Source organism: Dermacentor andersoni, chromosome 4 (genome assembly GCF_023375885.2).
Source record: "Dermacentor andersoni chromosome 4, qqDerAnde1_hic_scaffold, whole genome shotgun sequence".
Taxonomy (NCBI): Eukaryota; Metazoa; Arthropoda; class Arachnida; order Ixodida; family Ixodidae; genus Dermacentor; species Dermacentor andersoni.
The window spans coordinates 205,170,834-205,747,549 of NC_092817.1; the positions used below are offsets into that span (position 1 = coordinate 205,170,834).

At 46.3% G+C, this 576,716-nt stretch overlaps 2 protein-coding genes and 2 long non-coding RNA genes across 5 annotated transcripts; 3 read left to right on the plus strand and 1 right to left on the minus strand.

Annotated features, from left to right (window-relative positions):
* The first annotated feature begins 631 nt into the window (after positions 1 to 631).
* LOC126538380 (pseudouridine-5'-phosphate glycosidase-like) lies at positions 632 to 351,568 on the plus strand. 2 transcript variants are annotated; one of them, XM_072288013.1, is made up of 13 exons: positions 632 to 782; positions 3,665 to 3,761; positions 33,153 to 33,264; positions 34,578 to 34,663; positions 124,265 to 124,356; positions 130,348 to 130,459; positions 130,964 to 131,070; positions 159,570 to 159,696; positions 161,205 to 161,325; positions 170,346 to 170,431; positions 171,243 to 171,370; positions 212,204 to 212,263; positions 215,918 to 216,100. In XM_072288013.1, exons 2-13 carry the CDS (start codon positions 3,671 to 3,673, stop codon positions 216,083 to 216,085), a joined length of 1,290 nt encoding a protein of 429 aa, XP_072144114.1. In that variant the 5' UTR covers positions 632 to 782; positions 3,665 to 3,670; the 3' UTR covers positions 216,086 to 216,100. The 2 variants fall into 2 exon arrangements, with proteins under 2 accessions (XP_072144114.1, XP_072144115.1); XM_072288014.1 differs by lacking the exon at positions 215,918 to 216,100 and adding an exon at positions 351,497 to 351,568 and having other exon boundaries at positions 633 to 782.
* Positions 126,124 to 127,650, plus strand: LOC140217197 (uncharacterized). The gene is made up of 2 exons (XR_011893727.1): positions 126,124 to 126,328; positions 127,523 to 127,650. It is a non-coding gene; the product is annotated as an uncharacterized lncRNA (long non-coding RNA).
* On the minus strand, positions 216,553 to 312,983 carry LOC126538433 (CD151 antigen-like). The gene is made up of 5 exons (XM_055074738.2): positions 312,894 to 312,983; positions 254,141 to 254,259; positions 251,770 to 251,944; positions 233,954 to 234,121; positions 216,553 to 225,846 (listed from the first exon to the last, which is right to left on the minus strand). The coding sequence occupies exons 2-5, from the start codon at positions 254,170 to 254,172 to the stop codon at positions 225,280 to 225,282; spliced, it is 942 nt and encodes a 313-aa protein (XP_054930713.1). The 5' UTR covers positions 254,173 to 254,259; positions 312,894 to 312,983; the 3' UTR covers positions 216,553 to 225,279.
* A 203,261-nt stretch (positions 351,569 to 554,829) lies between the features above and the next one.
* LOC129386684 (uncharacterized) lies at positions 554,830 to 558,620 on the plus strand. Its single transcript, XR_008613983.2, has 2 exons — positions 554,830 to 555,444; positions 558,449 to 558,620. It is a non-coding gene; the product is annotated as an uncharacterized lncRNA (long non-coding RNA).
* The last annotated feature ends 18,096 nt before the right edge of the window (positions 558,621 to 576,716 follow it).

The following is a 576,716-nucleotide window of genomic DNA, read 5'->3' on the forward strand; positions in this document are numbered from 1 at the left end:
CTCAACCGGAGAAGTGCACGGCAAGCCCATTTCCTATTGCATAATGGTTTCTGGCAATTGAAGGTGTACGTGGAGCAGTGTTTGGAGGGCTCAGTTTGAGGGCACCGAAACGCTGGCTCGATTCGCCACACCACCGTATGATTTCTTTTAACAAAATTGGTGAAAATTTTCTGAATAGATAAATGCGTTCAACCCATTCTTCAATTCATAACTGCTGTTCGCTATAAACCAGTTAAACAGTCTATTCCCGTACATTTTCGGTACAAAAGACTGATCACTCCAAGTATGCGCAGAAAGGCCGGTAACGTTGGGGGCCTAAAGTACACTTGTATGCGAATACCGTATCCATGTCTTTTGTGTCTTTGACTTTGCATCTTCGGCGATGTCAGCCGAACAACGACAAGGAGCGTCGAAAAGGACGGTAAACAGCGGGCGACGCGGCCGCAGAGCGTAAATAGTTTTTGTTGCGGATCCCACGCGTGCCCCGTGACACGTTGCCAACTTTGCTGTGGCGCGGTGCTGGCTTTCGAGCGTTTCGCTTTTGCTGAAGGCTGTTATCACAGCCCCTCGCCGCCCGCGCTTCCTATCTGTGCTTCCCTTTCTTCGCACTCGCGGCGGAAGATAGCCGAGCAATCGCTTGTGACCGCGGTCGCGTTCACTGCTTTGTCGCGCTCCACGCTTTCCACCCCGCAGCCCTTGACAGCTCTCTCGAACAACGCTGTACCCGCACTGCGCCCACTTAGGCACCGTAGCAGTTGACAGTGTGCCGGAGACGAACATTTGTAAGTACAACGTTTCCTTCAATATTTGACGCGCGGAAAAGCTGTTGCTAAGCGCATTTACAGAAGGAAACGAAGTGCAACTGCGAAATGGGTTTAGCAAGCCCGGACAAGTAGTACAGCGTGCCAACAGAAGGAAACTTTTGTGCCATTGCACTTCGTGCAAAAGATTCATTTGTTGCGTTTCCAAGGTATTAAAAAAAAAAAGCGCAGTAACAAAGCAGAAGTCGGCGCACCCGCCGTGGTTGCTCAGTGGCTATGGTGTTAGGCTGCTGAGCACGAGGTCGCGGGATCGAATCCTGGCCACGGCGGCCGCATTTCGATGGGGGCGAAATGCGAAATTACCCGTGTGCTTAGATTTAGGTGCACGTAAAAGAACCCCAGGTGGTCAAAATTTCCGGAGTCCCCCACTACGGCGTGCCTCATAATCAGAAAGTGGTTTTGGCACGTAAAACCCCATATAAAGTCGAGGTTTTGACGGAAGCCCGTCTGGTCGGGAGGCATCATGAAGAAGGGTAAAAAGAAGGACACCGACCACTGAATGAATACAAGAAAAGACGTTTCGGCTCCCCTGACGGGAGCCTTGTTCACAATGAAATCAATGGCGTGCTTGTCGAGGTTTTGACGGAAGCCCGTCTGGTCGGGCTTCTGTCGGGCTTCTATCTGTCATCCAAATGACAGATAACACCCTCAACCGGAATGACGGAACCCTCCCCCCCATCTACACGCGCTGCTTACATCATATTTTAAAACCATATAAACATTGTATCGCACGCCATTGATTTCATTGTGAACAAGGCTCCCGTCAGGGGAGCCGAAACGTCTTTTCTTGTATTCATTCAGTGGTCGGTGTCCTTCTTTTTACCCTTCTTCAAAACCCCATATATTATTATTACAAGTCGGCGCAATAAAGCAGTTTTTCCGAATTCTGATGGGCGCATTTACGCGAATTAGTGAAGGGACGTCGCATAGCACAAATTTAATACCGCATATATAGCGCACGAATTTCAAGAAGTTCTTTGATGACATGGGTTCACCGGTCATGCTGCCGTTTGAGTTCACAAATTGCCGAGTTATCGTATTGACACTAGGAGCTAAGCTTTTATGCATGTTAAGCGTCTAAATGTTTTTGCGGGAACTGTAGCTGGAGCTACAGCAGGACCAGCTGAAGCTCTGAATGCGTGATTCACTTGCCGTGTCTTGTTGCGTAATTTCTGTGCTTAATATCGCAGGTGTACTTATGGAATGTTTGACGATCTGAGTTTGTGTTTCGTGCGTTTAAATGAACTGCAGGAAATGTCGCAAACTTGCCTAGTAATCTGCCTTGCTTTCATGCTGGGCAAATAAAAGAAATGAGTGGTTGTGTCAGAAGCCATGCCTTGGCTAAGGAACAGTCACTTTGTCACCCGCGTAGACACTACGATGAAGTCTCGAAGCGTAACAGTTTTTTAAACCTTTATTTCTTGGTAAGACAGTGCAGCGCACGAAATATTAGAGAAAACTGTACAGTCACTGCAAAGAGTGATTTCTCAGTTGTGTATTATCTAGCAAAACGCAACCTTACACACGAAAAATCTACGTCAGGCCCAAATAAGTTATACAGTTCAACATTTTCTTTGAGAACGAGATATCAGATTTTGCAGCTGCAGATACAACGTTTTCTTATAAATTGTCACAAGACTAGCCTAGAGGTTGTAGCGGCGGCGGCGCTGCAAACTGGCTAGCAATTTACTTGCTACTTGTTATGGAACATTCGATTTGAACGCCACATTCATTTGTAAACAATGGAGAGGTGTCTCAGCATTTTTTCAGGAAAATTTGGTTTGAGAGAACAGTCGAGCAGCGTCGGAAAAGTCGCCTGTGGCCACTCCCACAGAAGTATAATGAACAGCAAAAAGTAACGTATTGGAAGCTGATGTACGCCACGTAACAGGTCGCAATAAGTGGCAACATAGAAATAAGACAATGGAACAGTCACGCTTGTATACTTTCTCGAGCCACGCAAGAATATCACTCAAGTAGTTTAATGGTTTAATAAGAAAACTTTGTTTCTGGAAATGCGTATTTTGTTTGTTAGTACGGCCATGCTTATTTAAATCATGCATAGCTACAAGTTGTGCCCGTAGTCAGCCACGATGGGAAATCACACACCCGCTGACTTGATGAGAGATGAAGTTTATTTCTTTAGTAGCGAAGAAGGGTTGTGACCTGCAGCATACTTTCTCGGGAATAAGGGAGATGTGATTTATTCCGAGAAGTATATATCAAACAAAATTATTTATAAGAAAATAAAATGTAAATAATTGAAAAGCGAAATGCGACAACTTTGATGCTTTTGTGCGATGCCACGGATGTGTGCGCCCTTCGACTGCAAGTAAAAAAAACAACGAATCTCTGGTGTATCTAACAATGGACAGTTTTGCAAATTCGATCAGTCATAAGCAATGGCCTTGGCTTTCTTCGTTCCAGATGGTATATGCTAGCTGAGAATGTCAGACGCCATTGAAGCCGTGTACATTATATGCTAGCACTGACAGATACCTCTGTGCATTTTGGCGGAGGTAGATCATACCCATTACAAGGTTATATAGCTCATAGTGTGCATTTGACTCTTCCTGTTTATCTGGACCAGTGAAATATTTCAGCTTATCATACCAATTAGTTCCGGGCCACCGACAACAGGGTTTTTTCACACTTCAACTGTCTTCAGTTCGTCGTTAAATAACATGCTTTTCGTTCACGCAGGAGACATTTACCGGGTTTCTGAAAAAAAAAAAACGTGGCCATATGCAGAAATATGTCACCGGTAATACTTAAATGCAAATCGACCTGAAAGAGCAAGGTTGCTATAACTTCATCTATGCTTGCATGCTCGATATTTTCAGACGAACATGCCTCTGCGAACGGGATTGAGCATCATTATTCGGCGCTGGGCTTGCAGTTCGCCTAAACCCACCATACAGCGACGATTCGTTTCTAATGGTAAGCTACTGACTGTGTGCAGCGGACTAAAACTGCTTGCCCTAATGTATTTAGACATTTTTTCAGACATTTAGACGTTATTTGTTTCATCATAAATTTGTACATCAACATAAGCAAACTGCTGGGCCCACAGCCAAGGCTAGGGTGGGCCCATGTGGCATACCTGCGTATGCGCTACGGCGATCTGGACGGTGATGAACAAATGCATATTGATTATACATAATTGTACAGGATGAGAAACAAGAGGGAAAAAAGAAAACATACGTCAGTGCAACAATAGAATAGTATTACTGAAAAAATATCACCAAAGACAGAGCAACATTCTTAACTAATTTTTGAGAGATATAATCTTTTTATGGAAAACAAAAAGTTACTGGCACTCTTCACTTCCATTGGTAAGGCGTTCCATATTTTTGTACCATGATACATAATTAGTCTTTGACCGTATGTGTTTCGGGCAACTGGTAAATTAAAATTTATGTTTGTAGCGTATCTAGCATTTCGTATAGGAATCCCAAATATACTAAACGACAATGAGTGATTTCGACATATTATGTTATTCAATAAAATAGCAATTTTCATTTCGGAGGATAGGGTAAAGGGAAGTATTTTCAACCTGCAAAATAAATGACAGCTGGATTTGAATGGATTAGAAAACGTCATTATCCGCACCGCTCTTTTTTTGTAAGCGCGAAATTGGATTTAAATATGTTTTAAATGTGGACGACCATGATACGCAACAGTATGTGATATGACAATGAAAGAGAGAAAAGTTGATTATTTTCAGTACCGAAATATCGAAGCATGCCCTCGCCTTTAGGAGCCGATAACACGCTGACGCTAGCTTCGAACATACATTATCAATGTGTGGCTTCCAGTTTAAACTACTGTCTAGTGTCACGCCTAGATATTTAATTGTATACACCTGCTCCAGAGTGCTATTCAAGACATATTTGCGGAGGTGCACTGTTAACATGACTATGCCTAGAATGAAAAATCATGTAGAGTGTTAGCTTTGTTGAGTGTAAGTTTATTTGCTCCAAACCATGATGAAACACAGATTAGTTCTTAAAGAAGGGAATTGCGCTAAAAAAGACACGGACGAGTAAGGACATGGACATGGACATGGCGCCTTTTGGGGATTTCTGGTTCCTCGACGTTCATAAAGCCATCTGCACCATATCCTGTTGGCACAAGAAGATGCCTCTTCTTCATTTCGGATTTTCTGCACCATATCCTGTTGGCACAAGAAGATGCCTCTTCTTCATTTCGGATTTTCTGCACCTGATAAAATGTGTTCGATATGGCCTTCTTAAAGCAAGGTACAAAAGACGTGAAGGTTCTGTTTCTACTGAGCACATCAGAGCATCACGCAAGGAGGACAAGTGTCCACTTACCCGAAGATCACCGTTGCTCACGTGCGCCTTAATAACTTTGAAAAGATAAAGGTAATCCTGGCAACGCACCTTTTCAGTCCGCAGGTGCTTCGGGGCCTGTTTTTCTACAAGCAGCAAATAAAGAAGTACGGGGGTGAACCCATCCCAACTCAAGCCTTTGTTCTGCGGATGTGGAAGCTAGTAAAAGCAATGACAGCACGGATTCCATCTGAAGGGTTTAAAACTGACTCTGTACATGAAAGGCACATTAAGGATGTATTAGACTGCCTAAACCGATGGGAGGGTCACGCGGGAACTTCACCAGCTGGATTTCTTTCAGCAAGCACTGCAAGGGGTTCACCCTTGAGGCCATGCTTGATTTAATGAAGTACCTTTGTGAGAAGCTGCTGACGTGCCGGCTGAGCCAAGACTGCCGCGAGAAATTGTTTGGTGTCACTAAGCAATTTTCTGATTGCAACGACCATCCCACTTCTGGCTAATTCTTGCTCATCGTGAACTGCCTCAGTTTGTAGGACTTGGTCAAAGCTCTCAGCAGCGGCAACTCTAAAGGGGGTGATCTGTCCTTTCTCCTCGGTGGTGAGGATGCAAGCCATAGTGGGAAGGTAGAAGAAGCTTCTCACATGATAAAGAAGTCTACAATGCTTCCCGACCATGAGTACCCTGAAAAATTAAGTGATTCCCGGTTTCGTCTTAAACATGACAGAGTATGTTGCACGCAAAACAGTCTTGAAGGCTGCGTGCAAGGAATGCTTCGACGAGTTCCTTGTTTCCGCCGACGGAGCCAACGAACAGCTGGCGATGTTCAAGTTCTGCGGGGCCTCATATACCCTTCTGAGAAGCTCTTCTCATATGTAGACGTCCGTGAAACAACTTTTCCGAGGTGGTTCAGTTACAACGAGCTGCACAGTGACAGCTTGGAAAAGCTTGTCTTCTGCCTGAAAAAAATTACGCCATGCTAGGATGTGCACAGCATGTCCCCAACGTCACCAACCAGCTTATAAATTTTTTTGGTCACGCGTTTGCGCTTCTACGCGTAGGCACTCAAGAAAGAGAGCGCGTCTTCCTTGAAAAGCAGTTCAAGCTCAGGCGGGTCACTTAGCAGAGGCTGACAACGTTCTGTTTGAACTGCTTGTAAACAATTTAAATAAACTGTCTTTTGTTCTCTTGAAAAAAAGAACTCCAGCTCAGGTGTGTCGCGTAGCAAAACATCATCGATTACTGAGTATGGTTTCGGATTCTTAGCCGATCTTCAAAAAATTAGTTGCTTGCGTAAGCAGTGTCTTGAAAATAAAACGCTTACTTCCGAGTTGCCACTGGGGATTATGAGTTACCATGAGTTACTACGGCAAGCTACATACTGCCATCCACGCGCACTCAATCGGATTGTTACATCAGCGCCTTTTAATTCTTAAGGGGCTATTCTATTCTACAGCAATTTGCAGCCATGCACGAGCGAGCATATATATATCTATCGAAGCTCCGATTTGCTATTGCATTCCTGAATTCGCGCGCGGATCGCACTCCACGCAGGGCCCCTGCGCTGCGGCCGCTAGCCACCGTCGCGGCCGACGTGATGGATGGATGGATGTTATGAGCGTCCCCTGGTACGGCGCGGTAGGTTGCGCCACCAAGCTCTTGCTATTATACTGCCTAATGTCCTACCTACGTTAACAAAGAAGAAAAGAAAAGACCCTGTAAACTCCCACAACCACATTTTCTGATCTCCTGTTGCGCACTTTGCTTTTGTACGTCTGTTTTTTGTCGGTTCCCTTCTTTTCTTCCACCAATCATCTAATTGCCTCTTACTAATCCCTATTGCGGACATGTTTACTTTTCCACTACTCTCGCTGAACCGAAGGGCTTCAAGGAGGCCAGTTGTGTCTAAATCGACCGCTGGGCAGGCGTCTTCACATTCACTTGTATGTGTGTTGCAGCGCCCCCTGGTAGTTACCTTCCAAAGTGCCACGCGCGAGCCGGAGCGTGCATAACACTTCCGGATTCTAGCCACTCTAGCGGTACTGACAATTGATGTTGACTGTTGATGGTGATGTTGATGTGGATGCCTTTCGATTCATCTCATTCAAAGCTTATAAAGCGGGCTATGGCCTCGTCATGTTTTAGTTCATCGCTTTTAAAATCATATCACCACAACAGCTTTCTAGTTTTCATCAAGTGGGACTACTGGAAAGGGCGTTTTGCGAGCATTCTTTCGCTTTCATTTGCCGAGTCAGCTTGTCAAGCTTCGAAAAAGGACAAAGATACATCAATGAACAGGCTAGTAGGAAGAATTTTACAGTACGTCCCTACATACATGAAGTTCCCCATAATCTTAAAAAGATTACTAGTAAATATAGGGTTGATGTTGTCCTTGCAGTACCTTGTAAAATTCCGAGTTGTGTAACATGCTAGAAAGAGGAAGCACGGGCTCGGCCACCTGTGAAATCAAGCATACAAATTCGCATGTGCCTTGCTCGAGACTTGTAATATATAGCATTCCACTAGAGTGCGGCAGATACTACGTTGGGAAAACCGGTAGGAGCGTTAACATTCACTTGCGTAATCATGAACGCTCCCTTAGGGGCTACTGGAGGGTCGAACTTGACTATTGATTGCCGTAGTTGCTTGGGCTGCTCCCCTTTGTTTTCAAAGACTGAGATTATTGGCAGAACAAATTGTCTGCTTTGAGCGTGGATTGTGATTGCGTTAGCTAGCTGTCAGTTGCCGTTTCTCAGAAAGAATTGTTTCTTTCCATGTGATACACACATTTTCAGGGCCTCAGTCTGTCATGTTTTCTTATTTGTATCGCACCCCTGTTCAAGGTCACTCTGTGCTTTTTGGTTTTTACGTTGGTTTTCGGGGGCACAATTGTGTCTCATCTCGATAAGCTTGGCGTTCATTTCATTAAATCACCAGTTTTCAGTACCACTTCAGGTTGTCCCTTTTTTCAAGTCTCGTCCTTTGCTTGCGGTAACTTCCCAAAATCATGAATAATCAACTGGCTTACACCCACACTCTGCTGTGTAGGGGCCTTCACGTTTCATCACGTGGTGTGACTAAGCAGCGGAGTAAACGAGATGCGGCGGCGGTCATTTGCGTATTGCAGGTGGCCGCCTAGGTTGACCGCATGGTTATTAGCGATATTTGGCCGCTTCCTGGCAACTGCATTGAAGCTTAGTCTCAACTTTCATAAGGAAGCAAAAACAAGGCCTTCAAACACGCAATTTTGCCTCTGGCCTATCGCTGGTGCTGTCTCGAAGTATAAAAATCGATTGGCTCCCGACTTCTATGGCTTTCATTGCGCGGCCCGGCGCATCCTTCCAGGTGTGACAGAAGAGATCTTGCATTCTACCACATTCATTTACGCTGCGCATGCACATAAATGGGGCACATAAGGCACGCGAGACGCCTAGCGCCCCTTCTCGGTGGGTGTCCCTGCTGGAGAAAGGAGGGCTTTGCTTCTATGCATTCTATGGTAATGCTATTCAACATGCACCCAATCAAAAGTCGTGACAGCACTCAACCCAATTCCAGCACTCGCAGGTCTTTATTTTCGGTTTGTGCCACAATACCAGGATATTGTGGAATCTCTCCGCAGGCTCCTCCATCCAGGTCAACCATTTCACGAGGATAATGCAGAAAGGAGAGTCAAATGTGATCTGTTAACATGGGAAGGGATTCAATTGATCAACCCCTGCTGCCTGACGTGGTGGCAAGATGCTTCTGAAAAAGTCTTGGCTGCTTTCTTAAATCTTCAAGCTGAAAAGTAGTTTGTGATTATTGCTATCGCATCCAGGTCTCTTATAACTGAGGAACGAAAGTACTGGGCGGGCAGAAATAGACATTAACGATGTGCTTGTTTTCCTGTGAACGCCGGTATGCTTACCTCCAGGGAAAGCGCTTTATTTTGGGGATCGACCACCAAGCACTAGTGACCGTGCTTTTGTCTAGAACCAATGGGAGGAGGTCACTACTCACCGCCAAATGGACAACTTTCGATATTGTATACCAAAGAGGGAGCGAGAATGCGGTAGATGCGTTGTCCAGGTTATCTACAGCCTCAGCACCAGAGGTAGGAGACGTCACTTCATTCGTTTCATCTTACGTTAGCAAGGTGCAAATCTTATCAGCAACATACACAGACGGCACGCAACAGTTGGTGGCCAACTACGTTGAAACAGGTTGGCCAGCCGAAAAGGTGATGCCACAGAAGTTGAAACTGTATCATCAGCTTCAGCAATTGCGTTGTCGTTGGCATAATTTTCAGGGAGGACAGAGTTGTGCCGATATACCGATTGCCAACCTAGTTTCTTTGGCCCATAAAAGTCAATCTGGCATCACAAGAACAAAACAAGATTTGTGAAATAGAGGTGGACGCATATGGACACACATGTTGAAGGCAGTACAATGCTGGTATGTGTATCATTCTGTGGGTAATTCAGCAGAGTCTCTTGTGTAAATTCGGCGCATTGATAACAAACCTTCAGTTAGAAGTCCGCGCTTTTCCTTGTCACTTGTCCATTCCACGTTTATCTTTCACGCTGTACAATAACGATAAATGAAACAATTGCTCCAATGAATCGAGTCATCCAGGAGAGCCCAGCAAAAGTTTTCAGTGGTCATTGTTTGAAATAATCAAACAACCTGAAACAAGCAGTGCCATTATCACGTTGTTGGGCTATAAGGAAATAGCCGGCTGTTTGCTTTGCGAATACAGTTACATGAGAAGTCGAGTGATACTTTTTAATCACTGTTTTTAGGCGAAAGCGCTACTCGAAAGACCTCGTCATGGGCAGCAGGCCGCAGTTCCAGTTTGAAAACCTTTACTGCGCTAGCACTCTTGAGTTATATCACGCATTTTCCGGTGGCTATCTATCAGTCTTCCCGCCTACTTGGGTCCCTGAGTACACATGTGCCCCTCTTCAACGAACCTCTTTCACGCCGACATAGGTCACAGTAGACGCGAGACTGCGCAGGTACCAATGCTCGAAGAAGCTCTTTCAGGCCGACTTGGGCCACTGGCTATGTGCGCGCTGCTCTTGAATGAACGTCATTGACACCAGCTTGAGTGCCTATTTAAGCGCCACTGGGAATATGACACTTAACAGTGATGAAAAATGTCTCTTAAATTTATTCGACGCTTAGCGGAATCGAGCCCATATCACAGTTGTTCCTGAAGAACAACAACCCGACGCATTAGTAGGCTTCGCCACAAGTTCCCTGGGTGCGTGCCGCTTTTCAATGAGCACCTTTCACGTCAACGCTTTTGAGAGCTGTGATATGAATGTGCTGGGTATGTGACACTCTTCAATGAACCTCTCACTAACTTGTGTCACTGAGTATGTGCCACTGGTTGTGCTGCAAGCTAGGGCAGAATTGTCGGCGTTTGCAGGCACCGGCACGCCACGCTTCTCGTGTCGAAGGCTACGCGCATGCTTCACGGTGGTGCCGCTAGGTGGCGCAGCGTGTTTAGAAAGCAGCGCGAGAGAGCAGCCCGGTTGTCGCATAACGCATTTCACAGCATTCACACTTGCCGGCGCGCGATGGGCTTCGGAGGCAATGCATAGGCTTGACGGTGGCGGTGCTAGATGGCGCCGAGTGTTCTTAGGGAAGCGCGAGAGAGGAGTCGCGTTGCAATACACCCATATATTACTCGTTTCAACGCTGGCATTACGTTGTCTCTGCATAAATTGAATGCTCACGCATTCGCGTCGGCAGTCATCGTGAGATGGGTCCTGCCGCACTTTTTTAAGAAGAAAGATATCAAGCACTGCGTGTCTTTAGTGTATTACCCACATAAAAATATCTTAGTTCCACGTTTTAACACAAAATCAAGGATTTTATTCAACTTTCTGTGTTAGTGGGACAACCATCAGGTTGGCTTTCTTCGATTACTTGGAAGCTTATTAGGTTACTGCGCACTCAACCACAGGTGTTTCCGCTGCGCTGCTCTTACATTGGAGCCATTACAGGATCGATGTTGATTTCGTTAGCATATCGAGAAATATCGCAGTCTAGCCTTCTGCAGCATTGTACCAGCTACGCGAACGTATGCTAGCGAAGCAGCGTTACATAAAGGAGGCAAAGAGAACTGAGAGTGCCCAGCTTTAAGGAGGGAAATTTCATGCATGTTCAAGAACCAGGTAATGGTGCCAAAGAATATTTGTCATAATGTCGTCCCCTGAAATTGTCAAGCAGCTGCTCAGGGGAGCACACACTTCTATATGGCCGGTGTTGGAACCTATCTAATCTTTATCTGGTAAGAAAAGAATGCCTCGTTGGGAAAGTGAAGCTAGGCCAGTAACGAACCCAACTTAAGTGCCTTCAGCATGGGCCGCCACGCAAGTTGCGACAACGCTTCTATAGCGCTTCGGCACACTCCAGGACGTATTGCGCTAGAATCCTCAGCAGAGGCCAGCTAAGGTGAACGTGTCGCTACCCTAAATCCTCCAGCATATAAGCCCACCCTTTGTGAAGTTCGCAGTACAGATGTCGCAACAGGGCGAGAACCATCAAGGGCCTGACAAAGGTCAAAATGTTTATTTACCCTCAGGGCCTTTGGGGCGTTACAAAGGGGGCGGGTACATGGTTGAACAAGAACAGAATCTAAAGTTACGAATGAAATCAAGAAAAAACAAAGAAAGCACATAGTGCAGGGCTTTAAAAAACTATTCTAAGTATAAAGATAAGCTAACGTGTTTCATCTACAAATGCAGTAAATTTTTCATCGCGCCTTTGAAGGTCACAGGATCTTCTATACAGGCCCTGCATGGGGGCAGGTGGTTCGAATCTGTTGTAGTTTTCGGCAAGAAAGAGTGAAGAAACGGGTTTGTGCGGCAGAATGGGGCATGAACTTTATGTGTGTGGTCGACACGTGTTAAGTAAGCTGGTTTGGAGAAGAGTTCACTTTTTAGAAGTTGGTTAGCGAAATAAATTTTGTGAAGTAAACATTGACGGGAAAGCTTCCTTCGAACATGCAAGTTAGGTAGACCTATTTGCGATTTCATTGAGGAAACACTTGCAGCACGCGTTGCACGATTTTGAACTGCTTCAATATCGCCAATCGGATCCACACAGTTGGATCCCATATTGCGGAGGCATATTCGAGCTTACGTCGCAATAAGGTTAGGTACAAAGTGAGCTTAGGATGTTTTGGCGCTTGGGAAAAGTTTCTCCGCAGGTAACCAAAAGTGCGATTAGCATTGTTCGTGATATGCTTTACATGAACATGCAATGAAAAGTTATTTGTTAGGTAAACACCAACATATTTATGGAAAGTGACATTTTCAGCGGGTATCGAGCTAATTCTGTAGCAAAAGGGTAAAGGCTTGTTAGTACGGTGAGAAATTGTCATGAATTTGCATTTAGGAGCATTTAAAGTCATTAGCCAACTGTTGTACCAATTAGAGATAGCGTGAAGGTCAGATTGCAAGGGAAGGTTATCATGAGGGTTAGTTTGATGATAAAGAACGCAGTCATCGGCGGAAAGCTTTATGGATGAGGAAATATATTCGGGAAGGTCATTCATCTAAATTAAGAATAATAAAGGGGCGAAACGGAATCTTGTGGAACACCGGATATTAAAGGGGATGTGGATGAGTTATTAGCTGGTACAATCTGAGAGTGGTTAGAAAGAAAACATTCAATCCATTGCACGAGGGAAGCGTCAATGTTTAGAGTATGTAATTTTAAAAGGAATAAGCGATGAGAGACTTCATCGAAAGCTTTTGCAAAGTCGAGAAATATGCAGTCTATTATCGATGCGTGGTCGAGGGGGGAAGCTATGCTGTTAGTAAGAGAGTAGTTGCGTTTCGCATGAATACTGGTTCCGAAAACTTTGCCGAGCTGGACTAAAAAATGAGTTTGATTCAAGGAAGCCTATGAGGTTAGAATATTTTGTGTGCTCTAATAGCTTACACGGGATACTTGTTAATGCGATTGGTCTATAGTTAAGAACAGAGTGAGCGTTACCAGTTTTGAAAAACGGGACCATCTTACCCACCTTCCAGTCCTGCGGCACTGTACTGTTCTGTAGGGACTGCGTAAAAATGTGGGCTAAAATGACTGATGAACACTTTAGTGTTTTTCAAAAATTTCAAGTTAATCTCAACACCAGAACAGCACGAAATCTTCAAGCCTCGGATCAGTTGCTTTACTCTGAGTCTATCACGATAGGATCCATCGGAAAGAAGGTGCGAGTGCGTAATTCAGGTTTTAAGGGGATAGTGGTATCTGAAAACTACTTTGCAAATACGTCATTTAGCATATCGCAGCATTGGTTATTATGAATGACTTGACCAGTGTCGTCTGCGTGTGAGATGGCGTTTTTCTGGGGGACCCGCCGTGGTTGCTCAGTGGCTATGGTGTTGGGCTGCTGAGCACGAGGTCGGGAGATCAAGTCCCGGCCACGGCGGCCGCATTTTGATGGGGGCGAAATGCGAAAACACCCTTGTACTTAGATTTAGGTGCACGTTAAAGATCCCCAGGTGGTCGAAATTTCCGGAGTCCTCCACTACGGCGTGCCTCATAATCAGAAAGTGGTTTTGGCACGTAAAGCCCCATAATTTAGATCGATGAAAATGGCATTACGACAGCGGCATGGCAATACTGACGTGATCGCTACAGTGAAACAACAACGTGACGACGATGGCATGAAGACAATAGTATTAGGGCCGTATGATGACGACGGCATGACGGCAGTTGGAGGTTCAAGTTACATGACCATGCAACTACCACGCCGGTATCCCGACAACGGTATGATAAAGAAGGCAGGATGAATGTATGACGACGACAGGACGATGGTATGGGGACAATGGGGTGATATTTTAAGGTCACAATGGCGGGACAATGACTGTATCACGATGCGTGTATGATGACGACGTTACGACGATGGCATGACAATGGTATGACGAAGACGGCATGGCGAGCCAGATGTAGAAGTTACAATGATGACAGTGCAACGACCGCGATGGGCTCTCGACGATGATATGACAAATACATGACGAGGCCTGTATTAGGTCAATGAATTGATCTCGATAGCATGGCAACGGGATGATGACAAATCTATGAAAATGGCGTGAAGATGACTATATTACAGCCTGTATGACGACAAAGACATGGCGAGTGTTGCATGGCGAAGCTGCAGTGACCATGATGGCACGACGAGGACAGTCGGACAATGGAGGCATGATAGCAACTGTTCGACGATGACATGAAAATGGCTAATAATTATGATTGAATGATGACAGTGTGATTGCAATGCAATGACAGAGTGGCGTCGATGGAACAACGAAGGCGGCATAATGACAGCGTGAAAACTGAATGATATTAATGAAGTCATCAGGCTGATAAAAAGATAGTGTGACGGCGACAGTACGACGGCCACTGTATGGAAACGATGGCATGACGAGGGTCCGATGACAAAGCTGGAAGGGCAATTTTCTACCGACGACGAGGATGGCGTCACGACGGCGAATACATGCCTCCCAATTTATTACCAAACTTGGGGCTACAGGGACGGATAGAAAGGCTTACGACGACAGCATGACAGCAGTCAGATCCCGAAGCTGGAATGACGTCCATTCAAAGGCAATGACGGCATCACTATGGCGGTTTCACAACGAACGCATGACCACATTATGACGATGATGGCGTGACGACGACGTAATGACGAGGGTCGGAGGACAGCGGTGGAGTGACGGTAATGCAGCGACCACGATAATATCTTAACTACGAGTCCGTAGCTCGTGGCCCAAGCTATTGAACTAGGGTCACTGGGTCGGGGAAAATGGCGTGACTACGACGGCATCGCGAAAATGAGATATCACGAAACTGCAAGGATGACAATCGAACTACCGCAATGGCATCACGACCAGGAGCACATAGCTGGTGGTTCAAGCAGCTAGACAAATTGCACCATTGGGCTGGCGTAAGAGGCAAGTTAGATAGGTAGACTCAAAACGGCTTAAGTAGGCAAATAATGCTATTCGCATTAAAAAAAGTTTTAGTTTATATTTGACCCATCCACCTATACATAAATTAGAGATGTGTCCCACTTGTATGGAAGCCCTGACGAAGGTGGATGTTTAGGCGAAGAGCAGCCTTTGAAAAGTTGTACGCGCACACGAGAGTTCTTTCATACAGTTTGTAAGAGAATTGCATCGGGTGGAGTTGCCAATGGTAAAGTTATGGGGACTAGGTGTTATTGTGGAGACATCAAGTTACCATAACTTGAACATAGGCTCGAACTAGAAAAAAATTACCGGCAAACAACGCTCGGTTTTCTGCATCCCATCCACCCAATCCTGCCGGGTCATTCTCCCCGTCAGCGTAGTTCCCTATGTCCTAATGTCTTTCTTTCGCTTTAATTTGTTAACATTCTTAGGGTACCTCACCCACTTTCTGGTGATTAGTACCTAGCTATCTGTGTATGCTTCTTCTAACCGTCTTTCCGCCTACCTGGGTCACTGGGTAGTTCGTGCTCGAATGGATAGCCCATCGGGCTGCTGTGCTGAGGGAGCGGGGTGCCACTGAGCATGTGGCACTGAGTACGTGGCAACTGAGGGAACAACTCCCGGCGTTCTCGCAGCGGCAGTGACAAATGGCGCCGAGTGTTGTAGGGGAAGCGCGAAAGAGCAGTCCCGCTGAAGTATACGTCTCATACGTAACTGATTTTGAGGGTAGCAGTACGTTGTGTCGCTCCAGTTTTAAATGATAAACGCATTACCATCTAACCTAACCGTTTTTTTTTTTTGCCAGCATGGGTTACTGGGTTGTAGATCGTCTGAGGGGCAGGGCATCGAGCTGCTGTTTTGTTGGAACTTATTTCAAGACACACCGCCCAATTAGGTTGGTCCGCTTGGGTGTGTTAGACCGAGTATGTTATGCTCTTCAATTAACTTCTTTTAGGCAAACTCAGTTCACATTGTAGCTGCTGAGCGCGAGGTCGCGGGATCGAATCCCGGCCACAGCGACCGCATTTCAATGGAGGCGAAATGCGAAAGCACCCGTGTGCTTAGATTTAGATGCACGTTAAAGAACCCCAGGTGGTCGAAATTTCCGGAGTCCCCCACTACGGCGTACCTCATAATCAGGAAGTGGTTTTGGCACGTAAAACCCCATAATTTCATTTCATTTTCAGTTCACATGGTATGTGCCACTGTGTTTCTGCCACTCTACAATGAACATATTTGACGCCAACTTGGGTCACTGGGTCTGTGCCACTTGGTATGTGCCATTGATCAATAACCGAAGAAAGACAATAAAGATTACGTCACTTACAATACAATACAGATCCAGAAGAGTCCAGCTGCAAACATGCCTCAGAGATGATTGGTTTCGGCGTTTACAATACGGTATGCCGCTAGATTGTTTCAATGCTAATCTCGTTAACTAAGACGCCCATCTTGATAAGGATTTTGCCAGAATTGTCCTTGTGCTGCATTTGCACTTTCCCTATTCCCTGGATGGTGCTAGGCTCCAACACAGAAGATATAGCGGCGAAGCGCTGCTCATTAGCTGATTCATTAACTTTTTTTCCATGTAGCATGTCTTCCAGCGAGTATAATATAAGCTCGTGGGTACGATAACTATAACATATCGTTCTTTTTCTGCAAGATTTTAATGCGAAAGCATTACATCGCTTATGCCCGAGGGGCGTCTGGTCAGCAGGCGTTTGGTGTGTTGCGACACCACGTACCCGAGCACACGATTGTTCAACCCTACCACGTCTAACCTTGCGCGGCTTAGCCGTGTCCGGGGAAAAGGGGATCCTAGGAGTTGAGCCAATGCCGGCTGCTTGGACCTTTACCGCCCCTCAGCGGCAGCAACACACTCCTTTGGCTTCCGCATCATGTAGACGGCAGCTCCGGCCTGACCCGACTGGGGGAAATCGGCAGTCGCCCTTTCCCTGCCCCCCTCCATCTTTCACTTTCCTATCTCCTTTCTCACATCTCTCTCGTCTCCTCCTCTCTTCTTGGTTTTTTCCTTTTTTCCGGGTGGCTAGGGTGAACCTTGTCTGGCGAGCTGTCCTGAGTTGAGCCATATTCGGTCATGGTTGAGCTGTACAGCTAGCATGGGCAGGACTTGCTTGCAAGTTCATCTCCCGTCCCCTTATAGGGGTCTATGGTGGGTGGCAGGCACCGCAGCCGAACTATAGAAATTTCTAATGGCACCTCTGCTCTCCAAACCAGATCGCCCTCACAAAAGAGGGTGGAAGGATGTCACAGGTGATTTCTTTCCAAAAAAACAAGTCTTCCCTAAGTATCCCGTGATACATAGTAAAAAGCCAGAAAAACCGGCTAGAAAAATATCTCCGTTCTCAGTAGCAAGATGTCTCAAAGAAGTCATAGGGACCAGCTATAAGGTAACAAAGCTTGCTAGCGGTGGCGTACTCTTAGAAATCCAAAGCAGAGCTTAAGTGTGTAAACTGACTAATATCGTGTCGTTTGAAGACATCCCCGTCTCAATTTCAGCCCAAAGGTCGCTGAACACAGTGCGTGCGACGATTTCTGACACGAATTTTTGGACCTTTTCGAAGAAATGTTCAATGGCCTTTCCGAATAAAACGTGACCAATGTTCAAATAATTAAGATAAGAAAAGACAAGAGTTACCCACCAAGCACCTCATTTTGACTTTCACCTGCTGCACACTTCCAGAGACAATTGAAGTTAGTTACAAGAAAGTTACAGTTCGCCCATATATCCCGAACACTCGACGTTTATTGAACTATCAGAGATTTGTCCACTACTCCCAGAGTTGCCGGGGTCACAAAACCTGCTCGAAATACGCATCGAATGACCATACTTCTGAAATCTGCGAAGCTGCACCTTGGTGTGCAAACTATGAAGGTGAGCATGTGCGTACTCCAGATCTTGTCCCTCATGGAAAACAAAAAAAAAGAAACCATTACATTGAAAACAACTGAACATTTCATCCAAAGAGGCCAGAAATCACATCCCTATCCAGCATACGTTTTCAGTCAAACCGAACATCAGCTTCGCCGATGTCGTGCGACAGGGCGATCCAGCACACCAGCCTCGGGCACCTGCCCAGACCGCACACAGTGAGGCACAGTGACACCCCCGGTTGTAGCAGCCCGCGCTCCTCCAACAGCCGCAAAGCAGGCTGTGCCGCCCTCTGGTTGGCAAGCCTCAAGGCCTCTGCAGACGAGACGAGGTCTGGAAAAAGTGCCCACGTGTAGTCTGCACGACCCTCCAGCGCCTGTGATGAGGCACTTGACACGAGCCAGGATGGTTCCGTGCCACCAACGTCACAGGGACGGTGGGACTCCTTGGATTGTGCTAAAAAAGCAAAGCCAGGAATAACATGGCCAAAACCAACTAAACGTTTTCCTAACCCACACGCAAAAATCAACATGGCATTCCTATACACTGGAATTGCAGAAGACTCCTAAATAATTTCGGTGATATAAAAGAGATCATAAATTCTTTCTCTCTTGTAGCAATGTGCCTACAGGAAACCAAATTAGGTCCTCTGTATACAAGTGTACTAAAAAAGTCATCCGCCGTGACCGAGAGCAGGCGAATAGGCTCTCAGGAGGGGTAGGCATCATTGTAAAAAGTGGCATCGCCGTTCTTGAAGTCAAACTAAAAACAAAATTTGAAGCTGTGGCAGCCACTTTGCTTTGTTATAAAACGGTTACAGTGTGCTCTCTGTATTTTGAACCACACCTAAAGATTACGCTCCATGAGTTAGAGGACCTGATACAACAATTACCAGAGCCCTATCTTGTAGTTGGGGATTTTAATACGCACCCCTGTTTTGCGAAAGCGAGAAAACAGACATAAGACAAACTATTTAAGATTTTATTTTGAGTAATGATGTTTCCTGAACTGGAAAGTCAACATACTGCTCCGCAAGCTCAGGAAAAACGAGGAGTGTTGATTTATCTTTTAGTTCGCCTTCTATTTTTAACGATTTTAAATGGGACGCCATGGACAACCTACATGGAAGTGATCATCTAACAGTTATATTCACTGTGCCGTCCTCACCTGCAATCATCCCAAACAAACCACGATGATGGAAGCTCCACGCAGCTGACTGGAGATTGTTCAGAGAAGAAGCCAGTCTGTACGAAGTCTTTTCTGAAGACCTCAGCATCGATGATGTTAATGAACTCACAAATTCACAACAACTGGGATAGTTGCTGCCCCTTTCAGCTATCCCCCAGACTTCAGGAGTGGTGCGACAAAAGCACAAGGTGTAGAGGACTCGGGCATGCAAAGAACAAAGCAAAAACAAAATAAGACCTGGGGTGTCTTTCGCATATACCCAACTCAGGAAAACCTCCTAAATTTTAAAAAGGCACGAGCTCAAGCTCGGTATGTACGGCGGAATGCTGAATAAGCGTCATGGCAAATACATGTCATCCATAAATAGCAGTCGCACCTTAAAAAATGCGGGAGAAGGTCCGTAAGCTCCAAGGTAGCTACTCCCGATTTACAGTTCATCTCCTGACGACCCCTGGCATCCAAGCAAGTATACAGGAATAGGTTAACATATTAGAACATTTCGCTGCAGTCTATAGTTGTTCACATTACACTGCGTCATTTTTAAAGTATAGAATGATGGCCGAAAAGCAAAGGCTTCCAATTAGTGGCAGCTTAAATCTGCCGTATAATAGTTTAATCACTCATTAAGAAATCCCTAGAGTACTATCTGCCGGGCAAGAAACTGCACCAGGGCCTGACGAAATACACTATGAAATGATGGCACATCTTTCCGAGCCTGCAGTAAATGCACTTCTGAAATTTCTTCACAAGATACTGTTACAAGGGAAAATTACGGTGGCCTGGAAAAAAAGCTATTGTTGAAACTTTTCTGAAAACCGGAAAGCCACCGACATCTCCCGGTAGTTATGGGCAAATAGCTTTTACCAGCTGTCTGGCGAAACCTTTCGAAAGCATTCTGAATATTAGACTGATGTTTGTTCTTGACTCCCGTGAACTACTTGACGTCCACACGCGTGGTTTAAAAAAAGACGTGCTGTACAACTGATCACCTCATTCGACTTGAAAACACGACCCGAGAGGACAACACGGCCTTGCCGTTTTTTTTTTTTTTCGATCTGAACAAGGCTTATGATACTATCGGGAGATATTAGATTCTCCGCGACCAAGCAGATCTAGGTATTCGCGGCAGGATGTTAAGCTGCCTGCGTGACATTTTGGCCAACCGTTGCTTCTATGTACGCCTCGGTTCAACTCTCTCAAAAAACTTCAGTGAGGAAAATGTGGTACCACAAGGGTGTATCTTAAGTATACCCTTTTTATTGTAAAAAAAATATGAGTGCCCTAGCACAAATAATTCCGAATTCAATTATGTATTCATTCTGAACTGACAAGCTCCAGATAGCTTGCACATCCTCAAACGTATCAACATGTGAGAGGCAAGTACAGTTAACAATAAATACAGTACCAACATGGGCAGATAAAAGTGAACTACAGTTTTCTCCACAGGAAACAGTGGCTATTATGTTCTCGCTGAAACGAGGTTTACAAACTGATCCCAACCTACACCTTAATGAATCCGAACTCCCAGTAAAAAACGAGCACAGATTCCTAGGCATTACTTTTGACAAGACTTCCTTTCCTACCTCACACAAACACTGTGAAAAAGGCCTCTCGAGCACTCAACATACTTAAATTCCCTTCACGGAAACGCCGGGGCTCTGATAGGTCATGCGTTCTACGAATTTACGGCTCCGTCATACAACCCTCTTTGCACTATGTGTGTATAGTGTATGGCTCTGCCAGATTCTCATATTTGAAACGACTGTACCCGGTACACAGTTTAAGTTTACGCTTGTCAAAAGGTGCCTACAAGACGTCGCCCATAACCAGTTTGTATGTAGAAACTAACAAACCCATATTTGCAGACAGAAGACGCATGCTCACATGCTCATACGCTCTAAATATCCGTTGTCTGTCAAAACATGTTACCCAGAAGTTACCAAGTGCCCATCTAGAATACTATTCACAAGCAAACCCCAGGCTGTCAGACTACTCCTTCTCCGTATTCAACAGAAATTGCAAGAGTTAGATGTAACGGACACACTGCCCAATATTGCCTAGAAACCCGGTACATGGCCACCCTAGTAGTGCTTGCCTTCTGTTTGTGACTTCTCATTAACACGATTTCAGAAAAAGACTAACGCCGCAAGAACATATTCTTACGGGGATGTTGGGAGTATGTAAAGACTATATACATTATACACACAGGATGAGTCAGAGTAGTTCAGATGGCTCACCATCAACAACACACAGCAGCCAGCGTCTCGTGATCTTCTTACGTTGTCTTCTTTCATCCTTCTGTAACAGGACCCACGGCTGGTTGAGGCGCCTTCTCGGCGCATGGTAGGCGAAGAATTGCGAGCAAAGTATGGCTTCAGCCGCGAAACGTGCACGGCGTCAACAGGCGTCGGTCTTGAGGATGCATCAAACTGTAGCGGCCAGATCTCGTAATTTACGTCTTTAACTTCACGTAGAACTTCATAAGGCTCTGCGTAGCGAGAGAAGCTTCTGGGAGAGGCCAACCCGACGACATGGTAACCAAAGAAGCACCCAAACACCTGGAGCGAACTTACCATCGTGATGGCTCCGGTCATAACGCTTTGTATATGCTCCGAGGCTAATAAACGAGATCGGGTGACTTGACGTGCATGTAAGCGCGATCGATGACTTGACGAGCGTACTCAGTTGCAACATGTGGCACAGAAGGGAGGATGGTGTTGCTACATGTTGCTTTCTGTTACTACATGCCCTGAATGTGTGTATTCGAGTCCAGTGGTCCCGTCAGGCAGCGCAAATCTGCCTTTCCCATTGTATCCGAGACCTTGTTGTCTCACATAAAGATTATTATTATTATTATTATTATTATTATTATTAAAAAGGGCAATGTGGAGTCATCATCATCATCAGCCTGGTTAAGCCCACTGCAGGGAAAAAGCCTCGCCCATACTTCTCCAACAACCCCGGTCATGCACTAATTGTGGCCATGTCGTCCCTGCAAATTTCTTAATCTCATCCGCCCACCTAACTTTCTGCCGCCCCTGCTACGCTTCCCTTCCCTTGGAATCCAGTCCGTAACCATTAGTTACCATCGGTTATCTTCCCTCCTCATTACATGTCCTGCCCATGCCCATTTCTTTTTCTTGATTTCAGCTAAGATTTCATTAACTCGCGTCTGTTCCCTCACCTAATCTGCTCTTTTCCTATCCCTTAACGTTACACCCATAATTCTTCGTTCCATAGCCCGTTGCGTCGTCCTCAATTGAAGTAGAACCCTTTTCGTAAGCCTCCAGGTGTCTACCCCGTACGTGAGTACTGGTAAGACACAGCTGTTATACGCTTTTCTCTCGAGGGATAATGGCAACCTGCTCTTCATGATCTGGGAATGCCTGCCAAACGCACCCCAGCCCATTCTTATTCTTGTGATTATTTGTCTCATGATCCGGATCCGCGGTCACTACCTGCCCTAAGTAGATGCCCTTACCACCTCCAGTGCCTCGCTGCCCGTTGTAAACTGCGGCTCTCTTCCGAGACTTAAACATTACTTCAGTATTCTGCAGATAAATTTTTAGACATACCCTTCTGCTTTGCCTCTCCAGGTCAGTGAGCCAGTTTTTCTCGAACTATCTGCCCACCATCATTCAACAAATCTGCTGTTTTCTGATCCTCCCCTGCAGCCTTCCCCCTTTGCATAGCTCCCAAGGCTTTCTTTACTTCTTCCGGCGTTACTTCTGGGATTTCAAATTCCTCTAGACTATTCTCTCTTCCATTATCGTCGTGGGTTCCACTGGTACTGTATAAATCTCATAGAACTCCTCAGCCACTTGAACTATCTCATCCATATTAGTAATGCTATTACCGGCTTTGTCTCGTAACGCATGCATCTGATTCTTGCCTATTCGTAGTTTCTTCACTGCTTTCACCCGCCGTGGTTGCTCAGCCACTATGGTATTGGTCTGCTGAACACGAGGTGGCGGGATCAAATCCTGGCCACGGCGGCCGCATTTTGATGGGGGCGAAATGCGAAAACACCAGTGTACTTAGATATAGGTTCAGATTAAAGAACCCCAGGTGGTCCAAATTTCCGGTATCCCTCACTACGGCGTGCCTCATAATCAGAAGGTGGTTTTGGCGCCTAAAACCCCATAATTTTTTCCACTGCTTTTAGGCTTCCTCCGTTCCTGAGAGCACGATCACTTATATCCATATTATACTTCCTTATGTCAGCTGTCTTACGCTTGTTGATTAACTTGGAAAGTTCTGCCAGTTCCATTTTAGCTGTAGGTCTACAGGCTTTCATACATTGGCGTTTCTTGAACAGATCTTTCGTCTCCTGCGATAGCATACTGTTATCCTGTCTAACGAAGTTGCCACCGGCTTCTCTTGCACACTCCTTCATGATGCCTATAAGACTGTCTTTCATTGTTTCAACACTAAGGCCCTCTTCCTGAGTTAAAGCCGAATACCTGTTGTGCAGCTTGATCCGGAATTCCTCTATTTTCCCGCTTACCGCTAACTCGTTGATCGGCTTCTTATGTACCAGTTTCTTCCGTTCCCTCCTCAAGTCTAGGCTAATTCGAGTTCTTACCATCCTATGGTCACTGCAGCGCACTTTGGCGAGCACGTCCACATCTTGTATGATACCAGCGTTAGCACAGAGTACAAATGCTATTTCATTTCTAGACTCGCCATTCGGGCTCCTCCACGCCCACTTTCGGCTATCCCGCTTGCGGAAGAAGGTATTCATTATACGCAGATTCTGTTCTGCAAACTCTACTAATAAATCTCCCCTGGTATTCCTAGAACCTACGCCATATTCCCCTACTGACTTGTCTCCAGCCTTGCCTCCAGAGTTGCGACATAGCGACGCACAGAGAGGTAGACTCCTCCAGAAGAACCGGCGCCGTGCGCGGTCGTATTATGGTAATCACCACGATGCCCCGACAGCGGGACACCTTGAAGTTGTTCGAGCGTGGCGGATCGCAGATGACGAGGAAGGACAAGGAGCAACTCTCGGCCGTCAGCGTTCATACTGCGGTGGTAGAGGATGCCTTCGTGCAGCTAAAAACATGTAGCACGTGCCCTCAGTGCTGCGAGATTGCACTCTGGCGATGGTGGACTGTAAAAGAATACGTCGCGTTGTTGTTCAGCGCGCATGTCGGTCATGTCAGTGAAAGCCGCCACGCAGATTTTCAGATCATACGCAGCAGGATCAGAGGGATCCACGGGGTGACGAGAGAGGCAGTCAGTGTCCTTGTGGAGTTGTCCAGTCTTGTAACTGACAATAAATGAAAATTTCTGGAGCGTCCAACCCCAGTAACCAAACATCCCTGTCGTTTTCCAGAGCAAAGACAGTCAGCTGAGTGCGTGGTGGTCTGTAACGACAGAAAACGTGCGGCCGTACAAGTATGGCCGGAACTTGGCGACAGCCAACACTAAAGCCAAGCACTCCAGCTCGGTGATGGAGTAATTTCTTTCCGCAGGTGACAGCAGGCGGCTGGCGTAAGCTATCACACACTGTTGTTGGACGACAAGAGCCCCAATGCCATGGCCACTTGCTTCAATGTGTGCTTCAGTCGGTGCAGATGGATCAAAGTGGGCAAGTATGGAAGGGGTGGTCAGAAACCCCATGAGAGCGGCGAACGCGTGAGCCTGCTCCGGGCCCCATTAGAATTTTGTTAGATCTGTCAAAGGCCGAGCGACGCCGGCAAAGTTTTTGATGAAATGGCCAAAGTAAGAACAGAGGCCGACGAAGCAGCGCACGTCAGAAGCAGAACGTGGCACAGGGAAACAGTGTACGGCGCGAACTTTTCCGGATCTGGTTGAACACCGGTTGCGTCAACGAAGAGTCCCACCACGGTAATCTGACGGCGCACGAATTGGCACTTTGTGGAGTTCAGTTGGAGGCCGGCTTTTTGGAAGACCGCAAGAATGGCAGCGAGCCTGTTAAGGTGGCGGCCAAACGTGGGAGAAGAAACAATAACGTCGTCAAGGTAACAAAGGCAGGTGGTCCACTCGTAGCCTCGCAGAAGACAGTGCGTCATACGTTCAAATGTCGCAAGAGGAATGCATATGCCAAAGGGCAAAACTTTGAACTGATATAAGCCATCCGCCGTAATGAAGGCCGTCTTCTCGCGGTCCATTTCATCAACTTAAATCTGCCATTAGCCGGATCGAAGATCGGTGGACGAGAAGTATTTAGCTGCGTGCAAGCAGTCTAAGGCGTCATCAATGCGTGGTAGTAGGTAGACGTCTTTCAGCGTGATCTTTTCTACGTGCCGATAGTCGGCGCAAGAACGCCAGGTACCATCTTTCTTTTTCACGAGGACTACAAGCGAAGCCCAAGGGCGGGCTGGCTGATGGCTCGATGACCCCTTTGTGGAGCATTTTGTCCAATTCTGATTGAATAACTCGACGTTCAGCGTGCAGTACACGATAGGAACGCCCACGAATAGGATTCGTGTCTTCAGTGTTTAGACGATGGTGATTACCAGATGTTTGGGCTAAAGCCCTGTCGCCCAAATCAGACCTCACTGTACGTTTCAAGCAGAAGACGTATGTCCATGGGCTCTGCCGAGGTGAGGTCAGGGGAAATCAATTTCGCGAGGTCAACCGTTAATGGTTGATCCTCATGACGGACTAAATCCGTCTTTTCCGCGACGGATGGCGTATCAGATAACTACGCGTCACGGGTTCATGACGTCCGCACGTCGTCCGCGACACCCACGGACGGAAAATGCCGAGTTATTTTTCGCATCCGGATTCTGGGGGTCGAATACTGCGGCAACACACGCGGCTTTGGGATCTTTCTGAAACAGCTTTGTCGATGTTCACACTATTCGTGCCTGTTTGCTGCGCGACTCGGACAAGAGCGACTGCAATGAACTTGAGCGACGAGGCAACTTTCTCCTTGCATGTCGTGGAGCAGTTGCCCGCGTTGTGGGACGTGACTCTCGCCGGTTACGCGGACACGAGAGCGAAAGAGACGATTTGGCAGCAACTGAAGAAACTGCTCTCTTGTCACTCGAAGCAGCTTCCGGTATTCCTCAATGTCACTGACCAACAGCTCTCGGTACAAGCGGTTTTGCATACCGAGATGCTTGTTGGCGATGTAGTCCTTTTGCCAACAAGACCTCTTTCGATGAAACAAGTACTCATCATCCAATTAGGACAAAAGAACAGCGATTGCGGCCAACCGTCGTTTTCTTTCGATCTCCATCTTCATTCAGAGTTATAAACACGTATGACAAAACCTTTGTTACACCGATGGCGCCATCTAGAGTGAGTAGAAACAAGCAGACATTTGTAACTTACGGCCACTGAGATCCACCCGGGCCGCCGCAACATCTTTGAGGCCATGTTCAACCAATACAGCCACTCTAAGCCTACACGCCGAGAATGTGAGTATGGCTTTCAGAAACCGTGCCCAGTCATCACGAATCCTTTGCTGTCGAAGCTTCTGGACACAAATTTGAACCAAATACAAGCCTTAATTTGAAATTTATGGGCCACACAGTGAATGACGACAAGTCTATAGGTTCGAGGCGGATGGCAGCCGCTTCGGGCAGTGCCGCCGTGTTTTTTTTTTTTCCGGCGTGATAGTCTGCTCACCCTGTCCGTCATCTGGATGCGCTTTGAAGCCGGACGAGCTAAGGACGAGCGGCGGATCAACCGTCCGTGGAACTGATTATTGTGGAGCCGTCCGTCGTGTGGATACACCGTAAGGAACCAAAGGTGTGAGCTGCAATTGGCGCTGATAAACCACTCTCGGCATTCAGACCCTCAATGTCAAATTCAGAACCACTAGAAACGCTGGCCAAAAACACGCCGGCCCGAATCACTTGAGGGCACAGGCTGAAATTTAGAAGCAGTAGAACGACTTTGTTGTTAGTACCCGTGACCAGCGTATGCGTAACAGCAACGTTCCTGTTCAAAAGCACGTCGATGATGGGGCGAAGCACACATTCACTGTCAGGAACCTGTGGCTGAGCGGTCAAAGGGACGTAACTGCCTCCGGTGACAGATCCGCATAGTGGAGCGAGCACAAGTGCGATGGGGCGGTACTCGAAGCATCGGCGAGTTGAGGTAGTTCTAACTGACGAATGCTGGTCTCGCATTCGATGAGAGCAGAATTAGTGGATTAAGTCCAATCCAAAAATAACGTCGTGAGGGCAGTGATCGAGAACTGCCAGGACAACAGAAGTAGGGCGACCGGCTATACTTAAACGCGCAGTACACTTTCCAAGAACAACCAGCACGCCACCTTCGGCCACACGAGGCACTCGGGCAGCTGCTGGGGTGAGGACCTTCTTTAAACGTCTACGTAGGCTAGCACTCATCAAAGAAACGTGGGCTCCAGTGTGGACGAGTGCTTGGGCAGATACGCCGTCTATTTTAACGTGAATTACGCTTCTTCTTGTGGGCACAAGCACAGCATTTGCTCCAGTAGTAGGCAATGCAGCACCACCTCTGAGGGCTGCATTTTAGTTTTCCGAAAGGCTGCGACCAAAACGGGACAAAAGGCGACGTTGCTGCTGCGAACGTGAAGATGGGCGACGTGTTTGCGGTGAACGAGACTGGTGTCCGCACGGCGATGGTGAGCGTCTGTACCACGTATTCCTAACAGAGTTGTCAGCGCTGTTAGACACGGTGGTGGGCGAAAGATTGAGGGTATTTCCAGGAAAATGTCTCACGTTTGTCGGCGTGCGAGGTGTTGAGGGCCATGAGTTGCGAGAGTATCGGGCGACATGACCAATGCAGCGGCAGGTGGAAAACAACGGCTGGTCGTCCGCAGTTCTCCACACAGTCGGGTTGCGATAACGTGGAGAAAAGGGTCGGGGTTGAGCGAAAATAGTAGAAGGGCGTTCGTTAGCTCTGGGATTGGCGACAGCACAGACAGAATGTAATGGAATGTTTTCAAATTCCTCGCGAACGATGGCTTGTACGAGGGGAACCGAAAAAGTGGTAGCATCAGGGCTACGCGAATAGGAAGCTGCGGGCGCCATTACATCCAGTTCACGTCGAACGATTCGCACCATGTCAGTTAATGGCTACGCATGCTGCTGTGCAGGTTGATCTTCACGAGTCGACGTTGCGGCAGGATTGGGAAGTCTGGCGAATGGTTGCAAGACGCGTCGGCTTTTGGCCTGTTGGAATTGTCGGCACTCTTTATTGATGGTAGGAACTGTAGAACAACTTTTGCACGTGAACAGAATGAAGGCGTCGTCAGCAATGCCCTTAAGCACGTACCCGACCTTCTCAGCTTGTGTCATGTCGCGATCTGCTTTACGGCAAGGTGCCAGCACGTCCTGGATGTACGAGTCAAATGACTCCGTGGGAAATTGGGCACGGGAGGCCATCCTGCTTTGCGGCAATATTACGGCCGGCTGCTTTGCCAAACAACTGTCAACTTCTCTTTCTATTCGTCCCAGCTGCTTAGCTCCTGTTTGTTGTTTTCGTACCACAGCTTTGTCATGCCTCATAGATAGAACATGTTATCTAGCACAAGCGTAGGGTCCCATCTGTTGATTCCACTTACGCGTTCGTACGTAGCCACCCACTCTTCAACGTCAGCGCCATCGGTTCCGGAGAAAGTTCCAGGATCCTTGGGTTGTACAAACACAACCGAAGGTGACAGCGACGTAGGTGGCGACGGTGACGTTGGAGGCGGCAACGACGTTGATCCCGCGTGCTCACCGTCATTCATGTTGTGGACGGTGATGCGACGTCCACTGCGGAGCTCCATTTCCAGCCATGGCACCCCGCGCCTCCCACCAATATGTTACGGGGATGATGGTGTGTGTGTGTGTGTGTGTGTGTGTGGGTGTGGGGGTGTGTGTGTGGGGGTGTGTGTGTGTGGGGGTGTGTGTGTGGGGGGGTGTGTGTGGGGGGGTGTGTGTGTGGGGGGTGTGTGTGGGGGGGTGTGTGTGGGTGTGTGTGTGTGGGGGGGGGGGGTGTGTGCGTGTGTGGGTGTGGGGGGGATAAGTCAGAGTAGTTAAGATGGCTGACCACCAAAAACATGCAGCAGCCAGCGTCTCGCGATCTTCTCCTTCCTCTGTCTTCTTTTATCCTTCCGTAACAATATAGTGCAAGAATGTTTAGCACTAAATTAAAAAATATGTGGAATACAGAGCATTTCATACCGATGGTTCCAAAGCTACACATTACGTGGGAAGTGTCAAGATACAGAATAGCTGGGGTAAAATAGTATGGGTGCCCCAATGTGCATCAATTTTTACTGCGGAGAGTTATGCAATTTCTATGGCTGTGGAAAGAATAATAAATGAAAATATTGAAACAGCATCATTTACACTCACTAAGCATACATACAGCTTTTTAGCCTAGGAATGCAGTTCTACCAACTATCGGTGACATCCTACACAACGTAAGAGCCAGGAGGCGGCGACAAAACGAATTTTGCTGGGTGCTGAGCCACGTCGGAATCTTTGGCAATGAGAAAGCAGATGAGTTTGCAGCGAAAGCTCGATATAAGGAAAACAAAAACATAAGAACTCCTTACAGAGGCTGCATGAAATTAGTGTACCGTAAACTGATAGAAAAATGGCCGTCCGCACGAAACACTAAAATGAACAATAAGCTACGCCTTCTAAAACCCATCATACAAGTGTGGAAGCCATGTTCACACCAAGGACCGTTTATCGAAGTTGTCTTATGTCGCCTCTGCATTGGACACACACACCTTACCCACAAGTTCTTGCTAACAAAGCACACAAGCCTTTTTGTGACATATGCGAAGATTAAATTACAGTAACCCACAGCTTACTCTCATGCAAAGAAATTGAGACACTGAGAAAGAAATATTTTACGCCATTTTACAGCGAACACATTACATTTCATCCTTCATTATTTTAAATGAGGATGCACTGGTACAGACAATTCATGTTTTTAGCTTTTTAAAAGGCCTTTTTCTTAAAACATTCTGAAGACCGACCTTGTTCTACTTTACATCCAGTGGCACAGCTCATCCACTTTCTCATGTCTGAGAATAAGGCTGAGGTGTTCATTTAACTTGTTGGGATCCTCGGGGCCCTCTACCAGAAAAATACTTTTTGAGGGCATCCAGCTTTTTTTGAGACATTATACCTTGTGGTTGGCGCATGATGGCCTTAGTTGCTTATGCGCCAGTAAACTCAACTGCATTGCATCGCTTATGGAGCGGAAAATCCATGGTACGGCCGGAGATGGCGCAAAAAGTCACGTGGTCAGAGGCGCACTTATGCCACTTGTCGCGCTTTCTTCGTCGTTGTCGTCTTCCGCAGCTGGCACCAATGCCGCTCTTCATGCCAGCGTTCCCATGCTGCCCTGCCCTCTGCGAAGGCGTTGACGACATTGACCCACTGTCGGTCGGTGCGGTGATTTCGGTGAGTTCTGTCGTGTGCCCCGATGGACGATGCTTTGACGCAGATTGTAGAGAAAGTCACGCAGTCACAGAGCCTAGTCCCACAGAGCATAGTGCCAAGAAACGGGGTCCAAGGCCCAAGGGATGGACATCGTTAGAAGACAGAGACATTAACTTATCTACAAGAAACGGTTGCCGTATACCCAGAGTCGATTCAATGAAGGTCTTGGGCATGATCGTTGAGTCAGGGGGTACAAATGGCTAGAACGCAAGCTAATTGCTAAAACTGAAAGTACTGTTCGTTTAGTTCGGAGGGTATCAAATCGGCATCATGGACTCAATGAGGATAACCTCATTCGACTAATGCATGCCTTCGTTCTGTGCCACTTTAGCTACGTGGCAGCCATGCATCGATGGAAACGGGCAGAGCGGGATAAATTGAATGCACAGCTTAGGAAGATTACCAAGCGGGTTTTCGGTTTACCCGTATACACTCGTACAGAGCGCTTAATGCAGCTTGGCATTCATAACACTCTTGAAGAGATTGCAGAGGCCCAGGAGCGCGCACAGATAACTCGCCTCACAACAACGAAGGTAGGGAGATCCATCTTGCAGGAACTCGGATATCACCCCGATAGAGTAGCGGAGGATTTCTCTGACGTTCCTCCGTCGATTCGTGAGAATATTACGGTCGCGCCAATACCTAGGAACATGCACCCTGATCATAATCGCGGTAGGAGGGCAAGGGCGGCCAACCTTCTTAGGCAAATACAGTGATCAGCGGCAGATCAGCTTTGTGGATGCCGCTTCTTGTAAGGGACGTCGGGCGTTCACCATCATCACTGTTGATGGGCGGCAAGGAATCGCCAATGCTGCCTCGGCTCGGACGAGGGACTCCTAAATAGCTGAACAAATGGCTATTGCACTAGCCCTGCTGGATAGCTCCCGGGATGTCATCTATAGTGATTCAAGATCTGCAGTCAGAGCATTTGAAAAAGGCACCGTTTCCAAACAGGCCCTCAGACTTATTGGGGGCAAGGCAATCATGCCCCACTTCATTTATTGGTTTCCGGCACATCAGGGTCAGATAAAAGGTGCTCGTCCGAACCTCTACGAGTCGGCTCACGGGGCTGCGCGTGAACCTGCCCACCACGCTACCTTCCATCAAGCGAAAGCCGCCTCCCCAGAGAACAGGGACACGCCCTCCACCTACAACGAGATTACTAAGCACTACTACCTCAGCCGTAGAACCTACTTTGTTCCTCATCCGCGCCTCAGTAGAGCTCAAGCATTAACGCTCCGTCTACTACAAACGAATACCTATCCGAATCCATCGCTCTTACATAAAATCTATCCGGATACTTACACCAACGCTACCTGCCACGATTGTGGAGATATAGCCACGTTAGACCATATGCTCTGGCGGTGTGCCCGGTCACGCTCTATCACCGCTAACAGCTCGGCCAGATGGGAGGCGGTTCTCCGCAGCCCTCTTCTGGCTGACCAACTCTGGGCTGTCCAGCAGGCCCACAATGCGGCCGAGAGGCTCGGCCTTTCGGTTCCCCGTGGGAGCGGCCCACTTCGTGAAGACTCACGATCTGCAGGACTTCTCTAAAGTTTCACCATACCATACAGAGAAAAGCCGCGCCGGTAGCCGGTCTATAATAACACCACGCGTCGCCGCACTGCCGGTCGGTGCGCTGATTTCGGCGAGTTCTGTCGTACGCTCCGATGGACGAACCTTCAACTTCAACATCTGTCAGCAGCTCCGCCCGGCTCCTATGGACGTCCATGCAAGTACGCGAATGACGCCGAGGCACGGGATGCGAGAAATAATGAAACGCAACATGAAAAGAATACCATTGCGTTCGGTAAAATGAGTCGTCACTGGGAAGACCTCGCAATACTGTCGCATTTATCCACGTCGAGATACTTAAGTGGCCTTGAATTTTATTTAGGATTTATGGACTCCGCTATCTGGGCGTATCACATAAATAATTTTTCAGTTTTCTGAGAACTGAAGTCGCGTAAAATGGCCTTGAAATGCCGTACACATGTACAATCATTTTAATGCATGCGGATGGGTTGGCGTGAATACAGCAAGATTACCAAACCATGACTGCGAGCTCACAACTGTTTTTCTGAAAGGAAGTGTGCAATCACTTTTATCTACCGGCGCTGGCGCGCATTTTCATGTTGGCGATTGAAAATAGCAACCTTAACAGCCTAAGAGGGCAGCAGTGAAACTTAGCCGTAAGATAGGCTATATAATATAACCACTTCGTGCCAAGAGCACGAGATTACTGCGAATGACGGGAATAATGTTGCGTATACAAGCATCCAGTTCACTATCTTGAGCCGAGTTACGACTATCTTGCGTTGTGTGGACCGAATGCGGTGGAAAGACTGGTTACAAAATTGAGAGTTGAAGCCGGAAGTAATGAAGCAGCCATATCAGCGGTACTACATGATGGGGTCAAAAATTGCCAATAATCTGTCAAATTGCGTTCATTGAACGGCGGATGTTCAATTTACTTCGTATGTCCAATGAGTATGCGCGTTTTCGACAGGAATCTAGGGCCAACAATTTCATCTTTTTCATTTCAGGACCGTTCATAGTGTCCGACGAAGTGTCGGCTGCGCTGCACGATGGCCGCCCCATTGTGGCACTGGAGACAAGCATCATGACCCATGGAATGCCCTACCCGGAGAATATCAGGTTGTTCGAGGTTATGCTTTTCGGTTTAAGTTTCTGTGCGCGTGCAACAGGAGTTAAAGACGGAAGAACATCACTATTTCAAAAGTACCTGCAAGCATTATTTGGGCACCGTTGCCTTAGGCCCTGAGCCAGCCCGAAAGCGTTAGGTGTCGCGTGACTAGCACCATGGACACAGTACCATGCACAGCTTTCAGAATTCTTAATTTCCGGAAATAAAGCAGGCTATATACAAAAGCATACCAAGCCTTTATAGTAGAAGGATAAACTTCTTATTATCGTAGAGTACAATCATCGCACTCGTAAGAAAGCATTATTCGTTCGTCAATATTGACACATATAACGTAGGCAAGTGTGCCCCTATGTCTCAATGTGAGCATCTTCAATTACTAGTCTATATATTCAAGTAGTTTTGCGAGCACAACTATCTTAAAATTGCGGAGTACAAGCACACTAGAGGCAAGGAAGGGGAAGGTAATATCTTTTGTTAACATCCTTCGTACTATCGCAAAAAGAAATTTACGGGCTATACAGAAAGCTGATGCGAGATTGCCGAGCTCTAAATTCAAATCTCCATTGAGAAAAATAGCGTATACATGCTGGTTTCATGTGAGTGACAATAAGCAGGCTTGAAAAACTGCAACGAAAACCAATCAAACACGAAAGGTACTCTACAGCTTCAAAGTCACGACAATTTTCTTCACAGGAATACAGGGCTGCAACCCAGCATTGACGATAGCCTGAGAATGAGTCGCAGTGCGCTATGCACCGTTATGAGTGTTAAACAAAGCGCACAGCATAAGGTAAAATATGTTCCGGTCATCAAAGTGATGATACATATAATATACACAAACAAAAACCAAACAGTAGGACGAACTAGCTTCTAAAGCACGATCGCTGAAAAACATTCTCCTTTCATGCAAAGTGATAGATGGTGCTCTCGCACTGTCCTTCACTTTCTTGTCACAGCTAATGGCTTCACAGGTTTATCTTCCGAGTTGACTACAGTAATAAATCTTGTCACCGTCACACAGAAAGGGTGAAACACTTTCGTGCTGCATTGCTTGCTGCACTTGCTAATGCAGCGTCCGAGCTGCCGCACGTAATTCCCGGCACAAAGCAGTAGTGGCACTTCATAAACGACGCATGTGTTATGATTCTTAATTTAGTTCGATTGAATCTTCTTGCACAGTGATTGCTACCGACAGCCCTTGTTCACTGTGCTACGCAGCATACTAGGCTGCGCGGCTTCTCTTTTCGTCATCTTACTTCTGGACTGTTCAAGGAAAAACAAGCTAACTGTTCTTTTCTTGCAGTACGCAGAAAGAGCTAGAAGCGATCGTTCGAGGTCGTGGTGCTGTCCCGGCCACGGTGGGCGTTCATGGTGGGATTCTTCATGTGGGTGAGTGCGCGTACACAATTATATTCAATTTCGTGCTATTAATTTATTGCACAATATTTCAGTGCCTCTAAAAAGCAAGCGCACATTGCTTAATGCTCCAGAGGTCGTTCTAAATTCATTAGAAGCTGTACTAGAATGGACCATGGAGGATCACTCTCAACGCATTACTGGCAGTGGATGAGTCAGAAAATTGCTGGCAGTGGCAAATGCAATTAGGCAAATTCACGGATTAATTTCTCAAATAGCGACATTACAGAGTACTCTACATAGTTCGAAAGTGGTCAGACGATACGCATTGTATACCCGTTGGCGAGAAACATACCTTGCGCCGTCTTCGAGCATTACATTCCAGTGTATGTTTTCTGGCAGTGTGCTGTGCAGAAAAATGTTTCGCCCAGAAGACGAAGCATTGATTGTGATAGCAAATTGCACGTATTAGACAGCTATACGTAGTATGAATAGTTTTATCAGCTGTATAAATGGATGTAAACATTCGCTTACTAACTAAATTAGCAAGCACGGGTTGACATGTGCGCACAGGAAAACATGAACACATCTCACTCCATGACCGCAGACGCTCTGTCAAGAGGTTTGCTTGATGAAGAGCGGCCGCTGTGGTGAGCGAATTCTTCTTCGTGTTGCGTCTCGCTTCAACGCGAACTAAGTATGCGGGAACACAGCGCACACGAAGCCAACAACTTCTCGAATCGGCTTGCCTTCGAACCTACCCTAGCTTACCTCCCAGATAGGACGCGCTAAGCCGCGGCCGTAGTAGCAGCGGTGGTGCGCGCTGCTCTGCCTTCCTTCCAGTGCACCCTCCTCCTCGCACACGCACATCTCCCTGCGCCCTCCTTAGGCGCGCGAGAAGACGCCGCCAGACCAAACCATAATCTTTCTGGGCTCAGCTTCGCATGCTTTTGTTCGTAGCTACAGCATACGCGGCGCGGCCGCGGTCTCATCGCAGTTGGACTTCGCACGGAAACTCAAGGTGAAGACGGCGAGAATGAAGGCGGAAATTTGCCTAGTGTTAATATAAGTGATATCGCATAAATATGACGAAAGGCCGTTGAAGCATTATTTGAATAAGTTAAGAATGTAGCGTTGGAAAGCAGTGGACAGTGCTGCTTTAAAACTGTAGCGAAAGATTCCCCTGCAAGTTACGGGGAGCTTGTGGAATCTCATAAGTTATCACTCGCTTTTTCTTGACGCTTTCGAAACCACCTCTCTTCATATTGATCTATGATGTCAGACCCCACGCGAAAGCCCACAGACGCCAGCAAGTAGGCCATTGTTCATGTTCATGTGTTATGCTCGGGTGAAAGCGGGCTTGCGCACGATAACCCCTAAAGTTGCACCTATGGTAAGCTTCAGGATTACCCTTTGCGCACCGCAGAAAAGAAATGAACGGAGCAATAAGCAGGCATTGATATAGGCGCCACCATGGCAAATAGGGACGATGTCCTGAGAAAAGAATAAACAGTAAACATTGTACCTTTCCGGGCTCCGTATTATTGGGTTTTTCCAAATATCTCTCTGGAAACGTATTCATTGAAAGGCTTTGCACTGCAGTATATTCCCAATTTTGAAGAAAGGCTGTTGCAAGGCCTTATTCACTGCATGTTGCAATATCGAGTGCACTATGATCTTGAATAGAAAACGCACAGTCACGAGCGGCCAGTGTGGCGACAAACAAGATTGTTCAAAGCAGAGCTTCACAGTAAACACACGTTGCAGTCTTTTCTTTAACCTTTTCCATTAAAGATTACGGATTCGAATAGAATGTGCAACAATTTTTATAGTGATACCAATTATATGGACACCCCAGGCGAATATCTGTCGTCGGCGTCGCCGTGAGCTTTCGTATCAATTCTAAGGGCGATAAAATCGTCGCCGTGCGCCCTATAGTATGCTGCATGTGCGAGTAAAAGCGTGCGAGGGTTAGCCCGCGATCGCGGCCTAATCTTGCGCACACAGGGAACGAAAGCGGGGGGAAGCCTGCCGTTTTCCGTCGCGCGCATGGCTTCAGGGGGGGGGGGGGGGGGGGGGGGGGAAGGGGTGCGCTCTACTCCGCACGGCCTGGGTGGCCGCGCGCGTCCGCCCGGATCGCAGTCACTTGAAAGCCACCTGCGACGAGGGCAGACTCCGCCGTGCGCTGCGTTTTTGCGTCTTAGTTCGCGCTGACGCGAGAGGCCGCACAAAGGCCAATCGCTCGCTGCTGCTGGCGCGCTTCATTACTCCAGGGTGTTTACAGCGGGTTTCCACGGTCATCGATTAAGATGTGTTCAGGTTTGCTTCTGCGCGCATTGCACCATGCTTGTTAATTTAATTATTATCCCTATGTTTGGAAATTTATATAGCCAATAAAACTGCTGTCTTTCTATAGCTGGCCACTAATTTGCTATCGCAATCGATGTTTCGCTTTTCGGACGAATCTGTGACTTTCTTTAGGCGTAAGTTAAGTCCCTCTAAAGCTATTGGGTGATGACGAAGATCGGCTGTGGGAATGTCGCCACGAGCCGCGACACGATGGTTGTAGGAAACGAGGCTGCATCTTAGGACAACCCTCGCGTTACTATGGCGCGAGAGCGCACGCGGTTGTCAACGTTCTCTATAAAAATATTAGGCTGCCGTGTTCGTGGCGTTTGAGGCAGCGTTTTGTTTCCTCCCCCGACTGAACTAAGGCAAGTGGTGACACGCGCAAGTTTTATTACGGGCGTCGGACAACTCACCGCGAGCCCTGCTCGTCAAAACGAGAATAAATTAGCGTGGAAGGCCGCCACACGAGTACCATGAGACACTTTTACGGCAGAAGGTACTGTGACGCCCCTAAAGTCCGGAAACACAAGACTACTGAATACCCTTCTCACACAGGCACTTCGTGTTGCGATTGAGTGCGATCCGGATAGGGTGCTTTTACATGGGCAATTTCGACCACGATTTTGCATTAAACGGATCCAGTCGTATCTAGATAGTTGGCTGTCGTCTGCACCATCATGCTACGTGAGCTCAACCAAATAGATCCGTATTTCTGGACCATGCAGGAGTGACCATTCTTAATTGCAATCGAAAAATTTCATCTGAATCGGGCTTGATCGCGATCGAAAACGCCCATGTTGTACAGCTCCTAAAGAACAACGCTGGTCAGAGTGACGCTGGCGTAAGATGTGTCTCCATTGTGCGGCCGGGTCATGCTTGGCTCTGGTAATTGCAGCGCAGGGACCTTGATGCTGCAAGATTTTTTCGGCATATTGCGCTATCAGCTCGTTCATTCAGTAACGCAGCTTAAGGGGGAATTACAATTATTGGGCCGTGGGCTGTGGTTGGAGACACACTATAGAGGTGATTTCTCCCAAGCTCTCCAACAAAAAAACAAATGTAAGCATGCGCCTAGCGCCTGTTAAGTCATAGGTCGCAATCGAAGCATAAAACCGGAAAATTCCGGTAGTGACTCATGCGTGCCACTCTGCTTAAATCATACTGGATCTGAACTAAACGTAACCGCGCAAACAACTAAGACGAGCCACAAAAAGAAAGACAGGAGACACACTGGCGCTGTTGGCGGACTTACGCAGAGCTTTGGCGGACTTACAACCAGGCACTCGCCAGTGCACACGATAGCTGCCATTCACGGCAAGCGTGTGTAAAGCAACACCATGGCGGTAATTCGTACATTTGTATAATAAAAAAGAAACTCGATGCCCTTCCATTCTGTGAATTATGACCAGCGAAGCTGTGTATGTGGACCCAATAATGGCGAACTGGATCTCCGCCGCGGGTCGGCCTGGCATTGCGCTATCTTCGGGATCGGCCCACGTATGAAATGATTAACGCCTCTTTCACCTCCGCCGTGGGTCCGCTCCGTATTGCAATACCTTCGGGATCGGCCCACGTATGGTTAGTCCTTAACGCCTGCTTCACCCTCGCCGTGGGTCGGCGCGGCATTGCACCAGCAGCATAATGCATGGCGCCGAGCACAGTCCGAATGGCATGACCTTGAACTCGTAGAGGCCGTCTGGCGTGATGAAGTTGGTCATTTCGCGATCTCTCTCGTCGACTTCTATTTGCCAGTAGCCAGACTTGAGATCGATCCACGAGAAGTATTTTGCGTTCCAGAGCCGATCTAATGCGTCGTCTATCCGTGGTAGGGGGTATACAACCTTCTTTGTGATCTTGTTCAGTCGACGATAACCGACGCAGAAACGTACTGTTCCGTCCTTTTTCTTTACCAAGACAACAGGGGATTCCCACGTGCTTTTGGACGGCTGGATGATGTCGTCGCGCAGCATTTAGTCGGCTTGTTTTCTTATAGTTTCACGTTCCCGCGGCGAAACTCGGTAAGGGCTCTGGCGGAGTGATCGAACGCACTCCTTGGTGATTATGCAATGCTTTGCGACTGGTGTTTGTCGAATCCTTGATGACGTCGAGAAGCAGCCTTTGTATCGTCGGAGCAGACTTCTGAGCTGTTCTTGCTTAATCATGGGGAGACTTGGATTAATGTTGTGGTCTGGTTCGCGAACAATGGTCTTCGGGGTAGATGCGGAAGAATCCGTGAGGATAAACACATCACTGGTTTCCAGAATTTCCTCGATGTACGCGATCGTCGTGCCCTTGTTGATGTGCTTGAACTCCTGGCTGAACTTTGTCAGCAACACTTCACTTTTCCCTCGGTGCAGTCGAGCAATCCCTCTTGCGACGCAAATTTCACGGTCGAGCAGTAGACATTGGTCACCCTCGATGACGCCTTCTACGTCGGCAGGTGTTTTGGTGCCGACGGAAATAACAATGCTGGAGCGAGGTGGGATGCTCACTTGACTTTCGAGTACGTTTAAGGCATGGTGACTACGAGAGCTCTCCGGCGGTATCGCTCCATCTCCCGACAGCGTTATCGACTTGGACTTCAGGTCGATGATTGCGCCGTATTGGTTCAGGAAGTCCATGTCGAGAAAGACGTCTCGTGAGCACTGTTGGAGGTTAACGAAGGTGGCAGGGTAAGTCCGGTCATGAACGGAAATTCTTGCCGTGCAGATTCCAGTCGGCGTGATGAGCTGTCTTCTAGTGGTCCGTATTCGAGGGCCTTCCCATGCAGTTTTTACTTTCTTCAACTGGGCGGCAATGTGTCCTATGACGGAGTAATCAGCCCCTGTGTCGACTAAGGCGGTGACTGCGTGGCCGTCGAGAAGCACGTCGAGGTCGGTGGTTCTTTGTCTTGCATTACAGTTCGGTCTTCGCGTGGGATCACGGCTGCGTCACGTTGACCTGTGGTCGGTATGTGACGTCGTGAGGTCGTCTTTCATCGTCGTATTCTTTGCTTCCACACTTCGTCGGGACGCCGGCGTGTTGTTATGTCGTCGAGGTAGTTTGTTCGCCGTCTTCGTCGGTAGCGGAGGATCTTCGTCAGTTCGACGAACAGCAACAGCACCTCCATCGGTTGCCGCTTTTAGTTTTCCGGATATGCGCTCACTGCCCGGCCCCGGGATGGGCCAGTGTATGGTCGGCGCTGCGGTAACCAGTTTTCCGGCGGCCTGGTGATGGCGAACGAGACGGTCGTCGAGGGCTCCACTGAGTGGCGGCGAGGTAGTCGGCGATATCGCTAGGTCGTTCGCCAATCTGTGGTCGCGGTGCGTTAACGGCGAACCCTCGCAGTCCCATCTCCCGGTATGGGCATCGGCGGTAGACGCGACCCGCTTCTCCGCAGTGGTAGCAGAGCGGGCGTTTTTCAGGAGCGTGCCAAATGTCAGTCTTCCTCGCGTAGTGGCGCTGCGCGACGGGCGGGTGTTCTGGCGGTGGTGGCGGTGGACGACGTAATTGTGGTGTTAAATGGCCCTGGCGCGGGCGTGCAGGGGGGCCTTGACGGCGGGCGACGGTGGCGTAGGTCATCGCTTCCGGCTGGGGCTGCGGTGATTCTGGTTGCACCTCAGGAACTCCAAGCGATCGGCGCACCTCTTCTTTTAAGATGTCGGCGATCGAGGCCACTTGAGGCTGCGACGAACGCAAGACCTTGCGCAGTTCTTCGCGCACAATGGCCCTGATGGTCTCGCGCAGATCGTCCGTGGCCAGTGATTGAATTCCTGCGTAGTGGGTAGAGTTTGTGCGGCGGTTGAATTGCCGGTTCCGCATTTCAAGTGTCTTCTCGATGCTGGTGTCCTCGCGAAAGAACTTTTCTACGGTCTTCGATGACCTTCGTATCATTGCGCCGAAAAGTTCTTCCTTCACTCCACGCATGAGAAGGCGGACTTTCTTCTCCTCGGGCATATCTGGGTCGGCGTGGCGGAACAGACGGTTTATTTCTTCCGTGAAGATGGCAACGTTTTCGTTAGGTAGCTGCACTCGGGCGTCCAGCATGGCTTAGGCCCTTTCCTTGCGCACGACGCTCGTAAAGGTGCGCAGGAAGCCGCTACGGAATAGGTCCCATGTTGTCAAGGTCGACTTCCGGTTCTGAAACCACGTTCTGGCGGCATCTTCAAAGGCAAAGTATACATGCCGCAGCTTGTCATCGGAGTCCCAGTTAAAAGTCGCGATTCCTTCGTAGGTCTCCAGCCAGGATTCTGGGTCTTCAGTCGTTGCTCCATGGAAGGTCGGTGGGTCCCGAGGTAGTTGTAGGATAACGGGGGACACTGGGGCAGCCATTGGGGTCGTTGTGACCACGATCTTTGTCGACTCAGGTAGAAGTCCGTGCTCTGGGGGCAGTTCTTGCAGTCTGCGGCTAGCACGCTGGTCTTGGGCGATGTTGGTTTTGTACTCGGGCTTCGGACTTGGATCGCGGCTTCGCGGGGGCGTTCGGTACATGAACGCACTAGCACCTCCACCAGATGTCACGTGGTAGTGACGGTTAAGAAGGCAGCAAAACTGTGATTAACGAAACGAGCGCTTTATTGAGCGCACTTGTGCCCTCAAAACAGGCTACACTCAAAGAACAACGGTAGCGGCGAACACACTCAGCGATCGTCGAAAATCTGATCAACGAGTCAAGCGCGTCGGCTTTTATACACCAATCGTCGAATGTTCCAGACTAATCACTGGGTCCCGCGTGCTTTCCACAAAGTTCTACACTATTCACGTCGCGCATACATGCATTCAGATTACACAAGGTTCGGCGACAAAAGACTGCGGATGGAACCATTGACACCATTCCAGAAACTCCCGACCCATGCAGGCGCGTCCTGCGCTGTGTGATAACATTTGTTAGGCGGTGAAACGTGTCGCCCGAGAAAGACAAGTAGACGTGTCAATATTGTAAACATATATCGATCAATAACATACATTATCTATGCAGATCACACGAGCTTATTTTTACATTTCACTGTGGGCCTTATCTTATTTTTCACCTCAATATGTGGGCCACATCTCTCGCTGCTGCTGAACTTCCTGGCCAGCCCACTGTCAACCAAGCTTTCACGCCTACCACCGCTCCCCACTGAATCTTCGCTTACCTGCACTCTACCGATTTTGAAGGTGCGCCTGACAACGTTCGAGCCTCTGCGACTAGCCGCTTGACATCACGACACAGTCGCCGCTCCCGACGCACAGCTGCGTCGCTCCCCGTCCTCAGCTTACCGTCGCCGCTCTCCGCCGGGAAACTAACTAGGGCAGCTCCTGCAGGTGACTCTGCTCTAGCACCCAGGCCTGAAATTCCTCAGCTGACCCTGCCTTCTGATCGAAGCCTTCTGGACGTAGGCGTGGATGGTTTGTCCATCGCAGCCTTCATCGACACTCCAGCGCAAATTTCCATCAAGAGTGCAGGGCTTTCAACATGCATGAAGAGAATACTTTCCGATACAGCTGCTCCAGGGAGCGGATGGTGGAACTTCGGCTGTGTCTGCACGTGCCAGTGTTGCCGGCCACCACGCGTCCGTTTTGTATAGTTTGCTGAAACGCTGCCCTCATGATGCGATCATCGAACGTTTTCTGACCACCCAGTCTACTGATGTACTGTTCAACCAGTGCTCTACAACTCTACCTACCCTCCCCGCTGACCATGCTGCTCAAGCCCTAACTCAGCTTTGTTCTGCGGATTTTATTCGTCTCCCACCTCTAGCGACAACCTGTATCCCTGTTTCACCTTGCCCAGCTGCCCCTGACGGACTCTCCTTATTCCGGCGTCTTGTATCCTGTTTTATCGCAATGTGTCCTGCCCACACACCATCGTATCTGTAGCGGGCAATCTCACATGTCTTCCCATCCAAAATTTTTGAGTGTCATCAAGTACTTGCTCGAGGCATGCCTTTCTCCACGTTATCACCGTCCCGCGAGTGCCATATTTCCGGTCTCTGCTGCGCAGTCTTCGACCAGTGCTCATACTGCGCCGTCTGCAGGTGCCCCGCTCGACCCCTTTCTAAGCATGATTGCACCGGACCTGTCACCCAACAAGCCTCAGAGCTCTATGACCTCCTCGAGTCCTACATTTTTGACGTGAACGATCGTCCTCTGGGTCAAAATACAGTCGCAAAGCACCGTATAAATACCGACGACGCGACACCTGTTCACCGATGCCCATACCGGCTGTCGCCCTCTGAGCGACAAGTTATTCCGAGCGAAGTTGACAAAATGTTTGCCAAAGGGATTATTGAACAATTTTCCTGCCTGTGGGCTTCCCCTGTTCTCGTCAAAAAGGATAACAGCTGGCGATTCTGCGTGGACAGTAATCATGCTAACACGATCCGCAAGAAGGATAAATATCCACTTCCACGCATTTACGATGCTCTGGATGGTCTCCACGATGGCACTTATTTTTCATCAATACAACTTTGCTCTGTATATTGGCAAATTGCCGTGGATGAAATAGGCCGCGAGAAGAGGTCATTCGTCACACGTGACGGCCCATATTCGTTCAGGGTAAAGCCCTTTGAGTTGTGAAATGCCCCAGCCACCATCGAACGGATGAGGGACATCCTCTCGCATGGCAAAAAAATGGTCAATCTGTTTGTGCTACTTAGGTGACGTCATTGTATTCTCTCTACCTTTTGTGATCCATCTTGTTTTTCATATGTTCTTTCTTTTATTCGCACTGCTGGCCTGCAGCTCAACCCGCCCAAGTGCCACTTCGGTCACCACCAAGTAACCATGCTCGGGCATCTCGTCGATTCCTCAGTCATTCGCCCCGACCCGGATAAAGTTCTTGCTGAGCATAACTTCCCTTTACCGACCTGTGCCAAAGGTGTTCGAAGCTTTAATGTCCTTTGCTCTTACTTCCGTGGGTTTGTGAAAAATCTGGCACATGTCCTGTGATGAAGGTTCTTTAAAGGAAATTGTATTACCCACGTTAGGGAACAAAATTTCTTGGTGTGTGGTTTCAGGAGGAATTAAACTGAAACACACATGTAAATCACCTGATTACCGCATTAGCGCGGATAGTTGGTTGTTTTCACAAAACAGTACACTTTAACCCAATTAGGGTAAAACTAAATATGTACTATGCACTCTTTCATTCTAAGGTAACTTATGGGATATTAGTCTGAGGAACATCGCAACGAAATTACCATAGACTTATTACTATGCCGAAGAAAATATTGCGCTGTTTCGAAAAGTGCAGTGGGAAATCACTACACCTGCCAACTGCTCCACTGTTAATAAAACATTCCATGCTCAGGGTTGATCAGTTGCACTATTTTAAATTGTTCCAAGTAATTCAACAAAATAAATTATATGAACAAAGCCGCATCGAAAACCATACTGCTGTTTACGAGAGCAAGGGATACGAGCACCTAAAGTAAGAACTAATTACGGAAAACAAAGTGCTGCGTACCGGACACGTCATGTGTTTTTTTTTTATATCCTTGCAGATATATTGAACATTAAAGGTAGCAGTCCTGCATTTAAAAAACAAACAAAGAACTTACTAATTACCACATGTATACACTATCAACACTTTCTTGTAGATTTTCATGCCTCGACCAATGCTTAAATCATTCATGAATTAGTATTCTGAGTGCTTCCATGTATAATGTACTTTCATTGCATCGTCATGCATTCTAACTTTCCAATTTTTTGGAATTTATATTGTGCACCTTTATATATTGGCGCACGCGACCTCTTCTGTACGATTATTTAAAGATGGTATGTAATTTCTTTCTCGTTTATGGGATTTGTTGTGCACTGTTGCAAGTTGCTAGTTGTCTATTTTCTTGAAACCGATGCACTGCAATCCTTTTTTTGGCTCTGTGGAACTCGAAGCGTGTGAGCTGCCACAAACTGTGGAGGGACAGGGACCTTTGTCAGGCTTGATTGCCTTTAGCGCCTGCCCCTGCAGTGAGCTTTGTATATTGCTTACTGTAAATAAAACACTTACTAAAAAAATTGTCGCAGATGGTTCCCTGAGGTGAGGCCTCGGAGAATCCAATTGAGGACAAAGCCGTTTCTTCCCAAACGCACAGAAAACTTGTAATGTAACTAGTGTAGACAGAAACACTGCAACACTCAGCGACACATTCACATCAAGAAATTGCATAGACACAGAGCTATGAAATTACTCAGAAAACTTTTAGGGCCTGACTATCAGTTGGAGCGCGAGAGTTCGACGTGGAGTGGCGGAGATGACGCGGCGAAAGAAGTGGCGTTGGTCTCACCACAATGTCGGTGTAGTTGACCTATAAGCCAACAACCAGAGTGTGGCAGCTCCGGCTTGGAGAGGGGGCGCAGGCTGCTTGTCGACGTGGGCAGTTGGAGGTGGCGTCTCAGCCAGGTAGCTGGGAGCAAATTCGGGTCCGTTGCCCGATAGTTCGTACTCTGCATGCGGGCGCAGAAGTTTGCCGGCCTGGGTAGGAGTCCGTGCTCGGGCAGAGTAGCGATGCCTAGGAACAGGTTGGCAGCAGACCCCGGTCGGGTGAAGCCCTGGAGCCTCGGATCCGAACCCGAAGGCCCGTCTTCAACTCCCGGTCCGGTGGCCTATCTTCACCCTTGTGTCGCTTACTCGAACACTTTCCCTTTTCCGCCAGCGCGCATCGTTTTTCTGTCGCTGTGATAGATTTCTTTCCCTGAAAAGTCCTCGAAACTTCGTGCTATTTCACGATTGGGTCATTTTCGTTTTGTTTTATCTTTTTGCGGGGCACTTTCGCGTGCTTGACGCTCCTCGGCGTCATCTTCATTCAGTACTGCATTCGCCTCCTCACGTGCACTGCTTGTCGTTCCCTTCTTTTCTTCTCCTTCCACGACACTATATTCGCGCACTTCAAATGTCACTTCCCGTCCCCTGACTGACCTCCTCAAGAAAGACGTTCCTCTCTGCTGAAGCTCTGAACAAGGGACTTCTTTCCCACGTCTCACCACGCTACTCACCACGCCTCCTGTTCTCTCCGATTTTGATGCATCCGCTCTGACAGAAATCCACACTGACGCCAGAGCCTACTGCGCTGGTGCAATTTTAGCCCAATGTCAATCTGGGCAAAAGCGCGTTATCGCCTACGCTAGCAACCTCCTCTTTCCGTCCTCGTACCGAACGCGAGTTTCTTGCCACAGCATTTGATGGAGGCGCATAATGTTGGGCCAGTTGCGCATCCCAGTGGTGTAGAAAATTTTGCAAAATGGTGATAACAGCATCGAGAACACTGAAGGAAAATTTTATGAGTAGGCGGGTTTCTTCCTAAAGCACTATGGATGGGGCATTCTGATGTAAAAGTAGCTTTGAGGCGAGTTCTATATTACAGACATTCTTTCTGCCACATGTATGGTGATTTACTTGGTTCATCTGGTGTAGTATTGCTTGTGGTACATCCCTCTGTGTTTGGCTTTTAAAGCGAAAGCCTTAGGCGGCTCATACCCCCGTTGACCCTGAAAAAAAAAACGCGTCGTCTGATGCTATGCTACAAAAACTGTCATCAGCAATGATTCATACCCCCCTAAGCAAGCAAAAAATATAATGGCTCATCCCTCTCATAATGCAGAGACTACAAGCACTCGGCAAAGTGAATCGTACAGTGCATACATTCATTGCCCTCACGCATACAACGTACGTTGTACAAAAAACACGTTATCTTCTCAGTGGCTCATACCTTCATAAGCGAGCGAAAATGGAATGGCTCATACCCCCGTAAGGCTCAGGCTACAAGCGCCCACCGAAGTGAAGCGAACAGTGCATACATCCTTTAATATCGCCCATACAGCACACAGAGCAGCACACGTTTCAATCCCCCGCTGAGAGGATTCAACGTAAAGTCGAAGAGCAACGTCGTTGGCGCGAGTCCGACGCCGCAATACAGCGCTCGAAGCCCAGCTTAGCGTGTAAAACGACCCGAAAAGCTGAACTGCGAAAGCAACAACGCGACAATGCGAGACGGCGCATTGCCAAGTTTGCAGCAGGCTTTCACCTTCACGGGTTATAGGAGTGTAACATGCTTCCGATTCTTTCCTTGCCTGTGCGCTCATGTGCACAGAAGGAATTATATTTGGCGTCTCTTCTTATAATAAATTAGTCGCGAGTGTGCCATTTGTCCATGCGTGTCTTCACAATGTAAAAGCTCTTATAGTGTAGTCTCTAAACAGTACATTCGCGCAATTTCAGTACGAGCGTGAACGTGCAGGGAGTGTGAACACCCCCTGCACGTTGCCTGTATCCATGAGAAAATAAATTATTCGTAACCCACTCATGTTTGCGTGGCAGCCCAGTTCAAAGCAAATTAAAGAGCTGAAATGAACGCCGTGTGGACTAGCTAGCGTTGATCACCCGCAATAGCGCGCGTGTACTTGCCATTAATTTTTTGAGGGCTTACATTTATTGTATATAAGTGACTGGCACACACATCGAAGTAAGCTAGAAAAAATGCTCCTCTACAAGCCGCCATTTCAATTTTCAGTAAGATCGGCAACGGATCCCAACAATCACGAATAGTGCGATCGAGGGGCTGTATCTTCGTACATAATTGTTCACAGCGGAAAGCAGAACCTATGGTGTTGCATTTCTGACGTAATAACAGTTGACGACGTGCGAGGTCATGGAGTTCCAGCAGAATAACCAGAATACTGAGGACAACCCCATTTTTATGCAATGTACAAGTTGTCGCAGCAAAGATGCTGATGAGCAGGCCAGAAGAATTTATAAAATCCTGCATTAGCGCATGCTTTCATATGAGCAATAATAAAGGTGCCTTGCTTCGCAAACAAAACTGTTCTTTGTCGGAACAAAGTTCTTTCTGCCAATGTTGTACAGCCGCTATTTCTTGCACAAGCAGTCACGCTTTCCTTCTGGTATCATGTAAACTGCATATCCATCTTCAGTCTTCATGCTGCAGTTATATACGCTGCAGCATGGGATAGCACCAGCAGAACACCGCAGGAAAGACAGCGTGCAATGTTCAATGCCCCGAGCCAGCCGAGCCAAGGAGAAAAAAATGGGGCCAACGAAAAAGAAAAGCACAAGCAAAACCTACAGATCTACGCATTTGCAAGGACAATGGTAGGGAGACCAATCGTCGTGCAGAAAAGCGGGAGCAAGACCCGTTTCCTTGGAGAGGACGCGGAACAGGCGAGATGGAGGCGAGGACGTCGCGTGGCGGCGGCAAGCGGTACTTTCAAATTATCAAGGGACTTTAGCTTACACGCCCTCTTAAGATGTCACCAAAGCTTCGTGATGTGCAACCAGTCACCGTCTACGATATCCACCGAAACAGAGGTTTGCTGAGCCGGACCGAGATGTCGTGCCCATTAATTGTAAACCAGAAAGTAATGGAGGCTGCGGGGTGAAGCAAAGGACGCGTCACCACATGATCAAAAATGGCGGCGCCCACGGGTCGCCGGGAAGTCTGTAACGTCGTCATTTTCCTCATAATCATAATAGGCCTGCTCTTACTCAATGAAAAAAGCAGCGAACTCGCCCGAACGGCCAAACATCGGTTGCGACAGCAAATTAGTCGGACAGCTGTATAGTAGTTTATAGGCCGTTTGAAGTCTTAAACATTTTCTTGCTAAGTTAACAAGCGTGGTGTCATGCGCGCATCGGCAAACATTAGCACATCTCAGTCGGTGAGCGCGCATACTCACTGTGAAAACTCTGACGTGAGGAAGAGCGGCCGCAGCAGCGAGCGAATTCACCTTTATGCTGCCTCTTCAACGCGAACTAAGTGGTGAGAACTTAGCGCACATGGACCTATGCGCCCCCGGCGCGCTTACTCTTCACTAATCGCAGACCGCATTGAAGACCGGGCATTAGCGCCGTGTACGCAGCCACCGCCGGTGTACTGGAACTGGAAGATTGTTCCGTGAAAAAGTTTTAAACCCAAAAGCTGTCTTTTTCCATACACATTCATTAACAGTGGTTTAAGGAAGTCGCAACACCCATACTATCCTGTTTTGGAGCAGTGAAGAGGAACATCGTCACTTAAAAAGTTATACACCGTTGTTGTAATTTGACATTTGCGACATTTATGATATGACTAATAAAATTCGGGCCCCTCGGTAAACCCCCTTTGTTTTCATTTATTACATAGCCACGGTCTCGAATTCGGCAATAATGAAGACGTTCAGGTAGCATGGGGGGGTTTATTGGCTGGTTGCCTTCACACAAAAAGATTGCGATCTCGTGACGCCTGCGGCAGAACAGATGTTCCACATCCGCCGCCAAGGTTTGTGAGTAATGGCGCTGGTATACACTTCCAGCGTTCTAGTAGGAAACATAAATACTCAAGAAATTGGATGGGGAAACGGCGCCGCGGTAGCTAAATTGGTAGAGGATCTCATGCGTAATACCAAGATTGTGGGATGGTTCCCTGCTTGCGTGAAGTACTTTTTTCATCCACTTTCATTTCCCTTACCATATGGCTTCATTATTTCATTTATTAAGCAAAACTAATTTCCCCTGTGTTGTCCTTGGTGTCAGTGTTTGTTGGCTTCTTATGAGTTGTTGTTTCGGAATTTATTAGCAGGTGTAGAAGCATGATTTGGTAGTGGGAAAGGAAAAGTTTCGTAGAAATTGCATGACTTGAATTTCACAAGAAGCGGAGTGCGCGTTTTAGCAGGACTACAAGTGATTTTATGTAACAGTCATGTGTGGCCCGCAGATTCACACAATATGATAGTCGACTATGGACTAGTGCAAAATAAACCCTTCTTAAAGTGGCTACATCAAAAAAGGCGACATTTAAGAATCGTAAAGCAGACAGTGCGTAGCTTGTTGAGCTAAAGTCAATGTTCATTTTCCAGTTCAAGTGGTGGTCTGGTACAACGCGTAGATATGTTAAGTTACTGACTCTTTCTATGGTTTCTCTCTCAGCCAGGAGCACGGTCAAGTCTAGTGCAATAGCCTTGTATGGAGAGTGTATCACCATATATTTGGTCTTTTTCGCGTTGGGGCAGCTTAGTGGAATGACACCAATTACAGATTAACTTCATTTCTTCGTTAGGGGCGTCTGCGTCAGCACGCGTTTGGGGCGTTGCGACTCTACGTACCCGAGAACATGAGCGTTGGACCCTCCCGCGTGTAGCTGTGCGCGGCTTAGCCGTTTCTGGGGAAAGGGGAGATCCGCGGGGTTGAGCCGATGCCGGGTGTTCAGACCTTTGAGGCCCCCCGGCGGACGCAACACACCTCTTTGGCCGCTGCTTCGCATAGACGGTATTTCCTGACTGACCCGCCTGCAGGAAACCGGGAATCACCTTTTCCGTTTCTCTCTCCTGAAATCTTCGTCTCTCTCGCCCACTTTTTGGCCTTTCCTGTCTTCTCTCTTCCATTTACTTCTTTTCTTGGCGGCAAGGGTTAATCTTGTACAACCTTAGGTACACCATATTTGGTTATAGTGACGGCGTACGACTGGCGTCGTGCGGACTTCTATGAAAGCTCTGCCGTGTCCTCCCGTCGGGCTCCATGCTGGGCGGTCGGCGCGGTTCTCGAATCTTTTTTTTTATTCATGAAAACTTTTTTCCCCACTTCCAACAACTTTCTCTGCTTTCACGTCGTCCACTCCGATCAAGCTGGAAAGACGGTGACAATGGTCTCGCCGTTTGTGGTCTCGAAATTTCTGACTGAAGTCTTTGGACCAGTACAAAGCACCGGAAATGGCAAGCGGTGATCTGCTACTGGAGCTCCGCGATCAGAAACGCCATGGAAAAGTAGCTAATCCTGTTTCCTTTAGGGATGTTCCAGTGAGAGTTACCCCACGCCGTACCATGAATACCATCCGCGGCGTCGTGTGTAATGCCGATTTGTTGGAGCTATCTGAAGCTGCACTCCTGGAGGGCTGAAGTGATCAGAACGTTATCAGTGTTGAACGAATTAAGATGAGGTGATTTCGAAAAGAAATTCAGACCCAACACCTAGTACTTACTTTCGGTTGTAGTGTTTTGCCCGAGAACATCGGGGCCGTGTACCTCAAGATTCGTGTTAGGCCGCACGTGTCGAATCCCCTCAATCGCTTCGTGTCAAAGGTTCGGCCACAGTTCACAGAACTGTCGAGGCTAGCTGACTTGTACCAAGTGTAGTGATACTGAGCACTCCTCTGAAACCTGCCAGAACACTCCACACTGTGTCAACTGTGATGGCGAGTACGCTGCTTACTCGTGGACCTGTCCGTCCTGGAAAAAAGAAAAATATATCGTCACAATCCAAGTAAAGGAAAATACTACGTTTAAGGAGACTCGCAGGCGGGTTTCATACCTGCCAGAAAACTGCTTTGCCGGAGTGGTATGTCAGGGGGCGGTGCCGCGACAGCTCCTGGCGGCTGTCTAGCCAACGTGCAGTGAGCCCGTGGTCACGCCATCTGCCGCCTCGGCGGTTGCAGCTAGCGCTGCCCCCCCCCCCCTAGTCGAAGTAACCATGGACCTCCGGGCCGGTGACTTCAAAGGCCTCTTCAAAAGTGTGGATGCCTTCAGGTGAAGCACAGAGCTCTTCTCTGTCTAGCGCCTCGCAAGAGGTGATGAACACAAGAACCAGCCAGACGGCGCAACCAGCGCCTAAGGAATGGCGAGGCTTTTGCGATCGCCCTAAAAAGATAAAATCTCGCTTCACTGCAGCTGGAAAGGGGTCCGTCAGCTAATCTTCGTCTTTTAACACAGCACACAATACATTTGTCATATTAGAGGACACATTCACAACCTTGACAATATTGGAGAACTCCTACACAAACATAATCCGAAGTTTCTGTGTTCAAGAGACGCATCTAAACCGCACACAAACATTCTTCGTCAGTACGCCATCTTCCGAAAGGACCGTGACGAGGCTAACGCCTCGGGCGGCGGTGTAGCAATCCTTGCAGACAAGTCTGAAGATTTTCGCTGCGTAGCCTTAGAAGCCCCTTGAGGCAGTGTGAGTTAGAGGGGTTCTTTTCAATAAATTAGAAACTGTTTGTTCCATATCTATATACCCCCAAACTATCATCTCCAAAAGCAGATATCCATAACCTCATAAATCAACTTGCGGAACCCTACATACTTGTAGGTGATTTTAACGCCGTCAACACGTTATGGGAGCAGGCGCGATGCGAGGCAAGAGGCCGACTCATTGAATATGTTGTACTAACATCTGGTGCCTGCCTGTTCAATAAGAATGAACCAACCTAATATAACATCGAACACAACTCATATTCATCGATAGATCTAGCAATGAACTCTGTTTCCCTTCTGCCTCATCTGGAATGAAATGTGATCAATAATCCTTTTGGAAGTCACCACTTCACTGTAACTTTACACTTCATAACGCAATACAACCCTCCCCTTGTGCCTATTTCGAGTATAGACTGCGAGTATTTTAAAGAATAATCTTATCTACCACAAGATTTTATAAATGATTTTACTATACATGATGATGTTCCATATTTTACCGCTTTTATTATCGATGTAGCTGAAAAGTTTATCTCGCTAACGAATGGCGGTTCACTTACAAGACTTGTTCCCTAGTTGAACGAAGACTGTAGAGAGGCGCGAAATAGGCACAACTAGGCCTGGGGCGTATTGCGCAGATCGCCAAATGGCGAAAATCTAATTCAATTTAAACAAACTAAATCGTGAGGAAGGCGGACGCGACGTAAGGCAAACAGAGAAAGCTGGGTGAGGTTCTTCTCGGGTACTAATTCATACACGCAGGAGGTGAAAGTGTGGAATGAGTTAAGAAAGCTAAAAGGGCAACAAATCCATCTGTAGACTCTGGTAAGCGACCAAGGGAGGCTGCCTTGCAAGACCAGGCAGACTCTCTTGGGGAGCAAGCACTTTGAGCGTATGTCGAGCTAAATCCATTCTCAATCCTTCCTTAAATACAAAGATATTCCGTAAATGCACACAGAATGAACCGTACAACCGCCCTTTCAGTATTGCCGAGTTTAGAGATGCATTGATCGCATGCAGGACCTCTGCACCGGGACCTGACAGTCATGCATGACATGATCAAAAACTTGCACACTGACACACAAGTTATACTGCTCGCCCTTTTAAACACTATTTGGGCTGCCTGATACCTTCCATCCATATGGAAAGACGCGATTGTGGTCCTTGTTTTGAAGCATGGTGGCAGTTGTCCTTGGTGGCAAGTTGTCGCCCGATAACTCTTACAAGTTTCCTGTGTAAGTTTTTTGAAAAAATAATTCATAGACTCGTATATTTCCTTCAACTAAACAACATACTTGATCCCTATCAGTGTGGCTTCAGAGAAGGGCGGGCCACAACGGATCATCTTCTGCGCATTGAAGGATATATTCGCGATGCATTTGCACATAAACAGTTTTTCTTATCGATATTCCTCCATATGCAGAAGCGCATGGCACAACGTAGTCGTACGGTATATTGTGATACTTGTCGGGAATGGGCATCAGTAGAAATATGCTAGACATAATTGACATCTATTTGTTTAATTGTATCGTCCGGGTGACAATCTAAACGTATTGTCACGACCTTTTATACAAAATCTGGTGTACTCCAGGGAGGCGTGCTTAGCTGCGCGCTCTTTATCGTGAAGATGAACACGCTTTGTGCTTCATTACCATCGCCCATTTTTCTTCTTCCCTCTACGAGGACAACATTCAAATAGGCTTAAAATCCTATAACCTCGCAGTATGCGAGAGACGGGTACAACAGGGCTTGAACAAGATGCCCTAGTGGGCAGAATAAATGGATTTAAAATCAACTCCCCTGAAGTTCTTGTGTTCGTTTCACAAGAAATAGAGGCCTCGTTCCCAATCCTTTGAGTGTGGACTGTGGGGACACCAAATTTATTTATTTATTCATACATACATACATACAAACTGCAGCCTCAATGAGGCTATAGGAGTGAGATGAACAACATACAACACTTATAAACAAGCTCGCGTAAATTGTTTCAGCGGTAGTGAACGGATGTTGCGCGGTAATAAATTAGGCTTCGGTTGTCAATGCAGAAAACTGTGTTTAAAGGTATCAGTGCGGGCAAAAAAGGTTGAGATATAAAGAGCATGGTAGCTCCTCGTACATGAGGGTTTGAAAAAAAGTCAAGTAGTTATCTAGATAGGAGATGCGAGGAGAATAGAATAACGTGTGAAGGAGTTTTGGGAATTCAAGCTTGCGACGCTCTGAAAGAGGAGTGAGATCAAGTAGAGGAAGAGAGTCAGACGGCGAAATTGCCTTGTCAGAGCTCCTACAAACACGCACTGCGTTTTTTGCCTAGTTTTGCACGTTTTTTGCACTGATTCTAGAAAAAAAGAAGCCGGATTTCATATTTGCATTTATTAAAGAAAAAATGTAAATGAAACGAACAAGTACATCAAGAGAAGCAACTAAATGTTTCAACTAAGCCACATAACAAAGAAAGGAGAGTCAGTTTATCAGTGAAATCTGCATGCAAACTCGCAGCTGATCACCTCTCTTCGAAATCCAGATTTTGAGCATGTGTCAAAACTTTCGCTTGCCTTGGTTTCACTTCTGCATCGACTTCAGGGCATCCTGGTGGCATTCACGTTCACATGTTTTTGTGCTTGTTTCTTAGGCACATATACCATGAGAACTGGAATGAAATGAAAGCAATTGACTTTACGTACCTAATCAACAGTTCAATGACTTCCAGTTTTCAGGTTTTGAAAGAAATTGCAAACACAGTACACAGTTAAGCGTGGAGTTGGCCTAACCTTAGCTTGCTTTTCGCACTGCTTCCTTCATGTTCCAAAATGTACCAACTGAGCTATTTTAGCACACCTTTCAACACAATATCTGAGAATTACTTTCAGTATTGCTGTTGGTCCAAACTTTAATGCATGAAAACGGCTACAGGTACAAAAATATATTTAAACAAATATATATTTAGCTGAGCATGCAATTAATTTTACAAGCGGTGGCCGTATTGCTTACCAGATGCAGAGGTGCTGTTGACATCTTCATATTTAGTTAAGCTACAAAGCTTTAAAACCACCACATCTTTACTCAATCACGAGCGCACAGACCTGAGCAGCTCCAAGCAAGGATGGTTATAAACTTTACAAAGTACTAAGAAAGGCTTTGGCAGCATGCTTAACGTAAAAAAAAATTATGGGGTGTTATGCGCCAAAACCCCGATCTGATTGAGAGGCATGACGCAGTGGGGCATTCCGGAAATTCGGATCACCTGGGGTTCTTTAACGTACACCTAAATCTAAGTACACGGGTGTTTTTGCATTATGCCCCCATCGAAATGCGAGTGCCTTGGTGAGGATATTCTTAACGTCTAAAAGTGCAAAAGAAATCAAAATAAAAGAAAGTTATGAGAAAATGCTCTTACATGGCCAGGGTCCAATGTGTCCCTCAGTGCTGGGTACTGGTTTACGAGGCTCCTTGCAGCAACATTGCGCAATTTGGGTACCTAATGTTTAGAAAAGCATGCATCAACCTTCCACATAAAACAAAACACAAAAAAACAATATGCAACAGCGCTGTAGCGCAACCATTTCCCTGAAATAATATCAAACAGTTGAACTGTGATTCATCAGATGGGAGAACTTAAGTAAACTGCACCATGAAAGCACTAGGAGCGTGACGAGACCAAGGTTAGAGAATTGATCGGATGGATTTGACACAGGACAGGGGTAAAACTTAATCCGTTTTGTCCTGCAATAGCCAAGATAAACTGATAATCATGACCAGAGTTCACAAACTCTTAAAATACTTTCACCAAACAAGATGTTATAAAAAGCTTTAATTAATATTTCAAATTAGCTTATTACTAAAACATGCACACAACGGAAAATTAGCCATGTATACAAACTTGAAGGAGCATCTCCTATAAGAATTTAGCAGGGCAGCTTATTAAGCTAGTTGTTGATCCATTATCGTGAGTGTGCAGCGCAAAGGTTAAACGAGGACGTAGACACAAGCACTGACTACCAATTGAGGTTTCATTGCTGAATTCACACAATAGTGATATAGCTATCTGAAAAATAACTACTAAAAAGGAGCACAAAGCAGACCGTCAAGAGGCACACGAAGAACTGCAGAATTGCGTAAAAAATGCTGGCCATAGGTTTGACTTCCCAGGAACTTGAGCTCTCTTTCTGATAAGGCATTGGATGGCTTGCTGATGCCTGCAGTCTGTTCCCATGCCAATTGTGCTACTTCAAGTATGATATGGGTATGACCATCCCTGTGCTTGTGAATAACTGACATTCTTTCAAACCAGGGAGTGCAGCCACGCATGCTAGTATGACGTGCGAAAAAAGCTTTCTCTGCCATTGCGCACATTATATGCATGTTCGCACAACCTCTCATGACGGCATCTGGCAGTCTGCCCCATATGGCAAGAGCCACAAGAAAGAAATTTCGTACACAACCTTTTATGTGGAGTCAACATGCCAAATCTCGCGCTTGACCTTGCAGATGCCTTTCTGAATGCCCTATCAGAAGAAGAGCTAAAGTTTTTTATGGAAGTCACGTGAACCTGTATTTGCGATGCAATCTTACATTTTTTTTGTAACTCGATTTCCAGCGTAGTTCATTTTTTTCCCCACTCGTCTGCTTTTTTTGTTTATATCTACAGAAGTTAATGTTTTTCAGATAGCTCTTTCACTTTCTTGTGTAAATTTGGCACATTGAATAATATCTCATTTGACAGTCGGCACTTCTGTCTATGTACTCGTTTACCTTCGTGGTGTACGCTACCTTTAAGAACTGTAACCAGCAGCTAAAGAAGCTTTCTTCATCGTGTCATTCTAGCGCCCTCGCCCACTCATTAACCCAAGACTCATGGCAAGGAAACCACGGCGGATATTGCTCTATTTATTCATACATACATACATACTGCAGCCTCAATGAGGCTATAGGAGTGAGATGAACAACATACAACACTTAAAAACAAGCTCGCGTAAATTGTTTCAGTGGTAGTGAACGGACGTTGCCCGGTAATAAATTAGGCTTCGGTTGCCAATGCAGAAAACTGTGTTTAAAGGTATCAGTGTGGGCAAAAAGCTTGAGATATAAAGAGAATGCTAGCTCCTCGTACATGAGGGTTTGAAAAAAGTCAAGTAGTTATCTAGATAGGAGATGCGAGGAGAATCGAATAACCTGTGAAGGAATTTTGGGAATTCAAGTTTGCGACGCTCTGCAAGTGGAGTGAGATCATGTAGGGGAAGAGTCAGACGGCGAAATTGCCTTGTCAGAGCTCCTACAAACACGCAGGGCGTTTTTTGCACTGATTCTAGTTTTCTGACGTCACAATGCTTGTATGGGTTTCATACAACGCAGCCATATTCGAGGATGGGACCAATGACGGTTTTCTATGTAACAAGTTTAGTTTCTTGAAGAGCAAGAGAATGTAAGTAACCTAGTTTTTAAGGGCCTTGTTAGAGGTGACATCAATGTGTTTCGACCATGACAAATCGTGTTAGTAGGATACCTGAATATTTCAATTCAAAGACCCTATTTAAAATAATTTTAAAGGCATAGGCAAAGAACGAATGGGATAACCGTCGTGTAATGGACATGGAGAAGTTTTCGGAAAGTTCATATTCATTTCCCATGCCCCACAGTGGCGTCTGCGTTAGCAGGCGTTTGGTGTGTTGCGACACCACGTACCCGAGCACATGAGGGTTGGACCCTCCCGCGTGTAGCCGTGCACGGCTTAGCCATGTCGGGGGAAAAGGGGATCCTGGGGGTTGAGCTGAAGCCGGGTGTTTGGACCTTTAAGGCCCCCCGGCGAAGGCAACACACCTCTTTGGCCTCTGCTTCACGTAGACGGCACCCCCGGACCGACCCACCCGGGGGAAATCGGCAGTCGCCTCTTCCTGTCTCTTTCTCCTCGAATCTTCGTCTTTATCTCTCACTTTTTGATCTTTCCTGTCTTCTTCTCTTTTACATTTACTTCCTTTCTCGACGGCGGCAGGAGTTCACCTTGTGTGGCTATCCTACCTTGGGTACACCATATTTGGTTATAGTGACGGCGTACGGCTGGCGTCGTGCAGGCTTGAACACAAGCTTTGCCGCGTCTTCCCATTGGGCTCCGTAGTGGACGGTCGGCGCTGTTGCCGAACATACACATTTTCCTATGGCAGCGCAAGCCTCTGTTGTCTATGATCGGCTTCTGAAAAGGTGCCGCACCGAAGTACCATTTCAATTCTCCTCTCGAAGCAATGCTCAATCTTTCCCCAAGTACTATGTAGTCCACAGCGAAACCAGCATACCAGTAAGGAAGCTATCTCCATTCCTTGTAGCCAAATGCCTGAAAGATAAAATCGGACCGACATGCAAAGCCTCCGAAATGTCTAGCGGGGACCTCCTCGTAGAACTGAATGATAAAGATCAGGCAGAGAAGCTCTCTAAACTTACCAGCATTGGCGACGCGACAGTGACAGTTTCAGCCCACAGAACACTTAATACAAGCAGGGTAGTAATATCTGAAGAAGACTATTGGTTTAAGCGATGAGGAACTGCTGGAATGTTTCCAGGAACAAAATTTTACCGAAGTACAAAGAACAGTAATCCGAAGAAACGATCAAGAAATCCCCACCAAACATGTTATACTCACCTTCGGAACAAGCGTAATGCCTACTTCACTCGATGCAGGTTATGTCAAAGTCAATGTGAGACCATATATCCCGAATCCCAGACGATGTTTCAAGTGCCAAAGATTTGGACATGGTTCACATGCATGCCGAGGAAAAATAACTTGTGCTAAATGCAGCTGCAATGATCACCAACCTGAGAATTGCACCTCATCACCAGATTGTTTTAACTGCAAAGATCATCCCGCTTACTCGCGGTCTTGCGCTTGCTGGAAAAAAGAAAAAGAAGTAATTGCACTAACTGTTAAAGAAAAATCTCGTTCTTCGAAGCCAGAAAGCGACTGTCGTACCTTTCGTGACGCAGTTATGCCGATGTGACGAAGGTGGGGGCATCGTCACAGAGGCCTGAATAGTCCTGCGAGACCACGCACAGTGGTCCCGTAGTGACGCCTCCCGCCCCCGTGGTGGAAGCAGCCAGTGCTGCTCCATCATATTCGCAGGCCCTGCAGACACCAGTCCCGCAGGGCCCGAAGATCAAACGAACTCCAAGGCCCAAGACACGTGTCTCGGCGCCAAACTCTTGGTCCTCCAGCGCCTCAGAGAGAGCGATGGAGGCCGACACAAAAACCCTGGTGTCATTGACATCGAAGCACAAGCGCTCTCTCGAGCGCCGTAATAGGGACAAAATCCCAATAACCACTTAAAATAAGAAAGCGATAACCTAAAGGTTATCGCTCATTTGTATTAGCCTTTTAAATCCATGTCACCTGACACCTCACCTCTTAATTGTTCCGTAGTGCCTTTTCTTATCTCTCAATTTTAAGATGGCTTTCATTATCCATTGGAATTGTAGAGGGCTTTTACACAACTTAGGTGACATTAAAGAGATGTTAATAAACTTCTCTCCTATGGCCCTGTGCTTACAGGAAACAAATCTAGGCGAAAAACACAAAAGCATCTAAAAGGTTTCACTGTTGTACGGCGCGACCGTACTCAGGCGAACCGACTGTCAGGTGGTGTAGCCATTGTTCTGCCAGGTGGTATAGCAGCCAGAGAAGTTCCCATTACCACTCACATAGAAGCCGTTGCTCTCACCGTTTTAGCTCACAAAACCATCACCATTTTTTCAGTATACATTCCGCCGCATTCACATTTTACCGTAAGAGATCTACAGTTAATTTTAAACCAGCTACCTGAATCATTTTTAATAGGCGGTGATTTTAATTTACATAACACGTTATGGGGTAGTAAAACTACTGACAACAGGGGTGAAACGCTTGAATATTTTATCCTAAGAAATGAAATATGCCTTTTAAACGCCAGTGCGGCAACTTACTACTCCCCAAGCAGAGGAGCTATGAGTTGCTTAGATCTGGCACTGTGCCCTCCATCTCTTTTTGGCGATTTTCAGTGGAATGTTACTGGGAACCCCTATCATAGTGACCATATGCCTGCTATCATTAAAAGAACATCTCCTTTTCCTACCATCCCACTGAGGCCACCTAGTTGGAAACTCCATCCAGCAGACTGGGCTCTCTTTACTGAAAAGGCCACTCTGGATAACATATCAGATGAGCTAACCATCATAGATGAAATGAATAATAAGATCACCGCCTGTATACTTGCTGCAGTAGCGGAAACAATCCCACAATCGTCTGGCTTCCTAAGAAAAAACCTAAAACCCTGGTGGACGAAAGAATGTACGCAAACATAAAAACTGCAAAACAAAGCGTGGGGTATCTTTCGGCGATACCCAACACAAGATAATCTGCTCTATTTCAAACAAGCGAAAGCCAGGTACACACGCAGACAAGCCGAAAGACAGTCCTGGAAAAATTATGTCTCGTCTATAAATAGCTCAATAACATCGAAATGAATGTGGGATCAGCTTCGCAAGTTTCGAGGCGATTACACTTCTTACACTATCCCCATACTGTCACCTCCAGGCGCACAAACATAGAACAAGCAGACATATTAGGGCAATATTTCCATGATGTACCACGCTCTAGAAAACTACTCTGCTGCATTTCTAAAACATACGCAATTAGCAGAAAAACTAAAGCTTCCGACCACGGGAAGTTCAGAAACACTCTATAATGCCGCTTTAACACTTCCAGAAATGAACAGAGTACATACTAGTAGCAAAAAAACAGCACCCGTTCCGGACAGGGTACACTATGCAATGCTAGCTCACCTATCCCCTAAAGCAGTTGAGACCTTGCTTCATTTCTTCAACATAATCTGGAAAACGGGAAAAATGCCAAAAGAGTGGAAGAAAGCCATCATAATCCCTTTCTTGAAAGCCGGAAATCCGCCCACAAGAGCAACCAGTTATAGACCCCTAGCACTCACAAGTTGTCTTGCAAAGTCCTATGAAGCCATCATCAACATAAGATTGACATACGTCCTTGAAACGGAGAGCCTGCTAGATAACCATCAGTGTGGATACAAGAACGGTTGCTCCACAATAGACCACCTAGTCCGGCTAGAAGACAAGATACGTGCGGCCTTTCTACACAAGCAATATTGTCTGTTTTCTTTGATCTTGAGAAGGCGTACGACACAACATGGAGGTTTGGTATATTAAGGGACTTAGCAGATTTAGCAATCCGAGGTAGAATGCTGAAATGTCTAGCCGATTTCATGTCGGACCGAACATTCCAGGTGCGTTTAGGAACGGCGCTGTCAAGTGTATTCATTCAGGAAAATTGTGTGCCACAAGGATGCGTACTCAGCACAATACCTTTTATAGTAAAAATGAACTCTCTTAACAAAGTCATTCCCCCCTCTGTTATGCACTCCATATACGTCGATGATCTGCAAATAGCGTGCCGCGCCTCAAACTTAAACATGTGAAAGGCAGCTCCAGATAACAATTAATAAACTAATGGAGTGGGCTGAGAAAAATGGCTTCCGCTTCTCTACTAAACAAACTGTTACAGTGCTATTCTCGCAAAAACGAGGATTGTACTGAGACCCGGTTCTAAAACTGAATGATGTCGCACTGCCGGTAAAACAAGAATATAAATTCTTGGGATTAATCATTGATAAAAAACTAAACTTCCTAGCCCACACTAAAACACTAAAGATTAAGGCAAATAAAGCATTCAATATCCTAAATGTTTTATCTCGTAAGCACTGGGGTTCCGACCGAACCTGTCTTACGTATTTACCGGTGTCTTGTGCGTAGCCTTTTCGACTGCGGCTCCGTGGTTTACGCCTCAGCCAAGCAGTCCTACATCCAACTACTTGATCCAGTACAAAACCTTGGATTGCGACTGGCAAGTTGTGCCTACAGAACGTCACCTATTCAAAGTTTATATGTTGAGTATAATGAACCCTCATTACAGCAGCGCGGAGCATTACTCATATTCTCTTACCTACTCAGAATTGAGTCATCACTGCAACACATATGCTACAACGTCGTCACACAGTGCAACTCACGCTTACACTACACAAATAAACCGAACATGATTAGGCCACTTGTCCTGCGGTATGGCCAATACTGTCTGGATTATGACATTCCCCACGAAGTCCTCCAGTTTGCCAAGGAACCACAATGGTAGGCCCCGTGGTACGATTTCACACAGTTGTGCGACTGGACATTAACACATTTAAAGAAGAGAGGCACTCCACACGAACACATCACACAAGAATTCCGTGCTCTTCAGGACAAATATCAAAATCACATGGAATTCTTCACGGATGGCTCCAAAACAAGAGAACACGTGGGTGTAGGGGCCGTAACAGAAAATTGGTAAATCAGTATTCGTCTACCAAAACATGCCTCTGTTTTCACTGCTGAAGTATATGCTGTATGGGTTCTAGTTAAGATTATCAGTGGCAAGCACAAAAACAGTCATACACACTGATTCCTTAATTACACTGAAGGCTCTAAATCTGAAATGTGTGTGTGAACACCTGTAAGGAGACATACTAAACATGGTCGCGCTTAACAAATACGGGAGATCAATCCGCTTCTGCTGGGTACCAAGTCATGTTGGGATACCGGGTAACGAAGCAGCCGATAGATGTGCATCGATGGCAGCATACAAAGACATAATAAACACAACACTTCCATATAAAGATAGCATCCGTGCCATTAGTAAGGCCTTAATGTCAAAGTGGCAACACGAATGGGACCATTGTAGAGAAAACAAGCTACATCTCACTAAACCCGTACTTGGTGAGTGGAAGTCGCGCAACCACCAGGAGCGCTTCTTTGAAGTAGTTCTATGCCGACTACGCATTGGGCACACACACCTAGCACACAATTGTCTACTTACAAAAGAAGACGTGCCAACATGTGAAAAATGCCAAGAGCAACTAACAGTCATGCATATATTACTCGCATGCACACACATTGAAGTACAAGGACGAAACTTTTTGCACAACCTATATCAAATGCGCATACCTTTACATCCTGCTTTAATCTTAGGAGATGATTCGATAATTCCATTCCTGACCTGGGTAAATTCCTAGACGACATTGGCTTCTTACACAAAATATAAAGTAACACAGCCTTTCTCCTCTTAAACAGTATTATAAAACACCTCGTTTGGCACAGCATAGCCTTAGCCGCTTTTGCACCATTAAACCACATTTAACTAACTCATTTGCCATGCTTTGCACCAGTTACAGAAGTCAGCAAATAATTGTTAATGACAACATGATCAGTAGGAGATTTAATTGTTATATAAAACGCCATAATCTGTCAAAAGGCGTACTTTAACTCAACTGTGTAGGGGGAGATCATTAATATAAAGCAGGGATAAAAGAGGACTCAGTACTGAATCTTGGGGAACCCCTGATGAAACAGCTATCAAGGGTGAGTTAGAAGAGTTGAAACATATACATTGCGAATGCTGAGAAAGTGCGATATTCATTATACCAAAGATGCGGTTTTCAATATAGGGAACAGCTTGTGCATGAGTTTAGGGTGTCAGAGTGTCGAAGGCCTTTGCAAAGTAAATAAAAACAGCATCAATCTAGTCACCTATGTCTACAGAGCTGCGGGTATCATGAACGAATTCTGTCAGTTGTTTTCAAATGCTAGGGCCACGCCTAAAACCATGCTGGAATGTGCATAAAATTTTGTTAGTTACAAGAACTTCCATAATATTGTTACGCGAAGGACGAGTCAGTAAGACGAGCAACTATTTACAGGTTATATTGCCACATCCTACATGGTCGCCACGGGTATGTGCCAGGCGATGAAAACGACGCTGAAGTAGCGCGCGAATAGAAAAACGGACAACGTCGCGTTGACTGCTCTGATAAAGTGCTTTCATACGTCCTCTACACCGGCTTTCCCATCTCCTACTAGGCGGTGACACTGGTGGAGGTGCGGGGTGGGATTGCCTCATGCTCGGCACCCCTTCGCGGAGCCACACGTCGAACGTGGAATCACCATCGCCTTCATTCGTCCAAACTCCTGTTCACCGGTACAGTCACCACCAGCTAGGCCTGACGCCTGAGATCAACCCCTTGCAGGACCCTGAAGGAACGCGTCTACCTACTTCTGCTATGGCTACTGCAACTCCATCGCAGGTGACGCGGCAGAATCCTAAGATCCCAGAAAGTTTCTATGGTGACCTTTTTGAAGATGTCCAAGATTGGCTGGACCAATTTGAGCGTGGCGCCAGTTATGACTCGTGCTAATGTCTATTTGGCGCTTCAAGACAGTGCGCCGACGTGGTTTGTGAACCGGGAGGGAAGTTTGACCACATGGGATGCCTTCCGCACCCAGCTGCTAGACATATTCACTAGTAGTGACAGAAGAGACAACGCGCAGCGCCTGCTTGAATGCCGTATTCAAAAACCAAACGAGAGCGTTGCTATGCTTGCAAAAGATACGACCCGCCTGTTCCGCAGAGCAGACCCTGAGATGGCCGACGAAAAGATGTTACGCTGTATCTCGCGCAGAGTGAAGGAGGAACTGTTTCCCGGACTCGTGAGTAACCCACCGACGAAAGTGGCCGAATTCACCAAGGAGGCTAACCCATAGAACGGGCACTACAGCAACGGTACCGCCAATATCATCGCAAGAACTCGCCGGTGGATGCTTCAATTCTACCTCGGAGCTGCGGCACGTCTCTGCGTGAAGTCATCCGAGAGATTGTGCGAGAGGAGATCCGGCAGCTCGGAATTTCTCCTATATATGGCACCAGCGGTGGCTTCTGTCGCTGATATCGTTCGGGAGGAAGTTCGACAGGCCTTTTTGTCGCCTGACAGGCAGGCGGTGCCACGACGATTAAACTACGCGGAAGCTGTCTGTCGTCCACCTCCCATCCCTTCGATGCTGTTGACACTGTCAACTACTACGACGCAGCCATCACCGCCACCCCCGATGCCTTATTTTCGGCAGTCACAGCCGCCGCCATCAATGCCGTATAGACGCCTGCCGATCGCTGCGCCTCGGTCTTACGGAGAATCCCCTGCCGGCTACCCCTTCGAAAGACCGATTTGTGACGCACCGCTGAGCGCCGGCCGCTGTGCTTTCATTCCGGCGAAGTAGGATATTTACCGCGCGTGCCACTACCGCGCAGCTGGGTATCCAAGGTTTCCCAACTGCAATTACCGTGTGTTTGATGTTGCACGTACCTGCGACGAAAACTCTAGAAATTTTCGGCCGGAAGGTTCAGCGACGCATAGATCGCGTTCTCCTTCGCCGGCTCGTTACACCCCACCGACTCGTCGCGATTTTTATGACGCCTCTAGGGGCAGGTCCCCTAGACCGCGCCGGGGAAACTAGAGGTAGCGGCGACCTCCGGGGGTGAGGTTGCAAACCGTCTAGCTTTCCAAGAGCCCCCATCAGCGACGACCGACGACTCTGAAACACTGACGACTCTAACCACACCCCCTGTAACCGACGCCATCAGCGCCGATCTTGTCGTTTGCATTGACGGCCACCAAGTGGCCGCTCTTGTCGATACTGGTTCCCATTTTTCGATAATAAGTCAAAAGCTGGCCGACAGGCTGAGAAAAGTGAAGACGCCGTGGACGGGGCCCAACATCAGAACTGGCGGCGGCCAGTTGACTCCTATTGAAAAATGCACAGCCAGAATAGTAATCGCCGGTGCAACCTTCATCGCCTCCCTGGTCATTCTCTTTGAGTGCGGCAAGGAACTTATATTGGGGATGGATTTCTTGAGAGTACGGTGCAGTGATTAATGTCCGTGACCTCGTCGTCATATTTTCTACGAGCTCAGACGACGTCGACCCCGCGGAACTCCAGCGACTCCGCTTACGTATCGCCTACGACGACGCCACGCTTCCGTCGCGAAGCTGCTCCCTCGTACCTGTAATCTGCGACAACTTGAACACCGGGACTGGCGTCGCTGAACAAATCAACGCAATGGTACTGAGTCAAGGGGTTTCCATCGCCAGGGCCGTAACTAACGTACACGACGAACGTGCTGAACTCCTGCTGACGAATTTTACCAGGGAACGTCGACACATTGTTAAAGGCACGGCTGTTGCTTACTTCGACGAATTTACCTCAGTACGAGACTGCCTGTCAGTGGACCACGCGACGTCCACCGTGGCTATGCCTGCCCCTGTGGTTGATATCAGTCCCACTTTGTCGCCCGTCGAACGCAACAGCCTTCTTGAGCTCATCGATGAGTTTAAGAGCTGCTTCTCATCCACGTCACGAGTCAGCCAGAGGCCGCTCACTAAGCACCGTATTGTCACCGAAGCCGACGCCAGACCAACTCCGCAGAATCCTTATCGTGTAGCACCGAAAGAGCGCGAGGCAATACAAACACAAGTGAAGACAGTGGTTGAGGACGGAGTTATTCGGCCATCTAAGAATCGTTGGGCATCGCCTGTCGTATTGGTGAAAAAGAAGGATGGTAGCCTGTGCTACTGCGTCGACTATCCAAAACTCAACCAGATCACAAAGAAAGACGTTTATCAGCTACCGCGTATCGACTATTCACTGCACAGGCTGCGAAAGGCACGGCGGCCGCATTTCGATGGGGGCGAAATGCGAAAAACACCCGTTACGGCATGCCTCATAATGAGAAAGTGGTTTTGGCACGTGAAACCCCATAATTATTTTTTTACGAAACGCACGTTATTTTTGTCGATGGACTTGAAAAGCGGCTATTGACAAATAGAAGTTGATGAGAGAGGCCGTGAGAAGACCGCTTTTGTGACGCCCGACGGACTTCATGAATTTCAGGTGCTACCCTTTGGTTTGTGTTCTGCGCCAGCAACCTTTCAACGACTAATGGACACGGTACTCTCAGGCATCAAACGATAAACCTGCCTGGTGCACCTCGACGACGTGATTGTTTTCTGCGTCACGTTAGAGGAGCAGTTACGGAGACTAAAGACGGTCTTTGAAGCAATACGCTCAGCTGGTCTAACTGTACTACCTGAACAGTGCCATTTCGGCTTCGAAGAACTTCAATTTCTCGGTCACGCTGTTAGTCGTGAAGGTGTCCCACCTGACCCTGATAAAATCTCTGCCGTTTCTAATTTCCCAACGCCATCAGGCAAAAAGGCCGTGCGATGTTTTCTGGGTCTTTGCGCCTACTACCGACGCTTTATTGCCGAATTTTCGCGCATCGCATGGCCATTAGCACAACTCACCAGAGAAGATGTCCCCTTCGTGTGGGGTGAAGACCAGCAACGGGCATTTCACGACCTACGGCAATGGCTGCAGACGCCTCCTATGCTCGCAAACTTTGATGACGACGCTCCTACGATTCTTCATACCGACGCTAGTAATGTCGGCCTCGGCGCAGTGCTTGTACAGCGGCAGGACGGCTCCGAAAGAGTGAATGCTTACGCCAGCAGAAGGCTATCATGGACGGAGGCTAGCTACTTCACTACTGAAAAAGAATGTCTCGCACTGGTGTGGGCCGTCCTGAAATTTCGGCTATACACTCTTAAAAAAAAGGTAGTTTTAACTGACTCTTTTCGGGGTGTCTCTGCTCGTCGCTCATATGATGACCTTTTGGGTGGTAACACGGACTCTCTTGGAAATACAGGGCCGTCCAGCAGGTCCTCGAGACGCTCGAAAGGCACCGACCCAGCGAGCCGGCAACAGCGAGCGGAGACCCGCGCCGAGTAACGGCGACTTCGAGGATGACGTAGGCCCTCGTCGGGGCGCGCGAGCGCCCAACTGCAGGCATAAAGTTGGCTCCAATCCAATCCAATTGGAAATACAGTACCGGCGACTCTCTCATAGTACCGGTGACTCTCTCCTACAAGACCTACTGAGGTGTATGTGTTATTCCTAAAGCAGGAGTTGATGCGATGCGACTACCTCAGTGGTCCATGCAAGTACCCCTTGGTAGTCAGAGGAACCCCTTTGGAATGGCAACGATGACCCTTCCTAGGGTAGTCATCTGAAGACTGACAATGGTGGCGTACATGGCTACCGTCGCAAGAGTTGGTGAAACTCCCTTGGTAGTCAGCGGAACCCCTTTGGAATGGCAACAATGACCCTTCCTAGGGTAGTCATCTGAAGACTGACAATGGTGGTGTACATGATTACCATCACAAGAGTTGGTGAAACTACCTCCTGGTACTTAACCAGGCCCTTTGCAGGAACTGCTGTGACCTCTGCCTGGGCAGTCAATAGACTATCTACAGTAAGATGGAAGCTCACAACAGAATAGATTTTAGTTTGCATGTGCAACAAATGCCTAGTTATTGAGCCACCATAACATGTTATGGTAAACTGCAAAACTATAAACAACTAAAAAAAGACACTGAGCACATAGCATGACAGTGAGTGAAACACCAAGAGCAAACATTTCACTACTATCACTGTATTAACCTCAAAAGCATCAACGTACTATACCTGGCAAAAACAGAAGACAGCAGTCTGATTTGCTAAATTGCAATCAATGGCCAACCTTGAGAAACACTCTACTTGTTTACAAGGCATAAAAATAGCTGCAATATGTCCAACCTTATGAGGTAATGCAGCATTTCAGGAATTCGAACAAGGATTTAATCCTTTGCCACGACAAAGGGCTCATTTATTTCAATATGCCATGGAGGCATACGGGGACAGAGGAATTAAATTTCAATATTGATATTGTTGCGTGTGGAAAGACACAGACAGACGAGGCTATTTACAGGCTATTTTCACTGGAGCCAGGCAGCCAGGCTGACACTCGCTCGCGCCAAGCGCACCGACCAACTTCGTCGTCGTTCTTCCGGCGGCTCATTTCTTGAGCATCGCTTGAGCATATCGTAATACTACCCCCCGGCGGCAAAAGCACCGTCACGGTGCTGTTAAATATTCAAGGCGCGTGGAGAGTTGTAGGGCTTGAGTCGGGTGACGTGGACGATGTCCCTGGTTGTCACAGCGGAGGACGTAGAGGGCGTGGCTAAAACGATTTCATAGGTGACATCGGTCACTTTGCGGAGCACGCGATATGGGCCTGTGTAACAAGAAAGGAGTTTTTCACATAGGCCAACTTTACGCGAAGGTGACCAAAGCAACACGAGGCTGCCGGCCACAAAATGGACATCACGGTGACGGAGGTCGTAGCGTTGCTTCTGCTTGTCTTGAGACACTTGTAGACGACTGCGCGCAAGTTGGCGAGCGTGGTCAGCATGGGCGATTGCATCACGGGCATAAGCGCTAGTTGAAGCTGTGGCGGACGGAAGCATAGTGTCCAGTGGTAGCGTTGGTTCGCGGCCATACAAGAGGTAAAACGGGGAAAAGCCAGCAGGTTCGAGACGGGAAGAGTTACATGCAAAGGTAATGTAAGGTAGAGCCAGGTTCCAATCACGGTGGTCGTCGGAAACGTATTTGGATAGCATGTCTGTAAGGGTGCGGTTCAAGCGCTCAGTGAGGCCGTTCGTTTGGGGATGGTAGGAGGTGGTAAATTTGTGACGTATTGAGCAGGCACGCATGATGTCGTCGATGACTTTGACCAAAAACGTACGGCCACGGTCTGTTAGCAATTGACGCGGAGCACCATGCATCAAAATAATATCACGTAGGAGGAAGTCCGCAACATCAGTTGCGCAACTGGTCGGAAGAGCACGGGTTACGGCGTAGCGGGTCGCGTAGTCCACCGCGACTGCAACCCACTTGTTTCCTGATGTAGATTCCGGAAATGGGCCGAGAAGGTCTAAGCCGACACGATGAAAGGGCTCGGCAGGAATGTCGAGCGGCTGCAGGTAACCAGCGGGGAGCTGGGAAGGCTTCTTGCGTCGTTGGCAAACTTCACAAGCGGCGACGTAACGTCGTACGGAATGGGCAAGACCAGGCCAGAAAAAACAGCGACGTACACGGTCATAGGTTCGAGATACGCCGAGATGTCCTGCCGTTGGTGCGTCGTGAAGCTCTTCTATAACGATGGAGCGGAGGTGTTTAGGTATTACAAGTAGGAACTCAGAGCCGTCCGGATGAAGGTTACGACGGTACAGAGTACCATCGCGGAGGACGAAGAGGCGTAGAGTAGCATCGGCCGGAGAGTGCTCAAAACGGTCGATGAATGCTCTGATGTAGGCGTCACGGCGTTGCTCGTCGGCGAAATGAAGCAGCTGTGATACAGAGAATACGCAAGAAGCACTGGCAATATTAGAGGAGTCAGAGTCGTCAACAGGGTAACGCGACAAGCTGCCAGCGTCTTGGTGTAGGCGGCCACTCTTGTACACCACATGAATATGAAAATTCTTGTAGCCTCAAAGCCCAGCGACCAAGCCGACCTGTAGGATCTTTTAGCGAAGAGAGCCAGCAGAGAGCATGATGGTCAGTTACTACGGAAAAAGGGCGACCGTAAAGGTAAGGACGGAACTTCGCAACCACCCAGACTACAGCAAGGCATTCTCGTTCCGTAATGGAATAGTTGCGCTCCGATGGTGTGAGGAGGCGGCTCGCATAAGCAATTACGCGATCCTGGCCACGCTGACGCTGGGCTAAGACGGCACCTATGCCATGACCGCTGGCATCTGTACGCAATTCTGTAGGGGCATCAAGGTCGAAGTGGGCGAGAATGGGTGGTGAGGAGAGAAGAGTAACGAGACGAGAGAAGGCGGCGGCTTCTGCAGTACCCCAGGAGAATTGTACGCCTTTCTTCAAAAGATTAGTGAGGGGTCTAGCAATTGCCGCAAAATCTTGAATAAAACGACGAAAGTACGAGCATAGCCCTACAAAACTTCGAACGCCTGCGGCTGCCTTCGGAACCGGAAACTCTCTGACAGCGCGAGTTTTGTCGGGATCAGGCTGTACTCCGGAAGCATCGACGAGATGGCCCAGAAGAGTAATTTGCCGGTGGCCAAAACGACATTTGGACGAGTTAAGTTGCAGCTTCGCCTTTCGAAATACATCAAGTATAATTGTGAGACGTTCAAGGTGAGTGTCGAACGTTGGCGAGAAGACGATGACGTCATCGAGGTAGCAGAGGCATGTGGACCATTTGAAACCTTGGAGCAAGGAGTCCATCATACGCTCGAAGGTGGCAGGGGCGTTGCACAATCCAAACGGCATTACTTTAAATTGGTATAGGCCGTCAGGTGTGATGAACGCGGTTTTTTCGCGGTCCAAGTCGTCAACAGCAATCTGCCAGTATCCCGAACGAAGATCAATAGACGAGAAATAGCTGGAACCGTGCAGGCAGTCAAGGGCGTCGTCTATACGTGGGAGCGGGTAGACGTCCTTTTTTGTAATGCTGTTCAGGTGACGGTAATCTACACAGAAGCGCCACGTGCCGTCCTTCTTCTTAACCAACACCACAGGTGACGCCCAGGGACTCGAAGAAGGCTCAATGATGTTTTATCGAGCATTTTGTTGACTTCATCTTGAATTACTCGGCGTTCCGACGCAGAAACTCGATACGGTCGTCGGTGAATAGGCGTAGCATCGCCAGTAAGAATACGATGCTTGACCGCGAGCGTCTGGCCTAAAGGGCGATCGGCGATGTCGAAAATATCTCGGTAGGACGATAATACTTGGCAAAGCCTTCAGCCTGCGCCGACGACAGGTCCGTTGCAACCATTTTCTTTATATTGGGATCGGCACCCGAGGCTGGCGCGAGGGGCCTCCTAAGCTCGCGAGAATCATCGGCCGATAACGCTGCCACGTATTGGTCGTCGAGACAATCAACGGTGGCAAGGCAAATACCTTGCGGTAGAATTTGCTTTGCCAATCCAAAGTTACAGACAGGCATTCGAGTGCGGTTCCTAGTAATATTAAGTATACTGTGAGGCACTGTAACGTCATACCTTATTGGAATGTCGGGCAGAGCAGTGACGAGGTACTCGCCATCAGGAACTGGTGGGAAAGACAACAGTTCAATGTAGGCTATTGACTTTGGCTGCAGGCGAAGAAAACCGGTGGGACGTAAGCGGCGGTGGGGTGCGTCAGAAGGTTCTGCGAGCATCGGCAACTCAAGGCGAAGGGTACCGGAAGAGCAGTCAATAAGAGCAGAATGTGCGGAGAGAAAATCGAGGCCGAGAATGAGGTCGTGGGGGCAATGAGCAATTACGGTGAAGAGGACAGGAGTGTGGTGGCCGGCGATGCTGACGCGTGCTGTACACATGCCGATGATAGGCACAGTACCGCCATCCGCAACGCGTACGACGCGGGCCGACGCTGGGGTGAGGAGCTTTTTGAGTCGTCGTCGGAAGGCAGCACTCATAATTGAAAGATGTGCTCCTGTATCGATGAGTGCCGTGACAGGATAGCCGTCAACGTCAAGAAGGTTTCGCTTCGTGGGTAACGTGAGCAGAGGATTTGAGGGCAGGGTCGATAATGCAGCTTCACCTCCAGAATCTGCAGTGCCTAGTTTGCCGGCTGGATCGGGGAGGCGATAGGCGGCGAAGAGAAGCGACGGGGTTGGGGCGAACGAGACTGATGGCGTCGAGGTGAGGGCGAGCGGCTGTACCGAAGGTTCGGAGCAGGAGCATCAGCGGCAGTGGATTCATGGCGGCTGGTATAGGGAACGGAAGGTCCAACGGTGCGGGAATAAGCGGCGGTGTATGTCCGAGAAGTTGGTGGCCATCGGTTGCGGCAGTGACGAGCGACGTGGCCGATGCGACAGCACTGGAAGCAGATCGGCCGGTCATCAGGGGTACGCCAATCGGACGGGTTGCGGCGAGATGTGGCGGAAAAAGACTGCCAAGGACGGAGAGGGCCGCTAGAGAACCGGGAAACGTTGGGTTGAGACGTGGGACACACAGAGTTCAGACCCATGTTCTGAAATTCCTATCGGACGACGGCCTGGATCATCGCAATGGTGGTTGCTGGCGGATTGGGAGGCGTCGTGGAGAAAGCTGGGGAACAGGTGGCCTCGAGTTCGCGGCGAACAATACTGGTGACGTCGTCAGAGGTGGTGGTCCGACGTGGTCGACCCTCACATGTCGACGTAGCAGCAGTGTTGGGTAGCCGTGTGATGTGGTGTGTAATACGGCGGCTCTTAGCTTGCTCAAGGCGACGGCATTCTTTGATGATGGCGTCGATAGTCGAGACGTTGCCGAAAACAAGCAAATTGAAAGCGTCGTCGGCGATGCATTTTAGAATATGTGACACTTTATCGGCTTCGGACATACCATCGTCAGCTTTGCGGCTTAGAGCTAAGACGTCGAGGATGTAGGAAACGTACGGCTCCGTAGATGACTGTACACAAGACGCAAGAGCCTTTCTCGCGGCAGCCTTGCGCCCAATGGGGTCGCCGAACAGTTCCCGTAGCTTCTCTTTGAAATTGTCCCAACTGGTTATCTCGTCGTCATGCGTTTGGTGCCACACGCGTGGGGTGCCGCCGAGATAAAAGATGACATTGGCGAGCATAATCGTTGGGTCCCACCTGTTATTAGCACTGGCGTGTTCATAGAGTTTGATCCAGTCGTCAACATCCTGGCCCTCCAGGCCAGAAAACACACCTGGGTCGCGATGTGGGGCGACCGTGACGATTGGAGCAGTGGGACATGCCGAAGCCGTTGCAGAGGTGGGCGCGTCACCGGGAGGCATGGTGACGAGCTCGGTGTGCCGACCACTTCTGAGTTCCGTGGTGAGGACGGGGATCGCTGACCTCCACCAGAATGTTGCGTGTGGAAAGACACAGACAGAAGAGGCTATTTACAGGCTATTTACACTGGAGCCAGGCAGCCAGGCTGACACTCGCTCGCGCCAAGCGCACCGACCAACTTCGTCGTCGTTCTCGCGGCGGCTCATTTCTTGAGCATCGCTTGAGCATATCGTAATAATATTAAACGAAAAATTTACAATCTCACCAAATCAAAGCAATCATACAGCATTGATGCTAATGGAAGAAAATAAATACGCTTAAAGACCAGATAAATGCAAAACCGGGAATTTAAATAGCCCCAGTTCAATATCCCCGTGGTGCCTGAATAGTAAGTACATCCCATAATGTTTCAAAAGTGCAACTTCTTGGCCATCATTTCATCCAATTTGTCAAAAAAGACTGTTGTCTCACCTCCTAAATGTTTCCGTTAGCACTGCCTCCGTGTTTGCGTCAAATGCTGCCTGCTCCGGTTAAGATCTGAAAGAACAGCACAACTGTTAAAACTTTGTAAACATTTTTTTCAATAAGAATATGCACACATCACAGTAACCTTTAGCAAGAGCAATTATAGTGATCAGAAGGAACACCTAATTCTTATAAGCAGAGAATCCACTTTACAGCAGGAAGAGAAGAGCCTGAGAATAGCTATAATGCATCCGTTGATGTTCTCTTTGAACGAACCACAAATGGCCTTGCTATCAGGGTGTATCACACGACCACACATGTGGATACACAATAGGCAGAACATATTTAAATAAGTATAAGGATATAAGTATAAGTTTATTTACCAGATTCAACTGGAGGGTAGGTTTTTGGCAAAAAGCTGCCTGCGCAGCTTTACTGTGTCCAGAAAACCCCTGCAAGCAGTAGCACACAAGTGCTACAGGAAAACTTCAAGAGACACACATAGAATAGTCATATTCAATAAACAGAAACGTTCACTATTTATGCATACAGTCTAATAATCTTCGCACAAAATTTGAACAATAAAATCGAAAATCGAAACGCTGAAATGGCCGTACATATGTTCAGAAATAATAAAAGTAATAACCAAGCAAACATGCGGCATCTACTAGCAAAGACATAAAATCACATTTCAACAAAATATTTCCGCAGCTCAGCTTTGGTATATCTTTTTGTATGTTTATACGTGTTTAGAACATGGGCCAGGTTATAAGACATTTGCAATCGATCGCCGGTGAACGATGCTTTAGATCGCGAATTTCCACTTATTGGAGCCGTTACTTATCCATATAAGGTCACGTAGTGTTATCACAGACGCTGCACTTGGAGAATCAGTTTGAATTTTGGCACTCCAGCCATGTCGTGATTTTGGCGGACCTTTTCGGGAAATAATGCGCCTATGTTGTAGCGGAAAGAGGCGTGGCTGTCACCCTCTGCCGCGCTCGAGAAAAAAGCATGCCATTCCGATTACGCCACACTGGCATCAAAATTTTGTAGTTAAGAGACTCCCAGCATGGCACGAATTAAATTATATTGCTGGCTTTCCCGTCCAACAGTGCTGAGTGGTGGTAATTAACCGAAAATGACGGCACATGTTCACTAGTGAGCTTTGGTTTGGTGTCTGAGTCGTTTTATTCTGCGAAAGTATTTCTGAAGGTCCGCCGCATGTAAAACATGTAGACCTGGCTTTCGCATCTTGTTGCCAGCAGTTTCGGTAACGCTTCTCTCGTAAAATCCCTGCAAGGAGTGCTGCCGGTGTCACGGTGTAGTTATGGAAAGTCACTTCCACGGTGTCGTCACGCGCGGCTGAGCGGCGAGAAAAGCATCCTGCTCGAAACTATGCTGCAGCCGCTCTCGAATTCAGGGATGAAGACTGGAAAATAACAGTAAAGCAGATCCAAGCTCTGATGGCGACGATGTTTTGAGTCAGCATTGGACGTCTACAGCTGTTCATCGGCGAGTTTCCTTTACGGCCCTTTTGCTTGTTTCCTTGTGCGCGCTTATCAGATGATTTTTTTCACGACCTGAGAGCTCTACTGATGATCTTCAGGATGCATACTTCGCTTGGTTATGATGTGTTGCCATCGGTAGCAAAGACACTGCCGTTCACGCCAAGAAAGTCGCCCGTAGCATATCTCGGCGTAGCACTACGGATCCGCGCAAGACAGTTTACAACGGCGGGTGATTTATTTCTACTCTTCTTCTCTGCAGACGTGATAAAGACAAAGTGCAAACATGCAAGCAGATACGCTTGGATGCATAATCTTGTATTTGCCCAGCCACGCTGAAAGCAATAGATCCTGGAAGAGGTGCATGAATCTATAGACGAACTGAAGTGCCCTCCTTGGACTTCTCATCGGACCATCCTCAGAAGATGCCGAAAAGGCGGAACTATAAAATGTGTTACAAGGACCGCAGTCGGACAAAAGCCATACATTTTGTGGGAAAATGTTCGAGTGCACCTAATCTTCACAAAATCCAGGAATTGCTCCAGCGCATGTCATGAGCGATAAACTGGACTTAGATTTTTTTTTTGTATCCGAAGAACGGCAGTGTACTGAGCATTGATTTTTCACACTATTCCTGGTTTATTTATCTTCCAAACTTATATTCTGAATTTTAGTTTATATTAATATTTTTGTAGATGTTGACACGTGTACTTGTCTTTATCGGGCGACACGTTTCACCGCCTAACAAATGTTATCGCACAGCGCTGGACGCGCTTGCATGTGTCGGAAGTTTCTGAAATGTTATCGATGGTTCTATCCGCTGCCTGTTGTCGGCGGATTATGTAATCGGATTGCATGTATGCGCGACGGCAATGGCGTAGAACGTTTTTGAAGGCATGCGGGTCACAGCGATTACTCTGGAACATTCGACGACTGATGTATAAAAGCCGACGTGCATAACCAGCTGATCAGATTTCGAAGACCGCCGATCGTGTTGGCCGCTAGCGTTGTTCTTTCAGTGCAGCCTATTTTTGAGGGTACAAGTTCGCACAATAAAACGCTCGTTTCGTTAACCAGTTTTGCTGCCTTCTTATCCGTTACTACCACGTGACATCTGGTGGAGGTGTTGGCTAGTATAACGGGGGAAGCTGGGGAAGCCATTGGAGTTGTTTTCACCACGATCGTCTTTGTCGCCTCAGGTAGAAGTCCGTGCTCTGGGGGCAGTCCTTGCAGTCTGCGGCTAGTACGTTGGTCTTGGGCGATGTTGGTTTTGTCCTCAGGCTTCGGGCTTGGATCGAGGCTTTGCGGGGTGTTCGGTACATGAACGCACGGTACATGAACGCTCGTAGTCACCATGCCTTAAGCGTGCTCGAAAGTCAAGTCAGCATCCCGCCTCGCTCGAGCATTCTCATTTCCGTCGGCACCAAAACACCTGCCGACGTAGAAGGCGTCATCGAGGGTGACCAACGTCTTCTGCTAGACCGTGAAATTTGCGTCGCAAGAGGGATCGCTCGACTGCACGCAGGGAAAACTGAAGTGTTGCTGACAAAATTCAGCCAGGAGTTCAAGCACATCAACGAGGGCACGATGATCGCCTACACCGAGGAAATTCTGGAAACCAGTAATGCGTTTGTCCTCTCGGATTCCGCCGCATCTACCCCAACGACCATGGTTCCCGAACCAGACTACGACATTAATCCAAGTCTCTCCATGATTAAGCAACAACAGCTCAGAAGTCTGCTCCGACGATACAAAGGCTGCTTTTAGACGTCATCAAGGATTCGACAGACACCAGTCGCAAAGCATCGCATAATCACCGAGGAGTGCGCTAGACCACTCCGCCAGAGCCCTTACCGAGTTTCGCCGCGAGAACGTGAAGCTATAAGAGAACAAGTCGACGAAATGCTGTGCGACGACGTCATCCAGCCGTCGAAAAGCCCGTGGGCATCCGCTGTTGTTTTGAAGAAAAAGGACGGAACCTTACGTTTCTGCTTCAATTACCGTCGACTGAAAAAGATAACAAAAAAGGATGTGTACCCCCTACCACGGATAGACGACTCATTAGATCGCCTCTGCAACGCAAAATACTTTTCGTCGATGGATCTCAAGTCTGGCTACTGGCAAAAAGAAGTCGACGAGAGAGATCGCGAAAAAACCGCCTTCATCACACCAGACGGCCTCTACGAGTTAGAGGTCATGCCATTCGGACTGTGCTCGGCGCCTGCAGTGTTCCAGCGCGCCATGGACACGGTGTTAGCAGGATCGAAGTGGCAGACCTGTTTTGTTTGTTTGGATGACGTCGTCGTCCTCGCCGGAAATTTCGACGATCACCTTAGGCGGCTGGCTACAGTACTAGAGGCCATCAAGTTATCAGGGCTCACTCCGAAGCCAGAAAAGTGCCACTTCGCCTACGACGAGCTTCTGTTCCTACGCCACGTCATCACCAAGTCTGGAGTCTGCCCCGAGCCGCCGAAGACAGCTGCTATCGCAAAATTCCCGCAGCCCATCGACAAGAAGGCAGTGCGTAGATTCCTTGGCATGTGTGCCTACTACAGGCGCTTTGTCAAGGACTTTTCACGCATCGCTGAGCCGCTGACGCAGCTAACTATATGTGACGTCGAGTTCAAGTGGGAAACGCCACAGCCCGCCGCATTTCAAGAAATCAAACGAGGCATGCAGTCACCGCCCGTACTTGCGCACTTCGACGAGGACGCCAATACCGAAATCCACACTAACGCCAGTAGCCTAGGCCTCGGTGCCGTCCTAGTCCAGAGAAAAAACTGACTTCAGCGCGTGAAAGCTTACGTTAGCCGGTCGTTGTCAAAAGCGGAAGCCAATTCTACAACCTACAAGGAATGTCTCGCCATCGTTTGGGCTACAGCGAAATTTCGCTCTTACCTATATGGCAGGCCATTCAAAGTCGTCCGCGACCATCACGCCTTGTATTGGCTAGCGAATTTAAAGGACCCTTAAGGACGGCTGGCGCGGTGGAGCCTAAGACCGCAAGAGTATGATATCCCCGTAACCTACAAGTCCGCACGAAAACACTCTGATGCCGATTGCCTATTACGCGCCCCCGTTGGATCGCCGCCGCATGATGACGTGGATGACGACGCCTTCCTTGGCATATTAAGCGCGGAAGACTTCGTTGAACAGCAACGACCAGACAGGGAGTTGAAAAGCCTCGTCGAGTATTTTGAAGGGCCCACCGATGTAGTCCCTAGGGCATTTAAGCGAGGATTTTCTTCGTTCTCGCTTCAAAACAACCTACTCGTAAAGAGGAACTTCGCACCAGTCCGCGCCAACTACCTTCTTGTTGTTCCTTCGGGGCTGCGTCCAGAAGTATTGCACGCCCTACATGACGATCGGACCGCTGGTCACCGCAGATTCTCCCGGACACTATCGAGGATACAGGAAAGGTATAATTGGCCACGCCTGACCGCCGACGTCGCCCGTTATGTCAGAACATGCCGGTACTGTCAGCGACACAAGAGACCACCGACAAGGCCAGCGGGATTACTACAGCCAGTCGAGCCTCCTTGCCGACCATTTCAGCAGATCCGGATGGACTTGTTGGGATCCTTTCTGACGTCAACAATCGGAAATAAGTGGATCGTCGTGGCGAGAGACTATCTCACCCGCTGGTGAAATTCTTTGTCGAGAACATCCTGCTGCGCCATGGCGCACCAGAAGTCCTCTTCACCGACAGAGGAACGGCCTTTACAGCGGAGCTCACCCAAGCCATTCTGAAATAGTCAGCCAAGGCACAGGAGGACAACGGCCTATCACCCACAGACGAATGGTGTTAGGGAGCGCCTGAATAAGACCCTCGCCGACATGCTAGCAATGTACGTCGACGTCAAACACAAGACCTGGGATGCCGCCCTGCCGTACGTAACATTCGCTTACAACACGGCGGTGCAAGAAACTACACAGATCACGCCGTTTAAGCTGGTTTACGGCCGGAACCCGACGACGACGCTCGACGCCATGCTGCCGCACGTCACTGACGAGGAGAATCCTGACGTCGCTACCTATCTCCAGCGCGCCGAAGAAGCTCGACAGCTCACCCGCCTACGGATCAAGAAGCAGCAGCGTACAGACCGCCGACACTACAACCTGCAACGACGCTTCGTCGAGCTCCAGCCCGGCGACCGTGTTTCGGTACGGACGCCGATACGCCGACGAGGACTGAGTGAGAAACTATTGCGACGGTATTTCGGACCCTGCAAGGTCATATGACGTATTGGCGCGCTGGACTATGAGGTCGTGCCAGACGGCATTTCGCATTCACAGCGGCGCGGCGCGCGATCTGAAGTGGTCCACGTGGTGCATCCTAAACCCTTTTACGGACGCTTACGAACTTCCTTATTTTGTTGTTTTCTTTGCTACGAGTGCTTTTTTTTGTACTTTCGTTTGTTGTCAGCATCGGGTCGATGCCTTTTAAGAGATGTGTGTTGACACTTGTACTTGTCTCTATCACGCGACCGCGTTTCACCGCCTAACAAATGTTATCGCACAAGCACAGGACGCGCCTGCATGTGTCGGAATTTTCTGGAATGTTATCGATGGTTCCATCCGCTGTCTGTTGTCGCCAAATTGCGTAATCTGATTGCGTGTATGCGCGACGCTAATGGCGTAGAACTTTGTGGAAGGCATGCGGGTCCCAGCGATTACTCTGGAACATTCGACCACTGATCTATAAAAGCCGACGCGCTTGACCCGCTGATCAGATTTCGGCGGCCGCCGATCGTGTTCTTCGCTACCGTTGTTCTATGAGTGCAGCCTGTTTTTGAGGGCACAAGTTCGCCCAATAAAACGCTCGTTTCGTTAATCAGTTTTGCTGCCTTCTCAACCTTTACTACCAGGTGACAATATCATGTTTTTTTTTTGTTGTTTTTTTCAACTGGCAGCAAAAATGGCGCTTTCGAGAACTGTTTTACCTAATCTTTTTTGGCGACGTATGTTTTTTGGAAAGGCCATTTCGATATGCAGAATATTCTATGTTGCAATGTGTTCTGGAATATTTGTAGTGTAAATAATTTTTTCCCCGAGGCCTATAAAAAACGATCATTTTCGTTTAAGCTTTTCTAGTGAAACTCGGTGAATTTGCGGAAAGTCTCCACGAATAAATCACGCGTCGTTTTCCACAGTGTGGCAAAGAGCGTCGTGAAAAATATAAGCATGAGGGCGAATCAAAAAGCCTTGGCCCCTATTTTCTTTAGCCATGTTTCGTCGTAATGCGAAGTCAGCATATCCATTGCCAGCGGTGGACCTTTCTTGGACCAGCCTGGTTTATCCGGCCGGCTTTTCCGCAGCACGGCACTGCTGCCAGTTGCCGAAGATAGCTGTTCTACTTCACACGTTCACGGTGTACGAGCAGCAAAGTGTGATTCGTTTTCTATTGAGGAAGGGACGAACACCCAGAGAAATCCAAAGAAAGGTAGCCGAAGTATGGGGAAAGGTGTGTCGCTTTGAGCAGTGTGAGGTGGTGGTGCTGTGAATTCGCAAAAAGCCGCAAATTCGCAAAAAGTCGCAAGAAGCCATGTCAACGCGCATGACATTGCTCGTTCGGGGAGGTCGCTTGCGCCGCCGACTGGCTTTTCTCAAAAGTGCTACGATGGGACTGAACTTGTCTGCGGACTATGTGTAAAAATTGTGTAAGGAGTGAACTGGTCTGCGGATTATGTGGAAAAATAGTGTAAGGTACGTAAGGTACGCATATTTGTAATGACATTCCATTGTCTCTGACCGCGTCGACAGGCGCGAGAGGAGAAAAAAATAAAGGCAGAAAAGGGTAGAAAAGGTTTACAGATGGTTCTAACATATTAGTTCTGAACGGCACGTTAGCAGGCGGCCGTGAAGTCTGTTAGGTACACTATACATTTGCAACAAGCTTTAAGAACACTTAAGCGAGAAGGGGAGTAAAAAATAGCGTCTCCACGCTCACCTCAAAGTCGCGAGCCCCGTGTGCACGGGGCTGCATCCAGCTGCTCACCGGCGTCTGCAGCTGCCACGGGCACCGGTGAATCCTTTTTCAGACCCAGTCGCTAACGAATCATAAATGCTATGCCGTATAGTAGCTGCAGGAAACGCGCAGTGTGTACTTTATTTTGGCTAATAAAAAATAGGGGCAAGTACTTTCTGATTCGCCCTCGTAATATATATGGAACTCAACCCAGGCGGGGCATATTCGTGTGAGTGAAGAGGCGCGATGCCAGTGTACGATGCCGATGATGTTCAATGTACTTTTGCTACACGCACCAAGAGCGGCTGCACCTACGCGTTATTACGATGTTTTAGGGCGCAGCTCTTAGGTGCTCGTCCTCGCGTTGAGCGCCGACCTCCGTAGGCGCACCTCGTCGTTCCTCGGCGTAACCGAGCAAGCTAGTACAGCGATGGATGAGAGCGAGCGCGGAGCGAAGATGAAAGACGGCGACGGCGAAGAGAGCGCGAGGAGCAAAGCGGAAGAGGGTGCAGCGGAAAGGAGACGAGGATGCCATGGCGAAAGCGTGAGAAAAGCCTGATACTGCATGAGACCTGTTTTGGGAGGATCACTACGAGATGGCACAAGACTAGCGCGCATCTTCTATTCGCCGATGGCGTCGTCGATAAGGCATGCTGCCAGTGCGTCCACCGATACCATGCAGGGTGTTTCACTTAACATGAGCCATACTTTAAAAATGGGCAAATAGCTGGACAGAACCAAGGTACTGTTGTTTGCCGTCGCTTATTGATACTCTGGTTATTTTTGCATTCCGCCTAATTACATAGCTGGTCCTAATTAATCAACTTTCCGATCCTTATAATTAGATGAAGAGTGTCAATGACAAAATTGTATATCAACATGAGTAATTCCCGATACAGCTTTCTGTTGCTCAATACGTTCTACATAAAAGTGCTTTTCAGAGCAGGAAAGAAGCCCGGGAATACGCGGAATGTCTTGAGCGGCCAGTCGCGCGGCAGTTTCGCGTTTATTCGTAGGCTTTCCCGCTCGGATCATAGAAGGCTTTGAAGCGCTTGTATAAGAATTTTTTTTGCCCGAAAGCTGTATTTATTCAAGAAGCGTTTAACTTCGCATACAAATTTGGCATATCGTTCTCTGCGAGTTCGTAAATTTGATCTTGGTGACTTTTGTGATTGAGCCAGGGCAGCGGGCTAGATTTTGCGGCCCTCATAGAACGCACTCATAACGCCCCGGAGCACTTGCATACGTATTGATTGCAAAGGCCGCCATTAAGGCACACGCTTAAAAATTTACCTAGAAATTCCTATAACGTTCCCTGCGTATCTCTCATTTATTGTTTAATATAAACAAGGTGCCTTGCTAAGTTCACTTCACCAAGGACATCGCAGGAACCAAGTACGAACCCCTTATGACGCATGAAAATAGAGAAGAAACGAGGGTTCAGTAACTATTTGCAACGCTTGCATCTAAAGCAGGAAAGTGAAATGTTCGCCACGGAATCGACCTAACATTTCTTTTATTTTCACCGAGCGTAAGGTTGGTTACCTGTACAGTTACTTCGGGGGACTCTGGGAATCGTTGCGGCTAATCGCTGTATGACGCTCTGGAACGCTTGATTAAGTAGCTTTCAAAAAAGGCTGTAACTAAGCCACACGGACTTAAAATGTTGTCACTCGACACTCACAACAAGCTTGCCACTTTAATTAAATACAAACACCGTATCTTGCACATTGTATAGTGGAGACCGTAGAAAAATTAAATTTCTGGTGTGAAGTATAAAAATTTGCAGAAGGCGAGAATGCACTATTTCAAAAGTGCCCAATCAATGTTCCCATTTCGAACTTTAGTTACACGTCACCAATAAAATTGCCCCCATTGATCAACATAAATCCTGTGGCATTTTTAGTGTTCTCAGAGAAACAGTTCAGCTTTTCAAGCGTTTCATACAGCACCTCATAACGGGAGCGAAAACTAGGGCTTGGCTATTTTTACTTCACCCATGATTGACACACAGAAACTTCAAATACTGCCTGCACATAGCCTTAATAAACTTCACATTTCCCTAGAATATAAAGATCGCGAGTGGTACAGTTCTTCTAGAACACTGGGAAAACTGGAAGATAACGTTTTCGAGTGCTTCAATAGTCGCAGTACCTTCTTCGCTGTAAAACTACTTTACATTCAGTCGAATCGTGCTGGGTGATTCCATTCAGTGATCCAGACTGCGTCGAAATGCGCTCTTGCCGTTTGTGAGTTTACAAATACATTCAAAGAATCAATCGATCGGTCGATAAGTAAACAAAATGGGCTTATTTCTAACAATTCAGTTGGACGAATAACGGCTCAAGCTGGCCTGGAGGGGGTTGGGAGTGCGTAATTACATTAGCAATAATGTTTTAAAAAGCAGAAGCACTAGCAGGATTAATCACGGTGTAGGATCTGTTAACAACCAAGTAGTACACTGTAAACGGAAATAACTCCGAGGTGGGAGTATAATGCTTGTCCTCTAGCGACCCCCCGGTTCGGAGTTTACTATGCTCCGTATGATCGGAGTAGAATGTTTACTCCGTGCGAGCGGAATTTTTGCGTGGAATTATGGGAGTTTATTTTTCTGTCTTGTCTTTATTTTTTGCTTTGCAATGGACGGAGTTTTTTCGAGGTGCAACGGGAGTATAAAAAGAGGCATCCCGTGAGTTTGCGCGAACATCTTTACATGCAGAGGCTGCTGGTCAAATTTCGAAATACGCACACGAGACCGCGTCAAATTCGACGAAACAAGTCAATGAAAGCACGTATACCATGACATACATAAACATTTCAGAAATACCCAATGCAGAAATTTGAAAGACATCCTACGTACACGCGATACTCAAGAAGCAACGGTGCCAGTATATATAGCCACGATACTGTGTGCCTCGAAACCGCCTAGGGTGTAGCTGTGCTGTTTTCAGAATTACGACTCACATGCTCGTTCATAAGAGATCTGCCTCGCTGAAATTAACAGAATACCTTAATCAACCCAAAACTGTTAATTCAGAATAGTGAGAGAAAATAAGTTAATGGCGTAATTTTTCAAAATTATCATGCCATTCTGTGAGCGCTGTAGCGACTTCGCACACTGCCGGCGTTCGCGGCCAAAAAGTAGTGCGTTAGTTACAGTAAGCAAGTAAAATGTAAGTGCGTGTGCTTCATAGCAAAATTAAGTTTTTGCGATATAGTGGTAGCGTAGCAAGAAATTATTACGTGCGAGCATGACCCGCAGCAGCCGACGTAACACCAAAAAATGCGCAGTCATACATTTTATACACCGCACTACTTGCTCTGCGTCCAAGCAATCTCTCTCGGTTGTGAAAAGGAGCAACATTGCTGATCTGTCGAGTGAATCCTTAACTCGGAGCCAGCAGCCATGCGTCTAAATCAGTGTCTCGGATAGAGCGTAATGTTAATGCAATATCGGGAAGCAACGACGTGACCAAAACCTATATGCGCGTTAACAATTCGATTCACATCGCTCAATAAGAAGCTTTATTTACAGTACGCATACTTATGTCCTACCGTTTTTCTTCGGGCGAGGATATCCGTTCACATGATACATAAAAACAGTTGCTTGCACTCCGGTCTCTGTCACTGGCAACACAGCACCGCAACGAACTTGGGGTACGGCATTCATGCGCGACTAGCATGGATGTCGTCGCTCGAACAGTGGCTGCTGTTGCCACTGCTACGCGGTCCTTTCAAACATTACACCGGACGTTGTCAGCATGTATTCACAAGGACATACAAGTTGTATTTCACGTACTGAAGAACACAAGCCAGGGTCACGCAACACGAAAACACAGTCAGAACCTGAGCCGACATCACGAGCCAGTGAGCAGCTTCGAGGTATGCCTAAGCCTTTTTCCGCACTTGAAAACCTTGCTCTTGCATTCATCGTTGTCAGCAAAGTGATCAGAGCTAACGTTCTTGAAGCTGAGATACAGTGTGCTTCAGGCATGCCTATAACACTTTCTGGTAGGAAATACTGGAAACAAGATGACGAAACGCTGTCACGGAACGACACTTCACAGATGTAAACAAACCGTCAGCCATGAGCACTGCCGGCTCCGCCGAACGCGCCCGGTCGCTGGCAAGGCGCACAGCCTCATGGGAAGCGCCACGTGACCAACCAGTTTCGGTGGAGGGGAGTTTTTTAAAACTCCCTGTCGGAGTTTCACGGGAGAACAAGATTTTGAAGCGGAGTAAAATCGCGTCATGTCGCCTTAATACTCCCGCAGCTAGCCAGCGGAGTGAAACGAGGGAATGGCGCTGTTTTGCTCCCATACATCGGAGTAAATATTTCAGGAGGGGAGGTTTTAGGGCACATCACCTGTTAAAAACTCCCAGGTGGGTTTATTTTCGTTTACAGTGTATGCAATATGAAGTAATAGACAAATGTATATTTTGCTAAACTGACTATCTCGTGCGCCTTTCTTATCTGCTCCCGGCAAGTGATTGAACGCTACCATTTTTTTAGGCAGCCTTACTCCACCAGTGGTTCATGTATATATTTTTGACAACAAAATGGTTTCGTTTATCATACGGCATATTCAAATGCATCATCTGCACACCATAGAAGGTAAAACTCGGCCGAATGCCACTGCAAATACGCTCGCGTGCCGTATCTTGTGCAGTGCACTTCTAGGTGGCTTAGAGCAAAGGTAACCAATTGCACAGGCGCGCTATCAGTGAGCCTGTACCAAATGATTCATCGTTGGCGAATACTCATAGTATGTTGCACATGCAAGACATGAAAATGGGTAAACCATCATCGTTCTTTCGAAAGTGAATGCACCTACTATAGGGCGCCGGGATAAACCACAATATTGTAGAAGGGCAGCGGATTGGGCGAGTTGGTGTTCCATGGTAACAATAAAATTCAAACAGCGCAGACGACAGTGATCGTAAAGAAGATAGTAGCAGTACTGTGAAAGACAAAACTAACTTTTATTAGGCGAAACTGTGCCGTCAATAACAGGCTACGCTCAATGAACGGCGACAGCTGCGAACACAGTAGGCGATCGTCAAAATCTGATCAGCGGGTCAAGCGCGTCGGCTTTTATACATCAGTCGTCGAATCTTCCAGAATAATTGCTGGGACCTGCGTGTCCTCCAAAAGGTTCTACACTATTCGCCTCGCGTATACATGCAGTCAGATTATAAAGGTTCGGTGACAGACAGCGGATGGAGCCATCGATAACATTCCAGAAACTTCCGATACATGCACGCGCGTCCTGCGCTGTGCGAAAACACTTGTTAGGCGGTGACAAGCGGTCGCCCGATAAACATAAACAAATACACGTGTCAATATAGGACGAATTAGCAGAGCTATATGTTCTTTTAATTTCTTATGCTTGTGACGCCTGGCAATGCCAGGGATTCAATGTCACTCTTATCATAACATACAGCGTCGACGGCCTGCTTAACGCGGGCGAAGGACAGCTCTTACCTCTGCCTAAAAGCGAAAGAAACCGCACGAAAAAAAGGCATCAGTTTACAATATCGCGTCCAAGATTAGTGCGACCTTGTAGAATGACAGCCAAATTTGCTGCGAGGCACTTTGTTTTGAATATTTGGATTAGAAAATTTAGTGGTCTGTAGCAAAATGACACAATTTAAAGTTTCCCTCGTAATTGTCGCCAGTTTGAAACGTTAATTGTACGCTTATAACAATTTCTAGCGCTTGATCAACCATATACATTCTAACGTACCATTTAGAAAACGGTAAATTTTCCTGTTTTACAGGTCCCGACTGCAATCATATTGTTACGCCCACAAAGGCGTTACTTTGAAGCCGGGTAGAGTTATAAGCGATGGCCTTGGTCAACTGAGCGCCTCTCGAGACTCAGCCAGCCAGCCACACGTCGTCGTCCTCGTTCACTACCCTTCGGTGCCCCCACATACTGTTTGTTGAGGCGTGAACCCACTATGCACCTAAGCGCGTCACATTCGTGAACCCACTATGCACCTAAGAGCGTCACAATATTATGAGGCTCGCTGTAGTGGGGAATTCTGGGTTAATTTCAAGAACCTGGGGTACTTTGGCAGGATCCCAAGGTGCGGCACACGAGTTCTTGCGTTGCGCCCCAAACGAAATGTGGCCGCTGCAGCCGGGATCGAACTCGCGACCTCGCTGTCAGAAGCGCATCGCGATAGCCACTGAGCTAGCTGTTACCTCAAAATTTATATTTTACAATGTAGCGGGGGAAACGCTACGCTATGCGTGATATTAGTGATGTTAATATTCTGGAGCGACGTCTCAGTTGTGATAAATTCAGAAAACGGATTACTAAATAATTATTTGTAAGCCTAATTTTAAACTTCTGTAGCATTTGATTCTTCATACGAATGCACTATTCGTGGCCAAAAATAAAGGTGAACAAGTTATTCTAGCTCTTCTTGATTCGGAATGGTGGTTTAAATTTGGTAGTTATGGCAGCTGTAGCAATGCCCCTACTTCCCCACTCACTTTTACCTTCGTGCCCTTGTGAGCCCCAATGTTGCCAACATTTTTGCTTAGTTTATTCTAGGTGAATATTATAATTTCTGAAAAAAGCAGGCTAAATAATGCGACCTTCTTCACCCACCATTGACACAAAGGGTAAACATCACGAACCAACCACGTATAACGCTTCAAAATAACAAGAAAAGTAGCCTCGACTACTTATTTGCTAAGCTTGTAATAAAGCTGGGAATGAAACCGCTTCGCCACACATTACACTTTAAATGGCAGCACTTCTACCCCACCCGCCATGGTTACTCAGTGGCTATCGTGTTAGGCTACTGAGCACGAGGTCGCGGGATCGAATCTCGGCCGGGCGGCCACATTTCGATAGGGGCAAAATGCGGCAACACCCGTGTACTTAGATTTAGGTGCACGTTAAAGAACCCAAGGTGCTCGAAATTTCCGGAGTCCTCCACTACGGCATGGCTCATAATCAGAAAGTGGTTTTGGCTCGTTAAACCCCATAATGAAAAAATGTACTTCTACCTCCTTTTTTACCAAATGTAAACTCAGTGTGACGTATTGTTCTTTAGGGACACTAGATAATGGATAATAAAGGTTGCGTAACACTTCAGAGCAGCTGCTGAATTATTTTGTGACCAACGATAAAATTTATCGCCACACGAACTTTCGCAGGCACAGCGGCCAGACAGCAATCTCCCTTTGCATGTTCACTGAGATGAATTCGGTGACTATCTCCCAGGACAGGGGCCTAATCACAGCGACGCTTATAAACACACTTGTAGCTCTCCGGAGCCTGCGAATACGTAGTGTCACTGTGCCACACACATAAACCTTTGCTACACTTCACCCATGGTTTTTCATTTATTTGCCTACTTAACCGAGGACATCGACCAAATATGCATCTACTGCGGAGCACGAGATAATGAGCACACGGCAAGTACTCGGCAAACATTTTCAATCATCATCACGATCACCATCCTTTTATTTTTATGTGTACTGTAGGACGAATGGCTCTCCCAGCGATCTTCAATTACTTCTGTCTTCTGATAGATGTTTCTAAGTTGTGCCTGGAATATAATTTTCTTAATATGAGCCTAGTAATATGCCGTTTTTGTAGTACTCCCCTTCCCTGGGCACCTATTTTGAAACTAATAGACCCTCGGGGACATGCCCTACGCGTTACATGGCTGTTTCCTCTTGAGGTGAATGCAATGCATCCAATGATCATATATAACCAGGAAAAGTTAAAATTTCCCCTCGCATCATCACTAACACGACCCCCAGCTACACCGAATGGGACCAAAGGGCCAGATAAGATTCTTCTACGAAACTGGGAAAAAGAGCAGACAAGGGTTATACAAAGCGTTCGCTGACTTGCTGAATTAATGGTATCAAGTGTAAATTATCCACATAGACTGCGCATGTGCATTGGCCACAAAGTTCCCACGTAAATAAATTTGTTCTTCATGGCTGCATGTTGTAATTCTGCCAGGACACAGAACAATTTGTGCGTGGAAAAACACAGGTGTAGCACTTTGGATATATTGCATACGTTATTTATTGCGAAAGCCATATTAGGGTTGGTGATATCCGTGAACGAATAATAGATTAGTTGATTAAAAGTATCCCGCAAAACGATTATTCGTCATCATCTCCACCTCTCATTTATTCGACTTAATCGATTAGACTTGTTTGTTAATCGTCTTGTAATGTTTGTCAGCAGTGGCTCGAAAAATTTTCGAATCGTACTGAAATGGCGGAACACGAGCAGTGACTGTGCGGCTGAGGAAGAGCGATTGTCGATTGTTTTTAGCGAGTCCCGAGTAGTGCCGAGCCGAGCGCTTCCCCTCTCTTGCTGCACACGCAGCGGCGACACGCTGCCCGATGGCGGAGGCTTGATATGCCGTCGCAATTCAAGGTATACTCTAGCGATTCAGTCGTTGATCGTCGTGCCACTCCCAGTCCACTAAAGACAGTATGCGTGCCGGCTTGGAGCATCTATCTGGCATAGTGATGGAGCTCATGTCGATTCCAGCAAATCTACAGGTTCCGAGGCTCTATTTCTGCATGCTTGTTGTGTACATGCCATTCAAAGGAGCAAACGGTTTCACCCAAATATCCCAGCTAATTGACATTCCTTCGCTCTGTAGAAAGAAGCATCTGGCTTAAAAGTCTAAACCAGAAATTTTCTTTTCCTGGAGCTCTGCCATCCAGAGTTCAGAACATTCACCACAAACATTGGCGTTCCAGAGAGCCCACGATGGCTTCGTTAGGCTCGGCCTACCAGTCTCCCCGTTGGAGCGGCCCGCAGTTATGCCCTAAGGCACACAGGGCCTTGTCAATAAAGTTCTGTCTGTATGTCTGTACTGTGCATATTGCAATTTTTCGCATATTTTAAGACTTCGCCTTTCACTTTTGCCATTTTTCTTATTGTTTACCTGTACAGTACCGGAACTCACTAGTGCCGTGTGACATGTTTAATTGTTCTCTAACTGCCATTTTATAACATATATTGTTTGTCTTTTCAAAGGCCACTAGTGCCAACCTTAAGAAATTGAAGATTACTTTGCAACAAACTTTATTAGCCTCGTGCTTGACCGATGGCGGCGCTGCGAACTGCGCTACGGTGACGTCAGACGGGGCCTTTGTCGTCTGCTAAGCTCCGGCTATAGAACAGCTTCATTTTCCATGCGTTTTCTCGCGCTCTCACTACGTCGCGCCTAGCACGGTTCTTTCCAATGACTGCATTTCTTTTTTCTAATTCTTATAAATGACAGCATTAGGAAGCATACTGAATACTAAAATACTGATGTTTTACGTGCCAAAACCACCATTTGATAATCAGATACGCCTTAGTACGGGACCCCGGGCTAATTTTGAACACCAGGGGATCTTTAGCGTGCCCCCCAATGCGCAGGGCATTGGCATATTTGCATTTTGCCCCCATCAAAATGCGGCATATAGCAAGACAACAAACGTTGTGTATTTAATGTATCCACTATAGTATCCCCACCCGATGTGGTAGCCCAGTGGCTACGGCATTGCGCTGCTATAGTCGAGGTAGTTGATTCGACCCTGGTGTCTGCGGCCGCCTTTCGATGTGGACGAAATGTGAAAACGCTCGCGTAGATTGAAATTTCCGTGCAAGTTAATGAACCACATGGGGTCAAAATGAAATAGGAGGCCTCCAATACGGGATGCCTCATTATCATATGGTGGTTTTGGTATGTAAAATCTCCGAATTTCATTTTTTTAATAAAGAAAACTCATACAATACCAGCACTCATGGGCAGGGGTAAAGTCTCGTGACACAGTCAGGAAACATCGCGCCGGTAGAGTAAATGAGTCTGCTCAGGTTTTGAAGTGGAACACAATGGCGAGACTGATTCACAAAATTTGGTGTCGGCTAAGTGGCATTGTACTTGAGTACAAATTTTAAATTTCGCTCACAATCCGAGTTACTTGGTGTTGCATACACAACATTTTCCGCCCAGAAAAAATTTTTTTTTCAGTGACAAGCGGTTTATCTCGGACATTAGTTGCACCACGCTCTATCACGTTTCGCGATCGACAAGCACGCTTTACACATTTTTTCTTGCAAGTAAATCTAATTACCACTCTCTAATGCAGAAATATCGTTCGGTAAGGTTGGCATAGGACTATTCCTCTTCAACGCACATTTAGACTACCGGAGACCACTGGGAACACATCACTGAGTCAGTATGAAAATGAAAATATTGTTATAAAGAACAGAAAACGCAGGAACGCCTTGAACATCGCAATGCGCCTTTGTACGTCTAGTCTCCCTTTCCCCGCCTCTTGCCCCCTTCTTGTTACTAGTGTGTTTAGTGTTACTTACAGCTACTTATTCGGTCACCTACCAGCCAGCCTGAGCTTCTCTTTTTTCTTGTTCACTAAACTTACTTAGTTTTAAACACGTATGACGCGCCTGCGGAACAAAGTATACTGAAAACGGTGATCTACGCAAAGGTTGTCACCTGTTTTTATGCGCTAATTCTGATCACCTGCGAACTTAAGCACAGCAACACAAGACTACGCAACTTTATTTTGCCCAGTAATTTTATCCGCCCTCCTATCAGACGTGCTGACCACACTTTCGGTTCAATGCTGGTGAAGCAGTGCATCCATTAACACACCGCAGCGAGCACCTCGTTTCCTCAGAATTGCGTCAAACGTCTTTCGCGATAGCCTTAACGCGCTGGGCAGCAACAAAACTGGAATGTCCGCAACCAATGTAGAGGCCGACCGTACACGCTCAGGCGCTGGACAGAGTATTGGAGCACAGACACTGTAGCTGAAGACTAAATGCCGCAGTTCATCGTCGAAAGAAGGGCCGACAAATCATTATCAGTGCGCCGCGACAACGGAACAGCAATGACGAGATACCAATGCCGTACACGCACATGCCCACGCTAATGACTATAGCAGGCGACACCCGGAGCAATCGACAGTAAGTGTGGTGACGACGGCTACTCCGCTCGATTTTGCAGGAAATTGTGTCCTGTCACATTCCGTATATACTGTTCTACGAACGTGCAGACTTGCATTTCAAAAACTTCAGATGAGCAGGTCGGCCAACAGCGCCAAGTGGCCTTCACGTAGCGAGTACGCGTGCGGTGTGGCAGCGGAGTGCCCCATCTGACGTCACACGCGAGAGGGTGCCACTCAGATATCGGGTCTAATACACATGTACTTCTAACTTGGTTTCATCTCTCGAACATTAAAATACGTTCCTATAAAAGTAGATAACCGTGTTTCAACTTATTTAAAGCACCGAGCAAACATTTTGAATCATCAATTTATTGATGAAGAACACCATATCGAAAGCGGCTAATCGACTAAAGGCTAAAACGTAAATGATTATTCGTCAATCGAATAAGATATGATGTACCATTCGTCGGCCGTAATAAAACCATTAACTTCGAACTTCGCCATATGCACTTAACCTGGTTCTTACTTCTACCAAATATAAACGAAGTGTCTTGTTTAGTTCAGCGAGGGCACTGGGAAGGATATTTTCTTCGCACAACATAGGCAAAAGGGGAGAAAGTGAGTGTTGTAAAAGAGCAATAATTTCACGGGCCGAGGTGTTCGTGGATTGCCCTAGGCATATTCGCATCCACTAAACTTCGATATTTCAGACTTGCGAATTGCAAAAAACAAAAAAAACTTTGTCGTGAATTTGCATTGCGGGCAAGTTAACCATCCCCCGGTGACAAAAAAAATAACCCGCAGTTGCCCACTACAGCGTGCCTCACAATAATGCCGCGCTCTTCGTACGTAATACAAGTCTGGCAAGAAACTGTTCACACACTTGGAAATTCGCATGAACATAACCTGTTAACATTCACTCTATTGCCTTTAAATATTGATTCCGTGAATTATGTATTTCTTTGCGGATACCGTAAAAACACGTGATAATGATTTCTAGTGCTTCTAGTCGCATTACCGAAGAAAGAATCAGGAATCGCCAGACGACAGCAATTCCTTCAGCTATGGCATTGTTTTCTGCTACATCAAATGCTTTAACACCGGATAGCGCCATCTTCTCAAGACAGTTTTTGTTACGCGCCCAGCATAGTCTTCGTCAGCTAAAGTACTGGCAGTTTTGAACTCCGAAATACATGCGCAGACGCCGACAAATTAATCCGTGGGGAATGCGGAGCCCCATGCAAATTGTCGAGCGTCGTAGATATATGTGCTGTAGTGGTTAACGTGTCCGGTTCATTTCATTTCATTTCATTTTCATTTATTGATACTGTGAATCCCATCAGGGATTGTAACAGGAAGGGCTGTATGTTATACATAGGAACATGGTATAAGGTGTTACTTACTAAATCTTATACAATAAAAAACTTGGGCATATAACAATTTGATTACGTGATTATACAAGAGAATAAATAGAACGGAGAGGTTATGACAAAGATAATTGCAGTTACAGAAACCAGTTACAAGGTCAGTATTGAGGTAATAACAGTCACGCAACTATCAAGGTTACAATAATGCCAACAAGAAAAGAAATGTAATGCATCATTGCCGTAATTATAGTCAAGCACAAACACCGTTAAAATAACAAGGCAACAAGGAACTACGTAAATAATGTGAAGAATTATTGCTGCAATGCGTATAGTTGATCCGCAATCAGGGTACCAAACGTATCTAAGGATGAGCTGTCAGTGATACTTGTGCTAAGATTATTCCATTCGCGTGTCGCCCTTGGAAAAAAAGAGTATTTGAAAATATCAGTGCGGAATGGAAATTCGCTTAATTTGTGTGTGTGTTTACGTAGAGTTATTCTATTCGATGACGTTGATATGTATTTCATAATAGGCAGTTTAAGTTGATTGTGTATTAACTGATACATGATTTTTAGTCTAGCAAGCTTGGCTCTGTTATGCATGGTTAGAAGTTCTGCCCGTTTCAGTAATGCTGTTGGTGAGTCTGTGATGGAGTGTTTATTATATATGTACCTCAGCGCTTTTCGCTGTACCCCTTCAAGTTTTTTAATCAGTTTGTTAGTAAACGGGAACCAAACGGTGCTGGCGTACTCTAGAACTGGTCTTATGAGTGTTTTATGATCTGACGCAGGAACAATGCTTTGATCCGCAGTGGCAGCGTTCGGCCAAGTGTTTCTCAAGCTTACAACGAGGGTCAAGCTGATAATAGGCTAAACTAAAGGAGGATGGCTTTATGGAAAAGGCATAGACACACTGGCTTTCAACGTGAAAGCAATATATGTGCGTCATTACACGAAAGTCCGGCGTCAGCGGCGCCGCCACCGAGCGATCCTGTGCCAAAAATGGCCCACGGCGCAAAAAGTAAACATGTGTCAAAATCGCTCGGATTGTCGTCAAATTTCTCAGAGAGGTTTCTGTAAACAAAGGAAATCAAAGGCTTTGAAAAGAAAATTTGGGTCGGGCAGCCAGACGAGCGCGCTTCCCCGATGCTACGGCGGATCCACGGTTCTGGCTGACTAAAGGTGCGCCTAGTGTGCCCGTTATTGCACACATGATCTCTAAGCCATCTGCCTGACTTCACGTGAGGCCTAGCGCGTGCGTCATTGGGCATGTGACGGCTCAGCCGATGTGGAGGAGGTGGCGCCACTTGATGAGTGTGTAAAATAAAAAGTGTCAATGCCGCTGAGAACCCGCAGGGGCGTCTGCGTCAGCAGGCGTTTGGTGTGTTGCGACACCACGTATCCGAGCACATGAGGGTTGGACCATTCCGCGTGTAGCCGTGCGCGGCTTAGCAGTGGCTGGGGAAAGGGTCATCCTGGAGGTTGAGCCAATGCTGGGTGTTTGGAGCTTTAAGGCCCCCCGGCGGAGGCAACACACCTCTTCGGCCTCTGCTTCACATAGACGGCACCTCCGGACTGACCCACCCGGGGGAAATCGGTAGTCGCCTCTTCCTGTCTCTCTCTCTTCAAACCTTCGTCTTTATCTCTCACTTTTTGATCTTTCCTGTCTTCTTCTCTCTTCCAATTACTTCCTTTCTCCACGGCGGCAAGGGTTCACCTTGTGTGGCTATCCTGCCTTGGGTACACCATATTTGGTTATAGTGACGGCGTACGGCTGGCGTCGTGCAGGCTTGGACACAAGCTCTGCCGCGTCCCCTCCTTGGGCTCCGTGGTGGGCGGTCGGCGCTGTTGCCGAACACACACACTTTCCTATGGCAGCTCAAATCTCTGTTGTCCATGATCGGCGTCTGAAAAGATGCCGCACCGATGTACCATTTCAATTCTCCTTTCGAAGCAACGCTCCATCTTTCCCCAAATGCTATGTAGTCCACAGTGAAAGCAACACGCCTGTTAGAAAGCTCTCTCCATTCTTGGTAGCCAGATGCCTGAAAGATAAAATCGGACAGACATACAAAGCCTCCAAAATGTCTAGCGGGGACCTCCTCCTAGAACTGAATAATAAAATTGAAGCAGATAAGCTGTCTGAACTTACCAGTATTGGCGAGGCGACAGTGACTGTTTCAGCCCACAGAACACTTAATACAAGCAGGGGAGTAATATCTGAAGAAGACTTGATTGGTTTAAGCGACGAGGAACTGCTGGAAGGTTTCCAGGAACAAAATGTCACCAAAGTACAAAGAATAGTAATCCGCAGAAACGATCAAGAAATTCCCACTAAACATGTTATACTCACCTTCGGAACAAGCGTAATGCTTACCTCTCTCGATGCCGGTTATGTCAAAGTCAATGTTAGACCATATATCCCAAACCCCAGACGATGTTTCAAATGCCAAAGGTTTGGACACTCTTCACATGCATGCCGGGGACAAATAACTTGTGCTAAATGCAGCTCCAATGAACACCAATCTGAGAATTGCACCTCTTCCCCACATTGCGTTAACTGCAAGGGAGATCACCCAGCTTATTCGCGGTCCTGCCCTTGCTGGAAAAAACAAAAGGAAGTCATTGCACTAACTGTTAAAGAAAAAATCTCGTTCTTCGAAGCTCGAAAACGACTGTCGTACCTTTCGCGACGCAGTTATGCCGATCTGACGAACGTGGGGGCATCGTCACAGAGGCCCGAGGAGTCCTGCGAGCCCACGCACAGTGGTCCCGTAGCGATGCCTCCCGCCCCCGTGGTGGAAGCAGCCAGTCCTGCTCCATCATCTTCGCAGGCCCTGCAGACACCAGTCCCGCAGGGCCCTGAGATCAAGTGAACACCAAGGCCCGAGACGCGTGTCTCGGCGCCAAACTCTCGGTCCTCCAGCGCCTCAGAGAGAGCGATGGAGGTCGACGCAAAAACCCCGGTGTCATCGACACCCAAGGACAAGCGCTCTCTTGAGCGCTAAAAGAGGGACGAACTCCCAATAACTACCCTAAATAAGAAGGCGATAACCTAATGGGCTATCGCTCCATTGTATCTGCCTTCTTCAGATCCATGTCACCTAACATCTTTCTTATCTCCTATTCACTCGTTAATATCATTTTTTACCTTTCAATTTTATAATGGCTTTTATGATACATTGGAATTGTAGAGGTCTCTTACGTAACTTGGGGGTATTCAAAGACATGTTAATAAACTTCTCTCCTGTGGCCTTGTGCATATAGGAAACAAACCTAGGCGAAAAACACAAACACATTTTAAAAGGTTTCACTGTTGTACGACGAGACCGTACGCAGACGAGCCGGCTGTCAGGTGGTGTAGCCATTGTTCTGCAGGGCGGTATTACAGCCGGAGAAGTTCCTATTAACAGTCCCATAGAAGCTCTTGCTGTCACCGTTTTAGCTCATAAAACCATCACCATTTGTTCAGTATACATTCCGCCGCGTTCAAATTTTACCGTGAAAGATCTAGAGTTAATTTTAGACCAGCTACCTGAACCATTTTTTAATAGGCGGTGATATTAACGCACATAACACGTTGTGGGGTAGCAAAACAACTGACACCTGGGGTCCAACACTTGAAGATTTTATCCTAACAAACGACATATGCCTTTTAAACACCGATGCGGCAACTTACTACTGCCCAAGCACAGGAGCTATGAGTTGCCTAGATCTGGCACTGTTCTCTCCCTCTCGTTTTGGAGATATTCAGTGGAGTGTTATTGATAACCCCTATGGTAGTGACCATATGCCTGCTGTCATTAAAAGAACATCTCCTTTTCCTACCATCCCACTGGAACAACCCCGCTGGAAACTACATCTAACAGGCTGGCCTCTCTTTACTGAAAAGGCCACTCTGGATAACATACCAGATGAGCTAACCATAGATGAAATGAATGATACGATCACCGCCTGTATACTTGCTGCCGCAGCAGAAACAATCCCACAATCGTCTGGCTTCCTAAGAAAAAAACCTAAAACCCTGGTGGACGAAGGAATGCACGCAAACCAAAAAACTACAAAACAAAGCGTGGGGTATCTTTCGGCGATATCCAACACCAGATAATCTGCTCTCCTTCAAAAAAGCAAACGCGAAAGCCAGGTACACACGCAGATAGGCCGAAAGACTGTCCTGGAAAAGTTATCTCCTCAATAAATAGCTCGATAACTTCCAAAAGAATGTGGGATGAGGTTCGTAAGTTTAGAGGCGACTACGCTCCTTACACGATACCCATACTTTCACCCCCCGACACGCAAACAAATTTAGTAGAACAAGCAGACATATTAGGGCAGCACTTTCATGATATATCAAGCTCAGTAAACTACTCTGCAGAATTTCTAAAACATAAACAGTTAGCAGAAAAAGTAAAGCTTCCGACCACAGGAAGTTCAGAAACACTCTATAATGCCGCATTAGCACTTCCAGAAATCAATAGAGTACTTACTACTGGCAAAAAAACAGCACCTGGTCCGGACAGAGTACATTACGCGATGCTCGCTCATTTATCTCCTAATGCAGTTGAAACCTTGCTTCGTTTTTTTTAATAAAATCTGGGAAACGGGAAAATTGCCAAAAGAGTGGAAGAAACCCATCATTATCCCTTTTTGGAAAGCTGGAAAACCTCCCACAACAGCAACCAGCTATAGACGGATAGCACTCACAAGTTGACTTGCAAAGTCCTATGAAGCCATCATCAATATAAAATTGACATACGTCCTTGACACAGAGAACATGCTAGATAACCATCAGTGTGGATACAAGAAAGGTTGCTCCACAACAGATCACCTAGTCCGGCTAGAAGACGAGGTACGTGCGGCCTTTCTACACAAACAATATTGTCTCACTGTTTTCTTTGACTTAGAAAAGGCGTATGACACAACATGGAGGTTTCGTATATTAAGGGACTTGGCAGATTTAGGAATCCGAGGTAGAATGCTCAAATGTCTAGCCGATTTCATGTCGGACCGAACATTCCAGGTGCGTTTAGGAACGGCGCTGTCACGTGTATTCACCCAGAAAAATGGTGTGCCACAAGGATGCGTAATAAGCACAACATTGTTTATGGTGAAAATGAACTCGGTCAATAAGGTAATTCCATCCTCTGTAATGCATTCATTATATGTGGATGATCTACAAATTGCGTGTCTTGCTTCCAACCTGACATCCTGCGAGCGGCAAATTCAAATTACATTAAACAAACTAACCTAATGGGCGCCTGAAAACGGTTTTCGTTTCTGAAATGAAAAAAACTATTAGTGTTGTCTTTACACAAGAAAGAGGCCTACAACCAGAGCCCACCCTTAAGCTACAACAGGCCACACTACCAGTAAAACAAGTACACAAGTTTCTGGGTGTTCTGTTTGATAAAAAGTTAAACTTCCTGACACACATAAAGAGCCTTAAAATAAAAGCAAACAATGCACTCATTGTCCTCAAAGTCCTGTCCCGGAAGCGTTGGGGCTCTGACCGTGAGTGCCTGCTACGCATCTACCGTACTTTGGTGCGCAGCATATTAGATTATGGCAGCATCGTATACGATTCAGCTAGACAGTCCTACGTCCGTCGACTTGATCCAGTTCACAACCTTGGACTGCGACTGGCAAGTGGCGCTTACAGAACATCGCCTGTCCAGAGTTTGTATGTTGACTGTAATGAACATCCTCTACACCAGCGTAGTGTGCTACTAACTTGTTCTTACGTATTCAGAATCCAGTCCTCACCACAATACATATGCTTCAACATTGTCACACAGTGTAACTCACGTTTACACAATACAAACAAACTAAACATGATTAAGGAACTTGTCCTACGATATGAGGAATATATTCGGGTCTATAACATTCCTCGCGCCCCGCAGGGGCGTCTGCGTCAGCAGGCGTTTGGTGTGTTGCGACACCACGTACCCGAGCACACGAGGGTTGGAACCTCCCGCGTGTAACCGTGCGCGGCTTAGCCGTGTCTGGGGAAAGGGGGAGCCTGGGGGTTGAGCTGATGCTGGGTGTTTGGACCTTTAAGGCCCCCCGGCGGAGGCAACACACCCCTTTGGCCTCTGCTTCACATAGACGGCACGCCCGGACTGACCCACCCGGGGGAAATCGGCAGTCGCCTTTTCCTGTCACTTCCTCTCGAATCTTCGTCTTTTTCTCCCACTTTTCCATCTTTCCTGTCTTCTGCTCATTTCTTTTAACTTCCTATTTCCTGGCGGCAAGGGTTAACCTCGTGTAATATATCCAGTCTTGGGTATATATATATTAGGTTATAGTGGGAATGTACCGCTGGCGTACGCAGAATAGAATTTTCTAATCCTGTGACGTCCCCAGGTTGGGCTCCGAGGTGGGCGGCGGGCATTCCTGCCGAACACAGTAATCCTATATATGGCTTCAAATTTCCCCACACTCCCTGATCGCTCCCTGAAGAGGGAGCGCACCGATGAAACCTTCAACTTTCTGATGAAACTAAAAGAAATATTTCCCAAATACCACGTAATACATAGCAAACATGAAACCAAGAGAGTCCGTACAATATCCACATTTGTGGTTGCAAAATGTCTGACAGAAGCAATCGGCTCTGGTTACAAAGTAACTAAGATGGGAAGCGGCGACCTTCTTCTGGAAGTGCGTGACAAGCTGCAATACAGTAAACTAACTAAACTTGTTGCGTTTGGTGACATTCCTGTCTCTGTTGGCCCCCACCGGTCAATGAACACTGTGCGTGGTGTCATTTCTGATGACGACCTCCTTGAACTCAGTGAAAGCGAGCTGTTGGATGGATGGCAAGACCAAAACGTTGTAAAGGTGCAGCGAATTAAGTTAAGACGCGAAGACAAGGAAATCCCAACAAAGCATGTAATAATAACGTTCGGAACAAGTGAACTGCCTGATTCGATAGAGACCGGATATTGTAAACTTCGCGTACGACCATACATCCCCAATCCGCGCCGATGCTTCAAGTGTCAGCGTTTTGGTCATGGATCTCAGAGCTGCCGAGGGCGTGCTACTTGTGCAAAATGTGCATCTAAAGACCACACATCAGATAACTGTTCTTCCGCAACCCACTGCACTAAATGTGACGGAGACCACCCCGCCTATTCGCGATCGTGCCCGTCATGGAAGAAAGAAAAAGAAATAATCCAACTGAAGGTCAAACTAAACATTTCTTTTCCAGAAGCGCGCAAGCGTTTTTCTCTCCACCACCAATCGAATCCGTCGTACAGTGATGTGACGCGCCGGGGGGCAGCGGCACATCTTGCGGCGGCTGCGCAAGTCACACGGAGTGTGACGGCGGTTACGCCATCAGCCCCCCTGGCGGGAGCAGCCACTGCTCTTCCGCCCCCTCCCACGAAGGGCCAGCAGACCTCCGAGCCTGTCGGTCCCAGGGCCACTGCTCGTGCAGACAGGCCCGAAAAACTCCCGAGAGTGCCCGCTGAGCGGGCGTCATCCAGCGCCTCTGAAGAGGCGATGGATGTAACAAAAACTTCTCCGGCGTCTCAGACGCCGAAGGAACGGCGTCGCTCCCTGGAGCGCGCCAGCAAAAAGGAAATACCCCGCATCAAGGGGCCTCCAAAGGTCTCTTGAGCCAACCTAAATGATCTCTTGACACACGCCATAAAACACTTCCAATATGGACACACAGATAATGCATTGAAATGTGAGAGGTTTATTACACAATCTTGATGATATTAAGGAACTCCTGCGCAGGTTTAATCCAAGGGTGCTGTGTGTGCAAGAGACACACCTCAATCCTTCACATACTAACTTTCTCAAACAATATGCCATTTACCGCAAAGATCGCAGTGACGCTCTCGCCTCGTCAGGCGGTGTTGCTATTATAGTTGATAAGGGTATCGCCTGCCAACATTTACATCTGCAAACGCCCCTTGAGGCAGTGGCAATCAGAGCCGTGCTATTTCATAAGTTAGTAACAGTTAGCTCTCTGTACATCGCTCCATGCCATAAACTTTCCACAATAGAATTCCAGAGCTTTATCGCAGAACTCCCCGAACCTTACATTGTAGTAGGTGATTTAAACGCACATAACACCCTCTGGGGAGAATCTCGTTGTGATACGAGAGGGCGCTTATTAGAAAAGTTCCTTTTATCCTCCAATGCATGCTTACTAAACAAGAAAGAACCCACATTCTACAGCGTGGCCAACAAAACGTTCTCATCCATTGACTTAAGTATAACATCAAGTACACTAGTTCCATACCTGGAGTGGGACGTGATTAAAAATCCATATGGGAGTGACCATTTCCCAATTATCTTAAGATTAACAAAAGGCGATAAGTGTTCCCCACATCTGCCACGTTGGAAGGTCGACTGTGCTGACTGGAAACGATACAGAGAGCTCACACATTTGACCTGGGATGACATCTGTACTCTCTCAATCGATGATATAGTATCTTATTTGACGGCATTCATAACTGATGCTGCATCAATATGTATCCCTCAAACGAATGGATCACCCTCTAAGCGGCGTATTCCTTGGTGGAATGAGCAGTGTAAGGAAGCCCGCCAAAATCAAAATAGGGCTTGGAGTCGCCTTCGCGACTGCCCAACTACCGAGAACTTGATCAGCTTCAAGAAAATAAAATCAGAAGGTAGAAGAACACGCCGCCTTGCCAAAAGGGAAAGCTGGCAAAAATACATCTCTAGTATTAATTCTTATACAGGCGAAAGAAAAGCCTGGAACAGGGTAAACAAAATAAAAGGCCGCGAAACTCATCCTCTACCATTGGTAAATACACAAGGAGACACACTCATTGACCAAGCCGACTCTCTAGGGGTACATTTTGAAAGGATTTCTAGCTCATCCCACTATTCAGATACATTTCTGAGATACCGGCAACAAGCGGAACGACTGCCTCTGGGTCGGAAAGGAAATAGCAACCAACCTTACAACCGCCCATTTAGCATGGCGGAATTTCAGGCTGCGCTCACTGGCTGTAACAAATCCGCTCCAGGAAGTGACAGGATATTGTATATAATGATCAAACACCTACACCCTGAAACCCACAAAACACTACTGTCACTCTTCAACTCTGTGTTCTCTGCCGGCTATATTCCATCCGCCTAGAAGGAAGCAATAATTATTCCAATACTAAAAGACGGCAAGGACCCAACCTCAGTCAACAGCTATAGGCCTATAGCGTTGACAAGTTGCCTATGTAAACTCTTTGAAAAAATGGTTAACCGGCGTCTCCTTCATTTTCTTGAAAGTAACAAACTATTAGATCCCCTACAGTGTGGTTTCAGGGAAGGTAGATTCACAACTGATCACCTTGTCCGCATCGAGACGAATATTCGCGATGCTTTTGTACATAAGCAGTTCTTTTTGTCAGTGTTTATTGACATGGAGAAGGCTTACGACACCACGTGGCGGTTCGGAATTCTCCGTGATCTGGCCAAAATGGGAGTCCGAGGTAATTTGCTCAACGTCATCCAAAGTTACCTGTCTAACCGCACGTTCCGCGTCAGAGTTGGTAATGTGCTATCTCGTCTATTTACACAGGAAACACGTGTACCACAAGGTGGCGTGCTTAGCTGCACTCTATTTGTTATAAAAATTAACTCACGTTATACTATCATACCACGTACAATGTTTTATTCTGTGTATGTATACGACGTACAAATAGGTTTTAAATCATGTAGTCTTTCCATCTGTGAGCGACATGTACAGATTGGGCTAAACAAATTGTGAATGTGGGCTGACGAGAATGGATTTAAATTAAACCCGCAAAAAAGCACGTGTGTTCTCTTCTCGAACAAGAGAGGTATAATACCTGAACCCGCTATTTATCTTAATCGACAACAGCTCCCAGTGAGCCATGAACATAAATTTTTGGGCCTCATATTAGACACTAAATTAACATTTATCCCCCACTTGAAATATCTGAAGGCGAAGTGCATGAAGACAATAAATCTTCTGAAGCTCTTGTCCCGTACATCCTGGGGAAGTGACAGAAGATGCCTTTTGAGCCTGTATAAAAGTCTGATAAGGTCACGCCTTGACTATGGTGCTATAGTGTATAGTTCTGCTACGCCTAGTGCCTTGAAGATGTTAGATTCGATTCACCACTTAGGTATCCGTCTTGCTACAGGTGCCTTCAGGACTAGTCCTGTAGAGAGCCTGTACGTTGAATCCAACGAATGGTCTCTTCATCTACAAAGAGCGTATTTATCTTTCTCTTACGCCTTGAAAGTTAAATCAGACATTCAGCATCCATGTCATTTTGCAATTAGCGACTTGTCCACTGCCAGGCTATTCCGTAACCGCCCAGCCCTCAGGCCTCCTCTGTCCCTCCGAGTGGAAGCACTGTCAGAGGAAACAGGCGTCCCTTTTCTAGAAAATATCCCAATGGCTCCTATTCGGATCCCACCGCCTTGGGAGTGGCAAACTATCGAATGTGACATATCTTTCCTAGAAATATCAAAACGAGCGCCTGAGGCTCAAATTCAATCACATTTTCTTGAACTAAAAGAGAAGTATTCTTGTGCTGAATTTTACACGGATGCTTCGAAGTCTGCTGATGGTGTTGCTTACGCAGCTCTTGGACCATCATTTTCAATATCTGGGACACTAAACCCACACACAAGCATCTTTACAGCGGAAGCATACGCTATACTCTCGGCTATTAAACACATCAGGCTCACAAACGTCGCTAAGGCTGTTCTCTTCACAGACTCATTAAGTGTCGTGAGAGCACTAATTAATTTACAAAAACATAAGAATTCCGTTTTGAATGAGCTGTATAACTTATTATGCGCCCTATATATCTGCAATCGAGTGATTGTCATATGCTGGGTACCCGGTCACAAAGGTATAAAAGGGAACGAAGCAGCTGACGAAAGCGCTACATCCGTAACTTTTAGCGACAGAGATGGAAATATTCCCATCCCTGCCACAGACCTAAAGCCTTTTCTACGCCGTAAATTAAGGAATCATTGGCAAGGCAAGTGGGATGCACAAGTAATGAATAAGCTTCACATAATAAAACCAAAACTGGGGAACTGGATCAGTGGGAAAACAGCACGTTAGAAGGAAGTAATCCTTTGCCGATTAAGGATAGGCCACACATACGGTACTCACTCTTATCTCTTGACTCGAGGCGATCCCCCGACTTGTGATAAGTGCGGCAATAGTCTCACAGTACTCCATGTTCTTATTCAGTGTCCTGCAATAGAAACAGAGAGGAAAAAGTATTTTCCTTCTGCATATCGTGAAAATACACCTCTTCACCCTGCATTTTTTCTTAGTGATGAACCGCTTTTTAACATGAAATTAGTCTTACCGTTTTTATTGGAAACAGATACTCTCAAAATCATTTGGACAGGAAATTTTTAGCACACGACTAACAGCCCTTCTAATAAAAGGGCTCTCTTGAGCTTCTACTATCACTGTTATGCATTGTCTTGTTCCATCATGTTTTTTAACGAAACCCAGTTGCCATCGTCCATGCCCTAATCAGTGTCATCATTTTAGTACCTATTTATTTTACGCCATTTACAGCGACAGTTTTTAGGCATTTTTACAGCCATGTCACATTTACCATGATAAATCCACTGTCCACTGCATTCACAATACATTGTTCAAATTACCTTTTGGCATGGCGCTCTTTGGCCATACTTGGCCCTTGCGCCATTAAAGACCACATATCATCATAACATTCCTCGCGAAGTCCTTCAGGTTGCGAGAAAACCACAGCGTTTGGCGCCGTGGCACGTTTTCGCACCGGCATGTGATTGGACATTGACACATTTCAAGAAAAAAGACACCCCACATGAACACATTATACAAGAATTCCGCTTTCTACAGGACAAATATGAAAATTACACAGAATTTTACACTGATGGATCTAAAACAAAAGCACACGTGGGTGTGGGGGCCGTAACAGAACATCGGGAAGTAAGTATTCGTTTACCACAGCACGCCTCTGTCTACACAGCTCAAGTCTATGCATTATGGACTGTGGTGAAAAAGATCATCGCTGAAAAACACGAAAACACAATCATATACACTGACTCGTTAAGCACGCTGAAGGCTCTTCACCTGAAATCCGAATGTGAACCCCTGATAGGGGATATCTTAAACATGATAACAATAAACAAATACGGCAGGTCAATTAGGTTTTTCTGGGTACCAAGTCATGTTGGTATACCGGGCAACGAAGCGGCGGATAGATACGCATCAATGGCAGTGCACAAAGACATAATAAACACACTTCCATATAAAGATAGTATCCGTGCCATTAGGAAGGCCTTAACATCAAAGTGGCAACACGAATGGGACCATTGTACAGAAAACAAGCTACATCTTATTAAACCTGTAATCAGCGAGTGGAAATCATGCAGTCACCAGCAACGGTTCTACGAGGTGACCTTGTGTCGACTTCGAATTGGACACACACATTTGACGCACAATTTCCTCCTCCAAAAAGGAAACCCGCCAACCTGCGAAAAATGCCTTGAACCTCTCACAGTCGTACACATCCTAATAACATGTCCACACATTGACACACTGAGACGGAGGTTTTTACACAGCCTATATAATTTGCACACTCCATTACACCTTGCCCTATACTAGCAGATGACCCCCTAGTGCCATTTGCTAACCTGTTCGACTTTTTAGAAAAAAGTGCTTATTTACACCAGCTATAACGTAATACAGGTTTGCCTACTCTAACGTTGCATTTCAGTTTGTCTTGTGTCTGGCGCAGCATGGCCTTAGTTGCCTTTGTGCCATGAAACCTAAACTAACCAACCAACCAATGCCGCTGAGAGGCCTTCGAGACCCCTCGCAGGCAAGCTAGAACGTTGAGACGATTGGTGCATTTTGATTTTGCGTTACAGAGGCGCATTTAAAACGTAGGCGAGAGATTCCGCGGATGGAAAACGAATGAAAAAAAAAAAACATCACGAAACGGACTATAAGGCTTTCGCATTCCCACACACAAGCAGTCTTAACCCTTTAGGAAGAGACATAGAAATACCCAGAAAAAAAGTTTCTTCTCTAAATCAGCAAAACACATCTAGAATAATCATAATGAACAAACTATTTTGCAAAAATTTGTCAGCAATAGGGAAAAAAAAACCAGGCAAGAAACGAAGTGAGCTTCCCCCCAAGCCACGAAAGGCTTCACTTGGATTTGTATAGGCAGTTCTTATCCTATGTGAACAATAGGTCTACATTTCATTTTCGTTCGTGACACTACAGCCATCGATCGGAGACTGGTCTGTCTCCACTGACAGTGCTTTCAAAAGAAGGCGAGTTGCGTGCCAAGGTTCTTCATTCAGTCTTTCTGCTCCAAATTAACAAACGACGCCTGGTGCCGGTCATTTGGTGCTGGCTGAAGACATTTATCCAGAAACTTTGTACTAAATCCTGAAACACGGCAAATAATCTTTTGTGGTATGTTGCTTGTAGGGGACACTTGTCAATAAAGGTGTGAGTGTTTATTCTGCATTTTAATGATTTAATTGCACTTGCATTTTGTTCGCGTTTTTTTTCTTACAGTGTCAAATCATTAAAGATGATCCAGAAATCCACTGGGCAAGACAATTAACATTATTTGCAAATGTAACGGTGGTGGGCACGTAGGCTGTTCCCTCATGGTCCCAGACATTGTATGAACATTAACGGCATACTTCGAAGTGTCTCCTTTGAGTGTTAAAAAAAACACACCAGTTTGCTCTGAATTTATTGTAACACACCTTCTCTTCAATTGATTGTGAAATTTAGTTCCCAGATACCTGAGACTATCAAGGCTATCAGATACCAAGGCTATCTTATAGTACGCAACAATGGGTTCGTCGCCGAGTTCGCAGACACCACATAACGGCCCCTAATTTTGACTGTCATTGCGCGCTGTTCACTGCAGCAGCTCCGCTTTCAAAGAATTTTCTTAGGTCAAAGTGGTATAGCATTGGTAAATTGAGCATGTATTGCAAAGCCGCATTTAAAATCATGTTTTCCGTTCAGTCGCAGGAGCTTATGCTGCTGTCAGCTACAATTGCGAAACACCGCTGTAAAGCTGCCGAACATCAGCGAGAGCTTTTCATCACTGTGACGTAATGAACGCAAAAAGAGGTCCAGATGGCATACCAAACACTTTCTTAAAACGTTATGCCCAGTGGTGTGCGAAATGCTTGGAAATTTTATTTAGTAAATCGCCACAGGATGGCGTCCTTCCGGATGACTGGAAGACTGCAATAATCAAACCCTTACACAAATCGGGAAACAAGAATAGCATAAAAAACTATCGACCAATTTCCCTGACTTCAACAACATGCAAAATTTTTGAACACATAGTCTATAAGCATGTAATCGGTTTCCTTGATGAGCATTGCGTATTGACAAATGATCAGCATGGATTTCGGCAGGGCTTTTCCACAACCACTCAGTTAGCAGAAATAATTCACGATTTAGCCAACACAATAAATAATAGAAAAGAAACCGACGCTATATTCATGGATTTCAGTAAAGCATTCGACAAAGTAGCCCACAGCAAATTACTTCACAAATTAAGTTTTATACTTAGAAATGATAAGCTATTCAAATGGATACAGGCGTACCTAACCAACCGTTTCCAATACGTTAAAATAAACGAGACTTCCTCCAACACATTACCTGTTGCCTCTGGCGTTCCGCAGGGATCCGTGCTGGGTCTTCGTTTATTCTTGCTTTATATAAATGATATTGGCAATAATCTATCTGTAAAAATTAAACATTACGCGGATGACTATATGATGAAATTGACTCACCCCAAGATCAAAGTGACTTTGGCAAAATAGTTGCATGGTGCCATCAATGGCAAATGGCTATTAACTATGAAAAAACCGTCTTTATGACAATAACACTAAGAAAAAAGCCTGTTCAACTATTTTGCCCAGAACACTTATATCTCCGAAGTATCTCAGTATAAATATCTCGGCGTACACATATCCCACAATCTTTCCTGGTCAAACATACTGACACTGTAATGGCTAATTGTCGTCGCTAATTGTTCACCCTCAGACGGTCGCTGAAATTCTCCACACCAACTGTCTGCCTCCTGGCATATAATACAATAGTTCGTTCTACTTTAGACCCAAAATCAAATATTGAAAAATTAGAAAGAATTCAAAAGAAAGCTGTCCGATTCACCTACAATTCTTACGGTCGAACATCTATAACAGATCTCCTTAAACGTAGTGGCTTCTCTTCGATTACAGAACAAAATCGTGTCTCCCTATTAAAATATTTTTTTTCAACTAATGAATGGCCACTACCATATTGATACCTCACACATCTTAACACCTTTAACTGGTTATGCTACTCGTCATAAACATTCCCTAGCAGTAACCCCGTTAACACCGCACAACAACTGCTTCAAGTACTCTTATTTTACAAGAACAATAATTGATTGGAATAAACTTCCTGATAAAGTCGTTACAGAAAATTCTTTATCCCGTTTTCAGGCGCACCTGCATTCATGAATCAACCGCACATACTTTATTTGCTCCTTTCTTCATGCATTTTCTCCTTTTGCCATTTTGAATTCAAGCGTCGGCATGATTGCTTGAACTGTATCTTTTTATGAATGTACTTGTATGTTCCCACCCTGCTAAGATCTTGTAAAATATCGCAGTATATATAAATAAAATAAAATAAGCAAGAAAAAACGTGGGCAAAACATGAATGAATGAATGAATTTTTATTTTGACAGATATAAAATACAAAGAATCTGTCAAAAAGGCTGACAAAAAGGCACGAATGCCTAAGTGTCAGTCCCCTTCCCCGACCCGTTCCCAGTGCACAAAACACTCAAGCACACAGGGCAAGCATGGTACACAATGTGGATACATACACAAAAAAATGAAAAGTACATGAAATACGTAACAGAAATACTGAATTTGATTTGTGTACAAAAGAATGAACAATCATACCTGAAGCGCCAGCAAATACACGTTCACTTTTTTTAAAGTGCTTAGGGACGGTGATTCATTTATTATACTGAGTAAGCCAGGGTGATGATTCAGAAAAGCTGCAACTATGACTCCCTGCTTTTGCATGCCGTAATTGGTACGGATCTTGCTCTTGTAAGTTAATTGCCTTGTGTTGTATTTATGTTCATTCGGGAGGCATGCTTTAAAAAAGGCGCTTTCATTGAGTCTTACCTCTTTAAATGTTGCAATGGCTGTTTTTTTTTTGTTAATAAGGTTTTCTAATGTTAAAATACAATTCGTGAAAAGCGGAGCGGAGTGGCTTCTATAGGGCGCATTCTCAATTACCCGAATCATGCGTTTCTGCAAGGTTAGTAAACTATGGATGTTGGTTTTCGTTGTGGTACACCACACATATAAACAGCATTGGAGGCGCGAATGCACTAGGCTATAGTTTAATTGTTCTTTTAATCTAGAAGGTCTTTAATTTATTAACACCGATGGATCTTGCAATTCTGGTTCTAATGTTGCCGACATGACTGAACCAGTTTAAGTTTTCTTCAAACGTAACTCCAGGGACCCTCTGGGACGTAGAACGTATAATGACTTCATCACGGAATTGTAATACTAAGCTATCATCAATACCTTTGTTACGAGGCCGAAAAATAATGTATTTTGTCTTTTTAGTGTTTAATTCCAACTTATTTGCTCTAAGCCACTCTGAAAGATCCCCGCAGGTGCGTCTGCGTCAGCAGGCGTTTGGTTTGTTGCGACACCACGTACCCGAGCACACGAATGTTGGACCCTCCCGCGTGTAGCCGTGCGCGGCTTAGCCGTGTCTGGCGAAAGGGGGATCCTGGGGGTTGAGCTGATGCTGGGTGTTTGGACCTTTAAGGCCCCCCGGCTGAGCGAACACACCCCTTTGGCCTCTGCTTCACATAGACGGCACCCCCAGACTGACCCACCCGGGGGAAATCAGTAGTTGCCTCTTCCTGTCCCCCTCTCCACTCTTCGTCTTTCTCTCTCACTTTGAATCTTTCCTGTCTTCTTCTCATTTCAGTTTACTTCTCACTTTCCAGGCAGCAAGGGTTAACCGTGTGTATCTACCCAGCCTTGGGTACATATATTAGGTTATAGCGGCGTTGTATAGCTGACGTCTACAGGTATGTTCCTAACGTCGTAGCGTCCCCTTGTTGGGCTCGGTGGTGGGTGGCTACCATCGCTGCTGAATATTCTAAGAATGACATGGTGGCAAATGCATTCCCCTCCATGCAGATCGTCCTAACAAAAGAGGGCGCACCAAAGCAATTTTTGATTTCACTTTAAAAACAAACGTAGAAACATTCACACGCTACCATGTGATCCACAGTGAAGGATCTCTGCCAATGAGAAAACTATCCCCATTCCTAATAGCAAAATGCCTAGTAGAAAAAATCGGAAAACACAAAGCTTCAAAGATGTCAAGTGGGGACCTCCTCCTTGAACTCGAAACCAAAGACCAAGTCGAAAAGCTCACTGATATCGCCAGGGTCGGTAACATCAGTCACAATCTCAGCACACCGTTCTCTCAACACAAGCAGGGGTGTAATATCAGAAGATTTCTTAAACCTAAGCGATGAACAACTCCTGGAAGGTTCCCAAGAACAAAATGTAATCAAAGTTCAAAGAATATCTCTCCGAACAAATGACGAATAAATCCCAACCAAACACGTTATACTTGCCTTTGGTACCAGTATTGTACCTACTACACTTGATGCAGGCTATTTTAAGATCAACGTAAGACCGTATACCCCAACCTCGAGGCGGTGTTTCAAGTGCGAGAGATTCGGACATGCATCGCAATCATGCAGAGGTAAATCGACACGTGCAAAGTGTAGTGCCAATGACCATCAGTCGGATAACTGCAATGCTGCTCCACACTGTTCAAACAGTAAAGGAGATCATCCAGCATATTCACGATCTTGCCCTGGCTGGAAGAAAGAGAGATATAATTGCACTTACGGTGAAAGAGAAGATTTTCTTCTATGAAGCAAGGAAGAAATTAACGCACTTACCTCAAACAACCTACGCCAGTGCGGTGCGGCAGGGGACAGCACCGCAGTGGTCTCAGGAGTGTACAGGGACCGCAGTCAGTGGCCCAGTAGTAACTCCATCTGGCCCCTTGGTGGCAGCAGCCAGTGCTGCTCCATCATCATCATCATCACAGACGGGCCTGCAGACCCCGGTTCCACAGGGCCCCAGGCTAAATCGAACTCCCAGGCCTGAGACGCGCGTCTCAGCGCCTGGTTCTCGATCATCCAGCGCCTCGGAGAATGCTATGGAAGTCGACACGAAAACTCCGGCGTCATCGACGCCAAAACATCAGCGCTCTCTGGAGCGCACTAAGAAAGACAAGCTCACAATAACTACACGAACAAAGGGACCGGTAACCTGAACGGTTACTGTTCTTCCCATAGTACATTCCCGCTAACAAATGTCACCTACAGTTACTTGGTACATATATGTAAATTAACATTCTCAATTCTGCCACTATGGCTTTTATCGGGCATTGGAATTGTATAGGACTGATTCGCAATTTAGGTGACAATAAAGACATAACAAATAACTTTTCGCCAATCGCATTTTACCTACAGGAAACAAACTTAGGCCCTAAACAGTCAATTCCGTAGAGGCTTCACCGTTGTGCGAAGGGACCACGAATGTTCCAGCCGTTTGTCAGTTGGAGTGGCTATAGTCGTGCAGGGCGGCACTCCTACCCGAAATGTCCAATTAAATACATCCTTAGAGGTCGTAGCTGTAGCTACAAGACCATCACCATTTGCTCACTATATGTTCCACCACACACACATTTTACAATTAAAGACTTAGAAAATTTAACAGATCAGTTACCGGAGCCATTTGTCTTGGTAGATTTTAACGCTCATTGTACTCTTTGGGGCAGTGTCAAAACTGACCAAAGAGGGCAACTCGTTGAAGATTTTATTCTGTCCAAATTATGGCTTTTAAACTCAGGTGCGCCAACTCATTTCTCACCGACTTCCCGCACATTTAGTTGTTTAGATTTAGCTTTTTGTTCGCCCTCTCTTTTTACTGATTGTAAATGGGAAGCTCTCGACACGTCATATGGTAGCGACCACTTACCCGCACTCATCAAACTCCTACCATCACCACAAACTTTAGTAACAAGACCACGCCGATGGAAATTACAGCTCTTTGACTGGCAGGTTTTTATGGAGAACGCAAAACTGGAAAATGTCTTTTCACCAGAGCTTAGTGTTGATCAACTTAATAAAAAGATCACTGAAGTTATATCAGCGGCAGAAAAGACAATACCCCAGTCGTCCGGTATTGTGCGCAAAAAGCTAAATCCCTGGTGGACAAACGATTGTACTGAAGCCATAAAAGAACAAAATAAGACCTGGGGAATCCTACGGAGGTACCCCACTTATAACAATCTTCTACATTTCAAACAGGCCAAGGCCAAAGCACGATTTATTCAAAGAAATGCGGAGAAATTATCATGGCAAAAATACATAGCTCTAATCAATAGTACAGTCCCATCAAAACGAATGTGGGACCAGGTGAGGAAATTTAGGGGAGAGTACTCATCATACACAATACCACTACTTACATGTCCAGGCACACAGACAACACTACAGGATCAGGCCAACTTATTAGGTGACCACTTTTATAACATATCCAGCTCAGCAAACTATTCAAATTCATTTTTAAAATATGAAGAATCGGCTGAGAAAGAGAGACTGCCTACCACTGGGGCTTCAGCTGAAATGTGCAATAACCCCCTCACAATACATGAATTGAACAGAGTTCTTTCTGCCGGTAAAAAAACGGCAACAGGTCTTGACCATGTGCACTACACAGTGCTGGCACACCTATCCCAAGCATCGGTAGGGGCAGTTCTTAAATTTTCAATAAGATATGGGAGTCTGGGGTAATGCCCACAGATTGGAAAAAAGCGGTAGTAGTGCCTTTCCCAAAGCCTGGTAAACCCGCAACATCCCCTAGCAGCAATAGACCCATTGCAGTAACAAGTTTTCTAGCAAAACCCTATGAGAGCATTATAAACATAAGACTCAAATTCATCCTTGCAACAAGAAGCCTAATGGACAAACACCAGTGCGGATACAAAAAGGGCTGCCCCACCACTGACCATCTCGTGCCTCTAGAGCATGAAATACGTGACGCGTTTCTTCCCAAGCAATACTGCCTCGCGATTTTCTTTGATAATGAAAAGGCGTATGATACCACATGGCGATATTGAATTTTCAGAGACCTGGCCGACATGGGAATTCGCGGAACAATGCTCAATTATCTATGCGATTTCATGTCAAATCGAACATTTCAAGTACGTCTCGGCACAATACTCTCGCGCACATTCACACAAGAAAATGACGTTCCACAAGGTTGCAATCTGAGCACGACGCTCTTCATAGTCAAAATGAACTCTGTAAATAAGATCATCCCACCATCTGTTATGCACTCAATATATGTCGGCGATTTGCAAATGGCTTGCCGCGCCTCAAACTTACCCACCTGCGAACGACAACTACAAATAACGATAAATAATCTTACACAATGGGCTGACAAAAATGGTTTCCGGTTCTCAACACACAAAACTGTTACAGTTCTCTTTTCGCAGAAGCGAGTGTTACATTGCACTCCAGGTCTCACATTACATGGTAGAACGCTGCCGGTCAAACACTATAAATTTCTAGGCGTAACGTTTGACACTAAACTGAACTTCCTGGCCCATCTTAACGCAACTAAAATTAAAGCAAATAAAGCGCTAAATATCCTCAAGGTTTTATCACATAAGCACTGGGGATCTGACCGAACATGTCTACTACGTATATACTGGTCCCTTGTACGTAGCATCCTCGACTACGGCAGTGTAGTATATGGGGCAGCTAGGCAGTCCTACATTGAGCAACTTGATCTAGTTCACAATCTCGGCCTACGACTGGCAAGTGGTGCTTACAGGACATCGCCTGTACTAAGTTTATACGTTGACTCCATTGAGCCTTCATTACAGCACCGCAGAGCACAACTTACTTTGCTATGTATGAAGAATTCGGTCGTCACCACAACATATATGCTACAACATCGTAACACAGTGCAAATCACGAGTACACTACACAAATAAACCAAACATGATTCGGCCACTCATCTTACAACACGAACAATACTGTCAGACTTATGATATATTCCTGAAGCCCTGCAGCTTGCCGAAAGGCCACCAAGATTGCCCCCGTGGTGCAATATTACACAACTATGTGACTGGACGTTATCACATGTAAAGAAAAAAGACATTCAACACATAATACAAGAGTTCCGAGCTATCAAGAAAAATACAAAAATTACACTGAATTTTACACTGGCGGCTCTAAAACACCTAGGTGTTCGGATCGTGACGAAAAATTGGGAAAATAGCATTCGGATAAATAATTTTTCTTCAGTGTTTACCGCCGAAGTTTATGCAATATGGATGGCAGTTAAGAAAATTACTTCCGACAAGCAGAAGAATGCTATTATTCATACCGACTCGTTAAGTGCTCTAAGAGCCCTAAACTTAATCTGCGCGTCTGAACCCCTGCTTGGCGATATCTTAAACATAGCACTCAACAAGACATACGAAGGAACCATACGATTCTGCTAGGTTCCAAGCCATGTTGGGATACCAGGGAATGAAGCAGCAGATAGAAGCGCGTCCATGGCAGCGCACAAAAGCATAACACACATAACACTTCCATACAAAGACAGTATCCGAACGGTTCGTAAGGCCCTAGCATCAAAATGGCAACACGAATGGAACTCGTACGTAAATAACAAGTTACATATGACTAAACCCCTGCTTCGCGAGTGGAAATCATGCATTCACCAAGAACAGTTCTATGAGGTAATGTTATGTCACTTCGAATTGGACACACGCATCTAACACACAATTTTTTTACTTCGAAACGAAAACGCAGCAACATGCGAGAAATGTCATGAACCGCTTACTGTAACCCACATCATTATATCATGTCCACACACTGAAACGTAGAGGCGGAAACATTTCAAAAATTTATGTCACTTACATATACTTTTGCACCCTGCCTTAATATTGGGGGATGATCCACTAGTGCCATTCACAAACTTGTTCGAGTTTTTAGATGAAACGGGTTATCTACATCGACTTTAAGATATCACAGCTAATGCTGCAGTAACAATGGATCTTATACAGTCCTGTGTCTGGCGCCGCATGGCCTTAGTCGCTTTTGCGCCATTAAACCCGAATTAAGTAACTCTGAAAGATTACTGAGCCAAATATTTGCTTCTTGCGAGAGAGTAAGCAAGTTTTCACCAGAAAAGAAGATATTAGTGTCATCAGCATACATGAATATCTCAGGTGTTAGAGGCACGTTTGTGATGTCATTATTGTATAATCAAAAAAGAAGTGGCCCTAGGATGGACCCCTGCCGAACACCGTATTTGATTTCACCCATTGCTGATTTGGAATGGCAAATGTATGTGTACTGTAGTCGGTTGGTTAAATAATTTTCAATTAGGTTAAGAGCAGTTCCCCTAATGCCGTACTCACTTAGCTTTTGTAACAAGATATCGTGTTTAATGGAATCGAATGCCTTTTTAAAGTCAAGAAATATTCCTATTGTGTACAGCTTGTCCTCAAAGTTACTTATTATTTTTTCTTTGATCTTTAGCAGCGCCATTTCAGTACATTGGTGTTTTCGGAAACCGTATTGCTTTTCTGTTATGTTATTATGAGTACAGAAATTTAAAATTCTTTCGTTAATGACCTGCTCTACTAATTTGGAAAAGATTGAAAGAACTGAAATCGGCCTGTAGTTGTTCATGTCATTCCTGTCACCCCCTTTAAATACTACCGATACTCGTGCAATCTTTAATTCATCGGGGAATGCGCCAGTGCACAAAATTAAATTGCATATGTGTGACATTACTTTACAAACATGCAGTACCGCAGCTTTTATTGCTTCCGCCTTTATGCCATCCACACCACATGCTGTGGAACTAACTTTGGAAATAAGCTACTTATTTCAGCCTCAACTGTTGGTGCTAGAAATAGCGATCTGCTCATGCTACATGGAATATAAGGCCTGTAACTTGGGCTATCAGCATCAAACGCATCAGATGCGCCACATTGTAAGAAATGCTGATTAAACTTATCGGCCAGTGCAGTCCCTGTGAAAGATGCGCCTTTATCCATAACTTCAAAAACAGGATTACGGTCACTGTTCAGAAGCAAATCATTCAATGTTTTCCTAACTTTTTTTGAGAGAACTTATTCTCATAAAATATTAGAGAACTTATTCTCATAAAGTCGGCAGTTACGCCATCTGCCCCCGCGGCGGTTGCAGCTAGCGTTGCTCTGTCAACACAGCAGAGGGGACCACCGACCCCTAAGGTGGGCCCAGCCGAGGCTGCCCCAACCTCCCCGGCCCCTTCCAGCGCTGGCAACAGCCGGTGCAGCCCAATCCCGCAGGGTGCCCCATCGGCCTCTGGGCTGGTGGGCGCAGGGGTCTTGCCCTCCATGGCAGGACTCTCTCTTGTAACTTCTCGCTCGCAAGAGTACGTGTCCGGCGCCTCACAAGAGACAATGGACACTACACCTGTCCTCAAGGCGCACCAAACGCCTAAGGAGCAGCGAGGCTCCTTCGAACGCTCCAGAAAGGGCAGAACCCCGGTTACAGGGCCTCGAAAGAGCTCTGTAATCTAAGGCATCGCTTCCGTTTTCGTACATGCAGCACCAATTTGCTTTTAAAATGGATACACAAATTATTCAATGGAATGTCAGAGGTCTTCTTAGGAACCTCGATGATGTGCAAGAATTCATCCACAAACACAATCCAAAAGTGCTGTGTCTACAGGAAACGCACCTAAAACCACAACACACAAACTTTCTCCGACAGCATGTTACTTTTCGCAAAGATCGCGATGATGCAATCGCATCATTGGGCGGTGTTGCAATTGTAATTCAAAAGAACATAGCGTGTCAACATTTACAGCTACGAACGGCCCTTGAAGCAGTGGGGGTTCGAGTTGTGTTGATGAACAAACTAACCACTATTTGCTCGCTTTATATACCGCCCCATTACAAACTTAGCAAACAAGAATTTCAGACCTTTATAGATGAATTGCCAGAACCTTATATTGTTCTTGGCGATTTCAATGCACACAACTACCTGTGGGGCGACCCTCCTATAGATGCGCGAGGACGACTTATTGAACAATTACTTTTCTCTTCTGGTGCGTGCATTCTGAATAAGAAAGAACCAGCATATTACTGTCTTGCCAACAAAACCTTTTCTTCAATTGATCTCAGCATAGTTTCTCCTTCTATTCTGCCTGAACACGAATGGGAAGTTACAATCTTTACGGAAGCGACCACTTCCCCATACTGCTATGAACACCCAAAGAAAACGAATATGCACCACAGGCTCCTAAGTGGAAGATTGATACAGCTGACTGGGAGAAATTCCGAACTCCCAGTAGTATTTCATGGGATGACATGTCCTCTTTAGGAATAGATGCTGCTGTGGAATATTTTACAGCCTTCATAATAGATGCCGCAACTAAATGTATATCACAAGTAAATGGCTTGGCATGCAAACGGCGTGTCCCGTGGTGGAACGACGACTGTAGGATCGCTCGTAAGAAACAGAACAAAGCATGGAGGTTGCTAAGCGCCTCTCCCACTGCGGAGAATCTGTTTAACTTTAAGAAAGTGAAATCGCAAGGCAGGCGAACACGCCGACAGGCTAGAAGAGAGAGTTGGCAGAAGTTTTTATGCGGTATCAACTCGTATACAGATGAGGCCAAAGTCTGGAATAAGGTTAATAGGATAAAAGGGCGACAAGCATATTCACTTCCTTTGGTAAACACACAAGGTGAAACACTGAAAGATCAGGCAGACTCACTTGGGGAACACTTTGAGAGCGTGTCGAGTTCAAACCATTATTCGCAGTCCTTTTTGAAATACAAATAGAAGAATGTAAGCCAATAATACGAAAATCCAGGCAGAATGAACCTTATAACCGGCCTTTCAGTATTGCTGAGTTGAGAGCTGCCTTGAACACATGCAAAAGCACTGCACCGGGACCTGACAGTCATGTATGACATGATCAGAAACTTACATACTGACACCAAACTTACACTACTCAAACTTTTCAACGCTATTTGGGCTACCGGATACCTCCCATCCACATGGAAAGAAGCGATTGTGGTCCCTGTTCTTAAGCAGGGTAAAGACCCTTCCTGGGCGGCAAGTTACCGTCCGATAGCTCTTACAAATTGTTTGTAAGCTGTTTGAAAAAATGGTTAACCGCAGACTTGTACATTTCCTTGAACTCAGCAATATGCTCGATCCCTTTCAGTGTGGCTTTAGAGAAGGGCGGTCCACAGCCGATCACCTTGTGCGCATTGAGGGAAACATTCGCGACGCCTTTCTACATAAACAATATTTCCTATCCGTATTCCTCGATATGGAGAAGGCGTACGACAGTACGTGGCGCTATGGAATCTTGAGAGACTTGTCGAGAATTGGCATCCGTGGCTATATGCTCGACCTAATAGAAAGCTATTTGTGCAACCGTACATTCCGCGTGAAAGTCGGCAATGTACTGTCGCCACCTTTTATATAGGACACTGGTGTACCTCAAGGAGGTGTACTTAGCTGCACGCTCTTCATCGTGAAAATGAACACCCTTCGTGCTTCATTACCACCAGCCATTTTTTATTCTGTTTACGTAGACGACATACAGGTAGGTTTCAAATCCTGTAACCTTACAGTATGTGAGAGGCAAGTACAACAGGGCTTCAACAAAGTAGCCAAATGGGCAGAAGAAAACGGATTTAAAGTGAATCCCAACAAAAGTTCTTGTGTGCTTTTCACAAGAAAGAGAGGGCTCATTGCAGAACCCAGTATCGAAATGTATGGTCAGCGAATTCCTGTGAACAAAGAACACAAGTTCTTAGGCATCATACTTAATTCTAAATTAACTTTTATTTCACACATAAAGTACCTCGAGGTCAAATGCTTAAAAACAATGAACTTACTTAAAGTATCCCACGCAACATGGAGCAGCGACAGGAAATCATCCGATCACGCTTGGACTACGGTGCCGTGATTTGTCATTCTGCAGCCCCGAGCGCGCTAAAGATGCTATATGCGGTCCACCATCTAGGAATCCGACTGGCCACTGGAGCTTTCAGAACAAGTCCCATTGAAAGTTTATATGCAGAATCAAATGAATGGTCACTTAATCTGCAGAGAACATACATCAGCCAAACATATTTTCTGAAAGTCCACTCAAATCCTCAACAGCCCTGTTTTAATACCGTTAATGACATGACATATGCTACACTCTTTCGCAATCGTCCTTCCGTAAGACAGCCTTTCTCGCTGCGTGTGAGGGAGCTTAGTGAAGAAATGCATGTTCCACTCCTCGAGCTTCGCCTAATGCATCCAGCTAAGCTGTTACCTCCTAGGTAGTGGCAGCTCATACAATGCGATATATCTTTCGTGCAAGTCACAAAGCATGCTCCAGAGATTGAAATCCAAATGCATTCCCGGGAACCCCACTACAAATACTCCTGCACGGAGTTCTACACAGATGCATCGAAGTCACGCGACGGGGCGTCCTATGCAGCCGTCGGTCCATCCTTCTCGGAATCCGGTTTACTGCATCCGGAAACTAGTATCTTCACGGCTGAGGCCTACGCAATATTGTCGACCGTGAAGCATATAAGGACATCAAAACTCGAAAAATCAGTTATATATACGGACTCCCTAAGTGTTGTGAAGTCTTTGATATCTTTCTGTAAGCACAAAAATCTTATAATAATTGAACTCTATTCCGTCTTATGTAAAGCATATGTATCTAACCAGCATGTGTATATATGCTGGGTGCCTGGCCATAGGGGCATCCAGGGTAACGTTCTAGCGGACCAAATGGCCACATTAATTGCATCACACACTGTTAATTCTAGCGCTGCAGTCCCTGTCACAGACCTGAAGCCTTTCTGAAGAAGGAAACTGCGAAACTACTGGCAACGCTTGTGGAACCTGGAAAGAAATAATAAGCTGCATGTAATAAAGCCACAATTAGTTTTCTGGCCTCCTGTAACAAAACCACGCCGGACAGATGTCCTATTCTGTCGTCTAAGGATAGGACACACATTTGGCACCCACAATTTTTTACTCACTGGAAATGAGCCCCCAACCTCTGGGAGATGCGGGGAGAGGCTGACCGTCCTCCACGTCCTCCTGGAGTGTCCGGAAGCCGAATACGAAAGAAAGAAACATTTTCCCTTAGCATACCGGCAGCATATCCTCCTTCATCCTGCTATGTTACTCGGTGATGAAGCGCTCTTTGATACCAGCGCAGTCCTAGGTTTCCTGAAAGATGTTGTATTGCATGTAATTAGCCCATACGTTCGTAGCGCCTCCTCTCTATAGAGGATAGCGCTGTGATAGTTTTTTCGTAAGCACATGCCTCTCGTCCCTTGGGTTCAAGGGCTCTGGCGAGGGAGTAGTGCTCATAGAAAATTTTAGCATCTTACATATTTTGTACATTGCATCATTTTTCCCAATGCATTCTAGTGTTCATAGTAATCGTCATTAGTCATCGCCATAATTTTATAGCACGTAGATTTTACGCACTTTACAGCATATATTTTTAGGCCCCTTTACAGCCAAGTCACATCTTCACAGAACTCACCATTCCACCGCTAAATCACTAACATTGTCTTGGCGCTCTTTGGCCATATCTGGCCCTTGCGCCACTAAACCACACACATTCATTCATTCATTCGCGAAGTAACAAAAAAACACGCGACAAAAATGAAAAATACACGCGACAATAAACGCGGCAAACACTACACTAACGGAACATACAAGAATTAACACGCGAAGAATATATAAATGAAAGATTAAACGCGATTACAAAAATACAGTCCGGCGGAATGTTCTGTGAGTGGGCCGGAACACGAGGCTAATGTGTGGCGTGCTTGCCGAGATCCCGATCTGAATAGCATCGGGCTGCTGGTACCTCGCTGCCGAAGATCTTGACGGGCTTGCATCGCCTGTCGATCTAACGGCGAAGACTTCGGCCTGGAGGTTTCAGCCTGCCGACCACATCTGCAGCTGTCTCTCGGTGCACGACCACGCTGCTCCGTCTTCCAAACCACTCTCCCCGCTCGCCGAGCCGCCTCGTCCCTCGTCACGCTCCGGCGACCCACGTGACCAACCGGTCGGGCGAGCTCGGGAACAATTGGGAGCCCTCTTCCCCATCGCCTTGCAAGCGGCGTTGCGGCTGCGGCGGCAATGGTGGCCATCTCGAGAGGGGCGCGGGCACGCACTTTGTGATAAGAATCGCTAAACGCAGCTAACCAAGCTATTACCTCTTTGGGACTGGCAGGTGATAGAATGCGGCGTATCCTTTCTAAAAGTTACAAAGCACGCTCCAGAGCTCGAAATCCGAATGCATTTCCTAGAACTTCAATACAAGCACTTGTGCACAGAGTTCTACACAGAAGCTTCCAAGTCACATGCCGTAGTGTCCTATGCAGCCGCCGGTCCGTCCTTCTCGGAATCCCATGTACTTACTACATCCAGAAACAAGTATCTTTACGGCAGAGGCCTACGCACTATTGTCGGTTGTAAAGCATTTAAGGAAATCAATATTGCAAAAAGCCGTTATATATACAGACTCCCTAAGTGTTGTGAAGGCCCTAATGTAACTCTGCAAACATAAAAATCCCGTACTTATTGAGGTCTATTCCGACCTGTGCAAAGCTTTTCTATCTAACCAGCATATCATTATATGCTGGGTACCTGACCATAGGGGAATCGAAGGTAACGCTATGGCAGACCAGATGGTCACGTCAATCGCATCCCATGCTGTTAATGCTACTGCTTCGGTCCCTCTCACAGATCTGAAACCTTTCATACGAAGAAACCGTGAAACTACTGGCAACACATGTGGGACGCAGAAATAAATAATAAACTGCATTTGATAAAGCCACAATTAGGTTCTTGGTTCTCCGCAACAAAATCATGGCGAACAGTTGTCCTATTCTGTTGTTTGAGAATAGGCACACATTTGGGACCTACCATTTTCAACTTACTGAAAGTGAACCTCTAACCTGTGGTGGATGTTGTGAAAGGCTCACCGTCCTCCACGTGCTGCTGGAGTGTCGGGAAGCCGAAGCGGAGAGAAACATTTTCCTCTTGCATGCGGTTACTACATCCCTCTTCACCCGGCTATGTTTCTTGGTAAAAAACCGCTTTTTAACACCAAGGCAGTCCTCAGTTTCGTAAATGATGTAATCCTACAAGTCCATTCAATTTGTAGAGCATCCTCGTTCTGGAGGATGCTGCTGCGATAATTGTTTTGCATAGCACATGCCTCCAGGCCTATGTGTTTCAAGGGCCCTATGGAAGCAGTAGTGCTCTAGCCAATTTAAGCATCTAACATATTTTGTACATTGTATTATTCTTTCGCAATAGATTTTAATGCTCATAGAACATGTCATTGTCATCGAAATAATCTTATTACAGATAGATTTTACGCACTTTTGAGCGACTATTTTTAAGGCCCCTTTACAGCCACGTCACATCACCTTCATAGAACTCATAATTACGCTGCGATTTCATCACCACGGACCTGGCGCTCTTTGGCCATACCTGGCCCTTGCGCCAACAAAATACATTCCATTCCATTACAAGTCACAGCGGTGGATCCGTCTCTTCAATGATGGCGTGTGGTGAGCGCGTCAGCTGATACCATGTATGGAAACAAAGCACTACATTTTTAACGGATATTTCTCTGCGGGGGCATCTGTAAATCGCGCCCACGTAACGGGCTGCCTCTCGCGCTCTACCAATTAGCGAGGCAGTCGAGCTTCACTTCGGTCCAATAGCTATGTACCGCACGAGGCAAATTGTCCACGCTAGCCGATATAATGTGAAATGAAAACACGTATATAGCTGTGATCAAATTTCGCATTGAGTATCGCAATCGCCGATAAATTTTTCCCTAAGCGCAGCTTACACAATCGCACGACATTCGAAAAGACATAGGTTGCGCGGCACGTGGTGACACCGACACGAACTACACGCCAATGTCCGGAAAAGTGGGATCCGCACGATTAGAGTTCTAGTTAATTTCGATGAGATATTGCGAAGCTGTCTTTTAGATCGCGTAGTTTTTAACGATATGGCGGAAAGATGCTAGAATAATTCCGCAGTGAAATCGAAACATTTGCGTCCTAATTCAACGGCAAAAGTGCTGAGGGAGTGTTGCTGCTGTAGAAAGGCACAAAGCAAAACAAATTAACACTAAGAAATGTATGAAGTTTGAGAACCATTCTACGACCGGAAGAGCGGTTTTCACAAGTGCCACGAATTGTATGAAAGGCGTTTAGAAGAGAATAAACAAACAAATTTGTTGGAGATGCGTAAAAATTGTTAGAAGGTCGCTTTAGGGTACGTTACAACCATTGAAGTCATCACAATGCGCCTAATTGTTTGTGTTTTTTTCTTTCAAGGTTTGGACATGAACAGCCTAGAAAGTTTGGCACAAGTGGGTAATCGGGCAGCAAAAATATCGCGACGGGACCTACCTGCTGCGCTGTCGAAGGTATGTAACGGCTTGGAAGGCGCGGAATCTGAAATAATAGCCTTATATCCAAGTGCAGCCTGAACATCATTAGGAAACTGTAGGCGTTTTCAGTTTGAGCCTTTTTCGGATATCGTGCCATAGACGCTCTGACGTTATTTCCTTTGATCCCTGCCCCCCCCCCCCCCCCCCCCTAACCCGCTGCGTGCGAGCAAGGAAAATGCTGTGTAGTTACGTCAACATGGGCGTGCACTCTTTCAAGAATGCACCTGCAAGTATTTTTGTTTCCACTCATTTACGTAGCTACGTAACTACGTAGCTAAAAGACGGAAAACGCCTGCCTGATCGGCAGTATTTCAGAACAGGAAACATAGACTATGCACGAGTATCGGTGCATACAATTTTATAAGCTACAGAAATAAACACAACTGATGCATGGGGAAAATCCAATCGAACAGCGCTACAGACAGAACGAACTGAAGATAACGGACACAGAGCTCGGTCGGTCGTCTTCACGCCATCCGGCTTGTAGCGGTGTTCAATTTCTTTCTGAACAAGCACTTCGATATTTTGTTGTTCATTGCCCTATACGACTCTTTCTCTGTGCCACTTTCTGTCTCCGCAAACCATAAACGATGGGTTCTGCCCCCATTTTTTTGTGCACTGTAATATCAGAATTGCATAGAAGAGCTCTTTAATTCTGGGATAATGTGCCAGTGCCACGCATACGTTGGACAGCAGATTTCTCTATCATTCATTTCCTCGTGAGGAGATAAATTTCAAAAAGTGTCTTCCTGTAGGAGACGTAACCCACTGGTATGACACTTCGTTGCCTGAAATAATTTTGCAAAGAAATTAATGCACAGCACCTAAAATATCATATCTAATCTTGTTCTGCATACAAAGGGTCGTAGATGTCTAAGGTACTTGCATGAAAACTCTGACGCTTCCTTGCTTTAGGAGGTTCGCCTCGACTCAACACTTTTATGCAGGCGCTATTTGCAATTTTAATCTGAGCGCTGAACTGGTGTAGGTCATAGCAGCACGTCATAGGCATCGGGACAGACAACTGCGCTTGCCGAAAAAGCTTCGTGAAAACTAGGACTGCTTTAGTTTATTTTCTGTTACTGTCTTTAAGGTAACCTAATAGTTACCCTAACAGTTACCTTGATAGTTTAAGGTAACCTAATAATAATAGCATAATCGACGGGTATGTTCAGTGTGTACACGATACTTATATCCATATATGAAGACAGACTTCAGGCGCCATGATGCATACCATTTCTGTGATGGTGTGCCTAACATCGTTTTCGTGAACATGTAATTTAGGTAACAGGTTCGACGAATGCAAATCAAAACGCCGATTATTTGCGTAGAACAGTTGTGTTAACTGTTTTATTTTGTGCCTTAAAGGTGTGACACTCGTACAGTCCCTCGATATTGTCACGTAGTAGTGACGGGGAAGAAAACACCAAACGGAGAGTACGTTAACTGACTTTTTATTGGGGGAACCTGTGCTCACAAACGCAAGTTAAACTCAAAGCGATACGATAGCGGCGAACATAGTCGGCCATGGTTATAGCATAAAGAAATTGAACAAGAGGGGGACACTCGGCAAAAACTGGCAACAGGAAACATGTCACGCCTAACGGATTGGATGTCCGTCAGTTGGCACGAGCATGTTAAAGAAAGAATGCGAAATGAACTTACATACGTTTTATTTTATTTCTTTTCTTTCCCGCTAAAAATAAAAAGTTCTGCCACCCTTTTTTTGCGTTACCTAGCAACAAGCTAGCGGCACGCCAGTGGCGCCATATGATGCCTCATGCGCCAGACATGCCACCGAAGCGAGCGAGGTAGGCTGTGCATGGGAACTTCGTCTGTTCGGTGACCCGTCTCTTTTGGATGTAGCCCGTTTGTTGGGCTCCTGGCGTCTTCTTGCGTCCTGTCTGCATTTGTACACGGCATAACTGCACTATTGGACTACGGCAAGGTAAGAAATTTTGTTTGACAGTCTGCGACGCAATTTATGCAAATTTAGGCTTATACGGCACAAAACCGAGACTAGTGACGCAATTAGCGAAAAAGAGCTCGGGCGTTCTGGCGCAGTTGAGTTAAAAACTCGCACTTGGAAATGTTTGCGACCCTTTCTTGAGCCCCAGCATTACTGTAACTTATTTTGGTTGTTTCTGGGCATGCTTGCCACAGCCGGCTATGTGACGCAGTTAGCGAAGTGCAGCTCGCCGCAGTGACGGTTTCACGTGTACCAAATCTTAATGGGCAAGTTCGTGACGCTTTCCCTGACCGCCAACGTTGTTGTATGTCGCTACTTTTTGAGATATTTCCGAGGTATGCGCGCAGCGATTAGCAGCACGGCTGTCTGCCGCAGTTTCGCGTGTGCTGAATCTTACTGGAAGAATTTCGTGACGCATTCTGTGACACCCAAAATTATTGCAAATAAATTCGTAACATACTTGGGATACCTTTGAGGCATGCTCGCCACGCCTGGGGATGTAAAGCAGTTAGCAAAAAAGCAAGCCAGCCGTGGTGACACTTTGGCGTGTACTGAATTTTAGTGGGACAAGCTTGTAACGCTTTTTATGGCCTTGCAACAACATATACCTTCTTTCGGCACTCACGATTGTCGAAAAAGCGATAGGCGATTGCCAAGAGTGATAACACGGGAGTGTGTTGCATGCACCGGCAGGACGCGTAAAAGAGAACGCCGAGGAGCTCAAAAACCAAGCAGTTGAGAATGCTCTTTCGAGCGATTGAAAACGGGCTTTGCACCCATGAATTTGTCTTGAGTGCAACTAGAAGGCATTCTGCGAGCGTGTAACATGGTCTGGCTGAGAGCCTGTGTTGTGGCCACTTCTGTGTACTTAGCGCACTATCGCGTCCACTGAGGCCAAGTTGTTTTGGAAACGCGCAGTCACCCGTGTATTTGTGCTCTTAAAGTGCAGGAAATAATGCCCGGGAAGGGAGAGATGCTTGGAATTCAGATATTTTCTTCATATTTTATGGCATTGTTTGGCAGGAGTTCATTTGCTACGAAAAGTATGTAAAGTAATGCTGTAATCTGTAATGCCGCCCATTCACCACTTATGCACGTTTCGCATCTACACGCAATATTCCTGTTGAGTCAATATACCAAAATGATACAAGCTTGTAATTTACTTTTTTTCAGCTGATCCCATCCGGTGGAGCTGCGTATGGCGACTGCTGCTTGCCTGGTGCCACAACCTTGGATGAATGCACAAAAAGCCCGGAACGAGCATTCATATAGAGGAAAATAAACATTTGAACATTTCAGAAGACGTCTTACGTTTACTTTATGAAATTGCACGTGGCACAGATTCGGTGGAGGCTTGTGGAGATCGTTCGCCATCACTTTTGCTAAACAAAACGATTCCGCGCCCAGGCCGCGCGTCGTTCAGCAGTAGAAGCGGGAAAAAAATGCCGCGCCGATCAGCGGAGCCGGCGTGGAGTGTACCAGCTGGTGTTCAAAACGCGTGCGCCCATAACCGAAAGCGGAACAAGTTAATCCCGTCCGCTTGGTGCGCTACAGTCAGTTCGGCCGCTGGGCTCTATGGGAGTGTCCGCTCTCGTTGAATCTTTCGCTATGGTTATAATCTGATCAGCGGGTCAAGCGCGTTGGCTAATATACATAAGACGTCGAAGATTCCAGAGTAATCGCTGGGGCCCACGTGTCTTTCAGAAAGTACTACACGATTCGCGTCGCGCAAGCAATCAGAAGATGACAAGACAACGGATAGAACTCTCGATAACATTCGAGAAACTTCCGTTACATGAAAGCGCGTCCTGCGCTGAGTGGTAACTTAACATTTGTTAGCCGGTGAAAAGCGGTCACCCGATAAAAATAAACAAGTACAAGTGTGAATATTGATACTTTGCTGTCCTGGTTGTCGCTGTCACGACGTACGGTGTCCTATATTGCTACACCGTGTGTAGTCTTTCGTACGTTCGGCATATTTTTACGTTATGTAGAATTCCGAGCTACAGGAGCGCCTAACATAGACTACGAGTGTTGGTGAAGTTGGTCCTCGTTTCCCAACTTATAGCTAGTTTAACTAAACATTGCGTTTGGTTCATCTGGCCCGTCAGGTTCGAGATCGCAAGTAAAATTTCTTTAGAATTTAACATGTCTTGTAAAACAACAAAATACCTTGCATCATGATCTTGATATATTCAGTTCTACTACTTGTTAACTATCCGACTTCAGTCTCTGAATATTTCAATTTTTTTTGCACTTTGTACCAGTGTTGTTTGAGATATTCTGTTTTGTTTTTTGGTTTTATGCTCTTTATGTAGCACGTGTGCAACAATAATAAGGTGTAAAGCTTTTCTTGGGCACTTGAAGAAAATAAATAAAATAACAACATTGCTTCCAGCTAAATAACTCGAGTGATGTTCTATTCTAAACCAAATAGTATGTGAAACAGTATTTGACATATTTATGCTGAATACTTTAAAATATATGTGAGACAGTGTTTCCAAAAATAAAAATTACGTGAAACTTCCACGCAACCCACGTCGAACCATTTAACTCTGGGCCGTACGCCAGAAACGAATTCAGCAATAACGTAGTATCAAAGTCCAGCACAGCTGCAAGCTTGGACATTTCTCCATTCAGCTGCAAGTTCTTCGCCGGCTTGTAGCTATGGGAAGCTGGAAATTGTGTAGCTCGATGAAAGCACAGCCAAGGTATACAGCTAAATTCACCGCTTTTATTATGCAATTAAACTTAAATAATGCAGGCGAATCTGTGACTGTTCTTATGATTTTACACTTTGCGATATTACTATAAACGTATAAAATAAATATCGCGCATTAATAATGCTCATCCGAGGCAGAGGCATTTAGTACTCACTTCTCGAAATGTTTAGAAAAAAAATGATGTATATATTGAAATGTTTAAATTTCTAAATAGGCTGCTTCTACTGGGAGAGTTTCATGAGGAGCACGTGAAGAAAAATGGGGTGATCGTGTGCTTCTGGAAAAGTTACGTACATTTGGTACTATGAAGAACACAGGACACCTGATAGAACTTGTTACAACTTCAATCTAAGTAGCTTTGACATTTGTGGACTAATTCATTCGTCTAAGCTATAAGGAAAATTACCCCCACAAACATTCAGGCCTTTCCTTACTTGCCTATTAAATAAAATGGCCAATTCGGCAAATCGCACCGGTGCACATGTGTAATCTGCCAAGGTACATGTGTACATGTGTAATCATGTACACATGTACATGATTACACATGTACAATCTGCCAAGGTATACCACGCAAACAATCCATAACCACTTTTTCTTTCAGTTGTAATGCTTCATTAAACTGCTGAAATTTCGCAATAAAGCACGAAAAACATATGGTTCTGAGTGCTGTTTCTCGCTGCGGTGCCTTAGTGGCTGTGGAATTTCGTTTGTCATTTTGTCTATGGTGCTCTTTTACCCTTGTGATGTCAGCTCGCAACTCTGTTCCGTCGTCAGGCCTCTGATGACCAAACATCGTAGGTCTTATAATTGTATATTGCACCAAATTTATTAATTTTTTTTTTGAACAACTACACTAACATTAGCTGGCAAACACAGTAACGGGATGCTGAGGAGACGCTCAGATGACGATGCAGTGTCGATATAGAAACCTTATGCCATGACGTCCATAGTGCTGAAACTACTGAGATAGAGCATAACTGTTTCAAATGATCGCCGCTTGCTGTTGATGATGTTATGCAGACTATGCCACATGCCAACAAAGGGGGATTGGCAAGGAAGTGGGCGGTAAAGTTAAGGCAATTACAAGAAGTTTTCACATAACGTAGCCATGCCGAGTGAGAGCGCACGCGCGCGTACGCCCCAGTTAGCCCCAGAGACCCCGAAATGAAATTGGCAGATTTGTAGCATTTCAATAACTGCTTTATGAAGGCTTCGCTTCGCAAAGATTTGCGTTGGATGTGCATGACCTTGGCATTTCCTACTTTTCGCGCCCAGGGACTCTCCGGGGGAACAACCGTGTCGGCAACCATGGTGGCGTGCAACCGGGCCGGCATTCAGGTGTTCGCCACGGGAGGCATCGGAGGAGTGCACAGGGGCGGAGAATCTAGTAAGCACGCTCACCGTCAGAGGGACGCCTTTTGGTGCTTAGATTGAGTAACACGGTCCAGCTTTAAACGCAACAAGCACCTCTTGTTCGGCAAGCAAGCTATAGTATATACCAATGCCTACCGACATTCTTTGTGTCTACCTGACGGCATAATACTTATTATAAAGCAATCTTTCGCGATAAGGTTGCAGATATGTGAAAGGCAGACTGCACTTCTGATTATCCTCTATTAGTGCATTTCCTGAACCTTATACAGACGGCGCTCATATCGTTTTCAGTGTTTCACATTCACGGTAAGTCATGCGCAAAATAACAATTTCTATGGCGCACTGCCGCTCTCTTTACGACAGAACTTGCCATTTTAAGTGTGTAGCGTTCTACGCGCGCTTTTTTCACCATGTTGGTAGGCACGTTTATGATTCTAAATATATTGTTTGCCATAACCTTCGTGATCCGTGACTTCCTTTTTCGTGCTGGATGATGTCTCTTTTTTGCATCCTGCAGCTTTGGACATAAGCCCGGATGTCATGGAACTTGGTCGCAGTCCTATCACTGTCGTGTCGTCCGGCATCAAGTCAATCCTGGACATTGGCCGCACTCTTGAAGTTCTGGTGCGTAGATGTCGGTATTTCACATATAGCAGTGATACTGCGAAAGAAATCGCGCATGTCTTTATGATCAAGACAATCAAATACATTGTTAATCTCTCGCCATACCTGGCCCTTGCGCCAGTAAACACCACACATTCATTCATTCATACAGTGTTTGTTACATTAAATACTTGGTTCAATATACAAAAGTCACTTTGAGAGCAGTAAAATTATACTCTGTTCGTTTAGAGCTTAACTAAAGGGAAACAGTTATATTCTCCGCTACACGTTTGCACGTTTCAAGGAAAACGGATGCGAAAGTAATACGTGAAAATTCAAAGTTCAATTTTCGATGTACGCTTAGGTCCCAGTCAAACACACGCAGAATCCACGAAAAACATGTCCAGCTACAGCACTGTTTGTTTGTCACGGCTTATCACGCGTTTGGCCGTCGGCGCGAAGTCTTCGATTGGGTATACAAGCCGGTAGGTCGTTCTGTACTCAAGCAAACACAGCGAAGGAGTCAGAGTCGGGACAGACAGAAAAAAAAATTATCGACTGACAGTGACACAAACAATAAAAGAAACACAAAAAAAACACAAGAACACTAACACACATGCACTTAATATGACAGAAAGCTGAGCTAGTTGGTAAGGCTTCATTATGCAAAAGAGAAGTGAGGCGTGCAGACAAGACGCAAGAGTAGAGAAGTGCAGAACGGCGTTCGTGTTGTCCACTTCTCTACTCTTGTGTCCTGTCTGCACGCCTCACTTCTTTTTTCCATAGTGCACTTAATCTAGATGAATGATGAAGACAATAGAAATACAACGAACAGCTCACAGTAAATGTAGAAATTAACACTGCAGAAAACACGCTTAACGGTCGTTAACTAAACAGAGTTCAAAAGAGAACAAATGACACATGCATGGTGGGGCAGCAGCAGCAAGTCCATAAAGCGTGGAGTCGACGGCAGAGCTTTCCCGAAGAATGCTGGCAAGAACTCGTTGTAGTGGATGCAATTGCTGGGCTGGGTTTCCCGGGAGCAGGTCTGACGTCTTCCCTCGAGCAGGTTGAGTTAACTTGAGGGCACTACCGTGAGCTTCGTTGAAGACCTTATTTTGTCGTTTCTTACGTCAACTAGTAACTCGCAGTTTATACGGGGCTAGGCGGCCCAGGCGATACTGGACGGCACTAGCTCCTTGACGCTTCTCAGCAGATTGTAGGCTCAGCTTCTGGACTGCTTAGCTCGGCCTAAACCTGCGTTTGAATACCTTCTCCTTTCCCTAGTCCCCTGTGTTGAGAAACGGCAGATATTGGTGACGATTCATTTAAGTTCGCCCACTTGCGTCCCGGCACCTCCTAAGGTCTGGGCCGCGCCTGTTTTAATGGGGGGGGGGAGGGAACGGGTGGTTCCCCCCTGCGTTTAGAGGTCTCGCACTCGTATGCACCACACACGCGCACCCTTGAGTCCGTGGCGGGCCTCTATTGTTCGTTCCCAAACACAGGAGAAAAATACGGCGCTATACAGCGCTGTCGTCACACATACACTGTCAGAAATTCGTTGACACGGGATTGCACAGACACACCACATATTTCGCAGTATTCGTACCCCCGCCTTAGTAAGCATTTCAATGCACGCGCTTACCATTGAATACACAGGGTTTCCTACAAAAAGCTGGCGGGGCGTCACTGTCGCGCCGACGACAAAAAGCCTATTATCTCTAAACTTACCTTCGACTCCTTTCGGCCGCTTGCCCGAGTGGCTGGCAATACCAGTCTTGCTCACCGGTTCCTACTTCCACGATTTTTTTGGCGCCCGTTGGTCCGTCTTTCGCCGAATCGAATAATGCCGCACCGTGACAATGTTTCATGGGCGCAAGTCAGTGCTTGGGAAAAGACAATTTTCTACATGTATCCTTGGTTTTAGTTTTGCCTATAGCTACGATCACCAGAAAGCGCACTGTAAGGTCGCCAATATGAGCCTGAGGCAATTTTTCTATGCAGTGGCACCTGGAGTCACTCGCCACAAGCGTGAACAAAGATGTACACACAGACACAAAGAAAAAAAATACGCTCCACATCTTAAAACTGCAGCAAAAAAAATCGCCAGTAAAAGGCATGGCGGATAGACTTGTATTTAATTCACTTTCACAAGAAATTATTATTGCCACTCTTGCAACTCGGCTACCACAAAAAAAGGAGACATCATTTTCAGACTCCCCAAACATTTCACACTTTGGCAATTGCCAAGAAATACGTTGTACATTTTATTGCAATAGCAATTATACGGATTGTGCAATGTTAAGACGCAACCGAGGGCGGAAGAACGTTGAGAAGGGGAAATAGCGTTGTTTCCAAAGAGCAGGAAAGGACGTTCTCTCCTGTCCTGAACTTTTCCGCCCTTTGTTGCGAGTTGACATTGTGTATGAAGATGAACCAACAAGCCCTGCAACAAGTGTGGATACGTTACAATTATACGCACACTCAAGGCGCGTTCACGTTGTCGGCGCCGGGGCCGTCGTGCTGACTCGGTCAATAGTGCATGCGTGGCTCGCGCGTGGAGGGTTAGGTCTATAGAGACGAGCAGTGCGTCTAAATCTGAAAACGAGGCCAAAGTTCTGCGTTCTGCTCCTGGCACGAGTGCTGTGCGCATAAACACTGTTTTACATGTTTTGCAGCTCTGTTCGCACCACACCCTGGTGCATACAGTGGTCTGAGCGGATAGCGAAATTCGAAGCTACGAGCGCCATCTGTTTTCCGTCAATTGCATCACCGATGCGCGTCGCCTCCAATGCCGCTGTCGGCGCATCTCATGACGCCGCGGTGGGGTTACTCGAAGTCCTCCTAGCGCGCAAAATCAAGACACCCTACGCCTCATTTGGGAGACAGTTGGCGCTGTTACTGGGGCATCGCAGCAGTTACCACCTCATGAGCTGCGCCGCGCCAACATGTCACCCAGCGTATCCTTATTACACCGGTAAATAAGCTCGATCGCAGCGCTGAACATTCTAATGCCCACGATTGACTAGGCTTTTAGGCGAAACTCGCCATTTTTGCCCGAAACTCTGATTCTGAAAGCGGGAGACACACGGTCTGATTCGGTGTCCAATCCGGTGTCCGACGCACCGGAACGGCAGCCGGAATCGAGGTGTTTTGCCGTGCCGAAGCGCCGGATCGGACGTCCCGCGTGCGACAAACCGGGCAGATTTTCATCGTCAGACGCGTCCGACAACCGCACCGTCGTCTGGCCGCCGCCAATGGCAGCGCGGCTGGCGTGTGACGTTCTCTGACCTTCCCTCCACGGATGTGGCGCTGGCTGGCCGGTTTCTCAGTCTTTTTTTTTTTTTCTTGCCTGCTGTAGCTTGTTTTCGACACGAAATAGTTACCAGTTCAGTAAAATTATCTCGAACGTGTGCACGTTATGCAAAGCAGCGCCTAGTACACTAGCACCAAGCTGCTGGCGACATCGGGAGCCGCGACACGAGGGCATTTCCGGGCAGACAGCACACAGACCGTCTGAGCGAGGCTGCTCGCTTCACCTGCCCGTTTGCCCTTCGCAACAACTGCGTCGAGTAAACCGATTGTATTTCATTACGGGCGACCTAAGTGTACAGTGTTAGTTCTTTGACAAAAATAAGCGCTCTTTGACGAGCTCGCGTTGGATCGCAAGCGCCGTCGGCCGCAGCGTCCGCCTAGCTAGGCCTACCGGCCCTATCACTGGCTGTTGGCGTAACGGTAAATGGACAACGCGCCGTCGTGAAGTGTTCCGTCACTCGTAGAGGCATAATTTTATTGACAGTGTTCGCGTAAAGCGAAGCAGTGTTGTGCAGAGTTGTTTATATTGCGTTTCTCGTCGTGGATATGAAGTCAAGTTGGGGGGCTGTATCAGGGCGGAGCTTACGCGCCGCTAGATCTTTCGGATGCACGCACCGTGTGTCCCGAATCGTCGTATGCCGCATGCCGGAGCATGCGGCGCCGCACGTCGGATCGGACGCCGAATCGTACCGTGTGTCTCCTGCTTAAAGCGAAGCTTCCTTGCCGAGTTCGAGTCACTTTCTCGTACGTATGCGGCCTCGAACGTCGCACGCGTTTAACAGAATGGTAGCGCCATCTAGGAAAGGTGGAGCGAAGCACTAGTTCCCCGTTTCCAGCATAGTTTCATTCAATAATTACTAGATGGAGCGGTGGCGCTAGTGTCTACGGGAGCTGCAAGCACGGTGATTCAGGCTGGACGGGAATCGCGGTTAGTACATGAATTTGCCTCAACATCGTCCTTTACACGGCGTCGCAATCTTATCATGTTGAACAAAGCACGGCGTTATAAATAAGTAAATAAACATTAATGAATTCGTGGAATCAGTATTAGAACACCGGACCTCTAGCGCCTGATATTGAAACTTGCGCCACGGACTCATGCCTCGACCAGCGGCATGAGCTCCCTTTCTCGCGGGAAAGCCCGCGCGTTAACACGCTTGGCGCGTATTGATCGGCAGTTGAACTGAAACAAGCCGACGCATCGCAAACACCACGACTGCAGCACGACACTACGGATCACCATTGAAAATCTAAACAAATTATGTGCAGCGTGTCCCAAATATCATGTGCCAAGGTTTAAAAATATGCGAATGCTACGTAACTGGACGGAACCAAAGTTATGTTTGCCGTCGCTTCGAGATACTTTATTCCTTTTTGCATTCCGGCTAATTTAATTTATAGTCCTAAATAATCAACTTCTAAAATATAATAATCCGATGAAAAGTGTCAATGAGAAAATTGTAGAGCACTCCCGATACAGCTTTCTGTTGCTCATAACGTGCTACGTAAGTGTTTTTCTGGGCATGAAAAAAGGCCACGAATACACGCAAAGTGCCTCGAGTGGTCAGTCGCCTACCGATCCATAGTCTATGTGAGATCAAAGACACAATAAATAAGTACTCACCTGTGGCATTCTGCGTTCATGTAACGAACGAAAGGCCAAAGAATAGTGAATTCGTTTTACCGTTGCCCGAACGTACCGCGAACACTCGAGCCGTTTGTCAGGAGGAGTTGCCATAGTTGTGCAGGATGGTACACGTACACGAAATGTTCAACTGAATACATCTTTCGAGGCTGTAGTCGTCAGGCTACATGGATGGATGGATGGATGGATGGATGGACGGATGGACGGACGGACGGACGGACGGACGGACGGACGGACGGACGGACGGATGGATGGATGGACGGATGGATGGACGGATGGATGGATGGATGGATGGATGGATGGATGGAAAACTTTATTAGGGTCCTTTAGGGCGCAGCGGACCGCTCCCACGTCGGGACAGAGAGGCCGAGCCTCTCCGCCGCGTCGCGGGCCCATTGGACAGCCCATAACTGTTCTGTTATGGACCGCATCCCTGCGTGAAGAAGTGTTGCTTTCATCGCCGCGTAATGCGGGACATTGCCAGAGCATGTGAGGTAAGTTCGCTAAGTCATTGCATAGTGCACATGCATTTGTTGTCTGAATTTCGGGGTACATCTTGTGAAGAAGTAGGGGGTTTGGGTATGGCCCCCGTCTGTAGAAGCCCTAGTGTCAAAGCCTGAGGTCTATTGAGTTTGCAATGTGGGAGGGGGTAGATCCTCCGAGCCAAGTGAAAGTGCTTAGTAATTTCGGTGTACGATGAAGGAGAGTCCCGACTGTCAGTACCCCCAGCTTCACGCTGCCCGGTAGCTGCGCGGTTGATGATCCCTCGCGCAGCTCCGTGTGCCGACTCATTGAGGTTGGGCGGGGCACCCTTGATCTGTCCCTTGTGGGCTGGAAACCAGATCAATGTGTGTGGCTTGATCTCCTTGCTTCCTAGTATCCCTATGGCAAGCTCGGATATGGTTCCTTTGGCAAATGCCCTAACAGCTGATATCTAGTCACTGTAGATTGACGTCCCCTTGTCGTCCAATAAGGCCATCGCTATTGCAGCCTGCTCTGCGATCTCAGAGGACGTCGTGCAAATCGAGATTGCGTTTGTTATTTGCCCTTCATGATCTACACTAACTACAGCGAAGGCCTGTCCTTAGGCGTAGCGCGCTGCGTCTACGAAACTATTCTCCGAAGCCCGTTCACGAGCCTTTTCCAGGAGAGGCTTCGCGCGCGCCCGACGTCTTCCCACGTTGTGTTCTGGATGGACGTTTCGTGGGATCGGGGCGACAGTGATGCGCTCCCGCTGCTCTCGAGGGATGCTGCAGAACTTTATTTTGATAACTGTGGGGGGAACGCCCAGCTCCTGTAAGATGTGTGTTCTAGTTTGTGTGGTATAGCCTGACGAACTGGGCCTTCTCCTGTGCTTCCGCTATTTCCTCTAGCGCGTTATCCATGCCAAGTATAAGTACGCGTTCCGTGTGAGTGTATAGGGGGAGGCCGAGAGCTCTCTTGATTGCCTTCCTGATTAACGCGTAGAGCTTATCCCGCTGCGATCTTTGCCAGTTTGCATGGTCGCGACGTAAGTGAAACGACACATTACGAATGCATGTACCAATCTCACGAGGTTATCTTCTCTGAGGCCTTGCTGCCGGTTGGCCACTCTTCTGATTAGTCTGATGGCATTGTCCGTCGTAGTGAGTCGCAGCACTGTCTGGCTGTTTGAACCACTCGACTCTACCATCATGCCGAGAATCCGGATAGCATCCACCCTCGGAATATAGCCTCCGTTGTTTGTGCGCAGTTTTATGTCGCATTCTGCGAGTGGCTTCCATTTCTTTGGTTTTGGGCCTCTGCGCTTGGTCGATAAAGTAGCAGTTCCGACTTGTGCTGTGAGCACCGAAGACCCGTGGACTCAACGTATCTCTCGGTAGCATCAGTCGCCTTTTGCAGAGCCGTCTCTACCTGTCTGTCACTACCTCCCGTACACCAGAGGGCAACGTCGTCTGCGTATATGGTATGACTGATACCGTTGATAGCAGAGAGTGTACTGGATAGACCAATCCTGACGAGGTTAAGGAGGGTTGGGGATATGACTGCCCCTTGTGGCGTCCCCTTAGACTCCAGCTTGATCATGTCGGAAGTCAGGTCCCCGATCTTAAGGGTGGCTTCTGTCTGACAGGAAAGATCTCGTGTAGGAATGAAAGTGCTTCCCCAGGTTAAGGCTCAAGATTGTGTTTAAAACGAACGAGTGAAGAACGTTATCGAAGGCCTTTTCCAGATCTAGACCTAGTATGGCTCTCGTGTCCCGCGCATTACAGTCAAGAATGTGATGCTTGATTAGCTTCATTGCGTCCTGCGTCGAAAGTCCGACCCTGAAGCCGATCACGTTGTGTGGGTAAATGTCGTGCTCCTCCAGGTAGCGTGAAAGCCTGTTTAGGATCGCGTGCTCAGCAACCTTCCCCACGCACGACGTGAGCGAAATTGGGCGGAGGTTATCGAGACTGGGCGGCTTGCCTGGCTTGGGGATGAGAATGGTGTTGGCCGATTTCCACATTTCTGGGGCTTTACCACTTCTCCATGCTTGGTTAATGATGTCCGTTAGGTATTCGATGGACTTCTCGTCCAGGTTCCTTAGAGCTTTGTGATCTTGTCCGGCCGGGCCCGGAGCCGATCTGCCGTTGAGGGCGTGGAGCGCCTGCCTGATTTCCTCAATCCCGATCTCTGCGTCGAGCTCAGGGTTCTCGGAACACTCATAGTCAGGGGAAGGTGGTGTAGGGCCCGATGCGACTGATAGGTATTTCATCACGAGTTCGGATAAAATTTCCTTGCTCGAATATTCTCTCTTGGCTGTGAGTAGACAGCGCACCAGTGTATTGCGTTGGTTGGTTTTAGTGTTCGTCTCGTCGAGGAGATGCTTTAGGAGGTTCCAGGTGCCCCCGTTGTGCATCTGCCCATCAATGGAATTACACACCTGATCCCATTGCTGGTTAGAGAGGGCTCTGCAGTGTTCCTCTATGGTTCTGTTAATTTCCGATGTCCTTTTTCTGAGCCTGCTGTTGTTCCGTTGTCCTTTCCACTTGGCCAGGAGGGACTGCTTGGCCTCCAACAGGTGAGCCAGACGGCTGTCCATATTTTCCACTGGGAGGTCGGTAAAAACCTCTTTGGTGGTAGCTTTGATGTCGTGTCTAACCTGTAAAACCCATTGTTCGATTCTAGGCTTGTTCGCTCTTCCCTAATTTTGCGAAATTTGTCCCAGTCTGGGTACTGGAACAGGCAATGTCTCTTCTGCTCGACTTGGAGGTGCGTGGCCAAGATATAATGGTTGCTACCAAAATCTACCCCAAGGTTCGTCAACTTGACCGCTGCAGTGCGCCTGACAAAGGTGAGATCCGGTGTCGTGTCACGGCTCGACGATGTTCCGCATCTGGTGGGGAACGCTGGGTCCATGACTAGCATCAAGTTTAGGTTATAGCCTCACGCCAAAGGTCCTCCCCCTTGTTAGTGTTATATGAGTAGCGCCTAGTGTGGTACGGCGCGTTGAAGTCACCAGCTATGATCAAAGGGGAGCCGCGCGCTAGTTGCGTGGCCTTTGTGACTAGGGCTTTGAAGCGTTGTCTTGGAGATTTGGGGCTACTATAGACATTTAGGATGAATATACTTTCGCGGTTCGTTGGGCTAGGGATGATCTGGATCATCATGTATTCGACTTGTGGTCATATTAAGGTCGTGAGTCATGTGGGTCAGCTTGTTGCTAACCAGTACGGCGATCCCCTGTCCTTCTTCGTGCTTTGCTACAGGCCTGTAGCCAGACAGCGTGACGTTAGATGTTAATGTGTCTTGTAAAATGATAACATTTGGCTTCTCTGCGTGTGAGCGAATATATTGTTGCAGGGGAGCCCTCTTGGGCAGGAAACCTCTGCAATACCATTGCCACATCTTGAATGAGCTAGTTTGAGTGGTTATCGTATTGCTCTTGAGTTGCTGTGCTAACCTTCGGAGGGCCGATCACCCCCGAGCTTTTAATAGTCGATGCTGTTGCTGGGGGTGTAGGAGCTTTAGGTACCAGCACAGGTGCTACAACGTTTTCTAAGGATTCGATTTTGCTGATCCGCTGATTAGTGCGCTCATCCATGGAAGCCATGTTGCTTTGGAAGAGCGAGAGCTTTTCATTTATCTGCTTAATGCTGTCACTGAGAGCGGAGAGCAACTCGCGAATCTCCGATTTGGCCTTGCCTAGTGCTCGTTCTTGCTCGTTAGCAATTATCCTCTTTTTAGCGGGCCTCTTTGTATCGATGTTCTCAACCATGGGGACTTCCATTGGCTGGGGAGTGGCTGGCTGCTTGTCAGCCATGACGGGTTGACTGTCCTTCCTAATCTCGGCAATTTCTGTCATCAGTCGAGCTATTGTGTTCTTCATTATCTCGTTTTCGCGCTCATGCTGTGCTAGTCTGCAGTTACCTCTATCACGCTCTGGCGGTGAGCCCCGCGTTACCTTTTCCGGTCTTCCTCAAACTCGGACGGCCCAGGTTGGGTAGCACTCGGGTCGGCGATCCCTGAAGCAGGACCTCGAGCAGGACTTGAACCGAACTTGACTGCCTCGGCGCCGGGATTCGGAGCGATCCCTGGAGCGCGATCTGGTCCAGGTTCTGGAACAAGAGCGCCCTCTGGATCGACAACGACTCCGGAGGCTCCCTCTGGAGCGAGAGCGTCCCCTGGATCGGGAGCACCCCCTAGGCTCTTGCGGTGGAGGTTGCTCGAAGTGATTCTTGCTGTCGCTGCTATGTGGTGTTGACGAAGCCCCATTTGTCGAAGCTTCCACTGTCGCACTCTCCCATCGTCTCCTTCTGACGACATGCGAGATCTGGAATCTCTCCTTGCACGTTTTGTCCGCCGAAGGGTGTGGGCGTGCACTGGTGTTGATCGTCCGGGTTGACTGCCCCACTTCCTCTGCAGATGGACTCTTCGGGAGTCGGCCAAACGTCGGCACGATGGCCGAGTTTGCCGCACGAGCAGCAAATATGGACTTCTTTGCGATAAAGAAAACATTTCACAAGAACTACGCCATAGCGTACGATGTTCGGAACCTTGTGTCCGTCGAAAGTAATGATGATTGTGCCTGTGTTCTTAATTCTCTTGACCACCAAGGCCAGCGTGTTTCTCTCGTTGACGATGTTACGTTCCAGGTCAGATGGACTGTCATTGAGGTCGATGTCTCTGATTACGCATTTACACGTGGTGTGGGGGGCGGCCTCGTATGCACAAACTTCAAACATTCTTCCAGCCACATGAATTGCCCTGATTCTTGTGTATTTTGAAGCGTTGTCTCGGTTGGGCGTGCTGGCCACCAAAATTTTTTGTTGTATGTTAGGACAAATGATGTCCGAGCATATCTGCGTAGGGGTAAGACCCGCCGCTTGCACGATCGCCTTACCGATCATGGTCGGTTTTGTCTTGGCAATATTTAGCCCTCCGCGGGGTCGTATAATTTTGGCATGTTCCTTGGGCATGGGAGGCATCCGTGACGGCCTGATGATTTTGCTCTTGAGCTTATTTCCATTTTCCTGAGTTCTGAATGAGGCGCCGGCGTTAGGCCTATTGCCCCATATGCCGCCGCTAGGGAGGTTGGCAGAGTCCACCTTGGCAGACATACGCTTCGAAACAGCCGACTGCCATCCAAATTCTGCTGAAAATTCTTCAGGAGGAAGAATCCTCCCCTTCAACAGTCATCTGCATAGTCACAGAGATCTCAGAATTGTTGCTCCAGCTACACTTGGTGGCGCCGATCGGCGCTACGCCGGGCTAGGCTTGTCGTTAGGGCCAGAAAGGCGGCGGCGTGGTCCGAGCACAAAAACGTTCATGAAATGGAAAAGATGCCACCCACCGGAGAAAGTCCGATGTCGATGTGATCCTCTTCTCCTTAGACGTGCGTTCGTAACATCATGGAGATTAGAGGCGAAAATCTTGCCGAAATCATTCAAGAGAGCAGGAGCCGAGATGGAACCCTAGCGCTTGCGTCCGTCTTCTTTTTCTTCTTCTTTTACACTCAGAGGCGCCAATTTATTTCTCGCCTACTTCACGCAATTTTACTTGCTTGGATCTAGCTTTTTCCTCATCATGTGTCATTCATTTTAAATGCCATGTCCTGAGCACCTCATACGGCAGCGATCATTTACCTGCTATCATCATACTCGCATCATCACTACCCATGATTGATATTAAACCGCGTCACTGGAAAATTCATCTTCCTGGCTGGCCACTTTATATAAAACAAGCAAAACTAAAATATATTCTTCTCAAGTGTGCTAAGCATTCACGAAATTACCGAAAAGCTCACTGGAGTTCATTTCAGCAGCAGAAAAGGCAATACCTCAATAATCCAGCCTTGTGCGCAGAAACGTCACCCCTGGTGGAGACTTCCGTGCACAGAAGCTAAAAAACGACAAATAAGACCTAGATAATCTTACGAATATACCGTACCTATGCCAACCTCTTTGGCTTCAAATAGGACAAAGCCAAAGCACGATTTAAGCTAAGTGAGGCGCAAAAATCATCGTAGAAGAAATACATATTGCTACGGAATAGTATTACCGATGACGAAGAGGCGAGCAGTAAGAAGACGACGACGACGATTGGAGGCTAGCGCAGGCTGTTGCCTCTTGGCCAAGTGCGGCGTATGACGTTGTAAATATACTTCTATATAGCTTTTCATCTGCGTCCTCTTACGTAACATATCTGGTGGAGGTGGACGTTCCCTGTACCTCGTCACGGAGCTTCGCAGTGGACGGTACGTCGAGCCTAGCTTCATGGCTCCCGGCGATAACAACTCGACTCAGCCGCCTCCGACACGTGCTGCCACTTCGACGACCTACATCACTCTCCCTGCTCCTCGTGATCCTGGCGTATTCTCGGGCAAAGATGGGGAAGACGTCGACGACTGGATCAGCCTGTACGAACACGTCAGCCGCAATAACCGGTGGGACCCTACTATCATGCTCGCCAACGTAGTCTTTTACCGCGGTGGCACACCTCGAGTTTGGTTTCGGACGCACGAAGAGGAGCTCACCAGTTGGGATTCGCTCAAGCAAAAGCTCCGAGACTTGTTCGGCAACCCCTACGGTCACAAACTTGCCGCGCAGAAGGCGCTTTCCGGCCGTGTGCAGACGTCAACAGAGCCCTATGTCACGTACATTCAGGACGTCTTGGCTCTGTGCCGCAAAGTTGATGCACACATGATTGAGTCAGACAAGGTATCCCACATCCTCAAAGGCATTGCCGATGACGCCTTCAACTTGCTCGTATTCAACAACGTCGCGACGGTGGATGCTGTTATAAAAGAGTGCCGCCGCCTGGAACTCGCTAAAAGCCGACGTATCGATCAGCAGTTTGCCCGTTTGCCCAACACCCCAGCGACATCTTCCTGTGCCGATGCTCCTCGTCCCAACAACACTGGCATATTACCAAGATCGTCCAGCGTGAGGTTGAGGCCGCCTATCCGGCTGCCTTCGACTCCAGCCCCACCAACGCACCTGCAGTCACGGTTTCCCTGATCCAGGTAGTTGTCCGCCAGGAGTTCGAAAACATGGGCCTTCACACCATCTGCTCGGCCCATCACCCTGATACCCATCCGGCTTCTTCGATTCCGCCCCGTCCCGCATCTTCTTACCCACCACGTTTCCGCAACCCAGCTGAATGGCGCACTGCTGACAAGCCCATTTGTTTTCACTGCCGTCGCATCGGGCACATTTCTCGGCACTGTCGAAGTCGCTGGACTTCCCCGACCCGGTCTGCTTATACTGCCTACTCTCGCACCTCAGGTGGCTCTTCTCGTCCCTATGCCGCACGCTCCGATAATGCCACCACTGACTCTCCTGCGCCGAACCGCCCCTATTCTCGTTCACCTTCGCCCCAACGACGACAATCTCGCTCTCCCCAGCCCCGTCGCTCCTTTTCGCCGACTCCCTTCGGACGCCGCTCCCAGCCGGAAAACTAGATGATTCAGCGCCTCGAGGTGACGCTGCCATTGCTCCCTACGCCGCCAAATCCTCCACTGACGTTGCCCACTCATCTGAACCTTCTTGACGTGCAAGTTGACCGTGTTCCTGTATCTGCTCTTATAGACACTGGGGAGCATTTGTCGGTAATGAGCGCGGACTTTCATACCCGCCTGAAAAAAATAATCACGCCCGCCACGACGCATGTTGTCCGTGTCGCCGATGGCGGAATAGCCCCCGTAATTGGTATGTGTGCCGCCCGTGTCTCCTTCGTCGACCGCTCAACAATCGTGCTATTCACAGTCATCGCCCACTATCCCCATGACATCATCCTCGGCTTAGACTTCCTCTCCGCACATTCTGCTCTCATTGATTGTTCCGCCAATACTCTCCGCCTTGACCTGCCTGTTCTGGATCCCGCTGAACCACACCCCAGTCGCCTTAGTTCCGTCGACTTCGTTCGCTTGCCACCTACGGCACTGACTTACGTTGACCTACTGTCATTCCCACCAGTGCCCGACGGTCACTATATCGCGGCTCCTATACAAGACGTCCTCCTTACACACGGTATCACGGTACCTCATACCGTTTTATCTATTACGGCTAATTGCGTCTGCCTGCCAGTGGTGAATTTTGGCTTGACAACACAAGTGCTGCCACGCGGGATGTCTCTGGCCCAGCTTTGCTCATTCGAGGATCACTCAATAGCATCTATTGAGGTAGACGGCAATTCAGCCGATCCTCCTCTACCATCTCAGTCGACAACTTGTACCATCGCCGACTTACAGAAAATGATTGCGCGCGACATGCCGTCCGAGCACGCTCGTGAGCTCTACCGCGTTCTGTTTTCGTACAACGATATTTTTGAGTTTAACGATCGTTCTTTGGCCCAAACTACAACTGTTAAACATCGCATTAATACCGGCGATGCCCCTCCTATTCATCGCCGCCCGTATTGAGCGTCACCGGCTGAGCGTCAAGTTATTCACGCAGAAGTTCGCAAAATGCTTGCCAAGAACATCATAGAACCGTCATGTAGTCCATGGGCGTCACTTGTTGTACTGGTAAAAAAGAAGGATGGCGCATGGCGCTTTTGCGTGGATTATCGGCACCTTAACAGCGTTACCAAAAAGGACGTGTATCCCCTACCTCGGATCGATGACGCCCTTGACTGCCTCCATGGCGCTCGCTATTTCTCTGCTATTGACCTCCGCTCCGGCTACTGGCAGATTGCCGTGGACGATCTCGACCGCGAGAAGACTGCTTTTGTAACTCCGGACGGTCTTTATCAATTCAAAGTGATGCCGTTCGGTCTATGTAACGCTCCTGCCACTTTTGAACGCATGATGGACTCCCTTCTTCACGGTTTCAAATGGTCCACATGCCTGTGCTACTTGGACGACGTCATAGTATTCTCCCCAATGTTCGATACGCACCTCGAGCGCCTCTCGGCAGTCCTGGACGTTTTTCGTCGCGCCGGTCTGCAACTGAACGCATCGAAGTGCTAATTCGGCCGTCGCCAGATTACCTTCCTTGGGCATCTCGTTGACGCGAACGGTGTGCAACCGGACCCAGGCAAGATCCATGCTGTTACGCACTTCCCTGTTCCGAAGTCTGTCAAGGATGTGCGCAGCTTCACCGGCCTTTGTTCCTACTTCCGCCGTTTCGTGAAAAATGTCGCGGCCATAGCACGACCACTAACCGAGCTTTTGGAAAAAGACGCCCCTTTCCAGTGGGGCGATAACGAGGCCTCTGCATTCTCGCATCTAATCGACGTTCTCACAACTCCTCCCGTTCTGGCCCATTTCGATCCTTCTGCGCCTACCGAAGTCCGTACTGATGCCAGCGGTCACGGAATTGGCGCAGTACTGGCACAACGCCAGCGCGGCACCGACCGTGTTATCGCTTACGCCAGCAGGCTCCTCTCACCCGCGGAGCGCAACTATTCCATCACTGAGCGTGAGTGCCTGGCCCTAGTTTGGGTGGTTGCGAAGTTCCGCCCATACTTATATGGCCGACCCTTTTCCGTTGTCACAGACCATCACGCGCTTTGCTGGTTATGCTCACTGAAAGATCCTACAGGAAGACTTGGTCGCTGGGCATTACGCCTCCAAGAATATTCATATACTGTCACCTACAAATCTGGCCGACTACACAAAGACGCTGACTGCCTGTCTCGTTACCCGGTAGACGAGCCTGACGACGCCGACAGTAGTACCGCCAATGGAATTTTCTCTGTGTCTGCCTTCACTAACATCGCCGATGAGCAGAACCGAGACCTATCGCTGCGAGTACTCATCGAGCGTCTGCGCTCTACACCTACCGACGCGTCCGTTCGCCGATATGTCCTCCACGGCGGCATTCTGTACCGAAGGAACTTCCTCCCTGACGGATCTGATCTTCTTCTTGTCGTGCCAAAACATCTACGACAAACTGTGCTCTTTGAGATGCATGACGCACCTACCGCAGGACATCTTGGCGTAACCCGCACGTACGACCGCGTCCGCCGCCGCTTCTATTGGCCTGGTCTCGCTCGCTCCGTCCGACGCTATGTTGCTGCCTGTGATACCTGCCAGCGTCGGAAAACACCTCAGGTGCTACCTGCCGGTCATCTCCAGCCGATCACTGTTCCTGTGTAACCGTTCTTTCGTGTTGTATTAGACCTCCTCGGTCCCTTTCCCACGTGATCCTCTGGGAACAAATGGGTAGCCGTCGCAACTGATTACGCCACCCGATACGCTATCACGCGGGGGCTCTCCCTACCAGTTGCGCCACTGACGTCGCGGACTTTCTCTTGCGTGACATTATCTTACTTCTTGGCGCCCCGCGACAGCTGCTCACTGACCGTGGTCGTAACTTTCTCTCGAAAGTTATCGCCGACATTGCACGTTCCTGCTCCACTCAACACAAGCTGACTACTTCATACAATCCTCAAACCAATGGCCTGACAGAGCGGTTAAACCGTACTCATACCGATATGCTGTCCAAGTACGTTTCCAAGGACCATCACGACTGGGACATTGCCCTTCCTTACGTCACATTTGCTTATAATTCTTCCCGGCACGACGCCGCCGGATTTTCTCCCTTTTATCTACTCTACGGTCTCGAACCGACCTTGCCCCTTGACACGGCACTTCCTCCTGCTTCGATCTCAACAAGCTAGTATGCGCGCGACGCCATCGCCCTCGCCGACCATGCACGCCAGCTTGCCCGTGCTCGATTGACGGACTCGCAAACCACTCAGCAGCGCCAGTACAACGCCCGCCACCGTGACGTACAGTTTTCGCCTGGTGCGCTCGTGCTCTTGTGGTCGCCCTCTCGTCACGTCGGAATTTCACAAAAGCTCCTTTCGCGATATACAGGGCCCTACCGCGTGCTGCGCCAGGTGACGCCTGTGACATACGAAATTGCCCCTGTGAGCTCAACCTCGTCATCTACTGTGGCATCTAGTGATGTCGTGCACGTCAGTAGGCTCAAGGCCTACTACACTGCTTCCGAGTCCGGCCTTTAGTCGGTCCGGGACGGCGCTTTTGCCGCCGGGGGTAGTGCTACGGAATAGTATTACCGATGACGAAGAGGCGAGCAGTAAGAAGACGACGACGACGATTGGAGGCCAGCGCGGGCTATTGCCTGTTGGTCAAGTGCGGCGTATTACGTTGTAAATATACTTGTATATAGCTTTTCATCTGCGTCTTCTTACGTAACAATATCATCAATAAACAGCTCCATCAAGGATCGTGGAAGACATGCATATCATGAATAAACAGTCCTCACATCTTAACGAATGTTGAACGAATGGGAACGGATGAGGAACACTAGGGGAGATTACACATCTTACACGATACTGTTATTTAAAGTCGAGGCACACAAACAACACTACACCAACCGATTGAATCGTCGCCGCATGCCGTATTCTGTATGTGACACCGTGCGAGGGTGATCCGGCGGCTCAATCTCGCGTGTGCTAGCCAGGAGGCCCTCTTGTGGCGCGCTCGAGGCGAGCGGCGTTCTTTTCCGGCGGCTGCTGTTTACGGCGCGGCCGTGCGGCCCTCATCTTCAAGGCGATCTGCGATGTTTGCAAAGTCTGGGTAGTGCCGGTAGCGTCGTATGCGCTTTGCTTTCGAGGTTTCGTTAGCGCTGAAGGAAGAGGTGCACGAAGGTCAGTTCGGTCGCTGCTGCTGCCGCAATTCCTCACTCCAGCATTCTGACAGAGTTTCCGTGCGTGCGAGATGTATTCATGTTTAGCTGTGCGCGCGTGACACCGTGCTTGTTAATTATGTTAAAGGACGCTGGCCTGCCAGTTGGTTTGAGTCCATAGTAGAAAGTGCAAAGGCGACTAAACGAGGGCGTAGAAAAAAGCACACACAGAGACAGCACAGTCTCTGTGTGTCTCTTTTTACGTCCTCGCTCAGTCGCACTTACACATTGTCTCATTGTTAACTTAGTGAGCGAATGTTTAAAGTTGATACGGCCGATAAGGCTACTACCTTTTCTTCGTATAGCTATCTACTGATTTGCAATCGCAATTGGTGCTTCGCCTTTCGGGCGAAACTGGCTTTTTTAATGTATCTAGCTGAGTAACCTATTCAAACGAATTTCTAAAGTATAAGCAGTCTGCTGAAAAACGGAAGCTGCTGACTACTGGCGCCTAAATGAATTGTATATGAAAAAAACTCTCGCACTGCAGAAATTGAACTGTCCTTTCTGCAGATAAAGAAACAGCGGTAGCTCGCGACCCGTTTCTCTGCTCCATTCTAGTACACATATCCCAAGCATCTGCGAAGGCTTCCTTAAATTTTTGACCCACGGCAGCCGCATTTCGATGGGGGCGAAATGCGAAAACACCCGTGTACTTAGATTTACGTGCACGTTAAAGATCCCTAGGTGGTCCAAATTTCCGGAGTCCCCCACTACGGCGTGCCTCATAATCAGAAATTGGTTTTGGCACGTAAAACCCCATAATTTTTTTTTAAATTTTTGACTTAATCTGGGAATCTGGTTTAATGCCGGAAAAGTGGAAAAGGGCGATAGTAATTCCATTTCTAAAAGCTGGTAAATGTCCAACATCCGTCAGCAGCTACAGACCCATTGCCCTGACAGGCTGCCTGGAAAAATCACATGAAAGCATCATTAACGTAAGGCACATTTATTTTAGTATCAAGAAACCTAATAGACCCTCGCCTGTGTGGATGTAAAAATGGTTCCTAAACCACTGACCACCTTGACCGACTAGAACACGAAATTGATGTGAATTTCTACACAAGCAATACCATCTTGCTGCTTTATTTGATTAGGAAAACCTATGATACCATGTGTGCATATGGAATTTTAAGAGATCTGGCTAGCCTGGAGACACATGGTAAAATTCTGAAGTGTCTAGCTGCTTTCATGTCCAATAGAGCATTTCAGGTGATTCTCGGCACGATACTTTCACATACATTTACGCAAGAAAATTCCATTCCACATGGCATTGTTCTCAGCGCAACACATTTAATAGTCAAAATGAACTTAGTTAAAGTTATAATGTCGTTTTATGGGCTCTGTATACTATGACGATTTGCAAGTGACCTCCCACAGGTCAAATTTCTTTACCTGTAAGAGGCAGCTTAAATAAACTTCGAGAACGATAGATAAGCTTACGCAATGGGCTAACAAAAACTGCTTTCGCTTCTCCAGACAGAAAAGCTTTGTTTTCTCAAAAACGAGGGCTACACTGCGACCAAGTTCCGACAATGGATGGCGCCACACTGCTGGTCAAACAAGATTATATATTTTTAGGAGTAACATTTGACACAACACATAACTTTCCGACCCACATAAACACAACAAGAAATAAGCCAAATAAAGCACTGCATGTTCTCAAAGGTTCCGACCAAACGTGTCTCGTAGGTATTTACCGGTCTGTTGTCCGTAGCTCTTTTGACTATGGTTCTATAGTTTATGGCTCAGCAAGACTGTCATACGTTTGACGACTTGATTCGAGTGCATAATATCAGACTGCGACTTAGAAGTAGTGCCTACCGTACATAACCTGTCGAAAGTTTCTTAATATCATCATCGTCATCATTATCATCATCATCATCAGCCTGTCTTATGTCCACTGCAGGACGAAGGCCGTTCCCTACGATTTCCAATTACCCCTGTCCTGCACCAACGGATTCCAACTAGTGCCCGCGAATTTACTAATTTCTGAAATGAGCCTCCCTTACAGCAGGACATAGCGTTACTTCTTTCTACACATTATGAATTCAGTCATCACGGCAGCACATATGCTACAAGATTGCCACACAATGCAACTCACACTTACACTAATTAAATAAACCGAAATTAGGTTGGTTGTCTTACAATATGACGAATACTGTCAGGATTAGGACATTCCTTATGAGGTCCTCATGGCAGCTAAAAAGCCACGATTGCCGCCGTGGTTCAACTTTCCGCAGTTAGGTGTGTGGACATTCACAAACCTAATGAATAGACACCCCACATCAAAACATAATATAGGATTTCCAGGCTCTTCAGAACAAATAAATAATGCACATAATTTTACACATGTGCTTCTAAAACAAAAACACAGGGGTGTGGGGGTTCTAACGAAAAATTGCGAAACAATTATTCGAATACCACAGCATGCCTCTTTTTTTCACTGCTGAAATTTGTGCTATGTGGACTCGTTAAAAATATTATCACCAACAGCTCGAAAATAGACATATATTCTCGTTCACCCTTTCAGGGTCGATTTTCTTTCGCCATATGCGACGGACCAGGGTCGTTTTTTTTATTGCAGATTCCAAATCTGAGGGACCTATTTCGAAAAAAAATTACCGTAATTTTTTTAGGGTGACCGTAAAGTAAGAAAAAAATATTTCGTGCTGGTATATATGTACTCTTTATTTATGAATAACAACAATAAAAAAGGGAATAAACTTATAAGAATTCAGAATTTGGTGCATTGTTATAATTCAAGGCTTAGAATATGCGCACACGAGAATATTTCGCAAGTCTCAAATGCTCCGGCTCTTACACTAATATGTACATCCATAGCGAAATCGAACTGCGTAGGTGACCGGACTCAAGAAAACTGTGTGGTTGTGTGCCCGTCAAAAAAGAAAAAACGTGTGACAAACTTCCGCTAATCTTCATCTTACCGCCAACCAGAGGCAATCAGATATCGTGAGTCTCCAAAGAAAAAAAAAAAAAAAAAGGAAACGCATGCACTGCGGCCTCCTTCATATGCTCACCCTTGTGAGCACTAAACGAGCGATAAACAGGCGGCCGCCCTTTGTGCAATTAGTAACGAGATAGCCGTCAATTTTGCCAGCGCAAGAAGCTGAAACCGCCCGGGGAACAAAACCCAAACCGCCGCCAGCCCGCGCGCGCGCCAATGCGCGAGCTTAGTATAAAGGCGCGCCGGAGAAAACTAGCTCTAGAACAAACCAAGCAACGAAAACAGAGAGGGAGGCGCGAGAAAAAAGATTCCCTGTTTTCGACATAGTGGTAGCTCATGTCAGGAAAGAAAAAATTTGGAAATTGGCGCGCTTTTTGAACATGCAGACGATGCCGTAAATATAGGGCATCGATCATTTTGCACTTGTTCGCGGAGCCGTATATTTAGGGCATTGACCCTGAAAGTGTTAAATACACTAAAGGCTCTACATCTGTAATCTGAGCGTGAACGCCTGCTAGGGGACATTTTAAGCATGGTGGCTTCTAACAAAAATGGGAGATCAGTTCTCTTCTGCTGGGTCCCAAGCCATGTTGCGATACCTGGACATGAAGCAGCAGATAGATGAGCGTCCATGCCAACCGTACAAAGGCATAACGAACACACTTCCATACAAAGATAATGTCCAAGCCATTCAGAAGTCCTTGATGTCAAAAGGGCAACACGAATGGACTCTTGTGAAAACTACATGCTACATCTTACGAAACCCGTGCTTGGCGAGTGGAATGCACTCAATCACCAGGAAGTTATGGGGTTTTACGTGCCAAAACCACTTTCTGATTATGAGGCACACCGTAGTGGGAATACTGGAAATTTCGACCACCTGGGGTTCTTTAACGTGCACCTAAATCTAAGTGCACGGGTGTTTTTGCATTTCGCCCCCATCGAAATGCGATCGCCGTGGCCTGGATTCGATCCCGCGACCTCGTGCTCAGCAGCCCAACACCATAGCCACTGAGCAACCACGGCGTCACCAGGAACGGTTTATTGAAGTTGTCCTGTGCCGACTAAGGATTGGGCACACACGCATCATGCAATCTTATACTTGGAGAATAATACCCACCAATTGGCGAGAAGTGCCAGAAACCGCTAACTGTTATGCACGTTTTAAGGCCAGAATACATGGAGCGAATATGCGACGAATAGTCGGCGTTCGACGCCCGGCGGCGTACGCGCGACGCGGGGCGGCGGAGAAAACGTCGTTCGCCGCCGATCCAACTGGCGCAGAAAAGTTCGTCGGGCGGCGACGATACCGGAAGCGGCAAACGAGCGGCGCCCCAAAGCGAGCCAATCAGGTCTCACTATCCGCCCCGACTTCCGGCTAGGCTTCCCCACTTGTCCGTGTATCCCGATCCCGCTCCATCGTTCACGCCGGTCTCCCGCTTTTCGTACTCATGGCATCCAAAGCGGCGCGGCTGGAATTTAACAAGTTAATAACAGCCATGGTTAGACAAGCTCACGTGCGCTACTTCCGGGTCTGCTTGCTTCGGCCGCGCGCGCGTTGAGCCACAGAACACAGCCGCGGAGTTGCAGAAGCCGAAAGTTTAGCCGCCCAGTGTTGCCACAACGCATAGCATCGCCGCTTTCTTTAAACGACATGGCACATGAATGTCTCAAACAAATAAAAAAGACTAGAAATCATTTCTAAACAAAATTTTACGCGTTTTTACAGTGTTCTGTAATTCAGAAGCGATAATAATTGTCGTTAAAGTTTTTTTTTTTTTCATGTGTTTCACGACAGCGCATTTGCCTCGTCTAGCCACACTGATAACAACGCAGCCAGACGCAGCGACTCGCCGGCGGCGGCCGGCCTGTCTTCGCTCCATGTAGCGCAGCCCGACGAACATACGGCGCCGCGCCGCGCCAGATTTTCTGCCGCCCGAACTTCGTCGTGAAAGTTCGCTCCATGTATTCTGGCCTTTACTAAAATGTACACATATTGAAAGACAGACAATAGCTTTAGCACAGTTTATGTAAATTGCACATGCCTTTACACCCAGCTTTTTTTAGTTTCAGGAGGTGATCCGCTAATGCCATTACCTCCAGTGCCTAAAGGCATACTGAACACATCTTTTAGCCCAAATGAAAGATTGGTTGCTAAAAGTGGTTGAAACAACCATGTTTTCACACTGAAACTAGCGGAAAATAATACATTTATTGCATTCTTCGCTAGATACCGCGTCTAGCGGCCGCACCATGAAATAGATGACGTGGTGTGTCCGTAAGGTTGTCTGCGCCGGATACCGGCGTGCCGGCCCTCGCCCGCGTCTGTCCACCCGCATGAATTGCGCCGGACGGCAGCGAACGACGTCTCCATTGCGCAGTTCCCCGCGGCCGCATGCTTGTTTCCGCAAGCGGAGCTCGTGCCCAAGTCTTCAATATCGCCGTTTGTGTTGCGTACTGCTTTGTAACGTGATCAATGAAGCACCTGACACAACGCAGGAGAATGCCTCTACGCTCCTACACGCAAGGGTACGACAAAAATTATCGTAGGGCGAGACAAGCCATGCCCTACCTTTCTGGCAGAGCTGAAGCTTCGAAGGATATGGGTTAGCGCTGCGCTCCCATCGAAGCCAGCATAGGTACCGTCAAAACGCGACTCTCTGTGCTCCGAACACTTCTAGGGCAGTGACTATCAGACGAGCCGTGCTTTGCGGGAGAGCTGCGGTATGTCAACGCTGTGGCATCATAGTCGCACGGTCCTTCTGTACTTTTCACCTGGTCGGATAGATAGTGATCTAAAAAAGGTGCTTGATTATGCAGCCCCTGATGAGAGCACAGCCTTTTATTTGTTCATAAAACTTCACCTTAACGTAATGGGAGAGCTTCATGTAGCGCCCGCAGTGGTCGCGCCACTCTCTCAAAACATAGTTTAACTCTTTTGAGGGAGTATCTGCTTGTCCCATATTTATCTCCCTTTTCCAGAATAGATCGACCCCCTTTGAGAGCGAGCAGAATAACTCCCTCCAACAGAATTTTATTACTCCACCACTAGTGCTAGTACTCTACCGCAGAGTGCTAATTTTCTCACCACAAGGGTAATAATACTCCCCCAAAGTGTTTGTACTCCCCCATACCGAGGGCTTCTACTCTTGCGAACCTCGTGTTTCTACTCCTCCAAACACCGTGCTTCTACTCCTCCAAACGTCGGGCTTCTACTCCTCCAAACCGCCTGCTTCTAAAAGAAGCAAATCGTAAAATTGGAAAGGAACCACCCTGTTCTTCATATCCCTTCTATGCCCATGGATTTTGCGTGAGGCCATGCACATACTTGTGCAATGAACCAGCTACGTGAAACCAATGATTTTGTTCCTATTGTAGTGAATAAAATACACTAAAGTAATACAAAAAAAGAGATGTGTGTCTGGTAATACTAATACATTGTCGCACTGGGCACTCTATCTGAAGTCCAGAAATTTCTTTTGGCAAAGATCTGTTGATTTTATTTTGCCTTATACAAGTTTTCCCTGCAGAAGCAATCAATCTAAGGGGCTTTTGTTTGACTAACACTATATGTTCACGTCCGCGAATTGATGAACAAGTGTTTCACACAGACGCTCTCATATTTGCATTGAACACATCCCTGCCTCTACTAGCGTACTTGGCTGGCAAGTAGATTCAGCCACTCCAATCAAAATCTCAAATACCTGCCAGAGGCACACATATGAGTATTTCACAGGAGAAACCACAATTTACATGTGCCAAAATAATATTTCAATTGCAAGCAACTCTGGCATCTCATTAAGAAGTAGGGTGGGCGCCACAGTGTAGACAGTTGTTAAAGGCCTTGCTCCCACTTTGGAAGCCCCGAGCGGTTCTAATGAACTTGTTCCTTGAGCATGTACGCAAACGATGACTTCTTAAACTTGGGGTACTCTGCCCCAGTGCTTCCTCTTTCTGGAACCAAGGAGGCAGCCATACCTCTAAAATTAGGCGTAAAAATAGATAAAATTGAAGACATAAAGATCTATCTGCTTCATGTCAGCGTTTAATGTACGGAATGACAGTGGTTTGTATTTGAAACCTTGCATTTACGTGCTCTTAAATTATGTCGGCAGCTAACCAACCATGCCCTGTTGCTTCTTATAGTCAGCACAGGAACCGTGCTCATTACAAGTATGTCTTATGTCACTAATGAAATCTTCAATTTTATTGTACCACTATTCTTTGGTGACATGGATATATCTGCTGAGAGGCAAGAGAAGAATTGGTTACTACTCACGAAACTAATGTTTTTAACACATATTTCTAACTTTTCAATGACACTTGGTCCTATGTGTTTGCCTCCACAGAGCATACTTAGCCTTGACTTTCCCATCACAGACATTAAAAAAAATGCTATGCCATGACTGCCAAGAGCACGAGGGAATTTTGATCTTGGTGTGACATAGTGTCTTTTGAAAGCTTTCGTGGCATTTAGTCAAATGGTACTCCCAATATACCGACATTCTAGTTTTATCGTTTAAATTGCATGGTAAGGCGTTTTGATAGTTAGGAGTGCACTCCTATGCATCATGTGGAATCGTGCTGGGCTGGCTCTTTGACATCCTTGTGTCCGTGCGGGTGCCTGAAAAATGTCCAGTGGAGAAGTCAACAAGAGGACATGGCGTAAAACCACACCAAATAATCGAGAAATAATATCATTGCACTAAAAGAATGTCTTATTTTAATCTTCCTACTGAAATGCATGCGAAACATCTGAATGGCTGCAACCATCAACTGCTAAATTTACTTAAATTTTAGATTTGAAGGAAAAAGAAATAACCCACAGTTCACCCTTGTTCAGCACCAATGTTACAATACTTCTACTAATAAATAGAATATTCGTCACTGTGAGTTGCCAAAAGTCTGTCATTTTTCTCGTGTGTCATAAACACCACTTATGACACATCCTACGCACGTACCCAGTGTGCCGCCCACACCATCTCTGTTTGTACCACTGCGGAGGCCGTAATTTGAGGATAATATCTGAAAACATGATGCCCAGTATGGTAAAATATGGTCCTCCAGTTCTGTGGATATTACGGCGTCTGCCGATAAGAATGGGCAACAAGGTTTGATATGGAAAGCTCACCCATTTTTCAAGACTAACAAACAGTTTACTGCGGCCCGCATCTAAGCTTACTTAAAGACACGAACTTATTTTCATTTATGAGGTAGGCAGTGGACTTCATTTTTGACAGACTCGACTATTACTGCAGTTCGAAGGATAGCATTTTACATTCTTGAAGGCACGTAAATGTTCCAGTTAGACCACAGTTATGAGTTTAGTAGACCAACTGTTTATTTTTTGTATGACAGACGACTGGTGACACGGAATTAAGGTAACTTTTTATTTTGCTACTTTATTTCTTGACTAAAAACATTAAAGCGATAAGCACATTTTGATCTACCATGCAGTAGCAAAATGCACACATTACGTTTGTAACTCCCAGATGAAGGGTGATGTAACGGCTCACAGGACGTACCTCTGAAGCGCCAATTAATATTAGCAAATGCACATGCATGTGCAACATAGTAAGCGTACGCAAAGCGCCTCTGCAACTAATTCCGCACGGTAGCCGTTATATTCGATTCTGGTGCATAACTAGTCGTTTGACAATTCATTGAGTTTGTACACATAAGCACGCCTTCACATTCGCACCATGCCGAATGACCGCAACATGGGACATAAAATCAGACATATAATCACACCATTTTAATACATGAGAAAGGTAGCTTAGTCTTATTCATCCTATAATATGAATTCCTCATGCACGTTCAGTAACTTCAAGATTACGCGTCCAACTGACCCCACGCAGCATGCAGCTGTATGCCTGCGGCAATGTTTCCAACTAGCACTGGCGCTGCACGTAACTTTAAGGGTCGCAGATTACCCACGGTCGAAAGACACCATCAACGTCTTGTTATAACGAAAGCACGCCACCAGCAAATGACTCGTCCTATTATGTGACTCCTTCTGTCAACAGCGTTCCGTACACAGTAAACTGCTAAACTAAATAGATTCAAACACACAAAACACACGCTAAGCACGCTAAGCATAGGCTCGTAATCATGGGCTGGTAAACAAACCATCTTATGCGTCCCCTCACCTCGAGTCTTATTGAACATACCATGGTTGAGGCAGCGTTTGCTATTTTCAAAGCTCTTAGGGATAGCGGCAAGTGATTAAATCACATGCAGTTATTGCGACAACTGGCGTTTTTTGATTGACAACGAAAGACGCAGCGCGCTTGCCTAGTCCATTGTCAACCGCGTCGGCTAAACGTCGCCTCGACTGCGTGGCGATAGCATGTTATATAAGCAGAATGTACACGTAAGTTAGAATTCACTTACCGTGTAGGATTTGTTGCTATATCCAACCAATGACAAACGAATGTCCTGCTTTCGCGGCGTCGCAAGATAGCTGACACACGATCTCCCTTGGATAGCCTTGGTTCCTGCACGCTGGACGGATTGTCTTTCTCCGGTGCTGTGCTGTTCCGCGATGTTGTGCGCACGCGCGTTGGGGCAACTCCGGTGAGAAAGTAGAGCGCCGACTCCGCTTCCCTTTGCACTGTGGCTGCCTGTTAGAAAAAAAGCGGTGTGTTCCTTGCTCAGCATGGGTGAGTGATGCATCGCTATGTTCAGGGCCAGACTCCTACCATTGAAGGAGGAAGTTACGCTACGTTTTACTCTCTATTGCCGCAAGAGTTTAACGGGCATTCTACCCCCTCTCAGAAAGACAGTGAAAAGAACGTTTCACTCTCTCCTTGCTCACAGTGAGCGATGCATTTCACTCCACTTGACAGCTTGCGAGATAAACAATGGTTTAAGAAGTAAAAGCAGTGCTCGGCTGCCTGTATAGGCGTGTGAATATTGTAGACAAAACATTTAAATCGCCACCCTGTTTCTGTACACTGTTCAGTTTAGAAACAATTTAGGAACAATTTCAACGCCTTGGTACAACAACTACAGCTGCCGCTGCCACCGCCGCTGCCGCCGCCGCCGCCGCGTCCGTGCAACCGGCAAAATCACTGACTCAATCAATCAATCCCCCAAAAATACACCCATCCGTTGAAAAATGTCAAATAAGCACTGCGCATGAGAATAGTCGCGTCTTCCGGGTCGAACTTGGATGCTTCTCTCATATTTTTTTCATATTTCTGTTCGGTATCCCTATAAATTTCTTGACGACACCGGCTTTTTACACGAGCTATTTGGAGCAACGGAGCTTTTGCAGTTTTTTAATTTCATTTTATAACACTTTGTGTGCGTACGGACGTGTGACACCGGTATTCGTTTTGGATGTTCACCTAATGCCAGAATTTCCGGTGTGGTGACTACGACGCGGTAAACTCAGAAGTTCGCCGTCAACTTACGGTTTAGTTTATATATAGACTTTATACGCTGCAACGGCCAGCGCTATCACTCCAGCTCTGGCGTTGAACGTCTTCAACTTAGTTCAAAGAAGCTGACGTAGTTCTCCGTGGCTGACGCGTGATGCGCCGTGCCAAGCGGCCTATTCTCGCAGCTTCTTTACGTGCGCGAACCCGACAGCTTGTTCCACATCCAGATTTCTTACGCAGTGAACGGTGGAGAAGGGACAGTTCCAACATAAGTGCATCTTCGCTGCTTAGCACCTGGTTGTCCAGTGCACTCTAACCAGGCTTGGAGAAGCTGTGCGTCTTGCGTAACCGTTGCATTGCATTTTCCTCAACCTGACCACATTTGTGGTCAACATCAACATAGCAGTTTCCGGTTCATTTTCATTAAACGGCTTAACAGGTGCGTTTTACGTAAACAAGTATACTGCGAGCGCGACAAGCGTCACGTTCACACTGCGCGTTTACTAACGTTCAACGGAGTCTATGGCTGCACAAATTCTACGCGAAAATACAAACTCACTAGAACAGACCCGCACACTGAGAGAATAGTTTGGTTAGTCGCTAGTTTGTTCCACTTACTTGCGCTCTTATGCGCTGTACCAGCAAAACTTTAGCGGCTCCACGATCTTTCACGGCACAGGAGGTGGCATAAGTCGAGCAGACGACCCGTGCTTAATACTGGAAGTACAAACCTGTTCTCTGTGTTGACACGCTGAACGCAAAGGGATTTTTGTAACTTTTTATTTCGCAAAGTATCATGTGCACTCTTACCGTAGCATACACGTTTACAATAGCAGATATTTGATCGAGCCGTACGAATGTATGACCGACTTTTACAGCAGCAATTTACGCTCCCCGCCACACGGAAGTGAGTTATGCTTGGCTCCGATGTTAATGGAAGCATTGTCTCGCGTCTAGTACGATTTTTTAATGCTCTCCCTCTGTCCTCTCCTGCCTTAAACCTGTTACTGTTCCGATCGCCACTTCCGCAGCGATCATTGGACGAAGTTTGTGTTCCGTGGGCAACCGCGGCAATTTTCTTCGTGCAGGAGACCGAAGGCGTTTGCGTGGCAGCCTTCGGAGAGAGCCAGGAGTTCCCGGCGTTCTTCGCCGTCCGCAGCGGGCACCAGGCTCCGTGGCGCGTTGCTGACGCCGCCGAGGCTGCTTCCCTTATCGGTGGGTGTCGCGTGCCCAAGTTAAACCTAAGGGCACAGCTGTGTGCACACCATTCCAGGCTCAAGCGGATGCTCTGACGACTTTTTTTAATGCGAAAGCATTGTGTTCCCATGAAGGTAAAAGGCCAATGTTGTACGCCACGAGTGACAAGAAAAGCGTAGAATAAGGTCGATTAGGGTGGAATGAAGCGGATCAAAAGAACTTTAATTGGATAACTTAGAGAAGTCATTAGGCTTTCGCATTGAAAGCACGTAAAGATACTTAAGTGACTCTCAATTTCCTTATTTTTACTTTTTCATTTTTAATGACTCCGTTAGGCAATTTTTGTGGTGCAGAAATAAGTAACAGTAAAAACATAAATAATCAAATCAAATGAAAATGAAGAAACTAAACACTGTCGCGAATGAGCGCTGCTGAAATGAAACATTGGCAACTTTAAAAAAGAAAACTATCGTGCGACGGCTAGGACGTCCTTGCGTTATTCTTCTTACTTGAAATAAGTGCCACATTACCTTATCGCGCCTGATGTACACTCCCTTTAACGATGTTGAACACGCACATGTTAACCGAGCTACTTGTAATGCCTATGCGGGTTAAAAAGCCAGCAAATCCTGAGATTTGCACTTTCACTACTCTTCTCATAGTAGAAGGGTTACAAATGTGCCCGGGTATTTTAAGTCATAACTACATGAAGCCGAGAAACAATGACAACAAGTGAAGGATGAGGGGAATTATTAGTTTAATTGGAATGTAGAAAATATAGAAATTTTAAATAAAGGGAAATTAGTGTATGACTAAACAAACGACCTAAAGTTGGATACGAGCCCATGCCTTCGCATTACGCGTGCGATGCTCTTACTAATGGGACCATCCCGTCCAGTTTTTTTATATTTATGCTGTATACTCTGCTTAACCATGATAGTGTTGGCTCCAGCGTTACCACTCACGGCCTTGGCGGAGATCGAAAAGTTATTTCTTATCGACTACCCTGTCTATTAAATTCATGCAGTGATTTTGTACTATAGGAGAGTGATTTCTCTTGGATTTTGTATGTACAATAAACGTTCGAGTGCAACTTGTAAAATAGATTTCTTTTAAAATGTTACCTAAGGATTGTTCATTGTTGTTTCTGTATAAATGGCCATTTTGTAGTTATTATGTATGCTCGTATAAGCCAAGTTTTTTGTAATGGGTATTGACCGTCGTCAAGCGTGTGAAAGGCGTTTTGTCTACGTCCCCTCATCTTCTTATTGATATAAGTAAGCTCTTGTCTCCTTGTCATATATGTAGAACATCCTTTCTGCCGCAAGGTGCCATGTGATACTTGAACCTGAGACAAGGCAACTGGCAAATAACACCTCCATGCTGCCTGAAGGCTTTCAAGATGCTGGGGACCAGAACTTTGCTATGTAATGAAGCTTTGATGCTTCATTAAACTACATGTTGTTTATATCGGCAAAAACTGTTTTACTTTCATGGAACCGTGCTCTCTTGTCTCTTGTGCGTAGAAAGCCGAAATGCACTTCACTTGGACAGCGGTGTGCTGATTGCGGTTCCCATTCAGAAGGAGTTCGAAGTGGATGGAAATGTTGTCGAAGAGGCGATTCAGCTAGCGCTCAGGGAAGCAGAGTAAGTAACCTTGTCTGCGTTAGCTATACTAACAGCAACGAAACCAGCTTATCTTTGAGTGTTTTCAACAGCGCCAGGTAATGTGCAGTGCTCTTGTCTACCGTTGGCACCAATGAAAACGGCCAAATTAGTGTCTGGGAATTCAAAGGACCACGCTGAATATTTGTTGTTTGAAAATTTGCAAGTACCGTTCTCTTCTCCCGTTTCTTCAAGGAGTTGCCGACGATTATTTTGTTATGACTGCAAGAGAAAATGAGCCCAAGTTCCTGACCCCCCACTACCCGCAACTTCATAGGCGCACTAGCCGCTTGCATGATTACCAATGTGATGTAAGCAGCCAGGTGCCATTGATCTTCAGGGGTCTAGCCTAAATTTGGTACCAGGCAAGTGGTAGCAGGCTTAGCACGATTTTCGAGCGGTGCTATGACGTCCGGTTCTGAATTTTATATAAATTTATTGGGTCTTAGGTTGCTCACTCTGGTCCTTTAATATTGCTTGGTGATCCGGCACGATTCTTCATATAACTTTTTCTCATTGTCGGTAAGCAAGTATTTGTTAGCACTTGCTTGTAATGTGCCTTGCCGCATGATTTTATGCGTGATGACAGATTGGAACTGTATTCTTCTTGTACTGATATTATTAGAGGATAAGCGGTTCTCAATTAAGAAATGGCCGGTGAGAGTTGCGGAAGAAAGTTGCCTGGCGCAATGGGCCTCTTGGGTTGGTGTGGGCAGGTTAGCCGTAGTTTCACGTTCAGGTGCTTGGTGTCCTGGTATACAGGGTATTTCGATAGCTTTCAAATGTTTTTTTTTTTTGTGACGTTACGGTATTCTTTTGGTACCTCACCAGTTTTAAGGTTTCTGCATGCTCGCCTACTGTTCGTAATTATGATGCATTTCCTGGAAGGTAGGTGTCATTTCTTCGATCTTATCGATGCCTGATAGATCTGCTCCATTGATTTTTTTGGAAGGTTCGTGTGTGGTTGGTGGTCCTTTGTTTGTTGCAACTATGGCTATGTCTGACGCATCAAGTGCTGATTCTGTGTAGAAAAAAGGTGTAGTCTTGGCTGCGGCGGTAAACTCCTGGCAGTACATTGTGCTTCGTTGTTCGCGTGCCTTGTTTCTTAGCTTGTCCATGCGTTAGGTGTCGAAGCTAATAACAGAATTATCTTGCGTTGCTTAACGGTCGATGAATCTCGGATGTCGGGGTGTCTGATATGGAAGTCTAATGTAACAAGAATTTGCCTACCATGCTGATTGTTTACTAGTCTAATTTCTCACCTTGCGCACGCTGATTAAATCTTCAATCAAGTTAAGGCGGCATCCTTTAATGGCTCATTGTCAACGTCATCTGCTGTTAGCAGAAACTGTCAGCTTTCCGGCCTTTTGATTGGCCACCTCTGTGTCGTGACGTCACTGTCGCTAGGCACAGGTGTGCGCCTCCTGATTGGCTCGCGTGCGGGACGTCACTGTCGTCAACTGCGGGTGTCGGGGTGGTTCGGCGCTGCGCAGGATGACTCATCACATCGGCACGCATGGTGGCCATGAGTTCGACGGTGCGCCCTGGCGTCACTGTCGTCAGGCGCTTGAGGCGGCCTCCCGATTGGGCGCTGTCTGGCCTGAGGTCACTGTCGTGAGGCGCGCGTGGCGACCGTATGCTTGGGTGTGGTGTGACGGTGGCGGTGGCGGCAGCTTACTTTGCGGTATCGTGTGGGAAGGATGCCTCGTCTCGCCAAACCAGTGTCTCCCACCATTCGACGTGCGGCAGCCGCTGAACGCAAATGACGCTCAAAAGATGCTGAGGGTATACGTCGCATGCATCAGGGCGGCGAGGCGCGTCCGACACCACAGAGTCCAGGGACGCGACGGGCCAACGCAAGAGAGGCAATGCGTTTGAAGCGACTCGCTGCATCTCCGGGTACCAAGGCAAATGAAGCTCGGAAACGCCATGACCACCATCTTGCCGCGGCAAGCCCAGAAAGCACAAATCAATCGAGTGAAGTGGATGATGAAGATGTCCAACTACACCGCGACACCACCATGGAAGACGCGTCTCCTCCTGGTCAACAAACGGCGCTAAAACAGTTAGGCGCTGCAAAGCAGCCATCCTGGATGTGGACCCACTAAAGCACAAGGAGTTCGCCGGCCATGAGTTGCAAGCCGACATCCTCCCAGATGACAGCTTTGAAATGATCGACTCAGAAGACATCGAAATGATAGACACAGGCGTAAACGATGTTGCAGGCATTTAATAAACAAACATTCACAAAAACTGTACGAGTTGTGTGCCTACATGGTGCTTGCGACGCAACAAATCGCCATTGGCAGTGGTGTCAGGCTTCCGCCGTTTCACACTTTTTTTTTTTTATTGAAGTGAATGTTAGGAGAGGTTGGCGCCTTTATGTGGTGGCACCGGCTACTCCTTGTCACTTGGCTGACGAAACAAATTTGCGCAAAAGGGAGAATAGCGACACTAAATATAACACTCAGTAGAACACCGGATCAATAAAAAATATACAGTCCAACAGCACATGAGTCGCAAAGTTCTGTGCATGAGTTCAGTCCACGTACGCATATATGAAGTCCGATGTTTTGAACAGCCAAAACACACAACTACGCTTGTAATACACTCCAAGTACAGGACAGAATTATACGTATTGCGTAAAAGTTGCGATCACCACATAAACCAACTATGCACCACGAACAACGTTTATGTAACTCATTTAGCATATTCAGATCATCCAATACTTAATATTTTCCCAAAATGTTCGTCTCCTCTACAAACGTTTTCAGAGCAAGAAGCGCTCTTTTTTGAAGGCCCGCAGTTGGCCAAGGGCCAAGTATCTTTTTTAGAGTGAATGGTCTTCTGTCTAATATAAACAAATTAGCTTGCAGTACCGTTCTTTGTGTATCGTATTTCGAGCACTCGAGAAGAAGATGATGCACATCTTCATCTGGATGTCCACAAGAACACTGCGGACTAGAGACACGTTTTATTTTGTACAAGAAGTGTCTCGTAAATGCAGTACCAAGACGCAGCCGGTGTACCAAAGTTTGAAATTTTCTGTTCTCTCTTAGAGTTTCCGGCATTGATAAGTTTATACATGGGTCTATTGAGTATAACTCCGAGTTTTTAGTTTGCTGGTCAAACGAGGTAGTTTTGCTGAGACGACAAGAAATCTGTCTCAGGATCAGACGGACTTCACTACGCAATAGGGGAAGATTGGTTGTCTCTGCGTTATTGTGCGCTCGATTCGCAGCTGCGTCCGCTGCAGTATTACCAGGAATATTGCAGTGCCCAGGAATCCACTGAAATGCAATTACGTGGTTCATTGCGCTTGCTTTTGTAAGTTCTTTGAGCGTCTCATACAATATCGAAGTGTTCAAGGAATTTTTCTTATTGCTCTGTAGTAATGTGAGAGCGGCTTGCGAATCGCTAAAGATAACCCATTTTTGCGAATGGTTTTCTAAAGTTATGAAACGCAAAGCACACAGGATTGCAAATAGTTCGGCCATGGTGGAAGATGTCTCCCGGGATAATTTAAATGTTTGCTCTAGCGCTAAATGTGGAATGACGAATGCTGAAGTCGAGGAATTTTTATGACACGAACCATCTGTATAAACGTGGATGTACTGGGGATATAATGAGTAAATTTGGTAGAGTGCCAGTTGCTGTGCGGCTACTATGAACATATCTCTCTTAGATATAATCCCGTCAACCGATAACTCTATATTAGGGTATGTTAACATCCAGGGAGGGTAACTAACATCCACTTTGCATAATTCAAATCTTGGTAATAATGCTTTATGTTCTCGAACAACATCGTGAATGTTGCTTTTGTTTCTTTCGGTGAGCGCAAGGTTTAATGGATGCTTCTCGTGTTGGGTTAAGATGCGATGAATATGTCGGCATGTTTCAACCGTTCGTATGACTGGAAATGGGGGGTGACGAGCTTCAGCAATTACTAAAGAACTCGAGGTAGCCTGCGGAACCCCAAGACACACTCGCAGCCCCCTTGCTAGTAAACGTTGAAGACGTTCCTCAGAAGTTTGCGATAAACCATGGAGAATAGGTGCCGAGTAAGCAATTTTTTGTTTTATGAGTGCGTTATGAACTTGTAGTAGCGAAGAGACTGATCCCCCCCACGTTGTGCCTGCGAGTCGCCGAAGTACGTTTATTACTGCATTGGTCTGTTTTTCAATTGCGCGGATGTGCGAAGCCCATGTAAGTTGGCGGTCAAGAATAACTCCAAGAAATTTATGCTCTTTCACAAACATCAAAGCTTGCCTGTTAAGCCTAAGTTGGAAATTAATCAACTGTCGTCTAGTGAAAGGAAGTACGGCTGTCTTTGCCTATGAAAGACTCATGCCTCTTTCTTTTAAAAAGGTGTCGATACTATCAAGGCCCTCTTGCAGCGTTGTTTGAATGTCTTGTATATTAGAACCAGAGGCCCATATGCAGATGTCATCTGCGTACAGAGAATACCGTAGACCAGACGGGAGCTTTTGTGGCAAGGCTGCCATGACGCAATTGAATAAAAACGGACTGAGAACACTGCCCTGCGGAACGCCCTGCGTGATGCTGTGATAATTACTTTCTCCTTCTATTGTTTCCATAAATATTTTTCTATCTTTCAAGAAGTTTGACACCCATCGCAGCGTTCGACCGTGTAGGCCAAGCTCTAACATACCAGCAAGGACGAGTATGTGACTTACAGTGTCGAATGCTCTTTGAATGTCTAAGAATACTGCTACTGTGACATTTCCGCAGCTTTGTTCCTGTTCGACGTATGTGGCAATATCTAATACTGCATCCATTGTACAACGATTTTGTCGAAAACCGGTCATGTGGTCGGAAAACACATGTGTGTGTTCACACCACCATTGCAGTCGGCTGTCTATCATCTTCTCCATTAGCTTGGAAAAACAGCTTGTGAGACTGACGGGTCGGTAGGAGTCAAGACAAAGTGGAGTCTTTCCTGGTTTTAGCACTGGAATTACCCGAGCTAATTTCCATGAATCCGGTAGAGTCTCTCTTATCCAGATATCATTAAATATCTCCAAAAGAGTCATTCTTCCTACTGGACCTAGGTTCTTTAACATCACATACGTAACACCATCTGGGCCTGCGGTTGTCTTTGTACGGCATGACGAAAGAGCACTTTTTAATTCATTTAATCTAAACTCACAATCAAGTTGTGGATGTTGTGATATAAAGCACGCACGAAGCTTCTGTTCTGCTAGTGTTGTCGAACTTGCAAATTGTAGGCAAGTAAACGGAATTCCTGGTCTGGATATAAGTTGACAAAATTCGTCAGCAACAGATGTTTCCGGAGTACTTCCAGCTACGGCAAGGGCTCGAAAGGGATGGCTCTGGGTAACTGGACCACTAAAAGATCGGACAACGGACCATATTCTGGGAACTGGAGTAAACGGAGACAACGACGCGCAGTATTCTCGCCATTTTCTTGTACCTAATTTTTGTAAGCGTCTTCGCGAAGTTGACTGAACTTTCTGTGCCATTTTGTAGTCGTCCAGCTTTCCACTGCGGCGGTAAGCCCGTTCTGCGCGCCTTCTAATAGCTCTTAGGCATTCATATTCGCCGTCGACTGCAGCGTATTCATTTGGAACAATGACTTGCTTTGTGCAGTTCTTGTAGGACTCACACAATGTATTTGCAAAACTTTGAAAGTTCGGATTTTCACCCAATGAATTACTTAAATGGTGACGAAAACTTTGCCAATTAGTATACTTTGAGTAGCGCCGGGTCCCCTCACTCCGTATGAGGCGGTGTTTTACCAGGATCGGAAAATGATCGCTACCGTGCGTTTCTATGTCCTTTGACCATTCAACGCCGTCAAGAAGGTCTTGGGAGCAGAGCGTAACATCTATACAGCTTTAGTACCGAAACCCCCGCAAAAACGTTGGAGAGCTGTCATTTAACACAATCAGATTACTTTTTTCTGCGGCAGACTCTATAATGCTTCCACGGGAATCATTATATTCACTGCCCCAGATGACGTTATGTGCGTTGAAGTCCCCACAAACCAGCACATGTGAGTTTGCGATACCAAACACATTCACCAAGCTGTCTACTAATATTTTGCTAGAACATTGTAGATAAAGACTGATCACTGTGACGCTTGTATTTCTAAAAGATATCTTGCATGCTACGAACTCCGGTATGCTTGAATCGCTCGACTGTATTAAATAGGACGGCAGGTCTTTTCTCACGCATAACATCGCTCTACTACTTCCAGCAATGCGCGATGATTTATATATAACATAGTTCGAAAGACGAAAGTCATCTCGTACGCCTGCTTCCTGTATGCATAGAACAGGAAAGTTATGTTGAGCTAGTAGTTTGCGAAAATCAGCTGACTTATTTCGAAGGCTATTAGCATTCCACTGAAATAGGAAAACATTGTTATAACGATTATTCATTTTAAGCCTGCAGTAGAGCTGTTGGTGGTTGTGGAAGCAGCAACGATTCCATAGAAAGCAGTGCTTTTACCTCTGGAAGGTTGTTTGCGTCTGGAATGGCACTGAGAATTGCACGCAGAGCTGTGAATAGCACGGGCAGGATCATCTGTGCCACGGGTAAAGACGCGTAATCACCAAACGACGCTGAAGCTCCATGTGTGCTCGAAGCAGGTCGCTGAAGAGCTGACTGAGATGGTCGCTGGGATGACAGATGTGGTTGAGGCGAATGTTGAGGTAGTCGCTCAGATGTTAGGTGAGGCTGCTGTGTCAATGGCACAGGGCGTTGTTTAGAAGGTCGGCGAAGTTCACTCGAAGCCTGGGCAAGATGAGTAGTGTTCTCTGGAGGTGGGTCGTGTCGCTCGCTGTCAGAATGTTGTCGACCTTAGTGCTTTAGAGCTGCAGAATAGTACATATTGACCACTTGCTCTTTCTCTTTGTTGCCAGTTGGGGGCGCGCATCTTACAACATCAAGGTTGGGTGGGGGCGCATTACGAGGAGGCAGCCTTCCGTATTTCAACTCATGTCTGCGCAACCTTGAGGCAGCTCTGCTCTGAGGGCACCCGGAGAAGGAAGCTGTGTGGTTTCCGCCACAGTTGGCACACTTTGGCTGACACACAGACTTGCACACTGAATGGTCGTGGTCTTCTGAGCATATCTTGCAACGACGTGGACTGCGGCAGTTCTTCGATAAATGGCCAAATCTCTGGCAGTTGTAGCATCTCAGAGCAGGGCCGTGATATTCTTCTACGGGATGACTCGTGAAACCTAGATGCACTCGTTGCGGCATTGGTTTGTCTTCTCTGAAATGGAGAATGACAGATCTCAGAGGGCGTGATTCTACCGCTCCATCTTCTTGGCGATTGTAGCGTGCCTGACGACGGGCAGATGTCACGCCAAAGTCCTTCAGGAAGTCAACCAGCTGTTCTTCTGTATACTCAGCTGGCACATGGCGTATCTTGCCGACATTCTTGGTATAAGATGCCGGAATGAATGGTTTGACTCCCAAACCAGCCACTTCGCTCATCGACAGAAGATGTCTTGCAGATGAGACTGAAGTAACGTTCACAGCGAAACTTCCATCTCTGTTCACGCGGAATGACTGTACTTTTTCCTTTGCCGCGGAGACAATTTCCGACGCAGCGCGGTTTGGATTCACTTGCCAGAAGTTGCGCCCTTCCTGTGAGGGTCGAAAAACAACTGGAATTCCCTCAGGCTGCTTCTTTTTATACGATACCAAGGAGAACGGCGTGTCATCGCAGTCTATGTCTTCATCTTCACTTATCTCATAGGTAGATGTCTTGTCGTCGTCAACCCGTGGTTTCTTGGCTTCACTTTCGCTTGTCTCAGCCATATTCACTGAAGATGCACTGGAAGGTAGGGCAGCGTTGAAAACTAGCGTCGCCGGCTTGATGACATTAGGCGGGTGGTGTGGCACTTCCGAGTGCGGCGCCGATTCTGCGGCACTCATGCGCCTAGGAATGCGCTGTCGGACATATGGCTCGTGCCGGTGTTCTTTGCCACCAACCGCCGTGGCAGGCGTAGATGGACTGCGGAGCGCAGCAAAACCACGAGATACTGTGCGCGATCTCCAGCACACAGGCATCCCACGGGATGTCCGTTCTCTCTGGACAACAGCGAAGTCTCAACACAGCACTGATTCTTGAAGAAAACAGAAAACAATATCTCACCGAAGAAGCAGCGGCCGCTCGGAGGGACTTCTTCTTCTTCTTCCCCACACTTTAGTCTTTCACACTTTAGTCTCGACAAAGTGTCTTCCGTTTTTTTTCTTATCATTTCTGGAAGGTTGTCACTACCATTGATTGCTACCTTGATGTAGATTTTGGTTCTTTTCCTGATTAGTGTGTCAACCAGGGCACGTCGGCACTCGCTCATGTTATTGTTTAATACATAGTACCCGAGTCTGGACGTGAAAATGCTTTCCTGCTTTAACATTTCCAGTTCCCGTAATCCTCTGGCGATATTATATTCCGCGCATTCTTTGTGGAGACTCCTAGCCTTGCAGCATTGCGTGTTTTACTGTTGCTGCATTATCTCCGCCTTGTTGAAGGCGCAGCGCTAACACTTTGTCTTGCATTGCACAATGTCAAGGGGACCCTTTTTTTTCTGTTTGGTGAAATCAAGCAATAGTTGACTTTTCCAGGCAGCATCCGAGGTCAGTTGTTTTTGAAGCATCATCCACAGCACCCGGGGCTCTCAGCAGCATGTCGTACGCGTCCTTCTAAATCTTTTTTCCAATGTCAGAAACCTAAATATAGCTGGCGGGGTGAAACGCATCGCACCACCCGATATTGAACAATGCAGTCAAACACAAATGAAGTTTACAATTTAGCCAACCTCGTTCATTGCATTTTTGCGCAAATTAACGGGAATAAAGCGGTATACGCACACGTAAGTATCCGCACGCGCAAGAAAGCTGTGTTCTTTAAAACTGCTGCCTTTGCTCCAGGGCACGTAATAACTAGATACGCACGTTTCCAAAACACGCCAAATTTGACCTTTCATCATTGCTTTTCACAGGGCAGCCGACTTGACGGGTAACGCCGTGACGCCGTTCATCCTGCAGAAACTGACGGAGAGGACTGCGGGCGCCACTCTGCGAGCCAGTATCCTTTGGCTTGGTTCCTATGAGGAGCACGTGCGTTAAGGTTGATTATACCGAGACTCGCTCGCGCTCAAAGTGCTGGCCATTTAATTGAGCGTTACACTCTATTCGCTTGTCTCCGGATTTTAAGTCCCTATTTTCAGTCTATTCTGCTTTTTTAGCTGCACAAATTTTTACACATTGCTGTGGCGGATAACGCAATTCTAATCCTTGAGCTAAATTACTCGAGGAGGTGGCCTATTGCTTCCACGAGAAACAAGAAACCATAATTGATTACCATGATTGCACCAACTTTTCAATTATTCACTTTATGGCCAATATTTATATTTAATAATTGTAGCCGGTGAGTTCGCAAGGCGCATCCACTATCTATGAATTCTCATAACTGCAGCAGATTTAGGATAATAATTTTGAAGATGTTCCGTGTACATTATTGCTTATATGCATGAAACGTTTTCAAGAAAAAAAGTAAGAGAAAAGACTGGCATTTTTGCATCGAGATTCACGGCCCATATCTCGAAACTGGTGCCATCCTCGGACTTCGTTTCAAGCGGATATGCTTTGCGAACTCACTAGCACTAACATAGCTGAATTGCGTCACCTTGAAGACAGCACACGATATGGCCTACCTCGCGCTGATTCTTCTAACCTTGCTGGAAAACGTCACTCAGAACATGTGCTTTAATATAAACATATACAGTATATGGGACATCACCTGCTGCTGCAATGCTTTCGGAATCTTCATACAATCTCAATTTCTCTGCAGCCTTTTGCATTTATCTAAATTCATTCCTTAGCTCGCAACGCATCAGACGTCGCTTTGATCAAAAACAACGCGGGCGTTGCTGCGGACATTGCCAGCGCTCTTTCCAAGATTGAACGAGAGGACAAGCAACGCAGCCTGTTTCGTCCATCGATACCGCGACAGCCATCCCCACCGGTAGCTAGAACTTGAAAATGCATGTGGTGATAAAAGCTGGTATTGCGCCCATTTTACGTGTTTTTTGTTAATAGTTTGCCTCTCGCAAAGCGGCGCAGCCGAAGACTTGAGGCTGCTAAACACATTACCGTTCAACAAGGAACACGGTCTTATTTTGGTGTGGTGTATCAAAAGCCGTAAATGATTTTCATGGAGAACCTTTCATAGCATCTTTATCTAATTGTTAAAATGCCTGTGTAAAAAGCTTGCTTTAAAAGAAATCAGCTGTTTTCTAAAGAAGCACTACAAATGCTTTCACACACATGTAGAGCTATGATATATGGCGCTTCCTTTGGATTCTTAGGCTAAACGACTTGCTTGCATAGTAACAGATATGATATTGCGCATTTTAATAGCCGGGCAGCTTTGTGTAGGTAAACAAATATAATAAGAGGGATGTGGTATCAAGCATAAGCTTACTGCATACAAGAGTGACAGACACCTATGTAGTAGCTTACTTAGCGAAAAGTACTGAATACGCTTTCTCTGGACTTGACGTTAATCTTGTATCTCCTTTATGCCACCTCCTTTTCCAACATTCCACCTGGCTTTTGGGCGTCATTCTTTGCCAAAAGGACTATACAGCTCGAGTCTTCCATTTGTTTGCTAGCAACTTCTCGGATATTTAAATAAAGGATCCCAGCTGAAGTGCCTTCAACCTCCCAGTCACCTTCAGAAATACACCTAACACAAGTCTTGAAAATTCCTCTATGAACGGCTGTTCTTGTCACAAGTGAGGTGCCGCAATTGGCGCCACAGTCCCCAACTTAAATGAGGCTTTTTACTTCAATATATGGCATGTCGGAGCAATGCCTCTTGCAAGGTGCTCTTCATTCGTATAGTACATAAGCTCATTTCACACACCTCTTCCTCAGTACACCTCGACAATCTTGATATTTCTAGCTCTCCGATTCACCGCTTCTTTGGGAGAAACCTTTTTCTGCTGCCAGGCGATATTTAGACTGAAGCCGGAGACGCTGATCCAGGATGGTCTTGATGTTTTGCAGCTGCCCCAAACAGTATTGCTATCCAGCAGGATATCTTTCATAAATATGCGATATTGTTGACGTCTCGTATAGAACGCCGCGGCAACCCGTGTGGCACGGCTGCTTTTTTTCCTGCGTTAACGTCATAAACATGTTATATGTACATAAATAATTCGTCTGTGTTTCGTTCTGCACAAATCTTTTACAAATGAAGCACTCTTGGGACTTGTGTTGGCGGTGTATATCATTCTTCAACGAACGTCGTTAGGGCTGTACCTTCCTAGCTAATAGGACAATAAAACTTTCTGTTGGTCCATTAGAGCAACCTCATGAGATTCTATGGGGTTGATTATGATTCTATAGGTATCAATACGGTCCAATAGCTGACGTCTGTTGGTTGCTTATAGGAACAATATAGTTGTCATTGGTACTAATATCAGTCAGCTACTTTTCGCTTATAGGACAAATGAACTTCTATTGGCTCCAACAGCGAGGTGCAATAGTTGGCAGCTTTTTGTTACCTATAGGACCATAAGTGACAGCTATAGCTTACCTATAGGTCCAAAAAGTTTGTATTGCCTGAATGGGCTCCAGTATACTTGTCGCTTTCAGGACCAATAGGCTCGCATTGGTACCAATAAAGTCCGTTGAGTAGGAGAAATGTGTTGCCTGTTTCTTTCCTGTTGTACCGATGCGGACTCTAAAAAATGATCGAAATGGAAATTCACCTAACAGCGCGATTTCCCCGCGCACACACAAGAAAACTTCAATATGGAAGTTGGAAAACATACGAAATTACGGAACTCGCGCGCGCAGAATGCAGCAGTTCCATATATAGTCGACTACATTCAAAGGTGCTCCCCGCACTTCCTCGTGCCGGTGGAGGTCACGTATGTGCGCGTTTGCGTCACTGGTATTCTGGTAACACAATTCCGCTAAGCCAAATAACCACACTTGGTGCGTGAGTGCGACGCCTACGAAACAGAGCCCATCAGCGCTCCGTCACCATGACAGATAATACGCGATCAACAAGCGCTGGCAGTGATCGCTTAGGCTCCTCAGCCTATCGAATTTTTCAGCCTGTGCTTTCGCTGTCATTTTTGCCGAGATTTGTGGCATCGGTTTGTCATTCTTATCTTGAGTTGATTATGACACAGGTGCATGGTTTTGGCACCCGTACGGCGAATACAACGTGAATGCAACGCTACCAACTCGAAGTAGAGCCGCCAAAGTCTAAACCTAACGACTGCAATGACGTTTCCCGCAAAGCACAAAATCTGTGCCGGCCCGCCAACAGTCCCGCCTTGTACTTGCTCACTGCCTCATGTATTAGTACGTAAGTTTGCCTGGAGCATCGATATATAGTAATGTTGTGATAGACGTTATCTTGATGTGACTTAATAAAATAGACGAGGAACCCTGACAGAAAAGTGCTACTGATATTTCCTGCGGTTCAATCCAGCTGTGTGCTTTTTGTTTATTTCTTGCTGTATCTATGGCCGCATTACAAGCTGTTTTAAGCCTGCGCAAGAAATAATAATCTAGTTGTGCTACAGTCCTGTTCAATTCTGGCTGTAGCGTCTTCTTTATTCCTGCCTGAGTGAGTCTTCTGTGGCTATTGTGGCGCATATACAAGGTGAGTGCTGTCCCACAGAATGCAGATAGAGTAATCTAAGCTTTATCGCGGTGTACATGGTCCTGTCTCCTTAGCATGCATTGTGCGTGGTGGCCTTGCAACGGAGGCTGTTTGTCTAATGTGCCGATAGCATTATGCACCAATCCGCCTAAGCCTAATAGACCGATCGGACCAATACGCCTACATAGGAATGCTACCAATGTATCTATAGGACCAATTCACCAATAGAAAAATGCACATAAAGCGCCAATTTCGGCAATAATCCCATATGCAATTGGATTTTCTAGTGGACGTTCTTGCTTGGGAGATAGCCCGGTTACTCCGGACTAGTTAACTGCACATACGAATGAAGTACTGTAAGCTTTATCGTGGTCTACATGTTCCTATCGCGTTATTTTTGCGTTCGTGTGTGGTAGGTTTGCGATGCAGCTACTGGTGTAGCAAACAGATGACCTAATAGGCCGATCTAGATAATACTACCTATGCGCTTAGAGACTAATGTGCCTATACGACAAAAATACACCTATAGCACAGATAAACGAATTTTTCTAATCTACTTTTTTTCTGGGGGCATTTAGCTATACTTCGTTTCACAAAGCTGTTTGCAACGCTGTGGAGGTAGGCGCCTCTTAGCCAATCAGGGCTGCAGGAGCACAGCAAATAGTCCCTCAAATATTTGAGCAGTTTAGGACTAGATTCAAAACATTGAACAAAACAATTTACCACAGTGCGGAGTAACAATATTGAAGTATAGAGAGCATTTTCAATCAGTCGCGAAATTGATAGTAATGACCCGCACGAACACAGCTCCTTGGAAGCCTGTTACAAGGTGGTGATTCGCCGTCTTTCGGCAACATGGCGTCACCCGATTCGGCTGTGTCCCCTGCGTACGGTCCACCGAATGTGCGCCGTTTCCCCAAGCTGGGGAAGCAGATAGCTTTAAACGTTCTTGAAGGCCTTCACGTCGAGTGCGGAAGCAGTTTAAGCTTGAATTCGCTTATTCAAAGGACTGCAAAACTCACCCAGCTGAGTGAGCGAACACTCTATCAATGGACAACGGAGACGGAGAAGGCGGACAGAGCGTTGTCACCGAAGAAGCGTTGTGGTGGGAAAGGCGGTGAGCGGACAAGGAAGCTGGATGATTTTGACTTGAGCGTGTTGCGAAGGGTGGTGCACAGCTGCTTCCAGAGAGGGGAGATTCCAGCTCTCGCCAAGGTGGTGCAGCGTATCAAAGGGGTCACGCTACCGACTGTGTCCACAACAACGATGCAAAGGTTGCTGAAGAAGCTCGGCTTCTGATACAAGAAACGGTCTCTCGATGCACTGCTGATCGAAGCGATGCACATCGTGCAGTGTCACCGCCGGTCACGTAATCAACGCTAATGTTGACCAAGGTCCTGCTGTCGTGATCAACCTGGAAAACGAAACAACCAGCGTGCTGATCTCTATTGTGACGAGGACGACGAAATGTTAATCCCTCTAAAGGGATAATTTCATTAATTTCTTGTGTGCCCAAGAGTCGAGATCATTCAGTACTGTCGCAGTCAGAGCAGCGAAAATGAGGACAACGTCTCCAATGAGCTATGTCAGATGCCGCAATGGAGGGCTGCGGGTTAATTATGGCTGCTTGTGCGTAGAAAAAGAAATGGGGACAGTCTCTTTAGAGCGGGTGTCGCCCGTCCAAGAAGGAAAAAAATCAAGAAGACACCAGTGCCACCTGCTACAAAAATAGGCTAAATATTAGTACATTCGTTTTAACACAGATGGAGCCGCCTGTCATTATCACAGAGTAACAGGCGCGTAGCAACACATTTTTCGGATGCGCTCCATCCCGATTGAGTAAGTGGCTCGTAGCTTCCACAGCGCTGCGAACAGCTGTCGAAACGAAGTATAGACCGTCCTGTTCAGGAATGAGATGTCGTTAAGGTCATAATTTTCTTACATGCACAATGTCAATCCCCATGCCATCTTCATCATCAGCCTGGTTACGCCCACTGCAGGGAAGAGGACTCTCCCATACCTCTCCACCTATCCCGGTCATGTAATAATTCTGGCCATGTTGTCCCTGCAAACTTCTTAATCTTATCCGCCCCCCTAACTTTCTGCTGCCCCCTACTACGCTTCCCATCCCTTGGAATCCAGTCCGCAACCCTTAATGACCATCGGTTATTTTCCCTCCTCATTACATGTCCTGCCCATGCACATTTCTTTTTCTTGATTTCAACTAAGATGTCATTAACGTGCGTTTGTTCTCACGCCTTCTGTTCTTTTCTTATCCCTTAACGTTACACCCATCATTCTTGTTTGCAAAGCTAGTTGCGTCGTCTTCAATTTAGGAACCCTTTTCGTAAGCCGCCAGGTTTCTGCCCCGTACGTCAGTGCTGCTAAGACACAGCTGTTACACACTTTTCTCTTGAGGGATAAAGGCAACCTGTTGTTCATTATCTGAGAATGCCTGCCAAACGCACCCCAACCCATTCTTATTCTTCTGATTATTTGTCTCATGGTCCGGATCTGCGGTCACTACCTGCCCTAAGTAGATATATATATATATATATATATAAATTATTTATTGATTTCAAAAATGACATACAAATACGAGCCTGCCCAAGCCAACAATGGGCTTGTGGGGCAGCGCTCGGCAGAATGGAGCAAGCCAGGGAGCGGCACAGTAAATCAATTCCCTTACCACTTCCAGTGTCTCGCTACCTATCGTAAACTGTTGTTCTCTTCCGAGACTGTTAAACATTGCTTTAGTTTCCTGCATATTAATTTTTAGACCCACCCTTCTCCTTTGCCGCTCCAGGTCAGTCAGCATGCATTGGAATTGGTCCCCTGAGTTACTAAGCAAGGCAATATGATGAGTGAATCGCAAGTTACTACGGTATTCTCCGTTAACTCTTATCGCCAATTCTTCTCAATCCAGGTCTCGGAATACCTCCGGTAAACATGCTGAGAATAGCATTGGAGAGATCGTATCTCCCTCCCTGACGCCTTTCTTTATTGTGATTTTGTTGCTTTCTTTATGGAGGACTACGGTGGCTGTAGAGCGGCTGTAGATATATATCAGTATTTTTACACACGGCTCGTCTACACCCTGACTCCGTAATGCCTCCATGACTGGTGCGGTTTCGACTGAATCAAACGCTTTCTCGTAATCAATGAAATTTATATATATAGGGGTTGGTTATATTCCGCACATTTCTCTATCGCCGGATTGATAGTGTGAATATGGTCTATTGTTGAGTATAGCCTTTACGGAATCCTGCCTAGTTCTTTGGTTGACAGAAGTTCCTGGTTCTTTTTGCGATTACCTTAGAAAATACTTTGTAGTCGACGGGATGTAAGCTGAACGGTCTATATCTTTTGAAGTCTCTGGCGTCCCCTTTTTTATGGATTAGGATTATGTTAGCGTTCTTCAAACATTCCGGTACGCTCGAAGTCATGAGTCATTGCGTATACAGGGTGGCCAGTTTTTCTAGAACAATCTGCCCACCATCCTTCAACAAATCTGCTGTTCTATGATCCTCCCCAGTAGCCTTCCCCCTTTGCATAGCTCCCAAGGCTTCCTTTACTTCTTCCGCCGTTACTTATGGGATTTCAAATTCCTCGACACCATTCTCTTTTACGTTATCGTCGTGGGTACCACTGGTACTGTATAAATCTCTATAGAACTCCTCAGCCACTTGAACTATCTCATTCATGTTGGTAATGATATTGCCGGCTTTGTCTCTTAACGCATGCATCTGATTCTTGCCTATTCCTTGTTTTTTCTTCACGGCTTTTAGGCTTCCTCCGTTCTTGAGAACGTGTTGAGTTCTATCCATATTATAGTTCCTTATGTCAACTGTCCTACGCTTGTTGATTAACTTGGAAAGTTCTGCCAGCTTTATTCTAGCTGTGGGGTTAGAGGCTTTCATACATTGGCGTTTCTTGATCAGATCTTTCGTCTCCTGTGATAGCTTCTGGTATCCAGTCATATGTCACCCTATGCCATATGCGAACTCAACCTTGCATTTCACGAGAGTCAGTCTGTTCGATCGCTATCAAGTGAGGTCCAGTGCAACGCGTAATTGGTTTCATGCCGGATGATGGATTCTTCAGGAGCCCCATTTGCGCTTTTTCAAAAAACATGTATGCGGGGCTTTTCGCAGTCCAACGTGTTCTTTTTATCAGCCGCGGTAGGCCACTGGCTCTGACATTGCGCTGCTTAGCTTATGCTTACGGGTTCTATCCCGGCCCTGGCAGCAGTATTCTGATGTGGGCGGAACAAAAGAATGCTCGCGTACCGCGTGGTGGGTGCACGTTAACGCACCCCTTATGGTCAAAATTATTCGGGAGCCCCCACTGTGGCGTGTGAGGTCTGAACTGAGACGAGCTGCGTGTGTGCGTACGTGTGTAAGAAAATTAGGCTTCTCTTACAATAGATTGGGCAGGTGGCCAACAGAAAGTACACCTCAGGGCTTGAAAGGCTCATTCCTTATCACTTCTCCATGAGAAAGCGAAATTCTTCTTTAGGAGACATCGAATAGATGCAGCGTAAACGCTGTGTTAAGAACTTCCTGAGATACAAGGTAAGCACCATAAATTATTGGAGTTCGTACGTGTTGCGACAACGCGTGAACTTCTCAACAGCTGTCAGTTTCGATCGGTCAGGGCAAACACCAGCTCTTGTGACAAAGTGTACACGATACTTTCTGTGCAGAACAAGCCCTTCGTGGCTGAAACTTGAGATCTGCTTGCTGAAACGTTCAAAAGATGTCTCTAAGGTGCGAACATGGTCCTCGAATTTCTGAGTGCAAACTACGCAATAATTTATGTAGACAAGGACATTGGTGCAGCTGATACGATCGATAGTTTTATCAACCGCTCGCGGATAGGTAAACTGCGCACCTTCCAGGCCAAATGGCATCCTGAGAAATTCGTAAAAGCCGAAGATGTGACGAAGGCGCATGGCTATGTGATAAATACGAGACACTAAGTGCATGATAGAGAATAATTTTCTTCCTGTAAGGATCTGTAGTCCTTACAGGAAGAAGTATCAGGTCTTCAGTTACGGCATTGACCTGTCCATAATCAACGTACGAATGTGTCAACCAATCTTTCTTCGCTACTAGGACTAGTGGCGAGGCCCATGAGATGGTGGCACTGTATTGTCGTGAATAAAATCCTTGATCGTGCTTTGGCGATGTCACACTGCTTGTGAGACAGTCTGCGAGGTTGTTAAGAGATCGGGTTCGCAACCCCACTTAGAATGGACTGTTGTGCAACCTTGTTGAAAACTATGTCAGTACTCGGCTTACAAAGCAAGTAGTACGTTGCACCAGTGCTTTCACTACTTGCAGCTCACTCAAGGATAGCGCTATAACGATGGTAAAGTTAACATCTCCAACTTGAATGGTACGATGCTGTGGGCTGTTGGGTGTGGGGTTGCGCGGCCGATGTGATCTCGCGTTGGTGTCGTCCTGGGGCAGTCATAGGGACAAGCTGAGGGAAGGAAGAAAGCTTTATACAAGTATTTACATCATTCAAGAATCTGAAGAGTCTGCGGCGTTTCTGGGTACGCTGGATTAAAAACCCCTGTTGGCCCATCCCCTTCTTCCCTTTCTACACGCAGTGGCCAAGATCGCGCTAATTTGAGAGCCTTGGTAGGGTCATCATAATTGAACACGCACTTGCATCTGTACTGACAGGGTACCTTTCTCTCTCCGCCAAAGTTCAGTGTCCAGTTGACAGCGCAGGAATGTCAAGATTTCGTGCTGACAGCGGCACCTCTGGCAACCCGTTTGGGAATTTGGCGGTTCGCTGAACACACGTTCTCCGAGCCTGATTTGGAGTGTTGTGCCGAAGAGGGGAGACCGCAGGTGCGCTATTGCTTCCCCCCCCCCCTCCGCCGGGTCGTTTTCGGTCGCTGAGGGGAGGACGGCGGCGGGTGTCTGTGGTCGCAGCGTAATTGCCTGCAGAGGCGATATCACAACCGCATTCCGTAGCTGCCGATTTGGTGGTGAAACATCCTAGGTCCAGAAGGACCGCCCGGCATAAGAGGGCCAGCAGCCTTACACGATGGTGGTTTATCAAGGGCCTCAGGCAGTTGTAATATCCGAAAGATCTGCTGGCATTATTCCACAGAAGCTTGGATGTAATTTATATGCTTGAATGTTCCTTTTCTAAGAAACAATACATCGGTAAACAGGACAATCAATGATCGTCATATTAAACGAACATCGCACGGACAAAGCTAAAAAGCTTCCCGAAGCCATCGCCGAGCATTTCAAGCTACCAGGTCATACCTTTGATGAACCTAAATTCTGCATCTTGCAGTCAATATTCTGTTCTGATCGAGAAATAAAATGCAGAGAATCATACTTAATCCACAAGTTCAAGACCTTGCGACTAATAGCAACAAACGTTTGAAAGGAACCTTTAGAACCTATTCGCTATGCTAAACTTGAAGCTATGGGCAACAACACCTAGATTGATTGCTTAGGGTTATTTTTTCCTGCCTTCACTTTTCTTTATTTTATTTATATAATCCTATTGTTACGGATGAGATGGATTTACTTACAAAATCCTAGGGTGCGTAGAGATGAGATTGCATGCAGTCGGGCCTTTTCTACACGCCGCAGTTCTTAGACCTCCTCTTCAGCGGTTCCGCCGCGCAGCGTAACATCCTCCGGCACAGACGAAGCTCGTTGAGCGACTTGGGGATCCTCATAACTGATAGCTCTTGATTCGGGAACCATATAATGGTAGTGCTTCAGGCGGGCCACATGAATCACTTGAGTCTTCCGCGACCAGTGATTATTGGCGGTCAGTTTGGCGATGGCGTGATTGAATTCACTTAATCGTCTGAGTATCACGAATGGACCACTGTGCGATGACACAAACTTGCGATACAAGCCTTTTTTGTGTAGAGGTGCCCACAGTAATGTATCTCCAGTGCATCTCATTATACACAAACATTCCTGAGGTCATCGAAAAAGATTACAGCCGCCCGTTTAGTTTAGCTGAACTTATAAAACTCACACACCGTTTTGTTAGCAAATTAACTGGAACGCCAATACATTTCTTTAGCTGAACTTATAAAACTCACACCCCGTTTTGTTAGCAAATTAACTGGAACGCCAATGCATTTCTCCGCAAAGTTCGCGAATTTGTTGCAACTTGCTTGTTGCAACAGCTCGGTACCAGAGGGTGACCGTACCAAGTACGAAATAATCAAGCGTGTACACCCTGTAATACGAAAAGCACTCTTTTTAATGTCATGTAGGCTGCTGGCTGCATTCCAACTTCTTGGAAAGCGTTTATAGTAATCCTCATACTCAAAGCGGGAACCCGTCCTTGCCCAGTAGCTACAGACCTATTGCTTTGACAAGCTGTCTGCGGAAGCTCTTTGAAAAGTTGATAAATCAGCGCCTTCTCTATCTCTTCGAAATAAACGGAATAGTATCTCCTTACCCGTATGGCTTTCGAAAAAGGTAGGTCGACAACGACCACCTTCTCCACCATGAGGCAAAGGGATGCATTCGTACACAAAGCTTTTTTTCTCTCCGTATCTCCTGACTTGGAAAACGCGTATGACACCGCATGGCACTTCGGTATTATCCGGGACGTTTCCTCGAATAGTATCCGCGGCAATATGTCGAGTACTATCGAAAGTACGACATTTTGTTAACAAATTAACTGGAACGCCAATGCATTTCTCCGCAAAGTTCGCGAATTTGTATCTCGAAACTGGTATCTTGAAAATTCGTTTCATGTGGATCTGCCTTGCGAACTCCACGGCTAGAATTTGTAAGTTGCAATATGGGCCATAATGTAATCAGTTAAAACGTAATTAGTAAATCTGTATTAATTAGTATATTTTATATCTCAATTAATTGCGCAAGTATTGTCCGCCGCTTCGAGTAGACCAGCTCATGAACTGAAATTGTGATATCTGCCACAGGCAACTTATAAAGATTTTTGAGTGTTCGCTGAAACACCCTGAATGTGATGTAATCGGCATGTCAACTAATCGGCGACACCCTGATCTAATCAGCATGTCATAAACTGGAAGCCTGGAAATAGGTGCATGAAGGGTAATGTGCTAGAAAAACAGGTGGCCGCGTCCATTACATCGCAAGATATATACTCCTACTACTACTGTCCCTGCCGCACATCGGAAGTCTTTCCTACGAAAAAACTGCAAAGCCAATGTCAACGCTTGTGGGACGCTGAGATAGATCATAAGCTTCACGTGACTAAGGCGTGGTTAGGTTTCTAGCCCCCAATAATAAAAACACGACGGACTGATGTCCTATTTTGTCGACTCAGAATAGGACACGCCTATAGCACCTATAATTTTCTACTTACAGGAGATGAGCCTCGAACCTGTCGTAGATGTGGTAAGAGGCTGACCGTCCTCCACGTCCTCCTGGAGTGTCGGGAAAACCAAACTGAGACATGGAAACGTTTTCGTTTGTCACACCGCCATTTCTTTATTTGACGTCAAAGCAGGTCTTGAATTCTTGAATAATGCCTTGTTGTATGTCGTTAGTCCAAGAAATTCTCATCACATCCTCTCGCCAGAGGAGACTCCTGCGATATATGTTCTGTATCGGACAACCATCCTGATCGTAGTGTTTCAAGGGTACTGTTAGGGCGGCAATGCCTCTCTGAGATACTTTAGTAGATCATGTCATCCTTCCCCAATCTACCTTTTGTGCTCACACACTTCATTAGTCATGGAAACTATCGTATTACAAACATTTTACGCACTTTAAAGCGACTGCTTTAAGGCCGCTTTACAGCCACGTCACATCTTACTCTCGTAAATCACCGCGACATTTCGAACTCATTGAACATTAGACTGGCGCTCTTTGACCACACTTGGCCCTTGCACCACCAAACACCAGATATTATGATCATCCTAGAGGGTCCGAGATATTACCGCATATTATGCTCTCCAAAACTATACCCATGCAGCCCTGTCCGTCAAACTTATTCCTGCAACTATCATTATTAGAGGCAAGCTGTCGTCTTTAACGCTCATCGGTACGGATATCACATTCGAAATCTTAACGTTACGTTGTTGCTTAAAGCTCCAAATTCATAGCCGCGAGGAAAACACTGTGCCTCCGGACGGATGGCGTCCGGAGGCGCACTTGCAAAAGCAGCCTTGGTTAGCTCACGCGTACAACTTCTCTTGATTCTATTCAAGTGACTAAAGTACTCAGCAATGCCTAATAAAATCAATTGCGAATGCTGCCCTAAGCCAACCCAGGTAGCACAAAAACACAATAAACGCTTATGACCCTGATTTTCCCAAAGAAAACGAAGTTTACACAGTGTCGCGAACCGAGGAGATGCAGCGAGCGCCAGAACAAGACGTCGCTGTCCTTTAGGACGGACTAGCGCGTTCCGTGCTTTCGCCGGCACGCGCCGCCCAACTTTATTTTCGCGTACTTCGCACCTAGGCGCCGGCTGAGACCAGCGACCTTAGTGTCCCCGCGTTTACTGCGTCTTTGGGTGCTACAGGGCCCCCGCCCAGACGGAACGGCGAAATGTAGGTGTTTCAGTGCGGTGGCCTTGCTTCGGAGTGAAGCAGTTGACGAGGTTTTGGTGGCAGTAGCTTGAGAAACGTGGCCCCGATTACTCTTGAACCGCGGACAGCATAGCGGTCATGCCATTCGTGTTCCAAGCTGCAAATGCTGTATGGTCGGTGTGCACGGATGGTGGACTTCAGAGTGGCGCTGGGAACACGGTGGTCACAACGACACCGCCTTAATTTGGGCTGTTTAGGGGATGGAGATTGCGGTGGGGCACCTCGGCAGTTCAAAGGCGTCTGACAGTAGCATCGAACCTCGCGCCTACTGGTGTTGCGAAGGCGCGGGAGGCGCAATTGTGGTATCATCTCCCCACAGTGGCTTCTGTGGTGTAGGTGCGGCGGAAGATTTGCGAGCAGTGGCGTGGCTCTTACCAGGCGCCGACGGTGAAGAGGACAACGTAGGTTGAGCCGCTCCTTCAGAAGCGTCACCCGTTGAAGGAGAGTGTGGCGTGCTGTGCAGTTGATGGGGAAGTGGTACACCAATGTGTTGAAAGAAGGCGTTCTTAAGGCCCTCGTACATGTCCTGGTCTGGTGGCGGAAAGCCGAGACGAGAGAAGACGTCGGTGGGAATTTATCGCATGAGGAGCAGGGAGGACCAGAGCTGCACCGACACGTCCTTTACGTATAGCCGTGCGTCTGCCTGCGCGAGCCACATGATAGGGCTATGCAGACGGTAGGGCCACATGCAGTTGCAAACGCCAAGGGTCGTAGAGCTTGGGTGGGTGCCACTCTTTCTTCAGCGGGTCCATGTCTGCAGGCTAGGTTCAGAAGCTAGCGATACTGAATCAGTATCGTGCCCATCGCACATCGCAGCGCAATGCGCAGTCGCCGCCCGAGTACGGTTCATAAAGGTTCTACGCGGGCAGATAAGGTGCTAATGAGCGATAAAGGCTTTTAATGGAACGTTATTAGCGTACCTGGCAATGCCACCTGCAGTAGTTTGCTTGCGTCATCACTTCGCCTTGCGAGCGACGCCATCTGCAGCAGTTTGTGTCACCGCAGAACTGTCGTTTATAATGGTCAGACCAAGTTTCATAACAGTGATAATGACACCAGCCTGCTTGGAGTAGAGCAAGTGTCATCACACTGCTTATGCGTACTTAGATAACTCCCAGAGGAGTTTATGCGTTGATATTTTTAAGCTGCTTTTGCTGGAGCTTAGAGACGGACTACTTATATTAGTTCCATGAGAGTACACAGTGGTCGCGCACATATCCAAAGGATGGATGCGCGATAGCCAGCGCAGGCAGCTTAAAGTGTCCATTGAAAACCACTGTAGTTAGACCTCTGTATCCATTCTACATTAATAAGTGCCGACATTTAAAATACACGTTTATTCGATACTAAAACTGGGCCATGTATTTCAGACGACACCGCTTTCGCGCGCTTGTTTCTGCTCTCGATACTCCCTTCCTTCGCCCTTCGGTGGATTCTACTTACTCTGTAGCTGCACGTCGCCTTGACTGTTTATTCGAAGAAGTACTCGATTGCAAAAAAATATAAAGTAATAGAAAGATATATAAAATGATAAGTTCGTTGATGTCCGGGATAAACAAAAATAAATTCTGGGGTTTTACATGCAAAAGTACGATAAGATTACGTGGCCCACGCCAATGTTCATCATAACATACCTTGCTAACAATTGAACCACGAATATACGTATACCACGTATAGTTGAGGTATCAAAGACTTTCCGGAATTCCTCCACAGGCAGTATCATACTCTTACACAGGTTTATTCCACACACATGCTGGGAGTTATTGTCGTATTGAAAGAAATTATTAACGGTAGTCCCATACTGCAAAGATCCATTTTCATTCAAATTTGAGGTGTCTGCGGTGCCTTTTGCACACTTCTTGCTGACTGTACGTTCATGGGAAGTAGGTCACTATAGCCTCCAAGTATTTGCGCTTCTTGCTTCACCCATAAATATGAGCCTATCAAACAATAAAGATATGTTCTTGTGCCAAGTAAATGTCCAACGAGGAATTCATAGATACACTCATCACATCGTGTTCGTGTAGCACCTACACGAACATGCTGTATTATATCGTAGCCTTTGAGGTGGCAATGACATGAAAATACAAGCCATACCAGCCGTACAGATAGAGAATAATTCCAAAATCTCAAGTATTTTTCTGATAACAGGCCTTCCAGAAGTTCAGCTAACCCCGTAGCCACGGGCGCACTTTCAATGACCGTTTAAACCAAAGGACATTTAAACCTATGTGCCGAATTACCTTTTTTGAGAGCTCACGCATTTCAGTGATATGATTTCAATGTTGTACAAGCGTGCGTATCTGAATGCAGTATTGACGCTTCGCACGGAGATCCCATGGACGCCGCCATGTTTGGTCACGGGGTAACTCCTCCATTGATTGCATCAGCTACGTCCGTTGCATCCGTGTTTACAATGAATGTGCATGACGCCAGTGCGGCTCTGCAAACCTCGGTTTTGGCGGATATCGTGGACGATTACTTGGTGAACGGCACAAAAATTAGGCTGCATCTTTAGAGAGCATGTACGGGCTTTCTGTGCTCATTACGCCTTGTCAAAACTTTGGAAGCAGCGTACTCAGTTCTCCAGTAAGCTGCAAAATGTGCAACAAATAAGGCAAGGCATGTGTAGCAGTTGGCTGCAATAATAGTGGCTAGATAAGGAAGGATGGAATGAATTCTGTTTGGTCAAGTTCACGCACTGCTACTACACAAGCACTGCCTGTGTTGCCGGTCCTTCGCAATGGACAGCCTTCCTCGAGGGTAAGAAAATTCACTCAATCGCCAACGTTACATCGCTAAGCTTCAAAGGAAGGACTTCAACCCCGCAACGTCGACAGGAGTGAGTACCACTTGTTATACAGTTCCAAATGGAGTAGTGCATGTTCCTGGCATAGTAAGTTCCTCGCTCGTCATCTATCTTCACACACCCACCTAACAGTCAAACTTACGCCAGCTCGATCACCCACGTATCAAGAAAAAGTGAATGGAATGCACGCGCTGAAGCGTGGGTCACGATTACACCAACAGCAGATGAAGGTTCGAAGTTGGAAACGGCGCCGCAGTAGCTTAATTGGTAGAGCATCGCAATCGAAATGTGAAGGTGATGGGATCGTACCCCACCTACGGCAAGTTTTTTATCCACTTTCATTTCCATTAACTTATCGTGTCTTTATTTCATTTATTAAGCATATGTTTTTTCCAATATATTGTCCTTGATGTCAACGTTTGCTGGCTTCTTAAGATATGACTAATAAAATATCGAGCCGCTCGGTTAACCCCCTTTATTCTCGTTCATTACATAACGAGTGTCTCGAATCCGGCAACATTGATGCCTTCAGGTAGCATGTGTGGGTTTATTAACCGCTTGTCTTCACCCAAAAAGATCAAGTTCTCGTGAAGCCTGCGGTAGAAAGGATGTTCCACATCCGCCGCCAAGGTCTATGAGTTGTGGCGCTGGATAACACTCCCAGAGTTCTACTAGGAAACATAAATACCAAAGAACGCGTATGGGTAACGGCGACGCGGTAGCTCAATTGGTGGAGCATCGCACGCAATGCAAGGTTGTGGGATCGTTCCTCACCTGCGGCAAGTTTTTTTTTTTTTTCGTCCACTTTCATTTTCATTAACTTATCGTTTCTTTATTTCATTTAAGAAGCCCAAGTAATTTCCCTTATGTGGTGCTTGGTGTCAGTATGTGTTCGCTTCTTATGATATGAATCAATCGAAGATAATTTTATTAATTCAAGCCGCGATTTATTTTCGAAGCAAGCCTCTGCAACAATTATACTTGTCATAACTACACTGTTCCAGTTTTTTGAATCCAAGTGCTAGCGATCGATATAAATATTACTTTCTCGTGACCGAAAGGTAAAATAGTCAACAACTTGGAGCATGGGGACACGGCACACATGCAATCATTTCAGCAGGAGCCCGCAAAAACGAGCACTTCGGATGACTATCGACAACAATGCGTTTGCCTTGAATCAATATAGCGACATAACATTGTGCCTCCATCGAAATGTGTACATACATGTGCCGTGTGCTGCAGCGGGACTCTTCTTTCGGGCTGCTTCGGATGGATGGACGGATGGATTTTATGAGCGTCCCCTTTGGAAGGAGGCGGAGGCTGGCGCCACCAATCTATTGCTATTAGTTGTCGCAGAGCTCCATGTAATAAAATCATGTCGCGTAGAAGAAAATCAGCGACATCTGTGGCGCAGCTTGTAGGAAGCGCTCGGGTGACGGCGTAGCGCGTGGCCTAATCCGTGGCCACAGCGATCCACCTGTTTCCAGAGGAACAAAGAGGAAAAGGGCCCAGTAAGTAAAACCCAACCCGAAAGAATGGTTCCGCGGGAATGTCGAGTGGTTGAAGGTAGTCAGCAGGGAGCGTCGATGGTGTCTTGTGTCGCTGGCATTTCTCACACCCAGCTACGTATCTTCGAGCGGAGCGAGCAAGACCTGGCGAAAAGAACCGTCGGCGAATCCGGTCATAGATACGTAACACACCCAGGAGGCCGGCATTGGGGAGGTCGTGAAGTTTATGGAGAAGAGCCGTGCAAATGTGTTTAGGGATCACAAGGAGTAATACAGAGCAGTCGGGGTGAACGTTGTGGCAGCAGAGTACGCCATCTTGAAGTGTGAATCAGTGAAAGGAACTGTCGGCAAGTGACGATTCCAGGCGGCCAATGATGATACGCGAGGACGGGTCACGGCGCTGCTCGTCGGCGACTTGGAGCAGTGGAAAAACGGAGAGAACACAGGCGTCGGTGTCTGTATCAGACATAGATGTCTCGTCTCCGACTGGGTGTCGAGAGATGCAAACTGCGTCCTGGTATTGGCGTCCCGGCTTCTAAGTCACTTTGTAGGGATATTCTTATAGTCTGAGGGCCCAAGGACCTAGCCGGCAATAGGATCCTTGCGCGACAAAAGCAAACGGAGTGCATGGAGGTCTGTGATTACTGAGTAGGGCTTGCCATATAAATATGGGCTGAACTTTGAGACAGCTCAGACGAGAGCAGGACATTCGCGCTCGGTAATCGAATAGTTGCGCTGTGCAGTTGTCTGGAGCCGGCTAGCGTAGGCTATAAAGTGGTCGTGACCGTGTTGGCGTTGCGATAAGACGACGCCGATCCCATAACCACTGGCAACGGTTTGGACCTGCGTAGGTGCATGCGAGTCAAAGTGGGGCCATGACCGGTGTATTGGCGAGAATCGTGATAAGGCGTGAAAACGCGGCAGCCTTAGGGGAACCCCACGAAAAAGGCACTTCTTTCTTCAGACTTTCAGTGAGTGGTCGAGCGATTGCTGCGAAATCTTTCATGAACCGTCGGAAATAAGAACAGAGCCCCACAATACTCCGGACGTCATTGACAGACTGAGGTACAGGAAAAGCCGCTACTGCTCGAACCTCCTCCGGGTCGGGTTGTACTCCGGAAGCGTCTACGTGATGGCCTAGCACTCTAAACTGACAGCGCCCGAAGTGGCACTTCGATGAATTCAATTGGAGCCCAGCCTTGCGGAAGACGTCAAGGATAGCTGCGACGCGTTCAAGGAGCGTCTCAAATGTAATAGAAAACGCAAGGACGTCGTCGAGGTAACAAAGGCAAGTTGCCCATTTGAAAACTTGAAGCAGAGGGTCGATCATCCGTTCAGACGTTGCGGGGCATCGCATAAACCGAACCGCACAACATTTAATTGGTAGCGGCCATCTGGTGTGACTAAAGGTCTTTTCTTGGTCTTGCTCATCGACGGAAATCTGCCAGTACCAGACCAAAGTCGATGGACGAGAAGTATTTGGCACCATGAAGACCATCAAGTGCGTCGTCAATTCGTGGTGAAGGGTAAACGACCTTTTTAGTAATTGGGTGTGGATGGCGGCAGCCAACACAGAAACGCCACGTGCCATTTTTCTTTTTGACCTGCACGACCGGCGACGCCCAAGGGCTCTACGAGTGCTCAAGAATGCCTCTGGCGAGCATCTTGTTTACTTCCTGCTGAATAACCTGCACCTCTGACGCGGACACACGATACGGTCGGCGGTGAATGGGAACAGCATCACCAGTGTTGATCGGATGCATAACAAGGGACGTCTCACCAAGTGGTCGATTACCAATATCAAAGATGTCGCGGTAGGAAAGCAAAAGGCGATATAGGGCGGCTGCTTCGTCAGGCGCGAGGTATGGAGCGACCATGGGACATAATGGACCGTTGATGTTAAAGGCATCCTGCGTATAATCAGGAGGATCTGGAGACGCGTCGGCTGCAAAAGCATTGACCTGGTCGTCTGTCACTGACCGGAGCGTGGCCACCGCTATGTCTTCAGGTAACACTTGCTTCGTCAAGCCAAAACTGATAACGGGAGACACATCCGATTAGCGGCAAGGGTTACGACGGAGTGTGGCACAGAGATGTCGCTCGCCAGGAGGACATCACGAGTAGGTGCGACGACATAGTCGCCATCAGGCACGGTTGCTGTTGAGGCCAATTCGACGAAGGTTAGCGCTTTTGGAGGTAAGTGAACAAACGCTGTAATGCAGAGGGTGTTCGGTTGTTCGGGGCAATCGTCTGCAAGAAGAGGAAGTTCGAGGCACAGCGTACCGCTGGAACAGTTGATGAGGGCAGAATGTGTCGTCAGAAAGTCGAGCCCGAATATTAGGTCATGAGGGGAACTGGTCAGCACGGTGAAGAGGACTAGAACTTGCCGGCCAGCAATTCCTATGCGAGCAGTGCACATACCCCTGACGACAACAGTAGCGCCATTGGCAACGCGTAGGGCTCGACTGATGGCAGCCTTAAGAATATTTTGAGGCGACAACATAGGTTAGCGTTCATTATGCACACTTAGGCTCCGGTATCAATCAATGCCGTCAACGGAACACCATCTACGTTTACTTTAATTACGTTCGTGTTGAGGCGGAGCGTCAACGGAAGATTTGGACATAACGAACGTGATCCAGCACTACGTCCAAGAGCTTAGCTTTCCGTCCGTCGGTTTGGCGAGGAAAGTGGCGAAGTTGGGGTGACGGGGAGCCACGGCGTTGAGGCGACGGCTATCGCACGGAGGAGCGGCTGTGAGGGGCATAGAAGTCGGGTACAGACGGCGAGGTGGATAACGGCGATCGTCGGCGTATGGGCGAGGAGCAGGCAATGAGCTCGAGTGCGGCGGTATCCGGGTGGTGCGGCAGTGGCGGAATGCATGAGCAACGCGGTGGCAGCGGAAGCAGATCGGTTTGTCGTCTGGGGTTCACCCTGCAGCAGGATTGCGTGGTCTGGGAGCGAAATACTGGCCATGACAGGTTGTAGACATCGGAATGGGTGCCGAATCAGGTCGGGAGACAAAGCAGGCGGTAGAAATGCCGAGGTTTGCTATTTTTCGCCGCACAGCTGCTTGAATAATGGAAATAGTGGGGGCCGCTTGGTCAAAGGTACCGTCTGGGGGTCATGGATGAAAGGGGAGGGGGGTGGACTCGCAGCTTCAATCTCACGGCGAGCGATACGTGTAACGTTCTCTTGATATGGTCGTGTGGCTGTAAGGGCGGAGCAAGAGGACATGACAGGGGACGTGGAAACTTTCCCCTCGCTCCTCATTCCTTCCAATTCAACGCCAACGGTATTTTATAGGTAAATCATATTGGATCCCCATAGCGCTCTGTGATTCATTATGTCTGCGTTATTCTTCCCCTTCACTGTCATTATTCTTTCCTGTGTTTCCCTATATCTATTGCCTTCGTGCATCTATATGCCAAGGTATTTATATTCTGCTACCCGAGGTATTTCCTGGCCCTGTATTGCCACTGTGTATTCACTGTTTTCATTGAACACCATAACACCTGATTTTATAACACTGAATTTCAAACTTACATTATTGCCTGCCTGTCCACAGATATTAGCCAGACGTTGCAAATCACTTTGCTTGTTAGCTAGCAACACAATGTTGTTCGCATAAAATAAACCTGGAAGCTGCTTCTCTACTACTGTAACCGCCTGTTTGTATGAGATATTAAAGCCTATATTACTTCCTTCTTGCACCCTCTCCATCCTCACTATTTAAATCATGAAACAGTGGGAAAAAAGGGCACCCCTGCCTCAGTCCCTTGTTGATATGAACTTTCTCCTTGCTCCTCATCCCTTCCTATTCAACGCAAACGGTATCTTCTAGGTAAATCTCTCTCAAAAGCTGTAGACAATCGTCAGCTAAGCCTTCCCCTTCCACAATAAACCACAAAATGTTGCGGTCTGCGTTGTCATATGCTCCTGTAATGTCTAAAAAGGCCACATATAACGATCTCCTTTCTAATCTCGATAAGTCAATACACTGAGTAAGAACAAATAAGTTATCATCCAAATGCCTACCTATTCTGAAGCCATTCTGAGGTTCTCCCAAAATGGCATTATTCTCTGCCCATGCTTGCAGCTTTATTTGATTGCTTGCATTACTAGCCTGTATATTAGCGATGTAATGGTCAACGGTCTATACGAGTCAATTCTATCTTTCTCCCCTTTACCTTTACAAATTAAATTCATTATACTTTGTCGCCAGCTGTCTGGTATTCGTCTATGTTTAAAAGTTTCTTCCTTATGTTTTCTTCCTAGTGCATTAATCAGCCTAACGGGAACCTCGTCTAGCCCTGTAGCTGTGCGCTTAGGAATTTTCTCTTCCGCTTTTTTCGAGTTGAAATTTGTCAGCACGAGCTCCTTTTCCATCTGGGTTTCTTTCATGCTCTGTTTTTCTTCGAATACAACCTCATCATTGCCTTGGAAAGATTGGGCTTTCATTTTTCAGATGTAATTTATTGCCACTTCCCCTTCCAGTTTGTTTCCATCTTCGTCTAGGATATGTTGTATTGTTGTCGACTTCCGGCTTAATAACTTTATGTTGTTCCAAAGTATTCTAGCTGCGGCCTTCTTTTTAACACGTATTTCTGACAACCAACGTTCACTTTCACCTTTTATCTGTGCTTGCACCAGTATTTGAGCCATAAGCTTTTTGTCCTGGTATATTTCCCATTTACTGGCTATTTCATCCTGCGGCAACTGTGCCTTCTTTGCCTGTGCTCTCGGGATGCTTTCTGTTGTTCGGCGATCGCTTCTCATATCTCCCTGTTCCACCAGCTTTTCGATTGCTTTTTTTTTTGCTTTCCAATGAACATGCTCTTTCTCTTTCCGTATTTCTCTCGTTATCACACTGTGCAGCTCACTATATTCCCACTCTTGGCCATTTGCCCAAGTTTTTCCTCGATTGTAGTGACTATATTTGCTTTTTATTCAGCGTTCAAATTTGGACTGGCTATTTTGCACTCCGTGCTCTCTTTCCCACCTACATATCGCATTTTCAAAATGATGCGTTTGTGGTCACTCCCTATGCTGCCCTACCCTTCATCATCAATGACCATATCTCTCAATTTTTTTTTAATTCCTTCTGTCATCAGACAGTAATCAATGGTCGATTGCCGTTTTCCCACTTCCCACGTTATCTGCCCTTCACACTTAGGCCCTGTATTCACGATAACAAGGTTATGTTGCTCGCAAAGGCATTGACTTGCCGTTGTTGTCGGTATAGCCATCTAAATCCTGTATATGAGCATTCATTCACCTAATAGCATTACTTCAGCATCATTCCCGAAACCCTTAATATCAGCACTTACGCATTCCACTAACTCTTTATTCTTCTCTGTGCAATTATTTCCGGTCCACAAATACGTAACGCCCAGCCAAGTTTTTTTCCCGCTCACTGTACCTGAGAATCAAAGGTGCTCGTGACATTTTAACGCGACAGCGTTAAGGAGCTCGTGTCGCAGAAAAGCCAGTGTCGTCGGCGTCGGTGTCGGTGTCGGCGTCCGCGGCGTTGGCCGTGAGCGATAAATCACGGCAGGCACTTCATAAATAAAAAGCAACTTCCAAGATGGGCTGGGTGGGAATCGAACCAGGGTCTCCGGAGTGTGAGACGGAGACGCTACCACTCAGCCACGAGTTCGATGCTTGAAAGCGGTACAAAAGCGCTTCTAGTGAATGCGGTGTTGCCTTAGAAACGTGCCGTAGACAGCTATACTGCGGTGTATATCGGTTTTATGAGCATGTAACTTACACAAGTCGCATTTACACGAGTAGCGAAGTACGTTTCCGATACATTTCTTCTGTGCTTACCGCACACGCAGAGCCATCTTGCGGCAAACACAGAAGACCCCCTCCTCTCAATGTACGGCGCTGCCCCGACAGATGGCGCGCCACGCGCGCATTGGGGCTGTGCGCGGACCGGTGCCACGCGCTTCGCGCCCCCGACTCCCTCTCCCCTGACGACGCTTCGCCGTGCTCCCACACGGGTTGCAGAATCAAGCGCCGTTCCTTTCTTTAGATTACTATCTACCTATCTCTCTGCCCGTGCCGATAACGACGTTTGGCTGGCGTAGATCGTTTCCCCTTCCGAGACACCGAGTTCTTTGGTTCGTTCCGTTTGCTCGGGCGCACGTTTCGTTGCCGCGCCGAACGCTGCGTTGCTCGACGCTCAGCGCCTGATAGGTGGGCGCAAAGTCCGATGCGGGGCGCCTCGTAAGTGATCGCTGCGCCGTAGTGCATTGTCTTACACCCCTTGGCGGGTCGACGGGAAGCTGTCGCGTTCCACTCTTGAAGGCGAAGCTTAAGCGTCCTCCAATTTTTTGAATTTACTCTTTTCCATTTGGCTCCCTGATGGATGAGCATTCCGACTCCCCCTCAGATTCTTTCCTACTTAGTTCTGTTGCACCCTTCCCAAACATATTTCTCAATCACTGGCGGCTATTCAGAGTCTCTAAGGTGCGTTTCTGTAACCGCATACACCCCTATTTGTTCTCTATGTAACTGCTCCTCAACCTCTGTCCACTTTTCCTTGCTTCTGCCGCCCTGCTTGTTTATGTAGCCTATTGCATGACGAGCTCTGTTTTTGGCTTTCCTACTGTTTCTGTTATTGGCGGCGATGCTATACTGAGGCTCCTTTCGCGGACCTTCTTCCTTACTACCTATTCTGGCCTCCTGGGCGCCCGTGGGCGCATGTGGGCCCCCTTATAAAGCATACAGCGAGACGAGCAAGTCGCCAGCCCACTTGCCCTGGAAGCCTGTAAGTGAAGTGGATCCCGTCTCGTTTAAATCCACGTCACCTTCTCACTTCCCTGTTTACTTCGTCAACCACGAAGCCTTTCTCTCGGCTCATTTTCCATATCGCCTCATTAGCAGCCACTACGGCTCTTTGTACGTGACGGTCACGTACATGCACCTCTGGCACCGCGCGCATCCCTATCTGCACCTGGGGAGAAAAAAAAATTAAATTATAGGGTTTTACGTGCCAAAACCACTTTCTGATTATGAGGCACGCCGTAGTGGAGGACTCCGGAAATTTTGACCACCTGGGGTTCTTTAACGTGCACCTAAATCTAAGTACAAGGGTGTTTTCGCATTTCGCCCCCATCGAAATGTGGCCGCCGTGGTCGGGATTCGATCCCGCGACCTCGTGCTCAGCAGCCCAACACCATAGCCACTGAGCAACCACGGCGGGTGTACACCTGGGGAGACGCGCCTGGGGAGCTTGTGCAAGTCTTCCACCCCCTTCGCCAAGCGCTGCGCTAGTGCTGTCCCTTTCCTGCTTAGGACGTCGTTTAGCCTACCTGCTACTATTACAAGTTTACGCGCGTGGGCATTTTCCGCGAGCTTTGCTTTTCCTCGCTCGATGACAGAACCCAACGTCCCTCCGGAAATGGCCCTACCTCGACTCTTTTGTGGCTTTTCACCCTCTCCACAATTGCTTCTGAGCACCTAGCCAGGTTAGAATCGCCGGTGATAATCACCATTCCACTCTCTCCTACGTCTCACAGCTTCCCTTTGTTCTTTTTCGCGTGATTCGGTCTTTACAAGGGCACTGACCCATGCGCTCCTACTTTTTCCGCGTGGCTGCTTCAAGGTAGGTGCCGCCATTTCCAGCTAACCTTTCACCACGTTGCAAGGATTCCCCGTACTTTACTGGCACTCCTTCTCCTGTCGCGTCGGGGGACCGCGTTCCGTTGTCACGACCGTTGTCGTTCACAATGGCGGCTCTGCTCAGCTTTTCCTCGGGTGCTTCAAGTCCTTTTTCTGCTACCTTCTGTGCATCAAGCTCCCTATTTAGCTCACTTTTGAGCTGTTCCACCTGTTTGAGAAGCTCTTCCTGCAAAGCCTCCATTTTCTTCAGCCTAGCACCGACATCACAGTGTGTGCCGATTGACTCGATTCCCTATCTATTCTCATCCGTCCGCTCATCTGCCTTGAGGGGCCCTCCCTACACTGCCCGTTTTCCCGTCTTTCATGTCATGTATTACACTGCTTTTTCTAATGCAAATACTGTAATACCGTAATAATGCAGAGCACGTGCCTTCTGGCAAAAAACAATACGCACAGAATCTAAATCCTTAAAATGTCGCAAAGCAATTCTCACCAATCTTATAAAAGCAATCAATGCCGCAGAGACTTGGGGGATGACACGTTTTGGCACGTGTTCAACCACGCGGCCACGCTCTCACTTTCCTACCAGCATACGCACACTAAAACCACTAATAGCTTTTAGTGTTGCCACTTTGAAGGTACTATTTAAATGCTATAAAGACTCAACGTCCCACCCGGTTGCACGTGCTGAAGCATGGGGCGCGAAAGGACGCTCTGACTGTGCTGCAAAACCAAATGTACACGAAACGCATCCGCGCAAACGAAAAAAGAGAAAGAAAATCTACCCAATTATTATTTAATGGCTAAAAAAATCTGCAAATCAAAAACAGAAGCAAGCTCAAAGCATGCGCAATTTCGTCGCTGCCAGAGAGCCCTAAAAAGCACGTACATCCGCCACAAAATCTCAAGCCACCCTCTTCATCACGTCCCTAAGAACAGCCCGCGCCATCTTGCGCAGCCGTCGCGAAGCCTGCGCGTGACCTCCGAAATACATGGCATGCCGGTGTGTGTGAACGCTGAGAAACGTATCGTGTGACAACCGGGCTCCTCTATTGCGCTTCAGTCTGGACAGGCTTCGCCATCTTACGGCACTGCCGAAAAGTCAGCGCGTAGCCTCCACGACGAGAAGCTTGGTGTGCCAGTGCTAACATTAGGAATTTTTCCGTCGCTTGCCGCACAATGGGTGGCCCGAATTCAGTGGTTCAAGTTGGCGAACGGTTCATTGAAGAGCGGCATATACCCAGTACATTCATGGCGCAGCTCGCAAAAAACGGTGGCGTGAAAGCCGCACACACCTACTGTACATGCGGCACTGCCTGATAATGCATTGGGTTGCTTTCCTTGAGGAACCCTTCTTACGTGGGTTCAATTCCTAGAAGCATCGGATAAATTTAAGGATTCGTTTTCGTGATTATAGGGCAGTACATTTCCAGCGGCAGATACGCAGTCACCCAAGTTGGCGCCAAACCCCTTTAATTGAAGGGTGGTGTACACACCTACTGGCATATACCCAGTGACTCAAGCTGGCATCAAAGATGTTCATCGAAAACCTACATAGACAAATGTAAAGTTCTGCCAGTATCGCGCACTAATATCACTACTACAACTTGCTATTAATTAAATAATATTGCTTTAAATCACGTTACCTCGTACAAATACTTAAGTGTTTATATACTTATTAACTTACCTGGAAGCATCATATCGAATACGTAAGTAACAGCAGTTATCTCATGCTTAGTTGCGCCGATATTTTTCTAAAGCACCTGTTTCTGTTAAATTGACTAAGCACAGACCTTAGTACATTCAAAATTAGGACATGATGCTGCTATCGGTTACTTCCGTTTCGCGAACTTAAAATCCTCACTGGAGATGGTCCAGAATATAATTCGGCGCGTTTCATTCTTTCCAATCGCAACCATACTAGCAGCACAATCCAATGAAACTAATGCTATCATTTCCATTTCTTCAGCTCCATAGGAAAGGATCTCGCCTTAGCCTTTTCCACAAACTTTATAATCATGACCAAGCGAAGCTTGCTATCATTTTACGACCACCTTATTGCTCATCACGCATCGGTCATTCCACAACATAGACGGCATCAATTGTAAAACCAGTGCTCTCTTTCATTCTGTTCTACCCCGTTCATTGATAGAGTGGAATACCGCTGTGGTTGCTCAGTGGCTATGGTATTCGGCTGCTGAGCACGAGGTCGCGGGATCAAATCCCCGCCACGGCGGCCGCATTTCGATGGGGGCGAAATGCGAAAACACCCGTGTACTTAGATTTAGGTGCACGTTAAAGAACCCCAGGTGGTCCAAATTTTCGGAATCCTCCACTACGGCGTGGCTCATAATCAGAAAGTGGTTTTGGCACGTAAAACCGCATAATTTATTCGTATATAGAGTGGAGTCGTCTTCCGCCTGATGTTTTCGTATTTGATCCCCATCGAAATGCGGCAGCCGTTGCTACGATGCGATCCCGCGACTTCGGGCTTTGCAGTTAAGCACCATAGCCACTAAGCAACCACGGCGGGTATGAAAGAGGTTCTTTGACGAACGACACTTAAGTGAACATTGGCAAATACTCTTACGCAAGTTGGTCCGATGGTCCGTTTAACGCTAGGGGGCACGACGCAGACGCATGACCCCTCGCCAGCAGCACGGCACACATCGCAGGGGATGCTTTCCCAACGCGCTACGGCACAGCGATCACGTCAGTGGCGTCCCGCATCGGACGCTGCACCTAGGAATCGCGCTGTGAGCGGAAAGAGGAGCCGCGTCGCCTAAACACGAGGGTTCGAGTGACGCGCGCTGGAAGTTGGAAGGGGAGAGAGTGAAAAAACTTATTAAATGCAAGGGCATTAGGGCATCCTCGCACCGGTCCCCGCACGGCCCCAATGCGCTCAAACGAGACGAAGGGGAGAAGCGGGTGAGTGGCGCGCCACCTGCCGGGGCAGCGCCGTACATTGCGAGGAGGGGGTCTTCTGTGTATGCCGTAAGATCGCTCTGCGTGTGCGCGAAGCGCAGAAGAAATATAGCGGAAACGTACTTCGCTGCTCGTTTAAATGCGACTTCTGTAATTTACATGCTCATAATTACCGATATACACCGCAGTATAACTTTCTACGGCACTTTTCTAAGGCGACACCGCATTCACTAGAGGCGCTTTTGTCCCGCTTTGAACCATCGAACTCATGGCTGAGTAGTAGCGTCTCCGTCTCACACTCCGGAGACCCTGGTTCGATTCCCACCTAACCGATCTTGCAAGTTGTTTTCATTTATGAATGGCCTTCCGGGATTTCTCGATCACGGCCAACGCCACTGACGCCGACGACACCGGCTTTTTTGGGACACGAGCTCCTGAACGTTTTCGCGTTAAAACCCTGTTACTTTAGCGCATGAGCCCGATGCGCTAACCATTAAACTACACACTACATAGTTAACCATGTAGGCTGTAAAACGGTTACAAACATACAAACTAGATAGATAGATAGACACCGACAAGTGCACCAAACATTCTAAAAATGCCACCGAATGCAGCGAATCAACGTGGCCGAGCTGAGCCACTGCAGCTGGTATACAAGAGGCGATGAGCGGTGTCTGCCCCCTCCCACCATCCTAGCACTCGCATATGTCCCCACTCCCTCACTTGCGCGCGTGAGAAGACGGTGCACACTCTCCCTGCCTTCCTCCCTTGCGAGTGCTAGTAGACCGACGTGTCAAGCCACCATACTTCTCGACTCACCCTCGCAAGCTTTCACTCCACATCTACAGGATATCGACCGGGATGTTATTGCGCTTGGACTCTGTGGGGAACATCACGGCGGTGCTGACGACGGAAGTTCGCTTGGAGTGTCGATATAATGGCTATTGCAATAAAATTGTCATCCACTGTCGCTGCACCTCAAAAGTACAAATGAAACAGAAACGGGTTGCTCAGAAAGAAAGCTTCCAAGTTTAAAGAAAGATTCTCCTGTTACGTGGAGTTTGTGTTGAGAATTAATGCGCTCTCGCGTCGCGATCTGCTAACAGTTTGGTTCTCTCGTAGGGTACAGTGATCTCGGAAATCCGTATGTCCCGTGTTCGATGCCAGAGTCAGTGTGAACTTTTCTTAACGTGAGAAGCTTTGATTCCGAGGAACCCTTATGTATTTTCTTTGTAGCTTCTTGCTGCAGTATGCGGGATGACAATTTCTCCCGTTCATGGACCTTCTTCTTCTCCATTGCGAGTTCGCAGAGAACTTACCCTTTAGGTGTCTATTGACAGTATTCTCCCTTATCAAGTGCTGATGAAGAACATGTGCTAGCAGTTGTACCGTCACCGTGCTCTTTAAGAGGAAGTACTACAGCATGAGCAAGAACAAATTAATCGTTCTCTATTACAACGTACCAAATGCCGTACACCACTGTCGGAAGAAAAGAAATAAAGAGCACTATAAATGAAGGTATTAATTAGCTGTGCCCCACAATATTGAGGAGGAGCGCATGCGCTTGGGGCCTAACAAGACGACGCTGCAGTGACTGGGCTGCTCTGGACTTGTCTCTGTGAATTGTGTACATACTGCATATAGATTTGCCGTCTGGCATCTTTCCTCGGAAACGTTCTTGGTCCCAATATCAAAGGCGACAGCCTGGTGGCAGTGTTTCAACCTCGGATAAATTTCTTGTTGTTGTATTCGGTGATCTTTACCACGGCGTTCTATATTGCTTGTCCCCCTCATTGTGTTTGAAATATCCTGTTGTTAACCCCCCCCCCCCCCCCTATGCAATACCCGTAAGGGCCTCTAGGGTACGTGAATAAATAAAAAAAAATATAGTAGAGAGCGCTTACCATCGGTTGGGATGGCGAGACAATTATTGCTCTGAAAACGGACTTTTCACCAAATGTAATAAAAATTGAAAAATAAGATCATTAAGCATAAATTATGTGGTTATTCTATTTTTCACAAAAACATCTTTCCGCACCTGCAGCTTTCAAAGACAAAAATTTGCTTCATGGCGCTCAGCGCAATATAATGCTCAAAGCTATTGTAGTAGTAATTTTAGAGTTAAATAGATGTCAGAAGCGTGGTGGATGTGCCGTCATTGTAGTTCAGGTGCCCGAAGCACGGCAAAAGCACGGCCTTTCGTATCCTGGCTTTTGGTACCGCGGAATGCCATAATTACAAATGCCGTAAGGCAACCGCAAAACCTTATCGGACCTCAGAACTTTGTCGCCGTGTTATGAAGCGAAAGCACTGAATAAGGCTGTTTAATTAAAATTTTTGGATCTGCTTTCCCACAGCAAGCAACCGTGGCCGTAAAACAGATCAGTTAACATAGTTTGCCATCGCTTTGATGCAACGTCCTGTTAGTTTCTTTTAATTTGTAGAAGCCGTCGGTAGGAGGCAGGGACGAAAGTGTGCGAATAGGCAGGCTAACAAAGCTAAATATTTTTGTACAGTAAGAATAATTACGTTCTTTTACCACAGAAAGGTGACACATGTAAAGAGTTCAGCTTTTCTTTGTCTTCGATCTGTGTGCTTTCTCAGGTCAACACTCACTCTCACACAGCAGAAGCTGTATTTTGCAGTCTTTTGGACGTTTGAGCGACGACGTTCAAGCACCGTGTTACTCTGAGTTTCGGCTCTTTTTCTTTTTTTGACAAATATCGTTAGACTACTGTGCAGACATGTTTCAGCTTAGGGCATACTATTTATATCGCTGAGTGCACTGACCTGATTATGTCGTTACAAAGCTAATTGGTGGCCTTGCAATACAAGTTCGTCATAAGGGCGGATTTGCGCTCGAGCCGCAAGCCACATCACCCACCTGCAGCACGCATGTGTTCGGGCGAAAACTTGATTTCGCGGACTGGTACACATATTTCAGTTTACATTGTATGTGCGAGCCCATTGTATACCGAAATTTTTACGCCAGTGTGCGAAATGTGCAGTGTTCTGCACGACATCACGCGTGCGGCAAGCGGGCTGTGTGGCTCACGCGTACGGTTAATTAAAGGCCGATTTACGCTCGAGCCACACCGCCTGCTTGCCGACTACTTGCGTGTTGCATGAGTAGCCATTATGAAAACCATGCTGTGAGGCAGTAAAAAGTTAATATATTCAACGACGGTACAATTGGTGCTCAAAAACCTTGCTGTGTACTGAAGTTAAGGACATATGCCTGTAATTTTTCACGATTTTCTTTTCTCCGGATTTAAAGATGGGATTAACACCCGTTATTTTCCAGTCCTGTGGAACCAACCCAGTCTCGTACGAGGTTTGAAATATGATAAAAAGATTTGTACAATAATGCTATGACATTTCTCCAGAATATATGATGGAATTCTATCAGGACCCATAGATTTACTGGTGTCCAATTTCAGTAATAGACAGTCGATACCATGCAGATCGATCTTTATTTCAGGCATGCATTCGTCAGAAGCACAGTTCGGCAGAAGTCATGTGGTCGTGTCAATCATTAGTCCCTCAGGGAATATCGATTTAATATATATATTTAAATATCTTAACGTTTTTAGCGTCTCTCCTTACAGGAGTTCTATTCGATTCAACAGCGAGAACTAAAATTTGATCCGTTGTAGTTGTTTTTATGTATTTCCAGGAAGCTTTAGGGGTTTTTGTTCAGGGCTGTGCTTATTCAAGCAATAAATAATTGCTTCGTTTCGGTTTCGGTTTAATTGCTTTGTTGGCGGTTGAGCGAACTGCTAATATTCCAGCATTCTTATACGCGCTCCTAACTCTCTGTAACAACCTACGCACTTCAGAATTAAACCACGATTTATTTCCTTTTTTATTTTAGCGCAGGAATTTTGTAGGGACATACGTTTCTCTAATAGTTCTAATAATTTGTTGAGAAGGGTGGTTCATAAATGCTCTGCAACACTACTGACGCCAGAAGGCTGACAAGTATGGTACTTCTGCCTGGATGAGAAGAGGAAGACGAAGTGCTTCTCTTGTGGAACACATCCCGCCGGTCTCTGTGCTTTTCTGGACTTCTCACTGCACTTGTGGAGTCTACAGCCCCCTACATCGCGTTGATGGGTGTACAGCAACCCGAGGACCCTCACGGTGCCCGTTCACTCACGGACATCGGTTCGAGGAAGCGAGGAAATACATCAAGTGATAGCGCGGACACAGAGCTGTACTCCACATCAGGTGACGAGTCCTAGGAAGACAGCTTTCGACTTGTCCAGTACCGCGAGACCAAACGAAGTATTCTTAACGCATCTTCGACGTCCAGCTCGAATACCATGAGAACTGCGCCTCAGCGATGGCCTCACTCCATCCTGTTTGTGCCACAGGACGCTACTGACAACCTCAACACGCATCCTCAACAGGCAAGCACTTTCTATATATATAGAAACCACCGTGCCGAACGAGATCAAGGATGTCAGGATAAACAATAGGCGATATATCCTGGTAATCGGTGTGATGAACCCAAGCGCGCTGAACATACTACAACATGTAACGCAGCTGGGTAACATCAAGGTCCGCTCCATTGGGCCAGCGAATTGGGTCGCGATAGCAGGAGTCATCTATGACATTGACAATGAAATATCTAACGCAGACCTCCCAGTTCGCATCAAACCAGCAAGTGAACACAACGTCATTGTGCATGCTGGTCGTCTCGGTAACACACGTTGTGTGAGGATAACGTTCAAAGGTGACTGTCTTTCATTCTACGTGAAAGTTGGCTATTTGCGCCACCAAGTTCGACCATTTATTCCAAGACCAATGCAACGCTTCAATTTTCAGAAGATTGGTCATGTGATGGTGTTTGCAGTAATTCCACCGTGTGACCTCGATGCGCCGAACCTCACTCAGAAGACAACTGCAGTGCAACCACGTTGAAGTGCCCTAACTGTCAGGGTGAACACTGCGTCTCTTCCGAAGACTGTCCCCAGATAAAGAAATAGACCACCATTCCTAAACAAATGGTGAGAGGCAACTCTACCCACAAAGAGGCCGCTGTGAAAGTACGACGAAGACGACGTCACCGTCGAAGGACTTCAGGACGGAAAATATCAACTTTTCAAGAAGTTCAACTCGTCAAGCAGCACCATCAGCGTAAGTTTCCAGTACTCCAAACACCGATGTTGGAAGGGAGGAAACTGCCAGATCTCTCTCTACAAAAGAATGGCCGCCGCTTCCGCTTACACGGCTGGCAAAAGAGCCACAGAAGAAGCCGCCCCCAGTACAGCAAGATGCTGCATCCTAGGAGTCACGGAAAACAGATGAGCAAGTGATAGCTCTTATTAGGCCTTTAATGAATGTCAATCGCATGTTGCTACTCAACATGCACACACCGTTTGCCAGAAGTGCACTTCAACTAATGGACGCGCTGAGGCCGGTGCTGGCAACCCTTGAGTAGATGACGGCTCCTCAGCCACTGTTTTTCAGGGATTAGGACCGACAACCAGCTATTTTTCAGTCGAATGCCCGCGGGCTCAGAGCGCGCATTTTGGATTTCTGTCGTTTGTGTATGCCAATATGTTTCCCATTATCGTCCTTTGCGAGCCGAACTTATCGAACACGATCAGGCTTTCTGGATATGAATCGTTCATGTCGTCAACTGTTGGTGAAAACAGTAAGGTTTTGGTGTTTATTCGCCGTGACCATCAGCCTGTGCCACCCAATGACGATAATCAATATATATGCCTAACAGTAAGGAAAAATTATTTTACCTTTACTTTTGTGGGCGCCTACCTATCTTAGTCAAGTCGATTTGGTCACAAAAGACTAAGAGACATCATTTCCCCAACTCCCGATCCTTGGGTCATTATTGGAGATTTCAACGCCCACCATACACTCTGGGGAAGTTCGAAGATCAACGGGAGAGGCAGAGCTCTGCGTGGTATCCTTCGCCTCCACTAATGAACTTTGGCTGCTGAATGATGGAAGTCCTACGTTTATACGTGGTTCCACATACAGCAGCTGTCTTCACTTTGCTATTGTCTCACGAAGCCTTGTCAGGCGTTCTGGGTGGTTTGCGGACATAGAGACGCGCGGGGGCCACCATGTCCCCACGTACGTCAAGATCAGAGGATTCTCCCCTTCCACAATACGGGATACGATCCCAAGAGTGGACTGGTCTAAATTTTAGTCTATCTTGGAAGAACATTGCGACGCCAATCCGTCTTTCGATTTGGAAGAGCCAATCAAGAGCGCGGTGCAAGACACTATGCGCACTCTCACATGCTCTTCGAAACTGACGGAATTTGATGTGGAACTAGAACAACTTCGAGCAATCCGACGACGTGCTGAACGAAGATACCAACGTACGAAGACAATGGACGATTTACGGACCGCCAGACGCAGGCAAAAGAAGATCCAGCGCAGGTTAGACAAATTCTAATCGCAACTTTGGAATGCCTTCTGTGAGTCACTAGATCCACGCAAGCCTTTATCGCAACTGTGGAGAACAGTGTGCGGTCTCCGGACACTCCCCGTACAGCGGTTCCCATTACAGGCTCTTTCCCTCTCTCAAAAGATATCGGAGATTGACGTGGCAGAGAATTTCTGCACCAGATTATCCAGCCAACTAACAGCTCCCAACATTACATCGCCTTCGAGTAGTTGTCCGCCACCATGTGATCACCGCATGGATCTACCATTCTCAATCCACAAACTTAAGGCAGCATTAGCTTTGTGTGGCCGTACATCAGCGCCAGGACCTGATGGAATTTCCTACCGAGCTACGTGTCACTTGCGAGAGCGAGAGAGGTGTTCTCCTTGAGCTGCACAATGAATCTTGGCGAGATGGCACGCTACCAACAAGCTGCAACACAAGTCGCCTTGTTCCACTGCTGAAGCCTGGCAAGACGCCGTGGAAGTCTCATCATATCGCCCGATCGCTTTGGCAAGCTGTGTGGGCAAAGTACTGGAGAGTATGGTCCTAGGGTACCACAACACCTACCCGGATGCCATGGCGGGCTTTCGACGTGGTCGATCATCGGTCGATAGCGTCGTCGACCTGGTCACCTATATTCAACATGAGAAATTCCATAAGCGTCTCTGCGCTTCTTTGTTCCTCCACGTCAAAGGGGCGCATGACAACGTTAGGCATGAAGCCATCCTCTCTGCTCTCGCCGAGGTAGGAGTGGGTGGTCGGATGTTTCATTGGATACGGAGCTATCTCTCCATGCGATCCTCTTTTGTAGGCACCGAGGAAGGTCACACTTCTCTACTTTATAGCTACCGCGGCTTCCCCCAGGGCGGCGTACTTAGCCCTGTGTTATTTAATCTAAGCCTAATTGCTCTCCTTGAGCATGTGCCAAGCACAGTCAGGCTATCACTGTACGCGGATAACATCTGCATATGGACGTCTGCAGTACACGCCTACGGTTGCGAGTGAGAATTCAGAGAGCCGCCACCCTAACTGCTATCTACCTCAGTAATCGAGACCTGGAAATTTCTTCTGAGAAATGCCACTAGTGCCATTTGCGCGCAAACCCATGAGAAACTACAGCGTAATGATAAATAGCCAAATAATACCACGTGTTCGATCGTACTAGTTTCTAGGTGTCATAATCGGCAGGGACTTGTCATGGAGCCCTCACGTATCATACTCGAAAAAACGGTTAACAGGCATCTGCCACCTGGTCAAATTTTTCACTGGCAAGACTTGGGGAATGTCGACAACTGCCATGCTTCAACTGTACAAGGTACTTTTTTTAGGGTTTCCGCGATAGAGCTTGCCAGCATTAAACAACGGGTACAACGAATCTACGCACATTACAACGTGTTCAGGCTCAAGCGCTCCGGATCTGTCTAGGCCTGCCTCAGAGTGCGTCAACAGTGGCTACGATAGCAATCGCTACAAACCACCTTGTCAAGACCCACATTGAAATCTAAATGCTCAGAACCCATATAAGGCATCTAGCCAGGTCTCCTTGTCCCCACTTAGCCTCTCTACCAGCGGACAGACCACACACATCTTTCAGCCAAACGATAACCGCACATGGTGAATCATTGCCAGTTTGTTTCACTCCAGCTCATAATACCTCATAATACCTGGCATCTCGAAGAAAGCTAATCTATCATCATCAGCCCTTAAGCAGCTGACGCTACTGTTGTTGTACAAGAACTACCTGACTCTACGCATGTCTGCACTGATGGATCTGTCCTGCCCAACAGCTCCGCGGCGGTAATCGATATACCAGCGAAAGTTACTACAATCAAATTTAAGACGATTCACCCGACCACGACGACGGCAGCAGAGTTCGCAGCACTCTTTACTGCCCTTCATTACATTGGTGATGAACTGCCACACAAGTGGAAGATATTCTGCTATTCAAAGGCGGCACTGCAGTCTCTACTGTCACCTTTACGACGCGGAACGCACGAAGAGCTAATATTTCACATTACAGAGACGTTGCACCGTATAACTGATGCAGGCCATAAAATAACTTTCCAATGGTTTCCAAGTCACTGCGGCATTATCGGCAATGAACGGCCCGATCAAGCTGTCCGTTCAGCCCATACTGAGGAGCGCCAAGTCCCAATTCCTCTTTCTAGAACTGACGCAGCACGGAAGCTCCACCTGCTTGCTCGGCAGTGCACCACGTCACAATGGAATGAGCCATATTTAAGAAATTCTCGACTGTACTTCCTTGATCCCAAATTAAGTCTTCGAGTGCCATCACAGCTTCGCCATGGAGAGGCCACGCTTTTGTATCGACTCTGGTTGAGCGTTGCCTTTACCAAAGCTTATGCGTTCCGCATAGGGATGACCGACACCGCAACTTGTGACCACTGCGGCTATGACGAAGCGATTGGCCATATTTTGTGCGCCTGCGCGCAGTTACCGGAGACTGATATCTGGTTAACCTCCCTGCCTTTCCTCTTCATCTCTCTCTCTCTCTCTGCCTGGATAGTGTCAAAATTCCCTTTCTCGTATTAGAATACTCACCGTGGTAGTTACACCCGTTTCGAAACCACTGAAATGTTTCAATTTGTAGTGACCGCGTCAATGCGACTGAGGTCAAGGTTGCGTAGAGATTTTGGTCTCAGTGTATGGGTGGTTACAAAGGACAAGAACCAATGTAGGCTGTGGTCTAGTAGGAACAAATACATATTGGGTGAAATTGTTTAACGTAATTAGTTCGCTAAAATTTTATTGATTAGTGATTTGTTAGTTGTTGCGCCCTCAGCTGTCCAGGTTATGCCTGCGAAGTTAAAATCTCTGCTTTGAAGAGCAATATCAGAGAGCACTGATAAAATGTCGGCAAGGTTATGCATTCGGGTTTAATTACTATCGGGTGGGCGGCAGAGGGATCCAAATACTAGCTTATGCCCCTTTGAGGAATGCACTTGCCACCAGACTGATTTCACGTCATTGCCAAAATGAAGTACTTCCCTAGGCAAGCCATTTGCAATAAAATAAAAACGCCTCCACCGTGCCGGTTTCCGTCTTCACGGTATACAGTAAACACTGCTGGCAATACTTGGCTGCTGGCATTACTCTAATCTAACAATGACACGGTGCCTAGTACAACGTGTGGCTGCACAGTTTCATACATAGAAGCTAAATCGTCCGTATTGTGTGTGATGCTTGTACAGTTAACCAAGACCACGGAAAATATTTTATGTCTGACCGAGCCGTCGATGTGGGTTCGAGTGGGCTTATCACGTGCACGTCATTCTCCGTCATTTGAATGCGCAGCCGCACTCTGTAGGATAGGTTGCTGCGTATTGTAGTCCCATGTGTATGTGTGAGTGTACAATTGCCTTATGATTTTTTAAGTGTAGGCGTGTTTTAGGTGCTTGCTTGGCCGTTTTCCTTTTGTGTAATTCAAGAGGAGAGGCACTTTTTTCCCGGACAGCGTGACTGAAGTCTTCCCAAACACTGAGGCACTTTTGAAGCCACATGCACTACAAGCATAATGCGCCTGGTGGTTCAGTACTGAACCACCGCGCTGCGCGTGTGCCGTGAGGCCACCGTTGACGATGCAAACACGCATCGAGCGTACGGATATTTTCTATCGCAATAATCATTCCCGGCCCATCCATGCCATCCCACCCACCAGTCGGAAGTTTCGTGATGTCCGCCGAATTCTCGTCTGAAGCGGTGACTGGATTGCCGCAACTACGCTCTATAGACAATGCATTCCTAAAGTGGCGACCGGACAAGAAACACTTCGGCAGAGTCTATTAACGTAGGTCGCGAAGCTTGGGACGGAGTGCTGCCACCAGCGAATTGAGATAAAAATCGAGACCACGGTTGCCATTGAAGAGCGTATATGGGAGACAGTGAGGAATGCAGTATAACTATTTCCCAATATAAACCTTACTTCAGAAGAAAATTTATCCTAATCTTGGAAGATAAACTCGTTAGTTGCAAGAAATTAAGGTTACAAGTCTCGAGATAAGCGCAATGACAATTATAATTATTAACCTTATTTTAACTATCAGAATATCGTCCGTATTAATAATATACACGTACTACATTATGCGCAGTCCTTGCAGCGCTTGTAACATCTGTGCTTTATTTCACGTGAGCAGACACATAATTTTATTCCATTCATTCTAGGATGTTTAGCAGTAAAACAGGCTACAATAAAAAATACATGTGTGAGCGAACAACGCTTTCTAGTCTGTTTCCGCAAGCAAGCAAGATTATGTGGCGTTGAGCTGCTAAGCACGAGGTTGCGCCATCGAATTCCAACCACGGCACCCGCATTTCGATGGGGGCGAAATACGAAAACACGTGTGTACTTATGTTTAGGTGCCCGTTAAAGAACCCCAGGTGGTCCAAATTTCCACAGTCCCCCACTACGGCCTGCCTCATAATCAGATCGTGATTTTAGCACACACAACCCCATAATTAAAGTTTTAATTTTAAGCAAGCAAGACCATGGCCCAGTTCTCTTTCTTTTGTTTATCTGTTTACATTACTAAGATGGCGGATTTCCCACGTAAAACGCGGCAAATTCACTTGAAGAAAACATGAGCCTTCTTTTTAGGTGGCATACAGGAAACGCAAACGCTCAGTTATGTCTATACAACAAGAAATGAGGAAATAGCTAAGCATACAAATGCAGTTGTACAAAACCTACATTCTTACAACACTGATCCTACAGACTTCGTCAATAGCTCAACACAAACACACACACACACACACACACACACACACACACACACACACACACACACACACACACACACACACACACACACACACACACACACACACAAATATATATATAGCGCTACGTGTGCTGCCTGTGTAGCACGCGTTCCGCGTGTTTGTGTTTACTTTGTGGCAGTGTAAGATCTTACGTCATCAACTCATGGTAACATCACACGAAGCAGCTGCCCGTTTTGGTTTTGGTATCTCGGTTATTGGTTATTAAAATTATTGATGATATTCTAAACGAATTGAACCACCCTACTGGTGACAGGACTGTCAATGCCATTTGAAAATGACAATATAGTAATATGGCTAAACAGAACTGCCCTTTAATGTCCCGCATTTCAATTTCATCTGCTGGCCTTACAGACCGTGGCTGTTTCTGTCAATGTACGCAGCAGAGTAGTCGCTTTAGCCATTGCTAGCGGCGTTCTTAACGAATTTATTGAACTTTTCTGCAAGCTCTATACCTTCTAACGATGACCGTTAATCATGCAACAGCCATCGACGATTTCATAGGCTAATTGATTTAGCCTACGAAACATATCTTGCTTTCCTGCTAAAATAGAACGTATAAAGACCTTCTTCTTTCGCTCCCCAGAAAAGGTGTTATTTATTGCTGGACGGCTTAAATTTGTCTTTGTCCGTGATTGACTTTGTCTTAAAAATTTTTTTGCATAATTTTGTTTTTCCTTTCATTATTATGCTCTGACACTCACGAGTTTCCATGGCTTACGGCCTTCGCCTTCTTATAGCGGAAAGTTTGGTGAATCACTTATGATAAATACGTCTGAACGTAGAAATAAATGCCTCATCAGCCTTATGGGCTGTTTTGCAACGCGTTATTTCCTCCCATGTTTCATTTTTAAGTCGTCGAAAATGGCACCCAAGGTGTAAAGATGGAATATTCTGGATTCTTACTATCGAAGCTGATTTGGGGCTTGTTGGTGTGCCTGTTTCTTGAACGAGTAAATAAATGGGAAAATGGTCACTGATAGCGGAATGCAATCTTCCAATAAAGTAGCGTCCGTATTTAGATTGGCAATAAAGACATCAATGAGCGATTCTGTCAGGGCGGTAATACGCGTTGCGAAATTTTTTAAAAGTAAACTGATCATCTTATTCCACGGTACTGAAGTACGTTGCCTGATCAGCAGAGAGTTTTAATAAATCGATCTTAATATCACCTCCTATGATAGCTTCAGTTATAAACTTCAACAGCTTATCAACGCAGTCAATAAAGGGAACCATATGACCATGAGGCAGGCAATTCATTACACAGTGAACGTGACAGTTCGTTAATAAGCAAAGACATTCTAAATCTTTAGTGATGATAGAAAGCTCTAGAATACTACGGTATTTCAGTTCATGCTTTGCCAAAATGACCAGTCCACCACCCCGCCTACTCACTCAGTCCAGGAAGAAGCCATAGTAGCCATCAAGCTGATATACCTGAGCGCTTGACCTATACGAATTCTCAGTGAGCATGATTAAATCGACTTTTAAGGAAAATGAATAAAAAAGCATTGACAAATCGTCTTCTTTTTGTCTGGCTGAGCGAACGTTTAAACGGAAACAAGTTAAAAGAATGTTCTGGTGGCTATTATATAAGTGATTTACCTGAGGCGGTTTACATTTACCTGATTTACATGAGCCATTGTCACACCGAAAGAGCCACAAACGTGCAAACGGCAACACTCACTCTACTATATCGATGTCCTGTGCAGTACAGATATGTACTATAGATGAAGGCTCATCCTTTTTGGGAGCGAGAAGCTTTCCGCCGCTTGTTTAGACGAAACATCAGTTGTGGGCTTTTTTGTTGGTTTCGAGACAGACGTGCGGCTGGTTTGATCCCACTTGGCAGATGCATTTTGGAAAACTGTGAATGCATGTTTTGTGCGCATATATTTTGTCGTGTATTGCGAGCGACTAAAGATATGCACGCGCGTGTGTGTGTGAACACTAGAATGTATATGATTTTATCGCTTGCATGAGACAGCACGCAAGCGTGATGTCGCTTTCTTTTTCGGGTGTGAAATTACGCCAGCCTCCGTTTCAAGCGATGTGTCCCATTGATGACACCTGCCCCATTGATGACACCATGTGTTCCATGAACAGCATTTTATGAACGTAAGGGTTTCTTGATAGCTTCGCCATCAAGTGTACATCTATTTTTGCGTGTGCTTCGTGATCTTCGTAGATTTCTGAAAGACTCGAGCATTTAACAGCGCGTTTACGTGAGAAATGTCGGACACTCGTAGCTTTGTAGGTATGACCTTCCTCAAATATGTACGCATACTCACTTTTCTAGCATTTGCTTTCATTATGTAGCATAAGTGAACTACTAAAACACCTACTAAAATTATCGCATGTCAACGAGTATAATAATTATTGCTATTGTATAGGAACCTCGTCCCAACCGGTTCGTGATAAGGGTCACCTTGCTTCTTGTTTACTACTAAACATTCATGCAAATAATTTTATTTGTGCTTTTCAAATATTGCAGGTAGTAATTGGAGGATCTGTAGCCGACATCGTCGTCAACTGCATGGAGGACATGCTTCAGGTGAGGGCTGTTCCAGCTTTCATTAGTGTCTGATTGCATCGCGTTCGGAGAATCCACACTCGTCGTATTCTGCTGCGCGAATTCAGTGCGTATGGTCGCTTACATTCGTGAAGGACGTTAGACACCTGCCGCGTCGACGTTTGTAAAGACTTGCATTTCGTCTGCGGCGATCCTTTCTTAAAGGGGACCTGAACCACGTTTTATCGAAGTGGAGAAATGCACTTGAAGTGACAATAGGCTATTTCAGAAATAATTTGCCGCGAAAAGTACTTCACTGCGTTCAGCAGAAGCGGTGTTATTGATAATCAAACACGGCCTTAGCTGTGCTCCCATTCCTGCTTCAATGCCATTCACTGCGAAGACTAGGGCGCAGAGGGGCGTGCCCACAACGCTCCGCCTTCTAAATGTCACCGTGGCCCGCAGTTCAAATTTCATGTTTAATCTTAACGCAGTCGCCACGACTTCCGCCTTTGATGCCTACGACGCGCTAAACATACGCAAAACGTGGTTGTGCTAAGCGAGCCGCAGTGCGCTTAGCCAGTGGACTCGTGATAGCACCCCGCGGCAGCCTCGGTATTTGCATCATGTAGCCGACCGCAACTGCATGTCAGCTATCGGCATATAGCAGTCGCCTAAGGGAATGACGAAATAGTGCGTCTAGAAGAGAGCGAGGATAGGGCTTTCAGTTCAAACGAGAGTGCTTGACGGAAAGGTGACCACGATCCGCTTGCAAGCTCCATGCACAGCGTACGACAGCAAAACTTGACTGAGATGTTCACAGCAGCGTATGCTACCCACCGACTATGTTATTTGACTAAGCTCGAGGGGTGGTTAAGTGCCCCTTTAAAGAGAAAACCCTCTCATGCCTGTGCCCATGTATCACGTATCACCGACGATCATACGTATCGAATCCTTGGACTGTCTGAGCACACGTAGTTTATGGTTAGTCATTATGAAACGGACGTTCAGGTATCTGGATTCACTTATCTCTTCAAGCGGGGCATCGAAACTTGTGGCTGGGACGGGTTTCGTAATTTGTGCCGTCCCTATGGCGTAACGAAATATTTTATATTCACCATCTGCGCCACGTGCCACCTATTCCGGATTCCCTCACGTCCTGTCTGACGGTAGCAATAATTATTTAGATGAAGGCGCAGGCAGGACTCTGGCGTAATGTAAGTGTCAATTAGTTTACTTTCATATTGCCTAGTTCTCTGAAGATCGTGAAAGTCAAGGACCTGCATGGAAGCTTTTCGCAGCCCCGCGAGCACCTAGCATTGGTGCTTTGAAGTGTTTGAGCGTAATGTGCTCATGCAGGGCGAAAATGCAGTAATTGGAGCCCATGTGCCTATCTACTGCGCGTGAGAAGGACATGCTCCGCTTTCGTTTGCGCCAATGCTTTCTTTGAGAAATCACGTGTATTACACGTGATTTGGTAATCTTTTCAATGAAGTCCTGGAGGCAGCATTCTAGGATCCGCTCGTTTAGCTTAATCTGTGCTTGCTACGTCTAAAGTATGACGCAAAATGTCAGAACATGCATGAATTGTCTTTTTTACCTCTCCCGATATGCCGAATGCGATGAATCAGAAGTTCTGTCGTCTTCTGCCCGCCAAATTATTGGTGCCCGATCTTGCCTTTGGTTACTACGAAAATTCTTGCAGACTAGCTCGTTTCGCATCACCGCATGCTTGGCCCGAAGTCATCTAGAGAAATGCTCTGTTTACAGGGGTGCTTCCGTTGTTAGCGCGCATTGACAGTATCAACTTCTACACGCGGACGGTCTAGTGCCAAACAAAGACGTCCACTTTTACCAACGCGTCAGATTTATGGCCGCAGCCTGTTTCTCGGCCAGTGCGAAAAAGTCACACGAGAGTGCTTCATAAACATCCCATAGAAAAATGTTCGTTTCCTCAATAAGCACGCCCCTCTGCGAGTACACGTGAGTTCGGTGTAGTTCTACGTAATATTTTATCACCCGAGAAAATCTTAACAAATGTACTCGCGCGTACCCCCCCCCCCCCTTCCAGCACCCACTTCTAAAAATAATACAATAATGTGGTCAAGTCGCAGTTCGCAAATGTTATGACGTCGCTCAGTTGGCGAAAACATGTCGCACAGTTGGGGCAGAGCCCTTGTAATAATCTACCTATTCATCGTTCTTTCTGTATGGATTCTCGGCACTTGGAGTTAAAATTTGAGGGAGGTGCTAAATATAAAGTTCTTGACACAATAGTCGGTAGAGTTCAGCTTTCTTTTCTATTCGAAGCAATGTTTACTCAAGACGGTTCAGAGGAAAGACCGCCTTTGCAAAAAGCTGTGCTTGAGGTGCAATGAGAACCTGCGTTTGAATAGCGAAGTAGGAGTTTACCCCAACCTAAAGCTTCCTGATAAGTCTCCATAGAGAGGGCTGCAATTTCAAATGTTATGGCGCCACGTTCTAATGCTGACTCCAGCGGGCCAGTGGCGGCACACTTCGGTGGCCAAACGTTGCGAAGCTTGAAATCAGGTGAGTGTTTTGCACGCGAAGCGGCGCCACCATCACTGCGAGCCGTCGTTTCCCGAAACTATTCTCTGGCACAATGCAAAACGCCGGTAGAAAATGCGCTTTTTAGAAACCGCTTCTCCAAAGATTCATAAATACGTGGAATTATTGGCACCTTTCTGAGTACTTTCATTTTCTCATCAGAGGTGTGCGTTTCTGTTAATTTCGAGGTCGAAGGCAGCACCCTAATTGGCAAAGCTTTACGGGATTTTGGGACAAACAGGTGACTTATTGGTGAGTATTGCGCGTTGCTAGAATGGACAAGAAAAACACTTTACAGAGAAATACATTCCCAATCTTGAGCTCCTTATACAAGGTAACGCAGGCGCTTAACTGTAGGTGTGCTTGCAAAATTTTGTAGAGATTTATTCGTTTTGAAATCGTTACGTCGTCTTTGCTAGGTTTGGCGAATGAGTGGATTTCTGGGTGCGTTGAGATGCGATATATCAACTTTACAATAGTTTCTTGCAATAGAATGCTATTCGTATAGATGTTATTTATGAGTATCGCGTACTTTATTACCCAAAATTGTCGCTGCAGTACATGTGCGGTTTTCTTAAAACAGCTGCCAAGCTGCAACCTAAGTAGAAATATTTCACTACGAGGAGTACTAGAGGAAGTACAGTTCGTCCTACGACGATTATCTACACCAAGCAATTCTTGCACTTTATTGCGCCCGTAAAACGGAATAACCACAAAAACAAGGCAAGCAATTTTACCTTGCCTGAGGAAAATTTCAACATTCGCTACTCTCAAACTGCAGTATAAATTCTCGTGGAAAAAGTGTCAGTTTTATACTGATCTTTTATTAGCACAAGCTACAAGACCTCATTATGTTATATTGATTGTATTCCTGTTTCAGCGATGATTTAGCTTCCAAACTAACAATGATATTATTTGCTTCTTTTTAACTGTCTTGTTATTATCAGTTTTTTCCCTCTCTATATGAAGCCATTTTACGACATTATTGTGTGATCTGAGCAAAAGCAGGGGGCTTTCTTGGTCTATTTCTCACCTGTGTGTTGAGTGATGGAATACTTGCTGCTTTGCCGCCATTTCCCACGTTTCTTTCTTTGGGCCTCGGACACTAATGAACTACTTTTTTTCTAGCCTTTCATACTGTGGCCACATCTTCCGAATTGTTACGGGAAACAAGCTTTCAACGTACCATTCTTGCGCATCAATATTGTGCGATTCTTCGTGCACTCATACGCCACCGTACTCTCCATATTGCCACAAAAGCTACTGGCAGCATCTTTACAAGCAGGAGAATCGTAGGAAAAAAAATGCGGAAACATATACTCAATGGTTTTTATGAACCACTGATAGAATGTATGCTATTTTGTTGTTATTTGTTGTCGATATAATTTGCAGTCTTGGAACTCCTTATATGTTATGTTCCATTAAACAGATTGTGCTTTTAGATGTGTACCACTCCCATAAGATGGACTGCCCCACTCCGTGCAGACATAATCTTTCTGCTACACCGCTACTGCTGTCGGGCGAAACGTAGGCAAAGAATAAATAAATAAAAAGCAAATTGAGCATTACGCCATTCCTTGCGCACAGACTCTGTTAAACAACTTTTAAGCCGTCGCGCAAGGTGAATTCACGCCGCTGAGACTTATAAAGGAGATAATCGCGACGGAAACTCAAGCAAACGGCGTTCTTCTGTTGGGCAATACAGGTGACAGTAATCTAGCTACTGATCAAGCACATGAAACAATGACCACAAACAACATTGCTTGGAGCACGGAAATGCGTACTTTTATTCCGGTTAATCTGAGAGCACAACAGTTCACAAAAAGATTCTCCAGAACTCCCTGCGCTCTACTCTTAACAATAGCTGTAAATATTTATAGATATATGTTTATATATTCGTAAGCAACAGTGTTCAAGGCGCAAAGCTCTTCATTCCAGTAGTGACGCGGCAAAATAGGCGCCCGCTCGAGGAAATTCTGGGGCGATGAGTGCACTTCGCATCTTGCCGATGCCAAGCTAAATATGTACAGAGCATTGTACTCACGAGTCTACCCTAAACTGAGAGTTCACTTTCTTTTTTACAAAATATAACGTGCTTACCTACAGCCACGTCTGTGCTAATTCTACCAAGAACAATGACAAGCAGCTAAAGCGAAATGGCAACACACGCACACACACACACAAAAAGAAAGGAGCATTAGCGAGAGATAGTGCACTTTGTTGTGCCGCGTAGCGGCCGAAAGAGACTTTGCAAGGCAGCGGCTTCTTCGCCGTGTGAGCTATCCATGTTTGTGCCCTTGTGAATAAACGAGAGGCACCTTCCATGTGCGCGAACCACTCCGACACGAGCCTGGCGCTAGGCAGCACCTGTGACTTGCACCGGGCACTCATTTTTCTGTACACAACAAGACCACTGTCTCTAACTACAATAGCGAGAGTCCAGTGTCGTGACATCTCGGCTCAAGCCACGACTCTGCAGTGAAATTTCTTCCGTCTCGGCATTCCACAGCGCAGTTACTGAGCACATTCAAAGAACAAAACAAGCTCTTTCTTCATGGAATGCTTCTGGTGTGTAAATGTTTGTCAGAGAGCTTTGATTCTTGACTGCCTAACACTGGACTTAGTGGCCATAGGAAGGAACTAGAAACACTACAGCACAAATAAACCAAACGGATTACAGTATAGCAAAAAGCGCAATGGGTGTTTTCTCCGTCTAATCGCTGGAGTGACTCGGTTATTTTCTTAAACAGCAACCTTATCACGGAGCTTTAGGCTCAAAGATGTGTTAATTACGTAGCAGACGCACTATTCTACCTTCATGTGACTTCAAATCCCTGCAAATTTTAAGATACCACTCTATGAACAGGCGGTCATAGTAACTCCTCACATTAATGTACCGCTGAACATAGTGAACAGACGACGACGTCCAATGAAACAGCATTAACATAAAAGGCTCGCGTTATAGCAAAGAACTGCGGCTCTGTTTTGCCTTCTTGTGTGCAGGTGCACATTGCCAAAAAATGCGGGAAAGCATCAGTACAAGAGAGTGCTATAGCCAGAGCACTTATTCATGTCGCCCTTTCTCCTGAGGTGTTCGTCAGTAACAGACCTTGCGTCTGGTACGTGAGATCTGCAAAAGTAAATCGCAATATCGTCCCCGTTTGATGAGCCATATGATCTTCAGTGTAGAGTCTGCGAAAAAATTTTTTTAATACGCTACATATTATGCTACCGCATGTGTATATATATATATATATATATATATATATATGTATATTGGGCAGAAACCTTCAATACGAACAAAATGGTTTTGCAATATTAATAACGTGCGAAATAAACAGTCAAACAACAGCGATCTGTCGGAAAGATTCTCTGCGTAGCATTGAAGGCCCTGCTTGTTTTGTAGCGAATTTAATGCATTGACCCTGGTTTTCAGTCAGAAAGCAGCATCATGTTGCGGTCTCATTTGAAAAATTGTCAACAAAACGAACAATTCAACAAAATTTCGGTGAACTATGAAACACAGACGTACGGAGTTGCTATTCGCAATGCTCATGCAGGAACCCTGCTACTATCGCTAGCCTAAGGTATAAGGGGTAATGATTAGCTCCTGCAACGATAACCTTAACACAGGCATTACGTTCTATTGCACGATATGTCGTAACCCTATGCCATCTTCATCTCCGAGAACACCAGCGACCTCCCCTCGTTGACCCTGTTTTCCACTTGGTAGGTAGAACAACGCACGTGTTGCTTCGATACACTACTATGATATTTCTTGAAATAGCTACGTGCTCTTCCAAGGGGCTGTAAAAGCGCAATCGTAAGCTCTGTCACGGTTTCTTTGTGTGACAAGGTGGACCTATTATGACTCTTCTAAGCGGTATTGTCGGCTATTTTAACACAAAATTGGGTAACATGAACGTGTCGTCAGAGCGAAGGAATTCATGTGGTTACCTATTAAAAGAATCATACCTCGTGATCTAGAGATATCGATGCTCTAGGGAGGTCAATATATTATATTCCGAATAAAAAAGAAGCAAATGGCTAAGGCAAATTTCTACCTCTGCACGTCGCCAACACATCGCGGCGTACCGAACGATACCAGTTTACCGAATCCCCCACGCAATTACAACACAGTGAAGTCCAGAAATAGGCTAAGCGACCTTTAGGAATTGCATTCTGAAAGCTTTATTTAGCCTTAATATGAATGCCAGTAGTGGGCTTCTCCATCCTTTAGGATCCACTATCCAACGCTTTCTGCAGCTATTCTTCCACACATTAAATAAGGCTACCGTTACACGAGGTAAAATAAAACCGTGACCTCTTCTTCATACCGTGTGTTGAAAACTTCTCAGCGAGTCTGCGACTAGGGTAGGGTATTCGAAAAGCATTTTGGATAAACAGAAATGTGCAATAATTTAACCTAGCCGTTAAGGTGAGACGGGTCCATCACTTTTATTGGAAGAGGCAGAAATAATTTAAGTTGGCGTTGTTTATCCATGATAAGAACTTAAAAAAAATATAACGAAATCGCGTGTAAAAGTCATGAGCTGAACTCATCGTGCGTGACTGATTCGGCAGGAAAGCAGAGATGGTTTCATGCAGGTTTCGATTACATAATTTGAAACCTTAAATGCCCTTCTGAGTGAACTATTAGATACCGTGTGCTTTCATTAGGGCCGCATACGCCGAAGGAAGATTGACAGCTTGCCTGATATAATTGTCTGACACAAAGCTAGAATTCTTGGGTACAAAATGAGACAATAAACAGCATCTTATTTTCTCTATTGTCCATCTCCAAGCCCAACTTTCTTATCATCCTTGGGCTAGATGTCACAAGTGCAGTAAGTGAAAGTTAGAAATTATATTTCCCATTTACACAAAAGTTCACTTATTCGCACGCGCTTGGAAGATACCGACAATAATCATAGCTTTCCTGGGCGTCCAAATTTTATTCTTTTGGTAAGTTGTCACGTCTTCTCTGCGGCAGTCAGTGTGTCATGGGTGATCAGCGCGTAGACATGTGGTGTAAGTCATTCCGGTCCGTTCCAACGCAAGTATGTGTGATGGCTGCCAGATATTGGAAGTACATACGCGAATAACTCGCATGCATTTAATGGGATGCACTATTAAAAACACAGCTTTACTTATCACCTGCGTCCAACTTCTGAATTGAATCAGAGAAGGCTTCTGTCTGGTATAAACGTTTTAACATGAACTTTCCTTCACGTGGCGAATTCTCTTGTCAAAACGCTCGCAACTCATCTGCGCTTGCATTACTTTTTCTTGGTCTTTAATATTACTCTTCACCCTAATGTTCATCATAATATGCCTTATGCGTCTCCAATAATGGAGTAACTTTTTCCCTAAACCCACGTGAAAATTAGGAACCTAGCTACCATTGTAGAAGACGTGAAAAATGGGTTGTTTTACACTTGCTATGGTATTTCAACCATAACCATTTTGCGCACAAGAGAGTTTAGCGGAAAGAGAAACGCATTTAAAAGGTGAAAAGAGATGTTATGACCAGCGTAATCTGAAGGCAGTAATTTTTCCCAAGACGATTCCTTATGTTACGTGAATTTCTTACATGGCTTATATTGCAAATATGATTTTATCAGCGAACTGGGGCGACACTATAACCTCTCTGTTGCTGCTAATTATGCTCGCTGTATTGCCACATGCGTGATTACATACCTGGTGATAAGAGCAAATTCCATTTGAAATATCAGCGGGGTCACATATCATTTTAGCGGTCCCTAAGCCTTCATTGTGCTCCGTGTCTTCACGAGGCACAACTAACAGCCTTCTGACGTGAAGGATTCGAGTAGACGGTGATCAAAATTTCTGAGCATAGGGAGTTCGGTCTTAATATACGTTAAGCACTTCTTCCGTTCTGGTACAAAATTTCTGTAGTGTGTGTATGAGTATGTCGACTGCGCCTCATTTAAGAAATAATCTAGATAGCTGCAGAAACGCTGCTCGAGTTTGCACAGAATGCGAGTCCTGACTTGGTTCATAAATATCTTCCAAAGAACGCTGGACAGCCATTTTTCAGAACAACGTTCTTTCGGCATGAGAAATGTGTAACGACTGCGGCATATGCGTCTAGTGTCGAGGTCACATTTGAAACTTCGGTTTCTTTAACAAGGATGTTTTCTCAGGTTCTACTTTCTTCCTTGAAGAGTTATCCCTGATAGCAAAAACTTCTCACCCTACGGCTTCTCTGTTCAGTGGTATAGAAAAACCGTTGTGTCGCAGTGTGTGCATTTATAGCTCATTCATGGCGACAATTTCTAGCGAAGGCAAGAAAGCTACGGATATGAGACGTGCTCATGGAAACATTGCTTGCTGCCGGAAAAGAGCTAAGTGCAAATAAGCACTCACAAGCGGATATTAACAAACGAGACATTACGGGAAGCACTCAGAATTTGGCGAAGATGAGCTTATGTTTGCTTCTTATTTGGAGGACTGTCAATGAGGTGAGGTGGAAGCTAGGCTCCCGCGGAAGCGAATAACAATGTCAAAGCGAGCCCCTCTTACGGGTGCAGAGAAACAACTCAAGAGCTCTTGGCACAAAGCACATAGGGCTCCCACAAGGACTCGATTACTTAGATTTTCTGCGGCGGTTGACTTTGATTGAACATTGCTGACGTAAGGTTTTAATGTTAAGTCAGACACTGTGAATGAAGTGGGAAAGACGATGAATTTTACGAATCTTCTCGGAAACAATGTCTTCTTGCCCGTGCGGTCACTGTTGTATGAATAGGTCCTCTGCAGTCCTTGCTGCTCAACGATTCTTTTGAGTGTCTTAGTGGTCACATGACATGCCTGCATCATTCTTGCTGACCGGCAACACTGACTTGCTTCACCACTTTTCTATTTCCCACATTATATCATATAAACGGATTTTAAGCTTCGACCTAGTTTTTCGTTTACCGAACAGCGCTCGTACGGCATATTAATTTGCTCTCGTCCGCGTCTTCACTCAACGGTCCAAGCTAACTGATTATTTCCGTCGTCGTAAGTAGGAGGCTTCCCAAAGCTTCTGATAATTGTTCTAAACTTTCTTTTGCCCTGTTTTTAGAAGAATGCATGGTACACAGTTTAGTGGCAATACCAGCGAATGCTTACTCGTAAAATCGCCGTTGTTGTAGTAGTACGACTGCGCTCGATTGAACCGTGTTTGGGATATGTACGAATAAACGAGCATTCTTATTTCTGATGTCATGCAATTTGGCACAAACGAGCAAGTTCAAGTTCATCTAGCTGGAAGATTGATCAAAGAGAGGACTCAAGCCAGTCTGATATGTAAATAAGAAATGACGTGCAGTTTATACCACTGCATCCCTAAACGTTTTCCTCCCCTTGACATTCCTAAGAGCTATAGTTATGTTTGCCGGACTGTCTCAATTCACACTTCGCACTTACTTAAATGACCTAGACACGCCTTTTGAATACACGCCGATAAGTTTCTGGACTTGGACTGTTGTTTTTTTTTCGTTCAACTTCTTTCTGTTGTGCTATTTTTCATGCCCCGTAGCAAAGCACGCTTACATACAAAAAGAAAAATATTGTACAGATTACTTCGTTTGCCCAACTTCGTAGGCAATGACAGCGAGCAAAATCAAAAGTTTTACACCATGCAGCGCTTTCAGGTATGCCAGCTGCTATTGTATGTCATATCGTGTACAGAGTTTTACAACTGCCACGGTACACGCGCTTGCGTTTTCCTGACTTTGACACATTTCTGTGCCAACGGGAACAATACAGTGAAGAATGATCGCAAGATTGATCCCGCGTAGTCAGAGGCCTTCGTAACCCATTGTTAATGCGACGTCAATGGCGTCTACATGATTTCCAGAGATGATTTCTTGCTCATTTGTTCGCAGAGGGCCGTTTTTTCTTTGTATTCCATAGGCATGTTTTTCCTACTAAGCTTTTCAGAGAAGCTTTTACTGCACACTTGCTATAAATAAGCCTCAGTGTCTCTATGATTCTTTCGGATGCGTGGTCCTTCTAATTCACACTATTCCTCATTGTTCCGACTCGCTCACCAACGTGCCCCAGTCACAGAAGATTCGCTATAGCAAACATGTAGCCATTTAGTCACAGTAATATGACGGCATTTTGCCAGAAGTAATCGCGAATTGCAATTTCGTGTTAGATTCAATAATATTAAGTTAACGTTCCCCTAATACCCCTCGCCGTCGCACAAAACATTTGTTCAGTAACTGGTGACGACGTATCGCGCGCCACAAGTCTGTCGCATCTTTTTAGCGTTATATGTAAGCTTAAATGTACCCCATTTATTCTACGGATTTTTTCTGATTTTTCTACTTAGTTTGATCTATCATACGGAAATAGTAAACTAAGTGAACGTGAATATTGCTTAGGTGGCATAAGTTTGTGCAGGCAAATAAATGAAGAACACAGTTGTAGGTTGCGAAACCTGGTTGCGCATCCCGCTTGTCGGCGGCGACGACCGCCTCGCTGCCATTTGGCTGCATTTACGGCGCGCTCACTCCCACTTCCAGCACCACATAGCAAAAGGTTTTCAACTCATTCTCAGTTTGCATGTTCTAGAGATTTCCTAGTGGCTCCAATACTTGTGGAGGAATTGTACTATTTATATAATGTATCGGGTAGACTCATTGACACCGGCAAGAACATAAACATAACGATAAACACTGTAAGAACAACATATTGTCATCGCAAACTTCGTGCATGCCTCTACATAAAGAATACACGCAAAATTTACCTACAACATATTCTTCATCGTATTATGAGTCCCTACGCTACAGAATGGAATGTCGCTGCATCAAACATGACTACAAAGCCTACTGTTCATGCAACCCGCCTCAATGACGTAAACGCAGGAATCATATCAGTTTGACGTGGTCGTCTGAACATGTTAACCACCGTGTCAAAATCATAAGGCGCGAATCTTTTCCAATACTGTGATATCTATTATCTGTTATATAGTTATCTGTCATAGCGTCACGCTCCCACTTCCGCATTTTTATCAACTCTTATATACCATTATGTCGTGTTTTCGTGCCCTACAGTGGAGTGGGAATCAGAAATTAAACATCTTTAATAATTACACATTGTTGTGAATGGTATTTCAGGAAGTTGAACGAATCCTCCATTTATCGTTCTTTATAACTTCTTAGAAACATTGAGCAATGAAACCACAGCGGGATGATTAGGTACGTAAAATTGTTGTAGCCAAGAAGTAATGATTATTCTACGATTTTGAAGTCTGGCATTCAATGGCTTTCTCCAACTTTGTCATTCTCAAAACTAAACAGAGCACTTTATCGCTGAATAACACATGTTACCTAATATTAGTCTTCGCGACAGCTTCGGTAATACTTTGCTTTCTTATCCTCCGTCAAACTCTTAAGGCCAGTGTATGCGTACGCCGTCCGCACAAGATCGCAATTGTGAGAAGAGAAACGAGCGACAGCTTCAATGTAGCAAACACTCCGTGCTTGTCTACCCAAGTCCATTTCAGTTCACAGTGATAGTAGCAACCATCAAGAGTGCACGCACCATAACAAAAGTCAGCTGCTGCACTACACATCACAAGCCTCGAGGAGTGCACTGCCGGAGCACAGCCTGCACGGGAGAAGGCCTGCACCGAATTCTTTTTCGACGCCGAAGAGCACCAAGAGATGGAGCCAGCGCAGTTTTTGTCTGATACTGTAAATTCAGAATTCCAGAAGCTTGTTTTCTCATACTCAAAAGATCCCGTGGACGTGCACTATAACAAGACATTCTGATCCATGTTTCTTCTCGTGAAAGAATCTCACTTTGCTCCTGCATTTCTTCTGAACAGTGCACCTCTACGTAAACGCACGCACTGTCTTACATTTCGGGTTCACATGTTGTCACCTGTTTCTAGTTAGACAGTACTCGTGCTTTGTCTTTATGTGGTTTCTGAAATAAGGGAGCCGTCGAAAGGAACGCAGAAACCACACAATTTTTTGTTTCATTTTCAGGCGTAGGCTGCATGGATGAGTAATTACACTTCGTACAGCCACATTTAGCGAGGTCAACCCCAATCTGCGGCATTCCTCCCTGTCATCTACAAAGTTATTTATATTATCACCTTATCACACTGTTACACAGACCATGGCGTTACGTGCGTTAGCCATGTCACGACCATGCAGCTTAAACAGATGAGGCATTCGACTGTACTATGAGCCACCTCTTTACTTCGGTGTAATGTAATCTCAATTTATGCACGCAGACTCTGCAAATCATGAGCATACTAAGCAAGGAAACTTGTTCGGCACAAGGTTCAGTGGCCGCATCACGCTGGCCAGAGCGGCACCTTGTGGCGGGAGCAACACGGTGAGCCGTTGTGGCTGGATCGTGCAATCTATCTTGTCTCATAAGCACATAGTGATCACTGTGAAAACCCATCACGAAGTTCTGAATTTCAGTGCAGCTTCTCCCGTGGGGGCAGCGCTACCGCATCACACAGGACTGGACTTGTGGTGGCACTCGTCGTAAGGCGCGTCGTTGTTGTTCCCGTTCGACGGCTTCGTCCGCTTTTCGAGGAGCAGAGCCGAATCTCCTCCTCCGCCTCCTCCTCCTCCCTTGTGGCTGCCGAAGGAGCCGCGCGAGGAATCGACAGGGCCCTCGGCGCACCCGGAAGGGTCGCTGCTCAGGATGCGTATCTTTTGGATCATCTCGCGGATCTCGTACCGCAAGATGCCGAGGAAGCACAGCTTCAGGAAGGCCATCACGCAGAAGCCGAGCACACAGAGTAGGTCGGCGCTTCGCTGCAGCCACCTCAGGAGCGCCTCGTGACAGGGCGCGCGGTACGCACCCGTGCCACGGTCCAGGCACGTCGCCTGGGCCCGTGCCGCCGGGCAGCAGGAGGCGGGCACCTGATGCCTCATCCATGGATGGGCCATGCGCTGCTCGCGCAGCCAAGCGGTGGCATTGTAGTCCTCGGGTCCGTCGACGCCGCAGCAGCGCTGCTCGGCCTGCAGCCGGTCCCAGAGCAGTCGGTAGCCCGGACGAAGGCCGTAGCCGTCCTGCAACCACAAGGGAGCGCTGTCGGTGTGTCTGTATGCGCGAAAAAGCAACTTGCTGTAGAGGGCCCTCTAGAAAGCGGTCTACCTCAAAAACGTTTCAAGAAGGTTTCGAGAATGAATGAATAAATTATTGGGTTTTGCGCAGCAAAACTACGATTTCGTTACGAGGCACACCATAATGGAGGACTCGGGTTTAATTTTGACCCCCAGGGTATCTCTAACGTGCTCCCAAAGCACGGGACACGGGCTTTTTGCATCGCGCTGCCATCGAAATGCAGCCGCTGCGGCCGGGATTTGGTCCCGTGACCTCGTGCTTAGCAGCAAAAGCTTGCGTACTAGCCGACACCGATGCAAATGAAATGTCTATGACGCGAGAAAGCTCGCTACCTCCGTCAGCAAAGGCTGTCTCCAGTGGTGTTGACCAGCGCCCGCATGCGATATGTCTGCCATATCAGAGACGAGGGGCCATTCTGTAGAATGACTTGTTTTTGGGCTAATTGGTATTTGCTTACCCACACAATTTAGCGCGAAGGCACAAATATAAAGAGACACAGCGCACTTACCAGGCCCTACTAGCAAATTTACTAACAAGTTGATAGCAGCGCCTGTGACGTGGCCTTTGTCTCGTCTTTGTGCCTTCGCGCTAAATTGTGCTAGTGAGAGACCACTGCTTCCTCACAACCCCCGCCACCACGTCTTTTTTGGCCCCGCGGCGAGTTTTCAGAGTGAAATATTACTGAAGCAGGCTTATTTTAACAACTTTCTCATTTGAAGTGCCGACAGAAAATTACGATTCGCGAACACGACCAATTGATCTTCACTAAGTAGGCCCTTAACAGCTATGTAATTAAACTTGGCGAAAAAGCAGGTGATCGTAGCATTTCCATCTCCGAATAAATTGTCAAGAATCTCCTCTTTATTATGTTCGATAAACTAAACGACACAACAACGCGAAGATAGGCGTCGCCATCAGTCGCTCCCATGTGCGTGTTGTCTATCATGTTCCATCATCATGTGGCACGTTGTATGTTGGACAGACACGTCGGCGCGTGGACATTAGCCTGCGCGACCATGCAAGCAATGTTAACCGAGAACGTAGCCGTTACATGGCGGCCCACTGTCGCACGTGCGGATGCAAACCGCAAATAGATCAGTATCATGCACAAATTAAAGTGAGAGTGAACGAGGGCGACTGCGGAAATGTCAAAGTTCAGGCGGTGCCAGATTGGTCCGCAGCGTGGCGTCGATCCACCTTCGATATGAACTAGCGCTCCTGAGTCCCAGCGAGCGCCGTGCTGCAGTGCGGTGGTGGCAATGATGCCGTAGTCCCCCCCCCCCCTTTTTTTTTTTTGAGTATCGTTGTCCTGCTATATACAGTCGTGCTGCTTTCAAATAATTTTTAGTCGATAGATAGCGGAATGTGGGTTCTGACGCAGAAAAACTAAGCGGAAAGAAGAAGAGACAGAAAAAGCGCCACCTTTCAACTTTATTTAATACATAGAAACACCCGCATTTATACAAAGAAACGCTCGAAGTATTAAATGACGCCCGGAGTACTGTGCTTCCCAAGTTGTCTACAGGCCATGTCGTCACCTTCCTCAAAGAACGGCAGCTGTCATTGCTTCAGACTGACAAGGAAGGCGGCTGTGTTGTCATGCCTACTTCACTCTTCCTGGATAAGTCATCTCACGCCATCGGTAACGATTTTGTTTCGAAGCCAGCTTCTGCGCCCAAGGTAAATAGATGTGCTGTAGCCTTGTGCAAGAACTGAACTTCCAGCGTCTCGGCAAGTCTGTTAGCGAAGGTAAGTGCACTAGCTTAGAAGTGTTCTTCACGGTTAAAACGCACAAGCCGGATATGCTACTTAGATTTATTGTAACGCAGCACAGTACCTGGAAGTTTTCTGCCAGTCAGTCTTTGTTAAATAATCTCAAAAAGCTTTTTTTGTTGATAGATTTTTCACTAAGAACTCCACTCAAGTCACTCATTTCCTTAGTAGCAGACGGGACATTGCCTTTGCATTATCATTTGACGTAGACGACCTGTTTTATGCCATACCGCATAATGAACTTTTGTCTTACGCAAAAAATTCATTGAAGATGATGGCGGTGTAGATTGTATTAACTTTTCCGGCCTGTCCATTGAAAATTTTATATCACTTTTAGAGTTTTACCTTGGCAGAACTTTCATTTCATTTAACGACGAAGTGTTCTTGCAAATACAGGGGGATTTTCATCGGCTCATATGTCGCGCCTGTTTTGTAGAAGATTTTTCTTTCATCTATTGACCGTATCTTATAGACTCATTGACGCGGACACTGCCTTGAATATCTTGAGATATGTTGCCAATTTCCTTGCGGTTTAGAAACGTTCTAACTCTGTGACAATGTCTTATAGTATACATTCGGTTTTATCCTTCACTCTAAAATCTAGAGAGAGTATCACAGGAGTAAAGGGGCCGATTTATTCTTCAAAGCATTGTTTTACTATCGCAAAATGTCGAATGGAATGAAATGCATTGTTCACTTCGTCAGCAAGGAGAGAGTGAAATGTTCCTTTCCCTCTGTACTTCTGAGGGAGAGTAGAATGCCCGTTCTAATCTTGTGGCAATAGAAAACGAAACGTAGCGTAAGCACTTGCTTCAACTGTAGGAGGCTGGTCCCAACAAAAAGAAGCTGATCCAGCGCTCTACTTTCTGACCCGGAGTTGCACCACCGCGCGCGCGTACAACATCGCGAAACAGCACAGCTCCGTATAAAGGTGATCCGTCCAGCGAGCAGGAACGAAGGCCATCCAAGGGAGACTATATAGGTTTTCTGTGGGGAGACCGTGTGCCAGCCATCTCGCGTCGCCGTGAAAATAGAACAGTCATTCGTCATTCGTCGGATATAACAAATCCTCCTCTGTAAGTGAATTCCAACTTACGTGCAAATTCTGCGTATATGACATGCTATCGCCAGGAAGTCGTCGCGACGTTTAGCTGACGCGACTGAGAACGGACCAGGTAAGTTCGCTCTGTCTGTCGATGTCGATCGAAATAGCCAGTCGTCACGATAACTGCATGTGATTTTATCATTTGCCGCTACCAGTAAGAGCTTTAAAAATCGCAAACGCTGCCAGAACCATGGTATGTTCAATAAGACCTGAGGCGTGGGATGCATATGTTTGAAATTATTCATTTTTGAGGTCTACTGTGCACAGAACGCTGTTGAAATTAGGAGTCACATAACAGAAGGCGTCGGTTTGCTGGCGGCATCCTTTCGTTATAATAAGCTGCGCGCTTGATGGTGTCTTTCGACCACGGGCAATCTGCGACTACTGAAGTTACGTGAAGCGCCAGTGCTAGTTAAAACTTTGCCGCAGGCATTTAGTTGCATACTGCAAGAGGTCATTTGGGCACGTTACCTTGAACTTCCTGAAAGCGCATGAGGAATTCACATTTTATGCTGAATAAGACTGAGCTGTTTTTACTCGTCTATTCAAATGGTCTGATTATATGCCCGATTTTATGTCTCGTGTTGCGGTTTTCGAGCACGGTGCGAATGTGAAAGGGTGCTTATGTATACGAACTCGGTGAATTGTCAAGCGGCGGGTTATGCAACCGAATCGAATATAGCGGCTACTCTATGGAATTACAGTTGCAAGGGCGTTTTGCATACGCCTACTGTTTTGGACATGCGTGTGCATTTGTTAGTATGAGCTGGCGCTTCAGGGTTATGTCATATGAACAGTTAAATCACCTTTCATTTCGGGGTTACAAGCGTAATCTGTGCATTTTGCTACTGCATGCCAGATCAAAATGTGTTTATTGATTTAATATTTTTAGTGGAGAAATAAAGTATTAAATAAAACGTTGCCTTAATTTTGTGTTTTCAGTCGTCTGTCTTACACAAAACAAAGAGTTGGTCTAATAAACTAATAAGTGCGGTGTAACTGCAACATTTACATAACTTCAAGAATGTAAAATCCTAGATTTCAAACTGCAGCAAAAGTCTAGTCTCTCCATTGTGTACCTCATAAATGAAAATGAGTTCATGCGTTTTAGTAAGCTTAGATGTTGGTTGCAGTGAACTGTTTCTTGTTGTTCTTGAAATGTGGGTAAGCTTGCCATTACAAGCCTTGTTTCCCATTCTTATAGGCACATTCATTAATATACATTGAACTGGAGGGCCATATTTTCATCCCTACTGAGCATCATGTTTGCAGATATGATCCTCAAATTTTGGCTTGAGCAGTGGCACAAACAGAGATGGTGTGGGCGGCACACTGGGCACGTGGTTGGGATGTGTGGCAAGTGGTTTTTGTAATGAACGAGAAGAAAGATTGGTTAACTGACGGGCCCGTTTTTTATTAATCATATCATGAGAAGCCAACAAACAAAGACACCAAGGACAACACAGAGTAAATTACCTGTACTTACTAATTGAAATAAAGACATTATAAATCAATGGGATTGAAAGTGGATGAAAAAACAACTTGCCGCAGGTGGGGTAGCTGAATTGGTAGAGCATCGTACGCCTAATGCGAAGAAGTGTGATCATTCCCCGCCGCGATAATTTTTCTTACTTTAGCATACAATAACCACTTCAGTAGGAAAAATGCTTTGGTTTCAGGTAGTTGGTTCATTGTGAAAGTACATGCATAGCCGCATGCGAAATCCACGTGCATGGAAGGAATATGTAGAAGGGGATGGTGCCTTTCCCAATTTCAGATTTTCTTCTTTGCCTTTGTACAGCCCTGCCTGTACTTTGCTTATGTCGCCTTTGGTGCATCACATTCATCACATCTGATTTTTGATTCACATTGGACGCCATGTTATACTTTAGTTAAATTGCATTTTTAACTAGTCACAACAATTAATTATGTTGTAATGATGTTTAATTAAAATTGATCAGCAGCAGATGAACAACGGCCTAGCAGCAGCTAACAGGCCGAGCTCTGTTGCTAATCACAGCACGGGTCGTCGTCGTCGTCGTCTACAAGCTGCTATCGGAAACCCGAGGCACGTCGGCTTCGTTATACTGTAATTATGCAAGCTGCTCCTCAGAAATATAGCATTCTTACCGTAATGGAAATGAAAATCTGCCATATATGTCAAGAAATGTGATGCACAAAATTTTAATGCCAGTGCACATTGCAGCTTTACACTCATTTAGTACACACTAGATAATATTGTAAATATAATTTTATTTATTTCTGAGAAAGTGTAATGGATAATTCCCAACAGCACCAGGAAACTACTTTCGTGAGGACGCCAACCGAATAGGAAATATGATACGCCTATCTGCCGCTTTGAGACTGGGCGGGATGTTGCTGCAGCACCACGACAAGACTCGCTTAGAAACAATAGGCTGCAGCCCAGACATGAACAACTTTATGTGAAATATTTTTAACCAAAGCTAGACCAGCGGCCTACATGAAAATATATGACAGATTTCTAAATGCGCTGTACTCTCAGTCTGGAACATCCATACGTTGTACAGGACGTTATCAAATGAGTTGTTGTCTTAGAATGTGGCACAAAAAAGTTTCTTGCACAATTTACCTACGTTACCAGCCCTATACATAGCAGCTCATCTGGTAACCTCTGCGTTATAAATGCACGCGTTTTGTTCTAGAAATGTGCTTGCTGGTCAGTAATTTGGCGCATATTTCTCTTCGATCGTAGTGTTAACACTTTGTGAGTTTGCGCACGTTTGTTCTAGTTGTAACTTTCCATTGTATGCTTTACTTTTGTAAAGATGGAGCCAGTTGAAATATTTCTACGCTGTGATACTGATGAAACTTTACAGGCTATACTTATGTTTTATTACAAGATGTGTGGTAGAGTTCATGGGCATCATTGTAATCTGATTTTATGTGTGGGTCGGTATGTCTTTCAAATTATTATTCAGTTTGTCTTGTGACTTATCAACGAAGATTTTGAACTTTTAAGCGAAAAAAACTTTTTTATTTAGTAACTCGGTGAGTACGTATTGCGTCCAATTCATGAAGAATAAGTGCAGGAGCTGCTTATGGAGGAATCAGATAATACGCACATGTAAGTATTTCGAATCTTTTATAACGTTACCATGGCTCTACATCGCGAGTGCTATCACACTACTGGTAAGAGTACTAGCACTCTTTTCTTTAGGAGTACAATCTGTCTGTTAGGAGTGCAAGCACTCTGTTTTATGGAGTAGACGCACTCGGTCTAGGGGAGTACTATGACCCTTTTGGAGAGAGTATTAGCATTGTGCGGTAGAGTACTAGCACTCCCTTGCGGTGGACTTATAAATTATACTTTAGAAGAGTTAACTGCTGGTCTAGTTGGTGACATTGCATACTGAAAAGATTTTGCGCCAAAAAACAACACACACAAGAAAGACGACGACACCACGGGCGCTTCTTCACACGATTCTTCACACGCTTCTTCACACGAGCACACTACGGGCGTCGTCTTTCTTGTGTGTGTTGTTTTTTGGCGCAAAATCTTTTGAGCAATAAAACTCTGTCGGGGGAGTTATTGCACTCTCTCTCAAAGGGGGTCCGTCTAGTCTCGAAAAGGGAGTGAAATTTGGAACAAGCAGATGTTCCCTGAAGGGAGCTCCCGGAACTCTCTTCGTTTTTAGAGCGCTGTTCAGGCACCATGGGAGAGGTTTAACCTTTACCCATGAACTACCTTCGAACATGCAGCTCTAGTTTTTAGATATTAGTATGACCCTGCGCTAGCGTTATGTTTGCTGGCCATATCGCCCCCGAGGGAAAAAATATCTGCTCCCGTTCGATTCTGCGAACTCAAAACTTGTCAAAAGGGCTATAGTGACGTTGCGTCTTCGGTCGGCGCTCATGAAGTCATGCGAGCACACGATGGAAGAGAGCTTTCACGTGCGAGAATCGTGGCTGTTTCCAGCCTGCTTCCCTACTTCAGTGCTTATCAGTGTGTCCGAGATGCTGCTCTAGAGGTTGAAGGGCGTTAGCAGAGGGCCCGGTCAGCAGCAGAGAAACAAGAAAAGACTGCAGGTTGTGCCGTGTCTGCGCAAGATTTCACACAACCTGAAAAAGGTTGCGAATCGGCACGACGTGCATGTAGTCTTCTCTGCGTCTAATAAGCTGTAGAGGCTCTGCGCCCGCATTGCCTCTCGAAGGGCCAAGCCTGCGTGCACAACGAAGCACGACAAGCCGTTTCTTAGCTGTGCCGTCGGTACAGTCTACGAGGTACCTCTGGATTGCGGCAGAGTATATATCGGCCAAACTGGACGTTGCACTAACAACCGATTAAGAGAGCACCCTTTATCGGTGAAAAATGGTACAGGTTCGCACTTGCGCTTTGTCTGTGCTTCGTGTGCCTGCCTGCCGCAGTTTAAGGACACGCATATATAGGTAAGAGTCAGGGATCGCTGACACGTGAATTATTGGAAGCGTTTTGATAAAGAAAAAGGGTGATGCTTGTGTCGGTGTTCTGTCGGTCTCATTGCAGAATAATGAGTACAAATTTTTAAATTCACAATGGTGGTTTGTAATTTTTGGTCTTCATGGCATGTCTTGTCAGTTCGCACGGAGACAACGCTCTATTTCATATTTTTATTTTTATTTTTATCGCGTCTAGTGCACTGGATAGTTGTGCGCATGTCGATCCTCTTTGTGTAACTATGAGAGTTTCAGTATAATAAATTCAGTCGTGAGTTGGCTTTCTTTCTCTCAGTTCCCCTTTACAGTTAGTGTCGCTGCGACAGAACCCACGTTCTAAGCATGAACCAACTAGCCCAACATCGCATTCTGCCGATAGTTAGCGCTCTTCTGGGAACGCACTCCCCGCCTTCTTTTTTTTAATTTTCTTTTTCTTTCTGTTTGAAATCCGCTGTTGATGGAACACACCAACTAGACTGGTCTCAAGTCTTCCTTAACTCCAATAAATGTCCCACAGCCTGTTGTCAATCGCATCCTCCAAAGTGCACGGGCAAACTTTTACACGTGTCTCAAATTTACTGGGACACTGTGTAAGCAGGCTTGTCTGCAATGGGAGCTTATACATGCTGTCCGCCAGCCTTTTATTTCCCATTACCGGTGCCTATGCTTGCCGATTCTGCAATAATGGGCTAGCTGCGAGCTCGGCAAGTGTAGAGTACCTGGAACTCGTCCATGAGACCAGCCCTGAGTCCTGCGACAAGTGCGCGGTAACGGAACAGCCAGGCGAGACCGGCCAGCGCGTCTCCGAGCAGCAGGGCGAATAGCAGGGCCCAGTACGCGTGCAGCAGCCGCTGGTTCATACGCAGGGCGCCAAGGCAACCCAGGGCCTGCAAGCACGCAACAGTCACAATCAGCACGCATCACGGCACACAACACAGTCAGTGCCACACATTTCGATCGAAGCAATCTGGTGTCGCCAGGTGGATCGCCTTCTAATCTTTTCTTACATTGCCAAAATTGTAACTGCACGCCAGAGTTAGATGAATGCGCGATATTGTACAGGCATAAGAATGAAGATACGCGTCTTATGCTCGAACGATGGCATATCAATATTGATGGAAGTGCGTGCGTGGGTCAGTCTTCGATTACCTTACATAAGGAAAAAATCAAATGCCTTAACAGTTATCTCTCACGTAGACCGGCACTGTACCCGATTGACACGTGGTGCTACCATTTTAGAGCATGCGCCAATGAGTTTTATGCCTTCTTTCTTTTTTCGCCTCAGTGCTTCCTTCAGTTAATAGTCGGCGTTCGTGTTGTCCACTTCTCTTGTGTACCTGTCTGCACGCGTTACCCTTTTTTTTCATTGTGAATTACAGAGCAAATAATGTCTCAATACCCGTAATTACAGACATACGCACTCACCAGGTGACTGGCGGAACTACACATATTGGTCAAAACCGACCAAGCTCCAATTCATGTCGACCGAGCTGGCTTAGAATTAAGTACCCAGATATGTGAAATTATCTGCGCCCGAGGAAAAGACCAAAGATGTAGACAGGACCCCGCTCCATAGGTCGGCAGAAGCACTCATGAGTCGACTCACTGAGATTCGGACAGGCCTTCTAGCCTTAATACAAATGAGTGTGGCTGAGGAGAGTTTTGGGGACTTTTGCGTCCAAGTAAGGGCGGGGGGGGGGGGGGCGGTGCTAAGCAAAAATATATTTTGTAAGGCACTTACGTTTACTTTGCGGGCATATGGCAGCACAAACTATTGACTAAAGTATTTTGATATTCTACGCTAGTCTCTCTCTCTCTCTCTCTGTATATATATATATATATATATATATATATATATATATATATATATATATATATATATATATATTTATATATACATATTCTAGTGAAGAGAGACGCTTGTGGGTTCAGCGCTTCTGGCTCTAAACGCTAGTGGGTCGAGCGCTCCTGCTCAGCAACAGCTGTCGTGCTTGGAAGCTGTGACTGCCCTGCCCGTCGACATTGCGCTGCTCCGAGCTCTGCCAAATAAACACCTTTAGAATTGGTGGAGTGTGCGGGGTACCCTCAGACGATCATCCTGGAACCCCGGTCCCGTACCCTACCACCTACCATTCCCCAAGACGCCTCCCAGCAAACGCCTCCTCCTGCACCCACTGCGTGTCCCGGGGTGCCTCGTCATCGCGACCCTCCTATCTACACTGGAGCGGACGACACTGACGTGGACGAATGGCTCACGGCGTACGACAGGATAGGGACCATAACAAGTGGCACGAAGCGGCCAAACTGAGCCATGTTCTGTTCTACCTCGCTGGAGTGGCCAGCCTGTGGTATAACAACCATCAAGCAGAGTTCCAGACATGGTCGGAATTTAAGACTTCCCTCGCCGATGTATTTGGTCGCCCTGCTGTTCGCAAGCTGAGTACCGAGCAACGTTTGCGAGAACGAGCTCAACAGCCAGGCGAAACATTCACCAGTTGTATCGAAGATGTCCTGGACCTATGCAGGAAAGTCGATTCGACCATGGCGGAGTCTGATCGAATCCGAAACATCCTGTAGGGTATAGAAGACGACGCCTTTAACATGTTGCTGTCCACGCTTTGTGGCTGAAATTGTCACACTGTGCCAGAGCTATGAAGAACTCCGCAGGCAGCGGTCACTGACCCGTCGATCTCTACCGCGTGACGAAGACCTCACTGGTTTGGCTGCCATGTCCAACCAGGCAGCGTTGCTTGCAGAAATGCAGGCGTTCGTCCGCGGGGAAGTTGCCCGGCAACTCTCGTTGATGGATTTTGCACAGCCGCAGTCGGTACACGCGCCTACGCCAAGTATTGCGCCTCCGCTTCGCCGCGTCATAGCGCAAGAACTGCACGAGGTTTTGCCTGAGCACCACCAGCGTGTTCCTGCGGCTGCGCCTCACAGCTACGCCGAAGTCATGGCCAGGCCCCAACAGATCCCGACGGCTGTGCCACTCAGCTACGCGGAAGTCGTCACCCAGCCTCAACAACTCCCTCAACGGGGACCTCTCACGTGCGCCGAAGTCCACGCTATGCCCCGACAACAGCCTGCTATGCAATCACTTCACCAGCCGCCACGTCCAACGCGTCCTTCCACATGGATTGGACCTGCCGCAGCGACTCGGTGGCGTACAGCGGACAATCGACCGATATGTTTTGCGTGCGGCTATGCAGGCCACGTCACACGCCACTGTAGTCGCGTGCAGTCACCTAGCGCTACACCATATGTGCCAAGTTCTATGGCGGGTTCTCCGCGCCCTTATTACGACGACGAACCTTGGGCTGCGTCCCCACCATTCCGCCGGTCCGCCAACATCCGCCGCTCAACTTCTCCACGCCGACGCTCTCCATCACCGATGCGGCCTCGTCCCGAAGCTCGGGATGAGGAAAACTAATCGTCGCAATCCATGAGGCAAGGGCTGCGACGCCGTCGAAACGCGGAAGTCCTCAACGTAGCCCGGCCAATGTGATAGACGTGTTAGTTGACGGTGTGCGCACATATGCCCTCGTGGATACCGGAGTCTCTGTATCAGTTATGGACGCAAAGCTTTGTCGCTTCCTTCGAAAGGTTACGACCCCCATTGCTGGATTCGCCCTCCGCACAGCAGGCGCAGAGCGTATTCACCCGATTGCGGCGTGCGCCGCTCGTGTTCTCATCGAGGACGTTGTATACGCCGTCGAATTTATTGTGATTTTCTCATGCTCTCGTGAAGTTATCCTGGGGTGGGAATTTCTCGCCCGCCACGATGCCGTCATTTATTCCGCACGGGCCGAACTAGAACTGTCGCCGATCTAAGATATGACGCTTGCCGATAATGCTTATGTTGCGAACAAACTACTCGTCAGGCACGACACCAACGTTCCTCCCAACTCGTCAGTGATTGTATCAGCCTCTCTGACGCCATCGCACTACTTTCTCCGTCGGGCCGCTTTTATACTCGAAAAGGCCTGCTGCCGCCTTTTGCAACTGTGAACGTCAAACAGGGCTCCACAGCTATTTTTGATTGTAACCCCTTCTCATACCCTGTGATGCTGCTTCAAGGCGAATGTCCTGGCCACGTGGAAGTTATCGACGCCGTACAAATTACGGATGTTCCCGAAGACACGTCCTGCTCCAGTTACAACACGCTCGGTTCTCTCTCTACCTCCAACCCTTTGCCGACAGGTGTGTTCGATTCATCTATTGCCGATGGCCTTACCCCACCTCAGCGTTCGCAGCTTCTGCGCATCTTAGAAGAATTTCGTTCTTTTGATGTCGGGCAACCTTCCCTGGGCCAGGCGTCTGTTCTCACGCACCATATTAACACTGGCTCCCAACCGCCATTGCGGCAACGACCATATCGCGTCTCTGCCGCAGAACGTCGTGTGATTAATGAGCAAGTGAACGATATGCTTCGCCGCGAAGTGATCCGACCTTCGAACAGTCCATGGGCATCCCCTGTGGTCCTTGTTACGAAAGAAGACGGCTCGGTACAGTTCTGTGTAGACTATCGGCGCCTGAACAAGATCACTCGCAAAGATGTATACCCGCTGCCGCGAATCGATGACGCCATCGATAGCCTACAAGGAGCAGAATTCTTTTCATCTCTAGATTTACGCTCCGGCTATTGGCAAGTACCCATGGCTGACGTCGATAGGCCGAAGACAGCCTTTGTCACACCCGACGGCGTATACGAATTTAACGTAATGCCGTTTGGACTTTGTAATGCGCCAGCAACCTTTGAACGCATGATGGACACAGTTCTCCTTGGTTTGAATTGGCACACGTGCAGATGTTATCTCGACGACGTTGTTGTTTTTGCCTCTGACTTCACCACACACCTCCAACGCCTACGGCGTGTTTTGACGTGCTTAGCAAACGCTGGCCTCCAACTGAACCTAAAGAAGTGCCGATTTGCAGCGTGGCAGCTCACAATACTAGGTTACGTCGTCTCGAAGGAATCCTCCCTGATCCAGACAAACTTCGTGCCGTAGCTGAATTTCCTAAACCGACGTCCGTCAAAGAACTGCATGGTTTTGAAGGTTTGTGTTCCTACTTCAGGCGCTTCATTCGCAATTTCGCCGCCATGATATAGCCCCTGACGAAGCTCCTTGGCAGCAACGGACCTCTCCATTCGTGGTCGTCCGAGTGCTAAGCTCCGTCGCTGACGTCTCCTCCCATTTTGCGCCACTACGACCCAACGGCACCTATTGAGGTACACACAGATGCCAGCGGTGTTGGCCTCGGCGCTGTCCTGGTGCAGTGCAAAGAAGGGTTTCCTGAATATGTTGTGGCATATGCAAGCCGTATGCTTACTAAAGCCGAGACCAATTACACCGTCACGGAAAAAGAATGCCTGGCAATCATCTGGGCGCTTACCAAGTTCCGGCCCTATTTGTGTGGTCTCCAATTTGATGTCGTCACAGACCACGATGCACTATGCTGGCTGTCGTCATTGAAGGATCCCTCAGGCCGTCTCGGCCGCTGGGCGCTTCGCTTACAGGATTACTATATCCGCGTACTCTACCGCAACGGACGCCAGCATGCTGATGCTGACACCCTCTCACGTTCTCCCTTGCCAGAGGACAATGCCTGCTGCGCAATATCCCAGCTTGACGTTTCTCCCGTCGACATTGGGACCATCGCTTCTGAGCAGCGCAAGGACCCCTGGATTGGCTCCATCATAGACTGCCTTGCTGATCCGTCATCGCAGCCAACCACTCGTGCATTGCGCCGTCAAGCTCGACATTTCGCCATTCGCGACCTGTTTCACCTACGCAATTACACCTCTGACGGCCGCCAGTGGTTATTAGTTGTACCTCGAAGCCTGCGTTCTGAAATCTGCGCATCGTTTCACTCTGATCCACAGTGTGCTCACTCGGGACTTTTCAAAACCTACCAGCGCCTCCGACAACGCTACTACTGGCGAAGAATATAAAACTGAATTCAAAAGTTCGTCCGCTCATGCCCCGACTGCCAGTGCCGAAAATCTTCACCCCACCTCTCGCCAGCTGGTCTGCAGCCTCTACCCTGCCCTACCCGGCCGTTCGGGCGCGTTGGCATCGATTTGTATGGGCCACTTTCCCTGACATCGGCTGGTGACCGCTGGGCCATTGTGGCAGTAGATCACCTTACACGATACGCTGAAACCGCCGCTCTCCCAGCAGCTACAGCGCGCGACGTTGCATCATTCCTGCTTTGCCGATTCATCCTGCGGCATGGTCCACCTCAACAACTGCTCAGCGATCGCGGACGCGTCTTCCTGTCGAAAGTAGTTGAAGTGATTCTCAAAGAGTGCCACGTTGTTCATCGTACGACTACGGCGTACCACCCTCAAACGAATGGCCTCACAGAACGCTTCAACCGTAGGCTCGGCGACATGCTTTCAATGTACGTTGCCTCCGACCACACGAACTGGGACGTCATTCTGCCATTCGTCACCTACGTGTATAATACCGCTACGCAGAGCACCACTGGATTTTCACCCTATTTCTTGCTGTGTGGTCGACACCCTTCGCACACCATCGACACCATTCTTCCGTACCGGCCGGATGCATCCGAGTGCGTGCATATTTCTGCCACGGTCAGACATGCAGAACAGTACCTCGACCTCGCACGGGCCTTTACTTCCGATGATCAAGAGCGCCCGAGGAGCACTCGCGGTGACGCCACTACCACGATCACCTTCGATCCGAGAGCGCTCGTGTGGCTCTCAGTCCCTTTAACTGCCCCTGGCCTCTCATTAAAACTGGGCCCTAAGTATGAAGGCCCTTATCTTGTTCTTGAACGCGCATCTTCTGTGAACTATGTCATAGAACCAGTTTAGCCATCTTCAGACATGCGCCGCGTGGACGAGACATTGTCCATGTCGACCGTTTAAAGCGTTACTACGACCCGGTCGTCGTGACGAGCTCTTAGGTCGCCGGAGGGCTCCCTTCTCGCTCCCGGGGGTTGATTGTAGCGAAGAGAGACGCTAGTGGGTTTTGCGCTACTGGCTCTAAACGCTAGTAGGTCGAGCGCTCCTGCTCAGCAACGGCTCTCGTGCTTGGAAGCTGTGACTGCCCTGCCCGTCGACGTTGCGCTGCTCCGAGCTCTGCCAAATAAACACCTTTCGAATATATATGTATAAGCGAGAAGAAAGGGGGTTAACAGAGGGGCCCGATTTTTATTAGTCATATTGCTACGGCACAATATGCGCGATCACGAAAGGCCAGCAGTGTGAAGACGACGACGACGATTAGAAGCTAGCGCGGGCTGTTGCCTCTTGGCCAAGCGCAGCGTATTTTCCTTGTAAATATATTTGTACATAGCTTTTCGTCTGCGTCTTCCTACGTAACATATCTGGTGGAGGTGGACGTTCCCTGTACCTCGTCACGGAGCTTCGCAGTGGACGGTACGTCGAGCCTTCCTTCATGGCTCCCGGCGACGACAACCCGACTCCGCCGGCTCCGACACCTGCTGCCACTTCGACGACCTACATCACTCTCCCCGCTCCCCGTGATCCTGGCGTATTCTCGGGCCAAGATGGGGAAGACGTCGATGACTGGATCAGCCTGTATGAACACGTCAGCCGCAATAACCGGTGGGACCCTACTATTATGCTCGCCAACGTAGTCTTTTACCTCGGTGGCACACCTCGAGTTTGGTATCGCACGCACGAAGATGAGCTCACCAGTTGGGATTCACTTAAGACACAGCTTCGAGACTTGTTCGGCAACCCCTACGGTCAACAACTTGCCGCGCAGAAGGCGCTTTCCGGCCGTGTGCAGACGTCAACAGAGCCCTATGTCACGTACATTCAGGACGTCTTGGCTCTGTGCCGCAAAGTTGACACCCACATGACTGAGTCAGACAAGGTTTCCCACATCCTCAAAGGCATTGCCGATGACGCCTTCAACTTGCTCGTTTGCAACAACGTAGCGACGGTGGATGCTGTTATAAGAGAGTGCCGCCGCCTGGAACTCGCCAAAAGCCGACGTATTGACCAGCAGTTTGCCCGTCTGCCCAACACCCCAGCGACATCTTCCTGTGCCGACGCTCCTCGTCCCAACAACACTGCCGATGTTACCAGGATCGTCCGGCGTGAGATCGAGGCCGCCTATCCGGCTGCCTTCGACTCCAGTCCCACCAACACATCTGCAGTCACGGTCTCACTGATCCAGGCAGTTGTCCGCCAGGAGTTTGAAAACATGGGTCTTCACACCATCTGCTCGGCCCATCGCCCTAATACCCGCCCGGCTTCTTCGATTTCGCCCCGTCCCGCATCTTCTTACCCACCACGTTTCCGCAACCCATCTGAATGGCGCACTGCTGACGACAAGCCTATTTGTTTCCACTGCCATCGAATCGGGCACATTTCTCGGCACTGTCGTAGTCGCTGGAGTTCCCCGAGCCGGCCTACTTATACTGCCTACTCTCGCCCCTCAGGTGGCCCTTCTCGTCCCTATGCCGCACGCTCCGATAATGCCGCCACTGATTCTCCTGCAACGAACCGCCCCTATTCTCGTTCGCCTTCGCCCCAACGACGACAATCTCGCTCTCCCCAGCCCCGTCGCGCCTATTCGCCGACTCCCTTCGGACGCCGCTCCCAGCCGGAAAACTAGACGATGCAGCGCCTCGAGGTGACGCTGCATTGCTCCCTACGCCGCCAAATCCTCTACTGACTTTGCCCACTCATCTGAACCTTCTTGACGTGCAAGTCGACGGTGTTTCTGTGTCTGCTCTCATAGACACTGGGGCGCATTTGTCCGTAATGAGCGCTGACCTTCGTAACCGGCTCAAGAAAATTATCACGCCCGCCACGACGCCTGTTGTCCGTGTCGCCGATGGCGGAACAGCCCCCGTAATTGGTATGTGTACCGCCCGCGTCTCCTTCGCCGATCGCTCAACAATCGTGCTATTCACAGTCATCGCCCACTGTCCCCACGACATCATCCTCGGCTTAGACTTCCTTTCCGCACATTCTGCTCTCATCGATTGTTCCGCCAGTACTCTCCGCCTTGACCTGCCTGTTCTGGATCCTGCTGAACCACACCCCAGTCGCCTCAGTTCCGCCGACTTCGTTCGCTTGCCACCTTCGGCACTGACCTACGTTGACCTAGTGTCATCCCCACCAGTCCCCGACGGTCACTACATCGCGGCTCCTATGCAAGACGTCCTCCTTACACATGGGATCACAGTACCCCATACAGTTTTATCTATTACGGCGAATTGCGTCTGCCTGCCAGTGGTCAACTTTGGCTTGACGACACAAGTGCTGCCACGTGGGATGTCTTTGGCCCAGCTTTGTTCATTCGAGGATCACTCAGTAGCATCCATTGCAGTAGACGACACTTCATCCGATACTCCTCTACCATCGCAGTCGGCAAATTGTACCATCGCTGACTTACGGAAAATGATTGCCCCCGACTTGCCCTCCGAGCACGCTCGTGAACTCTACCGCGTTCTGTTTTCCTACCACGATATTTTTGACTTTAACGATCGTCCTTTAGCCCAAACTACAGCTGTCAAACATCGCATTAATACCGGCGATGCCCCTCCTATTCATCGCCGCCCGTATCGAGTGTCACCAGCTGAGCGTCAAGTTATTCACGCAGAAGTTCGCAAAATGCTTGCCAAGAACATTATTGAACCATCATATAGTCCATGGGCGTCACCTGTAGTACTGGTCAAAAAGAAGGATGGCTCATGGCGCTTTTGCGTGGATTATCGGCACCTTAACAGGGTTACCAAAAAGGACGTGTATCCCCTACCTCGGATTGATGACGCCCTTGACTGCCTCCACGGTGCTCGCTATTTCTCTTCTATTGACCTTCGCTCCGGCTACTGGCAGATCGCCGTGGACGATCTCGACCGCGAGAAGACTGCTTTTGTCACACCCGACGGTCTTTATCAATTCAAAGTGATGCCGTTCGGTCTATGTAACGCCCCTGCCACTTTTGAACGCATGATGGACTTCCTTCTTCACGGTTTCAAGTGGTCCACGTGCCTGTGCTACTTGGACGACGTTATCGTATTCTCCCCAACGTTCGCTACGCACCTCGAGCGCCTCTCAGCAGTCCTGGACGTTTTTCGGCGAGCCGGTCTGCAACTCAACGCATCGAAGTGCCAATTCGGCCGTCGCCAGATTACCGTCCTTGGACATCTCGTTGACGCGAACGGAGTGCAACCGGACCCAGGCAAGATCCATGCTGTTACGCACTTCCCTGTTCCGAAGTGTGTCAAGGATGTGCGCAGCTTCATCGGCCTTTGTTCGTACTTCCGCCGTTTCGTGAGAAATTTCGCCGCCATAGCACGACCACTAACCGACCTTTTGAAAAAAGACGCTCCTTTCCAGTGGGGCGATAACGAGGCCTCTGCATTCTCTCATCTAATCGACATTCTCACAACGCCTCCCGTTTTGGCCCATTTCGATCCTTCTGCGCCTACCGAAGTCCGTACTGATGCCAGCGGTCACGGAATTGGAGCAGTACTGGCACAACGCCAGCGTGGCCACGACCGTGTTATCGCTTACGCCAGCAGGCTCCTCTCACCCGCGGAGCGCAACTATTCCATCACTGAGCGTGAGTGTCTGGCCCTAGTTTGGGCGGTTGCGAAATTCCGCCCATACTTATATGGCCGATCCTTTTCCGTTGTCACAGACCATCACGCGCTTTGCTGGTTATGCTCACTGAAAGATCCTACAGGAAGACTTGGTCGCTGGGCCTTACGCCTCCAAGAATATTCGTATACTGTCACCTATAAATCTGGCCGACTACACAAGGACGCTGACTGCCTGTCTCGCTACCCGGTCGACGAGCCTGACGACGCCGACAGTAGTAGCGCCAACGGCATTTTCTCTGTCTCTGCCTTCGGTAACATCGCCGATGAGCAGTACCGAGACCTATCGCTGCGAGCACTTATCGAGCGTCTGCGCTCTACACCTACCGACGCATCCGTTCGCCGATATGTCCTCCAGGGTGGCATTCTGTATCGAAGGAACTTCCTCCCTGACGGCTCTGACCTTCTTCTTGTCGTGCCAAAACAGCTACGACAGACTGTGCTCTTTGAGATGCATGACGCACCCACTTCAGGACATCTTGGGGTAACCCGCACGTACGACCGCGTCCGCCGCCGCTTCTATTGGCCTGGTCTCGCTCGCTCCGTTCGACGCTATGTTGCTGCCTGTGATCCCTGCCAGCGTCGGAAGACACCTCAGGTGCTACCTGCCGGTCATCTCCAGCCGATCACCGTCCCTGTGGAACCGTTCTTTCGTGTTGGATTAGACCTGCTCGGTCCCTTTCCCACGTCATCTTCTGGGAACAAATGGGTAGCCGTCGCGACTGATTACGCCACCCGATACGCTATCACTCGGGCTCTCCCTACCAGCTGCGCCACTGACGTCGCGGACTTTCTCTTGCGTGACATTATCTTGCTTCATGGCGCCCCGCGACAGCTGCTTACTGACCGTGGTCGAAACTTCCTCTCGAAAGTTATCGCTGACATTGTGCGTTCCTGCTCCATTCAACACAAACTGACTACTTCATACCATCCTCAAACCAATGGCCTGACAGAGCGGTTAAACCGTACTCTTACCGATATGCTGGCCAAGTACGTTTCCAAGGACCACCACGACTGGGACATTGCCCTTCCTTACGTAACATTTGCGTACAATTCTTCCCGGCACGACACCGCCGGATTTTCTCCCTTTTATCTACTGTACGGTCGCGAACCTACCTTGCCCCTAGACACGGCACTTCCTCCTGCTGCGGTCTCAACAAGCGAGTATGCGCGCGACGCCATCGCCCTCGCTGACCATGCACGCCAGCTTGCCCGTGCTCGACTGACGGCCTCACAGACCACTCAGCAGTGTCAGTACAACGCCCGCCATCGTGACGTACAGTTTTCACCTGGTGCGCTCGTGCTCCTGTGGTCGCCCTCTCGTCACGTCGGACTTTCAGAGAAGCTCCTTTCGCGATACACAGGGCCCTACCGCGTGCTGCGCCAGGTGACGCCTGTGACTTACGAAATTGCTCCTGTGGCCTCAACCTCGTCCTCTCCTGTGGCATCTAGTGATGTCGTACACGTCAGTAGGCTCAAGGCCTACTACACTGCTTCCGAGTCCGATCTTTAGTCGCTCCGGGACGGCGCTTTTGCAGCCGGGGGTAGTGCTACGGCACAATATGCGCGATCACGAAAGGCCAGCAGTGTGAAGACGACGACGACGATTAGAAGCTAGCGCGGGCTGTTGCCTCTTGGCCAAGCGCAGCGTATTTTCCTTGTAAATATATTTGTACATAGCTTTTCGTCTGCGTCTTCCTACGTAACAATATCGTCAGAAGCCAACAAACACTGACACCAAGGACAACATAGGGGAAATTACTTGTGCTTAATAAATGAAATAATGAAACGATAAATTAATGGAAGATAAAGTGGATGAGAAAGAAACTTGCCGCAGGTGGGAACCGAACCCACAACCTTTGCATTTCGGGTGCGATGCTCTACCAATTGAGCTACCGCGGCGCTGTTTCCCCATCCACTTTCTTGGGTATTTATGTGGCCGCCTTGCACGCAAGCGAGCAACGCGGCCCTGTTGCCCTGTTGCGTGCCCTCCCCTGTGGCGCGCGAGGCAGCGAAGTCAGCCGAGGAAGGAGGGGCGTTCTTCTCCTGCGGCTGCTAGGGTGCTTCAGTGTTCTCTTCGCCCGCCGCTCCGTGCAGAGTGGAGACAACCGCGGCGCCTTCGGCGTTGGCCACGCGAATCGCGGAGACCGTAGGAGACGCCTCTGGTGGACGCCGTAGGGACGCGTTGCCGACGCTCGTGTATCTATGGTGTGTGGTTTGGTACTACTTTACTGGCACTTTACCTACTACTAGGGACTACTTTACCTTTAGTAAGGGCTCAATAAAAGTTGGTTCTCTCTCTCTCTCAAAGAAGTCCACGAAAACCCGCGCCGTGATTACTCGAGATTCTGTTGCCAGCTGACACTCATATTCACAGGCGCAAAACACAACTCCCAAGCTTCCACACCACACTCCAAACTCAGCTTGCCTCGTGAACAGAATGTGCTGCGAGAAAGACACGGGCCGAAAAATTTTTTTTCACTTTTGAGCAGCCGAGAGCAGCAGCAAGAGCTTCAGGAGCGCGGCTACTATGGCGACCTTGAAGTTTAGGGCGCCAGTCCAAGTGCTCCTTTCCGAAAAAAGCAACACGCCACCTCCGACACACTCTCTTCAAATAATCCGGTTATCCGGGGCCTATCCTACACTCCATGGTAAGTAGTAAAGCGTCGTGCGGTGACCATGGATACCAGATGGCATCAGAGTTGCGCGCGTCGTCTGAAAGGTCTGTCGGCGGCGGCTGCTGTGAATGGCGCCCACGCGTGCCCCAAGCGGTTCCCCTCGCGATCTGCAGATTAGTAAGGCAGTCGCGCCGCACGTCGCTCAATTTTCAACGTGCCGCACGATATAAATTGTCCACGCCTGCTGATATATCGCGGAATGAAAACAGGTATATTGCAGCGCTCTAATTTGGCGTTACGGAATATTGTAATTGTCGGTGATTTTTTTCTGAGGTACGAATGCCTGCGAAATCGAAAAAAGGAAGACATCGCTGTGCCCTTGAGCCTATTAGCAGATTAGCGGTGGTTGAAGGCGACAAAGAAGTAGAATGATCGGACTATTTGGGACACCCTATCTGCCTGCGGCCGTAACCTCTTGTTAGCGTTTAACACAGGAACCGGGAATCTTAACACAGGAATCTTCACACAGGAACCGCGGGGGGCATCCCTCTCCCCGTCAAACGCATCCTCGAGGGCACCCTCACCTGCAAGAGGGCCACCGGCAAAAAAGAGGTTGGTGGACAACTCAGAGAATTACGAAAAACGGATTCACGAGGAAGTAATGAGCCTATTAAGAACAGTGGCGACGAGATTAGATGAAATTGAAGAAAATCAAAACAATATTGAAGCAAACATAGAAGCACGCTTCACAGCTATCAGAAGCGAGACTAGGGAACAATATAAAACTTTAGCAGAACAAGTAAGAGTCCTTACAAACGCAGCAAAGGCTACAAACGAGCTAGTGCAGAAGCATGACAAGCAACTGGTTAAGGTGATGGGCAAACTCTTTCCGCCCCCAGGACCCATGGCCTCCACCACAGTGCAATCCATCTCCCTCCCTAAAGCCAATCATGGGGAAGGGCCAGACGGACATAAGAATATGGCAATGGAACTGTAGGAGCTTCCGCGGAAAGTGGTAGAACCTAGAGCTCCACATTCAAAACCTTGAAAAATAAAAAATCCCCGATGTCATAGCCCTACAAGAAACCAACAAAAAAATGTAAATGTTCGAGATTATAAAACATATAAAAACGGCAAGGAAGAAAAACCACTCACGGCCTTCTTGGTCCATAGAAATCTAACTGCAATAGAGCACGAAAGTCCATCGAACGGTGCAGACTGCCTCCTGATAGAGGCCATACCGCTAAAAAGAACCTAGGCCCCTCTCTTCATTCTAAACACACATAGCACTCCCAAGACGGAATCCTCCCCCATAATAAAAGCCATGAACGAAGCCAGAAAAATCAGTAAAACGAATCCCCTAATAGTAGTCGGAGATATGAACGCACAACACATGGGATGGGGTTGCAGAAGAAATTTAAAGAAAGGAACTAGCCTCTGGCAACATGTTCAGGACGAAGGATACACGCTCCTGACAGATCCGCTGGTGCCAACTAGGATAGGGAACAGTGTGCAAGCCAACACAAGCCCTGACCTGACCCTATGCAAAAACATAGTAGACGCACAATGGCACAACACGAACCAAAACCTAGGGAGCGACCATTACATTATAGAGACCACTATACCCAGCAGTACGTTCAAGAAGGAAACAAGAAGGGTGACACGAGTGGCAGACAGGGATAAATTCAGAGAAAGGAGACAGGGTAACGCAGATGGCCAGAAGATTGAAAACCTAAATGAATGGATTCACAAACTCTTAAAATACGCAGAGCACACCACCAAGACGATAGAGATAGCAGCCGAAAACAAAGCCGCTGACAGCAGATTATTACAGATGTGGCAGGCACGTAATATCTTACAAAAAAGATGGATGAAACAAAAACACAACAGAAAACTTAGAATTAGAATAGCCAAACTAGAAAGAGAAATCGAAAGTCATTCTCAAAACTTAGTAAAACAGCAATGGGGACAAACATGTGATCAAATGAGCGGAAAATTGGGGCTCGAAGAAACATGGCATCTTCTGAGACATCTTTTAGACCCAGAAAACAGCAGAGCCGCTCACCAGAGGGATGTAGCACACATAATTCATGCAAGCCCACTTAATGACGAAGAAATGATAACGGAATTACTAAACACATACCTATGCACAACAAAACTCCTTACGCTTCCCAGCTACGGCGGCAACCTCAACCCTGAACTTGACGAAAACATAACGGTAGCAGAGGTAAAGGCGGTCATGTAGAAACTTAGAACATTCTCCGCTCCAGGAGCGGATGGGGCGACGAACAAAATACTAAGAAATCCAGACAAGGACTCTGTTCAAGGGATCACGGAGTACTTTAACAAGTGCTGGAAGTATGAGTGGCTGCCAGAGACGTGGAAACAGGCCAAGATAACTCTCATACCCAAGCCAGGCAAGAAACTCGAACTAAGCAACCTCAGACCCATATCCCTAACATCATGCTTAGGGAAGCTATTGGAGCACGTGGCGCTATCTAGATTACAAGACCACATGGACAAGCACAATCTCTTTCCGCACACGATGATAGGCTTCCGGCCCGACCTGTCTACGCAAGATATAATGCTCAGGCTTTCGGAAGAGGTAATAAACACACCGAATAACACCAACACTAAAGCAATAATAGCACTGGATCTCACCAAAGCCCTCGATAATGTCACCCACAATGCCATAATGAATTCCGTATCCGACTTAAACACGGGGGAGAGAATATACTCATACATAAAGGCTTTTCTAACCGACAGAACGGCTCAAATAAAATTCGGAAGCATCAAGTCGGATACACTACAATTAGGAAGCAAAGGCACACCGCAGGGGTCAGTGCTGTCACCCTTTCTGTTCAATATAACCCTCATACCCATGGCCAAGCTCCTTTCCGCCATACCAAACTTATCTTCGGCAATCTACGCAGACGATATGACCCTCTGGACAGTCAGGGGAAACGAAGGTGATATCGAAAGCACGCTACAGACGGGAGCGAATATAGTGACAGGATATGCCAGGAGAGTCGGCCTAACGTGCTCGCCACAAAAATCTGAACTCCTAGTTATCAGACACAGACCTAAGAAAAACAATCCCCCGGCTCAATTGGATATTAGGATTGGTGGTACAAAAGTTCCAGAAGTACAAACCTTGAGAATCCTGGGAATGCACATTCAAAACAACGGGAAAAAAACAACTACCCTAAACAAACTAGTCGCATGCGTTGGACAAACAGGCTCATAAGACGAATAGCTAACAAACACCAGGGAATGAAAGAAACAGATTTGAGGAGGCTAGTGCAGGCTTTCGTGCTCAGCCGTATAGTATATTCTATCCCCTATCTCAAACTTCAGGCAGCGGAAAAGAACAAGGTTGAATGCCTCATAAGACAATCATACAAGGCAGCCCTTCATCTCCCTAAGTATACATCAACAGAAAGGCTGCTCATGTTAGGCATACACAACACGCTTCCCGAGCTAGTTGAGGCGCACAGAATCGCACAGTACGGCAGGCTAACAAAACGACCCACGGGAAGACACGTTCAAAGTACTTTCGATATCAGGCAAGAATGCATAGGGGCGGATGCCGTGCAAATGCCTAGAGACATACACAAGTACATGAGAATAGATCCAATCCCGAAAAACATGCATCCCGAGCACCACGCAGAAAGGAGGAAGGCGAGAGCCAAAGCCCTCCACAGGCAATATTCAAACGATAAGGGGGCAGTCTGACGGACGTTGCAGAGTTCTGTGATCACGATGCCTTTTCGATAGGCGTCGTGGGCATGGATCTAAAACCAATCTCCGCCGCCTCTGTGCGGAGCAAAAAGGCACACGAGGCGGAGGAAGTGGTCACCGACCTGGCCATTATAAGCGCTGAAGCCAACACGATTTTTAGCGACTCGAAGACAGCCGTTCGAAACTTTGCACAAGGGAGGGTCCACAAACCCGCCAAACAAATCATAAAACCGCAAAATTTCAACGCCAGACCCATAAGAATCATATGGGTTCCGGCCCACGCGTGGCATCCTGGGAACGAGGCGGCCCACAACTTAGTCCGAGGTTTCGTCAACCGGGCAGTGGGCGAGCCGGTCCTGAGGTCGGCCAGAGAGACCTTGACCACCTACCACGAGATAACATTATATTACAGAAACAACAGAAGGACGCTCCCGCCGGCGGACAAAAGCATTAATAAGCATCAACAAGTGATCTGCCGGAAGCTACGAAATAACACCTTCCCCAACCGCTATATATACTCCAAGGCCTACCCAGGAGTCTACACCCCCGAATGTAAGCTCTGCGGGGTTACAAAGGCAGATTTAAAACACATTTTATTCGATTGCGAAAATCTAAAACCGAAAAGAGAATGGCAACTCTCTAACGAGCAAGAGTGGGAGGATGCGGTGGCCAGCTCGGACCCGGCGGTTCAACTGCAGGCCGTCAGCTGGGCTTTGGAAGTCGCCGACAGGCAGGGCCTCAGAACTATAACAGGTGGCACTAGAGGAACTGATCGGACGGCCACCTCACGCACCCTGGAAACCCATTAAAGTCAACCAAATCCTTTCTGTTGACTAAATAAACTTGTTACCACCTGCCTCAATATGTCGCGAAATTGAAACAAGTATGGAACTGCGCTCAAATTTTGCATTACGGAGTAACGTAATCGTCGGACATTTCTTTCTTTTTACATGGCGCACAACTTCTGAAACGACGAAGTGTGCAAGCAAATAAAAAAAAAGGAACGATCAGTCGATTTAGTGTGTACAACGGACCCCTACATTATTCAATAGTTGGAACAGTTGCACTTGGTTTATATTACCTATGTGATACCCCAGCAGCCGGAGACATTGCATCGGTGTGTCTTCTTTGACTATGACTCAGAAAAAAAAGTGAGCCAGGACACTAACTCCTTTTCTTTCGTCCTATATCCCTACTTTAAATAAACGAAAGACACTTGAAGCCTGTCAGTCAGTGTTGGCCGAAGATATTAGCTGTAAACTCCATACTGAGTACCAAAACCACTCAATACCAAAATGTACTCAGCACTACAAAAGACAAATTGCGATGTGATACCAGCAGGCGACACTCATCCACAGAGAGATTTAAATGTCTGTGTTAAACACGGTCATTCTGTCGGATTGTATCAAGCGATACGTATTGACGAAGAGTCCATCCTCGAAGCATTAAAACGATACGGCAAGTATCCTGCTGCAGCGATACTATGTGTCGCGCAGGTCAACGGCGATTGCTCTTATCATTCCGCATTTGTGCGTGGCAGAGAACGCTTGCACGTGACTTGCCTGTAGTAAGCCGCCTTGTAGGAGCAGCGCAGGCACAGCGTACACGAAGGTCGGGTCGGCCAGCCGCAGGCCTGGCACCAGGGACGCTCGGTAGTCGGACAGCACCCAGGCGGCCGCCACTGAGAACGCCAGCGCGCTCAGCAGAAGTGCCACGTTGCACGTGTAGATCCATAGCCTGCAATGGACCCCGCGACAGTCGGTCACCCGTCAGCTGTCCCTGTACGTTTGTATCCAGAACAGCAATATTGTGTTGCGCGGAATATCCGGCACGCGCGTGCGAAAAACAACTTTAATTGAAGAGGAATGTTATTGTAAAGCGGTGAACAATCGTAAAACCTCTCGTTCGCGCGCAATATTTTGCAATATCGTTTCGGCGTACCTACTGGCCGTTATACTTAAAAAAAAAAGTTTACACCCTTTGGGTCATATCTTGCCACACAACAATAATCATCTGTCTTGCCCGCATTTCCTCTCTTTCACGCTGCGAGCCCGCTACTTCCTTGTCACGAATGGCTTGCGCGTTATCAGCTTGACACAGCATTCTCGGCAGAGTAGTAGCGAGCGCCGAGTTTTCAAGAAAGGAAACGGAAGCAAGGCAGATGGCGATTATTGTTGTGTGGCAAATATACACCCCAAAGGGTGTAAACTTTTCTTAGAGCGTAATACGTATATACACATTCCCGAAATTTACTGTGATTGCCTTCCTCATTCCGATTACGGACTACCGGTCGTTCTGTAAAAAAACAGACGCTTACTTCGATTCAGTAGTCAGAGAGCCCACTGACTGAAGTATCACTGTTCGAAATAAAGAATAGACCACGGCCTGCGCCACAAGTAGGGACTGAACTCAAACCCCCCACATTACGCGTGCAGTGCTTTACGAAGTAAGCTACAGCAGCGCCGTCCTCTCGGCCGCTTTCTTAAGTATTTGTGTATGTGAACGCAGATTAGCCCTGGGGTTGCTAGCTCGTGCCGCGCAAGTCAAGACGGTGGAGCACCCTATTAATCGCAAGTATGCCGCAGTACGTGAGCTTAAGAGCAGGCGACTGGCCAATCGACTACGCCATGAAATCAAGAGTCGCCAAACTCAAGGTATATATGCAACGAACGAGCACAATGGGTGAAACCGAGGGGCTAGATTTATATCAAGATGAGGAGAAATCATAGTAGACGTAAAATGTATTTATTGGAAATGTAAAAATTATATGGCAAAGTAAAAATGAAAGCATCCACATATTCCCCATTATGAGGGGTGGTGCGTCACCAATTGGTCTACCGTGGTGCCATCCTCTGGGCCACTTTCTTCGCGAAGCTCTTGTGTTTATTATCTCCTAATTTGTGTCAGTTTTGTGTGCATTCTAATGTATGTGCCAAACAAAGGAGGATGCATGCTTGCTGATTATACCATCCTATTAAAGCACAGAAAATTTCAGTAGCAGCAATTCAGGTAAGAGCAGGCAAACCACGTAAATAGCTCAGCGATTGATCAGCTAGATCAAGTTCAATTCTAACGAGAGACGCAAAGAGGCATCATCAAGTTTCAAAGCCTCAAGTTGCTCATGCCAGAGCACACGTGCTCTTTATCTACTTTGCTGCTTGTTCGGTATGTGCCGACTTGTCAAGAAACATCACGTACTTCTAGACTAGGTGGCTACTTTAGACGAGACTTATTAATCTATTGTGTATAAAGGAGACTTTCAAGATGACACGCAACAAAACAACCCCCGATCGAATTATATTCTTGACACCGCTGCTTGACTGTGCGGCAAACGCTTCCATGCGCACGCACGCATTACGTGTTGTAACAGAGTACATAGGCGAATAATATCAAGCCAAGAAATTCAGCCTTTACATTGTATTTATTATTTGGCAAAAGAAATTTGTTCAAAGGACGAAAATGTTTCGCACGTAATCGCACTAGCGCTATAATATGTCCTTTTTTTACATTTGACATTGTTATTGTTTTGTTTCCTATGTTTATTTATTCACCATTATAAATACCCACACCTCCCCCATAGAATTACGGTGGGAAAATAGAGCATATACAACAACCTTCAACTGCAGTTACAAAAAAACGCTTAAAAATATCAAGCCATACTTGCAGTAATGACTAAAGCTATCCGTATTGAGGACTGCAAGAATTGCATGCACAAGAAAAAGTCTATTACCATACGGCTTCACAAAACATATTAAAAGAAAACGCACACATAACTGAAACCCACGCGTTTGAATGTAGCACCATTCGTAAGGTTGGGCCGCAGGAGAGAGAATGCGTCATATGGATTATTGTGCTCGAAGTAGTCAATGCAACCCTCTGTGTCAGATGAGTCTCCGCGCCAAGGGCCCATAGCAGCGATAAGGATGCGCGTACCTGTAGTACCTCATCGCTGTGTGCAGGAACATTGGGGCCAAGGTAGCGCAGGGCTCCGTGGCGCCCGGCAGCTGAAGCAGCAGGGGCCGGTCGGGCTCCGGCCGCCTCTTCTCGCCGCCCTGCGAAAGTGCCGGTGACGCTGACCGCCATATCTATCATGCGTAGACTGCCCAAATTTCCGACACATGTTCCTGAAGACACCTGGTCTTACTGAAAGCTACCTGTGCACGTCTATTAGGTAACCTAAACGTTTTTTGTTAGCTTTGTTATTCGGAACTAGCGGTCACTTTCAAGAATTTCACGAAAGATGCCCGTTGTTTGAACAAGGTCTGGTGTCACGAAACATTACGCTGTATTTCTTCGTTATCCTATATGACCCCAGCAATGCCGACGCACACAAGAACACATACGCACGCACGCACATATGCAAACACACCAATACACACGCGCACACACACACGCCTGCACGCACACACAAACACAAACACACATACCCATGCACGCGCACACAAATACGAACACACACCCTCAGAAACACATGTGCGCAGGCACGCAAGCACATTAACAAACAAGCACACACAAACACACATACAAGAACACATGAATACGCACTCAAACACGCACATGCACGCACACACGCGCATGCACAGACACACACAGAAACACCATCACACACGCAAGCACAAACACGCACGCACCCACACACGCGCACACACCCAAACACACACGCACGAACACACAGACATACGCAGGCGCACGCTCTTAAGATCGGCAAGCGGGGGTAGTGACCTTCTAGCTTCTCCCAGCCCACTGCGACGAATCGCTTCGTGAAGCTGAAAATGCGTCGCCCACGGGCAGACTACCGGCGCCCGCAAGGCAAGACCCGTTTGGTGGACCGTGTATTGTTAGCTGGTTCACTGTCACCTTGACGTGTCACCTTGAGGACAACATCGGGGAAATTACTTGAGCCTAATAAATGAAATAAAAAACCCATAAATTAATGGAAATCAAAGTGGATGGAAAAAGCAACTTGCCGCAGGTGGGGAACGATCCCACAACCTTCGCATCGGGGAGACATTTTTCACCGCGTGCAAGCACTAGAGCCGCAGTAATAAGAACCTAATTTGATCCTTATGGCAATGCGGCATAATTTTCAATCAGATCCCCGTAGCATCAGAATATTTGCTGCTCATTCAGTCGTCTTCCTTCTTTTCTTTTTTTTTTGGGGGGGGGGGGGGGGCGGGGTTGAGATCAAATGCACTGCTGCATCAGGACGCGTTGAAGTCGCTGTCTGGGGAAGGGAACGAGTTATCGCATGTAGCATTTCTCGCTGCAGATTTTCAATTTCTGAGAAAGCGTGTTACGGAAGCCGACTCGACCCACTGTAGTTCCTTATTGGCACAATGTTGAGTTACTGAGCTCGAGTTCGCAGGACCGAATGCCGGCCACGGCGGTCGCACTTCGATGGGGGCGAAATGCGAAAACACCCGTGTACTTATATTCAGGGGCACGTTAAAGAACCAAAGGTGGTCGAAATTTCCGGAGTGCCCCGCTACGGCATGCCTCCTAATCAAATGGTGGCTTCGGCACGTAAAGCCCCATAATAGACTGTGATTTTTATTACCGACTCAAAGGAGGAAAGAGAAAGGAAAACAATGGGAACAGGATAACTTACTTGACCTTGACATAACAGATATCAGCAACCTTCCAAAATATCTTCTGTATGCAGACGATACGAGTCTCTTGTTTAGGGGCAATGACATTCCATTGCTCAATTCAAACATAAACAGTACACTAGAAATGTTGAAATCATGGAGCGCAGCAAATTCCTTGATAATAAATAGTAAGAAAAGAAAAGCGGTACTTTTTCATTACCGGCAGAGCATCGTTACATCAGACCTTAGGCTAAATATAGAGAACTCTATTATAGAGGTGGTAGACACTGTAAAAGTACTAGGCATTTTCTTTAACAAGAACATGAGCTGGGACCCTCACATTAGCTTCACTTTAACGAATTTATCAAAGTGCTTCGGAATGCTCGCGAAATTTCGCTCCTATCTACCTATATCGATTAAATTATTAATATACAACACCTTATTCATGTCATATGTTTAGTACTGTTTACTTGTCTAGGGCACTACTACTCAAGCTAACCTGCACAAGATACACATACAAACAGAAACAGAAAAAGCATCAGCTTACTATTTATTTATTTTTTATTTCATCATTCAGCATTAGTACAGAACGAGGTCCCGGAGTTACAAGAACTGTCAGGGGGACCTCCTATTAGTAATTTAACAATGTAGGAATTAATACACTATGGTAACATAGCAGCGACAGACATCAGAAAACGCGAAGTTAATGAAGCAAATAAAGAAATACAAAAAAGTACTTACAATATTTGAAGTTCAAAATACAAGCAAATGAAACAGATACAGCGTATGAATAAATAAATATTTTGTAATTGACACTTTACGGAAGCATAGGAATGACACATATCAAAGAACACGAGGTTAATGTAATAATTAGGAACAAATATATGATTACAATACGCAAAGTACAAATGTTATATAGAGTATGCGACAAAAGATTTAAAACGCCTAAAAAGGAGAAAAAAGAAGACAGAGGGAGATATAGAATAAAAAATAAATAAAAGCTATCGATACATTAGGTAAATACAGAATCATTGAAAACTGGAAAATAAATTTGCACACAATATATACTTATAGTAATGAATCAGTAGCCAGTAGTGTCGTTAGTAAATATTTATTCGTATCTCGCCTGAATGTTAGTGTTGTGCGGCAGGCTTTAATATGTCGTGGTAGTTTGTTCCAGTATTTAATAGCCGTAAAAATGGAAGTAAACATTCCCCGCAACATGCTGCAACATGCAACAATGCTGCAAAAGAAAGCAGTACGTTACATAGCAAATGTTGACTACCTCGCACACACCGAAGAATTGTTTAAGCGATTCAAAATCATTTAAGCTTCACACGGGTACGTTGAATGTCAAAACCTTTTTAGAAGATAGTGGTTTTTTCTTACCCTGGGGCTCGCATTGCTTGTTCTGTAAGAAACCAGAAACTATAAACCATGTGTTTCTAGATTGTTGGCGGCTGTCTTCTTTTGGGATGTAGTTCAGAGGACTATCAAAAAAGACTTTCTTTTAGATCCACAGGGTATTAGATACTTATCTATAGAAAACGATGATGGACTGCCGTTGGACCTTAATATGCTAGTTGGCCTTCACTGTCTATGGCGCGCCCGTATGGCGGGGTATCACTGCGATCCGAATGCTCGGCCTGCAGGAATGCTTTTCCGAGAATGCATGTCGAGATTTGTGGAAATTCAGAAAGCACAAGATTGTGTACCTGCGTGGCTGTCAAGGGTGGAACCCTTGACCGCGCTCAAAGAATTCTAAAACAGTCAGCCCTCTAAGGCTGACACTTGGTACTGAAAACTTGCTAATTTATCTTGCTTTCTCAAATATCATTTGTTGTTTGATATAAAAGTAACAAAACAGGCAATAATAAAACAAATCATACCCACTCATTAGCTATACGAATTTTTCCTAGCCTTAAGATAATAAAAATTCATTTTTCACAATGACAACTTCTTGATGGCATTGTCATCCCTCGAATGAAACTCAACGCCATACTCGGTTCGAAAACACGAACGTTGGACCATTCCCTTTTGCCGTACAGAACATGGTCGACAGATGATGCGTCATGCAGTTCCAAGGTTAATAAATAAATTCATCTTTGAACGTTTTTCTCTTGAAACATCTACTACACAGACTCTAAGAAATCATATTTTGTAAGACGCTGTATCCCCTTTGCGTTGAAGTCTGACACGAATGACATTTCGATCTTTGTTAACACCTATGCATTGTGTATTAATGAGCATGTAAGTACCAAGCGTTTATATCGATTGTTCTGAATTTCACTTATATCGATTGTACTGAATTGTTCCGCTGTATTCCCTTTGCGTTAAAGTGTGATACGAATGACATTAGCATCTCTGTTAACACCTATGAATTGAGTATTAATGAGCATGTACTAAGAGTTTATATCGATTGTTCTGAATTGTATAATATCCTGTTATGTAGTGTTTTAATGAGCATGTACTAAGAGTTTATATCGATTGTTCTGAATTTCTTGTATAATATCCTGTTATGTAGAGTGTGTGGACTTTGTACTTTTTAAAAAGATATTTTGGCCTTGCTGTACGCCATGTAGGGGGGCTCGGGCTCCCTCGAGCGAAAATTGTTCGCTTTTTTGCCTGAACCTACCAACATCATAATGATGTAAATAAAACTGACCTGACTTGACTTGAGTTGATCTTGTATATGCCGTAGCGGCAGATAGCCAAGGTCTGCACGTGGTGGATATGCGCTAGAATTTCGTGCATATCTACTGCTTTAAAGAAATATGAAATACTGGAGAGAAGAAAAAAGACGAAAGTACAGCTAGGAGGTCATCTTTCTTGATCTCTGAACTTTTCCTATTTCTTTAGAGCACTTAAAATGCAAGAAATGCCAATATTCCAACTAGCCTAGCTGTGCGCTTTGGGCACCGCTCTAATTACTTGTACTTTGCAAGACTTTTCCATCAAAAAACATGTAATGTTGCTTTTGAGTTTCCGCGAATAGGTACATTACTCCTGCTACATTTATAAGGCGTAAAACAAAAGCTTTTCTCCTACATTTCAGGGTTTCAAAATGTGAATCAACACTTCTGCATTATGAGCAATCAAGCCTTTATTAACCAAACTTAATGTTGTCATTTTTCAAGCTAAGCACTGACCCAAATAATCCAAAAGTGAATGTGGTTCATTTTACTCTCGTGGTTTTCATTAAAGGGCTTCTGCACATTAAGGTCGACGCTCGTCTATTATTACGCTGCGCAACATGGCGGGCCTGCTCTTCTCGAAGTAGTGAAAGCCTTGTTGCTAGCGAAACGGGGGATGCATCCTATTCCGGCACCCCTGATGCCTAGCATGGCCAAATGTCGACCACTTTCGGAAGAAACGGGGCAGTGGCGGGCCAGTCGACGGGGGCGTTTCACCCCCGATGCCTCTGCGTAGACCTTTGATCATCGTGCTGAGCAAATGTCGAGGTTGTTCAGTTCTCATTCACCGCTGCATTCTGCCTGTATGCCGAGCAAGGGCAGCAGCCTCGCTGACAGCGGGATGACAAATAACAATTTGATGGCTCTAACATCTGCCTCGCATGAGCAGAAGAATCAAAAGGAGCGAGGTCAAGAGAATCCAACTAAGTCGTGCCATTCCCTTTCCACGTATGTTTTTTTCTCTCTCTGGCTTTCGTAGTTCGTCAAGCGCCCTCAAAGGGTTAGCAATTACGCTATTATAATACATAGTTTTCACTCAAACGAACCCGAACTCTGCGGTCTGCAAGTCCGTTTGTTTGCACGGCTTCATAATAACATCGCCGAATGAATATCTTGCGTTCTGCTGCTTGCGCTCGCTGCAAGTACAGTGCTTCGTATAGCATGAGGATATACCGTAATCCTCAAGCTATGATTGTTACTCATATTATTAGTGCTACTGTCACATTGTATTACGAGTATGGATCATCTACATGGAAAGAAGCTCCCAATTTCAAGACCCATCCTAGATGACAAGTTGCAGCGCTTGCACGAATAGGCGACGCGTGCTCTCAGCTGTCTCGATAATTGTCCATTTGAAATTACCCGACTAAATGAAAGAATCGCTTAATTGAATTGCGCAGTTAAACGAAGAAAAAAGAACGCGTGCGGCTTGCACGAAAAAAGCTGCTATCCCAAGATACAATGAAAGCAGCCGCACTGTGCGTTCTCACGAAAGTCGAGCCAAAACGTAGAAAAAAACCACGTACCATCCAGCAAACACCACTGCAGTGCCTAATATGCACTGCAGTTCAAGCGATTGCAGTGCATAATTTTCTAGTATATATACTGTTTCTCGCAAGTAACGTTCGGGAAACGGTGGTAAGCCAAAAACAACTTCGTCGAAACAACGTCGAATCAATGTGGTAATTGTCTTCATGCTGCAGTGAATGTTACAATTTGCCAGGATATCTTTCTGTAAAAAGCTCTCGCGCGGTCAAATTTTGTAGAAGCAGCAGCAGCATGCTTTCTGTACTCTATAACATGTTTGTGTTATAAAGCAAAAAAGACATATTGCTACTTATTTTACTTTAACGTTTGAAAGTACGTTACGTATTTTTGCATTATTGAATAAACAACATATTTATTTCTTGTTTTTCTGTGAGGAAGCATTTGTGTCTTCGTTCTAATCCTCAGGTAGATTGTTCTGTGACATTGAATAACATGTCATTGTTATTCGCAAAACAGCGAGTACTGTGGCCCATGGTGGTTTATGCCACGCTTGTGGGTCAGCGTATTAATGGACAAATTCGCTCAATGGAAATAATCTAGGTTCGGCTCTTGGCGTTGACATAGCACGCAGTTTCTCAGTGTTCCTTCACTACAATGCATAGCGTCATGATGGTCATTCAAGACAAGAAGTGGGTCTATTAGAAAAACGACTCTACAGAAAAACCAGTGCTTTGCAGAAAATACCTGAGACCATACTGCGTTTAAGTTGTTCTGTGTAGAGGACACCATTCAGAAACTCCTTTAGAAGTCGCCGATGATGCCTAGGTGATGACTTCTAGTATAAAGTTTTCGTATTCTTTATCGTCTTCCCGGTGACCAGAAACCTTGCTTTCTTACAAAAGTGTGAGTGCACGATATGCTATGGAGCGCTAGGTATACTAGACAAATTTCTTTATCTCCTCACTAAACTACGCCGTCCTGGGACGCCTTATGTCAGTACGCATACGGCTGAAGTGATAAATAGATTGGCGACTGTAGAGCCGTCATTGAAATAGTGCGGAATGTTTTGATGTAAATAACGAATCCGACTCAATTGGTACACCCCATTTCCAGCTCATTTATTGAATTCTATGTGTGAACGCCCGTACGTGTACTCGCAGATGCCTATATATCTATATGGTTATAAGGTGGCGAACGTTTTCATTCCATTTTAACACCTGCGGGATCGAAAGGAAACACTATGGCATTGCGACCTTAAGTTCGCGTATGCGTGCTTCCGCATTGGACAACACCTTGCACTGTTTACGATTAGTCATGTGCGACATCTAAATGGGCGCTAGCACAAGACCTGCAGGATGATAACACTCTAACAGTATGGTCGTCTGAAAAGTCACGCCTGGCTAAAGATCAGGTAGAAAAGGTGCAAAGGGGTCGGGGTGTAAACTCGGATACAGTGGCTGGTTTGGAGAAGTATCCCAAACAATTTATCAACAGTTTTCATTCAGTCGCGCTTCGAATCGAACATGTAGCCGCCTTCACACAACGCTCAGTAGCCACATTCGCGACGCAGACCCGCGTCCTAATTGAGCGTCAGTATTTGAAAGCTGAATGTATTGTCCGCATCATCGCTCTATCGTGGACTTCCTTTAGTGTTGGAGGCTCAACTTGTGTGTTTGGCTAGTAGTAATGTCGTGGGGACGGGTGTTTACCTGTAAGTAAGGCAATTTACATCCCGCCATTTCTGTCAATTAAGAACAACTGGTGGGTGCGAACAGGAAGAATGTGGGGAGATTATTTATATTGCAGAGAGTGCTGTATAACTTCGTACGAATTCCTAATCTTGAAGGGCGCGAGAAAATCTCCGCTAGCGCCATAAAGTGCAGTAGATGGAGCAATTGAAGTATGAGTGAAGATGAAGATCCTACAGAAGATATAAAATGATGATATAAAACACACCGGAGCGAGTGAGCTTCATCGAGTTGACTGCTAAACGTAGCAGATGAGTGCAGCCTGAAAAGAGGTGCTGCATGTTTTTTTCCTAACGCACAAACGAAGTGAACGTAACCTTTTGTGTTTGCCCAACACCTGAAGCCGTTTTGAAGCTTGTTCCAAGGTGACTGCAATAAGAAATCTACTCAAGACCCACGCACATTTGGTATTAAAGCGAAGCTTTTGCCCGCTCCAACGAACAGGCTTATGGTAGCTTTGCACGTTAAATGACCCGGTGCCTCTGTGCTGCAAAATAGAAAAGCTAAGTTCCTCCGTAAATCATGAACATGTCGACTCATAATAAGTATGTCTAAAACAAAAAGGCGTGTTAGGGAACAGAGCATTATATTCAACGGCTTCTATGATTTAATAGATATCTTATTTAGCCACTGGGTGTGTGCCTCCAGGCCTTGGTGAAAGTCTCGGTAAATCCTCTACGATCCTCTACAGTGACACAAGAAACGCGAAACCCCTGTATGTAGGATAGACGTGAGCGGCACTTCTCTGTGCTTGTCATCATCCTTCTTCCCTGACATCGCCTAAGTGCTCCAGACAACGCTGTGTTAAAATATCACAGTGCGCATCCACCCTTATTGAGTGTTTACATTTCGGCACGGATTGTATATACGGTGTAGTGCATAAATAGAAATATTGCATGGGATCCACTTCATAAAGCCCAGAAACCACTTCACTTCAAAGAAAATTCCAACACCTTGTTGAAATTTATTTTTGGTCATTGAAAGTGTATTGTTACGAAGGAAACAGTGACATGATCATTGATTAAAAATAATTCGTACGATCATTATTTACATACTCATTGATTTGCTGAGCTAGCCAAAACTTAAACCGCTCGTCAGAATATCGAAAAAGCTAGTACAGGCTCTATACTTCGCTTCACAAGCTGTGTGCAACGCTGTGGAATGTAGGGGCCGCTAAGCCAATCATGATGGAGCGAATCAGAAAATTGTGTTCCTACGCGCCTGTCGCCCCATTATAATAATGGCTGTTGAGTCCATCTTTGTTAAAAAAAAGTATAGTAATAATTAGCTTGTTTCTTTTTGTAGGAGGTGGCGGTGGTGTCTTTACGATCTTTTTTTTTTCTTCGTGAGCGGGCGACGCCCGTTCCAAAGGGACCAGCCTCATTTCTTTCTCTACACACAAGCAGCCAAAATTAATCCTGAGACCTCCACTACGGCATCTGCCATAGCTCATTGGAGACGTTCTCGTTCTCATTTTTGTTGCTCTCACGGCGACAGTACTGAATGATCTCGACTTGTGTGCACACAAGAAATGAACCAAGTTATCCCGTTAGTGGAGTTCACAATTCATCGTCCTCCTCACAACTGAGATCAGCAATGCTGGTTGCTTCATCATCATCATTTATTGACCCTTAAGGACCCTTTTCAGGGTATTGCATAAGGGGGGGGGGGGCAAAAGCATCAAGAAACACTATGGTCATTATTATACAATGGTAATAATGGTCTTCCAGGTTGATCCCAACAGCAGGACCTTGGTCAACAGCATCGCCAATTATGTGATCCAGTTTTCTCATTTCTGCTTTCTGATTGAGAACATGTTCCACATAGCTATTGCACTTGTCAGCAGTCACTCACTCGATGTCTTGCCAAACCAGAGGCTTCACGTCTTGAAGCCTAAATGTCTTATTTACACTCGCGACGAAGCCTTTGAAGTCGCTCCAAACAAGCTCTATAAGGCTCAGTTGGCAATGGTAGGGTGACAGGCGCACAACGAGGTCACCAGCACATTCAGTGACGCAGTCCACACGGTATCGGTCCCCGCCTGTGTTTACGCTGTCGAAAAGCTTCATGAGCTCACTCACCTGGGTGAGTTGTGCAGTCTTCATAAGCGAATTCAAGCTTGAACTGCCTCCGCACTCGACGCGAAGGCCGTCAAGAACGTTTAAAGCTATTTGCTTCGCCAGCTTGGGGAAACAGCGCACATTCGACGTGCGGCACACAGGGGACACAGCCGAATCGGGTGCCGCCATGTTGCCAAAAGATGGCGCATCACAACCTTGTAACAGGCTTCCAAGGAGCTGCGTTCGTGAAGGTCATTGCTATCAGTTTCGCGACTGATTTGAAGCACTCTCTATACTTTAATATTGTCTCTCCAAACTGCTTCAAATTTTGGGTGTTTGTTGGGCTGCATGGGGTTTTACGTGCCAATACCACTTTCTGATTATGAAGCACGCCGTAGTGGAGGAATCCGGAAATTTTGACCTCCTGGGGTTCTTTAACGTGCACCTAAATCTAAGTACACGGCTGTTTTCGCATTTCGCCCCCACCGAAATGCGGCCGCCGTGGCCGGGATTCAATCCCGCGACCTCATGCTCATCAACCCAACACCATAGCCACTGAGAAACCACGGCGGGTGGTACAATAATCGATCATGCGCTTTCAAATTTGCTGTCTCCACCAGACGCAGGTGTCCTGTTACAAAATCTGACTGATCACTACACAATATTTTTACGCTTTCAGAATAATGACGACTCTGTCAAAGCCACTTACACAAAGCTGACACTTAACAAAGAAGATTTCATTTAATCACTAAGCCGAGCTGATTAGTCTTCTATATAAGATATGAAAGATCCGCAAACGGCCTTCTCATTCTTTATATTGGTACTAAAATCTTATTTTGACTGCCATACCTGCAAAGTCAAATGCAAAAGCAAGTTTGCGTCCCCACAGAATTCTTGGCTTTCAGATAAGCTTCTAGCCTTGATGCCGAAAAAAGACAATCTGTACAATAAAACGAAACTACGGCCATTTTACGAAAATTTGACTAGGAGGTCAAAACAAAATTTCCAACTTTCTTGCTATCGAACTAAAAAAAGCTAAAAATGTTTATTACGAGAAAACACTATTAAAATGCGGAAAACACAGTAGTAAGAAATGGAAGACAGTATATGATTTTTTTTAATAGGCGAAACAATCGCGATATTTTCAAGGAAATTATTCATAACGACAGAGCGTACACCTCCTCCATTGCTGATGCATTCGCAGAATTTTTCTTTAGCAGCGATTCGCATACACCAACGCAATATTACAATTTATTGCGACGCCTACCTCACTCATTCTTTCTTTTTCCAACCACAACACAGGAAATAGAAAACACTATAAGAAATATAAAAACAACAAATGCAGGTCTTGATAATTAATAAAGGGAAAATCAGACATCCACCCGTTAGTAGCAATTGCTACAAAGAAAGCCCATACGGGTTCCGCGAAAGAAAAGCCTCGCAGTAGAAGAAAAATTAGTCCTGGTCCGGTACTCGAACCCGGGACCACCGCCTTTCCGGGGCAGCCGCTCTACCATGGGTTCCTCGAAAGAAAAGCCGCTCTACCATGGGTACCACGGGTTCCTCGAAAGAAAAGCCTCGCAGTGGAAGAAAAATTAGTCCTGGTCCGGTACTTGAACCCGGGACCACCGCCTTTCCGGGGCAGCCGCTCTACCATCTGAGCTAACAAGGTGGCTAGCAGATGATAGGGCGAAGTCGAAGTTGTCAGCAACTCGAAGCACTTACTTCTTTCCACCTTGCGGGTTTCCGGAGAACCATTACGTCTAAGGTCTTGATAATATGCATTCGAATCCGATCAAGCTAATTTCGCACTTAATCTCAGATGTTCTCGCAAGTATTATTAACCTAAAGTTTAAGAGTGGAAGACTGGTTTCCCTACAAGAACTAATGCAAGGTAAAATTACTCCTGTATTTCAAAAGGGTGACCGTGCCTTCATTGCTAATTATTGGCCAATATTCATTCTACCCTTTTTTAGCAAAGTTATTGAACGGCTGGTAGAAAGGCGCCTAACTAACTACCTATTTAAATTTATTATTCTTTCACCATTCCGATTCGGCTTCCGAAAGGGCTATTCAACCGAACTTGCTCTTATCGCCCTAACTGAACAATTAAAGATGGCAATCGATAAGGGCATGTATGCTGTATCAGTGTTCGTGGATCATACTAAAGCCTTTTATAATATTAACCACCGCATTTTTTACTTTAAACTTGAGTCTATCGGAAGAACGGGTCCTGCTTTAACTTTGATACAAAATTACCTAAAAGATAGAACACAAAGAGTTAGAATTAGTGGTGTTCTTTCTAAATCAATGATAAGAAAGATTGGTGTACCTCAGGGATTCATACTTGGCCCACTATTATTTTCAATATATGTTAACGACCTGCCTATTTGCCTGCTTTCTTCTAACTGCATTCTTTATGTAGATGACACAACTACCTTTAACTCTGACATTTGTGTCGGGAGCCTAGTTTTAACTTTATACCGACTCAAACAACTTGGTAAATTGGTCCAATATTAACCAGCTCAATGTAAACTCGTCTAAAACTAAAGTTGTTTTATTCACGTGCCATCAACGCTCATCTGCATTCATTCCTTCACTCTACTTTTTTTAATTTCGCGTACTACTATCTGTACCTACTTGGGTATAGGACTTGATTCTAACCCTAAATTTCATCAACACATAGCCATCCTTAGGCGAAGGACAACATGCAATAAGGACACTTTTAAAAGCTCGGCATGTATTTAACCAGGAAAGACCTACTCACTTTATACTGCTAATTTATCCATTCCTGTATAAAATATTGTCACGTGGAGTGACGTATGAAGAACACAGTAGCAATACTGTGAAAGACTAAACTAACTTTTATTGGGCGAACCTGTGCCCACAAGAACAGGCTACACTTAAAGAACGGCTACAACGGCGAACGCAGTCGGCGATCGTCAAAATCTGATCAGCGGGTCAAGCGCGTCGGATTTTATACATCAGTCGTCGAATGTTCAAGAGTAATCGCTGCGACCCGCGCACCTTCCACAAAGTTCTGCATTATTCGCGTCGCGCACACATGTAATCAGATTACACAACGTTCGGTCACAGACAGCGAACGGAACCACCGATAACATACCAGAAACTTCCCATACATGCAGCCGCATCCTGCGCTGTGCGATAACATTTGCTAGGCGGTGAACCGTGGTCGCCTGATAAAGATAGGCAAGTACACGCGTCAATACCCTCGTCTTAAAAAGCATCGACCCGATGCTGCAAACAAACGAAAGTAATAAAAAAAACACCCGTAACAAAGAAAGAACAAAATAAGGAAGTTCGTCAGCGTGCGTAAAAGGGTTTAAGACGCACTACGTGGACCATTTCAGATTGTGCGCGGTGCCGCTGTGACTGCGAAATGCCGTCTGGCATGGCCTCATAGTCCAGTGCGCCAATACCTCAGATGATCTTGTAAGGTCCGAAATAACGTCGCAATAGTTTCTCAATGAGTCCTCGCCGGCATATCGGGGCCCAAACCCAGACACGGTCGCCGGGCTGGTACTCGGCGAAGCGTCGTCGGAGGTTGTGTCGGCTGTCGGTACGCTGCTGGTTCTTGATCCGTAGGCGGGCGAGCTGTCGGGCTTCTTCGGCGCGCTAGAGATAGGCAGCGACGTCAAGATTTTCTTCGTCAGTGACGTGCAGCAGCATGGCGTCGCGCGTCCTCGTCGGGTTTCTTCCGTAAACCAGCTTAAACGGCGTGATCTGTGTTGTTTCTTGGACCGCCGTGTTATAAGCGAAGGTTACGGACGGCAGAACGGCATCCCAGGTCTTGTGTTCGACGTCGACGTACATTGCTAGCATGTCGGCGAGGGTTTTGTTCAGGCGCTCCGCGAGACCAGTCGTCTGCGGGTGGTAGGCAGTTGTCATCCTGTCCTTTGTTTGGCTGTATTGCAGAATGGCTTGGGTGAGCTCTGCTGTAAAGGCTGTTCCTCCCTCCCACGGATAGACGACGCATTGGATCGTCTCTACAGCACTAAATACTTCTCGTCGATTACCCTCAAGTCTAGCTACTGGCAAATAGAAGTCGATGACAGGGATCACGAAAAGACCGCCTTCATCACGCCAGACGGCCTCTATGAGTTCAAGCTTATGCCATTTGGACTGTGCTCGGTGCCTGCAACGTTCGAGCGCGCGATGAACACGGTTTTAGCGGGATTGAAGTGGCAGACCTGTCTTGTTTGCTTCGATGATGTTGTCGTCTTCGCGGAAACTTCGGCGATCACCTTAGGCGGCTTGCGACAGTACTAGAGGCCATCAAGTCATGAGGGCTTACTCTGAAGCCAGAAAAGTGCCGTTTCACTTACGATGAGCTTCTGTTTCTAGGCTACGTCATCAGCAAATCTGGAGTCCGCCCCGACCCGCAGAAGACAGCTGCCATCGCGAAGTTCCCGCAGCCCATTGACAAGAAGGCAGTGCGTAGATTCCTTGGCATGTGTGCCTACTATAGGCGCTTTGTCAAGGACTTTCCACGCATCGCGAAGCCGCTAACAAATCTAACCAAATGTGATGACGAGTTCAAGTGGGAAGCAGTGCAGGGCGACGCATTTCAAGAACTCAAACGACGCATGTAGTCGCCGCCGGTACTTGCACACTTCGACGAGCACGCCGATACCGAAATCCACACTGACGCCAGTAGCCTAGGCCTCAGTGCCGTCCTAGTCCAGAGGAAGACGAAACTAACTTTTATTGCGCGAACCTGTACCTACAAAAACAGGCTTACACCTAAAGAACGGCGACAACAGCGAACATAGCCGGCGATCGTCAAAATCTGTGGTGCGATCTTGTACGCGTTCCAAAATAGAACGGAGGCGGTTCGTTCCACCGAGCTAAATACGATTCGCCAATTTGAACCGTGCCGAACGCCATGACGTCAATTGTGACGTGATATCTGCTGTCAATCATTCCGTGTCGTCTGCTATCGGACGAACGGAAAGGAACATACCGCCTATTTCGTGACGTAAAGAACGAACCGCCTCCGTTCTATTTTGGAACGCGTACAAGATCGCACCCCTGATCAGCGGGTCAAGCGCGTCGGCTTTTATACATCAGTCGTCGAACGTTCCAGAGTAATCGCTGGGACCCGCCTGCCTTCCACAAAGTTCTACATTATTCGCGTCGCGCACACATGCAATCAGATGACACAACGTTCGGTCACAGACAGCGGATGGAACCATCGATAACATTCCAGAAACTACCGACACATGCAAGCGTGTCCTGCGCTGTGCGATAATATTTGTAAAGCGGTGAACCGTGGTCGCCTGATAAAGATAGGCAAGTACACGTGTCAATATTGCATTGCATGCTGGGGTAATACGTATTGCATCCACTTACAATCATTGCAAGTACTACAAAACGAGGCTGTTAGAATAATTACATTTAGTCCTAACCATTTCAATTCGCAACAGTTATTACATACGTATAATATTGTTACTGTGGACGAACTTGTTAACTTTAGTTTTGGTACGTTTTTATACCGACAACTAGATAACGCTTACCGCAACACTCTGATACCTCAATCTTGTCTAATGAATACTAATCGCACGGGATTTGCACTAAACAATAACTTTATTCTTCCCAAGGTACGCGGAAATTATGTTAAGCAGAGTGTCCACTTTTCTTCCGTTTCCATCTGGAACACACTACCTCCTACTATTAAGTTATGTAAATTATTTCAGTTTAAACGACAAATAAATGACCACATTTTATCATCTGCAACCACTTGGGTAAGTTTTTTTTTTCTTTTCTCCCTTACAATTGTACATTTGGTTATGCGACACAAATAAAGGTTCATCTGGTTATGCCTCATTATCCATTTACTTTCATAATGGCGTTATAGTTCTGTAATTAGTCGAATGTAATAATAATTATTATACTTTCTTTACTAGCATGTCTGCAGCTGATTTGTAAAGCACTGCCAAACCTAAAGCAATACTATGTTTGCTATATTTTTGAATATTTTGCACTATTTGTTGCAACTTTTGTTTATATTTTTACTTATACACTGTACAGGAAGTCCCATTACAGTCGTTCACCTCGGAACCTCCTCCTTTAGATTATTGCCTTGTACTATATCTTGCATAATAATAATAACATAGTAAAACCTCATTCATAGAAGTGGTCTGAGGTCAAGTAACTTGACAACCGTGCTTTTCGGTGCGCTTGACAATCACTGCGCCGACAAGCTGAGCCGCGACTATCGAGAAAGGATAGAGTTCGAGATGCAACCTCCGTGGCGTTCACTAGTTCATTACGAGGTCACGTGACCAAATCGAAGCCGCGACGGCCGCATTTCAATATGCGCGAAATACAACAAAGCATGTGTACTATGCATTAGGTGCACGTTAAAGAACCCGAGTGGTTATAATTCATCCACTACGGCCTCCTTCATGATCGTATCGCGGCTTTCGCATGTAATACCCACAAATATCTTTCATCTTTCCAGACGAATTATTTTTCTTAGTGCACAATTCTAGAGATCGCGTTCGAAGTTTTTTATGGATTACAGGAAGAAAGTACATTTTCCAATAGCACAGTCATTCCATCATCCGGTCGCCATCTGCGCATAGCTGCAGAGGTAATTTCGAATCCCAATGGCGGTGGCAAATATTCCTCTTCCTTAGGCTTATGGAAAATGTTGGAAGGCAGACTGACAATCATTCTGGCGATAACGTCATTGGCGTAACGAAAAAGAAATTGCCGACGATTACGTTACTTCCTAATGCGAAATTTGAGGGCAACTCTTCTAGATAAAACTTATTGTCGTAAATTTCAGAGCAATCTATACTGCTCGAAGTACAGAAGACGCCACAAACATGCATAATCGCTACTAACCTCAACACTTGAGCTTGTCGAGGTGCCTAAATCGAAACGCGCCAAGCATCTCAAGGCGTCTCATGCCCGCGATAAATTCATAAGGGCGTTTCAGATCGCTCGTCGATGCATGCGTTCGTGGCTAATCGTAATTAGGAACAACGCGATACGAGCAGTTCACTTACATCAAGCCGAGGTAAGCCTTCTTGCTTATGCGGATGACATTCCAGTTTTCTGTGTTGATCATGAAAGGGTAATGCATACTGTCAATGCTGTAAAAAGTTTTTGTCAAGCAAGCGGTTGTGCAGTAAACTGGGACAAGTGCATTGGTTCTTGGCATGGGGAATGGACGTTGCACCGAGGATGTTTTTTAATATTAAACGGCAAGAAACACCGACAAAATACTTAGGAGCGCCCTGCAGTACTACTCTGACAACGACCCTTATTCGAAAAAAGAGAGGTGTTACTTGAAAATGCACGAAAGTGGAAAGGCTGGGATAAGTCGATAATTGCACGGGACACGACGTGCAACTTATTTCTCGTAAGCAAGCTATGGTATGTAATGCAAGTTTTGCAATGTAGCAGGTTAAAGGTACAAAAAATGCACAGAGTTTTCGCGGTTTTTATTTGGAGCTCTCTATGAGAAAAAAACGAGCCGAACAAATCTGTTTAAAAGAGGGAGTGATGGTGGGCTTGGTTTAGTGCATCTGTATGTGAGACAACTCGCCAGTCCATTTGTTTTTGTCAGAGATGTAGATGATACCTTTCTCAGAACTGTGATTCAACTGACGCTGGATAAAGTGCTACCGCAGTTTCTTTTATTTTCGGTGTGTCAGCAAGGACCAGTACGGGGATATCTAAAAGAAGTGGTGTCATCGTTCTGCTTCTTCTCGGTGCGTTTTTTTTTTTTTGCAATATTTGACTGATGTGTCACGTAAAAAACTGTACAAAGACCTAGGGGATGTGTTATTACCTGTGCCCTTGTACCGTGAGTTATACTGTGCACGCAAAGGAAAAGATGTTTTGAAACGGTTTAAAAAATGCTCGTTGAGCCAGGGATTAAACCTTTTTCTTAAGCTGCACACAGGAAACTTACCTGTTAAAACTTGGTTAGAAAGAAAAAAGGTTTATTTCTTCCGCGGGGTACTCATTGTTTGTTATGCGAAAAACTAGAGACAACTGAGCATGTGTCTTTAGATTGCTGGGGAGGAGTTTCTTTCTAGAAAATCTTACAGAGAACCTTGAAAAAAGAGTTCCCATTAAGTCTGCATGGAATCCGTTATCTCACGGTCGAACATGACGATGTTGTGCCTTTCGATCTGGTTATGATCCTGGGCCCGCACAGTATGTGGCGAACTCGGACTGCTGTACACAATGTAGATATCGACACCAGACCAGTTCGCGAATATTTTGCGAATCTGTGTCCCATTTTGTCGAGGTGCAGAAGGTGCAGACGTATGTACCAGTGTGGGTTCCACGATTAGAAATGTTGTTGCACATGCCAAAATACCGACACGTGTACTTATATTTATCGGGCGACCACGTTTCACCGCCTAACAAATCTTATCGCACAGCGCGGGACGCGCTTGCATGTATCCGAAGTTTTTGGAAAGTTATCGATGCTTCTATCCGCAGTCTGTTGTCGCCGAACCTTGTGTTATCTGATTTATTCGCCTGATGCGAATGGTGTAGAACTTTGAGGAAGGCACGCGGGTCCCAACGATTAGTCTGGAAGATTCGACGATTCTGTATAAAAGCCGACGCGCTTGACCCGCTGATCAGATTTTCGACGATCGCCGACCGTGTTCGCCGCTATCGTTGTGCTATAAGTGTAGCCTGCTTTTGTGGGCACTGGTTCGCCCAATAAAAGTTAGTTTTGTCTTTCACAGTATTTGCTACTGTGTTCTTCAATGTCACCACCACGTGACAATACTGATGACTTGTAGTCAGCAAACAGCTGACGGTTCTTGGTACTATGATCTTGTTATTCTGTTCTTCTGAGCTCGTACTCTGTGTCAAGCGAGGCAATAAAGAAAAAAAAGCGTCCGTGGCTTAATGGTTTCAATATCCCGCTCCTGTGCTGGAAATCCTGTGTTCAACTCCTGCCGTCGAACAACTTTATTAATGTTTACTTAATTACTTAGTACACAGTACATTGTTGAAAAAGACTTGTCTACAAAATCACAAAGCTCTTTGAACCCAGAAAGACGAGATTTAGGCAAATCCATGTATTTACTATAAGTGCCACGCTGGTACAACTGGGCCCCGATTGCACGCGATACTCCCATAGACACTAGCGCCAGAGTTCCATCTAGTCATTATTGCATGAAAGGCCATGAGAAGAGGAGAGCAAGACACGCGCCGCGCGCGAGAGATGGCAGCAGGAGCGCGCGCAGCTAGAGCAGCACGCGGATGATGACCTTGGTTACGGCGAGGCCGACGGCGACGTGAAACGCGAGAACGGGAGCCGAAGAGCTGCGCTCTAAAAATGTACGGACGGAGACGGCAGATCCAGTTTTGGACGAAACGGGCAACATACAAGCGGTGTAACTGCCGTAGGAGGAAACATTTGTGTTATATTTGTCGCGCGATAAATAATCACTCACGCTTTCGCTAAAATGGTTGCCTCAACATCTGAACTCCTACATGTTGAAACAAAACAGCCCTAGTTGATTAGTTAGCCACTTCGGCTCCCATAAAGCCTGAAGTTCAACCTAGGTGTCCCTTAATGCATTTGCGTATCATACAAGGTAAACAATAAACTCAGTGCGATGTAAATGCTGCTCACATAGGCAGTAGCCAATGAAGCGGAGTGTGATACATCAGCCCCATTTTCAACGTCTCAGCTTGCTGCAGTAAATGCGAGAAATGATGAATCTGTTCCCGTACAATACGTCAGCGCATAAATCCTAATATACTACACGCAACAAAATAGATGCTTCGCATGCTTGCGTGTGTCGCTTCCGTCAGGGTTGCCTTTCTTTCTTTTCTTTTTTTATGACAGTACCATGACAAATATTTAGTATAGCGCAACCTTCTTACCAATACCGATCACGACTGCCGCGGCTGCATATGTTCAGTGTTTACCGGGATGGCTAGCGGCGGTTGCAGTGATCGTGCAAGCACATGCATGGCAATGCTCAGGCGACCGTGCTGTAGATCCTAATTCACCATGCGTTATTTTCTCCCCGTGGTGACAGCAATAAATAAATGGTAATATCAGCCACCGGATTCCGCCACACGACGCTGGGGACAAAAGTACAAGCGATGTTATGTTGTCGTTATTGAGATCAATTGCTTGTTTTGACACGGCTAGGCTCAAAGAGACGACACCAAGGCGTGAAAGTGCGTCAATTTCTGGCCTAGCAAATGACGCCACAGCATTATTCAGCGTTGTTTAATGATGGTAAGTGGTTTGGCGCCATCTGCTCGGCCGCAATACACATTTGTGATGTTATATTGTAATACTTTTGGTCCCGGAAAGAAGGTTTTTAAGGATGCACCCGTGTGCAATTGCACAGCTAAGCCACTGGATGCAACTGTTAAGCTCTTGCTGAGTGTTTGATATAGCTGAGTGGTTATAATAAAAATAATATCGTTTTTTTATTCGAATAAAAATTGCAGCAGGTCCATCCATCGAGTTGGAATCTATATACAGCGAAACTTTGAATGAGTGCAGAAACAGTCGAAACCCGTGCGCACGAACACACACACAGAAATCATGCCGAGCCTTTTCTTGAGCGGAGCTGCTGACTACTAGCGAGTACGACGGACGCTTGAACGCATCAGGGTTTCAGGGGCAGCGTGCGCATAGGTACGTAGCACAGTTCGAGTCCATACCACCCGCAACCAACGCTTACGTCATCATCACTGTGCATCCGCGGATGCGCGATCGCGAGCTTTCTCATTCTTTTTTTTTTCTTCGTTCCCCCGCACCCCCGGCGCCACCACTGCCACCGATGGTGATGATGATTATGAGTATGATGAATTATTGGCCTCCCCTTTGAAAGGAGACGGTGACAAATAGCAAGGTAGCCTGTTTGAGTTACTCAGTTATGCGATAGGTGCTTTTCATTCTACCATGTTTGTATACATCTCTTTAACCTTCTTTTTTCTTCCTCAGAACATCTTTTTCTATCCTGTACCGCTACCTATGCTTGTAACGAATCCGATGATATGAATGCCTTCCGTGCAATTTTTCTACCAATACCCAAGCCATACTCGACTAGTGTCCTGATGATTTGGTTGACGCTATTTTAACAAGTTCACCGTCAAAGCACAGCTATCTGGTGTGACTTGCTCTGACATAAAAAAAACAACAACAAATGAATGAGCTGTTAGCTAGCACTGAGCACGCGAATGGCCTCGTGGAAAGCTTGCGACAGGATAACGCCTCTCTGATTGCGGAGAATAAGGCATTAAAAGCACAAAATGTGGCGCTATCTCAAGAAGTGGCGCTAATGGAGCAATATTCACGGATTAAGAACATCGAGATCAAGGGAATCCCGGTAACGTAAGGCGAAGACTGCGCAGCAATCATGCAGACTATAGGGGATAGGATTGATTGCAAACTGGAGCCCTCTGATCTTGACATTGTTCACCGTGTTGCGACCCTGAAAGCTGGTATAAAAAATATATGCTTGCTCGTTGCTGCTCCCGGATGAAAAACGCCGGTTTCGTGAGCAAGGTTGGGAAGGCTAAACTGTGCCTAGGAAACATCGAGTTGTCTGGATCCGCCAATAGCCCTGTCTACATTAACGACCACCTCACCCCCGAAAATATGGCACTTTTTTCTCAGGCATTCTCCCTAAAAAAGACAAAAAATTGGAAGTTCTTATGCCCTGACAACTGTGAAATCAGAACCAGGAGGACTCCTGAGAACAAGGTGCACCGCATTACTTGCGAAGCTGACCTATCCAAAATCTGTTAGCAGACCACATTCAATTTGATATTCTTCCTCTGTTGTAATTATGTTCATCCACTTATGGCTACCTACTTCTCAATAGACGAACTCAACAGCTTTCTTTCACCTGTCTCCCGCCCTGCTATTCATTTTAATGCAAGAAGCATCCGTAAACATCTTAACGACATACAGCGTCCCTTCTCACGGCTCTTGACAGTCCTTTTACACTTCTCAGTATTTCTGAAACCTGGCTGCGTGACGAAGACAAACATCTGTTTTGTCTCCCTTCATACAAGTCTGAATACTCTCATAGAGCAACCAGCAATCATGGAGGCGTAGCTATTTAGATCAATTCTAACACATACTATAAAAGACGACATAACATTGAGTTAAATGTAACTGACTGCGAAAGTGTCTGGGTGCAATTCAACAACGATTTTCTTAAATTAGACAAAAGCTTCATCTTTGGATGCATTTATCGTTCCACATGAAGAAGAAAAAAATGGGAAATCGTTAACACATTATTGGACAGGAACGAAAGGTATTCTAGCTTAACTACTATTCAGTACAGTAACAATACGTATGACAGCCCGTTAGACATTGCTGAGGCCTTCAGTAACTACTTTTTTCACAATGATGTCATCCCCAATGCTGACTATCATCTTTCCCTTTCTCGGTTGTCTCAATCCTTCTTCTTATTTTCGACATCTTATGAAGTTCATGACGCCATTCGCAACCTGAAAACAAGTGCTGGTCATGATGGTATTCACCCCACCCACATAAAACTGATTGCGCGCGCTGTTTCTGATATTCTGACAACCATATCAACCTAGCTTTCAAATCTTGCATCTTTCCAGTAGAACTGAAAAGTGGTGAAGTCGTTCCTGTTTTTTAAAACAAGGTGACTGCACGCTAATATCCAACTATAGATCCATTTGCATACTACCTTTTTTCAGTAAAATATTCAAAAAATTACTTGAAATTCGCCCTACGAAGTACCTAAACAAATTTCAGATTCTATCCCCTTCCCCAATTTGGTTTTCGTGAAGCATATTCCACTGACCTCGCTTTGTTATCTTCAACCGAAAAGCTAAGGAAAGCAATTGATGATGGCAACTACGCAGGTTCTGTACTTGTAGATTTTACCAAAGCATTCGAAAATATCAACCACCACATTGTTTTTATGAAGCTTCATGCAATAGGCATAACTTGTCTCACACTTTTATTAATAAAAAAATTCTTACTCAACAGAATTCAGGTTGTTAGACTGTTAGGTTATAAATGTAGACCTAGAGTACGTAAAGTAACAAATATAGGAGTACCCCTAGGTTCTATTCTCGGCCACTTCCTTTGCTAATTTACGTAAATGATTTGCCAACTTTTCTTACTATTTGAGATTGCTTACTTTATGCAGATGGCAAAATTGTTAATACTGATAAGTGCCTCCAATCCTTGACACACAAATTAAATAATGGCCTGGCAAGCTTGGCGGCTTGTTGCTTCCCTAATAAATTGCAAATCAATTCCACTAAAACGAAGTTCATTGTCTGTCACTCTCACCAAAGTCTAAATAATTATATCCCGCCAGTACGTTTAAATCAAATAGTAATTCAAGCAGACGAAAAGGCAACCTTCTTGGAAATTCAACTGGACCGTCACTAGAAATTTCAATCGCATGTTGCTCACCTGCGAAGAAAAATGGCTTACGGCATACGTGTTTTAAATAAACCTCGTGATATATTTTCACAACTTACATTACTTTCGTTATACTACGCTTTTATTCATTCCCATAATAAATACCGTATCTCACCTTGGGGCGAAAAACCTGCCACCTACAGCAGCCACCTTGTCTCCCTTCAAACTTTACAAAATCGATCCATCAGAATATTTACCCGTAGTCCCTATCGCAGTGATACGAAAGCACTCTTACATGCCAACAACGTCCTATCGGTTGATAACACTTTCATGTACAAGCTAGGTATGTTATTCAAGGAAATCAACAATCAGCTTCCTCTGTTCATGACCCCTCATTCCAAGTTAGTGAACACTAATTTGACAAGTTTTTCACATAATCAGAATTTCATTTTACCCTCTGTTCATACCAACTATGCCAAACAAACGGCATACTTCACCGGAATCCGTCTCTGGAATACCATACAAGCGGCTTTCAGAAGCTCTCAATCAATTGACAAACTTAAAAAAGAACTGAAAACTTTCATCACACCCATGACATATTGCGCATAATTGTGGTTATTTCTTTTTGTTGTATCATAGCTACCTGTCCACCACCTCTCCTTGATGAAGCATCTCATAAGGGGTTCTCTTACAGTGCTGAAAATAGATGCGACTTCTTTATGCTTTTTTTTACGTTTCATTTTAGTATTATTCACCTTGTAACCATCTGACAACTGCTTAGGAGTGCTGAACTGCTTAGCCGCGTTTCCATTTGTCATTGAAAGACTGGTATCACTTCAATATCATTCAATTTTATTACCTTAAAGAACCACTAAAGAGAGGGTTTCACATAAGGCGTGGGATATATAGGGAATGGACAGAACATCGCTGACAGTCATGAAATACATAGGTGGTTATTTAGAGCAACGAAAAACGACGATGGGCATTAATTTGCAATGGCGGTATTTTACAGGGCAACACCACTACAGCCAGCAGATGCTCGAAAGAAAATGATGATGAAAATGCCGTCGTGTGGGCCACTTGGCAAGGATAACCTGTACGGCTAATATGCGCAGGGTGGCTGCAAAGTAAGGCCACGCGGTTAGGAGAATAACAAAGGTCATGGATATACGAGGTGTCCTTTGATGAAGTGGTCCCTTACCGAACACCCGCTCAACCTTTCAATTGACGAAAATATTGTTATAGTATTGTTAGTGGGGCCGTGTTCCACTCTTTATTATTTCCCAATTTCTTCAGTATCTACGGATGTCGATAATAGAAGGAAAAGCGCATTAAAGAACTTCCGCAAATTAACCTTCATTTTATTTTGGTATGACAGCTTCTACCTAGGAGATAAATATGTTGCTAAGTGTTCACATTACTTCTAACATTACATTTCAAGGTTTTACAGTGAAGTGCTCGAAAATGTTACATGCGTGTTTTAACGTTGACCTATAAGAACTCGATGATTCATCGAACTCATATTTTGAGCATAGGATGTACTGAGGCGCTAGTTACAATTGACGACTAGTTATTAACAGCGCACTTCAAAAACGTGGACACAGAAAAAGTGAGGGCACAAGCTAATCGCCGAACTATGTTAGTGTTTTATTTCTTGGGTCATAACTAAGTTGTCTTCAGAGGGATTGCTAGCAAAGAGTCACAAATTATTTTCAGCGCGTTGGTTAATTAAGCGCTGAATCACAATCGCTAAACCTTTGGAACAAAATTCACGAAACTTTTTGTGTTTTTTGCCAATCGTTGGTTGCCTTCGCTAATAATATGTCCGGCTACAGGTTTGGCTGCAATGTTCTCTTGTGAACATCATTAGCATCACTGATCCGTAATGCCTGCATGACTGCTGAGGTTTCGACCGAATCAAACGCATTCTCGTAATCAGTGAAAGCTATATATAACGGTTGGTTATATCCAGCACATTTCTCTATCACTCGATTGATAGTGTGAATATGGTCTATTGTTGAGTAGCCTTAACAAAATACTGCCTGTTTCTTTGGCTGACAGAAGTCTAAGGTGTTTGATTCTATTTGAGATTACCTTAGTAAATACTTTGTAGACAACGGACAGTAAGCTGATCGGTCTATAATTTTTCAAGCCATGGGCGTCCCCTTTCTAATGGATTAAGATTATGTTGGCGTTCTGCCACAAGAATCTTTCAAATTGCTTCATTAAAGGCTAAACCCTATGTGCGCGATTTTGTGCGCGACAGCGACGAGCGACGGCTTCGAGCGACGGATCGGGCCGTCGCGTGAACAGATCGCTCGGTCTTGTCGCGCGATCGCTCGGTTCTGCAAATCTAGAATTCGTCGCTCGTCGCCCGGAAGTGCTATCTATGAGCGACTAGCCAATAGCGCAAAGCCGGAACTGGATGTACGCCACTCAAGTGCTACCGATTGTGGCACGGAACGAGCAAACGATTGAATTTTGAACTGATTAGAAGATGTTCAGAAATATTTTATGCTGCTTTTTTACAGTAAAACAGATCAACTTAAGTTATTCAAGCAAGCGTCACGCTAGTTTCAGCGCCTATATAGCTGCCCTCATACCGGCATCACTGGGGATACGTCGCTCGAAATCATCGCTCGAATGGGGTGCGACTTGTAGGCGACGAGCGAACGCGACAGCCATCTCCATGGCGTCGCTTGTCGCTGTCGCGTGCAAAATCGCTTGCATGGCGTTTACACTTAATAGCTGAGATAAACATATTTCAGTGCCGCGAACCCATGAGTTTGGGACTGGTCAGCGCCAACAAGGACACTCTCTCCACTTGCAGCGTCTAGCCTCCGCAAGCGAAATTACTTCTATTCGTTCTCCTATACGGAAGCTGGAGGGTCGCGTGACGCATACGTCAAGGGGCCCACCTGCTTTTCTTTTCTCTCGCTTTGTTGCTGAGCGGCGCACTGCGTTTCACGCAGCGCACGATTGTGCACGCTGTGCACGAGAACACCTGACTAGCGGTATAAGTCAGTGGTACACGAATACTGAGGCAGAGAGAAGCGGATCACAGAACATGATCGCGCGCTGGAACACAGTATAGAATGTAACATTGTTTCGCTCTCAGCGCCAGTGACTGCACGAAGCGGGAAGAAGCAGACGAAACGGAAGTACGTACATCTCTCTTGCTGACGTGCGAAGCAAAACAGAAACACGTAGACATTCGGTTTTTGTGTTTTGTTATTTCTCTAAACTTTAATTCGGCTATTCAAGCAACAGATTACGCAAATACCAGATGTTGCCTTGAAGAATTCTTGAAGTGTCACGTGTCACTATCAGTTACGTCAGAGCACACACATGTACGTAGGCGCACTTGCTGATAAACGTCATCCCCTAGTCTTGGAGCGCGGCGACCGCGAGGAGAAGGGCAAACGGCTTTTAGTTGGAAATTTCAGCTCTTTCTGCGGCGCGTAGCGATAACGCTTACCAGACACGATCTTGAGTGCACAATTTGTGCACTGCGCTTGTTAGCTGAAAATTGCCAGACCTGCTCAGCGGCCCTTCAAGATGGCCGCTGTCTGCTTAGCTGTCAGTTTAGCCATCTACGGCAAGTCTTGGAACATAGCCTTGGCGTGTCATAAAACGCAGTTGAAGCACAGCATGGGAACTGCTATGTGCTTTCACTAGTGTAGAAATCTCGATTTGACGTTTCCTCAGGGTGCAGCCATGAGTGTTTCCGAAACACCCCTGAAGCTCAATGGCAGCGTTAGCTGGAGGCCTTGGGTGAGGGTTAGCTCCGAGGCCGCCTTTTCAAATACAAATAGAACGCAGAAATGATTTTATGAGACATCCCTTGGACCGATTTGGACGAAATTTGTGGCATTTGAGAGAGAAAGTTCAATTCTAGTGACTCTAGGAAATACAATTTGATATCAGGGCCCCCTTTTTTAACTCTCGAAGATTGCTGACTTTCAGGAAAATTGAATGACGGAGTTTTCAAATCGGTAAATACAAACCAACAAATATCGCATTTCTGTGAACTGGAACTGTTGAGCATATAAAGCGAGTATAAGTTTTTATGTTATACACGAAATTGTTACAATATTTATGAAAAATCTGCAAGTATGCTACTAAAAAATTGATGGTATACTTCAGAGGCGTGTGCAATACATCTATTTTGCCCGCTTTCGACGTCTAAGTGCGCTCGGTTCGCAGAAACGCGATATTATTATTTAGTAGTTAGTTACTGATTTGAAATATTCTACTGAAATTTTTTGTTTCGAGTTTGCCATTTACAACAATATTTTAAAAAGAAAAGCACGGTCTAAATAAGTAATTTGATTCCTGCGGTCGCTAGATGTTATCTTTATCTTTTAAATGTAACGAAGCTAATGAAACTGAGTGGAGTGTTCGCCGAGAGAATGGTTTTCTTTAAATTTGCTTTCATGCAGCGTTTCTTCTGGTTGTGAGCCAAGCTATTTTGAACACGTCACTGACAAAGCACAGCAGTAAGTGTAGCCGTGATACGTTGTCGAAATTTTTGTAGACAGCCTACCCTGCTGTCTATAAAGATGATGTCGTAATTGGGAACGTGGCGACTCGATTCTTTCCCATGAGGCACCGTCGTGCGACATGGAAAAGATAATTTCATAGTGGAATTGTTTAGAGAACTCTCTAAGGCTGATTGCTGAACGTTCATGTTCGGGTCGACAAATATTTACTGAAGTGTTTTGACTTGTTCGTGTGCTTGTTAGCTTCATTCAGTGGTTCAGCCGTCTCATGGTGTGAGCTTCTTCGAGCAATCAAGACACCGGAAAGGATGGGGACCAGTCCTATGTTCCATGCATGCGTGATCCGCGTACAGCATCCGTGTGTTACATAGGGCACAGTGGTTCCACTTACAATGCGGGATATGCAACGACTCGTTTCCTTTTTTAATATCGAAGGGCTGTAAAATGTATATGTGTCATCATCATCATCATCATCAGCCTGATTACGCCCACTGCAGGGCAAAGGCCTCTCCCATACTTCTCCAACTACCCCGGTCATGTACTAATTGTGGCCATGTTGACCCTCCAAACTTCCTAATCTCATCTGCCCACCTAACTTTCTGTCGCCCCCTGCTACGCTTCCCTTCCCTCGGAATCCAGTCCGTAACCCTTAATGACCATCGGTTATCTTCCCTCCTCATTACATGTCCTGCCCATGCCCATTTCTTTTTCTTGATTTCAACTAAGATGTCATTAACGCGCGTTTGTTCCCTCACCCAATCTGCTCTTTTCTTATCCCTTAACGTTACACCTATCATTTTTCTTTCCATAGCTCGTTGCGTCGTCCTCAATTTAAGTAGAACCCTTTTCGTAAGCCTCCAGGTTTCTGCCCCGTACGTGAGTACTGGTAAGACACAGCTGTTATACACTTTTCTCTTGAGGGATAATGGCAACCTGCTGTTCATGATCTGCGAATGCCTGCCAAACGCACCCCAGCCCATTCTTATTCTTCTGATTATTTCACTCTCATGATCTGGATCAGCAGTCACTACCTGTCCTAAGTAGATGTATTCTCTTACCACTTCCAGTGCCTCGCTACCTATCGTAAACTGCTGTTCCCTTCCGAGACTGTTAAACATTACTTTAGTTTTCTGCAGATTCATTTTTAGTCCCACCCTTCTGCTCTGCCTCTCCAGATCAGTGAGCATGCATTGCAGTTGGTCCCCTGAGTTACTAAGCAAGGCAATATCATCAGCGAAGCGCAAGTTACTAAGGTATTCTCCATTTACTCTTATCCCCAATTCTTCCCAATCCAGGTCTCTGAATACCTCCTGTAAACACGCTGTGAATAGCATTGGAGAGATCGTATCTCCCTGCCTGACGCCTTTCTTTATTGGGATTTTGTTGCTTTCTTTATGGAGGAGTACAGTGGCTGTGGAGCCGCTATAGATATCTTTCAGTATTTTTACATACGGCTCGTCTACACCCTGATTCCGCAATGCCTCCATGACTGCTGAGGTTTCGACTGAATCAAACGCTTTCTCGTAATCAATGAAAGCTATATATAATGGTTGGTTATATTCCGCACATTTCTCTATCACCTGATTGATAGTGTGAATATGATCTATTGTTGAGTAGCCTTTACGGAATCCTGCCTGGTCCTTTGGTTGACGGAAGTCTAAGGTGTTCCGGATTCTATTTGCAATTACCTTAGTAAATACTTTGTAGGCAACGGACAGTAAGCTGATCGGTCTATAATTTTTCAAATCTTTGGCGTCGCCTTTCTTATGGATTAGGATTATGTTAGCGTTCTTCCAAGATTCCGGTACGCTCGAGGTCTTGAGGCATTGCGTATAGAGGCTGGCCAGTTTTTCTAGAACAATCTGCCCACCATCCTTCAGCAAATCTGCTGTTACCTGATCCTCCCCAGCTGCCTTCCCCCTTTGCATAGCTCCCAAGGCTTTCTTTACTTCTTCCGGCGTTACTTCTGGGATATCGAATTCCTCTAGATTATTCTCTCTTCCATTATCATCGTGGGTGCCGCTCGTACTGTATAAATCTCTATAGAACTCCTCAGCCACTTGAACTATCTCATCCATATTAGTAATGATATTGCCGGCTTTGTCTCTTAGCGCATACATCTGATTCTTGCCAATTCCTAGTTTCTTCTTCACTGCTTTTAGGCTTCCTCCGTTCCTGAGAGCTTGTTCAATTCTATCCATGTTATACTTCCTTATGTCAGCTGTCTTACGCTTGTTGATTAACTTCGAAAGTTCTGCCAGTTCTATTCTAGCTGTAGGGTTAGAGGCTTTCATACATTGGCGTTTCTTGATCAGATCTTTCGTCTCCTGCGATAGCTTACTGGTATGCTGTCTAACGGAGTTACCACCGACTTCTATTGCACACTCCTTAATGATGCCCACAAGATTGTCGTTCATTGCTTCAACACTAAGATCCTCTTCGTGGCTTAAAGCCGAATACCTGTTCTGTAGCTTGATCTGGAATTCCTCTATTTTCCCTCTTAGCGCTAACTCATTGATCGGCTTCTTATGTACCAGTTTCCTCCGTTCCCTCCTCAGGTCTAGGCTAATTCGAGTTCTTACCATCCTGTGGTCACTGCAGCGCACCTTACCGAGCACGTCCACATCTTGTATGATGCCAGGGTTAGCGCAGAGTATGAGATCTATTTCATTTCTAGTCTCGCCGTTCGGGCTCCTCCATGTCCACTTTCGGTTATTCCGCTTGCGGAAGAAGGTATTCATTATCCTCATATTATTCTGTTCTGCAAACTCTACTAATACCTCCCCCCTGCTATTCCTAGTGCCTATGCCATATTCCCCCACTGCCTTGTCTCCAGCATGCTTCTTGCCTACCTTGGCATTGAAATCGCCCATCAGTATAGTGTATTTTGTTTTCACTCTACCCATCGCCGATTCCACGTCTTCGTAGAAGCTTTCGACTTCCTGGTCATCATGACTGGATGTAGGGGCGTAGACCTGTACAACCTTCATTTTGTACCTCTTATTAAGTTTCACAACAAGACATGCCACCCTCTCGTTAATGCTATAGAATTCCTGTATGTTACCAGCTATATTCTTATTAATCAGGAATCCGACTCCTAGTTCTCGTCTCTCCGCTAAGCCCCGGTAGCACAGGACGTGCCCGCTCCTTAACACTGTATATGCTTCTTTTGGCCTCCTAACTTCACTGAGCCCTATTATATCCCATTTACTGCCCTCTAATTCTTCCAATAGCACTGCTAGACTCGCCTCACTAGATAATGTTCTTGCGTTAAACGTTGCCAGGTTCATATTCCAATGGCGGCCTGTCCGGAGCCAGGGATTCTTAGCACCCTCTGCAGCGTCGCAGGTCTGACCGCCGCCGTGGTCAGTTGCTTCGCAGCTGCTGGGGACTGATGTGTAATAATGTGGGGACTGATGTGATATGTGTAACGTATGTTAGTGTCGCTGTTTCTGTGTCCTGTTGCTAGCGAATGTACGGGAGGGACCCATGAATAAACTGCAGGTTCTACGTTGAAATATGAAGGAAAAAAAATGCTCGTGTGTAAATATGTGTACAAAATATCCAAAGCAGTGAGATAAGGAACGATAACTTTCACGAGGTAAAAGGCTCTAGTAGTGTAACGCGACACGCAGAGTCAATGTTAATTATTGTCTGCATCAAGATATTTAGTCTCCACTGGCGGACAAAGGCGTCTCTAAGCAGCGTACAAATACGCCTGTTTCGCGTCACTCGATCTCGTCCCACGCGAGCGAATTTCTCGATATGTCCGCAGCGTAATCAGGACAGAGCGTGGCGGCCCGGCTGCGCGTCAATCGTTCCGACTTTGGCCGCAGCGCAAAAGAGCGGGAGCGTGTCAGGCTTTTCATTTGAGGTGAGAGACCGGCGCCTCATTTCCAGGTACGACCACTCATGAACGCGAAAAGCGCGAAAGGCATCAGCATGTGGAAAAGGTATCGCTGTGGAAACCGCGGCCCAGGCTTCCACAGCGATACCCGCAAATGAGGCGCCACGAGCGGGTATAAAATAGGAAAGACGAAAGACACGCGAAGAATCTTGAATCAGTCGACGTTCGTCTGCGTCCCCTCGCGCCAAAGTGCGATCGAACACCTCGACGTCAAGAAAGCAAGACGGCGAGCGGGGAGACGCCTTCTGTCGCAAATTGCTTCGACAAAAGGTAAGGAGGAGGAGCTCCACGTGAAGAAGCAGTCACGTGGCAAGACGCAAGTACGACGGGGCACGGCTGACACCCAATAGAGGTGAGCGCCTGGCGACACAGGAGTCGCTCGAGCTAATCAAGAACCAACAAAAGAAAGATGGAAGGAGAGAACGAAAGAAAGAAAGAAGGAAACAAGGAAAGAAGGAAGGAAGGAAAGAAAGAAAGACAAAACGAAAAAAAGAAAGCGTACAAGGCGCTTCGAGCTACCAAGGGACTGTCAAGAGCGATCGTCAATAACAAGGACAAAGTCAATCTTTTCTACGTGCTGTTTGTGTGTTGTTTACTTGCTTGATTGTTTGTTTGTCTGAGCTGGCGTTTCTTTGCTGTGTACGGTTTTTCTAAGAGAGTAAGAGCAGCGGCCATCACCCATGATGTCATCCTCTTCTACACAGACATTTATCAATAATAATAAAAGAAGCACAAAGGCAGTGCGTGCCATCGGCGGCGCAGAAAGACACTGGCCCTGAGATAAAAGAAAACGCCCCTTGGCGTATTGCAAGCACCGCCGTGCATGGATGCAACGACGCTCGGAATGGCCTCACGTGTGCCGAGATAAATGTGTCGGACAAGAATGATGACGCAGGAACGACGCTGAACTCGTCGCACCCGTGGTGTCCTGCACGCAGTGAAGCACGTGCTGTGATCCCGCGTACTCTACTTAATTTCGCCAACCAGGATACGCCGACACAAGCTCGACGGCCGCATTATCCCTACCCTCAAATACAAGTTCCTGGGGCCTTTTTTACGCCAACTTGGACACCGGCTATAGCCCTTAGAAAATCTAAATCGGAACCGATAACTGAAAGTATTAAAACAAATGCCACACTTGATTTTAGGCCAGACATTCGGTACCTCAGACCAGCCGTCTATTCGGCAAATCCCTTTTGGGGAATGCCGCTCGGTGGAGAAAGTATCGTGAAAGAAAGCAATTGGAGGGGGGGGGGGGTCATCCACCCGAACATAGCACGCAGCTACGAAAAAAAAAAACATACACGGGTTTCTCAGAAAGAAAGCTTAAAAATTTGTTAAATTATGGGGTTTTACGAGCCGAAAGCCCGATCTAGTCATGAGGCATGGCGTTGTAGGGGACGCCGGAATTTTCTTGCACCTGGGGTTCTTCAACATGCACCTAAATCTATGTACACGGGTGTTTTCGCATTTCGCCCCCACCGAAATGCGGCCGCCGTGGCCGGAATTCGATGCTGCGAACTAGCAGCCAGCACCATAGACACCGAGCCACCGCAGCGGGCAAAGAAAGATTCGCAGTTCAGGGAAAATTCGTCAGGGATTGAAACCCATCTCTGCCATCTGAGCTAGCAGGTCGCAGCGTGAGGGTAAATTAATCGACGACTTGAAATATATGACACTGGCAAAATGTTTGCGATCTTTTGTAGCTTCGTGCTACATAAGGCTAGATGACTATTTTTGTCTCTCACGGCTATTTATCCCTGTACTTTTGCAATCAGCTTTCAAGAAAATTCGAACATTCGCGAGAGACAATTTTGTCGTCACAGAACTAAAACCCCGTGAAGTACATATCTGACGACACAAAATGACGACGCAATCCCAGATACAGCGGGAAATACGGATGATTTACAGATAGGCGTATACGTAGGCCAGCGGAGGGACATGTTTAGGTCCTAATTTAGTACAGGAAGATCTAAAATAACGGGCTTCAATGAGGATACGAGCGGTGATGCCCTATCTGTTCAACGGAAAGTAATATTAGTCAAGCAATACCTGTATCAGTACATAAACCAAGCAAGAACAACTCAAACATCAACCAAGTTAAGCTGAGAAGTAGAAGCGGCATACAGCTTTACTCAAACATGGAGCACTTGGCGGCTACAATAAGTATGCGGTGGGGCCAGCAAGTTGGAAAAGGCTAATGGTGCCTACACTAACGTTCGCAAATTGGCACATGCTATTCTGCGTTAAAGTAAAAGATCTTGTTGGCATTTGAAGTTAAAGGTCCGTCAACCGATTGGCATAAGTGGCCCACGGTGAGACCACAAATGAGGCAGTACAGGGCGACATGGTCTTGAAATCAGAGAACCACAGAGGACTCAGGAATACGGGTGAAAATAACAGGCGGCCCAAGGACCCAAATATCTTTGCCTTAGAAGGGTGGGCATGAATTGGAGAATGAATTCAAGTGGATGGGCAACCAAGTACTGGGTAATTGAAATTCTATATAGACAACCCGCAGTTATCAAAAAGAAAGTACGAAAAACAGACACAGTGAATTGGGTGCATAGGATGGAAACAAAAAGTTCAGAGGAATTTCAAGATACGCCAAGAATGAAAACTGGAGAGAAAATATGTAGGTTAATATAAAGGGCCGCACTTTTTTATTTGAGACTCGAGCTCGCTACTTCAGGACAAAAGAAAAATAAACTTAACAGAGCACGTATTCGGAACAGAATGGCGCATATGCGCCTGCTGCAGGAAAATTCCGGAAACCACTGAGCACATTGTGTTTGAGCCCAGTCTTCGGGATCTTCCACTTTCCTGAAGCGCTGCACCCTTTGGAGATTTTTTTGTCCCCAAACGATAAGCGTTATTTATCTTGGGTGCAGTCCTTTTTTATGTAGCTGCGCGCTTTGTACTTCCATGCCAGGAACAGCAAGCGTGCTATCCCCGGGCCATAGGATTTGTGACAGAAAAGTATCGAGCACTGAATCTTCAAGAAAGTGCGAACTAGAACGATCACGTTTATTGCCTGCGTGCAAGATGCGGCTCAAAGGGTGGATTAACTGGTCAGCGGTCGGGAAGAACAAGGATCGTTTAGAGTATTGGCGGAAAAAAAAATTTGCTTGCTATGCCGGCCGTGCGAAAATGGAAAGTGGAACTGCACGGCAATACAACCATCTGCATCACGCCGCTGCTCGTCGTACTGCGTTTCTATTCTCATTGCGGCTCTTGGTATTCACGCTGTTCCTCCGAAGTCCTAACTATGCGTTAGCCTGACAATAGCGTCGACGTAAAGGCCATGGCGTCGACATGACGACGACAGTGTAACGAAAATGATGGACAGAGCAAGCAAACTTAGTTTACAGCTGTGTAAATACCATCGCAGTGAAATTCTCTGGTATGTGCAGGACCTCTCGTTCTTCAATACTTAGTCTCCTGTGCATTCTACGCTTCATCGTGGTCAAGGGGAATTCCATGAAACAGTCCATCTCACAATTTTTTTTCTATGTGCACCATGAAGAAAATGATATCATAAGAAGCTAACAAACGATGACAACGAGGAAAACATAAGGGAAATTACTTGTACTTACTAATTCAGTTAAAGAAATGATAAATAAATGGAAATTAAAGTGGACGAAAAAACAATATGCCGCAGATGCGCAACGATCCCACGTCTTCGCATTACGCGTATGATGCTCCACCAATTAAGCTACCACAGCGCCGTCTTCTCATCCACTTTCGGGAGTATTTATGTGTTACCACTACAACTATTACCCCTGCCAAGCGGGCAAGTTAAGTGCCTTTACGGAGAGTGTACTCGGTTTTAAATGCACTTTCCCAAATCTGAACCTCGCAAGGGGACTGTACTCGCAGAAGAGTGCACTCTGGCCGGAGTGCGTTCATAGAACGCACTTTGCTTTTGAAGTGCGTAGCCTTGCCACCAGCTATTTCAACGATACAAAATGTAATTCATAGCAAAAGGACACAGAAGTTCATTCTAGCTGTTTAACAGCTTTTGACAAAATAATCTGAACAGAACTTGCTGATATTCTGTTCTAGCAAGATCAAATGCCGCCTCATCGCACGCCAGCATCTTGTTCTGGATTGGCTAGGCATTCGTCTTGGCCGGCCTTGACTTGGAACACTCTTATGATAAAAATATTTTAATATTTTGTTGAGTAAATGCAGATTATAATTGTTTTGATTGTTTGACTGCAATGCATGCTCACTGACCTGGAGAGGCAAAGCAGAAGGGTGGGTCTAAACATTAATCTGCAGGAAACTAAAGTAATGTTTAGCAGTCTCGGAAGAGACCAGCAGATTATTATAGGTAACGAGGCACTGGAAGTCGTAAGGGAATATATCTACTTAGGACAGGTAGCGACCGTGGATCCGGACCACGAGACTGAAATAATCAGAAGAATAAGAATGAGCTGGGGTGCGTTTGGCAGGCATTCTGAGATCATGAACAGCAGGTTGCCATTATCCGTCAAGAGAAAACTGTATAGCAGCTGTGTCTTACCAGTACTAACGTACGAGGTGGAACCTGGAGGCTTACGAAAAGGTTTCTACTTAAATTGAGGACGACGCAACGAGCTATGGAAAGAAGAATGATAGGTGCAAGGTTAAGGGATAAGAAAAGAGCAGATTGGGTGAGGGAACAAACGCGAGTTAATGACATCTTCGTTGAAATCAAGAAAAAGAAATGGGCATGGGCAGGACATGTAATGAGGAGGGAAGATAACCGATGGTCATTAAGGATTACGGACTCGATTCCAAGGGAAGGGAAGCGTAGCAGGGGGCGGCAGAAACTTAGGTGGGCGGATGAGATTAGGAAGCTTGCAGGGACAACATGGCCGCAATTAGTAAATGATCGGGGTAGTTGAAGAAGTATAGAAGAGGCCTTTGCCCTGCATTGGGCGTAACCAGGCTGATGATGATGATGATAATAATAATTGTTTTTGATTTATAATACAACTAAAGCAATCGCTTTTTATACGTTCTTTTTTTAATTTTAATCTACTTCTTCAGAAAACATGGCTTTAGCATGTCGCCATTTTTGTGTGTGTGTGTGTGCGAGTGCGCTCTGTTTTCCAGTTTAGCACCGCGTAGCCTAAAGTGTCACTCAAGGTCCCGAAGTGCACTCCCCGTAAGTGCACTTCACTTGCCCGCTTGACAGAGGTATAACCCTGGGAGTGTTGTTAGCCAGCGCCACCACTCGCAAACCTCGGCGGCGGATGTGGAACATCTTTTCTGCCGCAGGAACATCCGCCACCACGGTGTGTGAGTGGTGGCGCTGGCTAACACTGCCAGGGTAAGTTCTAGTAGTAAGGCATGATGTATGGGGAAACGGCGCCGCGGTAGCTAACTTGGTAGAGCATCGCACGCGTAATGCGAAGAAGTGGGATCGTTCACCATCTGCGGCACGTTCTTTTTCGTCCACTTTCATTTCCATTATTGCGCCTCTTCGTCGATGCAGCCAGGTACCCGCGGCCAGTCGGCGACTCTGATGGCGACGAGGAACGTCGACCACCACCACCGCTACAAGGAAATCTGCGAGGCGAGCCGCAGTTACCAGCACCACCACCACTACAGCTACTACGACAACAACGGCAGCAGCAAAAACGGCAACATCGACACGACCGGCCGACGGCGGCGGCGCCCGCCTTCTCCATGGCAGTCGCAGATACAAAGGGAACGATCCGAGTCACGGCATCAGCGAGGCTGCCATCGGCCGAAGCAGCGGAAGAGATGGCCATAGCCCTCGCGGTACTCCACGGAGGTGCGGAGGATAACCTGATTATCAGCGACTCCAAATCAGCGATTCGGAATTACATCAAAGGTTGGGTGTCCGCGGATGTGGCGCGCATGCTCAACGCCCGGGCCGGGGACTTTGGATCCGGCACCATTACAAACAAGTCCCTCAAGTGGTTCCCCGCGCACGTCGGGGAGCTTGACAGTAACAGCAACAATGACACCAACATTGCTAACGGCCGAAGACGCAACGACACTCCACCCAACCACAACGAGCGCGCCCACCTCGTCGCGAGGCAACTTACCCACCGCGACGCGGTCACCCAGAGGGCAGCCGCTGCCGTTGTTGTGCGGGACCCCAGCGGAGGAGTGACGGCGACGGCGGCTGCCACTCCGTCTGACGCGGCCGCTGTCGTTACCAATACAACACAAATCGCGGCGGACGGAGCTGGGGATCACGCGGACGCCGACTGCGATGTCAAGGAGTTTCCGGTAACGTACCGAGAGGTGACTGGTCACTACAGGAACGACAGAAGAAAATATCCACAACCCCACGGGCGTCTAGGCAGGTCCCAGGCGGTCGACCTAAGACGGTTGCAGACGGGCACTTTCACCAACCCCTACCACCTGCACCGCCTGTGGCCCGCGCTGCACCCGTCGCCCGGCTGCCCGTGGTGCGAGCACGAACGGGCCGATATGGCCCATGTGCTTTGGGAATGCCAACGCCACGTGGAACAAGGACAACGAGGAAGGGGGAATAGAACAGCGGAACCCTCTGAAGCGGGGCGCCTCGCTGAGAGATGGCAAGCCGCCCTCCACAGCGAGGCACCCGAAGACCAGGAGTGGGCCGTCCAGCGGGCCAGGGCCGTTGCCGAGGATCTCGAAAGATCTTCCTCGGGCGATGGACCCCTGGCAGCTTTGCCCCGGGCACCAACATCAACAACCGTTGGACAAATAAAGTTTATTCCTATCCTATCCTTGAACTAAATTAGTAAGCACAAGTAATCTTTCTTATGTTTTCCTTGGTGTCATTTCTTGTTGGCGTCTTATGATATTGTTATGTGTAGAAAGACACAGACGAAAGAGGCTATTTACAGGCTATTTACACTGGACTGGAGCCAGGGCGCCAGGCCGACATTCGCTCGCGCCAAGGGCACAGACCCACTTCATCGTCGTTCTCGCGGCGGCTCGTCCCTTGAGCATCGCTCGATGATATCGTAATAATATGATTAATAAAAATCGGGCCCCTCGGTAAGCTTCTTTTCTTCTCGTTTATGAAGAAAATGAGTGATACGAACCTTGAACATAATATTAAGCCTACGTACCTAGCAAAGATATCAAACACCATGAACTTTGAATGCACTGTTTCAAAACGGAAACAGACAGACAGGCACCCCCACGGCGGGCGTTTCCCATGTGGCGTCCCATTGCACCTACCTGAGGTGGGGAGTCCTCGGGTTGGGGCAAACATCCCTTTTCATGCGCCCCATAATGGTTCCATAATCGCCGAGTACGTGGGCGTGAGCGCTCTTCTAACTTTCTTAATTGCTTTCGTGCTAATTAACTAATTATTTTTGGGTGCACGCTTGTAAGTTGCACCCAAAGCTACTTTATTCAATGTCAACACCGCGCACTCACTGTTTTTGACACATAATAGCCGCTCCCACTTGGCTTTTCCGCATTGTGGGTCTCTGAAGAGTATTTCTTACACTTTCCCATCCATGAATTGCGTTTTTCATGACAAACTGCTCCACGCCACCTACAAACGCGACGTTTGCGAATTCCAGCTTGTTTTACGTGCTATTCGCAATTTTCAGACCGCAAGGAAGGCCAAGTCCAAGGCAACATATCTGACAGCAGTGTTGCACGTACAAGCCCACCTAATTCGTTCTTCTCTATTGCACAGAACATCGCAGTAGTATCGTGCCGGACGCAGTGGTGCCGTGGCTAGGCATTCTGCTGCGGAGCACAAGGTCTAAGGTTCGATTTCCGGTCGCGGCTGACCCATTGCTATGGAGAACGGCTAGCGTGAGTAAATTTAGGTGCACGTTAGAAAACTGCGTGTGCAAGAGAATAAGCCGGAACCTCCCTCTCCCCCTTCACCCCTGCTACGGCATCCGCCATACACCGAGGATGAGCATTATGAGTTATTTCAGCGACTCAATCCATCTGCATGGTCCCGGTGACTCAAGTTGTCTACTAGCTTGGGCTGCGGTTTGGCTGCTCTCTTGAAGAGCAGTCAGTACGGGCCGTGTGCCGTAATGTGTAGACTGCTTGCTGCTGGCGCCTGTCTGACCTAGCATTGAGGGGGACAGGGCATGTGCCACGGCGATGCATACGCATTGTGGTTCAGAATAAAGCAAATTGGTTCTGTTTTCTGGTAGCCCTATACGAGACCGCGGCTCAGCGCATACTACTGAGCATGTGGCCGAACAGACAGCTTACACTCCTCCACGTGTTTCACGTAACTTGAACCTAGGATTTAAAAAGAAATGTGGTTAACTGCAACTGAATAAAAACCAACGGCATATGGTTTGCCGTCATGCGGCGCTCCTTAGTATATTTTTTTTTATATTGCGCCTAATTAGTTAACGAACCAAGATTCATTATGCAATACTTTTAGTATTCCCTTTAAGGCCAAGTGCGTTTCCTTGCGTTGTAGAGGGTATTCCAAAACAACCGATGCAATGTTTTGTGGCAACGTGAATGCTGCGTGGCGATATTTTTCCGGCGTTTAAAGAAAGCCTGCGGAATATGAAATAAAACCGCGTTACCGCGCTCGTGCGCTGTCCGTACTGCAGCGCTCTCACCCGTGCGAAAGAACCGTGCGCGCGGACCGTGGCGAAGTGCGCGGCTCTAGGCACACGGAATGGAAGCGCCGTCGTCCCGGATAGGCGACGGCCTCGACGCAAGGTTGGGCGCGCTGCAATACGATAAAGCACGAGCGCAGTCACGTGCGTTTATTTCATATTTCGCGCGCTCTCTTTAAACGCCCGAAAAAATCCCCACGAAGCATGTACGTTGCCACGAAAAATTGGATCGGTAGTTTTCGAATGCCCTGTGCAGCATACCGATACGCACTTCGCCCTAAAGGGAATATAAGAAACGTCCACAATTTATGTTAGTTGAATAACTAATTAAGCGCGATATAGAAAGAAGTACTCTAAGGAGTGCCACATGACAGTAGACCATATGTCATTGGTTTTTATTCCGGTTAACCATTTTTTTAAAATCCTTCGTTCAAGTTACGTGAAACGCCCTGTGTAATTACATAACACCTTTGATGAATGATTACATAAATCAAATCCCTATCAATTATCAATTTCCTATTTAAGGGATTGCATATCGCCGCCACCTGAGCCCTAATCGCATTAGAGTAGATAATCATCCTCGAAGAATCATGTCTGCCTGATTTGTTTTGTGTGTGCGTGTGAAATCATCGGTTGTGCAGCTGCGCCGAAGTAGCGCACTGCACTCAGCCGCACCCGTGCACCGTTGAGCTCAGCCCAACGTGCCTGTCCGCGTGACCGACGCATCGGCAGCCTGGTGACCCGCGCAACCGCGAGGTGCCTCTGCTGCGGCGTTGTCGGTCAGTCGGTCAAGGTGAGCTGCGCGCTATTGAACGGCCGCATACCTGGCCGTTGCCACGGGCAACCGCCACCGCGCTCCTCGGCGGAGTCCTCCCTGCGCGGGATGCCCCCTCCACTCTGGAGGGAAGCAGGAAACGTGTCGGGGTCACGGCTCCGCCTTCTTCGAGCCGCGTGCCCTTGCCCCCGCGCAGCTCGTTCGCGCATGTCTGACCTCCTTCCCATTGCACTTTGAGCTGACATGTGCTTCCCTAAAGACCTCTACATTGATGCCGGTCCTGAATTGACATGCGGAATGGCGAGTATGCGATTTGCAGGCCGGATGATTTATGACGAAAACATAGCACGCAACGCAGGGCGAAGTATCGATGATCAGGATAACACGACGTGCCCAACACATGTGCTTGTCACGCCACATCTCACTAAAGTGAGCAAATAAGTCTACGATTGCGAACAGAAATGGAATGGATGAAGTTGCCGACCGCAGCAGACAGCTAACTTGGGCTTGTTTGCGCGTGTTGCGACTAAATATAGTAACAGCGCAAACAACAAGGCAAAGAGGCGTTTCTCTCGTGTGTTTCTCTCTGTCACATGTTTTTAGCATTTCTCTGCGATTTATAATATGACTGAGGGACCTGAATGGGCCACTGACGAGCTGCTCAGGCATAGCGGTGTGTGACACCAACAGAATGAAGCGAAACGCTGTGTGTAGGGGAATAACTGGGAGGGCTTCGGTTTAGTCATTGTTAGGTTTCTTTTCTTTCTTTTTTTATGTGTGCATGCGTGTTTGTGTTGGTATTACGCTTATCGACTATATTATATGCCAACTCGTATGGCTTTCCGTTATCAAAGCGTGGAAAGTGCGCTCGTTCGTTGCTACAGCTTGCATTTCTATTGGTAGCACGAAATTGAATAAAACCCGCACACACACACACGCACAAGAAAACTTCTCTTTCCGCATATTGCGATCTTTAAAGGCGTTCGAACAGTGAAAGTGCTGCGTAAAATACAAATATAGGAGAAAAAGCTAGCTTCGAATATAGAATCAAATATCCAGCATTTATCAATTTCGACAATAAGCGAACCATGGCGTTTCTGTAGAATTGTTTGCATAAAAAAGAAGGCTCATTTTCATTCTCGTACACATGAATGTAACACTGTTCACGACTCAACGTTTGGTTAAGTAAGGAAATTTTAAATATGAACAGTTGCCTTTGGTTATCCGGTGCACTCTGTCAACGGCATTCACGAAACAAGGGAACAGCACGCCACCATGACACACGTAGAGTGATATGTTCGTTAAAGCAGGCAAGTGCCGCACTATGCAGCACGACACAATATTTCTTAGCCGGAGGTAAGCGTGATGGCACAGCGGAAATAAGCTGTTTTGCCTAAACCGAGACAAGAGATTTTCAAGCTGCCTGCGATTGAGGGAGAAGGAGTTGTGATTGCACAGAAGATGATGCCTCCATGCATGTCACAAGCTAGCTGTCGCATAAATGTATACATATCGCTTTGCAGGAGTCGAATTCTCTTTGGAATGAGCACTCTGTCCTGAAAATTTCTTCCTCATGTTCAGGCACGGACCTAAGCTTTACAACACGGTATCTCCAAGCGACCCTCTGATCGACAGGTAAAGAAACATTTCGAGAGCTACCAACTGGCTACGAGATCCGGCCAGCGTGTATGCGTGATTCTATTTCCAGCTTGCCCCCGAGGCTGCATTTCAGGGCACTGGGGTGAACAGATGCCTTGTTCCATTTACTTTTATCCCCACCGGTACGTGCGCTGCAATCACGCTCGTGAAATCGAAGCGAAAGTCAGACACTTTTAACGAGTTACAGAAGTTTCCCAACAGTAGTCATAACTGCCAGTGCGTTCCCTGAGGAAGTGGTGCCTGTTTCCAACAACTTCTGCAGCAGATCCCTTCGGAGTAGTCGCCATTTGCATCGCTCGTTTTAACCCGAGGCTCCAGTAAGCGCTCTTATCCATTATACTCGAAATGAATATTCAAGCAGGAACAGTTAATTTTCAAATCGAATACAAATACCCATGCAAAGACAATTTGGTTCGTAATCGAAATTTTAAATATTCGCGCAAGGCTACTTTGTTTTTCATGTGTGCGTGCCTTGCTTCCTTAATTAAGGAAGGCTATTTGTGCTGCGCGCATTGCGCCTCTCGCGCCTTGCACGAAGTTTGCAGAAATCACGCTACAAAAACGACGTGCAATATAATTAAAGGATCGCGTTGTCACTTAAAGCAGTGATAAGCTTCCTTCCACGTTTCCGTAATGCGCCGCCAAAGGATATTTCCTGATATGACGTTTCGTATTCTCTTGCAGCGCTTTAAGTTAAATAAAAAGATACGCCTGAAATTACATTCGCCGGAATTATCGGGGTACGAACCATGTTATATAGTGGTTCCTTATTGAACGGAACAAAAGAACTATAATTAAATTATGGCGGTTTACGTGCCACAGTCAAGATTTGATTATGAGGCACGCCGTAGCGGGGGATTCCGGATTTATTTTGACTACCTGGGATTCGTTAATGTGCACCCCAACCTACGTACACGGGTGTTCCCCCCCCCCCCCCTTTTTCTTTTATTACATTTCGCCCCCATTGAATGCGGCCGCCGTGAGCGAGATTTGAGCAAATAATATATTGTCACGTGGTAGTGACGGTTGAGGGCAAAGCAAGAAAAGTGAATGGCGAAACTGACTTAATTGGGCGCACCTGTGCCCAGAAAAACAGGCTACACTCAATAGAACAACGATAGCGGCGAACACAGTTGGCGATCGTCGAAAATCTGATCAGCGGGTCAAGTGCGACGGCTTTTATACATCAGTCGTCGAATGTTCCAGAGTAATCGCTGGCACCCGCCTGCCTTCCACAAAGTTCTAAAATATTCACGTCACGCACACATGTAATCAGATTACACAACGTTCGGTCACAGACAGCGGATGGAACTATCGATAACATTCCAGGAACTTCCGATACATGCTGGCGCGTCCTGCGTTGTGCGATAACATTTCCTAACTATCCGATAACGGTGAAACGTGGTCGCCTGATAAAGATAGGCAAGTACACGTGTGAATATAGATGGGTCAAATACCCATAGAACCTTGTCCCTAAGTCGTGGCATATTTGCTGTGCAGAAGGAGCAGCTGCGGAGGCAAGCGGCGTTCCGGGTAGATGCCCTCCTCCTTCTCTCGTTTCGTGGAATCAGTCCACCAATGAAGTTCAGTGTTTGACGGAAGCTCGTCTGGTCGGGATGAAACATGGTTAAAAGGTAAACAAAAACCCACCAATGAGCGCAGCTGTGCTCCGGGTGATCGCCCGCTGCGTAGTAGCGGCGTCTCTAGCGCCTCAAGGGGGCGAAGCTTCGAGGATGATGTAGCCTTCGTGCCCAGAAGACCCAGGTTTGCCAAATTATCGTATGGGAACGTGACTCACCTACAAATGAACCCTTAATACATAGATAATAAAGACTGGCTATTTTCAAACTTTTAAGTTTTCACTTCACACCCTTCCCAAAACCAAGATTCGGTCTCGTTACTGAATCTTATCTTAAATTTTATTAATTGCTGCATCTATCCTCCCAATTTCGGATATTTTAAACCTTATTGGGTCTAGCTTGAGATTGTGCACTATTTGGCCGAATTTATAAGAGGAAAATTCAGTTTTGGAGTTGGACCGAGAATTTGAAAATGTCATTGTGTGAGCTTGCGGAGAGTTTGCGCTATAATGCTTCGTATTAAAAATTGCAGATGATCGAGCACCAAGGTTGAAAGATTAGGCATCGAATGACTCATATTGTTATAAGTCAGTTGTCCTGCGGAAGTAGATCTGAAGCTCATAGCAGATAAGCGGAGGACAAAGTGCTGTCTATCGTCCGCCATCATCTCTGTTTTTGTAACTAAATTTAACCTCCTTGTAAATAGTGAAAAGAAGCCCCCCTGTTCTGGAGAACTCCTGGTAACAATATATTTGCTGAGCCTCAAAGGAACATTTGCGTGGCTAGTCAGCCATGTGTAGTGTTGCCTCTTCTTAATCCGGTCTGCAAATGTAATATCAACGCTACAGGAATTTATAAAGCATTTTGTTCGCAGCAGCTGACTGTCACTAGACGGCCACCTTGGCCGCGCACTGACAATTTAATGTCACGATTGGCTGGCACCTGCTCTTACGAACAATGCCTGCGCTGGAACTTTCTTTTGCGAATGCGGGCCACGAGTTGGCATAAGATGGGGAATATAACTGACTATGAGATTGACAATATTTTCTTGTCGTGGATTACTAGTACTATCATTAGACTGCGTTGTGCCAACTGGCGAACGAAGACTTCTCCAAGCAATCTCCAACTACGCTGAATGTGTGCAGTAAGCGGACTTCAGAGGACGTCTGAAAGTATGTTTAATATTGCTACGGGGTTAGAAACAGTCAGACGTATATTTACAAGATATTTACAATAATTGTAGCAGCTGACAACATGGTAGACAGTGCGCGAAAACCAGAGCGTCGTCTTCTTCCGACCAGGATTAAAACATCTTCTTCGTCAACGTGTCACAATATCTTCAGGTCACCTATACAAACGTAGAAGATTTTTCGCGAAAACTAGAATGGCTTGCCTGTATACTAGCTTAGCATGCTAAACTTTCAGACTTGAAATGGCGCGTACAGACATACAGAAAGCACGCATCAACAAACATACAACATCATCTCGTTGTCCAGGACTCTCAAAGCACTCCTGAGCATCTTTCCAAGTTTCCGTTATCCTCCCAAATTATCCTCCCAGGTTAGTGTACTAAACAGAATATGAACTCGGGAGACTTAGTGAGCTTGCAAGATGTAGCGTCACGAACGGGTCATACGGAAAGAAACAGGTGCGCAACACCGCTGTGTTTGTTGTGCCTATTTCTTTATCTCCCGTTTATGAAGGGTTCTTTTTCACGTTTCCTGCTGTTAGTACTAGTATAAAAGCAGTATTTGCACATTTTAATTTTCTATACTAGTAAGCCGCATTTGCGACTTGAGCAGATTTTACTTTAGCGCTGTAAAACACATTTTTTCTTCGTTCGGTGAACAAAATGACAAGCCCATGTTGTCTTGAGCACGGTAGACATGGGACTATTCGCTCAGCGCATACGCCGATGGGTACCATGCAGCCATTAGCTAAATCGGCGCCCATCGAGCTCCGGTTTCCCAGCAAATAGGCGGGAATGACGCACTATGGGCGGTCGTGCGTTTCCCCCCGGCGGAGCATGTCACGTGAATCATTGACGAGATCCCCGGCCGTGCGGTCGTCACGGGTTCGAGCTCCCTTTACACGGAGGGCCAGTTTTGGAGCCGGGAGGTCCGGCCATCACGGCGGCATTGACCGTCAAAGCTGCAATGCTGCGGCTAAGTCCAGTATAAATTGAAATGCGCAGTGTCAGCTGTGTGCAAATTAGAGCAGCAGGCGGCCAACCAAGGCACAAATACTTGATCCCAAGAGCTGTTTAGTCTTTAGTTGCTTGACGTTTTTAGCCGTGACAGTGCCCTTGCTCTGCTTCGCGCGCGCCCCTAAGGTGCTTGTAGCATCCCCGTGATAAGCAGTTAGTGAGTTGATGACGATGATTAGGAGTGATGGGTGTCAATATGTCAATAATTACAAGGGGTGATATGGATGTCATCTTCTTGATAATGGTTCGACGCGGATGAATAAGGCGATAAAGACAGATCATCATCGATATCTTCACCAGCCTCGCTACGCCCACTGCAGGGCAAAGGCCTTTCCGATACTTCTCCAACTGCCCCGGTCATATGCTAATTGTGGCCATGTTGTCCCTGCAAACTTCTTTATCTCATCCGCGCACCTTTCTGCCGCCCCATGCTACGCTTCCCTCCTCTTGGAATCCACTCCGTAACCCTTAATGACCATCGGTTATCTTCCCTCCTCATTACGTGTCCTGCCAATGCCCATTTCTTTTTCTTGATTTCAACTAAGATATTATTAACTCGCGTTTGTTCCCTCACTCAATCTGCTCTTTTCTTATCCCTTAACGTTGCACCCATCATTCTTCTTTCCATAGCTCGCTGCGTCGTCCTCAATTTAAGTAGAACCCTTTTCGTAAGCCTCCCGGTTTCTGCCCCGTAGGTGAGTACTGGTAAGACACAGCTGTTATACACTGTTCTTTTGAGGGATAATGGCAACCCGCTGTTGATGATCTGAGAATTCTTGCCGAGCGCACCTCAGCCTATTCTTATTCTTCTGAATGTTTCAGTCTCATTAACCGGATCTGCGTTGACTATCCTCCCTAAGTAGACCTATTCCCTTACCACTTCCCATGCCTCGCTACCTATCGTAACTGATAAACTGCTGTGCTCTTCCGAGACGGTTAAACAATACTTTAGTTTTCTGCAGATTAATTTTTAGACCCACCCTTCTGCTTTGCCTCTCCAGGACAGTGAGCGTGCATTGCAATTGGTCCCCTGAGTTACTATGCAAGGCAACATCATCAGCGAATCGCAAGTTACTAAGGTATTCTCCATAAAATTTTATCCCAAATTCTTCCCCATCCAGGTCTATGAATACCGCCTGTAAACGCGCTATGAATAGCATTGGAGAGATCGTATCTCCTTGCCTGACGCCCTTCCTTATTGGGATTTTATTGCTTTCTTTATGGAGGGCTACGGTGGCTGTGGATCTGCTATAGATATCGTTCAGTAGGTTTACGTACGGCTCGTCTACATCCTGATTCCGCAATGCCTGCAAGACTGCTGAGGTTTTGACTGAATCAAACGCTTTCCCGTAATCAATGAAAGCTATATGTAAGGGTTGGTTATATTCCGCACATTGCTCTATCACCTGATTCATAGTGTGAATATGGTGTACTGTTGAGTAGCCTTTACGGAATCCTGCCTGGTCCTTTGGTTGGCAGAAGTCTAAGGTGTTCCTGATTGTATTTGCGATTCCCTTAGTAAATATTTTGTAGGCAATAGACCGTGAGCTGATATGTCTATAATTTTTCAAGTCTTTGGCGTCCGCTTTCTTATGGATTAAGATTATGTTGGCGTTCTTCCAAGATTCCGGTACGTTCGAGGTCATCAGGCATTGCGTATACAGGGTGGCCAGTTTTTCTAGAACAATCTGCCCACCATCCTTCAACAAATCTGCTGTTACACGATCCTTCCCAGCTGCGTTTCCCGTTTGCATAGCACCCAAGGCTTTATTTACTGCTTCCGGCGTTACTTATGGGATATCAAATTCTTATAGAGTATTCTCTCTTCCATTAGCATCGTGGGTGCCACTGGTACTGTATAAATCTCTATACAACTCCTCAGCCACTTGAACTATCTTATCCATATTAGTAATTATATTGCCGGCTTTGTCCCTTACCGCATACAATTGATTCTTGCCTATTCCTAGTTTCTTCTTCACTGCTTTTAGGCTTCCTCCGTTCCTGAGAGCATGCTAAATTCCGTCCATATTATACTTCCTTATGTCAGCTGTCTTACGCTTGTTGATTAACTTGGAAATTTCTGTCAGTTCTATTCTAGCTTTAGGGCTAGAGGCTTTCATACATTGGTGTATTTTGATCAGATCTTTCGTCTCCTGTGATAGCTTACTGGTATCCTGTCTAACGAAATTACCACCGACTTGGCAATAACTGTTTTGCTGACGTAATCCCATACACCTCCTCTATTCATGCGTCCAGTTTCGACGAAACCGATCACGCCAGTTGGGAGTGCTGCGTCATTGAGTGAACATGTGCAACTGCATTCTACCAGAAAAATGTCTGATGTAAAAACATAACAGCGAATCAACATCAAGTTTCTTGTGAAACTTAAGAAATCAGCCACGGAAAAATTTCAAATAATAACTGAGGCTTATGGAGATGTAACTTTGTCTCGTGCACGTGTGTTTGAATGGCATAAGCGGTTTTCAGGGGGAAGGGGCAGTGTGGAAGATGATGAACGTGCTGGGCGCCCAAGGTCAGCGATTACAGACCAAAACATTGCCAAAGTTCGTGATGTGATCAGTAGTGACCGAAGATTAAGTGTTCGTGCAGTGGCTGAGTTGGTTTACTTGTATATGGAAGCTGTTCGACGCATTTTAACGGACGAGTTACACATGAGGAAGGTTTGTGCGAAGGTTGTTCGAAAATTTCTGTCCGTTGACCAAAAACTGTGCATTAAAGACATGTGTGTGGACATGTTAGAACGCATTGCAAACGAGCCAAATTTGTTGGAATCTGTTGTAACATGTGAGAAGACATGTATTTTTACCTATGATCCAGAAAGTAAGCGCCAGTCAATGCAGTGGAAGTCTTCAGGATCCCCAAGACCCAAAAAAGCTCGCACGTCAAAATCAAAATTCAAGGCAATGTTAATTGTCTTCTTCGACATTAATGGAATAGTAATGATTGAGTGGGTTCCCAGTGGTCAGAATGTTAATCAACACTACTACTGAACCAACACATGAAGTACGAAAAAGACTTCGTGCACAAATTATGAAAAAAAGGTCACAGCTGTGGAGTGATGGATGGCTGTTGCACCAGGACAATGCACCCTTTCACACGGCCCTATCTGTCAAGCAGTTTCTGACCAGCAAAAACATTACTGTGATAGGGCATCCTCCTTATTCACCTTATTTGGCCCCATGTGACTTTGTTTTACTTCCTAAAGTTAAATCTTGCTAAAAGGGAACCCATTTTACCTCAGTTGAAGAGATTCAGGCAAAAACGGAGAATCTCCTGAAGGGCCTCTCAAAAACCTCGTTCCACAACTGTCACCAGCAATGGCAGCTCCGAATGGAGAAGTGTGTGAATGCTGAAGGGGACTACTGTGAAGGTGAGAACTGATTCAGTAAGTACAATAAGTTATTTTACCAGTCTCGTTTTTTTTTGTGTCACACGTATATATTGTACACTCCTTAATGATGCCCATAAGATTGTCGTTCATTGCTTCAGCACTAAGGTCCTCTTCCTGAGTTAAAGCCTGGGCTGTAGCTTGATCCGGAATTCCTCTATTTTCCCTCTTAACGCTAACTCACTGATCTGCTTCTTGTGTACCAGTTTCTTCCGTTCCCTCCTCAAGTCTAGGCTAATCCGAGTTTTTACCATCCTATGGTCACTGCAGTGCTCCTTGCCGAGCCAGGCGAGGGCTTATAATGGCCATAACAGTTCTGATAAGGTTAATAAGCACTGATTAGGTTGATAAAGGTCGCATCATGTCCGATAAGGTTGATAATATAAGGGTTAACAACGGTCGGATCTAGTCCGGCAAGGTTGATAATGACCGATAAGGGTCGAGAAGAGTTTGTACAGGTCAAATTAATTTTGATAACTTTGATAATGGCACCGGGATGCGTGGAGATCAGAAAGTGGCACAATGCTTACGTGTACTTAATAACTTAATTTAATAGGTTTAAGTTATACCCGGAAAACAAACAATTTCCATAGATAAATGTGGAACTTCCATACACCCTTCGGGACTCTCCCCTGCCCACAGTCGATGAATTAAGAGATATTAGTGTGTATTTCGACAAAACTCCTAGGTTCTCTTCATGCGCCAAATATGCGGAAGAACGTGCCCTTCGCGTTATTCATATTGTTTGTCTTATATCGCACGACTTCCCCTCCCATGTCGGCTTGCTGAAGTTCGATTCTACCGTGTGCCTTCCACTACTTGTTTATGTCTCTCTAGTCTGGTGCGGAACGTTCAAATCTAATTTTGGCATCATTTAACGCAGCCAAATTAAACTGATATCTGTTTTCAAGCGCCGTTTTTGCCGTGCTGGCGACCATAGTTCAGAACTAACAAATATATCTCAACTCACACGTCTAAAATCAAGACGTATTAAGTGAGACCTGTTGTTTTTCTCTAAGGTGGTCTGTGTCATTGTACAATGTCCAAAGCTTAATCGTATGCGATATTCCATGCCGACGACGTATACCCGGCTAAATTCCACATTTCCTGCTTCGCCTTGTTACATTAAAGCCTGCCCTGCGGCTCGACTCCAGAAAACATGTAATAATACTGCCTGTATTGTCACATTTTAAAGTTAATTTCGTGTCTTTTGTACAAATGTTAATAATCATGTTGTTTGACTGACTCCTTTTACGCCAGCCTCCTCGTTTGCTGTTTACCGATTTGTTTCTCCATCTCGCATTGTTTTGTCTAGCACATACGTCTTCATATATATTGTCTTGCGTACTACATTTTAAGTGCACCACTACGAAGGCTTCGTATTTGTTCCATGCCATAAAATAAAAGTTTGATTGATTGATCGATTATTATTATTATTAGTACCTGTCCGTCGTACATGTCCTTCTTTTCATCCTTGTCTCTTTAGCGCTTCTTTCTTCAATTATTATTATTATTATTATTATTATTACTATTATTATTAATATTATTTATGAAGTCTATTTTGTTGTAGTGTGATCTTTGTCAAAATGAACGTAAGACCAGTTTCCGTTGTTGTCACGATTTTCTTCTTTTTTTTTTGTTCTCGATAGGTTGTAACTTTGTTTACATATTGTGCCATGTTTACTCAGCTTTAATGGTCCGTGGGTGCTACGTGTTTTCATTTGAACATTAAGTGTTGATTGTTGGGCATGTTTGCCTTAGGCACCTGTGATACGTTTTTCTTATTTTTTATTAGTTGTTTTTTTTTGGCTTGATGCTTAGTTTGTCTTTAATAAGGTTACACAATGCATTGCCCTGACTGCCAGGTTTCTGCCATACAAGCCCACAGAAGGCTTCGGCAGACCTAACAAATTTAAATGTACAAATTGATTATCCCTAATAAAGATTATTATTGTTATTATTATTATTATTATTATTATTATTATTATTATTATTATTATTATTATTATTATTGCGCCATTTCTGGATATGAGTAAAGCATTTGAGACAGTTATTCACGTCATTCTGCTGAACAAAACACTTGTTGGGATTCCGGGGACCATTTTTTGACACCCACGGTTACTGTCGGCTGTAAGTTTCTGCGTACTTCACCCAAACTTGCGTAGTCCCAGCATTTCTTACATGAATTCAACTTGCACCCGTAAGGCTATAACACGTCTTGCAACACAACAACATAACTTGCATTGTGATTTTGATATTTTCAGCAGCTCGTTTATTTGTTCTTATTCTGACTTATGTCTTGCATTTTCTTGAATTTTTTATCTAGCTTGTACCGCTGTTCTTTCAGATTTTCTGTTTTGTTTTCTGCTGTCTGTTCTTCGTGTGTGCAACACATGTGCAGTGCTTGATGGCGGGGGGGGCTCGTCTCCCCATGATACGTATGAATATATATATATATATAAACATACAGCCTCTCGAGGGAAGCTAGTTTAGCAGGACTCTTTGAGGAACTATCATGCATTGTGTGGGATATCATTGGCCTTAGGGTGGAAGAACTGGCGAGGCTTACACAGTGCTGAGTAACAGCCACGTCCTCTGCGACAGAGGACTCCCAGATCAAAAAGAAATGCAGGGTAGGATTCCTTATCAAAAAGGACATAGCTGGCAAGATTGACGAAATTTACAGCGATAATGAGAGGATAGCAGTAGTCGCAATAAAGCTAAATAAGCGGTACATGTCACTGTGCAACCAAGTTTAAGTAAGAACTGAAATGTGAGGGTCATGTTCAATTACCTCAAATTCCAGACTACCTTTTTGGTAATAAGGCTTTGGGCATTAATATTTAAAAGACTAAGGAACTTTTCCTTTGGCTTAAAATGAGTAAAATGGCTAACGGTTTCATTGTAGAAGTGTGATGAAGTGCTGTTGTGGATACTACTGTTCAAGTTTAGTGCTGCATATGCATGCAACTGCGCGTCAAAGCGCGGTTAGGTTTGCTGTTCTCGTTTTTTTGCAGACGCCCTTTATCATTTTTGTTCTCATCCCACACATAGTTCACGTTATTGATATACAGTTTATGAACAGCCCAAGAAACCTTAGTATGCTTTTCAAGGTTTGTTTTTGCGCTTGCCCATAACTTTCTTGTGTCCTCACGTACTCCAAGCAAGAGATCTTCGCCAGTGGAATATTCGGTATTTTTTAGTTTATAACCTTTCTTTAGAATTTTTATTCCCCGAGTACGTTAACTTGAGAATTACGGGTCTTAGCTTTCTAGCGTTTGGTCGGCTTTACCTCTGAATGCGCTCTATATCAATGTAACGAAATTCGAAAATTTCCAGAAAAACACCCTTATTGACTGCCTTTTCAAGTGATTCTGTATCTTCTGTCTCAGATTCCGGAAGAACACAAATTAATAGAGTGGATCGTCTGCTACGATTCCCTAAATCGTCAATTCGTGCGTCAAGATCCCTTGATTGTGTTGCTGATACGTTCAATCTGATTCTGGCATGAAGACATTTTCTCTTCTAATACAACCACAGCATCCAATTTAAAATCAGTTGCGGATAATCAGATGTCTTTGATTTCTTTGATGTCGGACGCCATTAGTTTCAGTTGATTCGCAATTTGTGATTGGCCAGAACCAGGATTAGACTCAATATCACCACCAAGTAACAATAGCAATCGGAGTGACTAAAGTACCACATGTGATAGAAAACACATCAATGGGCATGGCAACAACAGCAAACATGGGTTGCTAGATCAAAAACATCTACCGTGATGCCTTCTCACCTAAGTAAAGAACACAACCTGATAGTGAAGCAGCCGCATGTAACGGAAGCTGCCGTGCCCACCGGCAAGGAGATTTGCTGGAAGTCCTTTTATAGCGTCTCGGCTCAGTGACGCCCCCTGCAGGTCCCAGAGGAAGCGCTCAGTGCTTGGTGACGTAATGCGATGATGCAGGTAAACCCTTGGCATCTATATAGGATTTTTATGCACGTGTCGTCGCGGGGCGTCGCGGTCATGCGCAAAGGCGGCGATCGCAGTGACATCCAGCCGGTTCGCATAAGGTTGCATAAGAAGACCAAGAAACTGCGCAAACGAGAGAACCTGATTGTGAAGTAGCCGCATGTTCAGGAAGCTGCCGTGCCCGCTGGCAAGAAGATGTGCTCGAAATCCATTTTTAGCCTCTCGGCACAGTGACGCCCCCTGCAGGTTCCGAAGCAAGCGCTCAGTCCTTGCTATATATATATATATATATATATATATATATATATATATATATATATACAGTGAAGTAGACGCGCGTATGAAGCGGTTTATTGACGTCTCGGTCGGGGTCCAGCCTTCATCAGCATACATTGCATGGTGTCAGTACAGTTAATATACATGTGCCTATCAACCAAATGAAGATATGTTTACATGAAAAACGAATAAAATGGGCGAACAAAATGCATCTGAATCGTTCAAAAGACAGCTAACACGTGTACAGACCGATGGCGATAGCAAACATATCATCTAAAATACAAAGCATAAAAACGCACCGAATGGAATTGTAAAAACCAATCGCCACGTGGCAACAAAACGTCAATATGTGCTCAATATGTGCTATGTTATCAAGCAAACACAGACACAGAAAAAGGGGAATAGCGACGTACTAGTAGAAGAAGGGACAAGTGACGGGCTACAAAGACAGGCAACTCAATTTTCCTACACATTCATCCATACCACACGCGACGGTATCAAACTTATAGATAAGGAAGGATTCGCGGGCTTCTCTATCATAATTTGAACGAAATCCAGATTCAAGCAACGTGACTCTTAGTTTATCAAATGAGTGGTCAGGAAGATGCACGTGTCTTGAGATGGGCAGGTTGGGCAACGTGGTAGCGTGGGATTTATGATTGTTAAAGCGGAATCTGAAAGGCCCTTCTGTTTGTCCGATGTACCGTTTTTTGCAGAGCGTACATTCAAGCATGTATTTTACGTTTTATATTACGCTAGGCACGTGTATATTACCTGTACTGACACCAGGCAATGTATTCTGATGAAGGCCGGAGCCCGGCCGAGACGTCAATAAACCGCTCCTAACGCGCGTCTACTTCACTGTGAATATTTACCCGGACCCAGAATTGCTTTTTTTCTGGTATATATATATATATATATATATATATATATATATATATATATATATATATATATATATATATATATATATACATGCGTATGTGTTTGTGTGTTGTACTTGACACCGCCCTATGAGGCGCCTCGTCGCTCCACTCACCGCTTCAATACTAAGGCGCGGAGCTGCTCTTGGGTAGTTTTAGACATAAATAATTAAATAAATGCTGAAATGTTATCTGTCAATCCGACCGCAAAAAGTATTCGACAACTACTCTATCTCTATTTTGCTTATCAATGCCGGAGTCCCTCAAGGGTCTATTATATCCCGGCTACTTAATATTTACATGAATGTTCTTGCAAAGTGTTCCTTTTTTTTTTTCAGAACTCCGGTAAAGCTGCACTTCTGGCAAGGCATTTATGGTATAAATATGCGATCAATATGCTACAATAGGATGCCTAAAACGCAGTTGATCACTTTTCTAAATTTTTCTTGTAATCAATAACTCAAACAAAGTCCATTCATTTCAAGAATCCCGTCTACATGACGTCGATAGATTAAAATATTTATTTCCACAGTCAGATTTGTTCACCATGCATTGGTACTCTAGTGGGGGTATGTGCTGTCAATAAAGCGCAGGGGTGTATTTCTTTATTCAAGTTTTTCGCGGGAAACATATTTAGTGCGTATATGTATTAAACTCCAGAGTGTTGTCTGCTTCCTGTATCACTGTAAAAGTGTAGTTCTATTTTCTGTGAAAAAGAGAATTGTACACGCTGTAGCGTACGTAATATTGATCTACATCATCGCAATTTTCGACTTCACGCTGTGCCCACTCGATGAGACGGGTTGAGGCTCTTTTAAAAAACATGATCCAAATTTGTGTAGTCTATACGTCATCTCTACCTTCACATCGAAATAGATTTACCCGCCGCCGGTGATCCTTTTTTCCGCTAGTTGTTTGTTCAAACAGTGGTGCCAGGGTCGGTGGTGCTACGTGATTTTTGGGACTCGGATTTGAAAGTTCAGCATAAAGCTATGCGCACGCTCTCTTCGGGTTTCCGTTTTAGTGTGCCTCATTCCTCAGCGAAATACGGTGGGCAAGACGATCTGTGCACGTTCCCAACCTGTTTAACAATCTGCCGAGGGATATTTTCTCAGCGACTCCGACACGATTTCTTAAAAAAAAAAAAAAACATATTCCGTGCACTTCAGCTTGAATCTGTTCCCCATTCACGCTAGATGTAGATTCATACCTTATGTAATTTTTAACTGGCAATGGGAGGGGGGGGGGGGGGGGGGCTTGAATGGTTTCAATATTGCAGTTTGTGTGTCTGTCCGTTTCTACGTTTTTGTTATAAGTGCGCTTGCACTGTGTGTATTGTTATGTTAGGTTTGCGCAGGCAAACGTACTGTCGCGCGCACTTCATGTAAGAGCGTTATTTTTCTTCTACATTCGAATGCTGCCCTATTTTCATGTGTTGCCTTGCCATATCTGCAAGGCCATGTCCTGCGAGTCCTTGTTGGCTTAGACAGGCCTGATGATGACTGTGAATACCTGTTTATGGCGATAAATATATTATTATTATTATTATTATTATTATTATTATTATTATTATTATTATTTGTAACAGAACTATCTCAGCCACGCAAAGATTTGAGACATTGGTGTGACGACAGCTCTGGCCTAGGCGTCGCCGCCCGCTGCCAGTCAGCCAGTCGGTTTTTGCTTGCTAGGCCCGAACGGCGCCTGACAAAGCGTTCCTGCTGCGCGGCCATGGGCGAGAAGCCGTGGAGAAACAAAGCGAGCAGTGGAGGTCGCGCCCTGCCTGTGCAGCTCTACCGCCACCACGGTCGCGCGCCCGGATACCACGGCGCCGCAGGCAGTTTTCGCTCCGCCGGATATACTGCCGCGCAGTTACTGCTCCAACTCCAGCTACGCAGAGTGGTGGCCAATGTAGTTTGCTGCGCGCCAACGCAGCCCCGGCTGTCCCCGCTCCCTGACGAGCAGCGCTAACCGGCGTCTCGTCTAGGTTCGTCCCCGTCACGAAGGCCCGGTATATATTGAGGCTATTACACCCGCTCCGGAAGCACGGTATATTGTGCTCACGTGTTCTTTTTCTATTATTATTTTTGTACACTTTTCTTTATTACGAGGTTATATATTTTTGGGGGGCGAGGGGGTGCATTGCATGCGGAACTTTACAAGAGCACGTTCTTTTTTTCACGTTGTTGTATACCGCGTTATTTATTCGCACATTCATTTAGTTATATACTTTGTAAAGAGGTATTACATTAAAAAAATCTAGGCTATACACGCCATGACATCCTCAAGGCTTTGTTATAGGAAGGAATACATATGCGAGCCATGCGATGCCGACTAAGCTTGCAGTACACCTATCTTGTCCCTCAAAATTTCTTTCTCTCTTTCTTTACCGAAAAGGTCGTAAATTAGCACAAGGTTGAAGCACATGAATGCCTGCGAAAAAGAAAGAATAGGCAAATCAATAAACATTCTTACAATATGCGAAAGCGTAACATAAAAAAAGAAAACATGCTCTTCGGAACTCCGAAAATACAAACAAATGGCCAAAGCGCAGAAGCAGCAGCCCAACAAGTAAAGCGACAAGCAATGCTCAGAAAATCCACTACAAGTGCAGAAGTGAGACAGTTAGCATAAAGAAGTCGTACCTTGAGGTGTTTGAAATTTTTTTAGTACGGCATAGTTTCTAATCGAGAGAGTGCCTCGCGGAACATCAATGGAGTGAATAAACATACTCGTGTAGCCATATAGGTAGGCTCTTTTCATGAAATCATGGTCCAATAAAGTAAATATGCAACTGCTAGTTTGATATCAAAGGTTGATAGCTAGGCGAGACGATAACAAACTGTCAAAATCTTAAATGAGTTTTCCACGAGCGTTCCATTTCACTTGTCTGTCTTCATTAACGTTTCGTTGTGTATTGCTAACTTTTCGTGTGATGTCTTTTTGGAACCTTTCATTACACGGCGCTTAGCTTCTTCATAGTGGTGAAGGTATTGCCCCCTTTATCGGAGCTACGGTTCGTGTCGATATCACTGGAGCTAATGAGCATTTATACGCTTGAAAGAACCATTTTCACATTAACGTTTCTGAAATGCAGAAGTTAATGAAATTGTGGTTTTCTATGTGCCAAAACTCCAATATGACTATGAGGCACTCTGTAGTGGAGGACACTGGATTAATTTAGACCTTAACCTCGTGCTTAGCCACGTAACCCTAAAACCATTAAGCTAACATGGCGGGTAAAACGCAGAAGTGACCGATCAATCTACTACGCATGGAAAGAAGCTAGCTGATTCAAATGCGGTGTGTTCAAACCTGCAGCTCGATTGATCGAGTTACTTGTATATATATTGTAATGAGTATTTTGGCCAGCTATTTTATCACCTGCTTCTACAAAAACAGTAAATTGTTCCCTAGCTAAAGTATGAACACACGACGCGAAATGAGTGCGTTGGAGCTGGAAAACATAATAAAAGTGTGGGGTATGTTCCTTTGCCCACAGGCTTGTTTATTGATCGTTTTGTCTCGCAGACAAAACCAGCAATTCTTACTCCTTTACTATTGGTTTATTTATTGATTAATCAGCGGCAATCAGCCCCAAGGAGCTTTGTCATCTGCACTCAAGACTTAGTACAGTATTGAGACCTGAGATGTCTGGCAGTTTTTCACCGTAAAAAACACATCGAAAGCACCTTTTACTTTCATTACTCGTGGTTGTGATCTATTTCTGGCTGTAGCCAATCGTATTAATCCAAGAATCAATAAGAAAATACCTTTTGTTCTGAAAAAGAAAAGCTGCAGTAATTTTCCGTTTCGTTGCGCAGCAGCCATGGTTTTCTGTTTCCGCGTTTCGCTTGAGCTTATAGTGGAGCACGTTCGTCGACGCCGCAGATGCTAGTCTTTCGTCGGGCGCCTCGCAAGCGAACGCCCCCGCAAAACACTCACGTTGGGCGGCGGAGGCCCGGCCCACAGGCGCTTCACGAGTGCCGTGCGGACGGCTGCTCCGGCTGGGACGCCGACGAGCGGGCGGCGGCGTCGCCGCTAGCGGGCTGTCGATTCCGCCCTGACAGCGAGGATGCCGGGCGCATGGAAACCACTGGGCAGCGTTGCAGGCACCCACGGCTGCTGTCTTCTACGCTGGTCCCAGCATCGGCCATGGCATGCACTCTGCGGATGGAAACGAAAACCCGCCGCCGCTTACCACCAATCCTTAGCAGGCCAGGTTCGCCGTCTTATTTTATCCGGGTTATCGTTCGCAAAACGTATATGTTTTATTAGAATTGCTAAATACACTTTCACCCCAGCAGTTCGAGTGAAGTGCTGCATCTTAGTACTAGCCCAATGGAAAGTTATGTTTATATAATTTGTATAGTTACAAACATAACGAGAAAGCACTCAGTTACACAGGTGGCTCATACGAAGCCTAAACCACCCCGGCTCGCCGTAAGTAGCGTGGCTTCGGTGCTCCTTGAGGCTATCTTAGAGGCCAATCACAACATGTTTGCCTTGTCAAATGCAGTGTACAAAATTATGTTGGATAATGTTTTATTACAGGGTTCTTCTTTTGCTGTGGTGCAATAAATAATTACCTGCTTTGAGAGTTCAACCTGGCTTTGTTGTATCCATTCGTTCGGTTACGTACACGACTGCGATCGTCAGGCAACTTCGTCCTCGGCTTCCCACGAGGGAAGTAGAACGTGACTTTTGTCGTCCTTCCCCACTGGTATTCTAAGTAATGTCCGGCGTGAACGTGCAGCTGAAAGATCTGTGCTCCGTCGACTGCAAGACCCCCCAGATTCTCTTTACTACGTGGAAAGCAAAACCGACAGTATCGTACCACAGAAAGAATATCGTCTCGCGCTCACTAAAGTTGGCGTGAACACATGCATTGGTCCCACCGCAACAGCCTTCAGACTGTCTAAGTTCCAGCGCAGCGTACATGCACTGCTAAAAAGGAAATGCAGTCTTGCTCGAAGCTATGGGCATTGATAGCGAGAGCGAAGCAATAGGCAAATATGCATGAAAGAAAGCTTGTAGTTCTTAAGCAGAGCTGGGAACATCTGGGCGAGTGAATGTAGCTTGAATTTCAGTAACAGCGAAAAAGTAACACAGATAGGAAGTAATGTCCCGCTGCTGATTTTGCTCATGTCCTTGTCATTTCTGGCTGCTACTTACGATGTTTTCTAGGCCGTATAGATAGCAGTAGATATCTGCTTACTATCTAAACAAGCATGGTGCGACTGTCGCAGCGACAAGCCCGAGCAGATCTCACTTAATGACCGCGAGCTCTCGCTGTCACAACACGGCTGCGTTCAAGAGCGCGGGCAGCGTCGAGCGCGCGTGCTATTCCCACAAGACTCGTTGCCGCTCACTTTTCAACTGTGCCGCTGTCTCCGGAACTGAAATTGACCTGGATGGATGTTATCAGCGTCCCCTTTGGAACGGTGGTCTGCGCCACCAAGCTCTTCTTATTCTATTGCCTAATGCCCTACCTATGTTCCTTCCTACCTAAATTTGAAACACATGCAGCGTCACTCTTTCCCTTGGTGGCGTCTTTTGTCGAGATGGTGCGCCGTGCTGGTTCTGTTAATATGAATGTGAAGGTGTCGTGCGAATTATTCCTTTTTTTTAAGTTTGAGTTATCTTTCGTTCTCGTATGTTGCGAGCTCCTAGTGCGCGTACTACGGTACCTTCGGCAAGCACTTTACGATTATTTTACTGCCTTAAGCATGCCGCACAAAATGAAGAAAGGTGGCAGACGAAGGCGCTGTCTACCCGGCCAAATGTTCCTAGGCTGCAACAACAGCCAGTGCTTAACAAAGCTGGCTATGTGGCTATATAGCTTCGCTTTATCACCGAAGTGCCGTGTGGTGAAGCGAGCACAATGTACAGCTGGATGAAGGGAGACTAGCGTACAGCCAACCTTGTAGCGAACATCCCCCGGCACGCTCTGGCAGCACCTGAGACCCTGCGCCATCTGCTTTATCATAATCTCGGGTGCCTTCAGAAGACCTCCGTCGGGAGGTATGTTTTTTTATCTTTGCGTGCTATTGATCTCACAGAATTAAATACCTGTGCTGCGGTGCAGCTTATATCACCAATTATGGGACGCATACAATCGTACAAAAAACATGTTGCCTTTACCGCAGCAGCGTTCTCCCTAAAACTCTCCCTATAGCCTGGGTGTTCTTTGTAACACACAACGTTGCTACTTTCTTAGCGCGTCAAGAAAACACTGCGACTTTGTTTTCGTCTGCACCTCTGAGAAGCACCCCCGGGGTTGTTGTTGGAAGGGGATATCGAAGGTCATGCTTTGCCTTATTGCAGACGACAGAAGTCATTCAGCCGGCGTGCTCTAGACATTACCTGTACATGTAAAAGTTCGTGCACTTAAATGCGTGGTTCATCAAAAAAATTTCGGCAGAGACACATCGAATTGCTTACGTGTAGGAATGCAAGAGCGTTATAGTTCTCTCGGGGAAATGTTATTGTTCTGTGTGTTCCTTGTCAGCGCAAGCTGTCACCTGAGTTTCAAGGGAAAGCTTTAGCTCTGGGCCTGCTATTTAGATTGATGGAAAAGGAGAAATCGATTCTCCCGGCAACCACTGTACCAAATTTCATTAGATTTGTTGCATTGAAAAGGAAAGTTTAAAATCTAGTGACTCTTCTTTGAGAACTTTCCAATTAAGACGTGAATTCCTAAGTAAAGATTGGTAAAAATCGCCGATTTTCAAAAAAGAAAACCATCAAGTTTACAACTCTGTAACTCGGCAATAAAAAGTGATATCACAATTCTGTAAATGGCACCTGACAGTACATCTAAAGCGGACAAATTATACGTGGTTTTCAGATAGACCGCTAATTTGTCAGCGGAATTTTCGCGAAAGCCTTGAAAGCAATGCAACAAATTCATGTAGGATACATAGACATCAAATGTGTCCGCTTTGGACGCTCTAATGAATAAAGTTTAGAGAACTGCTATATCTATTCTAGGTGCGCAGCTAGGAATTTGTAAACTTCGTGCTTCTACTTGTTTGAAAACCTACCGATTTTTGAAAATTCCATAGAAAATGCAGGCCCTAAACAGAAATTTTGCTTCCAGCAGTCAATAGAATGCAAGTCTCTCTCAAATGTAAGAGATTTCATTAAAATCGGCCCGGTGGTTATCTCAGAAGAGCGTTTTTGCTTTTTACAGGTATTTCAATAGGCCGCATCGGAGTTAGGCCCGAGCTAAATAAAGCTTCCTCTTAACTGCACCTCGGTAATGTGAAATGAAAACGCACCAGGCATCTTAACGCACTCGCATGCCGACGAGGAGTTCATAATTCAGCGAACTGCTCAGCGGCGTTCATTTGGACAGCAATGCTATTTATTGTATACGCTCATTTTATACACTCATGACGCGGCGCCAGCTCCTACCCACCGGCTGCGCCGCCACGTGCGCAATGACGCACGCACTAGGCCCACCTTTAACCAACCAGAACCGCGGGGCCGCCGTGGCGTCGGGGAAGCGTGCTTGTCTCACAGCCCGGAGGCCCTGAGTCGATTACCGCGCAGACAAAAATTTAGGTAATTTTCTTGTTAAAGGTGTCGATGTACTTTGTTTATAGGAACCTCCATGATATATTTTCCCGTCAATTCCAGTATTCTTTCACGTGGTTTTACTCTTTTGCCGTCGGCCGTTCTTGATACCATCAGTCGGTCACGTCACCGACTACAACGCCAGATTTTTGCGTTATGGGGCATATAATGCTTTCACAACAAAAAGTGCGAATTGGCACTCGTGTGCGCTCCTCGCAGTTGCAAAACGTGCTTGTAATGTCACTTCGGGCGTTTGCAATACAGCAGGAGATTGCCTTCGAGGTTCGCTTCAAATAATTGCTCGGGGCTGCATCCGAGAGGTCCAGATGAATTCGCAACGCCTTTTTTGACAAACTAGGCAAGTAATAACGCCAAGCCTTACATTGCCTTACTTTGCCTTAATTAACACCAAGGGTCGTGGGTCCGACTGCCACTAATGGTCGTGGGTTCGATGATCAATGGGGGAACGGTCAATTTTGGTCCTACCGAAGGTCGTGAGTTCGAGTGCCTTAATTAACTTCGTCCAAAATAATACTAAAGGTCATGGGTTCGACTGCCACCAATGGTCGTGGGCTCGACGATCAGTGCTGGCACCATAATTTTGGTCCCAACAAAGGTCGTCGGTTTGACCACATTAGTGGCACCATCAATTGTGGTCCAAACCAAGGTAGTGGGTTCGAGTGCCTTAATTAAATTGGTCACCAAAGTCGTGGGTTCGACTCCCACCAAAGCTCGTGAGCTCCCGTGCCTCAATTAACTTCATCCTAATAACTGTGCCTTAATTACCTTCGGCTTACGTAACTTGAAATATCACGGGCTCGACTTCCATCAATTGTGGTGCCACTGAGTTTTGGTGCAATAATGCCCGACGGTATATCTTTCGATACTCTCCGTGGTGGCTTAGGAGCTATAGTGTTGCACTTCTAAGCACTAGCTCGCGTGATCGAATCCCTGCCGCGACGGCCGCATTTTGACGGGGGCGAAATGAAAAAATTCCCGTATCCCGTGTATTGTGGGTACGTTAAAAATGCTCTGTTGGTAAGAATTTATTCGGAGTCCATTAGTTTGGTGTGCTTCACAATCAAATCGTCGTTTTGGCATGTAAAACCCCAAAATTCCATTTTTCGATAATGCCGGACATCGCATTTTTTACTCATAAGCCACTTAAGGTTTACGCCTTAATAAATAAATATCTACGATAGTCGGTTTTATAACCTCGATTCACACCACAGGTGCTCGTTGCTCTCGCTATTAGACAACGGACACATGCCTGAAAATGTGCAGCAGTGGCGTAAAGGTAGAGCATCCACCTCGCGTGCAAGAGGACCGTCATTCGAATCCCAGTGCCGCGCAATTTTCCACCAGAAAAAAAAAAAAAACGCGTGTTGATACAATTGCATAAACAGGCCTGGAGTGCGGCTTGATCCCGGTGACCAGAACCGGCAACGCACTCCCTCACCAGAGCAGGATTAGCCACCCTGATGCCGTACTTGGCCACAGCCTCCTATATGAGTACAGCAATCAAACCCCGGCCCTCAGTCCCCAGCAGCTGCGAAGCAATTGACCACTGCGGCGGTCAGACCTGTGACGCAGCAGAGGGTGCTAAGAATCCCTGGATCCGTAAAGGCCACCATTGGAATCTGAACCTGGCAACGTTTAACGCTAGAACGTTATCTAGTGAGGCGAGTCTAGCAGTGCTATTGGAGGAATTAGAGGGCAGAAAATGGGATATATAAGGGATAATATATAAGCTAATATAGAAGCATATATGCAGTGCTAAAAATCGGGCACTTTCTGTGCTACCGGGGCTTAGCGGAGAGACGAGAACTAGGAGTCGGATTCCTGATTAATAAGGATATAGCTGGTAACATAGAGGAATTCTATAGCATTAGCGAGAGCGTGGCATGTCTTGCAGTTTAACTTAACAAGAGGTACAAATTGAGGGTCGTACAGGTCTACGCCCCTACATCCAGTCATGATGACCAGGAAGTCGAAAGCTTCTATGAAGACGTGGAATCGGCGATCAAAATACACTATACAAATGGGCGACTTCAATGCCAGGATAGGCAAGAAGCAGGCTGGAGACAACTCAGTGGAGGAACATGGCATAGGCTCTAAGAATAGCAGGGGAGAGTTATTAGAGTTTGCAGAACAGAAGAATATGCGGATGATGAATACCTTTTTCCGCAAGCGGGATAGCCGAAAGTGGACGTGGAGGAGCCCGAACGGCGAGACTAGAAATCAAATAGGCTTCATACTCTGCGCTAACCCTGGCATCATACAAGATGTGGACGTGCTCAGCACGGTGCGCTGCAGTGACCATAGGATGGTAAGAACTCGAATTTGCATAGACTTGAGGAGGGAACGGAAGAAACTGGTACATAAGAAGCCGATCAATGAGTTCGCTGTAAGAGGAAAAATAGAGGAATTCCCGATCAAGCTACAGAACAGGTATTCAGCTTTAACTCAGGAAGGTTACCGTAGTGTTGGCATCATTAAGGAGTGTACAATAGAAGTCGGTGGTAACTCCGTTAGACAGGATACAAGTAGGCTATCACAGGAGACGAAAGATCTGATCAGGAAACGCCAATGTATGCAAGCCTCTAACCCTACAGCTAGAATAGAACTGGCAGAACTTTGCAAGTTAATCAACAAGCGTGAGACAGCTGACATAAGAAAGTATAATGTGCATAGAATTGAACGTGCTCTCAGGAACGGAGGAAGCCTAAAAGCAGTGAAGAAACTAGGAATAGGCAAGAATCAAATTCATGCGTTAAGAGAAAAAGCCGGCAATATAATTACTAATATGGATGAGATAGTTCAAGTGGCTGAGGTGTTCTACAGAGATTTATACAGTACCAGTGGCGCCCACGATGATAATGGAAGAGAGAATAGTCTAGAGGAATTAGAAATCTCACAAGTAACGCTGCGGAAAAAGTAAAGAAAGCCTTGGGAGATATGCAAAGGGCGAAGGCAGCTGGGGAGGATCAGGTAACAGCAGATTTGTTGAAGGATGGTGGGCAGATTGTTCTAGAGAAACTGGCCACTCTGTATACGCAATGCCTCATGACCTCGAGTGTACCGGAATCTTGGAAGGACACTAACATAATCATAATCCATCAAATGCACTTTTGTGGCCCCCGCCTCACCGGACGCACAACTTGCTCAGATCGATGGAAAAACAAAATTCTCAGTTCATGGTATTGAAACAACTATGTATGTCTTCTTAAATTCAATAAATTAAAAGTTCTACACTTGAAATTTTGAACACCTACTTCACACAGTGGCCGTTGGGGGAAAAAAAAAGCAGCCCTCACAAAGGAAATCGCGCAACAGTCCAAGAAACTCCACTTTTTGTCATGAGGAATGTCGCTTGCACAAATTCATGACGAATTGTTTGCACCAGCAATCAAGTAAACATGGACGATTTGAATGTATGGCAAGCCACATACAGACCTGACGAAATGGTTGCTCACGCTATGTCTTTTTCGGCGCTATAGTTTTGGTTCTTCGTTGTGATTGTGAGCCAACGAACTGAAGAAAGTGTTTCGATAAGACTTTTTTTTTTTCACTTAAAAGGGGTTAAATCGCGTCACCATGATTTAACGTCTCGCGTTCTTTGCAGAATTTAAAATATGAAGGAGTAGTGCTTAGAGACGCTACGATCCAGGTATTGCATTTTACGAGGCCACCCTAAGCACATTCCTTGCCTCATCTTAACAAAATTTTTTCAATCCATGTGCCACACTGAAGTATACACTGCAGCAACATTGGCATAGCAAACTCGTATTACTTTCCGGTGTGCTTGGACGAAAATAACTCAATGTATTGAAGGGGTACACGTTTCGCCAAAAATATTTAGACAAACTTTCCAACATAGTTCAAAATAGGCTCCCTATAGTAACACTGTTGTCGCTATTCGCCGCGTAGTTGAGCTATAAGCGGCATCATTAATCTCCCGGTTAGTGAGTATAACTGGTCAGAAGCACAGATTCAGATGTACCTAGCGCACTGCCTTACTGCCGTCAATTTGGCCTGTTTCTCTGCTAAAGGAAACACGTTGAGTGAAATGGCACTACACTTATCGCTAAGTACAATGCCAATGCCATAGTTTTTCGCAAAACGCGTAGAAAGATTTTATTAGGCGTGGCAAAAACGTAAACTGTCATTCAACGAGGGAGTGGTCCTCGGCTGTCTGTTTGGGCACCTCCTTGGTTTCTTTTATGTTTGTCCTACATTCTGCCCACTATTTTGGCAATGTTCCTTAAGTCATATAATGCAGCATTTCTTGCTAATCTTGCGCCGTCTATAAGGAAAGCCAGTGTTCAGCGGGCTTTCTTCCCTACACTGAAAAAAGTAGATGAAGAAAGAAAAGCAATCAAGAAAGAGACAAGAAGAGGCGTGTGACGACGCACAACTACAACGTTCACAATCCCATTCGAAGGCACTCAAAGGCTCAATTCGCCTTCAAGAAATGCAACTGTGTTCTGGTGGCTATCTGTAAGAATGACGACGGAGTTCATAAACTGAATATTTATTACGTATCGTTCTCGAAAAATAAAATAAACGAGCTATTATGGTTAGCAAGAGAGCCTACATAGCCTCGTCGTATGTGTGGCAATCGGTGATACCAACGAACAATGCCTGCCCATCTCTTCTCCATGGCCCCACCAATATTCCGCGCTACGCGTCCGGATCACCAATGTAATGACTCTAGATTCCCTGCGACGCACCAGAATACGAGAGATTGTGCACGCAGAAGCAGCAAACTTTCCACTGCTTCGGGCGGCGCAGTCGAATAATCGCCTGGCTGTCGAGAAGCACAGTGCGTGCCGAGGAGCGACGCTGGCCTTGATGAAATGCGCTGCCACGCCGAGCGCCAAGGCTCATCGGAAGAGCAAGACAGAGGCGGTGACGTACGCCTCGCTTTGTTGTGCGAGCCCCCGCTATCGCCGCGGCGTGCTTTGTTTATGCCTGCAGTGGGCGCGCACTGGCCGGCATGACAAAGCGACCCGGGGTAATGGACTCGGAAGGCTTTCTTCGCACGCCAGCCCGTCGAGGCGCCAAGAAAGCGGCAGAACAAAACGGGCTGGACAACACCCGCGGCGGTTCTGTTCATACGCCCGCCAGCCAAGTTTCTCTCGCGGTGAGAAGATATGGCCGGGCATGTGAGCTGACATCCCAGGTGCTGACTAGCCGCCGGCGCTGCGGTTAGCTGGTCTCGCGAAGCTTCCGATTTGCCGAAGTACTTTTCGAGAACGGCCGCGGCTGCTCCCGTCATTGCAGCAACTTCACCGTAAGCCTTCGGCAACATGGCAGGCTGTCTTCTTTATGACCGTGAACGAATGCCGTCGTCCTGTCGGCAGCAAAAAAAGAAACAAGAAAAAAAAAACGTACGAATACTCCCGAATCATCAAAAATACTGCGCCAAATAAGCTCGCGTGAAAGTGAAGAACGGGCGCAGAGCGCTTGTTTCGAATATGGACCTTTCCTAGTGCACACTCATATGCACAAAACAATGTATCCGTGTCATAAACCAATGTCGATCCTTTTTTACCGTTTTGGTGGACAGGTTCCTGGCAGAGTGGAGGAATCGAGCACAACTTTCGAAGATTTGAAGTATGTCGGGAGTCATGACTCTAAGGCCCTAGTCCGTGACATTGGCTGGGGTCGAAAGGAAATGACGCTTCTGGCTCTCTTCGGCGAGGGCTACGGGAATGTGGGTTTCGATGACGTCATAGTCACTTCCACCGCATTCGACCGTGTTACGCCAGTATCGGAAGCGCTTAGTTCTGCCACGGGCACGGTCAGTATGTATTCGCGTTGCACCTACTTGACCATGGGAATTATTGGGCGCTAAAAGGACCCGCACAAAAGCAGACACACGTAAAAAGAACACAATTACAACGATGCGGGCAACTACCCGTATCGTGTTGATTGCTTTCTTTGGTGTCTCTGGCATCTGTGCGCCCTTTAAGCGACAATTATATCTCAGAAGAAGGACAAGTTATCTTGAAGCACATTGTCCCCTGCGGGTGAAAGTGTCGATATCGCTTAGGAGGGAGCGGCGGTGTGTGTGGAATGTCTATAAAATATGATCCTGACGTCCAGAAGTTGAGGCATGCTGGCTGGTTGAAATATTGTAGCAGATGGCGCCAGTGGTTGAGGGGGAGAGCAGAGTTGGGTAGTCGGTACGTGATTGGCTTTAGAGGCGGCTTAGGTGCAAAACTGTCACTAATTCCTGGTTTTCATGGCGTTGATATTGCCACGAGAGAGCACTGATAGGAAACTATCATCAGAAAGAACGCTGTGAGACATTAGAGAGTTTAGAGTTGGGGATCCAAGACTCTGGGTCCCCAAACCTGGTCGCGGAGGCTGTTCTTGCGTTTAGAGGAGCATCAGAGTTTGAGAATAGGGTTAAACGCAGACATCGTTGGGTCGAGCGCTCAGGACGCCGCAGTGGGAAAATAAGAAGGCGCTTGAAAGCGAAAAAAGAGCAAAAGCTTTTCTAACAAGTGAAAACAAACAGAAGGCATTTTTGAGCAAAAAGGGCAAAACATGAGATGTAATAAACGTTATTTCTGTGTTAGTACAACGAGCTGAATATGCTGTTTCAAGACCCAGGATGGCTTGGGAACCCACGCTAGTTTTCTATTTTTGGGTCTTGGGTCAACGAGAACGCGATAACCCAAGACTGGAATGAATTCTGCGCATGCGCACTTGCGGCCCGGAATTCGCTTTGGTGCCCAAGCCGCTTGGGTCCCCAATTCTAAAACTCTCTATTGTGGAGCTCTAAAGCACGCAGCGATAGCACCACGAAGGTTGTAAATACGCATTCATTTCTGCCGACAGAATGCCTAGTAGATATGCCGAAGAAACCACCGTGCATTTGTAAGAACTTACGACCCTACGTTATAATATTAAGGCGAAAGCCTTAGATGGCTCATGGGTCGAAAAATCATTTTGCGACGGTATGACGCCAAAATTCAAGCGAACCAACTTGTAGATATGGGCGAAGGAGTCTTATTTCCAAGTTTGATTCCAATACACATCGTGAAATCGCGAGCATAACTCATCATCTTTGGTGCTAATTAAGGCGAAGTTAAGTCAGACAAGTTAATTATGATGAGTCAATTAAGCGACCCGAACCCACGACCTTTCGCAGAAGCTGAACCCTCAATCTTTGGTGGCAGTCGAATTGACGACCTTTCGTGTTAATTAAGCAAGGGTTAATTAAGACATATTTATTTATGTAGGCACTTAAGGCACAATTAAGACTTGTAATGAATGTCTCAAGCACGCAGACTTTCCCCTTCATTCTCTTAGTGTATGCTAAAGTGACTCAACTACTTAGCTTTCCCTGCACGACGCTGAATAAAGTATTCTCACGTACATGCGACTAAAGATTCTGCCGACGTTAGCTGGAACTGTGATCAGCGGGATAAGCGTGTAGTAAAAAAGTTACGTCGTAATATAAACACATTCACTATTAGACACCACAGGAAGCATTATTTACGGGCATTGTATACAATTTTATTTTAAAAAGATCATAGCATTTGGATAGCAAAGTGTATAATGAGCTAGCAATGCGCATATCATTCTTTGGAAATTGGCAGTTTGTGTCTAACCTCTTCCAAGCCAACTTGGATCGCTACTTATCACGTGCTCTCCGAGGAAGACCTCTTAGTTGATTTTTTTAAAGCTATGGGCCTAGCCTGTATGATTCCAGTAGTCGGAATTGTTGACTGTATGTGTTACATATTCCTCCTCTCGTCGCTGTCACCCATCATGCGCCTTTTGTTTGCCTCTTTCTCCCTTGTCCTTCCCCTAAAGCAGAGCAGCTGCCCAGAGGAATGTACCTCAGGCCGACCTCTCTGCGTTTCGTGGCGCTAAGCCTTTCGCTCTCTGACGCGAACATAGGTCGCTCAGTGTGCGCCGTTCATCAATGAACCTCTTTCATTCAAACTTGGGTTACTGGGTGTGTGCCGCTCTTCGAGTACAATAAAAGCTTTTGAAAATTTTACCGATGCTTAGCGCAACCAAACCCGTGTCTTATATGTAGAGACAATCTCTTCTGAAGATTTTCGAAGGGTGCTTAAGCTTCACCTTTATTTGTGGAACGCGATAGCATTCAAAGGTCCCTGACTGTTTCTCACGCTTCCCGACAACTGCAGCTTATGTAACCGGAATGTTGTTGTTTTTTCTAGAAACGCTGGCAGCAAACGCTATGCACAAAGGTGAGCTTTCTGGTAGAAACGCGGCCTCTTGCGTGGGCCGCGATGCGACGGAGGCGAGCGCCGTCTCAAGGAGTAGCAAGGAAACTCCCACGCCGTGAAATCTTCGACATGGTGACCGCTCTATGCATAGTAGAAACGCTGGAAAAGGGGTTTATGTTTGAGTTTTCGCGTAACAGAATTATGATTTCTCGTATATTCAAAATACAGTCCGACGCTATCGTGTCTGTAGGTTGTCGGCAAGCCATACTTTATGATTTTTGTGACGTGTTTTACAGTGAGAAATTCAATTAGTTCAGTAACTTCATTGTGCTAGTTGGAGGGACTGTGTTGTTGGGTATGGGTGGTTCGGGATGAGGTTTGCCGAAATGACGCCCGACGCCGGATTTTCTGCGACACAGGGCTCTTAACCACCATGGCGGTAATACTATGCATTCGAACGCGCGTCACGCGCAGACTTTGCGGCGGCGCCGCTAGACGGCAGCGCGTGTACAGAGGGAAGCGCGTGAGAGGAGCCTGGCTGCAGTACGGACCTTCTACATGACGCGTTTCGGCGGCGCAGTATGTCTCGAAATACTTTGTCTGGAGTGCTAATCCCATAAACTGGACAGTCGTTCTGCGATGGTTCCTACATAATTCTCCTATAATGCGTCGCATTATTTGCCTCATTCAGGCACTTTGAATCGATCTATCCATCTATCTTCTTACACCGATCCAGTGGACAAAGTTGTCGACTAGCTTGGCCGCTAGGTGTGTACTCGTAGTCGTGACACCACCGTGGTCACTTCTCTAATTGGATATGAATCAGAATATTTATGCAATGACATCCACGGCATGACAAGATATGATATGGCATTTGGGCCACTAGGCGTCACGTGTTCGTTCTCGTGATGACATCGAGGTCATTTCTTTAAATATGAATATGTCAGTATATGCATGAAGCACGCATGCGTACATAAGTGACACGACATGGCATACATGATATGACATGTAGATACGTGACATGAAAGACACATGGTAACACTTTACGGAACTCAAAATGATGCTGGATAGCCACCAGCCTGAAAATGCATCGCATGCCTGCCATTAGCACAGTGCGTGGGATCTGGACAATATTTTTCAGATGTTTCAACCTTGTGTCCATTAAGTCATTGAATGTTTTCTTGAGATGTAAAGTTGCTTTAAAAGTAATACGTGGAAAGCCAAGCTATTATATTACCTCCGTTTTACGAAAGCAGGGTTTGGGTACGGGCTAGTTGGTTTTCCATTGCAAACATCACTTGCGGCGCGTACATAGACAGGGACCAAAAGAACGACGAAGACAAGCACTGACTTCCAACTGATATTTATTTTGAGTAACGCGCATATATACCAAGGCACCAAGACAAAAGCACATCCCCCCTCTCCTCTCCAAGCATAAAACCGACATGAGTATGCATTAAAATTGAAAGAAACCATGACCACCGCCTTAAGATGAAGGAGAGCGCATGTGCGACCTCAGAAAAGCAAGTTTATTATCTGTTAATGCAATTGACGGCTTACTAACAGAGTCACCTTCAGCGATCGCTGCTGCTTCAATGATATTTGAAATTGGTCGTTAGGATGCCTAGCTAAGATAGCGTTCTTCTTTTCTAAAAGCGGGATACAGCCGCATTGTGTACAAAAAACTTGTTTTATCAGCATGAGGTGTAAATGGGTGGGAACTGCATTAAATAAGCTTGAAAAAGACAGCGCATTGTGCATCAGATTTGTTGCGAATGAGAAATCACACGAGCCCCGCTACTGTTCCTCCAGTAAAACATTCCATGCAACTGCTATCCGATTGCTCACTTTTGCATAGTTATGTGATGCAATAATCGTAAACAGCTTCGGACATTTCTTTCGCTTGTTAAAAGTTGTATTGCGCTACTACCACTGAAAGGCTCGCTTTAGTTCACATCGATCTTCCAGTATCCCGCCTAACTGCGTCGGTGGTTCCTCACATCGATGTCGTTTCGGAATGCACAGCCACGACCCGGAACCACAATTAGTCGTCGCGGAGCACAACAGCGGCGCGCTTTTCAGTGCCGAGCCGAGCTAATCGAAGCGAATCGGGCGGCGTATACGGTCGCGCCCATTACCGTCTATGACGCATCACGTAGCGTTGAATGGCGCGCGCGACAGGAAGAGCGCGCCCGTCGACTCGCCTTCCGTAGTGTGCGGCCCAGTTGCGCATTCATCACGCGTTACTGCCTTTCGCTGTCGGAAACCGCTAGTCCCGTCGCACTTTTGGGCACCGCGCCGGACGCGCAATCTCATCGCGACACGCTTCGACGCAAAGAACCGATTGCCCTCCGTCAATGACCGCGGGCTGCTGGACGGACATTCCGCGACATTTACCAACATGTAGGCGCTGTCCCGTTGCTCTACGTAATGGTGACTGTCCTGGTCATTCAAGAGACTCGCTTAGTGCGTGCAAGTGGACAGCGAAGCCCCCACCGTGGGCAGAAAGCGAAAACCGCCATGCGACCGGGGCGACCAGCTCGGACTCACAAAAGCGGCGGTGCCCATAGCCATCTTAACCGCTCACCACATTTCGCAACTACTCCTACTTGGTGTACAAAGCTCTTAAAGCGAAGCCTGATAGGGATAGGCTAGAGTGTACTAGACAATGGTCGAGTGGGACGAACGCCGCTCTCCCGCTAAGGCGTCGCGTGTGGAAATATTGTGCAAAGGCGCTGCGACCGAATTTGATTGGGGCGGAGACGCGCTTCGCGGCATATTCGACATAATTGCGCTGCGGGCGCTGAGACGGAGTGCGCGCGTACGCTCTTGTATTGCTACATTATTTGAACTGCAAATTTACAATGACAACCTTTTGTTACGTATACATGGCATACTTTTGTTACGTGGCTGTTACGCAGAGGGCCCACCTGTTCCTGAGAGAATTAAGGCATGGGTAATATACGGTTCTGCTGAACAAGTTCTCAGGTCTCACTCAATAAAAACGTCCCTTTTGGGGCAGCCTGTAAATCTGCTAACTTGATCCAGGCAAGGAAAACATTTTTTTGACAGTCTTACCATGCCTGCAACCCATTAAAACTGGTACGCAATGTGGTACCACATTTATCTTTTTCAACGAACACAGCGGATCTACGAATATCTGTACGCGTATGTGAGGCATTCCGCTCCTTTAATTGCTTAATTATTGTCCTTATGATAGAGAGCCAGATATCTGAAACAGCCGTTTATAATGCAAAAGCTGCTTAGTTAAGCGGACGTACAGGTGGGAATGGCACTACATTTAGGTATAAAATGTAAGCGTAGGATGTTTTTCTGAGAAACCAGAGTCAAGAATAATTTCCTTCCTTTACACCTCTAGAAAAATGCCGAAGGACGCAGCTACCTTTGTTTTCTTTTTTTCTTTCTTCAATTAAACAAATTCTGGCGTTTTACGTCTGGCGATATGATTATAAAGCTCCCTGTTCAGTTCTCACAACCTGGTTTTTTTTACCATACACCTAAACAGATGACAAAAGCGTCATTCCCCAATTTACACACCATTGATGTAGTTTCGACAATGTACATCAATGGTGTGTAAAATGGGGAATGACTGTTAACACGAACCCCTGTGTCTGCCTTCCAGTAACTCGCCAAAAAAATCCCCTGTCATATACCTACACATTAGGACCTTCACCATTACAAGAAGTAAGTTGCTACAAATATTTCGGTGTAACACTCACTTCAAACCTGTCTTGGAATCTTCATATTGATAATTTTTGTTCATCCGCCTTCCGCAAGCTTTGTGTCCTTAAACATAAATTTAACACTGCTCCCACTGATGGTAAGCTGCTCTGCTATACTGCTCTTGTACGGCCAAGACTGGAGTATGCGTGCATCATATGGGATCCTCATATTAAGCGCAACATTGATTGTCTTGAACGTATTCAGAGAAAGGCCGTAAGATTTATTTTTAATAAATTTTCAGCATTAGGCTCACCTTCCGATATAATGCAAGCAAATGGCATTCCCCTATTACAGGCATGAAGGCAAATATTTAGATTAGAATTTCTTTCCCAAGTACTAGAAAACAAACTAGTGCTAGAAGCATCAATATATCTGTCGCCCGTAACTAGCAGGCCCGCCCGACACCACAATGAAAACGCTCTAACCTCATATTTTGCTCGCCCAGACCTATTTAAGTTTTATTATTTCCCCAGAACCATTAGTGAGTGGAAATGCCTTATAAAAGCAAGTGCACTGTGATGTAACCTTTCTGAGCCTGTGTTATTGTTGCTTTTCTTGTAGCTGTCTCTCTTGTATTTCTTTTGTACTTGTATTGACCACCCTGGTTGGACCATGAGTCCGCAGTATTGTATAATTAAATAAAAAAGTACATGAGTATGTTTCTTTAATTTTGTTCTCATCGAATTCCGCCAACTGGTTTGAAAAACTCAGCTCGAGTTCAGCCGCGCAGCTCCATATCCACTACGTAGCCACTAATTAGGCTACCGCGCCGCTTATTTTTATTTCATTTTTATTTTTATCTTTTTTTCTTGTTAAGCATGGCCTAGACGAAACAGTTCACACGGCTTACAGGCCAATGATCAGCACATGTAATGGCTACGTAAAATTGTTTTCGGCGCCTTAGGTCCAATCGGAATAAAAGAACCCGTACCAATTACTCTGCATTCTGTTACGCTAGGAAGACGGAAACACGAATGGAATGTTGCACTGCACTTTTTTTTCTGTAAGAATACTTCTGGCAAGTCGGAGCACAGGACGCAGGATGGGACATATATGTTTTATTTGTTTGAAGCGGGAAGCAGGAGGTTTACATATGTTTTCCCTTCTGCGTTTCGCGAGACCTACTGATGGAAATCTATATGCGCCAATACACACACACGAGATACAGGCTGCTTGGAGAACAAGAAAAATATTTGTTCTCCAAAGGATGCGGTACAATAACATAGTAAAGTGAAAGCCGATACTGCAGCCGCACTGCACCCACAATCCCCGAGCGCCATTAAAAAAAAAATTTAATAACAAAGACATAGAAATGCATCTGTTCCTAAGGCAATAAATACATGCCATATCGAATTACAAACACCATTTGAGAGGTCTGAACGCATATATCACCGCGCTAATTAGTACGTATGACTTTTCTGAGAAGTATCGGAAGTAGTTTACAACTGCATGATTTATGCGGCCCAATCTACTTCGGTCGCAGCGCCACCACAGTACTTTTGGTCGTCGCGCGCCTCACGACAAAGCATGCGCCGCCCCCAGACGCTCGTGACACTCAACTGTATTCTAGAACACTCTAGGCTAGGCGAAGCGAAAATCCGTCTGTCCTCGCCTGTGTAGAGAAAAGTCCTCCGTCGGAACCGTCGGCACATGCGTGCACCCCGTAGGAGCGAACGGAAATGCAAGGGAAGAAGAAATGACTGGGTTTGAGGATGACGTAGGTAGACTCTCGCATAAACGTTCACGGTAAATTGGAAACGGCGCACTTGAGGGAGCGAGCACAGTTGTGTATAGGCGAAGGCGATAGCATTCGAAGAGTCCTGACTGCTTTTCACGCTTCCCGGCAACTGCAGCTTACGTAACCCTAATGATTAGCGGGAAACGGTGGCGGCGAACGCTGTGCACGAAGGCGAGCTTTCCGGTCGAAACGCGGCCTCTTGCAAGGGCCGCGATGGATGGATGGATGAATGGATGGATGGATGTTATGAGCGTCCCCTTTGGAACGGGGCGGTGGGTTGCCCCACCAAGCTCTTGCTAACATACTTCCTGATGTCCTGTCTAGGTTAGAAAATAAATAAATAAAAAAAAACAATATGAACTCCCACAACCAAATTTTCTGACGACCTATTGCGAACTTTGCTTTTCTACGTCTCCGTTTTCTGTCGTTTCTCTACTCTTCTTCCACCAATCTTCCTATTGCTTGTTACTAATCTCTGCTGCGGACATATTTCTCTTCCCCTGTGTTCGCTGAACCCAAGGGCTTCAAGGAGGCAAGTGGTGCCTAAATTGACCGCTGGGCAGATGACTTCACATTCTATTAAAATATGCTCCATCGTTTCCCTAGCTTTACCGCAGCAAGCATATCCTTCATCTTTCTCAAATCGCGCTTTATGGGTGCGTGTTCTAAGGCATCCATACCTCACTTCAAAAAGTAATGAGCTTCCGTTTGAGTTATCATCAATGGTTTCTTTCCTGATTTCGTTTTTTCTCTCAAGTAGTTGCTAATGGCCGGTTTCTTTTCCATTGTCGCCACCCATGAGATTATTTCAGCCTCTCTGACTTTCTGCTTGACGTTCGTTGTTGCTGTGTGGCCCACCCTACAGGCCACATAGTTGCTGGTAAGCTTCCTATTACTTTTCCTCTCCCAGCCTGAACATTCAGGCTGGGAGAGTTCAGGTTGCAACCTGAACACTCTCCCAACCCATTTACTTTCTTACATATTCCTCAGTCGTTCTTCATAATCAATTTTACTGCGGGCTTCCTTCACTTCAAAACTTCTCCAGCCCATATCACCCTGCACAGCTTCATTTGTAGTCTTCCCGCGAGCGCCCAATGCGAGGCGTGTCACTGACCTTTGGTTCCCACCGAATCCTGATTTTAAGCCTGATTTAAAGCAAACAACCGCATTCCCGCATTTCCAATGCAGCAGAGGTGAGCGCCATCTGTAGGTGTTGCAAGGAACCGAGCACGCCGCTCCATGGCCACCAAGACTTGCGCGCGCCGGCGCGCGCATATCGCGGACGCCGTGGTCGGTCTATGCCGGGTAAATACACTGGAAAAGTGGTTTTAGTTTCCACGTGACAGAATTATGTTTTCTCGTATATTCAAATTACAATCCGATGCAATCATGATTGTAGTTGCGTGTAAGTCGAACTTCACGATTTTTCTGGCGTATTTTACTTTGCGAAATTCAATTAGTTCACTCACTTCATTACGCTACACGGAGGGTCTGCGTGGTTGGGTTTGCATGGTTCGGAATGATGTTTGTAAAATGACGGTCGACGCGGGACGCCAAATTAATGATGCTGGGTTGTTGCGTACCTGAAACCTCTGGGATGCGGCACCTACGGGCACTAAGTCCTCTTCTTATCTGACAATGGCGCCGGCTTTTCTGCGACACGGGGCCCTTAACGTTATGGGGTTAACAATCAGAGAGATAGAGAGGCCTGCCATTGCCTGCGCTCCTCGTGACGTCGTCGTTCTCCGTCGCCGCCGAGCGCGCGCGCCGCAGTTTCTCTCCAACATCGACATCGGCAGGCCATGTGTAGTTCACACCACCGCAGAGCAAGCCCCGTACGAAAAATAACGCCGGGAACTGAACCATGAGTGCGTTCGTGTCCGCTGTGCCTATGCCAAAGCCCGAGCACAAGAACGAATTCGTGCAGCCTAACGCAACTGGCAGCTGCGCGCCGAGTATCCGGAAGCCTTTGAAGCCATGCCACTACGCAAGGCGGTATGTAAGCGACAACGCACGGCTGCATCTAGCCAAGAAGCAGGGCCTAGTCGCGAAGTGGAGCGCAAGCAGCAATGGCGTGCCGACGTTTCAAACCAGGAGGCCGAGCGACATCGCGACGCAGAACTGAAACGACAGCGGTGGGCCGAGGATGCGGCGGTGCGGGCCCGCGAGATAGAGGAGCAACAGCAGCACACTGGCGTGAACGGATTCGCTGGAGCCACCGCCTGCGAACGTGTGTAACAACGTTAGGAAAGAAAACACCAATAAGTAACCAAAAATGAGAAATACTTTAATGGAAACACGCCGGGTAAACCCCATGATAAACCCCATAAACCGGGGTCACACCTTTCAGCTTCGCTGGTTTACCATCCGTACTGAGTGCTTGGGAGGTTATTTTTTTTCGGAGCCCACAAAAGAAAAGCATAATTCTCGCAGTGTTCCGCTGTTGATTACATTCAGTGTGCCCATATGCGCTTGTGCCGGCTGAGGGCGAGAAGCTGCAGGATTTCACAGCATAATACAGGGCGAAAATCCCACTCATTTGTTGTCGCCTAGGACGTCTAAAAGGTGCCGGTGCTAACAATCCGAGGGAAATGTGTTCGTTCAGCGTCATAAAAGTGCGGTTGGCTTTGCCTACTACTCTTTCTTCCCGACGCAGTCCCTGTAATAAAACTGTGCCTCGAAGACTGGAAACTCTCACGGGCGAACTTCACCATCCATTCATTCGATCTGCCTTGGTTGGCATTATTATAAACTGGAATTATATATTGCAAGCACGTCTTCAAAAAGGAATCACTTCATTCGTACTTTTATGTATGCAGTTATTGTGACATTGTAGTTACGCTGAAATGCGGTTCCCTGAAAAACGATAAATTATATAACGCATGCCAATGCCCCTCTCTTAAAAAGCATCGTACCTATACTACGAACACGACAACGGAAAAGAAAAGCTCAAGCACACGCAGTAAAGAAAGAGTCCCAGAGTTAGTTAGCGCTGTTAGGAATGGCCGTACGGGGTGACAACGTGCCAGCTATTTCCGCCCGCTGCATGTGTTCCAATCGAACCAGACGGGGCGCACTTCAGAGAACTGCGGATAATCGGCGGCCACTAGGCGCGGGGTCAGCTCAGGAATGTGGTACTCGGCAGCGCCACCCTTGACGGAGCAGAGTTCTACGAAGCCCTCTGACATCGGCTCCGGACCTTTACACCTGTGTGTGTGTGCAAACCGAGTATGTGAGCCCGCCTCCTCCAAAAGGGCGGGTCATCTTCGGTGACGTCGAACGGTGACGTCGAACGATGACTGGACGAACGTTTCCGTTCGCTTGGAATCAAGGGGGGGGGGGGGGGGGGGGGGCGAGAGCTTATGAGCAGCGATTGTCGGCTGCTAGAGGGTGCTCGTTGTTGTGCTCGTTGTAGTGAGCTGTGTGCTCGTTGTCATGCTCGAAATGTACTAGTGAGCTGTGTGCTCGTAAGCTGTTTGCTGTATGCGTCGTCTTGCGGGCTCCATTTGGGAGTCACGCTAGACTGTCGATGTATGTCTTGTTTTAAATGTAAATCCTGTAAATAAATCCTGTTCACCGAGTTCCTCTCTACGACCGTCAACTCCTTCAAATCGTAGAGGCGAGATCGTCCGACGACTCCTACATCTGTTTGACAGCGGTGGGATCGTCCGACAACTCTTGCAGCGCTGGTAGAAAGGCTTAAGAAAGCCCACATGGACTACTTAAGGTCGTGAGCGGCGCCGCTTGGATCGCATAATGCCGTCTAGAACGACCTCATAGTCCAGTGCTCCAAGAGGTCGGGTGATCTTCTACGATTCGGAATAGCATCAAAGTTTCTCACTAAGTCCTCCTCGGCTTATTCGAATCGAAACCCGACCACGGTCGCAGGGCTTGTGTTCCACGCTGCGCCGTAGAACATTGTAGTGCCGGCTTTCCGTCCTCTGCTGGTTGTTGATACGTCGGTGGGCGAGCTGTCGGCCTCTTCTACTCACTGGAAATAGGCGGTAACGAAGAGATTTTCTGCGTCGGTGACGCGCGGTAGCATGAAGTCGAGCATCGTCGTCGGGTTGCTTCCATAAACCAGCTTGAACGGCGTCATGTGCGTTGTTTGTTGCCCCGCAGTGTTGTAAGCAAACGCTATGTACGGAAGAACAGCATCACATGTCTTGTGTTAAACTTCGACGTACATTGCTAACATGTCAGCGAGCGTATTGTTCGGCGTTTCTTTAGACCATTCGCCTGCAGGTGGAAGGCCATTGTCCTCCAGTGATTTGGCAGGCTATATTGCAGGATGGCTTGATTAAGCTCAGCTGTAAAAGTCGTTCCTCTGTCGGCAATGAGGACTTGTGGCGGACCATGTCGCAGCAGAATATTCTCCACGAAGAATTTCGCTACTTTCGTCGCACTACCTATGGGCAGAACTTTCGTTTCAGCGTAGCAGGTAAAGTAGACGGTGGCTACGGTGATCCACATGATTCTGGAGGTTAATGTTGTAAAGGGCCCAAATAAGTTCATCCCGGTCTGCTGAAACGGTCGGCAAGGAGGCTCGATATACTGTAGCAATCCCACTGGCGTTGTCGATGATGCCTTGTGTCGCTGGCATTCTGAGCATGTCTTAAAGCAATGGGCGACGTCGGCGTTCAAGCGCGACCAGTAATAGTTCTCCTGAATCCTAGCAAGCGTGCGAGAAACTCCAAGCTGCCCTGCCATTGGTCATCATGAAGGACGTGGAGAACATCCTGCCGCAGTGCTGAAGGTACAACCAGAAGGTAGTTGGCGTGGACTGGCCAGAAGCTTTCTTTTATGAGGAGGTCGTTTTGCAATGAAAACGATGATAATCCGCGCTGCATCAAAGTGTTTTCGTCCGGACTCGCACATCACGATAATATCGAATTCTTTCAGTCACAGGCTACACCCTGCTAGGCATCCTGAAGGGTCATATAAATTGGCTAGCCAACAGAGTGCATGTTGGTCGCTTACGACTTCAAACGGCCTGCCACATAGGTTAGGGGGAAATTTCCGGGTACCTAAATTATGACAAGGCTTTGTTTCTCCATAGTTGAATAATTGGATTCCTTTTTTGGACAGCGACCGGCTAGCGTATGATATGACCCTTTCAAGTGAGCGTTTCTTCATGGCTAGGACAGTGCTGAGGCTTAGGCTGCTTGCGTCGGTGTGGAATTCGGTATCGGCATCCTCATTAAAGTGGGCGAGTACTGGTTGTGGCTTCAGTGGTTTTCATTCCTCACATGCCTCGACTTGCGAAGTCTTCCTTAAATTCGAGTCGGATTTCGTGACAAGAGCCAGAGGCGCAGCGATGTGGAGGAAGTTTCTGACAAAGCGCTCGATAATAAGCACACAGACCAAGTAACCTGCGTACTGCCTTCTTGTAGATGGGCAGCGGACTGTTAGCAACCGCAGCTGCTTTCTGCGAATCGGGAAGGACTCCTGACTTGCTGGTGACGTGGCTAAGGAACACATGTTCTTCGTAGGCGAAGCGGCATTTCTCCGGCTTCAGGGTTTGCGTAGATGACTTCATGACCTCTAGTTCTGTCGCAAGGCGCTTAATGTGAACACCGATGTTTGAGGCAGGGTTGACGACTTAAGATAGACTAAGCAGCTCTGCCATTTCAAGCAAGCCAACGCATTTTCGATTAGACGCTGGAAAGTTGTGAGTGCCAAGTAAAGAGAAAATAACATTACCTTCAAATCACAGGCAGCGTCTCGCATGAAAATAGAGGTCTTTTCTCTTTCTTTCTTGTCCACTTTTATTTGCCAGTAGCCTGTCTTAAGGTCCATCGACCAAACATACTTTACACTTCAAAGCCCTTCCAAGGCATCGTCTATCCGTGGGAAGGAGCATGCGGTGTTCTTCGTCATTTTGTTAAGGAGACGGTAATTGACGCGAGAACGCACAGTTGCGTCATTACCGATACTGTAGGAGACGCCCACGGTCTTTTCGGCGGGTGGATAATGCCATGACGCAGAATTTCGAGAATCTGTTGCATTATAGCTTCACGTCTTCGCGTCGAAACTCGGTAAGGGCTCTGGCGCTGTTGTCGAGCGCATTCTTTTGTGATTATGCGATGCTTAGCTTGGTGTTTGTCCACTCCATCATAACGACGAGAAGCAGTCTTTGTACTGCTGGAGTAGACCTTTAAGATGCGCTTGCTTATGAGTTGGAAGATTCGGATTAGTATCGAAGGCTGGTCAAGTAACATGGGCCATCGTGTTAGGTTCGGCTGAATCCGAGAGAACTAACATATCGCTGACTGCTGTAACTTCTTCCATGAATGCAATATCCGTGGTCTTATTAAGGTCATTAAATTCATGACTGAAGTTTGTCGCCAGTGCCTGCGCATTCCCCTCGAACAATTACACGATTCCCCTTGTGACGCCCATTTCATGGTCGAGCAGCCGTTGTTGGTCACCCTCGACGACGCTTTCTATCTGTGTATGTGCGTGTTTCGGTGCCGACGAAAATAATAATACTGGAGCGGGGCGCTGACTTGATGTTCGCACTCAAGACATGGTGACTCAAAAACCCTCCGGCGGTATCGCTTGGTATTCGGGTAGTGTTATCGACTTAGACTACCGATCAATGATCGCACCGTGTTGGTTCAGGAAGTCCATGCCGAAAATTGTCTCGGCATGGACTCGCGGGCACTGTTGGAGGATCGCGACAGTCACAGCGTAGGTACTGTCGTGAGCGCTGATTGTTTCCGAGCAGATTCCAGTAGAAGCCATCAGGTATCCCCCACCCATCCGGATTTGAGTGCCTTCCCAATCAGTGTTTACTTTCCTCAACTTGGCGACACTGACGACAGAGTAAACGGCTCCTGTGCCGACTAGGGCGGTGAAGTTTTGGCCATTGATAAAAACGTCGAAGCCGGTGGTTGTTGGCCTTGCATTGCGGTTAGGCAGTGGCGTCAGAGCACAGCTGCGTTGCGTTGTACCATTAATGTTACATCGGGTTGTCAGGGCTCCTTTTCTAGGCGTATTCTTGGTTTCAAGGCTTCGCCAGTACCACGGTGTGCCGTCGCTATGTCGTGGAGACAGATCTTGAAGCGCCGTTGTCGTCTATAAATCATCTTCGAAATGTCAACTTACAGCACCCTCAGCTCAATCTGTTGGGACTTTTCGTTTTCTGGGTAAGGGCGAAGAGACCAGCGACGGCTTGGGCCACTGTGCGGTTCGCGCTTCGGCAATACGTAGCGGCCAGGTGATGGCGAACAGGATGATCTTCGAGGTCTCCATTGTGTAGCGGCGAGGTAGTCGGCGATATTATGGGACCGTTCATCTTGCTGTAAACGCGGCGCATTCACGGCAAACCCTCGTAGTCCCAAGTTGAGGTACGGACATTGACCTATGACAGGGCCGGCCCCGCATTGATGGCCGAGCAGGCGGTGGTCAGGAGCACACCACACGTCTGTCTTCCTCCGAGCATTCCACGTGCTGACAGGCTGACGGGCTGGTGGCTGTGGTGATGACTGGTGACGGAACTGCGGTGTTAAAAAACCCTGGCGTGGGCGCGGAGGGGTAGCGTGGCCGCGGACGACGGCGGCGTAGCTCATTGCTTTTGGCTGAGGATGCGGCGGTTCATGAACTCGCAGTGACTGCAGTATCTACTCTCGGATTATGTCATCAATTCAATCCACCTCGGGCTGAGTCGTAGCGACCACCTTTAGCAGTTCTTCGCGCACTTGTCTTATTGTCTCCCGCCAATGCCCGGAGCAGAGGACTTGAACTTCTGCAGAGTCTTGCACCGAGCGGCGATTGAATTGTCTAGTGCGTCTTTCCAGCGTCTTCTCGATTGTCCTGGCCTCTGACAGAAATTCTAATACATCTTGGGCGGATGGCGCCCCAGTCCGGCGAAGAGGTCTTGTTTTGTACTGCGCATGAGAAGGCGTACTTTCTTCTCCACAGTGATTCCCGGTTGGGCGGGACGGTAAAGACGCGTCACCTTTCCCGTGAATACAGCGATGTTCTCGTTAGGGAGCTGTATTCAAGTTTGCAGTAGAAGTTTGACCCTTTCTTTTCTCAGGACGCTTGTAAAAGTCTTTTGTGACTCCTCCCAGAAAAAGATCCATGTCGTTAACGGGGATCCTCGGTTTTCGAACCAAGCCCTGGCGGAGCCTTCTCATGAAAAAGAGACGTGACGCAGCTTGCCATCGGGGTTCCACTTATGCGTTGACTCTCTTTCGAACGTCTCGGGCCAGGTCTCCCGGTCCTAGGATGAACGCCTACAGAAAATGGGTGGCTCCTTGGGTGGCTCAAACAGGACCGCTGATGGCGAGGTGGCTGCTGATTTGGTATTGATCTTTTTGTTCTGCTCCGATAGAAGTATCTGCTCCGGGGGCAGGTTTGGTAGTCAGCGGCTTGCTCGATGGTCCGAGGGGGCATTGGCGTTGCCTTCACGGGTCGGGCTTTCGGTACATGAACGCACGAGAACCTCCACCAGATGTCACGTTGTAGTGGCGACGAAATGCGGTCCCCGGATAAAGGGTATATAAGAATACGTGCCAATATATGAATTGTTTCCACTGACATTGTAATGTTTCAAACTAGCCGTTTTGAAGTAAAAGAGCGGTTCCTACGGGGCCATGCCGTCACTGGTGGTGACAACCGGCGACGGGTGATTAGAGGTAATTATTCGCTAATTAACAAAGATAGCTAATAAACATTTAAACCTTTCTAATGTGGGCTTATTGTAATTAGGAAATGGAAGCGAGCTCTCCCCACAAGCCATACCAATTTTTTATCTGGAAAAATGGGGTTACCCGTTGACGGTGGCACGACGAGTTTCTGCTATCAAACGCGCGAAACCGAAAGCGAGCTGAGAGCCCCTGCGGCGACGTTCTGCTTACGTCACCCAGCAGCGGGCCGCCGGTGTGCTGCTGCTCCTCGCTGTCACCGTGTTTCCCTTAAACTTTGTTGAGAGTCAGTTCTGTGCGCGTCTACTTCTGCGCTTCTTGTCTAATGCATGTTGTATCCACAGTCACGCACTGATGACCTTTTGCTTGTTTGGTAAGGCACTCGTGGCCAAGCCCACGAAAGACCTCTGAGGCTGTCACGTTTTTCACAGCATTTGTTACAAAACATTGGGATGGAAGATGTAATGCACCGCCAAATGGCGGCCAGGCAAAAGCAGCCCGACTGCTCTTTGACGTTTTCGTTGTCCGCAACAAGCGGAACAGCGCATTCAACGGTGTGTATTTGCGCGTTCTTATGAGGACACAGTGCGTGAATTCGCTTCGACAGCGACGGGGAATATGAATTAGGATTGCACGTCAGTCACTTCAAAAACTATGCGAGGGCCGGAACAGAGGCCATCTCAGCGTGGGAGGAACGTTATATTCAGTGCCTTGTGTGGTGCGGTTGGCTGTAGACTGCGCCATATTGACAACACAGCCACGCTGCATACCGCTGCAGTTTGCTGAAACAGGACGCTACAAATAAACTATGTTAGAGAATGTGCGGCCGATATTCTATGGTATCACAGTTTCACTGTGACGAAAGACGACCTGTACAATTCCACCCAGACGACGCGGATAATGCCACGCAGGCGACAAAGGCGACGCATAGCTCCGATTCATTAAGCGGACGACCCACGTAAACACTTGCTGTCGATATCAAATGTTAATTTCAGCTGTAAGCTATTCAATTAATTTAGCACAAGAATATCGCACGGAAAGTAACTCTTGCAAGTTTTCAGCTTTCAGTGCATGACGTAGCATAACACGTCCCAATCGTTAGGGACACATCATGAACATTACGTCTGATACTTCATAATCGAGCCATGTCATTGTGCACTTTGCGGCCAAGATAACATAAAGCGGTTTCAAAATACAAAATTTGGACTCCAAATTACTCGCTTTATTTTTGTTTAACAAAATTCAAAAGGAGCTCTTTCAGCTATTTTCCACCGTGATTATCTGCAGCAGATGATGCCAGGCAGCCTATTTCTTGTTGTTTAATAAGTGCGTTCGGATGGGAAAGGATGCTACATCAGAGCCGGCTATTCCAATATACGTTTGAAAACTACACACACAGAAGTCACACAAACACAAACATGCTTAGTCCTCAAACACTCACTCTAAAGAGCTCTACAAAATTGTCCTCAGGATGCAAATTGCTGCCGTTGCGGATGCCACATATACTCTAAAACCAGCTAACCGCCGTGCTGACTCAGTTGCGATGGTGTTCTATACTTGTGAACAAGAGGTCTCGGGCTTCATTGACAGCCATGACAGCAGCATTCCAATCGGAGTGGAATGCAAAAAAACTTTCGCCTACGGAAATTTCGGTTCACTTTAAGTACTAGCGCAGGACAGTACGCGCAGCTCGGTGAAGCGTTCATGTATCTTTACAGCAACAAGATCGACGAGGTGATAGCCCTACTGATGCGAAATATTGTTCTTTGGGGGCTGAGACCACCCGGGAGATCAGTACCACAAGGAGGTGTACTACCTCTCATGGTGCTTTGGCAGCGCAGAATACCCACAAAACAGTAATTCACACAAGCTGTGGCTCTAAACACTTCAATCCACAGCTACCGAACGCCTGACGAGGATGTGTCTCTCTGTCCTGCTTCGCGCTGGACCACTTAACAATAATAGAAAACCAACTAGCCCAAACAACTACTACCCTTCTAAGTTAGAACACGCACATGTATGCCTGCATTCGGAATGATGCGTACAGTGGCGTAACTACGGAACAATGTGAGTCGGAACGCTAATTTCATTTGTACGAGTAGGTTGCGAAATGCTGTATAACTGTGCGCGTCTTCTATTTTATTGAGATAGCAATTATATCGACACAGGCGCATATATGCCGTCGGCGTCGAAATAATGTTCCGTATAAAGTCCAAGAACGATAATACCGTCGCCGGACGCCCCACGCTGTATTTTCCAGTGAAAGCATGCGAAGGTAGCTGTAGGTCGCGGCTAAATCTCGCCCGCGCGATACAGAGGAACACGGGGAGGAAGCGCGCCGTCTTCTGTCCCGCGCGAGGCATCCAACGTTTCAACGCATCGGGGGTAGGGGAGGGAGGGAGGCGGCGTTCTAATGTGGCTGCAACTGCGTATGTGGCGGCTGCTTGCGGTCGCGCGGCGGTGTCTTGACAGCAGTCTGCGTTGGGGGCAGAGTCTAGATGCGTAGACTGCTCGTAGTTTTGTGCGTGCTGTGTGAGCTCAACGTTCAGTTTGCGTTGAAGCACTAGACAACATGGAGGCCACTTCGCTCACTGCTGCTGCCGCGCTTCATAACGCCAGCGCTTTGATAGCGAGTGTCCGCGGTCAACGAGTGTGATATGTTGATGTTAGCTGGGCGCGCTGATACCATGCTTGTTAATTTGGTTAGCGAGCGAATGTTGACAAATTGATAACGGGCAATAAAATTACTATCCTTACTTCGCATGGCTGTCTAATTTGCTATCGCAATCGATGCTTCACTTTTCAGGCGAAACTCCGATTTTTAAAATTTTTTTATCGTTTTAAGTGCAAACTTATGTGTTTCTTTTATTACCATATTATTTATATATATGGTAGCCCACGTTGACGCGCGCTGTGGAGTTTAGTGGCTAAGGCAGGATTCGGCACATTGTAAGGCATTTAGTTGCCTGTTTGTAACTCCTTCCCACACAACCACCGTGTAATAACCATTTGTATGTCTTAACTATCTCGAATCTATAGCGTGTCACACTAAATTTATCACCAGTTGATTTCGCCCTATTCCAGAAAAAATTTTAAATTAATTATAACTTTAAGCAAGAGCGGTGCTAAAGAAAACGCTTGTACAAGCGCAGGTTCGAACAAGCACCCGAGCAGGAGTTTCAAAATAAAGTTTTGTGTTGCAAAAGGAAAATTAAGTTGTGAAAAATGGAAGAAAGATTGGTAGCGGAGAGAGATTGCAACGCGCGTCTGCTCGCATGCAACGGCAGTCACTCGGGTAAACCACGTTTAAAAGCGCCTCTTTGACTTTGAAATCTGTCGGTATTCCGCACAAAGTGCTGTTATCTTGTTAAGATGCGTTGGCTTGCCCTACGTGAAAGGAAGTCCCGAATTTTGTAAAAAATCTACCGCATGGACCGTTTTTTCTGGAAGAACTGCTATCACTCCGTTTATTGTAATTGTTTTACTCGATTCTCCCAGAGCAGTATATTGTTACGGAAGGATAAAAGAAGAAAAGGGAAGATCGCAGGACGCTGGCTGCTGCGTGTTGTTCCTTGTCAGCCATCTTAAGTACTCTGCTTGTATATATTTTGTAAATATAGTCTGTCTATATTCCCAACCTCCCCATAGCATATTGGTGGAGGTGTGGTAATATTATGCTAAGGAGAGATAGACGTAAAAAAAAGAGAAAAAGGCAAGGGGATGGACCAGAAAGGATACTACGGTTTATTAGCTTTACTTGGGAATGCGGGCGATAGAAAAATGAGAGTCGGCCACAATCATCGAACACCATCACAGCATCGGCTCACAAATTGAAAGCTGCAACAGTGCCCTCGTCGCCCTGAGCTACGATGTCCTGTGAGGTCAGTATTCTAATATGATTTCCTCTGATAAGTGTTTTTGTTCAAAGCGCTATTGCGATTGCGAGTGACTGTCTCTGCTAACGTTTGTCCCACATTCATCACACAATGCATTGTCGGCCCATCCGATTCGAAAAGCAAAAAAAAAGAAAAAAATTTAGTAAAAAGCCACTCCTAGCCGTCGCCGACAAAGCAGAGTTGCCTCGCACCAGCAAAGTTCCGCTCGGATGCGAAGAGAGGAGAGTCCAGGAGGTGCATCCTGTTGTCTTGAAAGCTTGTAGTGTTCCACATAAAAAAAGCGATACCTCGTGTGAGCACTCGAAGTTTTCTAGCGGCATCTGTGCTTGACATTGGTATCGACTCCTAATTGCGGCCTCGAAGAGAGGACAGAGCAGCGTTAGCGGTGTGTTGGTTATTTATAACGTCGGAGTGCCTTGGACGCAACCGAAATGTCACGTGGTGTGTTTTCTCGGCCAAGGTATAAATGACTTCTCCAATCTCTAATACCAGTTTGTTCGTGAGCTTCGCGTCGCAGGGCTGGTAGCCAAGACTGCAGAACTGCCTTGGAGTTACTGAATATTGATCACCTTAGAGATTGTTCCTGGCTGACGAGGTGAAATATCACGCGAAGTATTGCAATTTCGCAGCCGTCGATGTGGTTGGGTGGCACCTCTTGAAAGTGATGGTGGTAGCTCTCGCTGGGAGAGTGATGGCTCTGGACAAACACTAGAGTTGCTGATTCGTCACGTGGTCGGTGTACTCTTGTGCGAAAGTAGCAGAAATACATGTGTAAAAGCAGCACACGACAGCTCAAATTTCTTTTTTCTGATTCATGGTACGGTGGGCTATACTATAGGTGGAATCGCTGGCTCGCTGGATCGTTACGGTTTTTAAAAACATTACTCTTTTTTTTTATTTACTCCCTTTTGTGGGTGCACGACGACGAAGTGTCTCTTGGCGGAGTGTTGTTTTTGTATGTCTGGCTATTTCTGCGAAATCTCTAGTGCATATAACACTCGTCGCACCTAGTTGAGCGGCGATGGACGCGGACCGTCCAGGGCGTCTGCCGGAACCGGTGGCGTCAGCGACGGCCGCCTCCAGCAAACGGATCGGGCTACAGGCTGACAGCGACAGCGAGGGCGCCCATGTCTACTCGCTCAGCAGTGAGGACCCTTCTGATGACGACGACTAGGAACTTGTGCAGAGCCGCAAGGCGAAGAGACGGAACACCAGGACCTCATCGTCCTCCAGTACACAAGCTGTTGGGCCCGCGCGGAGCCCCGACACCAACACCATCTTGTTACTACCTGTGATACCCAACGGTAAGGTAAAGTGAAGCGGCCTAATAGACAATCTGTATCGATTCAGCTGGAGACTGTGATGCGCAACGAAATCACGGACATTAGAGTGAACACCTGAAAAAATGTACTGGCGGTTGATGTTCTCCATGCGGGTTGCTCTTAGCGCCCTAGCAAGGTAAGAGATCTTGATGGTATGCAGGTGCGCAATCACATCCCGCTGGGCTCTGATGTCATCACCGGTGTCATATACGACGCAGACTTGGCCATCCTCAGCAACGACTTGCCGATTCTGATTAAAGCAGCGATTGATCATGACGTCACTATTGATGTCTTGCGCCTGGGCAACTCGCGTTGCGTGAAGATAGTGTTCAAGGGCAACTGCCTGCCGTCGCATGTTCAGGTAGGCCACTTTCGTCCTCCTGTGCGGCATTTCATTCCGAAGCCTCTGCAGTGCCAAAACTGCATGAACCTAGGACACGTGAGCAGCGTCTGTGAGAACGAAACAGTGTGCCCCCGCTGCGCTGTGCCACACCCCGCGGATAAATGTGCGGCCACTGTCATTAAATGTCCAAACTGCCACGGATATCATGAGGCTTAATCAAAGGACTGCCCAAAAATTAAGAAACAAATTGCTATCTTAAAAGAACTGGCAAGAGATCGTCCTCTCATCGAGAAGCCGCCGCTAAAATCAGGAAGCGACGCTCCCGTCGCCGACGTTCTTCAGGGAAAGCTGCGTCGGTGACGCGGGTGCCACGTCCACTATCACGCCCACCACTGCAACCCAGGCCACGCACATCAGAAAGGGCTGCAATGGACAAAGGGACTGAGAAGAATGTGGCAACGCCTGGCCTGCGTTGCCTACGCGGCAACCGCCTGCAGATTCACTGCACGCCGACGGAAGCGATCTACCTCGAGCATCTCCTGTCGGTGAATTGACTGAACAGGATCGGCAAGTAGTTATAATGGTGCGATCACTAATGAATACGATTCACATGCTACTGAACAAGCTGCAGACACCGACAGCTCAAAGCGCACTATAAGTACTGGTCGTACTGAATCCAGTACTTGCAAGCCTAATACTAGAAATATGGCTCACCCAAACCTTTCTTTTCGCACTGAAGTTAGAAGTGCGACGATTTTTCAATGGAATTCCAGAGGATTGAAGTCCCGCATCTCTTATTTGCGCCAATTTGTCTTAAAGAACCGCTTTCCTATATTGTTATTTGCGAACCGAACGTATCAACTCCGCACAGATTAGCTCGTTACGAAGGTTTTGCTTATTCCACATGCGAGGAACGAAGCAACGCTCTCATTTACACCCGCACAGACTTGGCCTATGTTTCGCATACGGTTCAGCCTCACGACTACAACCAATACGTATGCCTCCACATCAGAAAGAACAAAGTGTATTTCACTCCTATTGGTTCTTACATCTCCCCATCAAGGCCACTTGACTGCGAAAGAGTGAAATATATATTACAGGAAACTGATGGTCGCTGGGTCATCACTGGGGACTTCAATGCGCATCACTTGCTTTGGGGAAGCACCTAAATCAACTCAAGGGGAAGGAATGTTGTGTCGTTTGCCTCTGATTGTGACCTCCGCGTCATGAGCGATGGTAGCCCGACGTATCTGCGATGTCCGGCGTATAGCAGCCGACTCGACCAGACCTTAGTGTCCCGGAGCTTCACGTCACATGTTAAATGGTTTTGTGACATCTAGACTCACGGGAGTGATCACATTCCGACCTACCTAAAGATTAATGGACTCACTCGGTCTTTCTCTCATCGTGTCTCGAAGAGCACTGACTAGACTATGTTCACGTCGTTTATGGAAGAAGCGTGTCGGGCAGATTCCACCGGCGATGCCGACGACACCATCGCCGAAGCAATGAAAGCCGCCAAGTGTTTATTATCAATGTCGTCAAACCATACGGATTTCGACATAGAACTTGAGAGACTTCGTGCGATTCAGCGGCGCGCAGAGCGACGATACAGACGCACTAAATGAGTTTGTGATCTCAGAGCCGCACGACGCATTCAGAAGAAAATTAAGTGTCACATAGACAAACTAGAGAGGGAGCGATGGAAGAGATTCTGTGAGTTACTGGACCCTTGAAAGCCGCTTTCACATATCTGGAAGAGAGTCCGTGGTCTTCGTTCATCCCCGCAACAACGACATCCATTAGCAGCTTTGGCCTTCCATCTTGGCCAAACTGAGCTTGGTGTGGCGAAGGAATTCTGTGCGAGAGCCACTGGCGAGTCTGTCAACCCCAACATTGTTGTGAGTGACCTCTCTGCCACTCGGGTATCAGAAATGGACGTGTCCTTTACCATGGGCGAACTCGAAGCTGCCCTGGCTATTTCGAAACGATCATCCTCTCCAGGCCCTGACGGCGTCACCTATGCTGCCCTGGGACACCTTGGACAAGAGGCAAGAAGAGCGCTTCTGAGCATTTTCAAGAACGCATGGAATAGAGGTACAGTTGCCCAGCAATGGAAGTTAAGTCGGCTGGTAACTTTGCTAAAGCCGCCAAAATCTCTGTTGGATTTCGCGGGATATCGCCCTATCGCTCTGGCCAGCTGCATCGGAAAAGTTGAAGTTGAAGTTGAAAATTATTTGCATCATCACAATGCGGGAATGCTCGTGCAAAAAATAAAAAAATGAAAATCAATTCACTTGAGAAGCGCCCGAGTCCCCTTTCCATGTGATGGAAAAGATGGTCCTTGCACGTCTAGAATGATAGCTCGAGCGTTACAACATCTGCACAGCTTCCATGGCAGGCTTTCGTTGGGGTCGTTCGTCAGTTGATAGCTTCATGGACCTGACACAATTTAACTTTTGTGCAACAGGAGAAAAGTCTTAAGCGCATATCAGTTGCGCTCTTTCTCGATAAGGAAGGCGCGCAACGTTGCACATGACGCCGTCATCAACTCCGGGAGACTATTGGAATTGGCAGCCTTGTGCTTCACTGGTTATCCAGCTATACCACTCGTCGGTCGTTTTTTGTACAAACAGAAGATGGCCCTACAGTTGAATATTACACTTACTGCGGCGTGCCTCAAGAAGGAGTATTGAGTCCCACGTTGCTCAATATGACACTCATCGGACTAGCTGAAGTTTTACCTAAAACAATCTACCTCTCGATATAGGCAGATGACATCTGCCTTTGGACGTCAGCGGTAACTCGCCTTCAGGTTCGCGCGCGATTCCAGTGCGCAGCAACTTTGACATCAGCATCCCTTCAAACACAAGGCTTGAGTGTATCGACCGAGAAATGTGCATTGATTGCGTTCACATGTAAACCTATGACACCATACACAGTCTCCATTAACGGACACCATATCACCTATGGAAAGATCCATCGATTCTTCGGTTTAATAATCGGTCGAAACCTTTCCTGGAGCCCTCATTGCGCTTACCTGAACAAAAAAAAAACTGCTGTCGATTGCTCAGGTACTGACATTCATGTGCGAGAAAGCATGGGTCACATCTGTACGCTCCATGCTTCCGTTGTACAGAGCTCTATTCCTAGGCTATTTACATTACAGCCTTCCAGTGTTGTCCAGAACGTGCGAGTCAATTATTCGCTCATTGGAGAGCTTACAGTGCCAAGCATTGCGCACGTGTTTAGGACTTCCTCGCTGTGCACCAACAGCTGTAACAATCGTGCTCGCCAAAGATCATTCCACCCAAACATGCGTTGATGTGGATTGTCTCAGGACGCACATCCGTCATCTTTCCCGCGTGCCTGATCACTTGGCGTTCTTGCCATCGCAGAGACTGCGTGCAACGTTTTCTGAAGCTGTAATCACCCATACAGATTGTCTTACATTAGGATACATACCAGCAGCAAGGCCTTCATTACCCTTGTGGTGTCTCCAACAGCCTCAAGTACACCTCAGTATTCCGGGTGTAAAGAAGAAGGCCAATCAACCAACAAAAGTTCTAAGACAGATGACGCTGCTAATAATCAATGAGACATATGGGGACGGAATACAGATCTATACTGATAGTTCGGTCTCGCCTACCAGCTCTTCAGGTGCCATTGTCATTCCGGCTACGAAATCCACAAGTTCAAGCTGTCCCACATGACAAGAGTGCTGCTGTCAAATATCTCTTCCAAGAGACACTTAAGAAATGGGTCATTTTTTGCGACTCTAAGGCAGCACTTCAGAGTCTGCAATTTGCCCTATATCATAGGACTCATGAGCATCTGACATATGAAATAAGAGAAGGTCACCATCAAGCTATCGCTACAGGGTATGAGATTATATCTGAGTAGCTACCTGGACATACCGACATTGCTGGTAATGACATCACTGACCAAGCCGCCCGGTTTGCCCATCAGGATGCCCGACCATTTCGAATCCCCTTATCAAGAATTGACGCTACAAGAAAGCTTAATATTGTGACTAAAGCTATGAAACACAAATACTGGTCTTCTCCCAACCTCCCGATGTGTCACCTTCATAGGCTGGATCCATCCTTAAAGGTACAAGTGCCATCAAAAATTTCCCGTTCTGAGGCGACAGTATTGTGCCGCCTCTGGCACTGGGTGGCATTTACGAATGCCTACTCGTTCCACATTGGAATGAGCTTGCCCATGTGCGACTCTTGCGGAACCACACAAACCATTCGACGTATCCTATGTATCTGCATCCAATACGACGTCGAGCGCGATGTTCTCCAGGCAGCAGTGAACCAGCGGGACTCTAGACCATTTTCCGTAATGAAGATCCTTGTACTCTGGCCATACGCTTCGATGGCACAGAAATCCACGAAAATGCTCTTGGAATGCCACAAGTCCACAAGTCTTGGGAAGCATGCGTAAACTCGGTGCGAACCTTCCACTGTGCTCGAAACTGTGCGCTCTCTCTCTCCTTTCTCTCTCTTTTCATCCCCATACCCCCTTCCCATAGTGCAGGGTAGCAAACCGGACGTGCGTCTGGTTAACTTCCCTGCCTTTTCTGTATTCTATTTCTCTCTCTCTCTCTCTCTACTCCCTTTTGTATTTATCTTGTCCCACAACAATAATGGTCACCTGTCTTGCCTGCATTTCCTGTCTTTAACGCTGCGAGCTCGGTACTTCCAAGTCACGAAGGGCATGTGCGTTATATGCGTGACATAGCATTCTCGACAGGAAAGTAGCGAGAGCAGCATCTTCAAGAAAGCAAACGCAAGCGAGGCAGATGACGATAATTGATGTTGGACAAATATGCACCCCAAAGGCGGCAACTGTTTTAAGAGTGTGAATTCTTGTATTTGGCCCCTGTGCAACGCTCTACACAGTTCTGTCCTACCACATCACCGCAAAGAGCCGTGGCTGTCTTGCTTTAGACAGTCGGCGGGCACACTTTGGTAGTGTAACTCGACTTTCCTAAGCACTCGAGGGTTCGACTGTGTTGCCCAGTTCCATTAACTTAAAAAGCTTCTCTCTACGTTGACTTCTTGTTTTTCCTCTCAGAATGTGGAAGAAGCAGAGATCTCTCAAGGTTGACTTTTATCACGCCATGTCTTTTTATTGCCTCAGCTATTATGTGGACACTCCAAGCACAGTTCCGCCGTCTTTATCGGCGTCAGCGTCGCCGTGATGTTCCGTATGAAATCCAAGTGCTATGACAGCGTGGCCGCGCGCTGTATGCCGAGCGTGCGAGTGAAAGCGTGCGAGGGTGAGCCGAGCGTGGTGCCTCGATCTCGCGCGCGCACGAGAGATAGGTGGAGAGGAAACGTCTTCTAAACTGCGCTTTCTTGTTTACCCTACTATTAACACGCCTATCTGAGAAGTTTAAAAACAAACATCTAGGAAGGCATGATCGGGAAACTCTACTATAAATGTAGTGCTTATCTCGGATGACCGAGTAGGCAGCACTGAATCAGTGGCGGTAAGTTCATCAGAGCGTGGATGCGACCAAATGTGATGAAACGACGTATATCGGCAATTGGCTGAAATACGGTGGGTGAGTTAAAATACCACTAATGTCACATTCAATACAGCTTCTCAATCAGTGTCGTAATCCTCATGATCATCATTATTGACCTACATTATGTGCAGCGCAGGAAGAATACCTTTCCTATTTGCTTCTAAAGAACCGTGTCCTCTGATCAAGAAACACGACACTATAGTGCGACAAATTTTCTCTTTTATTTAACCGGCTCGAACTCCAACTTCGCTAGAGACTGGGAAATTAGAATTTTATTGGTAAATGAAAAGTTGATTTCAGGCCAGTTTTCCCAAAGGCATCGTTTTTACTTTATAAATTTTTAATTTGCATTTACACTTTATACATTTTTACTATTTAAGGTATTTTTAAAAGTCGTATGTGGCCGGTTGCCTAGCTTTTGTCCTTGAGCTGGATTATTCGAAGAGGCGGGCATCATCAGCACGCGCAATCAGAGCACACATTTAACTCATTAACAAAAATGGACGAATTAACTTCTTATTCAATTAATTTTAGGCAAATACTGCAATTTCCGAATAGTATCCGGTGAAATTGCAGAATGCACTCACTTGAAGTGAATTTCCAGGATTACGCCAGTTTCAAGACATTATTTGCCAAAATGTAAGAGGAAAGATATGGATGTTCCTATTACCTTTGTGATTCAATTCATAAGATAGCGTTTTCTTAAAAAAGTCAGTGGACCAACAGCGCATATTTAAGCTGAGTTTGACGCGCATATCTCCAAACATTTGTCATTCTAGAAATTCCCTCCGTGTGGATAAGCCTGTCATTCTCCCCCGCTACAAAGTGTAAATTGCTATATCTGACCTAATGTGAATAATTAAGAAGTTGACTAGTGAATTGCGGTTAATTGGTTGAATATTAGTTTCAATTTATTCTGCAGGTAATGTCCGCCTATCTGAACAATGCAGCTCAAGCACTAGTTATCGGTGACACGTGATTTTCAAGACTTCCACAAAACCTAAAAATGATCACCTTGCATTCTTCTCCGCAGTGTACGATGTTAGTGCCGCCATTGAGATCAGCGCCCACGCCTGTGATTTCGCTCGAACTCACAGGCGTGGGTGCTGAGCTCTATGGCGGCGCTAAAATCGTACTCTGTCTCCCTCCTTGTCTCTCCTCTCTTATTTGGATCCTTCGCTCGAACATTTGCGCCATGGAATCGACTCGTGCTCGTTCATTCTCACTGACTGTAAGTACACGCGATACTCAAGTTGCATCAACGAACATGCTTCACATAGTTGCCATTGCGATATTGAGCTGAAGTAGACGTCTATCGGCAGCCCTTCTCAGGTGTCGTCCAATTGTTCGCAGCGAACACCGCGAGTGCGTCATACTGCGTTGTTTTATTTTTGTTGTTCGTTAGGAATGTCTCGATGCGGCTAACTGACAAAAAAGAGTGCTGCTCAAATTCTAATAAACTTTCTATTCTAATAAAATTCTAATAAAATTCTAATAAACTTTCTATTGCAGGTGCCCGCGGCAGACGTAGGTGGCGCCACTTTCGACTCCGCTATTCGGCACCAATAGCCACGCGTACTAGTCTTCGCGCACGCGCGCTCTCAGATGTGCGTTTCCAAGTTGTCGAAGCAGTAAGGTGAAGTGCAACGCTCGAGAAAATACAGTGTGCGATAAAGGAAGACAACTCTGACTGCTCTCACCCAACCTCTCGGTTCCTAGCGCCTTCAGGACATTTCGCAGTAGTTAATGGGACTGGGAAACAGAGTACCTAGAGTTCTCACGCGCTGAGGAATGTCACGCTACGCTACCAAAGCGCGCGCGTCGACTGTCTTCAGCAAAGCAGCCACTGTGCGGTGAAGAAGCAGCGCGGAACTATGCCGGGCAATGCGCAGGGACGAAATTTATAAATTCATATCTCGCGTAAGAGGAAAAAAAATGAGATATTGTCGGAAATCGAACTTCAATAGGCAGGACTGTCTAGTGTATATTGTGAAATATTCTTACAAGGAGTACCTCATTGTGAAAATTGGAAATAAAAGTGGAAGAACAGCTAAAGTTTGTAAATTTCGCATGTAATCTTACTCATTTCGACAGTTAATTGACGCCTAAAGTATTTTGGTGCAAAATATAGCTTTGAGAACATGCCGTAATATAATTACAATCAACAAATCAGTAGTAGTTTTGGCACAAAACAAGTTTCAGTTGCGTATATTTTTCCCGAACTTGGGACTCCTAAAGTACTTCATATGAGTGAATATGCCAGTTATCACTTTTACATAGTGGAGATTATTTTTGTTGGTTCAGTAAGCGATGTTCTTAAGCGCTAGGCAATAAAGTAATTTTTATAATTATTTTCTTGCAGAATCGTGTTTCTTGCGCCTGAGCAAACAACGAAGACACGTCACGAGACCGGATTTTTCGAAAAATAAGGATGTCTGAGGAAATCCCCCTGAGCAAAGTAATAGATAGCCACGATATTGGTAATGAAAGATATCTTATGATCGAGCTACCCGCCTGGGACGACCCGTAAAGGACACGCGCGCTTTGCCACGCCAAAGTAGGGACGCAGCGTTTTGCCCATTTCCTGATGTGACGAGCATTCGTAGCACTTCCGTCGCCGGAATGCGCGCGAGCGCTGGGGGCGACGATGCGGCAGCCGAGCGTCGCGAAGCACGTGCGGCTGACGGCGCGCCGCGTCCGTTGACCCCGGCGCCTCCTCTTCGATCGGAGACTCCGGCGGCACGGAGGTCGGCGTCTCGCCATTTTGCCGCACACCAACGGTCAACACGAAGGCGCACCAGACAAGTGGCCGGCTATATATGTCGGGTTATAACAAATGGAATTTCTTTAGACGGCGCTTGTACGGCAGAGCTTTCTTTCTTGTGTTTCTTTTCTTGCTTTTGTTGAAGTAAAAAGGAGCTGCTGTGCAAGGCGTCCTCTCTTTCAATCCTGCCGATAGACAATCTCATTTGTGTTTATTATTTAAAGCTAACATCTTTCTTAGCGCCTTCACCACCACTTTTCCGTATCGGCTATGCTTCCCACCTCAATCCTGGGCCGATCCCTGAGGTAGTGCGCAGCCTTGCCAATAAAATTACATGATATTTGGGTTTCAGCGCCGTTAATGTATCGCACATTTATTATATAGTCTGAGAATACTTATGATAAAAGGTATGCACCGTCGGTGTTTTGGTTCATGGCATTTGTTTTTGGCCTGCCATTCTCTATATTATGAGGAATAATTTTCTCAAGTATTTAGCACCTGGTATGAGCAACCTTAATGATAGAATGGTGTGGCAATATAACCTGCAGATACCGCATGCCACATAGCGTGACATGGCATGTAGCATACATATACCTGAATATATGGGGTGCCTCACGGCGACGTCGACGTATAAAATTCTCTCCAAGTGTCCATGTAATTGCTATCCGAATAAAGTAAGCGATCAAACACAGTTGGAACTCACGCAGTAAAACGTGACTGACAGCGCACACCTCACCTAACGTATACTACCATTGCGACGGTCACTGAGAGATTGATAGACTTGAATCTCGCTGCTGCGGTAAAGTAAAATAATTTGCAATACCTCAACTTTTAAATAAAATTCCGGTAACACGAGCTTGTCACACTTGTTATATGAGACCTCGAATCCTTCCTTTAATAACGCGGAGCGACTGATGCGGCTACGTCTCGCCTACGATTGGCTATATTACAGTGCTGTACTAAATGATAATTTTGTTGCACAGTTAACTACTTCATCACCATCATCAGCGGCAGCACATCTTCATGTCCGCTGCAAGACCAAGGCTTCTTCCTGCGATCTCCAATTACCCCTGTCCTGCGCCAACTCTTTCCAACTTCCATGTGCAAATTTACTAATTTCATCACCCCACCTAGTCTTCTGCAGTCTTTGACTGCGTTTCCCTTCTCTTGGCACCCATTCTGTAACTATAATCGTCCACCGGTTATCTAACCTACGCATTACATGACCTGCTCAGCTCCATTTTTTTATCTTAATGCCAATTAGAATATCAGCTATACCCGTTTGCTCTGTGATCCACACCACCCTCTTCTTGTCGCTTAACGTTACGCCTAACATTCTTCTTTCCATCGCCCTTTGCGGGGTCCTTAACTTGTTCTCGAGCTTCTTTCTCCGTCTCCAAGTTTCTTCCCCATATGTCGGCACCAGTAAAATTAACTGATTGCACACCTTACTTATTAATGATAATGGTAAGCTTCCAGTCAGGATCTAGCAGTTCCTGCCGAATGCATTCCAATCCGCTTTTATTCTTCTGCAAATGTCATTCTAGCTAACTTTTCAATTAACTTCGCAGCGCCTATAATTGTGTAGTTCAACTTTAGCAGTTCACAAGTTTTAGGAATAGTGGTTATTCCTACTCTAAATAACTTCTTCAGCTGGCGAAAACTTCCTCGCAAGCTCGAAAAACAGGTTGTTTTTCCTAAGTTCTAAAAGTTTTTCTTAAGTTTGTTGAAAGAATGTTTTTCCAAACATCTGGTCGCATACCAATTCTAATAAGCTTTTTTTTTTCTCTATAGATCCATTACATCATTTTAAATGATTCCAGGATTTCTGCTTGCGAGCCTAAGAAATTGAAGCAAAACAGTAAATCCCAAATCACTTACGGGACGCCATTAGGGCGGCGCCCATTCCCCTTAATATACATTCCATCCACTGAAAAAAGCGAAGAGAAGCTCAAGCACAAGCTCTACACAAACAGTATTCGAAGAACCCTGACACTCGCTATACGGATGCGGCGAAATATCCGAAACGCTCAACCTTCGCCCTGAGTGCTGTGGACGGCAAGGAGCAAGCCGCCGCAACGGTCACCGCGAAGGAAGCAAATACAGCGGAAGAAGTGGAGATCGCGTTCGCCATTTCCATGTGCACTGACTCGAGCGTGGTAACCAGCGACTCCAAAGCGGCGTGTCGCAATTAACGAAAAAAGGAAAAATCTCGAAACAAGCCCTGAACATCTTTACTGAAACCAGTAACCGAGGAGGACATCTTCCAGACATCATATGGACCGCGCGACACGAGTCCCTGGCGGCAAGCGAACCGGCTGACGCCACAGTAGCGACCAGAAAGTCGACGATACAGGAAGACATCCCGAAGAAATACGCCAATATAAAACAGCCCCATAGACTCGAACGCAGAATGTATCTAACCCTTCAACAGTGAAGACATTAAGAAGAGTACAAACGAACTCCCATGTTAACGATATCCTGTTACATAGGATATCTCCAATGCAATTGCCGTACCTCTGGAAGTTTTGCGGATCTCCGAGCACCCTGTGCCTCATGGCTATGGAGTCCTCAAAAACAGAAGATTCCAGATGAAGAAACAGCCGATTCAGACATGACAGAAGAGGACAAAGTAGAATTCTTGCAGGTGATGCTGGCTTGCCCAGAGCTGGATGACTAGCGAAAGTTGGACCGGGCAAGGTTGGCCGCGAGAGCCCATGGATTCCTGGAATAACGAAACCGCCCACCTGAGAGTGAGGAGGAGGGATCTCTTTCTGTTTATGGTTAGTTCACAAATAAGCGTGTATATATATATATATATATATATAAATATATATATATATACATATATATATATATATATATATATATATATATATATATATATATATATATATATATATATATATATATATATATATATTCACGTTACGGCCGTCAATTTTTGTTGCATCTTAACTTTAATCGTCCGCAAGTTCTCTTGAAGTTTCTAATTATCCTCGAAATTTCGGCCTGATCTGCTAGAATGCACTGCACTGAGTATTGAATTTTATTGTTAACAATAAAATACACGTTAAACTAATGAAACGATGAAAGGGCCAACCAAATTCAATTAGTTGGACCTATTCTTTTTGGTCGGCGTTTTCACAATTTCATTAGTTAGCAAGCCTCCTGACCAGATGTATGTTGTCGAACAATCAATTTCAATACAATGCGTAAACGTAAATACACTGAAGCCTTCTGCTGGCCCAGAGAAATTGCTAAAGCGTCCCATGATATTCCTGCTAGCAGTACGTAAACATTTTACACTGGAAGCAGCAATACAGAAATTTCAATTACAAAAAGGATGTGATAAGGTAATGCCACTTCGAGGAAGAGACTCAAAACTATCATTTGCACAAATAGACATTTAGAGACATAATTAGTAGAAAACTAGCTTACGACAGCCACGACTTCATAAATATTTAGAAAGCCCGACACAAATGATTTACGATTAAAAAAACATTAATATCATTTAAAAGGAATGAAGGAAGAATATCAGCGGACTTCACTGGTGAAGATGTTTTCAATGCGATTCCTGCAAACGACGGGTCTGGTGGACGTGTTTATTTTAGGGAACACAAAACGGCGACATGAAATACGCTTGTGGGCGTGATTTCACTGATGAAGGGAAAAAGTCATTAGATTAAGGTTTCCTTTGATTATGTGTCATAATTACCTACTCATCATTATGGTAATAAATCTACATATTTGATAGACTTTGCAGGATATACGTAAGCTGCCGTGCATGGCTTGAGCATTTGGCAGCGTGTGCTTTCTCCCGCTGGCATTGCTGCGCAATCTTCCTCTCACGACGCGAGTGTCCTCCCGTTGCTTGGCTGACATGAAAGCATTCTTCTACTGCTTGAAGCTGAGATGAATAGCGGACTATTTTCTTCGTGAGGTTACTGAATATTTTTTTCAACTTCCGCGCATCAGCACATTATTGACACATTGCATATGTACAGTGAATCAGTAGAAAGCGCCAGAATTAGTACAGACTGTAGGGGCAAGAGCTCAGTGGTGCGGCCTGCGGATAAAAAAGGACTCTTGTTAGTTAAACCTGGTGGAAAGTGATAAAGCAAAAGGGCTGAGCTCAGATCTCGTTCTAAGCACCTTTTCAAAGATGGACACGTTGGGGGATTCGCCAAAAAGGATCATGCCGCAGACATGTATCTAAGAAATAAAAAAGTGGTAGGTGACCCTAATCTTTGACTTAGGTATCCCTTAGTGGCACTCGCACCTCCGCGTTGGTGTCCTTTAGATTAACTTTACGCGAACGCAATGCACGAACTCGGAGGCAACTGCTTTCCATTAATCAGCCGGTTAAATATCATGCAACCTTCTTGTGTATGCCGCCATTAGTGACGCCATTGCTTCCACTTTCTACTTTCCGGTTTCGAGGAATTTCGCCAAAGTCGTGCGCACGTGCCGAGTCTACCATTCTGTGTTTGGTGTGCGGTAATCAGTGATTCGTATTTAATCGTAATTATCACAGGCACTTCACTAACTTGAAACTAAATTTACGCTCTGATATCATATCTATAATAAATCCCGTGAATTTTGTTCTATACTATATTTTTCTTGTTTTTCTTATTTATTTTGAATTTCGTCCTTTGTCGTCTTAGTGATATTAATTAATTCTATTTATTACATACACTTCAGTAAATCAACTTGTAACTAAGATTATGCTCTGATATATCTGTAATGAAACTCATGAATTTTGTGTTGTGCTGTTTTTTTCCTTTTTTCTATTTTTCTGAGTTATTTTGAATTTCACCCTCGGTCGTCTCAGTGATATATAATTAATTCTAATTATCCCAGACGCTCCACTAACTCACCTGGTAACCAAACTTATGCTTTGATATATCTATAATGAAACTCACGAATTTCGGACTGTGCTATTGTTTCTATTTTTTTTTCTATTTTCTTTTTGATTTATTTTGAATTTCATCCCCGGTCATGTCAATGATTTATTTCCAATTAATTCTGATTATTCAAGCATCTTCAGTAACTCAACTTGTAACTAAACTTCTGCTCTGATATCATATCTGTAATGAAACCGATCAATTTCTTACTGCACTATTTTTTTCCTATTTCTTCCTGGTTTCTTTTAAATTCTCCCCTCGGTGGTCTCAAGAGACGAATTGGAAGTGCTGTGGAAGAAACAAGAATGTCAGTCGATGCTCGTGCCACTAAAAAACGAAAATGTAATAACCCACCCGTTGACTATACGCAGGGTCGCGTGGAAGAAACGCCTACGAAAATATAGATTATTTGAAATGAAGGAATGAAAGAAAACTCACAAAGAAACAAAAGAATCGAATTTTGCTAGTAGCCCTATAAAACATGCAAGTGATCCCTGGATAAACGAGCAAAGATTCATTTTAGTATCTCCAAGAGCCTCATAAATTAGAAAAAAATTGTCCTAAATGATAAACAATCTATGTTTCATAAGTTTCTTCTTCTGAATTAAGAGAAAATATGGAGGAAAGTAAAAACTTTGGTGCTTTCATCGTCACCACCAAACGAGCATAGCTCCTTTTACGGCTTCTTTCATAGGCGAATGGGCACGTAAAAGTTCGCAATGTCGAATCTCGCTTATGAAGTACTGAAGCGTATAAAGTACTGAAGCGTACTGAAGGACAGGCCGCCGAGGCTTCTGTCGCCCCCTGGCGGCTGCGTGCCCAGACGGCCCTGTCACCCTCGACCTTTGAAGGGCGCATTTCCGGAGGAAACACGGCCGTCTCTCCCCGTTCCCTGAACACTGTCGTTTCTCGCTTCCGCAGAACCTTTGCTCCTAAGCCAGTCGTGATCGCGTAGCTAATCCCAGCCTACCCCTGCAGGCGGCTAAGGACCAACGTTTTCAGTCCCGCCCGCATGCTTTTTAGCATGTTTGCCTGCCGGAGCCTAAATAAGTTGCACAAGGAGAATCTGGTCAATTCGTTATCCGTATTACTGCCTGCTCGAATCCTAGCCTTAGGCATTACTGTCGCAAAGCACCACTGCTGCGAAAATAACTAATTTGCCAGCCGGTAAGAAGGCTGTTTGTCTACCTTTTCTTGTCTTTTCGTTTATTATTGGGCGGCGTCGAAAGAGGCGAACGTGGAGCAGCACGGAAACGTTACAAATATAGGCGGCCCTTCAGCATTTTTGTTGTCTCCGGTGATATTTATATGTTGAAGAACTAAGGGGCAAAGAAATGAGACCACTTAAGTGCAGGCAGGTAAGGCGGGGAGTAGAGGCGACGCGTGGCTTTATTCGGAAACAATACTTCCTTTCTGCCTGTCATTTCTTTACGTCATCACATAAACCCCTGACTCACATCGAAACGCTCGTCAGAAAAGACGCAGGCATTCTCCTCTCCTCCACATGTAAGCCCTCGCACTGGCGATATGTTAGGCACCACCATGTGACCAAACTTGAACTCACTCCCGAAATTTTAAACACAATCATCGTTGACGAAGCCGCAGGTTGGGTGTTTTTTATATCAGCATGACAGGCCATTTTCGTAGGTTAATTTCCTTAAACAACAAAGCTGAACTTTTTACGACAAACTGCTGAAAAAGCAAGTCTTAAACAGGCGTAGTAACTTTCATGCTATCAGAAGGGTACCAGGAAACTTCTCTTTCGCCAGACACCGGTTCAAAATGTCAATTTTTAAAGAAGAAAAAGCTTCCTAGAAAATTCTCCCTCGAATGTGTGTAAATACTTTCAATGGTCTTCTATGTGTATTTGGTAATTAGGGTATGAGGTGTACACTTGTCCATAATTGCAACATTTGTAATGTCTCTACAATTAGAGAATTGTGCCGTGTTTGCACGTCACAACGCCTTATGGAAAAGTGGTCATGCGGAACACCGCAAGAAGCAGGAAGAATCAAGGGAGAAATTGTAATCTGCTTGAGAGTAGCACAAGGCTACCCCCATGGTGCATTGCGATTGTACCGTTTGTAACGGGTTTTGCTGAGCGAAAACTGACAGCGCGTATGGTCGCCCTGACGGCCCGGCGGCGGAGCCTAGCCCCGCCCCTATCTGTAATTCTAATGGCAGCTTGCGAGCGCTCCGCCGCATCACGAACAGAGCGCGTCGCTCCGACTGAGATCGCTCTCATCTGGTCGCACCAAATCTGCGAATACAATGTGTGCGGTTCCGCGGGTGCACTTAATACGGGAAGATTAGGTGAGAGGGCGCTGGGCTAGAGGTGGATCAACGCCACCGCCATCTGAATCACCCCAACATTCCGTGCGTTCGGTTTTTTTTTTTTCCGTGTCGGAAGAATCAGCCCTAGAATTGGAATTCATAGTGTCTGAGTTGGAGCTGTCAATGTCCAGGAGAAGGAACGAAAGCGCAGGGCGCGACGTAGCATCCATGTTTTCCATCTCGTCCATCGCTGCCCGCGACCGGAAGCAGGCGACCGTTATAGTAAAGAGGTGGGTGAAGGAAAAACGTCACGCGGACTTCCGGTCAAATCTGCCGATTTCGACGGAGCAAATATTTTTGCTCTGCAGAGCGATCTCGAACCGGTGGCTGGTCCCAATTTCTCAGTGGAACACAAAACTTACGCTCTCATTCTGCCATTGGAACAGGATCGCTCTATACAGAGCAGAAAAGCTTGATCTGTATCTACGATTGCAATTCAACATTAGTGCCTATTGTGGATTGCTTTTAAAGGCTTCGTTTACTTACTGCTTTTACTGCTTACTGTTTACTGCTCTTAAGGCTTCGGCGATTTCGAATTAATCCTAATTATTCCAGACACTTCAGTAACTCCACTTGTAACAAAAGTTATCCTCTGATATGATATCTACAATGAAACCCATGAATTTTGTATTGTAATCTTTTTTTGCTGAGTTATCATAAATACTATGCCCGATTGTCTCAGGAGGTGAACCAGAAGTGCTGAGCTAAAAACTGTAGTCATAATCGAAATCGTAATCATAATCCCAAACAGTTAACACGAGAAATTATCGAAGCGGAATGGATTGATAGGTGTGGTGACACCTGTGTGTCAAAACCGTCCATCACCCTTTCCAGCAAGGAGTTATCCTTCTTGCATAGAGATAGGCATTCTCTGCCGTGGTGCACACGTGATGTGTCACAGATTCGGCTATATATGTGGCCACTTTCTTCAAAATAAAACACCCTTGTTTGTCTGCGCTCGTGTGTCTCAGCCTCTTCTTTGTCCTCGTCTTGCGCTCAATAAAGCTGCATTCATTTCCTACCAACGTACCCAAACAGTCAGCTTACTTCCCTCGAAGAGAATAATACACTAGGCAGAGAAGGGCTTCCGACTTACCAGCTGGGCATATGGGCGGCCGCGGCGACTGCCTCGGCAAAAGCATGGTTGGCTAACCACGTGCGGAAAAACGGGAGCGGTGGCGCAAACTTCCACAGTCGCCACTTGTGGGTCAACAAAGAGCAGCGGGCGATGCCAGAGGGACGTGACGAGACACGCAGGGTGGCGCTGATAGCGCTTGCGATTCCCGTGTGCCAGCCGCGAAAGGAAGCTTTCCCCTCTCCCCAACCTGCTTGACGGGCATGCGTCCGACGCGGGTGCGACGGTCATGGGAAACGAGGATTCCCGCTCAGTAGGAAAAAGCGCACTGACCCTGACACTCTTCTTGATTGACGTCAGCTGTTGGCCAAGAGCAGCCGCGTAAGGTAATGCGAGACATTACGAAATAAAGCGTCCAGAAAAGAGCGACGAGCAGGCTTCTGTTGAAAAGAGAGCGTACGAAAAAAAGACGACTTCGCGCTCTGTTTGTGAGCTCCACGTGCCGTGCACGACTGCAAAACTTGATTGAGATGTTCAAAGCAGTGTATGCTATCCTTGGACTATCTCCTTTCACCTAGCCCGAAGGTGGTTTCAGGACCCCTTTGAGTTCTTACGGCAAAGTTACAGCAAAGCTATGTTTACCCAGAAATCATATTTTCCACTTACTAGCATTGTCTTCAGAGCGCATTTTATGGCCTGCTGTTGTAATCTTACTGATGCGCGAACTAAACCTCGATGAAACCGCCTTACAGAAAGCAAAAAAAAGAAAACGAAGAAGCAAAATTTCTGGGCAAGTTAAATACGGAGCACGCAATCACCTCTGTAACGACCGCTCTCATTTGCCGCCGGCCAGACACGAAATATCGTCGCAACGGGCGACACGTTATCAGACAGGCATACGAGACGCACGCCACGCCACTTATGTTGTGGCCTTCTCCTTACTCTCTCCGCTGTGCGTGCCAGCGCGGACTGCGCCCTTTACGCGAGAAGGCGGTGTTCTGTCCGAGACCTCCCATGATGGTTCACTCCTGGCTTGCCCGCACCATGAAGAGGCGGGGCTGCTTCTTGGTTTGCCTCTAACTGCTGATCTTGCTTTCTAATTGGCAGGACAAAAAAAATTGCGGGTGTTGGACTAAGCGCTCATTGACTTTAGCTTTTCGATGCACGGAGCCAGGTACCTCAATTGGAGAAACGCCCCTATTTCCCCAGAACGAATTATGATTCGTTTAGACCACGCACTGCGCCTCCCCCCCTAGGACATACCAATGTTCACTTTATATGCTAGTATTTTTTAAGCATATACAGTAACACTAGGACCAACGCATCCGACATGCCATCTGTTGTACCGGGTTAGCAGCATTCTGAGCTCCACCGCCCTTGTATCGGTACCGCCACAGAGCCTCATACAATATTCACCAGAGGGAACTCTGGCGCTAGTAAGGTTATCATTTTACCTACACTGGCTACACCACTGTAGCTCGTGTAGGAAGTCGCCATTTCTTTTGCCTGGTTTAAAAAAGTGTAGCTTTGTTCGCCTACACGAAGTCATTTATATAGCTGTATTGTAGCGTGCAAATTACACTTTCTATACTAGTTTCGATGAGCGCAGGCAGCAGACGACAAACAAGCAGGCTGGCGTTGCAAACGCGTGGCGCCATTCTGTATGTGACTGTTGGCGCTGATATAGCGACGATAGTGAATATTCGCTGCAAGGACAGTAGCGAAGTGCTGATCTGACCATGTGTCACAGAAGAGGTCACGTGAGCTAACCTTCTCAGAAGATAAAATGATCTTACTCACGGATGGTGCAGACTGTTTCAGACTCCGCACTGTTTATACGCCTTGAGAAGTTGTCTTCGTGCACTGCGCATTCGCGATGTGTTTGCCTGCAGTTCGTCTAGATTTGTTGATGAAAGGAAACTCGTACATTAGCGTGTACTTAAAGGCAAGGGCATATACGCAACCAGTAAGTGCGAGGTTAGGCGAAGTGCGGAGTTAGGTGCTTTTCGTCTGTTTATGCAAAAGAGGACGCGCTGTCTGCTCTGATTAACAACAGCCCAGCGAACCAAGTGGAGCACACGACCTCATAGCCTCTGCCCGCCACTACAGTCATCTACACGATCCTGCACGAAGTATAGGTAAAAAAAAATAGCCCTGGTGTCTGCGGGTGTTGCAAGCGGATCGCTTCAGGTAGCATGGCAATGACGGCTAGTACACGAATTCGCCTATAAATTCGTCCTTCTGAAATCGATTACCGTAATCAAACATGATCATTTTACCGACACGGATATTAAAAATTTACTAATAGAAATCATATATAAAGGCCTGAACAAAAAGAGTGCCTTTATACTAAACGTTTACAGTACACCAAGCCAGAGAAAGACAAAGTTTGACAGACTCCTGCAGGAAACTGCCCGCCTGGTAAAGGGAAGACCACTGATGATAGTAGGTGACTTCAACACCAAAGATCCTAGTTGAGGATACCCGAAACAGGACGCTAAGGGCAGAACCATTCTGGAAGAAACGGAACAACTCGACATGACAATTATAACGGATCCTGCAGTGCCCACTAGACAGGGCAACAGTGTGAGCATGGAAACCAGCCCTGACCTCACGATAGTGCAGAATCGTGAAGATGCGCAATGGATGAACACCATGAATAATTTAGGCAGCAACCATTACATCATCAGCACCACAATTCGGACTGGGAAAATCAAACGACACATAGGAGTAGCCAAAATTACCGACTCGGTGAAATACCACCGGATGCAGAACCAACAAAGCACCACAATCGATAATTTAAGTAAATGGTGCGAAAGTTTAAGAACACAAAAGGATAAAGTCACAAAAGAAGTAGCCTGCACATGTGAGATACTTGAGATAGACCCTCAATTACTGCATCTCTGGGAGGCACGCAAAGGACTAACGAAAGATTGAAGCGACAGACTCAGAACAGGAAGCTAAAAGCACGCATTGCAGAAATCACTCGCAAAGCGGAAGAGTACGCAACGCAACTCACTACGTCCAATTTAGAATGCTTCTGTGACTCCCTTAATGACACACTGAGTACCACAAAAACTTGGCGCATACTTAGAGCAATTATGGAACCAACAAAGCGGTGGAGCGGCTAATCCATACGTACCCAGGGACGGAACAAGAACTCAAAGAAGAATTATATACAAGTGCTTCAGAACAGACCCATCTCCCCCACCCTGTGCGACCAAATACGGAGGGGCGCCTTACCCTGAACTCGATGAACCCATCTCCATCAAAGAAGTTAGAGCTGCCATAGCGAAAATAACCCGAAACACAGCGGCAGGCAAAGACCGGATAAGTAACCCCATGATTAGAAACCTAAGCGATGAGGCTTTACAGGCATATACTACATTTATAAATGAACATTGACAACAGGGAACTATTCCAGGGGAGTGGAAGCATGCTCAAATAGTTTTAATTCCCAAGCCTGGCAAGAAATTAGCAATTAGTAACCTTCGACCAATCTCCCTAACTTCCTGTCTGGGGAAACTATTTGAAAGAATAGTCAACTCTAGATTACAAAACTACTTAGAGGACAATGAAATCATTCCAGACACTATGTTTGCATTCAGACTCAAGCTCCCAACTCAAGACATCCTCCTACAGTTGAAAGAAGAAGTCCTGACAAATATACCAAGATCAAGCGAACATGTTGTCATGGCCATCGACATAAAAGGAGCTTTTGATAACGTAAGCCATCAAGGAAGACTCGATGGCCTGGCTGAAACAAACTGCGGAGAACGAATATACAACTATGTTCGCAGCTTTTTAAACCAACGAACCGCTGAGATTAAATTTGTTGCAGTAGAAATCAAGACTTTCAAGGCACCCAACAAGGGCACTCCCCAGGGCGCAGTGATCTCGCCAACGCTATTTAACGTGGTGATGACAGGCCTTGCAAGGAAACTACAAGTCACCCCGGGCATCCAGCACGCCCTATACGCGGATGACATTACAATCTGGTGTGTCACCGGGTCGCTACGTGAAAAAGAACGATTACAAGCAGTTGCCTGTGAAACCGAGACATACGTGCGAGCCAGAGGGCTGCAATGCGCGTCAGAGAAATCGGAGATTATACGAGTCTGGAAAGGCAAAGGGGATCGTAACGTCCCGACGAACCCTGCCCTTAAATTGGAAATCAGACTTGGCGATGATGCAATACCTGAGAAGACCACAATCCGGGTACTAGACATGCGGCTGCAATCAAATCAACACTGCCAACACGGGCTTAACCTCATCAAGATGGCAACACAACAAGTCGCAAGAATGATAAAGCGGGTAGCCACGAAAAGGACGGAGATGAAGGAATCAGACACCTTTCGCCTAATTAGAAGTCTGGTGGTTAGCCTCTTCATTTACAGCTTGCCGTATTACCAGCTAACGAAAACAGAGAGGGATGCGATCAACTCGTGCTTAAGGAAAGGCTACAAGATCGCCCTACAAATTCCGCAATGCGCCCCAACCGAAAAACTCATGTCTCTAGGGATTCATAATACATTTGAGGAACTGGCAGGAGCTCAACTGATAACTCAAAGAAACAGACTCGCACAAATGACCACGGGTAGGAAACTCCTTGGCAGACTCGGGTATCACGAGCTCCTAGGAAAACACAACCAAACTAAACCCATCCCCACAATAATCAGAAAGCGCATAAAAGTGGCGCCAATACCCAGAAATATGGACCCAACTCTACACGCAGGCAGAAGAGAAGCCAGAGCTGCATACATTGAAAAAACGCACGGCGACAAACCAAACTCGCGCTTCGTGGACTCGGCAAGATACCCAGGCAGGCAGAAAAGAACGGTAGCTGCTGTCACTGACTACATGGGCAGAGAAATCATTAGCGCCTCCACTCACAACACCACTATAGTGGAAGCAGAAGAAATCGCAATAGCCCTTGCTATCAAAGCGACGGAACGAAACCAACAAATAACCATCCCATCATACTCTCAAGCGGCATGCAGAAGCTACCTCAGGGGACGAGTATGCACCGCAGCCTATAGAATTATGCAAGATATAAAACCCCGAGCCAGATTTCACCTTTTATGGGCACCCAGTCATGAGGGAATCAGGGGAAACGAAGAGGCTGACAGAGTAGCTCATGCGCATGCTACACACCACCGGTGCTCACAGGACGCCTCTGACGACCAGACCCCGATTGACCAGAACCACTCTGCAATTTTAAACTATCACAGAGGAAATAGAATGAAGCTAGCACCCCAAGATAAGAATCTCAGTAAGGAAGAACAGGTTATATGGAGAAAGCTGCAAACCTACACATATACTAACCTGCACATTCTCCATAAAATTCATCCCGAAAGATGTACGGACACATGCCCATGGTGCGGAGCCACGCCAACCTTAGACCATATCTCATGGGCATGCACGGCATATCCAAAAAGACAAGCACAGAAATTACGGAGCATACACAATGGGAGGCGGCGCTGTCCAGTTCACAGGAAGAGGTACAAAGGGCCATCATCCGACAAGCAAGACGGCGCGCGGAAGCCAGTCGGGCCCTTCTCTAGGGGCTCCACCCATTGAGCGTTTTATTCTTCAATAAAGTTGTTCTTCTTCTTCTGACTTGAAACGGCATCGTGATCTTGTAAGCTCGTCACTTTCAATACAGTAATCTGCAATAAATAATTAAATAGGCGTTATTAAAGTTGTCCGAGGACTGCATTCTAACACAGGACTTTTAGTACAGACGCCCGATATTGGGCAGCCATTGCACCACGCACGAATGCACCGACCAGCGGCATCAAACGCCCATAATTATTTCTCGCAGGCAGACCAGTGCATTGAGGCGCTTGGCACGTTTAGATTTGGCCACTAGACAGGCTGATCCGCTTCACTTGGTAGCGATTGTGCGTGTTTGCAGAGTCTTCTGCACTTGGAAAAGTATCACTTAACTGTTCTGAAATTTAGGTCGATGAAGGCAGATGAAACGCAATAAACAAAGCGACATGAATATCTCAATGCACAAGCACAAAGATATGAGAAATTCATCTACCACCCATCATTCCCGTGGTGGCTCAGTCATTGCGGCACCACCGTTCCCTCTAGTAATTATTGTAGGAAACTCTGTGGGTACCGCTAGCCCACAGTGAACCGTAATTTACTGCAAGCTTGTTATTCACAGTAATAGTCGTAGTAGGTAGGCGGTTGAGCGGCTGCGCCTGCCGACTACGATTGACTAAAGTACGTTGAAACTTAATGATCAACCACTCTAACGGGTCATCTGCCGCACATTGCTGAAAGCACTATGTTTCCTGCACGCTTCAGAGGCAAATTTACATCGTCGTACGGCTGCGAGGACTGGGAACAATGACAGAGCACTTCCGAACCTTGCTCCACGATTTCATGTGAGCGCAGAACGTGTTGCGATTGCATAGACGTCATTTTGCGCGACCATCGCTTCCGGCTGAAGCAATATCTAGCTGCCACGTTTCTTCTAGGCCCCGGATGCAGCACAGCGGTTAATCAGAAAGCAAAAATTGGAGCACATATCCCGCATTGCTAGCACGCCGAAGTGACGAGGCACGTCAGTGGATAGGTTAGAGCACCGTACGAGCCATGGCTTTTACGACGGCGAGCGCACGAACTTCCGTCGAGGCACAGCTGTTCGAGAGAACGCTCCATACACCGGTTCGAGCTTGGCGCTGAGTCTTTTCCGCAACAAGACGCTGAATAGAGCACGTGCAGACATCCGAGGCCTGCATCCTCATGTGCCTTCACAACGCAGCGGGGCGCACGAAGAAACAGCGAAATAATACACGCAGATCCTTCGACAGCTCGGGCGCATAGTGCGTGACGTGGTTCCTGAATCTCGAGGCTTGCATGTCGGTGCCTCTTCGCATCGCTCGCGCCTAGTCGACGAGCATGAAGGCCGTCGCGTGCGCATAGTGCTCTGCCTCTCCTGCAGTTCGAGGATGACCGAAACGTATGTTTCGACATGCGCTTCAAGCGTAACGCGCTTTTCTTTTGCATAAAATCTTGACGGTTTCACTGTTGCAGATAGAGCGGCTATCCACGTTGTACAACGCCCAAAAAAGTTCGCTGCTGCCTTCACTAAGTTTAGTAGCAGCCGCCTTGTGCACACACCACATATAGCGCGGGAGCATTATATATATATATATATATATATATATATATATATATATATGTATAACGAACAAGCATTACGCTCCTGTTACGTTGGCAAACCGTGTCTTTTGTGGTTGGCGTCTGAGCGAAAGTTATGCTGTTTTCGTGCATGCACATGATTACTATCTCCAGTGCTGCGGGTGTTTTAGTTATCATGGTTCTTCTCCTTTTTTTATTGAGGGCAGTTATTTCTGAATGCGCAGTGTGCAGCAGAGGGGGGGGGGGGGGCGGTCAGAACTGTGTTTCTGTCACGCACACACAAAAGCAAAAAAAAACAGCCAAACAGAACAAGCTCTTATAAAAACGTTGCTCAACCAGGGCCAGACAATGTGACAATGGAATTCTTGGGTTTCGCGTGCCAAAACCACGATTTTATTATGAGGCACGCCGTATATTCATAGCTCCTATGGTGCTCTAACCTATCCAATTACGCGCCTCGTTACTTCGGCGTGCTTTGCAATGCGGGACGTACGCTCAAATTTTTCCTTTCTGATTAACCCCTGTCCTGCATGCGGGGCCTAGAAGAAACGTGGCAGCTGGATATTGCTTCAGCCGGAAGCGGTGTTAATATAAAACGACGCGTATGCAATCGCAACACGTTTCGCACTTACATCAAATCGTGGAGCAAGGTTCAGAAGTTCTCTGTCATCGTTTCCAGCCGTCACAGCCGTGCGACGATGTAAAGTCACCTGTGCAGCGCGCAGGAAACATGATGCTTTCTGCAGTGTGCGGCAGATGACGCGTTACAGTGGTTGATCGTTAAGTTGCAATTGACTAGTTAACCGTAGACTCCGAATTAATGTTCAATACCAGGGAATCTTTAACGTGCCACTAAGGCACGGGCCACGGGCTTTCTTGCACTTCGTCCCCATCGAAATGCGTTGGCAGCGGCGGGAATTCGATCCGGTGACCTCGTGCTTAGCAGTGCAACACCACATCCGTCAAGCCACCGTGGCGAGTGTCACATCACAACGAAAGTGCTTCCAAATACACAAGTACATAATACCACAGAAACCCAGGTCGCAGCCGTAAACCTACAACATAAGAACATATCTGAAAACTCAACTGGAAGCATATTAAAACACCAAATAACAATGATTGCGATTGACAATTGCAGGTACCATTAAGAACAGCAGAGAACGACCGCATCAGGAAATACCGCTCACAGCAGCGCGGAGAAACTATTGCAGCAATGCTAGCTGTGTCTAAAGTAAGCTGATTACTGCAAAGCCGACATCACTAAAAACAAGACCAACAGTGAAGAAAAACGCCAAACCAATTTTGAACCTGGTTAGGTTTGCAAATGTCTTCGAGTAACATCGAGAAAACATAGGTCAGAGGTAATTTCTGGCAATGTAGTGGAGCAGATTCTATTGACGGATGGCGCGTGGGGGAAAATTGTTGTAAGGGGAATGAAACCCGCAGATTTTTCTTACTTCAGTGGGTGTTCATGGTACTGGGATACGTAAGCTTGCGGCTGCAGGTAAGTGTCAACGCCGTGCAATTAAAGATTATGCCACGTGAAAAGGTGAGGCGGGATGAAAGCTCAGGCAGCCGCAGACGGCGTTTTACATCAGAGACGCTGCTTGGGAATGACTAGTATCCCCGTAAAAGTCGTGCAGCACGCTTGCAAATAGACCTTTCGCGGCCTACGTTGTGACGAGTCGGTCGCGCGATCTCTCGATACAAACGGGAATGTACCGTGAACAAGCGCACGTTGCACTCGTGTTGGCACGCGCTGTCACTTTCCTGCATCACGGGTGTTCCCACTCCTATTGTCTGTGCCTTGCGCGTCCAACCGACCGGTTCGTCATGCCGGCTTCGCGGTTGGGTGCATAAGTCGCACGAATAAATGCAGTGGGATCAGCAGTTCTCGTTTGCCAATAGACGAGAAGCGGCCACAGACGTTGCTGCTGTTAATGCGGCGCTAGAAATAGCAGCCGTCAGACTCTTAAGGCCCCTGACATTGGGACCAGTTTCACGTCCGAGCCAGTGGTTGCGCAACAATCGTGAATTTGGATTCACGCCTACCGCTAAAATCTCTGCTTTCGTTGAAAAATGTATGCTGCTACCTACACCACACAACCCAAACTTATGTAGCAGTAAATTTATGTAATGTAGAATACGAAAAGGCCGGCAGATCCCACGTCCTGTGAGAATCGATGTTAGACGAAGCGGTGTGCGGGGAGCCCACCAAGTTAGCGCAACGACCATAAAAGCACCAAGACGTGGGTCGCTGTTTCATAACCTACATGACACGCATGTACTGACATTCATATCATGATCTATCATTTACGTTCGTCATGCACTCTCCTCACACTATGCCAATTGTGGTACATACCAAGTTAACGAAACGACCATGAGACTACCATAACGTAGGCGGCTGTTTCAGGACCTATATGAGAGACATGTCATGTTATTCATGTCATGACCAATCATTCATGTACGTGACACTATTGCCACACTATGCCAATTTTGGCACATACGAAGTTCACGAAACGACCATAAGAGCACCAAGACGTAGGTGGCTAAATATATATTGTCAAAGTAGCAGATGTTCGCGAAGAGATGCTTCGTATTTAAAATTCGGCAGAGAGACTGAAGGCTGCATACGCGTGAGAATCTGAAAGCAGTGTAGTCACTTTGCAATTTTTTTGCGTGTTCCTTGTCCGCGCAAGCCCTCGCCTGCGCTTTAACTGCGCGTCGGTGAGGGCAAATGAAAGCGCGCTAACGGCTCAACGCACTTGCTTGCCTGCGAGTAGTTTATAACTCGAAAGACCGCTCATCGGCATCCAATTTGGCATTTGTGCTTTTTATTTTAACGGGAGATCGGCAAGCTCCCCGTGTCGCAGAAAATCCGGCGGTGGCGTTCCGCGTCCAGTGTCGAACGTCGTTTCGGCAAAAAATCATTCTGAGCCACGCAAACCCAACCACGCATACCCAACCACGCAGACCCTCTGGGTAGCTCAATGTTATTCACCTAATGGAACTTTACAAAGTAAAATAGGTCAAGAGATTATGAGGTACCACTTACACAAAACCTACAGACATGATAGCGTCGGACTGTAATTTCAATATACGAGAAAATGTATTTCTGTTAGCCGGAAACTCAAACCCCTTTTCCAGCGTTTCTACCATACATAGACCGGCCACGGCACCCGCCATTTGCACGCGCCGGAGTGTATCTTGGAGGCCACAGAGCGGCGTATACAGTTCCTTGCAACACATCCAGATGGCGATCGCGTCCACCTCTACAAGAGCGTATGACCCAGGTAGCACAAAAAAGATACATAACGTTTTTATATCGTTTATCCGAGACGAAAGAAACGGTTTAAACGAGAGACGGGTAAGAGAACTAGGGTGGTAAAGCGTCGTATATGCGTGCTAATGTCCGGCTTAGTTACTTTTTTAGACGATCTATAACAGCTCTTCAAAACGTATTCGAAAAGCTGGTTGAAATAGGGTTGGGAAAAACACAAATAATCCCTTTGCCAGCGCTCTTAATTTATGATTTCCCTACGCTTATAAGACGTTATCAAAAAGCTCGTCCAGAAGTAGTCTTGAAAGGTTTACGATAATCTGAAGCTAGTTTTCGTCGTTTCCAAACGAGTCGAAGCGTCGCTGTCTAGTGCTACTGAGCTCCTGGCCCACTGCCAAGCACTGCTGCCTATACAGGCCGACGCATACTCGACCAAGTCACCTGAAAAGGCATATGTCCACGAAAATTAATTCACAATGCCGCTTTTGGTATGCAGCAACGATGTTTATAAACAAAATGGGAATGACATGCGGCTAATGAATGGGCGCGTCTTGACAATCGGTCAGGCCAGGATTTTTGCGCTAAGAGCACATGAAACGAGCATATCGCAAACCAACACTTTATTGCAAAAATAGTACTTATGCAAGGTTTGTGCAAACGATATTAGAAATGCAAGGTAAATCGCAATAAAAGCACATCAAGAATCACTAAAGCTACCAGAAACAATTGTTAATGAACTACAAATCAATCAACAGTGGCTAGAACATGCATAAACGAAATCCTTAAGAGGAAGCTTTAGCTCGCGCCCAACTCCAATGCGGCATATTCAAATACATTTAAAACGCAAAAACGCTTTTCTGAGATAACCCCCAGATCGATTTTAATGAAATTTGTTGCACTTGAGAGAGAAAGTGAAATTCTAGTGACTGTTGGAAGCGGAATTACGATTTAGGGTCTGAATTTTATGAAAGAAGTTTTCAAAGATTCGGAAGTTCGAAAAATATAGATGCAGGAAGTTTATAAATGAATCGCTCTACATCAAAAACATATATCGTGGTTCTGTAAACGGCGTCCATGAGATCATTTAAAGCGGACAAATTCGATGTGTCAATTTATATGTTACGTGAATTTATTACGTTCTTTACAAGCGTTCAGCAAAAGCTGTATTTACGGATTGCTAAATTTTTTTTAGATCCATGTGCGACACATGAATTTCGTCCGATTTAGATATACTATCATATACAATTAAGAGAATTGTGATATCATCTTTTCTTGTTGAGTTACGGAGTCGTAAACTTGATAGTCTCGTCTTCTGAAAATTTTCGATTTTTGCCAATTTTTAATAAAAAATTGAGGACCCTAATGAAAAATGCGAAACCAAAAGTCACTAGATTTTGTTTTTCTTTTAAATGCAACAAGCCTCGTCAAATTTGGTGCAGTGGTTGCCGAGAAAAACGAATTCTCCTTTTACATGTATTTAGACAGGAGCACCCGAGCTAAAGCTTCCTCTTAAATACCCATACAATGACGAACAGCAAGAACGCGAAGTGCGCAAAAGTTTCTTATTTTGCACAGTAAATAGCTCATGCTATCAGATGAACAGACTAGAATTATTTAGAAATTGGTATCACAGCAACTGCAAGAAGCAGAATGAAAATGCGAGATTTAATCGCATGGTATCTGCCTACAAGCTATGTCACCAATAATGTAGGAGCTAGAAAAGAACACAAAATGGGATAACGACACATACGATCAAAAATCAATCCTGTGATAAAAACCAAACAACGGGAACATGTTAAGCTTGAAAATATTGCCTGTATAGTACATCAAATAAAGTAATGGTGAAAGAATTAAAAGAACCTTAAAACTTTAAACCATCTCGTGATCATAAAACATACTCAAATAAGGAAATATGTGTAAGTGAGCAGTACTGTAATGCAGAGTACGATGAGACTGAGAAACGCTATACATAACTAAAATAATCATAGTACTCTAGTACAAGAAAAATACAAGCCTGATTATTAGAAAATTGTATAAACCTGGAAATTTCCCGGCCATGGCGGCCACATTTCTATGGTGGCTAAAGGCGAAAACACCCATGTACTTGTATTTAGGTGCACGTTAAAGAACCTCAGGTGGTCCAAATTTCCGGAGTCCCCCACTACGGGGTGCCTCATAATCAGATAGTGGTTTCGGCACTATCTGATTGAATGTTTTGAACCTGAAGCTGCGCTTCAGTAACCAAGGGAGCAATGGTCATAATGAATACGAATCCGTTTATATAAACAGCATTGTACAAAAGTCACATATATACCACTCTCACAAAAACAGGAGTAAGGTCGCAATGAATCATTTGCAAACATGAATACATTAGCACACCTTGCACACATTTCCATACTCCTAAAGTAAATAAAAGAAATTGGCTCGCCATCCGGCCCTGCGAAAGTGGATGTTCAGCGAAGCTGTTTAATACTACCACTACAACTGGTGTGGAGGTATGCAGTGCTTAACTGCTTTAGAGTGATGATAATTTTGACAGCACGCCGCCTCCCGTAGCGGTGATGCAACAACGCTGAAATCAGCTGCTAGGCTGGTTATTCCATATACGCAGGGCTAGGGACGTCACTTCCAACGTCGCAAGCTGCCATCGCTGTGGCAGCTTGTGCAGCAGTATAATCACTATCGGGAAACGTATGCGGGGAGCACTACGTACTTCGCATTGTTACCAGGCCTAACTTATCAATTATGTCGCTCGGATGCTTGTTTTGCGCTTGTTCTTTATTAAAAGGTACGCTGTTCTATATATTGCATCCGTGCTTCCAAAGAATGTATGCACTGTGCGTTTCACTTTACTGGAGCTTCTGCCTTACGGGAGTACGAGTCATCGCTTCTGGGCCTGTACTGCCTCCGCGATCGGCCCAAATTTTCGTTAACGGTCACGGACAAAAAAATGCCGACCAAGTAGGGGATAACAGCTTCGCTGTAAAAAGTACTCTGAATGACAAAAATCTTTCACACATGTATACCCGAGCCAATGCTTTACCAGTTCACCTTCACTTCCACATTCAAAAATATTTGGCACAGAGTCCAGGCAGAGTTCCATTGATGAACAGCTTGGGAGAACAGCATTTTGTACTCTACAGTTCCGCTGGCAATGGCACTGCCGTACATGCTGGTACTTGAAATGTCTTTAATGTAGACACACTTGCTGCCCTGGACAGGCATGCCCAGATATTTGCACTCGTGCTCCATTTCGTCGAAGTAGACGCGACATTTTGCACCACGGTTGTAGTTGAAATGTTTTGAATGCAGATGCAGTGACTTCACCAGGACGACTTGCCCACATACCATCTATGACACATGTCCGCGCTCACTCTTCACTTGGTAGCTCTGAACTTTAAGTGTTCCCACTCGGTGTCCTTGCCCGATAAGGGGGCAGGCCTCATACTCAAATTTTTGCAGCTTCTAATGAAACATATCGCAGCACACTTAAGTTACAATGTGAAAGATATGCTAAATTTAGGGCTCATGAAAGTGGCATGAACACAAAATATGCAACTACTACACTGCATCCAGAACATAAAAATGAATATAACCAAAGCGAACTATAAAAATGTATTGCGGAAATTGATTTGAACAAGCTGTTCAATGATATGGACACTTAATATGTAGATTCCGCATTAAGTATAAATGTAAATTGCGTTCACTCGCCCTTCCTGTGCTAGCAATCTGATTGCTTGCATTTCAGAAACGATTTCGAGGACGTCCTTAAAAGCAGATGAGGGAAGATGCCCCGATGTATATCCACGTATTCTCCAGCCCTTTCACCAGGGCACACTGTTGATGCCAGTGATTTTTATGTCACCTGTCATCTGCTTACTACCATTCAAGACACCACGCGAAGTTACCAGGCGTTAGTCCGATATTACTGCATTTATTGGCACACTGTCGCCTTGTAATCCGATTTTCAACTAATCCAGGCAGGGACAAATATGTACAATTATTCATGTACAAATCCATTCCGCAATACAAGACTAAAATTGCTGTGCAAATAACCCGTATTGCCACAGACAGCTGTCCACACGCCAGTTACAAGCGCTCTCGTGAGGTACCCTTCCAAGCGCCTCATCACTGAAGCCCCTAGACAAGAAGGCTAAACGCCATGAGCGCGATTTTGTGCGTGACAGCGACAAGCGACGGCTTCGAGCGACAGATCGGGACGTCGCATAAACAGATCGCTCGGTTTTGTCGCGCGATCGCTCGGTTCTGCGATTACTCCTCGCATCGCCATTAGAATAGCGACAGCAACGGCTCGTGAACGGCGAGACAGTGCGTCTCCCTCGTGCCCGTGCGCACGACAGCGCCCGAGCCCCCGTCCAATGAGAAGTCACGGCGTCGCTCCTGGTCTTCGGGGCGCGTGAAAGTGTGTTTGGTGTGGAGACGCGGTTCACTGTTGATAGCCTCCTGTTAACTCTGCTTGCAAATTGGGTGAGAGTACTTTAGGCTTGAGTTTTCGTGCACAAGTTCGCCCAGAATAAATCAGTTTGTTTAGTGTGCTTCATTCAAGAGTGCGGCATTTCTGGTGAAGGTGCGGGGTATGATTTTGGGTCTCCAGTTGGTAAGAGAGCGGAGCACAGACCCTCAGCGATTGGAATCCAGAGAACTGACTCCAGTACACCAGCGCACAAGCCGCTGCCTTTGAGACCCACCCCATTTCGGACTACCAGTTGCTGCAGAAGTGCAGGCAACAGTTATCAGCGACAGTGCAACCATGATAAGGCTGGTGTCATCGTCTCAGCCCATCGTGTACCGACCACGCACGCCCGAGTCCTTCCACGGCCATGCGTTCGAAGATGGGGAAGACTGGTGAGAACACTTTGAGCGAGTCACAGATATCAACAGCTGTTACAAAGCAAGGCAGCTTCACAACGTGTACTTCGCGTTAGAAGAGTCAGCGAGGACATGGTACGTGAATCATGAAGCTGCGCAATCTTCATGAGAAGAATTTCTCAGACAGTTGTTTGCCACGTATGCCAGTACCGATCGGCGAGAGAAGGCAGAGCACGCTCTCCAAGCCAGAAATCAGCGCACTAACGAGAGTGCTTGTAACTGGCATGTGGAGAGCTCCGTGCGGCATTACGTGGCAATATTGCATGAACTCTAAGCAGCAAGTGCTATGTATTTTTACCCATCAACTTACTTAATGAACCGACATCCCTAAATGCCTAAGAGGTTTCTGCGTTTCACTTACGCTTGGCAAATTTGTTGCACAAGGACCAAGAAAAGCGGATGTTCTGTAGCACTAAGCGCACGAGCAGCGCCCAAATCGAAAAAACCGTGCGAGCGCTTCGGAAACTTTGTGCGTACACGACACACCCACAAACTCGGCGTCTGCCGAGTTCGAGGCCGCGCAGCGCGGAGACCGGCACCAGTCACAAACACCAAAAGATAGTGACGACCTGGAGTAACAGGATATTTTACGCCAAGGGGATTCACGACTCGCGAGCTCAGTATCCACTAGTGAGTTATACATAGTATATGTGGTATCCGATCAAGAACTACAGAAACTATAAAAAGGACAAAGCTAGAAGCAGCTTAAGATAGTGCTAGCATGCCGACGCGCCGAAGAAAATCGAATTCGGATGTCTCATATTGGATACAAAGTTCCTCTTAAGAGCATGAAATACCAGTCACGTGGGATAAAAGGGGCCAAAATACAATCGAAGCTGAACCGCAAGCGATAACAGCACGATTTGGTTCACACAATATTCGACGAGGGCGCTGTAGGCCAGGGCACGGAAATACGACGGTCACTTCACCTCATGTCTTGCGTTACCGTACTCGTGATGAACGTTAACACAGAGCCCGTTTGTCAGTTCTCTTGTGTGCAACATTCTTGCTTAACGGAAGAGTGAAATACCACAGTGACTGTGTCTGGAGGATATTGGCAATGTGCGCAGAATTGGCATTCCCACCTTTCTTCGCATCCTGCAAAACTTGCTAGTTTCAGGCATGACGACCGATCCCGATGCCAGGCACCAAAAAGCAACATTTCGTCTCTAACTTTCACCTTAATACTGCTCTTAACGCTTTAAAAACAGCGTCACTGAAAAGGCCCTCACATAGCCATAGCGACATGACAATGAGTTTGAAGAGCAAATTTGTGCTCTCCACTCGGCGCTCTCGAATGTAAAATTCAGCTTCCCTCCAAATTAAAATTATACAAAACAAATCGCTGCACATGCAGTGCCAAGTATGACAACAAAGCACAATATTTACTTGACAAAGGACAGTGTGACCGAAAACAGTGAGAAGCACACAACTGCTAACACGAGTACAATTGCGCAACTATGAACAGACCGCTTTCACACGGCAGCCTTGCCCACAGCTCAGCTGCTCTCCAAATTAAAATCATACAAACAAATCGCTGCACACACAGTGTCAAATAAGACAACAAAGCACAATACTTTCTTCACAACGGACAGCGCAACCGAAAACATTGAGAAACATACGACTGCCCAAACGAGCTCAATTGCGGAACTATACACAGGCTGCTTTCACACGCTTGGTCATGTGACCGATGTGACGACGATATGGTATCGTCACCTTGCGTAAGTTGGATTGTGTTGACACGCTCAACAGTAAGGTGTCTCAATGTCAGCGCCGCCTCCCGCCGTACGGAGTAGCGCGGATCGAGGCACCCTACTCAACGGGCTGTTGAAGCGCCACGGTGTGAGCACGTGGTGTATGCAGTAGCAAGTGACTGAAGTCGGAAAAGTGCAGTACCGTAACTGTCTCTCGCTTAGGAGGTCACCAAACGCTTGGCGTGCGCGTCGGCGTGTCGTGCTCGTTGTGAGTTTCTGTGTATAGACTGTGAATCATGTCGCGCAGAGCCAGACGCCGCCCTCTCTCCAGTTGTTCTTTCGCGAGCTGGCTCGCTTGCTCGATATGCCGCTCTGACTCAAAGCAGAGCAGTGAGCTGACCGTTCCCGTTGTGCATTTCGCAGGCCTTTCATTTCGGACGCCGTCAGTGCCGCATCATTGCGGTTAGACGATCGGCGCGTGTGACCATGCGTGTTCACACCAAGCTACGCGCCCAAGCGTGCCGAGACCATACCGTTGAGCTCCATGAATGTTAAAGGAAATAGATTACTGGGGGGGTCTCCGTCTGTTTTTACGCTTGGTAAGAGGTCAGTGGTCGGTCGTAAGCACTGTTGATGCTCAAGGAACACGTTTGTTCGTTCTTTTGCTCTCTCGCAAACTATATTTCGCCCGCTATCTCTCGTTATTTCGTTCCCTCGCTCGTTCGAGCTTTTCGCTTGTACTGACATTCATCGAACTGTGGTTTCTACACGCGGTTTTTGTATACACTGTGGTGCGAGAATTTAGTGCAACACTTTCTGCAGAGCACCGTTCCTACAGTAATGGATGTATCGATGCATTCCTTCGGTGCCATCGAAAGGGATGTTCGCTCTTTAATACGATTCATTGATTCGTGCGTAACATAGAACAAGCCTTATAAATACACCGCATAAGAATGCTTACAAAATGGAACAGGGGAAAGATTAACATGCCATCGGTAGAATATATCTCATTGTGCAAGAAAATGGGAAGGAAGAACGAGTAAAAAGCAAACAAGTCAAATAGGTCGGCCACTGCGCTCAGTGTGTAGCAGCTCTTTGAATTTTGCTGTGTATCCTTCAGTGCCTACGTGCGATGGCAAGTTGTTCCATTCTACGATAGTGCGCGGTATGAATACATTTGCAAAACGATGAGAGTGACATATCGATCGTTTCGCATTTGCACTAGCGGTCGCGTCATAAAAATTTCTGCAGGGCACTGAAAGAAATCGTCAGAAATAATTGAATGACGATACAGTTTATGAAAAAAGCCAAAGCTATTGAAGTAGAGAATGTGCTGTCAGAATCAGCACTAACACCCGCATGGTCTACTGACTGGCAGCGCTCCTCCGAAGTCGATGTGGAACCATTGTCCGTGTCACAAACAGCGGCTTCAATGTTACTGCTCTCGCGCACCATTCATTCGTGGCCTGTTGCAGTGTCTACTTCGTTTGCAACTGTGCGCCTGTTCTGACGTGAGGTCAACACAACAAAAGGCTTCTTTTTCCTAGCTGAAATCATGCTCATGCAGGGCAAACACAGCAGCAATTGACAAGAGTGCCGCTTCATAAATGGAGAATTCCCCCGCCAAGAACGGCGCCGTCGAAAACCCAGCACGCTAACTGAACAGATACGGCCAGACTTATGAAAACGATTGCAAAACTTATTCACCCCTCGGTTTTAAGCTGTCCTGCTTGCGACGTTTTTAATGCGTCGAGTTTGGTTAAAAATCTGTTTGAGACGTGGAATCCATTAATACGCCATTTTGAAGACTGTGTGCTACCTGGGGACCACGTAGACCGTGACATGTGGTATATTCTGAAAATACCGTTTCCGTTGAGTGGGAAGGGATGAGGAGCGAGGAGAAAGTTAATGTAAACAAGGGACTGAGGCAGGAGTGCCCTTTATCACCACTGCTGTTTATGATGTACACGGTGAAGATGGAAAGGGGGCTAGAGAAAAGTAATATCGAGTTTAATCTGTCATACAAACAGGCGGGCATAGTAGTAGAGCAGCAGCTGTATGCGTGCCGCGAAGGACGTGACAACAGCAAGATAGCCAGAACAAGAAGAATGCAGGTTTATTGGGAAGTGTTGCTTTTATAGCCGACCGAGTGATAACGGGCCGACCGTAGCGCGCATGTCAGGAACAGGCGCACAGTCATGCACGCGCCTGATACATCCTTCCATGTAAACAAACAAAACAGACTCTTGACATTAGTTAAGCAATTTGATTAAATGCCTCGTCATAGCGAAGGCGTTGCGGCGGTCTAGTGTTCCGGGACGATCTTCTCGGAGCTGGGGTCAGCACCGAATCCGGTGTTGGCCTTCCTTCTGTGTTGGCTGGGCACTGTTGTGCCCCATCAGTCGTTCGGGACGATTCCGAAGCCTGCGATGTTGATCCGGCCGAAGAATGCATTGCAGGTACCTGAGGGTTGTCGACAGGCGTGCTCGTTTCGGTTGTGTCGTCCCCGTCTTCGCTGCTTGTCTCATCATACGGCTCATCCGTTCGTATGAGGTGTTTGCGGTTGCGCCGCAGAACTTGCCCATCTTCGGTTACCAGCTGGTAGGACCTTGGAGCTTGCGTGCCTCTTACCCTCGCTTTCCGGGACCACGTTCTCGTTCCTCGCAGCCGTACTACGTCCCCTCGAGAAAGCTTCGGCAATGGTTTGCCTTGTGCGTGCTGGCAGTGCTTTTTCACCTCTGCGCAGGGTACTTCATGGAAGTCGGGAAGATTGGCTCGAAGGCGCCTCCTTTGCAACAGTTCACCAGGAGATCGCCCGTCCTCAAGTGGAGCTGAGCGATAAGCCAGTAGTCCTTGCCAGAAGTCGTCCCCGGACTCCTGCGTTTTTTTCAAGATGCGTTTGACAATCTCCACACCTTTTTCTGCCAACCCATTTGACTGCGGGTAATGAGGACTAGAAGTTACATGTGAAAAATCATAGTTTCGTGCAAACATGGCGAAGTCATAACTCGAAAACTGAGGACCATTGTCCGTGCAGACTTCTAACGGGACGCCATATCTTGCGAAGATAGCGCTTAGTGCAGCTATCGCAGTCCTTGAGGTAGTGTCCTGGAGTTGTTGGACCTCTGGAAAGTTCGAGAAGGCATCATAAGCCACAAGATACGAGTCCCCAGCAAAGAAAAATATGTCCACTCCAACCCTGTACCACGGGCATCTGGGAACTGACCGCATCAGTAGAGGTTCTTTTGCTTGCGCATAAGCATATTTCTTACAGGTTGAACAGCTTGCATGTAGCGCTACAATTTCACGGTTAAGACCTGGCCAAAAAACAAGGCGACGTGCCCTCTCTTTGCACTTTTGAACCCCAAGATGTCCCGCATGAATTCTGGACAAAATCTTTTTCCGCATACTCTGGGGTACGATTACTTTGGAGCCTTTAAAAAGTACCCCATTCACAACAGATAGTTCTTGCGCAAAAGGCTTGAGTTCACCCTCAACGGGTTGGCTCCTTGACAAACGTTCCACCACTACCTGCAGGTAGCTGTCACGCGCAGTTTCTGTCCTCAATTCGCGCTCTGTCGTTGGCGTCACCATGTACCCTAGGGACTGCACTGCGTGAATTTCCACGTCGTTCATGTTTGTGTCTTGTCTGCTGCAGTCATCAGCTGTGGATCGTGATAGCATATCAGCCAGAACTAGGTTCTTTCCCGGAATGTAGCGTAAAACAAAGTCATACCTAAACAGACGCAGAAAAAACCTTTGCAGCCGGGGCGGCATGTCATCAATTGCTTTTTCTGCTATCGACACGAGTGGTTTGTGGTCAGTTTCTATGAGTAGCTTTCGCCCGTAGACGAATTGATGGAATTTTTCGCATCCGAAGCAAATGCCAAGGGCCTCCTTTTCAATCTGAGCGTATCTCTGCTCTGCCTGTGTGAGAACGCGTGATGCATATGCTACGGGTCGCCAGTCATCGCTGTGACGTTGCAGCAGAGCTGCTCCTACACCGTCCCGTGAAGCGTCGCACGAAATCTTTGTTTCCTTTTGAGCATCAAAAATAGCAAGCACGGAAGCTGTGGCCAAATCTTGTGTTACTCTCTTCCACTCCCTAGAGTGGTTTTCAGTCCACTGAAAATCTGAGCGAGACTTGATAAGATCTCTCAACAACACTGTTCGTTCAGACAGACGCGGCACAAATTTTCCGAAGTAGTTTAACACTCCCAGCATGCGTTGAACATCGGGCTTGCTTGTTGGTTCCGGCATTTCAATCATGCTTTTAACGAGCTGTGGGTTCGGTGATATACCATTTGAGGTTATTATGTCACCAAGAAACTTGATTTCTGTGACGCCGAACTTCCACTTTTGTGCATTGAAAGTTAAGCCAGCTTTTTCGGCTGCTTTCAGGACAGCTACTAGGCGCTCGTCGTGCTCTCGCCGCGTTGAACCCCACACCAAAATGTCATCCATGTATACTAGTACGCCCGGTAGCCCATCTAGAACTTGAGTCATTGTTTGTTGAAACACTTCTGGTGCAGACGATATTCCAAACGGTAGTCGCAAAAATCGGTATCTTCCAAAAGGCGACGAGAAAGTACATATTTTCGAGGTTTGCTCATCCAAAGCTATCTGGTGGTAGCCAGAGTTAGCATCCAAGCAGCTGAAGTACGTGGCGCCCGCTAACTTAGCTTCCAAGTTTTCACGCTTAGGGAGGGGAAAATGCTGCCTTTTCACCTGCTGATTGATATTCCTAGGATCCAAACAAACTCGTAGACTGCCATCTTTTTTCTTCACAAGTACCAGGGGGCTTACCCAGTCAGTAGGCTCCTATTCTTTCACGATGATTTCAGCCCGCGCCATTCTTTCGAGTTCATCTTTGAGAGGCTCCTCCAGGGCCAAAGGAACACGACGAGCTGGCTGGACAACCGGTACTGCTCCAGGTTTCAGGACCATGTGATAGGGCTGCTTCAGGCAACCAAGTCCCTCGAAGACATGTCTGAAATCCTTCAGAGGACCATATACAGAAGCCACGTTCACAGCATCCACAGTACGGTGCACCAGTCCCAAGGACTCACTGGCTTCTAGTCCCAGTATGGGCTGGCGACCATTTTTTACAATGAAAAATTTCACCGGAGTGTGTGCATTTCCAACACGCACAATTTTCGACACTGTCCCAAAGCACGTTATGACACCGCCGTTATACGCCCGCAGCACTGTGCTTGTCGGCTGTAGTTCATTTGATGGTAGTTTCCGATAGACTGAAAACGGCAAAAGGCTGGCTTGTGATCCCGTGTCTATCTTGAAGGAAATTCCCTGACCATTAACTTGAGCATTTACAGTCCACTCATTGGTTTTTCCACCTTTACTGCAGACATCTAGGACATCAAAATCGCTCTCTTGAAGTTTGTTGACTTCACTCACTTCTGTCGACTTCCTACAGCACATAGAAAAGTGATTGACACCTTGGCACACATAGCATTTCTTTCCAAATGCTGGGCACTGCTTCGGCCTGTGCTTGCGGTTACAACGCCTGCACTGCAACTGTTTCCCGCCAAGCTTACTCTCGTTTGTGCGCCTCGAAATGGCATCGACGCAGCCGTCTGCTTTGCGCCACACCTCATTCTGTTGTGCGACTGACTCTGCAATTTTGCACATATTTTCCGCTTTCAATAACGTCAGCTCTTTCTCCCGAAGCATCTTCTCCCGTAGCTTAGCGTTGTTGGTACCAAAGACAATTTGGTCTCTTACCAGTGAGTCGTGCGATGCTCCAAAGTTGCACTGCGAGGCTTGTTTCTTTAAGTCACGTAAAAATTTTTCGAACGGTTCTCCTTCCGCTTGGGTCCTCGTGCGAAACAGGTACCTTTCATGCACTTCGTTGGTCACCTCTGAGCAGTAGGCGTCGAACTTTTGTATTAAGGTCTTGTAGTCATCCTTGCTCTCGTTCGGCTCGAACTTGAAATTGTTGAATACATCGAGCGCCTCGTCACCCGCGATGCTCAGCAGAAGTGCAGCTTTCGAAGCTTCACTTTTCGGCTGGTCCTTCACTTCCGTTGCTTGCAGGAAGAGCTCAAATTTTTGCTTGAAACGCTTCCACGATGCCGAGACGTTCCCCGCCAGACGCAGGGGCTCCGGTGCCTGCAGCCGTTCCATGCTTCGTCTTCCACGGCTGCCGAAGCTAGACCGTCGTAGCCACTTCTGACACCATGTATGCGTGCCGCGAAGGACGTGACAACAGCAAGATAGCCAGAACAAGAAGAATGCAGGTTTATTGGGAAGTGTTGCTTTTATAGCCGACCGAGTGATAACGGGCCGACCGTAGCGCGCATGTCAGGAACAGGCGCACAGTCATGCACGCACCTGATACAGCAGCTTCCAGGTTTGTTTTATGCGGACGACATTGTGTTACCAGCAAGCAATGTGATATGTAGCGTCGGCAAATATCTGTGAAACGGAAGGCGAGTATTTAGGTCTTTAATTTAGCGTTAAAAAATCAGGCGTTATGGTATACAACAAAAACGGTGAACAGACAGTGTAAATGGTGTATGGATAAACGAGGGTAATAGATATATGGAAACACAGGAAAAACAAGAACAGCAAAGGGGAAGAGAAATGTGGCCATAATGAAATACACAGCGCTATGGGGATACAATACGTACGAGGTGCTCCGGGGTATGTGGAAAGGAGTAATTGTTGCAGGACTTACCTTTGGAAATGCGGTTGTTTGCTTGATATGAGGGGAAAATCGGGACTCGATGGTAACCAAAGGTCAGTGGGACGCATCGCATTGGGCGATCACGGGCACACCACAAATGAAGCTGTACAGGGTGATATGGGCTGGACAAGCGTTGGAGCGTGTGGAGAATCTCACAGTAAAATTCCTTATGAAGAGCGACTCAGGAATATGGAAAAAAGTGAATCGGCTGGGATAGCTTTCAGGTATTTGTACAGGAAAAACATTTAGTTACAGTGGAGGAAAAGAACTAGGAAGCTTACCAGCAAGTATGCGACCTGTATGGTCAGCAACATGGCAACAAGGAACGTCAAGCGGAAAGTCATAGAGGCTGAGATAATCTCATGGGTGGCGGGAATCGACAAAAACCTGCTATGAGTAACTGCTTAAGAGGACAAGTGAAATCAGGAAAGAAACAATTTATGATAACTCGGAGGGAAGCTCATTATTTTTCGAAGCGAGATCAGTATGCCTTAGAACGCGTGCTTAAAGCGAGACACAACAAGAAAGATGTGCTTGCTGTGGTAAAGCTAGGAAAACAATGGAGCATGTTGTCCGCTTACTATTGTCAGCTTACTGTCCGTTACCTACAAAGTATTTACTAAGGTAATCGCAAATAGAATCAGGAACGCCTTCGACTTCTGTCAACCAAAGGACCAGGCAGGATTTCGTACAGGCTATACTCAACAATAGACCATATTTACACTATCAATCAGGTGATAGAGAAATGTGCGGAATATAACGAACCCTTATATATAGCTTTCATTGATTACGAGAAAGCTTTTGATTCAGCCGAAACCTCAGCAGTCATGGATGCACTACGGAATCAGGGTGTGGACGAGCCGTATGTAAAAATACTGAAAGATATCTATAGCGGCTCCACAGCAACCGTGGTCCTCCATAAAGAAAGCAACAAAATCCCAACAAAGGAAGGCATCAGGCAGGAAGCTACCATGTCTCCAATGCTATTCACAGCGTGTTTACAGGAGACATTCAGAGACCTGGATTGGGAAGATTTGCGAATAAGAGTTAATGGAGAATACCTTAGTAACTTGCGATTCGCTGATGATATTGCCTTGCTTAGTAACTCAGGGTACCAATGGCAATGCATGCTTACTGACCTGGAGAGGCAAAGCAGAAAGGTGGCTTTAAAAATTAATCTGCAGAAAATTAAAGTAAGGTTTAACAGTCTCGGAAGAGAACAGCAGTTTACGATAGGTAGCGAGGCACTGGAAGTGTTAAGGGAATACATCTACTTAGGACAGATAGTGACCGCGGATCCGCATCATGAGACTGTAATAATCAGAAGAATAAGAATGCGATGCGGTTCGTTTGGCAAGCATTCTCAGATCATGAACGGCAGGTTGCCATTATCCCTCAAGAGAAAAGTGTATAACAGCTGTGTGATACCAGTACTCACCTACGGCGCAGAAACCTGGAGGTTTACGAAAAGGGTTCTACTTAAATTGAGGACGACGCAACGAGATATGGAAAGTAGAATAATGGGTGTAACGTTAAGGGATAAGAAAAGAGCAGATTGGGTGAGGGAACAAACGCGAATTAATGACATCTTAGTTGAAATCAAGAAAAAAATGGGCATGGGCAGGACATGTAATGAGGAGGGAAGATAACCGATGGTCATTAAGGGTTACAGACTGAATTCCAAGGGAAGGGAAGCGCAGCTGGGGGCGGCCGAAAGTTAGGTAGGCGGATGAGATTAAGTTTGCAGGGCAACATGCCCGCAATTATTGCATGACTGGGGTAGTTGGAGAAGTATGGGAGAGGCCTTTGCCCTGCAGTGGGCGTAACCAGGCTGATGATGATGATGATGATGTCATGACATGTCATGACACGCACATCGAGAATACATTTGGGTAAAGAAATTTATGTCATTTCATTCAATCATTATTGTCATCTCATTTATGACATTCATGTCAGTTTTATTTTGTAGCAAGTTATACATCAGGACGTCCACGACATGAATGAAATTACGTGACATGTGTCACATGAACGACGTAAACGGCGTGAGGTGACGGCGTCGTGGTCGTTTGCTTGACTGCATATGTATCAGGATATGGATAGCTCTCCCTTCGCTTTTTCCTTGTATTGGAAAGAAACCAATAAACAAACAAACAAACAAACAAACAAAATATGCGTGCATGACTTGACGAGAATCACCTGCTGATGCATGTCTGGTCACTAATGTCGTGTCATGCAATTCATGGCATTCATGTTATGATAAGCGTGTCACTCATGTGATGAAGTATATGTCACGACATGACATGCACTTGTATGCCTTCTCAACCAGTTCTTGACAGACTACATTTCATTAAATTCATGTCATTCATGTCATGACTTTTCTGTCGCGTCATCCATGTCAGGTAATGCATGCATTTCATTCATATATACTAACATATATATGAGTTAAAAAATATGACCACGACGGCATCACGACGTAGGAGGATAGATAGATAGATAGATAGATAGATAGATAGATAGATAGATAGATAGATAGATAGATAGATAGATAGATAGATAGATAGATAGATAGATAGATAGATAGATAGATAGATAGATAGATAGATAGATAGATAGATAGATAGATAGATAGCAAAAGCCTGGTGTTCGCAAAGAATGTTCCCATCAAAAAAAGCGCAAACAACGCACAGCCGAGCACTGACCATCTAACGAATATTAAGGCAATTGCAGACGTATGCCCATACTATATTTAAACCTGAACAGCCATCGGCACCAGAATGCTACAAAGATATAAAGCCACCCTTTACAAAATGCCGTATAAAGAACCCGATTCATAATGTACGGAAGCGATTTCTTCTTCAAGACGGCCCAGATATTCTTGGCAAAAGTAGAATTTTTCGTTTTCCAGGTGATAGGCCTCTGTATGATTTCACGTGGTGTCCTGTCGGAGTGGCGATGCAAGAGTTCCCGAGATAAGGGCGCACATTTACGCGCAACCACGAAAGTGAGCCGCCACAGAGCGAGTGCGCTTTGCTTGACAGTGTGCCCGCATATTCTGGCGTCAACACACACGCCCGTGAACCTCCGCGATGTGATTCGGTGGCTATGGCGTATGGCGCTGCTGTGCTCGACTTTGCGGGTTCGATAGCCGCCTCACCCGGCTATCGCTGGTGTATTTTTGACACCCCAGGTGGTGGAACAGAAGCAAGGTTTGGGTACGGGCTCGATGGTATTCGAACAGAATCGGGAGATCCGCACTATGGAGTCTCTCATAGCACGTGTGCTGTTCTCGGCGACAATTCCCATATTTTATTTTATTTTATTTGGGCGCTGCTCCCGTATTTGTAATGTACATGCTGGCAAAAGTATGTTGGTCTGCTGAACGGCAATTTAACCATGGCACGTGTCGCTTAGCCCTTCGTGTACGACGTCGGCGCCGCTATCCTGCCTACGTTAAAGTCATCGTTGCGACTCGTCTGACCGTTGTTTGCCGCGTGTGTTATCTGAAGCCGTGGCCAGGCGCACATCGGCCGCAGCGCGAAAGAGCCCTGACCGGACTGGATGCACCACGGCAATTATTCTGCCACGAAGCACTGCAGAATATTGTAGCCTGCGATCCCAGATTTCCGTCGCGGTGGGCGACGTGTTGCCCCACAACGAGCGGACATCTCGTAAGCCTGAGCTGGCAGGCGTCATAAATCGTAGCAGCAGTTTGCGGCAAGGCATCTGTCTTGCCTAATTGGTGTACGTACCTTCTGTCTTTAGAACCGACAGGTAATGGCCCCAGCAGCACAGGCTGTAACCTAGTACCGGCACTATTTCTTCGCAACTTGACTCGTTCATTGTGTCTCTGATGTTGCCTCTTCAATCTTACGGGCTTTCACATCCAGACGCGCCTTGGTAGTTGCGTTCCCCTGTCAGAAACACTGCAGATAACCTCAGCTGTATTCCCTCAAATGTTCTGGCGTTTTGTTTTACTTCCATTTTGTACGTAGGTATTTGTGAACAACCTGCTTTTTCGTAGAGATTGGCAAAACGTCGGAGAAGCAATTGAGAATAAGGGGAGTGCTTGTTAAACCGCAACGTATTCACACATGTGCATGCTAACGCACTAACACGCGCGTAAGGACAGACTAAGCAAACACGAACAAAGGAAATGCATTTTGTGCGTAACAGGAGCCACCGATGCAGGCTGCATGTGTAAAAGAACGCTCACTGTCCAGTATTATGCGGTTAAAATCAAGTAATGGCAATTTGCATGCACGTGCAAATACTGAAAGGTAAGCCTATTAACTTTCACACACTATCCAAGTACCCAACAGGCAAATTATTGGATGCGCTCAGCCTACTTCTAAACGACACGTGCAATTGAGTCACAAATCGGGTAGGTCGCAGCCTTGTCAAATTGCCAACGCCACTAATCATGGATTACTACAACCTAACCGTTGTAGTATTTAGCGCTGCAAAATGTTCTTCAACCCAAATCAATTCTGTCATTCACCGATACCCTATGATTATCTTTGTTTTGCTATGTTATGGTACTCAGAACTTTATTTAGGTCTTGAGGGATCAGTCTGGGGCTTATGCGGGGGTCGCTCCCACGTCGGAACTGAGAGGCCGTGCCCCTCTGCCGTCACACGGGACCTCTGGATAGCCCTCAGTTGGTCCGCCAGCACTTCACTGTGCAGCATCCGCTGCCACCACTGTTCACTTTGAGAACCATCACCGGCCAACGCCAAGCAGCGCCGAAGCATGTGTTCTAAATCGAGCAAACCCCCAAACTTTCTACAATAGACTGAAACACCGCAGTCCAGATTAATTTTATTCATGACGACCAGGTTATAGGACGTTCGTGTCTGCAGAAGCCTTAACGTAACTGCCTGCGGACTATTTAATTTAGAATGTGGCAGGCGGAATGCCTTGCGCTCTAAGTAATAGTGCTTGGTGATCTCGTTGTAGGTTACCAGCAGGTCCCTGAACTCAGGAGCGGGAGATCCAGCCCCTTCTGGGAATACACGGCCCACTAATCCCCATGCCTCCATGTGCGCCACCTCGTTGAGGTTACGCGGGGCTTTCTCCACTGTCCCCATGTACGCCGGGAACGAAGTAACTGTATGCGCAGTGATATCCCTACGCTGCAGCAGTCTGTTAGCCGGTTCCGCAAGAACTCCTCTCGAGAAGGCTCTCGAGAAGGATCGCGAGTCACTAAACATCAAAACCCTTCTTGAATCAGTTACTGCTAGAGCAATAGCCACCTGCTCGGCAACCCCCGGATCTTTGGTATAAATGGAAGTGGCCTTTCAAACTCCCCCTTTGCCATCTACCACCACCACCGAATAAGCGTCTTTCCCATTAATCCATGCGGCGTCAACAAACGCAGACTCCTCATCCTGATCCTTTGCCACTCGCAACGAAGCCCTACCTCTCGCGACCCGCCTCCCTACATTATGTACGGGGTGCACAACGGACGAACCATGATATTGGCCCTAAGGTTTACGTTCAACTCGTGTAGGGGTGCCCCATCGTGGGACACAGCCACCGATTCTTCAATTAACTATAAAATATACCCACCCGCTGGTGTACCTAGAAACCGCTCTCTGTGCGGTACGTTGAGCCTCAGCAATTTCATCTAAAGTATTATGCAAACCCAGTCGTAACAACATATCGTTTGACGTAGTCATAGGCAGACCAAGCGCAGCCTTGATGGCTTTTCTGATTAATGCGTCCAATTTATTTTTCTCCCCCCATATCAATTCTAATTTAGCATAGCTTCCACATACGAGAAATGACACATAATAAATGCGTGAACTAAGCGCATCGCACCTTCTTCTCCTAAACTCCTATGCCCATTAGAGATCCTTCTTATAAGTCTTATGGCCTCCTCCGTCTTCTTGGTAATACGCTGAATGGTTCTAATGTTCGATCCGTTTGCTTCAAGTACAAAACCCAGGACCCTGATTGCTTCAACTTTGGGTATCACCGACCCTTCCCTAGTACGCATTCTCATGCAAGGCTCAACTTCCGGTAGCCAATCCTTCGGCCTATGACCTAGCTTCTTATAATTGAAGATCAACAACTCGGACTTTTTAGTGGAGCGTTTCAGCCTCATAAGACCCAAATATTCTTCCGTAAGCGCTACCACCTTCTGCAGCCTCACCTAAAGCTCTCCATCACTACCACCGACACATATAGTAACATCATCCGCGTAGATAGAATAGCCAATACCCTGGACAGTGTCCAGTGTATTAGTCAACTTCGACTTCGCTAGACTGAATAACATAGGTGAAAGTACGGATCCCTGCGGAGTACCACAGCTACCCAATTTAAAGACTTCCGACTTTATTTCCCCAAATCTGAGACATGTCCTTCTTTCCATAAGAAAAGCCTTGACAAAATGGGAAAGCCACTGCCCCATATCTAAGTGCGATAGAACCTTTCGAATGAAAGAATTTCGGATTTTATAGAAAGTTCTTTCCGCATCAAGTCCAATTAGTGCCTTAGTATATCTTGTCCGCCGGAGAAGGAGCTGATGCTTACTCTTGATCATAGCATCCTGAGTCGAGAGGCCGGGCCAAAATTCTATCATCGAGTGCGGAAAGACCTCATTGCCCTCAACATAACGGGTTAGCCTTTTTTAAATGACATGCTCAGCTACTTTCCCCAAATACGATGTCAGGGAAATGGGTCTGACATTTTCAAGTCATATGGCCTTGCCCGGTTTGGGTATTGTTAGATACGGGACCTTTTCCTGAGCCTACTTCGAGTTCACCAGACCACATCGCACATCGAATCGCGTCACAGCTAATTAAGGAGCGCAGAAGCACATCTACCCCGTTCCCGAGGCGCGGCACGTGCAAACGAGTTGGCGTCCCCCACCTCGTGCGCCGCAGGTGGAGCTATTCACTGCTTGACTCATCCCCGAAAGTCTAGCGGGAGCCTGGCACGGTTCCAGGTAACGCAGGGCCCGAGCAAAGCTGCTTTGTAGCACTGAAACGTCGGCCCCATCCGCCTTTGTGACGGCGCTTGCTAGTCAGAATGGCTTGCAAGGGCCATTATCAGAGAGAAGTAAGTGCTCGGACAATTGGGGCCCAAGGAGCGACCCTGTACGCCGAGTGTGACACAATCGCACGGGCGCCTGCCATTGGCCGAAAATGGCGACGCCTGAGCGGGCTCGCCCATTGGCCGAAAATGGCGACACCTGAGCGGGCTCGCCGATTGGCCGAACGTGACGTGACCTCGAGACATCAAAGGGCTTAAAAGCCACCGACCGGGAGCAGCAAGAGAGGATTCCTTCATTCATCTCTTTCGAGCTTCTTGCCACGGGCCGCAGCGTCAGAGTTGCTGCCGGCCCGTAATGACTTTAAGACTGTTAATTTCTTTGTACTCTCACTGTAAATAATGTAAATAAACCTGCAGTTTTTCATCCCGACGTCCTCCTCAACCTCGGCCAACTCCCGCACCCAACTTCAAGGTCGCAATATCTGGGGCTCAGCAATTGGGATTGTCCTGTCCTCCAGATCCAACAACTGGTGACAGCGCTAGGGATGAACCTTCGTCCAAAGAGATCCAACAGTATCAGAACCGTAGTTGCAAGTTTCCACTCTTTCGGGAAAGAGCCTTCCTGCCATCGGCTATTGATCTGCCGCATAGGGAACTCAATTGACCCGTCGTCTAAATTCCGTAACATTTTATTTGTAATGCCATCCGGCCCTCATGCCGATCGACCATTAAGATTCTGCAGCGCCATCCTGATATCACTTTCAGTAAATTCCTCATACATAACTGTATTTTTATCCCCACTATATTCCAATATCACGACAGATGTATAGTGCCTGGTCTCTAACGGAAGGTATCTCTCAGCCAAATCCTTCAGCAACTCCTGCTCCGTGGAGTCCCGATACGTCTGATAGACCAGCTTACCTATCACAGTGCTCTGATTAGATTTAGTGTTTGTCTCATCTAGTAAATATGTGAGCAAACTCCAGACGCCTCCCCTCTTAATGCGACCACCAATATAATTGCATGCTTCATCCTATTGCTGCTTGCACCGTACCCGACAATGGTCTTCTATTTCCTGATTAACCGCTGCAATACGCTTTCTAAGCCTTCTATTCAATCTCTGAACCTTCCATCTCGCTAACATCGACTGCTTCGCTTCCAAGAAATGGGCCAGGCGACTATCCATGTGTTCCGTGGCACTATCGGTCTGAACCGCTTTAGGGGACGGCTCGACGTCACTTTTGTGCTGACTAGTTCACTGTTCCAAAGTCAACTCATTTCCCTCTTCTTCGATTCTCTGCGCTCGCCGTTTCCTAAATGCATCCCAGTCAACCACCCTGAATGTGCGCTCGTTTTTATTAGCCACTACCAAAGTAATCATAAGTATGTAATGATCGCTACCAAAATCTATATTAGAATTGGACCAGGACGAATCGACCACACCCCGAACGAAGGTGAGACCAGGTGTCGAATCTCTAAATGTCGACGTGCCACATCTGGTGGGATACGAAGGGTCTGTAATCAGAGTTAAATTTAAGTCTAGTGCCTACTGCCATAGTCTCTCTCCTTAATAGTGATCTAAACATAATTCGACACATGATAGGGCGCTTTAAAGTCCCCTCCATAAGCAAAGGCGCATCCTTAGCAAGATTGGTAGCCTTTCTCAAGAGAGATTTCAAACTCTGCTTCGTGTCCCGGGGGCTACTGTACAGGTTAAGCAGGTAAACGCTCCTCTGACATTACCTTTGCCGACCTAAAATTACCTCCAATATAATATATTCAACCTTGCAATCCGCCATGTGAAGATCATGTCTAATATACGCCAACCTCCTATTAATGAGAGTTTCGAGTCCTCTGCCCTGTTCATGGTCCTTAACCTCCGCTTTGAAATGCGTTAAGGTCACATTTTCGTGCTGCATGCGTTATTTAAATCCCTTTCGTTGATTATAAAACTCGGCGCTTCGACTTTTAGAATCTTTGTTGGCTTACTGCGATACCAATAAACTTTGCTCGACCATTCGTTCCTTTCATCCTCCGCATCTTCCTCAACTGCCGTCATGCGAAGAAAGTTTTTAAAGAAATTTCACTTCCTCTATGAAAAAAATGTTCATGACCAGCGTCTGCTGCAATTTACGGGCGTTAACTCAAGGATAAGAGAAAGCTTTAGCTCGGGGGTTCCTATCTAAATACATGGGAAAGGTTAAATCGTTTTTTTCGGCAACCACTGCATCAAGTAGGATGAGGTTTGTTGAATTTTAAAGAAAGCCTTAGGATTTAGTGATTGCTGGCTGCAAATTTTCGATTTAGGTTGTCAATGTTTTAATATAAGGAAAACTCACTAATTTCCGTAAAACCATACAATGAAGTTTGTAACTCTAACTCAGCAATGAAAAATGATATCACAATCCTGTAACTTGGGCGAAATGATACATTTAAAGCGGAAAAAATTGGTATATTATGCGTGGCTCTCTAAAAAAGGAGTACTACATGAGTAGAACTTTTGCAAGCCCTTCCATAAACTGTAACAAATTCACGTATCACAAACTTTCATATCAAATTTGTCAGCTTTAGATGCTCTAACGGTTTCAGTTCACAGAACTGCGATATCTGTTCTTGGTGCCGAGCTTTGAATTTGTAAACTTCGCGCTTCTATGTTTTTCAACCTTATCAATTTTTGAATATTCCTTTTAATGACTTCAGGCCCTAAATCAATATTCAGCTTCCAACAGTCACTATAATTTACTTTTCTTTCTCGAATGCAAGAAATTTAATTAAAGATGGCCAAGTGCTTATCTCAGAAGAGTGTTTCTGCCGTTTACACGTATTTGAATAGGCTGCATTGGAGATGGGCACGTGATAAAGCTTCCCCTAAGAAGCTTCAGCTTAGGAGCTACATGTAAAATATGGTAACTGCTGCGGTTCGCTTTTTCTGGCAATGAATGGAACGAATGCTAAACGCCTGAGGCGCGACGTGCCTACTCGTCAAGATCGTCAACTCTAAAGGGTTTGTCCATCGGGTGCGTGCGACAGGATTATGCGCGGAATGTGCAAATTCTACTCTCCTCTGCCCCACGTTCACCCTCTCTACGCCAGGGAGTCGTGTTTCTTCATGTTTCTCTGTTCGTTGACCCGAGGTGAGCTACGTTCACCCAGCCTACGTCAAGGAGTGGATTCTCTCTGTGTTCCTCTGTGGCAGTTGACCCGACATGTCCTGACAAGGCCCGCTACCAGGGAGCAAGAGCGAGTCAGGTCGCCCGGATAGTGGAGGGTATAAGAAGGCCAGCGAGTCGCCACGTGGTAACACATCTTCTATGTCCTTGCGTGCATGTGTACGCATGCTGAACGTTTCTGTATATATTTTTTTGCCTTGGAGCGCACCGCTCGCCTGTAGCCATGTATTAAACTACTGTTATTTGGTTTTACAACACCCCGTCTTCCCTGCCGAACCGTCCGCGATGGTCAGTCTGGCTCGAGCTCCAAGCGGATGCTGTTGAAGGTCGCTAAAATCCCGCCCACATTACAAATGGTGTCAGCCTTAAAAGAACAGATAAATCGTTTTTCTCGGCAATCACTGCATAGATATTGATCCGGTTTCTTCGATATAAAAGAATAAGTTACCATCTCATGACTGTCTTCAAGGGCTTTAAAGTTGCGCATAAATAAAACAATTTCACGAACATAGGAAAATCAAAAAAAGGTTCAGGCATGCCGTTTACAACCATATAACTCAGGAATGAAAATTATATAACAATCCCGTGAACTGCACCTCTTAGTACATATAATGCGGAAGCATTTTATGTATTTAACACTTCTCTGAAGTATACCACCTATTTAATTGCCAGTAAGACTTTCGCAAAACCCTTTCAACATTGCACCAATATCCCGTAAGTTTGAAATTCATGTGTCCGCTCGAGATGCTATAAGAAATCCAGTTTGCAGAAGCGCAATTTTTGTTCTTCATGCAAAGCTTCGCATTGGTTAACTTCTTGCTCAAATTTTATTGCAATAACAATTATATAGACATTTCAGGCGCATTTCTGTCGTCGGTGTCGCCGTGATGTTCCGTATATAATCCAAGTGCGATAACACCGTCGCCGCGCACCGTATGTTTTATGTGCGAGTGAAAGCATGCGAGGGGGAGGGGACGATCGCGGCTTAATCTCGCGTGCGAAAGGGAAGAAAGCGGGGAGGAAGCGCGCCAACTTTGGTCGCGCGCAAGGAACCGGGAGGAAGGAGGTAGTGGGGCGTTGTACTTCGGCAGCAACTACGAATGGCGCTACGTAAAGCGATCTGCTTTGGGGGCACAGTCGGGGTGGGCCGATCGGCTCGTTGCTTTGCATGTCCTGCAGTCTCGCCGCTAAGTTTGTGCTGAAGCGATAGAGAGCGCAAGGCTCACTTCACTGGATGCTGCTGCCGCGCTGCCTCACGCCAGCGTTTTGACAACGAGCGTTCGCAGTCATAGTGTGGCGTGTGTATGTTTGCCCGTTGTTACGTTCGACCTGCGAGAGCTGGCGACATTCGGGGAAGCGACCGTCGAAACCTGCCCGGCCCGCTGCGGCGACTCGCTTTGCAAGGACGACAATGCGGCGCGTCCCCAGCTGAAATGGCTCCGGGATGTCTAGACGCAGTCGGCAGAGTAAGTATTGTTAGTGCATTCGCCGTCACCGTCATGGTTTGTTTGGAGCTGGGAACTCCTCGAACAAGATGTTTTGCGGCCCCATCTCACGGGCCTTAGAGGTCGTCAGTCAATGGACAGACGCGGCGGCCACTGTCTGCGGGATCAACTCGGGGATCAAGAGGCGCCTGCTCAGGGCAAGACCCGTGTCAGCGAAAACCCTCTCACCTTAGTATCGTCAGTGAAACCTGTGCGGAAGTGAGTGTGTAAACCCTCCCCCTCAAAGGCGGGTCGGCTGCGATGACCTGGGACGCTCCGAATTGGTCGAAGGTTGAACGGCCGTTTTCCCTCACCTAGGGATCTAGGGAGGACAGAATGTTTATAAGCAGCTGTTGCACGGCTGCTGAGTGTGCATTATTTTTCATTCATGCTAGACTGATGAACTGTAACGTTCTCACGTAGACACTGTAAATAAATCTTATAGTCCTCGTTCTCGATGAGAACAAGTCTCTCCGTCAACGTCCTCAGCGTAGCGCGTTGGATGACAGCATGGGCCAGCTACCATCATTTTCATGCCCGACCCCAGCCATTACACCGTGCGCGCTGACACCACGCTTGCTAATTTCGTTATTAAGGGAGTGTTTACAAGTTTATGCTGTCGATAAAATTATTATCCTTGCGTATTATGGCTGTCTACTCATTTGCTATCACAATCGATGCTTCGTCTTTCTGGCTAAACTGCGACTTTTTTTAAGGTTACCAATTGACGGGATTTAATTTAATTCGATTGCTTATTTGCGTTGAGTCCTTGCGTTGCAAGAAGTTAACTTCCCTCAAATGCAACAAAGTTCATTCAAAGTGGCCTAGTGGTTGTCTTATAAAAGCATTTCTGCTTATCACATGTATCTGGCTGGGAAAATCGGAGTTGCTTCCAAGCTGAGGAATTTCTTAAGGTCAAACATTAGGAGAAATTTATTTATTAAGTGCGGTGAAAGATATATTTTATGAATTTCTGGCTTCAGACTGATACTTTGTAAGTCGCAGCTCTTAGGGCGCCCGTTCCTGCGGCGAGCGTCACCAACGATGGCGTCGGTGACGTAACTGAGTGAACGAGCGCAGCGAAAGATGAAAGCGAGGAGAGGGAGAGATTCTTGGTTGGGGGTGAACGGTGGGGCTAAGTGCAGAGCGGTAACTATCTCTGAATAGAGGACACGTTAACCGCAGTGCACAAGGGGGAAGGGAGAGAAAAGTGGGGTGGCAGCAGCAGCGACAACAAAGGATGCCGAGGCGCGTCATGGGTCAAGCTCAAAGAGGAAGATGAAAGCGAACGCGGGTCACAGCGGGGGATGAAACACAGGAGGAGGAAAGTGAAGAGGAGGATGCAGCGACGACGGCTACAAGACGGCGCCAGAGGGGCCCTCCTCGTCTGGTAGATCTGTCGGTGGCTGCTGCTGTGACTCGCGCCCACGCGTCAGCCACGCACTGGCTCTCGGGACCTCCAGAGTCACGCCACACTTCGCTCTGTTTGCAACGTGCCACAGGAGGTAGATTGTCCACGCCAGCCAAGTTATCGCTAAATTTCGCATTAGGGAGTATCGTAATCGTCGGTTATTTTTTTATTTATATATTTTTTTTTTTTTGCAGCGAGATTCAGTGTAATGTTTGCGTTTCTTTTTCTTTCGGGGACGCTCTAGTCCATTTAAGTGTACCGCACTGAATTTTAATCTATTTCCTTCAAGTAAATATCCACGTACTGCTCCTGCCTGTGGATGGAGCTACCTGTCAAGGTCTTGTAGGGCAATTAGAAGCACTAGTCGATAGCCCGTGGTCACAAAAAGAATGAGAGATACAAAGACGGTAAGTGGATACAAGGGATGAAACAAAATAGCCTACAGAGCAAATGCAAGTGCTTCTCTTCGCCCTGTTTATGCCCTGTATTCCTCCTGCTTGCGGTATTCGCTTGTGATTACTTAGAGCGCGCACTAAACACACGGACACATGAGAGAGGCGAAACACAAGCGCTGACTCACGACTACAAGTTTATTGCGTTCAAACAGCCATAAAATAGAAAAACTCGCACATGCGTACACCCACGCGCCATACATTCCCTCGACTAATAGCGAAACAAGACAGGCGAGCTGTAAAGCAAGAATTGCGGTAATTCTAACAATTAGATGCTTCTGAAAAACATTTATTCCTTGTTGTCTAGTGCGTGACACCTGGCTTATGCACCCGTCTCCACATTTATTCATTAGGTATGCCTCAGAAATCAGGCGAGCCTTCTAATTTTTATTTGTCCAGATTACACGTGTGCGATCAAAAATGCGCTTGCAACTGTGAGCTGCGCAATATGTGGCCAAATGTGATAGACCAGCGTTTCTTAATCTGGAGCAATGTTCTTGGAACCTTCTGTTTATACAGCTGCCCGTTTGCCCGGTGTAACAAGATCCGCATGACATCTTCGTTCCACCCACGAAGCACCGCAAGATAATTCCATCACGTTTCTGATCTGACTCTAACCTTTCAGACACATGGTCGTATGTGCTGGGTCTATAATCCTAGAACTGACAAGTCGCTACTATCATACCCATCCGCCAACTCAAAACTGGTCAAGCATGGTATTGTCCTTGTCCAATGCGGGGGAAAGGAGTTGTGCCCATCAAATGCAAGACAGTGCTGCCCAGCAAGTGAGGAGACTGTTAACTTCAGGCTATCCCAAGGCTTTAATCCCTGCAGTGGCCGAATCTGCGCACAAACGTCATAAAATGAAAAACGGAAGAAACCGCGAAGTGCGAGACAAAAGAAAGAAGGACGCGATGGTTAGGCAGTATGTGCGTGGTATTTCACATTGATTGAAAAGATAGCGGCAAGAAACGATGTCAGTTTGGTTTGTTCTGCACCTTGTAAGCTTGCTAGCCTTTGCTTTAGGGTTTCGCCGCACATTTCGCGAAGGAGTGCGTGCAATACCATGCATGCAAATACGCTTTACACGTGCGACACATGTGCAGCGTACAGTATCCCGTTAAAATGTGGCAAAGTTTACGTAGGGCCAACCGGTCACTGTGTGATTGATCGGATGCATTAGCATGATAATCTGGTGTCCACAAGCAGGTGGTAATATTCCGCTACATTGTAAGGAGTGCAGCGGCACTCCCATATTCGACAACGTATCAGTTGTGGGGAAGGCTAAAACTAGGCAAGAAAGGGAGTTGATTGAAGCTTATCGCATCTATAACCTTGGCCCCGAGAAGTGTGTAAGCCCGCCATCGGTGTTCCTGAGAAAGAGTTTGAAATTCTTTATCAATGTCGCCGCGTGTAGTTAAAGTGATTATCGTGTATATGATAAGTTGTGCTTTGCGCATGTTCACTACGGACGTAGGGGACGTTGTTTTCATGAATAAATTTCATTTGTTATTCCAGCCACCTTCCTGTCGCTTTGCGTATGTCTTCTCGATTTTTTTTCCTTTTTCTGGTTTGCTGGCATTCTCCTAGCATAACTGGGATTCAAAGCTGATAGGGACGTGAACTGGTCAGCGATCGAGAGAAACAGCAGATCTTTAGAGTACGGGGTTAAAAAAGCAGGTAAGAGATTGATAGAAACTGATTCGTTACAAGCATAGCTAGAATACAGAGATAGAAGGTTTAACTAAGAGAGAGAAGTTGAAGCATATTATTCATCATTGTGGCTAGCTGGTGTATATAATAGCGAGCTTCCTGTACAAAACTTCTTGGTTTCGAATAAATCGTAGCTTATTGTTGCCGACCCTCAGCGTCACCTAGACATGGTGTCAGAAAGTGTGCAGCTGATTACAGCATGTCTGAATAACCAATAGAGAGAGAAAAAGTGGGAAAGACAGGAAGGTTACTCAGTGTACAGCAGCTGACTAAACTGTGCTGGGGAAATGGCCAAAGGGAATTAAAGACGATAGACAGATACACGCGAAAAAACTGCCACCAAGTGCAATTGCTTCAAGACGGCGCCCCCCCCCCCCCCCCCCTCTCATCCGGCTCCACACATGGCGGCGGCACGCGGCCATACCACTCTGAACTACGCGATACGTCTGAACGCTCGCTGCTCTTGATCGATTTTTCGTCGAAAATTCTCGGTGATGCAGCTGGTTACCTCGGCATCGTCTATATACATAGTGAGCTGGACAGCTGCGCACAGAACTCAAGTTTCCACACATGACTTTTCAGTAGGGTAAATGCCCAGCAAAGCCAGCAGCTACGCTATAAACATAGAGCACTGGGCAATCATCCACCGCCACTTGAGACGATACGTAGACCAAGCCTGGTTAGTGGCTAAGCAAGGATAGATTTCATCGCAGTTAAATACTGTTTTTTAATACATACATGTCTTCAAAATTGCATGAACAAGGAGTCGAGTTCGTTATTGATATTTTGTCTCCTTTGCCCCTTCGTATTTTAGTGTCTCCATTATTTATTTTAATTTTTTCTTAAGTATTAATTAATTATTGCGTTATGGAAATTTACATTCCGCACGTCTAAATTACCTGGAGTAGCCGGCCGCGTACTGCTTCCAACCTTTCCAGATGGACCATATGTAGCCCTACCTGCTTGAGCGGGGCCCTATAATGCATGACCTGTTATTGCTGTCTATTTCGCACCGTTAACAACGACGTCCAACGTACAGACAATAGCAAGGCTAAACTGCTTACACCGTTGCGAAGCCTTTTGCTCTGGCCAGACAGCTTTCATTTTGAAAACGCTGCTTGTGGATCAACGTGGCTAAGCCAGCCTTTTTTACGCCTACGCGTTCCATTGTGATTCTCAAGAATGCTTCCGGGCTTACTCAAGTCTGTAGGGGGGCTAATAGGGGTAGCTCGTAATTCATGTAAGTAAACCGCGTAAAACGCGGATTAGAGCGTAAACAGGGCCAGAACAAGCGCTTCTGTTCGTCCTGTTTATGTCCTATCTACAGCTTTTGCGCTGTTCTAATAGATTCGAGGTCGAATACTACTGTACGAAAACGAACCTTGTACACTCCATGCGAAAGTAAACCATAGCGACGCGCTGAATAAGTACAAGGACAGTAGTCTAGAAGTTCATCAATCATTTGGTGCACACTCTGAACAAGATATACGAATCGGTGCAGTTTCATAGACGAGTCTACCAACCGCGTACGATTGTGGACAGCTACTTATTTGTTTATACGTACAACCTTGCGATCCCCGTAGATTATCACGCGTGTAGCTTGCTTTTGCCTGTACCGTGGGAAGCAGGCCAGATTAAACCGGCGATTCATATGAAACATTTTACTTGCACTCACGAAGCCCCACATAGGCGGCCACACAACACCTCCGAGAGGTGCGCAGACCTCGAACCAGTTATGTATAAGGCAGCCTAACAAACTCGGAGAGCGGTTATTGCACCAAGCGCCCACCAGGGGGTGGCGCCTTGTTAGCTACTATCACGGAGAGTGTTGAGGTGCAGGAAAAACATTGACTCAGAGTGGAAGAAAAGAACTACGAAGCTTACGAACAAGTATGCTGCCTGTAAGGTGAGTTGCACAGCAACAAAGAACGTCAAGCGGAAAGTCAGAGACGCTGAAATAATCTCATTGGTGGCAGCAATGGAAAAGAAGCCTGCCATGAGTAACTACTTAAGAGGGAAAAAAACGAAATCAGGAAAGAAACAATTTATGATAACTGAAATGGAAGCTCATTACTTTTCGAAGCGAGATGAGGATGCCTTAAAAGACGCACCTATAAAGTGAGATATAAGAAGAAAGAAGCATGTGCTTGCTGCGGTAAAGCTAGGGAAACTATGGAGCATGTTTTATTGCAATCTGAAGACATCTGCTCAGCGGTCGATTTAGACACCTCTGGACTACTTGAAGCTTTTGGATTCAGCGAGAGAAGAGGGAAAATGAACATGTCCGCAATAGAGATTAGTAAGAGGCGATTGGAAGATTGGTGGAAGAAAAGTAGGGAAACGACAAAGAACGGAGGCGTGAACAAACAAAAGTTCACAATAGGGGGTCAGAAAATTTGGTTATGGGAATTAAGCGAGGGTTTCGTTTTCTTTCTCTTTTTCTCTTTCTTTTTCTAACCTAGGTAGGCCATTCGGCAGTATACTAGCAAAAGCTTGGTGGCGCAACCAAAGGGGACGTTCATAACAAGCATCCATCCATCCATCCATCCGCGTCGAGAGAAGTACGCCACACTAGTGACTTGGCAAGTCCGCGTGTCTCTCGCTTCGGCCACCAGCCCTATGCCGCAACTGGAAGCTAGCTCTCAAGAAGGCTATTAAGTTCGGCAACACTCTGTTGTATATTTATTTCTTTACATGCAGAAGGGCAGGGGCAGACATTGCAAAAATGTTGACACATAAGTGTGGGTTCAGCAAGTGCGCGTCGCCAAGCCGATGGTCGTGGAGCACACCTGCAGGATGTTTCTAACCGACAAGCGCGAAAAACGCATGCCGGCAAACGCTTCGCTCGCTGCTTGTCACCGTTGTCACTCGCGTGGTGTCGGGCAGGCTGCACAAAGGATAAAATGGCGCGTGCCGGCAGCGCCCCTTGTGGGAGTCGCACGCCCCAGGCGGCCTTCGCCACACAGAGTAGACCGCCGCCTGTTTTCAAGCACTAACACGGCGCGTTCTCCAGTGTGCAGCGTGCTCGAGTGTGTGGGCTGGGTAACTAGAGAATTCGAAAATCGAAGCCAGTAAAACCAGCAAAAGCCCGAAAAAGCATTTGCTTTTCTTGACTTTTGTTGGTGTGCTTTATTGTTGCTGTTTTTTTTCGTTGGTTTGTTTACTTTAGTGTACTTGTGTTCACTTTGAAGTTAGGCCGCAATGTAAGGAGTGGTCAGCGAAAAACGGGAAACAGCGAAAGGAACGAATAGGAGTGGCCGAAGGAAAGCTTTTGGGCTGATTTAAGCTAAGCATTGGTTCCTGATAGCTCTGGGCTTGTAAAAACGCTTGTGATTGGTAACGTTCCCCGGCCCTACGCTACCGAGGGGTAGAGAAGTGGAATCGTTGAGGAAATTCGACTCCTTAAATAGGGTAATTCAGTGTTCTTGACAGGAGAGCGAGGAGAGAGCTGGAGTCGATCACTGCGCAAGCTGTTGGTGAAGCGCATATATATAGATAAAGCTATCCATACGGAGGAGTTGTTGCGAGCCTGCTTGCAACGTGTAGCCTGACAACTAACGGGAAATTGAGGGCCAAGAGCCCAGACCAACAAGGGTACCATCAGGAGCGACGGACAAGCAACGACCTGAACTCGGTACGAAACTCAACTGACGCGTGGGTCCAAGTATGACAAGATCTGTGACCGCGCGTGTGTAAGGGCTTTGTTTAGAAGAAAGATTGATTCGTCACTCCTGACAGTCGAGGTCATTTCGACACTGCCGGTTCTACTATACCGCAGGTGCTATCTTTTAACATGACGTAAGAGAACTGAGATCTGAAAGTCATCGCGGTTGTTATAATTATCTGAGATAGAATAAAGGCTGCTTTCCATAAACGTGATGGTGCAGACATTTTGGACCTGAGCACTGCAACTCAAAAACAGAAAACTTTCTTTCTTTGTTCTTCCATTGACCGGAAGCGCATAAAGCGAGCCATAAACGAGAGTTACCGCGAGCACTGATATGTCGCAGGAGCCAGTATTCATTGCTTGCTGTCTTGGTCCCCCGATCTTCTCAAATCGTCCGAGGTAACCTTTTCGGCTACGGAACACAACTTGCGCTTTTGAAATGAAGTGTTTTTGAAAAGTCGTGTGGAACATGGTAAGAGCTAGGAAAAACAGAAACTGGGTCTCCCAAAACTAAGGCCTTTCCAGCATTTGTGGATTAGTAGCGCTCATGTTATTGCATGAACCTTCTTATGGCCGCGTTCTCCACACTCCGTACTCGGCAGTGCATTGGAAGGGTGGGTTATGTTGTCGCTTTTAGAGCGTGACTGCTGTTGCACGAGTCGCACGGAAGCTAGATGAAAGGCGCCGGAAACATATTTCTGAGCATCATTCACCAGCCGTACGCAGGGTAGGCTGATACGGCGGTGCTCTTTGGTGCTGTAGCTTTGTGCTGCAAGTAATTTTTCCCTTGGGAGAAAGACCAAAATATAATGATTTATTTCCGTAACCATTAAATTGATGGATGGGATCGGAATAAAAGCGATTGACGCTTGACTAAGTTCCCACCCCCCGTAAAGCAGGTGAGCAGTGACATGCGACGGCACTTCTGTCACGACAGCAAATACAAAGTCAAACAAAGCATTAGTATAAAAACAAGTATGCAAAATACACAATAACCTGCATGTGTGAAAAAAAAAATGAACCGATTGAAAAGAAAGACAAGTGCAGCAACTCAGGAAAAAAACGCTTACGAAACAGCGAAAGAACAGCAACCAAAAATACGCTTATTACACAATTAGACACAGAAATGTTCATAGATGTCTAAATGTTGGACAATCAAAGGGACGCGTTAAGGAGAAAGTAGTTGCGAAGGTTAGAGCAGCTAATGCTCCCTAAGTCTATATTTTCATCAATTAATTTCTTAAGTAAGGATGGAAGTTGAAATGCTACCATTTGGCGCGCATAGTTTGTTCTTACTTTTGGTAATACCCAGTGTGGTTTATGCCGGCGTGGATATCTGCAATGAAATGATTCAATCGGGACTAAGTCAGATATATTACATATGCATCTCCTTTGTTCTAGTTTGTAGGTGCGTAGTAGTCTATAAGCATAGAGGCTGAAAACCTTAATGATCTTGTTCTTGAAATATAAGTTTTTTGTTGTCTACTTGGCAGGTTATGAACTAATCTGAGGGCCCGTTTTTCGAGAGTTCCTAGTTTGTTCAGACCGGTTTGTGTAGCAGTACCCCATACTAATGAGCAGTAGTTTATATATGAGCGAAATAATGCATGATATGGAGAGACTTTTACCTTTTGTGGGAGATAATTTTTGGAACGCGTTATAAATCCTATGGCTCTAGATGCCTTTAATGCTACATTGTCTATGTGGTCGTCCCACAGCATGTTTTCGGTGAATGTTAAGCCAAGTGATTTGAATGGCCTTACTAACTCAATCTGGTTTCTGTTATAAAACAACTCACCGAAAGCACCGCATTTTTCTATTTTTGGAACGAAAAAGTACTGCCTTTGACTTTGCAGTATTAACAGACAAAAGATTTTTATCGGACCATATATGTATTTTTTCCAGGAGCGCATTTGTCCTTAGCTTACTACTGCTATCGTCAGATAAAAACAAACAAGTATCATCGGCGTAGATTATGAAACGAACATTAGTATCCACACTGATGATATCATTATTCTACAGGTTAAAAAGCAATGATCCTAAGATACTCCCTCGGGGTACCCCGCACGAAACTGCTCGTAAGGTTGACTTATATTCGTTTATCTGCACATACTGTCTTCTATACGATAGGTAAGATTTAATTAAGAGTAATGCTGCGCCTCTAATTCCATAACATTCAAGCTTTTGAAACAAGATGCTATGATTTATGCAATCAAAGACTTTGCTACATTCTAAGAAAATTCCCAAGACGAGGTTCCTATGTTCAAAGTTCATTAGTATATATTCTTTCTGGTGTAAAGGAGCAAGTTCCGTCGATTGTTTTTTTCTGAAGCCATAATGGTTGTCAGAAAGTATGCTGTGTTTATTTAAAAACTTTCAACTGGCTTAAGAATGAGCTTCTCGAACACTTTTGAGAAGACGGACAGAATACTGATTGGTCTATAGTTCCCAAAGTCATTTTTGCTACCTTTTTTATATATGACTGCTACTCTAGCAATCTGCATTCTCGGGGGAAAAGTGGCGGTTTCTAAGCATAAGTTGTATATGTGTTCCAATGGCGCAGCAATGATGTCAATGACGTGCTTAACTGGACGTATCTGTATATTTTCCGCATCACACGATGTACTGTTCTTTAGGCCTCTGAACGTAGACAAAATTTCACTTGTAGAGACAGGTTCCAGAAACAAAGACGAGGGACATCTATGGATAGGTATGTGAGCTGTGTCTGCTGAGCTCTTCGGTGCGGCCGTAAAAAAGTTAAATGTTTCTGCGAGAGAATTAGCTGAGTATTCTATGCCATCGCTTGTAATTTTATCTGGAGTTGTAACCTGCGAGATGCCAGAGCCGTGTGACCGGATTTTACGCCAGATCTTATCAGTACGATTTAATGCAGCTGCAAAGTAGTTTTCGCAATGTCTGAGCTTTGCCTGTCGTATGTCAGAATTTAATTTATTTCTGCATTTCTTAAAGCGCTCAAGAACAAGAGTATCTTTTATATCAATAAATACTTCATATAATTTGTGCTTTCCTTTGATACGCGTGTAGAGTTCACGTGATATGCACGGTTTTCTTATTGTTTTAGGTAGCCTCTTTAATTTTGGAACGAAGTGCTTGTTATAGACATGAGTGAAGGCGTCGAGGAATAAGTCACAAGCGCTGTCCACTCTAGCTTCGCTATATATGCCAGAAAAACCTTCACCTAGAAGGTCCGTGCGAAAGCTTTCTAGGGAACTTTTCCGTTACACATTAATACATAGCTTTTACACAAAGGTAACGTGCAGCGGTGGCGTAAAGGTAGAACACCCGCCTCGCGTGCAAGAGGTCCGTGGTTCGAATCCCGGTGCCGGCAATTTTCCACCGGATTAAAAAAAATCCGCGTGTTGATAAAATTGCATAAACAAGCCTGGAGTGTGGCCTGATCCCGGTGAACAGAACCGGTAACGCACTCCCTCACCAGAGCAGGATTGGCCACCCTGCTGCAGTACTTGGCCACAACCTCCTATGTGAACACAAAAATCAAACTCCAGGCCTCAGTCTCCAGCAGCTGGGAAGCAACTGACCACGGCGGCGGTCAGACCTGCGACGCAGCAGAGGGTGCTAAGAATCTCTTGCTCCGGACAGGCCGCCATTGAAATATGAACCTGGCAACATTTAACGCTAGAACGTTATCTAGTGAGGCGAGTCTAGCAGTGCTATTGGAGGAATTAGAGGGCAGTAAATGGGATATAATAGGGCTCAGTGAAGCTAGGAGGCAACAAGAAGCATATACAGTGCTAAAAAGCGGGCACGTCCTGTGCTACCGGAGCTTAGCGGAGAGCCAAGAACTAGGAGTCGGATTCCTGATTAATAAGAATATAGCTGGTAACATACAGGAACTCTATAGCATTAACGAGAGGGTGGCAGATCTTGCTGTTAAACTTACGAAGAGGTACAAATTGAAGGTCGTACAGGTCTACGCCCCTCCATCCAGTCATGATGACCAGGGAGTCGAAAGCTTCTATGAAGACGTCGAATTGGCGATGGGTAGAGTGAAAACAAAATACACTATACTAATGGGCGACTTTAATGCCAAGGTAGGCAAGAAGCAGGCTGAAGACAAGGCAGTGGGGGAATATAGCATAGGCACTAGGAATAGCACGGGAGAGCTAATAGTCGAGCTTGCGGAACAGAATAATATGCGGATAATGAATACCTTCTTCAGCAAGCGGGATAACCGAAAGTGGGCGTGGAGGAGCCCGAACGGCGAGACTAGAAATGAAATAGACCTTATACTCTACCCTACCCCTGGCATCATACAAGATATGGACGTGCTCAGCAAGGTGCGCTGCAATGACCATAGGATGGTAAGAACTCGAATTATCCTAGAACTGAGGAGGGAACGGAAGAAACTGGTACCTAAGAAGCCGATCAATTAGTTAGCGGTAAGAGGGAAAATAGACGAATTCCAGATCAAGGTACAGAACAGGTATTAGGCTTTAGCTCAGGAAGAGGACCTTAGTGTTGAAGCAATGAACGACAATCTTGTGAGCATCATTAAAGAGTGTGCAATGGAAGTCGGTGGTAACTCCGTTAGGCAGGAGACCAGTAAACTATCGCAGGAGACGAAAGATCTGATCAAGAAACGCCAATGTATGAAAGCCTCTAACCCTACAGCTAGAATAGAACTGGCAGAACTTTCGAAGTTAATCAACAAGCGTAAGACAGCTGACATAAGGAACTATAATATGGATAGAATTGAAAATGCTCTCAGGAACGGAGGAAGCCTAAAAGCAGTGAAGAAGAAACTAGGAATTGGCAAGAATCAGATGTATGCGCTAAGAGACAAAGCCGGCAATATCACTACTAATATGGATGAGATAGTTGAAGTGGCTGAGGAGTTCTATAGAGATTTATACAGTACCAGTGGCACCCACGACGATAATGGAAGAGAGAATAGTCTAGAGGAATTCGAAATCCCACAGGTAACACCGGAAGAAGTAAAGAAAGCCTTGGGAGCTATGCAAAGGGGGGAGGCGGCTGGGGAGGATCAGGTAACAGCAGATTTGTTGAAGAATGGTGGGCAGATTGTTCTAGAGAAACTGGCCACCCTGTATACGCAATGCCTCATGACTTCGAGCGTACCGGGTTCTTGGAAAAACGCTAACATAATCCTAATCCATAAGAAAGGGGACGCCAAAGACATGAAAAATTATAGACCGATCAGTTTACTGTCCGTTGCCTACAAAGTATTTACTAAGGTAATTGCAAATAGAATCAGGAACACCTTAGACTTCTGTCAAGCAAAAGACCAGGCAGGATTCCGTAAAGGCTACTCAACCATAGACCATATTCACACTATCAATCATGTGATAAAGAAATGTGCAGAATATAACCAACCCTTATGTATAGCTTTCATTGATTACGAGAAAACATTTGATTCTGTCGAAACCTCAGCAGTCATGTAGGCATTACGGAATCAGGGTATAGACGAGCCGTATGTAAACATACTGAAAGATATATATAGCGGCTCCACAGCCACCGTAGTCCTCCATAAAGAAAACAACAAAATCCCAATAAAGACAGGCGTCAGGCAGGGATATACGATCTCTCCAATGCTATTCACAGTGTGTTTACAGGAAGTATTCAGAGACCTGGATTGGGAAGAATTGGGGATAAAAGTTAATGGAGAATACCTTAGTAACTTGCGATTCACTGATGATATTGCCTTGCTTAGTAACTCAGGGGACCAATTGCAATGCATGCTCACTGACCTGGAGAGGCAAAGCAGAATAGTGGGTCTAAAAATTAATCTGCAGAAAACGAATGTTTAACAGTCTCGGAAGACAACAGCAATTTACAATAGGTAGCGAGGCACTGGAAGTGATAAGGGAGTACATCTACTTGGGGCACGTAATGTCGGCGGATCCGGATCATGAGACTGAAATAATCTGAAGAATAATAATAGGCTGGGGTGCATTTGGCAGGCATTCTCAGATCATGAACAGCAGGTTGCCATTATCTCTTAAGAGAAAAGTGTATAATAGCTGTGTCTTACCAGTACTCACGTACGGGGCAGAAACCTGGAGGCTTACGAAAAGGGTTCTACTTAAATTGAGGACGACGCAACGGGCTATGGAAAGAAGAATGATGGGTGTAACGTTAAGGGATAAGAAAATAGCAGATTGGGTGAGGGAACAAACGCGAGTTAATGACATCTTAGTTGAACTCAAGAAAAAGAAATGGGCATGGGCAGGACATGTAATGAGGAGTGAATATAACCGATGGTCATTAAGGGTTACGGACTGGATTACAAGGGAAGGGACGTGTAGCAGGGGGCGGCAGAAAGTTAGGTGGGCGGACGAGATTAAGAAGTTTGCAGGGACGACATGGCCACAATTAGTACACGACTGCGGTTGTTGGAGAAGTATGGGAGAGGCCTTTGCCCTGCAGTGGGCGTAACCAGGCTGATGATGATGATGAACGTTTCGGGACCTCCTTCTGGCAAAATAAATATATGCCCATATGATCGCTTATATGACAGCATGTAACTCCGGAGTGAATGAGTGGAGAAATAATATTTGTTAAAAATTGATCGATGCATGTTTGGGAAGCAGGCGTTATGTGGGTTGCTGTGGTTATCATTTCGTGACACAATAACATCTAAGTAACACATCAAAATTCACGCTGTTCACTGTTGTACATAACATATCTATGTTGAAGTCGCCACCATTGATCACATCGTACTTGTTGCTCATTGCCAAGCTTAGATAAGGTTCCGTGGTTTTAAGAAATGAGTCCATGTTACCAGACGGCGGCCTGTAGACCACGGATATTACAATGTTTTCTGATATAACTGAAAGGATTTCAACATCATCCTTCAGGTAACTGAATTCGTTCAAAATTTCACACTTAACATGGTAATTAACAAGTATGCATACACCGCCTCCACGGGAGGTCTTTCGATTCAAGGAAAAAGTTGAAAATGATGGCAATTCAAAGGTGTCACTGTCGGTCAGCCAAGTCTCAGAGATCAAAATAACATCAAAAGGGTAACTGAAGCTGTCGAACAAAATAGAAAATTCATCTACCTTATTCCTAACTGACCTAGCGTTAAGGTGAAAGCATTTAACTACTCACGGGCTTTTCAATTCGAAGCTAACACTCTTACTGATTTCTCACGGGAGAGGATGTGCATTTGGTGTCGCCATGCTGTAGGGGTATTAAGTGCAACAGACATGAATGGAATCTGTTTATGATGTCACGTCCACAAGGTCACTCTCATCTCGAATGATTTGAGCAGAATCACCTTCCTTTTGGCCAACAAGCACCTTGCCGTTTGAGCACCAAACAAACCGGCAATTCTTTTTCTTGGCCCAATCTTTTGCAGAAGTAACGATTTAGTTCTTCGAGTCAGGTTCTCACATAGGTAGGTGTTTTTTCCACTCCCCACCAAAAACTTTGTTTTGAAGCCATTGGTCTCTTTGTGCTTGTCGTTGAAACCACACAATAATGGGTGGTATCTTGTTCGCTTTTGCGGGAAGGCGGTGGCAGGCCTCAATGTCACTCATTAATTTCTGCAACACTGATTTCGTGAGTCACTTCGTTCACTTTCGCTAGGAGGTTCTCATTCTCAGTTTTAGCAACACCATGAATTTCTATGTTTTTTTCCTGCTTCGGAATTCCAACTCGTCCAAATCAGTGTTAAGCTGAGAGAGTTGTTCATCGCATCGCGTATTCTCGACCCGTGCCACTCTTTTTCGCAGGTTCGCAATTTCTTTTTCATGATTATCAAGACGCTTCATGATTTCATCGAAATGGTCAGACATTGTCAGAACGGACTGTTCAATGTTATCGACCCTATCTTTCAGCGGCATTAGACTGTCTAGTTTTTTATTCAGCTCCAGAAAAGCACCGGCTATGTCAAAAGCAGGAGCATGGGCTGTGGGGGCATTTTTCCGCTACGAGAAGTCCCCGTTTTGCATGTAGGACAACAAGAGTGATTCCACTTATGTGTTCCTGACACGTGATACTGACGGGCATAAATGTCATTAGCTACACTGTCCATGCGGTCGTTATACTTATTTGGATGCCTATGTTATTACTGAAGGTAACTCTGATGCACGAAACCAGAATCATCGATAGATCTTTAGTTAAGCTGCATTCATTGTTGTGTGGTGACACACGCACTGATTGCACTGGAAGGCTTGTTTTGCGAAATTAAATGGTGACAGCAAACGAGGTTTTGTGTATAACGGTTCACACAAGCAATAAACAATCACGCGCTACAAACACAGTTCTAGTTACAAGTGTAAGTATCCGCATAAATGCTGCTTAACGAAACTGGAGGTCGCAAAAGTAGGCGCTTCGCAACACAACCAAGTGTACTTCATTTTTTCCACCGCGGACGCCGTCCGCACCACCATGCTATGCGAATCCACCTTCTATAAGAACGACTAAAAAAAATTTGCTTTTTGCGTAGTTATTCCACTGTGGCTGTTCTGGATACAGCCTGCGTTTAAACCTCCAGAATAGCATGGCTACGCGAGTGGCAACAATATGTCGATGTCATCAGCCATCAACATAAACTCATATTCATTATTAAGTGTAAAGACGCCAAATAAACGGACACACGCAAGAGAAGCGAACGGGACAGGGCGCCACTCGCAACTGAGTGAACTAGTTGCGAGTGGCGCACTGTCCCGTTCTCTTCTCTTGCGTGTGTCCGTTTATTTGGCGTCATTATATTTAATAATGAACAGCTGCCAACTAGTCCAACAGGAAGTGCCTTTAGATATTCAGATTCTTAGGAGGCAGTATGATGTTCTGCTCCTTTAATCACTGCGCTAATTATCCGTCTAAGTTCATTTTTAAACGAATTGCTCGTATTCGTAGAACAACGGCTTCGGAGCTTCTTTCGTTATATTCTGTCCTAACTGTGTGTCAGCCACACAGGGTTTCTTTAGAACAGTCCGGTGTTATATGTTCGAAACTAGTTCACTTTATCATATTAACGTTACGCTGACAGTAAAGCCAACACTGCCAAAGGGTAGCAGGGAACCAAAATCTTTACAGGATTTACGTTCCAGAACCACAATTTTATCATGAGGCATGCCATAGTGACAAGCCCCAGAACGATGTTGATGACGTCGCGTTCGCACGAGCGTTTTTGCATTTCGTCCCGGTCAAGATGTGACCACCACTGCCGGGAAAGAACCCGAGACCTCGAGCTCAGTAGCACAATGCCATAGCGACTCGCTAAAACTGTCGAATCACTGGAATCTGCGCGTTGCTCAACCTAAACGAAGTAAGTAACAGCCACTTTGCAACGTAATTTTGCATAAACAATTACATTAACATGTGTAGAGCTCGTAAAACTACCTAACGGTAAAAGTGCAACTGATTATTGCCACATAACACATCATCAACAAAAGACGAGCTTCTCGAAAGCTAATGTAATCATTAAAATGTAATTTCAGAAAGAACAGAAAAACATGGCCAACATCATATGTGGTTTATGCGTATACAGACATGCCGCGGTCTTACGGAAATAATGTTTGCTGGGAGCGGTACAGTATAAACAATAAAGTGACAATGTCCATAACGCGCAGTTGTAATACTTGTCTGGATATGGTTGTATACTCCCGCCTTACGTAATACACCTAGGAATAGTAATAATAGTAATACTCCTAATAATATCCTACTAAGGAAATACAATTATGATGATAATGATTCTCACGCTAGATGACGGTACTGCTGACCCAAGCAGGCACTATCACCAAATGATCGTACCAAGCTTTAAGCGACTAGCAACGCGGTTGAGATGGCGTACGCGGGGCATCGTCGCTGGCCTCAAGCTTTGCGCACTGCATGCTGAAGCAACAAAGCCGTGAAGCACTTACCGGAACAGCGGCCGCATTCACGGTGCCGGAAGCGCGTAGGCCCATGTCCGCCAGGAACTGCACGAAAACACGAACAGCTGAGTCTGGTTGGCATGATAAATTAATGTTAACACGAAGAGCGAAACTACTCACATGTTTCTTGCTGTGGTAATGACGCGAGAACATGTAAAGGAACAGGCGCGCCGGAAAGAACGTCGATCTATTAACAAGTGCCAATTTTCCCTATCAGATATTGCAATGTATGTATCCACAAAAGACAAGATTGGCCCTCCTCATACATATAACGGTGGCTGCGAAGCCTAAAGAAAATGTAACTGCAATAGACTGCTTCGAGGAGACCCTAGACGGATGCTACAAATTGCACCTATATATTCCGGAATCCTATCGGCGTATGCAGCACATCTCAAAGTACCTCGGAATAGACGCTGGCGCCGCACGTATTATTCGCGAGAGCCCGCAAGCTGTCAGCTTTCATCTCTCTTTTTAACTGCACCAGTTCTGCAGAGAGCAGAATAATTACGGAAACAGATTTTTGCAAGTGAGCAAGAAAACAAGCTCCCCTCTCGTTTCCGCGCATTATTCATTCCACTCTGGTAAGGGGTTTTTCGCCTGCCTAGTGGTTTTTTTTTCAATTACTTTGCTTTTTGTTTGTTTCCGTCCTGACTGCGGCAGCAATCAATCTTGCGGAACATAATGGCGGCGGGCAGGGAGAGGAGCCTCTGCTCCCATCGTACTTACCTAGAGGAAAGCACGATCGCCGGAGTTAGATTAAGAGGGCACAAATTGACCATTCTCGGAACGAAACCAATTTGTGGAGCTTCGTTTTTCTGTCAGTGTGAGCAGTGGTTCCAGACGTCTGCAACACGTTTGGTCCCGGTCCGCTTTTCCGAGACGGGAATCGTTATTCCCGAAGGATGCTTGCTCCAATCTAGGCATCGAGCTCGGAATTGGTAAGAGAGTCACACACTGAATGGAGCAACTACAACAAATACGGCGTTCAATATCTGGAGTTTTTTTCATCTAATGCAGGAGCAAATATGGGCAGAGGTTGCGCTTCCTAGTACTTACGTATGCAGAATAACGTTTCGCAGGGAGCGCGATTCGTTTGGTGCCCACATCCCCTCTTCCCTAAATAGGGAATAACAAAAAATACGTTCACGCAGATGTTCGAATGACAGAAAGGTGCGCTCAGTTATGTCACAACATTTACGCTGCCATTGTGTAGAAATCTGTAGCTGACAGGTATTGTATTATCACGTGGTGTGACGTATGAAGAACACAATAGCAATGCTGTGAAAGACTAAACTAACTTTTAATGGGCGGACTTGTGCCCTTATACTCAAAGAACAACGGTAGCGGTGAACACACTCCGCGATTGTCGAAAATCTGATCAGCGGGTCAAGCGCGTCGGCTTTTATACAGCAGTCGTCGAACGTTCCAGACTAATTGGTGGGACCCGCGTGCCTTCCACAAAGTTCTACACCATTCGCGTCAGGCGATGAAATCAGATAAGATAAGGTGCGGCCACAACAGACAGCGGATAGAAGCATCGATAACTTTCCAGAAACTTGGGATACATGCAGCCGCGTCCCGCGCTGTGCGATAACATTTTTTAGGCGGCGAAACGTGGTCGTCCGATAAAGATAAGTACACGTGTCAGTATACTGTTGGTGTAGGGCAGTGGTAACACTAGTGCTAAATTTAACTATATGACATCTCAGCCACCTGACATTTGGAATATTTAGTATCTAAAGTTGGTTAGCAGTCCAATGAGCAACATTGACAGAATAAGGCACAAATATAAACAGGCGGCACTAACTTCTAACAACAGTTTATTTTCGAGCAGCAGCCGCACTTATACCATTCGCCACAAACCTCACTGACTTTGCATTCGCGTGAGTTCCTTACGTGACTTCCTTTTCTAATGTAAGTTTTGTGTTTCTTTTTTTACCACATTGTCCTTGAATTGGTTATTAGATAATCTTTCTATGAAATATTTTACCGGCGATTACGATACTCTCTAATCCGAATTTCGAGCGCAGCTGTTTAGGTGTTTTGATATCGCGATATAATATGGCGAGGAATTTGATTCTGAAGTACAAAGTTCTCCTGGTGGGGGCGCTGAGCCCCTGATCGGGCAGCTCGTTTAGCAGCAGTGCCAGACTAAGCATTTCCACGGCTAACGTCGCTCATCGTTGGGAAAGCAAGCGTGAATACGGGAACGGATGGCTCGCGCGGAGTGCATTCCAAGGTAAATATATCTGGTAGCGAAGCTTCCATAGGAGCCCACACGTTCAAAACATGGCGGTCCATCGGCGGTTCATGGGGCTTAGCGCCATGTGTATATGGTGGGAACACTTCCGACGGAAGAAAAAATAAGGTGACGCCACGTCCGTTAAAAGCAGAAGTGACGTCATTTTGTTTTCGAAGGTGCGAAATTTGTTTTGTTGGCCTGATTTGGAGCTATATAATCAAAGGCCCCGCCATTCGACTTGATGGGCGTTTCGAGCTGATGCAGGAAAGGCCAGCCGTACGGTTGTCGAAATCGCACCCCTGCACAGAACATAACTTTCTTTGGGGGCCGACGAAAGCTTTAGGTGTAGATAGCTGATTCTGTCGTCGGACGCCAAGCCCGTCGGCCGGCGCAGTCGCACGAAAACAACTACACAGTTATCTGGCAGTCGTAACTCACTACTTTTGAATGAACAGATTAAGAAGCGATGAAGCTACCCGCGTCACCAAATTCAGAAAAACTTCGACAAGCAAGAAAGCACAAACTGTGAGGGGGGTGTATTTCAACAGGTGAACTTTACGAGTGCGCCTTTCTGCCCGTTTCAAGACGTGCATTGCATTGCGAGTGATAGTGGCGTCAACGCCCCCTCTAACGATGTGCGCTGAAAATAAATGCATTTATTAATAATAAAATGGAATAAACTTGTGTTTTCTTAACTCGTCACGAATATATAAAATTCACCAGGAATTTTATTTTCGTTGAATGAATCTAACTGTGTCTCGCTTGAATTAAAATACGCTTTTTTCTTTCACAATGTTTGTTTCCTCCAAACATAGTCGCTCTTCAATCGCTGCTCCCATGCTCCCTTGCTGACGTCGGTGACAATCTGTACTGAACCGCTTTTCGCCCGAAGCTTCGCGACCCATTTGGATCGAGCTTGCGCGTTCTTTAGCGGTGGTGCCGCAGGCAAAGTAGTGCATGCGCAGTGGTTCCGAAGCCCAGGCCAGAGCTTTGTTTCCGCGCTGGCCGAATGCCTGGTCGTGCCGTCCCTTCGCTTTCCTCCTCACCTTTTTCGCCATAACTTCCTCCGCTTCCCGTCTCGGGGTTGCGCTACACCTTCCTCTCCACTTTCCTTCTCGCGTCTTTCATCCCCCCGCTGAGCTCCGCGTTCGCTTTCATCTTTCCCTCTGATCGATCGCTCGGTTTCGCCGACGCTCGCAGTAGGAATTGGGGCCTTCTAAAAGTAGTACTCCATATCCACATTTAGGCGAGAATGCGTTAACATAGTTCTTAATATGCCTGCTGCAAAGGAGAGATGTAGAGAATATTTTTGCACTTACCCCGTTAACTTGGACTACGTGCTACCGTACTGAAATGTCAACATAGTATATTTAATTGCCTGTCGTTGCGTCTGAGCGTGCTACTGAAGCTTTCCACTACGGCCGTGATCGTATACGCACTGTTTGCGATTCATTCGACGGCTACGAGAAGCATATCTCGACAAAACTTTTACACGCAGAATTTTTATTTCAAGCTCGCCATGTGAAAGGTGCTGAACTGAAACATTATTCTCGAGCCACTGAGCCCAATGCGTTTCAACCTCTAACGTTATTGCCAAGAGTCCTCTCATGTCAAGTATGCACCAACTCGCCCAGAAAGAAGTTTTAATGAAGTCCTCTTATTTAGCGTTGAAACGATGAAGAAAAAAAAGAGCAAAACGCTCCAGACAGCGCGCTTGCCGGCGTGAAAGCGGAGAGAGGTATCGGGACGAGAAATTCGTCCTAAGAAAATAATTGATCTATAACAAAAGAGTGGTTAGGCAACAAACGACCTAAACCTCAAGTCCCATAAGCAATGTTTCTATGAAAGTTCTACTCAGGCTTCCCAATGTCTGTACCAGGTTGGTGTCACTGAGCCCATGACGGTGCCACTGACCTCAATGACGATGAAGCGGTACGACAGCTGCTTGATCAGACAAATCCCCGCTATTCGCTCTTCATTTGCGCGTTGTTCCTGCCAAGTTAAAGCGTCTGAAGCATCCGTATGGTGGGCGAGGGTACCGGGTGCTGCCGTCGTGTTACTTGTATTAAGTATGAAATTCTTTTAGCTCCCGTTGTCGGCGACCTTCGAGTGACCTTGAGCCAAAAGCCACAGCCGTTATCCAGCTACTCAAATGAGAACATCCGGGCAAATTGCGAGAACAAAATGATATCATCCGCGCAACCAGTCAGAACCGCATTACATATGCTAGTTACTTTCCAAATAAGTCATGAAAATATTGTTTTCGGGTCTTTCCTAATGTTTGTTCCCAATATCACTCAAGCTGTAACTTCTAGTACGCTGAAGTTTTATTTGTCATTTCTAACAGGCGACGTTCAAAAGGCAGATACAGGCCACTATACACTTGATTAGACAGTTTTAGTTTAGCGTGTGCAACCGAACATAAAAGCATTACGTACGTAAAGAAATAGCGTCGTCCTCACTGCGCATCCTCGCAGCGTTATTGGGTTTCTGAGGTTTGCGCACGCTACGATAACGTACGTTACTTGGTCAGTTTAACGTCCGTAATGTTTACGGACGCAAAGAAATAGCGTTGTCGAACATGGCAGCACGCATGGCTCCCGCTTCAACGTGAATTCTCATGCTGGCTACGCTCTCACTCGCGTTGATCGCTATGACTATTGTTATGAGCTTTCGCTTTCTCTAAACTCACCTGAAAGGTTAGTTATGAGCGCATAGCACGTCCATTTTCTGAGATCGTTCGTTGATTCTGGCGCCCGCACGCCTAACGAGACGCGTCCACATAGCAACAGCAGGATGGTTGCTCATGGACCGTCTTGGCTTCGTTAAGTTTCGCATGAGGCACTAGATGGCGCCCTGTTTTATAACATTTTCTTAACGTTTGTGTTTCCGTAAGGTAATCTAAAGGACTTGAAGGGATACGCACTGTAACGTTCCGCAAAGGGGCTTACGTCAACGTACGTAAGCCGACAAAAGCTATTCTAAAGCTGTCTATTGTCATGTTTTGGCGCTGAGACAGAGTTGCCAGCGCTCTTTTCAGCGCCAGCTGCCTGTGAGGTCCGCGGCACGTCCGGCGCGCCGGCAGCGCCGGCAGCGTCCGAGGCGGTAGCGTGCGGCGCGCCGCGAATGGCTCTTTGATCGAGAGGGTTCTTGCAATGAGGTTCTGTCTGTAACGGGACACTATTGCGTCCATATGAACCAGTGCACAGTACAACGTGGCGCGGTGTCATGTGGTGGCTCGTATCAAGATTGTGGCTAGTTTAATATCCAACCAATCTGCTTTACCAGTAGCCATTTCATGCTTACATCTACTCTCGATTAGGGGAGAGCTAGCAATTTTTTTCATTCCGGGTTTGTAACATCTGCCCCGCTCCCATTCAAATCACTACAACTCGGTCTCACTTGAGAAAGGTAGTGCTTTCTGTTTCAGTAACATGAACCGCAGGCGCTGCAAGCGGTGGCAACGCGGGTGACGCCAGGAAGTATAGTGCGGCCGGGTGGTTTCCTCGTGCGGTTGTCACGGATAATGAGGCATTCTATTCCATCGCTGGTCTGAAGAAGTTTAATTGTTGTCTTTCAGACAATTTAGCGCCACCAAAAGCAGTGCACCAAATGATTTGATAGTTTGTAATGTACAGAGGGAAGATCGGACCAGCTAGCACAAAGCATTTTAACCGTGCTGAAATCTATCCGTAGTTAAAAAAAAAAAAAAGCCTCACAAGTGACAGTAGTAGTCCTCTCAAAGCGCAGAACAAGGAAGTGCAGCGAAGTCAGCTAGATCCAAAAGTCCTGTGTGCCATATGACACTGAAAGACGTCGAGGAAGGGAAAAAATAAAGATACCGGCAAGAAACGAATCCAGCGACCGCTCACTTGCGCATGCACAGGTCCAGCCGCTCTAATTAACACCAGTCAAATTTTTTTCATTTCAAGGCGCTCTGAGATTAAATTGGCATGTAGTTTTTACGTGCTGTTAAGGTCTTGGAGATCTCCCGACAGTGACGGCTCCAAAATATTCAGCATTTGTATTTACCCTCGGATGCGTATTCTTCATGGCTAACCTCAGTAGATGCGGCGACAATAGTAGTCTGCAAATATGAAAAGATAAAAGTTATTCACTGTGAGTGGCAGGGCGCCACGTTCGTGCATCTTTGCCTGACACTCGACAAGTGAATGCTGTAAGCCAGTATGCTTATGACCTACAGCATTGTAACTCGAAATGGGCCGTAGGATTCACGTTAGCTTACGCACCTAAAGGGAGTATTTGTTACCAAGCTGGCTTGGGAGCCACTGCATCCGAATACGACTCGAATAGTACGTAGTTTGCCTCTTGCTCAGCACTTGTCCCTCTTATAAGACTACTTTTTACTCACTGCTTGCATGACCCATATCCAGACGCCATCATCTGCCTACCCTTTCTCAGCAGTAAGTTGCCACCGTAGAGTCCGGGTCGGCTTTCGCCTGAGAGACATGCGCCGTCGGTGGCATTGGGTACGTGCTCCCAAACGACGCCATAAAAGGCACGACGTGTTGTGCGGTGCACTACACACTAGTTCAATGCAAAAAAAAAAAAAATGACGCCATGCTTTGAGGTTGACTGAAATTAGTTCTGAAGCGCCAACTTTTGTACCTTCTTTTTGTCATAAACCCGGGCCGAAACAAATATCCTGCTAAAATAATGCGCAACAGTAACAATAATGTCAAATGGCATTTCATAAGTGCAACACTGCATTCGTGCACCTTTGCTGTCACACGAGCTGAGATCGGCATTGCGAAATGATTCGTTTCCAAAGTAGTATTTAATACAGTAGCAAGAGATTCTCACTGTGCACTGTAGGATGTGCCCACAAAGTTTACGCGCGACCACACTGGTTATGCGCGTTATGCGACCACGGTATACTGTTGTAGCAATAAACTATCGAATTACAAAGGCCTGAACGAAAGCTTTTGCCTTTGCCACTCGACACCCGCCGTGGTTGCTCAGTGGCTATGGTGTTGGGCTGCTGAGCACGAGGTCGCGGGATCGAATCCCGGCCACGGCGGCCGCATTTCGATGGGGGCAAAATGCGAAAACACCCGTGTGCTTAGATTTAGGTGCACGTTAAAGAACCCCAGGTGGTCGAAATTTCCGGAGTCCTCCACTACGGCGTGCCTCATAATCAGAAAGTGGTTTTGGCACGTAAAACCCCATAATTTAATTTTTTTTGCCACTCGACGGCTTAGTGTGCGGATGCTTCCTCTAACTTACGCGAAGCCTTTGAACAATCAGTAAATTTACCCAAAGCAAAAATGCCTCTTACACACCGACCCTTGGGTGAGGAAGGCGACGTGATTGTGGCTAACTGGTGACAACGCAAGAACGGGCGCATGCTTTCCAGTTGAAGTCAATTTAGTGGGATCCTTTCGGTGTGCATTCCCCTGAGTTGGCTGTGAACCAACTCACCGAAATAAAAGTCCTGCTTCAAGTTGTTGTGGCAATTTAAAAAAAAAATGTTTCGCCGATAAACAAGCGTGCGTTGCGCTGTTAAGCTCGACGTCACCGGTTCGATCGTGGTCGCAGCTACCGTATTTCAATGGGGGCGGAATGCAAAAGCCCTCGTGTAACGTGCACTCAGTGCACGTGATTAAACAACACCGCGTGCACGAAATTGGGGCTTTAGCATGTAAAACTCCAAAATTTAATTTTTAAGAAAGAAGCGTCCTCAGTGTCATGCGCGAGCAGAATACTTACGAGACCCGCATGTCACCAAAGAATATGTCAGTCAGCAGGAAAATGTTCATTGACAAGGCCATAAAGATTTGCGGTTGGCTGGATCAGTGAAAACGAACGATACCCTTTTGTTTTATGTTAGTCCAGGCAAGAAAATAAACAAATGCGGCAAGGAGGGCTATAAATAGGCGGAGGGGACGCGGTGACTGCAGCCCAAACAAACAGGTTTATTTTCGGCTCACTCGACGGCATTTATACACTTCGCAAACTATGCCTGCGTCTGGGTGAACGCGCAAGCTTATGGGACAGCGAACGCTCTGAAGGAGCCCACAGGCAAGGAGACGAAATAAGTCGAGCCCAGTTGTCCTCATCTGAATGTTGAAGTGGCAGTACCAAAAAGTTGGTTTTTGAAGAAGCGAAGAAATTGGAAACTAAAGTGAAAGTTTATATAGTGCGACAGACACAGTACAGTTGAAAGTCAATACGCCAGGAGAAATAATATTTCTGAAATATTTACATAACGCTATGATTTTTAAAAAGTCCAAAGCTCCTACAAAATTTATCATTTTAAAAAGCGTTATTTTTCCAGCCGTACACGCTTCCTTACAATTCGTTGTATTAAAGGGGAACATATCGGCACGACAAGTATCGCTAACAAAGGAATCTCGCAGGCGCGCACGCATACGTGCAGGTAGTCGGTATTCTATAAAAAAAAGAGTACGCGAATGGCATGCAAAGAGGAAAAGCAACGTCAATATCCCAACAGCAATGAATACAAGGGAAAGCATTATAAACACGGACATCCGTATTTCTCCGTCCGCATCTCCAATTCGCTAGCACGGTCCGTGTTTTTGGGCTGATAAAGCCTACATGTAATACAGAAAGTGCTCCGAAAGCTCTTGTCCTCTTTTCCCCACACGATCGTAAGGGAAACGCCACCGGAGCTTTTGCTTTGCATCTGAATGCATGGACTAGCAAGTCTTGATTGGCAGCCGGTAAACAAAGCAGCATGGAACAAGCGATCCATCATCTTCTCAGAGCGAATTTCGTCGCAGGATGGCACGGTTCGTTTAGCCCGTTCGTGGCTGCTGAGCCGCGGGCCTAGGGGCACGTTGCGCGAGCAAGCGCAGGAATGTTGCGGCCGCCCACGTGTGCCGCGGCGCCGACGGAGCCTTGTGGGGGACCTTATGGTTAAGACAAGCCCGAAAAAAAAAAGAAGCGCTGCCAACTGCAGTCTGTTTTTTGTGTCTCTTAACAAACCAAGGCAGCACAAGAGTCGCTGTCTAATACATCGGAATCAATTGTCTCTCTCTTTAAATTATTTTTCTGTAGTATTTTCTTATAGCTTCAGCTTGATTTCAACAGCACGAAGCAAGATTAAATTTTCACTAGCAAAATAGTTACGTCGAATGACTGGCAGAGGGTTAAGGTAGAAATGGGAAGCACACACACGTGCATGAGGACAGTAGTGAACAAGAAGAGCCCAGGCGCTCACACTGAGACTAGCTTCCTACGTAGTAGGTACTGCTCTTTTGAGTGTGGGAAATGATAGAAATATTGAAGGCGACACCAGGTAGACTCCATTTATTTTTCTATTTTTGATTAAATATTTTTCCTGCACTGGGGGGGGGGGGGGGGGAGGCTGCATGAGTAAGCAATACAGGAACCAGGACGTTGTTCCATGCTTAACATTCAAAAACAATATGTTGTTGCTTAAGACTTTTCCTGGTTTCTGGTGCAAAGTATCAGTGCAATATCCTCGTGTTGCAGTAATTGAGGAGTTTCATTGCAACGAAATATTCGCGTTCACACACAGGCGCACGCGTACACACAGAAATGCAAAGCTAGCGTATATGCGTGTTATTCTACGGGTGCTTAGCGATGTTCTCCGTGATTTCTTCACGCGCCGCACAAAGTGACCGCGCTGCACCAGTGAATTTATTTCAGCATTTCTTCCAGTATTGCACTATTAACGCCGTGTCACATGGCCCCGTGTCACAGAAAATCCGGTGTCGGCTTAAAACTGCCATATACATTTAGGTATATGTTTCTTCCACTCCTTGCTATATGACATGAGGTATATGCGGGTTCAAATACCAAGCTTGTTGAAATTGTCTAGTTTCCCTGACCATCTTCCCGGTCGCCTGGTCGCGTGCGGTTCAAAACCACGTGGTCTGAACCATTTATAAATTTCTTTAGCACTTCTTCATCCTCTCTTCTCCCACGCCGGAGATTACCACTCGCTTCCGACCCAAATAAACGTGAAGATGACAAACGTGATGATAACGTGATAAACGTGATGAAGATGACATAGACGTAATGAACGAAACCTTAACTAGACTGGCTTCAGAAGCAGCAATTGAAGTAGGAGTTAAGGCGTCGAGGCAACTAGCAGGTAAGCTCTCCCAAGTAACGAAGGACCTCATAAAGAAAAGACAAAGAATCAAAGTGTCCAATTCAAGAGATCAGAGAGAATTCGCGGAACTGTCAAAACTAATGAACAAGGAGAAAGTAAGGGATATGCGAAATTATAACGTGAGAAATACTAAGGAAGCAGTAAAAAATGGACACAGTATGAAAACAGTGAGAAGGAAACATGGCATAGGACAAGAAAAGATGTATGCACTGAAAGATAAGCAGGGTAATATCATGAGCAATTTCGATGATATATAGTAAAAGCAGCAGAAGGATTCTATACTGACCTGTACAGTACCCAGAGCAGCCAAGCCAAATCCATTCGAAGTATTAATGAACATGATATAGAGTAGAGGTCCTTTCTATAACTAGTGATGAAATTAAAAGGACCTTGCAGTGCATTAACCGGGGAAAAGCGGCAGGAGAAGATGCAATAACAGTGTATTTAATCAAGGATGGAGTAGACATCATGCTTGAAACGTTAGCGGCCCTTTGCACAAAATGTCTCACGACTTCAAGGGTTCCAGACAACTGGAAAAATACCAACATCATACTAATTCACAAAAAGGGATAGATTAAAGAATTGAAAATTAGACGTCCATTAGATACCTTCCAGTATTGTATAATATACTCACCAAGGTACTTTCAAATAGAACGAGTGCAACACTTGACTTCAGCCTACCAAGAGAACAGGCAGGCTTCAGAAAGGGATAGTCTACAATAGATGACATCCATGCCATAAACCAGGTAATCGGATAATCTGCAGAGTATAATCAACCTCTCTATATCGACGCGTGCACAGTCGTATTGGTACTGTGTTCTTTGCCGTCACTGCTACGTGACATGTGGTGGAGGTGCTTTGCGTTAATGTACCGGACCGCCCCACAAAGCCGTGACCCAAGCCCGAACGCGGACACCTGGACTTGTTTTTTTTTTTTTTTCGGGTGACGGCATTTCATTATCTAACATGTTATCGCTCAGCGCGGACCACGCCTGCATGTATCGGAAGTTCCTGGAATGTTATCGAGCGTTCCATTTATTGTTGTCACCGAATCGTGTGCAATCTGATTACATGTATGCGCGTGGCGAATGGTGTAGAACTTTCTGGAAGAGACGCGAGCACCAGCGATTACTCTGGAAGGTTCGTTGGCTCGTGTATAAAAGCCGACGCGCTTGACCCGCTAATCGTATTTCGACGATCGCCGACTGTGTTCGCCGCTATCGTTGTGCTTTATGTGCAGGCTCTTTGTGTGGGCACAGGTTCGCCCAATAAGAGTCAGTTTCGTCATTCACAATATTGCTACTGTGTTCTTTGCCGTCACTACTACGTGACAATGTGGCTTTCATTGATTACGAAAACGCATTTGATTGAGTAGAAATACCGGCAGTCATATAGGCATTGCGTAATCAAGGAGTACAGGAAGCATACGTGAAAATCTTGGAAAATATCTGCAAAGATTCCACAGCTACCTTCATTCTCTACAAGAAAAGTATAATGATACCTATAAAGAAAGGGGTAAGGCAAGGAGACAGAATCTCTCCAATGTCTCTCTATCATGCTTGGAATCTCTCCACGGCATGCTTGGAAGAAGTATTCAAGCTATTAAACTGGGAAGGCTTAGGAGTGAGGATCAATGGCGAATATCTCAACTACCTTCCGTTTGCAGATGAAATCGTCCTGTTCAGGAACACTGACGACAACTTGCAGCAAATGACTGAGGACCGTAAGAGAGAAAGTGTAAGAGTGGGATTGAAGAATAATATGCTGAAGACGAAGATAATGCTGAATAGCTTGGCAAGAGAAAAAGGGTTTAGGATAGTCAATCAGCCTTCAGAGTGCGAAGTAGCACTTTTACCTACGTCAGTTACTCACAGCGGACCCCAATCACGAGGAGAAAATTTACAGAATAATAAAAATGGGTTGGTGTGCATACGGCACACATTGCCAGAAACGGACTGGAAGCTTACCACTATCGTTGAAAAAGGTGTACAATCAATGCGTTCTACCGGTGATAACATATGCGGAAGAAACTTCAAGGTTTACAGAGAAGTTCGACAACAAGTTAAGGATCGCGCAGAGAGCGATGGTGCGAAAAGTGTTAGGTCGAACTTTAAGTGACAGGAAGCGAACGGTTTGGATCAGAGAGCAAACGGATATAAGCAATATTGTAATTGAGATTAAGAGAAAGAAATGGAGCTGGGCAGGCCTAATTTTGGCTTGGGTAGTAGATTTCTTGCGTCAACGTTCACAATTCGTTTTATATCATCACGTACAATCCAAAACTGTGCCATTCACATCCGGTGTTCCTCAGGGCTCTGTCCTTGGGCCCTTGTTGTTCCTCATCTTTATTAATTACATTGCGAGAGATATCGACTGTAACATTAAACGCTTTGCTGACGATTGTTTAATTTTATGCTTTAAGCATCCTATAAGTTCTTTTTTATCTTGCTGTAGCGCCCAGTGACATTACTTTTTAGGCTTACAATTTTCAATCTAATTCAAGACCTGAACAAAGTCTGAGTGCAGCTGTCCACCAATGACAGGACAGTGTTATCCATGAATTCATCATTAACTGGTTCAGAAGATAGTTATGTAACCATAGGCAGTTGGTAGACATTGGCGGGAACGAACCGGGGATTTCTATACTTGTGGCATCCAGCGGTAACCAGACATTGTATATGTGCCAATAGTATGTGTAAATTAAGTTATTATAATAATAGGACTTATTCATTCGAAATACATATTTGGTTATTCATAGAAGATTGCGCTATATATACGAACACGTAATTGGTGCACTACTTTGTACGTTAACCTGTATTTAGACACAATGAAATTGCTTCGTGTTCGTAACGAATACAGCATCGCACGCGTAGTGCGAGAATGTGGAATCGTTCCCCACCTGCGGCAAATTGTTTTTTTCATCCACTTTCATTATCATTAATTTATCTTTTCTTTAGTTCACTTGGTAAGTAGAAGTAATTTCCCCTATGTTTTCCTTGGTGTCTTTGTTGGTTGGCTTCTCCTGATATGATTAATAAAAATCGGGCCCCTCGGTTAACCGCCTTTCTTCTCGTTCTAACGAAAACAGAGTCATTCTCGCGGTTTTCGTACCACATCGACCACATTCCAGTAAATGAAGCAAGCAATTGTTACTCCTTCGTGTTCTGCAAGTAGCAGGCTCTCTTAGTCCAAACACCTTGGTATGACTTACACATTTGGGGCTGGTAAACTCGGTCTTAGAATAAACAAAAAGTGCTCCTATTGATATAAAACTACTGGCCTATAGCACCTACATTTTGCAGAAGCTTTTGTGGCAGCATATGTAGGAAAGGGATCTTTCTTTATTTGAATCATAATTCAATTGGAAATGGTGCAAATGCCAGGTGGTAGACTTTATCTTTAACATATGTGGGCACAGAGACTCCTCATCTAAATACACGTATGACAATGGTATCTATAAATTAGAGCGACGAAGAACAGCCAAAGTACTTGTGCGACGTTGATGACAATTAAGCCACTACCAGAAACCAACCTGTATATTCAGTTCTTTTTCACACGTACAAAGCGGAGCCAGCATCTAAATATAACAAGCTACCTTACAAGGCACACACGAGCGTTTTAGAGAAATGCCTTTTTTTGCTCGATCAGTTCAAGATTGGAACACTCCACGAAGGTCTCTTAGTGGACCGACAAGATATTTCTAGTAGGCTTCAATATATATTTGTAGGTGCACAGTGCAAAAGCAATATCTTGTTTATTTTCCTGTTTGTTACGTTCTTCCTTGTCTATGAAAGCCTGTTATTTGTGCGCCGTCAGTCTTTGATAACTTCACTCTGTACGCTAAACTGTTTGCGACTGTTCTTCTTCTGCTTACACTGCATACTTTAGACTTTATTTATATTGCAAGTTGGGAACAGTGCGAAAGCACGAGAAAGAACACCTGCGCACAGGGTCACTGCTGTCCTGTGTTAAAGCGTTCTTCTCCTTGTGCTTTCGCGCATTTCCAACTTACAGTTTCTCTCACCAACCTGCCCAAACAGAATCATTCTTTTATTCATTAAATATTATTTTATGTTCTTTTATTCATATATTCATTATAAGAATTGCGCACCTATTTATTTTAGATTACATATGGCAGTGCATTCTGGATTGTCCACCGATTCTCACGCTCTTTTCTCGAACTACCTAGTGCGAGCTAATCTTTCTTTATGTTTTTTAGCAAAGCTCTAATGGGGCACAATTTTCATGCTACTTACCTGCTTGGTGGTGCTTCTTTAGTCCACAGTATGTATGTATGTATGTATGTGTGTGTGTGTGTGTGTGTGTGTGTGTGTGTGTGTGTATGTATGTATGTATGTATGTATGTATGTGTGTGTGTGTATGTATGTATGTACGTACGTACGTATGTATGTATGTATGTATGTATGTATGTATGTATGTATGTATGTATAGAAGTTTCGGCAGAATGTTGCAATCCATCCAGTGCTCCCAATGCCCCTCGTGGGTACCGAGCCATGTTTTGAGGCAACAACAACCCATCTCACGATGACTGCCGACAGTAATGCGTTAGCATTCAATGAATATAGCGACACAACGTATTGCCACCGTCGAAACGAGTTATGTATGACGCGTGTACTGCAGTGGGACTCCTCTTTCGCGCTTCGGATGGATGTTATGAGCGTCCCCTTTAGAACGGGGCGGTGCGTTGCGCCACCGAGCTCTTGCTTCCTTAAGAATATCCGGCGCCATCTAGTGCCGCCACCGCAAATCCTGTGCGTTGCCTCCGAAATGCAGGACACGCCGGTGCGTGCTAACACCGAGAAGCGCGTCGTGCGGCAACAGAGCTCCTCTCTCCCACATCTTTCTTGACAATATTCGCCATTTAATGGTTCTGCAGATAAGTCCGTACATGGCCTCCGAGACGATAAGCGTATCAGACCGGTCCCTTCGAACGCCAGGAATTGTTTTCTCTCTTGCCGCACACACAGTGGCACATACTCAGGGACCCAAGTTAGCGACAGGTTCACTCAATAGTGGTACATAACCAGTACATTCATGGTGCTGCTCATCAGAGCGCTCGCGGTGAAGTATTCCTTTCAAAAGCGGCACATGCCCAGGAAATTTGTGGCGCAGCCTGCTAATGCGCCGGGCAGCTGCCCTCGAGGAACGCTTGTGACGTGGGTTCGATTCTGCTCAGCATCCGATAAATATAAGAGGTCTCTTAAGTTAGCATTAGTGAGATTCATTGAAGGGCAGCAGAGACCGAGTGGCACGGACCCAGTGCTACACGTCGGCGTCACAGTGTTTCTTCGAACTGCGGTGCCTATCGAGTCCCGCATCTAGAGTGACTCGTGTCTGCGTGGAAGAGGTTCGTTGTAGAGCGGCACGTATGTTCACACACTCAGTGACCCAGGTTGGTCCTGTAAGTTGTTCCCAACCCTGTTACGTCAGGGCAGCACGCGGATTCCACCCCGAACTACCCAGTGACCCAGGTAGACTGGAAAATGGTTAGAGACACGCACACATAGATTATTCACATGTAGATAACCTCCGGAAAGTGCACGAAGTAGCCTAGAAATCCTATCGGAGTAATAAAACATAAATAAAATAAACCAGCAATCAATTTATTAAAGGTAAATTATGCGGTTTTTACTTGCCAAAACAACGATCTGATTACGAGCGACGCCGTAGTCGGGTACTCCGGAAATTTGGATCGCCTGGGGTTCTGTGACGTGCACGCAAACCTAAGTACACGGGTGTTTTCGCATTTCTCCCCCATGTAATCGCCACCGCCGTGGCCGGAATTCGATCCCACGATCTCGTGCTTGGCAGCCCAGCATCATAGCCACTGAACCACGGCGGGTGTTATATTTATGGATGCAAATAAACTTTCTTTTGGGGCGTACCTCCAAAAAGCGTCACACTTTGTATATGCTGCACACCTTAGTATTTTCATCTCTATTTCAGTTCCACTAAACGCTTTCTGTGTTAGAATTCTTTACTGCACTATCATTACAATGTGTTTGTAATGCTGCTTGGTTCAAAATTAGCCAAGATTGATATAGTCTTCTTGTTATATATTTGAAATTCTCGAGCAGAGTTTACTGCAGTTTCTGTTTTTTTTCCCCCGAGACTCGGTGACTGTTTTCTCTGATTAGTATCCTGACGTTGGAAAATAATGACAGCACCATCTGGGCGTATGGTAAAAAATACTGACACTGCTCGCTGCAATATACTAAACAAAGCTGGTCTGCAAATATTATTCTAAATTATTCGTGCACGAGCAAAGCATTAGCAAAACACGTTGTGTCAGCACATCTAAACTACTTGGTGCGTTTGTCTCTTCAGGAGCGCGTGGAGGATTTCTGGCACAAAATTATTAATTTCTGTTTTTATCTCATCACCAGAAGTGTTCCCCGCGTCGAATAAAAATATTGATTCACCTTGGGAAATCCGTGCAAGTGAAACGCTATCTGTTTTCAAAGCAAACAGCCGTGGATTGTTTACAATGAGTGCTCGAGGGTCAGTCACTCTGCGACTTGTTTTGTCTGATCAGTATATTGAATATAGGGTATCTTGGAAGACACTCACATAGGTGGAACTCAACCTTTTCATTGATCGTGCGTCTTCTGTGATAATCATATTATTTGGGTGCTGCAAGCAGAAAAATAAAAATACATGTGACGGCTACGAATTCCCTCGGTATGCATTTGGTAGGAAACAAATGCAAGCTCATTAGTAATCCTGAACCGAATTGAGTAGTCGACAACTACAGCGCGTAGGTAGCTTGCATTGTCTTTTCGAGAAATTCAAGTGCACGATGTCGAGCAGATAGCTATTTTCTGGTCTCCTCTAACAAAGCAACGCCACCTTTTATTTGAAAAGAGCATACAATCTTCAGGGCAGCTGTACAGAAGAAGAGCGTGCGAGATTAATAACTTGCAGTAACGAGTACGTATACAGAGCTACATAGTGTATACGTAGCTTAGGCCTAAAAAGTAAGCGTAAGCAGTTTAGGAACATGGCTCTTTTGTGTTATCCGTTGTTTCGGAACTCCTACGAACAGAGGTGCAAGCACAGCACAAAAACTGCGCCAACTATAGCGCTGAAAGTGGAAGATGCTTGTAGACATTAGTCCGCCATCTTCAACTTTTCGGGACTGCATTCACCTTCACGCTATGAATCGTCCCTAATTCAAGTAATAAAACAGCAGAAACAACAACTACAATAAAGGAATTCTGTGTAATAAATTACCTGCTTTAAAATAATACATTTTACATATTTACCAGTGTTTCTTTTACTTGTGCAAAGCACTGATCGCGTCTTGACAAGTACGTGGAGCCACATTCTGTAAACCGATGCTGCCAGTCGATTTGTCACTTTTCTCGTTTTCTTTCTTTCCCTTTTTATGTGTGTCAGCGGCGAAGCGCCATCGTCGTTGACCTCACAGTTCTTCATGTTCACTTTCCGCCTTGCGTGTCACCGAGCGTGCAGTGAGGACACTGAAGGGTGCCGTATCATACACACTAGTTGCTGCCGTTGCCATTGAACACGAGGAATATGCATGTGGGGAGAGAACTGATATACCCGGCTGAATGACTTATTTAGGGCATAACGAGTCTCATTACATTCTCGTGTCTGCATGCATGTTGACACGATATTTATATCAGAAGCAAGGTTGTTTTTCACACTGCTTTAGAGGAGAGGGGATATCTTTACATGGACCGCCAGCGTGCCTGAATAAGGCAGATGCAGTTCGGCATCTGGCAGAAAAACCCTCACTGCAGCAAATGGTGATAAAGATGACGACGACGATCAAAGATAACATCCACTTTGAAAAGGAGTGGCCGCAAATATTCACCTAATTATGCGATACTTCGCTAATAAGAATAAATGTTTAAATTAATAAATAGTTAAGGTATTGGACGATACGCTGTCTATGCTGCGCGAGGCAAACTGTTCCGCGACGCGGCTACAACTAAAACCCGGAAGCCAGTCTCTCCATGCTTCTGGTCAGCTCATCTATACAGCTAAACAGGTCACAGTATCGAGACTGCCAGTGCGGCCGTTGTTTCGTATCATCCATTTAGGCGTGGAATCCTCGCACAATTCTAAGCTCAAGTACCAGAGCGTGATAAAGAGCTTGAGCAGGGAAGTAAACAAATTTACTGAAACTTCGTCGAGAATATTTAGCCCAGAACACGTCTACAACACCGTTTACGTGATGACTCGCGAAGTCAGGACAACACAGCATTTCCATAGATTTGGATCCGTTGCTGAGAGCCTTATAATGTTCAATAGTCAAATTAAATTGCACGAAATGGCCATTCTAATGAAGACAAGGGAACGAGGTCAGAGTGTGTGCTTCGTGTCAACGGCTCAGTGGCTGCGTGAAGAGTCCAGCGCGTTTCTCTCAAAACTGAATTGAATTGTGTTCTGGGGTTTTACGTGCCAAAACCAGAATTTGATTATGAGGCATGCCGTAGTGGAGAAATCCCGCATTAATTTAGACCTCCAGCAGATGTTTCACGTGCCCCCAATGTACTGGACACGGGCGTTTTTGCATTTCTGCCCCATCGAAATGCGCCCGCCATGGCCGGGATGTGATCCCACGGCCTTGTGTTTAGCAATGCAACACCATAGCCGGTAAGCCACCGCGGAGCATCTCTGAAAATAGCACATTTTGGTTGAGGCGTGGGATGTACTACCATGAGATTGAACAGTTCGCAGGGAAGTGCGTACACACTAACTGGGGATGTTTTTGACATGCCAAGCGTCTCAACCTTATTGGGGCCACGAAGCTTCGAAGATGGACCCTACCGTTTTCATTCAAGAGTGTTTTAGAGCTTCTGCGATAGTTTGAGTCAGAAGATTCTATTCAAATCAGTTCGCTAGTTATCAAATGAAAGCATTTCTGCACCTTACATGTGCTTAAATACAGAAATGAAATTGGTATCGGGCTAAAGCTTCCTCTTAACAGTTTTCGTAAACCTCACAGCGCACTAGTTTGAGTACACTAAGTTAGCAAAGCTGAGGTCTTTAACTGTATGTATTTCTTGAAACAGCACTTCTGAGCACCAGTCATAATTTATCTTTTACAGTGAAAGCCTCTTTATGATGCCTACGGAAGCGCTTACCTTTTAATGACTTCACTGAATTTCTGATCATCGCATTCACGTAATTCCAGCTCTGTTTAAATATTTTTAGGCATTCAAGATAGAAACTTTCAATAATATTATGGTTACTAACCGCAGTTATTAAGAAGTTCGTAAATGTTGTGTCGAGTTCAGGAGATTTTTGTAAGTAAAGTGGCCAACTTTTTTTTTTGTTATTTGAATCACTTGCTTCACCACATTAATCGTTCTCTTAGGTTAAGTAAAGCTCAGAAGCAGTAAACTACGCTTAAAAAAACATTTATCTGTTGTTGGATTCACGTGCCAGCGATAAAGTTATTCGTGACACGGAGAGCGTTGTCATTCACGCAACTTTAGCACGAGGCTAACAAAGGAAACACCATAAGGGCTTTTTTCATACCTTCGTGCGGCAGTTGGGTGAGTGACAACTTTTTCCTGTTCATGAGCTTCCTTTCTCCTTGTGGGCTTCTGCAAAACAGATTTGCCGAAGTTATTTTGTTCAACGTGTCTCGGAGATGACACAGCAGATACCAGCTTGGCGTCGATATCTCACCGGGAAACGCTGTAAAAACGAGTGAAATGTTCTAGAGCATAAATTTTTGCTCTAAACAAGCGAAACTGATATCTCTACTCACTCTGATTTCTGATCTATAACCTTATTCCCTTGTCATGGCAACTAAACCAAAGGTCCATGCGGGAATTTTCCTCAAAGACTTTCATTTTCAATTAACATGGTTCTGCAGGCAGATTCATAAGCGAGGGCCATCCACCCCTGCGTTTTCTTTTTTCAACTTTAATGTTCATGTAATAAACTCAGAAATGAGTTCCTGAGTAGAAGGCTACAACGAGCTGCTCTAGAATCACTTTCTCTCGGTGTCGCGATACCATAAGTGGAGTACATCATGCACGATGCTCCAACATTTCTGAATTCCGGAATTCCTCATCAGGAAACAAATACAATGTTCCAGGCAATTTCGTTCTTTTGGCAGCCTTCCATACACCATAAAAAGAAAATATTAAATATAGGTAACGGTTGGCAACAAAATGACATATATGGCTACTTACAGTTTGGACCACCACTAAACTTCCTTGTGAAAAGAACGAAAAATATACTGCTAATTTAATGTCTAAGAAAATCTGCAAAGTATCCAAGACCCTCACTGTTGGGAGTACGATGACAGCAGTTGCAGCAAATGGCATCTCCAGAATCTGCTAGTTCAACTCGCAACACTGTCCAAGAGAGATGGAGAGAGAGAGATGCAAAAAAAAAAAGAAAGGCAGGGAGGTTAAACAGAGTTAAAACCTCTGGTTTGCTACCCTGCACTAGGAGAAGGGAAAGGGGAAGTAAAGACGGAAGGAAGAGCGTGAGAAAAATAAAAGTGTGAAAAAAACACTGTCCAAATAAAAAAAGATGGTTACGACATCCAGGCTCACGGCGGCTCTTTCGTTTGGATCGGTCGTCACATTTCTGTTTTCGTCGCCGCATGAAGATCCTCAAATCTCTTACGAGCCGACTCGTATGTGTCACTGACGGTGCGACGGCCGCTGTTCTTGGAATGTGCACAGCTCGGCTTACCGTTGCTTATCGCCAGGTGGAAGTTATTTTTATGGTCATTGCGCGGTGCCCTCGCAACCTCATACTTCGATTCAATTTTCTTTCTGCCCATTCCGCTCTGACTGATCGCCTCCGCCTTGAACTGCCTCGTCTCTGTGAACCCAGTGATCGACCTCCTCCGTCTCGCTTACATTGCAGCGACTCTATTTGCCTGCCATCTAAAACCGCGTATGCCGAACTGTCATGTTCGCCACCTGTTCCAGAGGGCGAGTACTATGTGACGTTGTTACTGACGTCTTGCTAAGGCACGGCTTCGCTCCACCCGACACGGTCCCGAGCATTACGGCTAACAGAACCTGCCTTCCACTTGTGACTTTTGGCTTCATCAAGCAAGTCCTTGCACAGGGACTTTCCGTAGCCAACCTTTGCCCCCTGCAGAACTTTTAGCTACGAGCTTTTCCGATGGATTGTACATGTCCTCCGAAAAGCACTCCGACGTCGACTACTTGTGGCAGCAGCGAAATCAGCAGCATCATTGCCACTGACCTTCTTCCTGAGCACACTGAAGCTCTTTAGACGTATTCTAGAGCCGTATCGCGATATTTTCGGCTTAGGTAGTCGCCAATTGGGCCTGACGTCCGTTGTCGTGCATCCCATACAGGCGATTCCAGCCCTGTTCATTGACTCCCTTGCCGAGTATCGGCGTCTGACCGAAGCGTCATCCAGCAGGAAGTGAACAAGATGTGTACGAAGGACACTATCGAGCCATCCTTCAGTCGCTAGGCATCCCCTGTTGTTTTAGCTAAAAAGAAGGCTCGATCATGGCGCTTTTGCGTGGACTATCGCCACCTCAACAAAATTACGACGAAAGAGGCTTACCCGTTACCACAAATTGATGATGCCCTTGATTGTCTGCATGGTACCGCTTACTTCTCTACTATCGACCTTCGATCCGTATATTGGCAGATTGCTGTGGACCCAATGGACCGAGAGAAAACCGCTTTTGTAACTTCTGATGGGCTTCACCAGCTCAAGCTCATATCTTTCGGTCTGTGTCGGTGTAGCCAGCCACATTCGAGCGATTGCTGGACTCTCTGCTTCATGGGTTCAAGTGTTATGCATACTTGTGTTATTTAGACGACGTGATTGTGTTTTCGCCTAGTTTTGATGCACACCTCGAACGCCTCTCAGCGATTCTTGACGTTTTGCGCTGTGCCGGACTTGAGCTGAATTGATTGCCAGTGCCGTTTTGGCGAGTCGCCGCATTACGATCCTTGGCCATACTTTGGACGCTGCCGGCGTACATTCTGACCAAGAAAAAATTCGAGCCATGAAAGACTTCCTTACATGTGCCCAAGTCTGCCTAAGGTGTTCGCAGGTTTGTCGGGCTCTGTTCGTATTTTCGTCGGTTCGTAAAGAATTTGCACTGATCGTGAAAGCACTGGCATATCTTCTTCACCCTTTTACTTCAGCTCCTGCGTAAGTCGGGGATTTCTCCGAGTTAACCACACTTCTCACAACGCCTGTCATTTTGGCCAACTTCAAACCATCAGCTCAAACCGAAGGCCTCACTGACTCGAGTAGTTACGGAACAGGCACTGTCTTGTCCCAACGTCATCGTGGAGCGAACTGCGTCATCGCTTATGGCAACAGGCCTAAGCGGCTCTGATGCTGTCCGCATCGGAGCATAATTACTCAATAATAGAACGAGAGTACCTTCCTCTTGCATAGGCAGTTGGAAAATATTGCTGTTATATATTTGGCCGACAGTTCACAGTAGTTTCCAACCACCTTGTCCTCTGTTGGCTCGCCCCTTTGAACGATCCTACAGGCAAACTTGCTCGATGGGCAAAGCGCCTACAAGAGCAAACCTACACAGTAGTATGCAAGTCAACAATCGGGCACAGGGTACAAAGATGCCTGCACAAAGAGGAACATTGTTTGTTCCGCTATTATGCGCCTGACTGTAACTCTTCGTGCACTGAATCACTCGGCGGAATCTTTTTCGTAAGCCAGTTGCTTAGCATCGCCGATGAAAAGCGTCAGGATTCCTACCTAAGGAAAGTAATCGTGCGCCTCCAATCCTCTCCCTACGAGGCTTCTGTGCGCATGTTCGCCCTAAGGGACGCAACCTCATATCGGCTTAACGTGTACCTTGACGGTCCTGATCTTCTCCTAGTTATAGCATCACACCTACGCTCCAGAGTTCTTCATGAGCTTCACGACGCCCTAACCGCTGGTCACCTTGCTGTTACTTGGACACATGAACATGTGCGCCGTTTGTTTTTTATTCTTTATTCAATGGTTACCGCGCTTATCCCTAACGCACTCTAGCGGGGGGGGGGGGGGGGGGTTACAATGTCGAAAAAGCACATCTTAATTGACACAGCACACTTGCTGACTTGATGGGCAATTCCATTCGCTAACGCAACGAACAAAAACTGAATTAGCATAGATATTAGTTCTAGTGCGGTATTCTAAAATCTTCAATTCATGATCAGTACGTGCAGAGACATAATGAGGCCTGTGCAACTATAATTCCTTTCGTATGCCAGTTTTACCATGAAGTATTTGATGAACCATTTTCAGTATCAATTTTCTTGGCCAGAGGAAACAATTTCCCATCCTATTTCGCTTTTCATACTGGTGCAGCTGTCGGTTCTCGAGTACAGGCAAAAAAGAAACTTTGATGCTCTGTTCTGGATTTCTTCAAGTTTATCACTTTGTGTATTTTGCCAAGGGTCCCACACAGCACAAACATATTCGAGCATTGGTCGAACGTATGTTAGGTAAGCAGTTCATTTGAAACAAGGCGGCGCGTGTCTCAGATTTCGCTGTATAAATTTTAAGGTCCTGGCGGGTTTAGCAACCACTGTATCAACGTGAGCATTCCCTGAACAATCGGCTGAGAATGTCGCACCTAGGTATTTATAGTGTAATTTTTGCTTCACTGTGTTATTGCTGATGACATACTCGGAGGTCAGCCCGTGTTTTTTACTTGTAAAAGTAAGATGAACGCATTTCTTTATTATTTAGGTTCATTTTCCACCTTGAACATCATTCAAGACCACATGATAAGTCACCTTGTAACAGGGCAACGTCATTTTCTTTCTAATTTTCCTATACAAGACGCAGTCATCGGCAAACAACCGTGCATTAGAACTACTTCCTGAACAAATGCCTTTTATGTATATTAAAAATAAATGTGGCCCGAAAACTGAGCCCTGTGGGACACCCGATGTGATATCTACGAAAATGGATAATTCTCCTTTAATGATAATTCTCTTTTGTTGCCGGAACGATGGATAGTTTTCGATCCAAGCTAGAACTGTATCGTCAATATTTAGTGATGCTAGTTTTCCTAAAAGCAAAGGGTGTGAAACAGTATCAAACGCCTTTTCAAAGTCCAGGAAAAGGCAATAAATTTGTCCGCCGGTGTCGATATGATATACAAGGTCATGATAAAATTCAATCAGTGGTGTTGTTGGAAGGAACCCATGTTGTTGTGAAGCCTTACGTTGTTTGTCAGTAAATGTGTCATTATCTCTATATATAAAATGTGTTCTAATAATTTACACGGTGTGGACATCAGTGAAATGGGCTTATAGTTATTTACATCTTTTTTGGACCCACCTTTGTGAATGGGGAAGACATGTGCAATTTTCCAACCATCCGGGAGGGCATCCACTCCTATTGGCTCGGCCTAGCCCGCTCAGTGCGGCGTTATGTCAGCGCCTGCGAACTCTGTCAACTGCAAAAGAAACCCTTTTTTCTTGTCGGTTTCGACCTTCTCGGACCCTTCGTACCACGACTTCAAGAAACAAATGGATTGCCGTTGTTACCGATTACGCGACGCGCTATGCAATTACCCGAGCGCTAGCGACCAGCTGTGCTACAGACATCGTGGTCTTCACCCTCCGTGACGTAATCTTAGTACACGGTGCCCCACGTCAATTGCTGACTGACTAAGGCCGTACCTTCCTGTCGAAAGTCATCGAAGATATCCTGCGCTGCTGCTCCACGCAGCCCAAGTTCACAACGTCATATCATTCTAGACAAATGGGCTCACCGAGAGCTTTAATCGCACTTTGACAGATATGCTTTCGACTACGTGTCTGCTCACCATTGTGACTGGGACCTTATAGTGCCATACGTGACGTTCGCATGCAATTCATCCCGCCAGGATACCGCTGGATACTCTCCCTTTTGCCGTTTGTTCGGGTGTGAACTAACTTGACCGTTGGACCTATTTCTTCTTTCCCCTGCAACTTCAATTAGTGAATATGCAAGCGACGCCATTGCACGGACTGATTACGCGCGGCAGGTAGCCCGTACTCGACTTGCTGCTTCCCAAGAGATTCAGAAGCCTTTAGGACAAGCGACACTGCGATGAACGTTTTTCTCCGGGTGCCCTCGTACTGTTTGAGGCCCCTACCGACGTGGGCCACTTTCTGAAAAGCTCCTTCCTCGCTACACGGGCCCATACCGCGTCCTTCGCCAAGTGACTGACGCCACATACGAGATTGTGTCCGCTAGTCCCAGAACATCTGCTCCGTTGCCCACCGACGTCACCTACGTTTCGAGACTTAGGCACTACCACCCTTCCTCTGCTGTGGATCCTTAGCGGTGCCGAGCCAGCGCTTCTGCCGCCGGGGGTCATGCTACGCGCTATTCAAAGAAGATGATGTGGACACTTTGATTTAGTGAGAAGTACCTATAAACGCTCGCTGACTGATCTGAGGACGACAGCGTGCCTTGTTTTGATTTGGGCTGGTTTACACGCTGATCAGTGCTTGCTACCCCTTGTAAATATACCGTGTAAATAGTTTGCCTACTGTGCTGCCCCTTAACCATATATAGGCAGTGGCGTCTATCGTGCTTTCTGAAGCTGCATACGGATATTCTGCACTGATAGAACGAGGGTAAGAAACTGTAAATCTACCTGGACAGTGTGTCTTCGTATAAAAAAAAACAAATAAGAGTTCGGTGTGTGAGTCGGGGCGCACTACCTTGTATTGCGATAGTAATTATATGGACACTCGAGGCGCATTTCTGCCATCGCCGTGAGGTAGGTTCCGTACAATGTCCAAGGGCGATAACATCGTCGCCACGCGCCGCGTGCCGTATGTGCTAGTGGAAGCGTGCGAGGGTGAGCCGGCGGAGCTGCGAACACAGCAGGCACCCGCCGCCCGTACAAATTCTCAAGCGTAGTGAAACATGAGAGGGTAATGACAACGAATCGAACCAAGGTGTGTTTCTTCCAACGGGCTTCCGAAATTGAGCGAGGGTTTCCTTTTCTCAAAGTCACTTGTATTATTCTAAATTCACGACACCGCAAGGAATTGAAACAGATGCAATAGAATTTACCTGTTTGTACAGTGTCGGAAAGCAAACTAGCAGTGCTGTACGAAGGCCGAGCGCTCAAAAAGCTTGAACGAGCGCTGTTTGCAGTTGCTTCTAAATTTCTTGCGAGCAAATGAACTGACTGACCACGCTGAATGAGAAAGTAACATTCTGTGATTCTGCCGCCAAACAAAACATGCTATGAAAAATATATGTCGCTTCGTGATGCCTAACATGTGTCATGACCAACTTCAGACTATCTGAGGCAGTTATCAATCCTGATACCGTGCCTGATGTGAAAAGTACATCTGCGAGGATATTCCTGCTGCTTAAAGCATGCACTAATGCACTAATGCTGGTGTAGAAAACCATAAACCAACAACAACCAAATGAACCATAAGCGTACATCACTCTAATTTATGAAAGCGCCTGCTGAACAAAGTACACTCCGAGATTTCAAACGCCAGAAGATATTCAAAATAAACAAATAGAAACCAATCGTCTACTCGCCTGGAACAAAGAATCCGACCCGAGCGAAGTATTTCGAACAAACCGCTATTGCATCAGTCACCTTTTCAAGATGCGGACGTTTATTATCCAAGTCACTCTCCAATGCGCGTCGTCTGCTTGTTTCTAGAAACGATGAAATCATACATTGCGCTCTTTCCATCGCGATGACACACATGATAGCACACAGCAAAAGTATTTCGTTGATCCGTCTTTTAATTTTTTTTTAATTTTCGGGCTTGTGCGCAGTAGCATCACGACTGTTTGAGAACTACGAGGCATTCAGCGCATGCCGTGATTGGAGGCCCGCTTTCGTTTAAACCTGAACCGATGTCGCCTGTTCCTCGGTGCTCCCGCTACGTAGTGAGCATCGGGTTGGAGCCGTGAAATGCCGCGCTGCTAACTCGCCGCGTTAGCTTAGTGGCTGTGGCGTCGCGCTGCCTAGGTGGCGGGTTCGATTCTGGACGCGGTGCCGCATTTCCACGGGGCGAAAATAGTGGAACACATAGATTGACACGCGCGTTCATCCAAATGAATCGGGCGTCTCCCGCTACGGTGTGCCTTACATATAGATCATGGTATTAGCGCCCTAAATCCCAGCATCAAATTTTAGGTGCGGGCTATTAACACATCATGCTAAGTATGGTATTTGCACAAAGATAGCGTGAGGCTATTTCTTTTCATTTTTCAAGATTTCCAGCCTCAAAAAGTGCCTCGCGTTATATTCAGGCTCGTGACACATGACATATATATATATATATATATATATATATCCACGTAATAATAGTGTATTCCACGTAATAAATTAGTGTATTTACACGTGAATAAGGTCATCACGAAGTTAACGCACGCGAAGGACGACTCTCCACCTCTCCGAAAACAATATATATATATATATATATATATATATATATATATATATATATATATATATATATATATTGTTTTCGGAGAGGTGGAGAGTCGTCCTTCGCGTGCGTTAACTTCGTGATGACCTTATTCACGTGTACATACACTAATTTATTACGTGGAATATTCCAAAATAACACAGGTATTTGCCTCACTTTTTTACCGTTTCGTTCTTGCCTTCATTCATTTTCTTATTGCATTAGGTTGCGGCAGTAATGCCACTACGACAACCAACCCGCAACCCAGTGCTCAGCGGCACAGCCACTGAGGCTGGTGTCAGTAAAGCACAACCTGCCAATTGCAGCTGATTATAGAGGATGTGGCCTTCATCGCTATAATATCGCCTTCAATCACAGCGGGAAGAATAGGGTACTTGATATTGACTATTGTGCTCTTACACATTGTGTCCACTGCGCTTGATCCCGGCTGACGGATTACCGTTTTTCATATATGCGGCACTGCCTAAGAAGAAGGTAACCTGAAAAAAAAAAAGTGGTTCGTACATTTATAGACATCCACGTAGTTCTCTCTTCCGTTGTTGCAGTTTCTTCTTTTAGTGACCTTTATTGTTACGTGAGGATTGTGCACAACAACTGTGCACAATGTAGGCGCAGAGTTTGTTCTGTCAAACAAACACAACATCCGTATATGCGTGAAAAGTATCTCCATGAGAGTCTGTAGTCGTGCTGTTCTTTTCTGCGAAGTCGTGACTGCTTTCCTCGATTTTTCAGCCGTTAGTGCTCCACACTGGAGCACTAACGGCTGAACAAAAAATAGCAGGAAAGAAAAAAAAGTGAAGGAAACCTTTGCAGTTATGCTTCCAATCACTTATTGCCTGGCGGTTAAAACTAGAAATCCACACTTCGGAAAGCGCGCTTGATGTTGAGACACATGGACAGTATTTTGTCTTCGTACAGCGCACATACCAATTTCTGTCTTGCGTTCTCGAAAACACAAGTCCCCCTCCTCCCATGCCCGCCTTCGCTTTCTTTCAGTTTGCGTAAAATTGTCTTTGTTTTGCCTAAAACCAGTGCTGAATGAACAACCAAAACTGCAGCCTGCATGCAAGATAAGTAATGTGAATATTTTAGGATTAGTTGCAGTGGCTGTGTATACCGTAAAAAAAAAAAACGGCCGTGGCTTGGCTTGGTTAAGCCTGGTGATTGCGAAGCAATAGTGTGTTATTCTCGGATCAGCTGGTAGTAATTGAGTAAATATACTCAGTAGTGCCTGAGAGGAGCGGGAGTTAGGCCGCCGTTGGTGGCCGCCACCTCGCATTGCGACGGCGTGAGATGGGGCCGCGTTTTTACACAGCTGGTGTGACGTCACACCGACCGTAGCGCCCCTGGTGAGAGGAGCGGGAGTTAGGCCGCCGTTGGTGGCTACCGCCTCGCCTCGCGACGGCGTGAGATGGGGCCCCGTTTTTACACAGCTGGTGTGACGTCAGGCAGCGAGGTCACGCAAAAGGTCAATGGTGCCTACCACCGCCTCGCCACGGAACGGGCTGAAGTGAGACCTAAAGTAGTATTGCTTCGCAATAAAATACGTGGGGCCGCAACATTCATATGGGGCCGGATTACCAGCGAAGCTGTTTAGGCCGCCTACCATGGGCTGCACACCATTATAAAATCCTACATTCTTTTTCATACGGCACCACACTACGCCGACGCAAGTACCGCCGCGGTCACCGCACCTCCCGTGCATCTGCCGCCGCCGATGCTGTGCCGGCACCGCAGCGCTCGTCACGTAATAACCACAGAAGCGCAGGCCACGTGCTCAGGCGCTGTCGCCACACTTTCCCCCTCTCCCCCAAATGGTCAGCTGCGCGCGTTCCTGTCCACGCGCCGTGTGCCCGATGCGGACGCAAGCCGGCCAGGGTACACCATCTGGGAACGCATGCGCGGGCAGTATGCGGGGGCTAGACGTAAACAGTTTTTCCAGAAAAGTGGCTGATACATACCAGGTTTTATGAAACCTTACAACTTCGGTAAAAAAGAGATCCAAGCTTTATTCAGCCACACTCACACGGTCTCGGTGGCTATTCACGATACTCAGCAAGACACCGCCATCCATCATCGTCTCGTAATAATCAATCACGTTCTGCTGCGTGATCCGTCACCTGTCATAAAGATACAGAGGAGGGCAAGGGAAGGAAAACTCTGTGGCCGTGAGTGAACGAAGGATTTGAGCCCAGCTGATCTTCGTACGAAAAGAGCGAAGTAGTATTCCTTATACTGATGAGCCGATTGTTCTGTTTTATCGCCTGACACAAGTTAATAATAAACATGAAGGTGTTGCGTGCAGCGCCCGTGAGATCGGAAGGACACGACAGCTAGGCATCTGTTGTAACGGCGCATGCGTGATAATCCTTTCGCTGTGCTTAAAACTGCCGGTGACCAAGCTGGCGTGACCCTTCATGCGTGTAATGTAGAACCAGGCAGTTCGCCCATCACTGTTAGTAACAGAACTCGAAAGCACAGACTGACGGGCTAGCTAGTAATGCTTCACGTGAAAGTGGGTTGAAAGCAGTACACGCGAGACGACAGAGAAGCTGAGGGCACGGCGACACTAACAAGTAGTTGTTTATTGCAAGTCGTCAATATATAACATACCATCTCAAAAAGTGAAAGAAAAAGCAATAAACACAACCCACAAGGCATGGCGGAAACACCATCTCTCACACATCGCTACCAAGAAACATGATGTATTTTATCTTTTGGCAAGGCAGGGGACAGGGCCCGCATTCACTGCATGCTGTTATGCTAGCATTACTTTTTTAAAGCAAGTTTTAGCTAATCGCAATGTGAAGGCATCCGGCTGATGGTACCTTTACGAGCGAATAAGCTTTGTGAATTTTGCCTTAGAAGATGCTGTTTGTCTGGAATGCTTCTACCCGCCGTGGTTGCTCAGTGGCTATGGTGTTAGGCTGCTGAGCACGAGGTCGCGGGATCGAATCCCGGCCGCGGCGGCCGCATTTCGATGGGGGCGAAATGCGAAAACACCCGTGTACTTAGATTTAGGTGCACGTTAAAGAACCCCAGGTGGTCAAAATTTCCGGAGTCCTCCACTACGGCGTGCCTCATAATCAGAAAGTGGTTTTGGCACGTAAAACCCCATAATTTAATTTTTTTAATTTTTTGGAATGCTTCTATGATTCCTCCTGTCAGCTAACCCGCGTACTTGGCCTGCACTTGCGCTTTACTGAACAGAGACTTTAAACCACAGCGCACGCACTACGCGACCACATAAGCGGTCGTAGCCCGTTCAACAACATCATTCCAGTGTTCCCATAACCAATCATTAAGTCCCGTCAGGGCAATATAGTAACGCGTCAGGGTTGGGGCCCCAGTGTCGCAGAAGATCCGGCGTCCGGCGTCATTCCCAACCGTGAACCGTGAAATAATCCCGTGAATCATTACGTGAAAACCGTGAAAATCATTCGAAACCGTGAACTAAATCACGCATACCTAACCACGCAGACCCTCCGTGTAGCGCAAAGTTACTGAAATAATTCAATTTCTCAAAGTACATGGTGAGGATGGAAAGGGTGCTAGAGGGAAGTAATATCGGGTTTAATATCTCCTAAAGACAGGCCGGTACAAAAGTAGAGCAGCAGCTTCGAGGTTCATTTTATGCGGACGACATTGTGTTCCCGGCTAACAAGCAAAGCGATTTGCAACGTCTGGCTAATATCTGAGGACAGGAGGGCAAGAACTAAAGTTTTAAATTCAGTGTTAGAAAATCAGGTGCTGTAGTATTCAATGAAAACAGTGAACAGACATCGGAAATACAGGGCTAGGATATACCTCAGGTAAGAGAATATTAATACCTTGATATATGGATAAACGAAGGCAAAAGATATATGCAAACACAGAAAAAACAATAACACTAAAAGGGAAGCCAAACATGCTATGGGAATACAATGGGTACGAGGTGCTCCGGGGTATGTGGAAAGATGTAATTGTTCCAGGACTTACTTTTGGAAATTCGGTTGTTTGCTCGAAATCAGGCGTACAATCATGACTCGATTGTAGCCAAAGCTCAGTGGGACGCCTCGCATTGAGCGCTCACGGGAAGACTACAAATGAAGCTGTACGCGTGCAGGGTGATATGGGCTAGACTAGTTTTGAAGTGAGGGAAGTTCGCAATAAAATTGATTATGAAGAACGACTGAGGAATGTGGAAGAAAGTAAATGGGCTGGGAGAGGAAAAACATTGATTCACAGTGAAGGAAAAGAACTAGCAAGCTTACCAGCACGTATGCGGCCTGTAGGGTGAGCAACACAGCAACAAAGAACAACGTCAAGCGGAAAGTCGGAGAGGCTGAAATCATTTGGGTGGCGGAAATGGATAATAAACGTGCCATGAGTAACTACTTAAGAGGAAAAAACGAAATCAGGAAAGAAACAATTTATTATAACTCAAGATGAACTCATTGCTTTTCGAAGCGAGATCAGGATGCCTTAGAACGCACACCTATAAATCGAGATATAGGAAGCAAGAAGCATGTGCTTGGCTGAGGTAAGGCTAGGGTAACGATGGAGTATATTTTATGAGAATGTGAAAACATCTGCCCAGCGGTCCATTTAGGCACCACTGGCCTCCTTGAAGCCCTTCGGTTCAGCAAGAGCAGTTGAAAAGTAAAGATGTCCGCAACAGAGATTAGTAAGAGGTGATTGGAAGATTGGTGGAAGTAGGAAACGAACAAAAAACGGAGACATACAAAAGCAAAGTTCGCAATGGGGGGTCAGAAAATGTGGTTGTGGGAGTTCATAGCTTTTTTTTTCTTTTTTAACTTGGGTAGGACAATGGGCAGTATAATAGCAAGAGCTTGGTGGCGCAACCCACCACCCCATTCCAAAGGGGGCGCTCATAACATCCGTCCATCCGTCCATCCATCCATCCATCCATGAATCAATCAATCAATCAATCAATCAATCAATCAATCAATCAATCAATCAATCAATCAATCAGTCAGTCAATCGTGGCCCACGCAGGAAAGCGCGGTTCCACCAGAAAGCTCGACTTCGTGCATATATTGCGTTCGCAGCCAGCGTTTCCCGGTAAACATTACGGTAACATAAGCTGCAGTTGCCGGGAAGCGTGAGAAGCAGTCGGGGATCTTGGATCGCCTTCCACTCTTAAAGGCGAAGCTGAAGCATCCTCCAAATTTTTAAGGGGAAAGCCTTGGTTGGCTCATGGGTCGAAAAACCCGACGATCGTCCGGCGTTATGGCACGAAAATTCAAGCGCATGCGCTAGTAAGCCATCAATTTCTTCATCAATAAAATAGTTCAATTATCTGTGTACCCGTTGAACAGACACCCTCCTAAGTAATCAGTGTGGCCACAAAAGTGTCTGCATGGGGTTTCCTCGGTTTCGTGCATATCTTCCGAGCAATGTAAAGGTGTCTTATGACGTTTTGAGGAGTACAAGTACGCCTGCGAGAACTGGAAATAAATCTATTGTTAATAAAAGGAAAACCAGACATCCACGCATTCGTAGCAATTACTAGAAAGGAAGCCGATACGGGACCAGGACGAATTTTTCTTCAATTGCGAGTCTTTTCTTTCGAGGAACCCGCATGCGTTTCCTTTGTAGCAATTGCTACGAACGGGTGGATGTGTCATTTTCTCTTTATTAATTACTTCTCTCCCCCTTGCGGATTTCCGAAGAACTATTACGTCAAAATATATTGTTGAAAGTTAAGAGCTGTGTGTTTTCCTAACTTCCCTTTTCGTGTCCCTCACGTTCTGCATGCGCTACAACAAAGTAGAAAGCACCATATATACAAGCCCATGTAGCTACCTTCGTTTGCTTCAGCGTTAAAATAAAGAAACTTCATTCATTGAACCTGCGTACGTGTCTTAATGGTCTCCATAGACTTCCCATGACCGTAACATGCCATTAACCATGCAGGACCAGTGACGATATCTAGGCGACCGAAAAAGAAGAAACGAGAAAACCAGTAATAGGAAGTAACAACGCATTCGAATGAGCATGTCCAAGTAATTTAATGAATGTATCGATCGTGCGCAGGCTTTCGCCTTCACACTCTTTAGCATATGCTAAAGTGACTGTCAAACTTTATTTCCAGCATGATAAAGTAACATATTTCCAAGCATAATACACGGGCCGTGGTGCTTCCTAGCTATCACCACGACGTCGCTTGTGCTTCACAGTATGCAGCTTCGTACAGGAGGTGATAATTTTAAATGAGCGCAGAACATGACGACAGCGCCGACCCGATTTCATCCTCAGCGACGAATATTAACCACGCTCGATAAACCATCACCACAGCCAATGTAGCGCCGTACCTTCGCCTGTCTGTCGTGCTGCGTCTCCGGCTTGCGCTCCTCGTCGTACAACAAGGTGTTGCCTGAATGTGTGCGCCTATCGAGTGATTATTCTAATTGAACACCTGTACAGCAGAATAGAAAACTGAAATCTGGCAGATAGACTTGAGAAACTTTGTTTCTATGAAAGCGCATGAGAAAATTTGATAATTATGATCTCGAGCCATCGAGTTTTTACATATATGAAACATGAAGTATATTTATTCTCTTTAATGTGAAAGGTTATTGTATTTTCATTAACTATAATAAAACATAAGTGATAATTAGAAAAAAATAAGTTGAACAGGTGTTAATCGCTGGCTGTCCGTTAACTATCTGTTTGCTATCGTATTATGCAGGCCATGAGAGCTTGATCTATGCAAGCTCAATAAGGTAAGTTCACCAAGCCCACTGAAGCAAGTTTTCTAGATGCAGTTCCTGCTAGTTCGTCCAAATTTAATTTACAAATCTCCGAGTGACACGTCAGTGGCCGCATGTCTCTTATGACGCCCACAACTAGACCAAAGAGAGACGCGTTGAAACAAGAAAGACTTCTTATCGCTGAAACTTTGTCGTCGGAATCACGTTAAAGAAGGTGAAAATGTCATGCACCCTTTAGGTGTGCCGAGTGCACAACAAGTTCCTGCAGTGGAGACATATTTGATATAACCACTGGGTTTCGTTTCAGTGATCATCATCATCATCATTTTATTAAATTATTTTATTGTTTATTTATCCATACCTTTAGCATACATGTCAAAACCTGAGTTGCTGTATCATGTAATTAAATAATTAATAAAATACATACAATCCGTTATACTACACGAACTTAATTAACAAGCTATACTTAATAAACTCTTAAAGGCCCTTTAGGTTATCGCATAACAGGGAGGCGGCGGACAACCATAGATAAATGTTAGCATGCATCTGTCAAAAATGAAACAATAATAAAGTTCAGACACGTGCTGTAAATCATTGGATCAACAATAAATAACGTAAACAAAAGCATTACTTATGAGCTTTGGCACAGTGTCAGGAGAAAAAAACAGTAGCGCCAACGCATTTTCTGACAGAGTCTGCGGATAGATGTCTGGAAACTAGTGACAATCTTGCAATTTCTGCACACAGCTTTTTATAACTGCGCAAACAAACGACCACAGAGAGAGAGCACACAAGAACAGGCGCAGTTCTTTTTCTCAGAAATACACCACCGCGCGTGTGCGGAGAACCATAATCACCCAAAAACTTCGTTCAAGCAACACGCAACCTAACTACATTCATCAGTAAACCTCACCTGATTGCTTTACAGATAAACTGAGCTGTCGCTGGCACAATCATCTCCCTTCTTTCTAATATATGATACGCCTCGCGTAACTCTGTCGCTCGGCTATCTCGGCACAATATCTTAACTTCTTTCAGGATCGGCTTACACGGGCATGCCGAGGAAGGTGCCCACCCGCTTTATTCTTAATCGACAATTCTTGCTCACGCATGCGTATGTTCACGCACCTTCCTGTTTCGCCTACGTAGAATCGCCGCATGATACAGGAACCTGATAGACTGACAACCCCAACATTGCAATCTACGTAGGAACTGGTGTGCTTTATTCCCCACCCTTGGGACCTATTCCTCCTTCTTCCTATGCGCGAGCATTATCCATCAAGCTTGCCAGCAGCCGAAAACGCCACCTCTCCTCCATATCGTCTCACAACATTTTTTTTTAAATGTGGGAAGCTTCGTGAACATAGGGCACATCTTTACGTTTTTTATCTTTGCGTTCCCTTGCAGATTAGTTAATATTGCTTTCCGTTTTAATCTTCTGAAGCACTGCCTCTGCTACTGCTAGAATTACTGATTGCGGGAAACCAGCTTCTTTTTTTTTATTGAAATGAATATTAGGAGAGGTTGGCGTCTTTATGGTGGCACCGGCTACTCCTTGCCACTTGGCAAAGGAACCAAAATTGCGTAAAAAGGGAGAATAGCGACTCGAAATATGGCACTCACTAGAACACTGGATGAATAAAAAAATATGCAGTCCAACAGTACACGAGTCGCAAAGTTCTGTGCATTAGTTCAGTCCACATACGCTTATATAAAGTCAGATGTTTTGAACAGTCAAAACACACAACACATGTAATGCACTGCAAGTACAGAACAGAATTATACATATTGCGTAAAAGTTGCGATCACCACATAAACCAATTATGAACCACGAACAACGCTTGTGTTACTCATTTAGCGTATTCGGATCATCTGATACCTAATAGTTTCCCAAAATGTTTGTGTCCGCTAAAAACTTTTTCAGAGCAAGAAACTCTCGTTTTTGAAGGCCCGCAGTTGGCCATGGGCCAAGTATCTTTTTTAGAGTGAATGGTCTTCTGTCTAATATAAGCAAATTAGCTTGCAGTACCGTTCTTTGTGTATCGTACTTCGTGCACTCGAGAAGAAGATGATCCACATCTTCGTCTGGATGGCCACAAGAACACTGCGGAGTAGAGACACGTTTTATCCTGTACAAGAAGTGTTTCGTAAATTCAGTACCAAGACGCAGGCGGTGTACCAATGTTTCAAATTTTCTGTTGTCTCTTAGATTTTCCAACATTGATAAGTTTATACATGGGTCTATAAAGTATAACTCCCAGTTTTTAGTATGTTGATCAAACCAGCTATTTTGCTGAGGCGACAAGAAAGCTGTTTCAGGAGCAGACGGACTTCACTACGCAATAGAGGAAGATTGGTTGTCTACACGCTTGTGCGCCCGATTCCCAGCTGCGTCCGCTGCAGTATTACCAGGAATATTGCAGTGCCCAGGTATCCACTGGAATGCAATTACGTGGTTCATTGCGCTTGCTTTTGTAAGTTCTTTGAGTGTCTCATACAATAGCAATAAGTTCAAAGAATTTTTCTTATTGCTCTGTAGTAATGTAAGAGCGGCTTGCGAATCGCTAAAGATAACCCATTTTTGCGAATGTTTTTCTGATGTTATGAAGCGCAAAGCACACAGGATTGCAAACAATTCTGCCATGGTGGAAGATGTCTCCCGGGATAATTTGAATGTTTGCTCTAGCGCTAAATGTGGAATGACGAATGCTGAAGTCGAGGAATTTTTATGACACGAACCACCTGTATAAACGTGGATGTACTGGGGATATAAGGAGTAAATTTGGAAGAGTGCCATTTGTTGTGCGGCTACTACGAACATGTCTCTGTTAGATATAATCCCGTCAACCGATATTTCTATTTTAGGACATGTTAACATCCAGGGAGGGTAACAAACATCCACATTGCATAATTCAAATCTTGGTAATAATGCTTTATGTTCTCGAACAACATCGCGAATTTTGCTTTTGTTTCTTTCGGCAAGCGCGAGGTTTAATGGATGCTTCTCATGTTGGGTTAAGATGCGATAAATATGTCGGCATGTTTCAGCCGTTCCTATGACTGGAAATGGTGGGTGACGAGCTTCAGCAATTACTAAAGAACTCGAGGTAGCCTGTGGAACCCCAAGACACACTCGCAGTCCTCTTGCCAGTAAACGTTGAAGACGTTCCTCAGAGAGAGAGAGAGAGAGAGAGAAAACAAGGGTAGGAAAGGCAGGGAGGTCAACCAGAACAGCATCCGGTTTGCTACCCTACACTGGGGGTGGGGGAAAGGGGAATAGAAAGAGGAAGAAAGGGAGAGAGGAAGCACTGAGTACGTGTGGGAGCGACACCATACACAAGGACACTATAAACGGTCTGTTAAGCCCGTGCACTTCAAGTACCGCACTAGTGCACGAATCGCTTTTCGAGCTAGTGACGGGTGTGGCCACGGTCCGAGTATCTTTGACTCGGTGAAACATCTCGAGTCCAGTCTGCGTAAAGTTGCCCGCAGAGAGAGGCGTTGGACATCGTAGCGAGGGCAGGTGCACAATAGGTGCTCGATGGTCTCCTCGCACCCACAGGAGTCGCACATCGGGCTCTCGGCCATTCCCATACGGTAGGAGTATGCGTTCGTGAACGCCACTCCCAGCCACAAGCGACACAACAAGGTTGCTTCGCCGCGGGGAAGGCTAGATGGCAGTTGTAGCCGTAGCGTGGGGTCCAGTTTACGTAATCTGCAATTTAGGCCACTTGAAATCCAGAGATCTTGGGACTTCTTACGCGCAAGTCGGCGAAGTTCTCTGGCAGCGTCCGACCTCGCCAAAGGTGTTGGACGCGTCTTGGTATCTTCGTGGGCACACCGGGCAGCCTTGTCAGCTAGGTTGTTGCCGACGATGCCACAGTGAGCAGGAATCCACTGAAATATAATGTGGTGTCCACTTTCCAGAGCATGGTGGTGCAGTTCCCTGATTTCAGATGTCATTTGCTCGTAAGTTCTGGGACGTAATGCGGACTTGATGCTGTGAAGGGCTGCCTTTGAGTCACAAAATACGACCCATTTCTCTGTAGGCTCTTCGGTGATGTACATCATAGCGGCATGGAGAGCTGCAAGTTCTGCCGATGTAGATGTAGTCGTGTGCGACAATTTGAATTTAACTGTAACGTTCTTGGCTGGAACGACGAATGCGGCAGTTGAGCTGGTAGGTGAGGTGGAACCATCGGTATATATATGTATGCGGTCATGATACGTCTGGTGCAGTAATATGAGTGTAAGTTGCTTCAGAGCCGGCGATGGATGATTGGACTTTTTTGTAATTCCAGGAATAGCAAAATTCACTTGAGGCTGTCGCAGGCACCACAGGGGAGAGGAAGGCTTCGCCGCCGGTGTAAATGATGCCGGTATGTACTCATGATGAGCGCTAATAACTCGTGAAAAGGTCGCTTGAGGTCTCTCGGCTGGTAGGGAGGCCAAATGATGGTCGGGGATCCTTGACAGATGGCGAATGTGCGCTCTGAGAGAGTCGACAGCTACATGTGTCTGGATTGTATGGTCTCCTGCGATGGCGATTGTCGCTGCTGTTGAGGTGCACCTAGGCAGCCCTAAACACGTGCGTAGGGCTTGACCTTGTATGCTCTCCAAGGCGCGAAAGTTCGTCTTGCATGCATTTGACAATACTGGTAGGCTGTAACGAAGGAGTCCGAGAAACAAAACCCTGTACAGCTGCAACATAGAATGGACTGGTGTACCCCAGTTTTTCCCGCATAGAAATCGGAAGACCTGAGCAATGGCGACTAGCTTCTTCTTCAGATAGACGCAGTGAGGGCTCCATGAGAGGTTGCGGTCAATGATGACGCCCAGAAAGCGATGCGTCTTAACATAGAGTACAGCTTGACCATTGATCGTAACAGGATACGATGACATTTGTTTCCGCGTAAAACCAAGTAATGCGCACTTTTCAGTAGACACACTGAGGCCTTGCTCTCGGAGATAAGAAGCCGTCATGGTTGCCGCCCGCTGAAGCCTGGCTCTTAGCTGAGGGCGAGTCACCGCAGAGGCCCAGATGCAAATGTCGTCGGCGTATATTGAGACATGTACTGTCTGCGGTAGGTAATCCGCTAGTCCTACCAGGACGAGGTTGAACAAAATAGGGCTCAACACTCCACCCTGCGGCACACCACGGCAGATGGAATGGTCTGAAGTTGGGCCGTCTTCGGTCTGTAAGAAAAAACGCCTCTCAGTCAAATAGTCCCGAATCCATTGATACATCCGGCCACCAACTCCAACAGCCTCAAGTGAGTTTAGTATGGCCTCGTGGGCGACGTTGTCGTATGCTCCTTTTATATCCAGAAAAAGTGCCGCAGATAGGCGCTTGAGGCTTTTTTGATTTTGGACCCATGTTACGATGTCAATGACGTTGTCGATGGACGTGCGACCTCGACGAAAACCTGTCATGGCGTCCGGATAGATGTTGAATCGTTCTAGGTACCATTCCAATCGAGCAAGAATCATTCTTTCCATCACTTTGCCGACGCAGCTCGAAAGCGCAATCGGACGATATGATGAGATCTCAAGCGGAGACTTTCCAGGTTTCAGAATGGGGATCAAGCGGCTCAATTTCCATTGTTTAGGAACGGCGCCGTTCTGCCAAGATTCATTGTAGTAGTTGAGCAGCTCATCACGTGCGTTATGTCCAAGGTGGCATAGGGCGGCATACGTGATGCCATCAGGTCCTGGTGACGAAGAACGCCGGCAGGTCGCCAACGCAGCATCGAGTTCTTCGAGTGAAAATAGCACGTTCATTTCTGGTACACGTGCCTCAGGGATGTCATTCAATGCTACGTCAGTAATGATGGCCACGGACCCAGCAACCCGTGCACAGAACTCTTCAGCCACTTGAAGTTCCGAGCGGAGTTGGTAGAGGGCCAGAGCAGCGAAGGGCTTCCTTTGATGCGGAGATGAGCGAAGACCCCTAACCGTTCTCCATATGTGCGAGAGCGACTTGCGGGGATCAAGCGACTGACAGAATGCTTTCCATCTCTTATCTTCCAATTTATCCATGCGACGCTGGACTTTCTTTTGTATGCGTCGTGAAGCCCTCAGATCCAAGACGGACTTCGTGCGCCGATACCTCCTCTCCGCTTGTCGGCGTGCTGCACGCAGCCTCTCCAGTTCCATGTCCAAGTCTGTTCGCCTTGTTGACCTTGGAAGCGAGCAGATGGATGTTTTCAATGCTTCTGCGATTGCTTCTTCGATAGTGTGTGAGAGGCCTTCCTGACATGTGTCATCCATATCCTTCTGAAATTTTGACCAATCAACTGTACGCAAGGCAGTAGAGGAGCGTTGCTCAACTCCTCTAATCTTTATGTATGTTGGAATATGGTCGCTTCCATGTGTTTCTATGTCTGTAAACCATTGGACGCTCGAGGCAAAGCGCCTTGACACCAAAGTTAAATCCAAGCAGCTACTGTAGGTCGTGCCTCGCAGAAATGTAGGGCTGCCGTCATTCACGCAGCACAAATCATGGTCGGCAGCAAAGGAGGCAAGGCTCCTGCCTTTGGAGTCAATTTTAGTGCTTCCCCATAGCTGGTGATGCGCGTTGAAATCACCTGTGATAACCCAGGGGCCATTGTTCATTTGTAATATTTTCTTTAGTCGTTCACCGTCAAAGTGACCCGCTGGGGATATGTAGGCTCCAATTAGTGTAAATGACACATTCTTCTTTTGGACATTTACGCAGACATATTGGTTGTCGTCATGAGGCTCTATCGCATTAGCGACATATGTTAAGTCCGTGCGGATGTAGATTAACACTTTCGTGCTCGCACCGCATGTGGACGAGACGAAAGATTCATAACCGGACAGTCTGAGTGGAGTTGATGTATTTGGTTCGCAAATGACCAGTATGGGGAAGCGATGTGTGAAAATGAATTGGCGAAAGTCTGATATACGGGTCCTTAGACCCCTGGCATTCCATTGAAAGATCGACGCACTTTTAAGTTCAGTGCGGAAGGGGACTATTGATCGAGCCATGATGCTTAAACGATGCTAGCAAGCACTGGATTTAGTGCATCCAGTATTTGCAGAGCGCTTCGAGCTGCTGGTGTTTGCAGCTTGTTCAGTATAATGCGCATTGTATTAATTAGCGATTGCAGCATATCAGCCACCTGCCTGTCGTGGTCGCACAAATCGCCGACAGTAGACGTCGGGGGTTGTCCAGCGAAAGCTTGCTGTGTGTCTGTTGGTGAATGTTGTCGTTTCGGTAGAGCCGGCCAAGATTCGGCAGACGTGGTCTTCTCAGTGCACTTGCTCTTCGCGGTCCTGTCCACATTGTCTGGCCTGGGCGGTGGAGGAGGAGGTGGTGTTGTAGGAAGTGGCATGCGCCTTCCTTGAGGAGCCTTCCTTGAGGAGCGCCGGCGACGTGAACGTCGCTTCCTGATTTTTTCGGCGGCTTCGCGATGAGATGAATGATCTCTCGCCATCTCTTTCAAGATGGCCATTTCCCTCTTAATATGTGGGCATTTCTTCGATGAAGCTTCATGTGATCCTCCGCAGTTGGAACACTTCACTACAGTCGCGCCACATTTATCCGCAGCGTGGGGCTCTCCGCAGCGGGGGCATGCTGCCTGATTTTCGCAGACGCTGCTCACGTGTCCCAGTTTCATGCATTTGCGGCACTGAAGAGGTTTCGCAATGAAAGGCCGCACTGCATGTCTGAAGTGTCCCACCTTAACATGCGAGGGTATATATTTACCCTTGAATGCTATTTTCACGCAGCGTGAACTGCCTAGCCGCTTAACATCAACGATGACCTCATCATTGGCTGGCTTGATAAGAATCGGCAAGTCGTTATTAAGGATAGCAACGTCTACGTCGTAGATAACACCGGTGACTACGTCAGATCCCAGAGGGATGTAAGAGCGCACCTGAATGCCATCGAGGTCCGTTACGCTGCGTAGAGTGGTCAAAGCAGCCGCATGCTGGACATCAACCGCCAGAAGATTTTTTCGGGTGTTCATTCGAATGTCCGATATTTCGTTTGGCACCAGGGCTTCCAGTGACATCGACAGAGATTGCCTGTTAAGTAGCCTCATGTTCACGTTGGGAAGCAGGGGCACAAATATGATGGTATTGGCGTCCGGCCTCTGCGGCTGTCTCACTGTTTGCGTGCTTGACGATGAGGACGTCCTGGTGTTCCTTCCCTTCGCTCTGCGGCTCTGCACAAGCTGGAAGTCGTCATCGGAAGTGTCCTCACTGCTGAGAGAGTAGACATGGGTGTCCTCGCTGTCGGCGTCGCTCTGCTGACCGATCCGCTTCCTGGAGGCGGCCGCCGCTGACGCCGCCATCGCCGGCAGACGTGCGGGGTCGTCCACTTCCATTACGACCGAGCAGGGAGCGAAGACCAGCGGATGAACTTAGGTTTTCACAGAAATAAGGCGGAGCTAGAAAGAACAGCGCTGTATCAAAAGACACTTCGTCGTCTTCCCACGTTCCTCAGAAGTTTGCGATAAACCTATTCTCCTCAGAAGTTTGCGATAAACCATGGAGAATAGGTGCCGAGTAAGCAATTCTTTGTTTTATGAGTGCGGTATGAACCTGTAGTAATGAAGAGACTGATCCTCCACCCCCCCCCCCCCCCCCCCCGTTGTGCCAGCGAGTCGCCAAAATACGTTTATTACTGCATTGGTCTGCTTTTCAATTGCGCGAAGCCCATGTTAGCTGGCGGTTAAGAATAAAGGAAGTACGGCTGTCTTTGCGTATGAAAGACTCATGCCTCTTTCTTTTACAAATCTGTCGATACTATCAAGACCCTCTTGCAGCGTTCTTTGAATGTCTTGTATATGAGATCCAGAGCCCATATGCAGATGTCATCTGCGTAGAGCGAATACTGTAGACCAGACGGGAGCTTTAGTGACAAGGCTGCCATGACACAGTTGAATAAAAACGGACTGAGAACACCGTCCTGCGGAACGCCCTGCGTGATGCTGTGATAATTACTCTCTCCTTCGATTGTTTCCATAAATATTTTTCTGTCTTTCAAGAAATTTGATACCCATCGCAGTGCTCGACCGTGTAGGCCAAACTCTAACATGCCAGCAAGGATGTGTATGAGACTTACAGTGTCGAATGCTCTTTGAATGTCTAAAGATACTGCTACTGTCACATTTCCGCAACTACGTTCATGTTCGACGCATGTGGCAATGTCTAATACTGAATCCATTGTACACCTATTTTGTCGAAAGCCGGTCATGTAATTGGAAAACACATTTATGTGTTCACACCACCACTGCAGTCGGTGGTCTATCATCTTCTCCATTAGTTTGGAAAAACAGCTTGTCAGACTGACGGGTCGGTAGGAGTCAAGACAAAGGGGAGTCTTTCCTGGTTTTAGAACTGGAATTACCCGGGCTAATTTCCGTCAAGCTGGAAGAGCCTCTCTTATCCAGATATCATTAAATATCTCCAAAAGAGTCATTCTTCCTACTGGACCTAGGTTCTTTAACATCATATACGTGACACCATCTGGGCCTGCGGTTGTCTTTGTGCGGCATGACGAAAGAGCACATTTCAATTTATCTAGACTAAATTCACAGTCAAGTTGAGGATGCTGTGACATAAAGCACGCACGAACTTTATGTTCTGCTAGTGTTGTCCAACTTGTAAATTGTAGGCAAGTAAACGGAATTCCTGGTAGGATATAAGTTGACAGAATTCGTCAGCGACAGATGTTTCCGGAGTGTTTCGAGCTACGGCAAGGGCTCGGAAGGGATGGCTCTGGGTAACTGGACCACCAAAAGATCGGACAACTGACCATATTCTGGGAACTGGAGTAAACGGAGACAACGACGCGCACTATTCTCGCCACCTTCGCGTACCTAATTTTTGTAAGCGTCTGCGCGAAGTTGACCGAACTTTCTGTGCCATCTTGTAGTCATCCAGCTTTCCACTGCGGTGGTAAGCCCGTTCTGCGCGTCTTCTAATTGCTCTTAGACATTCATATTCCCCGTCGACTGCAGCGTATTCATTTGGAACAATGACTTGCTTTGTGCAAATCTCGTAAGACTCACACAATATATTTGCAAAACTTTGAAAGCTCGAATTTTCGCCCAATGAGTTACTTAAATGGTGACGAAAACTTTGCCAATTAGTATATTTTGAGTAGCGCCGGGTTCCCTCACTCCGTATGAGGCGATGTTTTACCAGGATCAGAAAATGATCCCTACCGTGCGTTTCTATGTCCGTTGACCATTCAGCGCCGTCAAGAAGGTCCTGTGAGCAGAGCGTAACATCTATACAGCTTGAGTAACGAAACCCTCGCAAGAACGTTGGAGAGCTGTCATTTAACACGATCAGATTACTTTTTTCTGCGGCAGACTCTATGATGCTTCCACGGGAATCATTATATTCACTGCCCCAGATGGCGTTATGTGCGTTGAAGTCCCCACAAACCAGCACATGTGAGTTTGCGATACCAAACACATTCACCAAGCTGTCTACTGATATTTTGCTAGTACATTGTAGATAAAGACTAATCACTGTGACGCTTCTGTTTCTAAAAGATATCTTGCATGCTACGAACTCCGGTATATTTAAGTCGCTCGACTGTGTTAAATAGGACGGCAGGTCTTTTCTCACGCATAACATCACTCTGCTACTTCCTGCCATGCGCGATGATTTATATATAACATAGTTTGAAAGACGTAAGTCATCTCTTACGCCTGCCTCCTGTATATACAAAACAGGAAAGTTATGTTGAGCTAGTAGTTTGCGAAAATCAGCTGACTTATTTCGAAGGCTATTAGCATTCCACTGAAATACGAAAACATTGTTGTAACGATTATTCATTGTAAGCCTGCCGTGGAGCTGTTGGTGGTTGTGGAAGCACCAACGATAGCATAGAAAGCAGTGCTTTTACCTCTGGTAGGTTGTTTGCTTGTGGAATGGCACTTGGAATTGCACGCAGAGCTGTGAATAGCATGGGCAGGATCATCTGTGCTACTGGTAAAGACCCGTAATCACCAAACGACGCTGAAGCTCCATGCGTGCTCGAAGCAGGTCGCTGAAGAGTTGACTGAGATGGTCGCTGGGATGACTGGTTTGGTTGAGGCGAATGCTGAGGTAGTCGCTCAGATGTTAGATGAGGTTGCTGTGTCAATGGCTGAGGGCGTTGCTCAGAAGGTCGGCGAATTTCACTCGAAGATTGGGCAAGATGAGTAGAATTCTCTGAAGGTAGATCATGGCGCTCGCTGTCAGAACGTTGTCGACCTGAGTGCTTTAGGTTCATATGAGCAGAATAGCTCATATGGACCCCTTGCTCTTTTCCTTTGTTAGGAGTTGGAGGCGCGCATCTTACAGCATCAAGGTTGGGTGGGGGCGCATTACGAGGAGGCAGCCTTCCGTATTTTAACTCATGTCTGCGTAACCTTGAGGCAGCTCTACTCTGAGGGCACCCGGAGTAGGAAGCTGTATGTTTTCCGCCTCAGTTGGCACACTTTGGCTGACACACAGACTTGCACTCTGAATGGTTGTGGTCTTCTGAGCATATCTTCAGCGACGCTGGCTGCGGCAGTTCTTCGATAGGTGTCCAAATCTCTGGCAGTTGTAGCATCTTAGAGCAGGGCCATGATATTCTTCTACGGGGTGACTCGTGAAACCTAAATGCGTTCGTTGCGGTATTGGTTTGTCTTCTCTGAAATTGAGGATGACGGTTCTCAGAGGGCGTGATTCTACCACTCCGTCTTCTTGGCGATTGTAGCGTGCCTGACAACGGGCAGATGTCACTCCAAAATCCTTCAGGAAATCAACCAGTTGTTCTTCCGTATACTCAACTGGCACATGACGTGTCTTGTCAACATTCTTGGTATAAGACGCCGGAATGAATGGCTTGACTTCCAAACCAGCCACTTCGCTCATCGTCAGTAGATGTCTTGCAGATGAGACTGAAGTAACGTTGACAGAGAAACTTCCATCTCTATTCACGCGGAAAGACTGCACTTTTTCTTTTGCCGCGGAGACAATTTCCGACGCAGCTCGGTTTGGATTCACTTGCCAGAAGTTGCGTCCTTCCTGTGAGGGACGAAAAACAATTGGAATTCCGTCAGGCAGCTCCTTTTTATACGTCACCATGCAGAACGGCGTTTCATCGCAGTCTATGTCTTCATCTTCACTTAGATCATAAGTAGATGTTCTGTCATCGTCAAACCGTGATTTCTTGGCTTCACTTTCGCTTGTCTCAGCCATATTCACTGAAGGTGCGCTGGAAGGTAGGTCAGCGTTGAAAACTAGCGTCGCCAGCTTGATGACATTGGGCGCTTCTTGTGGCACTTCCGAGTTCGGCGCCGATTCTGCGGCACTCATGCGCCTAGGAGCGCGCTGTCGGACATATGGCTCGTGCCGGTGTTTTTTTCGGCCTATCGCCATGGTAGGCGTAGATGCGTTGCGGAGCGCAGCCAAACGAGCTTCTTCTAATCTTACAATCTGTATGTCGACTCTTTCCTGAATTTTATGTGTGCATGACTTCTTTAAGGTTGACTTGATGCACTGGGTGGCTATAGCCCGCTTCACCGTTTTCAAATGAGCTGAATCGTAGGGCAACAAATTCTTTTGGGACGTTGGGTTATATTCCCAGCACACATGGTTGTCATGGAAGGCTATAGCGTTGTCTAAAAACTGGATGTTATTATCCTTTGTTAGTGCATCAGTAAAAGTCAACCCTTTGCCAAGGAGCTGAAGGATCTGTAACACACCTGCGATAGCGTGGTCATACCTGGAGCTGCTTCGCCTTTTTAAAAGTAAAAAGAAAATCGTCAAGATAACGAAACGCAGTAAGAACCTGGCCACGGTCGATCCCTTCTTTCACTGCTCTGTCAAATTCTGACCGAAAAATATCGCACGATAGGAGAAACACGGGAACCTATGCATATGCCCTTTTTCTGCACGTAAAATTCTTCTTCGAACTGGGCGAAGGTAGAGTTGAGGTAAAACTCAAGCAACGCTAAAAACTTATCAACACTTAACCTAGCAGAGTTCTGAAAAGACACTTCGCCATTACCTTCAGTGCATTTTCGAACAGCCTGAAGCAATGAAAAGTTAAGGTACTGAATAAAACAAATATTCTATGTCAATGGAAAAAGCCTCACCAATGTCGTTGTTCGACTGTATGAACTTAGTAACAGCTTCCGAGCTTTTTTTGTTTCAAGCGGTTCGCTCACTTCCAGGTGCGACAAACACTTCTGCTAAAACCTGCTTATATCGTTCTGCCAAGTTCCTCTTTCACTTTCGATAGAGCGAAAGGGGATATCCTCCTTGTGCGTCTTGGCTGTAAAAAATACGATCAAGCCATCACCTTTGCTTTTGTTGACTGAGGTAGCCAGTTTGTGCAGTTCCAGCTCCCTGCATATGGAAACAGCCTTCGCCTTTAGTTTTGCGGCTTTTGCTGGCATAGGTTTGAAGTTCTTATTGACAGCAGCCGTCGCCTTCTCGTGAAAAAGTCCCGACAGCATTACGAGGAACTTCTTTATCCCGCGGAAGCAGTCTAAGGTCCTTCTGTCTGAAAAACCGGACGATACCTGACGTTGGATCATTCCGCTTTGTCGGTCCTTTAGTCTTCTTGACTGTGTTGATCAGGCTGTCCATGCCATCCAGTAAACACCTTTCCTAGTCCTCTGGCTTCGCTTGTTTTGCCAGGCTCTGGTTTAGGGAAGCCATTCATGCGTTTCTATTCAAGTTTACATGCTGTAATTGGGCCCTTTCCTGAGGTTGGCCAACATTTTCTCGGGAACCACAGCTCCTCCGAGCAGCGTAACATTTGCTAATATGCACCAACTCGCCCGACAAGAAGTTCTTCTAAGCTACAAATTTCTGCACAGTGGATATGATACAAGTAATATCGGAGGTCATTTAAAAATGTACAATTTCTATGCATTCTAATAATTCAATATAGCGAATTATACGGGTTTTTGTGCCGTAGCCACGATTTGATTCTGGGGTATGCTGTGGGAATTGAGATTAGTCAAGACCGATTAGCATTCACTAACGTGCACTTCATTCTAAGCACGTGGACGCATTTGGCTCCCATCGAAATGCCGCTGGGATAATCAAACTCGCGACCTCGAGCTCAACAGAGCAGCGCCGTAACCACTGGGCTACCGCAGCAGGTCCTAGAGTCAATATTTAAAGTTTTAATTAGCCAAACTGCATAATTAGCAAGCTTGCAGATTCGTTTGCAAGTGACACCTGCCTGATGAAGGAAGGAACTGCAATACGTACATTGCACAGGTGACGTTAAAACATCCGCGAAATAACTTGTCGCAGCTACTGAGCACGAGGTCGTGAGCGCGATTTCTCGGTGCCGCACTTCGTTCGAGGCGCAGTGTCACGTGCACTGAGAGTTGGGTACACGTTGCAGTGCTCAGGGAGGTCGAAAATATTCCAGAGCCCCGCGGTACACCTCTCACGGGCCATTGGTTATTTTGGGACCTTAAACCCCATTGATTTAAATCAATAGAAATCTTCGAAATAACAATGAAAAAAAAAGAGAACAAGCGCCTTCAGGAGAACAATGTAAAGAGTTCCACAGAATGTTACACTCCTGTAACACGTGAAAGCGAAAGCCTGCTGCGTACTTGGTGATTCCTTAAGTTATACGATGGGAGGCGGGACACTTTTTGCATGACATAACGAGCCGCAGTGTGGCCTCCCGTTGCCGTCTTGCCTCTCGACGTTAATTAGCTGCGTCTCCATGCGCTCGTACACGGCGGGGTCCGACTCGGGCCTACGACGTTTCTCTTCCGCCTTCACGTCGCACACTCTCTGCGGGGGAAAGCAGCACTCGCGGTCGAACGCCTTGCTCCCGCCGCTCCGCACCTAATTTCTCGCTTGGCGAGCATCCTAGGCCGTAGCATACTTCCGAGTGGGGCGTGCAATGCGCTTTATTGATTGACTGTTAGGATGCTTGCTTTGAGGTTGTTCTCTATGGAAACGTATGCTGTTCTGTGTGTTGTACGGGTGATTTCAATGAATGCGTGCACTGTTCGCTTCACCTTGCTGAGCGCTTGTAGCCCCTGCATTACCGGGGCATGAGCCATTCCTTACGGAGGTACGAGTCATTGCTTCTGATGATATATTTTGTACCAGGTGACTAGACGCAGCGTTTCTTTAGGTACGAGCCATTGTAACAGGCCACCTGAGGCTTTTTCACCCTAGTAGTTTTTCGTGGAGGCACAGCACACTTATCCGCGTGGAGTGGCCGCTATAGTCGGCCCAATAAAGTTGTACCGACACAAGAGTGCAGTTAGCGTACCGTCAAGGCGCTCGAGAAATGGTGTGTCATTCCGAGTCTTCGTGCGACCGCTACTGCCCGCTGCCGGTCGAGGTCACCGCGACCGCAGCGCCGTACAGCCGCTCGTCTCCGGCGGCCACGCTTTGCGTGGCCGCCCATCGCCTATACGTCGTTTCTGGCGGCGAAGCAAGATCGGCGGCCGCGGCCGACCTCAGTGCTTTCGTAAAGGGAAATTTCAAAGTGTAGGCGTGCCATTAAGCCTAGACGCGCCACACGGTGCTGTTTTACGTTTGCACTTATAAACGGTATTTTGCGCCGACGGGCTCATAAGCGTCTCTTTGGGAGCGCAATTGTTCCTTTGTGGCACGTGACGCAATTGCTAAAGAAGCGAACTGTGCCTTCCGAGTGCCATTTCGTCTTCTCGGCACTCTGAAAACAGCGTGGCGCAAAAGCAGACTGAACCGCTAACCCGGTCGCCTGCATGGAGGCCAACGACTCGGCGATCGACCTCCAGCGTTATGCAATAGCAGTTTTAGAACGCACGCTTATCAAAAGCGCAAAGGGCGACAGCGAACGTTGAAGAGAGCCAACGAAAACAACATCGAAATTCCGTATGTTTCTCTTACTGAAGAACGACTATCATCTATCGATTCATAAACGGACCAAGCAGCGCAATGTTTTCGCGAGGGAGTTCTCATTGACAACTTTTCTTAGGGGGAAATATTTTTTTTCTGAAATTCAGAGGTCAATTCAATAACGCTCGTGTACTTAGAATTAAGCGCATGCTAAAGAAACCCCAGAAGGTTAAAATTATTTTTGGTGGGCTCCAGTATAGCGTCTCCAGAAAAGCGTATCGTGGTGACCGTAGAATAATATTTTTATCGTTCTTTTGTTGACTAGTCTCGGTTCGTTTGCACAAAGGAGTTCGTATGCCAGCACGCCCATAAAGCATTTCAGCCTCCAGCGAAGATAGTAGGCACAAAATTTATCCAAAATGCTGCTCGTCGTGGACCACGACCGTGAATTCAGTGGATGAGCTTCCTTGCGGACAGAACGGGGCCGCTTTGAGCAGCGCAGCGAAGTGCGCCCCGTACAGCTCACTGCCGAAGTTCAGCGCGGATGCTGATTCCAGCAGGACGGCTGGTTGGGCAAGCTGGTGATTCGTGACCTTACGTGCGTCTGCAGCGCGAAGGTTAATGAGCTTCCCTAGCCTCGTTATTCAAGCCCCCATCGCGCAGCCATAGAAGCAGGACAGCCGTGCGGGCGACTGCAAGAACAGGGGCCCGGGGTCTTGTACGTGCTCAAACGAACTAATTGAGCCAGGGCCTCAACGGCAGACGGCACAAGTCCACCATGCCTAGCGGCTCCCGTGCGCTCAATGCAGACATCGCTTTTTGAGCCGGCAATTCCACACACAAGTTAGCGGCGCTGAAAAATTCAAGCGCGGTTGCAACAATAACTACCATTATGCGCTGCTTGTCTCTCCAGATTACGCCTGGGCTGACAAGTTGATAAAGGAGCCCAAAGTGTGCTTTAAAAACATTCCCGTGTTTTCACGCTTCACTCGAGTGACTCTTATGCAGTACCTATATATGAGATGCGACCATTCGAATTAATAGTGCGTTTTCGGGCACCGTGGTGTCCTGTCAGTAATGACAATATAATCTATACTACTACTGTCTGCTGCAGACCGCATTGCAGGGGCGTACGTGCTTATACACGTGCTTGATGTTATGAATACGGATGTGTTCAAGCGTGTGAAAGATGTGTTTAAGCCATATATATATATATATATATATATATATATACAGCCTGGTAACGCCCACTACAGGGCAAAGGCCTCTCCCATACTTCTCCAACTAACCCGGTCATGTACTAATTGTGTCCATATTGTCCCTGCAAACTTCTCTCATCCGCCCACCTTTCTGCCGCCCCCTGCTACGCTTCCCTTCCCTTGGAATCCAGTGCGTAACCCTTAATGGCCATCGGCTACCTTCCCTCCTCATTACATTACATTTCTCTTTCTTGATTTCAACTAAGATGTCATTACCTCGCGTTTGTTCCCTCACCCAATCTGCTCTTTTCTTATCCCTTAACGTTACACCCATTATTCTTCTTTCCATAGCTCGTTGAGTCGTCTTAAATTTAAGTAGAACCCTTTTCGTAAGCCCCCAGGTTTCTGCCCCGTACGTGAGTACTGGCAAGACACAGCTGTCATACACTTTTCTCCTGAGGGATGATGGCAACCTGCTGTTCATGATCTTGGAATGCCTGCCAAGCGCACCACAGCCCATTCTTATTCTTCTGATTATTTCAGTCTCATGATCCGGATCTGCGGTCACTACCTGTCCTAAGTAGATGTATTCCCTTACCACTTCCAGTGCCTCGCTGCCTATCGTAAACTGCTGTTCTCTTCCGAGACTGTTAAACATTACTTTAGTTTTCTGCAGATTAATTTGTAGACCCACCCTTCTGCTTTGCCTCTCCAGGTCAGTGAGCATGCATTGCAATTGGCCCCCTGAGTTACTAAGCAAGGCAATTTCATCAGCGAATCGCAAGTTACTAAGGTATTCTACATTAAATCTTATTCCCAATTCTTCCCAATACAGGTCTCTCAATAGCTCCTGTAAACAAGCTGTGAATAGCATTGGATAGGTCGTATCTCCCTTCCTGACGCCTTTCTTTATTGGGATTTTGGTGCTTCCTTTATGGAGGACTACGGTGTCTGTGGAGCCGCTATATATATCTTTCAGTATTTTTACGTACGGCTTGTCTAGAGCCTGATTCCGTAATGCCTCCATGACTGCTGAGGCTTCGACTTAATCAAACGCTTTCTCGTAAGCATTGAAACTATATATAAGGATTGGTTATATTCCGCGCACTTCTGTATCACCTGATTGATAGTGTGAATATGGTCTATTGTTGAGTAGTCTTTACGGAAACCTGCCTGGTCCTTTGGTTGACAGTAGTCGAAGGTGTTCCTGATTCTATTTGCGATTACCTTAGTAAATATTTTGTAGGCACCGGACAGTAAGCTGATCTGTCTATAATTTTTCAAGTCTTTGGCGTCCCCTTTCTTATGCATTAGGATTATGTTAGCGTTCTTCCAAGATTCCGGTACGCTCGAAGTCATGATGCATTGCGCATACAGGGTGGCCAGTTTTTCTAGAAGAATCTGCCCACCATCCTTCAATAAATCTGCTGTTAACTGATCCTTTCCTGCTGCCTTCCCCCTTTGCATAGCTCCCAAGGCTTTCTTTACTTCTTCCGGTGTTACTTGTGGGTTTTCAAATTCCTCTGTATTACTCTTTCTTCCATTATCGTCGAGGGTGCCACTGGTACGGAATAAGTCTCTATAGAACTTCTCAGCCACTTGAACTACTTATCCCCATTAATAATGATATTGCCGTCTTTGTCTCTGAACGCATACTTCTGATTCTTGCCTATTCCTAGTTTCTTCTTCACTGATTTTAGACTTCCTCCGTGTGTGAGAGGATGTCTAATTCAATCCATACTATACTTCCTTATGTCACCTATCTCACGCTTGTTGATTAACTTCGAAAGTTCTGCCAGTTCTATTCTAGCTGTAGGGTTAGAGGCTTTTATACATTGGCGTTTCTTGATCAGCTCTTTCGTCTCTTGCGATAGCTTACTGGCATCCTGTGTAACGGAGTTACCACTGACTTCTATTGCACACTCTTTAATGATGTCCATAAGATTGTCGTTTATGTCTTCGACACTAAGGCCCTCTTCCTGAGTTAAAGCCGAATAACTGTTCCGTAGCTTGATCTGAAATTCCTCTATTTTCCTTCTTACTGCTAACTCATTGATCGGCTTCTTATGTACCAATTTCTTCCATTCCCTCCTCAAGTCTAGACTAATTCGAGTTCTTACCATCCTATGGTCACTGCAGCGCACCTTGCCAAGGACGTCCACATTTTGTATTATGCCAGGGTTAGCGCAGAGTATAAAGCCTATTTCATTTTTAGTCTCGCCATTGGGGCTCCTCCACGCCCACTTTCGGCTATCCCGCTTGCGGAAGAAGGTATTCATTTTCTGTATATTATTCTGTTCAGCAAAATCTACTAATAACTCTCCCCCGCTATTCCTAGTGCCTATGCCATATTCCCCCACTGACTTGTCTCCAGCCTGCTTCCATTGGCATTGAAATTGCCCATCAGTATAGTGTATTTTGTTTTGACTTTACTCATCGCCATTTCCACGTCTTGATAGAAACTTTCGACTTGCTGATCATCATCACAGGATGTAGGCGAGTAGACCTGTACGACCTTCAATTTGTATATATATATATATATATATATATATATATATATATATCACAGAAAGGAGACAGCTGTATGACACATGCATATCGTGTGTTCATCTGAGATGAGGTATGCAGCTTCGGCGTTGAGTATATGTTGTGGACGCCACGAAAAGACGCGGAAATATTCAGAATCTGCTGCCTGGCTCTATTGGTGTAGAAAATTACAGAAATATGTTGAAGCAAATTTTTTCAATAGGCATAATTAACTGGCGCCTTTAGCGGGCACGAATGATGAAGAGGCCGTGAAAGACGGCACCGGCGTGTTCGCGCACTTGCGGACGCAGGCGCGTGCAATTTGTGAATTTGCACGCGGCCCTGATTCGCTCGTGACGTCTACATCCGTTCTCTGTATCTCAAAAGCCTGTATTTCACAACACAACTACAAAAGCGTTGCAGCTTGTCTAAAGGCAAGAAAAAGCGAAGGTGAACTGAGTGAACACGAACTACAATATACCCATTGCCCGCGCGACCGGTGCGTGCACTTTAACTTTTCAAACATCAACATCCGCAGTGCAGGCATACAAGCAGATGATCTCAGCCCTGCTTAACCATGTGACGTCTTTACCGTCCATTTCTTGATTTTTTCTCGTTTTCTTTCTTTTTCGGGGGCGAGAATGACTTCGGTGTCCTTTGGAGCACTCGCACACAACACAGCAGGCTGGGACATCTCAGAGCGTGCAACTCGCTCCACCAAACTTCACACATAACAGCTGGAAAATACACGCACGCGAATTCGAGCTGGTAAATGGCACTGGGAACACATGTCGTGACGCAAAAGCGACACGCACCTAAAAGCGCCCGGAGCCATATATGGTGCGATATCCTAAACGACTCTCGAGATTGTGTCATAAGCACACGGTAGAGAGTGGAGAAAAAAATCATTGGAGCAGGAAGTTGAAAAACACACACAAAAAGAAAGGAAACGGGCCGTCCTCGCGAGACGCGCGTCGGAAACCGTGTTGCGCCAATAAAGCCGAATGCGCTCCGTGCACGACTTTATGACCCCCAGAGGTGGATGCTTCTGGTTCAAGGCTACAGCGCTCCATGATAAGCTTTCTTGGCTGTTTTTTTTCGTGTTCCAAGAAAGTTGCCTCCAAGTCGACAAAGTCGACCGATCATATAGAAGGCGGTCATGCTATCAGTATGTGGAATAAGCACTCTGCTAGTTATAGCTACCGAGGTCAAAGGAGTAGTATTCGCAGAGTAGGCGCAATAAGCCTCCCAGACTGACGGCAGTTTGGCTGTGCACACGTCTTGATTTCTACCTTTTCCCAGGCTGTGTATTTGCTTTGCCCTATACAAAATGGCCACAAGTTTGCGAATTAAATTGTTGAGTTAACGCCGTGTCTATATAATTTTTTTTTATTTTTTGCCCTCGTTCGGAAGTACGTAATCTGTCCTTGCAGGGAGGTTTTAATTTTTGTGCTTGCGTTCGGCCAGAAAATATAACTTCGACAAATTTTTCCAGATGTCGTGCCAGCGAAACACATGAAGCCTAAAGTCCTCGGTGTACTACGTTTAACTCAGCCCTGCACATTTTAATCACCCTTTCATCAACATCATATCATCATCTCCGAAAAAGAAAAACGCAAGAAGACGGAAACATAAAAGAGGATTGAATGACAAAATTTTTAATTGACATGCGGAGGAATACAGTCTACTAGCGCTATGTCTAGGGTAATATAATTATACGGTATATCAGTAGTTTTCTTTTTTTTAACATTGTGGAATTTACAGGACTTCTTAGCCGATGGGTATAGTGCAAATGTGTTCACCCACGCCGAGTCATCTGCTCGCCGCCCTGCCCATACATGATCCCCAATTCGGTGGGTGTGTTGCCGGAACAAAGGTCTTGGCGCTGCAACCAAAAGCCGCGTTTACATGAATGCGTACACTGTGGCTTCACGTAATCTATACTCTTTCTGAGGAGTTCCTTGCAGCCTCCTCAGCCAACCGTACACGAGCGAACGCCTCTCTAAATATACCCTCACGTGCCACAAAGTCTGCTCAGCGTAAAGGTGGCGTTTGCTTGTCAACGTAATCATGTACCGTACTAGAGCGTAGTGCTATATTATGAAATAAACTATTAGGCTTTTGGAGCGTTCCGCACCACCGTCAACGCATTATCAGGATTAATGCGGTGGCGCCATCTGTTAAGTGGCAATAAAGCCACTTTTAAGGCCGAGCTCTGCTTCTGTAGGTATAACAACGCGAAAACAACCAGTTGATCTCAATGTTAACGACAAAGCTTACCGGGTGCTTTGCCCTTAGCGCGAGATAAGACTAAGCGATGACTGAATTTATTTCTCGCTGTAAGGGCGCAGAGCAAGTAACAAACGTGTATTCAGATCGAAGCGGGCGGCCTGAACTCAATGGAGGCTTCCCTGTCGCTATGCTATCAGAGCTAGCGGTGGGCGCCGCCACAATAATCCATGGTGTACGACATGAATGCACAAAAGGCCTAACGTTTGTGACCTAACCGCCTGATCATTCACTTTGGTGGGTACATTGCATGTTAAACCAATTCGTGACACGTTAGGTCCTTTGCGCATAGCTGTCGTGTACCATGGATTATTGTGGTGGATACTGCCAGTAACCATGAGAACATAGCGACATGGAAGGGGGGGGCGCCTATCGAGCCCGTACCCCCCATTTGTTTCCAAATTCGTGCTCTTTAGCTGCTCTCCGCTCTGACGGCAAGAAATAAATTTAGTCACCGCTTAGTCTTACCTTACGCTGAGGGCCAATAATTTGGTATGCTTTGTCGTTAACATGAATTAACATGAACTATATTCTGCTGTGCAAGGATATCGCCTGTGTGTACCTCGTACCTTTGGTTGTGCTTCAAGTTACTTGTTGGAGTATAGAATACTGCTTCTGTGTCACAGACTTGTATATAGTAGTTGCAGTTGTGTGCTTATATATCGCGCTCTGTTGAAGGCTTCTCCTTCTTGTTTTTTTCTTTTTTTTCTGTGTTTTCCATGTTTTTCTTTTCGTCTTCTTTTGGTTAGCATATTGGGCGGACCTCGCATACTTTGGAGGTATCTGTCCCACGAAAAATGTGGGGAGACCCCGAAGGCAGTGCCATGTATCAAAATGTCTCAAAGCGCTATCTGTCACTAGGGAATAATTAGAGAAACTAGCTGTGGCACATGAGCCAGACGTTCAAAGAGAGACATTGGCACAAGTAAGGCATTCATGCGATCGTGGCCCGATAGGGCGTTGAGCTGCTGTACTGGAAGACAGAGGTAGGTTCCCACCTTCGGTCACATATTTAGTAATAGCATTGCAGGCATACTTAACCCACTCAGTAAGTATTTAGGTGAAAACGAGAGGTGTGTTAACGTACGCATTAGCGTGAAAATGTCCGCAAAATCGCAATACAGATACGATCTATAGAAATGGCACTTTGATAAATTTGAGTGTTCAAGGCTGCCCGTGATCTCACGCATCTGACGAGACGTCAAAATTGAGTATGTTATTGCATACTTAGACTGTTCGGGGTGCTTATCTCTGGCACAGTCATTTTCCGTTCGTGTACGCACATAGCCCTGCATACACTGACTGTCTAGGCGTGCCTGCAATTTTCCCTGAGTATAAGATTGGGCGTTCATGTGGGACAAGCTCGTCGCTCGCTCTCAAAATGCATGTCTGTCCCATGCCTACTATAAAGCTCTGTGAGGCTACACTTAACGTACGATGGTTACGTACGATAGCAGCACTACTATCGGCCGCAGCCAAACGTCCTCGTCGAGCGGTCCTCGAGACGAGAACGTGGTCTAGTCGGTGGCCACGGACAAGTCGTAGGACGGGCCACATCCTCACCAACCCTTTTCTAATAAACGTGGCTGCGGTCGCCTTCAATGATGACTTTTGCGGTCGTTCTTTTCGTTTGTACCTTTTATTGCAACAGCAATTATATGGACACTCGAGGTGCATTTCTTTTTTCATCGCCGTCATGTTCCGTTATAGTCCAAGGGTGATAACACCGTCGCCGCGCGCTGTATACTCTATGTGCGACTGAAAGCGTGCGAGAGTGAGCCGACGATTGCTCCTCAGTCTCACGCGTACAATGGAAGAAAGCGGGAAGGAAGCGCGCCGTCTTCCGTCGCGCGCAAGGAACTGGCGCGAGGGAAGATAGGCAGGAGCGTTACACTTCGGCAGGAACTGCGTATGGCGCGGCCGCGCGCGGTCGCGTGGGCTTTATCCTGAAAGCGATCTGCTATGGGGGCACAGCCAGTGTGGGCCGACGGCTCGTAGCTTTGCGTGTGCTGTGTTATCTCTGCTTAGTTGTATACGTTAAAGCGATAGACAGCACGACGGTCACTTTTCTCACTGCTGCGGCTCCCGCGCTTCCTCACGCCTACGTTTAATTGATAGTGAGTGTCCGTGGACATTGAGAGTGACATGTTCATGTTTGCCTGTGCGCGCTGATACCATGCCTGGTAATTTAGTTCGTAAGCGAGTGTTTACAAGTTTACACGGTCGATAAAACTACTATGCTTACTTATTATGGCTGTCTACCAATTTGCTATCGCAATCGATGCTTCGCCTTTCGGGCGAAACTGCGCTTTCCTTCCTCGTCTTTCATCTCTTTATTTTTCCTAATCGCTGGAGTTTATTTTGAGAGTGAATCAAGGTTGACATTTGGGCCAGTTTAATTTTCGAACAATGGTTACGAAAATTCAGCGATAACGCAAGGGACAAAGAAATAAATGCACCAGATTTTAGATTACTCAATATAGCCTGCACTTAGGATGCCTACATTCCTTTTTGATGGTTCTGGTAGGCAGTGAAGAGGAAGAATTTGTTAAATGGGCAGCGGTAGGAACAAAACACCTTTATAACGTTCTGGCCATTGCACGGCCTTCGTCAGAGCCGCTGCCCTCGGTGACTGTGGAAACACTAGAAACGGTGGAAACACAAACGCGCGCGCACCCCCCCCCCCCCCCCCCCCCCCACACACACATCCTTGCTGGTACGATCACCAAAACAAATCTACCGTTAGCTACCATCTCCTCTATGTTCGGAGGGAGAACGATGCTATTCTTAGAAATTCAGGCGAACTTGGAAACTCGACAAAGCGTTCCCGTCGAATTCAACTTATGAGCGTTTTAAATTATGCGGAACGTGCCCTTCACTAAGAACGTACAAATTTTTCCATCGCAACCAGCACTTTAACCTCATCAGTAGTAGTCATCAGACAATATTACTCGTTTCCAATTATTCTCCTAATGCGACAACAGCAAGTTTATCGAGGAGATTCGTTGCGGACGAGCTGTATAATTTTCTAATGCTCATTTGTTTCCTATCACACCTCGTTAGACCAGTTGTCGTTAGCGCCCAGATTGTATTCATCAGGCATGCTACCATAACGGAAAAGTCAGTGAAGTCTTGCGATACTTCGACGATTCGTTTTCATTTTCTTTTTTTTGCGAGGAAATAAATATGTCATGTAAAACGCATTCTATTCACCACATCTGTTGTCAGTTACGAGATAAATAAAAAAGAAAAAGCAATGAGAAGTGCTTACAGCAATCTTCATTTGAAGTGAGCACTCTCCCAATAAAACATAAGAGGACAGAATGATTGCACCGAGGTATCTGACGCGCTGTGATCACTTAATTGTGTATGCGCTGTTAATTAAATATTTATCCGGCTCGGTTCACCCCTGGCATATCGTGTTGTGCCGGGGCCAGATGTTTCTCGCTGTGTACATTGCTGTGCAAGCAGCTTGAGAAGTTTGTTCATTGCGTTATGTTGCCGGAAAAAAACAACTATACGATGTTTGCGCCTTCGATCCGTTTATGTGGTGTTCATTCGTCCGTCGATTGGGTTGAATGGTCCTCGCTTCTACCATTTTTCGTATTATATTTGTTTCGGATTTTACACCACCTGCTTCGATCTGGTAATGAAGCAATCTCGTAACGTAAAGTAGGTAGTCGGCGCCTTCGAGTCATGCTGAATCTGGTTAAGCTGTGTCTCATCCCGAGAGGACATGTGTGAAAACAATTGCAGCACGGAAGGTCACCAGAGCGGGCTATTTCACTTCTTGTTTCACTAATTTGTGTTCCTGACTCCCATAAAGTTGAGCAAGAATAAGCTGGAAAACTCTGTGTAGCACAAGAAACTCGAATTACTTGTTTTGTCACCTGCAGGCGCACGAATGCGCACCTGAAATGTTAGTATCGGGAGTGTGCATGCCATCACTCCAGCTGCGTACAGCACGATTACAGATACGCGGATGTAAGCATTGTAGTTTACCCAGGCACACCTGCGCAATCTTTGATTAAAGAAATGCTTCCTGAAATTGTGAACACTGCCTTTGTCACGATATGCTAAAAAAAAATATTGGTTTTTCAAACAAGCCAAAAATGTTTTGCTTTCACTGAGAGCCAATGAGAGCCTTGTACCACAAGAACAGCTCAAATTGTCGCTTTACAAAATGAAGTGACAGTGTTTCCTATACTTCTCACAACCTGGCCATAGTATTTGATGTCAGTTCACAGAAAAAGAAAGCACTCTTTTACGCTTGCACGTTTACGAGCTTTCAAAATATGAAGAAGCAGCGGAAACAATGCGGCGAGATAAAAAAAAGACAAGCCATGCCGATCATAGCCTTCACTTGACCGGACCCGCGTGACGATACACAGAAGGACTACGAAAAAAAAAATCTGCAAAATAAATTTTCTGGCTGTCCCGGCAAAATATTCCTAATAGCCCGCACGGTTCTGGAGGTAATACAAAATTCTGAGTGAATCTGTTGAACTGTAAGCATCTGGCTTCAACGTATACGTGAACAACGGAATGCGAAATGCAGTGGCAACTCTAAGCGTTATCAATGAACAATGATCTCCTTGCGAAGACACAACCTCGGAAGTAACCCACCGCTTTGACAGCCATGCAGTCCCGAAAACTCTTGGTCCTTATCAGGCTTTCTAAATTTGCCCGCCGTTCCCTCTCCAGCGGCCGAGCTGATACCCAGCGCTACCGCAAAGCGCTCGGTAGCCCTCCATGACGCGATTACGCGGCCTCACAGTGTCACAGGAACTGTCCAGCAGAGCGAGTTCCCCAGAGGAGCTTCCCACGCAAGCAGCGCGCTGCTTCCACAGTTATTCGGCAGAAGACGAACGAGGAGGTGCCAGTCACTATCGAAGATAGCGCTATCGCTAACTTCGCTATCGAAGTTAGCACTGCACACCGCTTCTGCTCTGCCCGGCGCTTTTGGACAGGCACCACTATTGCCTGGCTCTTTGTGTTATTCCACGTTCCTACAGGCAAAGTTCTACAGTGACGCTTAAGGCATACGAAAGGGACCGATGTAACCAAGAAACCTGACTCGAGAGAAAATATTTCTTGCCTGAATTATGAACAAGAAATTGTACGCAAACATCCTACGGTCATTGCCAGCACTCAAACTGAACCACCTAGAAAAGCGAAAGACAATTCTGATCCTGTACAATCTGCTTATAACAAACTTGGTGAACTAGAAACCTTCTTCGATTAGATAAATGTCATATGTTGTGTCATTATGTTATAAGAAACCTGGTACTGAAATGACGTTAATATTCTTCGACTACCGCAAAACAAAATATTTTGCTTGAACAGAACAGCTCGACGTGGCAGCGGTGTCTCTCTGCTCGTGAAATATTTCATACCCTGTCATATATTGGAATACTTTACAATAATAACGCATAATGCCGAGTCATTGTGCATTCAGGCTGATGTGTTAGATTTGGTCTATGCTGTCGTCCATCAGACGGTATCATGCAGGGGATCCTCATTTTTGTAGATAATCTGCTGGCATATGCGTGCGAGAACAAGCAAAAAGTGATCTTTGGTGCCAAATATAACAGACGAAGTTACTCAGTGCTAGCAACGCACCTGTCCCAGCTAGCCAGTTTTTATCAAATTCTCATCAGTCTCTGGGGCGCTTTCCGCGTCCTGGCTTCAAGCGATGGACGCGGAACGTTCCGCAGGCTCGTGCGGCCAGAAGTCTGCAACCGCAAGCTCTTCTATGACTCAAGGCACCTAGTCAACCACCAGTGAACGATCAAGAGGGGCTTCCGCTCTCGTGGCCGGGGATGCAGAGCCTATTGCCAGCCCGTCTGGCCAGAGCTACATTGACAAGTTGCTCAAGGAAACGAGGCACCTGGTCCAGCACCAGCGAAGACACAGAGATAGATAGATAGATAAGCTTTATTAAAATAATAATCAGAAAAACCGCTAATGGTCGGGGCCCTTAGTCCAGGGCTCCGCTGGCTCTTTCCATCTTCTCAGCTCTCTTTATCAGCTTGAGCTGGTCGCCGAGAGCGGAGCTGGACAGCAATGCCTCCCATTGCTCCCTCGTGGTGTTCGTGTCTGGGTGTTCTATGTTGTGTAGTGTGCACTCCCACGTAATGTGGTATAGAGTTGGTGTGGCCCCACACCATGGGCAGCACTAAATGTGCGGCTCAAAATATTTAGGAAGATATTCAGTGAAGAAGAAGGCGGCGTGATACAATGGACACCTTTAGCATATATCGCTTCGGCTTTTTGTGTAGACTCCTGCGAAGCAGATCTCGCCCCGCCACGCACACGTCCATGGATATGTTTGTGCTACAGCATTCTACATTGGCGCTGCAGGGCCAGTGCTGGATTAGTGGTATACCCTACTAGACAGAAATTTAACAGCTTGATGTGTTTCACTAGGCCTACTAGCGTCAAAGTATGCAACTGATCTAAGAGGCCAGGTGTAAGCATCACAATTTCTTTCCATGGAAGATGAGGTGAGACTAAGCAAGAAAGCAATTGGGCATGCATTTTATTTATATATAAATATATATAAATAGCACCCGCGTTCACGAAGTGAAACGTCACTCCACATCTGTACACGGGCGATGTGCACCGCAGGCGTGCAGTAGGGTGCCTTGATACCCGTGCCCCCAGGCACGGTGCATCGAGGCAGCCTAGTCTCCAGGATCGGTAGCGGTGGTGGTCACTCCGAACGTTCGTCTTAACCGAAGAGCACGTCTGAGGCAGTTCGTCATAAGCGGATTTTTTGCATTGAATCTATGGGATGCAAACAAGTGTTGCCATGTTGTTCGTTATACGCGAGAATTCGGCTTACCAGAGTTGGTCTTAATGATAGTTCGATATATATATTATATGCGGTAAGACACCCAGGGTCAGTTGCAGTAGATAACCATACGTACTCAGGAATATGGACGGGCAAGCGATGCCGCGGTATTTCAGTTGGTAAGAGGATTGCACAGGTACTGGAAATAAGTGCGTGCGTACATATTGCGCTTGCGGCCATGTGCTGTTTACATCGACTTTAACTTACATTTTTTTTATTTCTTCCATTCATTTAAGAACTACAGATAATTTTCCCTGTGCTTCCTTTATTTTATTGTTTGTGGCTAGCATAGTAAGACTATATATATATATATATATATATATATATATATATATATATATATATATATTATTTGTACTTCGGTGTGATTGTGAGTGAGTGAATGAGTGAGTGAGTGAGTGAGTGAGTGAGTGAGTGAGTGAGTGAGTGAGTGAATAAACTTTACTGTAGGTCCGGTGAGGACGCGACCTCGTCGCGCACCCGGCCAGTCCCACGTCGGGACCGGCACGCCTAGCCCACCGGCCCGGTCGCGGGCACGCCGGACGGCCAGGATTTGCTTTTCTAGAGCGGGGCTACGCAAAAGCGAGTCCCACTCCTCCTTGATGAACTTGGGGTATGTCGACCCGCACTCCCAGAGCATGTGAGGTAGAGTGGAGGTCTGTCCGCAGGACGGGCAGGCGTCGTCGCGATACACGTCGGGGTAAGCCTCGTGGAGAGCGGACAGACACGGATATGTGCTGGTCTGTAGGAGCCTAAGCGAAACGGCTTGCGCCCTATTCAACTTGGGGTGAGGGGGTGGAAAGACCCTTCTGGACATGTAGAAATATTTAATAATCTCGTTGTGAGTAGCGGGAGCGTCCCTGTGAAGGTACATGGTTATGCTGATGCACGCTTAGGTGTAACATACTCATTAAAACTATCGCACACATTAACCTCGCTTAGATTCGGCCGATAACTAAACATATCGTCTAAGGATCAAATATTTGTGAAAGTTTTTATATTTACAATAAACTCTTACTTGGTCTCGTATATATATGTGTATGTATGTATGTATATATATATATATATATATATATATATATATATATATATATATATATATATATATATATATATACACACATATGTACGTAGCTATCGGTCACCAGTACGCTCAGACTGTCCGCAGCGCAGATCGTATTCTAGACGGCTCGCGCGGCCGTGCCTTATGCAGCAGCCGTCGGAGTAGAACGCGGCCTCGTAAACGTACGCTTACTATAGTCGGATACAACTTTAGAAAAAAGGGGGCGTTTACTCCTCCGAGGCGGAGCCACGAGCATCTACCAATGGGCGCGCACTCTCGACTAACGTCATGAGCCGGACGGCCGGTGACTCCGCCGACGGAGAAGATGGCCGCCCGCGCTTCGATCTGGGCGAGGTCGCGTCAGCTGTGTGGTTCAGCCTCTCGTCAGAGTGAATTCCAGAACTGTTTGCGATGGTCTATCATGCCGGACATATTACTGCGAGCCTACGATGCGGCATTTGTGCCGCGTGCGTTTATTCTGAGCCGTGATCCGGCGAAGGAACATTGCAGCGAGCATCGCTGGCGCTGCGCGACGCTCTGCCTGAAAACAGGATCCCGCGGTGACCGCTACAAACACACATCCTGCGTGTTTGTTCCATGTTGTTTTATTTCGCTCCCGAGTGAAGTTACGACGAGAAAATTTTCCAAAGACTGGTGCCGACGGTTAGCGGCGGGTGTGTTCGTGTACTGTGTCGCTGCGTTTTTCGTCGGATGGGGTGAAATGATGGAGCAAAACAAATCTCAGGGGAAATTAGAAAAGTGTGCGCGCATGAAACAAACCTACGAGTGTCTCAACAGAAAATATTTGCAGAAGAAGCCTTCAATGCAAAGATTTGTTGCGTCAACTTAGCGTGAACAATCATTGTCAGCAGTGAAATAGCCGAGCGTCTAGCGACGGTGTTCGAGCGTTGTGTATCACCGTCGATTGATTGTATCCACGAGTGCTCACTGCACGCGCAAGCAGCAGAATGCGTGTTGTGAAATTGTGAAAACACAAAACCCAGAAATATAAATTTTATGCTATTTAAAACCAAGAGTATTTATTTAAAACGATGAACGAAGCGCTTTTGTACCTTGCTGCCTCGACCGTATTCTCGCCCCAGGTTTGTAATGGTTGCGATAAATGCATTGTTTTATGTAAGTACTTTTTCAATAGTAACTGATTCATTTTAAGCTTGGAAAACGAGTAGTAGATACGCCGTGTACATGTGAACAAGCGCAAAAGCCTTGCAGAGCTGCTCTTTCTACTTTTGTCACTTGCAATGAAGCTAAAGAGCAGACGACGGGCAGCGTTGCAGAAGGCACGGGGTTATTTTTCTGTCGCTATCCGGCATGTGCTGTAGCACATGAGAGCTCTACTAAACCAGTCATCAAAATACAAAAGTCTTTATTTATACCGATAATTACGCGTTTCAGGAGCACAATTTTTCGAGCGGGACTATTTAGTCGCGGAGGCAATCAGCTGTCGCGCTTCGGTCATCTTGGCGGGGGCTCCCCTTTTTCTAAAGTTGAATCCAACTATAGATCTTTCTAGGTATTTGGTGGGACGAGGGAGACGTTATGCCTGGGCGCACAATCTGCTCAGCCAGCTGTCGCTAAGGGAAAATAGGTTGTTCAAAACGCGCCGAGGCTATTTCGGAATAGTTGCGTGCGGAAGCTGAAATAACACTGGACGAAATTTTTCCGTCTGGATAAGGAAATAAAGGAACGGGATAAGAAGTTCGTCGCGGTGTGCGAGGCGCTTCGATCCGCTGAGATAATCGCAGGGCATGGAGGGTTTCTCGCACCATGAGTCATATCATCGAGCCATATCATCGCTGCATCGCTGCAATCTCTTCGAGCCGAAGCAGCAGCAAGGCGCAGGCGCCACACACGACGCATATTAAACAAACGATCGCGCAATGTCCAGGAACCAAAAAAAGACACGCTGAACCTCCTCTGGGAGTTGTCTAAGTATGCGTAAGTATTGTGCCACTTGCTCACTTGCACTCAACCCGGTGTCATTACCAATGTTATGTAACTTAATTATGCTAGTACTTACGACACCGCACTGGGCCGCTATCTTGTACACGTTCGAAAAGCCGACGTTCGATTTCGCCTCGCGCGATTGTCCAGGCTGCGCCGATATATCGGCCTAGGATAATCTAGTCCAATCACGTCAGACGAAATCGAACATCGGCTTTTCTAACCTGTACAAGATAGCGGTGCTGGAGACAGGAACTGGTGCCGATGGCGGCGCAAGGAGCATTCATGACGCTAGCAAAGTATTGCAGGTGGACGCGCCAGGCGCGCTGATGACGTTCCCATCATTAAAAGCCGTTATCGCACTTTATCGCCTTATACATCCGCGTCGAGCCATCACGAACCGCGAACGTACTCAGCCGGCGGCTTGGTATGGCAGCGCGCGCGGGCCGCACCTCGAAAGCGATCGGCGATGCCCACAAAGATCGAGTTCCGACTGCTTCGCGCGTGGTGTGTTCTCGACGCTTAGGGACGCGCGCGCCCGTATCTTGAAAGTGGTCTGCGAAAGTGGCAGAGGGATGTGTGTGCTGAGAGTTACGTGAGCGCTCTGTTCTCGCCGCTTCGCTGGCGTTGAAGCGAGAGGCAGCGCAAAGGCGAATTCGTTCGCTGCTGCGGGCGCTCTATCGAAAGCGGTCGTCTTACTGCGGGACCGATGGTTTTCTCGCTGGGTAAGCACAGCAACGCTTACGCGTTTCAAATTAAAACTTACCTACACCGCCTAAACTCTGCCAATGCGGGCTGGGCCGAGCAGACTGCACGCCTAGCCACAGCCAGGGGCGTAAAACCGAACACCCAGAAGGATCTACGGCGCGGGCCGCATCGGCGACAAAGCACCTAGAAACCCGGCACGTGCGGCCGAGCACTGGTGTTGGGCGTCTATAGAAACACGCATCCCGGTCCAACAGCTTAGTACTCCTGTAAATCGTGCTCTGTCTGTAATGCAACGATGCAGCGTTGCATAACCATGTAGGACCAGTGCAGTGAAGTTTCTTTGCTAACCCTCACGGACTTTCCACACCGTGGCTACTGGGTGCTGTATTGCGGAATAGCTCATATTTCAAACAAAATTAGGTTTCAGTTGATGGGATCAAAGTGTCAACACAGTAGCCCTGTGCTCCAACCTTTCAGCCACAATCTCACCTACACTTCTATCGTGCCAACGCCAACGAGCTCTTGGAGGTGAGCTCCGCGTGTGTGGCACAGCGCAGCATGGGTGCGTGAGAGCGCGTGCGCGCACGCCAGTGTCCTTTGCGCCAGAGACGCAGGACCAACCATTTGATTACTCGCTTTGTGAAAGCGTCTCTTATTTCAAGAGGTGCCTCCCAATTTCTAGCTTTTTTATCCTTCTTTTCTTTTTACAGCGAAGAGTTGTCTTTGCCTAGGAAGCGACGAGAGAGTTCGACGAGACCGGAATATATGCGTCAGCGTGTTTGCGCGCGCCGCTCACGCACCGGTCACGTGCAGTTTGACAACTTCCGTGAGAATTGCGCCACGGCATACAAGAGATGCCGCTTTTGTCACAACTTTTCTTTCTGTCGAGTTGTTTAGCACTGTCCAAGTAAACTAGCAACTCTCCCCAACCTTCCCGCCATTTACTCATTACACGTAGACCTGGGAGCTGGAAGCGCTAGGCACTTATCTATCACATCTGATGCAACCTTGCGAGCTTTGCTTCGATGTGCGTGCCATGTTATATCGAGAAGTCTGCAATTGTTTTGAGAGCAACAAAGGTTTATGTGGTCACTCAGCATAGCTCGTGTGATAGGAGTTGCTGACGCACGATGCAGCTGATTACGCAGAAAGAATTCGCGAATCGAAAGAGCAAGAAAGCCGAAGGAAAATGTTAACGCAGCCCGAACATTCAGAAAGATAAATATCTGTTTGGTCAGTCAGATTGTCCCCGTGGAGAGAAGTCGCATAAGCCCTCTACCATGAATCGGGAGGAATAAACCTTCAAACACGGTTCTTCGTCGCCACAGAGATCCTTCCACGGCAATTTTTTATTTTCATTTTTATGTAATAATAGAATTGATAAAAGTATGATTCGGTCTTCCATTGCATTATTTGATAATCTGTGCGTCCCATTTTATGATTTGTCAACTCAGCCCTTGCGCAGCCTGAATTATTAAGAACAATTTTCCTTTTCTCTTGCGTCTATTCACTACCTGCTCACAACAAAAGCCAAGCTTCAAGCAGACGCATCTTGCCGAAGTGTCTTCATGTAATTGCCGAAAGACTATTTGAATTTCATAGCACCAAAGTATGGAATAACCATAAAATTTTAGTAAGAGCTGCGCGAAATTTCCATACAAGCGTACAACAAAATATTGTTTATCAGCGCATGATACCATGCGCCAGACCTTGCCTTCCGTTTTTCTTTTTGTTAGATATGTAGGCAGAAATGTTATGTGGATTATTGTAATGATTCTGTGGTCTATTTATTATCATGTGCCTTCTGTCAAACAATGAGGATGTAGTTATACATGATTGCTATAATTTCTGCGTCAGACGTATACGCAGTTTTGTATTCAACCGAATACTAGCCTCATCACTATCTTCCCAAATGGCCTTGCAGTAGCGTATCTTGTACACGAGAAATAAAGTCAACATTACCTGATAAACTAATTAGTCAGTTTGTCTATTGATTGATTGATTGATTGATTGATTGATTGATTGATTGATTGATTGATTGAAGAAACATTCAAGAGCGGCGCAAGCAGCAGTAATCAAAACAAAAAGCGAGAGAATAGAAATTATTGGAGAAAAATAAGTCTTGTAGTTCCAACGCGAGAATAAAAACTGCGTTTTTTATGCATAATTTTTATCCGATTGCACCAGGAGCAGAGTCAAATTGGTGGCTTGCATAGGCAAGGCCAATGCAAGGCGCGTCCAATGAAGCAGAGCTGCTGGACACGCGGTCAACACTCGTTACAAGAGCGATTAGGCCAGTTGTTAGGGGAGAGTCACAGTAAGACAGAGAAATGGATTGCTTCTTTTTATTAGCTGCATTCAAGGAGCGTCAGGTGCATATGTCGGTTAAGAAGGATGTAGGATTGAACATGTTGGTGAAACATGCTTTAACGTTATAATAATAGCGCAAGGACAGCAGAGGGGACAGAAGAGAGAACAGAGTGCTATGTTGTCTCTTCTGTCCCCTATAATGTCCTTGCGCTGTTACTAAAACTTTAAAGCTTTTGTGGGACGTCAGCCATTCCTCCTCTCAGCAATGCTGCTTGCACTCTTAATAGTCATCCCCAAAACAACAATCAGATGCAAAAATAGAGCTCAGAGACATTTCCGTACAAAAATATTCCTGTTCACACAATATAAATATTTTTGGGCAGTTGGAAAGGATGTCCCTTTCGATTGCCACAGTCCGAGCCCAGTTCACCTTGACTGCCAAGCGCCAAAAGGCGAGGGGCTATCGAAGAAAACAGACCACCGGTGTTCCTACTGTCTTCGATAGTCTCTCATATGTTGGCTCTTGCTCCTAAAGGTGAAAGTGCGCCAACACGTCCAGGTTTCGGTTCTTTACCGACCACTACACTCGTGTAATCGAAGAACCACAGCTATAGAAAGCTCGTCAGCACAGCACTAACCTAAAGAATGGCTATAGGAGTCATATAGCTGGACACTGTAACAAGTGTCAATGCACCCCCATATTTGAAAAGACTAAATTCATAGGGAAAGGAAAGAGTAAGAAGGAAAGGGAAATAGTAGAGGCCTTTCGTATAAGAAAGGAAGGCGATAAATGTGTAAGCACTCCCTCTCTTGCCTTGTCGGGAAAAGATATCACATTTTTGGAAGAAAGATTAAAATGATGATTTGCAGATGTTTTTGCGACTGATGTGCGCATGCCTATGCTGAAGAAGGTATAAATGTCCGGTGATTTTCAAATAAACTTCCAGTTGGCAGTCAGCGCTTGTCTGTGGTATTTGTTTCCTTGTGTCCTCGTCTTTTTCGCGCTGTTTCACCTCAGTTCTAAGTATGAACCAACTAGCCCTCATCAAGATCTTACTGTCAGACAAGTTAGCGACCCCAACCCGAGGCGCCGCACGTACAGACAAGTTGGCGAACCCCACCTCGTGCGCCGCACGTCGAGCTATTGTCTCTATCCCTTGCTCGACTTTTCCCAAAAGTGCTACGAGAGCCTGGCACGGTTCCAGGTAACCTGGGTCCCAAGCGAAGTTGTTTTGCAACTCTGAAAGGTCGCTCGAAAACAACCCGTTTCCTCCCGCTGAGTGCTTGCAAACCCGGAGGCAACGGCGTGGTAAATCACCCCTCGGACCCCCCTGAGCCGACTGTGACTGCATTTGCACGGGCGCCTCCCACTGGAGGAAAATGAGGACACTTGAGCGGGCTCGACAATTGCCTGAAAGTAGCGACACCTGAGCGCGCTCGACGATTGGCCGAAAATGCCGTGACCCCGAGACACCGAAGGGGTTAAAAGCCAGAGACAGGGAGCAGAGAGAAGCATTCCTTCATTCATTCAGCTCTTTCGGGTTTCTTGCCACGGGTCGCATCGTCCCATTTGCTGCCGGCCATCAATAACTTTATGACTGTTAATTACTTCCTGTTTTTACGGTAAATAACATGAATAAGCCTCCAGTTTTCATCTCAAAATCCTCCTCAACGTCGGCCAACTCCCGCACTCGACGGCAAGATCCAATAACTGGTGGACAGTAGTGAGATTGTCCTCCAGATCCGATAACGGGTAGGGAAATATGACAATAAAGCGAAGAAAGGACCCGTTATCCGAATTAGTACTTCATTGATATTTCTGATTCCTCAAAGGATTTTACAATTGAGCATGGAGCAGTGGGCTTCGATTGTTCAGATAAGCAAGAACCCCATTTTTTTTCCTACTGGAAATCGCCATCCATCCAAATCTTGCTTTGACAAATGCCCGAAAAATTTAACAGGGACTGTCATATATTTTGCAGTGTAGAAGAAGGTGATCTGTATTTTCTTCAATCTCTTCCTAAGAACCTGTATAACTGTTTTCTTGTCTATTATAAAAGAGCCTTATATTATAGGCTCTGCCTACTTGAAGTCTATTCATTGTTTTAGCAAAGCGCCTGATTTTAGTTACTGTTGTATAGATTCCAGAGTTTGTCTTATAACAGGTAGTTTTCCGCACCATTCATATATCAAGTTTCCTTGGGCAATCGACCACATAACTCATTTAGGGAAGAACGCACATCACTCTGCTAGAGGTAGCAGTGACAGTTCATCCATCCAGTTCAATCGGGAATTATAATCTTTCATGAAGAGACGAGCAACTGCGTGGTTTCGATTTAACAGTTGTCGTACCCATAGTGAAGCAATATAAATGCTTCGGCGTATACATGAACGAAGGGAAGACTTGCTCAAGCACCCCCCAGAATAATCTGAAAGTAAAAGGGAAGCGGAATGCAGCAATAATGAAACATAGGGCACATTGAAGCCGCATACATATGAGGTGGTGCGTTGAATCTAAACAGAAGTCATGGTGCCAGCGCTGACGTTCGGAAATGCCAATCTGTGCCTAAAATCGGATGTATTGTCGTGGTTGGAAGTTAACCAAAGATCGGTCGGCCGGTTGGCTTTGGTTGGCCTCGTTGGAAGTCCTAAAAGCGCAGAGCAAAATTAGTTTTGAAAAAAGACTCAGGGACATGGATCAAAATAAATGGGCAGCTAAAGTGCACCAGTATCTGTACCTAAAAAGCGCGGGCACAAAATGGAGGAAGGGGTCAAGAAAGCTGGCAACCAAGTACAGAGTAACTGAAAGTGTAGGCCGACAACCAGGAGTAATCAGAGAGAAAGTCAGAGAAAGAAAGACAGCGAATTGGAAACAAAGAACGGAAACGAAAGAGACCATGGAGATTTACACGAACGAGAAGAAAGAAATTATACGAAGAAATATGCACGATAACACAAACGGAAGTGCCTTGCTATTTGAGGGTCGAGGTGGTTGCCTAGGGACAAAAACATAGCGGAGAAAATATTCGGAATTAGATACGGCTAGTGTACGCTCCAGCAAAAATCCGTAGAACACTGATCACATGCTTATGGAATGCGAAAGGATTCACCCAGCGAGACCAGTACGTAATGTACAACTTCCAGAAGCGCTCAGATTTAAAGTAGACAGAATTATCAACCGGTCAGCAGTCGAGATAAGAAAGAGACGTTTAGAGCTTTATTGAAAAAAAAAGCAGGGAAGAGACTATACGACCGGATCTGTCACAGGCATAAGCAGCAGTACAAGGTCAATATAGAAGATTAAAGAGATGTATAGAAGAATGCTAGAACGCAAAACATTGATTGCATACATGAGTAACTTAATCAGGCTGGATGACCATTTGTCCATGCTCTGTTTCAAAGTGAGTGCCAATAAATCATTATGATCATCATCATCATCATCATCACCACCATCACCACCACTACCCTTACCACCTTCTTGTGAGCCACGTGTGTCACCTTACCAGCAATGCCATTTTCTATAATTTCGCAGATACCCAGTACCCATTTAAAAATTATGTCATGATGAAAATCATTTGCTAGAGCGTAATCTTTCTATATTTTGTATATTATTGTGCTGTTTGCTTTTGCTGAGCTAATTTCCTTGATGCACAACAATGAAGCTTGCGAATCATTGAGAACTACCCGACGAAGAGGTGCCGACTGTGCAGACGTGAAACGTAAAGCAGAAAGTATTGCATGGAGGTTGTCTGTTGCAGAGGTCGTAAGTTGACGCTGCTTATACGCTATTCTCGATTGGTATGGCTCCGAAACGCCGGTGTAGAACTTTGATTATGACACAGACCGTCGGTATAGACGTGACTACAATCGCCTATGTGGTGCAGATATGTGACAAAGTTGACTGTTTTACTGCAATCAAAGGGATGTCACATGAGCTATTTCAGTAATCGAAGTGTTGATTTCATCGTTTGTGACTGTCCGAAGGGTTGCGCAATCCGTGCAAGCCAGCGTTAAGCAAAGAGGCAGAAAGCTGCACGAAAACATCATAGAGGCGTGCCGCTGTTCTATCCATGAGCAGCTCGGTAAAAAGGGGGATGAGTCTTCCGTGTTGCGTCAAACTAAAATTGTGACGGCAAGTTTTTGTAAATTTTAGTGCGTCGAAAGTTTGCTGGCTAGACTCAGCCATTCTTAATGTGCCTGCAGAGGCGCAAAGTAGGCCCGGGCATATGCGGCGACTTCTGGCTTGTAGCCGCAAAGTTTCTTCTAAATTACTTGATGACCTTTGATAGTACAGGGACAGAAAATTCTATACTGTGTGTAAGGAACGTGCACAGAGTGCTTAATAAAGAAGACGTCGGACTACCCTACCTCAATATAGCAAAATGAGGAAGAATGTTAAAGAAGTTTTGTGTCTCTTCTGTGGCATTTATCTGCGGGTGCCGTGATAGTCACCTGTCGACAGCAATGCCCATGAAGTTGTATTGGCACATAAGTTTCAAGCGCTGAAAATCTAGCTATAGGGGGAGACCTTTTGAGCCAGTTCCTTGTAAACGTACGTACGGTTGTTTTCTTATCGGATAAATCCACACCTCCGCTTTTCAAAATCTGACTAAGTACTGTTAGACCCTTACTTGCAGTGTCTGCTGAACGGATTGACCACTGGCGTCGGATATCCATGTGCACGAGTCGAGTGCGCAAATGCACTGATTTAACTATGGTACAACTCCACCATGAGCCGGTCCAATAGAAATGGCATGAGTACCTTCTTCTTACAAATTGTGAGGCCCTTTGCGGATTTTCCTGGCAACTCAGCTGGTACAATGCCTAATTCGCTGGTCAAAGGCTAATCGATTCGGCTTTGTTAAGGTGAGGTCGTTTCTCGATCACTTGTATCTCAAAGCGATCGATTAAAACAAGTCATCAAGACAAGTAATTTCCACCTTGGTTAGATTATTTTCTACGCAAGGCAGTATACCCGTCAAGTATATGAGATAGATTTAATTAAGGCAACTAAAACATTTTTTACTGAAATATTTTATATGCGGCAGCTATATATCAGAAACAGGACCACGTTGGCTTGGAGAAGCAATTAACTAAGCCTAGGAAACTATGGTATTTCTGTGGGCTGGTCAAAGCACAGCGTGAATACGTAATTGTATGAATTCATGGGTTTTAAAACTCGTGATCTATTTGGGGCGAAACCTAATAAACGTACGCACTTGCAGCGCAGGTCTGCGGGAAGGCGTGTTCACTGAACTAAAGACAGCACTCAGAATTGCACGCATGTTCTTAGGGTGGCTAGTTCATCACGCTTATGCGAAGCCAGAGGACAAGAAAGAAAATCGCGAAGAAAATATTACGACGAGAATGACAATTCGAAACTTTATTTCTGCGGTAACCATCCACGGATCTCTGAAACTTTACCATAAGAATTATAAAGAAATTTAGCTTTTGAATGTGCCTTATTAACCCTAGCTACTTCGGGATACAGCCCATTCATCACCGTTGTTCGTTGGTGCTACCACAGCAGCAAGCTTTCTCTTTCTGCCTGTCACCTTCAGAAAATTTGCTATGATTGCGGAAGTCAGCACTTCTTGGGGGCGCGTAAAATGCATTATCTGAATACTTGGCGCCTTGTACATCATTTTGTGACTATCTACGGATCCTGTGCTGTTTGTGTGGTTAGATACAGTTATTCAAGGCGGCCTATAGCCTTCTTTGAAAGTGTTCTTAGCCCTCAACCGCTGTGGTGCCTCCATCCACTCCAGGCTCTTCTTCATATTCCCGGTATCAAAAAGAAAACGGAGATGTCAACTCTCACCCTCAAACAATCCGTGCTTTCAGTGCTACATGACAAGCACAGAGGACGCATGAACGTTTACACGGACGGTTCTGTCTCCTCTAGTAGTTCAGCTGGAGCAGTGGTGATTCCCGCAGAGTGTGTCACCCTAAAGTTCAAGACATCTCACATTACATCATCGACAGCTGCAGAACTCGCAGCTATCCGTGCTGCTCTGGAGTTTATTGTTTACAAATCATCACACTCATGGTCCATCTTATGTGACTCAAAGGCAGCACTTCAGTGTCTGATGTCCCCTTTCTACCATGGACCAAATGTGCAACTAGTCGCAGACACCCGACTACTCCACCATCACGCAGTCAACAAGGGACACAACATCATCTACCAGTGGATACCGGGTCACTGCGGAATTTCAGGAAATGACAATGCGGATGGCGCTGCCCGGTCGGCTCATGATGGTGCCCAGATTATACCCATACCGCTGTCAAGAACAGATGCAGCCACAAGTCTTCGCTCCCTCGCCCGCGAGCTTACACAGAATCTGTGGAACACCAGTGAATTCACGAACGCACGTCTCCACAGATTGGATCCACGTCTGCAACTCCGCCTACCACCAGGGTTGCCACGATCGGAAGCAACACTTCTGTGCCGCCTGTGGCTCGGCGTGGCATTCACGAACTCCTACTCATTCCGCATTGGAATGGCCGACAGCCCTACTTGTGACACCTGCAGCTGCGATGAGACGATAGAGCACCTCCTTTGTGACGGTCCCCGTTACAAAGTGCCAATAAAAGTGCTCGTGACCGCTCTCAAAGTACTGGACAATCGCCCCTTTACAGAGGAAAAAGCTCTAGGACACGGGGTTCGGCACTCAAGTCCTTAAGGGCTTTGCTTAAGTTTTTAAGGAGATGCGAATTGTGCGACCGCCTTTGAACGTTGTAGCGCGTAGTTTCGCGTTACTGTTTGAATTTTCTGGTTTTCATTTTTTTTCTCTTCTTCTTTCTCCTTTTATTCCCTTTACCACTTTCCCCAGCGCAGGGTAGCCAGCCGGTACTTACACTGGCTAACCTCCCTGTCTTTCCTCTCGTTTGTCTCCTCCTCCTCTCCTTCTTAGCCCAAATAAATATTTCTATTGGGGACCTACATTCATAAGAACGGCGCAGTATTGGCCGCAACATATAGCCGAATTTATCAAATCTTCGTTTAACTTCAGATGCTTCAAGTGAAAGCCAGGCAGAATTAGACAACGAAAATGTTTCGAACATTTATGGTAAAGTAATTAAACGAAGACCGTACCTGATAAGAAAGCGTCGGTTTTTCAGAGAACTACCCCGAGTAAGGAAACCTGAAATGGATGAAATATGTGCCTGGTCAATCATTTTCAACAGGACCATGCTTTATAATTTATGAGCGTTTCCGTGAGCCTCATGTCGTCCCAGATGATGCCCGTGCTATGTGGGTAAGGAGTGACTCTGTAAAGCAAAACATGTTGGTATTCATTACATTCACAACGTGTTATTATTAGCTTCCTGCGGATCATGTCTGGTTCCTTTCGTTCTGCGTCCTGAAACAGTGACATTCAGAGCGTAGAACCTGACCTTGCTTCCTCAGAAATGGTTGAGCATGTTAGTCGACGAGCTTTTTTTTTTTCAGAAAGCAACTTGCACTAGTGGCAGATATCAAGCGTACAGCGGGCAGCATAAAGATTTCGTGCTACGAATAACTTACTGCTTCATGTAAGTCACATTCGTATTGCTTAAATTATGCAGATGCAACGTTCAAGCACAAAATGTTTAACTGCTATGCAAGTTAGCGCCTAGAGTCGGGCGAAGCTATACTGAAAGTTCGGGCCCTTGCGTAAAATACATTTGACAGGATTTACTTCCTATCGAACACAAGAAAGATACACTGTTGAAACACTTATTCAGTAAACGTGAACTGGTGCCGGCAAATGTGGAGTTCGACTGCATGCCATTGAGACAGCATATGCTCCGTCGCCTAAGTAAAAGGCTAATGCCTAATTAAAACAACATAGCAGTCGAAGCTGTGAGAGTGCGAGGAAAGCCAAGCATGTTAACCGGAAGAGAGGCTCCAATTTGCTACCAAGCACGGGGAAAGGGGCAAGAGGGCTTAGAAAGACTAGAGGAAATGAAGGAGTGGAAATGTTATACACAGGACCCAGGATGAAAAGAATTAATGTGACCCATCGTGGCTTAAGGAGTCCGTGCAAGCACCAAAGCGTCGATTCTAACTAGACATGTTGTTTAAAACTAAATCTCTTGCTAAACAGAAAGTTTTTGGCAAAATTACAATCTTCCGGCGTGGCTTTAAAACGTTGATCCGTTTGTGCGCTCACGAGGAAGAACAACCCGGCCGCATCAAGGCTTAAACATGGTTAGCTTAAACGAAGCAGACAGGAAAGCTCGTCTGGCTCTCCCAGCGCTATAACGGTCCTATTCTCGCGTTTAAAACATGACGTAACAAACGAAGCAGAGAAAGCTGCGGTGTCGGTGTTTAAAATATTTCGCAGACAGTTGAGTAACATCATGAATTAACGGTATTATAACCCTCTGGTGGATTACTTGCCTCTAGTGTTATGATCGACCTACGTTTTTCCAAGAAGCCATCGACTGCCACATCTGGCGACGGGGATGTCCCACCAGCAACACGCAGCTGTCACGGTTGATGTTCACGGCTCATCATTTACTTCGCTTCAAGAAAGCAACGTCGCCTTGCTGACCGTCAAGCAGAGGCCAATTATCGATGAAGGAGTCTTCGTCGAGGACTCCTGGGGGAAAGCATCGATGGAAGGTGGTTGCCTCCTATTGTGACACGTTCGAGACGGATGCATCGCGCACACGAGCAGCTCGTTGAGCACATCAGCAACCCGAGCAGCACGCTGACGACCAGTGATGGGCGAAAGAGGCGGTGAGCGATTCGGCATTTGTGATTGGCCAGTGGATTCCCCCAACGAAGTAAAGAGGGGTTAAGGCCGGCCTGGCCCCTGTGTTAGATTAGAAACGCTCAAGACTCGGATAAGTGTCACAACCATGTACCAATAAAATGAATACAGTCTTTTCTACCTTTTTTTCATCATCACAATGCCCGGCTTCGTCGTCGTTTCCTGATTCTTGCAGTGAAGACACACCTCACCCGGTCGTGATCGTATCACTAGTGACACTATGTGTGCACAGCGCTTTTAAAGCTGGACCTGGCATCAATTCGCGTAGAAGTTCTCCCGAACAAGAAAGGTTTTCTACCGAACCCCGCTTGGCAAGTCGGTGACCAATGCGATTGGGTTGCGTACCCACGTCGCAAAGTTGTTAGGTTTAGTAGCGCTAACTCTAAGCAACACTTTCGAACTTACAGCTTGCGACAGCTCCTCGTAGGTAAACAGAATGTTAGGCTTGTTGAAAATTTAAATTATTTTGAAAAATTTCTTTTGTTGTAAAACTAAGAGGAATACCAGCGCTCATTCTTTCCTATTAATTTCTGTTACTTTGCTTTCCTCACTCTTTTTCACTGAGCGCCAGAGTTGTTTTAATAATGTCCCACGGAGCGGTAAACTGTGGCTTCCTCAATGTTTGAAATTCGTGAAAGTATGGCGACGTCCAACCGTCACCGCTTCGCTAGCCGTGGTGACTCGCAAGCGCTATGCTGACTACGAACCTAGCTTTCATGACAGTGCACGGTTTAAGCGTGTCGAGTGAACTGTACGTTGCAGGCACCCGACGCGTCGTTTTCCCGGGAGGTGTCGTTTACGCGTGTTGCCAGTGGCTGTTTCGTGTGCTCTGACGTCGTAGCTCGAGCGGCGACCGAGCGCCCCCCCGGAGGCGCGGGCGAGCAATCCGCTCTAATTGAGGGACGGCGCTGCAAATTAGGCGCGCAGCTCGGCCAAGGCGCCTGCAGCGCCCGACGCTAATTGGCTCGGCAGCGCTTGCGAAACGCAATCCCGGTACACATCCCCGCCCCCCCTCTCCGGCCGTGCTCGGAAATCAAACACAGTTCATCTGCTTCGCTTCCTCTGTCTGTCGTTTTTCTTTTTTAATCTATACGACCTTACCGCGCCTCTCTGCCGTCTTCCATTATCCAGCTTGCGTTCAAACACCCATGCATGTCAACTCATTCTAAGTGTACTTTTGGTACTTGCCCAGCATAGGCTTCATGAGCGTGCCACACCTGCAGCTACTAAGCCCCGCTCGTTGTAAAGCCGATGCTGGTGGACTCCATTAAACTCGGGAAAAATAAAAATAAAAGTGAGCGTCCGTTGTATCTAAATTATGGCGCTCTTAAACAACACCTCCGGTAAGTGAAACGGGCGCCTCTTACCCTCCAGTAGCACATTACGTAAGCCCATGGCATTAACTAGTAACGGAGTATTTTCGGCAGGTAATCCGGCGTACAAATTGCGCGTTCCCAATGAGGGCGTACTTACGTCTGCGCTCAAAGTATAGTAACACAAGCAATCATGCTACCTTTATGTACTCACGAACGCTGCTCATGGACGACTGCTGAATGCAGTACCGCACCGACGGCATTTGGTGGTCATAACCATCGCCGACAAACACCCTTTTCTGGGAAGGTTGTTTTAACTTCAGGATGTAAAGAAGATGAAAGGCGTGTGTATATATATATATATATATATATATATATATATATATATATATATATATATATATATATATATATATATATATATATATATATATATATATATGTATATTATATGTGGTCTAAACCAAGATACAATGCGACAAAGGAGTAAACCACTCGTCCCGTATCGCATTCCCATTTATGGGTTTTTTATGATATGTACCAGTCGGGTTGAAAAGTTCACTCCCCTGCTGACCTTGTTTTGCATGTAAAAAGTGGGAGTATTTTTTTCGTCCATATGAAGGTTGCTGGGGAGGATAGTCGGACTATTTTTTCACTCCCTTCACGAAGTTCTTGCGGCTATTCCCGAGAGTTATTCCTGAAAGCTCACCGATTATTGCACCAAGTGTCGTGTTTTCCTGAATATCTCGCATCATCTTGAATCGGTGGAACCATAATTCCTCGTAGCGTAGAAAACAAAGACAACCAAACGTCGGGACTGCTGGCTTGCTGCGGCAGCTGGAGCGTCGGCGGAAGCGAACAGTTTGCATGCACGTGCAAACGAAGAAATACGGCCATGCTCCGTAGGCATCTTTCACTATTCGGCCAACTGACAATTTTAAATTGTTCAGTTGTGGGCGGCCAAGCAAGAACTTACGGGATCCGCACTGCCGTGCGTAGTTCTCTGCGACCACGCTAAAGTCAACACGGCAATATTTTTTGCCGATGCGCTGCCACGGCATGTTTTCCAATAGCGTGGCCGGGCCTGTCGCAGAGTATAGGCTTAACTGGAAGGGTCGGAGCTTGTGAAGGCCTGCGGAGTATAATGGCTGTATTTAATCACATGATCTTAAGCAAGGTTCTAGATCACGTGGCTTTAAACTCCCTGTAGATGGTTTCTATTCGCGTGACCTAAAACTCCGTAAGTCGTAAAGTCGGCTAATTACATCCTTTTACTAGGTGTCTTAGAGGTGGTAGGAGAACGATGTAATATAACGCACTTAACTCTAGCATGCCACATCAATCTTTTAGTACAAGAGAATTTTCAAAGCGCATGAGCGGCGAATGCTCAAGTCTCGGCTAATTGTTGCTAACAGTGTATTGTCGCGTTGTTGTGACGGTGACAAACGATGCAGTGTAAAAACTATGAATTACGAATGTAACTCTTTATTGAGCAAAGTTGTGCCCAGCAAAACAGATCCATACACTGGAGAACAACGCTTGCGGCGAGAAAAGTCGGTGATCGTTGAAAATGTCATCAACAAGTTCAACGCGTCGGCTTTTATACATGGATCGTCGAATGTTCCAGCATACTCGCTGGTGCCCGCGTGTCGTCCAGAAAGTGCTACACAATTCGCGTCGCATATGCAATCAGGTTACACAAGGTTCGGGGACAACACACAACTGATACATAACGTTCGAGAAGCTTCCGATACATGCAGGTGCATCCTGCGCCCAGCGATAACGTTTAACATTTGTTAGCCGCTAAAAAAGCGGGCAGCGGAGAAAGATAAACAAGTACACGTCTCAATATCCTTGAATAAATCATACAGGAGCTGCCACTTTACCGGAAAATCAGTTCTGCAGAAGCCTGCAAGATGGACAAATACTCATGAAAGGGAAAAATGCCTGACGAAGGTAAATGTTTCAACTGGCAAGTTTTTTCTTTTTTTTTTTTTTTCCTGAGAAATCTCTGTAGGGGATTTCTCTGTAGCTTTATGCTACAGTTGGGTGGACGATAATCTTTGCCTTTCACGAACAAGGTGAAGGGCGACCAAGGGGTTCTAGAGACTGTGTTATTAGACGAAAACAACATTTGTATTTTTGAGACTTTCTTCTGCAGAACTGTGGAGTCATTTTACTTGTACATTTTATGTACCATGTATTTCTTTCGTCATAGTGTTACTGTCAAAATGTTGCATGAGAAGTTCTGCTGCTTGTGTGAAAACGTTATTTGATATGTAACCTTGAACCCTGTATGTTGTAGGTTAGACACATTCAAGACCGAAAGAGTAGCGAGCGCATTCAATTTTGCGTCAACCTGTCCTTATGTCATATAAAATAAAAATAAGTTAGATTTTGTTAATCACAACAATATGAAGCCAATAGATAATCAAGCCAAGGAAAGCCCAGTGGAAGTATTTTGAAGTTAAAATAGAAGTGTAGAAGTAATGAAATTAAAGAAAAATAAAGCTGGCGATAAAGAACTTGCCGCCAATGGAACACGAACGCAAAAACCTCGCAACAAGAAAAATAAATTGAGCTGTATTGGTGAATTGCGCTTCTACAATGCCAGAAAAGCGCTCTTGCCGCTTAGGAGGCTTGGTGAGCCAGAAAAGACGCACAAGCGAAAGATGGGTGACGGCGCCGCTTTGAGCAGCAGCTCAGCCTCATATCATGTATTCTGACGGTGTCTCGTCGGGCCTATCCTTACAAGAGTGCTGACTGCATTGTCTGCAGACAGAGTCAGAGGCGTGAAGATAGCAATTTGAAAGAGCATTTTCTGCGCCACAATGGCCTCAATACGAGAAAGTAGCTTGCCATTTATGACATCACACTGCCTCACCTGCGCATGGCTTTAGGAGCGAAAATCACGAACTGGAAATTTCGGCCAGCGTTCTGACATTCAGTAATCAACCCTTAACCGCGAGGTCAACGAGTATAAATGCTTAAAAGAACATATTATCAGTCAATTAAATTGATATAGTAGTGACTCAATAAAAGTCGATAGCACACACATACAGATCGCACTTGCGCCTCATAGTATACCTGATGGCCGTACCTGATCTCACTGTACCTGATCGCCTTCCGTTTTCTAGTACCTGAGATCACTGATTCACTCTGCTTAGGAAACTTACTCCTATAGGGTAGAAGCCATATGGTCGCTACCATGCAGGAGCAACTTTTTTTTAAGCAGAGTGACTGCCAGGGCCTCAACTACTAATTTACGCCACCAATAAAGTTCACTTGTCTCTCTGCTCCTATTGGGTTGGTATGCTTCACCAATTATATTTGGTTAATGTTCGCCTTCACTGTGCGCTTGTCTGACAGCCAGAAGAAATTCACACACTAAATTATGAAGTTTTTTACCTTCCAATGTCACGATCTAATTCTGAGGCACGCCGTAGTGAGGGACTCCGGAATAGTTTCGACTTCCTGGAGGTCTCTAATACGCATCCAAAGCGCGGCACATGGGCGTTCACGGCCAGGATTTGGCCCCGGGCAACGCCACCGCCGCACCACGAGCAGCCGCGTCTCCAAGAGATGGCTTTCAATTAACGTCGGTTGTGAGTTAACACGCCTGGCTTGTGTCCTTCGTTGTCCGAATTATTTCTTAAGCTCGTTCACGGCGTCCAAGTATCCATCAACTCTCACAACGAGGCTCCTTGCTTAGTTTTGTTTTTTTGCAGTCCCTGAAAAGTGCGTCTATTGCGGGTGCACGCGAATAATTGATGTCTTGTTGTGTGCAGTTTGTTGCGTGGCGGTTAAAATCCCGCGCAAAGAGCCTGTCACGTGCTTGGCGCACCACAGAGCACGCAAACGAAGGCGCTATGGGAGAGAAGGTGACGCGCGAGGGAGGACTCCTCTGCGCGCTCGCCTCTCTCTTCGGCGTCGTGTTTCTCTCGTGGGCGCTGTTCAAAGTCCGTTAATGGCACCGGCCGCCTAAAATGTTTGCTAAACAGCCGCCACGCGAAATGCCCCCTCCCCCCCCCCCCCCCCCTCCCCAGCCGGCACACTGCCGATACGCCTAACACATCGCAGAGCCCCTCCACCGGACGTGGCGTGCACGTCAGCCACGGTCACGCGACCTTGTCGCCCCGGGAAGTTCCCGCTAGGCGGCGACCGTTCCGAAACAAACAGCTCCCAAATGTGGTGGTCAGGACGACGTGGTCCTTTTTCTCGGTGTATTATATTCGCAGTGGCCCCAATGCCCACTAAGCTGACTCTTTCTGCTGCATACTAAGCGCGAGGAGACTTTGGGCGGCACTGCTTGTCACGTCTCTCTCACTGCAGGCCGCAAGACATCCCTTGTGACAGCCTCGAAAGGAGAGAGTATTATAATGGAGGGCGCGCAGATTTTGCATTTTCTATATACACTGAGAGACCTCGACACCGGTTCTTCTCGTGACAGAGGGGGCCACAACACAGATTAATGGTAGACGAATCTTTCGCCATACTGCCAGAGTGCGCCAGAATAACATCTAAATCCACGTTGGCGTGCTATCTCCCGTCTGTAGCGATATCCTTTCCGAGCTTATTGAATGGCACAAGACCGTTTGCCCCGTCTGCACCAAGAGCTACGGATGTCTTGGCGTCTAGCGTGTAACAGAAAGTTATTGCTCCAATTTAGCATCACGTTTCGTCAACAAATGCAAAGCTGTAAATGTGAAGAGCAAAGCCAACATTGATAACCAAGACAGCAATAGCGGCTTTACATTGAATTTTACCTTTCTCCCGTTCTTTCAACCAAATCATTGAAAGAAGAACTGTATTTTCTCCCATAAATTTGCAATGAAAAAGGTGACCGGGAAAAAATCCTCTCTAATGGCAGGTTCACAGAGCCCCTGCCATACAGCGGTGGTGAAAACAGGGTACCTAGCTCATAGCCATAACATCGACAGCGGGAGCAATAACGCAACATTTAAATGTGATAACAAACAATTGTTCCACACGCGCAGATTTGCATCACACTGAACGCACCACGTGCAGATATGTGCCAGTTATACAATAACTTCGGCACATGTCGTATTGCTTTCAAAACGTGTTGCGCATAGTTAGATGGGAAAATGCAGTGAAATACACGCATACAACACAAGAAAACTGAACAAGACACAATCAGCGACCAAACACAATTATAAAGCAAAGCTTCTTTAATTTTTCACAAAAATAATGCTCTGATCTTCTTTTCTTTTGTAAGGAATGAAAAGTCGATTTGTAGTGAGTCGTATACCATTTTAATGTTGTTGGCAAGATATGTCGTAAGCCATAAGCGTAAGCGAGATGTTGTCGTAAGCGAGAGAAAACGGCGTTTCGCTCCACGTGCACCAAATTGAGAAAAGCGTCCAACCTGCCAGTGGTGCCTTCTTGTAAGAGCATGGTAACTTGTAATTATACTAGCGGAGATTATAAGGATCTTATGTTTGCAGAAAATAGAGGTGGTGTGTTCTCAAAAGGAAGCATATGAAATCACCCAAACCACCTTTATCTTTCTTTTTTTTTTTTGTAGCCATGCTCAGTTTGCTTATATTAACTACTGTGGTTTTACTCCATACCTGCACACAGTAACATAGATGCGAGTTAGAAAAAGCATCGTATAGTAATCGTTTTATTCCCCACGTGAGAGCGTGTCGATCACAGTTCATTAACCCAACGCACCTCATTTTGACGTTATCGCTTTTATTTGTTCATGCCATGGAATCCTTAAAAATAGTCCTTCAATATTTCGAAAACTACAGGGGTAAGCCTCAAGATTTGAGAACGCATACTCTATTCATCAAACACACTCTGCTGAAAGCAAACCCGATATACTATTATAGGTTATTGCAACATATCAAAACTAACAATCTGTATATATATTAAAACCATCTGAATCAAAATCTCACTATTGCCTACGCAAAGAAACTAGGGAAACTCCAATGTCTTGAAGAATTTGCGGCAGACAGCATTTGGATCACCAGGTTCCTCAATTATTAAATCGCCTAAATTTACCTGATTACAGTAAATTATCTAAATCCATAAATATGCCCAATATAGCACATGACATGCAGTATAGGTGATATTTATATTTTAGCATTTTATGCTGTAACACACTGTTATGTCTTCTTGTATTTCAATTACATAATACATTTATGTTTACCGTGTTATTTTCCAGACTGGGGAAATTACATCTACAGGTTCACAGTCAATCTGTATCATTTTTCTATATTGTATGTATTTCTTCCGTCATTCCCCCTACCACTCTGTTTCAGTTTTATTTGTATGCTAAGTTTACCTCCGTACTGCACAAATAACAATGATTAGATATGATATCAACAATGTATTTCATATTAATTACCACAGTGCTGAATGCGAATAGGAGCGGGAGCCATTTGTCAGGCCGTTGTAGCCTTTTGCTCCTGCTCCCGTTTCTGTAATAGAAGCAAAATAAACCTTCACCTTCCCCTAAAGATGACACCAAGCGTTTTAACACGTTTTTCAACACGCATAGTGTACGGACCTATAGGGTGAAGTTTTCCGGTACTGCAACCCATGTTCTACGCGAACGATATACAAAGCGCTAGAATTGTTTGTTTGTTCAATACTAGGCTGTTCCCTTTGTATCATTGATCAAGGGTACCGCTTAACGTAGTTGCTTGTGTTTGAATACATTATAAATATTTTCCCTTAAAGCAGACTGTGCAGTCATCAGCGTTACTAATAAGCTGACAGGTAATATTAATGTTTATCATGCCACTTATATAAAAAAGGAATAGAGTAGCAATACAATACTCCTTGTAGTCCTTCTGTCCTTATTTTTCTCAAGCACGATTTGCGTGTGCCTATTTCAGACTGATTGGATTCAGATTAGATTCGTCGACCTTGACTGATCGAAGGACCGTGGTTCGAATCCCGGTGCCACGCCATTTTCCACCGGATAAGAAAAATCCGCGTGTGGATAAAATTGCATAAGCAGGCCTGAAGAGCAGCCTGATCCCGGTGTCCAGAACCGGTAACGCATTCTCTCACCAGAGCAGGATTGGCCACCCTGGTGCAGCACTTGGCGACAACCTCCTATATGAATACAACAACCAAACCCCAGCCCTCAGTCCCCAGCAGCCGCGAAGCAACTGACCACGGCGGCAGTCATACCTGTAACGCAGCAGAGCGTTCCTGGCTCCGGACAGGCCGCCATGGAATCTGAACCTGGCAACGTTTAACGTTAGAACGTTATCTGTGAGGCGAGTCTAGCAGTGTTATTGGAGAAATTAGAGGGTAGGAAATGGGATATAATAGGGCTCAGTGAGGTTAGGAGGACAAAAGAAGCATATACATTGCTAAAAAGCGGGCACGTCCTGTGCTACCGGGGCTTAGCGGAAAGACGAGAACTAGGAGTCGGATTCCTGATTACTAAGGATTTAGCTCGTAATATACAGAAACTCTATAGAATTAACCAGAGGGTGGCAGGTCTTGTTGTGAAACTTAATAAGAGGTACAAATTGAAGGTCGTACAGGTCTACGCCCCTACATCCACTCATGATGACCAGGAAGTCGAAAGCTTCTATGAAGACGTGGAATCGGCGATGGGTAAAGTCAAAACAACACGCGCTATACTGAAGGGCGACTTCAATGCCAGGGTAGGCAAGAAGCAGGCTAGAGACAAGTCAGTGGGAGAATGTGGCATATGCTCTGGAATAGCAGGGGAGAGTTATTAGTAGAGATTGCGGAACAGAATAATATGCGGATAATGAATACCTTCTTCCGCAAGCGGGATAGCCGAAAGTGGACGTGGAGGAGCCCGAATGGCCTGACTAGAAATGAAATAGACTTCATACTCTGCGCTAAACCTGACATCATACAAGATGTGGACGTGCTCTCCAAGGTGCGCTGCAGTGACCATAATATAGTAAGAACTCGAATTAGCCTAGATTTGAGGAGGGAACGAAAGAAACTGGTACATAAGAAGCCAATCAATGAGTTAGCGGTAAGAGGGAAAATGGAGGAACTCTGGATCAAGCTACGGAGCAGTTATCCGGCTTTAACTCAGGAAGAGGACCTTAGTGTCGAAGATATAAATAATTTTATGGGCATCATTAAGGAGTGCGCACTAGAAGTCGGTGGTAACTCCGTTAGACAGAATGCCAGTAAGCTATCGCAGGAGACGAAAGATCTGATCAAGAAATGCCAATGTACGAAAGCCTCTAACCCTACAGCTAGAATAGAACTGGCAGCACTTTCGAAGTTAATCAACAAGCGTAAGACAGTCGACATAAGGAAGTATACTATGGATAGAATTAAACATGCTCTCAGGAAAGGAGTGAGCCTAAAAGCAGTGAAGAAGAAACTAGGAATACGCAACAATCAAATGTATGCGTTAAGTGACAAAGCCGGCAATATCTTTACTAATATTGATGAGATAGTTCAAGTGGCTGAGGAGTTCTATAGAGAGTTATACAGTACTAGTAGCACCCACGACGATAATGTGAGTGAGGATAGTCTAGAGGAATTTGAAATCCCACAAGTAACGCCGGAAGAAGTAAAGAACGCCTTGGAAGCTATACAAAGGGGGAAGGCAGCTGGAGACGATCCGGCAACAGCAAATTTGTTGAAGGATGGTGGGCAGATTGTTCTAGAAAAACTGGCCACCCTGTATACACAATGTCTCATGACCTCGAGCGTACCGGAATCTTGGAAGAACGCTAACATAATCCTAATCCATAAGAAAGGGGACGCCAAAGACTTGAAAAATTATAGACCGATCAGCTTGCTGTCAGTTGCCTACAAAGTATTTACTAAGGTAATAGCAAATAGAATCAGGAACACCTTGGACTTCTGTCAACGAAAGGACCAGGCAGGGCTCCGTAAAGGCTACTCAACAATAGACCATATTCACGCTATCAATCAGGTGATAGAGAAATGTGCGGTATATAACCAACCCTTATATATAGCTTTCATTGATTACGAAAAAGCGTTTGATATGGTCGAAACCTCAGCAGTCATGGATGCCTTACGGAATCAGGGTGTAGACGAGCCGTATGTAAAAATACTGAAAGATATCTATAGCGGCTCAGCAGCCACCGTAGTCCTCCATGAAGAAAGCAACAAAATCCCAAAACAGAAAGGAGTCAGGCAGGGAGATACGATCTCTCCAATGCTATTCACAGCGTGTTTACAGGAGGTATTCAGAGACCTGGATTGGGAAGAATTGGGGATAAGACTTAATGGGGAATACCTAAGTAACTTGAGACTCGCTGAAGATATTGCCTTGCTTAGTAACTCAGGGGACCAATTGCAATACATTCTCACTGACCTGAAGAGGCAAAGCAGAAGGGTGGGTCTACAAATTAATGTGCAGAAAACTAAAATAATGTTTAACTGTCTCGGAAGAGAACAGCAGTTTACGATAGGTAGCGAGGCACTGGAAGTGGTAAGGGAATACATCTACTAAGGGCAGGTAGTGACCACGGATCCGGATCATGAGACTGAAATAATCAGAAGAATAAGAATGGGCTGGGGTGCGCTTGGCAGGCATTCTCAAATCATGAACACCTGGTTGCCACTGTCCCTCAAGAGAAAAGTATACAACAGCTGTGTTTTACCAGTACTTTACCAGAAACTTGGAGGCTTACGAAAAGGGTTCTGCTTAAATTGAGGACGACGCAACGAGCTATGGAAAGAAGAATGATGGGTGTGAAGTTAAGAGATAAGAAGAGAGCAGATTGGGTGAGGCAACAAACGGGAGGTAATGACATCTTAGTTGAAATCAAGAAAAAGAAATGGGCATGTGCAGGAAATGCAATGATGAGGGAAGATAACCGATGGTCATTAAGGGTTAAGGACTGGATTCCAAGGGAAGGGAAGCGTAGCAGGGGACGGCAGAAAGTTAGGTGGGCGGATGAGATGAAGAAGTTTGCAGGGACAACATTGCCTCAATTAGTACATGACCGGGGTAGTTGGAGAAGTATGGGCGATGCCTTTGCCCTGCAGTGGGCGTAAGCTGGCTGATGATGATGATTTTGGTATACTGATATTTTTCATCTAGATAGTAGCGACCAAGTTAACAACCCGAAATCCATATAGTTCAATTTTGTTGGACAATATATGGCATAGTTGACATGATCGAATTCTTTGCTGAAATTCCGGTACAGTCCTAGCGCCATCATCTTATTTTCAGTGTTATCTAATATAATCCCGTTTTGAAGCAGGAGCGCCTGTTCTGCGAACCATTTTTTTCTTAGTCAACACTGGCGGTTAGACGTAATAATTCTGTGGAAACCCGCAAGGTGGATAGAAGAAATTAATAAAGGGGAAATTACACATCCACCCAGGCGTAGCAATTGCTACAAAGGAAACCCATTCAGGTTCCTCGAAAGAAAAACCTCGCAGTTGAAGAAAAATTCGTCCTGGTCCGGGACTCGAGCCCTTGACCACCGCCTTTTCAGTGCAGCCGCTCTACCATCTGAGCTAACCAGGCGGCCAGCAGATGGTAGGTCGATTAAGAGAATTTTTCTTCGACTGCGAGGCTTTTCTTTCGAAGAACACATGTGGCCTTCCTTTGTAGCAATTACTACGACTGCGTGGATGTCTCATTTTTCCTTTATTAACTGGCGGCTAGTGGGGAGGTTAGGCTTTTCAATAGATTGTCAATGCAGCTGTTAAATTTCTCAAGGCCTTTGGAAACAAATTGGCAAAATTGAGACGGGATGATAGTGAGAAAAGCTATTCTTGTCACCCCCTTTATGCAATAATGTTACTCTGTCTGCTAGCATATTAGATGGAAGCACATCACTCGAAATTGTTCTCTTCATTATGTGTGCAACCGCAGTGTTGATCAACTCGAGTGCATACTTACCAGGCTTAATTCATATTCCGCCTGCGTGCCGACTATGACAATTTCGAAGGTCCACAAAATGTTTTGTCGCCTCATAAATAGAAGTAGGCTGAAAAAACAAAGACTCTCGCAATGTTGTAACACTGGCAGAAGCAACCGAGAAATTAGCAATGCTTACTATCTCTATAAGAATGTCATAATAACTGTTCACATGTTCCTTCCCGCTTAGCAAAAGAGTATCACCTACCATGCAGCCGACAGGCTTCCTATTCAATAGGTTATTTAATTTTCTCTAGACGACGTTACTTTTCCTGAGGCAATCGATGTCAAAAATCACTGTATTACTCTTTGTTTGATTCACAAATGGCTTTGTTCAGTTTGTTCCTAAATGATTTGAATTCTCGCAACACTTCGCTGTCTCGAGGTTTGTGGAAGGCCTCGAACAACTAGCTTTTTAAGTTATGTGTAACTAATTCTCAAGTAACTCACAGTTTGCGCACTTTCTTACAGCTGTGGCAGATTTCTCTGGAAAGGACGCGTAATAAAATATTTTAAATATTTGTAAGAACTTATCGTAGACAACATTTACCTCTGTAATATTCGTTACCTCACTCCAGTTAATAAGTATCAGCGTTTGTCTGGACCCGCCGTGATTGCTTAGTGGCTATGGTGTTAGGTTGATAAGCACGAGGTCACGGGATCAAATACCGGCCATGACGGTCGCATTTCGATGGGGGCGAAACAGGAAAACAACCGTGTAGTTCAATTTAGGTACACGTCAAAGGAACCCAGGTTGTCTAAATTCCTGGTGTCCCCCACTTCGCTGTGCTTCATCATCAAACCGTGGTTCTGGCACATAAAACCCATAATTATTTTTTTAGCGTTTGTCTGAAGACCTGCAGTGCACGCGTTGATACATCGCGACGTGTTATTTTTCTTTCGTCTCGTTTTACGAGTGCTTTCCCTCTCAAGTGTTAAAACAATACCCATATAATCCATCGGATGTGATATAATATCGCGAGCAATTACATTTTCATCAACCAAGTTTGTGATGAACAGGTGAAGCAAAGATGTCGTTGTTATGGAAATACGGGTTGGGGTAACTATTGCAATGTAAGTAGCAAGTCAAATGTACGCGCCCTGTCTTTTCATCATCAGCAGCAACTTCATCAGCCCATTTTATGTCCACTGCAGGACAAAGGCCTCTCCCTGCGATCTCCAATTACCCCTGTTTTTTAATACAGCTCCTGTCTTTTAAAACATGAACATTCAAATCGCTAGTTGTTGTTAGGTCAAGGCCACTATTGATCGCATATATGAGAGCAGGCTATCAGAGGAACTAAGAGACTCACGGATGCTTCCACTAGGTTGTCTTTCAATCTTTGATGTAGGTGTGCCGTTCGCGTGACATATTGGAGAGTTTTAGATTACAGGACGCAAGCGGTTTGCGCACCTCAGAACTAGGGGCGACGGTACTGCGCATACGCAGGCCCAGACGTAGGGGTAGTACCGTAGCCTCTAGCTCTTGCTTACGCAAGCCGCTTGCGACCCCTAATCTAAAGCTCTCTATTAATCAGCTGCACAGCACCTTGCGCAACAGCGTGCTGTGCTGGGAGAAAAAGGCAACGTCAACTATATAATCTCTCTCACTACAGCAACTGTTCGTAGCACGAATGGGAAGCGTGCATAATGTGAAACAGTAATTTGCTGATTTGTCACAAGCTACTTGTGCTTGCGCATTCTTTCCGTTTTTTAACAATTATAATTGTTGAAAAACGGCTTTAAAAATAAGAAGCGCAATGATGTTGGGCGCTATATCTGTCTCTGAACACACACTGAGAACATTTCAAGGCTGCCGTTTCGCATGAGACGTCGTCAGTATCAGCAATATCGCTGATGTCGTTGCAGTACAACTGAAGCCTGTTGTATAGTATAAGCTGAAAAAATAAAAGCGGGCTCTTTAGTGCTTACAGTTTGTCACTCCGTGCGACAATAGCGCAATGATGAGTATGTAAATATACAAAGGAAAGAGTTTTAGCGAATCACCAGCGCATCATATGAAGATACAGAGGATACCTCGACATGTTCGTATTGCACGAAACATCAAAGCGAAAAAATTTGCTGGTGATGCAGATAAGTCCTCTTCGGTCGAATTCACCAGCGCTCACAATAAAGATAAGAAATATAACATATGGAAGTCAAATGTCCCGATTTCATGCCAGTTCTAGGAACATTCGTCTGTATAGAGGTGACCTACAATTCTAGTTTTAGATATCTGCTGGTGGTGGGCTTTGTCAGAGATTCTATGATGCTTCTGTTAGGGTTCAAGGTGGGCGTAAGCGCTTTCTACATGGTATACGTCTTTCAGCTTTGGCTTGAAGGACGTGCGGTTATTGGCGAGCATAAGCCCGTTTTCACGAGATCTACTAAGCACAACCTGTAGAAGTGTCTATGAGCTTAGCAGTGAACCATGCGACCAATTTATCCTTAGAAAAGTTGCCTGTACCATGGAGTATTGCATCAGAAACAAAGACATGCCTTGCATGGCAAGCGACAGCGACATTTCATCTGTATATTAAAGCTGAGCATGTTTTTATGCTACTTAGGTTACCTTATTGCTTCTATGCTAATATTGTAGTTGTTCTGGAAAAAAATTACTCAATCTTGCTTGATGGTAAGTTCGGCGACTTGAGTAAAATAAGTACGAACTGCGAAAAGTTATGTCGCGCTCTCTCTTGCTCCGTGTGTGTTTGCGTGTGAGCGTGCGAGCCATTCGTTGCTGTAACTTGGGCGAGAAATGGTTTTGCGTGGGCTACGGGTTTGTTTGACGCTACGCTATCAACTTTTAATCGTTGAACAATACATAGCTTTTGGAGAAGCAGTCGGCCAATATAGCTGCGAACATTACGATCAGTTACAAGCAAATTATTCATTATTCAGACTACACCTGCAGCGGTAGCCGAGTGACTGTGGCGTTACCTTGCAGAGCTCTGCATCGGTCGCAGGTTCAATCCCGCCACATATCGACGGGGGTGAAATGCAAAACTGCTCGTGTTAGATTTAGGTGAGGAGAGCTTTGGGCCAGTTGGTGATGCATATTTGAATGCGGCGAAGTCTGATAGAGGGGACAAAGTAAGGCGAGACAGCCAGACATGCACTTCTACCGTCTGTCGCTCACCTTACTTTGTCCCGTGTATCACGCTTCACCGGACTCGAATTAGATTTAGGTGCACGTTAACGAAACTCAAGTGGTCAAAATTATTCCGGAGTCCGCTATTATGGCGTGCCTCCAATAATTCATCATATAATTCAATTATTAAGGTAACGCTCTACGTGACGCCCTCTTAGTTATATAGATATAACGCGGCTGCTATGTAGTAGCCTGAGCTTTAGCTTATGCTGTTCAGTCTGGCAACGCATAGCGAACATGGGTCGATGAGCGAGAGGAAATGTCCAGCAAAAAGCTGTGAGCCAGTGAATTCATGTGGAATGATAAATCACACACAAACAGCAGAAATACTGCAAGCTCAATTCCAGACAACAAACGAAATGCGTGAGACTATGACCGCGTTGAAAATCTACAATCATTTGCATTAATAAAGACAGAAAAATTACGATATAAAGTATAAAGCGATTCCGGGAGTGCTTGACTGAGTAGCAACCTGTGTGCTTCCCGCGAATGGTTCTTATCCCTGATAGCACGACATCGTCATCGGGCCCTATAACGTCAATTTACTCCAATCTGTATTTATTCCAATCTCCTTTCGTCAAATTACGTAACTGCCGACGCAAGCCCCGGGGGTTGACTCGCACGGTTGTCTGAATAGCCCAATCAAACTCTTTCCTCGTTTGTATAGGATGTCACTTTTCTTTGCTTTACAAACGAATAACATTGCCTGTATTGAGCGGTTTCTCTTGTCTAATTGGCTGACATGAGGCGAGGAGCACGCTCAAATGGAAAGGGCTTCTTTTGGACCGAGCTAGCACAGTGAAAATAGATAACCGGACGAGGAGGGTTGTGCCAGCGTCTGCCATCGGTCCGCCATCCCTCACTTTGCTCACGGTGGCTGATGGAATATCGTGGTGGCGTGCAACGGAAGCCTAAAAATGCCGCTAAAACGGATCCTCAGCCAAGAAGAGTTGGCAAAGAGAGATTGTATACATGCTGAAAGTGCTCGATAACGTTATACGGCCACGCAAGAAGTTTTATTATATGCCAATTAGCCCACGCACCACCACCTTAATTCTACACAAGAAAAGTAGGAAGATGCCTATAAAGAAAGGGGCCAGACAAGGAGACATAATCTCTCTAGTACTGTTCACTGCGTGCTTAGAAGTAGTATTCAAGCTATTAAACTGGGGAGGTTTAGAAGTAAGGATCGACGGCGAATACCTCAGCAACGTACGGTTTGCGAATGACATTGTTCTATTCAGCAATACTGCTCACGAGTTACAACAAATGATTGAGGATCTTAACACGGAGGGTGTAGGAGTGGAGTTGAAGATTAATATGCAGAAGACAACGATAATGATAAGCAACCGGGCTAGGGAACAAGAGTTCAGGATCGCAAGTCAGCCTGTAGAATCTGTGAAGGAGTACGTTTACCTAGGTCAAATTCATAGAATAATAAAATGGGTTGGATCACATACGGCAGACATTGTCAGCTCCTGACTGGAAGCTTGCCATTATCATTGAAAAGGAAGGTGTAAAATAAGTGCATTTTACCAGTGCTGACATATGGGGCAGATACTTGGAGACTGACAAAGAAGCTTGAGAACAAATTAAGGACCGCGAAAAGACCGATGGAGCGAAGAATGCTAGGCAAAAATTTAAGAGACCGAAAAAGAGCGGTTTGGATCAGAGCGCAAACGGGTATAGACGATATTCTAATTGACATTAAAAGAAAGAAATGGTGCTGGGCAGGTCATGTAATGCGCAAATTAGATAACCGTTGGACCATTAGGTTGACAGAATGGGTACCAAGAGAAGGGAAGCTAAGTAGAGGACGGGAGAAGACGAGGTGGTGCGACGAAATTAGGAAATTTGCAGCTGCTAGTTGGAATCGTTTGGCGCAGGAGAGGGATGCCTGGAGATCGCAGGGAGAGGCCGTCGTCCTGCAGTGGACATAGAATAGGCTGATGATGACACCCATGCTCTCCGGCAGGTGTGAGTAGCCACTGCCTGAGCTATCGGCGGGCAGCCATCTTCTATTCCTTCCAGAAGGGAAGTCTCCAGCTATTCAGAAGAAAAATCAGTTTTGCTCCGCATATTATAGCATCTTTAATGCGTACAAGTAACTTTGACGTGGTGACTTATCGCTGCTTTGAGACGTCGCGTGACAGACAGGCGAAGTGGGCGCAGCCCGAAAATTCTTGAACAGTAGCAGATGGCTAATGGCAAAAAAGCGTCGAGTCAGAAATAATAATGTTTCTTTTATTCGGCCTAACCATGCATAATAAGTGTGCACATATCTGTTGAGATAAGGCGTTTCCGCAGTTTTCGTGACATCGCGTGAAAGACCGGTGAAGCGGGGTGACCCGAGAACTATTTGTCAATCATGAAGGGCTGATTGCCATGAAGAATTGGAATAAAAAGTTTGGATTAGCTTTACGTTATAGCGCCCATGATCTACAAATCTTGCAGAATTTGGATTGACAAGAGCAGCTGAGTAAAAAAAGAACATGGTAGGACGCAGAGAAATGATTTTATAACAATACTAAATTTCAGTTCTACCCCACAAGCAGTCTAAAACTGGTACAACCAACATGGAAAGGAAGAAACAAGGCGAGCCAGCCAGGAGAAGCAAAAGAGCGCTGACTTCCAACTGGTTTTTTTAGCGAATTGCAAGAAAAATACAGCCACAAGAAAGCATCAGAAAATGTCGTCACAACATTTCACAACACGTCACGCCGAGAGTAGACTACACCTTCACGAGTCACAGAAGACGCATTTCTGTAATGCGCGCTTAACCGCATCAAGAAATTTTACTTCGTGTGAAAATACGCACCAAGATGGCGCGCTGACACACGTGCTACCAGCCCTTGCTATCAGACCAACTTCAGTAATCTCCCGCGTAAGTTGTAATCGGTGCTTCTTCAGCATTTCGCACCAATAACAACGCGAATTACATTAACAATCGCGACAGCGCATTCCTATGTGTCGCTGAACAGCTCGATGCACAGAGCCATATTTGTGCCTATATTCAGAGGAAGTAAGATTTCTTGATCCGTTTAACCATGCATGACAGAAGTAGGCGTCCTTTCACTCGTGAAGGTGTAGTCTTCTCTCGGTGTGACGTTTTGTGAAGTGTTGTGACGACATTGCTTGATGCTTTCTTGTGGGGATATCTTTTGTGTAATCCGCCAATAAAACCAACTGGAAGTCAGCGCTCTGTTCCTTGTTCCGGCCGGCTCGGCTTGTTTCTTCCTTTCCATGTTGCGCTGTACGTGTTTAAGAATGTCATAGCAGTTCGCCCAAACCTCAACACTGGTGGGTTACCTCACAAGGCGATTTAAGAGAAGCCTCTGGAGCCATTAACGAAGGCACATCTTAAATGCTATTGACCTGAAAATTGCTCGATCATTATGCAAGAGCCATAGTCTACATCATGCGCACTTCCTCCAGAGCCGAAAAAAAGAAGCTGTGGTCTTCGTATTTCGATGCCAGAAGGCAACGTTTCATTCGTGACTTCGCCACCTGTTCAATGTGTTCTCGCTGCTATACCTGGCCTAAAGAACCGTGCATGTGTGGCAGTGGAATGAACAAAGAACTGAGAGTGTAGAGAAAGGTAAAGATGACGGTGAGAGGACAGCGCAGATGTTCCGGCTCTTCATTTGATAGACGCCGGGAAATTATGGAGGCCTTTCATATAAAAAAAAAGGTTCCTCAACTCTCTTTATTCTTACTCGAGTGTGAGGTTTCACTGCTAGATTTGGGTGGAGCGCATGCGTTCTTTTTGCACTAATCGTAGCTATCCCCGCTTTCCGTGTCACCATTGTGGAAACATTTTGAACTGCTCAATAAAAGATTCTGGGGTTCTGGGGGATGCGGACGCTTTTATGCCACTTTTTGTGCATGACGTTTCGGTTGCAAATGACGTGATGTGCGTTGTGTAGAAATGCTTATATATTATTTTTTTTCCTTTTCGATAAACTTCCCATTGTCAGTTCAGGACAGTGTTGTCTCGCTTTGTCGTTGTCATTTGTGCTGTCGCTAATCACGAACTTAGCAAGGCAAATTACGCCGCAACTGCCCTCTGGCCGGCACTGCGGTGCTGCGGTATTGGCCTACCATATAGGTATCCACTGTCGGTGTTTTAAGAGGCATCTGCAACAACGGTGGAGGCAACAAACTCATATTTCTGAAATTACTCAACAAAGTACTGTGCAACCGCGTACGAAATGTTCTAAAATACGGGTGCCATGCCTACTCATAACGATCAATCGCGTAAACATCTTTGGCATGGCTGCACTTTTCATTTCACACCTACTGCTGCCATGACTGGTGGGTGAGGTAGCGAACACGTGACATACATGCGCATACTGGGTCCAAAGTTTAGAAGATGCGGAATCTAAATAAAAGGAATATTTCATGAGCCTGGGCACACAGCCTGGATTTGGAATATCCTACGCATCTAATATAATGTGCGCGCACAAGAATTGTTTTGTTGCCTGTCCATTAAAATTGTGCGGGAATTTCTTATTTCCCCGGAATCCGCATCCCGTGAGTTTCACTTTGCCTGCATTTCTGTTCCATACAAAAGATAACGAATTCGTATCTTACACCAAACAGCTATTCATTCTGACGAAACAATGAACATTTGAAGACGACAGAACACGTGAAGTGCAGTATGTATAGATTTATACTCAGAGGCGGAGGACACCACTTTTATCCCCGGAAGAAACAGCTCTTGAACACAAAGTGGACAACGCGAGCAAGTACTAAGCAAAACTAAACAAGAAGTGACATTTTCTGTTCATTGATCCACTTCATTCGATCACATCTCTTCTATTTATAATCATAAGGACCTCAGTGACCTTAAATCAACGAAAGCAATCCGCTAGTTTAGTGGTGCACGCTTCAGTATTAAAGAACAATTTGTATCGTAGCATTTTCAGCGCTTCGCTAAATGCGCAGCGTGAACATTTACTCATTTGTTTGCTGGCGCAATGTAAATTGCCGATTGAGCGAGACTCCACTTTCCAAGCATTTGATGACTTCAACGCAATTCCTTCGTCTAATAGAGAGAGAGAGAATAAAAGGACTATCTTCACCACACATTTTAGAAGCCAGCGAAATAAGTGATGACCTCATCAGGACGACGCCGTTATTCATTTTTGCCGCGTCCTCGAGCAATGTGCTGAGTACTACTGCAACCTTCCATCGCTCAATCACACAGAACCATTATGGGGCCAGTTTTACCGGGTGCCAGCTCAGCTATACTCTTGCACCACATAATCAGCTTCCGGCATGAAGTTACGAAAAGGTTTCTTTTTCGTTTTATTTTAAAAAGTTCACTCAGGAGCGTGGTGTGTATCTGAATGTGTTCCACTTGGAATAAACTTTCCCGCTATAAAATATTTGGGAGAACGCAGTCATGCATCCGCACGAGCCACTGCTGAAATACGCCATTAGTGGCCGTTTCATTAAATCGCTGTAGATACCGCTGCCTAGATCACAGCGCCGATGACAAAGCAGTTTATAACAATGTCTAGCGCATTTTGCTAGCAATCGCACGTACACGGCGATGCCAATAACGAAGTAAATGCACCTGTCCGCTTATGTAAATCCTAGAGAACCTACAGCGCGCAGCTTGACCTGCACGGTACACATGCATGCATATATTGAAAATTTCCGGTAGGAGACATCTAGTCCTCATTCTATAATGTCCGCGTCTTCGTCACTCGCGTCGCATTGCTCTTTCGATCGTACCCGTACGCAGCAGGCTGGGAGACACAAATATCGCTCGCTGCACCCATTCATAATAGAAGTACAGAAACATCTCGCTCAAACCGCGGCCTCAACCTTTATTCGCGTACAATGCTCCATTTATGCGTTTGCACGCCTGTCTCAGAGAAGACAAAGTCCTGCGTCTGCGAGAACTAAGCATTTGTCATCCAATATGAACGCTCGCACAACGAAAGCTTCCTGGTCCACGCCGTCCACACCACGCAAAAGGTGCCGCTGCATGCGGTAGGTTCACTTAGACGAAGCCAAGGCATCTCGATTGTACTATTGAGCACAACGTCACGGGTATGATTTTACGCATTGACCACGCCGCATTGCGATGAGGGCAGCATGTATAAACGCTCACGTACGAAGCGAGCGGTGCACGGTAAATAACTCAAACTTGTCGGCATTAACGAGGTGTTGGAGGCCTCGGTGATTCTAGCAGTGCCTGTGTTGCCACTAGGGCACCAGGCCCGAGTTCGGAACCCGCCGCCACCAGGGAGCTTGCTTCTCCAGTTTTCTTCGTGGACAGCTACGCGACTGCTGCTCGGTTACAACAGGCACTGCTTATCTTTATAAAGCGGTAGCAATATAATCGGGCTTGACCTACTTTGGAGGTATCTAACACAAAATTTGGCCCCTCCCCAAGGCAGTGCGTTCTAAGACAGCGTTTCAAAGCGCTAGCAGTCACAATAGCATAATGCCAGTAACTGGCACATGACTCGTGCCACAGGCGTTTAATATAGAGCGACTTTGGCACGAGGAAATCGGCAGTTAAAGCCTTGTGCTGTTGGCATCATGGTTGAAACTCCCACGCTTAGTCGCGCAGTTCTTCGTAGCATTATAGGCGGACTTGACCAGCTTTGGAACTATCTGACAGAAAACTAGCCTTGTTGAGCGTACGCGAGTGCTTCGCGGTGTGCACGAAATCGCAAGTTTATAAGAAACACGAGGAATGCAAACTTCACTTTCATAAATAAAAGTGTGCGAGGTCACCCGTGACACTTGCACGCGCCGTTGCCCAGACGCTATAACGACGCAATACAAGCGTGCCATCGCATACTCGGAGAGTTGGCGGCGTCATGTTCTGCCCTAGTTATCTTTTCGGTTTATTCAAGACAGCTTCAGTACAAAAGCGCCTAAGGAACCACTGTTAAATGCACTGGCGGCAAAGCCGGTGTACGAGGTAAAATATCAGGTGATATTGACGGGTTTCAACGGACATGGGCCCTGTTCGAACTTGGGAACAAAACCGCAGTGAATAAGCGAGGCGGTGGCTGACTGCGCTGAATTCACTACGGTTGGTGAGCATGCAACCGGGACCTAGTGGCGCGCAGTGAAAACACCGTTGTTACATCAGATTGGCTCTACCCCGCGCAAACTACTTTTACGACTGGATGACTGCCGGCATATCGCAGATGTTGTATATTGCGGCTGTTGTCACTTTTTTCCCCACAGTACCGCTTATTTTGTTATTCTGGACCCAGGTTCACAGAAAGCTCTCACGTTACGATCGTTCGTAAGAGAACATTCCACCCAATGAAGACACTATTAGCGAACACGGCCGCAAGGCGCACTCACCAGCGAAGCACTTTCTCAATTTATTTCTGCAGCGGTGGTCGAGTTTCATTCTACGCCGACCGTCAAAGCAACTGGCCCCATGTTCACAAACAAAAAAAGAAAAGAAAGAAAGAAAGAAAGAAATCTTATGCTTGGACTGCTTGTAGGAACAGGTCCTCGAAAACACTAATCGTAGGATATATTATAGACAGCGACCACCGAATGGCAAGCAGTTCTTACGAGCGAAAGGCTTCGTGAATCCGGCCCCTCGACTGGGGGTCGTGCTCGGGCGATGAATATTAAGCTGGCGGTAACGGAAATTATTTACGACGGAAAGACCGGCAGTCTGCGCGATTACACTTGACTGCAGCACAGAAGTATAACCAAGTTCTTAGGATGTGCAACTAACTCCTCTGAAGGATTTAATAGCGTTCCTATTGAATTACATACTGGCGAATTATTTATATAAATACTGCGAGTTTTTTTTACAAATTATTTGTTAGTTTTCAATGTTTTTTTAGCTTACAGATTGTTTTTATTTTTGTGTCAAAAGTCCAGTTTGATGCTTTTGTGTGTTTGGCTTCGATGACGGCAGATTTTTTTTTTTTTTTTTGCGTAGTATCGCAAACGTGTGCAGAACCTCTTCTTTTCTTGTTTGAAAGTCACCGTCTGTGTACGGTTGAGGCCTGCTTGCTTCGGTCCCTAACCCAGGCTATGCGGAAAGTACTACATTCATCTGTACTACGCCCACACACATCGTGCATCCCGCTCCCATGTGTAGGGTGGCAAACCGGTTAAGCTAAACTGGTTAACCTCCCTGCCTGTCCTTCTCAACTTTTTCCTTCCTTCCTTCCTTGTACTACACCGTTTTTATTACTTTATGTGCTTTTCCCGCATGTCGTAGCGAACTTATTAGCTGTAAGGATGATTTCAATCAAATAGGAGCAAAGTCGGTAAGTCACTATGCATTCATTATTCCTGATGCATAAAACACGCGAAGAACGCCGCGCTCTCACAAACGAAGGAACTTATTTCGGTGCAGGCGTCAGCGTGCAAATAAGAATCAATGCATTGCTTCATGTAGTTAAACCAGAAATAATTTAAAGAATCAACGAGTTCTGTCGAATGGAAGCATCACATTTCCGATCTTATAACGCTGATCTCCCCACATCGCTAATTTAGGAGCATTTACACGCGCGCACGGCTCCCGGCGCTGATGCAACGGACCTTTCGTTGGCGCAGCACGCGGCATTGCCACGAGGTGAACAACAGCCAAAAGCGGTGCGCTTTCAGTCGACAAGTGGCCGGGAGCTCTCTGAAAAGCATGGTTTAGTCGAAATTTTTTTAGGCTTCGCGAAGCCTCTCGATCTTCCGCCTCGTGAAGCCTCTCGGTCGCCTCTACAAATGCTCAGCTCTTCCGGGAGCTGTAGCTTTCAGTCGATGCAAAATTCCGAGCCATGTATTTTTTTTTTTTTTCGAGCGTCCCTTTTTCTTTAGATTAGCGGTGCCGCAGAATGCGCGCCGAATAACGTAGGCCGAACGCAACAAGAGGAATGTTGCAGAACTTGACCTCGACGTGGCACACCCTTCCGCGGTTGGTGACACGCGCCGACAGCAGCCGCCATCGTCGACGGCTGGGCGCGCTGTTCGGCGCCGATAACAAGCCTGTGTGCTCGCTGTGACGCTCCTCGAGTCATAAACCAGGCACTTTCACGGCTTCCGCTTATACATATTTCACTGCCAACGCCTTTGAAGGGCCGTTTCTCGGTATAGGCTCGGGCTCGCGGTGTGAATAGCTCCGAACCAAATATAGGAGAAGGTGCGAGACGTGGCAGTCCCCGTCCGCTTCTGAAATTGGTTTTCTGGCCTTCTGGGTGTAGTGCAAGAAGCCATTTAGAACTACAAAATATGCGGTCCTAATGAAAGGGGACATATGCACCTTCCTTGAAATAGCCCGAAGCAGCGAACGATACTAAAGCGGGCTCCTCAGTAAAGAACGCTTCGGAGACTCACCTTTCCTTGTTTTGTTATCTTGTAGCGCTCTCCCTTTTGCTTTTCTGTAATTGTCAAGATTTCTTTCACAAGATCTCGTACGGCGCTCCTTTATAGCTTTCTTTTTAGCGAAGCTCTCACAAACGGTGTCTGCAGCCAGAAAAAAACTACTTATTGTACTGCTGCGCCTTCTTGTTGGCTGCACAGCCGTCGAGTTAGTGCTGAGTACTTCCATTTACGAGCGCAGTATATAACAATTGATTCCTCAATATCACGCATCATCTTGAACGGTGCGACTTCGAGTCTGCGATAAGCAGAATAAACAAAAACACGAAATCAATCGTCATTGCGTGACTTTCTTTATAGATAGCCATCGTGTGGCATCCAGCCTGAAAGGAGGAATTACAATGCAGTCATGGCTACCTATAGTTCTGGGTTGTCAAAGTGCATACATGAACGTACGCGCGCACATTACCTGTGAGGAATTACGTTTCATTTACAGGAAAACAGGTGGTAAATTATAGCATTTTCACAATATTGTCAGGTTGTAGTGACCGTCAAAAATATAGTAGCAAAGCTGTCAATAACGAAACTGGCGTTTATTGGGCGAACTTGTGCCCTCAAAAGCAGGCTACACTCAAAGCACAACGATAGCGGCGAACACCTTCCGCGATTGTCAGAATGTGATCTGCGAGGTAAGCGCGTCAGCTTTTATACATCAGTCATCGAATGATCCGGAATAATCGCTGGTGCCCGCTTGTCTTCCAGAAAGTTACACACTATTCGCGTCGCGCATAGAAGCAATTACATTACACAAAGATCGTTGACAACACACAGCGGATAGAACCCCAGAGAAAGAAATTCAGTGGCCGAATTGAGTGTAGCGGACCAAGCGGAGGCGATTAGCACCTTCCGGTTTCGGTTTTGGGCGCGAGCGTTTTGAATACCAGTTCGTACGCGCCACGCCGGCTCCGCTGATCCGCGCGGCATTTTCTACTTTTTTTTTTTTCACTTGTTGAATCACGCGCGGCCTTAGCGCGGAATGATTTTATCTAGTAAAAATGATAGAGAAGGATCTTTACAAGGCTGCACCGAATCTGTACCACGTGCAATTTCATAAAGTAAACGCAAGACGTCTTCTCAAATGAAATATTCACTTTGCACTATATAAATACTCGTTCCGGGCTTTTTGTGCATTGATACAAAGTTGTGGCACCAGGTAAGCAGCAGTCGTTGCCGTACGAAGCTCCACCGGACAGCATCAGCTGAAGGAAACCAAATTGCAAGCATGTATCATTTTGGTATATTGACTCGACAGGAATGTTGCGTATGGAGGCGAAATGTGCGTAAGTCGTGAATGGGAGGCATTACCGATAGATTCACTTTTACATACATTCGTAGCAAATAGACTCCTCCCAAACAATGCCATAAAATATCAACACTTGATTTTCAAGCATCCCTCCCTTCCAGGTCATTATTTTCTGCACTTTAAGAGCACAAATACACGGGTGACTGCGCGTTTCCAAAACAACTTGGCCTCAGTCGACGCGATGGTATGCCAAGCACAGAGAGGTGACCACTACAGAGACTCTCAGCCAGACCATGTTACACGCTCGCAGAATGCCTTCTAGTCGCACTCAAGACAAATTCGCGGATGGAAAGCCGCTCAGAAGACTGAATTGTCAAGTTCTTGGTTTTTCAGCTCCTCGACACTATCTTTTACGCGTCCTGCCTGCACAAGCAACACACTCCCGTGTTATCACTCTTGGGAATCGCTCGTCGAATTTTCGACAAGCGTGAGTACCGAAAGAAGGTATATGTTGTTCCAGGGCCCTAAAAAGAGTCACAAATTTGTTCCACTAAAATTCAGTACACGCCAAACTAACTGTCACCACGGCCGGTTTGCTTTTTTTTTTTTGCCAACTGTTTCACAGCCCCAGGCGCTGCAAGCGTGCCTCCAGTGTATCCCAAAAAGTTACAAAATTAATTGCAGTAATTTTGTGGGTCGCAGAATGCGTCGCGATCTTGTCGCAGTAAAATTCAGCACGCGCGAAACTGCGGCACACAGCGGAGCTGCATTTCGCTAACTGCGTCACATAGCCGGGTGCGGCAAGCATGCCCAAAAACTACCTAAATAAGTTATAATAATGTTGGGGCTCATAGAAAGCGTCGCAAACATTTCCCTGTACGAGTCACTAACTCAAATTAACTGCGCCAGAATGGCCGAGCTGTTCTTCGCTAACTGCATCACTAGTCTCGGTTTTGTGCCGTAAACCTAAAATTGCTTGAAATGCGTCGCAGACTGTCAAATTAAATTTCTCACCTTGCCGTAGTCCAATAGTTTAGTGGTGCTGTGCCGAAATGCAGGAGGAAAGCAAGAAAATGCCGGGAGCCCAACAAACGGGCTACATTTAAAAGAGACGAGTCGCTTAACAGACAAACTTCACATGCGCAGCCTACCTCACACGCTTCGGCGGCACGTCCGAGGTCGATCCAAATAGGTCGCGAAGCTTCGGGCGAAAAGCGGTTCAGAACAAATTGTCACCGACATCAGCAAGGGTTGTTATGGGAGCAGCGATTCAAGCGCGACTATATTTGGAGGGAACAAACATTGGGAAAGAACAAAGCTTTTTTTTTTTTTAAATAAAGCCAGACACAGTTAGATTCATTCAACGAAAATAAAATTTTTTACCAAGTTTATATATGTGTCACGAGTGAAGATAAGACAACTCTATTTTCATCATCATCATCATTTATTATTCCCTTAAGGGTCCCTTCGGGGACATTACATAAGGGGGGGGAAACAGCGATGTGAAAGTACCATACATCAGCTCAAAAGAAAAAAAATGCAAACAAAGGCAACAGAAAAAATAAATAATAAACTGTAGAAAACATCAGGTATAAACAGAACAATGAAAATATCTCAAACTGAGTAGCAATAAATTAAAAGAATAGTGTACGCGTAAATCTGAAACATGCTAAACATAAGTGGCAAAAAAGAAGAAAAGGAAAAATAGGCGATGACACAAGCAAGACGGATTGCTGGGAGAGGAAACGGAAGGAAAAGTGGCTATTTTGGGTTGAAATGGTCTGATAGTAACTGTCTAAATTTGGAGGGATTTGACTCTAAAACCACGGCTTCGGGAAGATTGTTCCATTCTTTTATGGCGATGGGGAGGAAGGATTTGCTAAAGGCGTTGGAAGAACCATGCAAACGCTGTATGCTAAGGGAGTTAAACAAACGGTGAGATGAGCGTATCGGAGCATGTAATAAGTTCTCGCGCAGTGCAGGAAAGTTAAAGTATAATGTATGAAAAAGACAGAGCATTGCCAGTTTTCGGCGGAGTGCTAGGGGTTCGAGTCCGAGAGTCAATTTCATGTCAGTAACGCTGTGCCAAGGTGAGTACTGGGAAGTTATGAAGCCGGCTGCCCGGTTCTGAATGGCTTCGAGCGACTGAATCAAGTAAACCTGGTGAGGGTTCCATATGGCTGAGGCATACTCCATTTTAGAGCGGACGTATGTTTCGTATGCTAGTTGCCTGATGGATGGAGGGGACATAGCCAGAGATCTTCGGATGAAACCAAGTGTTCTGGAAGTGTTAGCACAGAGTTTCGTGATATGGTCCACCCAAGTTAGCTTGTTAGATATTTCGACTCCCAGGTACCTGTATGAGTTTGTTGCTGATAGCGCCGTGGAGTTCAGCGAGTACGGGAAAAGGGTAGTGGAAAGTTTACGTGAAATGTGCATGCATTTACATTTTGAACTATTAAGCTGCATAAGCCAGTCAGAACACCATTTCTGGATTTTGTTTAGGTCGTCTTGCAATGATTCCTGGTCGGTATTATCGGAGATGCGACGATAAATGACGCAATCGTCCGCAAAAAGACGGATGGATGACGAAATCCCAGATGGCAGGTCGTTGATGAAAATTAGGAAGAGAAGCGTAGCAAGGACGGACCCCTGGGGAACTCCAGAGATAACGTCAGTAGTTTTAGACGCATGGCTGGCGACGACTGTGAACTGTGAGCGGTTAGTTAAAAAGCAGCGAATCCAGGATAAGATAAGAGGGTCGAGTGATAAGCATGCAAGTTTACATAATAGACGTTGGTGGGGAACGCGGTCAAATGCTTTTGAAAAATCTAAGTAGATGACGTCTGATTGGAATGAAGAATCTAAATTAAGGTGAAGATCGGTTGTAAATTCGAAAAGTTGGGTTTCGCACGAGAAACCTGCCCTGAAACCATGCTGCTTGGGGAAGAAGAAAGAATTGTGATCGAGGTGATTAGCAATATGGGAGTAGAGTATATGTTCGAAGAGCTTACACGAGATGCATGTTAGTGAAATGGGACGATAATTAGAGGGGTGAGCATGGTCGCCGCTCTTAAAAATTGGCACAACCTTGCTTGATTTCCAGTCATCCGGAATTTGACTGGTATTTAGGGACTGGGTGAAGATGAGTTGCAGGATTTGGCTTGTGAAATGTTTCGTGCCTTTAAGTATTTTAGCAGGAATGTTATCAGGTCCGGGTGAAGTGGACGGCTTGAGGTTATCAATGAGCTTTGAAATTCCCTCAGATGTGATAGTTACGGGTGGCATTGGAATAAAATTTAGGCTCGGTAAAATAATACTCTTATCCGCTGGCTCGTGGGTGAAAACTGAGGTGAAGTGGGAATTCATCGCGTCAGATCGCTCGCAAAGCGGAACGTCTGTGCAGTCTTGTGTTTTTAAAGATATGGTGTAGGAGCTGTTTTTGTTGGGCTGTAGCAAATTCCAAAATTTCTTGGGGTTAACACGCAATATTTCTAGAAGATCGTGACTATAGAATTTTCTTTTGGATGACCGCAATAATCTAGTGTATTCGCGAAGGATGCCGAAGTATTTTTCCCATTTTACTGGTGATCCGGAGTTATTGGCATTACGGAAGAGGCGCTTCTTTTTTCGTGATAGCTTACGCAGCGAGTTAGAATACCATGGCTTTGTGGAATCTCCGCGAATGCAGATGAGTGGGACGTAGGCGTCTATGAGCGATAAGATATTGTGCTTAAAAAGACACCAATTTTCGTTCACGGATCTGGTAGCCATGGACGCTTGAAAGGTGGTGAAAAAGTGTTCGAGGTCGGAGTTTATGCTCGCGAAGTCAGCCTTACTGTAATCACGGATGTATTTGATGGACGGTTGACGGGGGGAGACGTCAATCATCAGGTTAAAGAACAAGAGATTGTGGTCACTCAGCCCACTGCAACATGAAAAGGATTGGATTAGCTCAGGACTGGAAACAAGAATGAGGTCAAGAATATTTGAGCCTCGTGTTGGCTTGTTTACTGCTTGGGAAAGGTTTGAAGTGAGGACCATTTCAAGGAAATCTTTAGATTGGCGAGATGACGCAGTAAGAGCCTCCCAGTCGATGTCCGGGTAGTTAAAATCACCGCAGAGTATTAGATTGGCATGAGGAAATCGGGATTGCAAGTCTTGAACTACAGAGTGAAGGTCCGTAATAAAAGAATTATCCGTGTCAGGTGCTCGATAACATACAATTAGTATATTGGTACACGAGGGAAGGCAAATTTTCAGACACATTATTTCGCTGTGGCTGCTTATCTCGAGTAAAGTGGATGAATAAGTTGAATTCACAAGAGCAAGAATGCCGCCTCCCCGGCGATCTACTCGATCTCGCCTATAGATATGAAAGGACTGTGGAGCAATTCTGAATTGGTAATATCAGGTGTTAGCCAAGATTCAGTAAATAAAGCGATGTCAGTTCTATGGTCTTCGAGGACGGCCTCAACTGTTTCTTTTTTTGGCAGGTAGCTTCTTATATTTGTCAGTAGGACAGAGATTTTGCTAGTTTTAGCTGTGCGCAGGCATTCTGACAGCTGGACCTGCGGCAGGGAAGTGTCGCACGGCACCCGCGTTAACCGCTATAAATGAAGTTCTACAACGGCATCTGTTTCGGCGTTGTAAGTGAAAAGTTTTCTGCCGATAACCAACTTATCAAAGCGGATATTAAATGAAGCGTTAGTTTGTTGGCCATAAGAAAAAAGCTTTTTCCGGGCTAGCCGAACTTTAGCCGAATAATCCTCACGAACTGAGAATGGGGTTTCTTTAAGTTTCTGTCCTGCAACAAGAATTCTTGATTTATCTTTGAAGTGTGCAAGCTTAACTATTATTGGGCGGTTTTTACCTAACTGGAAACGACCTAGGCGGTGTACACGTTCAATATCTTGGCTACCAATTGAAATACCTAGGTGTTCGGAACAGAAGGAAGTAATGTGGGCCTCAGACTGATCCCAGCTTTCGCCGAGTTCGTCCTGAAGCCCGAGGAACAATATGTTTGTGCGTCGCAAGCGGTTTTCAGCGTCGTCGCACTTGTTTGTCAGTGCTTTAACGTCCGAAGCAAACTGGACCAAGTCGGTGTTTGTTACGGACGCAGCTGCTTTTTCTGGGTGTGTTTCGATAGTTTTTTCGAGTATTTCGACGCGCGCTGAAAGACGATGCACCGAGTCTTCAATGTTCGTTTGTGCGGACCGGATCAAGGCAAGCTCGGCAAGTACGGTGCTCTGGGCAGATTCAATACGAGATATGGCTTGGTAAATTGTTTCCAAAGACGGCGGAGCATCGTTTCCGTTAGGGCCTGGGTTTAGTTCGACATCACCAGATAAAACAAGGAGAAGAGAAATAAGGTGGGCGTTTAGCCAGTAGAAGCAAGCGATACACAGCATCCTTTGGCAACACTCGATGGCGTCTTTGGGGCACGACACCGCTAGCAAAAATGGGTTGCTAGAGCTACAGTACGTGGCATAGGGAAGATAACTAACCTGCAGCAGATGAAAAAAGGGCGTCTGCATGACGAGTTGCGATGCGGTGGCGTGCCCCAAATGACTCCAGTGGTACAGCGGCTTATGTAGGTGCCGGATTCCCGCGCTTGTGCCAGGTTGCCAGATGACAGACTGGTCCACCGCTGGAAGCAGCGGATGCAGGTCGATGTGGTCGTTGTCGATGTAGTCGTCGCGAGCTGGCAGCCAAGCGCTTTCGTTGACGTCGTGTGGCCCAAAAAAGCCTGAGCTTTCGGTGTTGGAGCATGAAGTGGCGGGGCCCCATATCAAGGTTGCCTGCAGCAGATGAAAAAAGGGCGTCTGCATGACGAGTTGCGATGCGGTGGCGTGCCCCAAATGACTCCAGTGGTACAGCGGCTTATGTAGGTGCCGGATTCCCGCGCTTGTGCCAGGTTGCCAGATGACAGACTGGTCCACCGCTGGAAGCAGCGGATGCAGGTCGATGTGGTCGTTGTCGATGTAGTCGTCGCGAGCTGGCAGCCAAGCGCTTTCGTTGACGTCGTGTGGCCCAAAAAAGCCTGAGCTTTCGGTGTTGGAGCATGAAGTGGCGGGGCCCCATATCAAGGTTGCCTGCAGCAGATGAAAAAAGGGCGTCTGCATGACGAGTTGCGATGCGGTGGCGTGTCCCATTTGATCATTATCAACAAATACCTTTTATCAGCGCCCATCATAAGAGGGTGTTGACGCCGCTATCGCTTGCAAAGCCATGTAGCTCTTGAAGTGTGCCGAAAGGCGCGCTGGAGAAGTTCACCTGTTACAATACGCCCTCCTCACACGTTGTGCTGTTTTACTTGTCGACGTTTGTCTGAATTTGGTGACGCGGTTAGCTTCATCGTTTCTGAACCTCTTCAGTCAAAAGTAGTGAGTTACGACCGCCAGATAATTGCTTACTTTAGTTATTTTCGAGCGACAGCGCAGGCCAACGGGTTGGATGCCCGATGATAGAACCAGCACTCTACACCTAAATCTTTCGTCGGTCTCCAAAGAAAGCATGTTCTTTTCAGGGATGCGATTTCGCCACCCGTACGACTGGCCTTTCCTTGCATCGCTTTCCGCGTTGAAAGCTCGAAACGCCCATCAAGTCGCATGGCGGGGCAATTGAATATACAGCTCTAATGGCAGAACACCAAAACAAATTTTGCGCCTTTGAGAACAAGATGACGTCACTTCTGTTTTTAACGGATATAGCGTCACATTGTTTTTTTTTTTTTTTTCCGCTGGAAGTGTTCCCTCCTCGAACAGATAGCGGTAAGTCCCAAGAACCATCGATGAACCGCCATGCTTTGAACGTATGGGCTTCTATGGAAGCTTCGCTACCAGGTATATTTGCCTTGGCACATCTGGCGCATGACGCATCACATGGCGCGTCAGGCGTGCCGCTAGCTTGTTGCTAGGAGATGCAAGAAAAATAGGTCGCGATATATAAGTTCACTTATACGCAAAACTTTTTAGTTTTAGCGGCAAAGAATAAAAATATAAAACGTTGTCCGTAAGTTTATTTCAGGTTCTTTTTTTTTTCTCCCGGTGCTCGCGTCAACTAACGGATGTGATTAACACTACGCCTGACGTGTTTCCTGTTGCCAGTTTTCGCCCGGGTGTCCCGTCTTGCTGAATTTCTTTCTCTATGATAGAACCATCGATGACATCCGAGAAAATTATGATACAAGCAGACGCGTCCTGCGCTGAGCGATAACATTTGTTAGACGGTCACACACGGTCACCCAATAAAGGTAAACGCGTGTCAATAGTGTCCGGCGATGCACTGAAGAAAACTATTCTATTAACAACTTGTTACACTCTTTAACAATAAACATGAAAAATATAGCTAAATATTCATCTTCTGTGACTCGGGTCTGCGGAATGAGTCGTTAGTGTTTATTCAAATAATTGTAAGAGAAAGTTAAACTGCTCTAACTTGAACAGCATGACATCAACAGAAGTAAGACGGACTGGAAATCCTCCGTTGTCTCCATTAGTGACCTTATTTCTTTGAAATCGCTGCTGCAAATTGTGAGAATGATTGATTATTGAATAAAAGAGGGAATACCAAAAAATGAAGAAAATATAATAGACACGGGGTGTAGCCGCGGCCATCCTAACTGCCCCACTACGTAGCATGTACCTGAACAATTCTGCGGCCAAGTGTGATAAAGAGATCTGTACGTGAGTGGAAGGGATTACATATGAAAGGAAGAACGGCGCTAGCAAGTTACGCTGGAGGCAGGAAAAGGAAGATCGGGTGACCCCGATGGCCCTGCTTAGCTGGCGGACATCGCACGCTGTATCGTGGTTAAGCACCGTGCATAGCACGTGAACCGGTGGGTAATCCCAACGCTGTTTAATATGTTACACGTGTCTTTTTTGAGGAAATTGCCGGAAACCCGGCGAGTGGATGAAGTAAAACGTGGCCACGCTCATCTGTTGATAGCGAGGCGCCCATACCGGCCTCCCAGATGCAGGAGATGTGCCTGCAATGCCAGGCGCCGTTCACCCGCGTCGGCAGGTCGTTTCCGTCTTGCATGCTGTCTTTCGCTTGGGCGGGCGTGATGGCACCTAATAGTTGCAGTAGCTGGTTGAGTCCGCTTGATTTAACGTCTGCTTGGCGTCACAATACATACGCACTTCGCAGTGCACTTGCGCGAGTTGCTGGTGAACTCGAGGTCACTGGTTCGAACCCGGCCACGGTGGCCGCTTTTCGATGGGGGCGGAATGAAAAACGCTCGTGTGCCATGCGCATGTTAAGTAACCCCATGTGGTCAAAATGAATCCGAGGTCTCCCACTACGGCGTGCCCCATAATCACATCGTGGTTTTGGCTCGTAAAACCTAAGAACTCACTTTTAAGTAAGGATTACGGACTTCTGAAAAACTGTGTTGCCTTAGGTTATCACAAGCATATTTTTAAGTCTTTCTGAGTCTTCCGTAGTTCGCACTCCTGGTTGCTTCGAGATGAGGGAACAAACGCGAACGCGGCCATGTGCTGATAACGACTTACACACGCGAGCAAGATTAATCCAACGCCATTGACGAACACGTCTCGCAAATATCTTCTTTAGCTTTCAGAAGTCAAACTCCGCAAAATATTCTTGACCGTTTCTGATGCACGCGGAATGAGCACCGGTGCGCAGGGCATGCAGCGGCTAGCTTGCCCCGCACCGAATTTGGCTTCGTCGTGCAGCAGCACCACAGGGGCGACAAACAACGGAATCTCCGCAAATTCACGGTCCATGCAGCGATGGGCGAGCGACACTTTGTTGCTCCCCTTTCCCCGCGCGTTCTATTGCCCCTCGCCCTATCGATCGGTGGCCAAAGAGTGGCACACCTTCTTCGCCTCGCTTATAAAGCGAGATTCCCGACCAGCGCTGCCCGGCCTCCCGACTTCCGTAGCTTCGCGAACCCCTCGTTCCATTGGGCGCTGCGGCCGCGCCCTCCCCATTTCCTTTCATCCTCTCGTCTACGTTTTCTGTTCTTGCTTTCCTCAACGGTGGCCTCTTGTGCCGTGTCTTTTCCTCTCTTTGCCCCCCTCCCCGCTTTCCACGACGTTCGACCATACTCGTTAGCAACAAACTTCTCTCTCCAATTTTGGGGGAGGAAAGGGTGGTCTCCCCGTCGCGCTCCATCCATCCATCATGAGCAAATGGAGCCTCTTCGGTTTGCCGCCTACGACGTTCCCCTTGGGGAAAACGGCGGGCGCGGTTACAGGGAGGAGTCCCTACTCGAGCATCGACGACGAAATAAGGGAGACGGCCAAGTGGCGAGCACGCCCGCTCTCCCTCACCTCCCCATTCTGTCGTTAGGCAACGTCGATGGAAAGTGGCGGCCTCTTCCTTCCCATCGCTCTCTGAGACTGCGGACACTCTGGGAAGAAATCGGACATCCCCTCGATTGCCTCCGGCGCAGCCGCCCAGTGGAAAACACATTTATCGGGAAAGGAAGTGCAAGCCAACCCTTCCTGTTCTTGTAATTGATTTTGTGCTTGCAGAAGCATTACGGAAATGTAGAAGAAGTGGAGTAGAAAGGTTCAAATATATGAACATAAGTATTGTCAATGTATAAATGTAAGTTATTGTGAAGAAATGTGAAGAAAGAAGACTGCCACCAGTTTGTTTACTTCACATCAAATTACTTCATAAAGCGTTACTTGCTTATTCGTTACGTGGATGCGAAAGAGGCCAGTTCACGAGAAAAAAGGGAAGACGTCAAACAAAAACAACAAATGATAAAGGCACAACCAGAATGCGTCACATGAACACAGTGACAGGTGCCGCGACACCATAAGCAATGTGAGGAATGCGTAATGGTCTTTCCATGGCACAAACAAATCTCGCAGCAAAAACAAGCCGTCACCTGCTGTTTACCATGAAGCAGCACTCACGGGGGATTCCCAGCTTTCCCAGTTCAAACGCTATATGTCATCTCTTTGAAAAAATACTAGATTGTGCGTTTCATTGAAAAAATATGGACCTTTGGTATGGAATAGAAAAGCCGGATAGGCAATAAATGGAACTTCAATCAATATGCCTAACACGTGAGATTGTTTAAGGTGGTTTGCGTATTATACAGTTAGCGTAGTGGACCAAGCAAAACATAGTCATCTCGTCTGTATCGAAGTCCTAACTGAAACTGCGCTTGTGTACAGTTTGCGCGATGGAATTTCAGTGTGCATCGTCCGACTTCATGAAACAAAGTGGGAGACAATTTACGATGCAAGTAAATCTGTAATGCGAAGGTAAGAGATTATTAAAGAAAAATAATATTTGGTATATTAGGTACGGACTATAAGCCTAAACTACACTTATAGAGTGCAGCCGGGTGTGTGCTGTATCAGCGTGATATCAATCATGCGATCGAATTCGAACCGCGTAGATATCGCTTAGTACCGCGGATGCGCTGGCACTTCACCCCTCAAACATTATTGGTTTAATTGTTAAGATGGGGACTTTCAGATAGGAATACAATGTGGGGTAAAAGTTATATAACCACGGATAAAGTGCGTCAGACAAGCTGCCTGAGATACTTTATCCCTGTTTATCCAGCTTTATTCAACATTCCTTTAATAAACAGAACGTTGTGGTGGTGGTGGTGGTGATGTTGTTACAGGTGGACTTAGCCTGGCAGATATGCTCGTAACTTCTCCGCCTGAGCGTCTCTTCCTGCGTGAAATAAGTCACCGTATGTTCATTTGTCCTACCTCTCGCAAGAATGTGGGAAGAATGCGCGACACTTTCTTGCGTACTATCCCCGATCCTTTCGGGAAAACTAACTGTTCGACGCGTTCGTAATGAAATCTTCCTCTTCCCATGCTGTCTCTGTCATTCAGGCAGGCTTGCAGGACCAGAATAAATGTTCTGTTTCGACAGTTTTATTGAACTCTATGCAATTTGTTGCCACTTTCGTTCCCTTTGGAAGACATGACATCAACCTTGTGTCCTAAAGGAAATTAGCCGCATGGAAACCACCCTTCTATACAGAGTAAGACAGCATTGGCCTACACTCCTGCACAGACGTTCAAAGGCTATAGGTGTTAACGAACTCCGTGCTAAGAAAATATACCTCATGTATTTCTCAATTGCATGCTATCGCGCAGCTGAAGGTAGTTCGCACGAAAAACAGTAAAATGAATGCCACCCCGTTCTCCTTCCTGAACCAAAGCGGTGGCCTTGGGGGATTGCACATTAACATTCACCATTCTAAGTTCTGCAAAGTCCATGTTATTCTGAGTGCGCAACCGTTTCCGCACTCTGATCCCTCCGGAATGGTGGTGGTTTGATCGGAAATCAAATCGAGAACTTCGTAATTTCAAAATTTATAGAAGCAAGTTACGCTGATAGCAGACTGCCTCTCTCTCTTCTGGATTCAGGCTTACTAACTTTTTTTTTGAGAATCCGCAGACTTATGCGATTCCTCTGGCGTGAATGTATCACAGCTGTCACCGCAATTCTTCTCTAGGACTTTCCCGGAAGCACGCAACGCTGTCCTCGTCCACTACAATAGATTTCCTGTTGCAGCCTCCGAAATACATGCACAGATTCCACCACGTTCAGAGTCTGCGTGGGAGGCAAAAACCCTGCCCGGATTACCAAGTGGATGTGTTGCGTCATAACGCACTGGGTGGCACGTCCCGTTCCGAAGTGCCCACTGGGGCAGAAAGATGAGTTGGAACTTCTGTTGCGGCAGCTGCAACGTCTAGGTACGCGAGGATTTATTTGACGGCCCTCTGCCGGTACAATATTACAGCTAATGCACTGAAGTGGTGAAATAATTACGCTGAATAACATGCTCTATTGAACATCACTTGTGTACATGAGAAATGCCTCTCAGCCGACTATAAGTACACAGGTTTGTGTAGCGTTTGATTATTCGCAGCATAGAGATGTCCGGTATTCAGTAGCTGTAAATGCTGTGCTGTATTAGCCGGTTTTCTGAATCTGTCTGCAGAGTGGGTCGTCCAGGATCAGTGGTGGCCATTTTTCTTTTTCTGGCGAGAGTCAATCTCCGAATGAGGAAGTGACCTGCACGGCCCCTTCAGGACGACGGTCTTCCTTGTCTGCGTTATTGAAAGGACGGACAAAGCAAACTCAGCTTTAAGCTGTCCCAGTACCCTGTAAAGATGTTTAAACCCTTATGGGTGCTTTACTGCCGCACTGGTAACATGCTTACCGTTGTCGCCTTAAAAAAATTTATAGGTGCCGACAAGGAGCTCAAGCTTGGCGTGCCATGACAAAAGACCTAATTGAAAACTATGTAATCATTCTGACAGCCTTTAGCGCACTGACACATAGGGCAAGATATTTTCACGTGGAGATATGAAGTCGATGCGGATAGCTATAGGGGCTTTTTGTTACGGCATATTTTATTATCCTCTATGTCTGTCAGATGTGCCTTTCGTTTATACTTGTTCATTTGCGTTACAACGACATAAGGAGATATGAAACTCTTTTATCGGATATTTCTGTGCACCCAAGAATGTGAGAATGATTACATAGTTTTCAACTACGTGTTTCTTCATCCACGTCTAGTCAGAGCTCTGTTGTCGCCCTCTGTAAATTTTTTTAAGGCCTTAACGGTAAGGGTCTTACCACTGCGACAAGAAGGCACCCTTAAGGGTGTAAACATGTTTACAGTGTAGTACAAACAGACTCGGGAGAATAACCGTGGCCGCGGCAGGAGTCTTCTCACAACGCCTTTGCTTACCACATTGTGGTTTGTTGTTGTTTTTTTTTCTTCGTTTATTAAAGCAAATGTGCAAGCGTGGTGTCTTCTATTTCAGGCAAAACCGGTACAATAAAACGAGCACAAAATTAGGCACGAAACCGGCAGAGACAAGCGAGGACTTCTAGCTTTAGTAGAAATCTGCGCCGCCCGCGTCGCTTGTCTCTAATGTTCCTGTGCCTTGCAGTGGTCCACGCTTCATGCGCGTATTTTACGAGAAACTGGGGCGCTATAACGAAAAACTATTCCAAACTTTTATATTCCAATTCTGCTATCAGCCCTCCACGATTGGTCAAAAACTTTTTTCGACCACGCCCCCTTCACCTGTCTGTGACGCGACGTCACGAAAACCGCGATACCTCCCCATCTGATATGATGTGTACACACTGATAATGCATGATTTGACAGAAAAAATAAAAACAGTTATTTCTGATTCGACCCCTTTTCGCCATTAGCCCTCGGCTATTGGTAAAAAGTTTTCGGGCTGCACCCACTTCACCTGCCTGTCACGCGACGTCACAAAACCACACAAACTCACCGCGTCAAAGTGACGTGTACGCGATAAAGATGCATTAATATGCCGAACAAAACTGAATTTTCTTCGGAATAGCGGCAGGCTGCCCCGTTCCGAAAGAAATAAAAGATGGCTGCCGCCGATCGCTGAGACGCTGGCTACTCGCACCTGCCGGAGAGCATGGGTGTATTTGCGTATAATAAAGCTTCTTGCGTGGCCTTGTAACGTTTTCGAGCCCTTTCGGCACGTTTACCACCTCATTCTGCCAGCTTTTCTTTGCTGAGGGTCAGTTTTAGCGTCATTCTTAAGCTTCCGTTGCATGCCGCCGTGATTTTAGACCAGCCGCCACTAGCTATGTAAGGGAAAGCCGACCAATCGCACACGCCGGCACCACCCTCTTCATCCGGTTATCGATTTTCAGTGCACTGGCTCTGCCCCAACGAATCCCTCTCCACTTGAGAGTTCTCCTCGCCTCTTGTCAGCCAATTAGATACGACAAGCCGCTCAGTTTAGGCAACGTTATTCGTTTTTCAAGCAAACAAAAGTGACCTATGAGCGAGGAGAGCGTTTGATTGGTCTGTTCAGACAACCCTGCGGGTGACCGCCCGGTGCTTGCGTCGGTGGTTACGCAAATTTGACGTCAGGAGATTGGAATAGAAATATATTGACGTTATAGGGCCCCTGATTTGCGCCAAATGGTGCGATATGATGTTTTGTGCACACCTAAGTGGCAGTAACCCGAACACAGCGGCTTGCTTTAATCCGCTTGATTTTTACTTTATTTTCTCAAAATTCTCGCGGACGCTCGATGTCAGACCCTGCACCTTCTGTTTTCTTTCCCTTTTATGCGATCGAACTGCTCACCAAAGAAATCAACGATGTCTGGGAGGCCGGCATCGTACCGGATGCCTGTAAGGAAGCCACGCCAATCCTAATTCCGAAGCCGGGCAAGACACCAGCCAAAGACAGTCTGCGACCCATTTCGCTCACGTCTTGCGTGGGCAAGGTGGCGGAGCATGTCATCCACAACAGAATATCGAAGCATGTCGAGGAACGACACCTCCTCCCGCCGAATATGGTCGGCTTCAGACCCTAGCTGTCTACTCAAGAGGTCATGCTGCTGATCCAGAGGCAGATAGTCGACGTGGTCACTAGAGACGTCTGAGGCATCTTGGCGCTGGACATCGCCAAGGCCTTCGACACGGTCAAATACAAGCACCTCCTCGACTCTGGGACGAGACTGAACCTTGGCGAACGCTTTCACGCGTACGTGAGCTCTTTCCTAAGAAATCGCAAGGCCACGATCAAGTTGGGCCAGATCAAGTCGGATGGATACGCGCTGGGAGCCTGCGGCACGCCGCAGGGTGCGGTGTTATCTCCACTGCTCTTCAACATCGCCATGAGAGACCTATCAGTCCGAATCGACCGAATCGGGGCCGTCAATCTCAATCACGCTCTCTACGCGGACGACATCACCGTCTGGTGCGGCGCTGGGTCGGACGCAGCGGTGGAGCGGGCCCTGCAAGAGGCCTTTCACGTCACGGAAGAATTCCTCGAGGGCACGGGGCTGGTCCTCTCGCTGACAAGTCTGAACTCTTGCTGTATCGGCCCGACAGAAAAGGCCACAAGTTCGACACGACGCTGGACCAGGTACCGATCGAACTCAGAACGAAGACGGGTCAGCGCATCCAGAGGGTGGATTCTCTCAGGGTGCTCGGGCTAGTCCTCAATGCAAAGGGCAGCAACGCGCAGACGATCGCGCGCCTGAGCGCGAAGACGGAGAACATGCTCAGACTCGTTTGTCGAGTGACGAGCAGGAAGGGGCGCATCAGCGAAGCCAACCTCATAAGGATCTACCACGCCTTCCTCATGAGCCATATCAACTACGTGGCTTCTGCGCTAAGCTGGTCGCGGTCGGAGGAGAACAAGATCGACGCACTCATGAGGAAGAGCATTAAACGAGTCCTCGGCATCCCCGTGACGACCAGCACGGAGAAGTTGATGCAACTCGGGGTCCACAACACCCCGAGCGAAGTGATCGAAGCACAGAAAACGGCACAGATCGTTCGCCTCTCTACCACCAAGGCCGGCCGTCGAATACTTGAAATGGCGGGTCTGGCAGCCATGGCCGAGGAGTCGTGCGCAGTCCCACTCTGCGAGGGTGAAAGCGACGCCTTTCGAGTCTCCCCCTTCCCGAGGAACGTTCATCCACAATACAACGAGGCCCGGCGCTTAGCCAGAGCCCGAGCCCTCATCAAGACTGCCCTGCAGAACCCGGAGCTCACGTCCTTTGTCGACGCAGCACGGTATCCCGGATCAAACTCCTACGTGGCCACGGTGGTTGACCCCCAGGGCAAGATCCTAAATGCGGCGTCTATCCAACGCTCGACGGCGTCCGTCGCAGAGCAAGTCGCAGTGGCGCTGGCTCTGTGCGAACCCGGGCACACGCAGATCTTCGCGGACTCCGGGTCGGCGGCGATGGCCTTTCTCGCCGGCTCGGTCTCGGCCGAGGCTGCGGCAGTGCTGAGGACCCGCAAGACAGGCACGGCCCGTCACGTCATCACTTGGTTCCCGGCTCACATGGGCCGGAACGTCTCCCCCGGCTCGATCGACCCGAATGAGCTGGCCCAGGACCAGGCGCGAGGTCTCATCAACCGCGCCGGTCCGAGGGGCCCGGCTTCGCAAGGGATCGACCGAACGACGGACCCGCTGCTCACTTTCCACGAGATAACTGCGCACTACCAGCTGGGACGCAGGCAGTTTCCGGCTCCTCACCCGAAGCTAGGCAGACCCCAGGCCTCGGTGCTGAGAATGCTGCAGACGGGCTCCTTTCCGTCTCGCTCAAGGCTGAGCCACTTCACTGCGGGTGTGGATCCCCGCTGCCCAGACTGCGGCGAGGAATGGTCCACGTTGAACCACATGCTGTGGCAATGTTCTGCGTTGCGCCACTCGCCTTTCAACAGGCAAGAAGACTGGGAGGAAGCCGTCAAGAGCGGCGACCTTCAAGTCCAGCTTCGGGCTGTCCAAAGGGCCTGCGACAGGGCTGAAGATCACGGTCTTCCGCCCCCGGCGCGGGTGCGGCCCGCGACTACGACAACGTAGTCCCTTAGGACTAATTAAAGTTTTTTGTCTGTCTGTCTGTCTGTCTGTTCCCTTTTATGCGTTCTTCCGCGTTATATTTCTCCTCACATGGGCTCCATCAGTCTTACCTGGCGTACGGTCAATGCGTGTGCTCCCGTATAGAGAAATGTTGTTAATATTATTTGATTTGAAAACATATATGCAGTTAAAAGGAAATGGAAACCGAAGAGCAGGAAACGGCCTGCCACCGGAAGTGTCACGACAGCCGCCTACTCTCCAGAAAATTGGAGACAGAAACATTGAAATTGAAGATAGGAAGCGGATGGAAGGGGAAAGAAAGAACAAGTTCACAAATCTCAAAGAGTAAAGCAGGACACAAAGAGTACATGTCACGCACAGTCGGGCCGGTCGCTGCAGGTCATGCTACTAAAGAATGTTAAAATTGAAGAACTAGTGTCTGAGCTATTGTCATTTAAAAACATAAATACGGTACAAAACGTGAACCCAAGTTATTTACTTTTAGAAAAGTAAGGAGAGCGCGATGCGCCTGCTCGCGTCGAGACACGCAACCACTGTGGTACAAACATTCGTCGAGTGCCGTACACCGGAGGCCAAGGAGATCATAGTGTCTCACTAATGACTTATGCTGCGCACTGAAAGTGGGACACTCCGATGTCAGCTGCTCAAGTGTCTCGCAGCAACCGCAAGACGTGCATGCACAATGAACTGGGCGCACGTCTTTGCCTGTAAAAACGTCCGCGCAGGCAGCCAACCTTTGGCTCGAGTAGCAGTGCTCTAGCGCGGCGTTTTAAGCTTCGACCGCGAATACGGGGCGGAAACGTTGCATTTGCGACGCGCCGGCCTGGATGGTGCTCGAGTAGGCGGCGACGAATCAGCGGGCGAGCGCCGTGAAGCATGCACGGAATTTCCGGGCAGTCGTTGTGAGCTCCACTTGAAGCCAGCCGATCAGCCGCTTCATTTCCGACGAGCGCCAGGTCATGCAATTTTGCTCGCAGAGTCAGTAATGCTGCGCACAACTGAAAAATCAATCTGACTGCGTCATCTGCTAAGGGCAGCGTGGGTGTACGTAAAGATGGCAATCTTCGATGCGATAAACGCATCGTGTACGTATTTCAATGCAACAGTAATCGCTGCTAGCTACACAGTTGTTGACGACACTGGGTGGAGTATAAGTATACGTTGTACTTGAGTCGAAGGGCAAAAAAATGCTGCTGAGGCGCCCTGACCCTCGCTGTGTACAGATGCATCTGTGAATATTTAAGTTCATCTGGAAATATTTCAAACATGTGTGACTGAGGCAATTGGAATATTACCGAAAAGAGTGAGTGAGTGAGTGAATAAACTTTTATTTGCTCCAGCAAAAGGCGATAAAACGCGCACCCGGCTAATCCCACGACGGGACTGACAGATCTAGTCTGCCGGCCCGATCGCGGGCGTGCTGGACGGCCAGGATTTGGTCCTCAAAGACGGGACTTCGCAGGAGCGCGTCCCACTCTTCCTTGGTGAACTTCGGGCCCAGCCACCCGCACTCCCAAGCATATGAGGCAAAGTAGCAACCTCATCACAGGCCACGCAAGAACAATTCGGATAAATCTCGAGATATATGCTGTTGAGGGACGCCGGATTACCGAAAAGAGCATATCAGACTTTTTGTGTAGACTTTTTGTGTAGATCGTGAGATAAACGGGGAAATGCGCGTTTGCTGATATCTTACGGAGGCGTAACTGAAGCAGCATGTTCGGAACTTCCCGCAATGGTAAAAAATGGCAGCTCCATTTTTCCCATGCGAAACACAGACGATGAGAATAAATCTATGGTGTTCACACTGTGTGATAACTGGAGAGGGCTCCAGCATCCTTCAGCCGAGTACGTGCACCGGCTAACCTTATACGATAGCGATGCGCCATCTCTGCGCCGTGTACTACAATGGCGGGACACCAGCATCGAATAGGCTTCAGTGCGAAGTAGTCAGTAGAGCAATTCAAGCCTGCAGTACTATGAACCATCTGCTAACGTTATGGTAAGCGTAATCGCAGAAGTAAAAAGAAAAGAAAAAACCAGTGGCTTCTCTTGCAAGTCGTCCCCGTAGGTGAGGCGGGACAGTATCGTATAGCGTCACACATCTGCGCTGAGCAAGATCACTCTGCAGCCTTTAGCGCTGCCTATTTCCGCCGAGCCGCGGAATTGAGAAAGGCTGCACCGAATGAGAGGGGCCTCCAAGCAGCAGCGGACTTCGCGGCACGTGCGATTTCCCTCGGGGCGAGAGCCGCGCGTTTGTCTCATCGGTCCCTCGGGCCTGCGGCCGCTGCTACCAGCAGCGCAGCCGCAGTCCAGGGGCCAATGCCGGTGTGATTTGTAAGACCGCTGTGCTGTTCGCCGTTGCCTTGCAAAACTGGCGCTGTAAAACGACGCACTGGTCTGGCCGAAGCAGTTCTCTGAAGTGCGGGAACGAGCGCGATGCATGGTAGAGGGACTTAACTGTCGCAGCAATCTGCAAGGAAGGACTGTCCGAAGCTGAGGCGGCCCGTAGCTCTAAATGAATTGTGAAGGGTAAATTGCGAGTGCCCGCGTACGCGGTTTATGCTCGATTGATTATAACGAAACGTTCTAACAGCCGAAAACAGTGAAATACTATTCGGCGCTGTTTCTTTTCTACTTCTCTTCGTTGTTATTATTATTATTAAACATAAAGAGCAAGTTCACAGAAGACGTTGCATGAAATGGCTTATTGCGTGAGACGTTTCGTATGGGTTACCATTGACAGCTTTCTTGATGTGGCCCTTTCAGGCCAGAAAGAAAGAAGTTTGTTTTGAAACGGTCACGTTCGGCTCAGAAGGGTGAGGACGCAATGTTATGAAAACATTCATTCCACCGAGATTTAACAAACTCCAGCGAAGCAAAGGTCACTTTCTCACCAAACCACTGTAGTATGGAACTGTCTTCGCTCGCCAACAGCAGCGATATGCAGTTCAGGTGACGATGTTCAGTGCCCGACGCACAAACAACTTGACGTAATTACAATGGCGGCCAAAGTTCCAAGCATTAACCACCAGCGAAGAAGCTAAAATCCATCCCAGCATGGAATGAATCAGTGCAGCATCTTTGAATTAGCGCAGGCTGTCAAAAATTCTATTCAGAGGCATCGTGTAGAGATAGCGTAGGGAAAATAGTCTAGCGGGTGCCGCTGGATTTTGTAGGCAGCATTTCGCGTTTCTTGTGACAGAGGTTCCCAATGAAGAACCCATACCCGAAGACGGAAGCAAGGAGCATGTGGCGGATATCGTGACATTAATCACCGAAATGCCACAACGGTGCGAAGAAAGCACTCGCCAAGACAATGTTTCAGCACAAGTCGTCTAATATATATTCACAAACGTGCTTCGACCGGTCTTTCTCATGCGCATCCGGTAGACAGTAGCGCCACTCGAATGAAAAAGGAAGAACCATTGTTCGACACCTTTCCTATACGGTTTCCATAGCGAGGGCCAGCTCGAGAAACACGTTTATATGCTACAAAACCTTGGAGTATAAATTGTGAGAGTGCCAGGGTGCAAACGCCTGTCGCAAGAATCACTGAGGAGCGCGTTATGAAAATACAAGTGGCCAATCCGGTCGAAGGAGGGCGTTGCCCTCTGGTCGCTGGCCGTTCTTAGAACTGGAACGGCGAGTGGGAGGTCACGATGGGGCAGGTCACGTGATCGGAGTGAGTAGTTGACCCTGACGAACGCCACGATTGTTCGGCGTGGCGAGTGCAACGACGCGTCCGGCTGTATCGTAAAACACATCGGTGTTAACGCATCACCACTTCTTCGGGGGCTTGTTGCTTAACACTTGTTACTGTGTAATGGAGCACGAAATAAAGTGAAGTGAGATACTGCACCTTATTTCGTCCTTCATTACACCGTTACACTTTAGGCCTATTTCGACCACAAGTAGCAAACGGGGTTGCACTAAATTATACGAGAAAACGAAACAAAGGATTTGCAGGAAGGAAGGGTGAAGGATGCGCGTGCCCTATTTCGCCCGCATTTGATCAATTAAAATACGAAAGCGAGATGTCTAAGCACTAGCAGTGATGCTGAGCAAGTAATAAATAAATAACGTCTTTTGTCCCAGAATATAACGTTAGAGCCACCAATATTAGAGTATTGAAGAAGTTGATGATTGGACTTGCTTCCCAAGACGCTATAGAAAGAATGTTTTTGCACACAGCGGCGCGATGTACCTTAGTCTGCACTTTTTATTGCCGTAGCTCGTTATTGTCGTGCTCACCGCGACGTCTGATGATACTATATTTATTAATGCTGAGCATTGTGATGTAGATATCTTATTCCAAACATTTTATAGCACCCACAAATGTACCAAATTTTGTTGCGATCAATTACATGAAACGAAACCGTGAATAACCATAGCGGAAGGAGAACATTCTTAAGCGGATACGCCGCAGTTAAGCCACTTCGCAAACGAAAGAACCAGACCGCCCAAGATGTTACGGTAACTATCTGCATGCTCCACATTGAAAACATACATTCGCAACGCTAGGCTTCTATGCTACAAAATGAACCTATAGGAAACATTTATCAAAGAAAACCTTTCAAGATCTAGGAAACCGCTAACCCTGCCTCTGCTAGATCAAGGTCATCGACCATGATGACAGTTCTCTGTCTCACTCATGTTTACTGCTCTGCTTCATGCACTTCGCGCCACAAACAACATGTTTAGTAAAAATATAGGAGACCAGTTCTGTTCCAACCCTTCTATTACATTCAGAGCATTGGACACTTCTCGCCCCTTCTCAGTCACGTTATTGGTTACCAACCGCAGCTCACTGTACAAGGCTTGCCACGATATCATCCTGATATTATTATCCGACCCGTAGAACGAACCTCCGTGCCTCCTCAGTCTGTGTGAGCTCGAGCCTTACGAGCCTCGCTATTTTCTCCCCAAATCTGCATCTACGACGGCATCTGTAGCTGTAGCGTACGACAGCGTACACAGCGTATTGAAAAAGGACTTGGCCAAGTTGGCGCTTAGACTTCCTGGGTGCACTGTATTGTGGCGAGGAATACATTTCGTCAAAAGGGGACAGAAGAAAACACGACAGTGAACTGTCTTTTTTTTTTTTGCGTCCCATTTTCACAAAATGTATTTTGCGCCACAATCAAGTATGCCTAAAAAATGCATAGCGTGAATCTGTGCCGACGCTATTGGGAGGCTTATCTGCAGGTGTACTTGCATATCGGCAGGAAGTACATACAGGTGTACACTTCGCCCGTCTTCCATAGTATTATCTCCCCTCTCTATGCTCGACTAAACCACATTCAGCATTTACTGTCCACCACGGAATTTCCCCATGGAACTTCTCGCCCGCAGCATGACCATCGTGACGGTTGTGATACTTTTACCTAATGCATGCTTTTCTCGGCATTCCGCTTATCAATATATATCATCATCATCAGCAGCAGCCTGTTCTATGCCCACTGCAGGACGAAGGCCTCTCCCTGCGATCTCCAATTGCCCCTGTCAAGCGCCCACCAATATATATATATATATATATATATATATATATATATATATATATATATACATATATATATATATATATTCACATAATAACGCGCATGTAAAATTATATGTGTGAAGCTAATCTTTATTGAAGCAGCATCTGTTAATAAAACCTGTAAAACAAGCGGCAATACCTGTGATTAGGTTACTTTCGTACTACGCAGCGTGGAACTTCATGCAATGTTTTTTTTTATAGCACCACAAAAGTCAAACTTGTAATATCATGCAATGTTTACGCACTACACCGCTCACAGCTTATGCCACAATGTAAGCACCCAATCAGACGGATGCAAAGACTTTACAAGGACGAAGGGGAAGTAGGATGCTTGTCGAGAGGAGAGTGGTGATGACAGCTGTACGCGTAGAATACTGCACCTGTCGAGTCACAGTGGCGCCTACTAGTTTTGGAGGAGTGGTCTGTAATGAGCACGCTCGCAAGCGCACATACCGAATGGCTAAATGAAAGAAAATCAAGTAAATCGATGATATCGCTCGATGTAATGCGATATTTCGTTAAGCGACTGTTAGCGATAGCAAAATGAATAACTCAGGTTAGGAACAGACAACTTCCGTATTATTTAGCATCGAGATACAGACTGCCTAGGTCTCTTTAGGATTCACTTGCAACGACTTGATTTGGGCTAGTCGGTTCACCTTGAGAAAAACTCGAAGCAGCGCGAAGAAGACGAGGACGGTAATCGAAAACAAACACAACCGTACGAGCGCTGTCCCGTTGCGTTTGTTTTCGATTACTGTCTTCTTCGCGCTGCTTCAAAATTTCCTCATGTTGATCATTCAGAGCCCGACTTTTCTTGAAATGTGTACGCAATATGAAATATTACCAAACCATGCGGGAATATCACGAGTCGCGTTACAAATTTTATGGCGTCAATAATTTGTCTGCAAAATATCGTCACCATAACTCAGGCACAAACCGAATATATATTTTTTACCTGGCGGTTCTGCGCACAACTGTATTAATTTAGTCATCTTGCATGCATCGAGATATACACTGCCTAGGTCTCTTTAGGATTCACTTGCAACGACTTGATTTGGGCTAGTCGGTTCACCTTGAGAAAAACTCGAAGCAGCGCGAAGAAGACGAGGACGGTAATCGAAAACAAACACAACCGTACGAGCGCTGTCCCGTTGCGTTTGTTTTCGATTACTGTCTTCTTCGCGCTGCTTCAAGTTTTCCTCGTGTTGATCATTCAGAGCCCGACTTTTCTTGAAATGTGTACGCAATATGAAATATTACCAAACCATGCGAGAATATCACGAGTCGCGTTACAAATTTTATGGCGTCAATAATTTGTCTGCAAAATATCGTCACCATAACTCAGGCACAAACCGAATATATATTTTTTACCTGGCGGTTCTGCGCACAACTGTATTAATTTAGTCATCTTGCATGCATCGAGATATACACTGCCTAGGTCTCTTTAGGATTCACTTGCAACGACTTGATTTGGGCTAGTCGGTTCACCTTGAGAAAAACTCGAAGCAGCGCGAAGAAGACGAGGACGGTAATCGAAAACAAACACAACCGTACGAGCGCTGTCCCGTTGCGTTTGTTTTCGATTACTGTCTTCTTCGCGCTGCTTCAAGTTTTCCTCATGTTGATCATTCAGAGCCCGACTTTTCTTGAAATGTGTACGCAATATGAAATATTACCAAACCATGCGAGAATATCACGAGTCGCGTTACAAATTTTATGGCGTCAATAATTTGTCTGCAAAATATCGTCACCATAACTCAGGCACAAACCGAATATATATTTTTTACCTGGCGGTTCTGCGCACAACTGTATTAATTTAGTCATCTTGCATGCGGCGGAAGGCGGACGATTTACTACACGAAGAAAGAAATACAGAAACAGCGCGACTCGCTGAGGAATTCGTCGTTCCGAATGCGTCGGAGAAAACAATAATTCCATGATAAAACGCGGTGAATGTGAGATAAATAAACCAAGAATTGTGCAGCACCTGCGCGAAACATTTCGCTAGGAAGCAGAACACGCATTACATCCGGCCTGCGGCAACGGAAGAGAGTTGGGAGGGCAAGTGAAACGGAACGCCGTGAAGAAAGCCCAGCGCTTAAAAAGTTGGTGGCTCGAGACATTTGCGCCCGACATATTTGCTTATTGCCAGCGCGACTCTTGGGACGCGCAGGTAAAGTGCTGCTGATTATGCTACAAGCAAAGCTCAATACGGCACTGAAGTAAGTGCTGCCGAGGGGCTGGAAAATCGATGATAACGGGAGACTGTAGAGACCGTATGCGCTCCTTACCTTTCCTTTTTTTTTCTCTCTTTCTCTTCAACAAGCACTACGCGTATTGGGTGGTTGCAGAAAGCATCAGTCTCCGCCTAGCTATTCGTTTGTTTTAAAAATAGAGCTGTTTCGTTTCTGAGAGCAGAAGTGCTGCGCATAGCTCCGGAACTGGTGCTCTTTCTTTTCTTTTTCTCGCGAAGTCTCTAGACATCTACAGTTTAGGGACTCTACGGCACAGTGAAAAGAGTTTTAAAAACATTATTTGAAGTACTTGAACTGTGCGCTGTAAGGACATAGCGAAAATGAATATCGCGCCTACTTCCTGGTGCATTCTTTTGAACGCTTGCACATCGGTGCACGTAACTTCCTCTCTTCCCATCTTTCGGCGTCCCCTTCTTCCTCCTCACTGCCCTCCTTCTCGTAAAATTAATGCCTACAGTAATCAGGGTCATCTTTAACGTAGTAGCGTTTCCACTTGGGCTTGTTTGTGTGCAAATGTACAAGGAAACGGCTCAGAAATCTGATGAAGATGGAGAGAGGCACAAAAAAGACACAATCCAAATACAAGAACAAATTTATTGTCATTTTTTTAAACAATGAAAGAACGACGCTATGAGGCACTTAATGATTTAACGCCTATTTGTCCTGCCAGAATAGCCCTATGCTTAACTTCAGAAGAAAATTATATAAAGCTATGGATATTGCTGCGACAAAAGCGGCGATCCTAAACGATAATCGATGGCTCCTCTGTTCTAGATTCTCGCTGCCATGAATATATCTTTATGCACCACAGCGTATCTAAAAACATTTTACAGCGAAGCTGTTAGCCTGTAGTTGGCCGGAATTTTCCGTGTCGGTAAGCAAAAAAGAAAGGAAGAAGAAATGAAATGAACCGAAAAAAAGTGCCCATCTCCTTTGGAATCAGGCATACAACACGCACCTAACTCTTCATTTCAATAAACAAAAGTACAAAAGAAGCGTCAGAACCGCATGATGGATGATAAGGCGCCTGTGAACAATGCGAGGCATGTTCCGTCTGCCCGCGTGTGCTTCCAGGTAAAGATTACGCTTGCATAAGCTGTTCCGGTGGGAAAGAGGCAACAGAAGCATACGAATCAGTGATTGACGTCACCAAACTTCATATATAAAAGCGAGACCTGCCTATGAACTTGTTCAGGTCATTGCAAGACCGCTATGGGTGGACCACGCCGTGTTAAAGACTCCCTAAGAGCAGCGTGAATACGATGAGCCTCGAAGAGTGCATAATCGTAATGCTCAACAACGGTGTTATGCTAAGGCTAGGCAGAACAATAAAACATTTCCTATCCCCATCGACGGCATTTGAGTGGTCTTCTAACAGCTTCGCTGGTCATCTAATTTCTCAGGGATGGCGAGTCCATTTTTTATTCTCTCTTTCTCGCCGCGCAGGCAACATGCAGTGAAAAGCGTGTTACAATTGTAATGCACATTAATGCAGAGGATGAACTTTCACTCCTTCGACCCGCCGTGGTGGCTTCGCGGCTATGATGTTGCGCTGCTAAGCACGAGGAGGTGGGATCAAATCCAGGCCGCGGCGGCCGCATTTCGACGGGTGCAAAATGCAAAGACATGTGTGTCTTGTTTATTGGTGGCACGTTAAATGTCCCCTGGTGGTCTAAATTGATCCGGAGGCCCCCCACTATGGCATTTCATCCAGCGGGTTCCTAGAGCTTCTAGTGTTTTATCTAAAATCTACCTATGTTGAATGTGACGGGCTCATCTATCTTCAGAAGGAAGGAGTGCGTATTGGGTCATGCCTAGCGCCTACCCTGAGCGACCTGTTTCTGGCCCATCATCATCATCATCATCAGCCTGGTTATGCCCACGGCAGGGCAAAGGCCTCTCCCATACTTCTCCAACTACCCCGGTCATGTACTAATTGTGGCCATGTTGTCCCTGCGAATTTCTTAATCTCGTCCGCCCACCTAACTTTAGATTATGGGGTTTTACGTGCCAAAACCACTTTCTGATTATGAGGCACGCCGTAGTGGAGGACTCCGGAAATTTCGACCACCTGGGGTTCTTTAACGTGCACCTAAATCTAAGTACACGGGTGTTTTCGCATTTCGCCCCCATCGAAATGCGGCCGCCGTGGCCGGGATTCGATCCCGCGAGCTCGTGCTCAGCAGCCCAACACCATAGCCACTGAGCAACCACGGCGGGTACCCACCTAACTTTCTGCCGCCCTCTGCTACGCTTCCCTTCCATTGGAATCCATGCTGTAACTCTTAATAACCATCGGTAATCTTCCCTCCTCATTACGTGTCCTGCCCATGCCCATTTCTTTTTCTTGATTTCAACTAAAATATCATTAACTCGCGTTTGTTCCCTCACCCAATCTGCTCTTTTCTTATCCCTTAACGTTACACCTATCATTCTTCTTTCCATAGCTCGTTGCGTCGTCCTCAATTTAAGTAGAACCCTTTCGTAAGCTACCAGGTTTCTGCCCCGTACGTGAGTACTGGTAAGACACAGCTGTTATAAGCTTTTCTCTTGAGGGATAATGGCAACCTGCTGTTCATGATCCGAGAATGCCTGCCAAACGCACCCCAGCCCATTCTTATTCTTCTAATTATTTCAGTCTCATGATCCTGATCCGCCGTCACTACCTGTCCTAAGCAGATGTATTCCCTTACCACTTCCAGTGCCTCACTACCTATTGTAAACTGCTGTTCTCTTCCGAGACTGTTAAGCATTACTTTAGTTTTCTGCAGATTAATTTTTAGACCCACCCTTCGGCTTTGCCTCTCCAGGTCAGTCAGCATGCATTGCAATTGGTCCCATGGGTTACTAAGCAAGGCAATATCATCAGCGAATCGCAAGTTACTAAGGTATTCTCCATTAACTCTTATCCGCACTTCTTCCCAATCCAGGTCTCTAAATACCTCCTGTAAACACGCTGTGAATAGCATTGGAGAGATCGTATCTCCCTGTCTGACGCCTTTCTTTATTGGGATTTTGTTGCTTTCTTTATGAAGGACTACGGTGGCTGTGGAGCCGCTATAGATATCTCTGTTTTTTTTTGTTCATACGGCTCGTCTACACCCTAATTCCGCAATGCCTCCATGACTGCTGAGGTTTCGACTGAATCAAACGCTTTCTCGTAATCAATGAAAGCTGTATATAAAGGTTGGTTATATTCCGCACATTTTTCTATCACCTGATTGATAGTGTGAATATGGTGTATTGTTGAGTAGCCTTTACGGAATCCTGCCTGGTCCTTTGGTTGATGGGAGTCTAAGGTGTTCCTGATTCTATTTGCAATTACCTTAGTAAATACTTTGTAGGCAACGGACAGTAAACTGATCGGTCTATAATTTTTCAAGTCTTTGGCGTCCCCTTTCTTATGGATTAGGATTATGTTAGCGTTTTTCCAAGATTCGGGTACGCTCGAAGTCATGAGGCATTGCGTATACAGGGTGGCCAGTTTCTCTAGAACAATCTGCCTACTATCCTTCAACAAATCTGCTGTTACCTGATCCTCCCCAGCTGCCTTCCCCCTTTAAATAGCTCCCAAGGCTTTCTTTACTTCTTCCGGTGTTACCCGTGGGATTTCGAATTCCTCTAGAGCATTCTCTGTTCCATTATCGTCGTGGGTGCCACTGGTACTGTATAAATCTCTATAGAACTCCTCAGCCACTTGAAATATCTCATCCATATTGGTAATGATATTGCCGGCTTTGTCTCTTAACGTATACATCTGATTCTTGCCAATTCCTAGTTTCTTCACTGCTTTTAGGCTTCCTCCGTTCCTGAGAGCATGTTCAATTCTATCCATATTATACTTCCTTATGTCAGCTTCCTTATGGCCCATCATGACAGACGTGTAAGACAAAAACTCGCGACGCTAGAGATTCTAAAAACCTTTAGATACGTGGACGACTACCTCGTGATGTATGATTTCAATTCAAATAACACTGAAACAGTGAATGACGTGGTTGCCGTGTTCAATGAATGTCTTGATAATCTAGTTATTACACATGAGCTACCTAACAATAATGCTATCCAGGTCATAGATGTAAAACTAAATTCGACCGCCATTCATTGCTGTTGGGAATATCACCCTTGGGAAACAAGACTGCTGCTTCCGCATGCCTCGTCACATATTTTTGTGAATGTACTCCGAAAATCAGGCCCCCACTGGATGCCGGGGAGTTTTTTAACAGAAAAAGAGCGGCTACTGGAAGCAGGCTACCCTATCCACGTACTTCCATCAGTGACAGAAAATGCGCTCAAAAAACTAGCTGAACCAGGTGGTAAGCGCGAGCGCAGCCATGAAAGGAGAAAGAAGGTGGCTGCAACGTACATGCATGAGATGTCGCATGGTTTAAAGAAGGTGGCCCAAAAAGTAGGAGTGGATATTGTATTTTCAGCTCCACATAAGCTATCTAGCATATGTAACGCCACTGATCCGTTCAGAAAGACGCGCCGAGGTTGCGCGAAGAAGCATCGGCCGCAGTTTGTGCATTGCGCGCGAGGTGTCGTATATCGCTTCCCTTTCTGGTGCGCAAAGTTTGCATAAAGCAGTCGGGTGAATGCCTCAATGACAGGCTAAGAGAACAAGAACAAAAGTTTAACTGTTATCGAGATCGACATGCCTCCATGCGTTGTGATGATTGCGGTTGTAAACCACTGTATAATGATTGCTATAGTATTTAGAAATGCAGGTTAAGATACGAGCGAGATTGTAGAAGCAAGCTTGGTCGCAAAAGAAGGTGTAAACTGCGTCAGTGCTCCGTCGATTTCTCTAAGCAGAAAGGAAATGGCCTATCTGGAAAATGCTGGGTTGAGCGTGCGATGATTTCCACTTGTTTGAGCCGGCATAAATACCGTGCTTTTCTGAAATAAAATTCAGTTGATAGTAGCGCACGTCCTGTCGTCTTTCTTGTCCGTGTCAATCCAACGCTATGACTTCATTTGATGCAACTAACCAACTAGCATAAAAAATCTGCACTCCTTGCTCAATATGGTCTATATTTTTATGCGGACGTTTTCACGACAAAAAAAAAAAAGAAAGAAATAGAACTAGCGAGCCGTCAGTCTCTCCGCGCACTTTATTCCTGGTGAAAGTAACTTACATAAGTAGAGGTCTAAACGAATGTTCGCCATTCTTTCATTCTGTTCTATGTGCGCACGTATTTGACTTTATTCTTTCACTGAACGGAAATAGCTGCGCTTCTTTCCGACAGGCCTGTCTGTATCGTTTCCGATACCGCTCTTATTTTTGTTATTTCGAAGTGTTTGTGCTATTACAACACGTCTCTCTTTGGTGTGACTTTCTGTCATCGCGTCCAGAACTTCTGAAATAGCATTCCTTATGGTCCTTTGTGCGCTACGGTGACTTCTGATTAAAGAAAAATTATGTAGTTTACGTGTCAAAACCACTTTCTGATTATGAGGCATGCGGTAATGGGGGACACGAAAAATTTGCACCACCTGGGGTTCTTTAACGCGCACCTAAATCTAAGCACACGGGTGTTTTCGCATTTCACCCCCATCGAAATGCGGCCGCCGTGGCCGGGATTCGATCTCGCACCTCGTGTTCAGCAGCCGAACACCACAGCCACTAAGCAACCATGGCGGCCATGTGGCTTCTGATGCATGATAAGCAAAAATCTTTTTTTTTCTTCAGTGGTTGTTTAGCATGCAGATAATTAAACTGTAGCCGGTGGAAAGTGCTAAGTATTCTGCCTTTGTTACCCAGCGCAGGAAGAGAGATCTTGTAATGCAGTCGTGTTGTAGGCCAGTGGGCAGAAGGCTCCGAAGAGACGCAGCTGGATTTTCAGGGCAACGAGGGGAGCCACGAACGGAAATCGAACGTCGTGCTTAATACAGCACGGCTACAAGCTCGCCGAACAGCATTCCTGTGCTCTGGCATTTCGAAAGAAAGTCCCTTCTCCGGCTCCTTTCGCCGACTGCGTTTTAATACTCGGTCCGCATTCATTTCCGGTCGTGCTTTCAAACTTTGCGCGAGGGATACAGGGAGTGCGTGTTCCGGGCCTGGTGAACTTTAATTTGAAGCGCGCACGACGATGGCTTTCATTTCGGAAATGGAGGAGTCTTTCACCTACCTATAGCCTCCGGGCGATCTTTATTATTCATAGGTGCCCACCTTCGCCTGCCAAGCAGATTCGTACTTGATTAATGAAATGCTTTTAGCGCAGACTAAAGCGGTTCCTACGCTACAATGAGGTCAGATATTTAGTCAAAATTTTCGCTCGAAGGAGTGGTTGTCTATATTGCCTTTCCTGTGAAGCTCAAATTACGACAATGTTCAAATGAACATTTATTGCTCAACTCTAATTTGGGCATTTGGGCGGATATTGCTTCTTAACTAGAAATACGGCAGCCAAAGGGCGATGCGTTTATCCTTAGTGGGAAAGACATGGTTAAACAAATGAATGGCCTTTCACGTAAAGCGTCTCTGCACCGTCAGTTCTGGCGTATTTTTGGCTAAGTCATTGTGCGTATTTCTCTGCGCAGTGCAAACAAAGGACACGGCCGCAGGACGATACCTTTAAGATGTCTTGCCCGTATATGTCCTTTTCTTACGTACTGAACTTGTTTTGCACGAAATTCAAAAGCACTTTTAGAAAATTTGGCGGCGACAGCTTCGTCACTGGAAAATGCAAGGTGAATTGCTTGGCATTTGTTCACTGTTTCAGAAGAAAGATAACGTGCAATATCGCGCCACTGAACGAGGTGACTGTGACAACAAACAGAAGTCTACACCGACTCGTCCGACTCTCTCTGTGTTAATTTCCAAGTTTAAGAGCCACAAGTTACTGCAAGTACTCGTAGAAAGTACTGGTTACATACTTTTCTGCTCAGCGATAATCTTCTACCAGTCGTGACTTCAGAGTGCCACCCATAGATGCGAAAATATTGTTACGTGTGGAAAGACACAGGCGAAAGAGGCTATTTACAGGCTATTTACACTGGAGCCAGACCACCAGGCCGACACTCGCTCGCGCCAAGGGCACGAACCCACTTCGTCGTCGTTCTCGCGGCGGCTCGTCCCTTGAGCATCGCTCGATGATATCGTAATAATATCAATTGAATGGAATAGCCTCTTTATCACTGCGGTATAGTTAATACTTCTTTCCATATCCTTGATATTTGCACACAGTGTGTTGGCAGGGGCATAATTTTGATGAACATATTCGTGTATATAGTGATTTTATTCAAACATTGTCATATATAGGAGCCCTTGATGCGAACAGCAGCATTGTTTAAAACCATCTCTGAAAGTGTCTGCTCAATTTTTTTTTTGCTATATTTGCATGAACGTATAACATCAAAAACGCAATCACACCATTTTGAGGCGATAAGTACTAACCATCGAATAAAATTACAGTAAAAAATAAAGCATGATATTTAACATTCGTACAGATGAAATACCAGAGGACACACGGATACATTCAACCGATGACGCAGGAAATACTATAGGCCACAGACGGTGCTTAACATATAGCTTAATTGAACGCTAAAAAATAACCTTAGGATGGGTTGGTAAAGTGCACTTCTAGAGTACCAGATAAAAGGCTGTCCTATTATGAGAGCATTGACCAGAGGAGACGCAAAAGCAAACGATGGCGTTGGAGTTGTCGCGCTAGCTCCTCGTGACGTGCTATTCGCACAGCGTCTGCTGCAGACTAGTTGACGGTCTACCGACAGACCAACATCACCTCATGAAACGAGAGAAGCAAGTTCATCTGTTCGGCGAACGTTTTCTGAACAGAAAAATACGACATAAATGTTTTGAAATGAGCACCGCTTTGCGGAGCACTTCTGCAGTCTCAGCGCAAAATTCAGAAAATAATTTTTTTTTCATTCTAGCGTGTACTCCTTCGTGAACGAACGTGACTGCGGAGCCGCATCAGTAGTCAGTGTAGTGACGATATGTGTACATATATTGAACGAGAAGAACAGTAAGAGAGGGGCCTGATTTTTATAAGTCATAATATACGAAGCCAACAATGACACGAAGGACCGCAAAGGGGAAATACTCCGCACTTCTTAGCTGAATTAAAGAATTTGTAAATAAAAACGAAAGTGGACGAAAAAAGTCACCGCCCAAGCACTCCGTACAGATGGGTAACCAGCGAAGCTGAAGCATGCGGCCCCGCGCTTTATCACTGGGTTAATCCCGACGGTTGACTGAACGACGGCTTGGTAGGATGCGGGATCCTCGGTGCGCAGCTGCTGCTTGAGCTTGTCTGCACGAGCCTGTTCTTGTGCCCGGGCTACACCATTGGCATGGCGTACACGAACTCGTTCCCGGTTCTGCACGCGGCATTGCTGTTCAAAAGCCCGCTGATCCTCAGGAGTACGTACGACGCGTGGCGTACCCATTTCAGAGCCGGAGAGAAACTGCTGCGTGCGCGCTCAGCTGCGATGGAGAGTAACGACGTCACTACTGGCGCTGCCAATCGTGCACCTCTCTTTCTCTTTTTGTTTCGCGCATGCGCATGGGGTTTCGCGGAAAGAGTTTTCGGCAAACAGGCGACAGACGGAGGGACGGACGAATCGGCTGGGCATATACAAATTCGCTGTATAAAAAGACCTTGCCGGCAGTGGAAAACCAACCCATGTCTTCCCATTACGCCTGTAAAATTCTCTTGCCAATTCAGCTACAGCGGCGCCATTTTCCCATACACTTTCTATATATATCTTCATCATAGTAAAGTGGCTTACTGCTGCTCTGTGGTGCCTATATTTAAGTTTAGGGAAAACACACATACAAAACTAGCATGCCCAATTACCATGACACCGTAGCCTGCACGGCTACCTCACGTGGTTTCGTCGAAATGCAGATGCTTTCAGCGGGAATATATTACGATTCGTTCCCTTCAATCCGCAGGTAGAGAGTTAACTTGAGAAGAACCAACGCTTCCTGAAAAGAACTCAGTGGACAGATTCAGTACCATAATGCGAGAAAGATGAGCTTATTCAGTACAACAAGAATAGATCCTGTGTTTGTTAGCCAGTTTGTGGCAAATTTCCTGTTCCGGAGCACGTTGTGGATAAGGGTGCAGCTCTTCTGATTCCACCCTTTGAGTGCACTGCGTGGCGGGCGTTGTTGAGTGCAAAATGGTATATGCCAGCAGTTTCGGTTAATAAAGGGAGATCGAGTGCTTGTTTTAGCGGGCATGATAAGAAACACAGCGATCACGAGTATTGCGATAGGCGCGGGCCCTCTGCGCACCGCTGGTGCAGCTCTTCCTGCACAGGCATTGCGTCGCATAAAAGCAGACAAGTGTGAGCACCTGAACTGGCTGTTCACAACCGCTATGGCTACATCGCCGCTCATTAATCATTGCGAGGAGAATAAATGGCGCGGCGAAAGCAAACAGGCGGCTCAAGCGTCAAGTCAGGCGTGCTGTGCCGTGACGGATGGGCCTCGTGGGATCGAGTCGCTCGAGCAGCCTTTCTGCTGCCGCCGGCTTCGGTTTCGGCGGAGGCGAAAGCGGGACCGGCAGAAGCCGCTTCTCTGAGCAGCCTTTTATTCCGCGACCAAAGAATGCACGGCGAAAGGCGGGCTTCGGCTGGCGGCGCACCCGGCTTTCAACCGGCACAACGACCGCGGAATGATTTGTCACGCTGAAAATTTGCGTCCTCTTATTGCGATCTTAGCTGTTGGTCGACACTTGACGCGTATCGGTCTGGTCTGTATTGTTCTGCCAAGATACATGCCCAGTAGGTATGCCGCTTTCCGACTGAAGCAACCTGCGAATGCCTGATTGACACTTCTTGGTGGTTTCCTGTGGAAACAAAAAGAGCTCTTATACAAAACCAGGAATTGTTCCATAAAGAAAAAAACAAGAAAAGGAAGAAAGAAAGAAAAACTTGGACTTCTTAGTTTATTCAGGACTGATGCGGGGCTTCTTTTTTTTTTTATACGACGATGGCCAAGCGTTATTATGCGTTCGCTTGAAATCTCTTCAGTCAGTTATTGTACGAGAAACGCATAGCGGAGGTAGTTTCTATGTCAGCATCAAGAAATAACAATGCTACGACTCGTACCCGCCACGCTAGCTTTGTGGCTATGGCAGAGCGCTGCTGAGCTCGAGGTCGCGGGTTCGATTCCGACCGCAGCGGCCACATTTAGACGGGGGCGCATCGCGAACACACTCGTGTACTTAGACTTTGGCGCACGCTAAGGAACCGTCGGTGGTTCAAGTTAGCCCGGAGTCCCCCACTATGACGTGCCTCATAATCAGATCGCGGTTTTGGCAAGTAAAACACGAGCATTTAATTTCATTCATTTTTAGTATTATCCGTCCAAGCTAGATCATCTCTCCATATGCCGATAACTCACTCCATTTTCTTTCGAAGACACATGCATGCAACAGGATTGCAGCAGGTATGCTCATTACTGTCAGCAGTCTCAGAGGGGGCAGGGGCATTCAGAATCTCTGAATCAGCCAGTGCAAAATAGGGGATTTGCTTCAGCAGAGACCTTGAATGTAGATTGGTTACTGTTCACTATATAATGCCTGTATACGTATAAGCAGGGAACCCATGTGTAGGAATGCGGGTATGTTCCCTTACAAAAATGACTTTAGACTGTCTATAGAAAGTCTATAGACTTTTCATAGACGACCTTTCCTTTCTATAGATTTGGACTTTTGTTGATACAAAGTCTATAGACTGTCTGTAGACGAAAGTCGATAAAGTTTCTATTTCTTTTTGTCTATTCGCAGTCTATAGACGGTCTATAGAAAAAAGTTGATAAGGTGTTTGTTTCCTTTTTGTCTACTTCCCCTCTATAGAATACCTACAGACGAAAGTCGACACAGTCTCTATCTATTTTTTTCCATACTTTGTCTATAGACTTTCTATAGACGAAAGTCGATAGGGTTTCTATTTCTTTTTGTCTACTCGCAGTCTATAGACGGTCTATAGAAAAAAGTTGATAAGGTGTTTGTTTCCTTTTTGTCTACTTCCCCTCTAAAGAATACCTACAGACGAAAGTCGACACAGTCTCTATCTATATTTTCCATACTTTGTCTATAGACTTTCTATAGACGAAAGTCGATAGGCTTTCTATTTCTTTGTGTCTACTCGTAGTCTACAGACGGTCTATAGAAAAAAGTCGCTAAGGTGTTTGTTTCCTTTCTGTCTACTTCCCCTCTATGGACTACCTATAGACGAAAGTCGATACTGTTTCTATCCATTTTGTCCATACTTTGTCTATAGACTTTCTATAGACGAAAGTCGATAAGGTTTCTATTTCTTTTTGTCTACTCACAGTCTATAGACGGTCTATAGAAAAAAGTCGATAAGGTGTTTGTTTCTTTTGCCTACTTCCCCTCTATGGACTACCTATAGGCGAAAGTCGATACAGTTTCTATCCATTTTGTTTATACTTTGTCTATAGACTTTCTATAGACAAAAGTCGATAAGGTTTCTATTTGTTTTTGTCTACTCGCAGTCTATAGACGGTCTATAGGAAAAAGTCGATAACGTGTTTGTTTCTTTTTTGCCTACTTCCCCTCTATGGACTACCTATAGACGAAAGTGGATACAGTCTCTATCTATTTTTGTCCATACTTTGTTTATAGACTTTCTATAGACGAAAGTCGATAAGGTTTCGATTTCTTTTTGTCTACTCGCTGTCTATAGACGGTCTATAGAAAAAATCGATAAGGTGTTTGTTTCTTTTTGTCTATTTCCCCTCTATGGGCTACTTTTAGACCAAAGTCGATACAGTGTCTATCTATTTTTGTCCATATACTTTGTATATAGACTTTCTATAGACGAAAGTCGATAAGATTTCAATTTCTTTTTATCTACTTGCAGTCTATAGAAAAAATTCGATAAGGTGTTTGTTTCTTCTTTGTCTATTTCCCCTCTATATGGACTACCTGTAGACGAAAGCCGATACAGTTTCTATTTATTTTTGTCCATACTTTGTCTATAGACTCTCTATATTATGGACAATATAGTCGACAAGGTTTCTATTTCTTTTTCTCTACTCCCGGTGTATTGAATATGTATAGAAGAAAGTCGATAATTTGTAATTCCGAGTTCCCATACCCCCCGCCCTCTGCGAACGCGATGATATGGCACTGGTTCATGCACGACGGCACCGCAACTCCGGCGCGGCGGGCAAACCGTGCAGACTGCTAGTCTGCGTTCGGTGCAGCTGCCCCGAACGAGGATCGCGGCGGAGCAGGCACCGTCCGAGTCACCAAGGTCTTCCACGCACCCGAAGGCCCTAAACCTGGCTGCTTCCCGGACGTACACTTCGCGAAGACCAGGTGGTGAAGGTCAGATGGTGATGATGTGGCAAAGGTGGTGAATAAGTGGCGAAAGCCGGCAGACCAGGTGGTGAATTCACCACCTGGTCTTCCTCTGAGTTGTCGTGGTCTTGCATGTCTATAGATTAACAATAGACAAACATCGTTAATCTGGGCCCAACCCGTGTACGCTGTAACCAAGCGCAGGTACCGGTGGATAATACGTAGCTGCGTTTGATATAAGCCACTGAAGTTGTATACTGCTGAGATTGCTGTAGAGCCTATTTGTAGACATTAGTATACACATAGTGTATACCTCCGCATTTGTTGACCACATGATATCATCTACGTAGCCGCTCTCGGCAATCCCAAGACAGTCTTCACAGTTGTCGCATCACTTTTGCGGCAGTAGAATAAAGTAAGCAAAACGCCGATCCAATTGTTATAATAGATGTTATGAACGCCAGCTTCAGCTACAAGTGGATTCCAAACAGGCATCAAGCTAACAGCAAATACACTCGTAATGTTTGTAGCTGACAACGCGGACTTTGTGAATGTGCGATGAACCGATGTCGCGCATGTGGTCTTCGCGTTGTGTGTCGTCCGATTCTCGGATACATTTCACATTGTCTTCATATCTCGGCTGCGTCACTAACATCGGGCGGTTTTTTGTTGACTGATATCCTGCGCTATAAACCTATCAAAGTTTCTCATTCACTTAAAATAGGTGCCAAATTCTCTGAGCCCACCCAGTATTTTGCCGGCGGTATGCCTGCGCAGCCACGCATATGAGTACCTCAATGCTGTACTGATTGCTTTGACCTATCATCGGAACAGAAAATTAGCACTAACATACGTGCGGGCATCACATTTGGCGGTACGCTGGAAGATATGCTACAAGTACGCTGTATTACTAATCGACGCTGGCAATAATGCGTCTGAAACGTCTGAAGGGCCCTGTAACGGCTTTTACAAACAGCGCATTCATGTTAGCGTTCCAGTCTCATACGATAGCCCACAGCGTTTGTCATACAACCTACCAGCGCATTTCCTTCGTCCATGAAAAAAGATGAATAGTGGTGTTAAAGATGAATAAGCCACCCGTTCCGGCGCGCATGGCGCGCAGAGAGAGAGAGAGAGAGAGAGAAAGAGACAAAAAAAAATGAAGGAGGAAAAGGCGCTCACACTCCTCCGAGCGCGCACGCCCTCGCGCGCGGAGCTCCTGCGCATGCTCGGAGCTCTTGCGCATGCGCGGCGGTGCGCCGTCTCAACGAGTGCGCCAGGCACGTAAACGGTTGTACCGGTGTGCGGTGTATGCCTGAACGTCGGTGTCTGTGTATGCGTGTCATCTTTGTGGCATCACACGTCAACTACACTGAACGGTAAGCTTTAGCAAAGACGTTTTGCGTCAATAGCTCATGATTATGTGAGCGCATCTCTTAGCGCGAAGCGGCTGCATGTAGCGCAGGCGACTCGGGTATAGTGTCGGTTTGTCGTTGACATGGTTTGATAACGCGCTCTTGTTCTCGCTTCTAGTATACGGAATGTTTTACGGCGAGCGATCGCTCGGGCTTGTTGATTTTAGCATTATAGTTTACGTGCGTAAAGAAGGACGTACACCATGTTTTAACTTGATACTGTATGTTGTGTATGTTGTGCATTGTGTATGTTGGGCAGCCAGTGCGGTAGATCTAATTTCGTGGCGCTTGATCCGGCCGCGATGAATGCTGCGCCGCATGTCTAGTGAAATTCTCGTGACACGCTTTACGTATATATCTCGAAATTGTGTTAGCATCAAGAATGTTCAGACAGACACGTATAGTTGAATAACTGCTAACGTACTCGAATGAAAGGCCGTGTTTGCGGGGCATGCATCAGCAGTGTGTGCGCTGCCGTTTTCGCATCGTTTGGGAACTTACCGCAAGTTAATTTTGGGAAGTTACCGCAAGCAAAACACGAGACTTGAAGAAATATCAAGCAAAAATCTCTAATTCACCCAATCTATTTATATGCAACCACAAACGCTTTGGAGCATCAAACCTGCGATAAGCTCAGTCACTTGCAGCTTCGCAACTTAGCCGAAAAAATTGGAGAACACTAAATTAGTCGTTCCGGGAAGCACCTTTACACGTTTCAAACTGAAGGCATTGCGTTTGACGGTAGTTGGAAGATTTTTTTTTGTCTCTTTTTTTAAACAGTTTAGCAGCAGAAGTTGTCTTTCGAGCTATATGAAAAGCGTTAAGCGCTTTTCGATGCTTCGGCGTTATGCAGTTTACGTGCTATTAATCACTAGGCAGCTGCTGGCGCAGATTCGCATTGTGCCAGTCGTGCATGGTATGAAGCCCTTGTCGTGTGTAATAAGTGTTCCGGTTTTCATTACTGTTGCATGTAGTGCCGTCGTCTTGGACAGACTGCATACTATATGCGCTGTACAAAAGAAAAAAGAGCCAGATTATCAATTTGGTGGTCTTTTCTTAGTAGATAACGCACAGATTATTCAAATAATTCAGTGGACATTGCATTTGTTCTACCCTTATCACCACGCCTAAGAGATTGTAACATGTTTTAGTTGCTAAGTAACCTGATCAGTACGCCCCCATTCATGTGCATTCTACTGAAAGTGTGGCAAATGTATTCATCTCGAAGTATGAGAAAAGAGACATTGCAGACTGTTCTAAACGGAAATAAATTGCAAATGTTAACGTGATTGTTCAAAAGTGCAGTCAGTATGCTGAGCATGTTCGTTCGGCACGGGCATATTGCATTAACACCTGAAAAATGTGCACAGTCCAGCCGGGTGTCTTTGTTTCAACAATTATTATTATAGGAATCGTTTGGGATTCTCGCATTTATTTTATTTTTATAAGTACACTGTGTGTCACATGAACCTGTCTTGAAACGAAACGTACCGTTGCTGGCACCGGCGACCATTACGGTTGTCTAACTGCTTATCACACTGTAATATAACGAAACATCATAATGGTACTGATTAATATTGCCATGTAGTCTTTAGTCAGAGAAACAAAGTTAAACTAGAGGCATAAGTGATGAGAGCAAATTATATAAAAAACTACTATTGAACCGTAAAAATATCTCATTGTATAGTTTTCGCTCACATTGTTGCATTTGTTTTACGTGTGTCTCTGTGTCTTCCGTGCTGTACTCGTGCGGCCATCAATTAGGAACTTGCCGAAGCCCTTGTCAGCTTTATTAAACAAGGGATTCAAGTCAGTTGCATCTAATACTACATATCAAGTGACCGACGTGTTATTCGTTTTATCTAAATATTATGGACTGGCAGTACTTGGCAAGCATTAAACCACAATATTTTTTTTATTGCACTTAAGCTGCAGGCGTCATAGATTGCCAGAAAATTTTCATGAAAACAGCCAGGGAAGGCTTGGAAAAAGATCGGGAAATCTTAAAATGGCCACATAGGTATGCTGTCTTGTCATATGTCATACAACGTTACCAGAGAATCTCTGTGTTAAATATATTTTTAAAACCTTTCACTTCATAAAAATTGAGGGAAATTGGTCCTATTTATTGAAAAAAAAAAAAAGAATGTCAAGCATACTGACAAGGCATTTCTTACTCAATATGTTTTTTTTGCGTTAACGTCCTGAACCTCGATAGCCTAGAAAAAAATTTCATCTTTCAAAGCACCTTAAATAATTTACTGTGATAGAATTCATTCGAACTATCTTATCAGTTCTGTTTCCTAGGAGGTGCATATCTGTCGTGCCATGACACAAAGTGCTCGTGTGGTATTTCGGGTGCTCATGTGGTATACCTAACTTGGAAACCTGTTAGCATGCCCAAGAGGCCTCATTACCTGTAAGAAATTAAGTGACCATATCAATACAATCAACCCATCTGCCTTCTGTTGAAGTTATGGCCAATGACCATTCATTTAAAAGTATGAGAAAGACATTTAAATGTGTATTAAGCAAAATAAATTACAATCTTAGGCATGATACTGTGAATATTCCAGTCACGTCTTCTGAAAATATCCCTCTGCACGGGCATACTTAACTACCAGCAAAAAATTGTACAGACAGCACAACTGGGTAACGTTTCAGCAATAAATATAGAGACCATTTGGGATAAGTACATTAATGCATCATATATGAACTTGTCATAAAAGGGAACATACTGTTGCTGGCACGAGCAGCAGTTGTGACTGTTTAATTGTTCACCATACCATGCAATAAAACATTGTATAAAGGTACTGATTTGTATTGACAAGCAGCCCTTAGTCATAGTTAAACCGCATTAAGTATTGACTTAGATGGTTTGAGCAAATATATTAAGCTGCTTAATGAACATACAAAGAATACACACTTGTTATTTTTGCCTCATATTGCTGCATCTACTTATTTGCAGCATACACCTGCAGCACCTTTGGGACTAATGACACAAAGGTCAAGGCCAGCCTGGCGACCATGCTTGCCAAGGAGTAGTGTAAATATGTAATCTGTTTCCATAATTAGCATAAGACATGAATTTAAGGAATTCATATATTATATCGAGCAATAAAAACGGTTAATGCATTGCCGGTGCATTTGTTTTATTTTTTTTGCACTGCATGATTCAACACTATATAAATTCTTTCTGTTTATGCAACATATATGAAAGTACAGCTGGTTCAGGAGCATTATTAATCTGCTAACGGTAATGCATAAGTGCAGATGAAAAGGAACAGGTGCACATGCATAAATACATTCAAAACGTTTTGCTACCGCATGTAAAGAAAAATGTAAACTAACTTGTAAAAAAAAAAACTAGTAGGTAGCCGCTATGGAGTTATGGCCTTATACACTCTTTGTAGACTTGTCTATAAAATGTCTGTGTCTATAGAGTGTCTGTAGATTAATGAAAATGCATGTTTGTTGACAAATGTCTGCAGAATGTCATAGAAGAAAGTGTATCGGATTATAAAGTTCTGTTTTTGTAGACTGAAGTCTATAGAATGTCTATAGACTATCTATATACATTTGTCTATAGACATTCCATAGACTTCAGTCTGCAAAAGTAGAAGTGTATATATAGTTCTACTTTTGTAGACTGAAGTGTATAAAATGTATACAGACAAATGACATCTATAGACATTCTATAGACTTCAGTTTACAAAAGTAGAACTGTAAGCCTATACACTTGTCCATCGACATTCTGCAGACAACTGTCTACAAACATGAATTTTAATTAATCCATAGGCACTCTATAGACTCAGACTTTTTATAGACTAGTCCATAAAAAGTGTATGGCCATAAGTCTATTGACAGTCTATAGGCTCAGACTTCTTATAGACTAGTCTATAAAATGTGTATGGCCATAAGTCTATAGATAGTCTAAAGACTCAGACTTTTTATAGACTAGTCTGTAAAAAGTATGGCCATCAGACTATAGACTGTCTATATGTAGTGTATAGACAGTCTATAGACTCAGACTTTTTATAGACTAGTCTGTAAAAAGTATGGCCATAAGTCTTTAGACTGTCTATATGTAGTGTATAGACAGTCTATAGACTCAGACTTTTTATAGACTATTCTATAAAAAGTGTATGGCCATAAGTCTATAAGCGGTCTATAGGCAGTCTATAGACTCAGACTTTTTATAGACTAGTCTATAAAAAGTGTATGGCCATAAGTCTATAGACCGTCTATAGACAGTCTATAGACTCAGACTTCTTATAGACTAGTCTATAAGAAGTGTATGGCCATAAGTCTATAGACAGTCTATAGACAATCTATAGACTCAGACTTTTTATAGACTAGTCTATAAGAAGTGTATGGCCATAAGTCTATAGACAGTCTATAGACAGTGTATAGACTGTCTATAGACTCAGACTTTTTATAGACTAGTCTATAAAAAGTGTATGGCCATAAGTCCATAGACTGTCTATAGACTAGTCTAAAGAAATGTCTATAGACAGTCTATAGACTCCATAGACAAATGTCTATAGACTGTCTATGGACTTTCTATAAAAATTTTTGTAAGGGTTACCTCACGGACCATGATGACGTCTAGTATAAACTCAAATGTACTGCCAAGACAGCGCCTCAGCAATTTTTTTTGCACTATTTTTTGAAGCAACGCACGCATACTCATAGCAGATATCGCCATACTATGCCTCTTGCTTGTTATATCGTTGAATCAAATAGGGCTCATTCATACGGGTGTGATTGCAGATGTTCCCGAGATATCATTAAACCGAGATACGTCCGTCACTGGTCGTCCCTGGAGGTATCTTATATTTCGTCGCAATGCAAAAAAAGCAGTAACTGGTACTGCGAAATTATGCTATTTATTTATTTACTTATTTATTTATTACACATACTTTCAAGGCCCTAAGGTGCTACAGAAAAAAAGTGGTACATAAAAAACCAATGTAATATGCAGACAATTGTATAAAGGGAAACGTTAAGCGATAACGTGGTAGACTGCTCTTTTGCATGAAGATGTATCTGATCAGGGTGTCTACCAACCGGGAAAACCGGGAATTCTCAGGGATTTTGAATAGTCTCAGTGAAAACTCAGGGAATTTATGCTTCTGGCAGGGAAAATTAGCTGTAACTTTATTAAAGGGAACGAAAGTCGCGGTGATGCTTCCTCGAGTAACAGAGAGGGATTTTAACGCATCGTCTTTGACGCCGTCTCGCCTGACGGAGGAGTTGCCAGTGCACATACAGTCAACGACCGACTTTCCGGATGCCCAATCATTCGCACGGCTTCGCGGCACCACCACGTACCCCATAGAGTCGGCGTGAAGAACGTCTGAAATCTCGGAGGCAAGAATCCTTCGCCGTCCGATTTGCCGTACTTTCCGCCGTGACCGCAGGTCCGAAACCGTATTAAGCAAAGCCACCACCGCCACCGTTTTGATTACCTCGCCGCCTCGAAAAGGCGCTCTCGCACGCAGATCCGCTGGCAGCCGTAGCCACCACCGCGGCAAACGCTAGGCCTAGCTGCTTCGACGTTCGCTATTAAGCTTCTTGCCGTTCAGCGCCGTGTTTTTCATTGAAAGGATTCGCCGCTGTCAGCAATGGCACCGACTCCGCCTTTGTGGTCCTCACGATTGGCTTCGAACCTCGGAAAGCACGGTGCGTTGCATAATGCCGGTTCCTGAATGTATGCTTCGCCCCAGTATAGGAGTGTTACGCTATGAAGCTTAACAAGCGTGGGAAGGGGCAATTGCCACGGGACGCAGTATTATACAGCGTGTACCCGCCATCTCAGTACGAGCACCGATATGCCTAATAAGTGTACTGGCAGGCCTCTTCGGATGTGCCTGGGGCGATTTGAGCCCTTAAGAGCAGTAAAAGACATGCATCCATTTTTTCGAGCTGCTCGATTTTCGGATGTTCTCGTGTCCCCTAGAGTGTCCGAAAAATCGTACGTTGACTGTACAACTGACCAAGAGGATGATTCAAATGGTCTGTGGGGTGAACGCGCGGCGGAACGAGGACGAGAACAAAGTACCGTCACATTGAGGAATGATAGGGAAAGGAAGTGTGAAGGAGCTTGAGCACAAAAGGCAAAGTATTGGCTGACCCCGAGATGCAGGTGACCCTTATCGAAACCAAAATAAATTTTTAAAGCAGTGAAATGCCACACTGAGGGGTTGCGCGTGGGCTGAATGTCCGGACAGTAAAGGTTAACTAACCAGCTGTTGAGAGAGAATCTCACTTGTGAGAAAGTTCAGGCCTCATACCAATGAACTTGCTATCAGTTGACCGAAATGGCTCATATCCCCTTCACTCACAGCATCCACTTTTGGACGGGACCTTTTTTGCCATTTCAGTGCAGTGATAGCAAGAAATAGAATACAAACATGAAGCATAGGGCAAATTAAACATTCTGATAACCTAAATTACCTTCATTTTACTTTTGAGAGATATGTATCGTTACAGAGTACTGCTTTGGTGAAGGCATTACCGTGTTTTACGTGACGTTTGACATGGGGCATGTCGGTAGCAACCACGGAATATTTTTTTTCGATATTGAAATGCTTGAGGACAATGAATAACTCTTACATGTAATTCGAGCTGGAGATTTATTGCTTTTTATGAAGAAACGTAGCACGACTGACTTTACAATATTTAAATATTTAGTTACTCTATAATTGTGATGTCTCATCATAAAATGCTGAAAGAGTCATTATCCCATCTTGATTTACTTTCAGTGGAGTCTCAAGCACCATCAATGTTTCATGCACGTATCGACAGTCCATCATAATTCGTGACTAAAGGGGATATTCGAAAATATTTGTTTCTGTATGCATCTCCTTTTTCTTCATATTTGAAAATGTTCGACTCGATTTGAAATGGGTGTGTCCATCTTTTTCGAAGATATTTTATTCAATGTGCATTTTGCTAATCCCTTCCTTCTGATTTCTTTTTGTATAAAATAAACACTACTCCTTACCATTCAAACTAGATTAAGTTGTTTTCTTTGTTTTTTAGCATGCTTACTAGGAAGTGACAGTATCGAGCGACATGCTGTCGGGCGGTCGTGACATAAAACAAAGTTCTGTGTCACTCAGGGAATTTGGCAAATGCACTGAGGGAAAACTTGGAAAACTCAAGGAATTTGGAAATGTCAGCTTTGTAGACACCCCGTATCTGTGATCTGAATGATGCAAGCAGGAAAGTGGTTCCAGTCGACGCTTTACAACGACGGCAACTTTACATCTGTGGTCAGAACGGGATGAAAGGCAGAAAGATGAGGGGATAAGTTGATTCTTGAGCGCGTACTATTATGAGCAATATGAAAGGGAACGCGGGAACGCGTGGAAAACAGCCTCGAAACAGACTCGGAGCGACACGCGGATGGCGCTGTGAAAAGCAAATGGGAAAAGAAGGGCGCTCTTCCACTAACTGATGGCACTCCCACCACGCTGGCATTTCTACAAAGCAGCAGCTTACGTCATTTCGCCGATAATATGGTATCGCCTGACAGCCGATAAGACGGTAAACGTCGCAGTGACTTACACCGATTTATTTTCCTTTCTTTCTTTCATTCATTCTTTTTTTTTCTTCGCGCAACCGCTTGATAGTACTCTTAGGCCAAGCTTGCCCTGTATTTAAAACCGATTCTTTATTTGAATCGACGCACCCGGTTGTCAGTGGCACCTCGAACAGCGGTGGAGCTCGAACCAATGACGGCAGACGAATAGTATTATTGATTAAATAATGAATGATTGAATAAATAATGAATTGATAAACTGTCTCTCGTGCGACTTTGTTGCACCAAGTACGTTCAGAAACATTCACGTGTCACGCTACAGCCGCTCACGCAGAGCAGTCAACTGTAACTTTGTAGCCTTAAGATGCCTCGAGTGCCTCATAAACAGCTGGAAGATATAATAGAAATGTCTAAAAGAGAGTATACGCAGCGCAATATTGTTCTCATGATAGGCCGCCCATTGAAAATGGTCAACCGGATGGCTTACCGAGACGAAGGACGTATAAACGATGCGCCGCACCGCAGACGACACCGATCAACAATAAACGACCAAGACTTTTGCATCGTGGCTGCCGTCAGCGACAAACCATTTGAAAGTGCGAAGGACGTTCGAGGGGTTCTTCGCCTGGAAAACTTGAGCGACACAGCACGGTACGACGAAGTCTTAGAGAAGCAGGACTGCAAAGTCGCTTCGCCGCACGGAAACCTCTGTTCACCGCAGCCAACAAAGCAGCTCGCCTGTAGTTCTCTACTGAACACCGAAGCTGGAGCGAGAGCGAGTGGAAGTATGGGGTTTTCTCTGATGAGTCCGCATTCTCGAGCCGCTGGGACCAACGAAAGAGAGTATGGTGGACCGAAAGCACACGCTTTAGTCCGCAGAATATCCAAGAGTTGGCGATTTCCCACGAAGGCCTAGGCCCACTGGTGAGAACTGATGGGAGGTTCACCAGTGCTGCGTATTGCACTCTGCTCGAGCACCAGATGATCCCCTATGCGTTGAACGGGCCGCACTCGGGTGGGTGTTATTTTTTTCAGCGGGATAATTGTCTTCCGTTCACACATCGAAGGACGTGGCGCGCCTTTTGGAAGAGCGAGGGGTAATGCAACTTCGGTGGTGCGCGAAAGGTGCCGACGTGAACACTATATAGCACGTTTGGGGCCGTATGAAAGTGAACCTTTCGAAGAGGTCTCTAAAATAGGCGAACTCCAACCAACTATGGGAAGCAATAGAACATGAGTGGAAGCGCCTTCAGTGTGATACCGCATTCATCGAGGCTCTCTACGCGTCTGTGCCCCAAAGAATGGAGGCCGTCGTTCAAGTTGGCGGTGGCATGGCCCGTTATTAGGCCACCAACGAACGAAACAAAGGACGAGCATAAGCTGGGATGACGCTATTGCCTTATTTCATTTGCTTCAATACCTTTTTAATATTCGGCAAGCGCCAGTATACTTACGTTGAACTCACCCATACAGCCCATTTTTACTCGATTTACAAGATTTACCATAAATTATTAGCGAAGTAAGGAACAGTGATACCTTTTGTAACGATTCGGCACAAAAAGTTACCAGTGACGCAATATGTAACAGTGTTATCACTGTCTGCTGGCGATGCGAAGTTCCGCACTTTGCAGACGCACGGCGGGAGTGCGAAAAGTTGTTAGAACAGCGTCCTCCTTTCCACTTTGTTTCCGACGGCGGCCGCTGCGTATCACCTATACCTGGGTCTGAGGGTGTTTTCTACGCGTTCCTGTGTTCCCTTTCATATTGCTCATAATAGTACATATACGGCTGTTAATATGTTGTTTTAGATAAATGTGCCTTTGGTTGTTTTCCTTTTTCCCGTTTTACGTGCATCTGCTGCCCTTAGACGCAGCATCATGCCTTGGCTTGCGCTGGGCTGCCGCGATCATGTGGTACCACGACACCCGATCACAAATGGGTGGTGTTATGCATTCTGATTACCAAGCACCTTCCGAAGTTTGCACAGCGTTGCGTGCAAAGTACGAATGAGTGTATAGATTATCAGCTACAACCCTTCGCTGTGTTTCGTACACCGCTGCCTCTTTGTCTCCTAACGTTACAATAACCACATTTAATTCCATAGGTTCTTGTGTGGTTCTCTAGTTTTTCTCAACTTTCTTCGTTACCGTCAAAGTTGCAATCCCATATGTTTGCACGATGAAGTTGTTCGTCCCTAAAAGTGTACTAGAAAATGAAGCTGGTGTAGACGTAAGGCAAGAAGTATGCACGTGCAACGGATGTATTCACGTGCAACCAATGTCAATTTACTTCCAGAACCGATTGTTTGAATGCTAACTCCCAGTATCCCAGTTTTTGATATTCTTCTGAGCCGTCACTGCGGCTCGTTGGCTCTGGCGTTGCGATCCTGAGCACGAGGGTGCTATTCTCACCACGACGGTGCGGTGAGGGCAAAAGCACTCGCGTAACGTGCATTCCGTGCGTGTTCAAGAATCCAGGCAGTCAAAATTGACCGGAATTGGGTTAACCCGCTTGGGTTTACCTCAGTGAACTTGGCGCGCACGGGCTGTGAATTTTGGGAACTACACTGAGCCTCACGATTTTGCTTATTCTTTGGTAACTTACGGCGCACGTAGAGGAGAGGAGGAAAAAATAATGGCGAAAGCACATCGATTGTGAATCGATTCGTGGGGCTCTAAGCCGCATTAAGCTATCGGCTTAGTTAACATTTCTAACATATTTGTCCGCAAAAGATAAAGACGAAACATAAAAGACACACACAAATACGTAAAGACCCGTGACCAGACGTCGTTATTTGGTTTGATTTGCGTGTGTGTGTTGTCGGTGGGTGTCTTTCTGTCATATTTTTTTTCGCGTGGGCAATTATTCCAAGAGAACCGCACCAACTAGCCCACCTAGTTGACCAGGTGACCTTCATCTCAAGCCAGACCTGACAAAGTGTTTAACAGGAAAAGCTGCGACAAGGAAATGCAAGCATTTTTCTAGCATCGTCGTCGTCGTGATTTATATTTGAAGCATATTTAGGGCTTATTAGGTGTATGTAAGAATGATCATGACTGACACGGCGTTAGAGGCTCCTTCGACAAAAAGAAATTTAAAGAAAAGCAGTACGAATGGCTCGTTACAAATGCATGAACTGTCCATGTCTCATTGAAAAACGGCAAGAACCGGAAAGAACAAGGTGGCCCGGACAACGTAGAAGCGAAACAGGAACATAGTGTTCAGAAACCTGCTACTTTTGAAGCAGTAGTATTTACCAGAAAATATTTTTCTATGCACGACAATACCAACAGGATGTAATAATACAAAAATAAATGCTTTAGTGATAAATGAAATTATGAACGCTATCAAAAATTATTTCGGTAACGATTAAACTCGGTAAACTTGCCGATGATCATCATTGTAGATGAGACATACACAACATTTTTTGCAATACTTTAGCCGCTTTAAAGGAGGAGGAAAAGCATTGATTAGAAAAAAATACGCAGGTCTTTTTCTGTTTGTGCGTGAAGGCGTCCTCAGTTCAGGGCTCCTTGCTGTCGGTATTCGCAGGGATGGCTGTATGTCGGGGCGCGCCCATGTGATGTGATATACAGAGGCGTAGTCGTTAGATAGGGGACATTTGCACGAGTATAGTGTAGGGTGTTTGGCGAGTAGTGCTTACGTGGGGGTATGTGCTGGTTTGTAATTGTCGCCAACTGTCGTTCATGTGTCCAAGTCATTCACGGCTCTTCCGAGTGTCCTAGTCTGGCCAAAAAGGTCATTTAGGAGCAAATCGCTGAAATAGATATATCGATCAATAAATGAATTGGTACAAATAGGACACAGTAAGTTGTGCGCCTATACGGTGTCTTCCACGTTCATGTCTCTGCACCCCGTTTCTAACTAAAATAGGCACGGACCAGCCTGAGCAACATACTACCATCGTCTATAGCATGCGCTGTTTTCTCCGTACACGCGCAGCCTGGAGGAGCGTTTACGTCGAATCGACGCGGCATCAATGGCGACAGGACGGCAACAACCGTGATCAGCCAAATTGTGAGCAGACAGTGTCCCTGAAAAAGTAGCTTTTCGTACTAAGCCACGAATGGCAGTCACGTTACCGACTATCATAATGTAGCTGGGTTTCGGAGATATAAAGATGTTTTCAGTGACGTAAACTCGGCAAGGATAAGCGCACGCCTCAGTCATGGCGCGGTAATATGTGAACTCACTTGCCGGTGGTAGAAGTCAACGTATCAAACCCCGACACCTCTCATGTACAGGAAAGAAACGATCGGAAGAGGATGAGAATTGGAACTGTCCGCTAAGGTGATGCAGCACCGCCTTCGTCGAGCACAGGAAAGCGACGCGTTCGACGCTTCGCGCGGCGAAAGCGTGATACTGCGTCCCCCCCCCCCCCCTTCTTTATTTACAGCGAGATGGTGAATATTGCCGAAAAAAAACGAGCACACTGCAATACCTCTATGTGCTTGGTTCCACTGACATTTGCAGCGTCCCCGCAGAGGCAGATTCCATGAATAAAACGGCGCGTTGTGCCCATGCTGAGCTTTGGACAGCAGCGCATTGCAGTTAACATACATGTTGGGAGCACGTGGCAGAGGCGTCGAAACAGCGAGCCATTGCAGTCCATTGACTGCACCGCCCTCTGACTGCGCGCAAAGCCCTCGCCTTGAACCGGCGCCTCCTCGCTTTGCGCAACGCGTTCATGCTGTGCGAGGTCTTTCGAAACGCTCCGGCAGCGGTCACTTGGCTGTGTGCGTGCCGGGAAAGGTTCTCCACGTATAGGTATGAACCTGCCGCGGAGATGCGTTCGCGCACATAGCAGGACCGACGCTTCGTCATGCTAGCCTCCGTTTCACCAACTTCCGTGTACTGCAGGGAAAGCTTGCCGGTTGCGTGAAGCGACCAAAAAGGAAAGCCATTTGAAAGGCACGTTCGCAATCCCCCGGAAATGCCCCTGTGAGCGACGCACTATGATCACAAGAATCTTAGCAGCGCTAGCGGTGAACGATAGACAGGCGTTCCTTGTTTTTCTGTGAATATCAGCCGGTTCTCATTCCTGATTAGCTGACAGTATTTCTAGCTATTGCTTCTGGTTTTCCAAGCTGGCGGTCAAATCATGGTTTCGTAACGGACTGAGAACGGTCTAGAAGTAATGAAAGTCGCTATCACGTGACACTATTTCCTCATTGGCTGATACGTTCAGCTCGTTTTCGTGTATTAGTTGGTTTAATTACGCGTTTACCAATTTATTTGCTTAGATTTTTGTACCCTTAGAGGGAACGCTATAGAACAGAGTAACTTGGCCAGCAATGGGCATGACATTTATTTTGCAAGATCACGAACGCCATTAACAATACTCACGCACCAGAAGTCCACATTATACAGTGCTTGTACCGGAAATTGTGGCACTTAAACAGCTCATTGCATCCTGCGAGGTCGTCAGTGGTGCCGTCCTAAAGCTGAAGGTTCATTCGTGTCTGGACGTAACGCTCTAACAGCTCATTAGCTATCTGCTGCTCAACACGAAGACATGCATGCGTTCAGTTCTCTAGCACGGCGGCCGCATTTCGATGGTAGTAAAATTAAAAACAAAAGGAAACGTATGCCCTTAGATTTGACTGAAGGTGAAAGAACCTAGGGAGTCAAAATGGTTCTGGAGTCCTACGCAGTGGCGTCTCTCAAACTCCTTGTGTTGCTTTGGGACGTCAAACGCGCTGAACCTATCCATCAGCTCATACTTCTATAAGACCAAATGGCCGTTTCTACCACTGCAATCAGTGCGGGATAAAAACAGGGTGCAACTAGGTGCTACAAAGAAAACTGCAGGACACGATGTCCACCTATTTCCAGTAATTACAGTAATTATCTAGTACGCTGGCAAATCCATGCGTGAATCCCACCTTCTACATGCATCACATTTGCTTTGTAGCGTTCATTGGAGTTTTCCTCTCTCTTAAAATGAAGCAGTAAATCTGAAGCTGCTTCGGGAAAAAAAAATTACGGCAGAACCCATCTCATGATGACTGCCGACATTAATGCGATCAGCATTGAATCACTGTAGCGACTAGCTTGTTGTCATATTGTTTCGTTCTGTTTAACCGAGTTGTGCAACTTTCTGTTGCATCTTTTTCACTGCTCTGCAGCAAAACAGCTCCCCACTCAATTATGTTCACTTCACTCCTTCTTTAACCTACTTTTGGTGCGGCCTTTTTTGTCTTTAGGCCGTTCCACGCCAAATCAATGAGCGTTTTTCGACCGTTTTCCATGAGACTGTATGGTGCAGCTCGAAGCGGGACAAGCGACACGCTTTCCTGTGTCTCGCTTGGCGGTAGATCACACAGTCTCATTTTTCCCCTTTTCTTTCTTCCTAAGAAATGTCTGGTATTTTGGTGAAAATGTATTGTTGTTCTGAGCTGAACCAAAACGAAGCAATCAAAGTTTGTTTATGTTTTTCCCAAAGGAACATTGGTTGATCCAGTGGTTCAAATGGTATGTATAGCAAGAAAATGAAGTGATGTGGCTTCTAAAATAACAAATATTTGAAATACTTCAATACCTTGGGTCGCTTTGGCAGCGGGAAAAGCCACTAAAATTGCAAAGTTTGATATTTTCTCGGAACGCAAGAAAATTCAGAGGCCACAAATTAATTATAGAATCGTATCCCGTTTGACATAGTATAGCGGAAAAATATTTTAAGCTTTGAAGGCTCTGCCGATCACCTGAGAAATGGCTGTAAAATTTTAATAATATATTTAAAAAGCTTCGTGCTTATGGTCCAAAAAGTAGATTTGGTGGTCGGCTTAAAAATATATGTGATATATGGTTAGATAGCTCAACATGTCTGCTATTCATGTGAGACGTTACAAAAAGGTGTTGTTTTGCAAACGCGAGAAATTAGTTCTTGAATTTTGCTGTCAGCACCGCCTTTACTCTGACGCGCGCCCAAGCTTGCCGGCCTGGGTTGCAGACGACCAAGCCGGCTTCGTCTGCAACACAGGTGACAGAGAAGCGGTGTCGTGGCGTCCGCCTTTTTGCCAAGAAACTCGCGCTCTAACACAATGCGGATTGTGCTTTGTGCGCGCCAGGTGAGCCGTACAGCCAGCACGTGGAATATCGCGATGCGTTAAATTCGTCAGGGAGTCCTGCACAGTTCAAATGTACGTTTCGTGCAGCTTATCAAAAGAAATATTTGCACTCAAGTAGCCAGGAAATCCACAAAGAGCGCTGATATCATTCACGCAAATTATTGGAAAGGATATGTCGCACTTAAATACAGTGCGGCGTAACAACCTGCACTGCGACATACACTGCAGTGCGACATAAAAATAGCAGGACACTTTGTGCCCTGGAACCCAAATAGTGTCATAAGACGATGCAAGTAGAAGATACCATCATAAGTGCAATTGAAAGCCTACAAAGTCTACGCGTATGGCACCTCGCCGCTTTTCGGCAGCCTGAACATGCTCGGCTATAAACTTCATGTGCGCCCTGTTCAGGATGGTGTGCTCAGACATGGTTGAGGTCCAGTTATCGAATTCATCGAAAGCAAAAAAAAAAAAAAAGTCGAGTCGAGGCTGGGGCGCTTGACGTCATTTGCCATCATATTTATAAAAAAAAGCCAACCACAGTTTGTTGAACAGTTCCTCGGGCTCACTTTTTTAACAATGCCTCCTTGCAAAACGCAAAACTTTACATATTTATGTTGTCGGCGCGATCCACGTACGAACATTTCAAATGATTATTTTTAGCGGTTAAAAAATAATACCTTTTTGTAACGTCTTGCATGAATAGCAGAGATGTAGTGCTGTCTAATATTATATCACGTACATTTTTAATCTGACCACCAAAGGTACTTTTTGACCATGAGCACGAAGCTTCTTGCAAACAATTATAACCTCCCGGTTATATTTCAAGTGATGGCTGAACCCTCAAAGCATCGAATATTTTTCTGGTGTGTTATGTCAACACGCCGACCATTCAATATTTAATTTGTGGCTTCTAGATTTTCCCTCGTGCTAATAAAAAAATTCACACTTTGCAATTTTAGCGGCTTTTGCCGGTGGCAGAAGCACCCAATATATCCAAATATTTCAAATATTGGTTATTTTGGCTATTACATCACTTCATAGTGTTGCCATATACACTATTTGAACGACTGGATCATACAATATGCCTTTGAAAAAATATGTTCATTGGTGCCTTCTAGCTCAGCCGGGCAGGAACAATAAGTTTACGCTAAATCGCTAGAAATATTTTGAGAAAACAATAAACGGGGAGAATGAGTTTTGAACCTCAAGAAACATGTGCAGATTTTTTTAACTATGTCTGTCAAGATCGAAAAAACGCTCGTTGATAAGGCGGGGAACGACCTCTATAGCTGTAGCTGATACCTAAAATTATGTGTTGCCGACTTCTTCGATCACTCCTTGTCCCTTGCTCTGCTTCTCTATCAGGGCACTTATTCAGCATAGGCATTCTGCACGATTGGCCACGAACGTTCACATAGCTTGTATCACATGTCCCGTTCCACCTACCTAATCAGACAAGTTGTCTATTCCCATGAATGAATGAACTTTTGTTTCCACCTTCCGAGCCCTGTCCCGGCACGCAAGCCGAGGAGGGATCGGGGACTGCCCCGCAGACTAAGGACTAGTGAAGTTGCTTCTTCCCGGCCTCAGCCACCAAGTGGATGGCTTGCTGATGGACGTTGGGGTCTTCGCTCCACAGTCGGACCTCCCAGGCTTCTCTGCTATTTATGTTTTGGCTGATCCCTGGGGAACCGGCACATTCCCAGGTTATGTGGTCTAGCGTATCCCTCTCACCGCAATCTTTGCATTTGTCGTCATTTTCCCACCCTGTCTGCGTAGATAGACCTAAAAGGGGTAGATGTAATTACCGGCTTGCAGTCGCCCCCATATACGCGCTTCGTTGTAGGAGAGACCGATCCGGAGGTGGGAAATTTCTCGTTTCAAGTGTGTAATGTTCAGTGATTTCATGATATGGGGTTACACTATCTTTCATTGAGCCACCTCCGGGCTGTTCCGCAGCCGCCCGGTGGTAGAGAGCTCGGGCCAGCTCGTGTGCGTGCCGTGCAGATTCGTGCGCGGGTATCCATATAACGGATATTTTTCTATTAATTGGGTTACCGAGGATTATGCGTCTAGCTTCCTCCGATATTCTTCCTTTACAAGAATTCCAAATAGCTGTTTTGCTATCGCTAATGGTTATGTTCGCCTGTGTACCAGGGCAAGCGAGCGCTATTGCGACTTGTTGAGCCGTACTTGCATCTCTAGTGCGTGACGACGCCATGATTTTGGGTATTCCGTAACCGTCTACGGCAGCCGAAACTGCAGCCCCATGTCTACCGCACGCTGCGTCGACGTAGGCTACCTCCTCAGCACTTTTATCTTTTATCAGTTTGTTCGGATACTTACACAGTGGCGAACACCCAGGGCCCCAAGGCGTGCACGAGGTTACATACCAAAAAGTGCGTAAAGTACTCAAAGAGTGCTGGTCGTATTAAAAAAAAACGTTCTGTTTAGTTCTCGAAGGGGCACAAAATAGAAAAATATCTGAGCTGTATTTGTAAATTATGCATGTGAAATATTATAAAAGTCACTCGTATCGTGGAAGGAGCTGTGGCAAGCAAGAAAAAAAGATGTGTGGTGATGTCACCTTGGAGTCAGCGCGATATCTCGCGTGTTCAGTTTTTGGCCCGTCAGCTCGGTCTTAATTTACGTTTGGTAATCTGCTTCAATAGGCCCAAAAGCTTAGCACATTTTGAGAATATCTGCTGCCGCCACAACACGCAAAAGAAGAAAAACTACTTTCAGACTTGTGACGTCCCAATGACGTAAAGGTGTTGAGTGTGTGGTGTGAAAAGGGGAGATATGGACACCAGTCATTTTTCTTCCGCCAATCAACCTCATACCGCGAAAGTGAGCAAAATCAAGTTTTGACCTTATGACTCTAAACTGATTTATTGTTCCTTTTCGTGTTTTTCCTTTGCATGAATAGGTGGGACATACAAAAAATTTCCGGTGAGAAAAACACTCTTGCTGAAGCATTGCGCAGGTAGGAAAAAGACACTCGGCAACAGAGCATGAACAATCGGCGAAGCACTCGCGTAATAGCACAATATTACGAAACTAACGCTTTGAGTATGCCTTGCAGCCACCGATGTATCCCTAGAGTTACAAACAAAACGCTTCTCTGCTTGCGTATAAAATATACTGAAACACATCGTCATTATTGCAGTGAAGCTGTATATGGCTAGCTGATTCATCCGTCCTTTCGTCCGTAAGTCGGTCACCTGTTCGCCAAAAACACCTCCGGCGCAACCCCATACGCATGCGCGAAAGAAAGAGAGAAAGAGAGGCGCGCGATTAGCCAACTCTGCCTAGATAGCACAAGTCCTGTTTACTCCGATCCATGACGTCACGCTACCTGGCAGGAAATTTCCATTGACAAGGTTGGCGTGATGAAAACGGGGACATCAAAATCACTGCTGCCGGGAGCATCCCCCATTAGATTCTATGGCAATCGGGCCAGGTAACGTGACGTCATGGATCAGAGAGAAAAGATCTTGTGCTACCTGGGTGGTGGTGGATTAGCTGCGCCAGTACTAACATCATTGCTCTGCATCGCAGCCGAGCGCGCGCGCAGCAGGTTCTCTACGGCTCCGAAATTGGTAGTCCACACGTCATACGTACTCCTGAGGGGCAGGCAGCTTTCGATCGGCAACGCCGGGAGCCGAACCGCGAACGAGCTCGTCTACGCCGTGCCGATGCTGCAGCCCGGGTACAAGAACAGGCTCGTGCAGCCGAGCGCAAGCAGCAAATGCGTACCGAGGATCCGGCAGACTACCAAGCCGTCGGTTAATGAACCGTAGGGATTATTCCAGTGATAAACACTGGGGCCGCACGTTTCAGCATCGCTTGTTAACCATCCGTACGGAGTTCTTAGGCGATTTTTTTTTCCATTCACCGGCTAGCAAATGTTATAAAGTTATCGCCGGGCGCAAGACGCCCCTGCATGTGTCAGAACATTCTCGATTGTTGTAGCTGATTCTATTTATGCTCTATGTTGCCGTCACACCTTGCATAATCAAATTGTGCGCGTGGCGTGGATAGTGTTGTACTTGTGACTCGCCGTTGTGCCACGTTCAGATTCATTCATCATCATCACCACCACGTGACAATATCTCTCGAGAGCAAGGACATATAGCGAAACAGTGGCGTAGCCACAAATTTCGTTCGGGGGGGGGGGGGGGGGGGGGGTCTCACAACGCAGCTCGGCCTCCTCCTAAGAGGAAACATTAGGTCGGATGCTCCTATCTAAATACATGTAGAAGGAGAATTCGTTTTTCTCGGCAACTACTTCACCAAATTTGATGAGGTTTGTTGCATTTAAAAGAAAAACTGAAATTATGGTGATTGTTTCGAATTTTCTATTTAGGTCGGCAATATATTATTGAAAAGTGGGAAAAATTTTAAATTTTCAGAAAACGAGACAAGGAAGTTTACAACTTTGTAGATCAGCAATGAACATTGATATCACGATTCTGTGAATTGCACATAATAGTACATCTACAGCGGAGAAAATTGATGTTACACATGAGCCTAAAAAAATTAAGTATTATGGAAATACGCCTTTTGCAGAACCCTTGTACATAACATCACCAATTCACATAAGATGCAAATAGACATATCGAATTTGTCCGCTTTGAATGGCGTAATGGGTGCCGTTTACAGAACCGCGATATATGTTCTTCATGCAGAGCTATTAATTTGTAAACTTAGTGCTTCTATTTGTTTTCGAAGTTTCGAATTGTTCAAAGTATTTTAAACAAAGTTCGGGCCCTAAATAGAAATACCGCTTTCAACAGACACTAGAATTTCACTTACTCTCTCAAATGCAACAAATTTCATTAAAAGCGATTCAGGAGTAATCTCAGAAAAGCGTTTCTGCATTTTAGATGTATCTGAATTGGCCGCGTCGGAGTTGGGCCCGCGCTAAAGCTTCCTCTTAATCAATTGGCCTAGTGATCAAATAAACGAATAATAACTGCATTGCCATTGCCAAAGATGCTGCAAACGAATTCTTGAACGCTACGCACTGTCAATACAAGTAAAATATCTATTTCTCATAAAATATTATACTCGTATGTGCCAAACATTGTGCCCAACATAAATGATGTCAATGCTTCCATGTTTTTTGTCTATTTAGTAAGTAAAGAAAATATCACACGAACTTTAGAACTACATCAGTTCGAAACCAGGAAAGCAGTGCATGCCGCTGATATGAAAAATATAAAGGCTATGTAATGAACAAGTTGAGGACAAATATGTTAATGAAACTTTGTCATTCAAGATCCTTGTTTACATTCTTGTACATATGCAACGGCCAGTGAAAAATCTCAATTGCGCCGTCATTTGTTTTAATGTATTCAGGAGCAGCTGTCACCAGTCGTGTATCGTGAGTAATTGCACCGAAATTATAGCCGCAACAGAGGGCGCGTATAAAAAGCAGGAGTTCTGCTGAATATACGAGGGCGAGTCAAATGAAAGTGAGCCAATGCGAATATATGACAAACGGGCTACCTTATTTATAAGTAGCCTCCATGATCATTTAGACATTTGTCCCATTGACTAACGAGTCGCGTAATTTCCGTCTCATAAAGCTCCTTGGGTTGTTGCTTCAAAACGTCGGCAACTGACTTTCGCGTCATCGTCCGAGACGAATCTGGTTCCCTTGAGCTGTTTTTTTGGTTGCCCCAAAATGTGGAAGTCGCAATGCGACAAGTCTGAGCTGTATGGCGGATGTTGCAGCGTTTCCCGCTTGAACTTTGCCAGTTTTGTATTAACCACATCAGCGACGTGGGGACAGGCATTGTCGTGGAACAAGATGACCCCATTCGTCAATATTTTTCATGTATATTGTTCTTGATTGCGACATGCAGCCCATCTGGCGTTTCACAATATCGGAAACAATTGATAGTCTCTCAAGATTTAGCAAATTCTATCAGTAATGGCCCCTGACGATCGAAAAATATAAAGGTCAGCAACACCTTTCCTGCGGAAATGACGGCCTTTGCTTATTTTGGGGGTGGTGGATTCGAATGTTTCCATTGTAAGCTTTGCCGTCGTGTTTCAGGCTCGTAGTCGTGGCATGATGGTTCGTCTCCGATCACAATTGCAGACAAGAAATCGTCACCCTTATTGTGATACCGGATCCGATGAGTAAAGGCAGCGTCGAGCTTCTCCGTATTTTGGCGGTGGCTGTAAATCTTGGGCATCCATTGCGCACACAAGAGTCGATAACCGAGACGTTCATGAATTATGGTGTGAACGGTGACGCTGAACCGAACCGTGACTGATGATCACATGCTCTGACAGTTTTTCGATGCTTATCCTCCATTCTTGTGTCATCAGCTCATCAACCATTGCAATTTTGTTAGGGGTGATGGCACGATGGCTTTGGTCCGGTCTGGGATCGTCTTTGCAACTTTCACGTCTTTCTTTGAACCGTTTGTTCTAACCCTTTACAGTGGCCAATCAAATACAATGTTCAATGTACAGGGCAGCCATACGGTGACTAATTTCATTTTGGGAAACACCTTCAGCTGTCGAAAACCTCACGGCACCACGCTGCTCAACTTCTGGACCGTCATTACGTCACG

Coding starts and splice junctions, on each gene's coding strand:
- LOC126538380 (XM_072288013.1), top strand. CDS start 3,671: ATGCCTCTGCGAACGGGATTGAGCATCATTATTCGGCGCTGGGCTTGC. Junction 124,357..130,347: donor TACCTGCTGCGCTGTCGAAG/GTATGTAACGGC, acceptor TTTCGCGCCCAG/GGACTCTCCGGGGGAACAAC. Junction 131,071..159,569: donor GCCGCACTCTTGAAGTTCTG/GTGCGTAGATGT, acceptor TTCTTCGTGCAG/GAGACCGAAGGCGTTTGCGT.
- LOC126538433 (XM_055074738.2), bottom strand. CDS start 254,172: ATGTTCCTGCACACAGCGATGAGGTACTACAG. Junction 251,945..254,140: donor ACAGCGATGAGGTACTACAG/GTACGCGCATCC, acceptor GGTCCATTGCAG/GCTATGGATCTACACGTGCA. Junction 225,847..233,953: donor GTCTCATGGACGAGTTCCAG/GTACTCTACACT, acceptor TTGTGGTTGCAG/GACGGCTACGGCCTTCGTCC.